The sequence below is a fragment of the Symphalangus syndactylus genome, chromosome 18, assembly GCF_028878055.3.
Source record: "Symphalangus syndactylus isolate Jambi chromosome 18, NHGRI_mSymSyn1-v2.1_pri, whole genome shotgun sequence".
Taxonomy (NCBI): Eukaryota; Metazoa; Chordata; class Mammalia; order Primates; family Hylobatidae; genus Symphalangus; species Symphalangus syndactylus.
Window position 1 is genome coordinate 12,573,406 of NC_072440.2, and position 493,243 is coordinate 13,066,648.

Here is a 493,243-nt window from a genome sequence, read left to right on the forward strand (position 1 = left end):
TGTAGTCTTCACTGTCTGAGCTTATTTGTAGCCATCCTTCTTGGCAAGGCTTTCCAGTTATTTGAGAGGACTTGGGTGTTATCATCTAAGTCATTTCCCTTTTAGGGAGCACCCCAACCCCAGTAACACTGTGGTTCTTGCAGACTTATAGAGGTACCAGCTTGATGGTCTTGGAGAAGACACAGGAGAATTCTCTGGATTACCAGGCAGAGACTCTTGTTCTCTTCCCTTACTTTCTCCGAAAAACACAGAGTCTCTGTCTCGATTCTGAGCCACCTAAAGCCCTTGGGCCCTGAATAACCAACACTGCCACAGGGAGCCCTCATTTCAGGGCAAGCCCAGAAATGCCATCCAAGAGTCAAGTCCTAGAACTGGGGACTCAAAGAGCTCACTTGATGCTTTAACTCCCTGTGGCAGTGTTGGTACCTAAAGCCAGCAAGTCTCAGAGGCTCATCAAGTCCCTTGATAGAGTACCTGGGTATCACTGCTGATTATTCAGGGCCCAAGGGCTCTTCAGTTAGCAGGTGATGAATGCTGACAGGACTGGGTCCTTGCCTTCAAGGCAGTGGATTCCCTTCTGGTCTAGGGTGTCTGATTTTTGGCCTTACGAAGGTGTTTTTCTGTGTGGGTAGTTGTTAACTTGGCATCCTTGTGTGAGGGGACGATTGATTGGTGGAGATTTCTATTCTGCCACCTTGCTCTGCCTCTCCTGCTTATGTCGGATTTTGGCCATTCTGTATGTAGTGGTATTTCATTGTTGAGCACATTTTGCAATATGCTAAGCATATTTTTGTGTGCTTGTTTGCTATCTGGGTATCTTCTTGGGTGAGGTGTCCAGATCTTTTGCCCATTTTAAAGTTGGGCTGTTTGCTTTTTATTGTTGAGTTCTTTTTAAATTTTAGAGAGCAGTTCTTTATCAGATATGTCTTTTGCAATTATTTTCTCCCACTCTATGGCTTGATTTTGGTTCTCTTGATGCTTATAATATTTAAAATATCTTCAGCATCTGCAGTTTCACCTCCCTTCATTATTACAGTTGGATTTTAATCCTTGGGAGTTTATCTATTTGTCATTCAACAAACATTATTCAGCTCCTACTATAGACAGGTCCTGTTTCTGAATGCTGGAGATACACCAACTGCAGAACAGGCAAAGATGCTTACTCTCAAGCCTCCATTATCAGCCTTGTCTAAAAGTAAACTTTTGTTTTTTTTCAGTCAATTCCATTATTTGTGTTTTCTACTCCAATAACTTTTGTTTCTATATTTATTATTTTGATTGTCTTTTTAAACCTTTTTCTCATTGGTCCATCATTTTCTGCAGATGAGTTATAATTTCCCATTATACTTGTGGATAGGTCAGTATTTCCTCATCATTGTATCCATTTTTGCCTTGTTTATGCTGAGGTGAGGTTATGTTGTTATATCTATGCAGGTCCATGACTGAGTGAAGCGCTTTTGGTCGTATGAAACACCCTCTTTGTCCTTGTTAAAGCTTTTCAAGTGTGATTTGGGGGAATACAGATATTCCAACCACATTTGGGGAGGTGGGTAGTGTTTCCCCCATATTTTTTCCATCCTTCCATTTCAAACAACATTTTTAGTCTTGGCGTATCTCTCATCAGTAGTATGTTGTTGGCTTTTATGGAGTTTTTAAAAGTATAATGTAGCTCCTTTTGAATAGGTGAGTGTAAATTATCTATCATGATCATATCTGAACTTGCTTGGGCCCTGGTAATTAATACTTCGTATTTACCATACTTTTTCTTTGCTTTTTTTCCTACCTCTTTTCTTGCCTTCTCAACTTTGTTCCTGCTTTTTCTTTTTCCCCTCTCCTGGAAGTTACACATTCAATTTCCAACATTATCTTTAAATTTCTAAATAATTTCTCCAACTTGTACTTTCTAAGACATTCCAAAGAAAACCAGATGAGCAGACCTGCAGCCACTGTTGCAAGCCACTCTGGGGTGGGGAGGGCTGCAGTGATTTTGCTGACTCCTGTATTCGGCAATAATGACTGAAGAATCCCACTACTAAAAATATATTATGGAAAAAGTACCCACAAATATAGACATTTATTACAGCACCATTTGCTAGAGGAAAAAAATAGCAGCAACTTGACGTATAATAAAGGAATAAATTATGTTAATCCATGCAACTGCATATTATGCAGTCATTAAAATCACATTTTTGAAGAATTGTAATGATATGAGAAAATGCTTATGATCATAGCATCACACGAAATCCCACATCAGTCTCTTTCTGTCTCTTTTGGTTGCAGCAGGAAGGAAACAGATGCTCCACCACAATGCGAGTTTTGAGGGAGCCCAGGTATGCAGCTCTGTGCGCAGCAGGGAAGGACCATTACCCAGAGACGCAGACACACCCATGAGGAGGGCTAGGACAGACCACACCCAGTGTGGGGGAGGATGCAGAGAAACGAGAACCATCGACCTGCCAGTGGACATGTAAGCTGGAAAAGGTGCTTTGTAAAATCGTTTATCATGATCTATTAGACGGAAGGATGCATGCCCTATGGCTCTGCAATTCCACTTCTAGGGGAAAGAAAACCACAGAACAGGGGGCACGTGTCCACCGAGAGGCACGCAGATATTCAGAGGGGCATTGTTTATAATGGCCCCAAACTGGACAGGATCCAAATGTCCAGCAGGGGTAGAAGGGACAAATCGCAATCTATCCATGTCATGGAAAACCTTACAGCAATGGAAAAGAAGAAACCACACTTAATACCACACAGATATTCCCACAAACAGAAAGTTGAAGCCAGGCGTAGTGGCTCACGCCTGTAATCCCAGCACTTTGGGAGGCCGAGGCAGGCAGATCACGAGGTCAGGAGATCGAGACCATCCTAGCTAACATGGTGAAACCCCGTCCCTACTAAAAATACTAAAAAATTAGCCAGGTGTGGTGGCAGCCACCTGTAGTCCCAGCTACTCGGGAGGCTGAAGCAGGAGAATGGTGTGAACCTGGGAGGCGGAGCTTGCCGTGAGCTCAGATTGCACCACTGCACTCCAGCCTGGGCGACAGAGCGAGACTCCATCTCAAAAACAAAACAAAACAAAACAAAAAAACAGAAAGTTGAGCAAGAAGAGTTGTTCCCAAGAGTATATATTGTATAATTCCATTCATATAATAAAAGTGTACAAATAAGCAGAACTAAAGGATGGTTTGGAAGTCAGCGGTGTGCCATGCTTGGGAGGAGGGAGCACGCAGGGAGATGCAGTGTGGGCCGTGTTCTATTTCTCGACCAGGGTTGTGGTTACACGGTGTTTGAGACCATTCTCACGCTGCTGATAAGGACATACCTGAGACTGGGTAATTTATAAAGAAGAGAGGTTTAATCGACTCACAGTTCCACGTGGCTGGGGAGGCCTTACCATCATGGCAGAAGGCAAGGAGGCACAACGTCATGTCTTACATGGATGGCGGCACGAGAGAATGAGGGCCAAGCGAAAGGGGCTTCCCCTTACAAAACCATCCTATCTCGTGAGACTGATTCGCTACCATGAGAACAGTGTGGGGGAAACCGTCGCCACGATTCAATTATCTCCCACCAGGTCCCTTCCACAATACATGGAAATTACAAGAGTTACAGTTCAAGATGAGAACTGGGTGGGGACACATCCAAACCATATCACATGGGGTGTCTGCTTTGTGATGATTCTCCGAGAGCTAGGTTTGTGTTGTGTCTGCCACTTCACAGCTTAAATGTAAAAACAGCAACAACGAAAAATCACTGTAAAATATTCAGAAAAAAATACAGACTAAAAGAGAGAGGGTATTTGTTTTGTATTGCTGCATAACAGATGATCACAGACACAGCTCAAGGTCACGCTTGGTGGAGGCAAGTGGCTGGTGACTGATTTTCATTTCTGTAACTATCGGTGATGTGAACTTCTCATCGGTCACTTGCACCACTTTTGTGAAGTGCCCATTTTCTGTGCTGTGCCCATTTTTATCGATTTCCAGGAACTCCATGTGCGAGGAATCTGAATCTGCATTGCCTAGATGAACCAGTGTGTCGTTCACACTCGTCTTTGGTGATGAAGGTTGGGTCTTAGTCGTCCCTGCCATTTGCTTTGGTGGCGCATACTACGGATATATATCGTTAGTCTTTTCCTATCTTGTTTTTGCCACTGGCATCATGGTAAGAAAGCCTTTTACCATTCCCAATGACAAAAATAGCCACGTATTTTTGAGTAGTTGGGGATAATTTTTATATTTACATCCACTTATCTGGAAGTTGAATATAATTTTTTTTCCTAAAAGAATAATCAGGCAGGGTGCGATGGCTCACACCTATAATCCCAGCACTTTGGGAGGCCGAGGTGGGTAGATCACTTGAGGTCAGGAGTTCGAGACCAGCCTGGCCAACATGGTGAAACCCCTTCTCTACTAAAAATACTAAAAAACTTAGCTGGGTGTCATAGCGGGCACCTGTAATCCCAGCTGCTCGGGAGGCTGAGGTATTAGAATCACTTGAACCCAGGAGGCAGAGGTTGCAGTGAGCTGAGATCACACCACTGCACTCCAGCCTGGGCTACAGAGCAAGACCCTATCTCAAGAAATAAAAAAATAATAAAAAAAAAAATAACCAGCCTCATCTTGTCAACAAAATGGACTCCGGCTGGGTCGCTCACACAGGACCAGGTAAGTGGCCGTGTGCGCTCCTGGGTGGGGGCCATCCTGGGCTGGGGACCCTCCGTGCCGAGGAGCTGCAGGGCGGGTGTGGAAAGGCCTCACAGCTGAGCGGGGCCCACCCCAAGCAGCCCGCAATCCCGCAGAGCAAAGTGCAGCGCTGGAGGGAAGCCAAGGGGCTGGGGCTGAGAGAGGAGAGGAACGGTGGTGTGGGCAGGGGCCGGGGAGGCCCCAGGGAGGTCCACACCCCGAGGGGTCTGAGTCTCTGGCAAACTCCCCAGGACCGCGGCCAAGAGCAGACCACTGGGCCACAGGACCGATGAGGAGCCTCCAGCTCTGGGGGACAGCACGGAGGCTGGTGTGCTGCAGCTTCTGACGGCGCCTGTCATTCTGCAGCCTGTCCACATGTCCTCAGTGGAGTGGCTCTGCTCAAACACAGACGGGATCCCTCCCATTTCCATCCATCAGTGACAGCACACAGAAGTGTCCCAACTACTAGTTCTTCCAAAAGCACAAACCACAGAGACTCTCCAACTCCTACCCCCCAGGACCCCAGTGCTCCCGAGCACATCTGACCTTGCCAAGGGCACAGTAGGCCGAGCCTCTTCCCGGGACCGGGCAGCATGAAGTGCACGGGACAGCAGCCACCATAGGTCAGGGACTGATCTCAGGGCCCCTGGGCTCGGGCCACCCGCAGGGGCAGAGTGTGCACAGGCTGTGAAGACCTCAAGTTGGGCCCAAGGAGCCAACTGCTGAGCTGCAAACTCCGGAGGAACCGTGAAGGCGAATGGCAGTTGCTGGGCTGTGACCTGGAGTCAGGAGCTGAACACCTGGTGGCTGCTGGCGACAGCCAGTCTCCGTCCTGCAGCCCACGGCCCTGCAGACCACAGCCAGGCATCAGTGAGGTCAGCCCACGTACCGGGCCACCGGGCCCAGGAAGGCAGCCCTGCCTGGCTCAGCCCTGCACTGGGTCGCTGCAGAGAGAGGTGAAGGGGCTACTCCCACTTTGTGGAGCCACCAGCCCACCCGTAGGGACAGGAGCACACCCCACAGCCGGTCAGTAGAGCAGCATAAGGCAGTGGAAAGCCAAGTGCTTCCAAGGGAGGGTCCCGAGGGTGGGGCACCCAGGGGGCTGTGGGGTACCTGAGGGTGGGGCATCCAGGGGGCTGTGGGGTACCTGAGGGTGGGGCAGCCAGGGGGCTGTGGGGTACCTGAAGGTAGGGCACCCAGGGGGCTGTGGGGTACCTGAGGGTGGGGCACCCAGGGGGGTGTGGGGTACCTGAAGGTGGGGCACCCAGACAGGGTTACTCAGAGGGGTGTAGCGCACCTGGAAAACTGCCCTGAGAAACTGAGGCCCTTTGAAGGGCCTTGTTTCAGTAACACAGGGCAAGGAGGGTGTTTCAGTGTGTGGGTGGGGGTGAGGCAAGTGTATCCCAGGAGAGGCGGGGGTGGACCCCTGGTGCCTACCCTGGAACAGCCCTTTTCACAGCAGGTGCTTGGCAGATGTGGCCCAAGGGGAGGCCCCTTGTTCAGGAGCCTGGCAGGGGCCAGCCTGGACCCCACACTCCCACGTTCCAGCCAGTGCAGAGCCGGGCTTCGGGGGTCAGACTGGTTTCCGAGTCTTGCCCCGCCCGGGCAAGTGGCATCCCTGCACCACCTGCGCAGCTGCAGCCCCATCTCCCTGAGAGGTCCCGCGGGTGGCAGCGAGACCACGGGTGCTGCTGTGCCTATGCTGGTGCGCTGCAATGGCCCTGAGCTCAGACTCTGGGCAGGGCTGGGCCAGGGTGCCCCTGTCCTTGATGGGCAAGTCCTCGAATCACAGGCTGAGGCCGCAGCTTTGTCACTGATCTTTATTCCATGTTTTTAGCACATCGCATCCAGACAGCACACCCCAAACATTCCAGATAGATCTGCTCAGACTCAAGGCCCGCGGCCAACACCCCTCACGTTCAGTCTTGGCGTTTACATATATGAGGAAATGCACACAGGGCTGAACTCCGTGGAGCTTCCTGCTTAAAACATAAACCACCTCAAGAAGCAGGTCAGTTGCGTCCGCAACCTTCTGGCCACACAGCATGATCTAAGCTAGAGAAGGGGATCCTCCCAGGGCTGATCTCGGCAAAGCCACATGGGGCTTCCTGCACACGGCCAAGGGGTGGCTCTTCTTGTGACGGAATCCCCTCCCCATCTAGAAAATGAGGCGGCAGGAGGAGGAGGCATGGCTGGTCTGAGGAACCCCTGACCCTGGGGTGGGTACAGGGAAGGCAGGGGTAAGGCGTGCCCGCATCTGATCTGAAGCAAGCCCATCCCTTTGCTGGTTTGGGAGCATCTGACCTTTGCACAGCATTTTGTGCTAATTTCCATGCTGTGTGTAATGACCCTGGATTTTTAAAACAGAAGCAGAAACACACACATCACTTATGTCTGTATGTCCCACAGTCTCCGGCAGTGTCCCAGGGCCTGGGAGAGGACACGGCTGCTCCTGAGGGACAGAGGAGAGTCTGAGAAGTCAGTCACCCGTGGGTCGCTGAGGACATGAGCCGGTCCTGGGCTCAGGGATCAGAGAGGCTGTGGCTGTGGCCCTACCGATATTCCAGTGGCCATGCGGCCTGTGACACACCGAGGGAATGGGGAGCTAGTCCCAAGGCCCCTGGAGCCACAGTCACAGCCCTAGCGGGTGCTGGGCAGGGGCCGGGTCTGGGCCCTTCCACACTTAGAGCCCCAAGGAACCAGTCCACAGTGGAACCAGTCCAGGGCAGAACCAGTATACAGCAGGAACTGGTCTACAGTGGGAACTGGTCTACAGCGGGAACCAGTCCACAGCAGAACCGGTCCACGGTGGGAACTGGTCCATGACGGAACCAGTCCATGACGGAACCAGTCACACCTCCCCCACACCGGGCAGATCTGGACAAGGACAGGAAGTCCCAGGGAGCCTCCAAAAGCTCATTCCGCTTCCGGGCTGCGGTGAGAAGAGCACTGTGGTTCAGGGCTTTGATGACAGGGCCGCGACCCCCTGCCCATCTGCCAGCCCAACGTGGCCCGACAGCCTGGGTGGGCCTCCAGGAGCTCTGAGGCCAGCACCTACCTGCATGGCGGGGCCACTTGGCCCTGGACCTCAGGGAGGTGGGGGGTTCTCTCTCGTAAGAGGGGTTCGAGGTGGAAAGTAAGGCGATGGCAAGGCCTCCCTCTGCTCCCAGCCTTTGGTCCCATGGCCTCCCAGGCACTCGGCAGGCTCACGGCTCGGACTCCAGCCTTCAGCTTCCCAGCCAGGTTTAAAGCAAGCAAGCAGGAAACCACACGGAGGGAAAGGGCCAGCAGCAGTGAAATACGGCTGCGAGGGGACCTCACGGCACAGAGACCCCGGGTCAGCGCAATGTCTCGGTCTAGATTTTGTCTACATTTTATTCTTTCACTCAACAGAATAGAAGTTTTGCATTTCAGAGTAGGTATGAGATGGCCACTACCTCGTTCCGGCCCTGGCACCCAGACGGCAGGACTCTCAAGAGGATCGGCCTCCTAGGCTGCCCCGGACTGGGGGTGGCAGGAGGCAGTCATTTGGCAAGGACACTGCAGGGAGAGGGAGAGGGGACCCCTGACCTGCCTCTGGCCACCGAAGCCGGAGCCCTCCCCTGGTTCTTTGGTATCTCAGAAAACAGAGGCTGTCCCTGTCTTTGTCAGCCCTAGACCAGGTCTGGGGCCCATCCTCGCCAGCTCCCCTGGAGGGTGGGGCCACCTCCCAAGGCCTTTTAGCAGCCCGGGACCAGCTCACAGGGGCCTACCACCGGCCGGGCAGCTGGGGCACACCACCCGGGACAGTGAGGCCAGCTGCGGGTGGGCCCAGGCTCATTTCTTGTAGTGATTAGGGGCATCAGCGAAGGCAAACTTGAGGCGGTAGGCTTCGGCCAGCAACAGGCTAATCTCCTCGTCATCCCAGTGGGCTGTGGGCAGGTTCTGGAGGAAGAGCAGCAGCTCCTGGGGAGAAAGAGACAAGCCCAGGTCAGAGGAGGTGACCCACAGTGGAGGGTGGGTGACCCAGGAAAACTCGCCCAGCCGGCAGCTGCTCCCTGCTCAGCCCCAACAGGGCCCCAAGCCTCACCCCACAGCCCCCACCCCATCCCAGCTGCCAGGCGGGAGGGCCACTGCACAGCTCCCACCCCATCCCAGCTGCCAGGCGGGAGGGCCACTGCACAGCTCCCACCCCATCCCAGCTGCCAGGCGGGAGGGCCACTGCACAGCTCCCACCCCATCCCAGCTGCCAGGCGGGAGGGCCGCTGCACAGCTCCCACCCCATCCCAGCTGCCAGGCGGGAGGGCCGCTGCACAGCTCCCACCCCATCCCAGCTGCCAGGCGGGAGGGCCACTGCACAGCTCCCACCCCATCCCAGCTGCCAGGCGGGAGGGCCGCTGCACAGCTCCCACCCCATCCCAGCTGCCAGGCGGGAGGGCCGCTGCACAGCTCCCACCCCATCCCAGCTGCCAGGGGGGAGGGCCGCTGCACAGCTCCCACCCCATCCCAGCTGCCAGGCGGGAGGGCCGCTGCACAGCTCCCACCCCATCCCAGCTGCCAGGGGGGAGGGCCACTGCACAGCTCCAAGTCTGGCATCTGAGATGTCATGGCAGGGGCCACCCAACGCTTCATTTAACGAAATCCCCTGCTCCTCAGGGGGAGACCCAGCTCTCGGGGCCCTGCTGCAGCTTTGCAGCCTCCGCCCAGGAGCTTCCCACTCCCTCAAAGCCTGTATCAGCCCAGGAAATACCGCAGCACCCCTGGAACTGCCACTAAGCACAGATTTCTGTGCATCAGGAGACCCCTCTGGGCACCAGCACCGTCAGCAGGTGAAGCCCACACATGTGGGGATCACAGAACGGAGCCGGCTCAGGCCCACCCCGGGAGCCCAGGAGCACAGCAAAGCGCCAGCTGGCCCCTCCTCCATGCCCGCCTCACACCAGTGGGCTGGGGTACGGGGCTCCACCAAACCCAGCTTCAGGTCCAGGTCCAACCTGGTGCCCTGGAACAATGCCTCCACCCTGAGGCCCAGCTTCCTCCTCTGCAAAATGGGGCCACCATGTATTTATTTATTGCTTTCTAATATGCTTATTTGCCTTAGACTGAGATTTAAAAATTAGTTCCAGTTAGAACCAAAGAAGGCCTTTCTGTGGAAGTGACATTTGATCAGACTCTTAAAATTCAGGTAGGAGTCTCATAGGTAGAGATAGGAGGTAAAAGGTTTTACATAAAGGTGAATGATATGCATATAAGTAGGAAAATAGGGAACTATAGGGAATAATAACAATTATAAGTCATTTAGTGTGGGTAAAGTCATCTTGCATGTGTATGTTTAAAATCTCGCCTCCTGTACAAATCTCGCCTCCTGTACCCTTCATTCTCCCATTCTACTTCCCAGTCACAGCATTTATTGCATTGAATTCACAGAGTACAAATTTTTATTTACTGTGGTAAATTACTGTCAGGGCTGCTGGACAGACTGGGAAAACACACATATGGCCAGCAGGACAGCCAGCACTGGGTGGGCACACAGTGGGCTCACTGGGCATGCTGCGTGGACACACCAGGCGGGCACACTGGCCTCACTGGCCTCACTGGCACTCTGGGTGAGCACACTGGCTCACTGGGACTGTTGGGTAGGCACACTGGGCTCACCGGGCACACTGGGCAGGTGCACTGGGCTCACTGGGAGTGCTGGGCAGGCTCCCCTGGCCTGCAGCTGGGCCATGTCTCAGACGGGCTATGGGGGCACTGAGTCCCACCCCCAAACGACACATGGGGGACTGTCTCCAGAGCTCATGGTCTGGAAGCCGGGATGTGGACACTGAGGAGATGGAGACTGACCTACGTCCACTGAGGCCATGATGGGAAAGGAAAAGCACAGGCCCTTGGGGGACCCCCCACAACCATCGCCTGACAGCCCCGCCCTCCCACATGACCACGCCCACATCCACAGCTGCTGGCGGCCCACCAAGGACAGGGCAGGTCTCCGGGGACCCCAACACACAGGGGGCTTGGCAGAAGTAGGGATCAGAGAGGGCTGAGGGGCCAGGACAGCCTCCTGCGGTGGGGGTTCTCAGAAGAGAAACGGGACCATCAGGTCAGGGCCAGCCCAAGCCCAGGCTCTGACATGAAGCTGGGCAGACTCCCTGAGGGAGGGGTCTACACTGCTCGGATGGCCCTGCGGGCTCTGGTCCTCAAGAATTTGCCCCCAGGGGGCCACCTGCAGGCTCCCCGGCTTCTCCTACCTCCCACCCCAAACAGAAGCGGGATCCAGGAAGTCAGGAAGGCGGCTGAGGAGCCCTGAGGGTGCTGGAACTGCCCTTCCCCACTCCTAGCAGATGACAAGGGACAGGGAGGGCCACAGGCTCAGGATGCCCATGTCGCCTGCCTCGAGAAAACACAGCCCAGCAAGACTGGCATGGAGGGGAATGGGGGGTAGCTGGGCTCTGCAGTTCACATCCTGTCTCCCTGTCCAGGTGGTCTTGGGCAGTGGGCCTGGCTCTCCAAGCCACACTCTCCTTCATCTGGAGATAAGGATGGCAAGCTCTCTGCACGGGCACAGCCAGGATGAGCTGAGCTGTGCAGGCACAGAGCCTGCACAGATGACCCGGGCTCACATCCTGGCTGTGCAGGAGGCTGCGGTCTGCGCGTTGCCCCACCCTCACTGAGGCAGGCCCCCGGCCATCCTGGAGCTGTGCTCTCCATTCCCGAATCAGGAAGATTACACACCAGGACTGTCGTCTCTCCATTCCCATATCAAGAGGGTTACACACCAGGACCGTCCTCTCTCTGGTCCTGCATCAGGAGGGTTACACACCAGGACTGTCCTCTCTCTGGTCCTGCATCAGGAGGGTTACACACCAGGACTGTCCTCTCTCTGGTCCTGCATCAGGAGGGTTACACACCAGGACTGTCCTCTCTCTGGTCCTGCATCAGGAGGGTTACACACCAGGACTGTCCTCTCTCTGGTCCTGCATCAGGAGGGTTACACACCAGGCTGTCCTCTCTCTGGTCCTGCATCAGGAGGGTTACACACCAGGCTGTCTTCTCTCTGGTCCTGCATCAGGAGGGTTACACACCAGGACTGTCCTCTCTCTGGTCCTGCATCAGGAGGGTTACACACCAGGCTGTCCTCTCTCTGGTCCTGCATCAGGAGGGTTACACACCAGGACTGTCCTCTCTCCGGTCCTGCATCAGGAAGGTTACACACCAGGACTGTCCTCTCTCCGGTCCTGCATCAGGAGGGTTACACACCAGGACCGTCCTCTCTCTGGTCCTGCATCAGGAGGGTTACACACCAGGCTGTCCTCTCTCTGGTCCTGCATCAGGAGGGTTACACACCAGGACTGTCCTCTCTCTGGTCCTGCATCAGGAGGGTTACACACCAGGCTGTCTTCTCTCTGGTCCTGCATCAGGAAGGTTACACACCAGGACTGTCCTCTCTCTGGTCCTGCATCAGGAGGGTTACACACCAGGCTGTCCTCTCTCTGGTCCTGCATCAGGAAGGTTACACACCAGGACTGTCCTCTCTCTGGTCCTGCATCAGGAGGGTTACACACCAGGCTGTCCTCTCTCTGGTCCTGCATCAGGAGGGTTACACACCAGGACTGTCCTCTCTCTGGTCCTGCATCAGGAAGGTTACACACCAGGCTGTCCTCTCTCTGGTCCTGCATCAGGAGGGTTACACACCAGGACTGTCCTCTCTCTGGTCCTGCATCAGGAAGGTTACACACCAGGCTGTCCTCTCTCTGGTCCTGCATCAGGAGGGTTACACACCAGGCTGTCCTCTCTCTGGTCCTGCATCAGGAGGGTTACACACCAGGCTGTCTTCTCTCTGGTCCTGCATCAGGAAGGTTACACACCAGGACTGTCCTCTCTCTGGTCCTGCATCAGGAAGGTTACACACCAGGCTGTCCTCTCTCTGGTCCTGCATCAGGAGGGTTACACACCAGGCTGTCCTCTCTCTGGTCCTGCATCAGGAAGGTTACACACCAGGACTGTCCTCTCTCTGGTCCTGCATCAGGAGGGTTACACACCAGGACTGTCCTCTCTCTGGTCCTGCATCAGGAGGGTTACACACCAGGCTGTCCTCTCTCTGGTCCTGCATCAGGAGGGTTACACACCAGGCTGTCCTCTCTCTGGTCCTGCATCAGGAGGGTTACACACCAGGCTGTCCTCTCTCTGGTCCTGCATCAGGAAGGTTACACACCAGGCTGTCCTCTCTCCGGTCCTGCATCAGGAAGGTTACACACCAGGCTGTCCTCTCTCTGGTCCTGCATCAGGAAGGTTACGCACCAGGACTGTCCTCTCTCTGGTCCTGCATCAGGAGGGTTACACACCAGGACTGTCCTCTCTCTGGTCCTGCATCAGGAAGGTTACACACCAGGCTGTCCTCTCTCTGGTCCTGCATCAGGAGGGTTACACACCAGGACTGTCCTCTCTCTGGTCCTGCATCAGGAAGGTTACACACCAGGCTGTCCTCTCTCTGGTCCTGCATCAGGAGGGTTACACACCAGGCTGTCCTCTCTCTGGTCCTGCATCAGGAGGGTTACACACCAGGCTGTCTTCTCTCTGGTCCTGCATCAGGAAGGTTACACACCAGGACTGTCCTCTCTCTGGTCCTGCATCAGGAAGGTTACACACCAGGCTGTCCTCTCTCTGGTCCTGCATCAGGAGGGTTACACACCAGGCTGTCCTCTCTCCGGTCCTGCATCAGGAAGGTTACACACCAGGCTGTCCTCTCTCTGGTCCTGCATCAGGAGGGTTACACACCAGGCTGTCTTCTCTCCGGTCCTGCATCAGGAAGGTTACACACCAGGACTGTCCTCTCTCTGGTCCTGCATCAGGAGGGTTACACACCAGGCTGTCCTCTCTCTGGTCCTGCATCAGGAGGGTTACACACCAGGACTGTCCTCTCTCTGGTCCTGCATCAGGAAGGTTACACACCAGAACTGTCCTCTCTCTGGTCCTGCATCAGGAGGGTTACACACCAGGACTGTCCTCTCTCCGGTCCTGCATCAGGAGGGTTACACACCAGGCTGTCTTCTCTCCGGTCCTGCATCAGGAGGGTTACACACCAGGACTGTCCTCTCTCTGGTCCTGCATCAGGAGGGTTACACACCAGGACTGTCCTCTCTCTGGTCCTGCATCAGGAGGGTTACACACCAGGCTGTCTTCTCTCTGGTCCTGCATCAGGAAGGTTACACACCAGGACTGTCCTCTCTCTGGTCCTGCATCAGGAGGGTTACACACCAGGCTGTCCTCTCTCTGGTCCTGCATCAGGAAGGTTACACACCAGGACTGTCCTCTCTCTGGTCCTGCATCAGGAGGGTTACACACCAGGCTGTCCTCTCTCTGGTCCTGCATCAGGAGGGTTACACACCAGGACTGTCCTCTCTCTGGTCCTGCATCAGGAAGGTTACACACCAGGCTGTCCTCTCTCTGGTCCTGCATCAGGAGGGTTACACACCAGGACTGTCCTCTCTCTGGTCCTGCATCAGGAAGGTTACACACCAGGCTGTCCTCTCTCTGGTCCTGCATCAGGAGGGTTACACACCAGGCTGTCCTCTCTCTGGTCCTGCATCAGGAGGGTTACACACCAGGCTGTCTTCTCTCTGGTCCTGCATCAGGAAGGTTACACACCAGGACTGTCCTCTCTCTGGTCCTGCATCAGGAAGGTTACACACCAGGCTGTCCTCTCTCTGGTCCTGCATCAGGAGGGTTACACACCAGGCTGTCCTCTCTCTGGTCCTGCATCAGGAAGGTTACACACCAGGACTGTCCTCTCTCTGGTCCTGCATCAGGAGGGTTACACACCAGGACTGTCCTCTCTCTGGTCCTGCATCAGGAGGGTTACACACCAGGCTGTCCTCTCTCTGGTCCTGCATCAGGAGGGTTACACACCAGGACTGTCTTCTCTCTGGTCCTGCATCAGGAAGGTTACACACCAGGACTGTCCTCTCTCTGGTCCTGCATCAGGAGGGTTACACGCCAGGACTGTCCTCTCTCTGGTCCTGCATCAGGAGGGTTACACACCAGGCTGTCCTCTCTCTGGTCCTGCATCAGGAGGGTTACACACCAGGCTGTCCTCTCTCTGGTCCTGCATCAGGAAGGTTACACACCAGGCTGTCCTCTCTCCGGTCCTGCATCAGGAAGGTTACACACCAGGCTGTCCTCTCTCCGGTCCTGCATCAGGAAGGTTACACACCAGGACTGTCCTCTCTCCGGTCCTGCATCAGGAAGGTTACACACCAGGCTGTCCTCTCTCTGGTCCTGCATCAGGAGGGTTACACACCAGGCTGTCTTCTCTCCGGTCCTGCATCAGGAAGGTTACACACCAGGACTGTCCTCTCTCTGGTCCTGCATCAGGAGGGTTACACACCAGGCTGTCCTCTCTCTGGTCCTGCATCAGGAGGGTTACACACCAGGACTGTCCTCTCTCTGGTCCTGCATCAGGAAGGTTACACACCAGAACTGTCCTCTCTCTGGTCCTGCATCAGGAGGGTTACACACCAGGACTGTCCTCTCTCCGGTCCTGCATCAGGAGGGTTACACACCAGGCTGTCTTCTCTCCGGTCCTGCATCAGGAGGGTTACACACCAGGACTGTCCTCTCTCTGGTCCTGCATCAGGAGGGTTACACACCAGGACTGTCTTCTCTCTGGTCCTGCATCAGGAGGGTTACACACCAGGACTGTCCTCTCTCTGGTCCTGCATCAGGAGGGTTACACACCAGGACCGTCTTCCAATTGCTATTTCGCAGGTGCTGGGCTTCCACCCCCACTTCCTCAATTCCATTTCCTTTCGCATTTTGGATACTTTCAGTGGGCCTTTAAATTGAATTCAGGGAGCAAATTTCACTGGCTAAAAGTCCCTGGGGACATATCAACATCAATCTGCTGTCTTTCACCATTAGATGCAACTTACACGGATGCCAATCCAATTCTGAGCAGGTCATAAATAAATACCTTTGGTTTTATTTTTAATCCACTTCGCTTCATATTATCATGACCTCGCTCCTTGCAAGGTGAGAAGCAGCATCCTCCCATTACGGTAACTCACTGACTCTACTGCACACTCAATTTCAGAATCTAATTTAGTCCCCCAGGTTCACTGGATGGAGGGAGAATAGAAATGCCCAGTTCTTTGCAGCCTGCAATGCTAAAGAAGGAAAAATCTATCTGGGTGACCTTTACGGGAGGTGAAGAAACACAGCCAAACACGTCCTTAAATACAGATTTCTTTTTTAAAAAGGCTTGTCTTATTTATGCACTAGGCCTGTCTGGGAAACACGGCACATTTATTAGCGAAGAGCTGTTCTGCATCACCCACACCAGGCAGGCGGAGGGGCCACCACAGGCGAAGCCATCCCTCGGTCACATTCAGGGACACGGCTCTCCCAGCAATGACGGTGCTGCCTGTCCAGGACGGCAGGTGGAGAGAGGCCTGCCCAGGGCCCAGCCCAGAAAACCATAGACGGCACTTGCATTTTTATTCTTAACTTTTCCATAAACAATGGCCACACCTGTGGATCTAAAAGTTGAAGGAAGGCTCTGCTCATGACACTGATGCCGTAGAAGTCAAGGTCGCGTCAGGTCTCTGCAATCCATCCCTCCCCCGGTCCCTGGGGCATCACCATCTCAACAAAGCCACAGCCAGAGGGCAGCGTGGAGTGCACCCCACCTTTCTCCATCGGCCTGTGTGCCGAGAATCCTTCCAGTGGACACCGAATGTCTGCAAGGACCCTTTGTAAAGGCTGTGGGGTCTGTGGTCAGTGAGGGATCAAAAGCAACACAATCAGACTCTTGCTGCTTGGCCTGGAGGCTGACGGTTCTCAGGCCTGACCACACATCCATCGGCACCCAAGGAGCTCGAAAAAATGCCCCATTGTCCTGGCCCCAGCCCAAGCAACCGACCTGGGACCTGGGAGTGGGGCCTGGGGAGAGGGATGTGTTGGTCCTCAGGATGGTGGGCGACCTGGGTGTGCCCTGGACACTCTCGGACACATCATGAGAGTGGAGAGAGTTGCTCCCGCTTTCCACCAGGTGGCCCCTGTTGAAGTTGAGGGCCGGCAGGGGGTGGGGGGCCCTACCCACACCACCCAGGCAGAAGTGGAGCCCTGACTTACACACCACCATGCAGGCAAAGGCATCTCTCTAAAACCTCAGTGAGTGGGACACAGGGTGGAGGTGGGAAGCCAAGCTGGGATGTTTCCAACAGTTCCCCCCATGGACCACACAGCAGTGGACCACACTTAGAAGCCGCCATGCCGCTCACTCCTGCCCCGGGCGGGTTCCAACAGGCGAGGCTCCCGATGCCGAAGACCAGGTGAGGCTCCCAATGCTGAGGCTCCCGATGCCGAAGACCAGGTGAGGCTCCCGATGTTGAAGATCAGGTGAGGGTCCCGACGCTGAAGAGCAGATATCGCCATGGCTTTGGCTACTTCTTACCAAAAGGGTTTTATTTTTCCTGAGTCAAACGAATCCTAGTGCCATCTGTGGAGGACACTGACCTCCCCTGCGTGCCAGGCCTTCCCAGGAAGGGTGAGACGGTGACAAGCCCATGTCCTAGGGCCCCAGGCTCCAGAACAGTGGGTAGGTGGGTGGATGACTGCAGACCTTGGGTTCCCTCGAGACCCTGAGCTCTGCATGGCTGGCCCAGGGCTGAGGCTCACGTGAGAATGGGCAGCAGTGAGGGAAGCAAGATCACTGGATTAGATGCGCGAGTGCTGGGCCTGAGCCTGCCCCCAACGCTGCCTGACCCCACGAGCACTGCAGATGTGTCCCTCCTGTTCTCCCCAGCATCTCCACCACTACATCAACAGGTCTGTGTGTCCCTATATCCCCAAAACTGAGCCCACAGCACTTTGCTGGGCAGTGAACATTGCAGAGTCCAGCGAAGCAATTAAAAGCACATTTGAACATGCCCCACGGCCACGTTCAAATCCCAGCCCTGCATTTATTAGCTACACAACCCTTGGCAAGTCTCATAACCCTCCGTGCCTCAGTTTCCTCACCTGTAAAATGGGATAATAATAGTGATAGCAACAGGAGACAGACAAGTTCCTAGACAGACAGGGACAGGTCCCCAGTGAAACCTGACCTTCAAGCCAAGGACAATTTCAGAGCCTGAACACCAAACTGCCAGTTCTGGATAGAGTCCCCAACCGGAATGAGAACTTCCATCCCCGTCTTACCCACTCTCTTTCAATTGGTTCCTTCTGAAGGATGCCCTTTATCCAATCGAACAATGCTTTTTCCAAGCCCACCCATGGACCAATCAGCATGCACTCCCCCATTCAAAGCCCATAAAAACCCTGGACTTACCCTCACAGATGGCTACCCTGCTTTCAGGTCTCTTCTTGCAGCTGAGAGCTTTCTTTCTGTTCCTCAGTAAAATTCTACTCTGCCTTACTCTCTGGTGTCCACGTACCTTATTCCTCTTGGCTGTGGGACAACAACCCAGAACTTGCCAAACTGCGAGAGCAAAAGAGCTGTAATGCTTGCTGAGCTCTGGGCAGCAGGAGTAAAAGAGCTGTAACCCTCCTTCCCACTTGCCGAGCTATGGGAGCGAAGAAGCTGCTGGGTGCCACTCCTTCCCACTTGCTGAACCGCTGGAGTGAAAAAGCCAGAACAATAATAACTCCCTTATTGGGTTGTTGAATGTGTGCAAAGTGCCTTTGGCAATGCTTGAATGGCTGGCTACACCTTCCACAACGGGGCTTCCAGTGCCCACAATGAGTCAGGCACATGAAGGTTCCCCGCTGTGCACATGCGTGGGTGCTACCTTTCTGTGTATATATGCAAATTCAAGGACATGCATTTGCATGAAGAACTCCAAAAGGACCATCAGCCAAAGACGAACGTGGTCATCATTGGGAGAAAATGTGATGATTTATTTTTTACTTATCCATAAATTCTAATCTTTTCAAAATAAACATGCATTAGCTGTATACTAAAAATAATTTTTTAAAATAAAAGAAGTGTAGGGTCTGCTCTGAGATCATGCTGGATCCTCCTTGTCTGGTTGTGTAGCTGCCAGGACAGTGCCCCGCCTGGTGCTGGAGCTCCGCTTACAGGGGTAGGGAGAAGGCCAGGTGCCGTGAGGCATCCCCACACTGCAGCCAGAGCACCTGAAGCACCAGCTCCCACCTGTACCCCGGCCCCTCTCCTCCAGCAAATGGGCCTGAGGTCCAGGCCCTTCGTGCCAGACCTTCTCACAGGCACTGCAGGTGTTCATTGGGTGACCACATGCTCAGGGCTGCCCCACGCCGGGCACCACTCCAGGCACTGAGGACACTCAGCCCACAGCCCTGCAGGGCGTACATGTATGAGTGTGTGTGCCGGCAGGTCAGGCAACAGACGGAGAAATAAACAAGGGACAGTGTCCAGCACTACACAGAGAAGCCTAATGGAACCATGGGACGCAGGCTACCGCAGACATCACCTTCAAGGGCCATAAGTGGTGCGTCTGAAACAGGGCGGGTCTGTGCAGAACGCACTCCAGACTTTGAATATTTATTAAGAACAAAAGAATGTAAACTATTTCTTTTATAATTTTTATATTGATTCTAGGTTCAAATGATAGTATTTTGTATGTGCTGGTTAAATATTTTATTAAAATTAATGACACCTGCCTCTTTCTTTGTTTTTACGTTTCTATGTGGCTGGTGACATATTCCTTCTGGACAGCACTGTTCTGGGTATAAATCCTGCCTCCCTCCTCTGCCTGCTCCAGGCCAGGGTCTGCTGGCAGCACTGACCAGTGCTTCCCTCCCCTGGACCCTCTGTGCACACTGAAGGTACTGGAAGGCTCCCCCAGGCAGCAGGAAGGGCTGCGTGTGCAGTGGCAAGATTCATCAACACCTGCTCCCAGGCACAGCAGAGAGCACACAGAGGTCTGCTTAAAAGCTATTCAAGTCAGAAGTTTACAAATTGCCAACATGCAAAGATGAATAAATTAATCACGATGGGGCTAAAAGGCCCATTTGCCTACTCTTGTTATTTTCTTCCCCTAACCGAGAAAGATGAAATAGGACTCACCACGGTGGCACGCGAGGCGGGGAGCAGGGTTAATTGGTTTAATTTGCTTTTCCACAGCCTCCTGACACTCCGCGTGTGCAGCCGGGTGAGAAACCCTAACCACAGCAGGTGCTGAGGAGCGCCCGGCCATCTGCAGCAGGGAGGCCCTGGTGCCACCTGGGGAGACCACTGAGGACCCCCGGGGTCTGGGGGGCAGGGCAGCAGCACGACGTTTCTCAGCAGGCAGGCCCTCAGGCATTTCTCCCGACCCCTCTGTCTTTTAGGTGAGGAAACTGAGGAGCGGACAGGCTGGACAACTTGTCCCAGGAGGCATGCAGCAAGCCCGGCACCCCTGTGGCACCCACACTGCAGTCCCATTCCCCATACCACTGTCGGGGGCAGCGGGGCGGGCGAGATGCCTGCTCTAGAACCCAGCAGGCTAGAGCCGGCTCTCCACACACTGTCCCTGGAGGACGAGTCGCTGGTCTATGAGATGGTGACGGCGATGCCCCAGGCTAGAGGGGCAGCAATACCCGTGCTGGTGCAGAGAGCTCCAGAAACTCACCCTGTTGTTTCGTGCCCATCGTGACCACTGCCCTCTATCTGCAGGAGTTGCAGGCACCTCCTGGGAGGTGACAGAGGAGTCCCTCGCAGGTGCCATGAGGCCTGAAGGGGTCCGCGCGTCCCCCGGAGCGGGACGGGCAAACACGAGTCACTCCCCTACCCCTGCCACATCCTCCTCACCACAGGGCCCTGGCAATCACGAGTCCTGGCAATCACGAGCCCTGGCAATCACAGGGGACGACAGCCACACTTGACAGAGCATGAGGAGGCCAGGAGGGCTGAGGCCAGAACACGAACAGAGGCCCTGCCGCGCCTGGACTCCGCCCCCTGCCCTGCGGAGAGGCTGGAGTGAGCACTGGATGGGCCCCTCTCGGTCTCACTGGCCCCTCACTGTCACTCCGACTCCCGAACTGACAACCGTCTCCATGGACCACGCATTACAGAGGTCAAGGGTCGCTGTTCCCACCCGAACCCCCGGGCCTTTCCGCAGACAGTGGAGCATTTGGATTCCTCCTGCGCAGGGGCTGCAGGGTTTGAATCCATATTCAACGTGAGGTATCTGCTCCCGTGAAGTACATGTGTAGATGAAGGAACGGGACCAGCTGAGACGAAATCATGGCGAAAAGGTCCGCTGCCGTCAGCGCTGCCAGCCGAGGGACCCCAGTGAACTTCAGGCTGCAGGAGACCCGCAGATCGTGCCTGGCCCACTTCAAGTTCCTGAATGAGGCCATTTCCTTCCTCCCGTGTCTCCATTTGGGCTGCAAAATTCCTGACTCAACACTGACACTCAGCCTTAGGAAACAGGCCCAGGAACCCTCTGTGGCCGAGAGACCGCCAGTCTCCTCAGCAAGGGCAGCGGAGACCCAGCACCCGACACACAGGCCACGCCAAGGCACAGGCCGTCCCATGACCCAGGCACGCTGGGACCCTCGCTGAAAAACCTCCCTAGGAGGAGCTCAACGTGACACTCCCCAGGTCCTGCCTGTCCTTCACACTCAAGTGACGAGGGGCTGCCCTGGACATGCATAAGTGACAAGCGCCTCCAAATCAGTTCCCTAACAAGAACCACTGAGAGTACACTTGGCTTGTCAAACAGGACTTCCAGCTGGTGAACGAGGCCACAGTGGCCCGTGTCTAAGGAGCTGGCAGAGTGTGTGGCTTTTCCTGTACAAATGAGAACGGCCTGTGGGGAGGGGCTCCTGCTCCAGTGCACACTCTCTGTGACACGCAGCTTCACGTGGCTGGGCCAGCTTTGCCTCACCCTTCGCGGAGCCCACAGAGGCCTCAGGTTCATTTGAAGCTGGCTCAGACCTCCGCACAGCAGCGTCAGAGACACAGGGCTCAGCTCTGTCACCTGGCGCAGTGATGGCTGCTTCGTACAAGGAAAAGCATGGGCCTCGGAGATGTTGCCACTGGAAAGAAGTAAGGCCATCTTCCCAAGGTGGTCATGGGCTGCTCACAGCCTAATGATGAACTTGGTGCTGATGTGTGCAGTTATCCTGGGACAGGCGACCCACTGGGCTCTTGCCGTCCTAGTGTTCATGAACCCTGCTCAGCGGTGCAAGTGTGTGCGTGAGGAGACAACCCCGTGGTGCAGGTGTTCGGACCAGGTGGCTTGAGATCCAGATGCCACGAGCCCCGGCTGCACACAGGCACTGGTAGCACTGGTAGCCCCGTGCTGTGCCCACCCCTCAGAGGCAGTGCCTGTCCCGGGCTCCTGCACAGAGGCCTGTGCTTTCCTTGCTCTCCCTCCACCACCCTTCCCTCCTACCCTCTGCCCTCTCCTGGCTGTTCACGCTCCCACAGCAACCATGGCTGTCCCTTTCCCATTGCGACCTCACCTGTCTGCCTTCTGTGTGACTCCAGGTCACCTTTCAAGACTCCTGGAGGACTGAATGGCACACACCGACCCTACCACCTTTAGATGCACCTGTGCTCCAGGAGGCCCTGCCTGTCTCGACGCTGCAACCAGAGACCTTTGGTTTCGGCCTCCTAAGAATGGCGTTTAAAGGTTCGGAGACTATCGTGAGCAGGAATTATGGGGAGAGGGCAAGCAAGACAAACGGGGTCCCCAGAGAGGATGAGAATGAGTGCAGGCATGGGGAGGGGACCCATGGCCTCTGCCCTGGATGCCAGAGAAAGAGGGGCTGTTTGCTCAGGGTGGGCCTCCCAAGCCTCCAATGGCCATGGTCCTCCTGTCCCTCTGTCACTCTGGGTGGGGCAGCCGGGGGCCCGGGGTGAGGAGGGGCGCTTGTTGGAAAAGGAACCATAGGGGAGGTGAACCTGCCCACCTTGGTCACTGGTACGCCTGCCTGGTCAGTGCCCACCTGGCCCAGGCCCAGCTCCGCCTGCGCCGTCTCCTTTGCTCTCCAGGGCCAAAGGGTATTTCTAGGGAGCAGGGTTCCCGCCTGAGGTGGGGTTCACAGGCTGGGTGTGGGCATGGTGTGGTCTGTAATTCTGAAACTTTCAGACACATGGTGTGTGCTTTCAATCCTGCTCAAGGGGAGGGCCTACATATCAAGACCACGAGGAAGTCCCTGCACCAGGTCCACTGTCCCACTCCCCCGACTCTCCCTGCACCGGGTCTGCAGTCCCACTCCTCCGACTCTGCCTGGAGGACAATCTTGAGGCCTGGGGGAAGATGAATGTAGAAAGGTGCTCATCTGTGCACTGTTGTTCACAGCCACAGGAAGAAAGAAAACCTCGAAGCTGCCGAGGCCAATGGCTACATGCCCCTGGGCTATGCAGAAGGCTTAGTCAAGGGTGCCGGACAAGTGAGAGTCGTCTCTCCCCTCACACCACATGCCATGGCAACTCCACGGGGGCCTCAGTCAACGCCACGTGGACCTCAGATTGAACACACAAAGTGAAAACATGACAGCACCAGGTGAAACTGAGTCCTTCACCCCTCAGAGGCGGGAAAGCCTTGCGAACTATGACTCCCAGTCCGGGAAGAATACATGACCGGTAAGTTCAATACACAAAACCTTAAAAAACAAAAACAAAACAAAACAAAAACCTTTCGAACGAAAACTAATACACGGTATCTCTCATATATTTATATATATATAAAGGCAAAAGATAAATGAAAAAACAGAAGAAACACTTGTCATTTTTATCAGAAAGGAGGAAATGCTGGCATTAGTATGGAAAGAGCTCTTGAAAGAGACAAACAGATCAAAATCCTTAAAGGAACTGGCAAAATACAGGAACAGGAGAGGTGTCCAGAGCGAGGAGGCCCTGCGGTCCTTACACAATGCAAAGATGCTCAGCGATGCCATATGACAGGGCTTGCTGCTGCCCCAAAAAATGCAAGAGTGCCCGCAGCCCACTCTGGGGCTGGCTCAGTTATCCCCAGGGACATCTGGGGAACAGCTGAGGATGCTCGAAGGGCCCCTGGGTATTTGCGGACGCTAGAGAGCTCAAGCTCACACTGTCGGGTCCACAAGCCCACGGCACACACTTGTGCAGAAGGGCTTTCCCAGGAGCCGCCTGGCTGGTGCACGGGGTCCAGGCGCTGCCTCTGCCACTCATTTCCAGGTGTGCACCCAAGACGAGACACTCAGCCCCTTGCTCCAGGTCACTCACACAAACACAGCAAATGCTACCAGCTGTTAAAACTAGGTGGTTGTCCCTGAATGATGCTTTCTGCCCCTCTGTATTTTCAACTTTTCCACAGTAACAGGTGAGAGGGAAAAAAGGCCAACTCTGCTAGTGTGTTGAAGGCAATTTTTGTCTATCCGTGTAATGAGATGTTTATTTATTTAGCAGTTAAAAAATATGTGGTTGAAAAAAACATAACGATGCTGGCAACTCCTGTGAAGGTTACTGAGGAGCAGAGGCGGCAGCCAGGCGGGAAGCCCAGTGCCCCCTATACCAAGAGACGCAGCAGGGCGGGCAGGGGGTGGACTGCCCCCGACAGACGCATGGCAGCAGGAGCGGCAGGAGGTGGACCGACCCCCACAGGCGCACGGCAGCAGGAGGGACAGGAGGTGGACCGACCCCCACAGGCGCACGGCAGCAGGAGGGACAGGAGGTGGACCGACCCCTACAGGCGCACAACAGCAGGAGGGGCAGGAGGTGGACCGACCCCCACAGGTGCACGGCAGCAGGGCGGGTAGGAGGTGGACCGACCCCCACAGGCGCCAGCCTGGGAGGGAAACAGCTGTCCTCCAGTTCTCGTCTTTCAATTTCTGTTTTCCTTTTTTTTTTTTTTTTTTCACAAGGGCATGCATTAAAAACATGATTTCAATTTGTAAAAGACAATCCAGGCACCGTCTCCTTTTAGAGGTTTCTCCTGGCAGTGCTCCCTCCCCATCAGGGCCAGACACACCTCCATGGTCACCTAGTGTCTCCAGGGCCAGCTGGGAGGCAGGGCCTGACCAGCATGTGCTGTGGCGGGTGGGCTGCCCCGCTTCTTCCCAGCACCCTGGAAACCTCAGTTTCTCTAGAACTGAGAAAGGCCCAGGGAGCAGCCAAGGCCACCTGGTGTCCCTTCTAAACCACCGAAGGGTGTGAAGGCTGCCCAGGAGGATCCTGGGGCTTGCGGGGCCCCACAGCGCCTGCAGGTCCTGAAGAGGAGGGTAGTGGGGAGGAGGGCATGGGGTGCCAGGGACTGCCCCACCTGGGATTTCCTGCCTGTTTTTATTTTTTATTTTTATTTTTTATTTTTTTTTTGAGATGGAGTCTCGCTCTGTCGCCCAGACTGGAGTGCAGTGGCGCAATCTCGGCTCACTGCAAGCTCCGCCTCCCAGGTTCACGCCATTCTCCTGCCTCAGCCTCTCCGAGTAGCTGGGACTACAGGCGCCCGCCACCACGCCCGGCTAATTTTTTTGTATTTTTAGTAGAGATGGGGTTTCATCGTGGTCTCGATCTCCCGACCTCGTGATCCGCCCGCCTCGGCCTCCCGAAGTGCTGGGATTACAAGCGTGAGCCACCGCGCCCGGCCTCCTGCCTGTTTTTGATTTTCCCATGGGATACTCCTTCCCTTTGCCATCTCAGTCCCCGTGGCTTGGTCGTCTCAGGTGTCACTGAAGAATTAGTGAGAGAACAGGTCAAGGTGCAAATGATTCAAGGATTCAGATTTCAGACATTTAAAAATAGTGAGTCACAGCACGGCTCCAGTGAAGACCCCTGTCCTTTCATATTCAATCCAGCATGTGGTCTGGGGGGAGGTAGAGAGGACCGGGCTGGGGAGGCGCAGGCCTAGACCTCCCACTGCCCCAGGGCCCAGGTGTCCACATGGCCTGCAGGATGCCCTGGCCCTGTGCTTAGGGCTGCAGCTGCGTCAGCTCCCGGCGGCCCTGTGAAGACCTCCACCCGCTGACCAGGACCAGGACATTCCCTTCTCCCAGGCAGGTAGGATCGAGGCGCCACATGATTCCACGGGGACGGCAGGGCCTGGCCCCAGATCCCCAGTGAGCGGCAAGGGAGGGCCCCTCACACAGAACCCTAGAACCCTGCTGGGCACCCACCCTGTATCCTGACCATGTGCGCCAGCTCCACCTCACACTGGCTTCTCGGTCAGGCAGTGTCCATGTCCTGTCCACACCCGATTCCCAGCACTGAGCGTCTGCGAGGGAAGCACAACCCAGGCTGCGTGAAGGGGAAGGAGCGGTGGGGAAACTGAGTACGGGGTTGGGCGGCCCGGCCTCCCCTGCCCTTCCCCCACCCTCCCATGCCCTTCCCCTGCCCTCTTCCACCTCACGTGCTGTGTGCAAGCAAGTCCTGTGTGTGTGGTGTGTGACACATGTGTGTGTATATATGGTGTGCAGTGTGTAGTGGGGTGGGTGTGAGTCACCTGTATGGTTTGTATGTGTGCTGTGTAGTTTTGTGGTATGTATGTGACACGTGTATGTGGCATGTGTGTGTGGTGTGGAGGGTGTGTGTATGTATGGTGGGTGCACTATACGATGAGGATGTCGTGTCTGTATGTGATGTGTGGTGCGTGTGTGGGGGGTGTGTGCTGTGTGGTGTATGTGGTGCATGTGTGTGTGTAGTGTGTATACATGGTGAGTGTGTAGTGTTTGTGTAGTGTGCGTGTGTATATGTGGTGTGTGGTGCATGGGGTGTCTATGTGCATGTGTGTAGTGTGTGTGTAGCATGTGTATACATGGTGAGTGTGATGTGTGTACATAACTGTGCTGTGTGTGTATACATGGTGAGTGTGTGGTGAGTGTGGGGTGTGTGTGTAGTGTGTGTGTGTATACATGGCGTGTGGGGTGTGTGTGTGTAATGTGAGTATACATGGTGTGTGTGCTGTGTGTGTAAACATGGTGTGTATGTGGTGTGTGTGTGGTGTCTGTGTGTATACATGCTGTGTGTTTGTATGGTGTCTGCGTATACATGGTGAGAGTGTGGTGTGTGTGGTGTCTGTGTGTATACATGAGTGTGTGTGCTGTGTGTGAATACCTGGTGTGTGTGTGTACATGGTTGTGTGTATACATGTGTGTTGTGTGTGTATACATGGTGTGTAGTGTGTGTGGGGTGTGTAGTGTGTGTGTATACATGGTGTGTGTTGTCTGTGGGTATACATGGTGTGTTTTGTGTTTGGTGTCTGTGTGCATACATGGTGTGTGTGGTGTGTGTGTGTGTACACGGTGAGTGCGCGTGATGTGTATTTATGTGGTAACTGTGTGTGTGTGTGTGTGTGTGTGTGGTGTGTGGCCTGGGGAGGGGACCCGTGCCTGCCTTGCCTCCTTTCTGGATGCAGGTCCTGCCCTGGCTGGTGGCTGCGGGGCCCTGTGCAGGTGCCCCTGGCTGAGGCAGGAGGGTGACACTGATGGTGCTTTCTGGGATGTGAAGCTCCACACTGCCCTGTCCCTTCCATGGGACGGGCCACCTGGCCAAGGAAACCAGAGCTGTGTGGCGTGTCCTCTGCAGGGGGTCCCGAGCAGGAAGCAGCAGAGGCCCCATGCTGGGTCAGGCAGTTGGGCTCCCGGCCCTCCTCCCACACATAGGACTGGGAGGGCGGGCACGGCCTGCCCACGGGGCTGTGCAGAGGGTGGGCTGGGATCCATGTGTGAAGAACTTGTTGGGGCTGGGCAGCCCAGGGCTTGTTTTTCAGATTGTGGGGGCACCACTGACCCCTACCCAGGACTGCTGCCTCTCTCCGCCCTCACTGCCTCTCCTCTCCCCTTTCTTCCTTTTTAGTGTTCCTAAGAAGAAGGGCTCCACTCTCATCCAAGGCGAATGACAGTGCTGAAGAGCCTCCCTCTACAAACTCCTCTACCTGGGACTTTCTTAAGCACTTTGTTGTTGCAGCTCTCAATGTGCTGAAGTGTCTGGGTCATGTAGAGCTGATTCTGCTAAGCTTCTAGTATGTCAACTGCAGAAGCATGCAAACGCTGAGTGCTGGTCGAGGCCATACTGGACACCAGGTCAGGGAGGGGCTGGGTGCAGAACCCACACGAGCCAGAGCCTCAGCTTGACTCCTGGAGCTGCGGCATCCTGGGAAGGCCGTGGTGCTGGGTGAGACGAGCCCTCACAGATGCAGGGGTGGGGGTGCAGGGATGGCCAGAGGGGAAGCCCAGGCACACCTGCCGGCTGGAGGGTGACGGGCAGCGCAGGGAAGACCCAGTTAAGAGCCGCCGCGCCTATCCAGCCACCGAGCACCTGCCTGGAGTCCCCCAGTTACCCCTGCCTCACACCCAGCATGGCAGGGGTAACTGGCATCTCAGTAAAGAAAGAATGAGGGCTTGGAGGGTGTGTGACTTGTATAGATGCCCCCAACTCACAGCTGGGCCTCCAGACAGATCTCCACTGTCCTGGGCCACCATCTGGGCACCGGCCCTACCCAGCCCTTGGGAAGGGAAGGTGAGGCTGGGAGCTGAGCCACACCGCCTCACCAGCAGACTCGGAGCGAGAGTCAGCGAGCTGTGGAACCAGAACCAGAAAGGGCAACTGCACAGCTACGCAGAGCTCACGATGGCACGCTCTGAAGCAGGGAGCCGTGGGATACACACGTGTGGGAAGGGCCACCACAGCGCACCTGCTGTCCTGCGAGGACAGGCACAGAATGGGTAAGCAAGGTGGGAGAACCGCATCCCGGCCCGTGCAGCAGCAAGGACACCCACAGCAGACCCCAGCCACAGCTTCAGTTCATCTAGACGGACACGTGCACACACCACAAACACACAAGTTCCAAGCCGCCAAATAATCAGAGATAACGTGTGCGGTGTCAGAGTCTGCAGTCACGGACTTTAATCGCGAACACCAAAAAGAGACTGGGAAAGTGGCTGAGAGGCACAGGACAGCGCAGCTCTGTCCCATGGGGCTTCCACACGCCCGGAGTGGTTTCCCTCTCCAGGTGGGAGGAGCTGCGGACTTACAGCACGTGTGCCACGGTCACTCTGCATGCTGCTCTCCCAGATGCTGAAATAATTCCTACGTGAAAGGAGCCAACACAGGAGCACTGCGAGGAGACAAATCACCCCCACAGGAGGCGCCTCGCACCCCCAGATGGCCACTCTGCATCCTGCATTGCCTGCATGCAGGGGACACCCAGTGCCTGGCCACTGCCCCTCCACAGGACCCAGGTGCAACCCACACTGATGCACAAGCAGCCAGTGCCCTGGAAACCTCCAAGGTTCGCGGGACTTAAGACCATGGGGCTGTGGCCAGGACGACGGAAGGAGAGGGCAAATGGGTGCAGCATGCAGACCCTGCTGAGCATCTGGTGGTTGGCGCGGGCAGCAGTGGCTCCCGGCTAGCAGCTGAGGGGCCGGAGAAGGGGAGGGCTGCCGGATGGCCACGCAGGCAAGTGCACTTAAATGGATCCATCAGGTGACAGTGTGACCCAGCCCGGGGTGGGAGACTGTGCTGTGAGGGTAGAGAGGGACAACCCCAGGAGGGGACAGGAGGAAGGGTGCAGGGAGGGGAGTTCTGACAGCCTCAGGCCCACCCTCACCTCCCCAGCCTGCCCCAGGTCCCTCTTCTGGTCGCCTCTGTGAGGCTGCCCATCCTGGTGTTCATTCCGGCCAGCCTCAAGCTAGGCATGGATCTAAAAACTGTGAGGTGTCCTCCATGCCCACCACATCCGAGGGAGAAGACGGCCGCTCAAGAAGCCTAGTAACAGCTCAGGGTCAAGCAGCCGGCCCGTGGCAGAGCTGCCGCCTCCCCCATCAGCAGGGCTGCCCTCCAGAGCCACTGGACCTGACCACCATACAATCCTGTCTCTCGGAGAGGGTTACAGGGGCAGTCCCCACTCAATGTGTCCCTACTTGGCCCTGAAACTTAGAATGACATCTTCGTGTGGAAGCCAGGAGCCTGGACTGCTGTCAAACAGTCTAGGCTCTGACTGGTCCCAGCCCAGACACTACCTGTCACCTTTTGCAGAGCCTCTGAAACCGTGGGGTATGGGTTTTCTGTGGGCGGTCAACACTGACCAGCTTCTCCAAGGGATAAGAAGCCCTGCCTTTGGCCATCTGGGAGGACAGGAAACTCCATCTGGGGAGGGGGCTCGCCAGCAGGGGGAGGGGCTGAGTGGGGGACACCTGATGAACCCAGTGTCACACATAACACAACGCTGGGAGCACGCCACAGACGTAGAAGGGCCATAGAGGTCCTGGTAGGAAAATTGCCTATGAAAAGTTCATCCTTATTTACCTTATTTTTAACCTTTCTGTCACACTCAATGCCCTTTTAACTAGAAGATCAAAGAATACAGAATACCACCTGATACACAGAAGACAAGAAGGTAGCTCCACACAGAAAGGTCAGGCTGCGCCCGTCCGCACCACTGCCCCTGAGGGTGGGCACTCGGGTGGGGGTCTGCGCTGGCCCCAGCCCATCCTCTGTCTTGTGAGCACAGGAGCCTGCAGAAGAACGGCTGTGGTGCCCGGGAAGAGGGGCTTCCTCTGCTGACATGTGCAGGGTGCTGCGATGTCAAGTGTCACGCATCTTCGCCAGCCCTCATGCCTTTGAGTTGTGTCAGTGATGATGCCACCATTTGCCCAATGTGGTCACTGGTCCACAGTGGCCGGGCATCCCCAGGGCGGCTCCCACCTCCCTTCCTCTCTTCCCCTCACAGACCATCCTGGGAGCCCGGAGTGCAGGCTCTGACAGCTGATTTCTTTGACAATCCAGTTATTAGTTTGAAAATCTTGTCAAGTTCTGGACCAAACCAGAGCTAAAAATAGAAAGACAGTGACAGCCAGCCGGGACAGGGTGGCAGCTGCCAGAGCTGGCCAGCCTGCCGGGAGGACAGCCCTGGGAAGGTGACACCTCAATACATCCACCTTCCGAGGAGTCCCTCATGGCACAGGGATGTATACTGTCCTTGTAATTCATTTCATTTTTTGTTTTCCAAAAAAGGAATTCTAAAGAGAAAAGCACCTTTCAGTGCTGAAAACATGGGCTCGGCATGGAGCGTCCCCATCACGCTGCCCTTCCATTTCATCCCCAGGCACACGGCTGAGACTTCTGATCAACACACGGAGGACACTGCAAATCCTGGCACAGCCCTTCGTCTGTTTCAACCCGTGAAGACTTCCTGCCTTGTGGTGTTTGGGGCCAAGATGCTGTGGCCACATCATCCCTGGAGGCGCCACCCAAGAAATGCCCAGTGGGCAGTGGGGAAGGACGCCCACTTCTAGGGGAGGCACCCTCAGTCAGGTGCTTATCTACAAGGCAGCAGAGAGGTTCTTCCCACAGCGATCCCAAGTGAAAACGCCAGAGGACAAGGCCGGGTCTGCCAGGCTGCTTCTGCTCCTAAAGCAAAAATCACCAGGAGGGAGGCGCTGAGAGTGGGGAGGGGAAGAGCAGCCTCGCGGGCTGTGTTTCTGGCATCCCGGACCTTGGGCACGTGTCCCAGAGCAGCCGCCATCACTCTCGGCCTAACAGGGCTGCAGTCTGAACTCAGACAGCTCTGGACACACTGCCTGCTAAAGGCAACCGCTACTGGCTCCAGGGCAGGCTGACAGGACAGGCACCGCGAGGGTCCCCCAGCTTCCTGAGGGCTTCAGGGAGCCAGCCTGGCACCCAGTCGGGTTTGGGGCTGGGATGGACAGTGTCTGCACACTGCCAGGCCCATACTAGAGCCTGATGTTTAAGGAAGGGGTAAAACTGTGGTCAAAGAGTCATAATTTCACAGGTGGGGCGTTTCCAGGCCATGACAGTGTCCTGCGTGGACAAGTAAAGGCTGCAGTCAGAGATGAAGCCACGCCAAACGTCAGGACACAGAGCTCAGAGGGTGAGGCAGGTCACTCATGGCTCGGAATCACTCAGCGCGTGGCAGGGCCACACCAGGACACTAGGAACAGCTCTCGAAAGCGCAGAGTGTGAGGAGGTGGGCTGGAGGGGAGGGTGACGGGCACACAGGACCGCCCTGCTCCGGGGACATGTCTGTCTCTCAACAGGAGGGAGGAGAAGTCATGGCCTGGAGACAGTGCTGGAGGCCCAGGAGGCCCCGAGCTCCCCTGCTCCCGCCAGCCACGAGCCCTCTTCCTGGCCCTCCTCATCCACTCGCAGTCACAGCTACTCACATCTCCTCCTACTCTCTGCCCACCCTCCCATGCCCAAGAGTGACTTCTGCCGACCTTCAGACCCACAGGCCAGTCCAGTGTCCACGGATCTCCCACAGGCTCTGTCCGCTCCCCACCTCCACACGGGACTCATCGTCGCCCCTGTCAAGCCGCCCTTGCCCTTGTGGGTCTTACCCTGATCTCTGGCGACAGCGCTCAGCCAGTCACCCAATAAACAAATGCAGACATCGTCCCCAGTTTCTTTCTCCTTCTTCTCTGACCTTGCCCTGTGCCGTCCCCCAACCACTGCAATCTACCACACCCTGCGGGTTCTAGGCACACCTCCTAGGCATCCCGCAAACGCACCTGCTTCCTGGTTCACTCCTGGGTGGCATCTCTCATCTTTGCTTGCACGACAGCCACAGCTCCTCCCTTTTCCCTTGCCCATCCACCTGCATGGCCACCTCCTTACCTCTTTCCCCCTCAAACCCACCTCCCCCAGGCAGACTGGGCCCCCTTCTCTCACGCCTTTCTGCCTGCAGCCTCTCCTGGCCCCTAGGTCACCGCCCATGCTGTTTCCTCTGCCTGGAGCACCATGGCAGGGACTGCCAAGTACCACTCAACAGCCATTCAGCCACCCTCCCCGTCTTTAGGAACAGAACTTTAATTTTCTTCACAAAAGGAGGCACGAGCCTTGCTAAAATACTGCATTTCCCGGGCTCCCTTGAAGTCAGATATGGCCACATAACTCAGTTCATGCACATAAGGTGCATTTGGAAGTAGTGGGCGGAATTCAGGAGAAGCTTATAGAGGTAGCTGTCTTGGCAGGGAAAGGTGCCTTTTATCCTCCTGCTGCCAGGCTGGACTATGGATGCAATGGCTGGAGTTTCAGCAGCCATCTCAGGCCACAAGGTGCCTCTGAGAATGGAAGCCACAGAAAGCAGAGAAGAAAGACAGGAAACTGGGTTTCTGAAAGCACTGAGGCTGCTGTTCCAGCCTGGAACTGCCTGCCTCGGACCTCCTTTAATATCAGAATGAAATAGGCTGTGATTTTTTTTTCCTGTTCTTGTCCTATTCAGTCAATCCTCGTTCCAATTAGCCTGAGTGCTTTTCTCCCACAGCTAACGCTCTCAGGGGGTCTCCCTTCCAGCAAGCTTCCCGTCATCCACCCTGGCATCCTACGTCTCCCCCGAAGGGTCACAGACACTGCACCCCGTCCCTCCTCTGCTGTGTAGCAGCGGCCAATGCTTTCTCTCTCTCAGAGGCCCCATGCCCTGGCCTGTAAAATGGGAAAACGCCACCTTTCTCATCGCGAGAGTTAAATGACAAATATAAATGGGCCAAGCACATTCAGTAAATACTAGTTCCATCTCATAAGCAAGGACAGCCACTAAGAGTGGCCCTAAGTGTGGCTTCCCAAAGCCACAGAAGAAGCGACAGAGAGCGCAACTGTGACAGCCTCATCAGGACCAGCTACGTGGGGGGTCGTGGCTGGCCAGAAACTCTCTTGTGAATGTGCCTGTGGGCTGAGGGGTCATCATCCCATAGAAGAGGGGAGCAGATGAGATGCCATGACCGGCCACCGATGCCCGCCAGCCAGAAGCAGAGGAGGAACCCACCTTGGCCTGGGGACCCTGAGCTTGCGCTGATCTGGCATGGTGCCCCCAGGGGCCAGGGTGGGATCCCCATAGGAGGCTGCAGTGGTTTCTCACCCAGGGAAGAGGAATCTGCCGCGCTGACCCAGTCTGGATTTTGAACCCATTGTTTTGAACACATGACTGAGAGATAACCTTGTATTGGTCAACTCAACCTGAGGACAAAAAGGTCTGCTTCCCAACATTAGTAACAATTTATCTCAGAGTACTTAACCAGGAAGAAATAGGTCTTTGGAATAAAAAGACAACCGTGGAGCCCTAGGACCGGGTGCTAGTCAGATACACGCAGGAGAGTGGGTGAGGTCCAGGTGGGCAGACAGCCCAGAGGAACCCTCACACGGGCTGCCACCAGCAGAGTAAGGCCTGGACCACGGCCGAACATGCTCCTATGCACATGGCCCTCTGCGGTGGGCCCTCCTATCTTCAGAAGCTGAGACCCCAGAGGTGACATTGCTGGCCCCATCTGCTTGAAAAGTGCAGGTCACTAGGCTGCACTGCCACATCCACACCGCGAAGGGGTCCTCCCCCTCCCCTGGGTGATGCTGCTCTTTCCCAACAGGCTGGCATGGTGGCTTTATGCTCTCCGTTCCCCCAGGGGTCTTCCTCAACCCCAGGGCAGACGCAGGCCTTCTAGGAGAGTAAGGTCACCGGTGACCACACAGGTCTGAAAGACCTTCAGGGGAACTGACTCATGGAACCTCCCCGAGCCCCACAGGAAGAAGCCCTGGCTCAGCAGCCAGCACAGCCCAGTGCTCAGGACCCCCCGGGAGGCCCCCTGGAGAGGGGCCACAAGGGAGCCCAGGTACCAGAGCCTCTCCCAGCCACGGACCAAGCTTCCAAGGCTACCTTTAAACATGTGGCAATATTGACCTTCAACAAGTTGATTTCATAGATTCACTAGCAAAATGATCTTTTTCCTTGTAATATACATTGTGAAAATTATTCAGTTTCCCGAGTTGTTCAAGTCTGCGTTCTCACATTGATTTTTCTGCTGCCTGGGAGGGCAGGAGGGAGGCATGCAGTGGGGCTGCGATCTGGAAAGGTCAGTTCCGCTGAGTGCGCCGGGAAGCCGCTGGCCCGCCTCACCCGGGAAGGTGGAGAGTACACAGGTGGGCGCCGAGTGTCACACAGAACCCCACACCACGCAGCGTTTAAAACTGTGTTCAGATCAACAGCCTGGTGAGGCTCTGGGCCCGCACAGCCAGGCTCGCAGGAATCTGCACGAATCCAGCAGGTCTGGGTCCCTTTCCTTTAAGCGGAGCGGGTTGCTCCCCACGCTGCTCACAGGCTCCTCAGAGGCCGAGGGGCCACAGCGGATCCCACATCCTCTCTGAGACCCCACGGCCCCAGCATCACAGCAGGAAGAGCAAGGCTGTCAGTCATGCCAGGTGCCTGAGGCAGAAGCACAAGGCCTCTGTGCTGGCCACACAGCCACATGCACGCCATGTGAGGGCCACAGAGTTCCCACGGAAGGAAGAGAATGGCACCATCATTCAGCAGGGGGGTGGGGACGGAGGCTGGTCTCCAGCTATCCGGTCCCAAGGGAGGGTCACACGCATGGGAGCCCCGTGGGTGCAGGGGACGATGCTTGTGGAGCTGTGGCACATATGCTTGTGGCCCACAGGTGGGCAAGCCAACAAGCAGACAGCTCGGCGAGAAGGCCCAGGCACCCACGTGCAGAGGCGGCTTGGCAGAAGCACCGCGGCACAGGGACTCCGGTGCCACCCAGCAAGCCCGGCCACCCAGACCGCCTCAGGTGCACGGGCTCGAGAGCTGCTCTGGATGGAACTGGGACATCCCTGGAGCAGAGATGGGAGCACACAGGGTGAGTCCTGGGCCACGTGGTTACCGACTTTTGAGATGTCCAAAAGATGAACTCAGGGGGCCTCAGAGGCCAGCTCAAAGCTGCCTGGAGCCCTCGCCACCCCACTGTGAGTGCAGCCAGGAGGGCTGCCGACTCCCCAGTACCCTCCAAATCTGACTCATGGTTGGCAGTATTTGTTTCCTGCTTTGCCTGAATGGGCGTGGCGGTGCCCAGGACCGTGGCTGCCACTGATATCGGGGCGTTTACAGTGCACCAGTGACTGTGCCCCATGCCGCGTGGGGCCCTTCCTTACCCTTTCCTCATGGACTCTAACAGGCTTAGAGAAACGCAGTCCACCCATTTTATAGACAAGAACAGTGAGACCAGAGAGGCTAATCCCGGCCCGTGGCCCATCTGCTCCTGGTGCACAGGCCCAGCCCCGCTGCCCCTGAGGAGTCAGTACTGTGGGGTTTCTGCTACGGGAGAAGAGGCCCCTCCTCTCTGAAGGGTTCATCTGAGGCTGGGGAGGGGATTCATATCCCAGAGAGACCAGAGATGAGGGCTAGGCCAAAGGGCCCGAGGCATCCCATTAAGGTGGAGGTGACAATCACCCCGGTCCACAACGAGTAGGTCACATCATCAGGAAACCTTCCCAGGAGGTCATCACATCCTCCAAAGAACAAGCCTCTAAAAACCCGAGAGCCTCAGCCACCTCGGCCCCAATGCCAGCCCTTCTTCCAGAACCTTCCTCCCTGACTCACCGCTGCGGGTACCGCCTGCAGCCCTGCTGGCTCTGCCATCCTTCCAGCCTCTGTGAGCTCCTGGGGCAGGGCTGGTGGCCTTGGTTGTGTCCCTTCCCCACTAGTCCTCACAAAGCTGCCCACCTGGGCGGGGGTGCGGTCCCATCACAGCTCCGTCCCGCCCGCCTCCTCCAGCCTTCTCGGCAGCCAGCCTGGCCTGTGCCCGTGGGGGCAGCACGCTGTGTACACGGGAGAGCTTTTTCTTCGGAAGAACTAACAATGCAGCCAAGCGCAGGGATAAATACTGTGTGGCATTTTGCTAAACGTCTCATTAAGCTCCTATTTTTAGAAGGTTTTGAAAGCCATTTGAGGGAAATAAATGGAGGCCGTGCAGGATGCCACGGAGCAGATGCGAGCGCCCGTGATTCCTGCCGCCGCCAGGCCGTGAGCTCACCCCCACGGGCCAGCAGAGCCTGTCCCCCAACCACGACGTGTCATGGACACATCTGCGGTCCAGCCCTGCCTACAGCTCCTGAGGGGCCCCCAAGCCACGTGACCCCAGCCCCAGGCGACTGGACCAGCAACGGGCACCAATCACTCAGCAGCCAGTGACAAATGCCAGCTTCCTTCCTCCACTCCCGCACTTACTCTCTCCCTTATCTCTGCCTACTCGTCCACTCACCCCTACAACCTGCATGAAGGGCCACATGGGAAGCTGTAGCTAGGCGGGAGCACAGCCAGGAGGTGGCAAGGCTGGGTCAGGTACTGGGTCCCTGTAGCACAGGCAGGCACTGCAAGAGAGATCCCCAAATGAAGGACCCCAGGAGAGGAACCCAGGGGAGGGAGGGACCCCAGGAGAGGAACCCTGGGAGAGGAACCCTGGGACATGAACCCAGGGGAGAAGAACCCAGCAGAGAGGGGCCCCAGGAGAGGAATCCTGGGAGAAGGGCCCCAGGAGAGGAGCCCAAGAGAGAGGGGCCCCAGGAGAGGAGCCCAAGAGAGAGGGGCCCCAGGAAAGGAACCCAGGGGGAGGGACTCCAGCGAGGGGACTCTGTTCAGGCCCTCGAGACACACCCAACTCCAGGGTCTCAAGCGATTCTGAGTGGGCGTTTATTCTCTCAACCAAGATCACCAAACTCTCTCAGGCACATCCTCCTTTTTAGGGTTTCTATGTTTAAAATCCAACTGTTCTTTTCTCGTGCCATATGGTCTCTCTTCTCCGCCTCTGTTTGTTTTTTTAAATCTTTTGGGTTGTTCTGGAATTCCTCGTCCGGCGGCTGCAGAGGTCCCTGTGTTGGGAGGCGCCTCTCTCTGTGACAGGTTTTCACAGATGTTGTCACTATGGCAGGAGCACACCTGCCAGGGGCACTTTATCCGTGGGAATCCCACCTGCCCGATGGGGTGGTGGCCTCTCGGGGCTGTTTTTTTAAATTTATTTTGCCTCTGTTGAGATGCTTCATTTTTCATCAGTTCAGACCAGCTTTGTCTTGTGCTTTGACTCTGGTCTCCATCCCACCCTGAGGCACCTCTGGGATCAAGGGCCTGTGACAGTCTATTCCCTGGCACTGTCCTAGGAGGAAGAAGGAGCCTGGTGGGGAGCTTCCCCGGCCCTCCCAGGAGCAGCACAGCCTCACAGACTAGAGGGTCCCAGCTTTACACCAAGCCCTCAGTGGCCTCCACTTCCCATCCTTCCCCAGGCTGGGCCTCCGGTCTCTGCCCAGGACTGACACAGTCTAGCTCCCCGCTGGCTCTGAGTCCCATTCTCCCTTCTGGCCGCTGGGCACAGCTCCCCACTGACAGTGCAGCCAGGCCACCTGTGCTCACTGCAGGGCCCACTCCTGCTCTTAAGGACAGACCAGGAGCCCATCGGCGGGGCTCACTCCCAGCCCGGCCCTGTGTCACCACATCAAAACTGCCAGAAACAGCAAATTCTCTCTGTGTGGCCAACATGTGGATGGAAGAAGGCCAAATGCAGCCCGGATGGAAACAGCAGGGTGCACCTGCACCCCAAGGCCTCTCTGAGGGCACTGTGTGTGACCCCTGGGTCCTCACGATGTCCCGGGAGGTGGGTGCAGAACGTGTGTGTGTTGGAGGACCGCAGCCCCCCGGGGAACCCTCCGACAGACCACCACGTGCAGCAGGATCCACTCAAGACCAAGTCAGCAAAACAAACCCACCTGAGGCTTACACATCTATTATTAAAAGGTAACAGGAGCCACAGAAATGGTTTTTACAAGAACAAAACGCCTTTTACGGGGAGGAATATTTAATCTCTGGCATCGCCTGTGCTTGGCAACTGATTATAGCAAAAGCAGACCGACTCCGAGTTGGTTCAGTGTTGCTCCTTAGTCCTCTGCAGGTAGCGGAGCCCTCCCTGTCTCCTTGTCGGCCCCGTGACAGACAACGCCCGCTGCCTACCGAGGCCCGACCTGGCTGGAGCCGCCGCTCCTCCCTCACCCTTCTGGACTCAGGCGGGGCGGCTGGCTGCCTTCCTTCCCCGCAGCGGCCCTTCCCTCTCACCTGACGCTGTGTCTTCCCACTCTCCCCAACCCCGTCAGTGCAATCTCCATGTAACTGCCACTCTCACCGGCCAGCCGGTGGGCTGTGGTATTTTTCGAATGAACGGGTGAATTAATGAATGAATGTGTGTCATCCAAAAGGGTGGAGGCCTGTGGGTGGGCAGACAGCCCTCTCCTAGCCCCTTGAACTGTGTCAGAGCTGCCTCTGCAGCTAGACGACAGAGGAGGGAACAAGGTCTGCGGGAAGACCCCCCAGCCCTGGCGTCCCATCCTCCAGATGAGGAGACCTCCTGCGACCCGGCAGGCAAAGCCTTCCCACCACCCCATCAAGAAAGGGCCACCGAGTCACGGACCACGTATCAGGAAGAACCATCTCGCTACCCGTCCTGTAACACAGTCTAAATCAATTCCTGCAGCCCAGTCGGAAAGCTAATCCAATCTGATTATCTCTGGATGATTACAGAGCGGGCATCGGTGCCGGCTGCCTGGGGTGGAGATTAAGTTGTGCCATGGGCGGGGAGGACATTAGAGATAACAGTTGCCAATGCTCTCTTGGCCTGGCCCAAAGAAGCCACGGGCCTGGGCTTTCTTTCTTCAGGAATAAAGCTTACAGATTTTTTTCTAACGTCTCTTCTGCTGTCTCTTCATCAATTCTATCTAGCAACTGTAATCAAAGGCTTCAACCTGATGGCAGGACTCTAAGCTAGGGAGAGAGACAGTTCATCAACCCTTTTAACAATTCCACCCAAGGACTAGCGTGAACGGGTTTGGAGGTTATCAGACAAGCCAGCAGCACGAGAACTCGAGGAGCCCTGGGTGAAAGGGACGGCAGGGAACAGGCCAGCGATCCAGTGTGTCTCCGTGCCGCAGCCCCCTGGCCAACCCGTTTTAAGGGATAGCACGAACAGACCAGCAATCCAGTGCGTCCCCGCGCCGCAGCCCCCAGTCAACCCCTGCTTTAAGGGACAGCACAGAACGGGCCAGCAATCCAGTGCATCCCCAGGTCGCGGCCCCCTGGTCAACCCCTGCTTTAAGGGACAGCACAGAACAGGCCAGCAATCCAGTGCGTCCCCGCGCCACAGCCTCCTGGTCAACCCCTGCTTTAAGGGACAGCATGGGACAGGCCAGCAATCCAGTGCGTCCCCGCGCCGCGGCCTCCTGGTGAACCCCTACTTTTCGGATGATTTACTGTGTTGACTCTCAAACGGGCTGAGGCCGACCCAGGCTGTGTAGGCCCTGAAGGTTACACAATATGGGAACCTTCTTTTAGAAAGAAAAAGAACGTAAGACATGAGTTCAAAACTGGGATTGCAGGTAGGTGCTGACTTAGAAAAAAATCAGAACAAACTGAAATTTAAAAGCTGGCAAATACCATAAACATAAAAAACTCTAAAACAAGAACACCTCTCCTAATGAACTGCCTAGCATGCCTCCAGGATCGCCCTTTCTCTGCCTTTTGGCTGCATATTCTTTGATCACCTCTTCATATGACGATGCTTTTGTAATATCATGTCTTAAAGGCAATTCAATCTTTCACACTAGTGACCCTTAGTCAATGATTCTCAGTTGGGGCATTTCTGGTTGTCACCACACCTGTGATGACAGTCCTAAGAGGTCAAAGGTGCTGGTTAAGAAGGACTCTGGGCCGAGGACCTCTCCACTCAGGGTCCTCCTTCCACAGAGCAGTGGCCCTCTTGACTCCCTGCAACACCAGCCAGACGGGTCACTCCCTGAGAAAAGGGCCCTGGCAGTCACCCGGGCACGTGAAGGATGATGCCGAACCTCTCCACAGAAGAACCAGCACCTTCCCAATCCGCCTGGGCCACCCTTTGGCAGAAGACGCAGGCGGGGATCCGGGGCTAGGTCATCCACCTCCTGGCACCTCACCTGCCCCAGATGTAAACAGGTGTTAACAGCAGCCCTGTCCTTGCCAGGCTGCTGTGAGAATAAGGTGAGATGCACAGAAAAACGCTGAAGCCGGCACGTGGTACACACTTATTAATGTCTGCCGCCATAACCAAGGTAGTTCCGATTACAATCAACATCTACGTGGCTCTGGTCCAGCGGCACCAAACGGCTCAGCTGCCTCCAGAACCCAAGACCCAGGATCTCAGCCAGCAGGCACCTTCAAGGGTTGCACCCAGTCCCGCCAGTGCTGACTGGAGACAGTAACACGAACGCACCCCCAGGTGGTGGGCACTGACTCTGGAGAGTTCGTGAGTGTGCCCTGAGTGCATGCGCGTGTGTGCGTGTGTACTGTGCGCACGCCAGGCAGACAGGGGCACAGTAAGCGCAGGGGCCAAAGAGGGACGCTGGTGCAGTCACACAGATTGCCTTGCGTGGTGTCCCAAGGCCTCAGGGCCCCTCAAGGTGGGGCTGGTGGGTTCTGCAGTAGGGTAGAAGTGGTCTCACTTCTTCATCTTTATGCTGCAGCCTGTGCCAGAAAAGGGCCCTTTCCAAACACAAAGGACCTTTCGGGATGGACGCCGTCCTCTGGGAGAGAGGAGTTCTGGAAAGGGAAACGGGCAGCTGCGGCCACTGGAAACCCGCTGGTCCTCACAGGTCTTGGCAGCCCAAGTGCACGGCTCTGACAGCGATGAGAAGTGAGCACGTGGCTCAGGAGGGGTGTGTGTGGCAGGGGGTCCTTTCTCTAAAGAGACGGTGATGTTTTGGGCCACCCTTTCCCTGGTGTTTGGGAATGGTTTGCCTCCCACGTCTTCCGGTACAGGATCCCATGCCACCGTCCAGGGACATCAGGCCGAACCAGGGGTGCGGAGTGCTGGAGGAGGGGCCTTTGGACATCACCAACTAAATGCCTGATTCCGAGTGTGGCCAGGCACCACGGCCAGCCCAGCAGGACACAGGACACTGGAGGAGAAGGAGGCAGCGGGCCCGCCGTAAGTGCGCACTTCTCCATGTGTTTCTGGTGTTCCTGTCTCTGCAGGCGAAGTGGAGGGCTGCAGTCATCAACCTTCACCCCCGGGCCCAGCCCTCCTCACGGACCGCTGGCAACTCCAGGAACCAATGCTCAAACAGCTGCCTCTGACAGGACCTCGGAGCACCAACAGCTCAGCTGGGTGCACGCGATGTATGCAGAGCTACTAGGCACCATCAGAGAGCTTACGGTCAGCTGGGTGCACACGGTGCATGCGATGCATGCAGAGCTACTAGGCACCATCAGAGAGCTTACGGTCAGCTGGGTGCACACACTGCACGCAGGGCTGCTGGGTGCCCGTCAGAGAGCTCAGGGGACCCTGCAGGCGGGGCTGCCCACTGGAAAGAACTCTGCATTTCCCAGGACCCGGCTTCTGCTGTTCAGTCACAGGCTTTCTGCACGTGAGGCAGTGCCTAAGTATCAATCCAGGTGAAGCACCACTCCCCGGAAGGTGTAGGGCCACTGCACTGACGGTGATATTCTAAATGCACGCTTATTGCTGAAAGCGGTTCAAAACTCATTAGCTAGCCAGCACGGCAGGGCTTCTACTTCCTAATTCCAGTAAAATCCTGGCTGTAAATCCTCTGCTGTTAGGACACCTTTTCTTTGTTTTCAGGAATGTTAAAGGGTCACTGCCAAGTACTCAGGCCAGAGATTCACGGACTTACAGGCACAAAAGTTGCTGTCAGGTCTCCATCAATCTGTAGACCTCAGGGTCTGCTCCACTGAGGCTGGCTCAAACTCAGAAGGGCAGAGGTGGGGACAGGGGTGGCTCCAGGGTACCGATCCACTTGGATGGTTCCCCTTCTGGGAGAGAGAGGGGGGGAGCTTCCAGGAGAAAAGGTCCTTCTAAGGCCAAGGCTTACGTGGGGCACTCTCTTCCCAGCACCTTCCTCTGGGGAGTTGGGTGGTTCTTAATGTCTCCACCAGGCAGTCACCTTCAAGGCCTGTGCATGATTCCGGCAGGCCCTCATAGGGACTAGAGTCTGCCTTCCCTGAGGGCAAAGGCTTAGAACTCCACAGTGCTTGACTGAGAGCAACAGAGTATGTGTCCAAATAAATGCTGAATGGTGGGTGGGTGGGTGGATGGATGGATAGATGGATGGGTGGATGGATGGATGGATGGATGGATGGATGGATGGATGGGTAGGTGGATGGGAGGGTAGGTGGATGGGAGGGTAGGAGGATGGATGGATGAGTGGGTGGGTGGGTGGACAGATGGATGAATGGGGGTGGGTGTTATATATATGCGTGGATAAATGGATGGGGTGGGTGGGTGAGTGGATGGATACATGAATGGGGGATGGGTAGATGGATGGGGGTGGGTGGATAGATAGGTGGGTGAATAAACGGATGGATGGATGGATGGTGGGTGGGTGAATGGATGGATGTGCAGATGGATGGATGATGGATGCGTGGGTGGACGGACAGGTAGGTGAATGGGTACGTGGATAGATGGGTGGGTGAGTGGATGGATGGGTAGGTGGATGGATGGATAGTGGGTGAATGGATGGGTGGGTGGGTGGATGGATGGATGGGTAGGTGGGTGGGTAGGTGGATGGGTGAGTGAATGGATGGGTGGGTGGGTGGATGGAAGAATGGGTGGGTGGACGGATGGGTGTGTGGGTGGATGGATGGATAGTGGGCGAATGGATGGATAGTGGGTGAATGGATGGGTGGGTGGCGGGTGAATGGATGGATGGGTGGGTGGGTGAATGGATGGATGGGTGGGTGGGTGGGTGGATGGAAGAATGGGTGGGTGGATGGATGGGTGTGTGGGTGGATGGATGGATAGTGGGTGAATGGATGGCTGGGTGGGTGGATGGATGGATGGGTGGGTGTGTGGGTGGATGGATGGATGGGTGGGTGTGTGGGTGGATGGATGGATGGGTGGGTGTGTGGGTGGATGGATGGATGGGTGGGTGTGTGGGTGGATGGATGGATGGGTGGGTGTGTGGGTGGATGGATGGATGGGTGGGTGTGTGGGTGGATGGATGGGTGGGTGTGTGGGTGGATGGATGGATGGGTGGGTGTGTGGGTGGATGGATGGTGGGTGAATGGATGGGTGGCTGGGTGTGTGGCTGGGTGGATGGGAAAGTAAACAGCTTCTGGGGTAGGCTTGAAAGTAGGCTCTACAGGTCCCATCTTCCTACTGGGAACCTGGAGGGAGCTAGTCCTATGAGGAGCTGACCTTGGCAAAGAGCCTCAGGGGCCAGAGCTGTGGCAGATGCGGGAAGAATTCTCAGTGCCTACTAGTGGGCCCAGCACACAGGAGGCTGATGTTGCTTATGTCTGGTTACCATTGTTACTGATAAAATTGATCCATAAATATCCAAATACATTTCACGCCAGACAACCATTTGGTAGAACAGAAATTCCAACCACAACTCAGAATATTATCTAGCTAAGCTCTATTTTGGAACTAGTGGAATTTGATATTAAAAAACTGTAGTGTTTAAGATATTAGCCAAGTCATTTCCTTCTTTGTTCTCTCCCTCCTTCTCTCCTTCCCTTCTTCCTTCTTCCCACCTTTCTAGGAAAACACTACAAGCAACGTAGGAAAGAGCAGGTGTGTGGCACAAACAGGCGTGTGGCTCAGATCTCATTTCCTTACAGAATCATGGTGCCCTGCTTCAGACTGAGGCGGCTGGGAGGGCCTTCCGGAAGGCATGGAGGAAAGTCAGGATAGCGGACGAAGCTGGGAGCCCAGGCGTGGAGTCGGCTGCCCTGGGTTCCACTCACAGTGCCACATACCAGCTATGTGGCTCCAGGCAACTTCAGCTCTGATCTGGGGACAGCTGCCTTCTGTGGGAGGGCTGGTCCAAGGATTATAAACGTGCGTGTAAGGCGAAGGCAAAAAGCACAGTGGCAACTCTCAGGACTACCGATGGGAACCTGCCTGCTTCCGGGACTGGGGAGGAAGGACAGTGACCTGATCGAGGTTGCAGGCTAATATGGTTTGGCTGCGTCCCCACCCAAATCTCATCTTGAATTGTAGCTCCCACAATCCCCACATGTCACGGGAGGGGCCTGGTGGGAGGTCATTGTATCATGGAAGTGGGTTTTTCCCATGCTGTTCCCGTGATAGTGAATAAGTCTCATGAGATCTGATGGCTTTATAAAGGGCAGTTCCCCTGCACATGCTCGCTTGCCTGGCACCACGTAAGATGTGACTTTGCTCCTCCTTCGCCTTCCTCCATGATTGCGAGGCCTCCCCAGCCATGTGGAACTGTGGGTCCATTAAACCTCTTTTTCTTTATAAATTACCCAGTCTCGGGTATTTCTTTAAAGCAGTATGAAAATGGACTAACATACATGCTAACAAGCCAGCATGGTCCTAGAGTAAGGGCTCTGGAGTCTGTATGCCAGACCCCTCCAACTCCAGCACCTGCCCAAGGCTGTGTGCTGACAATTGTGGGAGGCAGGTTTTTTTGGGGTAGGGGGCAAGTTGCACTTTGTGATAAGCCGCCCCAGCATGGGGAATGCTCACAGGGCTGCAGAAGCCAGGGCAGCAACTGAGATCCAGGGACAGCCCCCAGGCCCAAGGCACCAGGGCCAGGCTTCCAGGGCCTGCAGAAGGAGAGAAGGCAGAGGCAGGCATCCCTTGCAGGCCCGGCTGGCTGCCAAGCAAGGCCAGCTTCCAGATAAACAAGACTTGTCTCCTGAAATGGGTGCCACACAGTAGCATTTTCTTTCTTTTTTTTTTTTTTTTTTTTTTTTTTGAGACGGACTCTTGCTCTGTCACCCAGGCTGGAGTGCAGTGGCACAATCTTAGCTCACTGCAAGCTCTGCCTCCCGGGTTCACGCCGTTCTCCTGCCTCAGCCTCCCCAGTAGCTGGGACTACAGGCGCCCACCACCGCACCCGGCTAATTTTTTGTATTTTTAGTAGAGACGGGGTTTCACTGTGGTCTCCATCTCCTGACCTCGTGATCCGCCCGCCTCGGCCTCCCAGAGTGCTGGGATTACAGGCGTGAGCCACCGCGCCCAGCCCACAGTAGCAGTTTCACAACCGATGAGATCTATCTTAAAATAAGCGGAGCAGCCTGGGCCACCGAGAAGAATAGACAGACTCAGCACGCGCACATTCAGAGCCTGAGCAATGCGATGTTTTCAATTGATTTCTAAATACGCACAGCTCAATGTTTGCTCAACGTTAGCTCTGTGGCTCCCAATGAGGAGAAATCACTTAAAAATTGCTGGGCTTCACTGTGGGTGTCACCAGTGCTCCTAGCTACACATCTCCAAAGTGAGAGGTGTCATCTGATAATGATTATAAAAAAATATGAATGAATCAGGGAGTGCAGACAAGACCACAACTTGACATTTCAGAGTGGGACCCTAATCAAGACTGACAGCGTAACAGGAGCATCACATGATATGGACTTTGCAACAGATCCACAGGCTGGTTCTCACGGACCGGCAGGAATTAAGTTTATTACAACGGGATGATCTAGAGACATAAGCACGGCGGTGATGCAGTGAGAGTGGGGCTTCTCCTGCTGCCACTCCTGAACTTGGGTATTAGCCAGCGCAGCTCAGCCCAGGCGCCTCCTCCTAAGTGGCTGGAAGCAGGTGGCTTGGAAGGTGAGTGTCCTAGACTCGCCTAGGAATGGTGGTCCCTTTCCTGTCCCAGCAGGCCACCCTCAAGCAGCCTCCCATGAGAACACAGGAGGGGGAGCCGACCCAAAGCCCCCTGGAAGTGCTGTGCTCAATGTACAGGAGGGAATGCAGGAGCTGGGTGGAGACCAGAACCCCTTTGAGACCGCCCCGACCAGCCCCTGACAATGCAGACCCCGGGCCTACCCAGCCGGGAGCCCTCCACGGCTCCTGTTTGGGTGAACACCTGTCTCAAGGTGCGCACCTGCTAAGGAGCCCTGGGAGGTGCGGCCACGTTAGCACCTGTGGCTCGTGCCAGTGGTGTCCTCTGAGGTACTTCCTCAGCAACTGGGCCCCAGACACACAATTCCATGGGGGTGACCGGAACCAAGGGCCTGCCTTTGGCGGCCTCAGTGTTCTGTGCCTGACTGGTCATTGCAGGAGCGGAACGGTGACTGAAGCACATAAACAAAGCAATAAAGCACATGATGTCACCCTCCTGCAAAGGCTCAGGGTGGGACTCAGAAGGGCTTTGGCCAAGTCAAAAGGCCTGAATCCAGGCTGGGCCCTCAGGGGAGATGGCTGCAGACCAAGAGCTGGCCTCCTGGTATTCTGGGTTTCGGCCAAATAACATGCTACAGCTGGAACGTTTGTGTTTGCCCCCAACCATCAGTTGAAATCCTCATGCCAAGGTGGTGGTATTAGGAAGCGGGGTCTTTGGGAAGTGATTGGCCGTGAGCGGGAGCCCTCAGGGAAGGGACTGGTTCCTCTACGAAGGAAACGCCGAGAGGCCCCTCCCTGTTCCACTGTGTGAGGACATGGCAGAGGGTGCTCTCTATGAACCAGGAGCAGGCCCTCACCAGATGCCGGGTCTGCCGGTGCCTTGATTATGGCCTCCCGGCCCCTAGATCTGAGAAATAAATGTCCTCTGCTTCTAAGCCTACCGTCTATGCTATTTTGTTATACCAGCCCGGAGAGACTAAGATCTTAGCTTGTCAACTGCGAATCACGCAGATTTGGCAAACATCCTAAGACCCACTGAGGGGGCTCTCCAAGGACGGCCTTTGCCAAAACCTGCCTCCTACAGCTCAGGGGAGGGAAGAGGCAAGGTTCCCTAGGGAGGGTGGCTGGGAAGCCAGGGACGCTTCACTTCTCCAGAAGGACGTACTGCTCGCCTCTCCCCAGCCTGCAGGTCATCACTGTCCACAGCCCTTCCTGTCCCCCAGAGGCCGAGAGCACCTTGGGGTGGGGTCTGTGCGTCCTACTGCTCACCCCTCCCCAGCCTGCAGGTCATCACTGTCCACTCTCCTCCCTGTCCCCCAGAAGCCAAGAGCTCCTTGGGGTGGGGTCTGTGCGTCCTTAGCTGGGGGCACAGAGCACACTGCAAAGAGGCTGGGACACAGATGCTGTCACTTTTATAAACAGTAGCTCTGGCCACTTCTTCCTCAACAAAGTGATGGGCTGTGAGACAGCTGTGAGGTGCCGCTACCTGGACGATCCCATGAGGACTGTGGCTCACAAGGCATCACCATGGGTGCCGGAGCCTCTGGACGCCAGGGGGACTAGGAATCCTATTAGGTGACAGTGGCACTGACGATGACACTCCACAGGGCACCTGTGTTTCCCCGGCATTTGCAACAACCCTGAGAGGGGGTGCCAGTAACATCACATAGACGGAGATGCTGAGCCCTGAAGAGGGAGGCGAAGGCAGGGCCAGCCCCTTTCAGAGATGTAAACTTCCTGTCTGAGACAGTTCCCTTCCCACTCCCCACTCCCCATCTCCACTCTCCACTCCCCACTGGCAGGGACCCCACACTCCTCACTCCAACCTCGTGGGAGGCCCATTTTCATGACGATTTTCCCACTTGCGCTCACCCTTCTTCCCCAGTGGTAAGCAGCCATGAAGATACCACCTGCTGCAGGGGCCAGGCTTGGGTGTGGCCCAGTGTGGCCGGTGAAGCTGGCTCGGCAGGCCTGCAGGGACAGTGATGGAGAGGCTGCTAGGGGCAGGGGCAGCTTCAGGGCGCCAAGGGGCACAGAATGTGGGGCTTTGGGCAGAGGCGTCCAGCACCCCTGAAGTCAGGGAGGCCTGGGAAAGCTGCCCCAAGGGAGAAGGAAAGCAGGGGTGCAGGGGGGTGCAGGGGGTCCTCAGCTCCTCGCTAAGGGGCAGTACATGTCCCCTCTTTGTGCAGTGAGGGGGCAGTGACGACAGGGCTGGGACGCCACCATGCTCCAGCATCCACTCTGACTGGACCCCACCACCCCCTCCAGCCTCGGTGAGAATCAGACACACTAAATCAGAGAAGAGCAAATATTTTTTCTTTGCATGAGGAATTAAAAGATCAATGCAACTTCTTCTGTGTGCTTATCTCAAAAAACAAACACCCCAAAGTTGAACTGAGAAATCCTATCATGTTTGCCCTGAAAATGCTCAAACTAATTAGGGTAACGAAATGAACACACCGTACAGATCCAGGGCTTCCTGGACTGGAAGTGGATCACGAGGCAACACGAAGACCTCCTCAAGCGCTTCCACCTTCTTCCATTTTATCTTATTTTACTTTCTTCTACGCCCACGTCGAGTGAAGACATAGCCAGGGCCCGGGGCCAGGTTTGCTCACACTCGCTACCTGCACAGCACGGGCTGGCGACACCCGCAGCCCTGGTCCAACTGGGAGGAGACCTGCCGTGAGATGGGACACTGGGACAGGTCTGGGGGCTCTGGAGAGGGGGCGAGTACACATCTGCCACCACCCCACCTATGCAACAGGGTGTAAGAGGGGTCCTGATGAGGCAGCTCCCGCTCTGAGGGCCGCAGGTGTCCTGGGGGCACAGGCAATGACGTCCACCGCCCTGCCCACCTCAGCAGTCCTGGTTCCATGAGGCATGCACAAGCTCAGGGTGGGTGGGTGCTGAAAGGCCACTCAGAATCCCTAGGGATAAGGGGGCTCAAGCCCAGGACCCCTGATCGCCTGGGCTCTTGGTGCCACATGGCCCAGGGCTGATTCCGAGGAACTGGGTCCACAGCCTCACCTCCTGGTCTCCCGCCCCCGGGTCCGGCCATCACTGAAACAAGCCTCCCCCAGGAAGGCTGGACACTGGGGCATTTCACACCCCACATTTACACTGCTATTTCACACGCAAACTGAGGACAACCAACCTTCTCCTCCCAACGTCCTACAGCTTTGGTCGAAGTGTGGAGCTGGGTGCCGTAGGAGAGACCACCCAGGTGGGTGGGAGCCAGCCCCAGGAGCTCAAGGTTGGGGGGAGACCGGCTGAATCCCGGGGCCAAAGCCAAGTAGCCAAGTCCACCAAAGGGGCTGTGGGGACCTGGGGCGGGGGCTGTGGGGACCTGGGGCGGGGGCCAGGACCCTCACTGCTCCTAGGAGGCTGAAGAGGGCAGGTGGGCAGACAGTGGGCAAGGACCCCCACCGCAGCTGGCACTGGGAGGCCTCAGGGGATGTGGTGGAGGGAGCCTGGGCCCTGGCCCCCGAGTATCCAAGGCCTTCCACACCACCGTGCCTCACTTCCCCTCTGTACGTGAGGTTCTGGGAACCTCAGCCACTCATTCCTTTCCTTTTCCACTGCCCTCTCCCTGGAATCTGCAAACTCCTACCCGAGCAACTAGCACTGCCTCCACAGCCGGTGTCCCTGACCCATCTACTCAGCCACAGTGACCTCACCACATGTGTCCAGGTGGTCCTGGCGCGTGGCGCGTGCTCAGTGAACAAGCGCTGGGCGAATGAACACAGCACTCTCCACACACGCCCTGCCTACAGCTTTTGGTCACTTCCCCTCGACTTTCATTCCTTCAACAAGTACTAATCTAGGCACCAGGATCTCTGGGCGATTTAGAACCCAAAGGATTGCACAATCACCTTCAACTCCTCCCACCATGACTACCAGCCCTGTGGAACCCAGCCTCGAGGCCCTTCATCCTTGCCTTGGGCCACGCCTCACTACCGCCATCAACCCGGGTCCTGGCTCTGGCACTTGTGCCCCCCGAGTGGAACTCTCTGCAGGACCCAAGGCGCCAAGTGTTGACCACCCCACTTCTCCCTGCACCCCGATTGCTGCCTTCTCACATGAACCCCAGGCCGTGCTTGTGCTTATTTTCTGGTTCACTCTTACTCCATCCTCCCTGCCAGGACCGCAGTGCCTGGGACCTCCATGCCCAGAGTGTCACCTGGTCCAGGACCTGTGCTCGATACATGGCTGCTAAATGGAGGAATCAGCAAAGAAGGAAATGGACCCACCGCAGACCCTCATCAAGGGGCCATAAGATGACGGGAAGCAGCGCCGAGCCCTGTGCCGGCCAGCCAGGGGGTTCTGGGAAGGCCAGCTGCCCACAGGTGGGCTCTGCACCACTCTTGTCAGGGAAGAGGCCCCATCCTGGTCATCCCTGAGGAAGACACTCGGCAGCAGAGCCACAGCCAGTGTCCCCTTCCCAGCTGGGGCCTGGGGTCTGAGTCTGGCCACAGGTGCAAGAGGGGTCCCGATGAGGCTGGCTGAGGCCTGAGGGCGTGGGTAAGTGGCCAGCCCTTCGGGCACGGAGATGGCAGACAAAGGCACAGCCTAGGCTGGAATCAGCCAAGGCTCCGGGAGAGCTGGGCAGGGAAACTCTGTACCAGCCTCCCCTGTGGTGCCACATGCCCTGCCAGGCAGAGGACCCTGGAGGCTGTCTCCCTGCTGAACCCCTCATCTCAATTTGGGGGTGCTCAGTTGTCACATCAGAAACCCAGGACGTGAGCAGAAAGGATGCCAGCCGCACAGCACAAGGAATTCTTTCTGCAAACAAAGTCCAGGGGTTTGGTAGTGAAGCCGGCTGACCCCAGGTTTGACAAGAGGACGCAGCCTCGTGGGCGGGGGTGGGGGAGGGTCCCACAGGACACTCCCAGGCTGCCGGTTGCTTTTTGATTCCTTTTACACCCAAGGTTTACATAAAAAGCTCAGGCACTCTCAGCCCTAGCTGCACACAAAAGTGACTCTGTCTCTCCAAGTTTTGCTGCCTGTAAACGCTGGCCGGTCCAGCCCTGAGTGAGGCCTGTCCTGGCCAGGAGCTGGCGAGGGGCGGTGGGCTACCAACCAGTGGTGCTCTAGCAGAACCCGCCTTCCTTCCGCCACGGCCCACCCTCAGGCCGGCGTCATTTGTTTCCACACTAGATTCTTTCGGGTGTCCTGAAAAGGCTGCAAAGTGGGAAACCGTGACAGCTGAGAGGGAGATGTTTTAATAAGACCCAGGATGTAATCACATTTCTTCAGGGACTGAGCGGAGGAACTTCTCCGAGTTTATATGCCTTTGATATCAACCACTAATGAGATAATAAGGGCTTTCCAATTAATGATTTGAATGGGGGTGTAATTTTTTTCTTTAATGGCAAGACTAATTCACAGGCAGAAACGGGCAAGGGGAGAGACGCCAGCAAAGTCCCCTGCCCTCTGCCCCACAGGCAGGCAGCTTTCTTATGAGGGAGGCATGGGCAGGGCACCTTCTGGAATAACTGAAGTGGACACAGGCGACCTGCTCCAGGCCCACGAGAAAGGGTATTAAGTCCTGAGGTTGAAGTGCCAACCCTCACCCAGTTGAGAGAATTTCTACTCTGGAAGGAAGGGAGACAGGGAGAGACAGACAGCCCACGGAGGGGCGTTTGGAGCTCGCAAGGATGCCCGGGGCCGTATCGATCGTGCTGCCAACCAGAAGCCGCTGCTGGATCAATGAAATATTGGCATGACGTATGGCAAAGCTGCCTCGCGCAGGCACGGGGCCACACCACAAGTGTCACTGCCGAAGCTCCATGGCCCTCCCGTTTCCTGACAGCCAGCAAGGGAGAGCTCCAGGCAAAGGTTCCAGGAGCCGCCGGTAAGTCCCAGCCAGAAGGGACCTGCCAAGTTCCCACAGGGGACAGACGACGGTCCTAAAAACCAATGTCGAAAAGCCACAGTCCCATCTTAAGCAGTATGTCAACTCCGCTACACAGCTGGAATCACCTGGAATTTCACAAAGGCATCGGGAGTGAAAATCAAAACCAGCACCCACAGGCGGCCGTTTCACGTGGGGCTGGCAAATCCTCGGAATCGGCCTCCCGCTCTGGTACTGGGGCTGCCTCCGCAGGGCTGGCTCACGTTCCTCTCAATCCTTGTCCCCAAGCATATTAAAATGCAGCCACACTCCACACTACGTCTGTTTTCCTTATAAAACATGGAAAGATCCGTATCGTTTTGCTTTGAAATCATTCAGCTGCAAGTAATTCATTTAACTTAAAGCTGGCTAAGGTTTCTAAAATGTCCCTGTGCACACTTGGGAACCGCTGAGAAGTAACAAATTCTAATCCACAATTTATGCTCAAATGTCACCAAGTTTATACGAATACAAAGTTGAACACTGAAGTGGAAAGGCTGTTACATTTTATAGGCATCACCTAAACATTTACCTACTTCAGTTTTTGGAGTCTATTTTTTTCCATATCTCAGTGAGCACGCTTGGCTCCCTGAGACCGTGGTGGCCGCCCTGTCGTGAGCTCACATCCAAGTGAGCCCTTTGGTGAGGCTGAAATCTCCAGATGAACTCCATGTCCACCCCAGGGAGTTCAAGGCCTTGGTTCGAACTGAAATCCAATGGCTCGGTTTGAGTTATGTTTAAAGGTGCCATTTAGATCACATGGCGTTTCCGCGGACACTCGGGAGTTTCCTGCATCCCCAGCAAACGACCCGCCTTCAAGCCAACGCGATGGGGGAGCAGGAACCTGCACCTCCCAACCTGCTGTACAAGGTGGGGCCATCACAGCCTCCTCCGGGACAAGGCACAGCAATCGTGGCAGACAATGACAGGCCGGGAGCCAGGACAGGACTCCCGACACGGCCAGGGAAGAGGAAGAAAGGCCACTCGCACTGGGGAGAAGCAGGACCCAGGTAAGGAGGCAGCTCACGTCCTGTGGGGTCGGAGGCACGAGTCAGTTTGGGTTGGCTGCAGGCCAGAGAGAGCAGGGCGGGGCGGTGCAGGGACTGAGGCTGGGCAGGTAAGCAGCCAGGTAGCAGGGGGCACGTGCCCATGGTCCCACAGCAGAGCTGGCTGCTGAAGGGCTACAGGCAGAGGCATGAAGGGATCAAGCGCACATTCTAGAAAGCTCTCTCTGGCTGCATTCTGGAAGGTGGATCGGAAGGAAGCAGGAGTAGGGGCAGGCAGAGCCAGCTCCTGTGACAGTCCCAGAAGAATGGGGTGGCACGGGGCCAGAAGAGGGCTCGGGAACACGGGGTGCAAGCGCCAGGCCTGGCAACCATGACTCGGGGGGAATCCAGGCAGACCCCATCTCTTCGGGCACCAAATGGGGGCTCCTAAAGCTGGGCTCCTAAAGGTGGGGTCCGGGCTCTGGCGACTCACAGCTTGTTTGATCACAGCTCTCAAGGATGTATGTGCAGAAACTGAGGGAGGCGCTAAGAAGCTGGCAGCACACTGCACCCCTGCCACGCCACCATTACCGTACTTGACCAAAGTTTATCAGTCTGAAATGAACTGGGAGAAAATCTAAACTGGCCTTCAGCACAGAGTTTGGGAGGTGCTGCCACGAACTCGAGTGGCACCACAGACGGGCTGGGCTAAGCCCCAAGTACAGCTGGGCTCGGACAGGGCGGGTGTCCCGGGACTGCACGCTCACTTCCGGCTCCCATGTGGGATCGCTCTAAAGGAGGCTGCAGACCCCAGGGGCCTCTGCGAGAGAGCCAGGGTCACTGTGCACTGATGGGCAGATGCTCCCTTCTGCTGAGAAGGGGTCTGTCACTGCAGAGTGAGGCAAGATGGCCAATGCCAGGCTCTGACCCCCACTGTCAGCAGGAATGGCCTTGACATGCCCCTGCTTCCCCAGGCGGCCAGGGTCTCATCCCACGGGCAGAGGCCGTCTACTTTCCTTGCTCCAGCAGCAGGGGTAGAAGCTGGCTTGTTGCCCCCACACGGAGTCACAGGTCACATGGAGTCCACAGGGGGCAGGGGGAACACTCCTGTGGCTAGAGCAGCTGCAGAGCTCATATTTCCTTCTGCTGCCCACAGAAGCGTCAGGTCAACCAGGTGGTGCAACGTTCACTACTGGCCGATTAACGAGCTTGGTTTCTGCAGCAGAGCAGGCAGGTTCACCATTTCTGCATTTCTGGAAAAACCTGGACTCCACTCAGCTGAGGACACTGCCCTCCAAGGATGCATGAGGCTGCAGCAAGGTCTTAACACATGGCACTTGCTGAGCACAGGGACAGTGACACAGTTTGAATGTCCGTGCCCTCTCAATCTCATGGTGGAATGTGACCCCTGGTGTTGGCAGTGGGGCCTGGTGGGAGGCGTCTGGGTCATGGAGGTGGTTCCCTCACGAATGGCTTGGTCCCTTCCCTGTGGTAGTGACTGAGCTCTTGCTCTCTTAGTTCAGGACAGAGCTGGTGGTGTGAAGAGCGTGGCACCCCTCCCCTCTTGCTCCCTCTCTCGCCATGTGACACGCCGGCTCCCCGTGCCTCTCACCACAAGGAAAAGCTTCCTGAAACCTCCCCAGAAGCTGAGCAGATGCTGCAGCCATGCTCGTACAGCCTGCTAAACCCTGAGCCAAATACACCTCTTTCCTTTATAAATTACCCAGGCCAGGGTGTTCCTTTATAGCAATGCAAAGATAAGGGGTCGGAAATAAGGGGCCATCCAGGACGCCCACTTTCTAGTAGGCACTCCGGAAACAAATATGGCAGGGAATTTAATTCCCAGGACATTTCTCAAGGAAAAATCTTAGAGATGAAAACCTTGAGTTTTGCAGACCGCAGGGTCCCATGGACTGCTCCAGCAAGATGAGGAAAAGACATGTCACCACCATACTCAGGGCAGAGGTGTTGGGGAAGGAATGAAAAGGTGCAAATACAGTCCTAGAGTCACATGGCAGCGAATCTCTCAGAAGCAACGCTGGACGCTGTAAGAGAGGAAAGCAAATTCCCCCAAAGCCTGCGAGGAAGTGGCTTCTACCTCCACCCTCCACCCTCCACCGTCCATCCAGAGGCCGGAAGGCAGCAGTATCCAGACATGCAGATCTCAAGGTAGGTCCCTGCCAGGCTCATTCACACAGAGAAGTGCTGAGGGGTGTGCTCTACCAGACAACGAAGAAAGTGAGGCGAACGTGGGTTTGGGAAGGGGGCTGGGCTTGGGGGGAGCCCAGCAGGAGGGGGTGTCCTCAGGAGGGGCCTAGAAGGGATGGGTCCCAGAGGACACGAGGTGTACAGCACCTGCTCTGCCCACTCTTCCAGACACGCCCGCTCCAGTGACCTGTCTGTGGGGGAGGGAGTGGGTGGTTCACAGATGCCTAAGGGAGGTGATTGGTGACACCAGGGAAAGCGACATGCTGTCCCAGAAAGGGATGACAGGCACAGTGCACGTGGTGACTCAGCAGCAGTGACGTGACACAGCCCCACCCAGGTGACAAGTCCAGGCACACTGCCCCGGGAGCCTCAGAAGGAAGGGCCGGGCACGAGGGCATTGCTGTGTGCTGGGACCACAGGGTAAGGAAGGCTAATTCTCAGCTTCCCTCTTTCGCTGTACAAATTCATTTCTAAAGCTCAGAAATTAAGAACAGCATTGAGAGAGACAGAGAGACAGAAAACAAAACAAAAAACAAAAAACAGCAGACACAGCAACCTGAAAGGCTGAGTGGCGCCTCTGACGGTGTGAGGAGGCTGGGATGGAGGGCTGCTCTTTTTTGGTCAAAGTCTCTCAAAATTTCCTCTGTCATATATAACACACGGCTTTGATGAAATAAAAATTTTGGTTTTTTAAAAAGGTGTAGGCTTGGGGCATGAATACTTGGGAACAGCCCCAGGCCTGCCCCTCTCATCTTTCAGTTCCAAACACCCTCTGCTGAGCCTTCCTCTAGGAATGTAAGGCGACGCCATGGACAGGAAATTGGCTAGATTTATACGCCATAACCCTCAGGATCCTAGGGTCACCATCCACTTCGTGAGTGCCACGAAACTCAAAAGTTAACTGTCTGTTTTTCTCTTTTTTTGAGACGGAGTCTCGCTCTGTCACCAGGCTGCAGTGCAGTGGCACAATCTCAGCTCACTGCAACCTCCGCCTCCCAGGTTCAAGTGATTCTCCTGCCTCAGCCTCCCAAGTAGCTGGGATTACAGGCACATGCCACCATGCCCAGCTAATTTTTGTATTTTTAGTAGAGACAGGGTTTCACCATGTTGGCCAGGATGGTCTCGATCTCTTGACCTTGTGATCCGCCCGCCTTGGCCTCCTAAAGTGCTGGGATTACAGGTGTGAGCCACCATGCCCGGGCCAACAGCCTCTTAACTTTTATTACTATGCACACTGAATCATTAATGGAACACGTGTTCCTAGGAGATCTGCTGAAGCTCATCAGTGACAGGACCTGGTAACTCCAGAAGGGCCAAGAGTCTTCACCAAGAGGTGACGGCACTCACCGTGATAAACTGCAAAAAACGAGAGGCCTACATATCCTGGTGAGCTGGCATCGTAGACATGCACCCGGCTACCCATGGTCAGCCAGGCCCACACGCACACACTGTAAATAAAGTAACGCTTCTCTTCACTCTGCTGATGGTCCTGTTTCTTTGCCTGCCTCACGCATATTGCCAAGTGTGACCTCATGAAGGGCCGGGGATTTTGATGGGACTCTGGGGCCCATCTGCCTCGGATGCAGTACAGAGCCAGTTACACCATCACCAGGTGCAAGCCGGGAGTCCACGTGACTGTCCGTGGCTTAGCCACGGTCATGGCCACTGGGGTCCAGCAGGGCCACCGGGCTTGGGCTCCAGCTGCTCTTTCCCCAGAGAAAGTGGCATCCATCACAGAGAGGGATGATTTAATAAACACATAGATATCTGTGAGCAGAGTCATGGGACAAAAATCGATTTTCTGCAGCCCTGTGCAGGACTCCATTTCTCTTCTTTGAAAGGCGTCTTCATAAGTTCTTAAAGGAAAAATGATCACAGCACACCTGGGATCAGCAAGATGCCCAGACCTCTGCCTGGAAGATGCCACTCAGGGGGCCTGCTGGGGGAACCGGAAGCCCGGGACATAACACAGAAGGACCAGCTCCTCCTCCCTCCCCTAGCCGCTCCTGATTCTCCACCATGGGGCTCCCTGCTGGAAATAGGTGAGGAGCTGGGGAAAATGTGGAACAGATGGGTGGGCGGAGGGGAGGATGGGTGGGGTGGAGGGAGGGATGAGTGAGGGGAGGGGGGATGGGTGTGGCAGAGGGGAGAATGGGTGAGGTGGAGGGAGGATGGGGGGGATGGGTGGGTGGAGGGGGGATGGGTGGGGTGGAGGGAAGGACGGGTGGGCTGGAGGGAGGATGGGGGGATGGGTGGGGTGGAGGGAAGGACGGGTGGGCTGGAGGGAGGATGCGGGGATGGGTGGGCGGAGGGGGGGATGGGTGGGTGGAGGGGGAATGGGCGAGGTGGAGGGAAGGACGGGTGGGGCAGAGGGGAGGATGAGTGGGTCGGAGAGGACCGAAACCCTCACCTCAGGGGGCTTCTCAAGGCTGGGCCAGGATGGCTCAGGGGAGAAGGTGAAGACCACTTGCCCTGAAAAGAACCAACATAAGGCACCTGCCACAAAAGCAGGCGCTAAGAGCACCACATCTGTGAGCCCTAGTGCGTGGACGCCCACTCCCTGTGGCCCCAGCTCCTCCTGCTACCCAGGAAAAGTGCTCAGCGCCTGCCACTCACATTCTCTCAGTGAAGAACAACGAGGTGGGTGTTCTTTCTCCACACAGGAAAGGGGCCGCCTTCCCCGACGGCAGTGGAAGAGCAAGCTGGCCGCAGGTGCAGGCAAGAGCCCCTCAAATGAAGACTCTCGCTGCAATAGTGAAAGCCCAGGAGGCCCACGTCAAAAGAAATCCAGGCTGGGCGCGGGGGTGGCTCACGCCTATAATCCCGGCACTTTGGGAAGCCGGGGTGGGTGGATCACCTGAAGTCAGGGGTTCGAGATCAGCCTGGCCATCTCTACTAAAAATACAAAAAAAAATCAGCTGGGCATGGTAGCACACACCAGTAATCCCAGCTACTCGTGGGGCTGAGGCAGGAGAATCGCTTGAACCTGGGAAGCAGAGGTTGCAATGAGCCAATATCGCATCACTGCACTTCAGCCTGGGTGACAGAGCGAGTGACTGTCTCAAAAAAAAAAAAAAAAAAAGAAAAAAAAGATAAAAGAAAAAAAAATCCAAGCCAATTCCACATGAGGCAAGGAGTAGTTTTCTTTATCACTAACCAAGAATTTTCCATTTGCAAAGAGAGAAAGGGTTTGTTTTCCAGGGATCAAAAAAGACCAGAATTAATTTTTCCCCTGCCTGGTTTCCTGAGACCCCAAGGGTGGGTGGGTGTGCACGCACACGTGTGTATGTGGATATTGTGTGCACCCATGCCTATGTGTGTGAAAAATCGGTAACTCTGAGCCTCTCCTCCGTCCATCATCTCACCTGACCCTCCAGCAGCCCTAGGAGTGCAGTGAGCCAGACGCCGCCATCTCCCCTTTCTGGACGAGAAGTTCAGAGATGTTCCAGAACTCCTCCCACTCACAGTCCCGCCCACCCTTCTGGGTCAGTGGAGGGATTTCCCTGGGTGCCCCCAGTAGAGGCAGGGCAAAAGGGCCACCCTGCCTTTGACATGGCTTCCTGGAACCACAGGGTCCCTGGGCTCCCCATCCCAGCAGGTGACCCCCTGCCAGTCCTTGAGGCCTCCAGCCTGCCGCTTCCTAATGCTCACTCCTGTTTCCAGAGAAGACAGTGCCGGGGTCACTCCCTCCGCCCTCACTGGAAGGCCTGAGCGCACTGGCAGTGCAGTGCTGGAGCTGCTAGCGTGAGAGGTGCTCGGTCAGCAGATGACATGTGGATGGGGAGAGCACGCTGCAGAGACAGGATCCTGTGGGCCCCTGCCAGGCCTACGTCCCGCTGGCCGCATGCTGGCCTCCACCCCGTTACAAGAGGGAAGCGTGGGGCGCCTCCAATGCTGTTTAGAGGACAGGGCCCAGGAACCACAGGGGAAGGGGATCATGGCATCCCTGTCCTCTGGTGGCCTGAAAAGGCTCCCTCTTTTTTAAAAAGCATCGTCACCCGGCCAGGCATAGTGGCTCATGCCTATAATCCCAGCACTTCCAGAGGCCGAGGCAGGCGGATCACCTGAGGTCAGGAGTTCAAGACCAGCCTGGCCAACACGGTGAAACCCCGTCTCTACTAAAAATTCAAAAATTAGTCAGGTGTGGTAGCATGTGCCTGTAATCCCAGCTACTCCGGAGGCTGAGGCAGGAGACTCACTTCAACCCGGGAAGCGGAGGCTGCAGTGAGCCAAGATCGTGCCACTGCACTCCAACCTGGCTGACAGAGTGAGACTCTGTCTCAAAAAAAAACAAAAAACAAAAAAACAAAACATCGTCACCTTCCTTTGTGTTCCCACGTGCTCTGAATGGGCACTGCCCTCTGGCAACTGACTATCTGGACACCAGGAGAGTCACCCGTACTCGACCATCCCGGGACACCCGACATCGGCTGCTCCAGAAGCCCCAGCTGGACTCAGGCTAGGGTTGGCCTACCGCATGCGGGTCCCCCTCCACAGCAGCCGGTAGGCGGCCCTCGGCAAGGGACATCAAAAAAGATGCTGGGAAGTTCTTGCAGAGTGGCCCAAATTTCTCTTGCCTTAGTTGAGCCACAGAAAGAAAGATCTCATTACTTGTTTTCAAGATCCCTGCAAGTTACCCCAGAGTCTCCCCCAACAATCCTGTTCCTTCATCTTAACTCACACTCTATCTTCCCAATCTTTCATCATTTCCTCCATGAAGAAAGCTATTAAACTCTACAGTCCAAACCCCACTTTACCCAGAAATGACTGGAACCTTCCAATTCTACTGCATTATCCTAACGAGAGGTATAATTTAATAGGGAGCTTTTTGAAGCATAAAAAGTTACCTGCTGGTGTCACTATATGAGGACTAGGAACAGAAGATGCTCTGGGTGTGTCGGGCCTTCCTGCTCCCCCAGGTCTCCAGGGCAGGCCTCTTAGCTGTGCAGGCTTCTGAGAAAGCCCCGCCCCGGGGAACAACAGAAAGTGTTCTGGAAGACACCGGGAATCCCGTGGGCTCTCCGGGGACAGTCGCCCTCCCTGAAGTGTGAGGAGGAACCCAGGGGGGTGCGTTTGGCCATGCTGGCGGCAGAACTTGCCGGAGCCTGGGGACTCGATGGGGCTATGTCGCCCCTTGCCTGGGTCTCTGGAGGGCCCTGCCCCATGGGCCTGGGGCAGGAGTGTGGTCACTGTGCTGGCCACACCTGGTCCCCGTGCTCACCCTCGGCATAAAGGCTGCCTCTCTGCCGCCCTCCTTAGGCCCCTGCCCCCTCCCTCCTTTACAAGGTTTGTCCCACCCACGCTCCCCACTCCCGCCTGGCCCAATCTCTGCAGGTGCCATCTTTGTCATCTGTCCCCTCCAGGCCTCTGCCCGCCTGTCCTCCCAATGGCCCTGCGGCACTGCTGCCTCAGTGTCCTCACACCAGCTGTGCTCAAACTGGCAGACCTCGGTGGAGCCCAAACTCATCGCCTGCTTCCCCCGCGGGCCCCTCACTGCTCCTGAAGACCCGCGGCTCCTCCAGGATAGAAGCCCCCCCGTCTGTCCTCCTCACCCTGCCGCCCACTCCCCAAGCCCTGCCTCTGGGACCAGCTTGCCTCCTCCATGCCCCTCGGTGCCACCTGTGGCTGAGAGGGCAGCACCCCATGCCCAGCTGATTTGCCAACTCCACACCAGGCATGTTTTAGCTCCGAAAATGACGTGCACAGAGGCACAGGCAGGTTCCTTCCCCATAGAGCTTCCACCTGCATGCCCATCCCAGGCCCAGCTCAAGAGGCAAGGTCCCAATGCCTCCCAGGACATGCGCCCCTAGGCTGGCTCGAGGGCCTAGCATGGCGGCCTGTCCTCCAGGCGGCTCCCAGCCTTGCTTTACTCAGGGGTTTGCTGTCCTCTTCCCCAGCTTTCCCACAAGGAAAGCTCTGCTCCTCCTCATAGCTGAGCCCAGATCCCAGCTCCCACGGTGCCCTTCCCTCTGAACCCTGCACATCACCACCCCATCCCCAACCTCCGTGCATTTACCCTGCGGTTCCTGCTAAAACACCAGGGCAGCGCCGCAGCAGCAGGGATTCAAATGCTCAGCTCAGGCATGCCCTCCCCCACTGACCCGAGAGTCCCCTTCTCTCTCCGCCGCTCCCACGCAAGGACCCCTCTTTGGGGAGGCCTCATCCGGCAGTGAGCGCACCCACCATGGACCTGCCACGTGCCCAGCCATTGTCAATGGTGTCCTCTTTCCACAGAGTTTCAAAGTGTTGCATCAGAACATGGGAGGCAGGGGTGTGGGCCCCCAAGAGCTTCTGTTCAAGAATAGTCCAAAGAGCTAATACCACATGGCCACACAAACCCCCACACAGCAACACAAACCTGATCTCACAGCACGCATGACCCTGAAAACCCCACACTTTCACACATGCAGCAACCCGCACACAAAGGCACAATTCACTTCAGAGATTACTTTTCAATTGACCCAATTTTGTCTTTAAAATGTCTTGAAACAATAGAGAGAGAGACAAGGATCTTTACTTTGGCATTTCATGACATTTGCTGCTTCCAGTGAACACAGGATGAAAGAGAAACCTGTATGAAGCCATTAGCCTGTTGAAGGCTACTCAGCATTGCAAGATCAGTCCCATTTGACAGAGACATGGCCCACTGCCACGGGCCACTCTGTGAGCCAATGGGCAGGTTAAGGCCTGACGGACTCATTAAGTGGGTCCTGGGTGTGAGTTCACCAGTGACTCAAGACAGCAATGGACTGGCCCAAAAGGATGCTGGAACTCCAAATGAAAGCATGCAGAAAAGCATGTCTGTCAGGACTGGGTGCACAAACTCATCCTGCCGGCCGGGAAACACTCCTTCCATTCCTACCACGCGCCAGATCCTGGGCTGGATGCAAAACCATGGCCCGAAACTCCCAGTAAGCACAACAAGGGGGCTTCACAGGTGAGGGGCCTCCAGCAGGAGTCTACGCCCTCCTGGAGAGAATGGAGGAAGCATCACCTGGGAAGCAGCTGGTGCTCTCTGTTTTCAGGCCAAAGGGAAGGGCTGGGTGGCCAGGAGTAAAGCAAAGCGATTCCACCCACCCGCCCCAAAGTCTTGGCAGACGGAACCTCATGGGAACACCCCTCAGCCTCCTGGAGGGGCTGAGACCTCATCGTCATTAATAATGTGGTTCTCTCAGGTAAGAAAAAACTAGAAATGATAAATCTCCATGTGCAAACCCCGTCTTCTCTCCACCTCCTTCCAGGTATAATTCTAAAGCTGCCATTGATCTTTAAACAACCTTTAATTACCCTGAGACCCCAAAGTCCAAATAGTCCAAGGCTCGAGCTAAGGAGTAGTTGCTTTGAGGCCTCCCATGAAGCAAATGAAAGGGACTCCAGGGGTCTGCAGCCAGAGAGGCTGGGCACACCCTGGCACCAGCTTCCGAGGCCAGGGGACGGGTGAGGAGGGAGGCCTCGCCGCTGCTTCCGCGCAGTGAAGCCCGTCTGTGCCTCTGCAGAGCACAGCGCTTTTGCTGCTGTTGTCTTTCCTACTTTGTAAATCACAGATGCCCAAAAGAACCTGTGATGTCTTTATTGCTTGTCTCCTTAGCAAAGATCCCTGAAGTCTGAGGCTAGTAGCATTTAGGGCGGCCTCCTAAGGGCAATGGGTGACTTCCAGATTCATCAGGTGGCCATACATGGGCTGACACCACCTCCAAGTAGGGGCTGGGCCCAGGGGACCAGGTGGCCAGCTCGGAGGGGCTCAAAGGTCACGGACTGGAATTTGGTCCACTGTGCACACAGATCCTCGCAGGTTACTCAGAAATGACCATATCCCCCACCCCCTCCTCTGTGATGGGGACACTGAGGACGCTGGAAAGAAGCCCAGGCCCATGAAGGAAACGCAGCCCTTATGCCATCTACGGGCAGGACAGGGCAGTTCGGGAAACCTCGTCATGGTGGCTCAGCCAAAGGGAATGCACAGCCAGCCTTGACGGCACTTTGTGCAGCCTAGGAGCTGGGGTGACCTGCAGAGTCCACCCACCTCTTTCTTCCCACAGCCCCTCTGACCCTCTCACACTCTCATCCCCAGCTCCTCGTCCCAGTGCCCCTCATGTGTTACCGGGGAAGCATCTGGTAACTAAGTCTCCACCAGATGAGCAGGGCACGCCTCTTGCCTCGAGGGCCATGGGCCTGTGTGCTCTGTGTTGAGTGATGTGTTTGCACATGTGCATGTCAGCGAGCTGAGGGGACATCTGAGGGATGGACACGGCAGGACACTTGAAGGCTGGATGCAGGGGGATACCTGAGGGGCAGGCACGGCAGGACACCCGAGTGGCAGGCGCAGTGGGACATCCTAGAAGAAGGGCACAGAGCCTAGAGCCCAGCATTCTGAGCTCCAGCTCTAAGCCATGAACCTCACAAAGCAGCCAAATCCCCAGAACCACCCTTAACTTGGGAATTAACTCTAGTGAAAAAACCATGTTTACACATATTGAAAAGAACATGCAAAACACACACACATACAAAAATTTCAAACAAGAAAATAAAATATCCATAACTCTACTGATGAAAACTAAGTCAGGCTAGCACCGTGGTGGTTTGCTTCTGTTCAGTCCTTCTGTGCACGCGCGTGATAGAAGCAAATCTGCGGGATCATTTTTATCTGTACTACATATGTCGATATGTATAATTTCAGGTCATGCTTTTCCTCCACATAGAAACGCACTGAAAACATTGTCTTGTTTCAGTAAATATTACTTGGAGATATAATTTTTGGTAGTTATGAAACATTATAACCAGCCACGTACCATAACTTAGGTAACTGTACCCTGAGAGCTGGATATGCAGGCTGCTGCCAATTTGTTTTTCCATAATTATAAACAAGGAGAATTACTGGATTGAGGAAAGGCTCTTGATATAAATTATTAATAGCTCTGCAGAAAGGCTCTGTATCACACCCCTCATCAGAATGAAAGAGCATGCCTGCTTTACGCCAACTTCATCCACTTCCAGGACGCCCCTCGCTAAAAGCGGTGCTTATTTGAGAGAGCATTTGCTTCCATTTTCGACTCTTTACTAATGATTGGAAGAAACACTTACATTTTCTGGATAGCTACATAAGTTCTCGTGTGGGTTTCTGACTGTTCCAATTGTCCTTATCCATTTTCTATGAGGACATTTTCTTTTTATTAGTTATTTGTGTGAGTTCTTTGCATATTAAGGATATAAGCTATGCTGTGAATGAAGAACTTTGTCAGCTGCCTTTGAATTTTGTTTATGATGCTTCTGGTATACGGATATTTACAACCTCTATGTTGTGCTTAAAATGTGCCACTCTAGAGTGAATTGGCATTTTCTTGGGCTAGGCACCTGGGGCTCTCTGGCCATATTAACTTGTTAGCATAGGGTTTTTCAGACATAAAAGTAAAGTAAATTCTAGACCTAAATGAGTGAGAGGGTGAGCTGGGGTCAGGAATTTTCAGAGGAGAATTGCTGTTATTCCTCTTCCCTTCAGAGCTATGCCTCAGGCAAGCATGAACCTACGAAGGCCATTTTGTCTGTCTGTCCTGGTTCACTTGCTTGGGTTCAGGGGTCCTCACGTAGGCAAAGGGTCTCTGACTCACATCCACCTGCTCCAGCCCCAGGCCTTCTCCCCTGCCCTCTGCCAGGCTGTTTACACTGGGACCTGGTCCCAGAGCAGGAAGCCGCAGACGCCTTCAGGGCAAACACTAGTTCTAGGGCTGGCTTACTCCTCTGAAGAGTCCATGAACTTAAAAAGCATTTTGTTAATATCCATGTTGTGTGTGCGTGTGCGTGTGAGTGTGTGCGTGCACACCGTATGGGGAGAGGACAAGGAGTCTTTGCTGAACATTTGATCACATCATGTCACAAAAACAGAAGAAATCGTCCTGATCTCAGTGGGGCTGTCTCTAGCATTTCCCTAGGTACTGTTGGTCGTTGATTTAAAATGTTCTTAGCATGTTAATAAAGTATTATTTTAGTTCTACTTAAGGGCAGAATTTTTTTTCTTTTCATTAAACTCAGGAAAAGCTACTGAATCTCTTAAGATATCATGTGATTGAGGGCCTCTGGTTTATTGATAGGGTATTTTTATTAACAGTGCAAGCCAGAGAGAGTTACAGGCGTGCTGGCCTGATCTCTGAGGCTAACTCTAGGCTGGCATCCAGGAGCATGGCTACGTTCCAGTGGTATTTTTTATGGGATATTTTTTATTTTATAATATTGATGAAGGCGGGCCTCATGAATGGGATGGGTGCCGTGAAGGAGGCCGATGGGAGCGACCAGCCCTCTTGCTCTCCTGCCTTCCACCACGTGAGGATGTAGTAACGAGGCGCCCTGGACAGAAACCAGAGACTGGCGCCTTGATCTTGAACTTCCAGTCTCCAGAACGGTGAGAAATACATTTCTATTGTTTATAAATTACCCGGTCTAGGCCGGGCACGATGGCTTATCCTGTAATCCCAGCATTTTGGGAGGCTGAGGCAGGCGGATTACGAGGTCAGGAGTTCGAGACCAGCCTGGCCAACATAGTGAAACCCTGTCTCTACTAAAAATACAAAAATCAGCCGGGCATGGTGGCGCACGCCTGTAGTCCCAGCTACTTGGGAGGCTGAGGCAGGAGAATCGCTTGAACCCAGGAGATGGAGGCTGCAGTGAGCCGAGATCGCCCCACTACACACCAGCCCAGGCGACAGTGTGAGACTTAGTCTCAAAAAAAAAAAAAAAAAAAATTGCCCAGTCTAAGGTAGTTTGTCATAACAGCAGGAATGGACTAAGACACTCCATATACGTGGAGAGAGAAACTGGCAGATGTGGGATCCTGCACAGAAGTCACTGATGATTCAGCTGAGACAGGGCGCTGGGAGCCATGTGTCTGGGTGGCCAGCTCTGTGAGACGGAGTGTCAAGCCTGCTGCTTCTCTCCAGCGGGACAGGTCACACAGCATAAGGTTTTTTGAAACTGTGAACAAATTTACTAGGGAGACATCTTCTGGCCTTAGAATCATATCTAAAACAAAGACTTCTGGCAATGTTTGGATTTACTCCCAAATTATAAGTCTATTCAAGTTTTATTTATTTTATTTTGAGATGGAATCTTGCTGCCGCCAGGCTGGACTGCAGTGGCGTGGTATCGGCTCACTGCAACCTCTGCCTCCCTGGTTCAAGTGATTCTCCTGCCTCAGCCTCCCGAGTAGCTGTGATTACAGACATGCGCCACCACACCTGGCTAATTTTTGTATTTTTAGTAGAGATGGGGTTTCACCACGTTGGCCAGGATGGTCTCGATCTCCTGACCTCGTGATCCACCCGCCTCGGCCTTCCAAAGTGCTGGGATTACAGGCATGAGCCTCCACAGCTGGCCAGGTTGGGCTTTTTTTAAAGCTTATCTTGAGGCAAGTTTAGCATTTTTAAAATGTGTGTGTGTGTGTGTGTGTGTGTAAATTCCTCTTTCCTAACACAGAGGAGGACTATGTTTTCAGCCATCTATCTGGGTCCTCCTTGCTGGAGGTCTGCCTATTTCACTAGCATTTCCAACTGCCCCTCTAAGATGTACTTAGGAATTCTACATAAAAACCCTGTCTTCTAATCTATTCATTTGCTTTTACTCATTCATTCTTTTATTATCTTTATCATAAGTTGTCTTTATTTTTCTATTTTTAACTTCTTGGTTAAAGGCTTAGTTTACTTGTTTTAATGTTTTTAAATAATAAAAGCATTGCATCTTTGAATCTGTTTGCAAGCCCAGCACTGGCACATTCCTTGTGCTTTTTGAACATCCTTCTGCAATTACAGGGTCATTTCCATCTTGACCCACATTATACTGAAGGGGGTTCTTTAACATACAAATGCTTGGTTTTTCATTTTAACTTTATTATGATCTAATTTTAAAGGATTATGCTCAGTGAACAAAGTTTATGTCATTGCTGTTTTTTTTTTATTTTGGAAATGTTTATGGCCTAGGTTGGGTGATTACTTTTTGTAAGTATTCCATAAATACTTAGAAAGAAGATGCATTCTTTGTTGGTACAAATTCCACCCAGAACTCCCAAACCACTTCTTTTTTATGCCATTCAGAATCACAATCCACCTTATTTTTTATTCTTTTTTATTTTTTTGAGACAGAGTCTCGCTCTGTCACCCTGGCTGGAGTGCAGTGGTGTCATCTCGGCTCACTACAACCTCCACATCCCAGGTTCAAGCAATTATCTTGCCTCAGCTTCCCCAACAGCTGGGATTATAGGCGCCCATCAGCATGGCCAGCTAATTTTTGTATGTTTGGTAGAGACAAGGTTTCATTCACTATGTTGGTCAGGCTGGTCTCGAACTCCTAACCTCAGGTGATCCACCCACCTCGGCCTCCCAAAGTGCTGGGATTAGAGGCGAGAGCCACCGTGCTCAGCCCCCACCTTATTTTTAATCCAACTAAATATGCTTAAACTTTCCTCCTATGGTTGCTTCATTGAATGTCTTTGTATGTTTTATACAGTTTTAAATTCAAGTTTAATACAAAGACAGGAAAGTGCACACATCACGGGCTCTAGAAGGCGGCTTCCGACGGAGCTGGCACTGGGCTCCTGCGCTCCCGGGAGCATCCTGCCTTCCTTGCTCCTGTGGCCGCTGCCAGACCCTTGCTGGGGGAATGCCACTGTGTGGGGTGACTCTCACTGCTCGATGCCACGGTGTGGGGTGACTCTCCCTGCTCGATGCCACGGTGTGGGGTGACTCTCCCTGCTCGATGCCACGGTGTGGGGTGACTCTCCCTGCTCGATGCCACGGTGTGGGGTGGCATTTATAGACCTCTCAGCTGCCGAGGCCCCCTCAGAGAAGGTTCCTGACTCCATGAAGGTGCCACACTCTGTTCACCATAAAATTAACTGCTTTTTCTACTTAGAAAAACAACTCTGCCAACTGCCGTCCCCGCTGTGTCTAAGCAGCTTGCTTCCTTTAAAATTAAAAACAACAACGGTCAACGGTCCCAGCTCCTGGCAGGTGGTGGAGTTTCCAACCTCACGAGGCATTCTCACTTCTGGTGGGCACTTCCTGGAAGCTGGCAGAGCACAATCGATCCCGCATGGGCAGCCCCCTCTCAGCCAAGCCCAGGGTGAGGGCAGTGGTGCTCCAAGGAGGGGAAGCTGGTGAGGATGGGCGCTGGCGGGGAGAGGGCGGCCTGCAGGGGGGTTAGCAGTTGGACCCCCAGTCCCCTGGGAAGCCAAACTGAGAGGTTTAGACTTGGGGGGTAAAATGGATAAATGAAGATTGTCCAGGATAGCTTATTTTCTAATTTTACAATGCTGTGCTTATTAATCAGGAAAAGATCCCAGCAATGCCGACATCAGGCACTTAAACTACACCCCCAGCCGGTCAGAACAGGCACAGGACATGGCTCAGTTCTGGTTTAGGACTCGTGCCCCAGCAGTGAGGGCCACAGAAGGTTTCTGCGTTGGGTCACGACATGCTGGAGCCGGCCTTTCCAGTGCTTACCATGCCATGTGTGCCTGAGGAGGGTCTGCAGGCCCAATCAGCAGGGGCGGGTGGCAGGTTCCTAACGGAGGGGACAGCAGATCCCAAGGGAAAGCAGGGTCCCTGCTCGCCTCACCCATGCTGGGCCCCAGTGTCCTCTTACTGTAAAATGACCCACAGAGGGCAAGGACGGGGTAGAGGGTACCAAGCAGGCACCGGGGGGGACACACAACTTTCCACAGAAGGGTGCTCCTTTCACCCCCAAGACCCTATGAAAGTCTGGTGGGAAAGCGGCAGATGGGAGGCAGAGTCCCTGCTGTGAGCACCGAGACTCGAATCTCAGTGGCTGCGGAGGTGGGAGCAGGGCTCAGCAGAGAGGCCCCAATGGACATCAACATGTGCAGCGGGGGGGCATTGGGAAACGCCCAGGGCAGGGCTGTGGAGCCACATACATACAGCTTATGGATCAGCAATGCAGACGGCATGGGGCATGTGCCCGAGGGCAACCACCCTTCCTGAAGACCAGCAAGCTCTGGCAGGGGAGGTGGCAAATCCTCCAGAGAAGCACACACCTCCTGGGGCCCAGTGCTCCGGACAGGGCCAACGTTCACTCCAGAAGGTGCCACCATCCAGGGGCCAGGAGGCCCAGGGTGCAGCCCCAATCCCAGCTGCGCCCCTCCCCGCCCCACCTCATCCCACCCCGCCCCGCCCCACCACTCCCTGCTCCCCGAGCCCTGCCCAGTAGGCCCTGGAGGAGGCTCACAGATGGGAAGGAACCAAACCATGCCTGCATGAAGCTCAAAGGCCAAGGGGACCTAGGACACAGGCAGCGCCCTCACCTTCCCCATCTGCCCAAGTTTTGGGGAATGAAGGGGAAGCATGACCCATTGCCCTCTCCCTGGCCCCTGAAACTGCTTGGCTTTGTTGTTTAATACCAGGAAGGTCTCTGCCTTTCTTCTGGGAATAAGAAAAGGATTCTGTTCCTGTGGAAAAATGACTTAGAGCAACATATCATTTCCCAAGGGACAAATCACAAGGCTGCAACGAATGAGGGCTTTTCAAGCCGCTTCCCACCAATGTTCCGCTGTTGGAGACTCATGTTCTGGGCCCTAGTCGCTCAGGTGGCCTCCCATCGATGCAGAAGCGTCTTCCTAAAATGTCACAACTGCACATACACATTCCCCGTGCTCACCAGGACTCCCCAGGTTTGTAACTTCTGTTTCTCACCTCCTTTCCCATTGGGTTCAGTGCCCACAACACATTCTGGCACTCACAGCATTCTCTCCATCCAAACCCTATGGCATCAAAGAACCAACTTCCTCTTCCTCTAAAGGAAGAAAATCAATCTCATGGCTCCTCTGCCAGCGCCTCCTCCCGGTTCCCCACTCAAGCCACAGGGGCCCCACAGGCTCTCAGAGTCTGCACTCCACCACGCACCCTGCACCCCACACCCCACACCCTGGCGGTGTGGCTTTGCCTGACTCCTGTCCTCCCTTCATCTCAAGTTAAGTAGGCAGGGCTCAGAGAAGGCTGGCAAAACATTTTAATCAGCTTCCCACGCTGCACCCTCTAATGACAGCAGAGCAATGTCTCCAGCCCAACAGCAAACACAATGTATCTCTCACAGAAAAGCCCAATGAGCTGCAGCAGGGTGAGGAATGTGGGCACCTTGTCATTTGCATGTGTCAAGGCTGCCATCAATTCTGTTTCTTGGGCCAAGTCTGCCCCTGCCAGTGGCCCCTGGATGGGACCATCACATGACAGGGTGGTAGGAGGCCCACTGCCCACCCAACATCACCATCTCATGACCCACCTCCCCCAGACCCAGCTCAGGCACCCTGGCATCCGCAGCTGTCCCTATCTCCTGTCCTTCACCCTGAGGGGCTCATGGCCTGCTTCAGCCTCCAGGGCCAGAGTGACACTTCTGCATGTAATCACAACAGGAAGAAACCTCGCCCACAAGCTCCCACGGCCAGTGTGTGTCTGGTCTGCCTCGAGCCACCTTGTGGCACTGTCCCTATTTGGGAGCAGACAGAAGAAATGGAGGCGCCAATGGAGGCACAGCCTTTTGCTGAAGGTCAATCATCTCTTTACTGTTCTTTCTCCCCAACCAGAATGTGCGCAGGGTCCATCCTCGCATATGTGTGGCTCAGAGTCTGTCCAGAGTGGGGCCCAGGGCGATTGCTGGAGACGATGAGACATGGTCTGTTGTTAGCACAGGCCTGAGCACAGTGCCCTGCAGCTGCAGGCACACACGTCACCCCAAGGCCTCTCCCACCCCACCTCCCACCACCAGGCATGGCTGACCCAGGACGGCAGCAATGTCCACCCAGGGCCTCCAGGGAACAGAGCTCCCCAGCCAGTCAGTCACAGACACCACCGAGGCAGGAACACCAAGCTCCATGACCAGCCCAGTGACTGACTCTCGGCAGCCAGCCGCCTGCATCTGGAGAGCAAGTCCCCTGGGAGGCTCTCCGGAAGGCAGCATACAGAGACCAACCACTCTGGCCACCGTTCTACCAGGAGTGGCCACTGTGCACCAGAGAGGCTGGGCCCTTCTCCCTACAGGTAAGCAGCCAAGCCAGTAGGTGGCCACTGCCTGCCCAGCCAGCACTGCTCTCTGCACAGATGGAGAGCCCACTGTGGAGGACAGCAGGAGGCTCGCCAGGAGACCGCAGTCTAGGCCCCATTCATTCCATCTTACTTGGTGACACAGCAAGTCATGGTCCCTCTTATTGCCTCCACATTCCCCTGTGCAAAGTGATGAGTGGGCCAGATGGGCCAGGAGGCCCCAGCCTCAGCAGCCTTGCATCGGGCGGGCGGGCGGGCCAGGTGTGCCCTACTCACTTACAGACCATGGCTGGGAGAGGCAAGGCAGGCGTGTGTCTGAGACTGAGATGCCAATCACTGCCTCAATGCTCCCCGCAGGGCACAACCGAGCCCCACACTGACAAAAAGGCAGGAGCTAAGTGAGCAGAAGGAGCGTCTTGTCCCATCCACCCACGAACACCCGCGCTGGGTTCCATCTGCTGGGCCAGGACCTGTTGGCAGCTCTTGGCCTCGGTACGGCCCTCACCTGTCTGGTCTCTCCTGGGGCCGAGATGAAGCAGGGCGGCAGGAGCTCCCTGGCTCCTCCCAAAGCCCTCGGAAGGAGCAGGGATGCCTGGAGCCTCTGACGAGCACAGAGCTGGGGAACAACAGGCTGCCAGCTGCACAGAGCACTGCCCTGGGGACTTAGGTCTGTCCCTTTATCTGAGAGACGAGGGCCTCGAGAAGGGAGAGTGGTGGAGCATGGCTGACCCCAACCGGCTGCTGCAGAGCCCGGTCTGGTCCCCACTGCTGGGGTCTTCCTTGCTGCACTCAGAGCCCTCTGCTGGGTGAACGCTGGGCAGAAGGACTTCCCAACCCGCACCCTGGGGAACAGTGGGTATCACCCCGTGAAGGGGCCAACAGTCCACAGTGTGCTTGGGACGCCTCACAGAGGAACATGTGGGGTGGGTCAGGGGCTGGACACGAGTCCACAGGGAGTCCCACAGGTCAAGCACGGAGCCCAGCAGGGCGTGCCTCTGATGTGTGGGCTGCCAGGAGGGCTCTCCCGCTAAGTCGCCAGGGGCTAGTGAGGTTAAACAGCGTGCCCCCAGTCACACAGCTCCCACTGGCCCGGCTGGAAGGCACCCCAGGCTGTGTGATTTCTTGCCCAGCCCTGTCCCTAAAGCATCACAGTCCAGGTGCTGTGAAGAGGGTTCCAGGGACCAGAGGTCACGTGCTGCACCCTGCAGGGGTCGTGCTGCTGAGGGGCACACTGGCCCAGGGAAGGTTCCACAGGGAGCTTGTCACACAGCCACATCTAATAACTCATAACATGGGCAGCGTTTCCACCGCTGTGACCACGTGACCACTGCCAGGCTCGTCTCCTCAGCTGGACAGGCTTTCAACCAGCAGGAGGTCAGCGGCAAAACGCAGGCAGCGCTTCTCAAAACTCTTCCACAAATAACCCTGTGAACTAAAATGTAATAAACCTCTCCCCTAGTAGAAAATCAAACTCGGGTTCTTTTGAAAAGGCATTTACTTACTTGAAAATCTTTTTCTTCTAGTATTTCCTTCCTCCATCTCACGAGAAAAGCAGCACACACGTACAAGTGGAAATGAGAAAAGCCCTCCGGTTCAGACTAAAAGAGAAGAAAATAACCAAGAGAGAAATTGTAACGCGTGACCCATTAACATCACTGCGAGGTTATCTGCGACAGTCAGGGTTTATCTAGTCAGGGTTCAGAGAAAATCAAAGCTTGTGTTGACGCACTTTTACTTAATGCCTTAATTTCAAAATTCTCATTTCATTAAAACAAACACCATTTTTCTCTTTAAGTTCCGGCAGCCTGATAAATAGCATATGAACAGTAGACCAAGCTTCAGGCAGCCTCAGAAGCGGTTGTTCATTCTCCTCTCTTGCACAGACAATAGCCAAAAAGGATAAGAGACAAATTCAACGTGTGCTGGTGCCATGCCAGGCACAGAGTCTACTTCTCACAACGGGCGCGTGAGGGAGGCCTCCTCCACTCCACAGACGAGGAAAGAAGGCTAAGCCCAGTCAAGCCGGAGATCAGGCACTGGGCCTGGGACCAAAACCCGGTCCGGGTCTCCCTGGGAAATGAACAGGGAAGTGATGCTGAGCGGAAGCCACAGACATGGAAGGACACGGCTCATGCCCCTCAAATCACCACCCATGTCTCTCCTCACTGTCATCAAACGAGCCTCCCCTGCTCCCCCTTCTTGAGATATCTACCCCTTACTCATCCTGGAAACCCAGGACCACTGTCAGCCCCCAGAGGCCCTCCCACACCGAGGCTCAGGGCTTGCACACCTTGGGGCTATGGTGTTAATTCAAGCATGCACGGCCAACTGCAAAGACTAAGGGTTCCCCCAACTCCAGTTCTTGGGGTGCTACCTTCACTGTTCTGCCTTGCCCGTGCAACACCTATAGGACTACTGTCAATGGTTTATTAAGTAAACAAATCAAATGCACAATGGTGATGTGCTATGGAGAAAACAAGGCAAAGACTGGGATGAGGAGCAGCAAGGGGGTTTGTGTGTGAAGAGGGGGATGCCACTTCGGTACAACGGTCAATCGCCTAAGGTGACAGATGAGCAAACACTCAAAGAGAGAAAAGGCATTTATTATTATTATTTTCTTTACTGAGACGGAATTTCACTCTGTCGCCCAGGCTGGAGGGTAGTAGTGTGATCTCGGCTCACTGCAACCTCCGCCTCCCAGGTTGAAGCAGTCTTCCTGTCTCAGCCTCCTGAGTAGCTGGGATTACAGGCGCACGCCACCACGCCAGACTAATTTTTGTGTTTTTAGTAGAGACGGGGTTTCACCATGTTGGCCAGGCTGGTCTCGAACTCCTGACCTCAGGTGATCCACTCGCCTCAGCCTCCCAAAGTGCTGGGATTACAGGTGTTAGTCACTGCGTCTGGCCAGAAAAGGTATTTAGACACATGGCAGAGAAACATTCCAGGTAAAAGCAACAGAAAACACACAGTCCCTGTGGTTAGAGGCTACCTGGCACATTCCAAAAGCAGCGAGGAGACCAGCACAGCTGCCACAGAGCGAGGCGAGCAGAGGCAGACGATGGCAGGAACACGTGGGGTACAGATCCTCGGGGCTCTGAGCAGGGAAAGATGCAGGCTTCAGAAGCATCCCTCCGACTGTCACTCCGAGAATGGATGGCACACGGCAGGGTGGGGAGAGGTGGAACCAGGAGAACCAGGAGGCAGGTTAGGGGACCATGGTCATCAGAAATTCAAGAGCGACTAGTGACTCAGGCCAAGAGGGAGCAGGGAAGCTTGTGGGAAGACAAATTCGAGATGTATTTTGAAGGTTGTGCAGAAAAAACACACCAACGCATATGAGAGATCTGGGGTAGGAGAGAAAGGAACCAAGGGCCACTCTGACACTTTGGGCCTCAACGACTGGAAGGGCGAAGTTGCCAGTTCCTAAGATGAGGAAAGGTTTGTGGAAAAGGAGACAGTGTTTTGGTGGGAAGGCCATGAGTTGTTCTTTGGAACTGCCAAGTTTAAGACACTTGGGGATCCTGGTGGAGATGTCAGGGAGGCACCTGGACACACAAGCCTGGAGAGTGGCTAGTGATTCGGGCCAGAAAGAAACACCAAGGACTGAACGACCCACAGGAATGACCAGCGAGCTGGGGCCAGACCACAGAACAGGAAGAGGGTGCATGTTCTAGAGTTCATGGATAGAGTGTCCTGCATACGTCCACTAAATAAAGTTCATCAACAGCGTTGTTCAAGTTTCCTATAAATCCTGACTGTTTTTTTTTTTTTTTTTTTTTTGAGACGGAGTCTTGCTCTGTCGCCCAGGCTGGAGTGCAGTGGCGCAATCTCGGCTCACTGCAAGCTCCGCCTCCCGGGTTCACGCCATTCTCCTGCCTCAGCCTCCTGAGTAGCTGGGACTACAGGCGCCCGCCACCATGCCCGGCTAATTTTTTGTATTTTTTAGTAGAGACGGGGTTTCACCGTGGTCTTGATCTCCTGACCTCGTGATTCGCCCGCCTCAGCCTCCCAAAGTGCTGGGATTACAAGCGTGAGCCACCGCGCCCAGCCAATCCTGACTGGTTTTTTTCGTCTGCTTATAATCTATCAATAACTAACAGGTATGCTTCAAAACTCCCATTATGAGAGTGAGTTTATGTCTTTCTCCTTATGGTTCTGCCAATCTTTCTTTTCTGCGTTTGCAAGCTATGTTATCAGGAGCATACAAAATCAAAATTGTTTTCTCTTCCTGGTGTACTGAACAGTATAAATACTTATGACCTCTAACCTCACGCAGGGCTTTTGCTCTGAAGTCTCTAGTCGGGAGGAAGGAGTCTAATATGACTACAACTACCTATTAGTTTTTGTCTGGTAATGTATTTTAAACAGCTCTCCTGAGGTATAACTCTCATACAATAAACTTTACATATTTCAGGCTGGGTGCAGTGGCTCACGCCTGTAATCCCAGCACTTTGGGAGGCCAAGGCGGGCAGATTACAAGGTCAGGAGATCAAGACCATCCTGGCTAACATGGTGAAACCCTATCTCTACTAAAAATATCAAAAAAAAATTAGCTGGGCATGGTGGCGGGTGCCTGTAGTCCCAGCTACTCAGGAGGCTGAGAGAGGAGAATGGCATGAACCTGGGAGGCAGAGCCTGCAGTGAGCCGAGATCGAGCCACTGCACTCCAGCTTGGGTGACAGAGCGAGACTCTGTCTCAAAAAACAAAACAAAAAACCTTTACATATTTCAAGTTTATAATTTGTTAAGTTTTGATATACGCATACAGCTGGGAAAACACCATCACAACCGAGGTAGTGGACATATCTCTGGCTCCAAAGGTTTCTTTGTGCCCATTTGTAAATCCTCCCTTCGAGCCCTCCCAGTCCCAGACAATCACTGACTTGTGTCACTACACATTAGCTTACATTTCCATTATTTTCAAATAAAGGGAATCATATAATACACATTTGGTTTTGGTCTGGCTTTTCCACGTAGGGTGATTACCTTAGATTCATCCATGACATTGCACGGACTAATAGATCATTTCTATACATGCTGAGCAGCACCCACTGCATGGATATACCACAGTTTGTTTATCCATTCATCTGTTGATGGATTGAATTGTTTCTCGTTTGGGGCTACTATGCAGAGAGATGCCATGAACATTTGTGTACTCATCTTTGAATGGACATAGGCCTTCATTTTGCTTGGATAAATACTCAGGAATAGAACAGCTGGATCATATGGTAGGAGTATGTTTACCTTTTGAAAAAACTGCCACTAGTTTTGATATAAACCTTTTATCAAATACATGCTTTGCAAATGTTTTCTCCCCATGCCTTCTCTTTTCATCCTCTTAACAGTGACTTTTGAAGATCGTGGGTTTTAAATTTTGGTGAGGGTCAACCTAGTACTTTGTTCTTTTACAGATCATGCTGTTGGTGTCTTATCTAAAAAATCATTGCCTAACTCATGGGCATAAAGGTTTTCTTCTAGAAGGTTTATAAAGTTTTACTTTAGATCTATAATCCATTTTGAGTTAATTTTTGTATATGGTAAAAAGCATGGAAATTCATTTGTATGCACATGGCTATCCAATTGTTTCAGCAATTTGTTGAAAGACTAAACTTTAGCTAGTGCTAGTCCTCACTTCTGTCTTCTTCTTTTTCAAGGCTGTTTTGGCTATTCCAAATCTTCTGCATTTCTGTGTAAGTTTTAGAACCTGTTTTGTCAATTTTTACAGAAAAGCTTGCTGGGATTTCTGACTCATGACCATAGTATAGCTCTTAATCAGTCTTCTGACTCATGACCATGATATAGCTCTTCGTTTAATCAGATCTTCTTCCTCTTCACCAGTGTTTTACGGTTTTCTCACTACAGCTCTATTATATCTGTTTTTAGATTTTCCCTAACAAGTTCATATTTTTGATGATATTGAAAATAGGGTCCTGAAAATCTCAATCTCTGTTTTTGGTAGTTTTTGGGTTCCCCTCTATTCTTTGCTTCCTTATATTTCTCTTATAACTAGCACAGCACTGGGTTTTTTAACTCCAGCCATGCTTTCTAACCAAAGAGCTTGGTCCCTGCTGGCTGTGACTCCTGATACATTCAGGTTAATTCACATGCTCTCATTTAGAAGTTTCCAACTGTTCTACTTTTTCTAGCATTTGTCTTTCTGGCCTACATGTGGACTAATCTACTTCCCTCTACATTCTAATGCCCTAACCCCAATGAATCTGGAAGTTACTGAATTGTTTCTATTATTTTAACAGGCCCTCTACAAATTTTAACATGTATATTTAACTTAATGACCTAAAATGAATTGTTATCTTTATCTTCCTCCCAAACAATACAAAAAATTAAGAATATTTTAATTCTAGTCATACCAGCACCACACACTGACCTAATCTTCCCTAGCTATGTACTCATGTTTTCCAGAATTTCAGTTCTATTGTGACTTTTGTTTTTTATTTTGTTGTGTTTTTTGAGATGGAGTCTCACTCTGTCACCAGACTAGAGTGCAGTGGCATGATCTCGGCTCAATAAAACCTCCTCCCGGGTTGTAGATGCAAAGTTTCAACATGTTGGCCAGGATGGTCTCGATCTCTTAACCCTGTGATCCACCCACCTCAGCCTCCCAAAGTTATAAATGGAGATCTTCTTCTTGTTCTCTCATATATGTTTGTTTAGAGTTATTCATGACTTTACCCTTTTTTTTCCTCATTATTTCTTCTTGCACCTAGACCTTTCTTTGGAAATTATTATCCTTCTTTAAATTCAACCTTTAGAAGCTCCTTTAATGAGAGGGTTTTAGGGTCTTTTGGTTGTAAACCCTTTCAGAGTTCATTTGTCTAAAAATGTCTTTATTCTCATTCTTGAAAGATAGTTTGCTGGATATATCATTCTAAGTTGGTTATTATTTTAAAAGATGATACTGTATCATCTTCTAGCCTCCACTATTGAATACTATCAATCTACTACTTGTCATTCCTTCATAAGCAATCTAACTTTTCTCTCTGGCTGCTTGTGAATACTTTCTTTGTCTTGGATGTTTTGCAGTTTCCTTGTGATATTTATTCCGCTAGAGATACTGGTCTTTCTGAACCTGGAGAATAAGTAGTTTTCATCAATTTTGGAAATGGTCATCCATTATCTCCTATCAAACATCCATTTGTACCCATTCACTTTATTTTCTCAGAACTGTGATCAGATAGAGTTGGGGTCTTTTCATTCTATCCTCCATTTCCTTTAGCCTCTCTTTTTAAATCTTCTATCTCTTTGTCTTTCTGGGAGAAGTACTCTCCTCAAATCTCTCTTCTAGTTCATTAATAATCTCTTCAACTGTGTCACAATTTGTTTCACTTATCTATTACGTTGGGGGGTGGGGGCAGTGGGAAACCTACATTTGCTTCTCCAGAGCCTAAGGGCCTTGTTATCCCAGACTACATTAAACCAAATTTTTAGCTTGCAATTTTTTTTAGGTCAAATAAGTAACGTGAACTGGGGCTCCCAATCCATGTGAATGTAGGACTATAGCTGGAAATTCTGAAGAAGGGGAGGGTTCTTTCTTTTTCCTTTAACCCGGCCAAGGCTAAGAAAGACAAACACAAACACCTGTTCAGTCTCTGAACAAAACAGTCCCCAGGTATTGACTCCTGCCAGTGGCTCATTAAAATCAACTGGCAGATACCCCTGGGTAAAGACCAGCTTTGATGCTGCTCCCCTATCTCTCTAGACTTGTATTTTCTTGAGATTTCTGGTCTCTGATAGTCTCACCTTTGTGGTTATGTTTTGTAAAAACACACCAGCATTATTTGGTGTATTCACACCAAAAACAGGAGGGTCTTTTGGACACCACATCCACCACACCACTGGAAAGGGGAGGCTCTGCCCTATTATTTTTTTTTAAATCCACTCATTTCAAGAATCTTAAATATATTACTACTGTGGCTTTGTAGCATAGGTTTGATGAGCTAGTTTTTTCATGATATTATTGACGAAGAGTCAAACTCTGTAAAATATTTAAAGAGATTTATTCTGAGCCAAATATGAGTGACCATGGCCGATGATACAACCCTCAGGAGGTCCTGAGAGCGTGTGCCCAAGGGGTCAGGGAGCAGCTTGATTTTATACATTTTAGGGAGTCATGAGACATCCATCAAATACGTTTAAGAAATACACTGGTTTGGTCCAGAAAGGCGGGACAACCGAAAGGCGGCAGCGGCAGCGGTCAGGGGGTTGTTCCCAGGCAATAGGTAAATTTATACATGTTCTAGTTGACAACTGGTTGAGTTTGTCTAAAGATCTGGGATAACAGAAAGGAAATGTCCAGGTTAAGATAAAAGACTGTGGAGACAAGGTTCTTTTGAAGTCTTATAGTGGCCGCTCTTAGAGACAATAGAGAGAAATGTTTCCTATTCAATCTTTTTTTTTTTTTTTTTTTTTTTGAGACAGAGTCTTTCTCTGTCACCCAGGCTGGAGTGCAATGGTGTGATCTCAGCTCACTGCAACCTCCGCCTCCTGGGTTCAAGCGATTCTCCTGCCTCAGCCTCTGGGGTAGCTGGGATTACAGGCGTGTGCCATCATGCCCAGCTAATTTTTGTATTTTCAGTAGAGATGGGGTTTCGCCACGTTGGTCAGGCTGGTCTCGAACTCCTGACCTCAGGTGATCCGCTTGCCTTGCCCTCCCAAAGTGCTGCGATTACAGGAGTGGGCCACCACGCCTGGCCATCTACTGAATCTTTAAAAGGTGCTGGACTCTTAATCTCTTTAGGATTGGGAGGGCCTGGAAGAAAAAAATCTAGCTATGTTAATAGAGATTCTTTTTTGTTTTTGAGACAGAGTCTCACTCTGTCGCCCAGGCTGGAGTGCAGTGGTGTGATCTCGGCTCACTGCAACCTCCCTGCCTCCTGGGTTCAAGCGATTCTCCTGCCTCCGCCTCCCAAGTAGCTGGGACTATAGGCGCACACCACCACACCTGGCTAATTTTTTATATTTTTAGCAGAGACGGGGTTTCACCATATCGGCCAGGCTGGTCTCAAACTCCTGACCTCATGATCTGCTTGCCTCTGCCTCCCAAAGTGCTGAGATTACAGGCGTGAGCCACCGTGCTTGGCCAAGATTCTTTACAGGCACAAACTTTCCCCCACAAAGGACCGCTTTGCCATTTCAAAATCTGGCAAAGCAACATGTTTTGGGGTAAAATTTAGACTTTCTTCTTTGTCATATAATGCTGTGCCGGAGTCAGGCTGGAAAGTCAGTCATGATATATATAGAGTTAATTAAAACCCATCTGATGAGAATTTGTGTATGGTTTGTAGGGCCTGACTCTCCAGACCCCTTAGATAGGAATTTGGGCAAGATAAAAAAAATCAGAGCTTAGTCCTCAATATCCATTACAATATATACAGCCATTAAAATCTTACATGTTTGTGTTGGAATTAAAATTGACCAAATATTTAAACTGAGTTTAAATGCCACTGCGACCCCTATATCCCATTCTCTGGGCACGTCAGCCCTCTTTGCACTGTAACTAGGATGCCCTTTCTAATTCAGCGGGCTCCTATCATGTCACCATTTTATTTTTAAATACCTATTGCCTGCAGGATGAAGTAGAAATGAGCCAGAGCAGACCGGACATCCGGTCCCTGCCCACCCTGCACCTGGTATTCCAACCCTCTGCAGCCTTGGCTCCCTTATGCTGTCTGCTGCCCCACGAGGGAATGCCCCTGGTTTGTTCCCCTAGATAAACCCATTCATTCTTCAGGATCTTCCCCCTTTCTCCCAGGCAGTGGGCTGTCTCCACCCCTTCTTCCCAGGAGCCCTGGCCATGTCTCCGTAGCACGTGCCACACTGTCACGGTCCAGTGTGTCCCATGTGTCAGCTTTCCCTCTGTGACCCCTTCTTCATTCTAATCCCAGCGCCAAGCCTAAGAGCAGGAATGGAAACTGAATGAAATTACACACACCCCCCCAAATCCACCACCTTGGGTTACTAGGAGCCTGGGGAAAGGGACAGGCTGGATGCATGGAAGCTAGGCACTGAGAATGCACCTAGAGCAATGTACCTCTTTCTGGGTTGAGGGTGAGGGTTGGGGGGGTGGGGAGGGGGGAAGAAATGTGTGTCTTTCCTTTTAAATACCTTAGGTGACCTGAACAAACAAAAACCTTCAGGTCTGTAAGGCCCTGAGGGAACCAGCCCTGAGGAGCACATGATTGGTAACTAGCATTGCAAATACTGAGAAGGAAAGGTCTGCAGGAGTACTCGGGGAAGTTCCAGAATGATGGGTTCTCCAAGGAATCCTGTTTACACTCTGAATTTGCTTAACAGCCTTTTATTTAACCAGGGAGTGCAAAGGTCAGCCTCCAGCCAGCCCTCCTACCCAATCCTACTCGGAAATAGTAGGGCTGGACTGTAAATTCGGCTGCTCACAAGATGTCTCCAACCAGGGAGTGGAACTTAGGAGAGGCTACACTTTCATGGAAACACAGCACTGGGGGAAAACAGAGCTTTACGGCATCACTTAAGTGGATTATTTGTCTTGGATGACTTGGTAAATTACATTAAAACAGTATTTTAATAAATAAAAAATTCATATCATCTATGGAAAATGGGCTTCTTCTTTAATGAAGCATAATCCAGACAATAAATATCACCCAGCACTCAGTGGGTAAACAGGGAGGTGTGAGCAGTGGCCACAGGCCAGCCCTGGGCACCTGGCCTTGGCCTGAGCCCACTCAGGACCAGGGGCTCCAACCCCTTCAGTGAGAGGCACACGCCTGGGGTGGGTCAAGCAGGAGAAGGCTGTGACTTGGAGAAGCCCCCGGGGCTGTGGGATGAGCACTGGCCGACTCACAGGGAGGTGCATAGTACAAGGCCACTTCTGGCATCCCCCACCCTCCATGCCACCAGGCCTGTCCTGCAAATCAAGATCTCCCCATTCTCCCAGGCTCCGGGCTAGTTTGGGGAGGTAAAGGAAGGAGCCAGAGACTGAGAAAGGATCCTCAGTGATGAACCTTCAGCAGCTACTCAGGACTGTTCTGTAGCAAAGGCAAGTGGGGGTTGGGGGACGGAAATGGTTTCCTCCCTCTACCCTGAAACAAAGGTCTTGAGCTGGTCACCTGCAAAACCGTAAGCTCTCCCTTCTTCTCCCAGCAGAAAGCCAAAAAGACTAGATGAGGAAATACCATCATTTGTGTGGAATATTCTGGATTGGGGGTGGAGTGCTCAGCTACCCTGCCACCAGCAGATTAGCAGGTAAATTCTGGACGTCACTGGAGCAAGGACAGCAGTCTGCCATGTGCAATGTGCAATGGGTACAATGTAGCGGGCGGATCCTAACAGTCAGAAGCTCCCCGTCTCCCATCAAGGAAGATGAAGCACCCAGTTCCCCTTAGGGCATTTGAGGCCCCATCCACCTAACTCGGTGCCCCCACTCTGTCCCGTGACCCCTTCACATTGGCCTCCAGTGCTGGGCCTGTTCCTGCTGGCGCCGGTCTGTTACAGCCCTAGCACTTGAGAAAAACCCCAACACACAATCAAACCCTGGAACCCACTGACTTTGGAAACCAAGCATGTCCTGTCTGAGGACCAAGGACGCTGGGGAAACTGCTCCTTTCCTCCTGGGGCCTTGGCCGCCTCTCCCCACAGGCATGGCTGAGGCAGCTGGGCACTGCATTGGGAAACTCCCACAGGTCTCGGACCCAGCCAAGGTCTGGAGAGACGGAGAAGATGGAAGGACATCCCTAGCCCGACCAGGGCAGTAACAGACTCTAGAGGCCGGCCCAGCATCCAGCAGTCCTGGTGAAACAATGCCCCAAGCCTGTCCCTGCTTCTTCTCTGTGGTTGGGGGTAGGGGGCACTTCCAGTCTTCCTCACACTGCCAGTCTGCAGAGAAAACACTCAGGTGTCATTTAACGAGCGAGTCGGGAATATTTCAGGATTCTGACAAATGACGAATATGGTTTTGATTAATACAACAAAAGAACACTTTGGCAATTTTTATTTCAGATCATTTCAATATTCTCTTCTCTTAATCACTAATGAAGGAAACAGTAGCTTTGATTGACGACTCGACAATAAGTCTGCCAGGGCCACAGTGAAGCACAATGCCCAAGGGCTCCCAGGAGTGCCATGCAAATCGGGCAGTTTTCACATTTTGCAATGGAAGAGAAATATGGTTCTTTTAAGCAGATCCTGGCAAGCTCACAGACTGTCTTACAGAAGCCCAAAGCTCATTTAGCCGAGGCTCTAACTGCCTAACCAGAGACCAAGTGATCCCTCTGAGGCGCGCTGTTGGTAAATAGGACTCTGCCTTGAAGACGGCAGCCTACTGCGGGAAGGGAGGAGGGTCCACCTCACCCCTTGTATGAGTCCGTTTTCACGTGGCTGATAAAGACATACCTGAGACTGGGCAATTTATAAAAGAAAGAGGTTTAATTGGATTTACAGTTCCACATGGCTGGGGAGCCCTTACAATCATGGCGGAAGGCAAAGAGGCGCAAGTCACGTCTTACGTGGATGGTGGCAGGCCAAAAAAGGAGAGAGCGTGTGCAGGGAAACGTCTCTTTTTAAAACCATCAGATCTCATGAGACTTACTCACCATCATGAGAACAGCATGGTAAACACCTGCCCCCATGGTTCTATTATCTCCCACCAGGTCCCTGCCACAACACGTGGGAGTTCGAGATGAGATCTGGGTGGGGACAAAGCCAAACCATATCACCCCTGTTCCCCAAGGCCTCACCCCTGCACCCCAGGACTTCATCCCTGCTCTCCAGGCCTCACCCCTGCACCCCACAGTCTTACTCCTGTGCTCTGAGGCTTACCCCTATTCTCCAGGCTTACCCCTGTGCCCAAAGGCCTCACTCCTGTTCCACAGGCCTCACCCCTGCACTCCACGGCCTCACTCCTGTGCCCTGGGGCCTCATCCTTGCACTCCACAGCCTCATTCCTGTGCCCTGACGCCTCACCCCTGCGTAGCACTGTGTGAAGTACTAAGAACAAGCCAGGACCGGACTGCAGCTGCAGGGATGGGCCAGGCAGGGGCCCTGGAAGCCACCCAGCTGGGTTTCAGCCCCCTAGAGTTTTCATTGCGAACACTGCCTTTGACCTGCAATCTTGGCTCTGTCTGTCAGCATCTACCCACTCTCAGGCGTGCAGCCCAGTCCACACAGCCCCAGGCCACCCCACCTCATTTCTCTGGTGCTCGAGGCCCTCACTCTTTGGGGCCCGTGTCAAACACCAGGGCTGGAAGGGCTCTGAAGGTCAGCACGTTGCACCTCTCTCTATAGATGAGAAAACAGTGGAGAGCTGGAGTGGCTGTGTGAGGTGCCCCGGAGGGTGGTGTAGAGCACAGAACGGGCCATGTGAGACCTGGCAGAGCCACCCTGATGTCTTCTAACTTTAGAAAACAGGGATGAGGCCGGGTGCGGGAGCTCACGCCTGTAATCCCAGCACTTTGGGAGGCCGAGGCGGGCGGCCCACCTGAGGTCAGGAGTTCAAGACCAGCCTGGCCAACATAGAGAAACCCCATCTCTACTAAAAATACAAAATTAGCTGGGTGTGGTGGCACATGCCTGTAGCCCCAGCTACTTGGGAGGCTGAGGCAGGAGAATCGCTTGAACCCAGAGGCACAGGCTGCAGTGAGCTGAGATGGCGCCATTGCACTCCAGCCTGGGAAACAAGAGCAAAACTCCATCTCAAAAAAAAAAAAAAGAAAAGAAAAAACAAAGAAAGCAGGGACAAGGCTTCTCACTGTCTTTGCCTCTGCTCATGCCTTCCAGTAGGCCAAACCATTCTTGACTGCCCCTAAATCCAACTCTCCCTGGCTCCTCCACCCCCAGCCTCTCATGCCTTCCTGAAAACCCTCCAAACTCCCTCCCAGGCTTCTTATCTGGTAATGAGAACAGACAGCGCCTCGGCCAGGCCCTCCCTCTGTGTATGGCTTTTCCTCCCAGCTGCCGTCTAAGGCTCTGAAGAGCAGGGTCTGCACTTGCACACAGTGACACCCAGGACAGCACAGACTAAGCGCTCAGGACTCCTGGCTTTCCGAGGGTGGAACTTTCACCTCTGAACAGCCTTGGCATTGGGATCCCTGTGTCAGGGTCTGAGTAAAGAGGGGTTTTCCTTGGAGCAGCCCCACTGGCTAGGATGGGAAACTCATCTTCAGGAGTCCCTGCAGTCAGGGTTTGGGGCTACTGTGTGCAAGCTCGCTACGTCAAGGGCAGCACCTGACTGCCCCCCTACGCCTGCAGGCTCTCCAGAGACCCTGGCTCCTGTCCTCACAGGAGGTCCCAGTTGGAGCTCAGAGCACGGCTGTTTGCCAGACACACTGTGTGAATAACGGATGCATGACTCCCTGGGGTCCCCATCTCAGCCCAACGAGGACAGGAGTCAGCAAAGGTAACAGGCAACAGGGAGGAACCTCCAGACCCCAAGCCACCCATGGTGCGAGTCATCTGACCTGTCCCCAGGGCAGCCTAATACATGGAGTCGGGGGAGATGCCTCACCTGGCCCTTCCTCAGGGCAGCCTGGTGCATTGGTGGGGAATGCCTCACCTGGCCCTTCCCCAGGGCAGCCTGGCACATCAGGTGGGGGATGCCTCACCTGGCCCTTCCTTGGTGGGGGAGCATGGTTTCTGCTGCACAGTGCACAGGGATGAGTGTCCAGTTCCTGCAGTGCGGCCCCACAGTGCACAGGCCACCGGGGGGGCGACAGCATCAGGGTGTCAGAACAGCCATACCATACGTGAGGTCAGGGCTGTTTCTGGACATGCCCCATGATGCCCCATCACCCCCGTGAAAAACAAGTTCATGAGAAGAATCTCCTCTCAAAATGCTCACCCTGGGGAAAGAACAGGGCTCTGGGGACAGGGGGTTCTAGAGGTCAAGGAGAAATACTCTTCTCAGAGCCAATACCATCTTTAAAAATAATACATCTCTCTAGTTAAGGGAAAGACATTTCACAGAAGAGCCCACATGCCTTGGAAATGACCATTAAAAAGTCCTGATCCTATTCCAATTGGATTAGACAGCTGAAATCTCCCAATCCTGATTTTTTCTTTTCTTTTTTTTTTTTTTTTTTTTAACTACCACCAGTAAATTGTATCTAATAAAGCAGCCAGCATGCCATGAGAGCTGCTCCAAAGGACAGCTGCACAGCAGGGGCCCCCACCACTCCCGGAGATAGCTAGTGCTCAGAGCCCCTCCTACTTCCAGGTACAAAGATGAAAGGGTATTCTGACCAGTCAAAGGCAAAGGCAGGTAGGCAACCTCTGGGCACGGGGAGCCCACCCCTGCAGAATTTTTGCTGAGTGAGAGGGATAGAAGAACTCAGGAATATATCATACAAATATATGCAAGACACTTTTGGAAAGGATGTAAAAGTTACCTGAAAAACATAAAAGAAAACCTAATGAAACAGAGAGATACACCAGGTTCATATACAAAAAGATTCAAAATGGAAAAGACGTCAATTATCTTCCTTTTAATTGATATGTTCAATGCATTTCTTTTCTTTTTCTTTTTTTTTTTTTTTTTGAGATGGAGTCGTGCTCTGTCGCCCAGGCTGGAGTGCAGTGGCACGATCTCAGCTCACTGCAAGCTCCACCTCCCGAGTTCAAGCAATTCTCTGCCTCAGCCTCCCAAGTAGCTGGAATTACAGGTGCCAAACACCACACCCGGCTAATTTTTGTATTTTTAGTAGAGAAGGGGTTTCACCATGTTGGCCAGGCTGGTCTTGATCTCCTGACCTCGTGATCCACCCGCCTTGGCCTCCCAAGTGCTGGGATTACAGGCGTGAGTCACTGTGCCCAGCTCAATTCAATGCCTTTCTAATAAAAACTCCCTATCGTCTATCCAGGATTTTTGTGGAATTAAAGCATATTCCAAAGTTGATATTGAAGAGCAAAGGACCAAAAATAGCATGACAACCCCAAAGACAAAATGACAAAAACGACAAGGTGAAGACTGTATCAGACAGCAAGACATTCTGTGGGACTAACGGAGGCCACGTGGCCTAGGCCCCAGACAGAAAGACCAGTGGAACAGAGGACACGGGGGCACGCCCATACTGATGTGGACACTCAATCATCCACGACAGGCACAGCAGCGCCGGCCAGAAGGCAAAGGATGGAACGTTCCATCAATGGTAGAGAAAACAAGTGGCTATCCACACGGAAGAATGAAACCGGACCCTGTTGCATACCACACACAAAAGCAAACCGAGGATGGGTGAGAAAGCACCTCCTAAAAACACCACCTCAGGGCACAAAGGATACATTTTATTAAATTTTTTATTTTTTTTTTTTGAGACAGTCTTGCTCTGTCACCCAGGCTGGAGTGCTATGGTGTGAAATCAGCTCACTGCAACCTCTGCCTCCCAGGTTCAAGCGATTCTCCTGCCTCAACCTCCCAAGTAGCTGGGATTACAGGTGGGCGCCACCACACCCGGCTAATTTTTGTATTTGCAGTAGAGATGGGGTTTTGCCACGTTGGCCAGGCTGGTCTCAAACTCCTGGCCTCAAGTGATCTGTCTCCCTCGGCCTCCCAAAGTGCTGGGATTACAGGCGTGAGCCACCATGCCTGGCCAACAAAGGATAAATTTTAATAACTGATGAAGTTGACTACCCCAAAATTTTAAACTTCTGTATGACAAAAAAACACTATAATTAAGATTTCTTAATCACAAACTGGAAAAAGATATTTGTAGTGCATATGTGACTGACAAAGGATTCGTATCCAGAATGTATTCTATTTAAAAATCCTCCAAAGAATCCACAAGAGAAAAAATCTGGGGCGTGAAGCGCAGTGGGTCAGGTGAGAGGCCAGTTCCTAGTTTCCAGATGGGCAAGAACTAAACAGATGAGGAATACAAAGTTTAGGCGAGAATATGGGTTAAAGGAAACCGCAGACTGCCGAGGAGAGGAAAGGAAGAGAAGAGGCTTCCACAGTACACGTGAAATGTGTTTCTAAACAAGAAATAGGCAACAGATCTGAAGCTTTTTAAAAATGAAACAAATCTTTTTGATTTGATAAAGCTGGGTAATAAGTTCAAAGGCATTCATTAGACTATTATCTACATGTTTCTGTATATTTAATATTTTTTATAATTAAAGAAAGCAAAAAGACCAAGGACTAATCTGAAGTCGTCTTTTCTAGTTACCAATAGACTCATCCACGTGGCAGCACCTCTCATCTATGTGACTCAGCCTCCAGCCCAGCCCTGGGAAAGGGTTCTGGTGCTGCCCCCTCTGCTGTCACTCAGACTCAACCCCCTCAGCATCCTCTCATTGGGAAAGGTACACAGGCCTGGGGCAGTTCCTGACAACCCTGTAACCTTCCTCTCAAGGGTCTCCCTGCAGGATTGTTCCCTTAAGAACTGCCATGAGTTTCCTCAGGGGCCAGGGCCCTGGTGTTTGAGGGAAGCTCAAAGGGATGGACAACAGGACAGAGCCGAGCTGCTCCTCTCCTTCAGTCCCCAGTTGGGAGACGGGGGAAAATCCTGGTGCCTCACCACATGAGTTCTCTTAACACTGCGCTCCACGTTCTGTGGCAGATTTAGTTTTGCTTATAAAATGACAAAATTAAAGTTCAAAATGACTAAGATTAACTAAATGCAATTACTTATATATGATATAAACTTTTTAAAACGTAGGAACTAAGGCAAAGAAACAATTTTCCTTCTATTTTTTATAATAGAAGGAAACTGTGATAAAAATATAATAGAAGGAAACTGTGAGAAACTGTGATAAAAGGAACAATATTTCACCTTTAATTGCATTGTTCGATTTTCCTTATAATTTTTGGCACGGAATAAAAACAAATGGCCTTCTGGCCTCAGGAGATTTCCCCGCATATGCGTATTTACATAGATGTGGTTTTGAGGCCATTCAAATGACAGAAACTGTTTCCCGTTCTTTGTTAAGACTCAAGTGCGCCAACTTCAGCTGCACAAGCAAAATCTTTGCTATGATTTCCTTTGAAATATTCATCACCAGACCACTGCGTTTCACAATTACCAGCCCATAATGCAGAGCACGGCCATTTTAAAAGTCACACCAACATCCCCAAGTTTAGGGCATAGGCTGTAGTAAGAGCTGTACATCACGTTTCATGGCACAGCCAAATCCTAAAGCCTAAATGAGCCTGTTGCTATCCAGCCAGCCTCAGTGACTCATCCATTAGCTCTATGCCACCCATGTTCTCTTTTGCCAGATACTTATCAGCATGTGTCTGTCCAGCTCTGAGAACATTCCAACTGGTTAAAGACAAAGGTTACAGCCAATCAAATCTAGCAAGTCACAGGACACGTTCTCCTCTCTACAGCCTCGGGGGCTGATCAGGGGAAGGGAATGATCTACAGGGTCTGCCCCTTGGTCCTGGGATTCTGGTCAAATGTATGAACACTCTCTAACTGAAATAAGCCTTTTAAAGCCATATAGTATAAGAGAAAGACATAAACTATACTGAACTTTTAAAATTCCTAATGCATATTTATTCTTTGGTTGACGTATCAGTCATGGTTCTCTAGAGAAACAGAACTGACAGGACGTATGTACATATACATGTATATAAATAGACAGGGGGCATTTATCTTAGGGACTTGGCTCATGCAATTGTAGAGGCTTGATGAGAACAAAATCTGGTGGGGTAGGTGGCAGGCTAGAGACTCAGGGAAGAGCTGCAGTTTAAGTCCACCCAAAGCAGGCAGAATTCCTTCTTGCTTGGGAGAGGCCAGTCTCTGTCTATTAAGGCCTTCAACGGATGGGATGAGACCCATGCACATTATGGAGGGTCACCCTTTGCTTTATGCAAAGTCCCCTGACTTAAATGTTATAGCCTTGAAATCCACCCAATAGTCCCACAGACTGTTTTTTTGACAAACTTAGAAACTGACCCTTCTGATCTTAAAGCTTAACACTTCACATTTGTTTTATCCGAGTTCCTTCCTCAGGAAAGGACTTGCAGGCTTCTCAAAAAGTATCAAAGGACTGAAACTCACCAGATCCGGACAATGAGATACCAGGCCTCTCAAAAGGTATCAAAGAACTGAAACTCACCAGCTCATAGCATCCAGACAGCTAGATGCCAAGCCCCTCATTCATCTTGACTGCTTCCTTACCCCTCCCTGTTTTCCCATACATCATTACTTTTCATCCCTGCTATGTTTTAGTCAGTCAGGGAGATGCATTTAAGACTGAGTTCCCACCTCCTGGGCTGCAGCACCCGATTAAAGCCTTCTTCCTTGGGAATAATTGTTGTCTTGGGGATTCGCTTTCTGTGCAGTGAGCAGCGGGACCCAGACTGAACCCCTGGTGTTTTGGTAACAACCTCAACCAAAAAAACACCTTCAGAGAGACATCTAGAATAATGTTTGACCAAATATCTGGCAATGGTAGTTCTGCCAAGTTGACATATAAATTAACCATTACAGTGATGACTGCATCTGTCATCAATGATGTGCTCAGTGATGACAGATCGCTTCCGTGTTCAAATTTGAAAGGCGTTTCCCAGGGCTGTGTTCCTAGGTCCTTTTATACACCAATTGACTGGTTTAAATATTCAATTTATTAATGAAAAATCAACATACACTGAGAAGCTGGGAACTCCTAGGGCTCACAGATGAGGAATGGCCTAGCCAGCCTTTCCGGTGGGCAGCTGAGAGTCGGGAGAGTGAACAAGGCAGCCCCCTCCCCCAACTTGCTCTCTCTCATCCTTTGCTGCTGCTGGCCCTGCAGGGAGGCAAGGATCCTTAAACCAGAAAAATGCACACCAGCAAAAACTAGCTAAGAATCAAACTCAAAAAAATGACCTTGATTTACATATTTTAGCAAGGGTCTGAAGAGAGATGCAAGGTCACCAGCAGGCGCTTACAGCAGACCACAGGAGACTCGGCGCAGGATCACAGGGCCCGCTGGCCGCCAAGACACATCAGGGAGGCGGCTCACTTCACAAGCTCCTGTCACAAGTACCGCACCGCCTGCAAACGCCTATCTCCTTTATGGATGAAATCAAAGACATCCTTTTAATGCTGCTCTGTCAAAACTTCATGAATTATACAAGCTCAAGTAGACTGTGGGGGCCAGAGCTGCCACTAAGTTGCAAGAAGGATTAACTTTCTGCTGCTAACCTCAGCCGCCCTCAATGCTCCTCCCATTTCCCAAATCTCAACATTCCATGTCTGATGACTCAGCATTTCTAGAAAATGCTGTGTCACCATGTGGTCTGTGAGCCCCATTCTAAAGGTGCTTTTGCTATCCTGTCCAAACTCATGAACTTCACTGTTTTCTTAATTTTTGTCAGGGACATTCTTGGCAAATTCAAAGGGAAGAGAACCACTGTGAGCCCTGATTATTTTTTCTTTGAAGCAAGAAATGACATCACACCAGTTAATACGTCAAGGCCTCAACTCTCTCTGTAGACTGAACTTAGCTAAAAGAGCATAGGGGTCAGAGAAGGAGTAAGTGTGGGGCAGCTCTCAGTGAGCGACCCACGTTCTGTCCCCAGCCCTGCAATGGACTTGGGAGTCCTGCCGGTGGGCATGTCCACAGGCTGAGGCTCACAGGCCTGCGTCAGCCACACAGACATACACACGGGCTCACTCCTGTGCACACGAGTGTGTGGCCTGCAGCCTGCTCCCAGGGCATGCATGCAAGGTGCCCGCCAAGCCCCTCCACTCCAGTTTCCACTCCTGGGCATCCTCGTCCACTCTCTCCTGGGACTCATTTCTGCTCTCCCAGCCTGGGAAGTGCCTTCTTCTGCCACCACCACCCCAAGGCCCCATCCCTTATGGTGAGTCCTGTCCCTCCTCACTGAGACACTCTGGGCTGCTGCAGGCTCCCTTCATACTGCTCTGTCCTGTGCTCTGGGGCTGTATTCCCCCTGCAATCTATCAGGACACCCACACACAGTGCATCCCTCTGGGTACTCACTTCCCCACAGGGACTCCCGAGGCCAGGATAAGGCGCCCTGCTCCGACATCCCTCCAGTGCATAGCTGAGACACAGGTACACAGCGTGCCCTCTTCTGTTCTTGTGGAAAGAGCAGGGGCACTGAACTCAGGCCTGGCCCACAACTCCCACCCCGTATGGTCCCTGTATGGTGCAGGGCAAACTGAAGTCCCTGCCTCAGCTTCCAACTGCTCATCTGTAAGACGGCAATCATGATGTCCAGTACGCGAGTACACACTTTCCAGTACAAATGATGGTAAGAATTAGAGATGACATTGAGTGCATATCACCATATCACAGAGCTCTGTACCCAAAACAGGTGGTTAAGAGAATGGTGAAGCCTACCGTGTGTTAATACCTGTCTCACTGTGAACACTAAACTGAAAATTCCTCAAAACAGACAGACAGCTTAGGTGCAAATGAAGCTCAGTTTCCTCAGCGGAAAAAGGAAGAGTCGAGCTGGATAAACTCTAAAGGTCTCAGGACCTCTGAGACCCAGACCTGTGGGGTCCTCAGTTCAAGAGCACTGCTTTGTGAAGGCTGAAGCAGCCTGCCAGGTGCACAGGACCTGAGAAGAAGCTCAGCGAGGCCACACTCCAAAAGACGACTTCTGGTGCCTGTCTCTATCAACACGCAGCCACCCCCTCCCCGCTACTGTCAACTGCAAACCACCCAGACCTGGAGTAGGCAAACGAAGGGGACGCTGAGGAAGCAGAGGCTGTGGCTACCGGGGCCCACCACCGGACACCCCCAGGAGAGCTTCTGCAGGCCTAGCATCCACCTGGAGAGGGGACACAGCTGCTCACTTTCTAAACAGGACAGTAAAGGGCACGCATGTTGCGTTTCTGACAGCACTGACTGGGATTTCCCGAAGTTACTCGGCCGCTGGAACACGGGGCAGAGCGGCAGTAGGGGACGAGCACATCCACCCTGGAGTGGCGTCCAGACAGAAACATCTACGCACCTCCAAGATGCCCCATCTGTCTGAGTGCTCCCTGGGCTGGGACTGGGTCTCCTGTGCCTATGTCCTTGTCATTCCTGCCCAGCTCAGCGTGTGCCAGGTGGGGAGATGAGCTGGCGGATGTCGGCCTTTCCTAGCATGAGAATGGGTGGCAAGACCCGGAATCTTCATCTTTCACAGGCTCCCAAGATGACTCCCAGGTGAGGTGGAGCTGCAGAACCACTTTGCTGGGGTATAAGCTTCTAGGGATGAGGACCCCCCCTCACCCCTCTGGGACCCCACAGACCTAGCACGGGACTGCTGCACACGGCGGGGCCTGGGGAAATGATACAGACATCCAGCGGGTGAGCGAATGCCACGCTGAAGTTCCGGACAGTTCACGTCCCCGGAGGCTTCACACTGGGCTGTTCTCACCTCTGCTTATCACTGATGACTGAGCATTTACAAGGACCTCCCACCACCAACACTGAGTGAACACTCCAACCTGTCCCCTTGTAAGTTAGGCTGTGAATAAGACTTGTGAATGAAAGCCTTATCGAACTGATCTGAACAAAAAGAATCCACATTCACCTAATAACCATTACCCAGGGAATTCTTAGATTTAACACAAAATGGAACAGTGAGAAGAATTTCTTAGGAGCTAAAACAAGGAAAATTATACAGGTTCTGCACAACAATAAGAAACAAGACAGGATCTTTAAAACAGTCAAACTGTCCCCTTGTCATCTCTAGCTTCCCACTCCGGTGACTAGAGTGACACCTCCCATCCTGCCGGCCTCACTCCTCCCACACCAGCTCACCCCGGCCAGGCTTTCTGCCTTTGTGTGCACATGTCTGTGTGCATGGACTGTGTGTATGTCTACGTGTGGTGTGACGTGTAAAACCATTTTCAAATACGACTTTTCAAGAATTCCCCAAAGTAAAAAGCATAGTAGAAAGACACCCCTGCATCCATCACTCAGGATCCACAATGATCAATATCTGGCCAATGCCATTTCATTTACTACCGACCCCCGCTCTGCCCGCATGCGGCTACGTTATTCTAAAGCAAATCCCACACATCACATTTCAACTGTAAACAGCTTCTCTCAGAGATAACAACTTAGACACATCATCACAAGCCTATTATTACATCAAAACAATTAACCATGATTCCTTAATGTGATCCTGCATGCCTCCCAATCATGTGTCTTTCTGCTGTCACTTTGTTCTCATCAGGCTCCAAATGACACATACACAATGCATCTGAGAGCCAACTCTCTTACTCATTTAAAATCTGCAATTCCCTCCTCTTTCTTGCTTCTCTGTCCTGCCTTTGTGGAAGCAATCTGGTCATGGCCATGTGGGATGTTTCACACTCTAGTTCTGGCTAGTTTATTCCCCTGCTGAGTTCCATCCGTTTCCCCCTTCCCTGGTACTCTCTGCAAGCGGGACTGTGGTCTAGAGGCTGGATCCAATGCAGATGGGATCTGTGTGTGTGCGAGAACGCTTCGCTGTTGGAACTGTGGCCTCCACATTTCACCACATCAGAAGGCGTGAAATGTCTGGGGTCTCCTTCCTGCTGATGCTGGGATTGATCGGCAGGTCCAGGTGTTACCGGGCAGAACCATCCATCACCAAGTCCCCTGCAAGCTCCCTCTCATGGTTCTGAATGCTACTGGTGAGCAATGGCTCGACTCATTTCATTAGGGTGACACTGCAATTCTTTCACTGCCTCTCCATTTACAGCCACAGTTCTTCCATAAGGAATAACTTGCCCTCAAAAAAAAAAAAAAAACATATTTGATTACCAAGAAAACAGAATACTTGCTTGACTCTTTCCTTTTACTTACCAGTTGGTGCCCTAGCAACCTTCACGGGTGAACCAGTAAGGGCTTTACTTAGAAGTTATTATGAATTCATAGACTTTAACACTCTTGGTATGTTCTAATAAACTGCCATCATAATTCTTTCTGATGCTTCATTTTCCTATTTTTGGCTACAGGAGGTCCCTTTAAATTGGGCTCTTGGCATGACCCCAAGAGTCTATGAGAAGTTCCTTGCTTTCTGTACGACGAGATGTTCCAGATTCATCTTAAACATTTCCTGGCATCAAACACTCCTCTAAGGAGCCTTGGTTTCTTCTCATGGGAAGCGGCTTAAGCACTCCTCAGGGCGCTCATTTCCACTGGGTTGATAACTGGGTCCAATAATTTTCAGTGGTCAGAGCCAGGAGATAAGAGGTTATTTTTTCAAAGGGCAGAATCCATCAAAAGTTCATATTGAACTTTTTTATTTTTTTATTATTATTATTTTTTTATTTGAGACAAGAGTCTCGCTCTGTTGCCCAGGCTGGAGAGCAGTGGCGCAATCTTGGCTCACTGCAAGCTCCGCCTCCTGGGTTCAAGCCATTCTCCTGCCTCAGCCTCCCAAGTAGCTGGGACTACAGACGCCCGCCACCATGCCAGGCTAATTTTTTTGTATTTTTAGTGGAGACGGGGTTTCACCATGTTAGCCAGGATGGTCTCGATCTCCTGACCTCGTGATCCGCCCGCCTCAGCCTCCCAAAGTGCTGGGATTATAGACATGAGCCACCGCGCCCGGCTAATTTTGTATTTTTAGTAGAGATGGGGTTTCACCGTGTTAGCCAGGACGGTCTCGATCTTCTGACCTCGTGATCCGCCCGCCTCAGTCTCTTAAAGTGCTGGGATTACAGGCATGAGCCACCACACCTGGCTATATTGAATCTTAATTCATATTTAAGCTTATGGGTGTTTTACTTCTTTGATTTTATGCTTGATTCTCTTTTATGTTAGAATTTGTGGTTCCTCTAACATCATAATTACTTATCTGCTTTGTCTTAATAGATATATGTGCAAATATGTATTTCAGTAAGTAGGTATATAAGTCATAGTTTCGAACAGTACTAAAAATATTACCAACAATCTGAAGTTTGAAACTTTTGCAATTCTTTTTTGCTTAAGATATATCCTACCAGGGCTGTACATTCAAACTGCTTCAAAGTCTATTTGAAGTCATTTTTCTCGGTGTGATTAAAGTACCGACTTGATACATAGCTTAGGTTCTCTTTTCATTTGATTCTGTTCTTGCTTTTTAAGAATAGCTTTCTGATTTGGGTTTAGTTTGGCTTTATAATTATGCAAAGCAATACATGATTCAAAGTAAAAAACTATAAAACAAGGTACATTCAGAGAAGAGAAGTCAGGCTTCAGATCTGACCCTTTGTATCTCATCTTCCCCATATAGACTATAACCCTTTTTCACTGGTTTCTGGTTTATTCTTTCATTAATTTTGTTTGGTTTGTAATATAAGCAAATAGGAAAGTTTGTGTGCACGTGCACGCGCGCATGCGTGTATGCTCATACTCTGCCAACCAATCAACAGATAAGTGATGGGATATGACACACACGGTTCTGCACCTTGCACCTCCAGTAAACAGTGAGGCAACCGAGAATTCACTAGCTGCAGACAGAGCACCCACATTCTTTTCAGCCCCGTGCAGAACTCCAGTTGCGGGGTGGCAGGTGTAGAACAGCTCATTCAGCCAGTTCCACATTGATGGATATCTGTCTTTTGCTATTGCAAACAGTGCTACGATGAACAGGCCTGTGGATACGGCATTTTTTCTTTTCTCCAACTAATCTTCTGGATGGCTCCTGGGCCAACAGTTGTCCAAGCATATGCTACTTGCTAGAGTGTGTGAACCGCCCGTCTGTGCTCATTCTTGCTGGGTCCCTGCGTCTGCCCTGCTGTCGCACTGTGCTTCCCCTCCCGGCTGTCTGCCCTCCTTTCCTCTCACCGTACGAGGAAAGTCCCCGTAGGCTGACGGCTCTCCGCTGTTGGGCATTAGATAATATTACCTATGATAAAATACTATCGCGTATACACTGTTAGTATATAGGGGGAGAAGAACACTTCATTAAACTTTTGTCCTGAAATAATTGTAGCTTCATATGTAGTTGTAAGAAACAACACAAAGCAATGCCCTGGACTCTTTACCCAGATTAAGGCTACAGTTTGTTTTTAATTTGTTTGTTTGTTTGTTTGAGATGGGGTTTCACTCTTGTCGCCCAGGCTGGAGTGCAATGGCGCGATCTCAGCTCACGGCAACCTCCGCCTCCCAGGTTCAAGCGATTGTCCTGCCTCAGCCTCCTGACTAGCTGGGATTACAGGCGCCCGCCACCACACTGGGCTAATTTCGTGTTTTTAGTAGAGACAGGGTTTCTCTCCAGGCTGATCTCAAACTCCCGACCTCAGATGATCCACCTGCCTTGGCCTCCCAAAGTGCTGGGATTACAGGCATGAGCCACCGCGCTCAGCCAGCCATGGCTACAGTTTTAATTTATGGTGGAAAATGGTAAACATGGGAGCCATAGCGCTCCCAGAAGAGCTTTGGGCTACAGTGCCCAGTGGACACATCCTGACACCACAGTCAACTGACATTTCACACATTCTACTAAATTCTTGATTCTAGTGGGCACTGGTATGCTTCAAATGCTTAATCTAAGCACATGGTTTTAACTTAACTGTTTACATCACAATTTAATCTGGTTTGCACTGCACATTCATCAGTGCACATGTACATGTGGGTGGACGGCAAGTGCATCTGTGTGCATGAATGCAGACGGCAGTGTGACTTCTTCTAAAAAGTCTAGCTATTCTCCCATCTCTGGATTCCCGGTGAACAAATATTAATTTGACCATAAAACTATATTATTTGAATCCTTGGCCCTTTTTTTTTCTATTTGATAACTCACACACTGATAAGAAAGAATTAAAGTTCTCTATTACAACTTTAATCTTTCTATCAGATTTTGGCTTTCTGTTTTCTTATCTTGACGACTTCTGACATATATATTTAATATTGTTTTACTACAATAAAATGGCTCTATGTAATTAACTTAATGCAATTTTCCTTAGTCATTTTTTAATCTGAATACTATCACTCCTATTTTGCCTGTAGCTCAAGTTTGATTGGAAGAGCTCTGCCCAGCATTTTACTTCTAATCCTTCCATGCCTAATAATAAATGCTAAGATGGAAAGTTCAAGCAAAAATTGGCAACTCTAACATTGCATGAATAAAACATTTATCTAATCCTATAGATAAAGGAATATTTTTGGTGCTCTATGTTACTTTCTGGAAAAAAAATCATGATCAACCAAAAACTGATATTTTTATAGTTTTAAATGGTTTAAATATTGAGTTAATATCAATTTATTTATATATTTATGAGACAGAGTCTTGCTCTATCACTCAGGCTGGAGTGCAGTGGCATGATCTCAGCTCACTGCAACCTCCGCCTCCTGGGTTCAAGCAATTCTCATGCCTCAGCCTCCGTGTTGCTGGAATTACAGGCACATGCCACCATACCCGGCTAATTTTGGTATTTTTAGTAGAGACGGAGTTTCATCATGTTGGCCAGGCTGGTCTCAAACTCCTGACCTTCAGGTGATCCACCTGCCTCAGCCTCCCAAAGTGCTGGGATTACAGGTGTGAACCACCATGACTGGCCTCAAAATATTTTTTTAATATGAAAGTAAAAGAATGCCAATAGTCCAAGAACCCTTAGAGTTACCATCCATTGTTTAAGGAGAAAATGAACCTCTGGATTGGTAACTTCCCGAAGCCAGCCATTTCCATGAGATTCTAATCCTTTCAGAAAAGGTAAACACTGTCCTTAATTGTGCATTGATCATTTCCTCACTTTTCCCTCTTTGTACCATAGTTGTTTTCTTCTGGTTTTGAATTTTAGATGAGGATAAGCATAAACTATGTATTCATCATGGACTTTTCATACATTCACATTACTTCGTGTAGCTGCAGACTATTATTAATTTTCATTTCCCCAACAATACTCCACAGTTTATCCATTCTATTGTTGAATACTTAGCTTCTGCTCCTTTCTTGCTATTAAAAATCAGGACTGCAGGAATCGCGGCACATTTTCAGGAGTCCCCCCAGAGCAGTGGCTCTCAACTGCTACGCGCTCCAGAACCACCTGAAGGGCTTGTTAATAAGCACAGCCTGCTGGGCCCCGCCTCCTGCATCTCTGACTCGGCAGATCATTCAGGAATGAGACTCATGAATCTGCATTTCTAACAGAAATGCAGCATCCTGTTGATGCACCTAGCAACATCCTGCTGATGCGGAAGCTGCTGGTCCAGTCATCACCCCTGGAGAATCAGTGCTCTCAAGCGGCACCTCGGAAAGAATTCTGCAATGATGGGAATGTCTACGTCTGTGCTGCCCAATACTGTAGCCGCCGGCCACAGATGGGTCTGCAGTACCTGAACTGTGACGAGTGTGACAGAGAAATGCCATGTTTCAATCTATTCACTTAAACAACTGCATGTGGCTAGTGACCACCATACTAGACAGTGCAGCTCTGACTGCATATGACCTAAGTGTGGAATATCTGGATCGTAAAGAATGCACCTCATCGGCTGGGCGCGGTGGCTCACGCTTGTAATCCCAGCACTTTGGGAGGCTGGGGCTGGCGGATCACGAGGTCAGGAGATCGAGACCACGGTGAAACCCTGTCTCTACTAAAAATACAAAAAAAAATTAGCCGGACGTGGTGGCGGGCGCCTGTAGTCCCAGCTACTTGGAGAGGCTGAGGCAGGAGAATGGCGTGAACCCGGGAGGCGGAGCTTGCAGTGAGCCCAGACTGCGCCACTGCACTCCAGCCTGGGTGACAGAGCGAGACTCCGTCTCAAAAAAAAAAAAAAAAAAAAAAAAAAAAGAATGCACCTCATCAACTCTCCCTGGTGAAGCCAAATTCCTTTTTGCAGTTGATTTTAACAGCGTACACTGGTAAATCCAAATACTATCACTCCTATTTTGCCTCTTACAAAATTTACAAAATTTTGTAAATTTTATTAACTTGAATCCTTTGCATTTCTGCATGCCTGGGGCTTCTGGCTGCGCTACACATTTGCTAGCATTTAGAGTTGTCAATCCTTTCGTTGTCAGCCATTCTGGTGGGCGTCCAGTAGTATCTCACTGTGGTTTTAATACACCCTTGATGAGTAATGTTGAGTACTTCTTCAAGTGTTTAAATGGCCATTTGAATATCTTCCCACCAGTGTGTGGGATGGTTCTTACTACCCTACCTCCGTAAGATGACAATTTTATCTTTCACCCTTAAGCAAAGGGTCTGCCAAAGCCTCACTCACAGATTCACAGAGCTCAGCACAAGGGTAAGGAACCTTCCCTGGGGCTGGGCAGGAGTTGCTCCCAACGCAGCCTCACTGAGGACCGCGCTCTGAGCTGACGGCTTTATTTAGAGGGTTCTCCCCTCGGCTTCACTACCTGGGGTGAACCATGACCATTTCCTCTTGTCCCAAGTACTTGAGATGGTCTCGCACACGGAAGCTCAGGTTAACCAGATTTGGAAAACAGGACGAGGATGCCACTTACTTTGGGTTCATGTTTTGACTCGTGTGTGTGTGTGTGTGTGTGTGTGTGTGTGTGTGTGTGTGTTTTCTAAGTATTTCTAGATTTCAACATTTTAAATGATTTTAATAGCTTTTTCTGATGTATAATTTAAAACACAGAGATCTAAGCAAACTATTTGCTGAGTTTTGCTAATTGAATATACCAGTGGAATCCACATCCCTATCAAGATATATAAATGTCCTTCTGCCAGCAATCCTGCACTGCCCAGGGCTAACCAGAGGAAACCACCATTTTGATTTCTATTACTATTGATTCGTTTTTGTCAGTTCTAGAACTTTGTGTAAGTGAAATCAGGCGGTATGTTCTCTCTTGCAGTTTTCTCTTTGCCGGTTAAAATGTTTCTGAGATTCATCCACATTGTCACTGAACAGCACTGCTTGGTATGAATTTGTTTATCCATTCCCTTGCTGACATATATTTGCATTGTTTCCAGGTTTTGGCTGGTATGAATAAAGCTACTATGAACATTCTGGTACAAGTACTTTTTTGTGGACATAAATGTTCAGTTCTCATGCACATACCTAGGAATGGAGTTTGTTTAGTTTTATAAGAAAGTGCCAGTTTTCCAAAGTGGTGGTACCACTTAACATTTCCATCAGCTGTGCCTGGGCCCTCTGGCTGAGCCACATACTTGCCAGCATTTAGTGATGTCGGTTCTTTTATTTTTAGCCATTATGGAGGGCGTGCAGTAGTACCTTGTTTGTGGTTTTAATTTGAATTTCCTTGATGACTAATAAGGTTGAGTACTTTTTCAAGTGTTTGTTGGCCATTAGAATATCTTCTGCTGTGCAGTGTCTATCTGAACCTTCTGTCCACTTTTAAATTGGGCTATTTGTAATGTTAAGCTATAGGAGTTTTTATATATCCTTGATATGGGTACTTTGTCAGATGCATGTATTACAAATACATCCTCCCTGTCTGTCCTTTGACTATTCAGATCTCTACTTGATTCCATTATTCTATTATCTATCCTTATGTCGATGCTACACTGGCCTGATAACTGCAGTTCTGTAGGAAGTCCTAAAATCAAGAAGTTCTCAAACTTAGTTGTTCTTTTAAAAAACTTTGTAAATTTTATTAACTCGAATCCTTTGCATTTCCACATAAATTTTAGAATAAATTAATTTGTGTCTATAATAAAGGTTAGTGGGAATCTGATTAGGATTTCACTGACTTTGAAAATCAATTTGGGGACATTCAATTTTTTTTTATTTTTCAGATGGAGCCTTGCTCTGTCGCCCAGGCTGGAGTGCAGTGGCGTGATCTTGGCTCGCTGCAACCTCCGCCTCCTGGGTTCAAGTGATTCTTCTGCCTCAGCCTCCCAAGTAGCTGGGACTACAGGCATGCGCCACCACGCCCAGCTAATTTTTGTATTTTTAGTAGAGACAGGGTTTCACCACCTTGGCCAGGCTGGTCTTGAACTCCTGACCTCAGGTGATCCACCCGCCTCGGCCTCCCAAAGTGCTGGGATTACAAGCATGAGTGACCGTGCCCAGCCAACAGTTAATATTTTAACAGTGTTAAGTCTTTGTACTCATAAAACATGGTACATCTCACCATATGTTTAGATCTTTTTCTATTTCTCTCAGCACTGTCTTGCAATTTTTAGTGTAAAGATCTTGAGTAGTTATATATATATGTATATATATACATATATATGTATATATAATCAGCCGCAATTTGCTGGAATTTGTTGAGACTTGCTATGGCCTTCCACATGCTCAATTTTTACAAATGCTTCATGTTATTCTCTGTTTTCAGGTGCAGACTTCTATATACAACCATTCAATTAAGCTTGTTTTTGTACTGTTGTAATCTTCTATGCCTTCTCACTTTTTGTTTGTTGGCTTATCAACTAATGAGAAAGGTAAGATAAAATCTACCACAATGATTACAGATTTGTCAATCTCTCCTTGTAATTCTGGCAACATTTACTTAATATACTGTAAGGCTAAGCTTCTTAGGTGCATATACGTTCAGAACTGCCATATATCCCTAGTGACTTATTTATTTTATCATCATGTAGAGATCTCCTAACACTAATACTTTTTGGCTTAAAATCAATTTTGTCTGATATCAGTGTAGCTACTGCAACTTTCTTTAGTCATGATTTTCCTATTGTATTTCTTTCCATTTATAAAATTCAAAACTTTCTGTGTCCATATATATATATGTGTGTGTGTGTGTCAATCATGAATACCACATAGTTGGATTTTAGTTTTCAAAAATCACTGTCTTTTAACTGGCAAATTTAGGCCATTTACATTTATTTAAATAACTATCTCAATATTTATTTAAAATATCTTATTCATGATTTTTACTTTTACTGCTTTTTAAAAATATTTCTTCTCCTTTTATGCTTTCTATTGTATTGATCAAGGTTTTCTTCCTCTCTCTTTTTCCCTCTACTAATTTAGAAGTTGTATATTCTATTTCTACTCATTTAGTGGTCACCCTTTAACACTGAGAGATGGGATTTTGCTATATGCCCAGGACGGTCTTGAACTCCTGGCCTCAAGAGATCCTACCACTTCAGCCTCCCGAGTTGCTGGGATTACAGGCATGGGCCCCCTCACCTGGCTGAAAGTCTGTTTTTGATGCTCTATCAGCATCTCTGGGAGTTCTGAGGATCATGTGATATATGATTTTGAAAGCTCAGCACCCTACAAAGCCTCCCCCAACACACACAAGAAGCAAAGCAGGGATCTATGTCCCCACAAACTCCTGGTTTAGTACTTTGGTTCTCGATTTCTTTTTTTTGAGACGGAATCTCGCTCTGCCGCCCAGGCTGGACTGCAGTGGTGTGATCTCGGCTCACTGCAAGTCCCGCCTCTCTGGTTCATGCCATTCTCCTGCCTCAGCCTCCAGAGCAGCTGGGACTACAGGCGCCTGCTACCATGCCTGGCTAATTTTTTGTATTTTTAGTAGAGACAGGGTTTCACTGTGTTAGCCAGGATGGTCTCAATGTCCTGACCTCATGATCCGCCCGCCTTGGCCTCCCAAAGTGGTGGGATTACAGGCCTGAGCCACCGCACCCGACCCTTTGGTTCTCTGTTACACCCCTCTGTTCAATCTGATTAACCCAGGAGGTCTGGGCCTAACCCAGAGTAGACGCTCACAAGAACACTGATGAATGAGGCTGGATGAAAAGGACCCTCACAGCCAGGCTGCGGTATGCAGACTTGATCTGATGGCCAATGGAGGCGCCAGTGAAGAGGACTGGGCAGGAAGGCGGTAGGACGGGTCTCAAGATGACATGGAGCTTCTGTCCCTCACAGAACCGACAGAACAGAATTCAGACAGCGCCACTTCCAGGTCCCCGAGGGGCTGGCTATCAAAAAGCACTCCAAAAGATCTCACATGAAAATGTACAAAGAAGGGATATTAGATTGTATGCATCTATTTTTCTAAACCTGCACAAAGAAGTACATTATTCACTTCAGGGGATGTAGCTGAGGATCAATGAGAGACGCCTTTCCTAACTAAGCCTATTTCTCTCTAGAGAAAAGGTTCTGAAGTTGCCTGGGAAGGGTTAAGACTCAGAATTAACAAAGTGCCTGCTTCCAGCACCTCCTGAGTTGTCATGGTGACATTTCCAAGTGGAAATCATTGATACCAAGCAGTCCTTTCCCCTTAATAGATGTGTTGACACACATTAGGGAAAACAAGGGAGTCTGCAGAGGCCAATGCGGGCGATCTCGGCTGGCAGCTCCATCGGTTTCCATTTAAGCCATAACCTGGCTTGGATTCCTAGCCTGGGAGGCGCTCTGGACTAGGACACGCATCGTCCACATCATTGCTTCATTGCCTTGGAGTAAAGACAAGAGTCAGGATGTTAAGTCTGAATTATATGCTTTGTGCAGTGTTTTGTTTTGTTTCTGAGACCGGGTCTTGCTGTCACCCAGGCTAGAGTACAGTGGCACGATCATAGCTCACTGCAGCCTCAGCCTCCGGGGCCCGACTGATCCTCCCACTTCAGCCTCCCAAGTAGCTGAGACCAGAGGTGTATGCCACCACACTCAGCTAATTTTTGTAGACAGATCAGGTCTTGCTATGTTGCCCAGGCCGGCCTCAAACTCCTAGACTCAAGTGATCTGCCCTCCTCGACCTTCCAAAGTGCTGAGATTACAGGTGTGTGCTACTGTGCCCAGCCTGAATCGGTCTTTTAATACTATCTTTTCAAAAAGCTCCCATGCGGCGGTGTCTTCAAGGCCTACTAAGGAATAAAGGGCTGTTTGCCCAGGTATTAACTACATGCAGACTTCTGTAGAAAATGAGTGTCTGGTGTGATTTTTAAATCTGTTTTCCTCCCTGCTGTCTGCCCTAGGGTCTGGTTGTCAGGCCTTGTTTCTGCTACCATCACTGTCGGAGTGGGGAAGTCCTAGACCCAGCAATCAGAGCCCTTGTGGTTTTATGTGTTTTTTTTAATTTTTATTTCTAATGATTATGGGTACACACAATCATTGTAAATATTTATGAAGTTTCATGGTTTTTCCCTGCAGCCTTAGCACGCTGGCAGAGCTCTGTGGAAGGCACCCTGAAGAGGCATCCACACGGGGCCTTCTGATACCAATTGTGGGGTTCAGTCTCCCTCCGCAGTGTTCCAAACAGGGAAGGCTGCTCACCCAATTCTAGAAAGGCACAGTGTTACTATGTTAATAAAACTGCCGCGGCACAAAACAGATTCTGTGCTTCAATATCTGGAATAAAAATAGTTGCTTTCTACAGCCTGGAACAACATTATGTGGATATGGTTTCCACAAAGTACACGATCTCCTCTTTCCTCGTGAGTTTTCTTGGTCACATCTATTTCTTCACCAAGTCTGTACTTCTGCTTCAACAGTTAGAAGAGTCTTTCAGTATCATTTTTCCTGGAATAATTTCTTATCCATCATTTTTATGGCAGTATTAAATTTTAAGAGGGAATTGAGAGGGATAGAAAATCTATTGCATATTCCAGCCCCAAAAGAAAGCCTTTAATAAATTTAGAACTTTTCAGTTTTACATTCAAATCTGACTCCAGAACCAAAAACCTGCCCAGAGCCATCCATCCTTCATATAGGAGTGTGGGGCCAGTCACCTACCCTTGTCTGCAGCTGGGCAAGAGGCTCCATGTGGGCCCTCCCAGCAGACAGGCAGGGCAGGTCTGATGAACCAGACCATGACATGTATGGCCAAGAGGCACAGCCTCGATGGCCAGAGGGCAGGTTCTGTCTCCACCCACACACAGGCCTGGCAGGTATTCACAAGTGTGCCCAATAGGACACCAAGTAAATCGGATCGGGGTGCCATGTGCTCACCACATACCTATCCAGCTCTTATGAGGCTGCCAGCGTGCTAGGCTCCCCGTACAGGGTGTGGGATGTAGAGCCAGGTCAGGCACCGCCCTGGGTGTCTGCAACAGTGGCCCTGGGAAATGGCAGGGGTGTGGCCAAGTGCACAAGGCACGGAGAGACAGGAGCCCCTGCATCTGAAACATACCAGGCAAGCTCTCAGGGGAAGGCCACTCCACGGATGGGACTGGGAACTCCACTTCTGCCGAATGCAGGCCCAGGCACTGCACTGCTGCAAAGCCAAGGAGGCTGCGACCAGAAGCACGACAGGCACATTGTAAGAATCACACAATTGCTTGGTGCTGGAGAGATGGTGAATGAGGCAGAGTGGCCCCAAAGGAGAAGCTGTGGCCTGGACGAGTGGGGACTGAGCTTCAGTCCCAATTCTGCCACCCGCCAGCTGGGCAGCTCCACATCCTCCAATGGCCTGCACCCCAAAAGGGCACCCTCTCCAGGCTCTGCCCCACTCCTCTTTTTCCTCCTAATTCCCAAAGAAGCCCAGCAGTGTCCTGGCCATGCCTCTGCCTCGGGGGCCTCACCTTTCTGAGCACACTCGGAGGGTTGCTAGAGAAAACCACATCTGAGTATTCATGACAAACGAAACCACCTTAGAAACGTGAAGTTTTCTATAATAATGCTCGTAAAGACCAAGGGAACACAGGCCTGCTTCCAGCATTAAGCCACGTGTGTTATCTGCAATATAAAAAGGCAGCGGGTCTCAGGAGAGGCCATGGCTGAGCCCAGCCAAACACACCACATGTTTTGTCATCACAACCCAGGGTGACGCACAATCAGAAACTGTCTCTCCACTCCAAGAATAACAAGATTGATGTCTGCATCATATTGACTCTCAGGACTCAGAAATTCAAATGAGGAAATAACTTTTATTTATTAGGACTGGCTCATTTCTTTTCCTCTTTCCCAGAACCGCAACAAACCACAGCCATAAAGCATTAGCAAGTGTTTCTGGATTGACAGATCAAACCAGAGGATGATTAATGGACAGAGTCTCGTTTAAAAGGAAAGAATGGAAGTGGCGGCGCTGGATCCTTTCCCGCCGGCCCTGAGTGAAGGGCTTCCCGTTTCAACTTTGATTGTAAAAGCAAAGAGCCTAAAAGCGGGAGCCCACCCCAGAGCGGGGCCGACTCGGGAAGACTGAAAGGGCTTGTGCTGCTGCAGAAGCTCAGTGGCTCAGGTGGCTGGGAGGGCAGAATGGGGAGAGAGGGGCCTGCACTTCCCCCAAAAAGCAACTGAGGACAGGCAGGGAGCAGCCGAGAGTCACTCCCGCTGGAAGGTCTGACTGCCCCAGGCAGGAAACCTCTTTTCCTTGGCCACAGCAGCACAGGCTGTAAGGTGGGTATCTGGCCATGCTCTGTGCAAGCTCCTGGGGGGCTTAAACGAGCTAACAGGTGCAGACTGTGGATGACAGTGATAGGCGCATGTGGGCTCTTAATACATGGAAATTACTGTGGTTTTATTTGTTCTCCAAAGGTATCGGAGGTTGGTTACTAAAATTACTTTTCAGTTGCCCATTAAAAAGAAATAAGCACAGGTATGGGGTAAAATATTTCCAGCTAGGCCTATCACTTTAAGTTCAATAATCTTATGAAATGTTTATACTCTTAGGTTCACAGAAATGGAATTATTGGGCCGTTTAAGTACATTCAAAATAACAGGGAAACAGAAACAACTTACACGAACAGCGCTGGAACCGTCAGGTCAGCTCCGCTCCAACCAAACAACAGGGAACAGCCTGGAACCGTCAGGTCAGCTCCGCTCCAACCAAACAACATGGAACAGCGTCCAACCAAACAATAGGGAACAGCGCTGGAACCGTCAGGTCAGCTCCGCTCCAACCAAACAACAGGGAACAGCCTGGAACCGTCAAGTCAGCTCCGCTCCAACCAAACAGGGAACAGCCTGGAACCATCAGGTCAGCTCCGCTCCAACCAAACAACAGGGAACAGCCTGGAACCGTCAGGTCAGCTCCGCTCCAACCAAACAACAGGGAACAGCCTGGAACCGTCAGGTCAGCTCCGCTCCAACCAAACAACATGGAACAGCGTCCAACCAAACAATAGGGAACAGCGCTGGAACCGTCAGGTCAGCTCCGCTCCAACCAAACAACAGGGAACAGCCTGGAACCGTCAAGTCAGCTCCGCTCCAACCAAGCAGGGAACAGCCTGGAACCGTCAGGTCAGCTCCGCTCCAACCAAACAACAGGGAACAGCCTGGAACCGTCAGGTCAGCTCCACTCCAACCAAACGGGACAGCCTGGAACCGTTAGGTCAGCTTTGCTCCAACCAAACAACATGGAACAGCGTCCAACCAAACAATAGGGAACAGCGCTGGAACCGTCAGGTCAGCTCCGCTCCAACCAAACAACAGGGAACAGCCTGGAACCGTCAGGTCAGCTCCGCTCCAACCAAACAACATGGAACAGCGTCCAACCAAACAACAGGGAACAGCCTGGAACCGTCAGGTCAGCTCTGCTCCATCCAAACAACAGGGTTTTTTGCTCCAACAAGGACAGGGAGGTGCAATTCAGACGCACCTGCGCCATGCCAAGACTCAACGTTCGTCCACCCTGACATGTGCAACACTGAGGCTGCGGCCAAGGCCTCACCGAGAGGACACGGCAGTGGAGGCACGTTCTGTTAAGATTCCGCCGCTCCCGAGAGCCACGGAGTCAGCACTCAGTCTGAATTCTGGGAGGGACAACGTTCCATCTGCACCACTCACACCAAAACGAAGTTGGGTTTTGAGGTTGTTTGGATCATGTTTGCAACAAAAATGTATGTGAACCTGCAGATTCTTTGCTGAAACTCTTTCAGTTTGGTCTATGTATGCCAGATCTCACTTGGAAATTTAGTCAAATGAATTCCTCTAAAAACTTGCTTTTGCAAACTTTTGTTGTATTATTAGATTTTGCAATAGAAGTTATTTTAACAATGTACAATATAATTAGCCACTTAATGTTATTAAGAAAATTTATGAGCCATTGTGGGTTGAAAAACAGCCCCAAATGATATTTATTAACTATCCAGGACTAAAAATAGGACCCTATTGCCTCAGTGAACCACATTTAAAAAAATGTAGAGTCACAAATAATATGTCTAATTATGTATTAAACTAATTCTCGCCTTCACCTTTTGAATTTCTAAATTCCTTACCTCATGTATCATTTTAATTATTTTTCCAGTTCATTCCCAGGGAAACTGGCTGATGGGGAATTAATTAATGGGTCCAATAAAGAGGCTGCCAGCATTGTTCTACCACACTCTGCACCCTGGCCTCATTTGCATGTCTCCTTTTATTCTAAACAATAGCACTGCTGAGATTTCGGCGTGAAATTGTTAGCTCATTTAAAAGGACACAATCATATCCATTTCCACAGATATTCATCAATTATCACATTTTACTGCAACATGAATCCATGAATAGAGCAACCACTAGAGTTTCTGGCCCCAGGGTTTTAGAGAAATTACAGGTATTTAAATATTATATGGCATATTCCACTTGATGAGATGATTTTGGATTATTTCAGGTCCACAGAAAGAACTTATATGAAAAGCAGGTGCTCTATGGTGCCACAAGGCGCAACATTACAGTCCCCACCAGAAGAGCTGCCGTCATCTTCTGACATCTCACAACCTGAGGGACTGACACACGGACTTCAGAGAAAGAAACATGACTTCCTTTGGTGACACCGGCTCTCCTGATGTCCTTTGGTAACACTGGCTCTCCTGATGGCTAGCAGTGTCAAGGACACCTACTTTCTACCCAATGATGCTGGCAGAGAGGGAGAGACAGCACTGGGGGCAACGGCTCCTCTCCCCCGACAGTGGTGCCGTGGAGGGGTGGCTACCCCAGTCAAGGGTCCGGCCAGAGTGGAGAGCCTGGCACCCACATGGGCACCCAGACTTTTGCCCACAAGGTCTCTGCTGCTGGTTTGCCAAAGAAGAAAACAAGCCAGGTGACTAGACACTGCCCGTGGCCAGACAGGGGAGCCCCTCTCCCCAACTCCCCCTGCCGAGCGCTTTCGCTGACTCTGGTCGAGGTATGTCTACTCCCTGACCCCTCTCAATGGAAGGCTCCTCCAGAGCAGGGGACGGTGCTCATTGGTCTGTTACGTCCAGCACGCAGCACTAGAACACATGGAGTCCAAATGTTCAAAGGCACTCAAAGCGTCGTACATGAACAGGTGGTCGACAGACAGACAAGTGTGTGTTCCAGAGGCCCCAGGCACCTGAAGAGGGCCGCTCAGCTGGGAAAGTGCTGAGCAAAGCACAGTTCTGTGAGTGCACGTAGGCACGCGCAAGTGTGTGCGCAAGTGTGTGCGTGTGTGCACACACACGCGTGGTCTTAATCTGTTTCAAGTTATTAAATACATGATGATGGTCCCTTCCTGAGGCTGTGGCATCCAGCCCCAGGCATCTCTGCCTGTTCTGATCCCTGACACCACCTCCCACCCTGATGAACCCCACACAACAAGACAGCCTGGAGCAGACACGCCCAGCCGCTCTGAGCGGCATCTTTCAACAGGACAGCCTGGGGCGGCCACGCCCAGCCGCTCTGAGTGGCATCTTTCAACAGGACAGCCTGGGGCGGCCACGCCCAGCCGCTCGGAGTACGGCATCTTTGGAGTCGGCGCCTCCTTTACTCACTGCGCACGGATCAGAAGGGAATTCTCTGTGGATGTACAAGGAGCATTCTTGCAAAGGGTGGAAGGCCCACCTCTGTCCTTTCATATGCTAATGCCCATCTCTTTGTGCGCCCTGGCTTTCCTCCTGAGCAGTTGCCCCTTCATTACCGGGATGAATAAAGGAGGCAGGATTTATTAAACTATAAACAATGCCTGAAAGAGCTTGTGCTAGAATTTACAATGGTTCTCTTCTGCCTCTAAAGGCCTGGAAGGAGAGACAGAGTGGTTAAAATGGGGGATTTTTTGAGACAGAATCTTACTCTGTTGCCCAGGCTGGAGTGCAGTGGCACCATCTCGGCTCACTGCAACCTCCGCCTCCTAGGTTCAAGTGATTCTCGTGCCTCAGCCTCCTGAGTAGCTGGGTTTACAGGCACGTGCCACCACACTCTGCTAATTTTTGTATTTTTAGTAGAGATAGGGTTTTACCATGTTGGCCAGGGTGGTCTCGAACTCTTGACCTCAAATGATCCGCCCGTCTCAGCCTCCCAAAGTGCTGGGATCACAGTCGTGAGCCACCGCGCCTGGCCAAAATGAGTTTTTTAAAAGGATTGGTATCGGGCAAACCAAGCCAGGTACAGGCAACAGAGTCTGCGGAGAGTCAAACCCTTGTAATAGGCACGCCTCATTCAAGACAGGATTTGCAATGACCTATCCAGACACCAGCGTTAGAGCTGCGTTAAAATACAGATGTGGAATGGGCCAAGGGAGGAGAGCAGAGATACAGGCATGCCAGGGGGTCAAGCACAGTTCATGGGGGACCTAGGGTTTCCTTGATGCCCAAGGCAGATGAGTTTCAAAGAGGCTGGCTGCCTGGGCAAGCGCTGCCTCCCGAGCTGCTGAGTGCCAAGGTACAGGGAACTGTGGGACAGAGTTGGCTAGCACTGTTACCGCTGTGCTTTGCCTTCCATGGGAATACCTTACAGTGGACACACGGCCAGGCTGTGCTTCCCAGCCTCCCTCTGTACACGCTTGGTCCCTCGCCAAGAGGAGCGTCTCTTCCGCAGGCCTGAGCCACGATATACTGTGCACGCTTGGGCGGCCAAAGCTTGGCCCTCCCTCCCTCCCGACCTCCCCTGACTCGAGCATCCCCTCATGTGCCCTCTAGTCCCGCACGTACGTCCCGGCACACGCCACCAGCATTCCAAGGAACTCCCCTCGTGGGTGCCACCCACTTCAGGATTCAGGCAGCACCACATCGTCCTGCATGAGCACCAGGTAGCTTTGCCATTGTTTGTGTGAATTTTAAGATGCGTTTCCTTTTCAACTAAACCAGCTTTTTTAGAAATGCCTGTGAGCTGTACCCATATGCCTTGGTTTATCTAGTCCCCAGCAGCTTAGTACCCAAAATGCTGTTGGCATGTTGCAATGCAAAGTGTTTTGATGACATCAATCACCTTCCCTAATGGTCCTCGATAAATGTGTTTCTTTCCACCAGTTTGTTTAATACAAGTCTTTCTCTATCTCCCATGACGCACAGGGCGGTGTGACTCAGAGGAGGGCTCTTTTCCTGGATCCACGTGTCCAGTTGTCTGCTGGGCATGGGTCCCAGTGTGCCCAAGGTCCACTCACTCAGCGTGTTCCCAGGGGGACACTGCATTTCTCCCAGCCCTCCTTCCTTCCCACCCCACGCACAGCTGGACACAGGGGGAACTGAGGAACTCAGAGCAGGATTCACGACGCGGCCAAGGAACCCGCATCTCCTCACCTAAGGACCTGAAGTCACTCACTTGAAACACAACACAACACAACACTAAAAACCAGCTGCTTCTAGACCTTAGAACTTTGCAGCTTCCTCAAATCAGATGGGAAAACCGAGGATGTGACCCCGCAGGTCTCCCCGCAATCCAATCCAGTCCCAAATGAGAGGCCTGCTAAGTCTTCGTGGAGACCCACAGCAAAAAAACAATGAAATATTTAATAATACTTGTTTCTTAACTCTCCCCCAAGGGCAGGCAGGGGAGGGGCAGGCAGCCAGGCCTGCCTCCAACAGAAGCAGGTCCAGGAGTGTCCAGCCACAGGGGAGGCTGGCAGGAGGGTCCTGAGCCTTGCCCCGTAGAGAAAGGCTACCACCTGCACAGAGCCCACCCGTGAGATTGCAACTCTCAGAACTTCGCTTTTCAGTAATGTTAGTGAGGAACCAAAAAGAACTAAAAAATAACCTTAATTTATAATTGAGATTCCTCTTGTTTTTTTCTTAAAAAAAAAAGCCTTAGGCCAGGTGCGGTGGCTTATGCTTGTCATCCCAGCACTTTGGCAGGCTGAGGCGGGCAGATCACGAGGTCAGGAGATTGAGACCATCCTGGCTAACACCGTGAAACCCCGTCTCTACGAAAAATACGAAAAAATTAGCCGGGCGTGGTGGCGCACACCTGTAATCCCAGCTACTTGGGAGGCTGAGGCAGGAGAATTGCTTGAACCCGGGAGGCAGAGGTTACAGTGGGCCGAGATGATGCCACTGCACTCCAGCCTGGGTGACAGAGTGAGACTTCATCTCAAAAAATAAATAAATAAAATAAATAATAAAACAATTCTTAAAAACCTTGACACATCCTTTAGAAAATGCCTCTTTGTAATGACAATGATTAAAGTGTACAGTCCATTTCTCAAAAGGACTGTCAACTACAGAGAGGAAACTAAAGACACTTGGAGAGTTAACATTTATTCTTCGTGAAATTTAATTAAAAGCAACACATTCCTGACACCATAATGGGCCGGCCATCCAGAGTACGACGGAAGACAGGAGGCGCTTGGAGGGACGACCTCAGCGTTATGAATACCTAGATGCCCCTAGGATTCCTTCTAAATCATCTGGTCCTGCGTTATGGTGACAGCGACAGTCACCACAGAGCCCTGCCAGGCCCTGAGGAGGACGAGGGGGCAGTGCTGAGCACGGCTAGGCAGGGCCAGGCCCAGCTTGGCCTTAAAGTCACGTTTAATGACAGTGCATTCGCAGCAGTAAGAAAAGGAATAATTTTTTTCTGAAAATGTACTACCATCTCTGTACTTAAAATAAAATGCCATCAGGTAAATGGATCAGACTGAACCATTTGATCCTCCCTGACATTAACCATACTGAGCTGAACAGCTCAATCTGCAGAGACGTACAACAGGGATTCTGGTTTTCTAATTCTGTGTTTGCTGGAGCATAAGTGGCCTCCCGCGGACAAACCTGCCCAGCTTAGAGCAGCATGACCGCCTGGCACCGCTGCCCGGGAACTGAGCAGCCGCACTGGCTTGTTCCACTGCTAAGCGGGAGAGGAGGACCAGCTCACCATAGAGAGAGCACAGGTGCCAGCAGCGGCTCCCCGGCAACAGCAACGCATCACCCTGCTCCACGAGGGCCTGTCCACGGCGAGTGGATCCGTGTCCCTCAAGCCCCAATCCTGGTGGTTCCTGTGAAAGTGACCTCACTGGAAAACAGGGCATCTGAAGATGTAGTTCAGAGGAGGTCACCCTGGAGTAGCGTGGGCCCCGATCCAATGATGGGTGTCCTCGCAGAAGAGGAAAACGTGGACATAGCCACACAATGGGAGAAGGCCACGTGGCGACAGAGGCAGAGACTGGAGTCAGGCTGCCGTGAGTCAGGAATGCCGAGGATGACTGGTAACACATGCGGGCGGGAAGGGGAAGCATGGGGCAGATTCTCCCTCGAAGCTTCCAGAGCGAACCAGCCCTGCCCATACCCCAATTCCAGAACTCTCAGGCCTGCAAGCCCTCAGCGTGTGGCACCTGGCAGCTCTAGGACACGGATACTCCATGCGAGTGACAGCCCAGTCCTGACGTTCTCCACCTCCTCAGGCGTGACTGGAGGGGCACCCAGGCTCACCCTCAACACAGTGCTCCCCAGATATTCCCAGACCCCCAGCAGGCACGAGGCTGGTGGTGCCCGGGCCTTGTACCACAGTGGCCAGGCTCAGTATGCCCTGGTGCACACCCCTGCCAGTCTTTCTGCAGGCTGTCCTCTCTATCACCCAGATGAGGCCTCACTTCCACCCACAGGGCACCAGGACAAGGCCGGGCCTAACTTCCATCTCCCCAGCTTTCCGCAAGCGTTTCACAGGCCGTGTGAGCCCACAGTGGGCAGACCTCTCAGATGCAGGAGGAGAGCTGTACACTGTGCAGATCGTGTGGTGTCCACGGAGGGAGCAGCTAAGCTTGCACTCCAGGATGCCAGGGGACAGGATGAGGACAAAGAACACTAGTTGGGGGTCCGCACTGGCCCTGTGACACCGACACTGCCATGAGCACTACTTTAGAGTAAGGAACCTGAGAATCGGAGAGAGAAACTCCACCCACCAAGACTGCAGACCTAGGGAGGCACAGGGGCCACAGGGTGCCCTCACCCGCACCACACGAGGGCTGAGCCCTGGGGTCCAGGGTGGGGACCCCACTGTACATGGTCAAAGAGACACCCCATGGCCTTCCTGCTAGCAAACGGGAGGCATCGGGAGCTGAGTCTAGGCCAGTGAAACTGCAAGCCGTCATCATTTCTGATACCACACTGCCTGTAACTAGTGCCTAACAGAATCGCATACTAAGGCTGTATAAAGTGGCCCGTGAAAGGCAAAGACAAGAAAGTTGAACAATTAGACCCTTCCAGCCACTGGAGTCACTCTCGGCCAAAGACAGAGCTGGCTGGAGGTCACGTGGCAGGATGGGGGTGGGGCCCTCCCTGGCTTTGCCCCCCACGTCTTCCCCCTGCCCCAGAAGAAACCCCGCTATCACAAAGTGGACCCCAGCTGAATGCTGAGAGGTCAGAATGGGGCTGATTAAACTGCATTTGCATATGTATTCCTGTTTTTCAATATTCAAGAACTAAAAACGTGTGAAACCCTTTTAATAACTTAGACTTAATTCACATTGAGCTATGCCTTTGTGTGAGGCCGCTTGCTTTGCTGGTGTGAGGGAGCAGATGGACGCCCTCTGGAGAGCCAGCTTCTGCCTACCGTGATATCCAATATCCCACACCCGATTCCAGCCCGTGGGGGGCTGGGGCTGAACTCTGACAGGCTGATCAGCTGCCAAGGCTTCCTGAAGTGGAAACTGGTTGAGACAGATCAGAGGCTTCTCAGCTTGGGACAGTGCAGGTTGTTTAACGTGACGAGGATGAGGACAAAATCCTGCTTATCTGGGGCCCCCCAGAGGCTGCTATGCCCAGAAAAGAGGGGGTGCTCAAATGGATCAGGACCCTGGACCTAATAGGATTGTATCTTAGAGCAAGTTCACAAATTGTCAGGAAGAAATTCAAGTTTGTTTCATCTCAACCTGATGATTTAACTGAAAAACCATTCTAAGAAAAAGCATTACTCTTATTATCTTGAATGCTCCCTTCAATGATATGAGGGTAAATTCACACACGCTCCCCTTGGGCCCACAGATAAGGGACCCCGGGACACCCTAATCTCAGATGCAAAGTCTGGAGTTGGGCAGCTCCTCTGCCACACACCTGCCACATCCCTGCACAGGGTGCCAGTGGCCAGAGCACTGGAAAGAAGCGTATGGCGCCTCCTCCTTCTGGGGTCAGAACAAAGCAGCTCACACAGCCCCCGGCCCCAGGTCAGGGGCCAGCTGTCACAGGCAGGTGCTCAGGGGAGGCTGCACAGAGCGCTGGCCTGCAAGGAGCCCCACTGTCAAAGAAGCACACAGGCTAAGCAGTCCCAAGGAACACTCGGTGTCACAGCCTCTGAGAAGAAACCTGCACTCGGTGCGCTTGGGTATTGCTGCAGAAGGAGAGAAGCATTGACTCCCAGAAACTCCATCTCCAGAAAGTTGAGGGGCCCAAAGGCTCCAGACGGGCTTCTGGCCACAGGAACGGGCATGGTCTGGCTCTGATCCCAGGCTTCAGGCCCTCAGGGCCTCCGAGTGCTGGCTTAGAGGTGGCAGAGAGGCGGCTCCATCTGTGGATCCAGCGGCGGAAGGATGAAAGTGCTTCCATGCAGACATTCAGCGTGTGAGTCGGGCTCCTTACCTCCACGACGGGACAAGAGGTACAAAGCGCCGATCATGCAGGCACAGCACCCTTCACTGCTGCCTGCCAGAAAACTGCCGGAAAGGAACCCGCATGTGACCACGCCATGCGAAAGGCGCCCTGGGTGTGGGCGTGAGTGCAGTCAGAGGGGAGGTCGCATACTCACTGAGTCCTACTATGTCAGGCCCCAAGGACACCCTCCCTGGTCTCAGAGCCGGTACGGATGGGGGTCAGGAGGTCGTTCCAACAGGAGGAACAGAAGATGACGCCAACAGGAGGAGAGGTGAAGAAGAGGGATGATCACAGAAGGCAGGAGCTGCCGGTGCCACGGCTTTGGAAACTCCTCTCCTCCCGCATGCTCAGCCAGAACGTTGCATCTGCTCCACCAGGAGGGGAGTCCACATACCCCGTGATTCGGGGTGGACCTTCATGGAAGTGGCCCAGCACAGTAGAAGTGATGCTATGTGACCTCCAAGGCTAGGCCATTAACAAGCCATGCACTTCCACCTTGTTCTCCTCAGATTCAGCCACCATGCTGTGAGGAAGCTCAAGCAGCCCATGGAGAGGCCCACATCGAGAGGAGTGGGGGCTTCCAGCCCCCAGCCCTGGCTGAGCTCTCTGCTGAGCCAGCACCAACTTGCAAGCCAGCTGAGTGAGCCATTTTCCAAACTGGGGGTTCTCCAGACCCCAGGAAGGCCACCCCATCCAGTCATCCCCACTGAACTCTGCACAAACTGCGTATCTGTGAGCCAAACCATTGTTATTTTAAGTCATTAAGTTTGTTTAATGCAGATGAACCCGCAGGCTGCCCAGGTTATCTATGAGTGGTGGGTGGTGGCAAAGAGCAGCTATTCCAAGCAGAGGAAGAAGACTGGCTCACAGGACCCCACTCCACAGCCCCCCAGGCCACCACGTGCAACGAGTTAGCTTGGTCCTGCATCTGGGAAAAAGCCTGAAGGTGAGAAGCAGCAGTGAGCGCAGGAACATGGAAACAGGGAGAAGGTGGCACTCTGATGACCCCAGAGGAAGGAGGCCATCTGAAGGCAGGCACGGTGGAGAAACAGGATGGGCAGTTCTGGGTGCAGGAGCAGCAGGACTTGGTGGAGGACGGGCAGAAGGAAGAGTCTAGGCCAAGGGCCTCATCCGTGGCTGAAGAATCGCTGGGGCTCAGGAGCCACGATGCTTGGATCCTGCCTCCAGAGTTCCCAATCTAATGGGACTGGTAGGCAAACCACCCCGGGTGGTTCGATGTGCAGCCAAGGCTGTGCATGACTGGTCTACTATGGGGGGGCCAGGGATAGTGGCTGTCACTAAGGGCCACCCAGCAGGAGGGGTCTGAGGGTAGGTGAAGAGGCTCCCTTAGGACTCGGGAGGTCTGTGCTGCCTGTGGGCCCCCAGGCTTCTCTCCTCACCCACTTCCCAAGGTCAACTAGAGACTTTCCTCATTTTCCTACTCTTTTCCACACGAAGCTGCACCTATGGCTGTGTTTTATGTCGTGAGAGCAATAGAAATCGCTATGGCACTTATGCTAGAGGAACCACCATGCACTGTATTTTGGAATAAAACAGAAAGGCACACGGACATTGGGTCAGGACAAAGGAAGCAATACCAAAGGCTTTGTCCAGACAGCCACGTGCTGCTTCCGACCTGACTGTAAAAGTCCTGCTGCAAAGTGCAGGGGAAGGTGGGACGGTGGCCTAAGGGACTACGGGGTGGGAAGCAAGAACTTCTGCTCCTGCGGATGGAGGAGCCTGGGACTGACTGGGAGGGGAACAGGGAGGGCACCCCAGCCAGGTGCCCAGTGCTCATTTGCGGCAGCCTCAACCCGACTGAGGAAGGGGCGATTCTGGCTGAGACCCACATACCGACTTCCTAAAATGACCAAACTTGACATCAAAACAGCCTCAGAATCCAACAACACTGCATTCAGCCTGACTCCCAGGCCTGAATGCCGCAGACCCGGGGCTAAGGCAGGGTCAGGCACCTGCCAGGTGGGCTGGCCTCACGGGTTCTCTCCTGAGTGGCTGGACCTAGGCAGCAAGGCAGGGAAAGGCAGAGTAGGAGGCGGCTGCTGGACCCCTCCCTGTGACTGCAGCCCGCCAGCACCTCCCATGTCGGACACCCCTGCATCTCCTCTGCTCCATGCCCCTTCCATTCTGCGTCTGTCCCTGCAGCTTCCCCGGGTAAAATGCCGTGATCCCACTCTGAAGACCACCACCCTAGGAAACCTGAGGTGGAGCGAGCTGTACCCACCCCAGATGCTGCTCAGACAGTTCCTGCTGGTCTGGTAAGAGGGTCCCCTGTCATAGGACTATGTTCTGGGACAGAAGGCCTGGGTCCTCTGAATCCCTGGGGTCGACATGAGTGCGGCCACATCTGTGTCCTTAAGACCCAGCCAGCTGCACGGCTCAGGCAGCAGTGAGAAGACCAACAAGGAGAGAGGATGGTGGCTGTGCACAGACGGAGTGGAGAGGGATCTGAGACAGAGATCTGAGGGAGGAGTTGGTGACGGATGGCACAGGGCACAGGACGAATGGCCGCTTCTCTCTGGCTTCTGCATCAGGAAGGGGGGTGGCCTCATCTGCTGGAAATGCGCAGGCTCATTCTGAAGGATATCGCTCAAGGCTCCACAGTGAAGTCAAATCAACCGTCAGCTCACAGGCAGCCCTGTGCCTTCAAAAGCAACTGAAACTCAAACATGGCTCTCAATCAGTAACAAGCACCCGGCTGAAGGAGACTCCTTTAAACAGCGAGCAGGGCTTCACATACAGGAGCCCCAAGGGCACCCAGGTCATACGGAGGAAGGCGAGCAGTCTACACCATGGCTGGGGAGCAGCAGTGTGGAGCGTTACCGAGCCTGGCCCACCACCCACACACGCTCTTCCTGAGAGATTTCTTTCGGGCCACCGTTACCTGACCCAGACTGCTCAAACAGACCCAAGACAATGGCAGTCGCTGATGTGTGCACGGGACACCTAACTCGAGCAAGTAATGACGCCTGATGACGGGAGCCCTATTCAGCCTAACAGTCTCAATGATGGGGAGTCCTGCTCCCTGGATGGCACCTTCCTTCCCATGGAGTCAAACGGCAAGGACCCTCAATGGCGTATCTCACTGACCCTCAGTGGCGTATCTCACTGACCCTCAATGGCATATCTCACTGCCCAGGAACTCAGACCCAATTATGGCTGAATGTGGGTGGGGTCACATCTATGCCCTACTCATCCCAGCTCCCAGGAGCAGACAGAGGCTTTTAAACGGCCTTTTCCCCCTGGCCCCAAATGGCCAGAACAGCTCTTCCCCAGCCTCCTAGGTGCGCCTGCCCATTCCCTCCCTCTCCATGCTGGCTCCTTTGCCTGGCTGCATCTCTCTGCCTCCCCACACCTACCTAGTGCTGAGATTTCCTAAGGGCAGGGGCTGCACCTCGCCCCTCCATGACCGCAGCTAATAGCACAGGGTCGGGCTCCAAGTTCTTGCCTTATAGATCTTTGCTGAATATCACAAATGTACATACCCCTAATCAAAATTCTCAATATGATTTCTGATTTGGGTGTGTATTAACACAGTAAACTACTGGGGCTAGTTTTCTTCCAGCCATCCACCCATCCATCCATCTCTCCCCCCGTCCAGCTGACCACTCCGGCATCAGTTTGCCAGAGATGCGCTGGTGCAATTAACCACCCACCCGCTCCAACCCCGAGCATCAGCTCAGGGCTTGGCAGCAAAACACTCACATGACTCCATCGTTCTCCTATATCTCACACAGGGATAAAGAGAATGGCAACAGAAGAGAAAGACTTGTGGGAGCAGTAGGGGCAGAGCCCCAAGCAGGGCACAACGGCCAGCTTGGCAGGTGTGGGCTCTGGGGCAGACCCCAACACCCCAGGAGGGAGCGAGTACCCATGTAGTGTCACAACCTGCTCCTGCCAGTGCCCTCGAGACCCCCTCACCTCCTCCACCTCGGAGGCGAGAAAGAGGTGGCTCAGAGGCCAGGTCCCCGCCCACAGCCACCCAGCTGCGCAGGGGTGGTCAGGACTCTGACCCGGGGCCATGCTGGACCTGGGCTGTGAGTCCCAGCCCGTGCTTTAAGGGTGAGAGTGCCAGATCTGCACCCACACCCCACGGTCTGTGCCCTACACACCACGACATTTCTGCTGTTTACAAGGTAACGATGGGAAGTAGGGAGACCTGAGGGAACTGGATGAGCCCCTCGCCCTTGCCCCACAACTTCTACGTGTACACAGTCATCAGCCCGACCTGCCCAGGAACAGCCCTCACTGGCCACCTCCCAGGCGCCCGCCACCGGCCCTGCTACTTGACTTCAATCAGCAGCAAAGCACCTTTCTTCTCTTAATGCATCAGCCAGGGGGAAATGAGTGCCCAGGATTCGATGGGCCTGAGAAGGAAGTGGAGCCACGCAGCCAGAATAGCAGCGAGCTGCCGCTGGGAAGGTTCTCGGCCACACCAGCAGACAGACACGGCAAGGCCGCAGGAAGGCAGCCCAAGCAGATGCTGGAGCATGCTCTGTGGGGAGTAAGTCATGCAGGCAGGACGCAGGGCAGAGTGGGAAGTGGGCCGGGAGCGGACACAGACGATGGGGAGGAGCGGCCAGGCGAAACCGGCACCCCTCAACTCGAGTGCTGCCACGAGGAAGAAGAAAATGAAGCCCAAGGATGGCTGCTCATCATCTCCACCAGCTCTTCCAACACGAGCAGCGGCAAGTCTACTCATTTCTAACTTGGCCAAGAGAGACTTCACGATCCGCCACGTGCTCTCACCGACATCTTGCTTTTTTCCTGAAATAGCATCCCTCTTCCGCTGCACTGTGGGTCCCTGCGCGTCCTTCCTCCTCTCCTAGCAGCCACGGGTGCTGGGGGCTCTAGAGTCAGGGATCCATGCCCAGAGCTCGGGCACTGGCTGCTACCCAGAGGTCTGAGCAGCACTGGCCATTGCTCAGGGAGGGAAATGCAGCTCTCACACCGACTCTGTCCCTTTGAAGCCGGATGACTGATGAGTCAGGGCCTCTCTCAGCCTGTTTCCTCTTCCGTACAACAGAGAAATGATAGCACCACAGTAACAGCTACACTTCTGGAGCATTCTCATGTCCTTGGTTCAACTCCATTTCTTACGATGGCTGGGGTTGAGGCTCACAGAACTTCCTCTTGCTCTTCCTGGAAGATTAAATGCGCTGGTACATGTCTGAGTCCACAAGGCAGCACGCAGGAATCCAAACCAGTGCCTGGAATGCAGAAGGGCTCAGCCAGCACCAGCGAATGTTATGCTGTCAGCTGATTCAGCAAAATTACTAATGATGTTTCTCAGCCAAAGATGAGCGCGACAATATGTCACAAGTTTACCTCAAACCAACCTCTCAATCTCCCGCTGTGCACAGAGGCCTCCCTCCTAGCTGGCATCTCTGAGGGCTTGCCCTTTCTGCTCTCCTGATCCTCACAGGCCTGGCAAACTGCTGCCCCAACTGGGAGAGAAGCGCCCTCCATCTCCTTCGAGGGTGCTGGGGAGCAGCACTCCTGAGGCTCTGAGTGCGCCTGACGAGGCGGCCCTGGGACAGGCCACCCTCCTTGCTGGTCCTGCAGGTAACTGTTCTCCACAGGAGGGGGTGCCCTACCAAGGGGGACTGGGACAGCAAAGCCCCCAGGCTCTGCTTCTCAGGAGAGGCCCTGGCGACCCCTCACCTTCTCCACTGCGGAGATGAGAAACAAAGACACGTCCACCCCACCTGCAGGCAGGCAAGGAAGAAAGCAGAACAGGAGGAGGCGGAAAGCGGCGGACGAGCCCCCAGTCCAGAGGGGACACGCAGGAAGCAGTGAGGCCCTGGGCTGTAGTGGGCACGATGCTTGGGGCAGCACTCACACACAGTGAAGGTGCCCAAGTCAAATGACAGAGACATGACAATGACCACACAGGCAAAGAAGAGGGAGGCCAGTGTGCAGGTGTGAGGAGGCCCGGCCAGCAGCCCAGCATGTCACAGCTGCGTGGCATCCAGGTTTAGACCAAGACCCCAAGACCATCAACGGGGGGATACCGGGTCCCACAGAGGGCCAGCCATGTGGCAGCGATGTGCCAACACAGACGGGCACCACCACATGGTGGGCTTGGTGTCACTGATTGGGGAGCAGTGGCCTGGAAGGACAGGAAGATGCCCAGGGGGTACTGTGGGAGGTCGTCCGCCTGCTGTCCTGGCTGCCCCAGCAGAGCCTGCACAGTGCTGTGTGTGGCCGACAGGAGTCCTGCTCAGGACAGGTAGAGCCTCCGGCTGCTGCCCCTCAGAGCAGGAGGGCTGTGATGTGGCTGCCGCAAGCACAGGGCCGTCCCCAGAGAAGCTTGGTGCAACACTGGCAGGCAATGGCCTGGGCACACCGTGCTGTGTGACCCCAAGCGAGTCCCCTCCCCATTGTGGGAGGGTCTCAGAGTCCTCGCTCTGCACACAATGCACCCCAGGGGGCGCATCCATCAGGCCATCTCCTTCTAAATGGATCAAGCCCATCTTTCTTCCCAGCCTCCCACCTCCTCACCTTGACGGTCCCTCCCAGGCATCCCCAGGCTCGCCTGCTGCGCCTGCCCCTCCCAGGGGGCCTCCCTGGCTGGTATCAGGGGCCACATAGGCCGCCCGGCCGACGGGCACCCTCATCAGGAGGGTGCTGGCCCGGCCTCTGGACTATGGAATGATTCAGTATTTCCTGATGGACTCAAGTATTGAAAATGAATGCAAATTGCTCTAAATACGTGTTCATAAAAACATCCCACTCTAACTCCAGAACTGGCTTCCCTGTGCTGTCTGCTGCTCTCCAAATGAACCCATGTTCAGAGTGACAGAGGACCTGCGGACACCCTGCTGGGGCAGGAGGCTCAGTGAGAGCCTGCCCTACCCTGCCTTACTGCCGAGGTGGAGGCATCCCGCCTGCTCTGTGCTTTCTGTCCACACTCACAGATTCCCCAGAGGCCGAGAAAGCAAACACTGTGAGATGTGCTAGTGACAATGCACTCTGCTTCTGTTCACCTCCACACAGCGACCTCCTTTCAGGGCAAGATTCTGGAACAGCAGGTGGCCAGGAGAGCACCGCTGAAACAAGCTTAATCCCCGAATACAAAGCAGAGAAGGAGTCTTCTCCACTCATGACAGAACACAGCGGGAGCAGAGGAGCGCGCGAGGAAGGAAAGGAGGAGGAAGAGGAGCTGGAGAGGAGCAGTCCTGGGGCTGTAGGGAGGTGCCAGCTGCCCCCACACCGGGCAAGCGGCCAGGGCTCACTACCCCAGGTTGGCCCACTGCTCCTGCCACAGAGGGTGTCCTCCAACAGAGCTCCACAGCCTGGCAGGGGCCCGGCCCCTTAAGGGGACCTGAAAAGCACGGCTGGCCCAGCCCTCCTCCAGGAGAATCACCAGGGCCTCCACCGGAAGGGCGTTTTGAGATCAAAGAATGTTCCAGCTCCCAGCTCCCTAAGCCACCCCTGCTGCACCCAGGGTCGGCATCAAAGCAAGTCCAGGAGGAGCCACAGCACGCGGCTAAAGACCATAATTCCGGAACTAGACTGTTCTTTAAGGTTGGAAAGACAGTATTTTCCAAATGTGTGCATTTCGGAGTATAAAAAAATCTTACAAATATTTAAAAATTAAATTGTAGTTAATTATCTATAACCAAGTACCTTCTCTGATAAATACAATTATAGGGAAATTTGCTCTAGTCTGGAAACTGGAGGGTTTATGTATTTAGAGACAACAAGACTACTGGAATGTTCTGCTAAAGCTGAGGTGGGAACTCCTCCCTGCTCCCACTCCCTCAGCTCCTTTGCTACAATCTACAGCCCTGAGGGAGGAGAGGTCCCTGCACTGACCCAGCCTCCCACATGACCTGCCAGCCCACAGGGCAGAACCCACAGAACCCCCCTGGGGAAGCCCCAGAGCCGCCGCCCCAGGCAGGGTCTCCTTAGCAAAGGGAGCGCTGCTATCCCCAGGCGGCTGCAAAGGTTCCCACAGCTGCCCCCTCCACCGCATTGGTGTGGCCGTCCTCCTCATCCAGAGACACTGTGGGCAGGAGCTGCCACCCAGGGTCAGAGTGGAACCCAGTCCACCTACCCACGGCACAGCAGACAGACCACAGGCTCCTCCCAGGCTGTCCTCACTACCCCCCACCTCCACCACTGCGCACTTTACCCCCATCCCACCCACCTCAAGGTTCTGCCCTCACGAGGCCCTTCCTGAGTTCCCCCACGGCCTGCAATCTGACTCCGGGCCCCACCCATCTCTGGCTGCTCTTAGTAGCTGTCTCCTGTGGCCACCCTGTACTTTGTGCAGAAGGGCCCTAGAGTCAGGGCCCAAGAAGCGCCTGGAGACGCCTCATGCGTGGTCCCAAGCAAATGCTGGCTGCAGTGAACACTCTGAACGGATGCTCTCAAGCTTAAAATGTCCCACCAAGACACCATGGATGAAGTAAAAGGTTACCTAAAAAACAGAGCACAGCCAGCTGCTAAAAACATGGGAAACTTTTGGAATTAAATAGCAGCCATGGAAATAAAAATAGAATCAGGGTGTTTCTGTCTACTGCTTAACCAGATGAGGAAGAACGAGGTTAATGAAAATGCCCAGTGATGGTGAGGGTAAAGAAATGCCCCCTCTCGGCCAGGTGCGGTGGCTCATGTCTGTAATCCCAGCACCCTCGGAGGCCGAGGCGGGCGGATCACTTGAGGTCAGGAGTTTGAGACCAGCCTGGCCAACATGGTGAAACCCCGTCTCTACTAAAAAATACAAAAATTAGCCGGGCATGGTGGCAGGTGCCTTAATCCTAGCTACTTGGGAGGCAGAGGCAGGAGAATCGTCTGAACCCGGGAGGCAGAGGTTGCAGTGAGCCGAGATCGAGCAATTGCACTCAAGCCTGGGGAACAAGGGCGAGACTTCTCTCAAAAAAAGAAATGCCCCCTCTCACAAAATTGCTGGCTGCAGAGCAAACCAACTCAGTGGGCCCCAGGGTCACTTGGCCGTGTGCACCAAGTTCCTCAAACACAGGGGGACCCATTCACCCTGCAGCCCCTCTCCTGAACACCTCTCTTATGGGACTATTTCTAAATACAGAAAAAGCTTTAAGCACAAATATATCATCTCTCAGTCATAAATACACTGAAAAATCACCCACCACATTTAAGTAGACTATAATCTATCTACAGGCCAGAATATTATGCAAACATTAGCTACAAAAACTCCAAACTAACACAGAAAGCGTTATGACCGGGCAGTGTGACAGAGGCAGAGAGAAATTTGTGTACTATTTGATTTGTGTTATGTTTTACAAAAAACCTTGTAGAAAAGGATGGAAAAGAGACACTAACACCTGCTCCACTGGGGGCCACTTATGTTGGGTTGGATGTATTCAAAGGAGAGGGTTTTCCTTCTTTAATCTCTGTAAAGTTTCGGCAATATACATGTACTCTCATGATGAAACTTTAAAAATTAACACTTTAGAAAACAGACAGTGAAGGAGGCCCGCTGAGAAGTGCATCGCACCTGCAGGTTTACTCAGAGCAGTGCCATCTGCGCAAGGTCCCGCTGCCCAGGGGACCTTGATGTGGACGTGAACGCAGCGCCCATGTCTGCTCTTCTTTCCCACACTTCTGCGTGCTCAACAATTAAGTACCAAGAGGTTCGCCCAGGAGCTGGGAGGTTAATATCGGAAAATGTCAATACTGGAACAGTGGCACAAAGCCGAAGGTTGGCCCAGGACACCGTCCGAATATCACACGCCTAGTCATGTAGGGCCTGGAAAGGAAGAGGACAACGTGTGCCCGGCAGAGCTGTGAGTGCCACACTGGGGACCCAGGTGGAGCGCCGGCCTCCTCTTCCCGGCCATTAATGAAAGGTCACAGAAAATTGGACTGGAAACCTGGAGAATACTCTCCATGCTGGGGACACACAGGGCCAAGCTCCTGAAAGCAATTCTTAGGTTAACGTTTCCTTTTTGGATTTCTTCCAGAACACATAAAAATGAAGGTCATTACCAGGCTACACCAGACCTTAAAAGAAGAACCTATAAATCCAGGGTGCATGCGGGCAGTCAGGTATGCCCTTGTGTGGGGGCTGCTATGTCCAAAGGGTCCCGTGCAGGGCCCCTCACCCCCACACTGCACCTGATTATGGCACGGCAGGTGCCCCACCTCCCCCCAGAGCTGGGCAACAGTAAGTCAGCCCGTCCCCGTCCCACCCTGCACAGGAACACAGCAAGCTCCGTTCACTAGGAGCAGCAATGCAGGGGACCGCAGAGGAAGGGAGAGAAGGACAGGAGCTGGCGGGAGAGGCCTGGCCTCAGGGAGCTGTAAGTGCTTCCCATGGCTCTGTCTGCCCCATGCTCCTCAGGCCCAGTGGCAGCCACTATGAACATGTGGAAGGCAAGGCTGCTGTGCCCTTCACCCTTTACTCCTTGTCCTCTGCCTGCCAAGGAGGCCTCTGTAACCAGGAACCCTGGCCAGAGACTCCTGAGCACCATCTCGGCAAGTGACGTAGGAACTGGATGTGCTGGGGCCTGACCACCCTGTCCTGGAAGGTGACACGTCCTCCAACTCCCGACCTCAGGCTGGATGCCACCCTTTCCCTACCTGACAGCAACCGTGGGTGACCCTGGGCTTGGACTGACCCAGTAAGTGCTAAGGGGGTGCTCTGAGGGGAGCCTTCCCGCACTGTGAAACCCTGAAACCACACCTCACAAACAAGACGGGTCCACATACACCTCTCAGCAGCAGGGCCCAGCCTGCGGCTCCTCTCTCAACTACACCCAGAGAGCTGAGTCCCAGGAACCGCAAATGCAGCAACAGCAGCGGAGCTGGGGCAGCCTGGGGCAGACTGGAAGGCACCTCGGCCTCCACTGGGACCCTATTCTGGCTTTTTTCTTGTTCCTTTCATTTAAAGAACACCAACTTGCAAAGAGGACACCCAGGCACATGGTCTGGGGAAAGACTGAGGGGCTGCCCTTAGCTTCCAGGCTGGGGTCAACTCTGCGCTTTGGAGAAGTCCCGTGGACAACTCCACAAAGAGATGGGAGCAGAGTCTGCAGCAGAAAACAGGGCACAGCTCAAGCAAAAGCAAGGAGTAGGGGCAGACGGCAGGAGCCTGGAGAACACACAGCCTCAAGGCCTCGCCAGGGCACCCGACAGGCTCTGAAAGACTCCAGCTCTGAATCCTGCACACAGGATGGGGCAAGCTTTTTCCACCATCAAAGATGAGGTCAACTGAGTGTTCATTCTCAAAGTCCCATCAAACTGCAGGCCTGACCTCTTGGTCACCATCACTGGTGGCTCCAACCTGCTGGTTTGCCCAGCAGCTGGGCCAACCTGGGGCAGTAGGCCCCAGCTGCTTGCCCGGGGTTGGGACAGCCGGTGCTTCCCGACAGCCCCAGGACTGAACCTCTCTGGGTCATCTCCTTCGCTGCCCGGCTCGGGGCTGTGTCCATCTATTCCCAACAACCAGCTGTGCTGAGGGTTTGTTGCCTTGAAGGCAAGAACTTCTTCTCTGTGCCCCTCTCCTTCAGCGCCCAGCACTCTGCCCTGTGCAGGTGATCTACTCAACTCTTTAGGACTATGATTTCAATCACAGGCCACAAAGATACAATTCAATAATTTTCTTAAAAATGTATGATTCGTTTTTAATATGCAGCCTTCATTAATAGGCTTTGTGTATTCCTTTCTTCCTAATCCTGTCAGAAATCTTCCCAGGCCATGCATTTCTAGCGAGAGGGTAGGGCTGGCCTTGGTATATCACAGAATTGCTCCATGCAGGCAGGGAAGGTCCCCGAGCCCTCCTCCGCCACACCCTCACACTAAGAACAAGCTAAGATCAGGAGAAACACAAATCCTCACAGCAAATTAAACCAAGCCCTCCTCTGGGGCTTCGTCCCACAAGAGGTCTAAAGCAGTTAGACAAGTTGCTTAAGGTCACACTGCAGATAAAATATTAATGAATATATCATCTCTAAGCTTAGCAAAAATGCCCCATAGAAAGTACACTCTTTGGGGCCTGGAGTGGGGCAGACCCGCCAGCCTTTCTTACACTCCTGGGGAACGAGCTCCCAGGCTGCCTGCACAGGCCCTGCACCCGGCATAGTGCTGTTCCCGCAGCCTTGGTCTGGGATCTGGAAGGATCCAGGGCTCTGGGATAGAGGGGCCCCTGGAAATGATGAACTCAGACATCAACGGCTCCCCGGCTCCTCTTCAGTTAAAACCTGGACAAGTGCGGGGAGGAGGCACTGGTTCAGGGGGTCCACGCGCCATCACAGCAGCAGCTCTGGCAGAAAGGTGTGTTTCGTGTTCAGCCCTATTCTTTCTACCCACAGATCCCAGTCCCACAAAGACCAAGTCCAATGCCCATGCCAGGGCCCAGCTCTCAAATGTGAGTGGCACTGTGTCCCTGGCTTCCCTCCCGCGGCCACACCTTCACAAGGCCAGGTGCGAGCAACCCTCCCCAGCTGGCCTCTACCACAGCCTCACTCAACGGGTGTCCCTGGGCGCTCCCCCAGCACAAATCCTGACCAGTCGCTAAGGGAAGTTCAGCGACTATGGGGCCCAAAGCATTCCTAGACTGCCAGGGACCCACAAGCCCATGGCTCTCCTCTAGGGAAGCAGCAGGACCTACAGATGCCCCCACGAGGGCAAAGCAGCACACCTCAGAGGGATGCCTGCACAGTGGGGTGCAGGGACCACTCCGCTACCGAGACGTGACCTGTCAGAAACAGTCCACCGTGCCACTCGGGGGCCCTCCCGGCATCCTGTAAGGTACTTGGACTTGGACACCTTCCTTGGGGGGCAAGGCCTTGTGTACCCACACACACAGACACCCACAGGTAGACCACACCTCACATCATCCAGAGGCCCAGGGAGCATCAACGAGTCCATATGACGGACCCTGGACCTGTCTCCCCATCACCAGGGCCCACGGCCGGGAACCTCCTTGGCTGGGGTCTTCTCACCTCCACCTCCACCCAGGGCCATAACCACTAAGACCTGCTGCTTTCTTCACTCGCCTCCGAAAATCAGATGCTGGGGGTGCTGTGGGGGTGCAGTGCCAGGTGTGGAGAGGACGTGGAGACAAGGCTGCAGCCACCAGAAGGAGCATGGACTCTGGGACCAAAACCAAGCCCCCACCAATCCGCAGAGCAGCGGCTTCCTGGGTGAACAGCAGTAACTGGTCCGCTCACAGGTTGCTGTGGTTGGAGATCACAGCAGGTCCCCCACAGGGTGGGCAGTTTCTTTTTTATTGACTGTTCTGGTTCAAGGCCTAGCACACAGTAGGACCTCAGTAAGGGACTGGTGAGCAAGAAATGAACACAATGGGAGAAAAGTCATCAAAACGCTAACCCGCTAACAACAGAGCCCATTTTGCTGCATGTTTGTACTATTAAAAAAGAACTCTTTAATCTCTCCTTAAGAAATGTCATCACCATTCAATTCAAACTCTGGAGCTGGCTAAGGACTCTTGTCTACTTTGGAGCAAGTACAAAGAAATTTATTCAGAGTGGTCACCCACTATCGATTACGACGGTGCCGCCTGCCACCTCTGCGTGACCGCTTCCGGGAGGGAGCTGGACGTCTGCAGAGTGAGGAGGCCCAGGTTGACTTCACAGAAAGAAGTCGCATTAATGGGACTTCCAAATCGTGGAGGAGCGCAGCCGTGACCGTGGCTCTGCATCACGCTTTCCCGCAGAGTCCGAGGGACCGTGGGCACAGAGCCGCATGTACAGCCGGGTGCCACGCAGCCACGGTTCACAATCCTCATCACGTAACTTTTCGGAAAGAACAAAGATCTCATCTATCATAAATGTACAAGTCAGAGCCCAAAACATTATACAAATCACTTTTCTTGCTCCAAGCACAGCTCTGCATTTTGTCCACAAAGAGAGGAGAGACCGTCCCATGTGAAGGGCCGTGGAGGCTGACAGGGGTCCCGAGTGCCCACCTGGAGAGTCATTCTTTCCTGGAGGCGCCCAGAACAGACCTCAGGGCCTTCACACGCCTGTCCAAAGGTGCTGGAGCACGCCGGGCCTGCGGCGGGAAGAAACCGTCTCCTGCAGAGCTCTTGAGCCCCAGTAAAAAGCAACGTGATTGATACATGAAGAAAAGCAAAGCTTAAAGTCGCTAAGGACTTTCCAGACATGTCTGTAAATACAGCTCTAAATCCCCAGGACACTGACTTCACTGCCACTCTGAAGGAATAGATACACCCCTCTTCCAGCTCCTCCCTGCAAAGCAGCAGCAGCAAGCCACGTCCTGCTGAATAGTCTCATTTCGAAATCCCTCCCCAGCTGACAGTGATCTATGCCTACTTCCTGTGGGCAGGCAGGCATGGAAAGCTTACTACTTCAAATCTTAATGGGCTCATGAGAAAGTACGATGTATGGAGACCAGCTTCTTCAGCTTCATTAGGTTAACCCGATCATCAGTTTCACTGCACCTGACCCACAGAATCTATGCTGTGGCACCTGGGACATTCAAGAGAGCCCCAAGGGCTGTCGCCTGGCACACGAGGCAGAGGACCCAGCAGGTGAGGTACTTGGAGCACGCTGTCCACCCTCACCCAGGCTTGGCAAGGGCAAGTGGAGACCCGAGGCAGCCTTTCAAAGGAGCTAGGACAGCAGGTCCAAAGGACTCCTGGGGAAACACAGGGCTGAGGACACCCAGATGGTGGAGGAAGTGAGTGGCCAGCCAGTAAATCGTTTACATCCAGCATAAATCCCTAGCAACAGGGGCCAGAGGGAGGCTCTCAGGATAGCACGGCACCAGACAGAGGCACAGAGCAGAAGGGTGCAGGGAAGGGCAGGGCCTGAGACAGACACAGCAATCGGCCCCCTACTCTGCCCTGATGGAATGTGGGTGGGCCGAGTGCCAGGCAGCACGGCCTCAGCGATGCCCTTCCACCCCAGTACCCAGCTGCCTGGCTGCTATGAGGACCGATGATAAAAGGTGGAGCCCTGCCCTGCTCAGACAGGCTCCTCCCCAGCACCTGCCCCAGATAAAATGCAACATCTGAGCAAGGCACACAGAGCCTCCCACATGGCCCCACCTGAGTCTGGCAGCCTCGGACCTGCCCTGGCATCCAAATACTCTAGCGCAGCCACACTCAACTGCACCTCACATAGAGCACACTGCGCCCCCCTGCCCTCAGAGCCTTGGAATGCTCTTCCTTGGTACAACCCACCTCTCACTCATTTCCTGGACACCTGCTCTGTGCCCTATGGAGGGACCCTCTTTGCACCCTTCCACCCTCCTTCTGTTCAATTGCAACTCAGCCCCCAGACCCTGCTCACATGTCTCCCCAGGAAGCCTCCTCCTCCCCTGGGAAGATGAACACACCTCATCTTCCCTATGTCCTCAGCACACCTGGGCACTTGTATCGCATTCTTGCTGACTGCTGGCGACCGGTTGGGCTGTGAAATTGCAGGTGGCAGTGGCAGCTGCCTTAGATAGGGCCCTCACTCGCTCAGTCCCCAGAACAGCTTTTCCTGACCACACTATGTCTCTCACCTGGAGCACTGCAGGTGTGCTGAGCCTCTCCAGCAAGCCCGGGGGCGGCCGCATCCTGGCCCCGACCTCGGGCCCGTCGCCACGGCCCGCGTGCTGCTCCCCACACCCTTCCCCTGCTCTGTCCTGGCCCAGGCACTCGAGGCCAGAATCCTCCTACTAGAACCTGTGGCCCCATCATGCAGCACAGATCTCAATTCAGGACCCCCTGCCATGGCCACCCTGCCTGGGGGCCAGCTCTCGTGGCCTCCCACCATGCGGCCTCATCACCTGAAAGGTGCCTGAGAGATGCTGCTGGTTTGCTGTCAGGATCCCTCTCTGGGAAAAGAGCCCTTGACAGCAGGCCCAGCTTTCCCGTTGCTGTGCCTGAGTGCCGAGAACAGGGCCCGACCTGGAGCAGGCACCGATAACTGCACGTGGGCTGAGTGATTCGGGGCCCAAGGTGCCCAGGATCAAGCTCTGTCCTGAGAGATATCAGGGACATCTGCAAAGTGCAGGCCCCACCTCCAGCGACCTTCTGACGCACCCTCCCCAGGGACGGCGAGGCTTGCACTGGCCCTGCTGAAGAAAATAAAATGAAGACATTTCACCTAAGATACTGAACAAGGATCAGGTGCCATGAGGATGCACCAGCGGCAGCAGAACAGGCTGCTTCTTGATCAAAGCTACCTCTAGGAGATGTGCCTCAAGGCCTGCAGGAGTCTGTGTGGCCCCTCTCAGCAGTGGACAGATGGGGGTCCCATCAGGCAGTTGGCATTCAACACGCTTGGAGGCTCTGGCCCTGACCTCTGCCCCATGCCTCTGGCTGGCACGACTGGTGTCCTGGAATGTGGGGCTGTATCTCAGAAGTGGCACTGCCAGACTGCCAGACCCACAGGGCACAGAAGGAACACAATCAGATAGCTCCTCCTGCATAGAAATCAGAAGGCTGCGACGCTGAGTCCCAATGTCCCCACATCATCTTCATTCTCATTCATTCATATTCTCTCTCTCCCTTCTCTCCTCTCTCCCTTCTCTCCTCTCTCTCTCTCTCTCTCCCTCCCTCTCGTACAGGCTGGCAAGGTACCAATTCCACAGACTGGGAGCCATGGCGCCCCCACTGCCACAGCGCACTGATGGGGGCTCTGGCCAGGACAGAGATGTGGACTAGCAGTGGCAGCCCTGGCTCCTGGCCTCTGCTCCAGCCATGCACAGTCTGGTAACCAAGAGACTGGAACCCCATTCACATGGTGCCTCAGCAGGGCCCTGGAGCCCAAAGTGCCTCATGGGGGGTAGAAATATAAGCCACTGTGACACAGTATGAAAGGGAAGGGGTCCTGGGCAAGGTGCTTATGCTCCTAGACTCCCAGTTCCACCTTCTATAAAAACTGGAGAACAATGACTGCCTGGCAATAAAGCCCAGAATGTGAACAGCACCACAGTGGACAAAACACCAGTGATAAGCGCTGTGGGGAGACAATCTTGCCTGATGCCTACTCTGTGCTTGGTGCAGGGCCAGGCACTTGCTATAGGTTAGGGCGGGCGAGGAAACCACGGCTCGCTGGTGCCTCGGTAGGCAAGTCTCACGGGGACATGGCCACGCCCACTGTCCACGTCTGTGGCTGCTTCTGTGCTACAACAGCAGAGAAGTTGTGAAAAAGTCCATATGGCCCGCAAGCCTGAAAATATTTACTATCTAGCCCTTTACAGAAAACGTCTGCCAATCCTCACTCGAAAAACCTTCCTCAGTCCTAGCAGCAGCCCCTCGAGGCGAGGACCGGGAACTCGGCTCCCCCAAGGATGCACAGGTAAGCAATGAACTAGGGCAGAAACGCCCTCCATCCAAGCCCAGGACGCCGCAGAGAACATGGACCCACCAGGGCTTCCGTGAAATACTCAAACTTTTTCCTTAAAGGTTGACCCACATCTGTTTGGTGACCAGTAGGCAATTCAGAGCCTCCATGTAGAAAAGTGTCCTGGCCGGCCGGGCGCGGTGGCTCATGCTTGTAATCCCAGCACTTTGGGAGGCCGAGGCAGGCGGATCACGAGGTCAGGAGATCCAGACCACGGTGAAACCTCGTCTCTACTAAAAATACAAAAAATGTCCCAGCTACTCGGAGAGGCTGAGGCAGGAGAATGGCGTGAACCCGGGAGGCGGAGCTTGCAGTGAGCCGAGATTGCGCCACAGCACTCCAGCCTGGGTGACAGAGCGAGACTCCGTCTCAAAAAAAAAAAAAAGTGTCCTGGCCACAGATTCTCACACTCCAGTCCCTCCACAGCACCTGCCCTTGGGCGTGAAGTGGGAGGACACGCCCTCAGCAGGAGTCCACCCTGAGTGTGGTGTGAAGCAGCTCTGACCCTCAGGAGAGGAGGCAAATGGTAGAGGAATGACCAGATCCGAATCCCAGGAAGACAAGCACCATCTTTCATCCCCTGCAATTTACAGCCAGCCCTGAGTGAGGAGCGCGGGCAGTGATGATTAAAGATACACTTTGGGATATGGGTGGTAGAAGTGCAACGATTAAAATTCAAGTGGCCTTTTGGATATCACTAGAAAGGAATTTAATAAATGCCTTAAGCCAAATGAAGTCATCTTGCAATACTCACCTGGCAAAAATAAATGTTTCCTTTTCTTAGAAAAAAAGCATCAAATCACTAGGGGATAGGAAATGTAAAGTGTGATGTTCGCCCGTTCACTAGGGAGTCCCCTCCCCACCTGCACAGGATGTGTGTGAGGAGCCATTCTAAAGCAGCGTAAGTAACTGTTTCAGGTGTACCCGCGGCCCTGAAGGCAGCCGAGGGTCTCCAACGAGAGGTGGCCTTCACCAAACTGGAAATGGAAACTCCCAGGCCCAGGAGGCTGGCTTCGCTGCTGCTCACTCACCGTACTCAGAGCCCTGAATGTTCCCCAAGAGGAAGAAGTCACTGGGATTTAGAGAAAAGAACCTGGCTTTGCATGTCCTGTCAGAACCTGTTGTTCTTTTTCATTCCACGGCCTACCCCAGCTGCTCTTCTGCTGCTGAGTCATGCCCCACACGGGGTAACCTCGCACAGGGCCCCCCATCAAGTCAGCCGCCGCCCTGCAACCTCACCTCCCCAGCAGCCTCACGCACCCAGGGATCGCCCACTGTGGGATCGCCCTCCCCAGGTTCCACCCACTCCCATCCGAGCTTCCCTCTCCCCATCAGAGCCACACTTCTCAGACTTACCCACGCCCTCTGACCTCACTTGCTCGACGACCCCCTCATCCTGGCTGAATTCACCCCCACGCACCTGCTCTCAGCCATCGATGACCACTGCTGACACAGGGGTTGGATCTGTGTCCCCACCAAATCTCATGTCGAATTGTAATCCCCAGTGTTGGAGGTGGTGATGAGATCAGGAGGTCAGACTCTCCTGAGTGGTTTACCACCACCCTTCTCCACGCCATTCTCATGCTAGTGAGTGAGCTCTCCTGAGATCAGGTTGTTTAAAAGTCTGGGCACCGACCAGGCGTGGTGGCTCACACCTGTAATCCCAGCACTTTGGGAGGCCGAGGCGGGTGGATCACAAGGTCAGGAGATCGAGACCATCCTGGCTAACACGGTGAAACCTCATCTCTACTAAAAATACAAAAAAATTAGCCGGGCGTGGTGGCAGGCGCCTGTAGTCCCAGCTACTCGGGAGGCTGAGGCAGGAGAATGGCGTGAACCCGGGAGGCAGAGCTTGCAGTGAGCCGAGATTGCACCACTGCACCCCAGCCTGGGTGGGTCCCAAAAAAAAAAAAAAAAAAAGTCTGTGGCACCTCTCCCACGCCTTGCTCCTGCTCCAGCCGTGGAAGACACGCCTGCTTCCTCTTCACCTTCTGCCATGATTGTAAGTTTCCTGAGGCCTCCTCAGAAGCCGAGCAGATGCCAGCACCATACCTCCTCTACAGCCTCTTTGGAACCATGTGCCAGTTAAACCTCTTTTCTTTACAAATGACCCAGCCCCAGGTATTTCTTTCTTTCTTTCTTTTTTTTTTTTTTTTTTTTTTTTTTGAGACGCACACATCCACGAGGGAGCACACGACCCTTGGGGGAGCCCATCTGGGCTATCTCTGCATCATTGGCTCCTCTTCCAAGCCTTTTGTCACCCTCATGACAATGCCCCTCATTCATTTTTATGTACTATCTAGTTCAGCGCCTGGGACAGTGTAGGTGCTTATAAACAACCTTTTATTGACACGTGTCCCAAGAGGATTTTAAGCTCCCTTGTAAGGGGTTAAAGAGTAACTAAAACCTGTAATGGCTCAGCTAATAAACACCCCAGTTTAGGGGAGAATAATCACCCGATTGCTTTCCTATGATTACTATGTATTTTCATTGCCAAAAGATGCAATACAATTTCATGGTTACTTGGCCCTGTAAAATAGAAATACCCCCGAATCTTAAGATATGAAGAGGTTTATAACCAGGGTACTGGCAGTTCAAGAATGAGTCCCTGGTACAAATGAGTCAATTCATGACAAAATTTAATTTCAAGAAAATTAACTCAATAAATATGCCACAATTGTGCTTAAAGTTTAGTACCTATTAGGAGTTTTAGGGAGGTGGTGCAGAACCATGGGCAAGCCGATCCATTTTCTGGCTCCTCAAAATGCGATTGACTTAACACCTAATTTATTTGTAATGGGGACAGTATCACAAGGAACTCTGTGTTTAATGAGGGAGGTCTGGGTCTCAGACAGCCTAACCAATCACAAAAATGGAGTGCATTCGCAATTTACAGGATATTAAGTTTTGTTTCCTGTCATATTACAGAGAGCCGATCAACAGCACTAGACTGACAGCTACTTTAACCAAACAGCCCAAGGTAAGGCTTTATGTCCCAGCAAATGCTGGTGGCCAGAAATTCTGTAGCTGCCAAACACTTTGAAGAGCAAAACCCAAGTCGCGGACACGAACAACAGTCTGCTGACTGGTGATAATTTCCGCAGTGAGATCATTAGACCAGACAAACGGCACAAAGGAAAAGCAAAGTCAGAATACAGGACTTCAGAGCCACGAAACACTCACACCCACCAAGGGGCACACTGACCAGCAACTGGTGTCAGGAACAATGCTTTGGGGCATCATTCTAGATGACTCACACGAAAACAGGCTCAGAATAAGAGACTGGAGAGCATGGAGGCCCAGCAGGCACCCTGTCCTGTGGGAAGAATGCATGCAGCCTGAGGCCCTATGGGGAGCAACTGGTCAGAAAGACCCCCAGGCCCTCCCTAGCTGCTCTGGGACGCCCAGCCTTCCCCACTTCCATGGGCAAGGCACCATTGTTGGGACCCAACGCAGTGCCTGGGACCTATGCGGCCTTAGAAAAAGCCTCCTGCCTAGAGCTCCCCTTTTCAGAAACACCCGTCCCCCAGCATCAGCCTCCAACGGCAGCTGCCCCCCTGCAAATCCCGAACACACAGCCCATGAAGGGCTGTGCTCGCTGTGGTAGAAAGCCTGGCTCTTGAGGTGTCGGGATGAAAACCAGCCATACGCTTCTTTCTTTAGCACTCTGTAGAGATTTGATTCCTAATCCCACATAATGGTGCCTGCTATTTGTAACTGATGATGAAAGGCTGGCGCATAAGCCCCCCTACAGCACCGCCTCCACTTCAGCAAACATCTCAAACAAAATGAAAAGGTGCTAGAATAAGTGATGGGACACTCAAGGGAACAGAGGTTGCGTGTTCCAGAAAACTCAACCTCCTGAAGAATTGAATTTCATCAGAATTGGTGAAGAGCAGAAAATTTCATACCACACTGAATCTGTGATTTTTAAAAAAATCTTTATTATACGTAACTCAAAATATAGACAAGGTGTGAGTCCCGAGCGTGAGTTTTTTGGCAGAAGTAGCTCAAACTCACAGCAGTCACCGGCATCCCTCGCATCCTCCTAGCACACTGCTCAGAATGTAACTTCCCAGCGAGCTCAAGGCTGCTGTCACCACGCAGGCAGAATGAAACGCAGCCACAAAGAGAACGGCCTGAAGTTCTTTTCCCTGTTTTACATCTCCTCAGATAAAAAGCATGCCAGTAGTCTACTCTTTTATTTTTATTTATTTATTTTTTGAGACGGAGTCTCACTCTGCCACCCAGGCTGGAGTGCAGTGGTGCAAGCTTGGGTCCCTGCACCCTCCGCCTCCCGGGTTCAAGCAATTCTCATGCCTCAGCCTCTGAGTAGCTAAGAATACAGGTGTGTGCCACCACACTTGGCTAATTTTTTGTGTTTTTAGTAGAGACAGGGTTTCGCCATGTTGCCCATGATTGGTCTCGAACTCCTGAGCTCAGGTGATCCACCCACCTCAGCCTCCCAAAGTGCTAGGGTTACAGGCGTGAGCCACTGCGCCCGGCCAGGAGTATACTTTTTAAAGACCGCATTTCAATGGAGAGAGTGCTCTGAAGGCAAAATCGAATGCAGCACACAGGCCCAGGGCACAAGGTGACAGCAAACGGCCCGGGCTCCTGGCACCCCCATGGCGGAGGGCGCAAAGGAGAGCTCACCTGGTAGGTGTCCCACAGGCGGATGGTGCAACGCAGGGGCACCTCCCTCATCAGCAGGTTGTTCATCCAGCGGAAGGCAAACTGCAGGTATCTCACTTCGTGTTGGTCCAGGTGCCGGTGCACTTGCTCTGCACAAAACAAACACAGGCCCCAAGGCTGTCAGGGGAGCCCTCTGGAGGCACTGGCAGCCAGGTCACTCGTGCCCCCACCCGCCTCAGAACCCCACTCCAACAGGGAATCCCAAGTAACAACCCCTAAGGAGCAAAGAACTGATTCTATTAACGAGAGACTACAGCTCTCCCTTCCTACAGGAAAGCGAAAGATGGTGGTGCTGCTGATGTGATGATTATAATCACGGCCACGTCTGGGCGCTTCACGCCCTAACACCTAGGAAGATGGGGGGCTTGAGTCGACACCCACACCGTGGGGCTCCACAGACAGGCGCTCTTTCCCCGCCCCACAGAAGCTCCACAGACCCACACTGGTGTCCCAGGAGGGGCTCAGAGAGAGGAGATGAGCTTGCCACCTCCTCAGGAGGGGCCCAATCTTGTCCAGGGAACGCTCCACCTATACCTGGACCCAACTGTTGAGTGGGCAAGTGGGACAGAAGGCCTGCAGGCCAGGTGGAGGACACCCCTCGATTCCAGGATGGGGACACCCCAAAGACAGCTGGGCCTCTGGAAAGAGCCAGGCTTTACCAAGCGTCACTCCCAGAAGCACACACTCACACCAGCCACATGCGCTCCCCTCTCATCAAGCTGTGGTGGGCAGCAGCTTTGCAGCCTCAGCTCCGACCCTGTGCTCCCTGCCTCACCCGCTGCTGAGTCCTGGCGGTGTCACTCCTGGAGGCAAAATCCCAGCGATCATGGTGCCTATGCTCCTCTTTCCAACATTCTGCCCATGAGGTCCTATGCTAAAGGGCCTAGAAGAATGGGTGGTTTTATAAAAACAAATAATCATTACTAATTATTGCCCAATTGAGCCGGATAGTGGATCCTTGGTTTTTAAAACGCGGGTGCACCTGAGGGCTGCTGAGAGCCTTCTTTCTGAAGCTCACTTCCTTACCCTGCTTCCAAGTTACACCTCCCTTCTCTCCACGCTTACCTAACCCTGGCTTGCCCTGAGAAGTGACTCTGAAACACTTCACAGGGATCTCCATTCCCTCAAAGAAAGTTCTAGAAATGGCAAATAAACAAATACCAGAGAAAAGCTAGTGTTCTGTTTACTGGTTTGTTTTACTTAAGTCCCTGGTAACTTGCAATATTTCAGCAACAAGCGAGAAGCAGGAGGAAGCGGAACAGGAGGGTCCATCCTGCAATGCCCTCCACCTGACGGACCAGGAGCTCTGCCAGGACATGCGAGTGCCGGCCTGGACTTCAGGGCCGCAGGACCGGGAGCTGCCCTCATCTAAGGACAGGGGCTGGCTTCCAAGCAGGCTCCACTAAGCTGGCCCTGGAAAAGCATGGGCAGCCCTGGTCCCATGATAGGACCCTGCTGTGGCGGGAGGTGGTCCCTTCATTGTCTCTGCCCTCACTGTCGCCCTCCTCCCCTAAACCACTGCTGTCCTCAGCTGACCAGAGCAAACATGCTGGGGCGGGGCTCCTGTAGGGCTGGGTGCGAGGGGACGCCTGCAGGATGAGGCCCTGGTTCACACTGTGGGGTAGATGCAGCAATACATGCTCCATTCCAACACGACAGTGAATAATTAATTGTGGAAACTGCAGAACTAGGGGGAGCAGAACAGCAACGGCTCCCCTCTGAGCCCCAGGGGCCAGCTTGGGAGGAAGTCACCAGGGAGGCTGGACGGCCTTGCCCACGACCCACAGGAATGCCCTCCAGGAGGCTGCCTGGACCCAGAGGCACCCACACACCCACCACCGTGCACTGCCTCTGCAGTAACAAACTTGAGCACCAAGGGCTCCAGGCCTGCAGAGAACAGGTACAAGCAGGCCAGGCAGGCCCCAGAGGCAGGTGGGGGTGGGGGTCCCTGGCAGCAGAGCAGCCTGCAGGGCGGCTCCTCCAGATGGCATCTGTTCACTTCAGATACTGAGTTGCTACAGCAGGGGGTTGGTCAGCTTTTTGCTTTATGAAGAGGTCTGACGCACACCACACACACGGCCACTGATGCCCACACTTCTTCATTAGCAAGCCCACCTGTCTCCCCTGCCCCCATGAGAGCTTCAGAGGTGGAACATTTGGGTGGATGAGTGGCTGGGAATGCTGGTGCCTCATGACTCAGCAAGCCTGATGCATCAGTGCCAGAGTCGGTTGCAAGCAAAGAGGGTCACAGGCGAGCAGCAAGGACAGTTTACTCTGAGCGACTGAAAATGTTATTTGTGTATTAAAACCAAAATCAATGCATAATATGCCATAAAGTCAATTATCGTCATGAGTTGTTAGGATAAAATTGCAATTTCAATGAAATTTCATCTTTGCACTGGGCCTGTTCGAACTCCATTGTCCAAAGTCCCCAGCACGTAGGCCAGGGATTGCCTCCCCTGCCTTGCAGCACTTCTGAAAGGTGTTGGCCTAGAAATGTTTGAGGAGCCAGGCCCAGAGACAGCCGGGGGACAGGGAACGCACGGGCCCGCTTGCGGAGCAAGGAGAGCCTGACGCCAGCGTGCAGTGGGCTTGGCAGTGACCTCAGGGATTCCCAAACGGGGCAGGACAACATCGTGTCTTCATCTTCCTCCCCCTCCTCTTCATCCTCATCACCACGGGAGCTGTTAAATACAGATTCTCATCTCGACTCTCTCAATCAGGCTCTTCCAGGTGGGATGTCAGAGACTCTCGAGAAGATGCTGACGTGCCAGTGACATCTCTGCACTGGGAACGCCTCAGAGGGCAGGTCACACAAGGACGAGGCACCACACAGGCTCACAGAGACAGGAAGGACAGGTCCCAGTGGCTCAAGCAGGACACCCGCTCCAGGAGCTCCACGCCGAGGGAGGGGAGGGCTGCAGTGCAGGTCCAGAGGCAGCGCCGGCGTGTTGTTCACTTAGCAGCTTCCTTCTAATCCACTGGCGCTTTATTAAAGACATTGATTTTTAAAATAAAACTAATTTCACTACCAAGAAATGGTTCCCACAGTCTCTTATAAGGGCAGCGTGGCAAGTGGAGAGAACAAAATGGTGCTGCCGGGGGGCCCCTGAGGCCGCAGCCCGCATAGAATTTAATCTCACGGCTGCTCATCCCTCGGGGGACAGACAGACCAAAGGGGGTGCCAGGAGGTGTCTCACAAATGGCCCACAGATGAGACTGGAGCCATTCTCCCCACAAATGGCCCACAGATGAAGAGACACTGGCCCCCAGAATGAAGTTAGAGTGCCTAAGAAAGGCACCAGACCCCCACTCCCTCCTCAGCCTTCACCGCTGCCCTCCCCTGCAATGCCATGCCTCCTGCGGTCGCACCAGGTGACCAACAACACCCACGCCACCACGCAGGCTTCCCCACGCCCCGGGCTCACCCTCACGGCAGCCTTCTACCAGGGCACCTGTCTTTGCCCAGTTCAAGGCTACCCAGACGTCAAAACTCCTAGATGCTTCCAGAAACACCCCACACTGTGAGCCTTCCCCTCTTCTTGGTTCTATACACACCTCTATGGAAGCATTTATCACGAAAGGGGCATAAGTTCTCAGGGCGCCTGCCCACCCTGGGGTGTGAGCTGGTCAGGTGTGGGTCCAGGTCTCTGTCGCCTGAGTTTCCCCGGCCCCCAGTACACACAACTGAGCATCCATGAGTGTCTGTCAGGTGACTGTGATGAACGAATGAGTACAGACAGCAAACAGGTAACTGGAAGACGGACACATTCCCAGCCTGGCCGTCCTCCTCCTCTACTTCTATTTCTCAACACAGCAATAGCGAGGAGTTTTCCAGCCACATCCTAGAACATGGCATTCTTTTCAAATAACTTACAGAATCATTTCGAACCTGAAGTTAATCTGCAGCTACAAAACTAAACTGAGAGAAGTTCTACGAAGCCCTGAGGGGGCTCCACCATCCAGGCCTGACCTCTGCCTGTGCCCCTTGGAGGACGAAGTCCACCCAAGCTGCTACCAGACTCTGCTGCCCCCAGCGCACTGACATGTGGAATTCAAGTCTGATAAACACTTAAAACCAGCTGTTTAGAAAATGACTCCAATTTACTCAACAAGCCTCTTTTGCACAGAAAAAAGAAGAATGAGCTTCCATGAAGGAGCAGTTGGCTACTTGGGGAAGAGCAGCCAGCACAACAGCGACAGCTCCGGAGGAAAATCACTGCCTGAAACAGAGTGCCTGAGGAAGGAGGGGCCACACAGGGAGGCCTGGGACGGCAGTGTGAAAGGAACGCTCCAGGGCAGGTGCCTGGCCTGACAGGTGGCACCTGGTTTCACTGGCCACTCCCAGCCCACAGCTCTGGGTGGACATCTGGGCTGCAGCAAGTGGGTGCCGCCTTGCACTGGCTGAATGAAGCTCTGCTGTGGAGATGAGCTGAAGTCAGCAGCCTGGGGCCTCCTGGGACACACAGCCACACTGCGCATCCCTGTCTGGCCACTGCTCTGAAGGTTCTCCAAATGCTGCCAGGGCAGGGCCCCAGTGTACCAAGGCAGCAGTGGGACAGTCACAGGCTAATCATCAGGACATGAGTGCTTCGCCCACATTTTACACAGGAGGCTTCAGGCGAGCTTTAGACAGGGCTACAGAGCCTGGGCGTTCTTCCCTTTGGGTGTGTGTTCGCAGCCACTCCCTCTCTCCTCTCGCTCCAGGCACGAATGCAGTGAGAACCAAGCCCAGTGTGTGATGAGGCCTCTCAACCAAGCACTCACAGGGCCAGGCCCTGGACCCACCTGGGGGACTCGGTGTGGGTGGGACTTGCCACAGGGTCTTATCCTCTGGACTGTGACTTCCTCGAGGGCAGGGACTTTGTCTGGAAACAGAGACCGGGACCAAGGCAGGCCATGGCCCACCACACGTGATGTGTGCGGGGCACACATTTGTTAACGGGGCAGCCTGGCGCCCAGGGCGGCCTCTGCCATGGATGCGGATGAGGTGACTGCTGGGGAAGGTGCGCACCGCAGACTCAAACGCAGAAGAGGAGCCGTGGCTCAACGGCTGGTCCGTGACCTGCCTAGAGCAGCAGCAGCCCACCTGTGCCGGGGCTCGGCATGTCCCCACCTGGCGAAACAGACAACTCTACCACGGGCCTGGGAGGCAGGTGACATCTTTCCAACACAAACTGGCAAGAAACAGACTTGAAAATGTAAACACATATTAAGATTTCTGGAACATCTGTCATTGTGGTAACTAAACAGAGTACAAATTAACCCTTCCTGCCCCACTTGCAGGGACTTAGGGGCGGAAAGCACAGAGGCCACCAAGCCCTCAGCCCCTCCCTGAGGGATGCTGACTTCAGGAAGAGGAGCCCGTTCCAGCCAGAGTGCAACGGCCAGCTGACCTGCACCCAACTCCCACTGCACAGCTCCTGAAGGGGGGCACACACCTCACACCCTGACCCTGGCCCCTCACCTGTGAGGTGAGGCAGGTGAGGGGACCTGTCCAAAGGTGCACGCAAGGAGGCAGGTGAGCCAAGATGGGCCTGAGGACTGGCCCCCCTCTGTCCCCTTGAAACGACCCCACACCACCAGAGCTGAGCATGGACCCACCCTTGCGTCTCTGGGCACCTGCGCCCTGGGCAGAGCCACCCACCCTCCTCAGGGCAAAGCCCAGTACATCTGCAAGAGCACTCGGTCACAAGGAACTAACCAGAAAACCGGACACAGTGTTAACCTCACAAGGACACAGGCAAGGCCGTTCCAGGGCAAGAGGCTCCTCATTCATTGGTTCCTTAAGGAAAGATTGACCAGGGGCCTCCACTTCCCAGGGTTGCCTCTGAAAGCAAAGCTACAGGGAAGACAAGGCCTGTTTCTGCCCGCCGGGGGCTCAGCAGCCTGTAGGAAACAGACATGGCAATCCAGCCTTCAGGCTCCAAGCTGTGCACTGCACCCGAATTACAAGCTCTCTGTGTCCTGAGTGCCTGGCTTTCTGCCTGACACAGGACCTTGAACTCCTGAAAGGAGCGAAAAGGCAAAACCCATGCCCACCCAGAGGTGATGGCAGGCACAGCACGAGACCACAGTGGCCACAGCAATGGACTCCATGGCGAGTGCTCCGCTGGGTCACCCAACACAGCCTGGCTAAGCCGGCTTGATTCTGGAGCCCATGGGACATCCATCCAGAAGGCACCGTGGAGTGTCCTTCTTCACACGGAAGTGGTCACTTAACACGATTCCGTGGCTTCTCTGGCAGCAGGCCATGAAGGGTGCGGGCGCAGCCAGCCAGGGCCTCACACCCCCGGACGTGCAACCCCAGTGGGAAAGCCTCCTCCCGTCTAGGCACGGTGAAGGATGGGCTGCTAAACTCCAGGCATTACTTCCAGTTTATACACATCAAAGCTGCAAATGTACATGCCGAAAGGATTCATTTTTCTTATTTTATAAGTAATTGCGAGCAGATGCTCTTTCACTGATAAAGGTAATTTGGTTGGCAATAATTCTGAATTTGAAATTTTCATTTCACTGGAAATAAGAGTATACATACAATGAATGAGCAGGCAGGTGTAATTATTGTCATATTTCAGGCTGAAAAGGTTTTTTCATAAAGCCCTTATGTGGCAGGGCAAGGCAGTGTTGTTGTAAAGTCACCAGGAAGAGATGTGTCACATTGGCAAGCTGGAGAAACAACCACAATATTTGTTGAACACTTTTCTCAGCACTTTAAACAGCAGATCCACAGACTGAAAATTCTGCTGAAACATCTTGTCTTCTTGATTAAAAATAAAAATAAATTATGCAAACACATTGTGTCCCAGGATTTATGCTAAAAAGGAAAAAACATGTATCCCATTGACTTGGCATAAAAAACATACTGTTTATGCAGGACCAGACACTACTCAGATTTATCGCCCGAAGAGCAGCATAACAGCTTACACTTAGACACCTGACAAAGAAAACCTTTCAACCCCCCGCACAAAGCCGAGAACAGACACAAATACATCACGCTTTGGCTGGGACAGCCATGAATAGGCTTTGATTCTGGGGGAAGATTTCAATTCTCCAATCAGTTAAAAAGATAAAAAAGAACAAAAGCAAGAGCCACTGACAGTGAGCAGGGCCCCTCCGAACCAAGAGGCCCCCCACTCTGAGCCCACCTCCTTTCTCATTTGCATGGGTTGGTTTATGTCGCTGACAGCTAGAAAAGCCAGGTCCCCAACAAGCAGGGTCCAGTCACGCTCACCAGCCAGAACACCAAGAGCCACTCACTGCTAAGGGTGGGCAGAAGGTGGGAAGGGTTGAGACCAAGGACGAGCAGCAGCCCCGGCCCAGGCCACTCTGGGGGAAGCAGTCTGGGGCTGACGGCTCAAGACAGAGCCCTGTGGCCGCTCACCAAGGCCTCCGATGGGACAGCGCGCCTGAGCTGGAAGGGAACAGGGGAGAGAGATGGGGCTCAAGGAAGAGCAGCAGAATCATGGACCCACAACGCCACTTTCCCGGCACGGGACACTCGCTGAGCAAATCCCTGCAGGCAAACAGGCAGGGCTCCCGCCATCCCCGCCCCAGAATGGCAGCCAGGAGCCTTGGCCAAAATCCAGGCTGCTAGCAGGTCTTCTCCTTCAGGCAGCAGCCGAGTCTGGGCTGGACACCAGAGAGCACATTAAGGCCTCCAGTTGTAGAGTCAGGTGAGCCTGGGTATAGGGAAGGGAGGGAAGAAGAGGGAGCTTTGGCACTGAGCTTCATCAGACGGCCCCGGTTCAGTCATCCGCCCTATGTAATGAACCACAATAGCAACCCCGGTCACCAGGCTCTGAGGGGCTTTCTTGTTGGCGAACACATGGCTATGGCAGGAGAGTTAGCGCCCTGGCCCCACTGGGAGGGGTATGGAAGCGCTGTGTCCCTGGGCCCCATGGGGAGGGGTATGGAGGCGCTGTGTCCCTGGGCCCCATGGGGAGGGGTATGGAGGCTCTGAATCCCCTGGCCCCATGGGGAGGGGTATGGAAGCGCTGTGTCCCCGGGCCCCATGGGGAGGGGTATGGAAGCGCTGCGTCCCCGGGCCCCATGAGGAGGGGTATGGAAGCGCTGTGTCCCCGGGCCCCATAGGGAGGGGTATGGAAGCGCTGTGTCCCCGGGCCCCATGGGGAGGGGTATGGAAGCTTTGCATCCCCGGGACTCTTGCAGATTTCGTCCCATGATTCTTCACATTTGGCTGGTCCCCCTAACCTGTACATAAAACTGGAATCATAATCACTGGCTTTCTTGAGTCCCATGAGCCATTCTAATGAAAAATCCAACCTGAGCAAGTCATGGACACCACTGAATTTACAGCCAGCTGGGCAGAGGTGCAGGTGGCCTGGGGACCACTGAGGTGCGGCTGGCGTCTGAAGTGAGGGTGCTCTTGTTAAGGACTGAGCCTTTAGCTCGTAGAGTCTGACACCAACTCTGAGACGTTAGCGTCAGGATCGTGCGGTGGTGTCCCACATTTGGGGACAAACAGAATGCTCCCACCACCACTAAATGGCCCTGAGGGCTGAGAGCCAACCAGACTGCAAGGCAGAGGCCAAACTGCAAACACATTCCCTCAAGATAACTTCTCCACCGTTCATTTAATGTCAAGGTCGTGCCACACAACTGCTGTCTTCTCACACGCTCAACACAAGGGTGGGGCTGAAGACAGGTCAGACCCAAGACACAGCTAAGTATGCACAGGCAGGCAAGACGGAAGACGTCACACCAGATTCATTCCTGGGCCGTGAGGACAGGGACCGAGGGACAGGAACGCGACCACTCACTCTCAGAATCTCAGCAAACATGAGCACAGAATGAAATAAAGCCTCCTGGCAGGTTGTAAAGAAATGGTGTTTATCTGACACCACAGAACGCAATCTTTTCATCTCTAGAGAGGTACTGAGGTCTATTTTTTTTTGACAGTAACATAATCTAAAATACAACTTCTAGAGCTACATGGAACTGAAGCAACAAGGTATTAAATCATTTTCACTTCACAGATGTGCTCGTGAGCTACTACTCAGCAAACCCCTCCAAAACAGGGTCGTTTTCATATGAGAAGGCAACAACAAATCTGATTTACTTCCTTTAAAAATGCAGATGACAGAGCCACTTCCCTGGGTGCCTGAAGCTCCAGGGGCCCAGACTGCGCTCCATGGCCAGGGAACCCGCAGTTCAAGGCTGCCCAGGGAAGAGAAGTGGGCTGGACAAGACAGGGAGAGTCCAGAAGGCAGGCCTGGCCCCAGGCTCGGTCGCAACCCGCACTTCTGGCAGCCTCGCCCAGTCTTTAGCTTGTCTTTTTATTATATTAATAGTATCATCTGAAGAACAGATTCTAATTTTGGTAAAGTCCAATTTATGTGTCCAAATTGTCTTTAATGTTTGAGGGTTTGGCCATTATTCCAAGAAATCTTGCTTGCCTAGCTTAGGGTCACACAAAGACGCTCTGTGTTTCCCTGCAGAAGTTTTATAACTTTAGGTTTCAAACATAGGTCTCTGAGTTAACTGCACTTAGAAGACTAGTCTCCCACCCAACCAGGCTAAGCCATGAGGATTCAAAGGCATAAGAATAAGACAGTGGACTTTGGGGACTCAGGGGAAAAGGGAAGGGGGTGAGGGATAAAAGACCACGAACTGGGTTCAGTATATACTGCTCGGGAGATGGGTACACCAAAATCTCACCAATCACCACTAAAGAACTTACTCATGTCACCAAATACCACCTGTTCCCCCAAAATCTATAGAAATAAAAAGTTAAAAAAACATAAATTTAAAAAACAAAACGAAACATAGGTCTCTGATTCATTTTGAGGTAACTTTTTAACATGGCACAAAATATGAATTCAAACTCCTTCCTCTGATGTGAATTTCCAATTGGAACTTCTTCATTTGCTCACATATATAACGATTATATGCATAACAAATATATGCTTTGCCACTGAATTTCTTTTGTACCTTTTCGGAAATAATTGCACATATGCACAGTTTCATTTCTCGGCACTCTCTTCTATTCCATTGATCTCTTTGTCTATCTCAATGGCAACAACCTGCTGTCTTGATTACTGAAGCTTTATAATTCTTGAAATCAGCTAATGTGAACAAAAAAAAAAAAAAAAGAAAAAAGTGAACAAAGTCTTTCAACTTTGTTCATCTTTTTCTGTGTTGTTTTAGCCATTCTAGGGAGTTTGTATTTCCATACGAATTTCAAAATCAGCTTGTCAATTTCTATAGAAGAGCATGGGGGATCTTGATTGCAATTGAGTAGAATGTATGATCACTTTGGTGAGAGGTGACATTTAATACTCTTGAGTCTTCTAATCTGTGAACATGATTAGGTCATCTTTAATTTCTCTCAGCATTGTTTTGTAGTTTTCAGTGTGCAGGCCTATTACATATTTTATCATAGTGTTTTTCCTAAACATTTCACATTTCTCACTCTTAATATACAAAAACAAAATTTATTTTTGTATGTAGATCTTGTATCCTGAACCCTTGCTAAACTCTTATTCTTTCTAGTAGCTTTTTTGTAAATGCCATCAGACTTTCAAAAAAGATGATCATGTTGTCTGCAAAAGCAGAGAGTTTTACTTCTTCCTTTTTGGTCTGGATGCCACTTACGTTTGTATGTATGTACGAATAAATGAATGTACGTTTTTGTCTTTCTGCCACCAGAATCTCCAGTATACATACCGGACAGAAGTGGAAAGAAGGAACACTGTTCCAGGTTTCTGATTTGGGGGGAAAGCTTTCCATTGACACCCTCCCTTTCCTATTATGTCAGCTATGGTTTAAACATCGAACATGCTGTTTATCCAGCTTCAAAAGTTCCTTTCTATTCTTGTTTACTGAGAGTTTTCACTGGGAGTGGATACTGGATTGTGTCAAATGCTTTTTCTGCATATATAGACGTGATTTTTATCAGTTTATTCTTCTTTTTAAATATGTTAATAATAATGAATTACATTCACTGAAAATCAACCTCACATTCTAGGATAAACCCTACATCATTGGGATGTGTATTGTTGGATTTGATTTACTAAAATCTGTTCAGGATCCTTACATTTATGTTCATGATGGATGCCCGTCTGCACTTCTCTACAACACTGTATGTTTCCCTCTAAGCACTGCCATCTTCTCACACACTCAGTACTATATGATTCCCTCTAAGCACGGCCTCTTCTCACACACTCAGTACTATATGATTCCCTCTAAGCACAGCCTCATCTCACACACTCAGTACTATATGATTCCCTCTAAGCATGGCCATCTTGCCACACACTCTATACTATATGCTTCCCTCTAAGCACAGCCTCTTCTCATGCTCAGTACTGTACGTTTCCCTCTAAGCACAGCCTCTTCTCACACACTCAGTACTATATGTTTCCCTGTAAATACAGCCTCTTCTCACACACTCAATACTATACGTTGCCCTCCTAAGTACTGCTTAGTGCTACAGGTTTCCCTCTAAGGAAAGTACTATACGTTTCTAAGTACTGCTCTTTTGCATCCCACAAACTTTGAAGTGTTGGATTTTATTGTCATTCACTTCAAAATACCTTCTCATTTCCCTTTTGTTCCTTCTATGATCCATGGGTTACTTAAAAGTGTGTTAATTCATTTAGAAATATTTGAGGATTTCCCAGGTATCTTGCTAATGATTGCTAATTTAATTCCATGGTGGTCAGAGAACACAAGAAATACTTCATATTTCTTGAATCCCTTAAGATTTATTGAAACTTTAATGCCCCAAAATATGGTCTATCTTGGTAAATGTTCAATGTGCAAAACTAAAAAGAATGTACGCTCTTGGAATTTTCCACAAAAATCAATTAAGTCAAGTTTGTTGACAGTGTTTTCAAGCTTCTTATATCCCGACTTTCTACTTGTTCTATCACTTACTGAAAAGAGGAGATCCTTCTGTGACTGTGTCGCTGTCCATTTCTTGTTGCATTTTTATCTGATTTTGCTGTATATTTTGATAGTCTTATTAGATGCATAAACACTTAAAATTATGTCCAATTGATTAACTAGCCCACTCTATCATATGAAATGATCCTCTCGATACTTGATAATATTCTCTATTCTGAAATCTTCTGTTTGCCATTAATACAGACATTACCGTTTTCTTTAGATTGGTGTTAGCATGAAATATCTTTTCCCACCATTTTACTTTTAAACTATTTGCGTCTTCATATTTGTGGGCTTTTTTCTTTTTTTTCTTTTGAGACACGGGACAGGGTGTTGCTCTTTCACCCAGGCTGCAGAGTGATCACGGCTCACTGCAGCCTTGACTCCCTGGGCCCGAGCAATCCTCCCACCTCAGCCTCCCGCGTGGCTAGGCCCACAGGCACACATCTGCCACTACACTATGCCCAGCTAATTTTTTTTAAGAGATGGGGTTTCGCTATGTTGCCCAGGCTGGTCCCAAACTCCCAGGCTCAAGTAATCCTCCTGTGTCAGTCTCCCAAAGTGCTGGGACTATGGGTTTGAGCTACCATGCCCTAAAGTATGGAAACGATATTCAGCTTAGTACCTGAAAGGAACCCCTGCAGAGCTTTGGTTCTCTCGGAGTTGCTTTCTCCTCTCCCACACCCTTCCTTGTGTGAAGGACACAGTTGGGTGTTGATTTTAATCCAATCTGACAAGATCTGCCTTTTAATTGAAGTGTCTAGATCATTTGCATTGAACACACCTACTGACATGGCTGAGTTAGAACCTGTCATACTACTATTAGTGTGGCCCAACTGTCCCATCTGTTCTTTGTTCCACTTTTCCTTCTTTTGGCCTTCTTTTATATTAATTGAGTATTTTATATGATCTACTTTGTCTCCTGTGTTAGCTTATTAGCCATAGCTCTGTCTGGTTATGTTAGTGGTGACTGTAAGGCTGATGGTCTGTGTCCTTGCCTTACCACAGTTTCCCTCCAGATACAGTTACCCGGCTTCCCAGGCAGCACGGCGTGAGGGCCTCACCACAATGTCCTTCCACCTCTCTCTGCCAGCGCCTGAGCTCCTGCCATCTTCACCACACTGTGGCGTGTGTTAGAAAACCCACGGGACACTGTTATTGTTTCTGCCTTAACCATCTGGTTGTTTCTGAAGATATTTCACTAACAAGAAAAAGCATTTCAATGCATTCCTAGAGTTGCCACTTTGGGCACTCCTCAATCTTTGTGCAGGCCCACAGGGTCATCTAGGACCATATTCCTTCCACCCGCAAGTTTACCTATTGCTTTTCATGCAGGTATCCCGGTCTCCTGGTGACGAATTCCTTTAGCTTTTATATGTCTGAAACAGCACGTATTTCACCTCCGTTTCTGAAAGATACTTTTGCTGGTTAACGGGTTTCTCTGGTTTGCTGTTTTTGAATAGTCCAAACAAGCTGCTCCCTTGTCTCCGGGCTTGATGCTTCCAATGAGACTGCTGTTGTCACGCTTACCTCTGTAATGCAGGGTGTCTCTTCTCCTCTGGACACTTCTGATGTTTTCTTTATATTAGTAGTTTTGGGCGATTGGATTATGAAGTGCCTTGGTCTGGTTTTCTTCATGTTTTCTGCTCGGTTGGCATTCATTCACATTCTCAATTCTACAGGTTTATAGCTTCCATACAATTTTTTTTTAACTGAGTATTATTTCTTCCAATATTTTTTCTGTTTCCTCCCTTTAGGGAACCACAGATTACACGTATATAAAGCTACTTAAATTGTCCCACAGTTCACTGACTCTGTTCATTTTTTTCTCTTTCATTTTGAATAGTTTCTGTTGCTGTGTTGGCAGGTTCATGAATCTTTTCTTGTACAAAGTCTAATCTGCTGATAATCCCACACAGTATGCTTTTCATTTAAGACACGGTACTTCCTCTCTGTAAGTTCAATGTGGATCATTTTTATATCTTCCATGTCTCTACTTCCATGTCTTTATCTATTTCTCCAGATTTTTAACATATGAAATACAGTTATAATACCTGCTTTAATGACTCTGCCTAACTAATGAGTCTAACATCTGTGCCATTTCTGGGTCAGCTCTGATTGACTTTTGTTCTCATTATCTGCAATCTTTTCCATTTCTGTGCATGCCTGACAATGCCTTTGAAAGCTAGATATTGTGACTTTTACCTTGTTGGGCACCTGGTATTTTTGTATTCCTATAAATATCTTTGAATTTTTGCTGGGATGCAATTAAGTCATTTGGGAACAGATTAATTGTGTGGGATCCTGTTTTTAAGCTTTGGGATCAGAGTAGTATTTAGTTTAGGTTTCTATACTACCACTACTGAGGGAAAACCCTTCTAGGTTCCCTACCTGATGCTGGGGACTTCTAAAGGCTTCCGTTCTGGCTTTGGAGAACAGACACCATTTCCACCCTGTAAGGGCTCCGAGGCTTGTTCGCTCTCATCATTTCAAGCGGTTCTTCCCCAACCTCACATCCGTGTATTGATCAGTATTCAGCTTAACGCCTGAAAGGAACCCATGCAGAACTTTGGTGTTTTTGTTGTGGTGGTTGTTGTGGTGGTTGTTGTTGTTGTTGTTGTTTTTGAGACGAAGCCTCGCTCTGTCGCCAGAACGTTGGTTCTCTCAGAGTCGCTTTCTCCTCTCCCAGCCTCAGCCCTAAGAACCCCAGATGCCGTGGCTTCCCCAGACTCCCTGCTCTGTCTAAACTCAGGGAGACCCGCAGGCACCTCCCCACACCATGCTCCAGAGACTCCCTCCAGGCAATGCGTTCAGGCAATCACGGAGCTCACCCTGTACTTTTCCTCCCTCCCAGGGATGGCCCGGCTGCCTTATGTCCCGTATCTTAAAAACCATTGTTTCACATATTTTTTTCCAGCTTTTGGTTGATTCAAGCAGCAGAGTGAGTTGGCTCCCTGAAGACATGAACTAGAGCACTGGGTGTACAGGCTGCCACCAAACCTGAAGGCGTCTTTGTTTGGAGATCATTAACATCAACGTTGACCGGAAACAGGAAAAATGTCCAACATTCGGTGCTCATTTCTCCAAGCAAGTTTAAATGTACTGTGGGGCTGTGATTTTTTATTAATCCTGATTGTATTCTTTTCTCTATTTGAGGGAAAATGCCCAGCTCGCAGAGGGGAAGGGGTGGGGGGACCCTTCTGAGACCCTCACTGTAAGCCACTCAGCCCTGTCTACACCTGCCACAACCAGCAGCACCTGCCAGCAGTGGGTGGGGTGGCAAGCGGGCGGCAGTTCCTGACCCAGGAATGTCAGAGCTGCAACGAAGTGAGAGGAGCAGGCCCTGAACCCCAGCACTGGAGCAGGAGGGAGACGGGGACTCTGTGGGATTATTTGTCCTTTGTTCATTTTATTAGTTTTCTGTTGCTCTGTAACCAATTACCACAAACTTAGCAGCTTAAAACAACATATATTTATGAGTCTGTATGGGTCACAGTCTCTATGGGCCCAGGAGGCAGGTGGGGTTCTGCTAGGTTCCCTGCTCAGGGCTCCAGGCAACAGGTGGGGTTCTGCAAGGTTCCCTGCTCAGAGCTCCAGGCACAGGTGAGATTCTGCTAGGTTCCCTGCTCAGGGCTCCAGGCCAGGTGGGGTTCTGCCAGGTTCCCTGCTCAGGGCTCCAGGCTACAGGTGGGGTTCTGCTAGGTTCCCTGCTCAGGGCTTCACAAAGTTGCCGTCAGGCCTGCCTCCTCATTGGGAGGCCTGACTGGGGAAGAACCTGTGTCCTGGTTCATTCAAGTTGCAGGCAGGATTCACTCCCTGGCAGCTACAGGACTGAGTGTCCCACTCAGGGCCAGCTATGGGCTGGAGGCTGCCTACAAGCCCCTGCCGTGGACTTCTCTGGCCAGCCCCTTACTTCAGAAGCAAAGGGAAATCTCTAGCTCCTGCTTGCTAAGGGGGAAACTTATATAATATAATTATGGGATTGACATCCTACGATCTCACATTCCATGGATTAGAATTAAGTTCAGACTGTATCTGAACTCCAGGAGACGGGATGACACCAAAGCAGGTGATGACCCATGGCAGTCACCTAGGGCCTGTCCACCACATTCATTCACTGCATTTGTTTTGGCAGAAGGAAAGCCACTGACCCCACTGCACTCCCCTTTGCAGCAAGGCAAGGAGGAAACGACTAAGGATTCCCTCAGACTCCAGCTTGGAAATCCAGGCATGGCAGAGAATCAGGAGAGGAACAAGAAAGCTCTCGTTGACAGTGCCATACCAACAGGTGGGACCCTTGTTTTAAATGGAGAAGGAAACAGAGAAATAAGAAATTCCCAGTGAAAACAGCACAAATTACTCAGATAAACAAGTCATCCCATCCACAGTAAGAAATCCCTGATGCGGCCCAAGGCTACAGCGAGGTTGAAGACGCAGAGCTTCCCCGGATAGAGCCCCTCCTCCCGACGCACCGTATAGCTGCGAATCCTGACACTGAGAGTCTGAGCTGTGACCCTGATCTCAGAGCCTCCCACCGCCGGCTGATGGTCAGCTGAGTGCCCCTTCCACTGGGCCCACTGGGTGGCCTGTAGGTTGTGTGAGGTGGGGGCAGCACATTAGTGGCCTTGGTGGTTTGCACAGCTGTTCCTCCCATGAGACTGCGAGCTCGTGACGACATGAAATCTTTCCATTCCTTTCCATCCCTAGGCCCAAAGAGCAAGACCCAGTAAAAGTTTTCCATGAATGGGTGGGTGGGTGGATGGATGGATGGATGGATGGATGGATGCATGGAGGCACTGATGGTTGAAACGTGGGTGGGGGGATGGATCAAGGCAGAGGGGAAGGATGGAGGGTTAAGGGAGAGGGGAGGATGGAGAGTTAAGGGAGAGGAGAGGATGGAGGGTTAAGGGAGAGGGGAGGATGGAGGGCTAAGGGAGAGGGGATGATGGAGGGTCAAGGGAGAGGGGAGGATGGAGAGCTAAGGGAGAGGGGATGATGGAGGGTTAAGGGAGAGGAGAGGATGGAGGGCTAAGGGAGAGGGGATGATGGAGGGTTAAGGGAGAGGGGACGATGGAGGGTTAAGGGAGAGGGGAGGATGGAGGGTTAAGGGAGAGGAGAGGATGGAGGGTTAAGGGAGAGGCGAAGGATGGAGGGTTAAAGGAGAGGGGAAGGACGGAGGGTTAAATGGGTCAGCCAGTGAGGGATGGATGGGCAGGATGGATCATCCTAGCATGCCTTCGGGGAAAAGCACTTTCCAAACCACGTCCTTCCCTGCACACCTCCCACTGCTCACACCACTGCCCACAACGTCTCTATCCCACATGCCCCATACCACTATCCCTGCCCACCCACAGCCCCCCACTGCTGATTCTGCTGCCCCCATCCTCCCTCCCTGCACAGCTGCACTGCTTCCTCTGCCCCCAAACACCTATACGAGACTCAGCACCAACGTCCCAACCTCTGCACAGCTTTCTCTGGACACCTCTTCAACTCAGTCCTTCACGCTCCCTGTCACAGAAACTACAGACAGTAACGGCTCCCGTCTTTCCTCCCAATCTGCCATCTCATCAGAGAAGAGTTCCCTAAGAAGGACCTTGTCTAGCTCATCACTGTCCACTCAAGTAACAGCACACAGTGGACATTTCACAGATGCTTGCTGAAGTGTGAGGGTATTCATGTCCTGATCCAGAAGCCACCAGGCTGGGAGGGAGTGGGAGACACGAGCAGGTGCTGGGACCACTGGACATTGGAGGGGTACTGCCCGTTCCACCCAGCACACTGGGAGGCCACTCGGAAAGTGAACAAACGCAGGCTCCGTGCTCCCTCCCTGCACTGGATGTGGGCGCCAGGCCAGCTGGCAGGCGCGGGAGTGAAGAGGGGCTATGGTTGGCCTTGCTCACTATCTCCTGCACCAGAGCCTCCAACGCTACAGGGGCTGGACGAGACTTGCTGAGTAACTGACTCCAAGGAGCACAGGGGCTGTCAGGACCCCACAGGGGGTGCTATGCTGACAGGAACATCTGGCAAAGACTGGAGGAGGATGAGGGGAAGGAAAGGAGAACTGCTTCTTAAGTATATGCCACATATTGAATTCCTCCAGATACATGTGAGTGACAGGCGAGGGCCCTGAGGATCCCGTGTTTCCACTCGTCCCGCCCAGGATCCCAGTCGCCTTCATTTTCAGCAGCCTGGGCTCCGCCCACCACCAGGACCCACTCCTCATGGTGATGACGACCCGTGAGCAGGAGACACGGTGGTGGGGGAGTGCTACCAAGCCGGTGTCCCGGCTCACGCATCTTTAGAGCCCAAGCCTGACGCCCTTAATGCCTCATGGTGCTCAGCGACGTGGCCCAAGTGGCCATTCACTAAACGGCCACCAACAGTGACTGACTCACATGAATGTGTGTTGTCAGCCCAAGCAGGGGAGAGTGGGACAGGCAGACGGACTGGTTCCAAGAGGCAGGTTAGTCGAGCCGAACAGCAGGCAAAGAAGAGGAGGCTTAAATTAAAAGCAGTCTAGCCAATGTCTGTCTCCACAGATTCCATTAAAATGGGGGCACTTGTACTCTTCATGCAGCGACTGATGTCATTGAAACAACAAATCAAGGACAAAAACTAGAAATGAGATGTGATGGGCTTGCATCTGCGCCCAGAACAGACCAACGGCACAGATCCACACGCATCCAGCAGAACACGCAGAAACTCCGCTGCAGACGAAACGCAGGGAAAACTCCGCTCCTCCACAGGCGCCCCTTCCATGGATAGGAAGAACAGAAATGCCAGCAGCCACGCTGATGCAGGGGAAGCAGGAGCGGCAAGAGTCAGGTCGCTCTGGGCCCCCGGCCCCCGGCCCCCACGCCTGGCATAGGCCTCAGTGCCCAGAACGAGGTGCCTGAGCAATCTCTGGGGCACCTGCCCACACCAGAGCTTCCTGGGAATGTGACTCCCCATTACAAACCACTTCTGCTCCACCTCCATATCCATAAGCAGCCCCACCGCTGCCGAGGTGTCCACAGGCAGCATGCAGGAATAGAACGTATTAAAGGGACATTTGCGGCTACCGAGAGAGCAGGACAAAGTGACCTGGGCACTGAGCTCCAAACCTTTCAAATAATAAATGGAAGGTGTTTAAAAATGAGATTCCTTTATCAAAGGATAAATTTCAAGGGAAGTTTTATTTATCACCATCACATTCAAAGAACTAAGAGGCCCCTTACCCCATTCTCACACAAATGAGTTCTTTTCACTTTTCTAGCACTGAAATGTAACCACAGATACCTGAAAAATTCTCACTTTTCATAACGCCTTAGACCGGGAGCAAATCACAGTTTACTCCGTTTTCTGATGGGTCACGCAAAGCCTGAGTGTCCCCACCTCACTCCCTCCCCACCTGGCATTCCCAGGGCACACAGGATCCGAGGGAGGGCAGAGTGCATGTGTGTCTCAGAAGCCACTGGGTGTGCCCAGAGCCCACCTCCTCACCAGCATTCTGCAGCCAACCCCATCATGGCACCTGCCCAGTGCCCAGCTCCAGGTTCCCCCAACATTCAGGGAGGGCAGCTCCCACATCCCCCAACCCCCCTCAGAGAAGAAGGTGACCCCTCACTCCCTGGTCATGTGTGGCCCTCCTGTCCTCTCCCATCTCCCTGCATGGACCGTCTCCTTGGCCATCCCATGCGCCTATGTGACTTTCATACAAAATGCAATTTTCCACTCTAGAGCAACTCTATTACTGTCTTCTTCCCATGGAAAAAATCCTTAAAAGGTCTCCCACACCAAGCTTGGGAAATATAGAGCATCAACACCATTAATGACAGTAAAGACTTGTAACTGGTAATAAAGTGAGAATCCCCAAGTCCCAATAAACAGGAGAAAAGCTTTTCCTCACGGCCAGAAAACCAACTAACAAATGGGGGAAAACTAGGGTTAGAAAAAGCCGCCATCCGCAACCATCTCAGGCCTGAGCGCGTCAGACAAAACCATCGGCGGACGCTGGGACAGGTGCGTCAAGCCTGAGAGCAGTGGGAGGCCTGCCAGGCCCCAGAGGGCAAGAACCTGGCCCAGGACTCTGAGGAGCACAACAGCCGCGCAGCAGCTCTGCAGGAGGCAGGGCGGCAGCCCCCTCCGCACGCCACCCAGGCAGGCAGAGACACAATGACATCCGCAGCAGCAGCTTCTGAAACGAATACGGCTGTGACTGGAAGCGCAGCAATGTGAGCTCAGCTCCACCTGAGAGGACGGCAGGGCAGACACAGGAAGGATTCGTGCAGCGGACAAAGGACAGGGGCTCGGTGGGCTCCTGGATCCTAAGTGGAAGAGCTTGGGGACGGCAGAGTTCTGGAACCTCCCACTGACACTATCGGGCAAAGAGCTCGGAGCCCTACAAGCACATACTGCCCTTCCCAGCCCAGCCCTCAGGATGAGCCAATGGACGGGCTCGTTCTCCAGGGACACCTGAGCAAGCTGACTGGGGCAAGGACTATATTCAAAACACTTAACAGTGAGTATCCTGAAGGCAGCTTCCCTGGGCCACATGAGAGTTCCTTGGGGGAGGGCCAGCCAGCCGTAGGTAGCCACTCATGTAGCGGGGAAGTGGGGGATGAAGACCAAGCACGTGCCCGCCAGGATGCTGGCAGCCACGGCAGGGTCTGGGTTACCCTGCCAGGCTGCCTGGCAGGTCACCAAGTGCGAAGGGGGCTTCCCTAAAGGCCCACCAAAGTTCCCAGGGCTGAAACAAAGGGGGTGCACTTGGGAGTTCAGGGCGCCAGTGCCCAGTGTAAAAGCTTCTACAATCTTAACAACCAGGCGCCCTGGCATGACTGGAGGGCTGAACTCACAGGAAGCATGCCGGGACAGAACCAGGGAAGTGCACGCTGGTGACTCTTCAGGAACCCCTACTTCCACCCTTAGTGGCTCTGGCATCCCAGGGGGGCATGTGGAGTGTGGAGAGCCAGTGGTCGCCAAGGAGGCCAGGCAGGGGGCTGCAGGGGCCTGAGTGGCAGATAAGCAGAGGCTGCATTCCCCAGGGATTAAAGAGGAAGAGACAGATGGACATGAGGAGAAGCCCAGGCTCCTCGGCTGGCCTGGCTCCAGGCTACACAGGGCAGTGTAAGGTCAAGACCCCGAAATGCTCCAGATGCCAGGCTGCTTCGAGGAGGGAAGCTCCCTTCTCCTCCTGGCTGAGACTACCACGGGGTGGCTGGTGGCCAGGGATGTTGGATCTCTCATCACTGCATGTCTGCCTCTTGGATGCTGGGCCCTGGCTTCCCGGCTGCTGCTGTCAGGGAGCAGCCCCGCATGGACACCGCACGGTAAAACGTGTTCAACCAGAACAATTATATGCGTGTGGTCACAAGACAAGAAACAATTCCTTCTGGAGCTCCCTGTGCTCACAGAGGTATGATGGGAGAACAGCTAGAGTAAGATCAAGTAGAAAATTACAGATTCCAGCTGAAGTGCATGTTTCCTCGAAATTAGAAGGGAGGCACCAAGTGTAAAAGGGGGTGGGCGTGGCCTCCTCACACCTCTATAATTCAGTCATTTAAACAGAGGGCTGAATGTATCATTGTTCCTGAAATGCTCTGCGCGTCCGAATGAAATAAAGCAAGCAGCCCTCCCCAGGCAGCTTAGGGAGAGGGACCCTCGGGAGTCTCACACTCCTCTAGGTGCCCCCAGGCACCTGCGCCAGGAACCGCATCCTGGCTCTCAAAATCACAAAGCCCACGGCTGACACAGGCCACCTTCAGCACCATGTCCAGTCACACACTATCACTTGCTGGGTGTGTGCGATGTGTGACTCCGACGGTGGCTCTGTGCCCCCAAAACACCCTGCTGCATCCAGTTTGTCCGACAGGTGGGGTATCAGGAACACCTGGGCCATGGACACGAGTTACAAGAGGTGAACCTATGGGTCCAAATTCTTTCTGCTCTGTGCAGGTGTGTGCACAGGTGCCAGGGAGGACAGTGCCAGTGAACATAAGCCCCTTGGGGCCCTCAGTCACCCAGGCAGCTCAGAAGGGAGAGGGAGGCTCTGTTTGTAGCTGGGCATGTCCCAAGGACATCAAGAAGCTCCCTAGCAGAATATGGCTGGGGGAGGCCCCCACGTGGCAACAGCCAGAGACTGGAGCAGTAGCCCCCACCACACCCACCCCACACACAGGCTGTGCTGGAGCCTGGCTGAGGGGCAGCAGGCAACAGGTCCAGAGAATACAGACCCAAGCTCCAATCCGGACTCCCAAGTTTCACCTGTGTGACTCAGACAAGAGTCCCCTCTCAGCCTCAGCATCCCTGTTGGTCAGGCGGACATACTGTTAGTTCTGACCTAACAAGCTGCCATGAGAAGTAAGTGAGGGGAAGGATGGGGCTGCTTGGTGGGGCACAGGGACAGTAGGCTTAACGAGCAGTGAGCGCTGAGCACTGGAGGGAGCTGCCCCCACCCCAGGGCCCTGACATGGCTGCGAGCGGGAGCCACCTCACTACAAAAGGGCACTCACAGCATGTCCAGCGGGGACTGATGGGGCCCTGGGTCTAGTCTGGGGCAGCGCAGACTGAGGCCTGGGGCTAAGGGAGTCATCAGAGGGCCCTGGGCACCTGTATTCATGTCTCCCCATCCCAGCACCTCACAAAAACCACAGAAGAGTCAACACTCAATGTACACAAGGAGGGGAGAAAGCCAGATGGGAGGACCTGGGAAGCAGATGGATGAGTGGTCCTCACAGGTGCCTGAGAAAGCAAAAGCCCGGGCCAGCACTGCAGAAAGCCAGGGGCAGCCCGGATGCACCTGATGAGCCCCCATCAGAGACTGGCAGCACTGTGCATCCCCAAAGAGGGGCATGGCGGGGACACAGGAGTATGGTCTGTAATCAGCAGCTAGACCCCACAGCCATCCCTGCACATCCCCACACGCCCCACTGCCTGGGTCCAGTGCCCACCCCCAGATCACCAGAGCTTCCGCTCGGCAGAGGGTCAAACCGAGGGTCTCTGGATGGGGAGATCCAGGCACAGCAGAGTGGGAGGACTGGCCGTGTGCAGCAACACGGACCTCTGACTGCAGAGGGAGGCCTAGGTGACTGTGGGTCTGAGAAGAGTGGGAATGTCCCTTACCCTGAAGGGTTGACCCAGAAGGAACTCACAGTCCAGGGTCTAGAGAGATGAGGGGGTAGAGAGTAGAGAAATGGGATGTGTCCTCCAATGCATGGGACCAATGCCTTTTGTTTCAGGACCAATGGCTTATGGTGTGGAAAGGAAAATGACCCCATCAAAATAAACTGTCCTCATCCCCAGCAAGCCCTGGCCCGGAAAGGCAATGCGTTTCCACCTGCAATGCGGCCTCCTAGCCTGATTTTAAGAGGGACACTCATTCCTTACAACGAAGAAGAGGAAAGACACAGTCTCTCTAGCAGCTTGTAACCATGATCGGCAACGACTTTGGGAATCACTTGGAAACCAGTTTGATGGCCTACATTCGAAACCACGACAGCTCTTTCTTGCTAAGGTCAAGGAGAATCGCTTTATTTGTATGTCTCTACTTACAATTCAATTAACTAGTCTCAGTTTAGCAATAAACCCCAAACATCAATCTCGGTGTGGAGAGTCACAAAGACATCATCATAAGGAGAAAAGTGGCTGATCATGAGCCAGGGAGGCCTCACGTGTTTGCATTTCATTATACACAGGATGGTCATCACCACTTCCCAGTGGTAAACACACTCCACATTTGAGCAGCTAAACAGAAAAATGCTAACCACAATTTTGCTGTTCCCACTCCCAGCAGAGTCTCGCTCTGTCACCCAGTCTGGAGTGCAGTGGCGCGATCTCGGCTCACTGCAAGCTCCGCCTCCCGGGTTCACACCATTCTCCTACCTCAGCCTCTCCAAGTAGCTGGGACTACAGGCGCCCGCCACCACGCCTGGCTAATTTTTTTGTATTTTTAGTAGAGACGGGGTTTCACTGTGGTCTCCATCTCCTGACCTCATGATCCACCCGCCTCAGCCTCCCAAAGTGCTGGGATTACAAGCGTGAGCCACCGCACCCGGCCCTGAACAGCTAGTTTTTTATGATTCTGTGCTAAGTACAGGCCTGGAAGGATGAGCTCTCGGAACAACTGTTAATGTCCCGTCCTCTAATGTAGGGCAGAATGTCCTCCGCGGTCATGAGCCAACTACACATCAGCACGAGCTCTGAAAGAATAAGCTACTCCTTTTGTCCTGCAGGGGGCTGAAGTGTGGTCCTACCTGAAGGCCACAGTCCAAAAGTGGGATGAAAGCTGTCCCTCGGTTTTAAGAAAATGAATCTCTCTCTACTTGTTCAGGAGGAATCCCTTAAAATGAGCTGAAATTGGAAGGAATGCAGGAAGAGCCGGGGAGGCAGCAGGGCTTAGAAAGAAACAGAGAAACAGGTGAGGGCCATGGAGGACCCCAGTGCCAAGGCCATACCCCTCTTCCAAGGCACCACTCTGGGCACAGAGGCGTGATTCCGAGGGCCCAGGACGACAGTGAGGGGCCTGACAATAATCCCCTGGGGCCTGGGGACCTCAGGGAAAGCCTGGCAGGTTCAGGACGGGGACAGAGAACAACGCGCCAGTGCTGGGCTAGTCTGAGTTCTAATGGCTCAGGGCTGGGAGGGGTGGGGGATGTGAGCCCCAGGACCCTCTGACTCATGGAATCTTCCATTCAGGCTTTTGCCAGCTTTTCACAGCGGAACCAAACATTTCAAAGCACCCTGGCAGGCATCACCTCCTTTGACCATCTTAACAACTTTGGGGTGGTGGAAAATAAATGTGAAGACTGTCGCTCCAGATCAAGGCTCTTCCAAAGAGGAAACAGGGCCTCTCCTCCCAGCACGATGGTCGATTGCTGGGAGAGGCCAGTGAACCCGAGGGGCCCACAGGTGAATGTGCAGGGAAGGGTGCACAGAATCAGCTGAGGGCAGGGTGGGGACAAGGCCACCAAGGCGGAGCGGGGTGGGAGAGGATTTAGTTTGAGGCAATACAATTCTCAGATGTAAGCAAGGGAGTCAGCAAGCATCCTAGTCATTTATACTAGATACGTAACATTGTATTCTGTCACTTTTACAGGGGATGTAGCAGTAGCATAGGCTGCACTGGTAAAATTACAGGGCTTTTCTGCACAGGCAGATTTTCTATTCTATGAATTAAAGGGCAGTAGGATGAGGATTTGAGGTCCTCAGGGAAAACAAAAGCTATGGAGAAAACCATAAACATCTGGAGACGAAAGTAACACAGAGAAACTGCTTTAAATCCCCACTCCAAACGTCTTCTTTAAGCAGGGCAGCATCACCCATGAGCTATACTGAAGCAATGTGAAGCCACACAGGCCGCTGGAACCCTAATGAGCAGGCTGCTCCATTAAACACTTTATCCCTTAGTTTCCCAACATTTGCTGAGGCTGCTGTACAAACTGGGCATTGGTTACAGGGAACCTGGGGATGAAAATGTAGGCACATGCTCGAAGCCAAAAAAGAAGCAGTGACCACTCCTCATTTCAAAAGGGCACATTCGACCTTCTAATCTCTTCCCACTTCTCAGGGTCATGAGGCAGGCGGGGCACCATAAGGCACAAGATGCTGGTCAGGACTCCCAGGAGGAAGCGTGGGGAGTGGAGGTGGAGGGCCTGACCACAGGCACAGCTGCAGGCTGTGGCTCCCAAGGAAACCCTGGAGCAGAGACAGGCAAGCCCCCTGAGCCCATAGGACACCCCAAGCCTGCCCAAGTGGGTAGGGAGGAACTGGGAGGGCTCTCTCCTATACACCAACCCAGGATGGGCAGTGCTGGAAGCAACCTGGAGATCATCCAGCCTGCGGAGAAGCTGAGATCAGAGACGGGCAGGACTCTGAGCATGGGGATGGGGCCCATTTATGCACTTGATGGGGCTGTTATGAAAAGTCAGCACAATGATACAGATAAAGAGCTGAGAACAGTGCCCAGTACACTGCAGGCACTTAATCAATGCGAGCTGCTATTATTATCATCAATCCCAGCAGCAGCCCAAGGCCAGGGTCAGGGACCGAGGCTGGACTACAACCCAGGTGTATATTCCTCATATATTATTTTTGGGATTACATGAAACTTCTATTTCTTTGATTTTTTGTTGTTGTTCTATATAATGCATCCCTCTTCCCAAAAATGCAACAAAATATCCATTTAGAGTTTCAATGGAAAGCACGTTAAATCAGCTTGACTTAAGAAACTCAGGATGTCCATCCAACAAGAGAGCAAATTCCTGCCTGGGTCAGCCCGGAACCCAGGCTGCAGACAGGTTCACCAAAATGATTCCAACAGACAGTGATAAGCAGAGTCACCCGGGTCACAGAATAAACAGCCATGTTCAACTGTGAAGGCCTGCTAAGCAGAAGGCCCGTGGGGACCAGGACTCTGCCTGAACCAGGAGACCAGGAGCACAGGAATGCAGCCCTTGCCAGCACACACAGCGCGCCTGCCAGAAAGCCCACACACACCTTAGATCGCACATAACAGCAATTACGCATGTGCCTTGCCAATTGTCACGTCCTTACGTCTCAAATGAAATATCACTATCATTTCAAACGCTCAGATCTGCCCTTCTGGAGCCTAATGAGGACGAGAGCCGGGGGAAGGGAGCCATGCTGCCTGTTCCCCGGCCTGGCTGCACTGCTGATTTATCCTCTGCTTCTCAGCTGCTTACTTTGTAGGGGTAATAAAAATATTTCCACCTGGGTGGTAATAAAGCTGAATCTAGTTTCCTAGCTGTAACTGAATTCTATCTTAAAAGAATAAGTCAATTTTAACCTTACAAGGTAGTCAAGACAACTTTCAGAGAAATTTCATTAAAATCACATTTAACCTGAATTAAAAACACAGGAAAGGGAAAATGTTCAGGTACATAAAGCAGTTTCCCACACAGGTGGAACCATTCTCCAGTACCACATTTTGTTGGCATTTTCTTCCTTATACGTGAAAGTGTAAGATATGACTAATAACAATGGCCACTGTCACCTCGGTGCCCCTGACTCAGACTCAGCCAGTGTCTTCCACTCCAACCAACCTCCCTGGGGGCTGGAGAGAAGAGGCTGCCTCAGGAGCAGGCATGGACAGGGCCCTTGGCAGCTCAACAAGGTCCAACGTGGGAGAAGCAGAGCCCTTCAGACTAAACTTCCAACACTCAGCCCCACCATGGATCCGTCTGCTGCACAGTTTGTTGATGGTGATGATGGTGGTGGTGATGATGGTGATGGTGATGGTGGTGATGGTGATGGTGATGGTGATGGTGATAGTGATGATGATGGTGATGGTGATAGTGATGATGATGGTGATGGTGATAGTGATGATGATGGTGATGATGATAATGATGATGGTGATGATGGTAATGATAATGGTGATGAAATGATGATGGTGATGATGGTAATGATGATGGTGATGAAATGATGGTGATAGTGATGATGATGGTGATGACGGAAATGATGGTGATGGTGATGAAATGATGATGGTGATAGCGATGATGATGGTGATGATGGAAATGATGGTGATGAAATGATGATGGTGACAGTGATGATGATGGTGATGATGGTAATGATGATGGTGATGGTGATGATGATGGTGATGAATGATGATGGTGATGGTGATGAATGATGATGGTGATGGTGGTGATGATGGTGGTGATGACATAATGATGGTGATGATGGTGATGATGACATGATGGTGATGATGATGGTGTTTATGATGCTGGTGATGACAATCATGATGATGGTGATGATGATGCTGATGGTGATGATAATGACAATAATGGGTACTACCACTGCATGAGACTTAAGTGTGCCAGGCACTCCTGTAAGCACTTTACTCCCATGACCCGTCATGCATGGGGAAACAAGGGCTAGAGAGGGGACATTCCTCACAAAGCCAATCCTCCAGTATACAACACAGCCAGAAAGTCAACCCAAGTCTGCCAGCTTCCAAAGTCCAAGCTGTTACCCCACAGAGCTGAAAAGTAGATTAGAATAAGCCAGAAATGTTCAAGAATTATTCCTAATAAGTCCTTTCCTCCTCTAACCCACAAACTAGTCCCCAAACCTGAATCTCCCATTGTTGCTCCTGGCCTGGCATTTTCCCTGTCACTCAGCCACCAAAACGTAGGGAACTAATTTCCTTCTAACTTCCCGATGGGAGGTCAGCCTGTTCCTGAGGTTTCTACCAGTTTACAGGCACCAGCTTGTTTGCTCTACATGGAAGAAGGGACAGAAGGCTCTCTTGCCTCTCTCGACACCTGCACCCAGGCCTCACTCCAAGGGGCCAGCACTGGCCTCCCTGAGGTCATCAGGAAGCACCCTGGGCAGGGACAGGCTGCCTTCCAGATGCAGCCTTGCCCCATGCTGCAGCCCACCGTTGTCCTATCCTTCCTGCAGATGCGGACCAGGTCAGGGTTGGGATGCTCCGCACAGCAGGTGGGCAGATACACTGGACACAGAGGCTGCCTTACAAATCAGCCCCCACAAAGACTGGCCCTGAAATGTGGATCCAAGGGAGGTGTGAGAAGGCCCTGTGCTGGTTCAGGTCCCAGGCAGGGTCTCCAGGCCAACTCTATGAGGGAACTCTATACCTGGGGAGAGTTGGCAAGTGCCAGTTATCAAGGCCACGCCCACAGCTATCTGCATCTGCTCCCTCCAGGCTAGAAAATGAATGGAGAGGGCTGAGAAAAAGGCACCTGACCCCAAGATGCTCACATCCTCAACCCACAGCACACTGAGAGCTCCACAGAGAACAAACATTACAAACATTGGAAGGATCTCATTTCGTCAACAGCCATCTATCATGAACTAGCATTCTGGAGTAAGTCCTTAACGGCCATTTCAATGGACAAAATCCAAATTTGCTGGTGTTTTTTGGTGCCCTTGATTATAAAGCTTCAAAGACTCGATTTCAAAGAGTCTTTCGATTTCAAAGAGTCCCCTCTTCCTTCCCTCATGGCATTATTTTGATTTGGAAAATGTGAAATATTTGAAACTTGATTCTTCTGCTCCACCTGCCCAAGACATGAGTCATGCTTCCTGCTAATGGATGATAATGATGATCATTTCTTCCATGAACTGTATCTTGGTCTAAACCCCACACTTCCAAGCTGAATGTTAGTGTTTCCCCAAAATTCCTATGTTGAAGCCCTAACACACAGTGTGGCTGTATCTGGAGATGGGGCTTCTAAGGAAGTGATTAAGATTAAATGCGATTGTGAGGGTGGGACCCTGATCCCGCAGGATTAGTGTCCCTATAAGAGATGGCAGAGAGCTCCTGCTTGCTCTCTCTCTCCCATTGCCACCCCTCCCCACCACCGCCACCCCCACAGGCACCCACCCCGGAAGGGCTATATCTACATGTGAGCAAGAAGGCAGCCTTTTGCAACCCAACCCTAGGGCACAGCCCTCACCAGAAACCAAAGCAGGTAGAACCATCATCTTGGACTTGTGGCATCCAAAACCATGAGAAAGTAAACTGTGCTTTAAGCCACCAGCCTGTGGTATGTTATTATCGGTCCAAGCAGACACAAGCCATTTTATCTCTGGGGAAGGAAAGCCTTCCCAAGGGCTCCTCCGCCTCTCCCATGTGCTCTTACAATGCACCTTTAGCTCTGTGACACTTATCAGTCACTGTCGGAAGCAGCTGCCTTTTCATCTGTGCAGTCCCCAGGCCACCCTGCTGGAAACGCTCTGCAGAGGTGCAGGACACATGTTCTGTGCCTGCCCAGTGCCCTAGGCACAGCAAGCCAGCTGTGGCACACTACCAACCCAATTCAGAAGTACTCATGATGGCCCCAAACCAGGAGGAACATCACAGAAGAAAACTCTTCAGGGACCCAGGAGTGTTGGGACCCTGGGTCGAGGTCAATGTGACAGTGACATTTTTCTGGGATTCTGTAGCGCCTTTTTGTCTTTGGCCTGAAGAAGGGGCCGCCTGCAGACCCCTCCCAGCAGATGTACCGCACCGTCAAACACATGGCACAGAGTCCTTCTTGGGCTGGCATCTGGCTGTTTCCTGCTTATGTGTTATTGTCCCCAGCTCCAAGCTCTCTGAAGCCCAAGGTCCTGTGTGACACTTGTTTCATGCTACTCACCCTTGGCTCAACCCAGCAATACTTCCTCCTACCTCTGAGCACCACCAAGAACTGGTGTGGTTGGGCACAAATGAAAAGCAGCCTGTCCAGGAAGGCGGCAGGAGGGCAAGAAAGGGTTTTAGACAAAGGAACCGTCAGGAACAAACGAAGTGCCAAGGCAGAGGCCTGAGAGTCTTGGCTGTGGTGTCACATGGCCTAGGGTTGGAGAAACAGGAGCAGAGGGTCTGGGGTGCAACCACCACTAGAGCAGGGGGAGAAGGAACTAGAGAGGAAGAAAACGTAAAGCCGATTAAGGAGCTGAAAGGCAGAAGTCAGATGCTCCTACAAGGTCAGATCAACGGGGCCGCCATCCTGGGTGGCCGCCATCAGGCCTGGGTGGCCTGAGACGGCCACAGAAGATGTGCTGTGGACGCAGGCTCACAGCCTAAGGTCTCACCACCCGGGGTCACCGCCAAGATCCAGCCAACTACAGGGCGGTCCACCTCCACCCGATTGTGAATACATTCACCAGAGGAGTCAAGAAGTCCTAAGCCAGGCTTTCAGAGAAGAAGAAGAAGGCAGAAATGGGCCACAAATTGACCAAAACTAACGAAGGGCAGCTTCACTTCAAAGCAGTCACTGGGTGAGCAGCCTTACCGCGATGCCTGCACTGTGAAAAGTCAGATGAGAAAAGTTTATTTATAGCTCAGTCGAAGTCCTTGGCCACCAACAAGAATCTCTCCTGGAGGAGACATGGTGGCCCTCCTCTGACACATCAAGCAATGGAAACGTGTGACCAGCATCAACACATTCCCCAGGAACACGGAAACATAAATGGCCTCAAACGCAGTGACCATGCCAATGAGATAAACCATATCTAAAGTGGGTGTGTCTAAATATGTGTGTGTGTGTAAAGCCATGTGTATAAGGGTGTGTGTGTGCATGTATAGGCATGTGTGTATATGGGACTGTGCGTAGGTGTGTGTGTATAGGCATGTGTAGGGGTGTGTATATATAAGGGTGTGTGTATGTGCATATGGGTATGTGTCTGTGTATAGATGTGTGTAGGGGGTGTGTGTGTATATGGGGGTGTCTGTATAGGCATCTGTGTGTAGCTGTGCATGTGTATGGGGGGTGTGTATATAAGGGTGTGTGTGTGTGTGTATATTGGACATGTGTGTAGGTGTGTGTATACGGGAGTGTATATGTATATGAGGGTGTGTGTATTTAGGCGTGTAGGTGTATGTGTGTAGGTGTGTATGCGTATGTGTATACGGGTGTGTGTGTGTACAGGCATGTTTGTAGGGGGTGTGTGAGTATACAGAGGTGTGTGTGTGTAGGTTCACATGTATGTGTATACACATGTGTGTAGGAGGGTATGTGTGAATATGGGAGGATGTGTATTACAGGCATGCATGTAGGTATGTCTAGGTGTGTGTAGGCATGCGTGTGTATATGGTGGGTGTATAGGCGGGTGTGTGTTATAGGGGTATGTGTATATATGTGTACTGGCGTGTGCATAGGGGTATGTGTGTACAGGCTGGTGTGGAGGTGTGTGTATATATGAGGGGTGTGTGTGTATAGGCATGTGTGTAGGGGGTATCTGTATACAGGAGTGAGTGTATATGTATATAAGCATGTGTGTAGGGGGTATGTGTATAGCAGTGCTTGTGTGTATAGCAGTGCTTGTGTGTATATATGAGGGGTGTGGATATATGGCAGGTGTGTATAGGCATATGTGTATATACAGGTATGTGTTTGTGTATAGACACGTGTGTAAGAGTGTGCGAATACAAGGGTATGTGTGTATACAAGCATGCATGTATGTGTATGTGGCAGGTGTGTGTACATGGTGGGTGTGTATAGGCGTGTGTATATGTATAGGGGTGTGTGTGTATAAAGGCATGTATGTGTCTGCATATATGACAGGTGTGTACAGATGTAAGTGTGTGTATATAGGGGTGTGTATGTAGACGTATGTTTATATGGCAGGTATGTATACATAGGGGTGTGTGTATATAGGCACTTGTACGGGTGTGTGTGTGTGTACAGGAGTGTGGGTGTATCTATACATGGCAGGTGTGTGTACAGACGTGTAGGAGTGTGTGTATATAGGCATCTGAGTGTGTATACAGAGGTGTGTATGTAGCTGTGTGTATGTGTATAGGGCAGGTGTGTGTATGCATGAGGGGTATGTATCTAGGCATGTGTGTAGGTGTGTGTGTATATAGGCATCTGAGTGTGTATATAGAGGTGTGTGTATGTGTATATGGCAGGTGTGTATGAGGGGTATGTGTGTAAATACGCACATGTGCAGGGGTGTGTGTATAGGAGCCTGTGTGTGTATATGGCAGGTGTGTGTATAGGCATATGTGAAGTAGTGTGTGTGTATAGGCATGTGTGCAGGGTGTGTATGTGTATATGGCAGGAGTGTGTATATAGGGGTGTGTGTAGGGCTGGGTGAGTATACAGGCATGTGTATACATATGAGGGTTGTGTGCAGGGGTTGTGTATATAGGAGTGTGTGTATATGTGTATGTGGCAGATCCGTGTATATAGGGGTGTGTGAGGGGTGTGTGTGTATATACGCATGTGTGTAGGTGTGTATGTATGAGGGTTGTGTGCAGGGGTGTGTGTGTATAGGAGTGTGTGTATATGGCAGATGCATGTATGCAGGTGTGTGTGTGAGGGGTGTGTGTGTATATAGGCATGTGTGTAGGTGTATATGTATGAGGGTTGTGTGCAGGGGTGTGTGTCTATAGGAGTGTGTGTATATGTGTATATGGCAGATGCGTGTATATAGGGGTGTGTGTATGTATGAGGAGTATGTATATAGGCATGTGTGCAGGGGTGTGTGTGTAGGAGTGTGTATGTGTATATGGCAGATATGTGTATAGGCATCTGTGAAGGGGTGTGTGTGTATATGAGGGTGTGTGTATACAGGCATGTGTGTAGGGTGTGTGTGTATACTTTAATTTCAAATGACACATTACATTTAATGCCACATTCTTGTCATCTGTAACCTCGGGGAGCAAAGGGTAACCTAGAGCTCAAGCCTGGGTCTGAATTCCACTTCACCCCACTCAGAAATCACCCCTGGAGGATTACCAGATAAATACAGAAGAATCGGTGAACTCTGAATTTCAGTGTGTGCCAAACACTGCTCAGGGCATACTTATATTAAAAAACTGTTCACTGTTTATATGAAACTGAAGTTTAACTAGACGTTCTCTATTTTTATTTGCTCAGTCTGGCGCCCCTAGCCCTTGGAGGTTCCATGGGGTTAGAAGGTAGAGAGATGCAGTTGTTCCCATTTTTTACTAAAGACAGGCGAAGGCACAGTTTGCAGGAGAAAACTCAGAAGGCACATGGCTGTGGTCCATCCTACACCCCCTAGGCGGCCCTGGCGACGGCTTTGATGCTGTTGCTGGGAAGGCCTCTGAGCCGCTGCTCCTTGCAAGCTAAGTTCAGATCAGCTTAGCCACGATCAGGTTTTTCCAGCAGTTCCTCCTGACCCATGAGGGCCTCCCAGCCTTACGTCCCCTGAGAACAACGTGAGGGTGGAGCCCACCAGAACCGGGGCCCCAGGGAACAGCTCTGCCCACTCCCCTCATCCAACGGTGCCCTGGCACCATCACTGTAGCACCAGAAACAATCCATGATTAGTGCCAGTGTCACCCCCAATGGGACAGTTCTCTGATCTGAAATGCAGTTGTTTATGATCTAATCTTAAATCTGAAAACATCAAGAATGGACATAATCAAATGGACACATCTGCTGAGGTTTCAAATATTCTTTTTAAATACTGAAAAAAGTTCTCCATGGTTTTTTTAAATCAAAAAATGGAGCAAATATCTCATTTATACAGACATCATCTATGTCACAAAAGATGCATGACACTGAGTACCAGGTGGGGCTGGCCCCAGAATTCAGACAGAGGGGCTCTGACTCCAGCCTTTGGAAAGGCTAGGGCTGAAAGCCCACTCCTCTGGCCATTCTCTCTTGGGGGCAATCACGGATCATGTGATTTCAGAGGTTAACATCAGACATAACAGATGCGACAGCAAAATGTACAGGGGACATCATTAGGATGCACTGCAAAAATGTGGAATTTCAAGTATGTGTAAGCGTTCTCGATGTAATACAGAGTGGAAATCTCATCGTGTGCTTTATACGTTGAAATTCTATCAGTTGGAGAATGTAAATTTATTATTACGGCAGTAAATTACTAAATAATTGGTGCGAACTGTTGATTTTATATACTAAATCCTTTGCTAAGTAGGGAACAGATTGACAATTAATAGAAATATTGAGGGCACATTAGCTAGATAATTTTAGAATGAACAGCGTATCCTCTTTGAGCCTACAAATGCTTATTACATTTTAAGCAACACAAGGCAGGATAATACAGATTAGGTGACATCCTAATTCTATTTTTTGTGGAGTTGCTGGACACATGCCCTATTCTAACATAAAACAAAATAAACTTTAAGACTTATATTTAATTTTTAGTTATTTAATTCCACTTAGCCATAAGCCTTGTTTCGAGAATTTTTCAGAAAAATTATTCTTCCTGAAGAAAAATGCCAAGCCCTTAAAATACTCCAAAAGATTATATAAAAGAATTAAATTTGGGGTAAAACTCCAGATTTCTACTCTTCTCTCTGAAGTCGCTTCTAGGCTGGTGCCTGTGGAGCTCGGCAGCACTAGCCACCAATTACTCACTTAGAATCATCCACAGGTTCTTGGAAGCTATGACCTGAAGCAAAACGACATATAATGAAACCAATTTTACCATAGGCTGATTGACAGAAACAAGAGGTAAGTTTCAATGGCATATTTCTGTTCACAAAAACATCACCCAACTTTTTTTTTTTTTTTTTTTTTGAGATAAGAGTTTCACTCCTGTTGCCCGGGCGGGAGTGCAACAGCGCGATCTTGGCTCACTGTAACCTCCGCCTCCCGGGTTCATGTATGTGGGTCATTTTATTTGAAAAAGGTGTTTGGAGTTATTAAAAAGAAAAAAAAATACAATTTCAGTTGTAACTTCCTCCAGACAAGATTTTGTTTTGCTCCTCACTAGCATTCTGGGGTACTCCAGTACAGAGTCATCATACCTGAGGTTCAAACAACCCTGATCCTCTCAGGTTGGAACCTAGATTTTATGAGGGTGTATCACTTCCACTTTGCCCTCACATGTCACTATTCTGTCTCACAAACTATATGGGCATTTCTCAGATCCCTATCCTGACTAAACGGGTTGGACGCAAGCACTACAAGAGGCGCCCAAACCACAACTAGCTTTGGGATGATGTTTCTTCTGCATCAGGAAACACACACCCAGAACACCGTTGGCTTTAAAGCTGGGCATACCTAGCCGGGTCCTAGCTTCACTCTGGCGCAGAAGTCCTTATTTTGTAGGTAGCAGTTCAATGCTTTTAAGACATTTATTTTTTTTTCCCTTTTTTCTTTTTGCTTTGTTGGCTTAATTTAAAAAAAACAAAAAAGTCTTATCCAATGGGAAATGTGGTTGAAATTATCTAGCCTGCCACGACTGAAAACGCACATTCCTCCTACTCTCACCTTTTTCTTTCACTCCAAATTCAGTGGCTCCAGTCACCCTCTCTGATTCTGTGGGAACTCATACAGTGTCTGTCCCGAAGGATACCGGGGGTTCCCAGGGAGTTCCCCATCCGCGGGCTTGCCTGGCGCTTTACTCCCAGCCCAGCCACCCAGCACACACCCTCGAAGGCTGCCGCCCATCCTCCTCTCCACGTGGCTTCCATTACAGACACAGCCCTCTCTCTTCATTCTCAGCACCTTCGTGTCTCCGTGGCAGACTTTTACTAAAGGCTTAGGGATGACAGAGAAGGGTCACACTACTACTAAAGATAGAAGAAACTACTCAGAAGTGCTTTTGAGAGATACTTTCACAACTCCTTACCACAAGAAAACAAGAGTGATGCGACCCCTCTTCCGATCTGCCCTCTCACCCCTCACCAGGCTCCCCTCCATCCCCAAGACCTCCCCCTCCTCCAGCTCTCTGCTCGCTCCTGATGAGCCCTTATCCTCGCGCCACCACTGCTGAAACTTCCGCTTGACTCTGCAGAGCAATTCAGCTCTGTTCTGAACTATTCCCATCTGGGCAATGTCCTCAAAACCTCTCCATTCTTAATCAACGAGTCCATGAAGATGTTTTCCTTCACCGAATTATCAAAATTTTCTGAAATAAATGCTGTCCTTCTCCTAAAATGCAGAAAAGAGGGAGAGGCTTGGTTTTTTGTTTATTTTTGAGACAGAGTCTCGCTCTGTCGCCCAGGCTGGAGCGCAGTGGCGCGATCTCGGCTCACTGCAAGCTCCGCCTCCCGGGTTCACGTCAGTCTCCTGACTCAGCCTCCCAAGTAGCTGGGACTCCAGGTGCCCGCCACCACGCCCGGCTAATTTTTTGTATTTTCAGTAGAGACGGGGTTTCACCATGTTAACCAGGATGGTCTCGATCTCCTGACCTCAAGATCTGCCCACCTCAGCCTCTCAAAGTCCTGGGATTACAGGTACAAACCACGTGCCCGGCCTGAGAAGCTTGTTTTTTTTTAACCAATTTTTTTCTTCCTAGAATATCCTCTGCCCTTAATACAATCTTTACAATCCCTGCAAAAGTTCCAACCCACAAATCCTTTCTCTAGGAGGCAAGTGACGCAACAGGTGAGGGGGAGCTTCACGAGGCCGAGGCCTGCAGATGCTTCTCCCAAGCTTGCTCAGGGATGATGGCTCCCACCGGTCCAAGAGCTCAAACGCCAGAAATTCTATTTACTGCTTTAGCAGCCTGGGTGTTCTTATTTCGAGGCCATGATAGAAATTCCTTAAGGTTTCATTAGAAGAACAGGAACAAGTTAGACAGTTTAGCCTCTTAACGGCAACACACATCTTTCTCTGTTTTGAAGCACTGATTCTTTAAACAAAGAACTGCCGTATGAAAATGGCCTACTCAGAGGCTGTGCTGAAAATAAAAATATGATTTACTAAAAAGTACAGATTTCACTGGGGTTCCTTTGGTTATTGCTGCTGTTCTCTTAAACAATCATCCATCAAATCCACAATGTGCTTCTTTCTAAGCCACAGCACCAGAGAAAATCAATTCAAGTATTTCCCAAACCGCAGCACTGGAACAAACGAGCACTAACCACAACTTTCTAACCTCCACGAAAACATGAAATATGCCTTCCAAGGGACACAAGCAGAAAAGGAGGAACCTGCTCAGAACGTGTAATTCACATCTACTGCAAATCGTATTTCAAAGAACTCAATGAGGCTGGGGAATGCTTGTGAAAGTGCTGGCAGGGAAAAGAATCCTGCCATACCCAAAGAAGACCTCATGGTGGAGCGTGCAATGAGCGCACATGAACGCACTGAGGGGGGCAAAAACAGTATTTTTAACAGATGATAAGTTGAAAAGCAGCTAAATGTAATACTGAAAGTGTTATCAGAAGAACTGCAGACAACTTCATAATATGGAAATTAGGTAATAACCATTAGACACAGAATTAAAAATCAGATTCAATCAAGGAACAAAATGGAGTTTGTAATTTGTAGGAGTCCATTTTAGATCACTCAGCAGTTTCCCAAACCGAGCGCCTTTCCCGTGAAGACTGCTGTTACGGCCTTCCGTGCTAAAGGCGCAGTGGGGGGAAAGGCACTGTGACCTGCAACGCTCAGCGGGCAGGACCCTGCAAGGCACGTGGCCAGGGCTAAGTTTCCAACAAAGTGCAATTTCTCTCCACGTTCTGTGAAGTAATTTGCCAAGCGCGCACGGGACTCTTTGTGAAAGAGCATGTCTCTTTTCCATACCTCATCACTGACCAGCTGGTATCACAAATACATGCCTAGTTCTGCTTGGCATCACTTGGTTAATGCTCTGTTCATTAATTTAACAAACTATCAGGCGAATATGCCTGGAACGGGCAAGCATTATCTCTCAACTTCCATTTAATTAAACTCTGCTATTGTAATATGACAGTCAGCACATCGCAGGGGGAATTATTTTAAAGATGAAGGCAAAAAGTATTTCAAAGCCCCCACTTAAACATGAAAGCATAATCTAAAATTGCCTGAGCACACACTATAATTTTTCTATAATATTAAAGATGTTATTTCCAGACTCAGTAATTAGTTAGATTCCATGGAGAAATTATTCTAGCATCCTTGACAGAAAAATGATGCACAGAGGCAGGGAATAGAGTACCGAAGGACCACCATAAACAACCACCCATCACCTAGATTACGACAATCACCAGGCTTAATAAGGAGTGAGTGCTCCATGCTTCGGGTGCACACTCACTACTCTCCTGCAAAGTGAATGTACTGAATTCTGATGATACCACCTTAATAAGAAGAAATAAGAGCAGCTCACGCACCAGCAGCTGTCTCAGAGGGATGCCCACGAGGGGTCCTGAGCAGGCCAGGATGCTACCGGCGGATGAGGACAGCACCCTGTCCCACCAAGGGCTGAGGGCGGCACCCTGTCCCACCGAGGGCTGAGGGCGGCACCCTGTCCCACCGAGGGCTGAGGGCGGCACCCTGTCCCACCGAGGGCTGAGGGCGGCACCCTGTCCCACCGAGGGCTGAGGGCTGCCTCCCCCCACCCACAGAGAGGGCTGCGCAGGAAGCTGGCTTACCATCAATCCGGCTCACGAGTTCTTCCAACATTTTCACTTTCATCTGAATCCCAGGTTGGGCAAAGGTGTAGTTGTCCTAAGGAAAAAATAATAATGGGAATCATATGCATATAAAATAAAACACACTTTCCAAAAGGGAAAAAGGCAGCTGGGATAAAGTGAACAGCTTTATAATAGGATGAATTCACAAACAGAGATTTTATCTTGAGAAACAAGTAAGTGGATGCACCCTGCACAGCGCAGCCCCTTTTCAGCACCACTGAGTGCTATTCTGAGAAGGGAAAGGCCAGTATTTCCTGATGTCAGGTGATGAGCACGCGCATCTCAGGGAACACTGAATGGTACATTTCTATTTGTAAATGTAAGACACTTACATCTAAATTGAAAAACAGGCATCCACGTGCATAGCTCATTGACCAGAACTGTCTGCGGGAACTGACCACCTCGCTGGCCACCTGGACCCTGAGCACTCAGCCCTGCCGGGAGCCAATGGCAAAGGTGCCCAGTGCTGACAGCACTATCATCGTGGCCACAATCCAAATGCTAATGACACAGTCACTGCATGGGTGAAAACAGTGGACATGTGACTTTACTCTCAGAGCTATAGTTGGGTGAACTCAGGTGAAGTTCAGACACTAACATAGGAAGGTCTGCATAGCATCAAAGGGAAGGAGGCCTGGGCAGTTTCAAGTCAAACAGCCCAGGAATGGGGCCCCAGCTCTAGGACTCAGGAGCTGTGTGACCTTGGCAAGTAACATAACCTCCCTGGGCTTCCATTTCATTACCAATAACATGAGAGTAATAATACTGCTTTCTAGGACTGTCTGAGGTCTCAAGGAAACAAGCAAGTGGAATGTGGAAGAGATTTCAAGACACAACAGGTACCGGGGCAGTGACAGGTCTATTACTCCTGCTCTCACCACCTAGGAGAGCATACACGACACTGGGGGGCGCTGCCAGACAAGACTGGTCACACTGCCTCATCCCACAGCAGGAACACGAAGAGGCAGCTCCCATCAACAAGAGAAGGGCATTCCCTATGGAGGCTGCCCTTTGGGCCTCAGCCGGTGCTTGGGGACATTTTCAGAAGGAGGGTTTCAACCAGACTCATGGTTAACAGACTTAATCTGTACCCAACAGCAGTGAATGTGAAAGGCAGAATAATAACCAGCCTCAAAGATGCCCAGGTTCCAATCCCTGTAACCTGTGGATGTGTGGCCTTACACGGCAAGGGGAACCAGGGTTGCAGGTGGAACTAAGGTTGCTAATCCATGAACCTGTGGAGAAAGAATCGGAAGGCAGCAAAACAACAGGTGCTGTGCCTGTGGCTCCTGTGGGTTCCGGCCTAGGCTTCAAACACTTTAGTGAGCACACAGGGCCTCTGGCCCGGCCAGCACTGGGAGATGACTGCCTATGGCAGCTCTGCCCTCAGGGAGTGACACTGGGGATGGCCCCATGAGCCTCAGCTAGGGGAAGCCAGGCAGGCCACTAGCCTCAGTAAGGGCACAGGTAATGCAGTCTTGGTCCAAACAGGAGGTGCTGGGCACAGGCAACTGCAGCTCACCAGGCGGGCTCAGGCCACCAGGCAGGTGCTGGCTTGCAGCAGGCAGCGTCAGGGCAGCCTTTCCGACAGTGGGGGATGATCTGCTGCCAGTGCGCCGGAGGGGGCAGGGGTCTGCAGGCACCACTTGGCAGGAGGGAGGTGCTGGCTTTGCACGGCAGGGGGGCAGGTCTACACGGGCAGCTGTCCACGTGGCACCCGGCATTCAGAGCCCAGGAGGGAAGTCGAAAGACTGATCTGGACTTGATACTGATACTCCTTTTCCATAGGCTCAGGACTGGAAAACGGTTCGAGCACAGAATTAAGGGTGAGAAGTAAACCAGAGAGTGGTGTGGCAGCCTCCAGTACAGAGAGGTTCCTGGAGGTGGTCAACCAGGCAGGCCTCCCTGTGCTGTGAGGGGACGCGGCCACAGAGTTCACAGAATCCGCAGGTGGAGGAAGGGTGACAGGGCACACAGCAAGGGTGTCAGCCCTCGGGAGGCCCCAGTGATGTGGAAACAGCACTCACAGAACCCCCAGCTCCACAACCCAGGAGGGGAACCCAGGTAAGACAAACGTGGAGCTGAGCGACTGCCTTCAGCCAGCAGCATTCCCAAGTCTGGAAAGTCAAATGTGAACACACGCAGCCAGCACTCTCTACATTTCTCTCTCACACAGACACACACACACAAAGCATGCACACACACGCAGAGCACGCACGACATCTCCTAACAAGAGCAGGCACGGCAGCCGCTGTGGCACAGAACATAAAAAGTGCCTACAAGGCACTGAGGATTTTTCTTTCCCTAGAAATGGAAAATGAGCCGAGTCAGACCTGCCGGCTTGCTGAGGGATTTCTCCCAGGTGGATTTCAAGTGACAGGCTCTGGATTCCAAACTGTCATATCTCTGAGGGCAGAACCGCAAAAACTCCGTTTGCCACCTTCACTTACGATGACGCCAAGGCCCTCCGGTGACCTTGGGTAGCAGGAGGGATGGGCTCCGGGGAGAGGATCTCTGGAGTGACTGTTCCAGGGCCTGGGGATGATCTGTTTCCTAGACGTTGTGGGCCAATTCAGGGATAAGCCTGGAGGCCTCCTGAATTTGGCTGTCCAAAATACGGCGTTTAATGGGCAGGACTTTTAGGCCCCGAAGGAGCTGCGATGGTGTCAGAGAGACCCAGGCACCTGTCCGGCTGAGATGGAGCCGCAGCAACAGTTAAGGACAAATTGTGAGCTTTCATATATTTGAAATTTAACAGGAGTAAGAAATTTTGGCTCCAGACTTGAATTCCTTTGACTGTCATCATCTTTGGACCTGAACTTGCAATGGTTAGCCTTTAAGACTTAATTTCTCCCCAGAGATTGGATAACAGAAGCAAACTGATGTTAAAATTTAGGGCATACTGTGTGTTGCAAGTTTACGTCATGTCATTTAACCTCGTAGAAGAATTCTGATGAGCCCGGTTGAACAACATAGCTGCACAGAATTAAAGGTGAGAAGTAAACCAGACAGTGGTGTGGCAGCCTTCAGTACACAGAGGTCCTAAGATTATTTAATTAATGTCCTATTCAGACAAACTCCAGAGCCATGGGGAGCACATTCTAACCACCCCATTGGTCTGTCCTGAGGTCCCTGCGATCTCTTCCACTCCAAGAGAGGCCACGCCCCTGGCTGTCCAGGGCCCTGATGGTTATGTGAATAACACACAGACCTGGAGTCAGCTTCCACGCGGAGGGAGCGCAGCCGCTGCCTCTCCTGGACTTGCTCTAGCCGCAGAAATGCTCACCCCATGGAGGCTAAAACAGGGAGAGGCGAAGGTGGGTTCAGCCCCTTGCACTTCTCAGAGGCTCCACAGCAGGTGGGCAGGGCCCGGCCTGCAACACTGGCTCTGATGGGGTGGGTGAGCCTGATGGGTCCTGGGATCAGTCAGCCATTCAGTGGCTCTCCCACTAAGACAGGATTTCAGGCTCTCATTTAGCAGAAATAAAAGTTATTCTTTGGCCTCCATCTGCCAGTTTTATTTCCCAACTTGTTCAAAACCCAGGTAGGGAAAACGGGTTCTCAAAAATCCAAACAATTAAAAAAAAGAATGACACCTGCCAGCCAATAATGAAAAGGTCTGCATTTTGAAACAGAAAATGTTTGCATTTTGAAAGACCTGCAAAGACTGACAGCTATGGCCTTGGCATTCTGGCTTCAGGCTAGGGGCGGAGAAGGCCAGCCTTCAGAAGGCTGTAGCAGGGATGCCTGGCCCCACCTCCGGAGGGCGAGGCGCCAAGGCTAAGGCACTCCTGGCTCGGGAGGTGACCCCAGGCTGCAGAAGGCCCCGCTCTGGGACCAGGAAGCCTTCGAGGGCACTCTAAGGAGGCAGACACCGTGGCCAAGGAATCCAGAGCCAGGCAGCTGAGGAAAGGAGTGAGAAAAGAATGCCCCATGGCCCTCAGAGCAGCCTGTCCCGGGGAGGCACTGACCGCCCAGGCCCTCCCAGCTGCCCACAGGCTCCACCAAGGCCCCTGGGTAGATCACAGGCTCTGTCTGCTTAAGGCCCGGAAACCTGATTTGCCCTCGGGATACCCCAGCCCAGCGCCCCGCCCCCCACACCTGGCACCCGGATCACCTGTGCTGGTGAACATGCACCTGGGCGGCAAAACAGGAACTAAGCAAGAATACTCTACACTTACAAAAATGTCATTAGTAATAATATTAACATTATTCCCTTCATAAAAAGTAAATATGCATATCCTTTCCAATTGAGATCTGGTATCTTTTAAAAAGGATATAATTTACAAAACATACGCGTCAGAGGGAAGACAGGCAGGGCTGAAGACAATGACCTTTTGTGAAATGTTTCACAGAAGGTAAAGTCTGTGAACATAAATTTTTTAAAATACACTCAGCTTGCCTTACACCTGCTGCCATTACAACACCACACTCCTCCCCAATAACAAATAACACTTTCTGCACTTTTTGGAAGAACAGTAGAATAAAATTTTCTTAGGGAGCATTTTAGAGAAGAGTTGAAATATAAATTGCTATCAGCTCAGCTGGAAGTACCCAGAGTCAAACCTGCCAGCTCACGGAGAAGTTAGGCTCCCTCCTGCCTCTCTGACAAAGTGCTCTTCCACCAGGACCAAGGATCCACCCTCCCCCACAAAGTCCAGCCTCTTCTTTCCAGGCTAATTTCACTGTAACATAGTGTCTTCCCCACGCTGAAACCAAATGTGCCTTCCACACCCAGGCCTTGACCTGCCTCTGAAACACCTCAGGAAGTCTTTTCTGCAAGCAATGGCCTGAGAGACTTCCATTTCCTTCAACTCTTAAAAGACTCCCTTCCACGTCCTCTCGGGGGACCCCTGGCCACCAGCCCTGAACACAGAAGCTGGGCTCTGACCATGCAAGGACAGAGCTAGGAAGCCTCCTGTCACAGCTGTACTCCACTGTCAGCCATTAATACACTGAAGACATTAATGCATCAGTCCAGCGGAAGGCAGAACCACATCAGATACTAGTTCTTTCATCTGTTCAACTCTGAAAGCCTCCTACGTGCCAGAAAATCAAGTCCCGAGTATCGATGTGCGCGAAGGAGTCAGACACGCAGGCCTGGGAATGCTATCCCCAGAGAGTTCTGCTTGCAAGGCCGGTCCCCGGCTGGTGCCTAGAATGTGGGTTTCGGGAGAGTTCCCATGATTCCCTGACTGATCTGGATGACTCGGTGGGCCTACACTGTGCAGGGTGGTTCACCCTGGGCACCTGCTCTCCTCCTGGGAGGCTGCATTTGGGCACGTGCCCAGCAGAGAGTGTCCGCATGCCCAGTCCCCAGTAACATTCTCGGTACTGAGTCTCTAATGTGCTTCCCCAGTAGGCAACGTTTCAGATGGGTCGTCCCAGCCCCGCACTGGAGGGATCCAGCGTGTCCTGTGTGACTCCGCCAGGAGGGGGCTTGGAAGCTCATACCGCTTCCTCTGGACTTTACCCCTTGATGGAGTCTCCTCTGCATCCTCGCACTGTGAGGAATCACAGCCACGAGTGTGGCTCTGTGGGGTGGTCTTGGGATCCCCTGACACAGACGGGGGGAAAGTGGACAGGCAGACAGGGCCCTTCTGTTCACAGGGATGACAGTCTGGCAGCTGAGCCAATGTTCACCACACGCCAGGCAGGTGCACATTTACTGCTAACGAGGACCTGGGTGGCCACACCATCACAGCACAGAACCAGGGCTGGTCCTGGAAGACCACTTGGAGGGTGTGAGGTCTCAACAGAGATGAGAGAAAGGGTTCAGGCACCAGGCAGCAGAGCCCCAGCGGCCCGAGGGAGCATGTCACATCCCAGAAATGAAATGGAGGCCAGGGCAGCTGGAGGGCAGCGAGGAAGCTGTGGCTGAGGCAGGAGGAGACCGTTCCAAGGCAGGAAGGCCATGTCGGAGTCAGCGGTGAGACCCAGGCAATGCTCTCAAATACAGGTAATGAAATGCAAACAGAGGCCACTGCAGGTAAGAGATTTGCATCACGGAAAGATGATGTAGAAACAATGGAATGAGCCAAAAGAGGATGGAGGGGTATCATTCATGAGGCAACTGCTGTAATCCAGGCAAAGTGACCACATGCACTTCCCACGGAAGACAAAGTCAACCCGTAGCTGTCCACACTGCCTTCTGCTGAGCTGACTGGTCGGCTCATGCACCTGAACGTAGGACTTGCCATTTATTCCTATTAGCTCATTCATCTGATTGGTTCCCGGCTGGCACTGCAGGCAGCTGAACCCGTTCTGAATCTTGATTGTGCCATCTATCACATTCGCTGTCCCTCCCAGCTGAGAGGCACTGGTTAAACGGATCCCCTTGATGTCTTCACTACAGTCTCTGCCAAGAGGAGGGAAGGGCAGGGCCAAGGATGGGGATCTGCAGCCAGAACGCTCTCAGAAAGTGCCCTCAGGGCAGAAAGGTGTCAAATTCTATGCAGCCTTGTTTAACCAACCCCCTGCTTTCCCACCTGCCAGGTTCATTTCTCTGATCTTCTGTGTTCCCATCTGTGAAATGGAGAGAGGAAGGTCTCCATCACAAGGGCACAGGGGTTATTGAGTTACTGTGTCTAAAAGAACCTAAGACAACATCCATACAAAATGTAAACCCAACCTCCCCGCAATTCTGCGCCTTCCATGATGTGTCAGCCATCAAACAGTGGTTTAAGGCTGAAGGCTCCCAAACCAGCCAGGCCAGAGGAACCAGTGCCTCCATAAACTGCTGGAAACGTGGCTGTCACTTGTCTTCAGACACGGGCCAACCAGCAGAGTAAAGCGGCACACCAGCAGGAGAAGGCCATCCATGGTCACTTCCAGATGCACACTGCGAGGGGCAGAGCCGCCACAAACGCCGGCGCGGGAGGGAGACAGCCAGTAAGCCAACGGGAAGAGAAGCAACGGCAGCAGGAGCGGTGGGTTGAACAGGCTCCAACTGCAGGATTTCAACTAAGTCACATCCTGGCAAAGGTGGAACTATGGAGACAGTAAAAAGCCCAGGGGTTGGGAGGAAGGGGATGAACAGGCAGGGCACGAGGGTGTTCAGGGCAGGGGATGACACTGTGCGACACTTTCTTGGTGGACTCGTGTCACTGCACACCTTTCAAAACCCACAGAACCTACAACACAAAAAGCCTACAACTGGTGTAAACTGTGGACTTTAGTTGACAATAATGTATTGATACTGGCTCCTCAATTGTAACACATATGCCACACTAAAGTCAGTGACGTGAGATGCTAATCACAGGGAGGCTGGGGCTGAAGGAGGACGCTGAGGACTGCATGGGGCCTCTCTAACCTCCTGCTCAATTTTTCTGTAAAGCTAAAACTGCTCTAAAAAAAACAAACTCCATTAATTTAAAAAAATAATCAATTCATCCAAAGAAGGTAGGGAAAAAAGAACAAATAAGAAAAGATGAAACAAATAGAAAGTAAATAGGAAAATGGCAACCTAAACCCCAACCGTATAAATAATTAGGTTGGACAGATTAGATGAATATATATATGGTCTAAACATACACTATAAAGTTAAGAAAGCAAACTGCAAGAATAAACTATAAGAGTACATTTTAAATAAAACATACATTTTGTGGCCGGGCACGGTGGCATACATCTGTAATCCCAGCACTTTGGGAGGCCAATGTGGGCAGATCGCTTGAACCCAGGAGGTCAAGACCAGCCTGGAAAACATGGCAAAACCCCATCTCTACCCAAAAATATAAAAATTGTCCAGGTGTGGTGGCAAGCACCTATAGTTCCAGCTACTCAGGTGACTGCGGTGGGAGAATCACTTAAGCTTGGGAGACAGAGGTTGCAGTGAGCTGAGATCGCACCACTGCACTCCAGCCCGGGCAACAGAGTGAGGCCCTGTCAAAAAATAAAAAACAAAATATATAATATATATTTATATATATTATACATTTATATATATTATATATATTTTTGTGTATATTTTGTGTATATATATATTTGTGTATATTTTGTGTATATTTATATTATATAATATATACTATATAAATATATAATATAATATATAAATATATAATATATAATAAATATATAATATATAATATAATATATAAATATATAATATATAATAAATATATAATATATAAATACATATAAATATATAATATATAAATACATATAAGTATATAATATATAAATATATAATATATATTATATATAACATATATAATATATATTATATAATATATATAATATATACAAATATATATATATTTTGTGTGTGTGTCACATTTTGGCAATTCTCTTTAATATTTCAAACTTTTTCATTACATCTTTTATGGGGATCTGTGACGAGTGATCTTTGATGTTACGATCATAATTGTTTTGGGGCGCCACGTAAGACAGCAAACTTAATCAATGTTTTGTGTGTGTTCCAACTGACCCGCTGACCAGCAGTTCCCCATCTCTCTCCCTCTCCTCAGGCCTTCTTATTTTCTGAGACACAACAATATTGATATTAGGCCAAGTAAAAACCCTACAATGGGTTAAGTAAAGTGTTCAATTAAAGAAAGAGTTGCACATTCTCTCACTTTAAATCAAAAGCCAGAAAGATTACACTTGGTGAGGAAGGCAAGCAAAAAGCTGAGACAAGCCAAAAGTAGGCCTTTTTTTTTGTTGTTGCCAAACAGCCAGGTTGTGAATGCAAAGGAAAAGTTCTTGAGGGAAATTGAAAGTGCTACTCCAGTGAACACACAATGTTAAGAAGGCAAAACAGGCTTCTTGCTGATGTGGACAAAGTTTCAGCGGTCTGGATGGAAGATCGAAACAGCTACACATTCTCCTAAGCCAAAGCCTAATCCAGAGCAAGACCCTAACTCTCTTTAATTCTATGAAGGCTGAGAGAAGTGAGGAAGTTACAGAAGAAAGGGTGGAAGCTAGCAGAGGTCAGTTCATTAGGTTTAAGGAAAGAAGCCATCTCCATAGCATAAAAGTGCAAGGTGAGGCAGCAAGTGCTGATGGAGAAGCTGTAGCAAGTTTTCCAGAAGATCTAGCCAAGATCATTGATGAAGGTGGCTACTCTAAACAATAGATTTTCCATGTAGATGAAACAGCCTTCTACTGGAAGAAGACACCATCTACGACTTTCATGGCTAGAGAGGAGGAGTCGATGCCTCACTTCAAAGCTTCGAAGGACCAGCTGACTCTCTTGTTAGGGGCTAAAGCAGCTGGTGACTTTAAGTTAAAGCCAAGGCTCATTTACCATTCTGAAAATCCTAGGACCCTTAAGAAGCATGCTCAGTACTCTGCCTGTGCTCTATAAATGGAACAACAAAACCTGGACGACAGCACATTTGTTGACAGTAGGGTTTACCAAGTATTTTAAGCCCACTGTTGAGACATACTGCTCAGAAAGAAAGATTTTGTTCAAAATATTCCTGCTCATGGACAATGCACCTGGTCCCCCAAGAGCTCTGATGGAGACGTGCAGGAAGATGAAAGTTGTGTTCATGCCTGCTGATGCCATATTGGTTCTGCAGACCATGGATCAAGGAGTAATTTCAACTTTCAACTCATTATTTGAGAAATATACTTGATAAGGCTACAGCTGCCATAGAAGTGATTCCGCCAATGAACTGGGCAAAGCCCAGTGAAAACCTTGTGGAAAGGACCTGCTTTTCTAGATGCTATTACGAACATTTGTGATTCATGGGAAGAGGTCAAAATATCAACATTAACCGGAAGTTAGAAGTTGATTCTAACATTCGTGAATGACTTTGAGGGGTTCAATACTTCAGTGGAGGAAGTAACTACAGATATGGTGGAAATAGAGAACAGAATTAGAAACAGTCTGAAAATGTGCTTGAATTACTGCAATCTCACAGCAAAATTTGAATGGATGAGAAGGTGCTTCTTACAAATGAGGAAAAAAAGTGGTTTCTTTTTTTTTTTTTTTTTTTTTCTTTTCCCAGAATGATTGGACTCCAAGAAAGTGGTTTCTTGAGACGGAAGCTATTCCTGATGAAGATGCTGTGAACATTGTTGAAATGACAACAAAGGATTCAGAACACTCCATAAGCCTAGTTGATAAAGCAGTGGCAGGGCTTGAGAGAACTGACAGGGGTTTTGAAAGAAGTCCTACTGTGGATAAAATGCCATCAAGTAGCTCTGCAAGCTACACAGAACTCTTTCAGGAAAAGAACGCTGCACTGACACGGCAAACTTCAGATTACTGTCTTAATGAATTGTCACAGCCACCCCAACTTCGGCAACCACCACCCTGATCAGTCTGCAGCTGTCAAGACGAGACAAGACCCTCCACTGGGAAAACGATTACAACTTGCTGAAGGCTCAGATGATCATTCGCATTTTTTAGCAATAAAGTAGTTTTGAATCCAGGTATGTACACTTTTTAGACGCAATGCTATTGTACGTTAATAAATTAAAGTATAATATAACTTTTATATGCATTGAGAAAGCAAAAAACTTGTGTGGCTAGTTTTATTATGATAGTTGCTTTATTGTGGTGGTTTGGAATTAAACATGCAATATCTCCAAGGTATACCTATAAAAACCATTTGTCTTACAAAGAAAGAAGAGTCTCTTTATTTGCTGATGACATCATTGTGTACAGAAAATCCTAAGGCATCTACTAACAAGCTCCTAGCAATAATAAGTGACTCTGGCAAGATTACTAGATACAAGTAGGGTATTTTCCAAAAGTGGCCACATTCTCTCCTGTCCCACATGCTCTTTCAGGAGGTGACCATGCCACTCCGGCATCGAGAGATGGAGACTAATTTCTCCCTCTTTGAATTAGAATAGGCTCGTGACTGCTTCCACCAAAAGTGTACAGGGGGCATGACTTCTGAGTGCAGTGTGTGACTTCTGAGGCTCAGTCATGAAAAATGCAGCTTCCACCTTGTTTGCGGACAGAGTCTCACTGGGAGCCTTGAACCATCCAGAGAGGTCTGACTATCCCAAGGCCACCATGCCACGAGCACAATCAGCGTGTGGAGAGGCCAGGAGTGGGCGATCCAACCCAAAGTCCTACTCTTAGAGTCACATAGGCCCAGGGCGCCAGGCTCTTAAATGAACGGGAGTCTAGATGCTTCCAGCCCCCACCCGAGATTCCAGACATCGTGGCGCACAAATCAGCCATCCACGCCATGCCCTGACAGAGATCCTGACCCACAGAACCCGAGAGCACAAAGGCATGGCTGCCTCCAGTCAGCGGGTTTGGGAGTCATTTGTTATGCAGCAGCCCCTGGAAAACTGTCCGTTTGCAAAAATCAACTGTATTTGTATATACCCCTAGTATATCAATCCAAAATTGATTTACTACAAATCAATAGTAAAAAATACCAACAAAGCTATACCATTTGAAGTAACATCAGAAAAAAACAAAATATTCAGAAATAAATTTAACAAAGTATGAGCAAAACCCTCCACCAAAAACTGCAAAATGTTTGTGAGGATAAATTAAATAATATCTAAATAAATTAAGAAATACACTATGCTCATGGGTAAGAAGACTCAATATTTGCTAATATTGTCAATATGAGGGAAACTGACATACAATTCCACATATTCTCATTCAAAATCTCAATAGGCTTTTTTTTGTAGGAAATGGCAAATAACAAACTTTATATAAAAATGCAAAGGACCAAAAATACTTAAAATAATTTTTTAAAAGAACAAAGAGGACTGGCCTTACCCAACACCATGAAAATCTGCAGTAATGAAGACAGTGTGAACTGGATTAAGATCCATTCGTACGTCAATGGGACAAAACAGTGTGTCCTGAAACAGACACACACCTATACAATCATCTAATTTTCAGCAAAAGTGAAATAGGACAAAACTGTTTTCAACAAATGGCATTGTGTTCACCAGGATATCTGTAGAGGAAAAAATGAAGCCTGACATCTTCCTTACACCATATACAGAAATTAAGTCAAGCTAGGTTATAGACCTAAAACTAAAAACTAAAATTATCAGTCATAACATGGGTATATGTTGGCATTGTGGAGGTAGGCGGGACACAGAAAACTATTACCACAAAAGAAAAAAATGATAAATTAGATTTTATCAAAGTTGAAACTGTTGACTCATAGAAGACATTGTTAATGAAATGAAGTGACAAGCCACAGGAGCAAACATTCTCAAAATATCTATCTTGACAAAGGATTCCTATCAGAATCAGAATAAATGAAGACCCTGTGGGGAATGCAGTGTTGGAGAAATCTCATTCTGACGTGGAACAGCCAGAAATTAACAGGCATCTAGAAGAAGATGTGCACATGAATGTTCACAGAAATGTTATTCACAACAGCCCAAGACCAGAAACAGCCTCGGCTGCCACCAACAGGAGGATGGATAAACTGTGATAGATTAACACGGTGGAGTATTACTTAGTAATTAAAAGGAATCAACTATTCATTCAGGCAACCACATGGATTCTTATGGTTTTCAAAGCTATTGTAAATTGAATTTTTTAATTTTCATTTTTAAATTGCTTGCTGCTCAATGATTCATTCTTAATGAACCTTCTGTCACAGCCCAGTAACTACCACATTCTTATCTGTGTAATAAACCTTTCTAAAATCTTGGCAGGAGTCCTCGATTTTGTTGACTGGGGCTCTGAAATCATGTATCTAAGATTCTTCCCTACAGGGGCACATTTGAGCTGGCATCTGGGGCAGGTGTGGATTTGACACATCTAAACGGACTCGGCACTCCATGCATTCATTCTCCCACCCCAGGCCTCCACCAAGCTCGCCACTGCCCCATCCAGGTGAAGACTCTGCTTCTTGACGTATAAAACAAGTGCCAAATTAGAGCTCAGTTGGAGTGCACTTTCTCTCTGCCACCTTCCTGGGCATCAGACCAGTCCTTCCTTTGTTATTCTCTTTCAGATAACGACATCCCCGGGGCTTAGTCCATTCTAAGTTCCAGCTGCCTGAGCTCATGGCGGAGGCTCCTGAGCCGCCCTCAACTGCCTTCGGCCGGCCCCCTCTGGGAGCAAGCACTGTAAGAAGCCGCATGTCTCCCCAGCTTAGTGTGCAGGACAGGGCTTCCCCCAACTACCCTGTCACCTCCCTGGTGTTAACATCAATGGTCAACTCACACCAGCCCCACCTGAAGGGCAACACTTGCTCACAGGCAGAGTCCACTCCACCCCGAGTCATGGGCCTGGCCGTTTCCTGACCTTTCTCTAAATGAGTCATGACACCACTGCGTTTCTGGCCTTTTCTCTGACAAGTTCCGAGATAATTTAATCAATTTCCCCAATATTCCTATTACCTCCATGCCACCAACCAGTTCTTTGAATTCAATAATTCTTCCCCAAGGAAAGGAAATGTAAATGACTAATTATAAAAGGCAATGGTTCTTCTCTACTCAAAGAAACTGTCCTGTTAAGTCGTGAATCTAAGAGTAATAGTATGACTTCAGGGTAGGCAAATATGGAAGCTGTAATTCAAGAAGTAATAGCGAACCGACAACCTTGGCACGAGTGCTGTTAGTGAAATGAAAAGACTGGCAAAAGTGCAAGACTAATCCCCTAAAAGCCTGAGAGGGCCTCATCCAGCCTGGAACTTCTTTTTTTTTTTTTTGAGATGGAGTCTGGTTCTGTCGCCCCAGCTGGAGGGCAGTGGCTCGATCTCGGCTCACTGCAACCTCTGTCTCCCAGGTTCAAGCAATTCTCCTGCCTCAGCCTCCTGAGTAGATGGGATTACAGGCACGCACCACCATGCCCGGCTAATTTTTGTATTTTTAATAGAGACAGGGTTTTACTATGTTGGCCAGGCTGGTCTCGAACTCCTGACCTCAAGTGATCCATCCACCTCGGCCTCCCAAAGTGCTGGGATTACAGGCATGAGCCACCGTGCCCAGCCCAGCCTGGAACTTCTCACTGGATACCAAGTTTAAACCCCCAGGGAGAGGGAGGGGCTGAATGGCATTACATTCTACTGCCCAGAAAGCACACACTCAAAGCCAGTTATCTTCAGGCCCCGATGCCAACATGCTGTGTTAAAGCAATCCTTTTTTTTTTTTTTTTGAGACGGAGTCCCGCTCTGTCACCCAGGCTGGAGTGCAGTGGCGCAGTCTCGGCTCAGTGCAAGCTCCGCCTCCCAGGTTCACGCCATTCTCCTGCCTCAGCCTCTCCGAGCAGCTGGGACTACAGGCGCCCGCCACCACGCCCGGCTAATTTTTTTTGTATTTTTAGTAGAGACGGGGTTTCACCGTGGTCTCGATCTCCTGACCTCGTGATCCGCCCGCATCGGCCTCCCAAAGTGCTGGGATTACAAGCGTGAGCCACCGCGCCCAGCCAAAGCAATCCTTCTTAAAGAAGTGTTCCCTCAGCTGGAATCGGCCCAGGTGTGTTTCTGTGATCTACACTAAAAATCATCCCCAAAACATAGCTACTAATACCAAATAGCATTAAAAGGACACATCCATGAAACCATTGAAAGAAACAGCCCACCAAATTTTTTTTTTTTTTAAACTAAGTATCTGGCTGGAACCTTCATAGTGTACTTGGTTTAAAAAAAAAAAAAACCTGGTCTTCTCATTCTGGCACCAGCTACTCTTCCAGCTGGTTGGGGGAGCCACAAAGGACCCTCCCTCCAACCTCACATCCCAGGTTACTCCAGAAAGCCAGAACCCCGGAAACCCACACACAGTGAACCTGTGCAACCCACCCAACTCACATCACCCAGAGAACAAGACACGCACAGAGTGAAACTCAGGCAAATGGGCAGAAAGCCCAATCAGGAAACAAAGTGAAAAATAAAGACAAGAAAGAAATTATTTCTCCAAATTAAACTTACCTGAATTTTTTAAAGTACTTACAATCAAAGCTACCACACAACTCAGGAAGAAAACACAGAAATTCTGTCCTCAACATTGAGGATTAGTCCCCATGAGGCTTAAATGGGAGGCTCAAGGTCATCACTCCCAAACTTAGTGGTGTCTCGCCTTGAGAGCAACCCACCCCTGCCCTACCTCACAGCCATTTGCCCACAAGCCAGCCTGGGCACCCTCCTGCACTGTGGAAACCTCTGACCAGATGGTCTGCCGTGCCAGATCCAAGACACCCATTGCACCACGAAATACAGGACTTGTCTCACAACCTCATTCACTCTCAAGATGAAACCATCCAACTAGAGTCACTAACAGGGTCACGCAGGTGGAAAATGCTGAGCCCAGACCCGATGACTACAGGTGCAGCATTCCTACATGCTTCTTACCGCGGTGCCACGAAGGTTCTTCCCAGGCGGAGCTGTCCACGCAGCGGCATCTCCCAGTGACGGCAACCACCGAAAAGCATCCCAGACATTTCTAAGCAGCCCTAATGAGCCGGGAGGGCACCCCACCGCTGCCACCGCTCCACACCGGGCACTTGCTCCACATGGCCAACAAGGTCTACAGCTGCCCTCGGTGCTCTTGCACCTGCCCGACAATGCCTGTCCCGCCACCACCTAGTTTAGGCTCCTGACTCCCCTCCTTCATCCAAATACAGCCCACATCCCTCCACAAGCTTAGACATCCCTCATGGCAGTGCCAATGACCTCGATTCATTGTTCACACAACCGGCAGGCCGGCAGTGGCTTTCCAGGCATTACTTGCTGGACAGACCATCTCCTCTAAGACCAGCACATCTGGAAATGTAGCTGCTCTGCCTTTTCCCCCAACACCAAATGCCCCTGACTAAAAAGACTGTCTCTTGGCCGGGCATGGTGGCTCACACCTGTAATCCCAGCACTTTGGGAGGCCGAGGTAGGTGGATCACGAGGTCAAGAGATCAACACCATCCTGGCCAACATGGTGAAACCCCGTCTCTACTAAAAATATAAAAATTAGCCAGGTGTGGTGGCAGGCGCCTGTAGTCCCAGCTACTTGGGAAGCTGAGGCAGGAGAATTGCTTGAACCCGGGAGGCAGAGGTTGCACTGTGCTAAGATCATGCCACTGCACTCCAGCCTGGTGACAGAGTAAGACTCCATCTCAAAAAAAAAAAAAAAAGACTGTGTCTTAAACACCTAGCAGGAAGGGCATCAATCCACCAGAGATGAGTGATCAGGCTTTCCAGAGCTGTCAAACATCAACCCAGCTTCCCAGCCTCAAGCTCCAGCCCACACTCCTACTCCCTAAGCACTCTGAGTGATCCCACACCACGGAGTCCTAGCTTAGTCTAGAATGCTCTTCTCAATCTGCTAATCTCCCACCCAGACCTCGGTCTACCTGGCTCCCTGGTAACTGCTGGTATTGCCATTCTTATAGATCTTCTGTGCACACTGGAAAAGAATGAATATTCTCTGTGTGCTGGATATGGGGGTCTAAATATGTCCATTTGCCCAAACTGTGCAGTAGACGTCCTCCCAGATCTTCCAAATTCTTGTCTGCTCGATCTACTGTATTAGTCCGTTTTCATACTGCTATGAAGAACTGCCCGAGATGGGGCAACTCATAAAGAAAAGAGGTTTAATGGACTCACAGTTCAGCATGGCTGGGGAGGCCTCAGGAAACTCAGAATCATGGCGGAAGACAAAGAGGAAGAATCACCTTCTTTACAGGGCAGCAGCAAGGAGAAGTACTGAGCAAAGTGGGGGAAGAGCCCCTTATAAAACAGTCAGATTTCATGAGAACTCACTCACTCACTATCAGGAGAACAGCGTGGGGGAGACTGCCCCATGATCCAATCAGCTCCACCTGGTCCCTCCTTTGACACGTGGGGGATAATGGGGATTACAATTCAAGGTGAGATTTGGGTGGGGACACAAAGCCTAACCATATCACCTACTAATCACTGAGAGGCAGGAAAGCTGGTACTGGACTGTGTAGGTCTAAATCCCAATGCTGCAACTAACTAGCCACAAAATTGGAAGTGCCTTATGGTTGTTGTGAGGGAAAATGAACTAATATTACAACGAAGCACTCAGGACAGTGTCTGGCATTGACAACCACCACCCCTCTCCCATCATACTTATGTACATGTGCAGAAATACAGGGTCAAGGTCATGCACTCAAGATTAACTCTTCCCTGGTAAATGTATCCACTGGCAGTGATACTCTTTGTCTCTAGGAATGCTTTCTGCCTTAAAAATCTATCTCATTTAATAGCTCCATGGCTATTACACAGTTACATATGGGTTACAGAGCTACATAACTATTACTTTGGTTAATATTCTTCTGTTGCATTTCCTTTCTACCTGTCTCCTTGTGGTTTAGGTGTCTTGTAAGTAGCATATAGCTGGATTCTGTTTTTAAATCTAATCTGATTGGACAGCTATTTTTCTTCTGAACATCAGACACATTATTCTACTTTTTTTCTGGCCTTTCTTTTTTCCTATCAGACTTTCTCTTCTTCTTATTCAGTGGCTTCAGTCTCATGTCTCTATAGGTAATTAGTTTCAACTCATCTTTCCGGAGATTTATTAGATATTAGTAACAACATCTCATCAATGCTGGAAAATTCCCAGCCATAGCTTTACAAATATTGGATTTCCTCCAGTACATTTTCTCTTTCTAGTTCTATTTTTTAAATTCTATCTTTCATGTCTTAATCTGTTGTATTTTCAGTATCTATCTGTGTTGCCCAGTCGGTAATTTTCTCAGCACTACATTCAATGATAACTAACTCTCTCTTCTGTCTAATGAGTTTTAAATTTTAGTGACTCTAATTTTGATTGCTAGAAGTTCTGTTTGGTTCCATTTAAAATCTGTGATTTCTAGCTGGGCACAGTGGCTCACACCCGGGTAATCCCAGCACTTTGGGAGGCCAAGGCAAGGGGATCACAAGGTCAAGAGATTGAGACCAGCCTGGCCAACATGGTGAAACCCCGTCTCTACTAAAAATACAAAAATTAGCTGGGCGTGGTGGTGCGCGCCTGTAGTCCTAGCCACTCGGGAGGCTGAGACAGGAGAATCACTTGAACCCGGGAGGTGGAGGTTGCAGTGAGCCAATATCACACCACTGTACTCCAACCTGAGCAACAGAGCGAGACTCCATCTCAAATAAATAAATAAATAAATAAATAAATAAATAAATATAAATAAATCTGTGAGTTCTTTCTTCAGAGTCTTTATTTTAAACTGTTTCGTTCTCCTTAATATTTTAAAGTTACACATTGTCTGGTTCCTTTCAAATTGCTGTTCTAGTTGTCTCAGGTCCCTGCCTACAAATCCTCCTAAAGAGAGTAATAGCTAACATTTATTCCCGGCGCACTCCTTCTCTGCTTGGTTTGTACTTTGCTGTGAGGTCATCTGCAGATGCCTCTTCCCATGGGAACGCCACAGGCCTGTGGCAGGAGATCATCCCTCCTGGGGAGAAGTTCTCAGAGGGTAGCCAGCCAACTCCTGGGGGTCCCTAGACCTTTCAAGGGGTCTGTTACATTGAAACTGCTGTCATAGTAACATGAAGGCATGATTCACCTTCCTCACGGTGCTGACATTTGTGCTGGCAGTACACAGGCAGTCGTGGGTAAAATTGCGGGCATGCTGGCAGCAGGCAGGGCAGTGCCCTCACCACACTAAACCGTCACTGTGTTCCCAATACCACATGCTCACAGTGTGAAAACAAAAGGCTGTTTCACTTAAGGATGCCCTGGATACGGCAGGAAAGGTCACTCATCTTACTATTAATACTGTGTTCAGGCTCAGCCCTAAAGAACAGGTGGGAAGAACATGGAAAGCCTGAGGGGCAAATCCAGAAACAGAAGCTGCGTCAAGGAGAGCACTTGGTGTGCTGGCTTCAGTCGTGAGCTGAACTCAACACTTTCTTCAAGAAACATCATGTTTACATGAAAGAAGGACTAGCAGACAAATCAGTTATTCAAACGTGGGTCTCTGGAAGATATTTTCTCAAAAATGAAAGAAGTTGGCCTGTCACTTCAAAAGAAACGAGGAACTGTGTTTGTTGCCAATGATAATATCTGCGCTTTTAAATTAAAAATCTGAATTTTGGAAGACTTTTATCTGCCACCCTGGGCCTGACAGCTGCTTCTTATGAGACGGTGGTAATACTAACAAATTTGATCATACGATGAAATGTGTCAACATTTAAAAGATGTACACACCTCAGTCAGCCAGTATTTTCCAAATCGCCAATGAATGATGTTACAGAGCCAATATATGGGTAAAAGATCCCATCAAAGTGCAAGAGAGAACATCAACTTTAATGTAACTGAGTGTAAAACATTCACTGATGACGTTTCAGATTTCATATCACAACTAACCTTTAAGAAACTACCATTTGTTGAGTAATAGTATAGTATTAATGAAAAAAGAATCCGAAATTACCTGAAAAGGCTATTAAAACACTTCCTGGCCGGGCGCAGTGGCTCATACCTGTAATCCCAGCACTTTGGGAGGCTGAGGCGGGCAGATCACTTAAGGTCAGGAGTTTGAGACCAGCCTGGCCAACACGGTGAAACCCTGTCTCTACCAAAAATACAAAAATTACCCAGGCATGGTGGCGTGTGCCTGTAATTCCAGCTACTCAGGAGGCTGAGGCGGAGAATCGCTTGAACCTGGGAGGCACAGGTTGCAGTGAGCTGAGATCGCACCACTGCCCTCCAGCCTGGAGGAGACTTCATCTCCAAAAAACAAACAAACAAACAAAAAACACACTTCCTTTTCCAACTATGTATCTATGTAATGCTGGATTTTCTTCACATTCTTCAGCTAAAACGAAAAATACCACAATAAATTGAATGTAGAAGTAGATATGAGAATTCTTCTTCTATTAAGTTAGACATTAAGGAGATTTACAAAAATGTAAAACAATGCCTTTCTTCTCACTAAACATTTTTGTTTCGAAAAATAGTAACCTATCATAAAAATGTTACTTATAATAATATGTAATGGGGTTTTCATTGTTGCTTTTAAATAAATTACTAAATATTTTTAATTTTCTCTATTTGAATTTCCAACATGGCAGTTATCAAGAGAATTAACCCACACAAACAAAAGCTCTTCGAGCTCTTCAATGACGTTTGGAGTGCAGAGTCCCAAGGCACACAGGCCTGGGCATGTCAACGGCAGAGCCGGTGTCTGTGCTCTGGGCAGCACCTGATCTCCCTGCACAGGACTGGCTTCTGTGATCACACCTCGCCAGGGCAGGAAAGCCTGCACTCCTAGCCATGAGCTGGTCTGACAATTCCCTTCAATTCACTAGTGTCAGCCAGTGGAGTCAGCGCTGTTCACTCCTGGAGGACCTCTCTTTGCTGTTAAGGAGTCCCACAATGCGTGTTAAACAATCTTTGTTGGATCTGTGTCCCCACCCAAATCTCACGTTGAACTGTAATCCCCTGTGCTGGAGGCGCGGCCTGGCTGGAGGTGACCGGATCCTGGGGGCAGTTTCTAATGGGTTAGCACCATCCCTGCTAGCGCTGCCTCGCTGCCTCATGAGATCTGGTTGTTTAAAAGTGTGTGGCACCTCCCCCAACCCCTCCCTCCAGCTCCAGCCCTGTAAGACGCATCGGCTTCCCCTTCACTTTCTGCCATGATTGAAAGTTTCCTGAAGCCTCCTCAGCTATGATTCCTGTACAGCTTGTGGAACTGTGAGCCAATTAAACCTCTTTCTCTATAAATTACCCAGTCTCAGGTACTTCTTTAAGCAGTGCGAGAACAGACCAATCACCTAACGTTTCCAGGGATTTGTCGGGAGAAGAGTGGTTTGTTCTTTTTCCTAGTTTGCCGTCTTACTGGAGGCTAAGAGCCTCCTCTCCCAGCATTCTGTCCTCGCCTCCGTCAGCTGTCCACTCCCCCTGCTCCACCCCACCAGGCTCTGAGCTTCTTGGGGACAGAGGGGTGATGCTGACTCACCCCAAAGTCTTCTGCCTCTCTGAGCACCTGTAGAGAGAGGGCAGGTGCTTCACACATCCTGGCCAAAACGACAAAGTTAATTAATTACTGAAAACAAGTAGAATATGGAATCTCAAATTGAGGCTCCAAGGTGAGCCAAAAACATAGTTATGACCATCCAGGACATCCAAAGGTAAAAAAAATAGACAGATGTGGTGTCTGCCCTCTACAACTTGCCCTGCAAATGGAACTCACTTCTGTCTATTTCAGCTAGGAAAGGTCATAGGGCAGCCAACGTGGGTTTTAATACAAGCCATGTCACCTGCGCAGTGGGCTTCATCTCTCTTAGTCTCAGCCTTGTGTGCTGGGTGTAACTGAGCTCCAACCTGTCCTGGGAGTGCCCACACCAAGAAGCACACTCACAGTGGAGACAATGTTAGTTCCTCACATTCATTCCCATGGTGACTGCCTACCAATCACAGAAACTGTGGGGCTAAGAGGCCCTTTAAGATCCTCTTCCTGGTGAGGAAGAGCCCCTGGCACATGGTTCTGGTTCAGCGGCTCCACGAAAGCCTCTGCAGCAATGGCGTGGACGGCTTCCACAGAGCCGATGAATAAACACGCCCTTGAAAGAACACTGGGAGCAAGTGGTGGAGGCCAGGCTGAGAGCTTGCACTTCAGAAAACCAAGAGAGAGCTTCCCCAAGGGTTTCAATCAGGGCGATGATGTGATGAAAAGGGTGCTTAAGGAAGATGGCTCTAGCAGTTCCAAAAGAATGAAATGGAGATAGTAAGACCAAGAGTAGGGAAAGGAGCTAAGAGGCAGAAGCGGCCAGGTCCTCCGGGAGCTGACACGCTGGTCTGCGTGTTGCCTTGGTTTTAAGTGAGTACATAGCCTCATACTTCTCTGAACTTAAAACAGCGGCAGTGCTTGTAAACACTGAACAGTCCCTGGAGGAGCTCTGCTTGGACGGCCTTATCTACAGGAATCACAGCTGAGCTGCCAAGTCCCCTGGATGGTGGGAACTGACATCCCTCAACTCTTGCTCCTGGGAGGATCACGTGGAATCCATCGTGGCACGTGAGAGAAAGATAAACGGCTGCCACGGGACGGTGAAGTGCTATAAACACACGCGCCAGGAAAGCATGATCCCTTACACTCATCGGCCCTGCCAATAAACCATTTCATCAGGCTACAAATCTCAGGTGAAAAATGAAAAGCCAGCATCGATTTCATTGTACAGCAGATTTTATTTACAAATAGAGGCCAGATAATCTTGTATTTAAATGGCACAAGTCCCATCACTCACCATCAGAGAAGCGACGTTTGAAATTTATAAAGTTTTACATTATGATTCAATCCTTTTTCTAAGGGGGCAAAAAGTCGAAAGGTCTAGCAGAAAGAATAAAATGCATGAAAATATCAGTAAAGGAGGGGAAATGATAAATTGGTGCTTGGGCCAAAATATATCTCTAGTGGGCACATTTTTCTTTACAAGGAACAAAGTTAAGTCACGAGGAGTCTGGACCAGCCAATAGATAGGAGGTTTCCATTCTCCAATCGCACAACAGGCTTCTACTTTCTCTTTTTTCATTCCTACATTATGAAAAGTAACGGCAAAAACCACACGTCTTTCCTCAACAGAACCTTTTAGCTAATATATTCAAATTAAACTTGGAGTCTAAACCTTAGACCACAGGCTATAAAAGCCATATTCTGACGATTTCGAATCAAGCAGATGAGCTGAGACCTCTTCACTTAGTGGTATCAGGAACAACCTTTACTGCAATGGCTCAGGAAAAGCCAAGCCCTGCTAGGCAATGCAGATGACAAGTGACAACCCTGTCTCTGTGTCTCTCAGATGAGGGCCCCGCTTTGAGCTAGGATAACAGGGATGCTGGCAGAACATGCAGACCCTCCCGGGAGGCCACAGCTCTCAACAGGGAGCCGTATACACGAGAACATCCATGATGGCCTTGGCGTTTGGTCCCTCAGAGAACGATTATCGCCCCAAACCGTGCTCTGGGCTTTGACCCTCCTCTATCTGACAAGTCCTGCTTTGTCAGCAAAATTCACTGTCCCCTGAAATCTACTTCTTCCCACCTTTGGGTCCCCTCATGCCGTACTTATCCGTCTACCCTCCACCCCCAGTGAGCTTCCGGAGCAGGCCTCACCCTTACTCGCCACTATTCCCGGGTGTGGAGCACAGCACCTCACAGGAAGCAAGTGTCTAGAAAGGATGTGCCGGCCTCAAATAAACTAAGACACCCACACCCACTCCAGGGCCCGTCCATCCCCCTTAGCCGTTCCTCTGTAGTATCAGCTGGCTCCAGTCCTCATTCCTGACTCAGCTACCAACAAGGCCCTTCCCAGGTACTGTGTGGGATTCTGCACCTACACCATTCCATAGGATTGGCCCTGTCACTGGGAGACCTGTGGCTTTTCTACAGAAATCTCAGCCACTAACCCTAGCTGACGCAGAGACCCGCAGGGTCCCCACGGTGGTGCAGGGGACTCCCACTAGCTCGTGTTGCTCCCTGGGAGCAGGCACAGCTGCAGCGCCCCACACACCTGGAGCCCTGGCCACCAATACTGCAGGCGAGGGCTCACAGCCTGGTGTCAGAGACCAGGAGCTGCGGCCCCCAATCTGAGGCCCTTTAAGGAGGATCCCTCTTAGCACAGCTAGCCACACACACGTAGCTACCGTAAGCCTGTGCCCTATTCCGTGGTGGTGGCTACAGTCTGCAGGCAGCAGGGGATCAGACTCTGCACCTCGCCTTCCCGCTGGGCCCTCAGTAGGACACATGACCGTGCCCAGAACGAGGGGCACATACACTGTGTCTCACACTTCATCAACCTGGAGGGGTCTGTGCTATTCCAGATGTAGAAAAGTGAGGCTTCAGGAGGGACTGCACGGCCACACTGAGACTCAGGAGCAGCCTACGGCCTCAGGCTCTCTTCACCGCAGGGGCTGTGGGTGTGGGCTGTGTCCCCGTGGGTGTGGGCGCTCACCTGAATGCCATCCAGCAGCTTGCTCATGCACCAGTAGGTGTCGGCTTCGATGTTGCGCAGCACCTCTGCGGGCACGCCGGAGACGTCCACCGTGTCCACCTCCTCTGCCTCTGGGCGGCGCCGAGCATGCAAAAGACAAGGAGACTTAGCCACACGGGACCTCAACCCACGAGGAGGCCCACGGAGGAAGAGAGCTGAGCCCGCATCCAGCTCCCTCCACCCACTCTCATCAGTCTAGCTAAATGACTCATGCAGCCTTCCACCTCATCACTTAATGCTTCTCAATCTTAACACCTAATTAGTTGCAGATAATTAATATTCTGAATCCTCTCCAATTAATTAACATAATTAATACATTATAAATTATTGCTTCTCAGGCATTTCACATTCTAATAAGAGAGAAAATAGAATATATTACTTAATCCTAACAGATCTGAAAGTTTTTTCATAAGATTTTGAAAACTGTGCTTCTGATATATTTACATATTCATTTGGCAATAATTCCTCTAAAAACCTCTTTCCAAAGTTAGAGTTTCCAAAACTACACTGGGTAAATACTTCCATGCTATGATCAAAAACCGCAGAAAGCCATAACACAGATGTGCTTCAAAGACAGAATAGACAATGGCGCTCTAAATAATTTCCATCTTAAAGTATAAAAAACCTAATGAGAAAACACAATCTAAAAGTTTTTAAAATGCAAAACAGATGCCTAATTGAAATGGCTTATCAGATATTTGAACAAACTAATTTTAGATCCTTACAAAACTGCTGTCATCCAGCAAAATACTCATAAATGTTTTAAAAATTATCTTCCCTATTTTTAATTTTTTTTTACTTTAGTTTTATTTGCATGGCATCTTCGCAAGGAAAATGTTCTTTAAGAAAAGAAACATTTCAACCCAGAATATATTTAGAAAGGTTGAAGCAGATAAACACCACAATCATGATACGGATGATGATGCCGCTGGTGTTGACCGGGCTCTGCTGATGCACCAGGCCCTCTCCTGTGCACTGTGAATGTGTGTGCTCATTTCAGCTGTCACCACTCTGCTGTCACCACCCTTGAGCCCCTGACAACAGTGGGGTAAACAGGGGCAGGGCCGTGGCTATGCCGAGCAGCCTGGTACACGTGGGGAGGGGGGTGCCAGATGCAGCCCTACCTACTGGTCCCAGAACCCAGGTCCCTAAGTGCTCCCCGAGGACCCAGAGGCCCACCTCACATTCGCGTTGTGCCCAGTCCTATCCCATCGCGCTTCTTCCCCAGTTGCAGCCCTGCACAATTTCTAACTCACACTGAAGTGTGTGACTGGAAGAGACTAGGTGACACGCCACCTCCCACGGTTCTTGGTTCACCCCAGAACCAGCAGGATAAAAGGGGAAGAGCGTCTCCGTGTCTGACCCTCCAGCAGGAGTGAGCAGCTGGGCGCTCGAGGGCCTGGATAGGGAGGTGACAGCCCTGAACACATCCAACATGGCGGGGCCTGCGGGAACGCAGGAGGGTGGGCAGATTCCAGCCAGTTCGCACATCACTCCTCTCTCTGGGGTGCTGGGGGTGGATCCTCAGTCACTCCATGGATATTGCTTTGATTTGGTTCTGGGTTTTGTAAACAGAGAGATAATTCATCCTCCATAAAATCACTCTTTAGCGTGTGCGACGGAGTGGTCTTGAGTAGGGTCACAAGCGTCACCATTAGTTCCAGAGCCTTTCCATCACCACGGAAAGAAACCCTGGACCCCTCAGCAGCCGCTCCCCACTCCCCACCCCACGCCTGGCAACCACGAACCTGCCTCTGTCTCTATGGAGTTGCCTATTCTGGACATTGCACACTGCTGGAATCCGGCTCTGCAGCCCTCTGTGACTGGCTCCTCAGTGAGCACAATGTTCTCCAGAGTCATCCATGCGGCAGCCCGTGTCAATGCCTCACTCCTCTTCACAACTGAGCCGCACCCCTACGGCCAGGCCACGCTGCGTCTCTGCATGCCTCGGCTGGTAGGCCCTGGGCTGTCTCCACCAAGGGGTAATGTGGACACAGACAGCCAGTCCCGTGGGTGGGATCTGTCCCTATACGCCAGGCACCAGGCACAGACATGAGTGAGAGACTTGACGCCCTCAAGATGCTCATGAATTAAAGGGGAAAACAAGTGACTTTAAAGATTGAAAACATGAATGTGAGGTGTCGGAGTCACCCAGTGGCATGGAGAAATGGATGGGTTCCTCCTGGGACCCAGGCTTGTGAAGGACACCATTGTCCACAGCATACTGGGTGCAACCAGGCCCTCACTCTCTTGGCCTGTGTTTTCACCCTAGAAGGCAGGTCCCAGTTCCCCGTTCCTCGAATGCGGGGCTAGGATGACAAGTGCTGCTGGCTGGCCATGGCTCTGTCCCGACTCTCCTCCCAGCCAGATGCGTCCATGACACTGGCACTCTCCTGGTGGCTCTGTCCACTCACCGGCTCCCTGCAGGACTGCAGGCTCCCCGCAGGGCTGCAGGCTCCCCCTCCAGCAAGTGGCAAGGTGTCTGGCCTCAAAACTCTGCTGGCACAGGAGCCCAGGTTGACCTGAGCACACCCTCTGATGAAGCCCCCACAGGGACTCCCAGGGAAACGCCCTGTCTCCCAGTTTCCCACGGCAGCCCAAGGTGGGAGGTGTTATTTCTGCCGGTTCACAGATGCAGAAACTAAGCCTCCACACGCTGATCAGTGTGCTTTGTGAGGCAATGGTGGGAGTGAGCAGGACAGGCCTGCCTGGACTCCAGGTCCAGCCCCCTCGTAACGCCTTTCCTACTGGAAGGACCGGCAGCAAAAGCCAAGCACGTAGACAGGAGGGTAAGCGGCCTCCCCCGGGCACTACTTCCTCCCTGGGAAAATAGTTTGGGCAGAATCAACTCAACGTTCTGCTGGCCTAGAGTGGGTCTGATTTTATTTCCTCTTCTCAGGGAACTGAATCAGCAGCAATCATCAGCGGGCTTCCTCTGAGAAGTTTCCCATCGACGTATCCTCTTTCAAGGGCCTTCCAAGCATGGACACATTTCCTCAGAGATAATAAGAGTAAACAGGGAACTAAGGCCTCCCCAGACCTTGACAGCCTCTCCTTGAGTGCACAGATGCAGCTGGGCCGTGGCAGCTCTGACTCGCAGAGCCAGGCGCTGCATGAGCCAGGCAGAAGCCTCGCTCTCTTGGTCTGTTTAGCTGGCTTGTTATTTTATCCGAGGAAATGTCAGTGGCCTATTCTAGGTGTCATTTCTCACAATGGGCCATTTGTTACTCTTCAAGGTAATGAAGTAATGGCATTTAACTCAGCCCCCGCGGTGATTTGTCTTCTAAATGCCAGGAGAATTGGAATCACCCTTATTGTTAGAATGAGATAAATAACCCCCGCCAGAGAAAGCATCCCCCACTTTGGCAAAGGCACACAGAGTGACACAGGGCACTCTGGACTCCAGGCTGTGACAGCAGGGTCAGAGCCAGGACAAGCTGCAGAAAATACCCACGGGCTGGTGTGTCTGGCCCCTGGGGAGATAGCCTGGTAAGGTCCAAGAGCACCCAGAGGAGCCCTGTCCCTGGGTGTATGGCCCAGACAGAACTGCAGGCAAGATCAGCAGGTTTTCCCTGGCTTCCATCTGTTAGATGCTGATCTACAAAACCACCTGCCCCAAGGACCAGACAGAGTCCACTGTGGGGTGAGAATGGTCTCTGAATCAAGACTCTGAGATGGCAACACCCGTGACAGATTTTAACCCAAGACCTTCCCACTCAACGGTACACACTGTCCGCCAGGCATGCTGCCATCCATGAGGCAAGGAGGGAGAACGAGAAGGGAGCAAGCTGGAACGAGGCACGACCTGGGAAGCCTCATGGCTGGGGCCTGCATTGACCAGCATTGGGATGCTCACAGCCGGGCAAGCCACAACAAGGAGGATGGATTTATCTCCCAAAACATGTGTCACTCCATAGGACAGCAGAGATGACAGCACTGACACCAGAAAGAAAGATTTTTCAGGTAAGATCACAAATGAGAAAGGAAAACACAGACATGGTCATTCCAAGCAATCCCAGGGTTCAAAGGAAGAAACACGATTCAAAGGAAAAAATGATCAATACACAGGTGAAAGCAGAGGAGGGAAGCAGAACCAGATGCCAATCAATGGAGGGCGGGGCCTAATGAAATGGCAGCCATGGCTGTGGCCCTGGGGGTGGGGGTCAGGCAGGGGGCGGCTCTCAGGCCCCGGGTCCTTGGGAGATCTGGGCTTAGAGATTTCTTCCTGAGCCATGAAGATGCCCAAGCTGCCTCAAGGCAGCTGGATTCCAGGAGATGGTAATTCACAGGCACCCCTGGGCTGTGGGGAGGGCAAGGGGAGATGCGTACAACCTCAGCTTCCTCCCAGCCAGGAAGGACCGTGACAGCCTGGGAGCCATGACAGAGATGGGCCACTGTGGGGACTTTCTAAGGTGACATTTTTGCAAACACATAATTAAAAATAATGAAATTTAAACCAGCATGTTTCCATCTGAAATACGATTCTTTTACTTTTCTCATTTAATTATAAACATTAACACCAGCATGTATAACAGTATTCTGGAACTGGCCCTTTCTTCCCCTACATCAGTCACCACACCTCCCTACAAGGGGCAGCCCCGTCCCCTATACCCTGGGGACACCAAGTTGAAAAAAGTATGAGTCCTGACCCCAAAGAGCCTGCCAGGTGGCGGGGTGGCAAGTGCACAGGCTAACCCCAAGGAGAACCTGGAGGAGGCAGAAGAGGCTCCCACAGCCCGGGGCAGAAGATCAGCAGGCCCAAGTGGACCACAACAAAATGTGAAGTCATGGGACATAAAAACAGATACTGAATTCAAAACCATCTCGCTTGCCCTCTTAGACCGTAGAAAGGCTTTGGGGGATGATTTAACTAACCTTCTTTGAAAATGCTGCCCTGCTATAGTATTAAGGAAAAAAACCAATTTGTAAAATAAGCCCATTTTTATCAACAGCTCCATTTACATGGAAAAGTCTAGCACTGCATCTACATAAAACTACACAGAGGAGCATCATCCAGGGATGCACACACAGGAGTGTCTGAACACTCCTGCAAGGTGAGAGGAGTGGGGCGGGAAATTCGCACTATTTTCTGCAGAAGGGCAGAGAGTAAAAGGGAATGTCAATTTCCACAATGAGCAGTTATTTCTGCAAAAGAAAAAAACAATGTTTAGGCCACGTAGAACAGTTTAAATAAGACCTGTATTTTCCTCAGATAAATATCCCTAGAACAGAAGATCCCACGGGTGATGGTACTGCCCTTGTGAATGTTTTAAGAAACTTTCAGGGCATTTGGGGGTCAGAATGATTAGGGTGAGAGGTGCTGCTGGCATTCAGTGGGCAGGGCCAGTGTTACAAGGTGGGGATAGCACTGCACAGTCACCACGTCCAGCCTGAGACTCCACCAGTCCACGTGGATGGAGAGATGGACAAGTGGACAGATGGATGGGTAGGTGGGTGGATGAATGGTGGGTAGGTATACGAAGCTAAGTTTTTGAAATGGAGGATATTTAGCTGGGTCAGGAGAAAACCACATGGAGATATAATTGCCACTCTGCAATATGCGAAAAGCTGTTTTAGGGAAACAGCAGAAATTCTTGGCCCCTCTTTCCACATCCAGAAAACAAAAAGGGTCAGAAGATTAAAGAAACAGGGGGATGGATGGGCTAAAAATCCAGATGGTCCTGGTGATGAAGGCTGCCCACCCAGGACCGCCGGCCACACAGTGAGGATGCCTGCACACCCAGGACCACCAGCCACGCAGTGAGGACGCCTGCACACCAACTGACAAGGTACTTGTGTGTTTCCACAGCAGGCCTTTCTGTGTGGGAGCCCACATGTCCACACATGATCCCACTCAATCCAAAAGCCCCCAGCGGGGTCCATGCCACGCCGCGCAGGTAAGGAGGTTGCAGGTAACATGCCCAGGTCCTGCGCTAGGAAGTGGCAGAGCCTGGCCATGAACCAGGGCTCTGCCTGATTAGTCTACATGCTTCTCATCGGGTTCACAGCAGGACCCCGCACAGCATGGAGGCCTCTGACTCAGTAAGGAGCGTCCATGCCGGAGCCTCCCTTGTGCAGCTCCAACTCCAGGCAGGTCTAACTCCAGAAATACAACAACTCTGCAGCCACGCCACGCAGTGCGTGGGTGCCTCTCCTGTCATTCAGCAAGAGCCTGTCGCCACAATGCACCCAAGCTCTGGGTCTCCCGAAGGGCTCATTTCCCTCACGGCCCCCACCCCACCTCTGTGAGATGACGGCAGCCTCTGGAACTGGAGTAGAGGACTGGAATCATAGCTTGTAATTACCAGGGGGTGCACTGGAATCGTAGCTTGTAATTACCAGGGGGTGCACTGGAATCGTAGCTTGTAATTACCAGGGGGTTCTCGAAAACAAAAATGCTTGACGCGGGTTATCTCTCATATTAAACCACATGGAAGAGCTTGGTACTGGGGAAAGGGGAAAGTCCATCCAATGTAAACAGCTCCTTTCATTTCAAAGGATTCCAGGACGCTGGTGGCAAGGTATGGAGAGCAGTCACCTACAGTACAAACGCCGTGGGGAAGAGCCAGCCCCCACGGGGAGTGCCGAGGAGGGAGCTATTGTCGTCACCACTACATTCATCACCTGCACTGCACAAACCCTGCAATATGCCTCTTCACTTAATTAGGAGCTTAACTGGTAATCAAAAGTGTTCTGTTTTATAAGCAAGATGGAATTGCTCTATGGATCTAATCTTTTGCATTTCCCAACATGGGAGTTTTAAATTGGAAACTCCGGTACTTTGGTGAGAGAGATTTGAACACTTCGTTACGTAGATTTGGGTTCCAGGATGGAGAAAAAAGTCCTGTCTTGGTGAGAGTGGCATCACAACTCAAGACTATAAATTCGCCAAACTCTTTGGTTCAGCAAAAACAACTAACGTTTAATTCTAATATAGATAATGTTCAACTCAGTCAAGGTTACACAGACTGAACCACAGTCACAGTTCCCGACTCTGCTCCACGGCTGTAAGCTTGGGCCGTCCGCCTGCAGCCCACAAACGCGGGCATACGGTGGGAGGGCGAGACGTTGGCAGACAATTATCACAGGACAAGGACAACGCCCTCAGCATGGCTAGGCAAGGTGGCAGCATCAGGCCAGCTCCAGCGATCAACTGCCGGCCCCAAGAGTGATCCCAAATGATGAGAACCAACATACTCTTCTCAGCAACAACACGGCTGTTTCCCATCCCACCAACCGCAAGGAGAACCGCAGTCAGGGGTCTCCAACCTCAAAACCCAAAGCAGGAGGCCTCGGGGCCTGGGAACAGGGCAGTGCCTGTGTAGCAGCTGGTCTACTTTTTGTATAAAGAACTTGGTACCAAATCCCACGTGGAAAAAGTCTGCAGACAACACTTGGGAAAATATCAACTGTGGGATAGATAGTGCGGTAAAAAGTGGAAGAAACCTTCTGTATCTTTTACCGACCTCGTTTTGACGAGATCACTTTTGCAAAAAGCAAAAATTCCAATCTCACAGCATTCTTGCGGTTTGACTGGATCTTTAATGTTTCAATAACGCTGTGAGTAGGAGTTTTGGTTCATAGAAAAGCTGTTTGTTGAAACAGTGATTTCTTCTATTAACAAATATCAAACACTTCTATGTGTGAGAAACTGTGGGACGGGGAGAAAAGCGGAGAAGAAACAAAGAACGTGTTAGTGCCTGGAAGAGAGGCCGTGCCCATGCGCTCCTCTGACTCACCGACCCGTGCGCTCTCCCGATGCTTTCCACCGTCTATTACAGAGAGACGCAGCTCACACAACCGTGCTGTGTGAGCTGGAACCTGCCAGGTGGAGAATGAATAGGGTGACGGGGCAGAAGGCACAGAGCCCGACCGGGCTGGAAAGCATGAGCACAGAGCCACTGGCATTCCAACCAAGCCTGGAGGGCGGCAGGATCGGACAGAGCGCAGGTGATGGGAAGGCAGGCAGAGAGTTCACAGACGGAAGGAGGAGGAAGAGCTTGTGGGGAGCTGATGCGGAGGCCCCGGAGACTTCCCTGTAGAGGGACGGGAAGCGCTAGAAGACAGCTGTTTGTTAGAGTGATGCCCTCGGCACATGGCCCCAGGAGAGTACCGTGGCTGCGGGAGGTGTGAGGAGCCAGCCTGCCACACGTGGGCAGGTGTCAGGGACGGACGTGATGCAGCCAGTGCTGTGGAAACGAGGTGGGCACAGGCGGGTGGAGGTGCTGCCACCTGGGGCCTGCTGGCCCAGCACTGCTGAGGCAGACGAGGAAGATGTGGGCCCACCACAGCTGCCCCTCCAGGTAGCAAACACACTGCCGGAGAACCAACGACTGCACCATCACAAAACCCCACACTGGGCCACCGGCCATGGGGACGGGATGAGGCAGACGGCGTGCCTGCTGCCGAGATGTTACCCCTGCTCAGGGCTCTGCCTGTGTGTATTAGTTACTAAATAAATTCAGTAAGATTCACCAAGCTCACCAATAAAGCTGGCCAAGATTCCCCCACTGATACAAGTAACAAGAAACAGACCCTCTGAAGCACAAGGACCACTCAGAACAGTTCTCCATTTGCTGCTCCAGAGATGATGAATGCATTCTGCAAAACAATCTGACAAAGCACGTCAAAGGCTTTAAAATCCACAGAGCTCTGCTGAGCCCAGACAGTGCACCCGGCACCGAGATGGGGGCCGTCGGAATCCAGGAGAAAAACAGTCCCGGGCCCTGCACGTCCATGGCTCAGGGTCTGGCAGGGGAGTCGGCAAAAAGCCATGGCCCCACAACAAATGAGAATGGACGGGGCACCCTGCCGCCACAGGTCAGATGGCAAAATGGCACGCTGGTGTGGAGAAGGTGCCCTTACACTTTACTGTTAATAACACAACGAAAAAACAAGAAATACACCCACTGAAAAACACTATGCAGGTTCCTCTGCTGTTCAGATGAGGCAGCTAGCATCCAAAAGTGCTAACTGGAAGAGCTTGCTGCTCTAACTGACAATCCAGCATACACTGACCGCTCCAGCAACGTGACTTTGGTTGGAGCCACTTAAGCCCAAGTCCCTTTCCTCATCAATCCTTGGTCTTCGATAAATCACTCCGATGCTCAGCCCCAAAGTTCTGCTCCTGTGTGGGTGCTGCTTACATCCCAGCTGGGAACCCCGCCACTCAGAGCAAGAACGGGCGTGCAGCTCGCCAGTGCCCAGCGTGGCTGTGGCCCCTGTCGCAATTCTAACGAGCCTGCGTGAAAGGCTGGCTGTGGTCACTCACCAGGCATGGCCTTGCCAGGAATCGGGTTGGCAACTCGACCCCTCAGCCCTCAGTGCCCCTGCTGGCCCATCCATCCGGAATCGATACATTTCAAAACACTCCTCCCTCTCTGTTATATCCAGAAAATGGACCATAAAAATCAGGTAAAAAACTGCTTACATTGTTAACTATCCAAACTGGATGGATATAATCACAGAAGGATATGAGGCTCCTGTATCAAAACCAAAATTGGACAGATCGTCCATGTATTATAGCACAAAGCCAAGGCAAACTAAGACTGCTTGCTTTCAGGATGTTTTTCAGTATACTTCTGTCTGAAAAAATTTAATCAATTGTATGGCTCTTCAATTTCTCAACAAAAAGAAACATGATCCACTGAAAAAAACGTATGGGCCTCCCTTTAACAAAGAGGGCCCTTCCCTTCCAGCTTCTCAGGCCATCCTGGCTGGCAGAGGCCACAGGCTCTGCAGGTCATCTGTAGGTGGGGAGTGCCAGAGGGGCCTCCACATGCCCAGAAGGTACTCAAAAGGCATGACTGCAGAACAGCCCCACAAATAAACTTCTTCCTAAGTGACAGATACCGATATCATTTGCAAACAGTCCTGCTTATTCTCCATGCCTACCCTAAAGAGGCTTCACACAAAGAATGTGTTTCGGATGGCCCGGCCTTCCTACACAGAGCAGCATGAAACCAAGGCTCCAACCAAGTGCACAGCCAATTATTGTGCACCTGCCTGAAAATCAAACAGACGCCGCCTGCAGCCAAGGAGGGGCAGGAGCCTGGCCCTCACACTAACAGGCAGCTGCATTGCCCGCACTCAAGTCCTGGTGCTCTGTTATCACAAGTGAACATCTCAGCACCCCACGGAAATGTGCATCGCTCCTGCTGGACCCAAGATCAGAGCACACAGAAGGAGCAGTGGCCAGCCAGCTCCTGAGAGCCTTCAGATAACAGGTGTCCCTGTGGGCCCGTGCCCTGCTCCTGCGCCTGCCTCCCCACTGCTGAGGCAAAGGCTGGAAAAGCTGGCGCACGGCAACGGCCTCACCGTGTCCTCCCCAACACGCAGCCTGGAGGCCGGGAGGGGAGGTGCACGGCCCCAGAATGCAGAAGGGCCTGCTCAACCCAAAGGCCCCATGCCCTGCCCAGAGTGCACCTGGGCCCGGAGAAGGATCCGACCTTATGCCTGCAAATTGCCCTGTGCACCCTTGATTCAAGGATGAAAAGAAAGGAAGATACGAGCCTTCTCAGGCTTCCCAAATGGCCTGTCTCTTGGGTTTTATACTTGCCAAGGTTTCTTCTCTCCTGAACAGTATGTGTAGCTCTCACTGGGAGCTGGGGAAGGCACAGGAACAAGGGCCTGCTCCATTCAGAGCCAAAACACTTGGCCGGGAAAAAGCAGAACACCACACAATCGCGGAGGCCTGAGAGCTCCCTGAAGGCTCCCTGGGCCTTCCCAGCTTTGGGCACTGCGGGATCCAGGGCAGGCATTGTGATGAGCACTGCATGACCCAGGCAGGGTCTATAGGGCATGTTCAAGACACCATGGGGTAAGGTGATCGGGCACTGATTTTTTTTTTTTTTTTTTTTTTTTGAGACGGAGTCTCGCTCTGTCGCCCAAGCTGTAGTGCAGTGGTGCTCCGTCTTGGCTCACCGCAAGCTCTACCTCCCGAGTTCATGCCATTCTCCTGCCTCAGCCTCCCGAGTAGCTGGGACTACAGGCGCCCCCACCACCACGACCAGCTAATTTTTTTTTTTTTTTTGTATTTTTAGTAGAGACGGGGTTTCACCGTGTTAGCCAGGATGGTCTTGATCTCCTGACCTCGTGATCCACCCACCTCGGCCTCCCAAAGTGCTGGGATTACAGGCGTGAGCCACTGCACCTGGCCCAGGCACTGATTTTTTTAAAGTCATCATCACAAAAAAACTTTTAGGAACTCACAATACTAAATGAAGAGGAAAATTAGCCACAGATACATTATGTAAAACACAGCCAGGATATCTGTTAGTATAATTTTATCCCAATTTGTTTCTGCATAGGTTTTGCTCAGCTGTTACATGACTACAGTAGCATTTTTGCCCTGTAGAATCTGACGTTTGTAACAGGGATCTCCCATTTTATAACATGCTCTTTGAAGCCATCGCCTCAGGATGCTGCATAATCATCTAAAGAACTGCAACCTCCTGGTCTACACAGCCGCATCCCTACTTTGGGATGCTGGCATCATTTCAAACATCTTACTGTTACAAAGAACGCTCCAGTAAGCCTCTTTTCTCTATAAGGTATGTGATCCACAGAGAGAGATTTCCTTAAGATAAACATCTCAAGTGAAATTGGCAGGTGAAAGAGTAGAACATTTTATTGAGAGATATTGGTAAAATATTTGAAAGACATGTTGGAAGTTTATTCTACAGCCAGCAGGGCCTGAGATCATCCACCTCACCGATCCGTTATCAGCACCATGACCTTCCTTTCAGCTCTGCTCACTGGGAAGGTAAAAACATCTCATTATAGTGAGATCTAATTCACATTCTTTATTGTCTGGTAAAGTTTAGCTGTTTTCCACACATTTGTCACTGTTCCTTAAATCCATCTTTGATTCATGTGATTCTCAGCTAAAGTCAGGCAGAGCAAGAGGGGTGGTGAAGTGGCGAGTACCGATCCTGGGCAGAAGCCAGCTGTCCTCGGCTGGGATCCTAGAGACACTTGCATCTCCCCCCAGACAGCACATTCCCCCAGGGTCAGAGGGCCGGACACAGTCAGCCCTGCTGACTTGCAAGAGGCCTGTGAAGTGTACGTTCAACCACCTGCCACTGACGAAATCTGCAGGAATCTGCAGTGACTTCTTGAAAACATGCAGGAAATCAAACAATCCAACTCACACAATCTGGATAAATCTGTCAGAATACACACTCAGACACACTCACACTCAGACACACTCAATACTCTCTGCTAGCAAATTCCCCAGGGCTCTCACATGCCTCTCTGACGCTGGTGACGCCATCAATTGTGCCGCACTCACACCACTGACGAGTCCCTCTGTGCTGCTCTCGGCGTCTCTCTCAAACCCTGACAGAGTCATCCGTGCCCCCGTCCTGGAGTGAGGAAAACGGCTACCAAATGGAAAGTCTGGGTTCAAATCCTGGTCTCTATCAAACAAATTACCTGAAGAAATGACTTCAAGCTTCTTTTTTGCCATTTTCACATGGGAATTACAAAATGCAAAACCAGGGCTGCAAGCACGAAATGTTGCAAGACATACAGAAATCTGGAAACTTCACTAAAACCACACGACCATTTGCTGAAGTTTCTGTATTTATTTCATGTGCATACAAGCTCTAAGGATGGTCTCAGAAATGTCTGGAGTCGCTTGAAAAGCTAAACGTAACGTGAATACAAAATTACACGGAAACGCACTATGAGCTAAGGTGCTGGTGTCTTTGAGCTGGCTGTGGTGGAACTTAGGTGTGAATCTACAGCAATTATTCGGACTGAATCTGAGGACAAATATATAAGGAAGGTGGATGATTCTTGACATCATTTGCCATATTTTCCAAAGTTCTTGACTGATTTTTTACAAAACAAGATTGTCTTAATATTATGGTACAATGAATATCTCTGTTTACTCAAAAGCAGTCTAGAAATTAGAGTTCAATATGAAAGCTGCCTAGGATAAAAAGTAAATTATCATTGACTAACACTAATTACCAAGAAAATGAAGAGTTTCAGCCTCAAAATGAGGCTTCAAAGATCTGTGTTTGTATTTTCCACGAAGGAGTCCTGGGCATGGGTTTTTTTTTTTCTTGTCTCTGAGAAGATGTGTCCTCTTCGCTATGGACTGGGTATCTTTTTTTTGAGACGGAGTCTCGCTCTGTCTCCCAGGCTGGAGTGCAGTGGTGCGGTCTCGGCTCACTGGCTCACAGCAAGCTCCGCCTCCTGGGTTCACGCCACTCTCCTGCCTCAGCCTCCCGAGTAGCTGGGACTACAGGCGCCTGCCACCACGCCCGGCTAATTTTTTGTATTTTTTAGTCAAGACAGGATTTCACCGTGTTAGCCAGGATGGTCTCGATCTCCTGACCTCGTGATCCACCCACCTTGACCTCCAAAAATGCTGGGCTTACAGGCGTGAGCCACCACGCCTGGCCTGGACTGGGTATCTTTTGTCCTCAGCTATGCCTGTGTGGTAGTGGCAGAGCAGACTGCCTGGATGGGGACACTGCCAAAGAGCCAAAAGACGCCAAGAGGCCGGGCGTGGTGCCTCACACCTGTACTCCCAGCACTTTGGAGGGCTGAGGCCAGCGGATCTTTTGAGGTCAGGAGTTCAAGACCAGCCTGGCCAACATGGCAAACACCTGTCTCTAATAAAAACACAAAAATTAGCTGGGCGTGGTGGCGGGCGCCTGTAATCCCAGCTACCTGGGAGGCTGACACAGAAGAATTGCTTGAACCCAGGAGTCGGAGGTTGCAATGAGCCCAGATCGTGCCACTGCAGTCCAGCCTGAGCAACAGAGCAAAAACTCCCATCTCAAAAAAAAAAAAAAAAAAAAAAAAAAAAAAAAAAAAAAGATGGGTCCAACACTGTACCTCCTACATAATGTCTGATACGGCACTATACAACAGGCCAGTACCAAAGACCGTGAGAAATACACTAATAACAAGATTCCTGTTGGAGGCAGGTAAAAAGCACTTGGTTAAATTGGAGGTAACAGAAGAGACTCAGGCCCTTTTGTCTGCTCCACCACTAGCGGTCAGTCCCACTGTGTGATTCCCCTGCTAACTAACGAGATGTTAGTCTTTGACACCATCCTCTACTACAAGGAACCAGGGCTCTTAGCTGATACGGGTTTGGGCCAGAAGAATTCAAAAGGAGCCTGTGGACAAAACTAAAGGAGGCTTTCAGAGGCGTCTGAAGGCAGTGCTAAAAAGGCTAAGTAAAACCAGTCAGTTCCGAGGGCCAAGAAGCCAAGTAAATGTCAAAAAAGCAAATGCCGATGGCAGGTCATTAGAAAACGTGGAGTCTGGAAAAGCCAAGTTCAGGCTGACAATAAGCCACAGGAAAACCTCCCGAGAGGAGTGAACTGATGGGTGCCAGGCTGCCCAGAAAGCCAGGAGGCGCGGCTGGGATTGGCCGGCTCTGACCAAGCAGAATCAGAGTGAATCAGAGGTCCATGGCGATCCCGGGCACCAGAACCGAGCCAAAGGACAGGGGAGGGGACAGAGAGGCCACCGGCACAAGGGACCAGGAAATGGGCCTTTCCTTCCTGGGGTCTGTCTGTCTCCAGTGTGGCAGCAGGGAGACAGCCTGCCTCCTTGCAGGCCTCTCAAACCCGGGACCACAAAAGTCACAGCACAGAGGCAGAGGGCCAAGGCTCATGGGGAGGCGGCAATGCTGCCTGCTGTGGCAGCCACACCCACACCCTCTGTCCTGACACCACCTGCACCTGGCCCCACCAACCAAGCTGCAGGTCAGCGTCAGGACCCACTGTTCACAACACTGCATGTCTAGCTCCATGGCTGGGTCCAGGCAAGACCCAAAGTGTGCGTGTCCCTCTCTTGTGCCACCCTCACACCAGCCCCATACCACAGACTCCTCACAAACTCATCATCCATCACTCACGTAGTTTAGGGGTTGCCTTGGTTTTCGTTTTTTGTTGGGTAGAACGGAAAACACAGGGCAAGATCCTAAAGCCCCACAGTTCCTCATCCAGGAATGCGAAAACCAACAAGAAACGCTCTGCCTGGCCGAGCTGTCAGGAGAGATGGCCGGAAGCACATTCTCATAATTGAAGCCACCTCAGTGAGCCACAGCCAATGCCTGTTTCATTTTATACTGAATTAGAAGGAGAGCGTCCCGCTTCACAGGCAGCGGGAAGAATGAGCATGGTGTGTTGCATCGTGAAAACATCTTGTGTCTCTATGCATTTCAGGAAGGTACTCAGACAATGAGAAGGCCGCAGCTCTGTTTCAGGAACCGCAGGCCTAGGCAGAGGCAGGAGACCATTCAAAGTAAACAGAGTGACTCTCCTTTCTAGAAAGAAATGCTAATTCCCTCCAATCCAGTAAGTCTACAGGTAAGGCAAAGGTCGAACAGCAACTTTTCAAAAGAAGCAAAGCCTGCTGTCTCCTTTGGAACACAGAAAACTGTTCCAGCAGCTGGGGGAAAAGTTCCGACGCTAGGCACAGGGCTAGAGACGCCCTGCTACAAAACTCTTATGCATGAAGAGCTAATCCTTGTGCAAGGTAGACACGGAGGCTGGCTGAGTGAAGATGGGCTGGAGGATTAACTCTGCATCACACGTTGAACAGGTGGAACTGGCCAGGACTCCCAGCTCTCCAACGGTGAGACAGACGCCCAGGTGGACAAGGTAGCGGCCTCTCCACATGCATATGCCGAGCCCCCCGCCCCATCCCAATGTAAGGAATGATGGTTGAGCAGCCACAGTGCAGAGAGGAGGCAGGCTGCCCTGGGACCACAGCCACAGGGAGACGTGAAGGTGCTGGGGGTCACAAGGTTTGCACAGCCACTCAGAACAGACAGCCAGCTTGTACCTCTGGCCCCAAAGGGAACCAAATAGAGGACTGAATGGACCTGATCAATAAAGCTCCCTGGTTCTACAAAACTCCCAGGAGGTCACAACCACCAGAGCAGGGTGCCATGTAGAAATATAAAAGAAACGGTCAATTCTTGGGCCAAGCCCTCAGGGGTAACTGCTCCTCCATCTGCAGAGACTCCATCCAGGCAGCACCCTCCTCCAGGAGCCCCCAGGCCTGCCCATCACTCCCCCAACCCCCGACAAATGCAGGAGATGCAGGGTGCTCTGTGGGGGTTCTGCCACCACCAGTTCAGGGGGCTATCCTATGCCTCCTGTCTCTGATGCCCCAGCTCCAGTCCATCCTCCATTATCTGCAAATAGATCTGTCCACCATTGTTAGAAACATGTTCCATGCTCACTGTTTGATGTCCGTCCCTCCCCTTGAGGAGGCAAACTGGGTGCTGGGTGGCTGCAAGAGGTGTGATCCGATTCCTCACATAAGCAGCCCAGGCACAGCCTCACCTCTCGCCTGCCCAGGATGGTGTGTCTCCGGCGCTGGAAGGCCCCACTCAGCTCAGCTGGCCCGTGCTGTCCTCATTCTGGGATCCCGAGCCAGTTCCAACCCATCTGCTGATTGGCAGTCAAGGCACTTGATACGGTTTGGTTCTGTGCCCCCACCCAAGTCTCATCTCAAATTGTAATCCCCACATGTTAAGGGAGGGAGGTGATTGAATCGGGGGCGGGGGGGGGGGGCCGGCGGCAGTGGGGGGGGGGGAGCAGTTTCCCCCATGCTGTTGTTGTGACAGTGAGTTCTCACGAGATGTGCTGATCTTATAAGCACCCGACATTTCCCCTGCTGGCACTCACTCTCTCCTGCTGCCTTGTGAAGAAGATGCCTGCTTTCCCTTCGCCTTCCACCATGATTGTAAGTTTCCTGAGGCCTCCCAGCATGCTTCCTGTTAAGCCTGCAGAACTGTGAGTCAATTAAACCTCTTTCCTTTATAATGACCTAGTCTCAGGTAGTATTCTTTACAGAGTGTGAGAACAGACTAATACAGCACTACTCCAACCTCCCTCTGCAGACCTTTATTTTATTTCCAAACAGCTGTCTGCCCAGGTGAAGAGGGGCGCTTTCATGGGGTCCCTTGGCCCATCACACTTGGTGCCTGCAACGGGCACATCAGCTGGCTGGAAGGTGGCGACCGCGTCCCTCCCTAACAGAAAGGTCTCGAGGCTCCCCACTGTCTTCAGAGCAATGCCTCCACATGCGAGCCTTCAGGGACCTGCCATGGCCTCTGCCCAGTGCTGCCCGGGCTGGCTGCACCCCAGCCTTTCCCTGGGTTCCTTGTTTCTTATCTGCCCAACTCCCACACACCCTTCTGGAACTTAGTTCAGGCTGGATCTGGCCCCAGCCTAACCAGCAACACAAAAAACATGTAAATCCCTGAAAGCCGGTGTTCAACAGTCCGTGTTGGTTTAGAATCTAAGCCTCCATCTGAAAGAGAGAGGAAATGCCTCACCTAAAGCCCCTAGCATCTCCTCACTCACACCCCTCGGCCGTCTCACAGTGGCCTGTGTGCACCACCACTGCCACGCTGAGGGGAACGCGCCCCACAGACGGCGGACCACAGGCCCACAGGCTTCTGCACACACTACACAAGACGCACTCAACTTTCGAGCTTGGCAGAGCACTACGCATCCCAGCACAACGCCTTCAACTCAGAGCTGACCAAGCTGACCCCCGAAGACGAAGCAGCCTCTGTCTGCTTCTTCTAAGTCTCTCTATACAGACAAAGAAGGAAACTTCCCAATTATGCTTTACTACATGATACTTGTAAGTAACTTGGAGAATACAGAAAAGCTTAAAAAATAAAATTAATCATCTATTAGTGGAGACAGGGTTTCACCGTGTTAAGCCAGGATGGTCTCAATCTCCTGACCTCGTGATCCACCCACCTCAGCTTCCCAAAGAGCTGGGATTACAGGCGTGAGCCACCACGCCTGGCCCTGCATCTCCTCTTCTTATTAGGACATCAGTTCCATGGGGTTAGGGCACTCCCTAATGGCCTCACTTTACCGTTATTACCTCTTTAAAGACCCTATCTCCAAACATCTTCTGTGGTATTAGGGGTTAGGACTTCAACAGATGAATTCTGGGGAAGTAATTCGGCCCCCTAACATTCACACACACATACACACACACACATTTTCAATAAACCAGAATTGAGACTAAATATGAAGTTTTATGTCCTATTGTTTTTATTTATACCCTGATCATTTTCACATACTGAAAAGGGTTTTTATGAACTCATGTTTAGGGAGACACAGAAATCAATGTACCCAATGGCTTTAACCTTCCTCTATCGATGGGCATCTGGGCTGGTTCAAGCCTCAACTCATGCAAACATTTGCCTCCACAGTGAGCCCCACGCTCAAGCTTCACACACACCACCTTCTATGTCCTTGGGACAGGGAGGCACCGGGCTGTTCAGTGGCCACCAAACTGCTTTCCAGAATGGTTGTTTCACAGCAAAAGACTGGAAGAGTGTCAACTTCACCTCACCGGAAAAGCACTCAGTATTATCTTTTTTAATTTGTGATGATTTGATAGACAAAAATAGAACTGCATTATTGGTTCAATTTGCATTTTCATTACCTGTGAAGTTAGACGGTTTTTTCAGTTTATTAGTCATCTGTGTTTCCTACTTTGTAACATGTCTGCTTATTTCTAAAAGAAAGAATTTTAATTTATTCATCTTCCCAAACATAAGAAATGGCTCATAAAGACAAATACTACCACACACACACACACACACACACACACACAAAAACATGTGTCAAGGTGAGTAGCATAGGTTGTTTTCAAAATGCGAATACGGCCTCTGCTGATACATACGCCTAAGAAGCTGCCAATCACAGCAAATCCTTCCAGTGTGAAGCTGCCTTTTTACATAAACATGAAAGACTGCTAAAATTCTGAAACTATTCAGGGTGACTGGAAAATAATTTTTGTTTGGCCTTTCTTATTCATCATTAGCATACTGTTAATCAAATATATCAATATGTAGTAATTAACCCTGCTTTGGGTAAATCAAAATTAACAAACCACTTCAATAATAAATCAAACAAACATAATTGGTATTTTAATTTTCAATTTTTTATAAGTAACATACCATGTAACACTAGGCTGAACATTACATTACCACCACATAATGACCCCATAGCATAGCAACGGCCTGTCCTTAACACTGTTACTAGACTCATGAAATATGCTTCTAGAATGAGAAAAAACAGCTGTCAAGAGCCGCGTCTTATTATTCAACTATTAAACTTCCTTAATCATCAATCAGTTTAATTGCTCCTGACATGGGTTATAAATAACATTTTGTGGTTCAATAAAATACCACAAGGATAACCCCTTCGCTTCCTAAGCTGATCAGAAATTCCTCCTTGAAATATTCCAGTACAATCCATTTATCCTTTGCTGGGATTCAATTATTTCCACTTCACTTGCATGTAACATTTTGAAGCATTTTGCTAATTTGGGCTAAAAAAAATGTTAAGAAATCACTGTATTAAATTGCACAGTATCATTTTCAATTAGATCTCTAATGGGTAGATGACCCATTTCACTCCGGCCCAAATGAATCAGCTGAACACACGCTGGTACTCAGCCACGTCTGGTGGTTGTTTTGTCCCATCCTCCACTTCACTGAGCTCAGCGTCCTCAGCTCCTGCTCTCCACCCAGAGCACGGAGCCACAGACACAGTGACATCATGACGGCTGTGCTTTGGAAAGATGAGCCCAGGAGAGGGGGCCAATCAGAGGGGTTGAAAGGTGAGGCAAGATGCTCCAGTGTGTGCCATGCCCACAACTCTCAGCCTTGAACAAGGAAATCAATGTATCTGACCTGCACAAAATCCAATTCATTCATTCAACAGATAGGAATGAGCACACCCCAACCAAGAAAAACTTCCCAGCGTTGACTGCAGCACTCACATACATGCATCACGTTTCTTAATCCTGATCTAAAGCGAACAGTAGCTCTCACCTATTTAAGAGGTAAAAACACAACTGAGCAAGGCAAAGGACATGTTCAAAGTCACACAGCCTGCAAGAAGCAGAGCGGGACTGGAGCTGAGACCTGTCTGACTCTAGCACCTATGGACTTTCTATTGTGGTAACAGCATTTTAACTACACTAGTATGACCCTGACCTGATCCTAGACCTTCTGAAGAGGATGAATTCAATAAAGTGGTTAAGATGCAGATTGTCTCTGGCATCAGACCATCACAGCTCTGCTACCTCCTAGTTAAGTGGCCTTCAACAAATCAGTTAACCTGATCAACTCTCAGCTTCCTTACCTATAAACTGAAAAATACCACCTCCCTCCCTCCCTCCCTCCCTCCCTCCCTCTTAAGGGTGTTGGGAGAATCACACACATGCACAGCTAAGCTGAACAAAGCACCTGACAGAGGTAAATACTCAGTCAATGTTAATATTAGAGCTGGCTAACTTTGACAGAATTCTACCAAATCCTAAGCCATGGACCAAAGATAATAATGACAGCAGACTTCCAATCCGAAATTATGCAGGACAAAAAGACAATAGAATGACAGTGTTAAAGGACTGGGAATAAAACTGGTAACCCAGGATTCTGTACCCAGTAAAAATATGTTTCAAAAACAAAGTGAAATATTTTTCACACAAACTAAAGCTATACTACTAAAAGTGTTAAAGTTCTTCAGGCAGAAGAAATCATGTGTAAGGCCAAGCAGACACAGACCTACACAAATAAATGAAAAAACAGGAAATTATAAAAATGAAGATGAATATGAAGGGCGTTTTTTTAATAATTTCTTTAAAAGATAATTGACAGGGAACATACCGGGCATACAGATCTTGGCTTTAATACAACCCTCCAATAAAAGGAAGGAGGACTCCTTGGAGAAATGGCCACACACACACACACAGATGAGAGTGCGTCATGGGACCCAGGGGCCAACAGAAAGAGCTCCCAACGGCAAAGCTGAAACAATCTGAGCAATAAAACATATAATGTAATATTGACTACAACTCGAAATATGAAGCATTTTAAAATTCATATTGATATAAATAATTGGATAAATTAACAAATGTGGAAAACAGAAAATTCTCTCATGCAAAAAAATTCCAAATAATTTCTGAACATGCTCTCCCCCCACAGAAGTGAAGTATGACCCCCACCCCTTCAGTGTGGGCTGCACACAGTGACTTCCTTCCAGAGAGTGCAGTATGGGAAGCAAGGAAAAAAGAGTGACTTTACAGTGAAGACACCTGGCAAACACTTCACCAGGCGGTCAAGGTCACAGACCTCGGCTGCTAAGACAAAGATGACACCACCCTCGGATCAGACCTGGTGAAAGGCCATCCAAGCAATGTGGCAAGAGGATGGGCAGAGGCAGGAGACAACGGGGTGGTCCTGACGCGGAGGACAGGAGAGGGTGGCCAGGAACAGAGTCAGATCTGGTACCGACAATGTTGAGGGGTTCAGAGAGAGAATCCAGGGGCCCTCAGGTTTCAGCAGACTGGGCAGATGTACTGACCAAAGAACACCGCCAAGGCAGCAGGTGTGGGAGAGCACGCTGCCTCTGCCTCCAGCAGGTGTGGGAGAGCAGGCTGCCTCTGCCTCCAGCAGGTGTGGGAGAGCAGGCTGCCTCTGCCTCCAGCACTGGACTCTGTGGTACTAGCATCTTCAAGGAGCTGGCAAGGAGACAGGTGGATTCAAGGGAGTGGAGCTCAGGACACAGATCTGGGCTAGAAAGCTGACACTTCAGAGCACTACATCTTAACCTTGCAGGCCAACACCCACGCACAAAACTGATAAAAACGATGCTTCTTTTATCCAGAAAAACGTACAGAGATATAACATTTGGCATAATGTCAGGAGGCTCCTAAACCTGCTAAAAGCCACTTGTGGGCTTTTAAGTATACAGTGTAATGAAGACACTAGCATGCAAGAGTGGAGAACGCAGGATGAAAGGGGAGAGGGTCAAGAAGAAAGCTCAAGAGAACCAACGGCCCAGGCAGAGGAGGACAAGCGGCACGCACAGGAGCCGAAAATGTGGTGAGGAGGGACAGGGTCCACAGGAATGCCAAGGCCAGGAAGTCTTGCTGTCCCGGAGCCTGGGAGGAAAACGCTTTCAAAGATGTGGATGTGCTGTGAGGGATATGATGGCTGCAAAGTGTCAACCAAACACAGGGCAGGCCAGTCACTTCCGACCTCAGTAAGAACTTGCTTGCCGAGGGCGCCTGGCCACAATCTGTCCCCCTGTGGACATCCACGTGCCCTGTGCTGTGGGGCTCAGCAGGATACATCTTATTTACAAAACTCGTAACAAACAGCCTGCTCTGTGACTTCTGCTCTTAATGTGATAACTGGTCCAACTCCAATAAGCTAAATGGGATTTCCTGCAAGATGAAAGGAGACCAGGTACACCTGCTTCCTCGTCTCCCCTCATGCAGAGCCTCTGGTGTCATCACCTGAACGTGCTCAGGGATGAAAGCATCAGGACACCTTAAAGAAAGACATTTCCTATAAAACAAAGCTCCGCATTTGAGCCTTCTGCTTCCAGCAGCACAAATTCCACTGGTTATAAATCAGGTTTATGAATTTTGCATGGATCTGAAAGAAAAAAACCCATCAGTCATCACTGAGACGCTCGTCCACTTTACACCTCGCTGTTACTGGACAGGTGACACAAGGTGCTCAGCTCTGATGACGCATCATCACCAAGTCAAGCTCCGAGGGCTCCAAGATGGCGCCGGCTGCAATGACAGCCCCCTAACTGGCGTGAAATACAGCCATGTCCGTGCAGACATTCCATCACTCTCTTAGTACAACTGGCCCAACTGTACATTTTCAGGACTCACTGCCCCGGGCAATCCTGCATGCTCTTGATTATTCTTTGAAAATGTATAATACATGAATTGCGAAACTGATTGTGAAGGCCCAAAATTAGACACTGCTGCCCGGCCTCAGAAAATGCTATCATTTTAGAACGTTCTTCTAAAGTGGTTTGTGTTTTATTGGCAAACCAGTATATTATTATTGTAATAATAATGATTTAAATATAAATACCATTAGAGCTACAATAATAATACACATGTACTTTGTGATTTTACTTCAAAGGCTTCCCAGCACTACACATATACTCAATCATTAACCTCCCAGAGAGAAGAAAAGCTGCAAGGATTGTCTCCATTTTGCAGATGGAGAGTCTACGGCAAAGAAGCAAAGGGTGGGTAGGCCCAATGCCACGTACAGGGACAGCTGAAAGCTCTGGAAGTGCTGGGCTGTTTCTGCTCATAAACATGCGCGTATGCATACACACTTCTACGGATGGATGCAGACTCACACACGTATCTCAGCACAAACACATATCCCGAACACTTAGAAGGAATGTGAGAGAGAGATTATTTATAAGGAACTTCTCTAGAGAAAAGGAACAGAATTAAAACTACACTGGTAAACTGGAGAAAAATAACACAGAAGTGCAGAGGTGTGGGGTGTGTTTGGTTCTGCATTGTCCCCGGCTCTCCATGCACACATCCATCCCGGAGACACAAGGGTCCGTAAAAGGCGCTCTCTCTACCTCTTCAGAGTCTCCTCCACACTCACCCGTCATTCGCGCACATCTACCATGAATAACCCAATCTAGGAAAGCTACCACCACCATCCTCCTGTTGTTCCTTGCAAATTCCTGATGAGACGTCGCCATGTCCACACTGGAAAGGAAGAACAGGAAGCTCCGAGATGACAGCTGGCTCTGACCTCAGAAAGGAAAGTAGGAGCCAGTGGGCCCTAAAGCCTCCCATCTAGCCATCCTAAAGGACAGTCCAGCATTTCACAGCGGACACAAGGACCTCAAAACGGGGGCAGAAATCAATGACTGCCTGGTAGGACAACATAAAGACCCGTGAGGTTTTGACTAAGAGTGTGAATGATTAGGTTGTCCAACAGGCCACACAAACAGCACCCATCCAAGACTAAGCTCCTGCCATCCTTCCAAACCCGGAACCTCTCCCACCAACCACTCAGGAATGGCAACTCTACCCTCCCTGCCAGTGAGGCACAAACCTTGGAGCCATCTTCAACTACCCTCTCACTCGTTCCTCTGATTCATGAGCAAACCCTTTCATCAGCTCAACTTTCAAACCAGAGTCAAATCCAGTCACTAATTATCACCCTCTTGCTCCAAGCCACCGCCATTCACCCCCACCTGGATGAGCACAATGATCTAACTGGTCTCCCGGAGTCCACCCAGCTTTTCCCTACAACCTAGTCTCAGTACGTTCCCAAGGCGACCCTTTTCAAAAAAGGCCATGTTAACCTACGTTAACCAATGTCCCTCCACTGGCCTCCAGGCCCCATGGGGGTCATTGCTGCTCAGACGACACCGAGCACAGCCCTCCCCTGCTCAGCCTGCTCCGGCCCCAGGAGCCTCAGCTCAGGCCTCAGGGCCCCCTGGAAGTCTCCGCACTCACTCGCCTGCCCTTGCGCATGGCGCTCACCACTCCCGTCACTGCTGACCCACTCAGTGAGGCCTTGCTGGGCCAGCATTAAAGACTGCAACACTTTCTTTTCCTTTCTCAGTTCTTTCTTCTTAGTGCTTCTTAGTGCTTGCCAATATCCAACTTACTATTTTCTCTCTCCCCACCAAAAGAATAAAAGTTCCTTGAGTACAGAGATATGTGTTCGGTAGATGGATGAAATGATATAAATTTGCTAACAACAGATCCATTCAGACGCTTCCATGTGAAGCCTCCATTTGCTCTATCACCAAACGAGTAAGAATAACTCCCAGACATACCCCCGATCTACGTGGGAACATTTAAAGCAGGCCATGCCCTCCTCAAGGCCCCACACAAACATTGTGGCAGGAGGCAGGACTGGAGGAGAGCATCAGAGCAGAGATGGGGGACGGGGTCAGGCTCAGCTCCATCACAGATGGGGCCCTCAGAAAACCAACTTCTTTCTCTGGCATGGGTTTCCCTGAGAATGGGGAGGATGACTCAGATGATCCCGAGGTTCCCTCTGGCACTCACAGCCTCTGACTCCCTGAACCACACGAGTGTGACCGGCTGTTGTCATGCTCAGGGTGGTTCCAGGTATTCGGGTGGACCTTGGTGTTGCATCTTCTTTGAGGGTCAGGTGTGAAGACAGGACTCAAAAACGGAAGAGAAGCAAAATGAGGCACAATCAGTCTCTCGAACAAAGACTCTTTTAGGAGCCCAAATTTGTGCTCCCTCATTGGGTCAGACTGTCATTTCTTCCCAACATCAGATGAAATGAGTGACCCTCACTCAGAAGTGGCGCTCCGCTCCTGCTTCCCACAGGGCTTCTGCTCCTCAGCGAAAGGCAGACAGAGCTCCCGTGCCTGGAGGCAGGCTGACCTGCCTGTGGGGCTCTCACCCCCGGCACACAGTGTTCAGTCTGCATAAGGTAAATGTGTGTGACGGGCCTTTAGGGTGATTTTCTGATTTTCTGACTTCGGTAGCATGTTTCTGTTTGGCCGTGCTTGCAAGATGAAATTGATTCTGTGGAGAAAGGCACGGTCTTTACCTGTCTCACGGGGCCTCTTAACAATAGGAGCAGGTTCCGTTTCAGCAACTATCATTTCTTTCTTCTTGAGAAATTGCAGCTTCTGCCTCACGGGGACAAAGACCAAAGAGAGGAGACAGCTTCTGTGCTGCATCAAAGATTTCCCAAACCAAGCTGAGCACAAACCATCGCCACAGAACACATGGAGACCAACTCCAGAGACTCAAAGGGTTATCGACCAATACACACCGGGAGTGAGAAACCCACCGTGGGGGGATGAGCAAAGCTCATGACTGCAACCAAGGCTTTGGGTGGAGGAGACTCTACCCCCACGGGCACGCAGCATGTGGGAAGATCTCAAAGGGCATTACCAAGAATGTAGGCTCTTGCCTACAAAGGCATGACCATGTATAAAAATGACTCCTAAATGGTGAGCAGTCAAGAGTTGGTGGCAAACTCTAATACTGTTTCTTTCACAAAGTCTTGCTCTGGCGTAGAACAAAAGGGAAAAAGGTCTGGATGCCATCTTACTTGTCAATTTAAGAGTGAAAATGAAAATGAAAATCTTTCCTGCTTAAGGGGCTTTGATTTCTTGTTTTCTCTCTTTCACCTAAAATGTTTTATTTGAAGATATGCAGGTTTGTTTTTATTTGCTTTGTTTTGCAAATCTCTCTTGTTCGCCTCTAATACCCCAGCCCTCCGTCCTTGCCGCCCTCCAAAGGCATGTTTCCTAGACAACCCAACGTAGCTCGGAGCACCTCATTTATGCAAGTGTACAAAGAGCGTCCTTCTCTCACTCACAGCTGGCATTAAAAGGCGAGTTTATCAGGTGAGAGCAGGATTCTAAAAGCCCTGGCAATTTTTCTGAATCTCTCTTGATGAGAAAGAGCTAAACAAACAGGTCCCCAAAGTTAGCAACAGAATGGAAAGGTGGCCACAGAATCCCCAGGAAGAACAGGCAGACTACTGACAAGGCTGATATGGAGGGCCAGGCAGTCCTCATGATATCTCTGGCCAGGTTCCTTGGGCAGGCATCTCTGTCCACCTCCCACTCCTGGCAACAGAGTGAGGGGGGAGGAGGGAGGGAGAAAGGGAGGAAGGCAGGAGGGAGAGATCACACTTGCAAGGGCCAGAGTGAATGTATGAAGAAAACTAGGACGTGCAACACAGACAAACCTAACACAGACAAGCGTGAGCAGCAGCCCATGGCTTCCACGAGGCCTTGAAATAGCACAACGAAGATGGTGGTGGCCTGGAGGGGGCAGCTATAGACCTGTCTCTGTCCCACCAGCAGGTTCAGCAGGTTCTAGGCCCTTATTGCCCCACCTGTAAGATGACGGTGGAGGACTGAAGGGTCTCAAACGTCCAACCGTCCACCTTTAATGCGCAGGGATAAGTCACTGAGCCCCATGTGGCCTGGGCCTTTTTAACTAAGAACAATGGCTGTACTCGGATGACCCTGACTTCAACCACCCTTAGCCATTCGACTTCACACATCTGGGTCCAGACAGAGCGACTGAGAAGAACCCAAGAACCGTGTCCAAAGAACAAAACCCACAGAAAGTGGGTGATTTAGGGTCCATCAGCTGATACAGCAAACATTTTCCCCATTCAAACTGGGGACCTATTAGCATTTCTTTATGCTGATTCACATCACTCTTCAGAGAAGCAGCACACAGCTCTATTACCTCATCCACATAACAGGGTGTGACCTGGGGAGGCTGGGCCTGGCAGTCTCTAAAGACCCCTTGGCCTCAAATTCTATGATGAAGACTTGCTCCTCCTGGAGAAGGCCACGGCTCCATATTCAGGCCACTGAAAATTATACAACTGGACTGTACTACAGACACCCCAGAAACAAGGAGCAGCTGAAGTCTCTCCCTAAAACCTACTGCAGACACAATATGCCAACATAAAAGTAGGAGGAGGTGTTATGAGGTTGCAAAGGAACCTCTAGAGATTTGCTCAGAATGCACTTCCTAATGCAGGCAAGCACGCTGCTCTGAATACCAACCTAGAGGAAGGGGCCCCAGGCTCGTTCCAGGGAGCACAGACTTGCTGAGACAGCAGCTGAGGATGCTGTGACTAAATGAATGAAACAGACTCACCTCAAAATGAAAACTGCCTGGGAAACTCAGTCATCAACAGAAGCCCATGTGCCTACACAGCCGTGGGACTCACGCAAGCACCGTCCCAGAGGCCCTCCTTGTGCACCTACTCAGTGCTTCTGTGGATGAGGCAGTGAGGCAGCCACCTGTGCCCTTGGATCTTACAGCTGTATCTACTCTCCATCTGGCTGGCCGGCCTCAGGCTTCTATTTGCTTCTGAGCCCAGTGCCACCCTTTAGACAAGAAGAAGGGTCACTGAGGCTCACCAGCCTCCTGAAGGAACAAGGGGGAGCAGGGGGCACCAAGGCCTCCGCTCGTCAGGAGCACCTTTCTCCTGCAACCTCTTACGGCCTGGTGGGAGAAGCCTCTGTGTGTTCTGGCCAGCTCTCTTCCACACAGCATCCTCTGTGCAGCCAAGGATGGGAACACGGTTCAGTTCAGCCACACAGGCCCAAGCGGGTACTGTCACACCGGCTGGACGAGGCCAGCAGCTCCTACAGTGCACAAGCTTATGCTGGCCTGTCTGGAAGAGAAAACGAACCTACGTGGAGGAAGCTGGTAGCAACAACACTCCATTCCCTCCCTTTGGAAAGCTGTGTACACACACCTTTAAGGGAGAACGATAAGAGCCAATACCGTGAAGAATCACAAGGCTCCTAAAACCTCTTCTTCCAACCAGAGTGAGAATTACACAGAATGTCACTGTTGCTTCAGCCACTGATAAAAATCATTCTGAAGTACTTGGGGTCCCAGTTCCGCAGTATTGAGTAGAAAAGTAAGTTCTAAAGAAAAGAGTACAAAATACTAGTCAGCAGGATGAAGCTCACTGCAATTTGCTTTGAGCTGTGGGCCATGGATGAGTTATTTCCTTCTTTGTGCCTCGACCTGCCTCTACTGAAGGATCATAACGCCAAACCCAAGGAAGGCACGAGGCAGGTAATATTCCAATAGCAAAGTGTGTGCCCTGACAGAGGGTAACCAGGGGGAACCCTGCTCCTGTACAGGCCCACAGAGGAAAGGGCAGAAGGACTCGGAGGCTGGGAGACAAATGCAGACCCCAGGACACAGCCTTAACCCCCTGGGGCTTCTGATGTCAGCTGGTTGGTCACACCTTTCCCCATAACGAGAAATGGCCATCAGCACAGCTGCAGCCTGGGTTAGGATCCTGGCTCAGACCCTCAGTAGCTCTGAGACCTTGATCAAGTTATTCAATCTCTTGTAAAACAGGGGTGATAACAACATCATCTTCATGATTTAGTAGGACATAACAACAACGAAAGTTCTTTAAAAGCTTTGGAAATAATGTGCTAAATAAATGTCAGCTGCCGCCTCCACTACAACCATCAAACAGGCCTTGTAATTTTCATCACCTGTTTCTACAGCCCCCAGCAATAAGTGCTGAATGAATGAGTGAAAGAATACAATAAATTGCCGTGTATCCCTCCTGAAATTTAAACTGCCTAAGAGCAAAGATCATGGCACACAATCTGGCATTTCAAAAACCCACCAGTAGTTTTACAAAAGTTTGTGGTATTGAACTGAAAATCCAAGGAGACCAGAAGATGAGGATTCCATTTTGACTTTTAAGAACTAAGGTCATGACCAAACTACAGATTTGGAAGTGGATCAGTTGCTAAATGCGTGAAGTTGCAAAGTTTGAAGTGCTTGCCCCTTATTTCCAGATTTTCCTTTAATCTCTCAGGCACAGATGACAGAAATTGAGATAATCTACACATACTTAACTATCTTAAAAGAAAAATCATCTACATGTTCAACTTTCAGCTTTTGTGAATTAAAAAATAAATCAAATTTTCACTCTCATATTTAAGGATTCTTTTTTCCTCTAACCAACAAAAAAGGCAAAAGAGTAATAACGAAAAAATAAAAGTATCCTCATTGTACAAAATGTGAGACCAATTCCATTCAAGTTATAATAGATCAAAGAGCATGGAATGAAAAGTTTTATTTTTTAAAAAATGGAGTACAGGCTGGGTGCGGTGGCTCACACCTGTAACCCCAGCACTTTGGGAGGCCGAGGTGGGCCGATCACGAGGTCATGGGATCGAGACCATCCTGGCTAACACGGTGAAACCCTGTCTCTACTAAAAATACAAAAAAATTAGCTGGGCATGGTGGCGGGCGCCTGTAGTCCCAGCTACTTGGGAGGCTGAGGCAGGAGAATGGCGTGAACCCGGGAGGCAGAGATTGCAGTGAGCTGAGATTGCACCACTGCACTGCAGCCTGGGAGACAAAGCGAGACTCCATCTCAAAAAAAAAAAAAAAAAAAAAAGGAATGCGTAGAATTTAATGCAAGTAAAATAAATTTAAAGTTTAAAAATTTTTAAGTGAATCCAATCAGTATCAAATGTAATTGCCAATGAAGAAAAAAACAAAACAAAAATAAGCACATTAGTAATCATCCAGGAAATACAAAAACACAACAAGCTACCACTTTATACCCAGTAGGATGGCTAAAATAAAAACACAAAAAATAGTAAGTGCTGACAGGGATGTGGAGAAACAGAACCCTCATCCTTTGCTGATGGGATGGTAAATGGAGCAGGCACTTTGGAAAACAGTCTGGCAGTTCTTCAAAGGTAAAATGTAAAATTCCCATATGAACCAGCAATCCCACTCCTAGGTATATCTCAAGAGAAATAAAATCATGCCCACATAAAAACTATACTAAATGCTTACAGCAGCACTGTTCATAATAGCCAGAAGTGCAAACAACCCAAATGTCCATCCATTGATGAATGTCCCTCCATTGATGAATGGATAAACAAGACGTGCTCTATATGGAATATTATTCAGCCATCAAAAGGACCAGAGTACTGACACGTGCTACAATGCCAGCAAACCTCAAAAACATGATGGTCAATGAAAGAAGCCAATCAAAAAAGGCCACACACCGTAGGATGCTGTGAACATACAACATGAAATGTGAGAAAGGGCAAATCTATGCAGACGAAAAGCAGATCAGCGGTCACCAGGGGCTGAGGAAAGGAGGTTGTGTGGCTGCTGAAGGGGCCAGGGTTTCATCCTGAGATAAATGTCTTGGAATAAGAGTGTCGCAATTGTTGCACAATTCTGTGAAGACACTAAAACCACTGAATTATATGCATTAAATGGGAGACAGACAGATGGGCCAGACAGAATACACAGGTAGGAGATAGGAGGAGTTTATTCCCCTTTCCAAGCACAGTCCCAGCTGCTCCAGTCCTGGCGGACCAGCAGCCCATGCCACTACTCTGTGTTTACGGCCTTCAAGGTTGAACGTTTAAAGCCTCAGCTAAAACACAATTTCTTTCTCTGCCTTGGGTTTTAAATTCTGTTCTTACAAAAGTAGAGATATTGCAAAGGCCTATCATATGCGGAATAAATACAAGGCTGCTTTCTGCCCCCAGCTAGGACAGCTGGGCAGCCTCCAGTCCAACTCCACCACCTCCTGGCTTCTGAGTGGGAGAGGAGGCTCATTAATTACACCGAGATGGATGCTGTGGGGAGGCTGGGAGGAGAGCACAAGCCAAAAGTGAGGCGGGCAGCTCCCTTCGGAGGACATTTCTCTCTTCATAATTACATTAATTGCAATTAGCTCTCTCCTCTTTCATAATTCTTTTGCACTGACACCTGCGGAAGTCCTCTGGCTCCTGTTCAACGCCATTTTCCTGCTGCCACGGGTCCTCCAGCTCATTTCCCATTTGGTCCCAGAAGCACAAAGCTGCTCCACTCTGCCGTCCTGGGTGATGCACCTCCGTGTGCAAGCATGATCTGCTTTCACCAACCGGCCCACACCTCATCTTCATACTGAAATTAATTTCTCTCCTAGTCAGCCCTGAAATAAAGTTACTAATGACAGACAGATACTTCATCTTTTCCTCCTAATTCATTCACCCTTAAGGAAAAGTTTCATAAGTAATTAAATTGATTTTTCCTTTCTATTTGGGACACAGGTCTATTTAGAACAGGAAAGTAATAGAAAGCCTGATTTCTCAGCAAAGATCCCTCGGGGAGGCCTGGCGATGTGACTGCTACAGCAAGAGGCACTTCCTGAAGCGGGCTTGGAGGGGCCTCCGTGGACTGGTGGCCGAGCGCACATCAGCCCTCTTCCTAATTGACATGTGCTGTATAAATTACACTCAGAAGGGATTCACAGGCACTTTCTGGATCCGAAAAGCTCTTTAATATTAATGCGGTTTGAATCCTTCTTGAATACTATACAATTCTTATTACTGAAGTAAAAACTTAAGACGTGTGACGTTAGCGGCATAGCTAAGCAGCTGAAACGGTGTGATCAGAGTAGCCGTGTCTAATTACCCACGAAAGTCACTGAAACTTCCCCAAAGAAACCAACAGTAGTGGTGAAGCTTGGGGCCTTGTGAAGTCATTAAGATAGCTTTATAAAGCTAAGCTTTTCACCCAAATACAGAACAGGATTTTTTCCTATTTACTGCTCAGAATGAAAAAGCACCTCAATACAAAGTTAAAACAAAAAAACCAAAGCTGGCTCCATCATTGATACCTAATATGAACCACATGCCGGGCAGCCTGCCTAGTCCTGTAAGACTGTGGGACTGTGTGTATATATATGTATCTGGTGCCCCCAGCCCCCGTGCTATTCAAGGGTGGACTGTGTATTTATATATGTATGCTAGTGCCTCAGCCCCCGTGCCGTTCAAGGGTGGACTGTGTGTGTGTGTGTGTGTGTGTGTGTGTGTGTATATATATATATATATATATATATGTATGCTAGTGCCCCAGCCCCCATGCTGTTCAAGGGTGGACTGTGTATATATATATATATATATATATATGCTAGTGCCCCAGCTCCATGCTGTTCAAGGGTGGACTGTATACATATATATATATATATATGCTAGTGCCCCAGCCTCCATGCCGTTCAAGGGCGGACTGTGTATATATATATATATATGCATGCTAGTGTCCCAGCTCCCATGCTGTTCAAGGGTGGACTGTGTGTATATATATACTCATGCACGTTGTTATATTGTGCTTTGCTGTATTGTGCTTCACAGATCCTGCATTTTTTACAAACTGAAGGTCTGTAGTGACCCTCCATCGAACAAGTCCATCAGTGCCATTTTCCCAACAGCATGTACATGCTTTGTGTTTTTGTGTCAGCATTTTTTAGCAAGGAAGCATTTTAAATTATGGTATGTATGCTGCTTTTTGAAACATATATTGCACACTTAATAGATGACAGTATAGTACAAAGCATAACTTTTATATGGACTGAGAAACCAAAAAATTCGTGTGACTTTCTCACAGTACTCCCTTTCTTGCAGTTGTCTGGAACCAAATCTGCAATATTTCCAAAGTATGCCTGTATAGTGGATCTAAAATGGGCAATATCCCTTGAATGCAAATGACTGCTCATCAACTGTCATGACTGAGCCTGGGTCACATCTGTAAGCAGTGATGCCAGCTTTCCAATTCCTCTCTCATAGGTCCCCCTCTTGTCACTGCTTTGGGTTCTTCTTGCACTGATCTTGTTGAAATGCAACTGTGATTCTAAATGTCAAATGCATCTCTAATCGGTTTTAGCTCCTCATTACTACCAGTCCTTTCTCCCATATTTTCATTGGCAAAACATAGTCTCTTTGATAATTTTGATGGCTTACAATTTTGTCGAAGACAGTCATATTCTATGCTCCAAAACGGGAGAGGATTTTCCTTTTTAGATTTATGAACATCAATTACAATGACCAAGCCAATGGGTATTTTCATTTCTGCCTCTATTTCCTTCCAATTATCTCTTGATTGCTTTTAGCAATTATCCATTTACTAAGTGTACCAAGTTTGGTCCATAAACATCTTAAAAGATGAAAGAATATTGTCACTTATCTGTTTAACAAAAGGGGATGGTCCACATTCTTGTCATAAAATATCATGTGATAAAGCCCATCCTGCTGAATGACTAATTGGATGAGAAACCATATTCCCTTCATATCGTTAGAATACTATTCACTCGTTGATGCTTGATTTTAAGGAAATTCATCTAAGCTATCTTCCACTGAAGGCGCACAGTCTGCGAATTCGCTGATATGATCAACTTCACCAACATCACTAGCATCTAGAGAGCTGCTCTCAATCTGTCTGCATTCATCTTCTGATTCATTTAATAATGGTGAAATGTCTTCCTCTGCCAATTTTCCTCTCATTGCCATTACAAGTAAAAAATAAAAAATTCTAAATTCTCTGTGTTTAATGAAAGCTAAAAGAAAAGCAGACTTCAAAAATGGTGTCTCCAGATTGTTTTCACACCTTTTTGAAAGATAATGCAATCATATGGGTAACATAGTAAGAAAATTCAAGTATCACATAAAAGATGTGGTTTATTCCACTATCACATGATTCTTGATGCCATCTCTTATTCTCCCATTCTATTATTTTAGTCTATTTCTACCATAGTTAGAAATAACTGGCCGGCTGTGGTGGCTCATGCCTGTAATCCCAGCACTTTGGGAGGCTGAGGCAGGCGGATCACCTGAGGTCAGGAGTTCGAGACCAGCCTGGCCAACATGGTGAAACCCCATCTCTACTAAAAATACAAAAATTAGCCAGGCATGGTGGCAGGTGCCTGTAATCCCAGCTACCCTGCAGGCTGAGGCAGGAGAATTGCTTGAACCTGGGAGGCAGAGGATGCAGTAAGCCGAGATTGTGCCACTGCCCTCCAGCCTGGGCAACAGAGCAAGACTCCACCTCAAAAAAAAAAAAAAAAAAAAAAGAGAAATAACTGATGAATAATGATAAAATAATATCTAGAAAGAGAAAACAGCAAAATGTTTCCAGATATAGATAAAAAAATACCATTAAGATGTGATCATGCAGCCATGAGTGCTTAACAGGGACACATTCTGAGAAATGTATCACTAGTCTATTTCATCATTAACGTCACAGAGTGCACTTACTACACACAAACCTAGAACGAAGCCTACTGCAGACCTAGGCTATATGGTATAGCCTGTCGCTCCTGGGCCACAAACCTGTGCAGCATGTTAGCGTAGTGAATACTGCGGGCAAATGAACACAAAGGTCAGTTTTTGTGTATCTAAACATATCTAAACACAGAAAAGGTACACTACAAATAAAGTAGTGAAGACAAAAAACTGTACGCCTGTATAAGGCATTTACCACGAGTGGAGCCTGCAGGACTGGAAGTTGCTCTGGGTGAGTCAGTGAGTGCTGAGTGGCTACGAGGCCTGGGACATTACAGTGCATAGCTGGAGACTTCACAAGCACCGTACGCTTAGGCCACACATTTATTATTATTAATTTCCTTCGTCAATAATAAATGAACTTTAGTTAATGTACCTTTTTTACTTTATTAACTTTTTAACTTTTTAACTTGACTTTTTTATAATAATACTTAGCTTAAAACTCAGATACATTGCATAGCTGTACCAAAATTATTTTTTCTTTATTTTCTTATTCGATAAGCTTTTTTCTGTCTTTAAATTTTTTTTTTTACTTTTTCCAATTTTTTTGTTAAACGCTAAGATACAAACACACACATTAGCCTAGGCCTACACAGGGTCAGGATCGTTAGTATCACATTAATTCCACCTCCACACCATGTCCACTGGAAGGTCTTCAGGGACAATAGCACACAGGGAGCTATCATCTCCTCTGATAACTACGCCTTCTTATGGATACCTCCTGAAAGACCAGCCTGAGGCTGTTTTACAGTTAACTTTTTTTTTTAATAAGTAGAAGTATTACGTTCTAAAATAACGATTATAGTATACTAAGCACTTAAACCAGTAACACGGTCATTTACTAACATGATCAAGTATTATCAACTGCATTCCTTACAGACCGGCAGTGCAGTAGGTTTGTTGACACCAGCATCACCACAAACACGTGGGTAATGCATGGTGCTAAGACATCATGATGGCCATGATGTCACCAGGCGAGAGGAATTTTCCAGCTCGCACACACTTCTGTGGTATATGCCATCCAGTGTGGACAAAAACGTCATTATGTGGCGCAGAACTGTATATCCTGGATTCCCCACAGATGCAGTGGGTCCATGTGGTAACTGCAGGCTAGAATGCATTTTCTTCTATTTTTCAAAAATAAGATTTTCTCCTTGTTCTTTGAAGAATAGGATAAAAACCATGAAGTGTCAATCCTTATAAAATAGTTTGAAATGTTCAAACATCCTAAAATGGACACGAGATTATGCCTTTCTTCAAAACGAAAGCAAAGCACAGAGCACACCTGTGCCAGAATACAAACCCCCGCGGCCCTCCGCAGGAGACCACAGAAGAACCCTGTCACTGCCCCCCACGAAAAAGCCAAGCATGATGACTGTCAACTGAAAATAAGAACCTCAAGAACAGCTGGACACTCAGAGATTTTGAAACAATTTTCAGTCCCCAAGACTAGTCTCATTTGTTTATTTTTTGAGTTTGCTTTTTGGTGAGCAGTTTTGCTTTTACTTTGAGTTAAAAACTTTAAAACTTCTGCAGACTAGGTCAGTGTGGCTTATGAAGAGCAGGGTAAATACTGCTCCTTGCCAGCCTGGTAAATACTCAAGAATAACTTTCTGCTCTACTGGGCTGTGTGTCCTCGCAGAGTGAGGCTCCCGTTCACACCTGATTCTTTTGTTCAGGGCTCCATTGCAGAGCCTGAGCAGTTAACTGACAGCCCTTGTCCAGAATCCGACAGAAAGATCCATAATTACCATGAGTCCATCTCACGCTCCGCTTGTCAGGCTGTCCGCCAAGATTGTTTGGTAACGGAGGTCATCAAAGGAGGATGAGAATGCCAGCCCTGGCCCCAGGCCCCAGCGGGTACAGTTCATTAAAGAGATGTGCTATGTACTGTTTTGGGTGCTGCCTGTATATTCTGAGTTGCTTCTGGAGGAATCCTGAAAGCTCCCCAGCAGGGAGGCTGTGCAGGGAGTCAGGAGGAGGGCATGGAGAACCACGAGGAGCCTGGCCCGAGGGGGAGGGCATGCAGAACCGCGAGGAGCCTGGCCCCAAGAGGACCCACCACGCTGAGGCTCCCAGGCCTCACCCAATCACAGTGCAAAGGCAACAAGTCCCTACAGCCATCACAGGTGAGGGGACAACTCAAGGAAAGAACCACAGGTGTCAAGGTGACCAGCACATGCCCGGCACCCTCTGGCACCTAATAAATGGCAGCTATATGCATGATGAATTCTCCACTAAGGTAGAAAAGTGCTGAGGATGAGGCACTCAGAGCCTGGCATTAACTCAAAAGCTGATGACAGAATAATCCAATGCTGACAGTGATCAAGTGACAGAAAACAGCTGCATAAGCACAGCGCTTCAGAGTTCAGAGGAGGGGCCTAGGAGACAGTGCAACAGCAAAGGCCACAGAGACACGGGTTCAGAGTTCAGAAAAGGGGCCTAGGAGACAGCACAACAGCAAAGGCCACAGAGACACGGGTTCAGAGGAGGGGCCCAGGAGACAGCATGACAGCAAAGGCCACAGAGACACGGGCATCTTTGAGGAAGAGACTGGGATAGAAGGACAGGGAGGACGTCTAACTGGTTCCAGCCCACAGACGGCCCATAGCACAGCAGCAGAGCCTCCTGGGGAAGTGACCGCTCAAGACTCCTAGACTCGGAAAGGAGCGGGGCGAGATGGAATCACAGGGAGAAATGTCACCCAAACTTCGAGCTTTGAATCCATTTAATGACTGGTCATTTTCCAAGAACTTTCTGAAGCTTCGTGGTTTCTATCTGTATTTTCAAACTGCCCATACAGCCCTTGTGACAGGGGCTGCGGGGGAGTGCGAATGCATCTAAATTCACTGTGCAAACTCAGTAACCCAGAGGCAACTTCAAGATTATAATTTTTTTGACTCACTTTTTAACAAGTATCCCCATTTTCTCTCATGTATCCAGGATATCACCTAGAGTCCTGAATGTTCAACCCAAGTTTCTAATTTGCTGAAATACAGGGGCTTCATCCCAGCCCTCTGAATATGAGCTACGGGAGAGAAGGTGCTAACGTTGGACTCTACTCTGCGTGGCTGACATCAGAGGTAATATTACTTGTACCTTCTTAAGGCCACTTTCAAAACTGACTGATGCCTTCGCTGCTGGGCAGGTCACATCAGTGACCAGCTGTGCCTGACACACAGATGACTCGCCCTGAAAACCTTCATGATCAGACACTCAGAGGAAGCCCAGCACACCCAGGCCACTACTGAACAGAAAAACAAGTTAAGTGAAACCACCAAACCTCTAACCATGATATCAAACAGCTTTCTGAAGGGGACTCACCTCCCCTCCCCACCCTCTCCCTTCACCAGGCATGCTGGCCTTGTGAAAACGCTGTGGACACCACAGGGTGACGGCCAGCGAGCCCAGGGAGGGCCCCTGGACAGGCGAACAGTGAGCAGCCCAAATTTTACACGAGCTGCTTCCTCTCCAACAGCGTAACAACAACACCCGAGGCAACGCTAAGAGGGGGCGGCACGTGTTGCCCTTCACTGAACCAGAGAGGACACAGACTTAGAGCAGACCCTTTCTGGAAATGGGTGATGTGTCCCCGGGCTAGAGCATGGACACGCCTCGCCCTCAGGACTCCATCACTACTGCCAAGGGACTGCAATGGCAGAGTCCTTGCCCTCTTATGAAGTGAGTCCTAAAAAGGAAGAGTCTTCCCCAAGAGTAGGGTAGACGATGTGGGGGATGCTGAGATTCCTGCTCTCTCTGGCAAGTGAAAGGAGCCGCAATTTGCTGACAGCCAACTGCACACTGGAGTCTTTAATTTTCCTAACAACCTTCCAAGATACTCACTCCTCCCACTGGCCCCAGTTTATGGCACTGAGAAAGGGTGAGTGCCCAGCGTACCACACAGCCCAGAACACCAAGGCTGAGAATCTAACTGAGGTTTCCAGGACTCTGAAGCCCAGTGCCTTCTGCTACCCGCTTGAGCGTCTCCACTTTTGATAAACACATAACTCTCATGTCCTTTTTCCCTGTTACTTAAAATTGCAAGGTAAAGTAGATTCCTTAGTTATCTGCAAAGAGAAAATTTAATTTTGATCATGAAAACTACATATCTTTACTTGGATCATGAGAAATAAAAAGTCTGAAAACTCACCCATTCACTGGGTCAAAAAGCCTTGCCTTTGCCATTTTGTTTTTCCTTTTGAGAAGATAAAGATGGCAAGAAAAGCAAATAGAAAAAAGAAGATATAAAAAGGCACATATCAAGTATAAACTCCCACGCACCGCAAAGTGGGAGTCCAGCTTTATCAAGTGTGAAAAGGCTAAACACGGGAGACCACTTGGCCACACAGCCTCAACTCAGCCTGGCTCATCCCTACACCCCTGTCCCCACCTCTGCTTCCTCTCACACTAAAGCTGTGCTTCCCAAGACCAGAACCAAGCCATGTGTGGCTACTTAATTTGAAATAAATGAAAATGAAACAGAACTGAACCTTCAGTGGTGCTGGTCACATTTCCCGTGCTCAGGGGCCACGTGGCTGCAGTCAACACCCGCCCCGGGCAGTGCAGGGAGAGAACACACGCATCTGAGTGCAGAGGCTGCCGGCCAGCGCCACCCTGGCATGAGGGGTGTGCCTCCCCCTGCAAAACCCCTCCAGTGGTCTCTCCCTGTCTCTGTCCTCAGAATTAAATAGCATCCCTGCGTGGAAGTGGCCAGAGTGGGCAGAGACTCAGGAGAGGAAGAAGAGCTTCCTCTCGCCCCCTCAGAGACTGCCTCATTTCCCTCCCACTGGGTTGGCCAAGAGAAAGCCCTGTCCAAGAGCAGAACTTTCACACACCTCCATTCGTCTCCATGGCTTCGAGTAATTCCAAGCCATGCTGAAAATCCTGGACCTGGAGAAACCTCTCCTTCTACTGAGGATGGAAGACACTGCTTACCTAATGGGAAGGCCCACCTGAGGCCCAGGAACTGCACCTCACCTTGACTGTCCTCTGCCCTCTGCTCAGAGCACACGCTGTGGTTGTGATCATGATTAACTTTTGTTTATTTGGAGAAAGTGGTCCTGAGAAGAATGCCACCTGCTAGAACTGCTGATGGATCCTAACAGCTCAAAGACAGGAATGGAAGGCAGATGGGTGCTAGGCAGAAAATGTAAAATTTCTGGAGGGAGGAAATTCAGGTAGCAGAAGACAATGGCAGCCAGCAAACTACCTGCTCCCAGCATTTCCTCCCAAATGATGCCAAAAAGCAAGGAGGAGGCCGGGCGCAGTGGCTCACGCCTGTCATCCCAGCACTTTGGGAGGCCAAGGTGGGCAGATCACAAGGTCAGGAGTTCAAGACCAGCCTGACCAACATGTGAAACCTCATCTCTACTAAAAATACAGAAATTAGCCAGGCGTGGAGGCGGGTGCCTATAATCCCGGCTACTCAAGAGGCTGAGGCAGGAGAATTGCTTGAACCCGGGAGGTGGAGGTTGCAGTGAGCCAAGACCACACCACTTCACTTCAGCCTGGGCAACAGATGAGATTCAAAAAAAAAAAAAAAAAAAGAAGAAAGCAAGAAGGACAACGCACACTGCATAAAACCCTATCCTCAGAGAGAATGCCACATTGCCAGTGAGAAAGAATCATCTCCACGGTGATCCCCCCTTGCCACCCACCCAAGGCTCCATGATAGGTGGAAAACCATGGGGAGGAGAAGAGAAGGGGAGGGGCCGTGGGAAATGAAGTAAACTTTCTACTTCCTTTTATGAGGCAAGCATAACATTTATTCCTAAACCTGAGGAAAATGGTACTCCACCAAAAAACCCTATGCACACTCGTGGATACAAATGCAAAAGCTGGAGGACAAATATTGCAAACATATGACCAAGAAAAAATCAACACCACATCTGAATTCTCAACAGGTCTTTCTCTGGCCTTTACTCTTTGAGGTGACAAGCTGGTGGAGAAAGCATTAGTTCTGGGGCCAGGAGAGCTGCCACGCCACGGCCTTGACAGGCAACCTTGGGGGATCACAACAGTAACCTACGGTGGTGTCGCCAGAGGGCATTTAAGAATTACAGGTGATAATGTAATTAACTGCTTAACACAGTGTCTGACACGATGAACCCGTTACTAGTCACCGTCATCTTCACTGACAAAGAGTCTTGCTCTGACTAGCACGAGACTTACACTTTCTATAAACGCACAAATGGTGGCATGCATGAGCCAGGAAAGAAACCGGGTAACATCAGAATAAAGCATTCCTCGACAATGAATCAATTTGTAAGCAGAGATTTGTTTTTCCCAGGTTGTGACACTGAATTGGAAATACAAAGAAAACAACAGATCACAGAATATACCATAAGGATCTCATAACTAAATGCCATTAAGCTTTTAAAGTCCATTAACATTTCTAGGAACAAAATAAAAATTATGCATAACATGCAACAGCAGCCAGGAATGGAGAAAACTACACGAAAAATGAAGCTCCGTCAGATCAGTCTTGACCATGCTCCTCTGTATGGCTTTAAGGAGATTAAGAATCAGACCCAGGAAAGAGAGTCCATGAAATTTCTGAAACTTTAAGCGAAGTGTAGGGCCAGGCATCTGTCTGGGGAGAAGAGGATCCACAGTCTTCAGGACATTCCCAAAGGTGCCGCCTCCAAACCACAAGAACTCCTAACACAAAGCAGGCACCCTCTGCTGGCTGTAGTCAACTAGGGTGAATTTAGTCTTAAGAGTTTTCAAAGGTGCTGGTTTGAATTACTCAAGTTCCTGGATATTAAATTATGAGGCATTTATATTAGGAGGGCTAAAAGTGGGAGGATACCTCTTATGTATTTGTTGGTTTATTTCCTCTTAGAGCCAGAACCACTTCAAAAATGACTGCAATTTTAAAACTGGAAATGAAGAGAAACTCATTTTTTAAAAAAGAAAATGAATTGGGAAAAACATGAAACTACATTTGAGTGGAATAGAAATAGAACTTGTTCTCTGAGGGAAAAGGTCCAAATTAACAACGATAAAAATCCCAAAATCTCAGCCTTGAGGACCAGATTCAAATGAATAAGAACTCTGGCTATGTATCATTAAGAAAACCCAGATACTGGAGAAAGGAATCCTTTGATTTAACTATCAGCTGCAAGCATAAAACCCACATGACCAAGTAATTCCATGGCGGGCTCTGAGACAGCGACTTCTAAAGCTGCCTGCAGTCCAGAGGTAGAACAGGAGGGACTACAACTCTAGAACTGAAATGGTGGGGCCTTACAAGCCACTTAACCTCTCTATATCCCTTCTTCTAAACTAAGAGCAGTAGTATCTACCTTACAAGGTTGCTGTGAGAATTAGGGAGATATATGGTAAATTTAGCTTAGGTGAATTCATATAAGGTAGAAAGGCAGGCAGGAGGGAGAATCCCTTATCTATCCCCATAATCTCACATCATTTAAACTAGATACTGGCTTTGGCTCCAAATAAATGGAAGCCAGGATTTAAAATCAAGGAAAGGCTGGGCGCGGTGGCTCGTGCCTGTAATACCAGCACTTTGGGTGGATCACGAGGTCAGGAGATTGAGACCATCCTGGCTAACATGGTGAAACCCCGTCTCTACTAAAAATACAAAAAAAAAAAAAAATTAGCCAGGCGCGGTGGCAGGTGCCTGTAGTCCCAGCTACTCGGGAGGCTGAGGCAGGAGAATGGCATGAACCTGGGGGAAACGGAGCTTGCAGTGAGCCAAGATCGCACCATTGCACTCCAGCCTGGGCAACAGAGCAAGACTCCATCTAAATAAGTAAATAAAGAAATGCAAGGAAAAACAAACAGGTTAATTCTTGGATGTTGAGTATCAGAGTCCCCAAGTCCCACTGACTTCAGGGACTATGAGGGTAATTTTGACTCCCCACAATTTCACTTTAAAACCTAACCCAACCTATCCACCACCATCTGCATATAACACTTGGCCTGGAGTGAAAACTCAGTAGATGTCAGATACTGTAATACAATATACAAAATGCTTCACCAAAACCAGTGTGTTGGTGACACAGGAGCGGACTGCAGGCCAGCGTGGTCTGATGGGGGAGACAGTGAGAAGGAGCCAAGGAACCAAGCGAACAGAAAGCAAGGTCCCAAAGACAGGCTCAAGGCCAAAGAAAGGGCTGACTTTCTGCTTGGGGAGCTTATGATGATACACAGGGTCCACGTCATTGTTTACAAGGAATGCTAACATCATCCTCTGCATAAAGTACATCCGGGACTTGCCAGATACTGACTCAGGCACTGCGTTTCCATAACATGGCCCAAACTGAGCCCTCTACTGCTGCCTCCCAAAGGGGTCCACACACACAGGGGCTGAGGAACAGAGTTCTATGTAGAAAGTTCCCAGCACACCAGGTCCAGGGGACCGTTGGGCACATGCTTGCTTCTCCCACACTCTAAGCACGAGGCCTGCAGTACCCGGGTTCCAACCCAATTGTTCAATTGTTGTTTTACCACAAACGTGTATGCATGCACATACGTGCGCACGCACACACACACACACACACACACACACACAGAGACACACACCCTTGTCTTTGCTGACTTTCTAATCAGGCCAGTTGAATAAGGTACCTTTAGGTTGAAAACTCACATACCAGTACTGGAGAGTGTAATAATTGCTCCTGGCTCTTCAATTCACTGAGTCACTTAGCATCTTTGAGCTCGTGCCCATGTGGAAGCAGCCTTGCATGTGAATACTAAAGCATCTATCCATGAATGAAGTACATCTGTAAGCACAGAGACACAGATGTTTGTCCTGTCAAGCCAATCAAAGACCTATTAATAATTAAGGTAAAGAAAATACCAAAGACAGAGTAAGATGGCACTCTCTCACATGGTGGTGAGAATATATGTGTTCATTTCTTTCTGGAAAACAACCTAGCAAATGTTATCCAGACCTAAAAACGCTCACAGCCACTGATTCAGTAACACCTCTTCTAAGAATGCATCGCAAGACTAATGCAAAACACCATCAAGGATTTGTTTACGGAGCCACCACATGCATTATCAACAGTGAAAAAGCAGAAACTACACAATGTTTGTCGATAGAAACTGCCGATTATATCTCCTTACAACAGGATAATGAGCTTCCACTTTCTTTTTTAACCTGTTTAACTGAGATATAATTCACATGCCACATAATTAAATTATTTAAAGTGTTTTTTCATATATCCACTAAGTTGGGTAACCACCACTACAATCTAATTTTACAACATTTTGCCTCCCCCCAGAAGAAACTCTGTACCCATTAACAGTCAATCCCCCGGCCCCCACATTCTACTTTCTCCACATCCTTGCCAACATTTGTAACTGTTAATTTGTTATTGTTCATCTTTTTGATAGTAGCCATCCTTGTGGGTGTGAAGTGGTATCACACTGTGGCTTCTGATTTGTATTCCCTAATGATTAATGATGTTGGCCATCTTTTCTTATATTTATTGCTCATTTGTATATTTTCTCTGGAGAAATATCTATTTGAACACTTTGCCCATTTTAAAATTAGGTTTGTCTTAATACTGAGTTGTACGAGTTCTTTGTATATACCAGATATGAGTCTCTTTTCAGATATATGATTTGCAAACATCTTCTCCCATTCTGCGGAATGTTTTTTCATGTTCTTGAGAGTATTATTTATAACACAAAAGTTTTCATTTTGATGAAATCCCGTGTATCTATCCTTTGTCCCTTTTGGTGTCATATCTCAGAAACCATGGCCTAACCCAAGGTCACGAAGATTTCCTCATGTTTTAAGAGTCTTATGATTTCAGCTCTTACATTTAGGTCATGATTCACTTTATCTTTTGTGTGTACGGAGAGGCAGGAGTGGAACTTCATCTTTTTGCATTTCAATATCTAATAACCGTCCCACGACTACTGGTTGGAAAACACAAATTTCCTCACTGAATACTCTTGGCATTTTTGTCAGAATTCAATTGATCATAAATATGAAGGTTTATCTTTGGCCTCTCAATTCTATTCCACTGATCTACATGTCTATCCACATGGCAGCATCATAGTCTTGATTAATGTAGCTTTGTAATAAATTCTGATACCAGAATGTGTGAGTCCTAATCTTTGCTTTTCTTTTTCAAGACTGTTATGGCTATTCTGGGTTCTTTTAATTCCCAAATGAATTTTAAGATAAGCTCGACAATTTCTGCTAAGAAGCCATTTAGGCTTTTCATAGGGACTGCACTGAATCTTTACATCAATTTGAGGAAGAATGCCACCTTAACAATATTAAGGTTTCCAATCCATAAACATGGGATGCCTTTCCATTTATTTAGATCCTCTTTAATTTATTTCAACAATATTTTGTAGTTTTCAGAGTGCGAATCTTGCACTTCTTTTGCTAAATTTATGTCTAAATATCTTACTCTTTCTGATGTAAGTGGATTTTCCTAGTTCCATTTTTAAATATTTCATTGCAAGTGCATAAAAATGTAACTGATTTTTTATCTTGATCTTGCATCCTACAAACCCGAATTGGTTTATAAGCTTTCGTCGTTTTCTAGTGGATTCCTTGGGGATTTTCTACGTACAAGATCCTGTCATCTACAAATAGAGGTAGTTTTATTTTTTTCCATTCTGGATGACTTTTGTTTCATTTTTGGGCTTAACTGCCTTAGCTAGAACCAATACTAAAATGGAAGTGGAGAAAGTAGACATCCATATCTTACTCCTGATCTTAGGGGAAAAACTTTGTCTTTTAAACTAAGCATGATATTAGTCACAGAATTTTCATGGAAGCCTTTATTAGAGAGGAAGTTCTCTTCTATTCCTAGTTTGTTGAATGTTTTTCTCATAAAAGGGTGTTGGATTTTGTCAAATGCTTTCTCCATATCAACTGAGATGGTCATGCAGTTTTTGCCCTTTAGTCTGTTAATACAGAGTGTATTACACGGACTGATTTTCAAATGTTGAACTATCCCAGCATTCCTGAAATAAATTCCACTTGTAATAATGCCTAATCCTTTCAATACGTTGCTAGATTCAGTTTGTCAGGACTTTGCTGAGGATTTTTAAGTCCATTGTGATAAGGAATATTGCTCTATAACTTTCTTTCCTTGTTATGTCTTCATCTCACTTTGGTCTCAGAGTAATACCGGCCTCACAGAATGAGGTGAAAAGTGTTCCCTCCTCTTCTATTTTTTGAAAGAGTCTATGAAGAAATAGTGTTAATTCTTCGTTAAACCTTTGATAAAATTCACAAGCGAAGTCATCTAGTCCTACGATTTTCTTTGTGGGGATTTTTGAAATTATTATTTCAATAATCAATACTCAATAACAAGTTAACATTCTTTAAATTATTGATGAAAATTAGTTCATTATTAATTTTAAATTGTTAATAATTAATTCAGTCTCAAAGAGAGACTTATTTTATGGAAATGGCTCACACAATGGTTGGGATTGGCAAGTCTGAAATCTGTAGGGTAAGCTAGCAGGCTGGGAACTCGGTCAGGATTTCCCATGATGCAGTCTTAAGAAGAATTCCTACTTCTTCAAGAAACTTCAGTCTTCGAGCACATGGCCTTCAACTGATTAGATCAGGAGGCCCACCTACATTGTGGAGGGTAACCTGCTTTACTCAAAGTCCACCAATTTAAATGTTAATCACATCTAAAATACATCTACACTGCAGCTACAAATAGACCAGTGTTGGACCAAACAACAGGGCACCACAGCCCAGCCAAGTTGGCACAAAATTAACCATCATAGTCAATTTTGGCAATTTGTGTGTTTCTAGGAGTTTCTCTGTTTCATATACACTACCTAGTTTGTAGAGTTTTTCATAGTATTACTTTAATGCTGTGTATTTCTAAAATTTCTCATGAATTTAGTAACTTGAGTTTTCTCTCTCTCTCTGGTCAGTCTAGCTACAAATCTGTTTCACTTATTTCTGTTCTAGTCTTCATTATTTTCTCCCTTGTTTGTTTTGGCTTTATTTTACCCTTCTTTTTCTAAGTTTCTGAAAGTGAATGATTTGAGGTCTTTTTTAATATAGTCCGTTACAACTGTAAATTTCTCTTGGATCACTGCTTTAACTACATCCTGTAAGTGCTGATATATTGTGTTTTCATTTTCTTCATCTCACAGCAATTTCTAATTTCCCTTATGATTTCTTCTTTGACCCACTGGTTATTTAGGGCGTGTTCTAAAATGTCTACATATTTGTCGTTTTCTTTAAATTTCCTTCTGTTACTGGCTTCTAACTTAATGCCATTGTGGTCAAAGAATACGCTTTGTATAAACTCCATCTTCTCAAAAGTATTATGGCTTGTTTTATGGCCTAGCATATGGTCTATTCTAGAGAATGCTCCACAAGCACTTGAGAGGAACATGTATCCTGCTGCTGTTGGGTGCAGTGTTCTGTGGATATCTACTAGATCTAGTTGGTTTTCTGTGTTGTTTATTCTTCTAGTTTCTTGCTGATTTGTCTCATTTTTCTAGCCATTATTGAAAGTAATATGTTGCTACTTATAAAAAACGTATTTTTTTAAAATGTTGAATGACACTGGAAAATGGTTAGATACTAAGCAAAAAGCAATACTGAAATATGCATGCATAATATAATAGCTACTATGGAAAAGAATCTACAGAGTAAAAGGCCAGAAAAAAATTACCCAAACGTTCAAGTGACAGCTTCTGGGATGGCAAAGCCATACGGTTATTCAACTTTCCAATCTTTTAAACAGTAAGTCCATTACCCTAATTATTTCCAAAATGTTTTTAACTAGAAAAAATGAATATATATGAGTCGTGGGCAATGCAAAGATGTGGCACCTGCACAGTCAGTTCAGGGGCTGCAAAGCCAGCAACCTCCACTTTGCTATTCCACCCACGAGCAACCCCAGGGAGCTCTCGGCTTGTCTCACGTGGGTCTGGAACTGCCACAGAAAATGTGCTATGCTCAGATGCTTTGGTTTTTACCTTTCAATGTTTCTGAGATTAACTGTGAAGCACAAAAGCACCTAAGCTACGAGGAACATTCAAGGAAGTCAGGCAAAGGATGTATTTGGCAGTAGCCTTGGTTTAGACAACACAAAAACAAGGTAGAGTGAAGTGAAATTTAAATGCAAACAATAGAAAGCTAAAACAAATCATTCTAAAGCTACAACTTATCAATGAGAAACTAGCACCAGCTCTTCTTTCCCTCACTGTCACTCAAAGCTCTATTAATATTCTGATAATGGAAATAGGCAAAAGAATGACTGTGCTGCTAAAATCCAGTGTGAGCATGTTCTCTGCGTTAGTCCTCTCGTGTGTCCCACCGGCTGTGGGGATTTTACCTGCCATTCTGACAGCACACTAATCACAACTCTAGCAGTCCTCCAGCTCCAGGAGCCATATGCTAGAATGTCCTCTCTGGGTAACTACATGTTTAAGAGCAATCCATACTTTCAGAATCTAACTTACAAACAGGAATATAATTTTTTTTTTTTTTTTTTTTTTGAGATGGAGTTTCGCTCTTGTTGCTCAGACTGGATGGAGTGCAATGGCGCAATCTTGGCTCACTGCAACCTCTGCCTCCTGGGTTCAAGCAATTCTCCTGCCTCAGCCTCCCAAGTAGCTGGGATTACAGGCATGCACCACCAGGCCCAGCTAATGCTTGTACTTTTAGTAGAGACGGGGTTTCACCATGTTGGTCGGCTTGGTCTCAAACTCCTGACCTCACGTAATCCGCCCACCTCAGCCTCCCAAAGTGCTGGGATTATAGGCGTGAGCCCCCCGTGCCCAGCAAAATAAATATTCTTAATGTTCTTAAGTAAATGCACTGTTTATTCTAATCCCATTCACATTTGCTTTCAAGAGTAATTTAAGAGAAAATGACATAGAAAATCAAGTCAATTCGATATTAAACATACTGATGTTGAGAATCCATCGTAAAACACTCTTCACCTTCCAAAATGTGGTCCTATTGCTCCCCTGCAGCACAACCAACATCCAGTCACTCCGAGTTATCCGTCCAAAGTACTCAGTCAGGATATCCAGTCACTCCGAGCTATCAGTCCAAAGGACTCACTCAGTCAAGACATCGTCACTCCAAGCTATCAGTCCAAAGGACTCAGTCAGGACATCCAGTCACTCCAAGTTATCAGTCCAAAGGACTCAGTCAAGACATACAGTCACTCCGAGCTATCAGTCCAAAGGACTCAGTCAGGACATCTAGTCACTCCGAGCTATCAGTCCAAAGGACTCAGTCAAGACATCATCACTCCGAGTTATCAGTCCAAAGGACTCAGTCAAGACATCATCACTCCGAGTTATCAGTCCAAAGGACTCAGTCAGGACATCTAGTCACTCCGAGTTATTAGTCCAAAGGACTCAGTCAGGACATCTAGTCACTCCGAGTTATTAGTCCAAAGTACTCAGTCAGGACATCCAGTCACTCCGAGTTATTAGTCCAAAGGACTCACTCAGTCAAGACATCGTCACTCCGAGTTATCAGTCCAAAGGACTCAGTCAAGACATCCAGTCACTCCGAGTTATCAGTCCAAAGGACTCAGTCAGGACATCCAGTCACTCCGAGTTATTAGTCCAAAGGACTCAGTCAAGACATCCAGTCACTCCGAGTTATCAGTCCAAACGACTCACTCAGTCAAGACATCGTCACTCCGAGCTATCAGTCCAAAGGACTCAGTCAAGACATCGTCACTCTGAGTTATCAGTCCAAAGGACTCAGTCAAGACATCATCACTCCAAGTTATCAGTCCAAAGGACTCAGTCAAGACATCATCACTCCGAGTTATCAGTCCAAAGGACTCAGTCAAGACATCCAGTCACTCCGAGTTATCAGTCCAAAGGATTCACTCAGTCAAGACATCGTCACTCCGAGCTATCAGTCCAAAGGACTCACTCAGTCAAGACATCATCACTCCGAGTTATCAGTCCAAAGGACTCAGTCAAGACATCCAGTCACTCCGAGTTATTAACCCAAAGGACTCAGTCAAGACATCCAGTCACTCCGAGTCATCAGTCCAAAGGACTCACTCAGTCAAGACATCGTCACTCCGAGTTATCAGTCCAAAGGACTCAGTCAAGACTGTTTCTACATTTAAATAGCACGGAGGCATCAAAGATGGGGAGGGGGGCAAATACTTCTTTGTTTCTTGCTCTGCTAAAAATGTTTAAGCTAAAATACAATTTTCTGCTTAAACCGTGGAATTCAAGATGATGGAATAATGCTCCTTAATTCAAAATCAAGTTTAACATACTTAAAAGTAATATGACAGTCGCTGTTTGAGAAGTACAGGCTTTACTTAAAAATTACACCATGCCTAAAGGAAAGAAAAACTAAAAAAAAAAAAATTCACCAACACTGGATGGTTTCAGAAATTATGCTACATGATCTCAATAGAATATTATGAACAGAAGGTAGAAATGATTTTTATAAAGATTTCTTAATACAAGGAAAAGCCTATATTATAAGGTTAAATGGGAAAAAAACAGGAAACAAAATGTTACAGATAATATGCACTTGACTATGTAAATACAATGCATAGAAAAAAACACTTAGAGGAAATACAGAAAACAGCTGCTTATGCACAGTGGTACGGCGGCTGCCTCATGGCCACACACAGGACAGTCACCCCTGAGTGAGCACTGAGCGGGCAAGTGCCCCGCACCCTGGCGCAAAGGACGGGCTGGAACCACAGCTCAGGCTCCAGGCTGGATGAGTCCTCCTTCCTCCCAGCCCAGACCTAGACAGTGGGACCCTACCAGCCTAGAGAAGAGACCCAGGATAGCTTCGAGGCCCAGCCCTGGGCGGGGCAAGAGATAGGGAAGGGCCCAGACTCACACTGCTTGCCACACAGAGGTGATACCGTGGTGCCACCCCCAAGGAACTGAAGCAGAGCGCAGGACTCTCCTCATGCAGATAGCCACTGGTCTCTTGGGAGCAGAGAAAGTAGGGAGACCCTTCTCCAGCCCCGCTCCCCGCAGTGTGGCTGTGTGGGGAGAAAGGATCTTAATCAAAGGGGAGGCTGCACAGTGAGGAGACAGGCTTCAATAAGGCTTCTTAACAGTGGGATGGCCAAGTATTTTAACTGCTTCCTTCGTAACTTATCTATATTTTCCAGTTATCTCTATACTGTTTCTAAAGCCATGTTTTTACATTACTCTGTAACACTGAAGGAACATACTTCAAAATAGTAAGAGCCAATTATGACAAACCCACAATCAACAGCACACTGAATGGGCAAAAGCTGGAAGCACTCCCCTTGAAAACCAGAACAAGACAAGGATGCCCACTCTCAAAACTCCTATTCAACAGAGTATTGGAAGTCCTCGCCAAAGCAATCAGGCAACAGAAAGAAATAAAAGGCATTCAATAGGAAGAGACGAAATCAAATTGTTTGCAGTCAATATGATTCTATACCTAGAAAACCCCATAGTCTCTGCCCAAAAGCTCCTAGATCTGATAGCTTCAGTAAAATTTTAGAATACAAAAATCAATGTACAAAAAGCAGTAGCATTTCTGTACACCAACAATGTCCAAGCTGAGAGCCAAATCAAGAATGCAATCCCATTTACAACAGCCACAAAAAGAATAAAATACCTAGAAATACAGCTAACTAGGTAACATATAAGATCTCTACAACGAGAATTACAAAACACTGCTCAAAAAAATCAGAGATGAATATACAAATGGAAAACCATTCTATGCTCATGGATAAGAAGAATCATTATTGTTAAAATGGCCACACTGCCCAAAGCAATTTACAAACTCAGTGCTATTCCTATTAAACTACCAATAAATGACATTTTTTGCAGAATTAGGAAAAAAAACTATTTTAAAATTCACAAGGAATCAAAAAAGAACCTGAATAGCCAAAGCAATCCAAAGCAAAAAGAACAAAGCTGGAGGCATTACAATATTCACACTTGTGAATATACTTGTGAGTATACTTGAAACTATACTTCGGGGCTACTTTAACAAAAACAGCATGGCACTGGTAACATGGCACAGTAACAAAAACAGACACATAGACCAATGGAACAGAAGAGAGAGCCCAGAAATAAAGCCACACATTTACAGCCATCTGATCTTTGACAAAGTCAACAAAAACAAGCAATGGAGAAAGGACTCCCTATTCAATAAATGATGCTGGGATAACTGGTTAGCCATACACAGAAGATTGAAACTAGACCCTTTTGTTATACCAAAATCAACTCAAGATAGATTAAAGACTTAAATGTAAAACCTAAAACTGTAAACATCCTGGAAGATAACGTAAGGAAATACCACTCCAGACACAGACCCTGGCAAAGATTTCATGACCAAGATGCCAAAAGCAATTGCAACAAAAACAAAAATTAACAAATGGGACTTAATTACACTAAAGAGCTTCTGCACAGCAAAGGAAACTATCAACAGAGTAAATATACAACCTACAGGAGAAAATATTTGCAAACCATATTTGCATACCATCACACACCAGTCAGAAAGACTATTACTAAAAAGTCAAAAAAAAAACAGATGCTATGAAGTACGTGATGCTAGTGAGAATGTAAATAGTTCAGCCACTATGGAAAGCAGTTCAGCAATTTCTCTAATAACTTAAAACAGAACTAGTGTTCAACCCAGCAATGCCACTATTGGGTATACACCCAAAGGAATATCAATCATCCTACCATAAAGACACACACGTGTATGTTCATCACAGCACTATTTACAATAGCAAAAAATATGGAAACAACCTAAATGTCCGTCAGTGGTGGACTGGATAAAGAAAATGTGGTGCATATACACCATGGAATACTATTCAGCTATAAAAAAAGAACAAGATCACATCCTTTGTGGCAACGTGGGTGGAGATGGAGACCATTATCCTAAAAGAACCAATGCAGGCACAGAAAACCAAATACTGCACGTTCTCATTTATAAGTGGGAGCTAAATACTGAGTACACATGGACCCAAAGAAGCAAACAATAGACACCAGGGCCTGCCTGAGGGTGGCGAGCGGGAGGAGGGTGAGAATCGAGAAACTACCTCTCGGGTACTACACTTATTACCTGGGTAACTAAATAATCTGTACACCAAACCCCTGTGACTCACAATTTACCTATATAAAAAACCTGTACATGTACCCTTGAACCTAAAATAAAAGTTAAAAAATAATAATAATAACATAGTGGCCGGGCACAGTGGCTCATGCCTGTAATCCCAGCACTTTGGGAGGCCCAGGTGGGTGGATCACTTGAGGTCAGGAGTTCGAGACCAGCCTGGCCAACATGGTAAAACCCCGTCTCTACTAAAAATACAAAAATTAACCGGGCATGGTGGCACACACCTGTAATCCCAGCTACTCAGGAGGCTAAGACAGGAGAATCGCTTGAACCCAGGAGGCAGAGGTTGCAGGGAGCCGATATCGCACGACTGCACTCCATCCTGGGCAACACGGTGAGACTCCATCTCAAAAAAATAAATGAATAAATAACATAATGTTAACTTCAAAAAATAAATAAAAATTACATATTGTTTCAATGTTTAAACAAATATTAATAAAGTGCTCTATAAACACAAAAACTTTCTGTAGGGATCCAATTCAACAGAGTTTCTCCAATCCACGAAGCTTCTCTGTGCAAAGCATGACACATGCATGCAACACAGTCCCCAGATTCGAGGAGCAGCGAATCTACCTGGGAGAGGTACAACAGGAAAAAAGAAAACAGAGCACACATCAGGAATGAAACAGAATCACAGCCTCCATGAGTTTTAGAGAATATATGGAAATTTTACCTTTCCATATATCCGTTCTAAAAAGTTAAGGTGTAATTGTCACAGGACATGACTAAATGATTATTAGAATGGGAGAATACCCAGCTTTGAGCTAGGCACAGTGGCTCGTGCCTGTAATCCCAGCACTTTGAGAGGCCAAGGAAGAAGAATTCCTTGAGTCCAGGAGTTTGAGACCAGCCAGGGCAATATAGCAAGACCCTGCCTCTACAAAAAATAAAAAATTAGTCAGGCATGGTGGTGCATGCCTGTAGTCCCAGCTACTTGGGAGGCTGAGGTAGGAGCATCACTTAAGCCTGGGAGGTTGCAGCTGTCACGAACCACGATAACGCCAGTGCACTTAGCCTGGGCAATAGAGCAACACTCTGTCTCTCTCCTTCATTCATACATACATACATACATACATACGTACAAACACACACACACATACCTGATACTCAGCTTTAAGCCTAGAAGAAAACATCAGCGTATGCATCCATTTTAAGGGGGCTAAACAGTTGCCATAAAGGTTCCCTCTTACGACAGGGAATTTGGCACTGGGCACGAAGGCTGTCAACACTGCAGGTGTGCTGGGCTATGGGGAAAACAGCAGCACCGGGGAATTTATTTGTCTTTACAAATGATTTCTACAGTCAACATCCCTTCTTATCTGAGTTTTTATCACAGTTTGAGAGTAAGAGGCAGAACTCAATCTCTTTAAATTAATATAAGATTCAGTAAAGTCTACAAAAAAAAAAAAAAAGCGTGAAAGATAATGACAAGTGTTGACCAGGATGTGGACACTCCTGCAGGAAGAGGAAACATACGCTCCTCCCACAATGCTGTGGGCAGGGAAAATGGTGGCACCACGTGGGAAAGCAGTCTGGCAGGTCCTCAAAAGGTTAAACAGAGTTACCATGTGACCCAGTAATTCTCCCAGTTATATACCAACAGAAATGGAAACACATATCTACATGAAGACTTGTACATGAATACTCATAGCAACGTTATTCCTTAGTCAAAATATTAGTCAAAAATGGAAACAATATTAGTCGAAAAATGAAAACAATCCAAATGTTCACCAACGGATAAGTGGAGAAACACAACGTGCTGCGTCCATACCCAAGGACGTTACCTGGCTACGGAATGAAGGAAGTACTGATTCACGCTGCGTGGATGAACCTTGAAAGCATGATGCCGAGTGGAAGAAGCCAGACACAAAGGGCCATGCACCGTGTAATTCCACTCACGTGAAATGTCCAGAAGAAGCAAATCCACAGACACAGAAAGCAGATGAGAGGCTGCCTGGGGCTAGTGGACAAGAGAAGAGGGAAGGATGGGGAGTGACTGCCAATGGGTATAGGATTTCTTTTGGGGATGATGAAAATATTCTAAAAACAAATGTGCTGATGGTTACACTACTCTAAATATTCTAAAAATCTTTCAACTTTACACTCTAAGTGGGTAAAAGTTATGGTTTCTACACTGAATCTCAATAAAGCTGTTTTTAAGCAGCAGCAGTAAGTGCAGCTGCATGGAGGTTGGGAGTGGGTGGGGGACAGAAGGAAGGAGAATGGTGACTGCTGGAGTCAGATGACGGGCATGCAGGTTCTTCGGACAATTTTGTTGACTTTGTATTTGAAACTTTCCATCATAAAAAATTATTTAAAATAAAGCTGCAAGAGGCTGTGGTCCACTGACTGCAATCTTCCCCCAGCACAGAAACACTCAGGCCCCCATTTCTGAGGGAGGGCAGGGAGCTGATGTGACAGTTTGCTTGCCACTATTCTTCAGCCTGTTTTTGGCAGGTCACTAGCAAGATCCCCACTATCAAATGCTTTGACCAATTTTCAGTCTCCATCCCTGTGAGCTCTGCTGACCACTCCCTCCTTCCTGAAGTTGTCCCCTCCCTTGATTTCTGATACCTCAGGCCTGGCCTTTGTCCTGCCTCTGAAATCACTTCTTCTCCATTTCCTTACCACACCGCCATAGCTCTCCCTGGGGCACACACTGGTCTGGCAGCCTGCATGCACACACACACCCTCTTCCTTGCCTCCTGTCTCCACCCACATCTTCTCCAGGCCCTGTGACTGGTGGGTGGCAAGGGTGTGGCCGATGGAGGACGTCGCCGTGTGGGTTCCAGGAAAGCTTCCGAAAACATATGGGCTCAGCTGACGCGTGCTTTGGCCTCGGCCCTGCGCCCTGCACCATCTCCCTCTCTCCAAACCTAGGACAGGGACCCAGCAGAGGAAAGCCACAGGCAGCAACAAGGAAAGTGACAGTACGATGATCACAAGAGCGACATATACTGGACACTTCCTCGTTCCAGATCTGGTTCTAAGCTGTTTTTGCCTCACTCAGTCTTCACACCAACCAAGAGACTGGTGCCATGACGATCGCCATTTCGCGTCCACTGCAGAGATCACTGAGGCCCCAAGGCCGTCTGCAGCTCTTCAGGGGCAGTGCCAAGATCTGGACCCCAGCGGTCAGGCCCCAGAGCTGCAGTGCATCCTTCACAGATCCCAAAGGCTGCCCTCAGGAGCAGGAGCCACCTGGACTTTCAACGCCCAGACTCCTGCATGGGAGAGCACCATAAATCTCCCTGTGGGACAGCCCCATTGCCAGCTCCTCGAGTCACAGACAGTCACACCTCAGAGACCCCTGACACATCAGAGAGCCGCTGGATCCTGTGACCTGCTGCACTCCACTCTCCCCAGACACACACATCCACAGCCACAACTGTCAGCAGCCATTTCCAGGCCGACAATTTCCAGACTAACCTCCACTGCAGATCTCCTGCCAAGGCCCGGATCCCAACAGACTCTTCTACTTGATCACTGCCGACAGAGCACGCTCAGCACATCCTAAATCAGAACCCCATCCCACCTCCTCAACCCGCTCTTTCTACTCCACGTCTGATCCTGGTAAACGGCATCACGCCCCTCACAGGGCCAGGAATCTAGGAGGTCACTGGATTTTTCCTTCTCATTCACGCTCCCCTCCGCTCACACCAAGCTACCTTGGTGCCCTCACAGCAGCCTATTTGACATCCAGGACCAGGCCCTCCTCTCGGGCCCAGTCCTCCCTCAGCAAGTCTCCTGCCTCCGCCGGCCTCTGGTCTGGGCCCGCTCCTGTGCCCCTCAGTGTCTCTACACCAGGTGTCGCTCCTCTGCTGTTATAAACTCTAAGATGCTCTGGACCCTATGTTATTCTCATCCTAGACCTACCTTCTTCCGTGGCCTGAACTAAGTCCAAAGTAGCATGTGCCTTGCTGTTTCCTCTCAATTCCAAAAGATTAGACTGAAAAGTATGTCTTCTGCCTGTTCCTGAGTGTCGTCTCTAATGGGTGTGCTAACTGGAGTCTCCTCCACACTCTGCCCGCCACGTGGGTCAAGGACACAATCTGCAAGAACAAGCACCCACGCTCGGCTCTGATCTGGAATGGGCACATTCAAGCTTTAGCAAATTTATCCCTATGTGCTTCTAGTTTCTTCCCCACTCCCTAAGGCTTCAACCTCTGAAATTTATGAGCTGCGAAACCTTCCTGGCATACAGAACTTCTCCGTGTTCGATCTCCCCCTCACATTATACCCTCTCGCTTCATTTTCACTTGTAGAGTTTTCTCCCCAAGCTTTGGTGATGTCGAACTGGCTGTATTTACTGGACTTCACTGTCTTCACATGCTTTGCACACGGCTGCCCCTGCCTCTGAGGTCACCAAAGATCGCTTGACCTCTTTCTCCAATGACAGGCACCTCCAGGGCCTGAGCGAGACTGGTGGGTGCCACTCAAACAGAGGTTAGTTACAGATTTGTTTCCCATTTGCTTGGAGAGGCTGAGGCTAGCACTAGTGAGGAGGGTGCAAGTGGGTTTGTGTCTCTGTATGGTTATGTGTGTGTGTCCGCATGCATGTGCCTGCACACCTGTGTGCACAGCATGTGTGTGTGTGCAAGTGCGTGCGCTAAACATGCATTTACAGACTCTGCATCCACCAACAGCAGGACCAAACTGCCCTTCCCAAATAGTGGCGAGCTCCACGAGAAGACCTGGGATGCATACCATGTGTTCCTGACTCAGGCCGGCAGTGTCCTGGCACCCACAGAGACCCATCGAACCCTGACCCCCCTCTGAGCACACCTCCACACAGCTTGAGCATGGCTCCCCCAATACAAACTGCTTCTCTGACTCTGACGTCCTGGCCAGCCTCCCGCTGAAGACGAACATTCTCCTCTGCGCTGGGAAGCAGTTCACCTAATCGACTGGTCTGCCTTCAGACCAGGTCCTGTGTGTCAACCTCAACCAGGGCAGCTCTCACTAGTTGCTTAAGCAATGAGGCAACCTCCTATGAAATCATAACTGGAAACAAAGTGTCAGAGGGGTTGCAACACAATTCACTACATGCGTATGTCCTCACCCTCAGGGGCTAATCTGTCCTCGGGTAAAGCTCATCTCTCCAGATTACAGCAAGGATGGGAATCTGAAGCCCACCACATCCTTCTTTCCAAGTCAAAGAAGGTAACACTGAGAGGGCTCTGAGTGCCAGCATGTGCAGAGTCAGAACCTCCCACTGACAGCCAGAACGAGGAGCCACTCCCGGAGAGCTGCTCCCACTCAGGACCAATGCCATGCTCCAGGATTCCCACCTCCCGTGGAACCAGTGGGAGCATGTGGCAGGCCAGGAGCCGTGGATCTTTAAAGGCTCTGGACACATGGTGAACACACATCCCCAGAAAGAGCCCAGCTCCCACTCAGGCATCACAGATCTGTCTGCTGTTGCCTGAAAGCCCCTGGAGAAATCCTACACCCCGGGGATTTCTTAAACCTTCAATTAACTGGGATGCTATCCTGTACTTCAAAGAAAGAGGAATATCCAAGTAACAACACAAGCTCATCCCCAGAACCAGGCCAGCTGCAGCCCTCAGGAGGTAGCCACGCCCAGGCCAGTGCTACAGGCAGCTGCACCAAAGGTGTATGAGCGGTCACATGATAACCTGAACGCTGAGGCCCAAGGACTGGCAGGTGCTCAGGTGTCGAAACCACAGAATCCCATTAGCAGGCTCTATTCTCTGAAGGAACAGTGAATCTTGAAGATCTTCACTAAGCAGAGCATCTGAGGTTTACCAGCTTGAAGACCCAGCAAACTGAGAGTTCAGCAAACCAGAACAGCCTCTCTGGAGGGCACCCGTGCCCTCTGCCGGTGCTGGAGCCTGCGGGTCCCTGGTCTATGAGCTTCCCCAGAAACCCTCCAATCTCATCCACGCAGCTGCCAGAATGAATGTTCAAAGACAAGAACCTGAGCACAGTGGCTGGGGGTTTCGCACGCCCCTGGGACTAGACCCCAAGATTCTCCTTCTCAGCACCGCAGCCCAAGCCGCCCTGCCCTTCCTCCCAATGCCACTACTTGTCACTGCACCTTGGATTCCAGGCCAGCCCTCCTGCTGCTCTCTCTGAATGCCCGGCCTCAACCTAGCTCCTCCTCATCCCGTGAGACATGGCTAAAACGTCACCTCACCCTGGAGGCCTCTCCTGACCCCTATAAGGGGACAGGTCCTTACAGCAGCCCAGGCTTCCTCTTGATAATGTGAATGTTAATTACTTTAATTAAGACTTTAAATTACTCATCTAAAATCTGTCTTCCGTGCTACAACCACAAACTCCAAGAGGGCAGGGATCAGGCTTTCCTTGTTCTCCTGCCCCGCTCCCACAGCACAGGGCCAGGAAATGCTGTGTCAACACGGGCTGCATTGAACTGAAGTCACCTCCCCACCCCAGCACTCTGCATCCATAAAGGGCTGCATGAATGCCTAAACTTCAGCCCCATAAGGAAGCTGGATAGCACACTACACAAGTTCAATGCTTCTTTACAACATAATGAAAGACAGACTTGGACTATACTAACGAACATTCCCCAAACCTAGGAAGCTAGATCTAAAAAGGACTACAAATGCAATAATCACATGTGAAATCTGGGACCAAACTTCTTTTTTTTTTTTTTTTTTTTTGAGACGGAGTCTCATTCTGTCACCCAGGCTGGAGTGCAGTGGCGCGATCTTGGCTCACTGCAACCTCCGCCTCCCAGTCTCAAGCGATTCTCCTGCCTCAGCCTCCCGAGTAGCTGGAACTACAGGTGCATGCCACCACGCCCAGCTAATTTTTTGTATTTTTAGTAGAGACAGGGTTTCACCATGTTAGACAGGATGGTCTCAAACTCCTGACCTCGTGATTCATCTGCATCAACCTCCTTAAGGGCTCGGATTACAGGCATGAGCCACAGCGCCCAGCCGAAACATTTTTGTATGTCCACTTAACAGTTGACCGACAGAAATAAATGGTATGTTTTACACAGATGTTCGAAAGTGACACCGTATACCCAATGTGTAGTCGTGTTCTGATATGTGCATACGTGTGTGCATGTGCCTGCGTGTGTGACACGGATGCAGGAAGGATGGGGATGCAGGAAGGCAAGAAGAGTGTCTCTGAGCTCATCTGAAGACACCACTTATAGGACACAAATTCCATTTTCTCTAGGCTTTCTTTCTTCTGGACAATTAACATCGTGGTCATGCCCCTTCGTCCTGTCTTGCAGATAATCAGGCAAATGCATTAAGAATCGCTTAGTCTTACAACAGAAGTTAGTGGTAAAGTAGTTAAAACAAACTTATTTACCACATTAATTAAATGGTCTATTTAACATGGAATATCAATTCTCTAATCACATCTCAGTTGAACTTCTCCTTTCAATTAACAACTCTGAAGTCTACTGACAGAGGTCCTACTGTTCCAGGATCATTAAGAGCATTTTCATTATCTGTCAAATGAGGGGTAAGAGGCAGAAAAGCAAGCACCATCAGGAGCGGCCTCTCCTCTACTTAAGAGATGATTAGGGAGTGAGCCGCAGCAGCACTCATTAGTTGCTTAGCAATGAGACAACCTCCTATGAAATCATAAATGGAAACAAAGTGTCAGAGGGGTTGCAATACACTACGTGACATGTCCTCATCCTCCGAGGATAATCGGTCCTCGGGTAAAGCTCATCTCTCCAGATTACAGCAAGGATGGGAATCTGAAGCCGACCAGAACCTGGAAAGGCTAAAAACACCAGGTAATAAAAACAGGCGAGCACCAGGTCCAGAAGCCTTGCAGGAAGACAAAACCGGGTTTAAATTAAAACGCTGCGACTAAACAGTAAAGTCCCCTCTTTCCTATTTATTTTTCATTCATAGATGCATTAAAAAGCAGATCCTCACTTTTATTGTCAGAGGTTTTAACTTAAAACATATTCAAAACAGATTAAGTTATATTACAGTTGATTGTGATAAAGGAAAAATATGCAGTACTTAAAGAGAAACAGCAAAAAAAAAATAGCCCAACCTAAACCGCTGCTGTAATTAATACTCTCATAGAACCAAATGTTACTAGTATAGCAAAAGTAGAAAAGTGATGAAATGCCACAGAAACGCAATTAAAGAAGATTTGATTTTCAGCTTGTAAGCAAAATATGTGAGTGATACTCTATCACCTTAACCTTATCCATTTAAATTCAAACCACTGACTGGGCGTGGTGGTTCACTTCTATAATCCCAGCACTTTGGGAGGCCAAGGCGGGCAGATCACGAGGTCAGGAGTTCAAGACCACCCTGGCCAACGTGGTGAAACCCCGTGTCTACTAAAAATACAAAAATTAGCCAGGCGTGGTGGTGCATGCCTGTAGTCCCAGGTACTCAGGAGGCTGAGGCAGAAGAATCACTTGAACCCGGGAGGCAGAGGTTGCAGTTAGCCGATATCACACCACTATACTCCACCCTGGGCGACAGAGCAAGACTCCATCTCAAAATAAAGATAGATAAACAGATAAGACAGACAGACAGATTGATTGATTGACTGAACCATTAAAGCCAGTACTGTGATGGCCTTTAGAATAAACTACACTCCCCAGATATATTATCTATCTTCAAATATTGTTAAAAAGAAGATATTAATCATTATAACTGCAACTTAATGTCTTCAGTAGTTGAGCATGTGGATTAAAGACATTTTGGAAAGCTGTTGTTGATGAGAAAACTGTTATTCTCTAATATTACCTATTATTAATAACATTAAACTTAGTAGCAATTTTCAATAGTTATAAATATGCATAGTAACACACAGCAAGTCCACTAAAGTTCACGTTTAACGTTTGTGAGAAATCTTACCTAAGTATTCACAAATGAAGACCACAAAGAAAGGAGTGACAAGATCATTTATCCCCTGAACGTATCCACTGGCTGGGTGGCGGATCGCCCATATGAACAAGATCCTTTCAAAAATCTGAAAGAAAACGGAACAGGTGGTAAAGCAAAAAATAAACATGGCAGAAACTTTAAAATGAAAGCATTCTATTACTTAAATTGTATATTGTATTTTTTCATTGTTCCTAATATTAAGATACAAATATAAACAAATATCAATTGCTTTTTTTTTTTTTTTGAGACAGGGTCTTACTCTGTCGCCCAGGCTGTAGTGCAGTGGTGTCACCTCAGCTCACTGCAGCCACTGCCTTCCAGGTTCAAGCAATCCTCCCACCTCAGCCTTCCAAGTAGCTGGGACTACAGGCACGCGCTACCATGCCTGGCTAATTTTTGTATTTTTTGGTATACACAGGGTTTCACCACGTTGGCCAGGCTGCTTGTGAACTCCTGACCTCAAGTGATCCACCCGCCTCAGCCTCCAAAGTGCTGGGATTACGGGCATGAGCCACCACGCACGGCCCTTACGATAACTGAAACTTGATTTAAAAAGAAAATTAACTATTTATTGTCTCACAAGCAATGTGCAGCATTTCACCAGCCCGTGGCTCAGTCCGTCCCTGAGCTGGCTCTCACAGCAGAAGCTCTCTGCTCCTCCACACCCCGCGGGCCACCGTGCAGCAGCATCTGGCCTATCAGTGGAGACTTCCTCAGGGAGGGAGGCATGGATGAGTGAGCAGGCGAGCAGATGAGTGGATGGACAGGTGGGTGGATGGATGCTCTAAATTTCCCTCATAGAGTAAACAGATTTCTTTAAACCTTTGAAAAGTTATCACCATTCAACAAGACAAACTTAAACATCTTCCATCACTTACAAAATCTTAGCAGGCATTCAGGTACCCAGGCCAGGCATGCAGGAGTCATCCCGGCATCCTCCCTTCCAATACTCTCAATATATTCAGTTGGTCCCTCTCTCCCCCATCTCTTACTCCCACCCACTCGCTCCCATCTTCACTCATAAGGAGGGTTTTATTACACCAAGGTGCAACACAATCCTATCACCCACACCATACACGTGCACGTGTGCACACCTGGCTGAAGACCTCTGCATGCTCCTCACCTCCCACGGACACAGCCCCCACCACCACCAGCACAGGCCCAGTGCAGTACCCCCGGCCCCTCAGTCTGGTCCCTGCCCCAGGGTCTCCCCAGCCAGCACCCACATTGTGGCTGCACTGAGCTACAGCATTCTTCCCCAACTGAGCCTGCCAGCAATCAGTCCATACTCCTACCGCTGCCTGGAAAGCCTGCCACGCCCGCACCCTGAGTCTCGATCCCCTGGCTTTCAGGATTCACCTCAAGCACCACTCCCTCCGTGGAGACTCTGCTGCTGCCTGTTCCCTCCCCACTCTATTTCTGGAAGAGCCAACCACTCCCTACTTTGTGGCCCTCTAGTTCCCACTCCTCTCCACTGGGTCACTGGCTGAGGGCTCCAGCCTGACCTTCGGGCTGCCTGCCAGCTAAGGCCAGGTCCAACTGCTCTGTCCAGGCCCGTCCATACAAACAAGGCGCAGGAGGTAGCCTTCAGGAACACACGCTCCGTCAGATGGATGAATTACATCACTTCCATACAAACTCAGCCCCACAGAGCTAACTACACCCGCACCCTGGGGAGTCAATCCCTTCCTACACTGCCTACAATCCTAAATCTTACTGGGCTTGGTAGGCTCCATCCCCAAAATCACCATCAACCCGGGATCTACAAAGGAGGGACCTGGGGCCAACAGGTGAAGTCCCTCAACCCAAGGAGCCTATCTAAAGTGGCAAGAGCAGCCCCAAAGTCCAGGCCCCGCCCTATCCCCACGCTAGCATGCAGTGCACACAGCTGTTCAGATGAGTAACAGAGCCACCACCTAACACAGCAGGCACCTGAGAGACGCCAGTGGAATGAAGAATACATTCGCACATATCTATTCATACACGCTTTTCATTTTCAGTCGACAGCTTTCTAGAGAGAACTGAATATTTAACATCAAAGACCAAACCCACTCAACAACACAGTGCCATTTAAGAATTTCTCATGTACCAAAGCTTAGCAAATGATGTGAATGCTATTTAACTGAGCTGCAAGTAGTGGCCAGAGGAGCCGTGTGGGGCCAGAGGAAGATGAAGAAGCAGGGCAGCAACCCTTCAGCCAACAGTGCTGCACCGCGAGTCACCAACGCAGCCCCAGCCCTGCCAAGCCCCTGGGGCATGAAGGAAGCCCAGGGGACAGCGTGTGACTAGAAGACAGGCAGGCTGGGTCCCTGAAGGCAGGCACGGGGCACGGGTCCAGCTCAACAGCCCTTAGGTCCACTCACCAGCAAGCCTCTGAGGGGCCTCTGAGCCCCCAAAAGGGTCAGACACAGGGGGCAGAGGGGACAGGGGCCACACGAGAACAGGAGCAGCAGCAATAGAAGGAAAAAGGAATGACACAGAGGCGGTGACTCCACGGAAGCTGACCACACAGAGTTACGAAGAAATGGGGAAACTGCCCAGCACCTTCTAACCAAGAAGGCCCAGGGTGCCTGAGGCCACTGACATCCCTCCACGTGTGTCCAGAGGACCGCAGCAGCCAGCAGCCACCGGACCCAGCTCTGTCGCCACATGGCGTCCTCTACAGCCCAGGGAACAGGCAGTGCAGCACCCCAGGAGCATGCGCCCTGGACACAGGGAGTCAAGGCAGGTGCCGCCCAGAGCAGGGGGCAGTCGCACTGCAGGGCTGGGTGTGGGTGAGTGTGTGTGTGTGTGTGTGTGTGTGTGTGTGTGTGTGTGTATAGGAAGAATTTAGGCAGTGGAGCACCCCCACCATTTAACAAGGCCCCTCACTTTCAGAGGGCTTGTTTCACACATGCACGCACGCGCACACATAAACACACACTCTCTCAAGGCTGTATCTACTCATAAGCATGAACGCAGTACTTTCCTCAGCAGCCTAAGTGCTGGATAAAACCAATTTGGCCAATAGGACATACCCAACTTCACCCAGGGAGGATGCCGAGGGGAGCCCAAGTCCTCTCGGCACAACAAGCTCCCGGGCTCTGCAGAACATGAAACAGGCTGCTGCAAGGGGAAAGATCTGAGCGGGCCAGAGCCCCTGACTCAGTTCCACAGCAGAAGCCCCCATGAAGCCGCATCTCTGAGCTGTACCTGAGACAGACTGAGTTCTGCCTGACCACAGCCTCGGGAGACACATGGGATGCACTATGCACTACGGGGCAAATCAGTAGCACCACACAGTCACGGCGGGAGGTGGCTAAGCCTTCGGTTAGCAAACAAACAGTGCTGAAGCACCTGCCCTTTCACAGGCAACCCAAAGACCCAGCAATTACCTTCTTCCCCTCATTCAAGTCAGGACAGAGGGCCTCTGCCCACCCAGACTCCGGGACGCTCCGCACCAGCCTGGGTAGTAAAACAGCACGCTTGTATTACTTTGAGGAAAAACGGAGAATTCCCATTTCTTATTGCATGAAGAAAGCTATCAGTCAGTCCAAATTCTTCAGATTTAACTCGGCTTGATGTCTGCTGTCATCCAACTAACATGTAAATAAAGGACAGCCAGCTCGAGCACTGAACAAAAATGACCTTTAACGTGGCAAGCAGTCTGAAACAGTGAAAAGCGGGTGTCCCGTGGAGGCGTGTGACACTGCACACAAAGCCTGGCTCTGCCACTAAAGGCACACGCTTTTAGGCCACTGCTCCTGAGGCCCACCCCTTAGAGAATCCCAGGGAGACCTGCGGACCCCACATGCCATCACCACTACAGCAAACCCCAGATGGGTGCGGCATCCAACCCCTTCCCCCGACTCCACTGCCACAAGCCTGACCACCATCACCTTGTGCCTGGTCTGCAGTGACAGTCTCCCGGCTGGTCTTCCTGCTAACACCCCCACGCTCCACATCCCACTGAGCAGCAGAGGTTGCTGCTAAAAATGTCAGGTCACACCATCCAACCCTCATGGCTTCCCAAGACCCTGACAAGACAATGCACTCCTGAGCATGGCTTCAGGTGTGTGCCTGGCCGCTCCCTGCTCTTGGGCCTCCTCGCCAGCAATGGGTGCTCTCTCACCAGGCCCAGCCACTCTGCGGCTTCTCAGGGCCTTTGCACTGCTGCTCTTTCCACCTGGAATCCCCGTCTCCCAAACTTCCCACGGCTCCCACGGTGTTCCACCCAAGTCTTAGTTCACATGCATCTCCTCAGAGACAAGCTCCTCTGCCACCTCCCTACCCAAAGCAGCAGCTCCTCCACCGCGCTGCCCCAGTTCTGGCCTGTGGCTATCGCCCAGTTCAAGGTGGGTCCGTGGGAAGGGTTTCCTCCACCCACTTTACAGCAGCGCCCTCAGTCCTACATGGCCGGCACAGAGGAGGACCGGGAAGCTCTTTGCGGCTGAATGGAGGCGCGGATGGTGGAGTGAGGATGGTGCAGCTGCTCCCTGGTGCCCTGCATGTGAACCCTCCTCTTCCTCCCTTCTCCAGGTTTTGTGCCATTGGCAGGGCCTGGGCTCATTCTGGCGGTCTGTGTGGACAGATAATGAATGCCATGGGTGCCTGTCTGGTTTTGTGATCAGCCTCTCCCATCTGCTTCCTCTACCAGGCAATGCTGCAGCCTGGCACTTCAAACGTCAACCAGTCAGGACCTCAGGGCCCCCACCTGTCTGAGTGGAAAAATGCACAGAGAGGAAGGGGCAGAAGTAACTCCGCTGAAAGGGACAGGGAAGATAGAAGCACTTGGTGGAGACTGCAGAGAGGTGACGGGAAGAGAGGGTGGTGAAAGCTGAGGAGGGAGGAGGAGAGGAGCCTTCTATGCAGAGAAAAGAGCATGTGTGCAGACACAGAGACGAACACACGCACACACACACAAAGAAGAGCACACACGGAGAAGAGCACACACACGTGGAAAAGAGCACATGCACACAGAAGAGTACACACACACAAAGCGTGCGGAGAAAAGCCCATGTACACAGAGAAGAGTGTAAGTGCACCAATCTACACACACACAGAAAAGCTCATGTGCACACATGAAAAGCTCATGCATAGAGGAGAGCACACGTGCACACATGAAAGGCGCATGCACACATATACACACGCAGGAAAGAGGCACACACAGAGGCACAAGTGCACATACACAAAACACACACATGCACCTAGAGCGTACACACATACACACACACACACACACAGCTCAGGGTCTATCTGGGACACACACATAGCCATGGGCCAGTAAAACAGCTCAGGGTCTATCTGGGACACACACACAGCCACGTGCCAGTGAAACAGCTCAGGGTCTATCTGGGAAGTACATGTGGCTGAGAAACGGAGCAAGCAGCCTTTCCTTAGTGACTTGCTCGTAGGCGGAGAGCTGTTTCTTTTCTCCCTGAAAAGCCTTCCTATTTCCAAGCTTTCCTATTCAAAGGATCTGGGATGGAGAGGCCCTGCCAGATGAAGCGCACGGTGCGTGCTCCTGCATCTGCCATCAGCGCAGAGTCTCTGCTACTAAGAGGAGGCCTGAGCGTCTTTCCTGCTCAGGGATGTGCTGCCTGCAAGCTGTGTTCAGGCCCACCATCCGCACTGTACACAGTGGCGCCCAGGCGGCTCACCTATCCTAAATGCACGCCAGCCTCGCCAATTAAATCACTGCCACAAACCGCGCAGAGCTGTGCAGCCCCTCCCCAACATTTATTCTGGGCAGGCACTCCTTGCTCTCCATGTAATTATGGATCTAAACTCACCTTCTGGCTGCTTATCTCCCTCCAACGATAGCTATTAATTTAGAAAGTAAGAAAATATATATGATTTACATTTTTTTGGGTAGCAGCAGAGAAGAAAACGTAAATAACTTGCTTGAATTTCCTGCAGCTGCCCTTTCTCCCATCACTGCTGTGCTGAGGGCAAACCAAGAACCAAGATGGCTCCATCCTTGACGAAGCCAAACGCAGGTCGCAGGTCCCAGGCGCCCCGTACATGGCTGAGAGGCTAATGTGAGCCCCACCTGCCTGCAGTTGGCCCTAGCTCAACTCATCCCAGCTGCAGGACTTCCCACCACCCACCAGGAAATTGCAAAAGGGGCAGCCATCCCACCAACGCGGCAGACAGAAACCCATGTCTCAAAATGCTACCGCAGATCAGCCTTGTCTAGATTCTGAGGAGGAATATCCCCACCACCTACAATAATGGAAACAACGTTCCATAAACAAGAGAATGTCTGGGACACTGGAAGGTCATGACCCCAGAAGGATGGAGAAGGACCACTGATTCCTGCCTGCCCACAGGTTGAGGAACAGCCTGCGGGAAACCAGCAAGGCAGGGGGAAGCTTGGCCCCTAGGTTCAGGACATCCCTGGCCATGTCCCAGAGGCTCCCTTGGCCCCAACTTCTGGGACCGCTGGCCCTCGAGTGTCCGCCTTGAGAGACCCACTCAGCTCAGTCCCCAGAGGCCCTGCCTGTCCCCCATCCACCAACCGACTACAGGCTCCTCTTCCGGGGCCCACTCCGTGCCCTCCTTCCCGGGGCCAGCTGCAGGGCTGGAAGCTAAGGATGCTGGCCCAGGGGACGGCTACTCAGGACACCCTGCACGGACCCAGATCAATATGCTGCTTTACCAACTTGCTAACGAAAGGCTCTGAGCAGAGGCGACAGTCACAGACCCGGAGCTCCTCTTCATGCTGGCAAGCTGTGAAGCCAACTCACAGGATGACTGTCTCCATTGGAAAAGAGAGAGGCCTCCTCCAGGCCCGGGCTTCCCTTTCCTTGTGGCTGCTGTTGTTTTCACTGACTCATTCCTTTTTATCTTTTTGTCTTAAATCACTTCGTATGAGTTATGCTGGTGTTTTGAAATGGCAAAAACTAGTTCTAATCCCAAAGTAATTTAGTATCATTTTAAAAACTCCTTCCCAAATCACCTGATTTGTACTGCAGTGCCTAAGAGTCCCCACTGTCCCCCTCTGAAAGCCACAGAGGCTTTAAAACATTTTCTCGGCCGGGCGCGGTGGCTCACACCTGTAATCCCAGCACTTTGGGAGGCCGAGGCAGGTGGATCACGAGGTCAGGAGATCGAGACCATCCCGGCTAACACGGTGAAACGCTGTCTCTGCTAAAAATACAAAAAATTAGCCGGGCATGGTGGCGGGCGCCTGTAGTCCTAGCTACACAGCAGGCTGAGGCAGAAGAATGGCACGAACCCAGGAGATGGAACTGGCAGTGAGCCAAGATTGCGCCACCGCACTCCAGCCTGGGTGACAGACCAAGACTCTGTCTCCCAAAAAGAAAAAAAAAAAAAAATTCTCGGTCTAGTGCAGTGGCTCACGCCTGTAATCCCAGCACTTTGGGAGGCTGAGGCAGGCCGATCACCTGAGGTCAGGAGTTCAAGACCAGCCTGACCAACATGGAGAAACCCTGTCTCTACTAAAAATACAAAATTAGCCAGGCGTGGTGGTGCATGCTTGTAATCCCAGCTACTCGGGAGCCTGAGGCAGGAGAATGGCTTGAACCCAGGAGGCAGAGGTTGCTGTGAACTGAGATCACGCCACTCCACTCCAGCCCGAGCAACAAGAGCGAAACTCTGTCTCAAAAAAACAAAATTTTTTTTCTCATCCTGGTCATCAGCAGGCAAGCCAGGAAAGCGCTCGCGACTGAGAGCACACACGGATGGTATCGCCGAGAGTTACCCTGAAATTATCTTGCCGCATGATTTTCACCACAATGAGCTCACCACATAGCAGACATCACTGAAAGCCTGTTGTAAGAAAAAGAGGTTCCACCCCCAACACCAAGGGACACATGCTGTGGGACTTTGAAGCCCTGCATCAAATAATCGTACCTTTTTTTTTTTTTTTTCCCCAAAAAACTGCATTGAGCCAGTTCTAAGCTTTTGCTCTTAGACTGGTAGATAGACAGATGGATAGATGGATAGATAGATTAGATAGATAGATGATAGATAGATAGATACATAGATAGATAGATAGATAGATAGATAGATAGATAGATAGATAGATAGATTAGATAGATAAATTAGATAGATTGATTTTATTTAGATATGTACATATGTATACACACACATATATACATACATATATATGACAGATTTCATATTTTTCCAAATAAGCATTTTCAAAGTCTACAGGGTGACACTTAAAGGGGTCTGGGTAAAAATTAAGCATGCCACCTCCTTTGAAGGTGCGCCCATGGGCAGCGGGGCCATCGGCAGCAGCCCAGCAGGCTCTGAGCAACTGATGCTTTTCCCGGTTTGCTGGGAGTTCCTACCATCCCTCAATCCCAACCACTACCCAGTGCCTCCACTGCTGCCTTAGACAGTCTCAGCCAGAAAAGAAGTCAGGTAAGAAGCTCTTCAAGGAGACTCCTTTCCCACAACCCCGTCCACTGCGCCTGTCTCACAGCAGCGGCCCAGCCGAGAGGAAATACGCTCCTGTGTGCTGCTTCTTACCCTGCTGGGGCAGGCACGGGGAAGACCTGGCTGCTGCAGAACATCGAGGGGGCCTCTCAGACTCCCCATGCCCCTGACAGGGCCTGATTCCTCGCAACTCCCTCAGGACCTTGCTGGCCCCTCTAGACTCACGCTCAGAGCAGCGACCCGAGGCGAGAGCTAGGGTGGAAGTCCACTGAAGCGAAACAGGAAGAGCCGGCAGGTCCCCAAATTCAAGCGGCAAAAGCCAGAGGTACTAAGCCAAGAATCTCAGAGAAGAGGCCTAGCCAGCCGGAGCAGCCATCAGGGCGGGGAGGGCACACAGGCTGGCTCGATGTCCACAGCTTCCCCGAGTACAGACGCCCCTGCAGGCTGAACTTCGCTCTGCTACCATCCTGTGGGTTCTTGAAGAGGAGCCCCTTCGCCTGCAGCCTGGGATGGCTGTGCCGCTGCACTTCACCTAGACCCTCGGCCCTCAGCCCTCGGTCCCGGGTGCCCACCAGGCTGAGGTCTGTGACCCCCTGCAGGGCGTGAGGCTGGGTTGCGGAGTCCCCTGAGGACAGAGATCCACAGAGACTCCAGGTGCACCAGGGAGAGATCCATGGCCCAACCGGGCCAGGAAATAGAAGAAATCACAGAGCAGGGAAGTGAGGCTGCCCCAGCAACTCGGCATGACCCTCCAGACTGGAGTATCCCATACGCTGCCCCTCCTCGGGCTGTCTTCTCCAATTCTTTCAGCCACCCTGAAATGCAGTCGGCAGGATACAAACTGTGTTTTCATTGACAACTGTATATGATCTCTCTGGGTTTCACGCACATCTGTCTTCATCCCTCACTTCAACTGTGTGCTGCTGAGGACAGAGACATCTGAGTCTTCGTGTCCCCACGTGCCCACCAGGTGTCTGTCTGCTGGTGTTCTTCGGGAATCACAACCATTACAACTTTGTGTGTCAAAAATCCAGGTGTGTAACTTGCAGTTATCGCAGGTAAGGTGAACACAATGTGCCCACGTGAACGGGACTCTGAGTGGAAGCGAAGAGTCAGCTCAGTGGAAGGGCTGGTTTAGCGGACACAGTGGGGCTCTGTCCCAGGACAGCAACTCGCATTCCAATAAGTGAGCTGTCGCTTAAGTGGTGGTATTATCTAGCAAAGGGCAATAAAGGAAGGACACTCTAAGGATGTGGCTGTGTTTAAGGACAACACAGAATAATCTGAAATGGTTCAAACAAGAAGTACTCACTGGATATCATTAGCTACTAAAGTTCTCGTAACATTCTTGATGTTCACGTCTTTGTCAGAGAGTGGGAATTCATTAAAAGTAGTACAAACTTTAAACTCTTCCCAAAGTATCTTTTCTGCAAATCAGTTAATACTCAACAATAAAAAGAATGGCTGCTACTACTGGTTACCACCAGGGCTGAAGAAATTTAAAAACCAGAGGCATTCCCAGCTTGCTTGCCCAACCTTCAGAAATCTGAACGCCAGAACATACATGCTAATTCAGAAGGAAAAGGTTCTCCCTAAAAGCCTCAACAGCACTCTCCCACAGAAGGCTCCCAGGAGGGGCTTGAGGTCCCCTACTAAGGAGCTCGGTCTTCACCGTGTCCACCTAACAAACATCCTACATGCCTCCAAGGCAGGACCGGAACACCAGCAGTTCGGCGCACATGAGGGAGCTGAGAGATTCTGCATAACTAAAAAGGAACTATATTGAAATTCAAAATGTTGCTGTACTCATGTTTACTTATAAACAATCTGATTTGAGAAATTTTAAAATATCATAATTCTACTATATGCATCAGCAATGTGACATCACAGTATATAAAGCGCCATGGAGATAATTTCTGGGAGAGGAGCAAAATAGAGAATTCTACTGAGAAGATCTGTGAGATGTGCAGCCCTCAAAATCCAAAAGCATCGTAGCCTCAGAAAGAAGAAATTATTTACAACTCAAGTTTCTGCAATATGATTCAAGGAACATTCCCCGCTATGAATTACAACACTTGATGAATGAGACCAAAATCAAACTGTAGAAATCTAGAACATGGGTTAAAAAGCAACCACATATCACCTAAAATCCACACTGAGTACACCAAAACTACTGACTGTATGTTTACAACCTAATCAATGGGTTGCAATGTAAATCAATGCGACGAGCAGTAATGCCACATTTGGTGTGTGAATCACTCAACATTCGCCTCATTCAAATACATTAATTTACAGCCCATGTTTTGTGCCCCCATCAGGTGTCTTGACAGGTTAGCAAAACACAGGTTTCATTATGTCCAAAGAACTAAGAACTGAAAATAAACAATACTTTCACACCAAGCATCACAGGGTCACTATTACCGGAGAAAACAATGCAGCTGAGAGGACTCCACATCAGAGTGTAACTGAAGAATCAGTACAATGGTCAGAAAGCACTTTCCAAATTAAAGAGAAACCTGGCTTCCATGTCTGGCAGCGTGGCACATCACATGTCAGCAAACTTAATCCTGCAGTGTGGCCTGGCACGTTAGATGCCAACAAACTTTTGAAATGCACTTTTAAAAATCCATCATGACCAATCTGGATTTATTTCAGGAATATACAGTTGGCTCAATACTAGAAAATCTAATAAAATTCACTATGTTAACAGATCAAAGAAGCAAAAACATATCTCAGATGGGAGGAAAAAGGATTTGATAAACCTCCACAACTATTTATGATTTTAAAACTAAGAGCAAGGCACCTTCCTTAACATAGTAAAGATTAAAATCACAAGTCAATGGTACAATGTTAAAAGACTTCCCTTTAAAATCAGCAGTGAGACCAGGATGTTTGCTTTCCCCACTAAGATTAGTACATGAAGGTTTAGAGAAAATTTATTTTGTAATGGGCAAAAATTAGAAAGAACTCCGGTGTCCGTCAACGGGTGCACAGACAGACACACTGTGGTGTGGCCATGCGGGAATACTACTCTGCAGAAAAAGGCAATGAACTACGGACACTTGCGACAGCAGGCACAAACCTCAAGACCACCATGCTAAGTAAAAGAAGACACAAACTAAAGTCTACAGTTTGTATGATTCCATTTATATGAAATTCTACAAAAGGGCAGAACTCTAGAGACTGAAAGAAGATCAGCGGTTGTCAAGCGCAAGGGTGGGGAGAGGAGACTGATGCAAAGGGACATGGGGAACCTCGCAGAGTGACGGAAATGTTATGTATCACATATTAGGGGGCTGGTACACACCTATAAACACAGCTGTCAAGCCGGGCGCGGTTACTCACGCCTGTAATCCCAGCACTTTGGGAGGCCGAGGCAGGTGGATCTCGAGGTGAGGAGTTCAAGACCAGCCTAACCAACATGGTGAAACCCCGTCTCTATTAAAAATACAAAAATTAGCTGGACATGGTGGCGGGCGCCTGTAATCCCAGCTACTCGGGAGGCTGAGGCAAGAGAATCGCTTGAACCCAGGAGGTGGAGGTTGCAGTGAGCAGAGATCGCACCACTGCACTCCAGCAACCTGGGCAACAGAGCGAGGCTCCATCTCAAAAAAAAAAAAAAAAAAAAAAAAACCCACAGCTGTCAAAACATCCAACTATAAACCTAAAATAGGTGAATTTTATTAGACCTCGATAAAGCTGACCAGAGGGAGAGAAAGAGAAAGGGAAGGAGAAAAGGAGGAAGAGAAGGAAAGTAGAAACTGATCACAGTGGACCCGGCCATCACCTGTGGAATGGATAAGCGAACGTTCTGATAGATGCAGGGGGTTGGAGGGATGTTTACGGCAGAAATCCTTCTTCCTATTAGAAGCCCAAACTTCAGGGGAGCACATAACTAAAAAAATCAAAGTTATATTTTCCCTGATCCATACAGCTAAGTATACAACCATGTCACTTCGGATCACAGGCTAATTTACAGCCACTAGGAAACAAGCAGAAGTGCTATGAGCAGCTGCTGGGACACAACTTTAAAGTGGGGGTATGGCCTTCTCTAACCATGTCTAATTATCCCTGCTAGTGGAATGCAAATGTGATAGAGTGCTAGGCCAGCCACCTTGGACCATAAGGTCAAAGCCAAGCATACAGAGGAACAAACAATTTGCTGACAATGACCTTGTACTGGAAACAGTAATCGGCTTCTGTCCTGTGAAGGCACCATTATTACGGATTTGCCATCACTTGCAGATGTATTCAAATCTAACCTCTACACCTCTACAATGCCAGAAACCATAACTCAATTTTTTCTACTGGCCAACACAAGACAAACTTTTTTTTTTTTAATTGAGACAAAGTATTGCTCCGTCAGCCAGGCTGGAGTGCAGGGGCACCACCTCGGCTCACTGCAGCCTCCACCTCCTGGGTTCAAGCAATTCTCCTGCCTCAGCCTCCCAAGTAGCTGGGACTACAGGTACGCCCCACCACATCTGGCTAATTTTTGAATTTTTCATAGAGACGAGGTTTCACCATGTTGGCCAGGCTGGTCTTGAACTCCTGACCTCAGCTGATCTGCTTGCCTTGGCCTCCCAAAGTGCTGGGATTACAGGTGTGAGCCACCACGCCCGGCCAAGACAAACATTTCAATACTTTCCTAAAGCCCCTTGCTCATCATTCAGTTTCCCCACACACACGAGGCTGTGCTCAGGTTACCCACTCTTCACACTCTGCCAGCCTGCAGGAGCCTGGCTCTCCCAGAAGCTCGTTTACCCTCCAAGTTGATCCACTCTGCCAAGCCTTGCTGAACTGGGACCTGGAGAGGATCAGCACCCCCAGGGGGAGCACATGGGACCTCAGCAAGACCCACTGCAGAGGGAGTGAAAGGAAACTGAACCTTGAAATCCCAAACTCACTGAGCCAAAGGGAAAAGTCAAGCTGGGACCCGGGCCACGCAAACCTTTTGATTCCAAAATAAGATGGCTACACGATGAAGCTACATGCCTCCCCCATATTTTGCCCACGAGGAAACTCCTAGTGAGCTGCAAGATCTTTTAAGGTGTTTCTGTAAAAATTTCACCATGGCAGTGTAAATGGATAACTTATGTTCACAAGTGCACCCCAGCCCACCAGACACGAATGCATATCTGATTGTTCCCTGCCCCACTGTGTCTAGGTTATCTTATGTAACATGCAGACTCCCTGCATTTTTCCCTCTGCTCCATTTGTCTATGTCGTTTTAGGTTAAAAAAAAAATGCAGATTCACTGAGCCAGACAAAGGCATGAATGTTTTTCTCTATCTCCCTCTATATGAAAATTGTGCACTTCTCAATATCCGGCCCTGTCCCCTTTAAACTTGGAGCCCTGAAAATCATCTTAGGAGGAAGACATAGCCCTGTCTCCCAGGCGTGCGTCCTTAACTTCGGCAAATAAACCTCCTAAAAATGACTGAGCGTTGTGTCATCATTTTTCTCAATTGACAGGGGAGGCTTTCCAAACCAAAAGCTCAAGGCCCACGAGGGTCAGAGACAAGAGAACCAATTGCCAACTGCTACCACTAGCAGTGACTCAGGGTCCACACTCTGAGACCAAGGGGCCTGAGAGGTCAGCTGTACAAAGAATGCAGCAAGTGGTAGGGAAAAAATAAATAAGAATAAACCAAAGGTCCTGTGGCAGGCTCTATTTCCCATTTTTAAAATTGTTAAGTAAAAAGGAGGTTATAATAAATTATCTCATTTTCTAGGTATGATAAGCACAACTACTAAAAAGGACAATCAAAGAGAAATGTCTCAAAATGACTACCTCTGTTGGATACTAATTTTCTCTTTTTGTATTCTACAATCTGTAAGTACTTTTGCTTCAAAAATCTTGAGGTTTTTTAACAGATTTACTGCACAGACAAGAAATGTCAAAGTTTAAAAGTGCCTTTACTGAAGCAATCAACATGCAAAACAAAATATCTCAAACAATAAAAAAATTCAGCTTTAAAGAGATAACATTTACTGTAACAAGAAAAAAATGTGATAACTAAGAATAAATCTAATAAAACATGTGAGGCAGGAGAATAGGGTCTGAAGGCAGGTAACCTAAGGCCAATTCACACTAGCTGCCTAGAACTAAATAAAAAAAAAAAAAAAACTTTCCATGCCCAGGTAACAAAAGGACCAGAGGCTACTCCCTTCACAATCCACCCCTTTTCTGCATGGCAGATGAAAAACTGAAAGTACCTCTGATTGGTCCCCTCCAGCAACCTAGCAGCCTGGTCCCAGGCCAAGTCTTCATCTCCATAGGAATATAATTTTGTGACTTCAGCCTCTGATTGGTCACTTTCTGAAACCAATAGACGTTTGCATAGCGTGCTTCACTTCAGCCTCTCATTGGTCGCTCTCTGCAACCAATCAGACAGATTGCAGGCCACTACTTCATTTACATAGGGTGTACACCAAGTAACCAATGGGAAACCTCTAGAGGGTATTTAAACCCCAGAAAATCCAGTTACCAGGCCCTTGAGCTGCTTGCTCAGGTCCACTCCCGACCTGTGGAGTGTGCTTTCATTTTCAATAAATCTCTGCTTTTGTTGCTTCATTCTTTCCTTGCTTTGTTTGTGCATTTTGTCCAATTCTTTGTTCAAAGCACCAAGAACCTGGACACCCTCCACCAGTAACACATGTACAAAACACTTCATGGGGAAAAGTCAAAACCTTCACTGAAAAGCATTAAAAATGACTTTTAAAAGAGGAACTAGCATGTTCACAAAAATGAATATTTAATTTCATAAAGCTATCCATTCTCCTACACTGAAAATTGTCTTTTCTGACCCCTAACTTTCCATGGAATAGAAAGAGTCCATGCAATTCCAGTCATAAACCAAACAGACCCAAAAAACAAAAAAACAAGTGAAAGACCTTGGCAAACTGACTCTGAGACATATGTGGAAGAGCAAGGGGTGGGACTGGCCAGTCCACGGTGAAGAGGAAACCAGTGAGCGGTGTGCGCCCCCACCAGGTAGGAGGACGTCATGAAGCTAAATTACTTGCAGGGTGCGATATGAAGGGAAGACTACATAAATACTGGGACAACAAAACAACACAACACAACACAGATCTATATGAATGTGGCAGTGACGGAGAACAGGAGTGACATCACAAATATGGGAGACGAGCTGGACCCAAAAACAGTATGGGGCCTGCCACTGTCCCAGGAGGAAATTAAACAGATTCCTATCTCCCATCACACATGGCCATCAACTGCAGATGAACTGAACACGGAGGCATGAAAAACAAAACTTTTGGATGAAAATCTGGGCGAACACCTTCATGTGCAGAAAAAAGTTCTTTAGATAACATGCATCAGTGTTCACCATAAAAGACTGTTAAGTTCAATCACACTAGAGCTAACAACTTCTGATCATCAAGATCCACCAAGAAAAAAGGAAGAGAAAAGCTGCAGAGGGCAGATCTTTGCAACATACAAACTGACAAAGAATCAGAATTCTTACCATGTAAAGATCAACAACTAATAAAGGAGTGAATCAACAAACCAAAAGAAAAATGGGCAAAAGGCAGGAACATTTTGCAGAGGGGGGAAGACAGAAGACATCCCTAAACGTACGAAGAGATGCTTAACTCTGTAAGTAACCAGAGAAACGAATGTGAGGACTGCGATAGGAATATCCACCAGAGCAACAACAAGAAGTCCCACAGCATGAAGAACCGGCAAGGATGTGCGGCACACAGAGGGAACACTCACAAGCTGCAGAGGACAGTTTCATTGGTAGTGGCCGTCTGGGAAGTGTGTGGACATTATCTTGAAGGTACAACAGGCACATACCATACCCAATGATGCAATAACTGTACTCCTTTGTAAACACCTTAGAAAAATCTTGCCTGTGGACACCTGAATAAATGTACGTGAAGGCTCCAGATAACACCCTTCCTAATAGCAAAACATCAGAAAAAACCCAAATGTCCAACAGGAAGAAGACGAAGCAGAGTGAGGAATATTTAAATAACAAACTATTATATAACTAGATACAAAGATTAGCTGAATCTTAGAAAACAATGAGAGAGGCCAGGCGCCATGGCTTACACCTGTAATCCCAGCATTTTGGGAGGCCAAGGCGGGCAGATCACTTGAGGTCAGGAGTTCGAGACCAGCCTGGCCAACAAGGCAAATCCCCATCTCTACAGAAAATACAAAAATTAGCCAGGCGTGATGGTGGGTGCCTGTAATCCCAGCCCAGGAAGGCTGAGGCAAAAGAATCACCTGAACCCAGGAGGCAGAGGTGGCAGTGAGCCGAGATTATACCACTGTACTCCAGCCTAGGTGACAGAGCAAGACTCTTGTCTCTAAATAAATAAAGGAAAAAAAACAAGAGGCAGAGACCAGACTACACAAAGAGTGATGCAGCTCCAAAAGACCCAAATTAAATGAATACATTGTGCTCCTACTGTCCCATGAACGAAAGTCACAAAGAATCTTAAACATAAAAGGCAAGAAAGCGTCATCCAGGAAGGGGGTTGCAGGGGGGTGGGGGATACACAAGCGGCCTCGGTGCTCTGGGTCAGGCCTGAGGTCACAGCCATGTTTGTAGCTGGGCAGCACTGGGGGGTTCTGGTTCCTCAGTCAGGTGGTGGATCATGAGTGCATACATCCACACATATGTATTACATACATTCTTCACTGTGTGTCAATATTATACGGTAAAAATATTTAAAGAACAAATAAGAGTCCTGTCAGCAACTGCGTCCACAAGTGCCAGATGCACCGGCAGCTCACCACAGCAGCCTTGTTTCTGAGTGAAGCACCTCCAGCTGCGCCCACTGTCTGGTTAGCACAGCGGGCATCAGCCACTCCCAACGAGGGGAACTCCCCACGGCAAGAGCTTCTTACCTCGGTCACCTTGGGCTGCAGGATCAGCGCTTCAGGGTTCATGCGAGGGATGTCTATGTGGATCTGCAGAAGCAGGAGAAACGGACATTTATGTTACGTCATAACAAACGTCATGACAAGTGATACGATTCAAACAGCAACACTGAGGGAAGTCCTTCCCCGGCCTCTATCCTGCTCTCTCCTTGAGGATTCTCATTCTCCATGTTCTCCCCTGAAGGAGGCATCCAAAGCCTGTTCTCTCTGAACAGCTGGCCCAGTCCTAGGTGACAGGCTTGCTCGACACTGTCCCTATCCAGCAGCCGTTGCTGCATGATTAGGAACAGAGCAGGCCTCAGCTGCTTAGTAACATCAGCCATAGCAATTAGTAAACATCGATTCTCAGCCTCTGACACAGACAGCAATTCAAGTACATCAACAGTTTACGAGTTTTCAGCTGTGACAGCTTCTTCTTGGACAGAGGCCACATTTTTCTCCACTTTATGAAGTCTTGCAGCAATCTAGAACATTTTTCAAAGCAAGCCTTTGAAAGCCTCTGTTAGTGTCAGCTGGTTCCTGCTTGGCCACCATCTGACATGAGAGTCATAATAAAGTCCCCAGCACTGCAGAGGAGGACACTTGTGGGTTCAAGAAGCAACCAAACAAGAGTGTTGTGGGCTTGGGCTGGCATCACAGGGGCTGGCATCACAGGGGACGGCATCACAGGCGGGCTCCCGGCATCCCACGTGAACATCTCACACCAGCCCACGCTCCCGTTTATCGAGGACAATGGCACCAATGGACTGAGGGAAGACAGGCACATTTTAATGCCAAAGGAGATGTTGCAATTGCATTTCATTTCACCCCATCCTTGCACATCTCCACAGAGGACTCTAACACCCAGGAGGCTGGGACACCATCATTCTGCCACTTATCACACTGTGGCCAGGCCTCAGTTTCCTTGTCTACAAAATGCCTGCTCCAAGTATCTCAAAAGGTTACTGGTGAACATCAAGTAAGACTGTGAGTCAACAGCCAAATGGAATAAGATGGGATGCACACACATCTGTGATGCGTGCCAAAGGAGGCCTGCCAGCAACAGTGCTGCCGAGGAGGAGGAGGAAGGGGTGGAGGGGCAGGAGGAGGACGATGAGGAAGAGGAGGAGGCAGAAACAGCACTACTCTATCCAGACAGGCAGGGCCAAAGGACTGCAGTCAGCCGCATGCAGGAGCCCAGGTGCCAGCAGGGACAAGGGCCCAGGTCTCTTGACAGGGTGTCCTGGAGGCCTGCCTGCTCTCCCATACAGTTACACTCGTGTGGACACACATCTGTCCCCAGCATGAGCAGCGTAAGCTCCTACAGGGCACAAACCAGGTCCGAGCCACCTCTGCATGACCAGGGCCAGCACAGCCCCCTTACACAGAAGCTCCTGTCACACATTTATTAAGCAGACGAGGCAGCACCCACCAGACCCGGCCCCTGCCATGATCCCCATTGTCAGGAGATGCTCCAGTGTTAGAGAGGCGGTCCTCCACAAGGCTGGGCAGGTGGGGCTCTGTGCACCCCTCCTTCCATCCCACCTGCCTCTCATCATACACAGAACTGGGCAAGTCAGAAAAAGGCCACGAGAGAGCTGACTGAGGAAGGAAAAGACAGACCAGATGAACGTTTAACTCTGACTCCTTGTGGCTTTGACATAACATCTTCAGCAGAAGAGTGAGCACATAAAAATCAAATGAAGACAGGATGGAAAGCAAGTGGGAAACCTGCCGAGGCCACCCCGCTCCTGCTGCCTCCACCACTGTGCAGGGGTGGCACTGCCCACTGCGGGTCAGACGGCCGGTCGGGCTCAGTCCACAGGTCAAACACCCAAACGGATGTAAAGGAGAAACCAGGGTCTCCAAACCCCCATCAGGCCCAGCTCTGCCTGAAACGGCGATGGCGAGAACGCAGAAGGTGCAGTTCCAAGAGGCCTCAAAGCATCAGGCAGACAGGAAAAACTACCACGTTGCCGCACGCGTGTCTCATCTATATTAATGTAGAAATAGTCTGGGAATTCACAATAATCTGGAATCTTTTTATTACCTATCACATAACTAAATAAAGATGTATGCAACCTGTTCGTAATTAACTTTCTCTTCAAACACTCCTAACAGAATTCCACTTGGTAAAACTCGCAGATAGATGCTAGTGTCATCCTTTGGAAATCTTTTCTGAAATTAAAATGCATCAAAAACGGGTTCAAAACAATGCCAAATTTATCAATTTCCTAAAAGCAGTGGAGTGGCAAAAGAGGCCAGGTAAGCTAATATTTCCTTAAGCAAATCCAAAGTAATCTGTGTATCAAATCAATTTCCCAGAGTAAGTGGGTGGCGGTCCAGTGCAGCCCGGTGCGGTCCAGGGGCCCTGGTGCCAGACAGAAGGCAACACGGGCCGGGGCAGCTCCAGCCTGGAAGGAAATGGAGGTGGCTGCTTTGCCCCAGCCTCACTCCTAAACAAGTCACCTTTCCTCCTGCAGCCCTGTGTCCCATCTGTCTTGGAAGACGCTGTCCAGGAAGACATTTCACTTAAAGAATCTTTGTTATGTAACAGAGGTAAGCCGTATATTTGGACTTTTTTTTTTTTTTTTTTTACAGATAAAACCAACTAACAAAGAGATGTGGCTATCCCACGTCTGAGAGAGAAAATGTGGCAAAGCTCCTTCACCTAGAAGCAGGGTTTGCAGAGGGAAACATGCCTGCCGTGCCTCAGGAAACCCAGAGGCTGGTTTCAGATAGCTAAGACAATAACACCAATTAAGAACTACCATTTTGATCTTTCACATATTACAAAGACAGTGAGAATTATAAAGTCCTCAAAGAGCTATTCTAACAGCAAATTCTGGATGTACTGTGAATCATAAATCAATTTGAAGTATTTTCCCATTATGCACATCACCTGTCAACTATTTAAGAAACCATAATTAGACACACTTTATATTAAACTAAATCGCAAAATGGTAACTTGGCTGCACCTTCTGCTATGATCTGAAGTGTGTCCCCTGCAAAACCAAACTGATGAACACTCCTTTCCTGGGTCGGTATCACATCCCTAACTGGACCGAAGAGCCCAGTGCCAGTGAGCCCCATGCAACCTCTCCGTCCTGATGCCATCAACTAAGTGCTTGGGCCTGGGCCTTTAGGAATGGCCTTTTATTACCAGACAGCAGCTCACTGTGATACAAACTCCCACCATCACCCCAAGGCCGGTCTCAGGAATCCAAGGCATTTATTTTGTAACCTCAATTTAAAATATTCTTTTTACTTTTGTAGAGGGAACTGAAGACAAGCAAGATAGTACTAGCAGAGGAAATTTGCCATTATTTGTTTTAAAATTTATTAGAAAATAAAAATCTGTGAGCTACTCAGGGACCTGCACCTTTAACTCTGACCAACTCCACATGGTTTTGATAAAACATTTCCTCCTATAAATCACACCAAAGCAAAGTACATCAGGCGACATACGAAAAAGGGAAAGGATTCCCACCTGCCTGTACGTGTCCTGGTGAACTTCGTCGTTCCTAGAATCGTAATAGTGCTCAATAAATGCAAAATATTCCTTTTGTTTTCTCTGGAGAGTGGCTGGTCTCCGGTCTACATTGGCAGGAAGGTAACCCTGGGTGAGAAATAAACAAAAAATATATATGGTTATAGCTAATTCATGGAGTCCCTGTTAGAAGTGTGAAATAAAAAGACTTGCATCCTACCTAAGCTTGGCATTCTGAAATCTGACACAGAGAAGAGCACAAAGTGTGGGGAAAAAAGAAACACACACAAAGAAGGTCAGCCAGCTGAACACAACGCAAGCACCGCTCCCGACAGCACTCAGGAAGGGGCCCGGGCTTGCGTCCGCAGCCTCCCGGTGCAGGCCCTCCCCATTCACCCAGACAAGAGTCCCACAGGCTCTGCAGCAGGTGGACCCAAGGCTCTTCTACAGCAGGGCTGCGAGATGAAACAAGTGCTTCTCTAGAGGCCTCATACACCAGAAAGGATTCCAAAGTCTGAACTGTCTTCTAACAGCAACCACACACACACACACACACACACACACACACATCACACACACGTATACATGCATGCGTATATACACATACGTGCGTATGTACTCTCACTTATGCAAATGTGCTATCTTCAAAGACTTATGGGCCTGTGGCAGCTGCAGTCTCAGTACACAAAGGGGACTTGAAGTCCGAAAGGGCCAGGCAGCACAGGGAGGTCACGAAGAGCCTGATTCCTGGGCCAGACTGCCTGGGATTTCATAGTTTCTGTTGCCTTGTTTCTACTTTTCAACTTGACGTTATTGACAATATATAGTTGTCCCTAAGTATCTATGGGGGATACCAAAATTCTTAGCTACTCAAGACCCTTATAGAAAATGCCATAGTATTTGCATGTAACTTATGCACATCTGCTTGAATACTTTAAATAATCTCTAAACGACTTTTGACACCTGAAACAAGGTAAATGCTATGTAAGTGTTATACTGTGTTGTTTTTTATTTATACTATCTTTTGTTGCATTGTTACATTTATTTTATTTTATTTTATTTATTTATTTATTTTTTTTTTTTTTTTTTTCTGAGACGGAGTCTCACTCTGTCACCCAGGCTGGAGTGCAGTGGCATGATCTCGGCTCACTGCAAACTCTGCCTCCCGGGTTCAAGTGATTTTCCTGCCTCAGCCTCCCGAGTGGCTGGGATTACAGGCACCCGCCACCACGCCCAGCTAAATTTTGTATTTTTAGTAGGGGTTTCACCATGTTGGCCAGGATGGTCTCGATCTCTTGACCTCGTGATCCACCCGCCTCAGCCTCCCAAAGTGCTGGGATTACAGGCGTGAGCCACCGCGCCAGCCTTTTTTTCCCAAATATTTTCGATGCACAGTTGGTTGAATCTGCAGATGCAAAACCCCCAGATATAAATGGCCAATTCTAATTTATAAAATAAGATGCACCCATTTCAAGCAATCAGTTTGGTGGCCTCTGACAAGGGCATCCAGCTATGTAACTCCTGCTCCAAGGAAGATATAGACACACTTCCATCCCCCCGTCCCCGTATACTTCCCAGTACCCTCTGCAGTCCATCCCAGCCCTGGCTGGGGAGGCGCTCACCTCCTCACTGTGCATGGCTGAGGCTGCCCTAGTACTCCCCAGAAATGGAGTCACTCAGGACCTACACTTCGTGCGAGCTTTTCCTTCACTCAGCAGCACAGCACCTTCTGAGACAGATCCCAGTTACGTGAATCAGCTGTGACTGCCTTTTTCTAGCTGCGTCCGTTGAACAGATCCACCAGTTTGTTAAAGATTCGCCTGTCAATGAGCGTTTCGGTTGTTTCCGGTTTGGGGTTTGTTATATTCCTGCACAGGATTTTCGTGGGTATACGCTTTGGGTTTTCATGGTTAAATAACTAGGAGTCGAGTTACTGGGCCATAACATTGGGATATGCTTAGTTTTCTAAGAAACTGTCAGCTCTTTTTCCATAGAAATTACTCCACTTTACATTCCAACAAGCAATGTATGAGAATTCCAGATACTACATAGCCTTTCCAACACTTAGTACTGTGAATCTAACTATCAGCCATGCTGTTGGGTGTGGTTTTAATTTCGTTTCCATAATGATTAGTGATACCGAACATCTCTTCATGGGGCCATCGCATCTCTTCTTTGGTGAAGTATCTGTTCAAATCTTTGGCCCAGCTTTTACTCAGGCTGTGTGTCATCTTATTACTGAGTTTGATGAGCTCTGTACACACTCTGGATACAAATCTCTTTTTCCTTTGTATTTACTGTCATTCCTCTCCCCAGTCTATGGCTTGCTTTTATGTCTCAAACAGATAAGGTCTTAAAGTTTCATGAAGTCCAGTTGATAGTTTTTCTTTTATAATTAGTGTTCCTGTATCTTCTATAAAAATGATTTTCGGACAGACGCAATAGCTCACACCTCTAATCCCAACACTTCGGGAGGCCGAGGCAGGCGGATCACGACATCAGGAGTTCGAGACCAGCCTGGGCAACATGGTGAAACCCCGTCTCTACTAAAAATATAAAAATTAGCCAGACGTGGTGGCACATGCCTGTAATCCCAACTACTCAGGAGGCTGAGGCAGGAGAGTCACTTGAACCCGGGAAGGGGAAGCTGCAGTGAGCCGAGATCATGCCACTGCACTCCAGCCTGGGAAACAGAGCAACTCTGTCTCAAAAAAAAAAAAAAGAAAAGGCTTTTTTCCTTGTTTTTTTCCTAGCAGTCTTCCTGCTGTGCCTGGCCACATCTTTCTCATCCCTCAAGTGTCTCCAGTGGTCACTTCTCCCATGAGGTCTGACTGGGCTCCTGGTCAGTAGTCACTTCTCCCACGAGGTGAGGCTGGTCACCTGGCGCTCCGGCAGCATCTAGCAGGAAGTTCACTCAGGACCAGGCCCTCATGGTACCAACCAGATGGCGGGCACACAAGCTTTCACTGGGTGAATCACATCTGAACGAGTGACTGAATGAACAAATACACCCTGGATGGCACTTTTAGCCTTTGAAGGTGTTTCCACATCTATAGTAGATATCACTATGTTAGCCACCAAACATCTACTCATCCTTGCTGGAACAGAGCCCTGAAGCTGCTCTGGAAGCCAGGTCACCCTCTGCCCTACCCTTGTGGTCCGGAGGGGAAGCCTCTTCCTTCAGGACAGGTCTTAACTGGGCTAAGCTACACGGCTAAGCCATCTTCCAGCCACCATGACTGACAATTTGGGGATGGAAAGGTGGCCCAATGCGGGAATAGAAGCCAAGCCAGGGCTCTTCTTGGCTGCTGCTGTGAATGAAAGTGAATGTGCACAGTGTGGAGTTGCGGCGGCCACCCTCTCATGGGAGGGGAGAATCACAAGCTGCAGGTCCACCGAGAAAAGCTGACCTGAAGGAGAGCAGGTCTCAGAGAGCCGCCAGGCCTCGAGCATGAAGCCAGACTCCAGCCCCATCTTCACAGCTGTGTGAGCACCGGCATTCCTTCCACCCTCCTTAAGCTTCCACTGGCATCTACTCTATATTATTAATTACGCTCAGGCACACTCGTGTTAACACATTAGGATCACACCACTGAAACTTCTTTTTCATAAACGCTTATTGAAGTATAGCATACTTATATTAAGGTGTACCCCAAAATCGTGTGAGAATTATCACAAACTGAACACATCTGTCAATACCACCCAGGTAAAAAGCCAGACCATCACCGTCTTAGCAGGCCTCTCCGTCACCACCCCTTACCTCCTCCCCTCCTAAGTGGCATTTTTTCTGTCTGGCTGCTTTCATTCAGTGTTACACTTGAAAATTAATTCATGTTATAACGCGTAACAGTAGTTCCTTCCTCCACTGTCACATAACACTGCCGTGTATGAAATCCATCCTGTTAACAAACATTTGTGCTGTTTCCAGTTTTTGCTTTAAAGATTCTTGAAGCTCCCTTTTACAGTACATGAGATGCACTTCTGCTAAGCGTATACCTGGGAGTGGGCCTGCTAGGTCTGCATACCTCTGAAAGACTTTGCTGAAGAATTTTTTTATTTTATTTATTTATTTTTTTTTTTTGAGACGGAATTTCGCTCTTGTTGCCCCGGCTGGAGTGCAATGCCACGATCTCGGCTCACTGCAACCTCCACCTCCCGGGTTCAAGCGACTCTCCTGCCTCAGCCTCCTGCGCAGCTGGGATTATAGGCGTCCGCCACCACGCCCAGTTAATTTTTTGTATTTTTTTTTAGTAGAGACAGGGTTTCACCATGTTGGCAAGGCTGGTCTCGAACTCCAGACCTCAGGTGATCCACCAGCCTCGGCCTCCCAACGTGCTGGGATTACAGGCATGAGCCACCATGCCCAGCCAAGAATTTTCAAAGTGATTCTATTCCCATCAGAAGTGTATGCAAATTCCCAATGCTCTACATCCTTGCCAACACTTGATACTGTGGAACCTTTTCACATTAGCCATTCTGATGGCTTTGCAGTGGTATCTATTAAGCTACGTTTTGTTTTCATCTGAATTTCCCAGGAGACAAAGCGATGCCATTGCATGTCTGCATCTGTGAAGTGTGAGTACAGATGTTTGAGTCCCTTCCCATGAGGCCATCTGCCTCCTCCTTTCTGATTCACAGGCGTTCATATCCAGATAGTCCACACGAGAGCCCTGCTGTAAACAGCCTCCTTCTGTGACTTGCCTTTTCACCCTATTAATGACGTCTTTGATGAAGAGAAGTTCCTCACTTTAATGTAGCCCAGTTTATGATGGGTCCTTTCCCTTTAAAATCACGGCCATACTCCCACTGCCGTTAAGTCCTCTTCTACAACAGGAATCAGCAAACTACGGCCCACCACCTATTTGCGTAAATAAAATTTTGCTGGACACGGCACAGCCCATCTATTTATGTACTGTATGTGGCTGCTTTTGCCCTATCGCAGCACAGTGGAGTGGCTACAAGAGACCGCACGGCCCACAGGCTCCAATATTTACTATCTAGGCCTTTACAGAAGACATTTGCCAACCGTGTTCTAAAACATCCATTCTGAAGGCGACACTGGCTTCCATCATACGCATTTCTATGTCACCTTTCCCCAATTTGTGAGTATTTTGATGATTTCTAATTGTCCATTATTCTAAAACACACATCAGCTAACAATGTCAATTACTTCCTGAAGTAAACTTCCTACAGTGAACGTTTAGCTCAAAGGAATACGGGATACCTTCAAGGTTCATGATGCGTGATTTCCAAGTAGCCCTGGCAGAAAGGGCATCGGGTCACAATAGCCTGGTTACACGCGTGTCAAACACATCCCCAACCCAATGGGAGGAGGTGACCCAGGGGAGAACACGCTCTCCAGAAAACAATCGCTCGGTGAATTACGGTATTCTGGAGAGGGACACAGAACAGTCTAGCTGCCAAGATGCACTAGAGAGGGACACTCAGAGTCCTCGTGATGGAGGAAAGATGTGGCCATTATTCCCACCTGGCCTCTATTTTCCCATAAAATGAGGAAATAGTAGTATTCCAAAGAGCGTATTGATTCGCATAATTCTAACAGTGACTGGCTGGGCGCAGCGGCTCATACCTGTAATCCCAGCACTTTGGGAGGCAGAGGCGGGCAGATCACGAGGTCAGGAGATCGAGACCATCCTGGCTAACACGGTGAAAATACTAAAAATACAAAAAATTAGCTGGGGGTGGTGGCGGGCGCCTGTAGTCCCAGCTACTCGGGAAGCTGAGGCAGGAGAATGGCGTGAACCCAGGAGGCGGAGCGTGCAGTGAGCCAAGATCGCACCACTGCACTCCAGCCTGGGCGACAGAGTGAGACTCGGCCTCAAAAAAAAATAAAAATTCTAACAGTGACAAAAAGAATAACCAGCCCCGAGTGTGCATAGAAGTGCCAGGCATGGTTCTGCGGTGCCTTCTGGGTGGTTATTTAATGACCCACACACCTGAGCATCTCCAGAATCAGGCCTCTCTCACTGGGACATGCTGGTGGATTGCCAGATGCAGAGCTCCTTCTGTTGGGTCCCCAGCCCTGCCCCCAGCGATGGGAAGGCATAAGATTACAAGGGGGGGCGGCGACGGCCAGACCTGAGTGAAACAAGCTTCTACTTCAAGTTCAAGCCAACTTCACAGATAACCCTCTCAGAGCCACAGGCTTCATCCAGACCCGTCTTCACCTTATTGTTATTTCAAGCCTGTCCGTCTCTTGGCAATAACAATTACATAAGATTACTTCTTTTTCTTTGCCCCCAAATTGCCATACCCGTCGGTGAATTAAGGAAGGGCTGAGTCCTCACCAGGCTTCGTGCTTCACAGTGCTGCTTTAATCCCACTAATCACTGAAGGCCGTCACTGTCCCTATCTGCAGACGAGGAGACAGGCTCAGGAAACGTGGTTAACATGCCCAGAGTCGCACGGACACGAAGGCAAACTCGAGCCAAGCCCCAGCTCCTGACCTGAGGAGAGCCATGTAATCCCAAGTCACCGAAGACCTGGGGACAAATCTGCACGCTGAGAGCCACCCACAGATACACACAACAACAACATTCATTCACCCAGCCTCAGCCACTCTCCCACCTGCTGCTCAGCCCTGGATATAGAGATGCTGAAGACTGGCCAGGCTCACAGGGGACTGTCCATCAGTGGGTGGACACAGACCCCACGGTCCTTTCTCCACACTCTGGCCATAGAGAGTCTGTGAAAATCACATCATTTTAATACCACCACCCCGAAAAACTTTCCAGTTGCTTCTAATCACGCCCAGCATAAAAGCCCAGGCCCTGCCTAGGCTGACGGCTCCTGCGGGCCTGGCCCTTCCTGCCTCTCTGACCAAGAGGCTGAGACTCGTCACTCACCATGGCCCCTCCCACTTTTACTTCGCTGCTTAAATGTTCCTTAAATGCCACACCTCTCCTGCCTCAGTGCCTCTCCCTGACCTTACTGTTCCTCTGCTAGGACCCATTTCATCTAGATCAGGGGTCAGCGAACTGACCATCAACCAATCCTGCCCACCCGTTTTTGTAAATAAAGTGTTACGGGAACACAACTACGTGCTTTCCTTTATACAGATTCCTTGTGGCTGCTCTGGGCCACAATGGCAGAGATGAGCTGCAACAGACCACAGGGGCCACCAAGCCCAGGGTGTTGACTGGCTGCCCTTTCGAGGACAGCCGCTGTCTGCTGCTCTCAGTCTGTGCAAGGCCAGCAGCCACCTTTCCACAAGAGCACCCTCTCTCGGTCTCCACCTCCCCAGCTGTGGGAGGAGCCCACGGCACTGCTTCCTGTTACTTACTGTTCTCCCTCTTCATCACCTGTGTCTGGTGGGCACTACTCCCCGATGGGAAACACAGTGAGGGAACGGGTAAGCCCTCCCCAAAGAATGAACCAGACAGGAATGCACCCCCAGGCGCCTGCACATCTGCCTCACTTGCTCCTCTAAGTCCTGGCTCAGTCGCCTCCTCAGTGTGGCCCTCCCTGACCGCTACCCACCTACTTCAACAGCCCCTTCCCCGCCTCAGCCCTCACCATCCCACCAAGCTGATCCCAGGCCTTTCCCTACAGCACTCCTCACCTTCCACAGCACATCAAATCTACTTCTCGGTGTACTGTTTGTCTTCTCCCACCAAAATGTGAGGTCCACGAGGGCGGAATGTTCGTCCAAGGGCTTGGAACGCTGTTTGCCCCACAACGGACCCTCAGTCCTTCCTCGCTGAGTGCAAGAGTGATCACGACGTGCAGTGATCCCGTCAGACCCAAAAGTGGCCACAGCCCTGAGACTCAGGGAGAAAGACGCGTGCGCTCACTTGGGACAAGTAAGAACAAGCATACGCTTCCGGGTTTGGTTTTGACAGTGGAGAAGACAGAGATGGAGAGAAAGAGACAGAGCACGGAAGACACAGGGAAATGTGTGCGGGCTGGCCGGGAGCGAGGTCAGAAACAGAGCCTGGCCAATGATGGGTGTGAAGCTGCGTGCAGCAGCCAGGAGAGAAAGCCTGTGTGCCAGTGAAGGGGCCCGGCCTTCAACACAGGGCAGCGTGGGCCACCCGGGGTGATCAGCTAGGCCGTGGTGTAGGCAGCCTGACATCAACTGCATTCAGTGGCAACAAAAAATCCATAGTGAACTTGCAAGAGGGCTCTCAGAAACACTTCCCACTCCCTAAAATGTAAACTTAACTTGAAACACAAATTCTAAAAGGCAAGTACGTCATCATCGGAACGCAGGCAATAAAAACCCTACCCGTGCTCCTGACACTCCCATCCCTAAAGGAAAACACACATATGCAAGTTGAGGCCTTTCAATAATTAAGCAAGACTAGAAATTATGCAAATGAAATACATTCAAGTATGCAATGAATTTTAAATGACAGAACTACAGAAAACTTAATTGCTGTATTAGCATGCTATAAAAACACTAATCATAAACGTAAAACAATGCATGCATATACTTATATCTAAATTGTCCTGGTGACACAAAAATCAAATTGTTCCCTCCCATTGTGTTCATATGCAAACCTACCTCAATACACTGCAGAAAGAAAAGATAATACTGGAGTTTCACTCATCGTTTTTAACCATTAGACTCACTAATGCAAATGTTCAATGTTTAATTAGTTTTTGTGCCATGTTTCTGAAATACTTATTTTAAAAAGAGCCAGAAATAGGATTCTGTATAGCAGTAATTTTTAAAAAGTTACTACCCTGCTTGCATAAAATGTAAACATTAAGTAGTATTACTAGTGGCTTCATGGTATGTTCTAGACTAGATGTTAGTTTTTCATAAATGACAAGTCATGTTTCTTGTCCTTCTTCAGGGAAGTGGCACTGCCCACTCATCAATTAAAAATGAGGCTACTAGAATCATGTTAATGACAAATCATAAACACAATGAAAAAGGATCATTAGTTTGCCAGACCCTGAAACAGGTTCCCATCCAAGCACAGCTTTCGTTATCTGCCTTTCTAAGCTGGACAAATGATAAATTCTCAACTCTGGGCGTAACTGTGAACCTGTGGATCCTGGAAGGACTCATGGACTGGGACAAATCCCTCCCATCTTGCCCTACTCACCCGAGCCCTCCCAGATGACACGCTCATGGCTCTCAGCGAATCTTACTCAGCCTCTCTCCTCCAACGCGGGCCCTCCAACACCCCAGGCCAGCTCTCCTGCCCAGGTACCTCAGCCCAGGTGTGTGCTGCCTGCAGTGGCGGGCATAGCGCATGACTTTCAATGACCTGCTTCCCAGGTGGCTCATGTATGCCCCACCCTGCCCCACTGGAGCCTGAGTGTCCTAGAGCAGCCGTCTCCAGCCCTGGGCACACGTGAGAACCCCCAAGAACCGAGGTGACGGTATTTCCTGAGCTCCCCAGGTGATACTAACGTGTGACCAGAATGGAAATCCACAGGTGAAGAGGGCAGGCCTGAACCTCCCACACCTTCGCCTCCCATCCCCCGCCTAGCCGCAGCATAGGCACTCTGTGGGCTGCATGGTTCACAGCATGCTGGAGTCAGTCAGCACCCTGACGCCTGAGTCCACCCTAGAGATTCCAATTTGCTTCATGGGCCCGGACACAAAGATCGGGAAAAGCTCCCAGAAGAGTTGAATGGGAAGCCAGGTTTAAACCTTGGGATTCAGGGAATGATAAAGAGGCATCCTTGATTGGGGAGACCCCTTCCCTGCTGAGTTCCCAGTCCTCACCATTGTTCCCAGAGGTTCTTATAACCCCAGCACCTGCAGAGGGCCTGGCTGAGGGCAGATGTGTGAGCAGCACGTGCTGACTCAGGGATGGGTGACTGGCACCGTGCACTGTGCTCCCCAGATCTCTCCTCTTACAGAAGGCCCAGAGCCATGGTGCAGCATGACTGCCTGGGGAGCTGGATGGCATCAGTGCTCACCAACACAGGGCGCGGAGCGTGGCAAATGCACAGTGAGCACTTGTTCCCAGAAAAAGAACCAACGTTCCTTGCTCCCTACTCTAGCTGCCAGGGTCCTCGTACCCCAACCCCTGTAGCCTTTGGCCCCTCAACTCCCTTCCCTGTCCCTTCCCAGTTTTTCCTGTCCCAGCTCTAGTCCCCTCCCCCAAGAGCCTGCCGGAAGCAGCCTCCCCTTACAACCAGCACTGCTCCTACGAGCCAGACACTGGGCAATAACAGCCTGGTCCCTGAGTTGCCTGCCCACATGCCTGTCCACAAGAATCTCTGAATGCATGGTCTGACGCAGGGCAAGCACTCAGTAAGGGACAGACACAGGGCAGCAGCGCACTGGACAGACACAGGGCAGCAGTGCACTGGGAGCACAGGAATAAGATCCTGAGAGAATGGGCTCCGTCTCCATGTAGCCTAGGTCTGTCAGGGTTGGAGGGGGCAAGACAAAAAGGCAGGCCTTCTACTCTCTGTTCTGCAGGCCCCAGGGGGAAAACTTGGTCTTCTTCCCTGCCTGCTATTTCCCAGCACCCGACACAGTGCCTAAAACACAAAGTGCTCAATAAATGCCAATGGATGAATGAATGAATGGATGAATGAATGAACTAACCAACGGCTCTTTCGAGGCTTTACTCTTCCAGAAACACAGGCTCTCCACTCCCAGTTTCATCCTTCAGAATGAAACCCAAGCAATGGGGTGGGTAGGGAGGGCAGTAGGGCGGCTGTCACCTGGCCTCCTCTTGGGCCCCTCTACCCCAGCCTGTGTTCCTGCTTGTCCCACCCCTACTGCGTGCCCCAGCTCTCATGGCCTCCCTACTTCCCACTAGCAGAGAGAACACTAACAACCCTTTTGAGATGCCACATAAGATGCCACCTTCCCCAAGAGGCCTTACTTGGCATCCTCATGAACCCTTTCTTAGCACCCCACATTTGCAATGACAAGCTTTGCTCCTTGACCTAACGTTTATTTTCTACTCATCTGTCAATCTAAGCTCTGAGAGGGCCAAGAACCACCACGTTCATCCCTATCCCTTGTGACTGCAAGTCTCCACACCCTCCTCTCCTTCCCCACCTGCCGCGGCCTTGCGCATCCCAGGTGTGAAGTCCCCTCTTAGCAGAAGCTGACCCTCAGCACTAAACTGCCCCCACGCTGTGGTACTCCTCCACCCCCTGGTTCATACTTGTGTCCTGTCCATCCTACAGTATGCAGTCCGGCCTCCACCACCACTGTCCCACCACAGGTCTGCAGCACCTGACCTCCTCCCAATGGCAGGCTAGTGTCTAATTCATCTCCATCTCCCAAGCAAAGGCCCCTGCAAGCAATGATGGTTAAAGGACTACACGTGTCTGTCCTTTCATAAGTCAATGCTCTGAGAATGCTCAGGCTTTCTCTTGTGAAAGGAAAATACTTGGGCCCCCAAGATCACTATAAAAAACTCAAGCTAGAAACTGCTTAGCGCAAACCTGCCTCCCATTCTATTCAAAGTCACTCCTCTGCTCACTGAGACAGATGCACACCTGATCTGCCTCCTTTGGAAAGGCTAATCAGAAACTCAAAAGAATATAACCATTCATGTATCACCTATCTGTGACCTGGAAGCTCCCTCGCCACTTCTGACATGTACTGATGGATGTCTCGTGTCTCCCTAAGTGTATGAAACCAAGTTGTGCCCTGACCACCTTGGGCACATGTCGTCAGGATCTCCTAAGGCTGCGTCGCCAGTGCGCCCTCAACCTTGGCAAAATAAACTTTCTAAATCAACTGAGACCATCTCAGATCTCCTGGGTTCACACTCTCACTTGCCTCGCCAGGATTCCTGGCTCAGACTCCACCTACACCCACCTACCCTCCTGTCCACAACCAGCAGAGTGGGGCTGTCTGTCACCTCCCCTTCTACTCCTCTGTCCACTGAAACCAGAGTGTCCATTTCCACATCAACCCCTGTGCTACACACATTAGCGAAGTGGAACCACAACCCACAGAGGCTGAGAATTAGAGGAGAATGAACGGTATAAAATAACTCACGTGAGACTTTCCTCCTAGACACGGCACATCCTTAATAAAGAGAAAACTGCAATTCGGTGTTTTCATCAAAACTTCCTACAAACCAACCTGAGAAGTCTGCAACCTATCTTAGGGGACATTTAGAAAACTGGATATAAACTGGAAAACTAGGTTAAAATAAAAAAGCACAAAACAAAAACATAAGCAAAGGCAGCAAGTCTAATTTTAATTGCAAGAGAATATTTAATCAATAAATATTCGCTGTTCAGAGCTGCATCTGCATTTAGGATTACGAGGTACTAAGCTGCAAATTTATTAAGACTCATTAGACAGAAAGTCTTTTAAATACTAAAAGTCAGACCCAATTTAGAGTAAACACTTAGAGCTCCCTACTGACTTAGCTCCAAAAATAATGAAAAAGGAAAAGAGAAGCAAACTGTCTATAAACAATTCTGAAATGGTGGGCAGGGCCAAACTCACTTCCAATGGTAAGCCTGAGCTAAGTGTACAAGGGCATGCTGATGGTCACCACCGCCTACCCCAACCTTTCCCCAAGGACTTCCAGACCGGCAGCTCAGCGCCAGAGCTGAGGCAGCCAGAACTCCGCACTCCACCACAGAAACACAAACCACTTCTCTTGTCCATTTTTTTTCTTTTCCTAACAACACTAATACTTACAAAAAAAGAAAGAAAAAAAAAAAAAACTTGGTCAAACATATGTCCTTGTTTTCAGCATATTTGAAACAAATTTAAAACATATTTCCCTGTTTCAACTCCTCGGAGTTGAAACAACCATCTATGCTGAAACCTTTCTATATCACAGGCTGGAACATAGAAAGATTTTCTAATAAAATCTGAGGAAAAAATACAGTTGTCATAATTATTACCTATCCTTGTTTTCCGCCAGTCCTGTCAAACCAAGCTTAAAATTAAGCAAAGAATGGAAAATGTCAGCTTAGCCACAGCAAAGACCTTTATCACTGCAACAAAGCCAGGGCAAACCCATGGGCTGTGGCTGTCAGGCCCTACTCAGGCCAGATGCCCGCAGTCCCTGTGCACAGGAAGGAGGCGCTGATGGGCGGTGTGGTGGGACTTACTGAGAGGAGCTTCCACGTCATTGGACGCACTGGCTTAGGGATTCCGGACCAGCTCAACTTCCGTAATTCCTCTGTTGATGAAAAAAGAGACAAGGAAAAACAAGATTTGCAAAAGGTTAGCAAACCTCCCTAGTGCTTTAACACATTCCACCTGTTTTATTAGGAGGCAAGGAGCCCCATAAGCAAATTAAACTAAATGACCAACATTTCAGATACGATTGATTTCAATATCTGAGACAAGGTAAGTGACCATTCTATTCAAACCAAGCTACAGGTTTACATACAGAATCCAAGAGTACATGTTTGCAAAAGGCATCCCCAGTATCCCTGGAGCTACCCTGGAACACGTGAGGCCCCGTGACCCCTTCCTCCTTCAACCAGGGAAGTCCAGAGTACACTGGCCTCCTTCCCTCCCACCTCCTTCTCCCCCTCCCTCCCACCTCCTTCTCCCCCTCCCTCCCACCTCCTTCTCCCCCTCCCTCCCACCTCCTTCTCCCCCTCCCTCCCACCTCCTTCTCTCCCCCCTCCCACCTCCTTCTCTCCCCCCTCCCACCTCCTTCTCTCCCCCCTCCCACCTCCTTCTCTCCCCCTGCTCCCACCTCCTTCTCTCTCCCCCTCCCACCTCCTTCTCTCCCCCTACCTCCTTCTCTCCCCCTACCTCCTTCTCTCTCCCCCTCCCACCTCCTTCTCTCTCCCCCTCCCACCTCCTTCTCTCTCCCCCTCCCACCTCCTTCTCTCTCCCCCTCCCACCTCCTTCTCTCTCCCCCTCCCACCTCCTTCTCTCCCCCTCCCACCTCCTTCTCTCCCCCTCCCACCTCCTTCTCTCCCCCTCCCACCTTCTTCTCTCTCCCCCTCCCACCTCCTTCTCTCTCCCCCTCCCACCTCCTTCTCTCTCCCCCTCCCACCTCCTTCTCTCTCTTCCTTCCCCCTACTCTCTCCTGAAGGCTTTTTCCCCAATCTGATCATGTTAATTGGTTTTCCTTTCTTTCCTCCATCTCAACTTTCCATATGCTATTTAAGCATACATATATGATGTGGTTTTTCTCGCTACTGGTTTTGAAAGAAATTGTCTCATGGAGATAAGCTTGTCTTTATACACCATTAATTAAAGATGTGGCCATATTCTACACAGACAACAAAGTCTTCAAGGTAGTCTAATACAAGTCAATGAGGCTTTATAAATACCTACAAGTAGAGAAAAATCACGAGCGGTGACGGGCTGGCCAGAGGCAGAGGGGTCCTGGAGCAAGGTCCAGCACCTCCAAGGGCAGGCAAGGACAAGCGTTGGGGCAGAGGGGTAAGGATGTGGGCCCTGCATTCCATCGACCTTCCGAGTCTCCTTGAGTGTCCCATTCCCGTGCCCCAAATGGCAAGAGAATCCATTTCAATGTCTAGGTATAGCAACACTTGCCCAGTCCCACGGAAACTCAAGTAATTATTTCTTTAAGTTGGGAATCTACCATTAGGTTGTTTTCCTGACAGCTTGGAGCTAACGATTAATAACAGGAATAAAAGAAATGATTAAAGAGAAGACTTTGCTAATATAATCAACAAAATACAAAGTCCTGACATCTAATCTTTTTCCAATTACTGAAGTCTAAGTAAAATAAGTACAGAATAATTGGGCGATAGTCGCGGCAATAACTTGCATTTTGCAGCAATCTCAGAAAATATCAAATCTTCCCCAGTACCCTAAGGATATTATGAAAAGCAGGAGCCTCATATCCGAACAATGTAATGTTCACCAACCATGTTCCCCGTGTCTCTCCCTCAGCATAACTCTGGTTTTCTGATTATGGTTTATGAGAAAAAGCTGAGAGGAAACTCATTTGTTAATGTTCTCTGAACCTCTCTCGTCACTGGAAGAAATTCACAAAAATTCAAAAATCTTGAATATATATAATGAGACAAGGCTCAAACTCTGCTCAAGCTTTGGTGTTAAAAGAGAGCTTTCATACATATTATCTTATTTGATCCTCAAAACAAGCTTGTGTTACTTAGTGCTGTGATCACTATTGTATACAAAAGAAATAGCCTCAGAGAGGTTAAGTGACTTGACCAAGGTCACACAGGAACTAAGCAACCTTCAATACCAGGGTCTTTCCACTACGTCCCTTCCATTCTTAAAAAGACTTTTGTAGCACAGACAAATCTCACTTCTGAATACAGACAAAAAGAGCCAAAATAAAATCTTAGTAGATCAAAGCACAGCAGCAGGATATTCAAAGAATAATACAGGTAAAGAATGAAGGAGGGACGGTTCAACGTCGGGAAATCTTGTAGCTTTACCAACATGCTGAATGGGGTTGACAGGGAAGCCACGTGAACATCCTCATAGGTGTTTGGTACATCTTTCTAGCAGAATCCCAGCTGTGCAAAGTAACCACACTTCCCTGCAGCAGCCCTGGGGGTGGGGAGTCAGCCCAAAGGACGCTGAACCCACAGGTGGGCCTGGTTGGAGACCCGCAGAGCTAGGCCACACCTCACCAATGGCTGAGTCAGCAATGGGCCTAGGCGCCTACTTAAGCCACTGAGCACAGACAGCTGAGGGCTTCTGAGAACACTCCACCCGGCTCTTGGGAAGTTCCTGGAGGCAACCCACTCCTCTTTCCTTGAAAGCTACCAGGGTCAGAACTGTTGCAACCATCTGCACCCAACCAGCCTGAGGAACGACGCCAACAGAGAGAGAGGCAGAACCGAGAGAATGGCAGGAAACAGAGTTCTGAGATAGGCAAGATGGTCAAATACAGGAACATTCAAAAATGTTCTCCGTAACAGAACGATTTATATTATTTTGGGTATATACCCAGTAATGAGATTGCTAGGTCTTTGTATGCGCATGTGTCTATGTAATAGAATACACTGTTGCCATAGAAAAGAATGTCTGTCTTTTTGTGCGCATATGAAGTAAGTTTATCTAAATTATGAATTGAAAAGGGAACAATCTGTAGATACCATGATTATTTATGTAGGCACATACGAGAATCTGAAAGCACAGGTAGAATCTGGGGAGGGGTTCCCAGGATGGAGTCAAGGATGGTAGAAGACTTACTTTCCACTGTACGCCCTACGGTGTTTCCACAAAACTACAAAGTTTCTGTGACATCGCCACTTTAATCTCCGATTTGTCAAATTCCATGCAGCTCTCAGGGCCCATCGCAAGACCTGCCACATCTAAGATGCCTTCCTGACAACTACAGTCCTCACTCACTTATCTCTTCTGTGAGCGCCAATGACAGGGGGTGTCATGAGCACCAGCCTTGTCTCCTAGAAGTAATGTATGTGCTCCTGAAGGTCAGACTCCACCACTCCGCTTTTTGTCTGTCTCCAGTTAAGTGCTGGACAGAATGCTCCATCCTTTCCTTCTCCCCTTTAGAGATCTGTTTGTTTGTTGGGGGGTGTGATATTTTGAAATCAAAGTATAATTTACATATAATAAGCATATTGCTAGGCCAGACGCAGTGGCTCACACCGGTAATCCCAGCACTTTGGGAGGCCAAGGAGGGTAGATCACTAAGGTCAGGAGCTCAAGACTAGCCTGGCCAACATGGTGAAACCCCATCTCTACTAAAAATACAAAAATTAACCAAGCATCATGGCTGGCGCCTGCAGTCCCAGCTACTGGGGAGGCTAAGACAGGAGAATCATTTGAACCTGGGAGGCGGAGGTTGCAGTGAGCCGAGATCACGCCACACTGCACTGCAGTCTGGGTGAGAGTGAGACTCTGTCTCAAAAAAAAGAAAAAAAAAAAGTATTGCTGCCCTCAGACAAGACATAGAACATGTCTATTGCCCTTTTCTAGTCGTTCTTGGCCCCCACTCCAAGTTAACTGCCTTCTGATATCTATCACCACAGACGGGATTTGCCTGTTCTTGCAATTCATATAAACAGTACAGACAGTATATATCCTTTGTGTCCTATTTCTTTTGCTCAGAATGTGTTTGTAAGAGTCACACATGTTGCCAGTACCAGTAGTTCATTCTTTACAAGCAGTAGAAGTATTCTAAGAATATACCACAACTTGTTTACACATTCACCCATTCTTAGACTTCTGTGTTAGTTGCTGATTTTTACCTTGAATAGGCTGCGATGAACACGCCTGTGGATGTACATTTTGTGGGTGTAGGTCTCCATTTCTCCTAGGCAGGTATGAAGGAGTGGGAACTGCTGGGTCATAGGGCAGATGTACATCTCCCTTTATTTAAAAACTGCCTTTTTGCAATCTATGCACCTGACAAAGGTCTGACATCCAGCATCTATAAGCAAATTAAATTTACAAGAAAAAAACAACCCCATTAAAAAGGGGGCAAAGGACATGAACACTTTTTAAAAGGCCAGGCGCAGTGGCTCACGCCTGTAATCCCAGCACTTTGGGAGGCTGAGGCGGGCAGATCATTTGAGGTGAGGAATTCGAGACCAGCCTGGGCAACATGGTGAAATCCCGTCTCTACTAAAAATAGAAAAATTAGCCAGGCGTGGTGGCACACACCTGTAATCTCAGCTACTTGGGAGGCTAAGGCAGGAGAATCACTTGAACCCAAGAGGTGGAGGTCGCAGTGAGCCAAGATTGCACCACTGCACTCCAGCCTGGGTGCAGAGTAAGACTCTGTCTCAAAAAAAAAAAAAAAAAAAGACATACCTGTAGCCAAACAAACATATGAAAAAAAGCTCAACATCTCTGATCATTAGAGAAATGCAAATCAAAACCACAATCGGATACCATCTCATATCAGTCAGAATCATGATTATTAATGGTGGTGAGGTTATGGAGAAAAAGGAACACCTTTACACTGTTGATGGGACTGTAAATTAGATCAAACATCATGGAAGACAGTGTAGCAATTCCTCAAAGACCTAGAGACAGAAATACCATTTGACCCAGCAATCTCATTACTGAGTATATACCCAAAATAATATAAATCGTTCTATTACAAAGACACATGTGCATCTATGTTCATTGCAGCACTATTCACTATAGCAAAGACATGGAATCAACCTAAATGCCCATCAATGAGAGACTCCATAAAGAAAATGTGATACATATACACCATGGAATACTATGCAGCCATAAAAAGAAATAAGATTGGCCAGGCACGGTGGCTCACGCCTGTAATCTCACCACTTTGGGAGGCCAAGGCGGGCCGATCACGAGGTCAGGAGATCGAGACCAACCTGGCTAACATGGTGAAACCCCATCTCTACTAAAAATACAAAAAAAAAAAAAAAAAAAATCAGTTGCGCATGGTGGTGGGCACCTGTAATCCCAGCTACTCAGGAGGCTGAGGCGGGTGAATGGTGTGAACCCGGGAGGTGGAGCTTGTAGTGAGCTGAGATCGCGCCACTGCACCACTCCAGCCTGGGTGACAGAGCGAGACTCTGTCTCAAAAAAAAAAAAAAAAAAAAAAAGGAACAAGATTATGTCCTTTGCAGAGACATGGATGGAGCTGGAGGTCATTATCCTTACCAAATTAACGCAGGAACAGAAAACCAAATACCACATGTTGTGAGGCCTACTGGAGGGCAGAGGATGGGAGGAGGGAGAGTATCAGGAAAAGTAACTAATGGGTCCTGGGCCTAATACCTGGGTGATTAAAGAATCTGTACCACAAACCCCCATGACACATTTTACCTATGTAACAAACCTGCACATCCTGCACATGTATCCCTGAACTTAAAAATAAATAAGTAAATTAATTAATTAAAATAAATCTGCCATGAGGTTCTTTAAAGTGATTGCACCATTTTACACTTCCCACCAGCAACGTATGAACATCTGAATTGTTCCACGTCTGGCCAAAATTTAGCATTGTCAGTCTTTTCATTTTAGCCATTCTAGTAAGTGTTAAATGGCATCTGATTGTGATTTCACATAGCAATTTTATGATGATTAATGATGTTGACCACTGAAGAGATTTTCATGTGTTTACTGGCTATCTCTATACTTTTTGTGAGGTGTATGTTGAAATCCTTTACCCATATTTTATTGGGTCGTTCAAAATTTTATTATTGATCCATGAGTCTGTTTCTAATTACTAATTTTTCTTCTGATTATGGGTCATATTTTTCTGTTCCATTGCATACCAGTTACTTTTTTTGAATACCAGATATCCCAAGTATCAATTTATTGCCACTGTGATACTGGAACCGGATCTTGTAAAAACTTCTCCTTTGTCAGCTGGCGTGATCTCATCCTATTCAATAGAGAGGGCTGGAGGGACACGAATGGTGTCTTCCAGCTTCATATGGCTCATTCGCCAGGTTGCTGCAGGTGCCGTCTCTCCAACACTCGATTCCCACCGCTCTTGGGATTATTCAGCTCACTGCTTTCTGGTGACTTTCCCCAGCTCATAGAATCCCACCCTACTCCTGAGCAGATCAATACTCAGCCAAGGACTTGATGGGACTTTGCAGACATCTAGGGTTCTCTCCCTATATAATTCCCTCCTCTCCAACACTCTGCTCCATATATGATTCTGTTTTGGCCTCCTCAAAACTCTTTCCTAATTCCTACACTCAGCAAAGCTGCCTGTTTCATTAGGGTTCCCCCACTTATGCTTCTGCTTGGCAACTGCATTCAATTGCAAATTGAGTCCTTATAAAGTTCACCTTACTTACCTCCTATCTCACAGGGTCACAGCCCTGCACTGCCTGTTGTCCAATATCTGAAAACAGTTGTTTCACATATCTGGCCCAGTTTTCTAGCTGTTGATAACAGGAGAGCAATTCCTTTGGTAGTTACTCCTTCGTAGGTTAAGGCAAAAGTCAATTTGCTAATATATTTTTAAAGAATTTTTTGTCTCTATTCATCATAAATATTGGTCTCAGGTTCCCTTTTCTTATAATGTCTTTGTAAGATTTTGGTATCAGGATTATGTTACCTTAAAAAAATGAGCAGTGTTTACTCCTCCTCTCTTTTCTGAAAGCGTTCCTGGAAGATTGCTATTATTTCTTCTTTAAATGTTTGATAGACTTTAAATGTTTGATACAGTTCACCAGCAAAGCCATCTGGTCCTGATGTTTTCCTTGCATGAAGGCTCTTGTATAACAAATTTAATTTTTTTAATCAATATAAGGACATTAAAGGTCTCCGTTTCTTCTTGCATTAGTTCAAGTTGTGTCTTTCTAGAAATATCTCCATTTCATGAATTTATTGGCATAAAATTGTAAATAACATTCCCTTATTATCTTTTTAATGTCTGTAGGATCTGTAGTGATGTCCCCTCTTTCATTTCTGATATTGGTAACTTGTTTTTTCTCTTTTTTTCTGTTCGTTAGTCTAACTAGAGGTTTTTCAAGGATCTCTTCAAAAAAACTTTATATTTTAGTGATTCTTTTCTTGTTTACCCATTTTTCAGTTTATTGATTTTTCACCCTTAAATTGTTTCTCTTCTTTTACTCGGTTTTTGTTCTTCTTCTAGTTTCTTAAAATGAGAGCTTTCAATATTGATTCGAAACCTTTATTCTTTTCTAATATAGGCATTTAAAAGTATAAATTTTCCTCCAGGCACTGTTTTAGCTGCATCACACAAATTTTGACACGTGTTGTCATTATCATTCAGTTCAAAATTTCCTTGTGATTTATTTGATCCACAGGTTGTTTAGAAGTATGCAGGTAAATTTCCAAATATCTGAGGATTTTCTGTGTATCTTGTTGTCATGGATTTTTAATTTAAAGCATTTGGTCAGATGAATTTGGTGGTATTTCAACCCTTTGATGTTTACTATAACTTTTTGGGGCCAGCAGACAGTCTACTTGGTGAATGTGCCATATGTCCTTGAAAAGGATGTGCATTATCAGTTAGTAGATGCGGTATTTTATAAATTAATTAGATCCCACTGGTTGATAATGTTATTCTAATCTTCCATACTTTTACTAACATTTTAATTTACCTGTTGTATTAATTACTCACGGAGGGCTGTTAAATTTTCTGCCTAGGATTGTAAACTTGTTTATTTCTCTCTTTATTGCTGTCAATGTTTGCTTCATGCATTGTAAAGCTGGTACATACACATTTAGGACTCATCTCTCTACTTAATGAATTGATCCTTTCATCATCATGAAACATCCCTCTTTGTCTCTAATACAACTCTTTGTCTTGAGGTCTACTTTTCCTGATGTAATTATAAGCAAATTAGTTTTCTTGTGATTAGAGCTTGCATGACATATATTTTTCTACCCTTTTATTTCAACTGCCTGTCTTTATATTTAAAACGTGTATGTCTGGCTTTTGTTATGGTTTGAATGTTTTTGTCCCCTCCAAAAATTCATGTATTGGAAAGTTAATCCCCGGTGCAACAGTGTTGGGAGGTGGCCTTGTGGGAAGGTTTTTAGGTCATGAATAATCCACCCTCATGACTGGATTAAGGTCATTATAAAAGGGCTCCCAAAAGTAGATTTGCCCTCTTCTGCTCTTCTGTCATGTGAGCACACAGATTTTGTCCCGTTTTGCCCTTTGCCTTCGACCATGTGACGACACAGCAAGCAAGCCTTCACCAGATGCTGGCGCCTTGATGTGAGACCTCCCAGCCTCCAAAACTGGGAGAGACGGAATTTTTGTTGCTTACAGATTATCCACTCTGTGGTATTCTGTTAGAGCAACATGAAACAGACTAAGACAGCTTTCCTTTCAGCTTTCTGTCTATATTTTCAAACAGTCAGGCAGTAAAATCATAAGTGCTCTAAGAGAGAAAACTAAAATGTAAGAAAAACTTACATAAGTAGAAAATGAGTGAGATTAAGTGAATGAGAAATAAATAACATTTCTTCTACAACAGTGGATTTCCTTTCTGAAAACTGAAACTTTGGAATATTTTCAGGAAAACACCATCAAAATCACAATTTCATGCTCATCTGCACTGTGAAAGCTGTACTTCTCAATAGGAAATTACCAAGCACTAACTCTAAAGAGAGCAGAGAGAGAGCAGAGGGTAGAGGGTAGAGGAACAAACACTGGTTGTGGGTTCAGTGCACCTGGGTTCAAGGACCAGCTTGGCTAATGACTATCTGGAGGCTCTCCCTCTTCAGTTTCCTCCCCTGAAACACAGGACAAATAAAAATACCTGCCTTGCTTAAGTCACATAATTTTTACAAAGAACAAAGAGATAATACACGGGGAAACATTTGTGAACTGTGACATAATATACAAATGCAAGAGCACGCTTCTGTTATGCTGACAGATGCAGTTATTCAGCACACTCTGTGAACCCAAACCATAAAGCAACTGGGACTCATTCATTCTAATTGGATGTAAAATATCACATTTGAGACTGAACCAGAAATCTGTCACAAAATGGTGTATGCAAAGAACTCCTAATTATAAGCACCTTTTTTTCTGAAAAGCCAAGAATAACAGAAAAGTCAACCCAACATTTAAGCGTCTTTTTTTCTTAAGATTCATTTCTTATTAACTGCCTTTAATTATGATTTTTAAAACCTTTTGTAATAATAAAATCTGGAAGCAACACTGAACAATAGTAAGAAATGCATGTGCACTGCAATCACTTAGGCTTACATGTGGTTCTAGGCTAAACGCTGAGTGTCACCAGCATAAAGAGGTTCTACAAAAATACGCCTATGTCCTGTTCCTAAAGCCACACGCAGGGGAGCATCACAGATCAACTCCATGTGGCCGGCACTTGCTGAGCATGCCCCCCTGTGTAAGCTGCCTCTGGCCAAAGCCACTGAGACGCTCCCCAGGCCGAGTCCACCCACACATTAATCCATCCCATTGGCGGGTGCCAATCAACACTCACCAGGGACCAGGCCCAGAACTAGCCTCCAAGGGAGTGATTAAACCCAGTTCCTTCCCTCAAGGGGCTCACTGTCAAATAGCAAGAAGAAATCTATCCAGTGAAATCACTGTTCACCAGGACTATGCGAGAAAGGAATGCAAGGTACAGTGAGTCACCAGAGGAGGGGTGGTCTCTTCTCTGAAGAAGGGGACATCACGAAAGATTCTCCGTGAGCTGCTGCTGGAGAGCCATCTTGAAGCTAAGCAAAGCACAGATTTATCTCTACTCCCCCCTACCTCTCACCAACAGGGCAGTAAAGGAATAATGTCATAAACAAGGACAAGGGTGTAAAGGAGGCAGACAACAAATGTCAGCAGAAATCTGAAAGATGGACAGCAGACACAGCAGTGGGAGGCAGCGCAGCAGTGCGGATAACAGCCTGACAAGGGGACGCCAACACGGAGCGGCCAACTGAGGGCAAAGAACCCCCAGAAAGGGCTGTGTTGGAGCAGAACACAGGGGCACCCCCACCTACTCCTACCCACACAGTGAGCTCCCCCACCTCAGCCCGCAAATGAACAACTCTAGGACAAAACAAGTTATACGTGACAGGTACTCAGTCATGACCCAGAGTTAGAGTTACAACATCACAAACAATGAATCCCAATGTCACCAAAAATTAAACTGAGATGATGGGGAAGGAGAAGCGGAAGAAGCACGGTAAGAGAGTTAAACCCCCTGCTTCACAGTAGAAAGTTAATAAATACGGCTAAACTGTAAAAATCTGTAAAATTAGCATAGTATTTAGAAATATCAAGACAAGTACCAGCAACAACAGCCAGGAGGTACAATGACAGCCTCACCTCAGAGACAGAAGGCAGGGATGAGGAAGGGTGGGGACGGAGGACTACTCTTTCCAGTACAAATCTTATACTGCCAGTTGAGTCTCCCTTACCCAAAAAGCTTGGGATCCCAAATGTTCGAATTCTGGGTTTTTTTCCAGATTTTGGAATATTTGCATATATATGATGAGATATCTTGGGGATGAGACCTAAATCTAAACATAAAATTCATTTATGGTTCATATATACCTTACACATATAGCCTCAAGGTGATTTCATACCTTTTTAAAATAATTTTGCCCGTGAAACAAAATGCATGTATACTGAACCACCCAAAAGCCAAGGTGTCACTATCTCAGCCACTCGTGAGGACAATCTGTGGTTGTCTGGCATCATCATTATTCCTGACTCTACATGCTACCAATAAGCAATCATTTTCTTACACCTATTCCCACATACATACTTAACAGTAAAAAAAATATGACCTACCATTAATACAGTGAAAAAACTGCGTTCAGAGTAGCTAAGCGGCACGGCAGCCTCCCCAGAACACCCACATCCGCTGCAAAGCAATGGCAGCAACAAACAATGGCAGCTTCCAGTCTCCATCTACAGTGCTGGGTTTCCACTGAAAGGTTCCTGGACACTGTGGGTTTTTTGCTTTTTGGTTTTTGTTTTCTCAGTGAGAAGAAACATCAGAAGCAGTTGAGGGGCCGGGAAGTGGGTGCTCTAGGGATGAGAAGGCATTCTGCCGGGTGGCTTTTTTAAATGTTTCCTCTGGAGTCATCTGCTTATTAGCAACGGTTTTTGTCTTTTAAGTGTCTCTTTGATTTTGTAAATTGACGTGATTTCTTGCTCTGCTGTGAACGCATGCTGCCTTAGTCCTTCAGTAAGCCTGTCGCACATTTTTGCCATGTCATCTATAGGTGCTTTTTCTACAGTGTTAACGTCATCATCTTCATCATCACTATCATCACAGTTACCTTGACTCAAAACCATTTTGGCTATTTCAATATCTGCTGATGGTTAACGACTGGTACCTCATTTATTGATGTTGAGGGCTTCTTTGATATCCACTTCTCCCAGCTTTCTGATGGACCTTGAAGGTATATTTTTTACATACGTAAGGAGGTCAGACATCATTTTTGTCTCATTTGACATGCAAAGTCACCACTTGGTTCATCATCATCACTAAACATAGAGTCACAGCCCAGAGGTTGTGCCAGGCATGCACAGCTGTTTGTTTTGTCACTGTGTTCCAAGCGCTGGCAGCAGCATATACAGCATCCTTCATGCTAAACATCTTTTGACAACCTTCCAAACCCACGCCGCCTCTGTTCACTGGCACTAACATGCTGCCCAAGAAAGTGTTTTGATATCTATTCTTCATTGATCTACAAATACTTGGTCACATAGCTGAATTAATAAAGTCATATCTGGGGGGAAATGCATGGCATAAACATTATTATTGTTGAGAATTTCAGCTGGAGAATAAGCAGAACAGCTGTCATGAAATGACAAATCCTGCAGTCATCATCCAGTCCAGCCTCCCTGCAATGAACACAAGCCACAGATACAAAACGTTTGTGAAGGGAATCAGAAAAGATATCCTTGGTGATCCATGCCTTTCTGTTAGCATAATAAAGGACTGGTAAGAAATCCACTCCTTGAAAACAGCAAGGATACAAGCTTTTGCGGATCACGGCAAGTTTACGCTTCCGCATGCCTGCTGCATTAGCACATCCCAGCACAGCGATTCTGTCCTAGGATTCTGAATTCTTGAAGGGCTGTCTCATCAGCTGTCGTCAGTGTCTTGGGCAAGAACACCAAAACAATGATGGTTCATCAGCACTATAGACTTGTTCTGGCATCAGCTTCTCATTAGAGATGATCTTGGCAAACTAAGGAATTTCTCCATCGCTTCATGATCAGCACAAACCTTTAAAAATGTAATGCCTTATCTATTCTTAAATTTCTGCAACCAGCCTGTTGAAGAGTCACAGTTCTTTTTAACTTTTAGTTCATGGAGAGACAGCTTTGCTTGCTGCTTGACAGGTGTATCATTAAGTGGATGTGTTCAGTGTGATGCTGATGGATTCACTCTCTCAATACCCAATCAAGATCTTCATTTGTGGGGTCGGGAGCAGTGGCTCACACCTGTAATCCCAGCACTTTGGGAGGCTGAGGTGGGCCGACCACTTGAGGTCAGGAGTTCGAGACCAGCCTGACCCAACATGGTGAAACTCCATCTCTACTAAAATACAAAAATTAGCCGAGCGTGGTGGCACGCGCCTGTAGTCTCAGCTACTTGGGAGGCTGAAGCCGGAGAATCATTTGAACCCAGGAGGAGGAGGTTGCAGTGAGCCAAGATTACACCACGACACTCCAGCCTGCGTGACAGAGTGAGACTTCGTCTCAAAAAAATAGATAAAATAAAATAAAAATTTTTAAAAGATCTTTATTTTTTGGCTTTATGCACTGGTTTTTAATTTTTCATTAACTTCTATTCATCAATTTCAGCACAGAACTTCAATGGTTTCTCCTTCTGTTTCTTCAGGTCCCATATGGTGGTCATTCCAACACCACACCCTTCTGTAAGATGTTTCACTTACACCACAGTCCAGTTTCTCCAACAGCCTGACTTTTCTGTGCTACAGATAAATATAAATGCTCCTTGTTCTTATCATTGTTACTCACAGGGGTATCTACAGGTCTTTTTTGGCGTTTTCAATAGTATCTTTACGCCCCAGAACAAAGAGTAAGCAAAAAGCCACAGTGAGTAATGCACACAGGCCTCCCCCATGGGGGGCATCAGGGGGGAACGGCCCTTGGTGCGTCCAACGCACATGTGTGGTCTTATTACCCTCTGTGGACATGCCTGTGCAGGGCAATCTGGATGTGCGCAGACAAGGCAAATCACAGCTGAAGGGGCTGGAAGGGTCTCATTTCCCTTGGGGATACTGATAAACTGTGTGCACCTACGAGTTCACATGTGATTTCACATAAGATCAGGTGTAGAATTTTCTATCTGTGGTGTCAAATCAGTGCTCAAAAAGTTTCAGACTTTGGAGCATTTCAGATTTTAGATTTTTGGATTATGGATGCTCAACCTACGCTACTCCATTTTTAAAACCAGGGACATAGATGACTTTGTAAAATAAATATCTGACCTAAAACTAACCAAGTAAGGTATATGTCAAGGACACTGCAGCTAGAGAGGAAGCAGCACAAACAGAAGCACAGAGTGTGAAACAATAAAACATCTGCCCGTCACTGCAAGAGCTTAGCATGTTGCACCCATCCAGAGGGTGGAGATGGGGGGCACGGGCGGTGCCTGCAAGAGATAAGACTGGAGAGGAAGGCAGGGCCTGGATCCTGCAGAGAGGCTGGAACAGGTGCCAACCACCTGGATTTATACGCACAGGTGCTGAGGCGCCAATGGGGGTTGGGAGATGGATGTTAGGCAAAGATTTCAGAGGTATGACCTGGTGTGGGTTCGGTGAGAACACCGCCAGTATTTGGACAGATGCCACAGGTCTTGCTGGCTGACTTGGGAGGTGAAAGTCAAGCACAGTGATGGGAGATCCATAGCAACCAGAAACGGCAGAGCCCAAATGGGAGCCAGCAAACCCCTAGGCCTGAGTTTCTCACTCACTCACTCGGTCGGTCACGCTACTGCACCCAACACGCAGGATGAACTCGGTATGGGCCGGGCACTGTCCTGCAACAGAGGTGGGAATCAATCCAGCCAGGAGCTGCCCACAGTACTCCCTCGGGAACACCACTGGCACTCCATAAGGTCCCCAAAATAGTGCAGGTACACCTAGAAACAGACTACACCCCCATCACCCTCAGGCTTTCAAAATGGAATAATTAACTTTCTGAAAAAGGCTGTGTTTCTTCTCAGGTGAAAATAGGGGGCAAGAGAAAACCACCAATCCAAAAGATGATTTTTTATCATTTATCTACTGAATTGTGTGCTCCTCACCAATCTGTTTGTGTGGAAGGCTGAATGTCAGAGGGGAAAGTACAGGAGGACTGAGAAATACGTCTGTTCTTTTCCTCTCCAGCCTTTGGCAGATTTCAACAAGGTTTCATTTCCACAGAGAGAGCTAGGAGGGACACTGGTTTTCCCTGATCATGTGATAGAGTTAAATGAGCCTTTTGGAAGGTGTTCTCTCTGCAAGACCCTGGAGCCCAAACCGCAGCAAGGGATGGTGGCTGCTCTGTCTCTGCTTCCACTGCAGGACCATTAGAGAGCCACGGATACCTGGCAGCTTTTCTCGAGTTATGGGAGCCCAGGCTTCATGACCCTTAATTGCTATCATTAACATAACAGAGTTTTTCAAAATAACTTCTCTAGCTTTAACTTCTTTATTTGAAAGTTGGGGTGTGTGTGTGTGTAATTTCAGGCAGCTTCTGGTTACAATTAGGAAGGAATATGCACATGGAGGCATCAGGAATGTCGGGAAAGGTGTTGGACAAACGCTCCACTAGGCAATGTGCTGTGCTGAACCCCACGGAGGCAAACAGCTACCTGAGTGAATAAACACAAGGAGGGGGCCCAGGGACAAGTCGAGAGGCCTCTGTACAATGCTAGATGCTGAGCTAGAGAAGGCCTTGCAGAGGAGGCTCTATGTCCCCGGAAATAAGAGATGTCCATGAGGCCGGCAGACAGGAGAATGGAGGGAGGCATTCTTCACGGAGGGGGAGCGTCTGAGAAAGCTATGCAGGCCAGAAGCAGGTGCAGCCCGGGCTGGGGGAAGGGGGCATTTTAAGGGAAAAGCCAAGAGAGACGTGGGGGCTGAATGAGGCTCCTGAATGACAGAAATGCTTTTGTTTTGTGTAAAATCATATCGCATGACCCCTTTGGTTTCCAATACACTTTTAAAACCCCATTATGGGGCTCTAATTAAATCCTAATTGGGACAGGCACAATGACCAACAAAGTGCATCAAATGACAAGGTTAAATACTAGAGGTGACTAGTTGCTGAGATACCAAATAGACCAACTTATCCTGACCAGTCAGAACCCAGCCAGCCTGAAAGACACGGGATCAGAGAGAGCAGGGCTCTGAGCTCACTGCTCTGGTGGCTTCTGTCCCTTGGTCAGTTGGGAATTAGTATGCACCACCTATGTCACCAATCCAGTGCTTGATCGGAAGAGACACTCCGAATCTACTACTGGCATGCCAGTATGTCTCCTGCCCCTCCCCCTTTCCTCCAAGGCAAGCCCTGCTCATCCTCGGAACATCATCTCCTCCATGAAGCCTCCAGCTCCTCCTCTCAGTATCTTGGAGAGTGACCACCTGAAGAGCCACCTCCTGGCTGCTTGTCATGGGTGCCCATCAGACTCAAGGCCCTGGGAGGACAGGGCGCATGTTGCGCTCACTCCATAAACCTGGTGTGAGCACCTAACCCATGACCAGTGCGACCACAGAAAGAGAAGTGAGAGTTGCTCCTCTCGCCCAGGAGGGCAGCTCCTGCTGGGGCAGCCATGCCACGCTTACCCTGCACAGACTATGGCAACTGCAGTGGTAGAAACCTGGGCAAGATGCTTTGGAAGCCCACGGACCAGAGACACTACCTACAGGCAGGATTTCTAAAACAGAAATTTTAACTTAGAAATTTCTAAAACCAGGTCCACGGTGCCTCTTCAAGAGACTGTCCCCTTTCCTCCCATGCTCCCCAGCCCTGCACCCCAGAATCAGAGGTCCCCTCCATTCCAAAAAGCCCCAGCATCCGGCCTCTCAGCTGCACCTCCCAGGGTGGGGCCTCTGCCCTGCCACAGCCTCCTCTCTGCTTCTCTATGGCCACAGTCAGGCAATCCACCACCCTTCTGGGCTGCGGCCTTGGATGGGAAACCCCCTACACCCACCTCCGCAGACCCTCAGCTTGCAGCTCTCCTACCCTGTCTCCAAACAGCCAATTCCCGCAGCCACGCTCTCGCTGGCTGGCTCCTGGAGCTGAACAGCGCTGAGTGGAAGCAAGTGCTTCACTGGGAGAATGGCCTCGGGAGCCATTTTCAACCAAGGTCGCAGGCTCTGGACAAGCCACAGAGTGCATACATGCCCCGAGAACAGAAGTAAGAGAGGGCTGAGGAAGGCTCATGGCAAGAGAAAATCTCCAAATCTCATCCCACTCCCAGTTGCACCACCAGCACCTCCATCTGCAACCATTCAAGCCTCTGCTGCCCACAGCCTCCCTGGGCCTCTGTCAACTTCATATACCCGAGATTTACAGAGGAGCCGCTTCGTGAGGGCCAGGCACCCAGGGGGTGCTAAGAGCGAGAAGACCTCATGGAGCTGGGGAACCAAAGTTGACATTCACTGAGCACCTACTGTGCACCAGGTTCCATACTGCGTTCCACCCAATCTTCACACTCACTCGTTAATACCTGAATGTCATCACTGAGGCTCAGGGGAGCTCAGTCACTTGCCTGAAGCCACAAGGCCAGGGAGGCCACACAGAGGCCCCACTACGCTGTTCTGATACCACATGCCCAGTCTCTCCTGGAAGCACAGGAAGGGAGAAACAGGGCCAGGGACTGTGCTCTGTGCCTTCTACCGACATGTTCTCATGAGATCCTTAGGACAAGGTGAAAAGTCAGAGTCAAACTGGGTCAACACCGACCACAGCCAGAGAGAAGCTGAACCGGCTGAGGAAGCCCACCTCCTGCTCCACTGTCAGCCACGGCCAAGACGACTGCTCAGAGCCTCAGCGCGGCCGGGATACACAATTGTAATGTTTGCCCATGGGTTCTGAGCGGGGGAGGCGTGAGGTGAGGGCAACAGCCGCCCTCCTCCCTCTCCTGGGAGGTGCGCAGTTCTGGCCAGCAGAACATGGGCATCGCTGGCCCAGGTGGCCGCCCCAGTGAGAGACAGAAGCTGAGGATGCAATGTCCTCAGAGACAAATTCAAGAACCACAAGAGAAGCCAGGCCATCCACTCCCACAATCCTGCAAGTTCTGAATAAAGGGGAGGGCCCCTGGGGTCTCCAGCCACCTGGGCTGCTTACAGAGGACAGAAACCTGCAAGCCACTGGTAAAACACACAGAGAGGCCACCTGGGCTAGACGCTGGCCACACTGTTAGATTTTGAAAACCTGAAAAGATAAATGTTTTAAAATGAATGAAAAATTAAAACAGAGACACATTTTATTCTACAAACTGTTCTACAATTAACTGTTAAGTCATTTTATGTGAGATAAAACACAATTCTAAAAATTAAGTTTATAATCCCAGCACTTTGGAAGGCCGAGGCACGGTGGATCGCTTGAGCCCAGGAGTTTGAGACCAACCTGGGCAAGAGGGCAAAACTCCATCTCTACAAAAAATGAAAAAATTAACCAGGCATAGTGGTGCACACATAGTCCCAGCTACTCGGGAGGCTGAGATAGGAGAATGGCTTGAACCTGGGAGGCAGACAGTGAGCCAAGACTGACCGGGGCAACAGAGCTGGACCCTGCCTTAAAAGAAAACATTAATTTATTATCTGTTTTCAAATAAAAACCAAAAGAGCTTCTCAGAATGAGCAGAGCCTCCCCCAAAGGAAGTGGAAGCTGATGTGCACCTTCTCCCTCTGTCCCACACCCTGTAACCCCCACTCACCACCACAGGAAACACTCGTGTAATTTACATTCGAGCCCGAGAGGGCCTGTCCTGCTCACTGCTCCAGGAGACCCACCTGGAAGCAGGACCCTCCCTCAGTGGTCCCAGAGCCAGTCTCCAGGACGCCTGTCACCAGAAGATGCTGGCTGCGCCAGAGCCAGGAAGGGGCACAGCACTGCACAGACCTCTATCGAAAAGGATTCTGGTCCCAGGAAGGGGCACAGCGCTGCACAGACCGCTACCGAAAAGGATTCTGTTCCCAGGAGGGGGCACAGCACTGCGCAGACCTCTATCGCAAAGGATTCTGGTCCCAGGAAGCGGCACAGCACTGCACAGACTTCTATCGAAAACGATTCAGGTCTGCGCATGGGCATGTGGGACTTTTTTTTCTCATCATTTGTTTTTGTTTTGTTTGAATTTGCTAGTTTTAACACTCATGTGCAACACACATAGAATTCTTTTATTTTTAGTAATTTACCACAGTGAAGGCACCCAATTCACAGCAGGAAAAACAAATCCTATTAGGAAAACAACTCCTCTACCCTACTCGGCGGTGGGTGTCCTCCTTCTCCTTAGCCCTTCCATCTGGAATGGTTGAGGCCACCTCTTCCAAGAAGCGCTTGAAGCACACCCGCCAGCGCCAGCGTATCACTCAGCGCTCCCCCTCGGTCCACCTGCTCTTCTGCAGGAGAGATGTTTCCTCCCACAATCAGTGGGGAAGCATCGGGAATGCCTGCAGGCGCCTCTGCGGGAACACGGATGGCATACGTTCCCGCGACTACTTCATCATAAACATGAAACGTAGCTCTGAGGCCCAGCTTGGTCATCCCTGAGATACACATGGATCAGAGCTGGGGGAAGGGGTGTTTGCCACAAGAAACAAAGCCTGCCGGCCCAGGGCGGTTTGCCTGCTGTCGGCTGCCTCCAGCCTGGTCCTCACAGCAGCCAACCAAAAAAAAAAAAAAAAAAAAAAAAGACAGTACTGAGTGTCAAGAGTCTTGGATATCAATAACAAAAAGATGAGTAACCCAATTAAAAATGGGCAAAGGATGTGAACAGGCATTTCTTCAAAGAAGATATACAGACAGCCAATAAGCATGGGAAATGATTCTCGAACTTCAGAGCCATCCAGGAGCTCAAAACCACAGTGAGATATCCCTTCACATGAAACAACGTTTAAATGTGGGATCACAGGAGGATGGCGACAATGTTTAAATGTGGGAAGACCAGAGCCCTCATGCATTGCTGGTGGGAAGGTAAAATGCTGTGGCAGCCGCAGGAAAGTCTGGCAGCTCCTCGCAATGCTCAACATGGAGTTACCTACCACGTGAGCCAGCAGCGCCACTCCTCGGTATATCCCCGAGAGAAAGGAAAACACGACTGCAAAAACGTGTGCATGAATGTCCATAGCAGCCGTCTGCATAACTGTCAAAAAGTGGAAACACCCCATATGTCCATTCACTAAGAGTGGATGAATAAAACGCAGCACATCCATTCAATGGAATCTTACTTGGCCAAAAAAGAATGAAGCAGGCGTGCTCCAACCCGGATGAGCCTTGACAGCACCATGCAAGGGAACGGGTGCCAGTTTCAAAGGCCACAGATTGTGTGATTCCATTTATATGAATCCACAGAGACAGAAAGCAGATTCCTGGTTGCCTGGGGCAGGGGGAAGGATTAGGGGAGTGGGGAACGACTACTAATGGGTACAGGATTTCCTTGTGAGGTGATGAAATTGTTCTGAAATTGACTGTGATGACAGTCACGCAACTCTGCAAACACATTAAAAACCACTGAATTGTACACTTTAAATGGTGAACTGTATGGTATGTGAATTACATCTCAGTAAAGATGTCTAAAAAAAGTCTAGAATAAGGATGTTTTAAAGACATTTATAACCCCAACTACCTTCTCAGAAAGGCAGCTCTCAGAAACAGAGGCCCTTTGCTGCAGGACTATAGCAATGATGGGCTTTGATAGGCAGCTTTTGGGTCAGGGCTGAGGAGGGCTGACCAGCCCCACCCAGGGGCAGCAGAGATTTAAGTCTGGACAGTGCTTCTTGGATGGCAAGATAGCAGCAGAGCAAAGAGAGCTCTCCCAGGGACCTGTTACGCTAACAGAAATCCACACAAAGGACTGATGTAAGGGGCTGTCTTGTTCTGTTTTTTGTTTCTAACTGTGAGGGCTTGAGGTTGGCTGGGGCAAACCAAACCTGCTTCGGAAGACACTGTGACCCAATGATGCCCACAGCACCCCTTCCACGGGGGCACCCCACACATGGGAGACACAGACATTCCAGGGAACACTCCAGCCTTCATCAAGCAAGAAATAGGGCTGGAGGCAATTCTACGACTAGACCTCATGGGGAGAGATGCCTCTAGCTCGCATCCCAACCTCATTTAAAATACTTGCACCCTCTGAGCCAGTAATTTCATTTCCGGGAATCTGTCCCAAGGAAATTATCCAAAATGCAAACAAATATTTATGTCATCACGGCATTATTTATACATCAAAAAAAAAGATCTAAATGTCTAATAATACGGAAGTGATTAAATTAGAGCTATATCCATTTGTTGCTGACAGGAAATCAAGAAACAGACCCAAAATGTTTAAGGAAAAACTTTGGCCTTTCAAAGTCTACAGCAAGGAAAGGCAAACTGCAACTAATCTGCACGTCCGGTACCAGCCCCCACCCCCACTCTTGAAAGAGAGCCCTAATCATTTGTTAGTCACTTCACAAGGTCTAATTACACTGTTTTTTCCTTCAATATCATTGATCCCGCAGCCAATGTTGCATGGCATTTAATTAAAGGAAAGGCTACTGCTATTTCATGTTAAAAATCTAAATCCTTTCAAACAAATTAGAAGCTTGAAGTTCACATTTTTACTTTCCAGTTGGACTCACTCAGACTCTTATCATTTCAGCATTAAAACATATACAGCAGGACTCAGCTCAAACCCCTTCTGAGGTTAGCAGCCTTTGCTGGTAATAGTACCTGGCAGCAGGTTACTCCATTTCTTAACAGGCAGAGTCAATAACAAGATTGGCTTCAGCAAGTATAATCGTTCTGATGCTACAATATGTAAATATTAATGGGGCAGCCATGCAGAGGCTCTTAAGACAGCTTTTCACCACATCCACGCTTTGGGTAGGGCCCTGGCATCACAAGACCTCTCTGGCACGTGCTGTACCCCAGGCTCATCATTCCCACACCTGTCACCCTGTAGAAGCCCCCGGAACAAACTTCAGGGAACATGCAGAGGAGAGGGGCAGCCTCTCAGCACTGCTGAGGGACTCCCTCTATCGACTTTCCTTCTGTGGCTCCGGAGGCCAGCAAGCACACGCCTAGATGTCACATGTGACTGAGAAATCCACCAGACAGGAAGCTGGATACACAGAAAGGCTAGACAGAGTCTTGTCCATGATAAGCTCAATTAATTTAGGTAAGTATGCAATGCAATTACGAAGGCAAAGCAACATAATCCCACAGTCCCCTGCATATAATTTCAAATAAAACGCACAGAAGCACAGAAGAAAGGCTCAGTTGGCAACGAAAGACCTCAGGACAGTCAAGAACTAACCATCAACCCCCCCAGCTGGCTCACAACCCACACGGCATGGTCAGGCTTGCTTTATCCTGCGGGAGCCTGGATCTGGTGCCCCAGGGCGCTTCTGTCTAGAACCCCATTAATCCTGGATTTCTACCCAGCAGCTCACTGCTACTCCGTGAAAGGGATGGCATGGATCCCACCTTGACTCCCAGGCTGCACAAGGTCACTTCTACCCCACAGTGGCACGATCATTCCCTTCCTGCATTCATGCCAGCAAGAGCTGTACCTGTTTCCAGGCCCCTCTGAACCCCAACCACAAGCTCGTGGTCTGTACCTCCCACATCCCCATGCTCCTAACTCTTGGTGGTATCATTGCACAGAAGAGGTGCTGAGGAAGGTTTGTTAAACAGAACACAAAAAGTAACAATACAAAACCCTCCACCTGTCTAGTGAGATGGGCAAGAAAGAAGGGCTCTGGGTAAGCTAGATTTCAGTGGATTGCCATTCACACACTCTGTATTACGTATAGGTAAGGGGACCATATGGTGTGTCGTCCAAAGCAGACACCTTGGGCACAAGTAATAATTATCCCAGGACAGCAGGGATAAACCAGCACTTCCCAGCAACCTCAGCCTCTGATCAACCTGTGTCCAAGGCTCTGTCATAGGTGCTTTGGGTAGCACAGGTGGAGGAGGCTTCCTGGTAGCACTGGGCCCATAGAAAATGGGTGGAAAGACATAGTCCAGGTAAAGAAAAATATTAATGACTGTTACTTATTATTAACTATTATAAGGGCTACTACCTTGCCATCTATTGTGTCATTGGAGTATTCTATGTTTCATCATATATTTTAATAGTTACTGTTCACAAGTATTAGGCAGAGATTAATAATGAGCAGGGGGATCAGCAGGTTCCCATGTCTGGATGTAACAGAGGATGAACACGTAATTAGGAGTCCGATTAAGAAGGGCCTTAAATATCAGGAGTGTGATCTTTGTCCCGCAAGCAACGGGGAGCTGTTAAAGCAGAGGTGAAAGCCACGTTTCAATGTGATTCACCTCCTGCTAGGACGTGGAATGCATCACAGGGGAAGAGAGAAGCAAGGAGACTTGCTGGGAAGCTACTTCAATGCCTGGGCAGAGATCATAAAGGTCTGATCTAGGGCAGACCCATCAAAGGCAGAAAGGAAAGGCTGAAGGAATTAGTGCGAGAACATCTGGAAAGAACAAGAACAGGTGGGGGTGGGCTTCAGCAATAACTAGATATGGAGACAAAGAGAGGCCAAAATGACAATGACCAAACATTACCCTGGGTAGGAGAGATTGGTGCCATCTATGATGTAAACAGGAAGTGGAGAGGGTGGCTTGTTCAGTGGAGGAGGGGCAGGGAACGGGAAGGAGGGACGGAAGGGATGCCGACGCTATGGAGCAGTGTCTGTGCCGTGCACTGGTTTCCACGTGACAATCTGTCATCCTGGAGAGCAGTTCCCATCCCCGTTTTACAAATGAGGAAAGGAAACTCGGGGGCCTGACTCTCAACCAAGTCCATGATCTTCCTATCACACTGGACACGCTTCTGACAGGGCAAGTCCCAAGACAGTGCAGTAGGTGCCTCCGGAAGACACGGACACTGGGCAATGAGGCTCAGAGGTGCGGAAACGCAGGCGGAGTCCCAACCAAGGAAGAGCGTGTTTAAAACAAGAAGTCCAGAAACGCACACGGGTGTGAAGGAGAAAGAGTCCTCTCACAGAGGACACTCGGAGACAGTGGGGGAAATCGGGACAAAATGTCACAGAACACTGGGAAAAAACTTTTCACCAAGTGTCCATTGGTGCAAAATGCCTCTGAGGTCATGCAGCATGGCTGAGAAAGTGATCCCTGAGGCAGAAGAGAGACTCACGTGCTTTCCGGAACTGCCTGCGCCCAGCTCTGTGCCCATCACTCCGCCCAGCCACGCGCTCACTGCTGAGTCTCCAGGGCCCAGGGGACGAGGCCCTGCCTCGAGTGAGTGCTCAGTAAGTATCTGTTGAACAGTGAACCTCTTCGGGCTCCCCTTCTTCATCTATAAAACTGAATTAATTAATTTCTCAGTTCCTGTTCCGCTCTCAAGTACAGCGAGGCAAATGTGGTGTCTCTGGTGACCAGTTTCAGCACAGTAAGTAAAAACCAGATTTTAAGGGAAACAGCACTTTAAGAACACTTCCGTATCTCACGCCATCCCTCACGGCAGCTGACGTGAAGCCCTCACTCCCTCACGCTGATCCTCTGTTGGAGGCTGGAGGAAGCCCCCGAAAGAGTCAAGGCCAGCCACGTGGGCACAGAGCCAGGCGTGGGGCCCACCCTCACATAAAGGACATTTTTTCAAACGTTCAAGATTTCCCGCACCCATCGTTCCACGGTACGGTTGAGTAGCATATCCTGAAGGAGGCGGCTTCATGCCTCGCGTCTGCTTTCAACATTCCCAAGGTTCTGCTCAGATCCTCAGATCCTAGAGGTGCCTCTGTCACCCTTGCCCCACCACAGCAGGTGAGAAATGTGACCAGGCTGGGGTGCTGATGGAGCAAGAAAGGATGGACGAGGGGAGGCAGAGTCGAGGATGAAGGCAGAGAGGGGCAAATGCTTTGGAAACACACACAGATGCTCAGCAAAGGCCCCGTCATCCTCTCAGGCCTCCATCTTTCCATAGACAACTGCCTGCTGAGCTCCTGGTCTTAAAAGGCCTCCAAAGTGTGCCCACAGCAGGAAGGGCTGCAAAGGAATCGCACTCCCAACAGGAGCAGCATTGGAGGAGCATTATGAAAAATGCTGCTATGAACATTCATGTACAAGTCTGTATGTGGACATGTGTTTTCATTTCTCTTGGGAATATACACATCTAGGAGTCCAGCTGCTGGGTCACATGGCAGCTCTTCACATGGCAGCTCTATGTTTAACTGTTTGAGGAACCTTCAGGCTCTTTTCCACACCAGCTGCATCACTGTACGTTCTCACCAGCAGTGTATAAGGGTTCTGATTTCTCCACACCCTTGCAAACATTTGTTAATGCCTGTCTTTTTTTTCTTTTTGGTCTTTTTTATTATAATCATCCTAGTGGGTACAACTGGAACATTTTTGGAATGGGATAATAGTTATTTCCCAAAATTATGGATCTAGTTTTAAACCTTCCCAAAAGAGTTCTGTATACCACATTTGCATGTGTGAATTTCTAATGCACACATGCGCACATGCACACACACAGCCACCATGCTGGCATCAGGTGCATGACAATGCCAGGGGATGAGACATTTCACAGGGTACCTCAAAGGCACCCACAACCCCACGGCACACAGCAGCCTGTCTCCTGAGAGACAGGGCAGACAAGAGGCCCTCCTGCATGCCCCTCAGCACTCATCTCCATCTCTGCTGACCTGTAAGCTCCAGGAACATGTGGCCCCTGCCTGCATCCACCATGCACTCCAGGACACAGCAGGCATGCAGTCGAGCTGCTGCACGGATGCACACCCAGGAAAGAAGGGCTGTGTCTCCACAAATGCAGCAGCTGTTCCAGGGGCAGCTAACTTCCTCCAAATGTTCCCCAGATAGCAACCATAACTAAACTATCATCACCAGCTGTCATTTACCCAAGTTCATCTAAACCAACCTGGCTAAATACATAACTAACAAGAACTTAAGTGAAGACAAAGAAGGCATGTTCGGCAATCCACCAGCCACACATCATAGAAAGAGCAATCATAGCTGAATGAGAGAAACCACGGTACCAGGCGACAGTCACGGAGCACAGCAGAGCTGACGCTTATATCCGGCACCTCATTTTGTCGTTGCAACTTTTATAGCTGAAGACTCCCCAAAAGCTGCACAACCAATCCAAGATCACTCCATCAGAGAAAAGCAGAGACAACAAATGAACCGGGTTGTGTGACCCACATTTCCAGGTGTCCCTCTGCCTGCTGCCCACTGCCCAGCCTCTCCCAACAATCCTTGCAGGCTGGGATGAGAGTAAAAGGACAGATGAATCTGAGTCACCTGTCCAGCCCAGGACAGGTGACTTGACTTAGCTGTTCTCTCATAAAGATGACAGAGACTGTGTCTTAGTCAACAGCAGGTTCAGTGAGGACCACAGTGTGTGGAAGTTGTCCTGGGAGGTAATGGGATCTGAGGCCTTCACTAGTCAGTTCTAGAATTTCGCAGAGAAACACTGAGAGACAAAAAGGTGTCCAGGAGGAAGGCAGTTTGCAGAGGGCCTTGAGGGCAGGCTAGGGCTGCCTGAGCGATGGCAGGTCACCCACAGAGCAACCTGCTATCTGGAGACCCACGTGGACGGAGACATCCACTCAAGCAGCCAGGGCCAGGCCAACGGGGACAACCTGCAGGCAGACAGCATCGCCACAGAAGAAAGAATTGTCCAGCATCGGAATGATAATGGCCACAACCACGCCCTCTGCCTAAAGCGTCACATAAATTGTGAGATAGCCCCTCCTGACAGATGGGGTTAAGTACTGTAACTAGCTACTAAGTGGTGAATCCAGGATCTGAGGGTGATCTGTGAACCGTGTATCACAGAAATGGCTCAGAGACTGGGGACAGGGAGGGGAGGGTGCACTGGTTAAGGGTCCCCACAAGGTCCCTACCAGCAATGAAATGTCACAGGAGTTTAAAAAAAAAAAAAAAAAACCGCATGGTGAAGCAGTGAGGTGCTATTACGGTGGGCTGAAGCACACTCAGAAAGAAACACCAAAGGAAAAATACAAATTGCTCGGCCCTGCAACCCAAAGTGTACGTGAGACTACTTAGAGCAACGTGTCATAATGCACTCGAAACTGTGACAATATTTATGACTATTTGCAACAGAAATAGTATGCAATAAAAAAGTAATATACAGTAACAGCATAAACATCATCATACAGACTCAGCAATGCCAACCAAAAGCCCTTGTTACCAAGAAAAAGGAGACAGTATTTGTACCAGAGAGAGCCTACCTGGATTTCTGTCTAAGGCACTGACAGAGGGGCTGCAAACGGTTGGTCGACCCCGTTGCGCCAGGTCTCTCCCTGGGCTTAGAGAACCATACAGGCTGCTCTGAAATCAGAGCCTCGATGAGGCATCACTTAACCTTCATATACAACCTGCTTTAAAAACTCACTGCAGTTAGTCATAGACCAGTTCATGAGCCCAGAATCACCTCTAGCTGGCTCTCCACTAACTGCCTTCCAACAGCAAGCACCCCCCTTCCCTGTTCTCTCGGGTCCCTGACAGAAAGCTTCTAGCATGAGATTCATGCCTGTAAGGGTGGAGGGCGACCTGAGTTCCACTAGAATACTTCCGGGGCTCTTCTGACACCCCTTCCATGATACCATTTTTTTGGAGGGAGTAGGGAAAGTTACAGGCAGACGTGTATAAAAATTACAGGCTTTAAAGCCGCTCTCAATGAGCAAAAAATTCCTATCACAAAGCCATCGTCCAACTAACTTAGATCACTCTCCCAAGTATTTAATAGTTTCCCAACCCCTCCCTTCTAAGACAGGAATGTCACCCAGAAAGAACATCTACTGCTCAAGAAGTGTTTGCAGTCTTCCCTCCAGGTGTTTACTGTGTAAAGCACGCACACACACATGCACACACACATGCGTGCACACACACACACACACACACACACACACCCCACTAGGGTACTTTGACTATTTCTCTAGGTGCCATCAGAACTGGCCCTCTACATGTTTTTAGATGTTTTACATAAAAGTGTCCATTTACAATGGAAACTTTTCCATTTCAAAGCCCATCTTCCCTCCCTGGAATGAGTGGGGCACTCCTCTCCAAACACAGAGGACCAACAAGCCTGGGCGCCTCTACTACAGGGATGTTTTGTACATAAAGCCCTTTGTAAGAAACGACTCGAAAGTCCCAACCTGAGAAAAACACAGACCTCAGACATCAGCAGCAGACCTGGCAGGCATGACTTAGACCAACAGGAAAACCCAACACACCCCACATTTTCCTACAGACACGTCCACACGGTGGGGCAGGAGGAGCATGTGAAGAGAAGGGATAGACGAAAGGCAGAGAAGCAGCAGAATGCCTAACAACGATCATTCTCAAGGTGCAGAAAATGTTCTTGACAAACAGAAGTGAGGAAAATGACAGATAACATAAACCAGGCCAACCTTCATGCCTTAGGACCTACTGGGTACGTCTATGGCAGATACTGGTAGATACGTAAACCAGCACTGGCTAGGTGACTTCTGCTCCTCCGAAAAGATGTATTCTGGTCTTTACAACTCTCCAGGACACCTGAGGCCAGGCCTCCTGCCTTCCAGGTCTCCCATGGTGGCAATCTCTTCTACACCACTTCTCCTATGTGGGAATCTAAATGTCAAACTAATGGCACAAAACATACCAAATGCCTCCAGGTTAGGCCCACCTGGGGTCTCCAAAAATGAGGGAGGTCACTGCAGAATTGGTTTTCCACACTGCAAAGTCCTCGGCCCAGTCCCAATTGACCAAAGATCATTAGCTGCACAGCCAATAAGGAAGGCTGATGGCCTCCAAGGCCCAGCCTTGGACTGCTGAACCCCACGTGAGATTCCACAGAGGGGGACACCCGCCTAAAGGGTCTCTCGACGGCACCGGCACCGGGTTCTGAAAACAGCAGGAGTTGTTTTGTTTTTTTGTGGAATGCATACTGACGTACAGAAAGGGGAAATGACAGGATGTCTGGGGTTTGCTTTGAAATACTCCAGCAAAGGAGAAGGAAAAGAAAAAGAAAAGAAAGGGACAGATGAGAGGCTGGTGGCATATCTTGACACCCGCCGAATCCGGGTGAAGATGAGAGGATGGTGGCGTATCTTGATACCCGCCAAATCCGGCTGATAGGTGTGTTGCTTCACTGCACTGTTCTCTCGACCTTTGTGCATGTTTGAAATTTTTTATAACACACTTTTTTTTTTTAAGCGTGAGAGACGGTAAAGGTGGCCCAGGCCTGATGACAATGATTGATGATATTCCCGTTTGGGAAAACTCTCCATTTCCCGAGGAGCAGAGCCTTTCCCCCTTCTGGACAATAAGTCACCCCTCCTCCCACACTTAGGCACCCCACAGCCCACAGTGAACTGTCTCCTCTGACCTCAACACTGCTTGCAGGGTAGCTCTTCAAAGATGGAAAGCGCAGGTGAGTAAGCGATGTCACCACACCCACCGACAAACATACATACAAATAGAGCAGTGCTGCTAGCAACAAATCCAGCTCACGAAATGGTTCTCATTGAAAGATCACAACAGCTATTGCCTGTTTGCCTCATTATTTAAAACCATATCATGGTATATGTGTGCTGTTGAGATAGATGAGTAACAGGAGAGGGGAGAAAAAGCACTCCGCACATCGCTGCCTTCCAGATGCATTGTGGCAAACTCCATGGTTTCTGCCTGGCAACAATACTAATGGCAAGATACCCATTTCTTGTCCCAGACAGATGGATGTCTAAAAAGCATCTCATCTTTTAAACACAGAATTTTTTTACTCCTAAGCCAACACCCCAGCCCTCCCACAGAGCCCTGGCTGTTGCCAGCTTCCCGGCTGCTCCTGCGGGCCGACTGCAGCCAGGTGCGTCATCCTCTTGGAGTCGGCTTGCCGCGGTTCCTTCCCGAGGGCTGGCGATCCAACGCAAAGCAGGAACGACAGACTCTGAAGTCCCCAGCTTGCAACTAGTACATGATCATCATTCTATCACTTTCAAATAAAAGGGCCTAATATTTTCAGCATAATGATTTTAAGGAGCTCAACAATTTCTTTGCATGCATTATTCATTTTGTGACACAACACTGTTATTTCACTGAGATTACTGTAAATCGCTACATGAAGAGCTGGCTTGCATGAACAATTAAATGATAGATATGATAAACTAGATTTATAAGCTTTATGTTCCCATAACATAAATTCCTTGAATGATTTAACGCAGCAGAGCTAGAAAATTCTTTCCAGACACCAGGTTCGTGGATCTCCAGCTCCCCCATCAGCATTTAACGAAAACTTACCTCAAAACTGAAAGGAAAAATATTTAATAAAAGGCTTAATATTCCTACGGTAACCACAGCAACTTGTTTCAAAAATGAATAATAGCTCTGTTAGGTGCTTCATTAAAAATTTTCCAACCAAATACTGCCCTTAATCTTCTCAATGGAACAAAAGACTTATTCAGGATCCATGTAGAAGACTGAAAATAACGTCAGATACAGCCTTGTGCCCAAGCACAGGCGTCCTTACGTCTCAAGCACAGAGAAAGATGGAATCTAATCAGCTAAGAGGAGAGAAAGTTGGGTATTTATCCTAAAACAATTAACAATCTCAATATCCCACCGTTACGTTCTTTCCTCCAATGATCAACAAAGACATTCCTCGTCTCACCACAATGGCCTTCTCCTGACACAGGCAACCGCCTGCAGATGATGCAGGAATCAAAGACTACAGTCACTGGACACCAGGGTGTGACCAAGAAACATCAGGGCCCGCTGGACTCCAGGCACAGACAGGACTCCCTTCTCCAGAGAATTCCAGAGTTGGAGAAGTCCAAGAAACCAAATGTGACTATGGCACAGGACTTCTGAGACCACCCAGGCAATACTTGCTGGGATGGAGGAGGGCGCGGCATCTCCAACCCAACAATCTCCTACCACTCTCCACTCAAGAGCCCAATAGGACCCCTGGGCCTGGGACGACTCTGCTCAGACGTCCAGGCCAACCTCACTGTGCTCAGACCATCAACTGCTATGATGCCTGCAAGTGAGCAGGAGGGCTTCGTTACAACTGGGTAAGGTGACTGCTCCAGACCCCACAGGGGACCCAGATGGAAGCATCCAGCACAGCCCAACCCTTCCCAGGAATCACTCGGCCCCACCTCTGCCTGTTTCACTCTGGCTGTGCTGTGCTCCTCTACCCACCCATAAGCTCTCCCCATCGTCATACCCAGTCTCCTGCAAACTCACTCCTGTGCCACCACCATGTCAAGCCGACGACTCAACCACACAGACATTTGTCACACACTGAGTCGCTAGCTTTATGCTGGTGGCTACACTGCCTGGCACAGAGGAGGTGCTTAATGAATGCCCACAGGGGGTACAATCAGAGGGAGACAGGGCTGCCCAGATGCTTTATAACTAAATGCAACTAAGCTTATAAACTTCTCCAAAGAGGAGAGTAAGAAGAGAAGGAAGCAGCATGCAGGTGAATAGTTCACAGTCTGCACGGCAGTTAACGGTGTACTCAATGACTGCTGGACATGGGCACCGTGGCATGGCGAGACCACAGAAGGGGATGCTTCTCAATGAGACTTCTACTTGGAATGCTTAGAACGGCTTGATAAGAATGTGCTTGGACCAGAGTGCCCACGCCCAGCATCTAGCATGCCTTACCCACATGTTTACACCCAAAGGAAGGCTGGCTGGCCAGTCCAGCCCAAGCTTGTACTCTTTTGCAAATGACAGCCAAGAAGACAGAGACCGTGTGACCATCAAGACCAAACAACCCCACAAACATCTATCTGCCTTGAGATGTCCTGACCCCATCCCAAATGCTTTCTGCCCCAGCACAGCCAACGGCATCTGCCAGCGTGATGACTGGAAGGCAGCTATCCTTCCCGAAGGCATCTGCCCCCGTGATGACTGGAAGGCAGCTGTCCTTCCCGATGATGTGAGAACACAGGGTGCTACTGGGTGCTACTCCCCAGGCTGTGTTTACGCTCACAGGTGAATCCGCTGTGAATGAGATACAGTTTATTTTCATTAACAGAAAAGCTTGGCCTCCTTCACCCCAGGGAACTAGGATATCATACATCTCAGTTTACCCAGTTCACCGCTCACCTGCCCCTCTTAAACTGTTAAGAGTGCCCTGTTTACCCCCAAAACAGATGATACACAATATGCCTCTCTACTGAAAAACCCCAGAAGTCTACAGACATCAACTACAGAATGAGTGATACCCACCCCCAGCCCCAACTTACTGGATGGGTGTAAAGGCTTCACCCAAAATGTACTGGGGGCCACACTGTGTGTTCTTTTGGGCCCAGATAACAAAGGGGGCATGCTGAGGTGGCTTAATAACAGTGAATGATTCATATTTGGGAGAGCTTCAGAATAAAGCCAAGAGTCTCAATCCCCTGGCATCCCAGGAGGAAGAGCTGCTGCAGCACCGGCCAGGCGGCCACTGTACACCCATGGCTGTTTTATCTCTGCAGGGGAGTTATTATTATTATAAAAATCAACAACAACAACAACAGCTGACTTGACTGAGCGCTGCTCTGTGCAGGTGGTGGTTTGTATTAGTGTATTAGTACACTGAATGCTCACAACAACAGAAGCAAGTGATTTCCACTTGACAGATGAGGACCCTGAGCTGCGCGAGGAGCAGAACTGGCTCAGTGCCTCCCCCTGAACCACCACACTACAGTGGGTCATTTCACAAATGATGCCCTGAAATCTGGCCACCCAACTGAACGCAGGGAACTAAATCCATTTCCCACCAACTGCCTCAGGTACGCACAGTGTGCGCGAGGCACTGCAGACACTCAGAGACAGCCAAGTCCCTGGGGACCCCAGGATACCGGCCCTGCCATTCTGCCCTCCTTCCATCTCCTCATGAACATGGGCCGCAGCACTCCTTCAGCTCCCTTCTCATCGACATCACCCAGACACTGCTCCACTCAACTGTGATGTTGTCAAGGCGTGCCCTGGGCACGCAACAGCAGCTCTGGAACATCCCTACCTGCCGAGGCGCCAAAGCCCTCCCTCCCCAACTCATCTCCCAAAGCTGCCCGCTAGATGTGGCTATACAGTCTGTGCACTGCCAAAGGGCCCTGGAGAACGTTCTGCAGTAAGGCTGATGTTCTATAGTTTGATCGGAGATGGCGCTGCACAGGTCACGCATTTGTTAAAACTCAAGCCACTGATTTTTGTGCTGCAGGTTTGTACATTTCATGGTGTAAATATTACCTCCACGAAAACCCTAAATCTAGTTAATGACATGCCCACTCAAGTGTTTATGGGGGGAACTGATGTCTACAACTTACTTTGAAATGCATCCAAAAAAAAAAGAGATGGATTGATGGATGGAGAGAGAGAGACAGAAAGAGAGATGGAGGCAGACCTAACATACTCTAAATGGTGGCTTCAATGGATGGCCATGACAAGTCTTTCAGCTTTTCTCCATGTTTGAAAAGTTTCGAATAAAATGTCAAAAATAAATTCCAAGTCTTAGATCCCATAGAGACCCAAACCCATGACTGCTCAGCCTATATGGCTTTTGGCCGAATGATATCCCACATCTTAGTTGTCCCTATCATTCAAATGATCCGAAAGAAAGCAGCTTGTTATTTCAGCTCTGGGTTCTTCATGCCTTTACCAAAGAATGCAAAATTGATGGTGCCTGTTTTAAATTAAGGAAAAGTTTTTAAGTTGCAGCAAAAATACCTATACCTGTAACTTACAAACCCATCTATCCTTGTTTCATGTTGGATGGGCCAAATAATAATACAGAATGTTATTATTAGGGATACCAGGGATATCTGGATGCAATTTTTTTCCAGCTTAACAGATGTAACCAAAAAGTAAAAATGGTATGCATATAAGATGTTCAACATGGGATTCAGATTTACGTATACATTATGAGATTACTACCAAAATCAAGCTAATTATATCCTTCACCTCACATGTTATAGTTACCTTGTATGTGTGTGGTAAGAACACTTAAAACCTACTTTCTTAACAAATTCCAAGTATACCATACAGTACTGTTAACTACAGTCTTCACGCTGTACATGAGATCCCTGGAACTGATTCATCGTATAAACGCAAGTTTATACTCTTTGGCTCACATCTCCCCACTTTGCAGCCCTCCAGTTCCTGACAACCACCATTCTACTCTCTACTTCCAGGAGTGCAATTTTTTTGGATTCCACATATAAGGAAGATGATGAATATCTTCTGGGTCTGGCTAATTCCATGTAGGATAATGTCACCCAGGCTCATCCATGTTGCTGTAAATGACAGGGTTACCTTCTTTTTTAAGGGTGAATAATATCACTGTCTCACTCCATTAGTACTGTTAAAACAAAATACCTGAGATTGGATAATTTATAAAGAACAGAAAATTTTTTCTCACGATTCTGGAGGCTGAAAGTCTAAGATCAAGGTGCTGGCAGGTTAGGTGTCTGACAACGGCCCTCTTGCTGTGTCCTCACATGGCGGAAGGGCCAAAAGGGACAGATGTCATGTCCTCACATGGCCAAATAGCAGAAGAGAGTGAACCCACTTCCTCAGGCCTCTAAGGGCCCTAACCTCATCCATGAGGGCTCCACCTTCACGAATCAATCACCGCCTATAGGCCCCACCTTTGAATACTATCACATTGGTGATTACATTTCAACACATCAATTCTGGGGATCATTAAGGCCATGGCAATCCCATTTTCTCTCTCTCTCTCTCTCTCTCACACACACACACACCCATTTTCATTACTCATTCATTCACTGGTGAATACTTGAGTTGCTTCCGTGTCTTGGCTATTGAGAATAATGCTGCAATGAACACGAGGGTACAAATATCCTCTGCGAGGCACTGACTTCATTTCCTTTGGATATATACCCAGAAGTGGGATTGCTGGATCATCTGACAGTTCTATGTTAAATTTTTTGAGGAATCTCCATACCGTTTTCCATAAAGGCTATATCAATTTACATTCCCACCAACAGTGTAAAAAGGTTCACCTTTCTACACATTCTCACGAATGCTTGTTATCATTTGTCTTCTTTTTTTTTTTTTTTTTTTTGGAGACAGGGTCTCGCTCTGCCACCCAGGCTGGAGTACAGTGGTGCAATCTCGGCTCACTGCAACCTCTGCCTTCCGGGTTAAAGCGATTCTCCTGCCTCAGCCTCCCGAGTAGCTGGGACTACATGCACACACTACCATGCCCAGCTAATTTTTGTATTTTTAGTAGAGACGGGGTTTCACTATGTTGGCCAGGCTGGTCTCAAACTTCTGACCTCGTGATCTGCCTGCCTCAGCCTCCCAAAGTGCTGGGATTACAGGCGTGAGCCACCACCCAGCCTCATTTGTCTTTTTGGTAAGAGCCATACTAGCAGGTGTGAAATGGTAACTCGTTGCGATTTTTATTTGCATTTCTCTGATTAGTGATGTTGAGCACCTTTTCATATACCTATTGATAATTTGTATGTCTTCTTTTGAGAAATGTCTATTCAGGTCCTTTGCCCACTTTTTCATCAGGTTATTTAGTTTGTTTGGTTTTCATTTTTGCTGTTGAGTTGTTTGAGCTCTTTATATATTTCAGACATTTACCCCATATCAGATGTATAGTTTGCAAATATTTTCTTATAATCCATAGGTTGTCTCTTCACTCTGATGATTATTTCCTTTGCTGTGCAGAAACTTTTTAATGTGATGCAATCCCATTTGTCTATTTTTGCTTATGTTTTATGCTTTTGGTGTCATATCCAAAAAGGCACTGCGCAGAACAATGTCAAGAAGCTTTTTCCCTATGTTTTCTTCTAGTAGTTTTACAGTTTCAATTCTTACCTTTAAGTATTTAATCCATTTTAAGTTGATTTTTGTACATGCCATGAGTTAAGGGTCAAATTTCATTCTCATGCATGTGAATATCTACTTTTCCCAACGAACTTATTGAAAAGACTGTCCTTTTCCCTATTGTGCGTTCTTGGCACCTTTGTCAAAGATGAGTTGACCACAGATGCATGGATTTATTTCTGAGCTCTCTACTCTACATTCCATTGGTCTATATGTCAGTTTTTATGCCAATATCATACTGTCTTGATAATCTAGTTTTGTAACATATTTTGAAATCAGTAAGTGGGGTGCCTCCAGCTTCATTCTTCTTGCTCAAGACTACTTTGGCTATTTGGGATATTTTGTGGGTCCATATGAATTTTAGGATTATTTTTCTTCTTTCTGCAAAACATGTCATTGGAATTTTGATAGAGATTGCCCTATGTGTAGATCACTTTACATAGTGTGGACATTTTAGCAATATTAATTTTTTCCATTCATACACATGGGATATCTTTCCATTTATTTGTGTCTTCTTTATTTCCTTTTATCAACTGTTAAAGTATTCAGTGTAAGAATCCTTCAACCTCCAGGTTGCAGTGAGCCGAGATCACACAACTGCACACTCCAGCTTGGGTGACAGAGCAAGACTCCATCTCAAAAAAAAAAAAAAAAAGAAAAAAGAAGAAGAATCCTTCACCTCCTTGGTTACATTCACACCAAAGTATCAAAGTATTTCATTCTTTTTGACTCTATTGTAAATGGGGCTTTCTTAAATTTCTTGGAGAGTTGTTGTTAGTGTATAGAAACACAACTTTGTATGTTGTATGATCTTTTTTTTTTTTTTATTATACTTTAGGTTTTAGGGTACATGTGCACAATGTGCAGGTTTGTTACATATGTATCCATGTGCCATGTTGATTTCCTGCACCCATTAACTCGTCATTTAGCATTAGGTATATCTCCTAATGCTGTCCCTCCCCCCTCCCCCCTCCCCCCACCCCACAACAGTCCCCGGAATGTGATGTTCCCCTTCCTGTGTCCATGAGTTCTCATTGTTCAATTCCCACCTATGAGTGAGAACATGCGGTGTTTGGTTTTTTGTCCTTGCGATAGTTTACTGAGAATGATGTTTTCCAGTTTCATCCATGTCCCTACAAAGGACACGAACTCATCATTTTTTATGGCTGCATAGTATTCCATGGTGTATATGTGCCACATTTTCTTAATCCAGTCTATCGTTGTTGGACATTTGGGTTGCTTCCAACTCTTTGCTATTGTGAATAGTGCCGCAATAAACATACGTGTGCATGTGTCTTTATAGCAGCATGATTTATAGACCTTTGGGTACATACCCAGTAATGGGATGGCTGGGTCAAATGGTATTTCTAGTTCTAGATCCCTGAGGAATCGCCACACTGACTTCCACAATGGTTGAACTAGTTTACAGTCCCAGCAACAGTGTAAAAGTGTTCCTATTTCTCCACATCCTCTCTAGCACCTGTTGTTTCCTGCTTTTTTAATGATGGCCATTCTAACTGGTGTGAGATGGTATCTCACTGTGGTTTTGATTTGCATTTCTCTGATGGCCAGTGATGATGAGCATTTTTTCATGTGTTTTCTGGCTGCATAAATGTCTTCTTTTGAGAAGTGTCTGTTCATGTCCTTTGCCCACTTGTTGATGGGGTTGTTTGTTTTTTTCTTGTAAATTTGTTTGAGTTCATTGTAGATTCTGAATATTAGCCCTTTGTCAGATGAGTAGGTTGCAAAAATTTTCTCCCATTCTGTAGGTTGCCTGTTCACTCTGATGGTAGTTTCTTTTGCTGTGCAGAAGCTCTTTAGTTTAATTAGATCCCATTCATCAATTTTGGCTTTTGTTGCCATTGCTTTTGGTGTTTTAGACATGAAGTCCTTGCCCATGCCTATGGCCTGAATGGTATTGCCTAGGTTTTCTTGTAGGATTTTAATGGTTTTAGGTCTAACATTTAAGTCTTTAATCCATCTTGAATTAATTTTTGTATAAGGTGTAAGGAAGGGATCCAGTTTCAGCTTTCTACATACATATGGCTAGCCAGTTTTCCCAGCACCATTTATTAAATAGGGAATCCTTTCCCCATTTCTTGTTTTTGTCAGGTTTGTCAAAGATCAGATAGTTGTAGATATGCGGCATCATTTCTGAGGGCTCTGTTCTGTTCCACTGATCTATAAGGAAAAAAAAAATCTCTGTTGTGGTACCAGTACCATGCTGTTTTGGTTACTGTAGCCTTGTAGTATAGTTTGAAGTCAGGTAGCGTGATGCCTCCAGCTTTGTTCTTTTGGCTTAGGATTGACTTGGCGATGCAGGCTCTTTTTTGGTTCCATATGAACTTTAAAGTAGTTTTTTCCAATTCTGTGAAGAAAGTCATTGGTAGCTTGATGGGGATGGCATTGAATCTATAAATTACTTTGGGCAGTATGGCCATTTTCACGATATTGATTCTTCCAACCCATGAGCATGGAATGTTCTTCCATTTGTTTGTATCCTCTTTTATTTCATTGAGCAGTGGTTTGTAGTTCTCCTTGAAGAGGTCCTTCACATCCCTTGTAAGTTGGATTCCCAGGTATTTTATTCTCTTTGAAGCAATTGTGAATGGGAGTTCACTCATGATTTGGCTCTCTGTTTGTCTGTGATTGGTGTACAAGAATGCTTGTGATTTTTGTACATTGATTTTGTATCCTGAGACTTTGCTGAAGTTGCTAATCAGCTTAAGGAGATTTTGGGCTGAGACAATGGGATTTTCTAGATATACAATCATGTCATCTGCAAACAGGGACAGTTTGACTTCCTCTTTTCCTAATTGAATACCCTTTATTTCCTTCTCCTGCCTGATTGCTCTGGCCAGAACTTCCAGCACTATGTTGAATAGGAGCGGTGAGAGAGGGCATCCCTGTCTTGTGCCAGTTTTCAGAGGGAATGCTTCCAGTTTTTGCCCATTCAGTATGATATTGGCTGTGGGTTTGTCATATACAGCTCTTATTATTTTGAGATACATCCCATCAATACCTAATTTATGGAGAGTTTTTAGCATGAAGGGTTGTTGAATTTTGTCAAAGGCCTTTTCTGCATCTATTGAGATAATCATGTGGTCTTTGTCTTTGGTTCTGTTTATATGCTGGATTACATTTATTGATTTGCGTATGTTGAACGATCTTTGTATGTTGATTTTTGTATCCTGCCACTACACTGAATTTGTATATTAGTTCTAACAGTTTTTTTGGTGGAGTCCTTAGGGTTATCTACGTATAAGATCATGCAAACTGCACACAATTTTATTTTTCCTTTTTGATTTGAATGCCTTTTATTTCTTTTTACTGCCTAATTGCTCTGGCTGGGAAGGCATCCCTGTCCTCTTCCTGATCTTAGAGGAAAGGCATTTGTAAGATCTTAAGCTATGGGATTGTCATATATGGCCTTTTTATGTTGATGTACATTCCTTCTATATCTGATTTACTGAAAGTTTTATCAAGATGTTGAATTTTGTCAAATGATTTTTCTCCATCTATTGAGATAATATAATTTTTCTCCTTCATTCTATTAATGTGATACATATTTATTGACTTGCATGTGTAGAACCATCCTTGCATCCCAGCGATAAATCCCAATTAATCAGTGTCCGATCCTTTTAGTGTGCTGTTGAATTCAGTTTGCTAGTATTTTGATGAGAGCTTTTGCATCTATGTTCATCAGGAATACTGGCCTGTAATTTTCTTTTCTTGTAATGTCCTTGTCTGGCTTTTAAATCAGGGTATAATACATCCTCATAATACAGCTGGGAAGTGTTCCCTCCACTTCAATTTTTGGAAAGACTTTGAGAGGAACTGGCATTCATTCTTCTTTAAGTATTTGGTAGAATTCACCAGTGAAGCCATCTGGTCCTGAGCTTTTCCTCGTTGGGATGTATCCGATTACTGATTCAATCTCCTTTTCATTATCAGTTTGTTCAAATTTTCTATTTCTTCATAATTCACTTTTGGTACACTATATGTTTCTAGGAATTTATCAGTATTTCCTCATGTATGATTTCATTTGAGTCTTCTTTTTTCTTAGTCTAGCTAAAGGTTTGTCAATTTTATCTCCTTAAAAAACCAACTCTTAGGTTCTTTTTAATCTCGTCTGTTGTTTTTCTACTCTCTATTTCATTTACTTGTTCTAATATTTACTGTTTTCTGTCTCCTGCTAACTTTGAACTTAGTTTGTTCTTCTTTTTCTAGTTCCTTCCAGTGTAGACATTGGGCTGTTTATTTGCAATTTTTAATTTTTTTTTTTTTTTTTTTTTGAGATGGAGTCTCACTCTATCTCCCAGGCTGGAATGCAGTGGCGCGATCTTGGCTCACTGCAACCTCCGCCTCCCAGGTTCAAGCAATTCTCTGCCTCAGCCTCCCGAGTAGGTGGGATTACAGGCACCCAACACCACACACCCGGCTAATTTTTGTATTTTTAATAAAGATGGGGTTTCACTATCTTGGCCAGGCTGGTCTTGAACTCCTGACCTTGTGATCCACTGCCTCGACCTCCCAAAGTGCTGGGATTACAGGCGTGAGCCACTGAGCCCTGCCTGCAATCTTTTTTCTTAACAAGGCACTTATCACTATAAACTTTCCTCTTAAAACTACTTTTGCTGTATCTGAGAAGTGTTGGTATGCTGTATTTCCATTTTCACTTGCCTCAAGATTTCTTTTTATTTCCCTTTAATTTCTTCTTTGACCCACTGGTAGTTTAGGAGTGTCTTGTTCACATATTTGTGAACTTTCTTCCTTTTATTTCTAGTATCACACCATTGTGTGATATCAAGTATTAAAGATTCTTGATATTATTTCAATCCTCTTAAATTTGTTAAGACTTGTTTTGTGGTCCAATAAATGATCTAATCTGGAGAATGCTCCTTATGACTTGAGAAGAATGTGCATTCTACTGCTGTTGGATGGAATCTATATATCTTGTTAGGTCCATTTGGTCCATATTGTTATTCAAGTCTGCTGTTTCCTTACTGATTTTCTGTCCGGATGATCGATCCATTTTTGAAAGTGCAGTACTGAAATCCCTTATTATTACTGTATTGCTATTTTTTCCTTAAATTCTGTTAATATATGCTTTATATACTGAGGTTCTCCAATGTTGGATACACATATATTCACAATTGTTATATCCTCTTGATGAACTGACCCCTTCCTCATTATACAATGGCCTTCTCTCTTGTGATACTTTTTTTGTTTCTTGAGACAGGGTCTTGCTGTGTCCCACAGGGTGGAACTCAGGGGTGTGATCATAGTTCACATTAACATCGAACATGCACCTAGGACTACAGGCACATGCCACCATGCCCGGCTAATTTTTTTTTTTTTTTTTTTTTTTTTTTTTTTTTTTTTTTTTTTAGGAGACAAGATCGCCCTATGTTGCCCAGGCTGGTCTCAAACTCCTAGCCTCAAGCAATCCTCCCACCTCAGCCTCCCAAAGCACTGGAATTATAGGCATGAGCCACTGCACCCAACCTCTTGTGACAGTTTTTAACTTAATGTCTATTTTGCCTGATATAAAGATAGTCACCCCTGCTCTCTTTTGTTATGATTTATGTGGGATATCTTTTTCTATCCCTTGACTTTCAGCCTATGTGTCACTAAAACTAAAGTGAGTCACTTATAGGCAGTATATTGTTGGATCTTGTTTTTTTAATCTATTCGGTCAGTCTTTGTCTTCTGATTGGATAATTTAATCCATTTACACTTAAAGTAATTACTGATTGGTAAGGACTTAACTATGGCCAGGTTGTTAATTGTTTTGCAACTGTTTTATAGCTCTTTTATTTCTTTCCTCCTCTCTTGCCATCTTCTGTTGTGATTTTTTTTTTTTTTTTGTAATAGCATGCTTTGATTCTTTTCTCTTTATATTTTCCATATCGACTATATGTTTTTTCTTCATGGTTACCATGAGGTTTAGAATAGTGTTACAAAATGCATAGTGCTAGCAATCTATTTTAGGCTGATAACAACATCAATCACACACAAAACTTTACACTTTTAGTTCTCTCTCTTACAAAGACACACACACACACACATTTTGCTATTGATACCATAATTAATTTACATCTTTGTATATCCATCAAGAAAATGTTGTAGCTATAGTTATTTTAATATTTTTGGTGTTTAACTTTTATACTAGAGTTAACTGTGATTTACACACCATCATTACAACATTAAAGTATTCTGGATTTGACTACATACTTACTTTTGCCAGTGAGTATTATACTTTCATAGATTTTCATGTTACTAATTAACATCCTTTCATTTCAAATTTAACTCCCTTTCATAGTTCTTTTAAAGCAGGTCTAGTGGTAATGAATCTCCACCACTTTCATCTGGGAAAGTCTTGCCCTTATTAGGACAGCTTTGCTGGGTATTGTATTCTTAGTCGGCAGGTTTTTTTTTTTTTCCTTGCATTACTTTGAATATATCATCCCATTCACTCGTGACATACAAAGTTTATGTTGAGAAATCCATTGATAGTCTTAGGACATTCTCTTGTATATGACAAGTTGCTTTTCTGTTGCTGCTTTCCAAATTCTGTTTGTCTTTGACTTTTGACAGTTTAATTATATTGTTTCAGTATAGACTTTTTCACATTCAATCTATTTGGGGTCCTATGGGCTTCTTGAGTCTGGCTATTTCTCTCCCCAGATTTAAGACATTTTTTGTTCTTATTTCTTTAAAGAAGCTTTCTGCCTCTTTCTCTCTTTTCTCCCTCTGAAATTCACATTATGCGTATACGGCTTTGCTTAATGTTGTTCCATAAATCCTACAGGCTTTCTTCCCTCTTTCTCATGCTTTTTTATTTTCTAATTGGGTAATCTCAAATGACCTGTCTTTGTTGAGCCTATTGATTCTTCGGCTTGTTAGAGTCTGCTGTTAAAGCTCTCAACTGCATTTCATAGTTCAGTCTTTGTATTCTTCAGCTCCAGAATTTGTTTGGTTCTTTTTTATGATTTCTTTGTTGAACTTCCCATTTTTGTTCATATATTATTTACCTGATTTTGTTGAGTTGTTTGTTTTCTCAATTGTCTTAAGTTCTTGTCAGGAAATTTGTAGATCTCCATCTGTTTGGGATCAGTTACTAAAAAGTTATAATGTTCTTTTCGTCAGGTCATGTTTCCCTGACTTTTCATGTTAAGTCTTGCATTGCTGTCTTTGCATTTGAAGTAACAGTCACTTTCCCCAGTCTTTACTGACTGGCTTCAGAAGAGAAAGATCTTCCAATCAGCCTGACTAGGAATTCTGGGAGCCTCTCAGACCTTTCCTATTGATGCACCCACTCCACTCCTATTGTTCCCTATTTGGGGGTAAGCCTTAGGATTCTATACCTTATCTCAATCCCACAAAGCCAGGCCAAGTGTCACGAAGCTTCCATTTATTTTTCCTTAGGGCAGTGCTCAGAAGTGTTGAAGGTTAAGTTCTTTCTCCCAATAAAGGAAAGTCAAGCCAGCTGTCTGTGTCTGCTTGTATACAATCTGCAGAGGCTCACATGCTGTCTACAGGGGTGCAGTTGTGCCAGCTGCCAAGGAAGGGAGGCATACAGAATGCTGGAGGCATATGTGGGCTACGTGGGGATGTCTGCAGGAAATAGATCCTATGAAATTTGTGGACTAGCCTCTTAGTGAAGTCTACAAGGCAGTTGGTAGAAACTGTAGCCCTTTGCTGAGTTCCATGCCCTGACTGCTGACAGTCCCGGCCCCTTTTCCCTGCTCTTAGTTGCTCCCAAACTATTCAGTCATGCTGATCCACTCAGTGTTCTGAAAGGGATGAGAAAGGAGTGGGCCTCTTGGACAGCATCCCACATGGCTGGGGTCACTGGGTGTTCACTATGCTCTCACCTTCCCTTTGAGAGAAATCAAGAACCAAGGGAGTTGGCACTGAGTTATGCTGCCTTGGGAAAGGGGTGTTATGGATAAGTGAAACTCTTCTTCTTACCCTCTTCAATGTGTCTATTCTTGAGTGTTTTTCTCCAACAAGACTGCTAAGACGTCTGCACTTGTACTCTTGTGCTCCACAGAGGTACTCTCACCTGTGGGCATTTGTCAAAATCAGTATTACTGCTGGGGGGATGAGGGCTGAAAACTCCTATTTCACCATCCCTCTGACATCCTTTGCCACAGTGTGCTTTTTTATTCTGGTATTTCCTTATACCCTTGAGTCTCTTCCCTATTTTATTCAACCCAGCAGTCTGTATTCATTCCTCTTAATCAGGATTTGAGCTTTGCACCTGCTCCTTTTGGCTGGGGTTGAGCCTACTTCAGAGGCTAGGGATATAGAGGGTCCAGATAAAATTTAAATAAGAAAATGCTATGAATAAAAATGTTGAGAAGAATATGAATTCTAGAAAAAAAAAAAAAAGAAAATGGAAAGAAAAGAATTTCAAAATGTTAAGGCATCTGGCAGAGAGACCAAATGGGAACAAAAACCCAATTCCTCTCTCCTGACAAGTCCTTGCACCCTGGCCTATGGTGGCTTCAACCCACAAAAACGCCCTTGTTTATTAGCACTCAGGTATCAGTAGGCTGACCTGCAGCTGCAATTTTACCCAAAGACAAGGCTCCAGAGAAACTAGACCTTTCACTGCTCTGGAACCACCTTCACAACTTTACCCCATTGCTTCTTCTGGAATATTATCCCATCTCTCTGTTTATTCAAGACCAAGCTCCTCTGCTCGGTTGTCACCTTCTCCTTTAAAAATGTTCCTGATCGCTCCAGCCAGATGTGTCCCTCCCTCCTTTGAACATTCATCCTTTCTCAGTTGCTGGTTTCAGTCCCATCACCCCCACAAGTCATGAAGACCTTGAGGACGGGGACAGTAGCACAAAGCCCTTCAGGCAGGGCAGCTTGAGCCCAGTGGAAGAATGTGCCGTGGGACTCAGGAGAAGCCACTGTGCATGCAATGCAAGGAGCCGGCCATCCACGCTGGTGTCTAACTGCCGATCTTGAAAGGCCCTCAAGTGGTGACAGGTAGCTTGGCAGTTACCATGAGCTGGTCTCATTGAGCATCCCCCACCTACAATTCAAGTAGGTTTATAATAGAGCCGGAGCTATGACCTTCAGCCCAAACAACTTAAGCTTCCTATAAGTATGGTCCAATAAGTTAAAAGTCACATTAGTGCATTGACACACAGCAAACAAAGATTCTAAACACTGCCTAGTCATCACATATATAAAATTAAGACTTAGATAGAAAGAGATTAACTCATATGTATCTTCCCACTAACCTGAAAGTTTCAAATCACAGCTTTAATTGAGGCTGGGCCTCCTACTCAGGAGAGATCTAACGTTCCCTCTTCCTGGAGCTGCCCAGGCGGACAGGGCCTCAGAACGCATACATGCTTTGTGCTCTCCAGGCTTCTGTTGACACTCATATTCAGTCTCCAAGAGGAATCCCCACGCAGCTTAGCTGAGGATGGACACCATCCGCCTTTCCCTGTCCCTGTTCTATCCCTTACTCCTCACATTCCACGGAGCCAAGTGGAAGCCGGGTGACAGAAAGCGCATTCCAGTGCCTGCTGGCCAAAGTGACCAGTGAGAATGTCGCTGGCCAATGACTTTAGTGGCTTGTTAGGACCAGATATCCAAAAATCAGCCAAATAATTACCATTTATTTCCACAGAATAAGAATAAATTTTAAGTATTTTTATTAAAATATTTTATGTGGACAACATATTTTATTTATTTTTCTTTTTTGAGACAGAGTTTCGCTCTTGTTGCCCACGCTGGAGTGCAGTGGCGCGATCTCGGCTCACTGCAACCTCCGCCTTTCTGTTTCAAGCGATTCTACTGCCTCAGCCTCCTGAGTAGCTGGGATTACAGGTGCCCGCGACCACACCTGGCTTTTTGTATTTTTAGTAGAGACAGGGTTTCACCATGTTGGCCAGGCTTGTTTCGAACTCCTGACCTCATGATCCACGCACCTCAGCCTCTCAAAGTGCTGGGATTACAGGCGTGAGCCACTGCGCCCGGCCTCAGCCAACATATTTTAAAAGAAAACGTACACTTTTCCATAAATCATAACTTTCTGGGACACAATTAAGAAGGGCATAACAAGATTCCTAAAGAGAGACAACATGACTTCCCCATACACAGGCCCACGGCTCCCGCTCTGGATCTGCCCCATGGCCACCTGGTCTCCAGTTTGGCCCTTTCCTGCCATGATGCATGGACTGTCTCTCAGATACAAGGGCAAAATCAGGCCAGACACCCTGCCCAAACCCAGCCTCTTGCTGGGCCTCCACCATTTTCCAGGACATGAAGCCGAGAAGTTGACTCAAAAAAGAAAGGAATAAGAGAAATACCGACTTGCCTCCCTAAAATCCTGCACTTGCAACTGATGGCTTTTATCCCACTTGGAAAGATACAATAATAATGAGGGGGGGAAAGGACCTTCCAACATCGGTAACACCAAACAGCAATTCACTGGAATCAGCTAATTTTCACATTTGAAACATTCCAACATCGTATCCTGTCCTTCACTTTCCTGACTTTGCCACGATGGTCTACCGCTCCTTCTCTTTCAAACGGATTGCCAAACAGCATTTTATTGGGGATTTCCTCTAAAAGGCAATTGGAGGTTCCTGCAACATTTTATAGGTGCATTGTTTCCATTTATTTTAATTTTATTTATAGCCTTCTGCCAAAGCCCGCTGGGCACAGGCAGCTATAAATCAAAGATCACAAACACAGTGCTGCTTTGTTCCTCTGTTGATGTTCACGTTATCAGGGGATTGTTTGGTAAGCTCTAATATGAATACTAATTACTTTTTCAATCAGACCATGGGTGTGAACTCACTTGAAAAACTGCATAAAACAAAATTTCATTATATACGAGATATGATCTCGAACCAAGGGACACCAGGAGTGGTCCTACTTGAGAAGGAACACACGTGCTGGAGAAAGCCACGTGCTTGTGCTCTGAGTCCGGGAGTGACTGCAGGTTCAGTCTCATCTGCTGGATGACCTTGGAGCAGGTATCTTGACCTCTGCGGGCCTCGGTTCCCACAACCGTTAAACCAAACAGTGGTAAAGAGAATCTACTCTGGAGAGTTGCTGGAAATCCAACGGGAGACGCTACAGAGACTCCTGCAACAATGTCAGACACGCAGGGGGTCCTCCACGTCAGTGTCCTCCCTCCCATGGAAACGTCAGGGGTGGGCTCTGTCCATGCTCTCTGCTCCTCCCTGACACGAGCCCACTGGGTTATTTTGTCCACCAACACCTCCATTCTCATGGTGCCAGGACCCCGTGGCCAACATCAAATGCCTTGGGCCTGCCCAATCTGCTCCTCCTCTCGTGTCCTCTTAGATGAGGTCACTGCCATCTACCGTGACTCCAATGCCCAGCATGACTCACTGCAACCCTGAGGCTCCCTCACGCCACCAGTCACTAGATTCTCTGACTCCACCTTCCTCTGAGATACCCCTTAAAGCTTTTCCTTCTTCACCATCCCCACTCCGACAGCTTGACCCTCTGCCCAGAGCCCGCTCGGCACAGGCAGTTATAAATGTATTTCCCACCTACACTGACCCTGAATCTATCTGCACTTTTCCAGGCGACTTGCACCAGAATGAACTTTCTAAAAATTATAAATAGGATCACATTACTTCCCAGATTCATATCCTTCAAATGCTCTGAGTAGCAGCCTGTATCACTGTTCTTGAAGATTCACTTCCCTGTAAAAGGATTATACATTCCTGCCCAATGATGTTGGGCTTGGCCTTGTGCCATCAGCTGGCCAACGGAAAGTGATGTGACATACACTGTCCTGGCAAAGCTCGAAGAGGCACTGGGACCTTCCACCAGCCCCTTGCTTCTGCTCTCTGCCATGGGAGCAGTCCCAGACAGACTGCACTTTCCAACTAGGGCTGGAATGAGGACACACACAGAGCTGCCCACAGCTTGCAGCCTACATGCAACATGACGCCCTGTGATTTCTAGCCCTGGGAGATCTGAGGGCTGCTGGAAACGCTGCAATGACTGCTCTGTCATTTATTGAGAACAGGGCCCTACCCTCCAGGGGCTCGAAGGGTGATGGGAAGTAGTGTGAGTGGAGAGAAGTCACATACGATAAGCAGTCACTCAGGCCTGGCAACCACAAGCCTTCAGAAAGCAGACCATCCACCATGCCGGCCTGCCTCCAGTCACTCGCCTCAGCGTCCCCGTGCATTCCCACCTTGGGTGCGGCTCGCCTGATGCCCACAATACCTATGCCCAGCTCCACACCCTTCCAGCCCTGCTGCACCATCAGCAACTGGGAAATGTCTCCACTTCAGATCCTTTCCTCACCCAGGGCTCTGCACTCACAGCACCAGGCAGAGACATTCTGTCTCTCACAGAGCGCAGCGCCTTGGGAACAGAGCCAGTCTCATTTCCCTGTGTACCCCTGCTCCTTTCATGGTGCCTAGTACTGAGCTGGCACTGAATCTGGTGTCTTGGGATTTTTTTCTTTACAACCTCCATTGTTTAGAAATATCGACACACACAGTTCCTACAAAATCATTTCACACGGCACTGAACTCCAAAGCTCTGGCCCCCAAACAGGAAAAGAGCCAATTGTGGAAACAAAGGCTAGAGATAACCTCAGAAATCCATGGAGGCAACTAAGAGCCAGAAGACCTTTTGGAGGCACAGAAAGGCCACTGGCCCCATCGAGATGAATAATAGCTGCATTATCATTCCCTACCTTGGGCAAACAGGCCATTGTAAATGCTTATTTTATGACTCAGTCTTTCATAAATTATGCAGTAAGATTCTCTTAACTTGGCTTTTCTCTGGCCTTCCAGATGCAGTATTAATTTGGCAGCAATGTTAAGTAGATGTATTCTCTCCGTGCTAGTAAGTCAGTTAGAAGAGTTCTGTCTCTAATCAGCAGCAAAAGCAGAGGTGACTTCAGGAGTAACAGGGAGCACAGGAAGAGAGAAGCAACAACAGGACCATCCCTCACAAACCCCCACTCACCAGGCCATGAAGGGGGTGAGTTCCACAACATACATTTTCAAGACATCCCAAACATTACCTGATTTCACCAGGTACCTACTTATTATGTGCGCTGAACCACAGAACCTGAAGATGAATAAGATGCACCCCTACCCTGAGGGCTCACAGCCCAGACCACAAGTAACTATGAAACAATGCATTTGATTACTGCACAATTAATTTTGTGAGGATGGAGGGAAGAGTCAAAGAAAAAAGAGCCACAAAGAGGAGGTGCTATTTGATCCGACATTTGGAGAACGCACAGAAGCAAAGCAGGGAAACTCCCGCCCCTGACCACCAGCAGAAATGTGGAGGGGGTCGGGGACACATCTGGGCTCTCACCCCAGACCTGTGACATTGGAGAGTGTGTGACCTTGAGGACTTTGTTTACTGTATCAGTGCCTCTAGCTCATCTGAAACAGACAATATAGAACCTGCCACATAGGTCATTTCAAGTATGAAATAAGACCCACGAGGTACTAAGAACAGCACCAGGCACAAAGGAAATGAGCGCTCGACATGAGGGCGTGTATCTGTGTGTGCACATGTGCACAGCTCACCTGAAGGGCAGAGATGAGCCCATGTGGCTAGAGTGACAGTGGGTGACAGAGAACAGTCCTAACAGAGGCAGGAGGGTGGGAGAAGGCCTAAGGGGGAGGCGGTGAGAGGTGTGGCCTCCTGTCCCAGGCTGAGGAGTCTGGACTCTGAGCTCCATGGAGGCGGCTAACCAAGGATCTGAAAGCAGAAGCTCAGGTAAGTGGACTGGCCTCTAACAAGGCTGCCTGTGGGAGACAGGCAGGAAGAGGTAAGCCAGACGCCCTTGGGCCAGACGGGAGACTCCCAAAGTGGCCCAGGCCAGAGACAGGGAGAGTGTGAACTCCAGGAGAGGCTGCAGGAGTGGGCAGAGAAGAGACAAACGTCTCACAGTGACCCAGGTAGTTCTTCAGGCCCAGGTAGTTGTTAGAACCAGAATGTGACCAACTAAGAGGACAAGAGGCTGCTTCAAAGGCTTCTTGCCTCTTCAATCTTTAATTCCTTTGTCTTTCTTCCTGCAGAATTACAAGGCCTCCATTTTTTAACTTTTTCACACTTATGTATATTTATTAATCCGTGGGCAAGAAATCACGCTGAGCAAATGGATCCCACCTCCATCCATTCTCTCAACTATAAAAGAAAAATCTCGCTGGAGTCCTGATGCTGCACCAGAACCTCTGCTGTGTTGGAGGGCACAGGAGCAGGGGGCGGCCCCTGGCCTCAAGATGCTTCTAATCTTAGTCAATGGCACACGGAAGCCCCTGGGGCACTAAAGTCCTGGGAATCATCTGCAGTGACACCTTGTCGGGCCATTACACTGAGCGACGCACTGGCCTAACAACATTTGAGGTTGTTTTAGGGTGGGGAGCACAAAGGGGAGCACTCATGCCATACATCCACACAAAGAGCTGCAGAGCAGCCTTAACGCTGCTCATGTGGTTGAGGCAGACAGTCCCTGAGGATAAGACAAGCACCACCAGATGAAGTCTTCACTGCCCCCCCAGTAGAAAGTGACCCATCATCCATCATCCTGGGACCCCAGTACACTCCACCCAGGCACTCTCAGAGAAGAGAGGAGTCACAGGTCACCCTTCAGAAGCCCACCTAAGGCTGGGACCTCACTCACACCACCAGGCTGCACAAGCTGACCAAGCCCACACGCGTCCTCAAGTGGAAATGACAGCAGCTCTCTCTGGGCAGGCCGATCACCTAGGCTGATCAGATGTTCTGCTGGCGGCCAGGACTCGTTTTGATACAAGAAGACTATGACTTATAAAATACCATTTGGTACATGCATGTTCAAAAGGTAAGTCTGTGAGAAAGGAAAGCAGATTCCAAAGGGGCTCTGGGTGGCTGAAATGCCTTAGGGATAGGCAATGTGGGTGAGGTGGTCACATTTTAGAAACACAAGCTGCACCGATGGTGAAAAAGCCAACGTCATTAAGAGAACACCGAACACAGTTTTCTCCCGAGGTGATGCATTCGCTGCATGGGAGCTCAGGAACACCGACTCGGCCTGCATGACTTGCCCCACATTAGGTCACAACACCACTGCATGGCGACGGTGGGCAGAGCACTCTCAAAGGTAAGTTAGAAGCCTGACCTGAACGAAGGGGGAGCGGGCCATGGGACCCAGGAGCCCCCACTCACCTGAGGACACAGATTATAACCAAAGAGTGCTGAGAAATCGTGGCACTTATAAATAGGTCGTGAAGAACATTTTAACATAATTTGCTTTCCAGGCACAGAGAACCCTGTCAATCAACTCTACAACACGATAGAGGAAAGAGTCTCTGTTGATGGCTTCCTGGCAAAGGAAGAAAAACAGATTTTACAGTGAGCTAATCTGTCTTTCAAAAAAAAAAAAAAAAAAAAAAGGAAGCTAAAACCAGATTTACGTTTTCATGTATTCATTCAACAGCTATCTGAGTGCTGACTGCAAGCCAGGAACCGTCCTGCACAGCATCCACGAGTTTCACTCTGGATGGGGCAAGCGTCTGCCCAGGTTCAAATCCTGACTCTGCCACGTGGGTGCTATGGGATTGTCCCGTCACCCCTCTGAAACTCATTTCCTCATCTCTAAAATGGGTACAACACTTCACTTTGTAGGACCATAGCACTCAAGCCAGGCAAGCTCCGGGACAGTCTCCGGGACCTCGCTTCCACCCAGCCTGGCCCTGCTGAGCCTCACAGGAGCCCTGGGTGCCCAAGCTCCACCTGCATCCCATCCACCTTCCAGGACACCAGGACACGAAAAGCCCTCTCCCAAACACACTAGGACAAGACAAAACCATCAGAGAAAAATCCGCTCAGGAAACTGACAGCAGAAACACAGATGGCCCATAAGATGTGAAAAAAGAAAACTTGATCAAGTCTTAAAAATAGGCATATCTTTGGAAACAATAATTTTACATCGAGTAATTATCCCAAGAAAATAACCAGAGATGAGAGCTAAGATGTGAGTACTAAGATATCTGAGGCAGCGTCTAATGGGAAAAACTTGGAGGAAACAAATGGAGAACGGGGGCGGCCAGGGAAGCGTGGTCTAGCCAAACAATGGAACCCCACATTGGTACCAAATGTCGGCTTGCAGAAGAACATCCAGTCACACAAAGGGCCACAGTTTAGCTTTTAGTTAAAAGAAGACCACCAGCCAGGCGCGGTGGCTCACGCCTATAATCCCAGCACTTTGGGAGGCCGAGGGGGGCGGATCACGAGGTCAGATCGAGACCATCATGGCTAAGACGGTGAAACCCCGTCTCTACTAAAAATACAAAAAATTAGCCAGGCATGGTGGCGGGCGCCTGTAGTCCCAGCTACTCGGGAGGCTGAGGCAGGAGAATGGCGTGAACCCGGGAGATGGAGCTTGCAGTAAGCCAAGGTGGCGCCACTGCACTCCAGCCTGGGCGACAGAGCGAGACTCCGTCTCAAAAAAAAAGAAGACCACCACAGTGTCTCATCGCCCAGGTGAACTTCTGTTTGAAAAACGTTTTTTCATATTACATATGCAATATGTGAGGGCAATTTTTATTTAAAACAATTCACTGTAGGCTGGGTGTGGTGGTTCATACCTGTAATCCCAGCACTTTGGGGAGGCCAAAGAGGGTGGCTCACTTAAGGCCAGGAACTCGAGACCAGCCTGGCCAACATGGCAAAACCCTGTCTCTACTAAAAAGACAAAAATTAGCCAAGCATGGTGGTGTATGCTTGTAATCCCAGCTACTTGGGAGGCTGAGGCACAAGAATCCCTTGAACCCGGGAGGCAGTGTTTGCAGTGAGCTGAGATCGTGCCACTGCACTCCAGCCCGGGTGATAAGAGTGAGATGCTGTATCAAAAGAATAAAAACAATTCACTGTAATCTTTTTTGGCAAGTGGGTATTATATAATTCATATGAAGGGAGAGAACAAAGTTCTCTGCATCTCCTGGTAAAGGGAGAGGGGCAGATTCCAAAGGCAGAGCCATTGCGGGTCCCCTGTGCTGGTGAGGGGAGCTGGGCCCCTGCAGAGAAGAAACACAGCACAGGCATGGGCATGGCGGGGTTCAGACCCCCAGGAAGAAAAAGGTACCTGTAAGAAATTCCTGGTGGCCAAAGGAATTTCTTTGGGGGGAACATGGATGTTTAGTCATCGATTTTAAGTTATTACATAACTATTACATTATCCCTGAGACTCCAAAACTCCACTGACGCCTGCTGCACACACAGATGCCTTGAGTTAAGGGAAAACACAGGAATTCTTTGCAGAATTAAAAATGTATTGACCCAAGCAGATCAGCACATGAAAAAGAATGCTGGGCAGGCCAGGTCTCGATGCAACTCCAGCGTCCACACCCCATGTCCCCAACCTGGCATCTGCCTTGGCTACAGATCACGAAAGACACGCCTGTGTCCAGCTGCCCACTTGATACCCTGACTTAGATGTCCCAGGGCACCTCAGGCTTTACATGTCCCAAGCCAAATTCCGTCTCTTTTCTCCCCAAATCTGTTCCTCTCCAAGTTGCCTCATCCTTGACAGCCACTCCTGATGGCCCTCCTTCCCTCATCCTTCACACCCAGTCCCTCAACAAGCCTCCTCCCCAGAGCTTTAAAATACACCCCCTCAAACCCCAGACTTCTCATCACCTCCTCCACCTCCACCCACTCCAGCCACCACCCTCCTAAATGGTCTTCCTACCTCCATAGAAAAGCCAGAGGGATCTTTTTGAAAGCCTAAGTCGAATCATGCCAGCCCCTGCTCAAACCTTCCGCTGGCTTTCCACCACAACTAGCATGGAACGTGACCTCCTTCCACGGCCCTCAGTGGCCTGGAGGGTGCAGCTCTGATTCCCCTCCCTCCTCGCTCGCCTCCAAGCTCCACCCTCACTTCACTGCAGCCACAGTGGCCTTCTTGGAGAAGAACCACATGTACACTAAGCTCATCCCCACACACCCCTCCTTAGAGGGTTATGTGCCCCCAAATCATGAGGTGGCTATCTCCTCTCATCCTTTGGATCTGCACTTCACTGTCACCCCATCAGAATGACCATCCAAATCACCTTCATAAGCAGCCCCTTCTTCACCCCTGCACCGCCCAACACAGGAGCCTCGAGCCATGGAAGTTACAGGACACCCGCAAAGTGGTCCAGCTGAGAGGCGCTCTAAGTAGGAAACATACTCTAGGCTTAGTACAGAAAAGTGAGTGTAAGTTATCTCATTGACAGTTTTTATATGGATTATATACTGAATTTATAATGTGTTATGGTGATATAGTTTATATATTATATTAATAAAATGTATTACTAAAACTCATCTCACCTGTTGCTTGCTACTTCCTTACCATGGCTACAGGAATACTTTAAATCACACCCGGGCTGGCATTGTTGCCCTGGGTGGTGCTGCCCCAGACCATGATCCTGCATCATCTGAATCACAGCTCCACTGTCCATCCCACTTGTGTGCGGATGGGGTCAGGTGTGCGTGTGCAGGACCTGTTGGTCCTGGTCACGGCCGCACTCCCGGCTCCTGTGACAGCACGTGGCACGCAGCAGGCTCTTAGACGTGTAGGCTGATTAAATTACATCAAGAGTTCCGGAGAAGGCAGAGCAGACCCAGCAGTGACCATGAGAAGAAAACTCAATAGCATCACTAACATTTATTAAGTACTGCCCACATGCCAGGCACTATTCTAAGAGCCTGCCTTCCATGAATTCACTGAATCCTCCCCGTAAGCGGTGAGGCGGGATTCAAGCCACACTACAGTCTGCATCCTGCCCAGCATGGACAACAGCACAAACACCATGCGGGCACCTGCCACACAGCTTCCCACACCCCAAGAACTCACCCAGGGCCCTGGGCCTCCCTGAATGGGCCTGCCCTTCCCAGGGGACCTCAAATGGCAGGTAAGGTACAATAGTATCAACCACACGAAGAACAGAAACTAAATGGAGCTGGTGATGCACACGTGGTGATTTCTTTGCAGCAGTTTTCTGTATTTTCCAAATTTTTCTATAATAAACGTGCATTATGTATATAAGCCTAAAGTTTTCTATATCACACCTTTGAATAAATCAGATTGGTAAGGCTGTGGGTCACCACGAATCACCACAGGTTGGCGTTGCCCTGGCTTTTGGATTCTTCAGAGACACTGTCAAGGACCCTCAACCTTATACCTCATCCGGCCTCCTACATGTGTATTTCTTCAAAGAAGACAGTAAGATGCTTTGGATTTGAAATTGCAGTCATTCCCAGAAGCCTGATGCAGCTGGATACTTGTGGTTCCTGACAGCAGAGGTTACCTGTGTTGGTCTGAATGGTCCCAGCACTGACTCTCTTGCTGTCCTTTACCCTAGGATAGTGGTTTTCAACCCAGGAATGATGGGGTCCCTGGCTTGGGGAGCTCCCCAGGAGACAGGCAATTCTCGCATATACTGGAGCTCACCTAGATCTTGGCCCAGGGTCCCCATTCAAGCAAAAGTAGGGCCCCTTCATTTAGTGACCTCAGCCCCCACCAACTCTTAGCCCAGACAAGTGGGTTCTCCCCCAGCAAAACACACCGTCTCCACCAAGGGACAAAGTGCTTCATTAAACGGGTCCTGCTCCCCATGCCACCCAACTGGGTGGACCCTCCAACAGGAGTTATCAGATACCCTATACAGGAGCGATCCTGCATCAGGTTGGTGCACCTAAGCGTCAGAGGTCCCAGAAGCAGCAGCAGGCACCCATCTTTGCTGCTCTCCAGCCTCCCTGAGTGACATCTCTAGGCAGGGGAGTGAATCAGTTGAATAGGGCCGGAAGTGAACCCCCAGCAAACTGCAGCAGCCCTACAGAACAGGGACCTGATTACTGCAAGAAAAACAAACAGGCAGAAGGTGACAACAACATCAACAACAACAAAAAGTCTCCCACAAAAACCCCATCTAAGGGTCAGCAGCCTCAAAGACCGAAACTAGACAAACTCACAAAGATGAGAAAGAATCAACGAAAAAAATGCTGAAAACCCGAAAGGTCAGAGTGCCTCATCTCCTCCAAATGATCACAACGTCTCTCCATCAAGGGCACAGAACTGGACAGAGGATCAGATGGACAAATTGACAGGAGTAGGCTTCAGAAGATGGGTAATAAAAAACTACACTGAGCTAAAGGAGCATGTTCTAACCCAATGCAAAGAAGCTAAGAACCTTGATAAAAGGTGAGAGGAATTGCTAACTAGAATAACAAGTTTAGGGAGGAACATAAATGACCTGATGGAGCTGAAAACCACAGCATGAGATCTTCGTGAAGCAAACACAAGTATCAACAGCTGAATCGACCAAGCAGAAGAAAGAATATCAGAGTTTGAAGACCACCTTACTGAAATAAGGTATGCAGACAAGAACAGAGAAAAAAGAATGAAAAGGAATGAACAAAGCCTCCAAGAAATATGGGACTTCATAAAATGACCGAACCTACGATTGACTGGAGTACCAGACGGAGATGGGGAGAATGGAAACAAGTTGGAAATCTCACTTCAGGATATTTATCCAGGAGAACTTCCCCAACCTAGCAAGATGGGCCAACGTGCAAATTTCGGAAATACGGAGAACACCATTAAGATACTCCACAAGAAGATCAACCGCAAGACACATAATCATCAGATTCTCCAAGGTCGAAATGAAGGAAAAACTGTTAAGAACAGCCAGAGAGAAAGGCCAGGTCACCTACAAAGGGAAGCCCATCAGACTAACAGCATGAACTCTATAAGCTAGAAGAGAAAGAATCAATATTCAACATTCTTAAAGAATTTTCAACCCAAAATTTCATATCCAGCCAAACTAAGCTTCATAAGCAAAGGAGAAATAAAATCCTTTCCACACAAGCAAATGCTGAGGGATTTCATTACCACCAGATAAACTGCAGAGCTCTGCCCTGCAAGAGCTACCAAAAGCAGCACTAATATGGAAAGGAAAAACCAGTACCAGCCCCTGCAAAAAAACACCAAAATATACACTATGAAGAAACTGCATCAACTGGTGTGCAAAATAACCAGATAGCATCATGATAGGATCAAATTCACACATAACAATACTAACTTTATATGTAAATGGGTTAAATGCCCCCAATTAAAAGACACAGACTGGTAAATTGGATAAGGAGTAAAGGCCCATCAGTGTGCTGTATTCAACAGACCCATCTTACACACAAAGACACACACAGACTCAAAATAAAGGGATGCAGGAAAATATACCAAGCAGATGGAAAGCAAAAAAAAAAAAAAAAAAGCAGGGGTTACAATCCTCATCTCTGATAAAACAGACTTTAAACCAACAAAGATCAAAAAAGACAAAGAAGGGCATTATGTAATGGTAAAGGGAACAATTCAACAAGAAGAGTTAACTATTCTGAATATAAAAGCACCCAATACAGGAGCACCAAGATTTATAAAGCAAGTTCCTAGAGACCTATAAAGAGACTTAGACTCCTACACAATAACAGTGGGAGACTTTAACACCCCTACTATCAGTATGAGATCAACAAGACAGAAAATTAACAAGGACATTCACGACTTGAACTCAGCTCTGGACCAAGTGGACCTCGTAGATGTCTACGGAACTCTCAACTCCAAATCAACAGAATATATATTATTCTCAGTGCCACATGGCACTTATTCTAAAATCGACCACATAATTGGAAGTAAAATACTCCTCAGCAAATGCAAAAGAACTGAAATCATAGCAGTCTCTCAGACCACAGTGCAATCAAATTAGAATTCAGGATTAAGAAACTCACTCAAAATCACATAATTTCATGGAAATTGAATAACTTGCTCTTGAATGACTCCTGGGTAAATAATGAAATTAAGGCAGAAATCAAAAAGTTCTTTGAAACCAGTGAGAACAAAGAGACAATGTACCAGCATCTCTGGGACACAACTAAAGCAGTGTTAGGAGAGAAATTTATAGCACTAAATGCCCACATTAGAAAGCTAGAAAGATCTCAAATCGACACCCTAACATCACAATTAAAAGAGCTAGAAGAGGCAAGAGCGAACTAATCCAAAAGCTAGCAGAAGACAAGAAATAACTAAGATCAGAGAAGAATTGAAGGAGACTGAGACACAAAAAACCCTCCAAAAAATCAACAAATCCAGGAGCTGGGTTTTTGAAAAAATTAACTAAATAGACAGCTAGCCAGACTAATAAAGAAAAAGGGAGAGAAGAATCAAAGAGACACGATAAAAAATGATAAAGGAGATACCACTGACCCCAGAGAAATACAAACTACCATCAGAGAATACTATAAACACCTCTATGCAAATAAACCAGAAAATCCAGATGAAATGGATAAATTCCTAGATGCATACACCCTAACTACTAGACTAAACCAGGAAGAAGCTGAATCCCTAAATAGACCAATAACAAGCTCTGAAATTGAGGCAGTAATTAATAGCCTACCAACCAATAAAAGCCCAGGACCAGACAAATTCACAGTTGAATTCTACCAGAAATACAAAGAGGAGCTGGTACCATTCCTTCTGAAACTATTCCAAACAATTGAAAAGGAGGGACTCCTCCCTAACTCATTTTATGAAACCAGCATCATCCTGATACCAAAACGGGGAAAAGACACAACAAAAAAAGAAAACTTCAGGCCAATATCCCTGAGGAACATCAACGCGAAAATCCTCAATAAAATACTGGCGAACCAAATCCAGCAGCACATCAAAAAGCTTATCCACTTGCCGGGCGCGGTGGCTCACGCTTGTAATCCCAGCACTTTGGGAGGCTGAGGCGGGCGGATCACGAGGTCAGGAGATCGAGACCACAGTGAAACCCCGTCTCTACTAAAAATACAAAAAATTAGCCGGGCGCGGTGGCGGGCGCCTGTAGTCCCAGCTACTCGGAGAGGCTGAGGCAGGAGAATGGCATGAACCCGGGAGGCGGAGCTTGCAGTGAGCCGAGATTGCGCCACTGCACTCTAGCCTGGGCGACAGAGCGAGACTCCATCTCAAAAAAAAAAAAAAAAAAAAAAAAAAAGCTTATCCACCATGATCAAGTAGGCTTCATCCCTGGGATTCAAGGCTGGTTCAACATATGCAAATCAATAAACGTAATCCATCACATAAACAGAACCAATGGCAAAAAAACATGATTATCTCAACAGATACAGAAAAGGCCTTTGATAAAATTCAACATCACATCCCTTCATGTTAAAAACTCTCAGTAAACTAGGTATTGATGGAACATATCTCAAAATAATAAGAGCTATTTATGATGAACCCACAGCCAATATCATATTGAATGGGCAAAAGCTGGAAGCATTCCCTCTGAAAACTGGTACAAGACAAGGATGCCCTCTCTCACCACTCCTGTTCAACACAGTACTGGAAGTTCTGGCCAGGGCAATCACGTAAGAGAAAGAAATAAAGGGTATTCAAATAGGAAGAGAGGAGTCAAGCTGTCTCTGTTTGCAGATGACATGATTTTATATTTAGAAGACCCCATCAGCTCAGCCCAAAAACTTCTGGAACCGATAAGCAACTTCAGCAAAGTCTCAGGATACAAAATCAATGTGCAAAAATCACAAGTATTCCTTTACACCAACAATAGGCAAGCAGAGAATCAAATCATGAATGAACTCACATTCACAATTCCTACAAAGAGAATAAAATACCAAGGAATACAGCTAACACGGGATGTGAAAGACCTCTTCAAGGAGAACTACAAACCACTGCTCAAGGAAATAAGAGAACATAAACAAATGGAAAAACATTCCATCCTCATGGATAGGAAGAATCAACATCGTAAAAATGGCCATACTGCCCAAAGTAATTTACAGATTCAATGCTATTCCCATCAAACTACCATTGATACTCTTCGCAGAATTAGAAAAAACTATTTGAAATTTCATATGGAATCAAAGAAGACCCCGTATGGCCAAGACAATCCTAGCAAAAAGAACAAAGCTGGAAGCATCGTGCTACCTGACTACAAGGCTACAGTAACCAAAACAGCATGGTACTGGTACCAAAACAGACATATAGACCAACGGAGCAGAACAGAGACCTCAGAAATAACACCACGTATTTACAACCATCTGATCTTCAACAAACCTGACAAAAACAAGCAATAGGGAAAGGATCTCCTCTTCAGTAAATGGTGCTGGGAAAACTGGCTACCCATATGCACAAAACTACAACCGGACCCCTTCCTTATACCTTAAACAAAAATTAACTCAAGATGGATTAAAGACTTACATGTAAAACCTAAAAACATAAAAACCCTAGAAGAAAACCTAGGCAATACCATTTAGGACATAGGCATGGGCAAAGACTTCATGATAAAAACACCAAAAGCAATTGCAACATAAGCCAAAATTGACAAATCAGATCTAATTAAACTAAAGAGCTTCTGCAGAGCAAAAGAAACTATCATCAAAATGAACAGGCAACTTATAGAATGGGAGAAAATTTTTGCAATCTATCCATCTGACAAAGGTCTAATATCCAGAATCTACAAGGAACTTAAATTTACAAGTAAAAAACAACCCCATCAAAAAGTGGGAGAAGGATATCAACAGATACTTCTCGAAAGGAGACATTTATGCGGCCAACAAACATTAAAAAAAGCTCAACATCATGATCATCAGATAAATGCAAATCAAAACCACGAGATACCATCTCACGCCAGCCAGAATAGTGATTATTAAAAAGTCAGGAAACAACAGATGCTGGCGAGGCTACGGAGAAAAGGGAACACTTTTACACTGCTGGTGGGAATGTAAATTAGTTCAACCATTGTGGAAGACAGTATGGCGATTTTCCAAGGATCTAGAACCAGAAATACTGTCAGACCCAGCAATCCCATTACTGGGTATATACCCAAAGGAATATAAATCATTCTACTATGAAGACACATGCACACACGTATGTTTACTGCAACACTATTTACAATAGCAAAGACATGGAACCAACCCAAATGCCCATCAATGATAGACTAGATAAAGAAAATGTGCTGCATATACACCATGGAATACTATGAAGCCATAAAAAGGAATGAGATAATGTCCTTTGCAGGGACATGGATGAAGCTGGAAGCCATCATCCTCAGCAAACCAACACAGGAACAGAAACCAAACATAGCATGTTCTCACTCATAGGTGGGAGTTGAACAATGAGAACACATGGACACAGAGAGCGGAACAACACACACCAGTGCCTGTTGGTGGGCGGGTGAGGGGAGGGAACTTAGAGGACAGGTCGATAGGTAACAGGTCAACAGGTGCAGCAAACCACCATGGCACACGTAACCTATGTAACAAACCTGCACATTCTGCACCTGTATCTCAGGTTTTATTTTAGAAGGAATAAAGAGAAAAAAAAAAAAAGGACAACCTAGTATCTTCATATACTTACAGCAATGTGAATAGGGAATTGGACTCATCCAATACAGCCCCACTTATTACAGCCAATGGGTAGAGGTTACAGAGAAAGCTATTCCAGTACAACCAAAAGGAAAAAAAATGTTTAAGCCACTGTCTTGAGATATGATTGACTTACAAAAAGATGTGCCTACTTAAATGTATACAACTTGATGAGTTTAGAAAGAATTTTCTAAGCTGTGCGATACAAGATGTTCTTGTTACTGGAAGTCTTTATTGTTCGAACATCAGCATTTTGCCTATGTGAAAAGGACATTGAGAGAATTCAGATGTTAAGATCTGATGATTAGGGAATCAGAGGGAATGACCCTTTGAATGAGGTTCAATTGAGGGAATGACCCCGTGAATAAGGTTTTCAGTTTTCACAAGCTCTACTAGCTTCTTGTAGACCACCACGACCGTGAAATGTTAAAGTGGTCCATGAATAAGCAGCTCTGTAGACAAATGTTAGGAAATGTGGCCTATCTTATTTTGGTCATGGGGATTGATAATATGCATAAGCATCAAAAGGCTTGGAAAAGCCCAAAAAAGAAAAAAAAAGAATCATGACTCATCCTGTCATCTACCATGTGGCTAACTTCCCTGTACTGTTCCCCACCTCACTCCACTGCCTAAAGCAAGGAGCCTCACACACAACGTGCCCCAATAAAATCTACTGTTGTTGAGATGGTACTATTCTCGGGTTGACTTCTGATGGGACTGATTCTCCTTCAAGTCCTCCACAGGATTTACCTAATCTTACTGGAAAGAATAACTTCATTCAGTGCTTACAGAAAGGCAGTAAATTTCTTGAAAAGGACAGTTTTTGGCTGAGATAAGGGAAAGAGTAAACACAGCTCCAGGCAGAGCCTACTCTTCAGTTTACCAAATCATTACCAAGCATGGCCCCAAGCCAGGCCCGGCACCAAGCCCAATCCCTCCCCTGAGATACCCTCCAAACCAAAGTGTGGGGGAACGAGGCGCAGGGCCCACAGACAGCTTCCAGTGGGGAGGCTCAGGGACAGCACTGCAGGCAGAGGAGGAGCTGCCGCCATCAGACAGCAGGCAGGCGGCCGCAGCAGGAGGCCCATGGCAGGCTCCCAGGACGCTGGCAGCAGCCAGAGGGCCAGAGGCTTCTGAACCTATCCCAAGGATGTGGGCGTGATTGTTAAAGAACTGTAGGCAGGGAAATGACACCACCTACAGGATAAAATCCAATCTGCTTCTCGTTCCCCAGAGCCCTCCCCTAGGCTGCAGTGGGACCTACCTGCCCAGGGCGCGCACAGGCACACCCCACGGGCTCCAGCCCATTATCTCCACTCACCCCCGACCCACCAGCAGGCCTCCCCTCCACGCAGGCCCTCTGCCTCCATTTTCCATCCTTCCACCAGCCAAACAAGCCTCATCCACGGAGGTCCAGGCACCCATCCCCTTCCTTCACCTTGCCATAAAGCTGGAATTTTCCTGCTTTGCCCGGTCTCTCAACATGGATGAGCTGCTACAGGGCAGGGAGCACCACTCACAAATACATCTTTGTATCGTCAGTGCCCAGCACCAGGCAGATGCTTAAGAAACGTTTTCTGAGTAAATGAGTGAACAAATCAATGAGCAAATGACTGAATTCATGAGTGAGCAAACAAGTGAATAAATTAGAAAGAGAAATGGCCACAGTCTTGTTAGAGCTGCCCACCGACCTCTGAAGAATCTAGAAAGTCTGAAGCAGAAAAACCGCAGCAAATCAAACACAGGGGAAGTAGGATTGCGTGCTCTCAGCAAGACAGCATCCAAAGGTCCAAATAAATGACTCTGTGCCCAGGGGCACTTCAATCCAAAAACACTGATACAGAGGAAACGGAAGGGCAAAGAGTAATCAAGTCAACAGCGGCTATCAAACTGCATGGGGCCAGCAGGGAACCGCAGGGGCAAGCAAGACAACACGAGTGAACAACCAACTGCCGCGCAGCTCCATTTAACACCAAGTCCTCACCTCAGGGCTCACGCCACGGAAATACACAAGGAAGTGTTCAAGACAGGGGTGTGTCTCACAGGTTAGTAATTACAATAAGTAAAAAACAACATCAAAAACAAAACTTGAAACAACTTAAACACCCAAATAATAAAATGTCTTCAGAAATGTTTCACCTACAAGCAAACGGAAGAAATGAATGTATTTTGATGAATATTATAAAGCCATTAACAATCATGTTTTCAAAGAAAGTGAGTGTCATGAGAAAAGACATTATTTAAAATAAGTAAAAACAGGCCGGGCATGGTGGCTCACACCTGTAATCCCACCACTTGGGAGGGCGAGTTGGGTGGATCACCTGAGGTCAGGGGTTCGAGACCAGCATGACCAACATGGTGAAACCCCGTCTCTACTAAAAATACAAAAAAAAAAAAAAAAAAATAGCCAGTGTGGTGGCAGCTGCCTGTAATCCCAGCTATTCGGGAGCTGACGCAGGAGGATTGCTTGAATCTGGGAGGTGGAGGTTGCAGTGAGCCAGGATCTTATCATTGCACTCCAGCCTGGGCAACAGAGCGAGACTCCATCTCGAAAAAAAATTAAAAATAAAATAAATATAAACACATATATAATTAGATACACTGCTTAATCTCAAGTCTACGTGAAAAGGAAAACACACACACACAGCCCTCCCTAAAAGACAAAGAAGATGAGCTTTTTTAACGTCCTGGGGAATCCAGGGTGGCCGTTTACATGGGTTTTTATCTTTCTTCCTGAGACTGGTCTTGGCAGGTTGCACAGCAGGCAGGAGAGCCTGTGCCCAGTGGACTCAGACATTCCTAAGTTTGAGCCCTGGCTGTGCGATGTCTAAATCTTGGAAAGTCGGGCATGTTTCTTAACCCCTTCAAGCCTCAGTTTCCTCATCTGTCAAATAGGAATAAAAATAGCGTCCACTTCACAGGACTACCATGAAAAATGATCAAGAAATTGCACATCAAGGACTCCAAACCCCACACCTGGAACACAGCATTAGATTCTATTATTTTTCTTATTATTACTCTCAGTAGTTGCTAAATTTCAAACACTGATCATCTGTAATTTTAAATAATATTTAAGAATAGCAAAGATGAACATAAGTAAATATTCTATAAGAAGGTAAGGCTGGTGCTCCTGCCACGCCAGCCTGTGGGTGAAGACGCCGGGCGTGCACTGACTATGCAAGGGCTGCAGAAAGGCAGAAACCAGCAAGGGCTTTCTGGTCGCCACCAAGGCTCCTGGAAGGAGCACCAGGGCTCAGCCTCCTATGTCCGACATAGAAATTCAGATGTCCAAACCATGCCACCTTCCCAAATACTGTCTGCATTTTTAGATCTGATTTCTTGTCTGTCAGGTGCCCCTGCCTTCGTGGAACACCCTGCCCCAGTCCTAAGCTGAGGAGGTGGCTCAGCCTCTGGTGCCCAGCAGAGACAGGACAACTTCTCTGCAGCTATTCTGGCCCCTGAAGGCCCACCTGCTCCCACCCCCTGCCAAATCCCCAGCAGAATTCATTACTTGTTCATCTGTGTTTCCACGGAACTTCTGACATATGCTTAAGGGCCCTAACCCTCCCTGGCTCTACCGTCACTATCTGCGACAGATCTCTTTCTCCAACGGAGCGGAAGCCTTTGGGTCCCCTGTGCCTCGCCTAGGAGCTCACTACATATTGTAATTGAATGAAATAATCAGAAATAATTTTCACTATTATTAAAGCATTCTTCTTCTACCCCGGGAAAATGGAAAAGCCAATAAAAAGTTAAAGTAAAAATAAGATTTCTCCCTCTCCAGAGAAGTCACCCATACTGACCAAAGCAAATTTAAAATCTCACTGAAAATAACGGTAAATTAAATGCTGCATACTAAGGATCAAAAAATGACTTTGCTAAATAGATCTTATTCTTTAATATTTGGCTTAGGTAATAGGGACAGAATTTCCAAGCACAGAAGCCCCAAGCCTAGAAAAGTTTTAATGACTTCTGATGGAACGGGCACACACAAGGAAATCTGTGTCTTACGAATTCAGTATACACTTTATTGAGGAAATAACCATGAATAAATGGAAGAAAAGAGTGTACTTTAGTCAAGTATTTAATGGTCTGATCTAGAAGGTCATTAAAGTAAAGGAAGAAGCAAATGAAATGCAGTGGCCTGCATACAGAAAGGCCTGTGGAGCCGCCTGGGAGACAAAGAGCGGACCAAGGGGCAGCGGCGGCCGCATAAATCACCTCGCGGACAGCCCCAGACATGACAGACTCTATCAATAACGGGAAAGAGACCACACACACCGCAAAGATCAACTGCAGCATGGGAAGAGTCAAAAGAAGCGTCAACTGGCTTGAAAGAACCAAAGCAAAAAAGATAAATGCTAACATTAAGTCAAAACAAGCAAATTTAAGCTCACGCGGCTTAGGGACCATTTTCTTGTCAACTGAATAGCAGTCCTTAAATTTGACAAGTATGATAATACAACAAGGATCAGTAAAGTCATCCCAAAGTTTGAGTTACCTGGCTGCATCTTTAACTAAAATCCATTTTCGTTAAAACACAGTGAGCCTTCTGCCAATTCCTCAATCAACTTCATGGAAAACCCATTTCAAAACCCCCATCAAGCTAAACCAAAGCCACACACAGCCAGCAGAAAAGCAGCAGTCCCCACAGGGGTGGGCAGTATCCCCACAGGGGTGGGAAGAGTGGCTGACGAGGCTGTGAGGCCAGGTAGACCACAGTGTGACCAACCCGTGGGAGCCCCAGAGCCTGCACACTTCAAATGCCAGCCTCACATCTGGGCCACTGCGATCCCCATGATTCATGGGTGCTCCGTGTCTCCTCAGCACCACAAGCCTGCCCAAACAGCCTCATTATCCTTGTGCCTGCTATGCCCACAGGGTGTGCAGAGAAGCCAGCGCTGGTGCCAGGGAATGAGCAGGCAGGAGGAGGCAGTGGCAGGGGAGCAGAAGCTGCCACCAGACCCAGAAACGGCATGAGGGAGTTCCAAACAGCCAAAGCTCAGAGCACAGCTAATTCACCTGCTGCTGAATTTCAAAGTGTCACCCCTACGTCACTTCCAGCCCTACAGGAGAATAATCACAAAGCACCAGAAGCCCGATTAACCTCCCCAAAGCACAGCTCTGATCATTCCACTCCCTGCCCAAAACCTTCCAGGACTCCTAACTACACACAGAACAAAGACTTCCAGACCTTGGCAACCACCTGGACCAATTCCTTGATTTTACCGATGGGGAAACTGAGGCTACGGCGGGATTAAGTGGCTGGAGGGTCTGAGGGTGGCAGAGGCAGGATCTGAGCCCGGGATCTCAGTACCTCCTCTCCGTCTCCAGTGGCTTTCTCACGGCACCACAGCCGCCTCAAATCGAATGCCTTCGCCTGGCGGGCCAGACCCTCCAAGAACCGACCCCAGCTGCAGTTTTGGCTTTTCCTACCATTGCCTTCTTCTGAAACTATCAGTCCTGCAGGGCAACAGACTGGATGCTGGCTCTCTCTGACACACCTGGCCTCGAGTGCCGGCTCCACTAGCTGGGTGACCCTGAGCCAGGCACTGCACACAATGCGCTCAGCACACAGCTCGATACACCGCTGGGACTGTTGCTGCTGCTGCCGCCCTCGCCACTCAGACTCCACTCTGCCTCCTCTGCTCAACTCTCTGCTTAAGTGAGTCCCTCCCTGGGAGAGGCCTGCCCAATCTCCCACTATGGAAACGACACCCGTGAGACAAGATGCACCCACAAATGCCAGCCCTCAGATGCCAGCCCTCAGATGCCAGCCCTCAGATGCCAGCCCTCAGATGCCAGCCCTCAGAAGCCAGCCCTCAGATGCCAGCCCTCAGATGCCAGCCCTCAGAAGCCAGCCCTCAGATGCCAGCCCTCAGATGCCAGCCCTCAGATGCCAGCCCTCAGAAGCCACACAACTCAAGTGCACATCACGGTCCAGCACAGGGCGTGGCATGGCAGGCACCTACTCATGTCTGATGGATGAATGAAGAGGGGAACCTTGCTTTCTTGTCACCTATGTCTCTCTCTGGTTCCACCCCACCCCAGAATCTGTCCCTGACAGCTCCTTACCACTCCATGCAATGGGTCTTCCTGACCAGGCCACGGACAGGCACCAAAGCCTGTCCACGTGGCCCAGTCACCATCCAGTGCCTGCATCTGGCCAAAACAAGCTCATCAAATATCCGATGCCCACTGTCCCCTGCCCACAGGAACCTGAGGCCAGTCTGCTGCCCTGCACCCAGGGTACTTGGTAATTAGCCTGTCCTGGATGACAGCCACACGATGGACTCTGACACACAGCCTGGCGTATGCCAGCCATGCTCCCCAAAGTAAGCCCAGCCTCTTTAATCATCCTGCATGTAAGGGTACAGACTCTCAGCAGCCCAGCTGCCCCCACAGTACTCACAGGAGGACAAAAGGATGGATTTGATGTCTCCTATCTTCCAGGAGGTATCGGAGTTCCTTAACGGAAGAGTGTATCACCACAGGGCGTCTAGAAGGGTCGAAAGCAGAGCTACCTCTTCATTTGATTCTAAGAATAAAAACTTGCCAATTATGTAATTATTGTTTTAAAAAAAACTCCTCCCAAAGCTTAAATATCTGCCTATTCTTTTGCATGAGGAATACCTGAGGCGGGGGTTGTGCAGCAGTGTGAATGTACCAAAAGCCGCTGAACTGTTCACCACAAAACAGTTTATTGTCTGTTATCTGAACTGCACCTCAAGTTTTTAAAACAGAATTTTTACTTAAAAATTTGATGATTTTATGCCATTTTGACCCTCATAATAAAATATGATTATACCTATATACTAAATCTCACCTGTTCTCATGTTCTCCATATATATATATATATATATATATATATATATTTTTTTTTTTTTTGAGTGAGAAAAGGGGCACATAACACTAATATGTTTTCGTTTGTATTTTTAAAAGAATGGGGTGGAGTGAGAAATATATTAACACACATCTATATAAATCTACTCGAATATGTGTGGAACACTTCTGAAAGGAGACAGAAATAGAAGGGTTGGGAGCGAAGGAGATTTATTTGTCAGGCTGCAAGCCCTGACAAATGTTTTAACTTTGTATAATGTAGCTTTTCCAATTAGAAACACTGGTAAATAGAGTAGAAATCAATGTTACCAGTTCCTAAACTGCAAGTGGTGAGCCCTGGAGCATTCCTCCCTCCTCCAGAACACCCAGGAACATCACTTCTGTACGCGTGAGCTGATGTGACACATTTTGAATACTCTCGAACAAGTCTACATTTTGATCAAGCATATAAATGAAATTTTGACTTAGATATGCAATTTTAATAAGAATTTTAAGTAAAGATCATTTTCAAAACATTATACAGCCATTAAAAATGATGGTTATGAAGATTATAGCAGCATGGGAGAGGCTGATGACGTAATATTAACTTGAATAAAAGGACAACAAATGCCATCTATATAGCTTCATGGCCTCAATGGAAAACCTGGGTGGGGAGGACACACAGGAAAACCAACGATAAGGACACAGCAGCCGGGCAGGGCTCCCTGCTAACCACTCCGCAGATGGCCTCATCACACCTCCCAAACACTATGGAGGCCTCTGACATTACCTCATTCTACAGATGAAGACACTGCCCAGGTCACTGTGTTAGCAAATGTCGAAGCCCAGACAGGACCTGAAATGCGCCACCTGTTTCCCACACTGCCCTGACCCCCGAGATGCTAAGGGTCAGGGTGGCAGGGGATGTGGTTATTCTTACTTCTAGAACCTAAAACAAATCCATGGGTTTATCTTGGGTTAAAAGATGAGTTGAAAAAGATATGCTAACTATTCGAGACTGAACTGTATCCTCAAATTCATACGTTGAAGGCCTCTCCCAGAGAGTGACCGTGTCTAGAGACAGGGCCTATAAGGAGGTAACTGAAGTTAAATTAAGTCACGAGGGTGGGGCCCTGAGCCACAGGATAAGCGTCCTTATGGGGAGAGACCCAGAGAGCTCCTGTGCACACTCGCTCTCCACCTCCTTCTCTCTCTCTGGATCTCTCTCCCCACACATGCACAGAAGAAACGCCATGTGACAACTCAGCAAAAATGTGGCATCTGCAAGCCAGGAGGAGAGCCCTTCTGGGAAACTGGATCAGCCAGCACCCCGGTTCTGGACTTCCAGCCTCTGGAACTGGGAGAAATCAATGTCTACCGCATAAACCACCCAGTCTGTGGTATTTTCTTATGGCAGCCCAGGCAAATTAATACACTAACCTATTCTTTAGATTCTCTTATCCTAAGATAATCTGCATTAGGATTTTAAGCAAACTTGAACTTCTTCTCTTTAGGACCAATTTGAACATAGTCTGGGATTTCAAGAGAAAGCCTCCAATAGTTTATATGAATACCTCAAAAGCTGGCTAAGGCCAGGCATGGTGGCTCACGCCTGTAATCCCAGCACTTTGGGAGGCCAAGGCAGGCGGATCACAAAGTCAGGAGATTGAGACCATCCTGGCTAACACGGTGAAACCTACTAACAATACAAAAAATTAGCCGGGCATGGTGGTGCACACCTGTAGTCCCAGCTACTCGGGAGGCTGAGGCAGGAGAATGGCGTGAACCCAGGAGGTGGAGCTTGCAGTGAGCCGAGATCGCACCACTGCACTCCAGCCTGGGCGACAGCGAGACTCTGTCTCAAAAAAAATAAAACAAAAAAACAAAAAAATGCTGGCTAAACACCAAAGTCAAAGCCTTACCTCACAACATTTCACCACACACAATAACATCAGGATAAAGGTGATATCCTTCACCTCTCTATGCAAAACCAAAGATTTGCTTTATTCTTGGCAACTGATTTAAGGTGTAACTTCCTGTATTGTATCCAGTTGTAATGGCGACTGGATTATTTTCTTATTTTTCACCTCCTGTCCCTACTGCATTTTTTTTTTTTTTTTTTTTTGAGACAGAGTCTCACTCTGTCTCCCAGGCTGGAGTGCAATGGCACAATCTCGGCTCACTGCAACCTCTGCCTCCCGGGTTCAAGCAATTCTCCTGCCTCAGCTTCCTAAGTAGCTGGGATTACAGACGTGTGCTACCACATCTGGCTAATATTTGTATTTTTAGTAAAGACGGGGTATCGCCATGTTGGCCAGGCTGATCTCGAACTCCGGACCTCAGGCGATCCACCCGCCTTGGCCTCCCAAAGTGCTGGGATTATAGACGTGAGCCACTGCGCCCGGCCCCTTACTGCGTTTCTGTTTGTTAGAAATTTCTTCCCATTTTCTTATTTTAATCATCTATGATTTAATCCTGTATCAAGTTTCTTTTTTACTTTTTTTCCTTTTTCTTTTAGAAACAGGGTGTTGCTCGGTCACCCAGGCTGGAGTGCAGTGGCATGATCATAGCTCACCGTAGCCTCTAACTCCTGGGCTCCAGCAATCCTCCCACCTAGGCCTCCCAACTGCTGGGATTACAAGTATGAGCTACTTCACCCAGCCCTGTATAAAATTTCCAAAACCGAACTCTTCATGTCCTATTAAAGTAAGCAAAGCAGTGTGTAATGCAAAGAAGCCTGGATTAAATCAAGTGATTGTTGCTACTGGTTGGCATCTGACCTTAGGTCCTCCTCCATTTCCAAGCCTCAGTTTCTTCATCTGCAAAATGGGAATCACAGGAATCCTGCCGCCCTACTCATCATATGGAGTGAATGCCAGACAAATGAGCTAGCCTGTGGGGAGGGCTGGAAAAACACTGGTCACTGCCGCTGCAGAGGTGCAGTGCCAAGTAGTGCCAGAGTGTCATCAAGCAAATGGCTTTGTCACACAGACGCATGCGTGTGTGTCTTCCTTCTAACATCAAACCCACTGTGCCTCCCAAACAGCTCCAACCAAATCAGCATTGGGGCCTCAGAGCAGACAGGACAGAAGTCCTCAGCACGGGCTGACAGGGTCCACAACACCGACAAGCAGGAGAGTTGGTATCACCATCATTCCCACCACCATGATCAGTTACCATTGCCATCACCACTATCATCACCACCATCATCACCATCACCCCCACAATCACCATCACAATCAGTACTAATCCCTGAAGCCCTGAACTCTAAAGAAGGAGAACAATCCTGCTGCTGTTGATCCCCCATCGTTCCACGCTGGTGGTGAATTCTAATTGCTCACCACTGTCTTCCAACTTTCCTTCTTAAAGAAATCCTCTTCCCTGTAACTTCGCCTGTAAAGTGTCTACAGGATGCACCTGTAGAATCTGCGGTTGAGCAGGAAGAATCTGCGGTCACAGAACCTGCCAATCCTCTTATAAAATATACCATAATACTAGAGCATCCAGGCCATGCCTAGGGAGGAGCAAAGCCCTATTGGCTCTGCACACACTTGCTCGGCCAGCCCTGTGAAGAGGTTGAGCTTCCCCTCCTCATATCACCAAACCCAATTCCATAATTGTATCTACTCGGGTCTGACTGGCCAAACATCAGCACCATTCTACCCACTCCAGACCTGGGTGGGACCCACCAGCCAGACACTCACCTCTGCCTCCTCAGGCTCCCATCACTCTGTCTTCAGGCTTGGGTGACAACTCACCATCATACCCACAGCCCCCAGAAAGTCAAAGATACATTATCACATTTTTCTAAGTTAACACATTTTATATCCTTTTTTAGCTTGATGTTTTTTTTCAGCTCAGTCTTACATGTCAGTTCTAATGGTCTGTGGTTGCACATTTTTTTAAATAATAGACTCCAAGGAATTTAAACCATCTTAAAACAAAAACATTATTTTCTTGGCAGCTTTCAGTACTACGCACTCGAGTAATGGGATAGTTTGTGGCCCTTTGAGTCTCAGCTCCATTTCCAGACAAAAAAATACAATAAATCAGAACAGAAGAGGGTTCATTCTAAATGCCATGTCTCTGACTATGAGAATTCAAAGTTCACTTACTGAGTCCCTCTACACCCAGCACTCTGTGGACAGTTCAATGCAATCAAACATCTGAGTCTCTACTACATTTTCCACACAGCGCTCAGCACTGAGCCATGGGGTAAATGCAGTAAGAGGGACGGAGGCCGGGAGCGGTGGCTCACGCCTGTAATCCCAGCACTTTGGGAGGCCGAAGTGGGTGGATCATGAAGTCAGGAGTTCGAGACCAGCCTGACCAACATGGTGAAACCCCGTCTCTACTAAAAATACAAAACTTAGCCGGGTGTGGTGGCGGGTGCCTGTAATCCCAGCTACTCAGGAGGCTGAGCCAGGAGAATCACTTGAACCTGGGAGGCGGAGGCTGCAGTGGGCCGAGATCAAGCCACTGCACTCCAGCCTAGGCAACAGAGCAAGACTCCATCTCAAAATAAAAAAAAAAAAAAAAAAAAAAAAAGAAGAAGAAGAAAAGGACAGAAAGACATTAAGGAACCAGAAATCTGGGCGGGGGACGGGTGGTGACAGACACACACATCAATCTCTGTGAATGGCAAACACAGTTGGCTGCCTAACCAATATCCAACCTGTCCCACCTCTCTGTTTCCAGAATCCCAGTTTGAAAGTGCTCATGTCCAGCCCACAGGAGACACATCCTTGGCAGCTCCCCCTACCACCAGGAGTGGCCATGTGGCCTGGCTCTGAAGGAAGCCCTACTCTCCCAGTAAGAAGACGCCTGCCTTGGTGACTGCTCCTTCCATCACCCCATGATGGTGACAGCCCCTTTAGAGCTGTGAGGAAGAGGCCAAGTGACTTGGAGCTTAGATCCTGAGGACATCACTGAGCCAGTGAACCAGTGCCAACAGCTACCTGCCTCCAGGCATCTTGCTGAGAAACCTAACTTTTGAATTTGTTCAAAAGTCCTTGCGTCTGCTTTTCTGTTACCTACAGCAAAAACACATCTTCACGGAAAGCCCCGGATACAAGGCACCCTGTGTCAACTGGAAAACTAGCGATGCCCCACTCACCACTCAAGAACACGGGGTAAGAGAGAAGGAGACTGACCGCCGGTGGCTCAATTAACTCTGCCAGCATTTCCTGAGAATGTGCCATGCATGTGCCAGTCACTGGAACAGGAGGATGAGTGACTCCAGCCACGGCCCAAGAGAGGATCACAGTCTAATGGGCAGATGGACACAAACTCATACTCTCTTAGAGGAAACCATAATAGGAGCTAAGTTACAAGTAGAAAATGTTGTACAGGGCGAGGAGCAATGAGTCCCTGGGGATCCTGCCGTACTCGCCCTACCTTCCTTCTCCTATCCCTCACATAGAGAAAACACCACAGCTGCACAATTGTTCAAGTCGGTATCCAATATCTTCATCTACAAAAGAAATTATAAGAAAAAAAGACAAACATGCAACAGATAAGTTTTTAAGGCAGCTCCTTTAAAACCATACCAAAGACTTACAAACTCTCTGTTAGCATTTCCTTCTAATATTACAGACTAAAAATCACCATTCAACAGAAATAAATCACCTGAAGGAACAGTGAAGGGTTTCCTATTAAACCGAAGACTTACGCTACCATGGATAGTAAATGAAATTCCTAATTTTTACCAAATCATATCTAATTTGGTTATTTTAAGCCGAGTGATACCACATGTAGTTCAAATACCACATCGAGCAGGGAAAACGTCACCCAGAAAAAAGGATGCCAGCAACGCCATGAAAGGGAGCAGCCAGCGTGTTCATCTGAGGCTCTCGCACGCCCTGCCTGAAGCCCAGACCATTCTGCAGACAAAACAGCCGCCGAGGGCCATTTCTGCCAGTGAGCTCTGAAGGACTGGTAAGAACCGATTAAGAGGGAATAAATTAGAGGGAAAAAGAAAGCACAACTCTAGTTAATAACGCATGTGGAAACAGCGGCAATTTTGGTTTGTTGGTTTTATTATCTTTTCCATTTCCCTAACTCTCAATAACATTTCCGCTAATGATGATCACAGAAACCCTTTAGTGACAAAACCAGCAGAGAAAAGAAATAGGCACAGCTCCTGTCCTAAGTGGGAACACACGGGCAAAAAGGCGCCAAGGCCGGGGGCAAGATTTGAGGGAAGGCAGAGTAACGGTGATGTGGAGGAAGCCACGGGGGGGAAACACAAACCCAGAGCCACACAGCCGGGAAAGCCCGTCCTTGGCTCAAGGAGGTACCATCGCATTGTTGCTGAGCTGCCATTGGATGGTAGTGTCAGTTACTCACCTAATAAATTTATCTAAGAAACAAGGTAAAACCAGAGACAGAGGACCATGCACGCCCCAAAGGAAGGCGAGAAAAGTCTAGCTGAACAGTCGGTGAACCATCAAATGACAAGTACCTACTATGTGACACTCACTGCAGAGGACTTGAGGACAGAGCAGGGCCAGCAAGGATCTGGGTGTGGCTAAGCCACTGATGCACAGAAGGGCTGTGCGAGCGGGAGTTTGTTCCCTCCGCCCCGGGCCTCTGCATCCGGCAGTTCTAGGTGGCCAGGGGGCTGCCTTCCTTGACAAAGCCCTTCCCTGATGAGACGCCAGGGCAAGGCCGAGTTAGCCTGAGCTTTCCTCTTCGTCCCTCACGTTATTCTCTTCTGAGGCTGTGCTTGCCTTTCAGTAAGCACGGTGAACACACACAGGCATGCGCAAGTGTCAGCACCCCCCCACCCCACCCATAAGGCCAACGTGCCCAGCTGTGGTAATGAAGCATAGGCTGCAAAGACAGCCACTAGAGGGTGACGCTGAACGCTGATGGCCGGGTCGCAAGAACCAAGTGCCCTCCCGGCTTCAGCTCCTGGGTGCCTGGCCCCAGCTCCCACAGCAGAACCTAGGATTTCCAACAAGGCCCACAGGAGAGAAAACCGCCGCCCTTCCTCAGGCCTCCAACAGCACCGAGAATGCCCACTGTCTACACTCACCAGAAATGTGTGACCTGGAGGCTGGGAGCCCAGCCCGGGGTGACCCCGGTTCCCAGCCGGCTCTGCCCTCACTGTGGGGCTGGAGGGCAGCCGCCTGCTTAACCTTGTCTCAAGCTCCACAGCTGTAAACCAGCGATAAGGCCAGCAATCTGGGGCACGCAGGAAGGGGATGGGGGCGCAGAGGGGGGTCTTTTGGTGACTGTTAACATTGTCTCTACGGCACAGTGCCCAGCACACAGTAAAGGCCCCCAGTGGCTGTAACTACGTGAGCATTTAAATACACTGCTTTCCCTGGCTCTCTGTTTCATGAGTTCGTGATTTTGTCTCCCCAGTGAAATGCCATCTCTGGAGTGTGTTCTGATTTCTGTGTCTATCGGCTGTTCCCCGTCCCTGCAGACCTCAGGCTCTAAGCTATGGGGGTCCTGGCTCTTGCCTTCTCACCAGTCTACCCAGCTCCAGATCCCATCAGCCCCCGACTCACACAGCCCACCCCACCCACACCCCCAGCCCACGGCCTCCACTCTTGCCCCCTTGTCTCCCACCCTACTCTGACCCTCCCCCAGCCCCTCCCAAGAGCTGCCCAAGGACTCCACCTAGTCCATGTCTACTGGCAACACCCTGCTCAGAAGCAGTCATCGGCTCTTCCTTCCACAGAATAGCAACCGCTTTCTGATGCTCTGCATTGCGCTTTACTCCCCAGGTTCAGAACCTCCCAGAGGCTTCATGCTGTGCTCGAAGTAAAAGCAGAGCTCCTTCTCCAGGACTTCTCAGCCCTGGGGACCCGGTCCCTGCCTGCCTTGCAGGCCTCTCCCCACACCCCACTCAGCCACCAGGTCACAGCTTCAGCAACCCCTCAAGCACATGAAGCTCTATTGCCCGCAGGATCTTTGCACCTCTGGGCCTGTCCCTAGAATGCTCATGCCCCCTCTTCAAATGCCTGCCTCCGTGCAGATCTCGTCCCAGAAACAGCCAACTGCAGAGCAGCTCCAGCCTCTACCCTCCACATGCCTTGACTCTCCCTACATGCTTCCTGCCTTCTGATGGTTGCGGGGGTACTGAGCGAGCTCCCTCTGTCTCCTCACACGAGAATGTCAGCTCCTTGAGGGCAGGGTCCTTGCAAGACTGGCTGCCGATTTCTCCCCAGTGCCCACAACCACAGCAGGTGCCCAACAGAGCCTGAATGAGTGAGTGACTTTACATAAATTCCCGCAGACCTTCACAAGGACCCTGCAGGGCAGGTCTCATGCTCCCTCTACAGCTGACGAGACAGGGAGGTTGAGCCACTTCATGAGTAGGGACACGGCCAGCCATCACACTGAGGGCCTACTCCAAGGCTGCACCTGCTTCCTCCTGTCACCAAGGGCCCAGGCCCTTTCAGGGCTGCCCTGGAGGTGCGGACACCAAGGGGGCATCTACTCGTATTATTGCTGCCAAGGTGTACGGCTCCAAACTTCTGTTCATGCCCTCCCAACCCCCAAAACACCCTCTCCTGCTGACCTCCATCTATCAGCACGCTCTCATAAAGCCTAGACTGGATGCTTACCCCTCAGGGGAAGTGGAACATGGCCGTGGCCTGGCCCCACTCCTTGACGGAAGGGTCGTCGTGCCTTCTGTCCTACCGTTCGAAAGCCTTGAGGGCCAGAGCTGAGCTCCACACACAGTTCGCACTCTGAGGCCCCACTGCCATGAGGCAGGCCCTAGACGGTCCTCAGGAAACTACATGTTCTACATGTTACCAAATCGCACTGCCATTCACCAGACACATGTGACCAACTTGAGTGTCATTTTCCAGGGCTTCAAAGCAGGCAGTCTTTGTGTGAGTAAAAATATTGAGCCAATGCTAAGAGTAAAATGAGCTGTTAAGTTCTATTTGCTACTTTCATCCCCAGGCTCGTAACAGAGCGTAAGCTAAACAAAGAAAAACAGCACTCCGCTGGACAGATGCTATTCAGCGGGTAGACTCATTTCTGTGGCACTTCTCACATCGGCGATTTGCTTCTCCAACATTGGCAAATATTTGCCACTTAACGTCTTTCATGTAATGTGAAGACAGTACATTCCACTGTCTTCCAAAGCTATCTTAACTGCCTTATAAAAACAGGCAATTTACTGGCGATGTTTTCTCTTGCTACCAAATACAAATGCAGTCATCGTTTAACTTTGAAAGCTCTGCATTTAGCCTTTTGGTTTTAGATTTGATATTTACATAGAATTATAAAGAAAGGGAAAACCCACAGTCCCCTCAACCTAACAAAATAACTTGATTTTTACATGCTAAAATCCAGCCCTACATACTCCCATCTTCCTACAAGTCTTGAAAGCTTTACTTTTAAGAATGATTTTAATTTCCAAAAGTTGCTTCAATTACAAAGTCCTCCAGAATGTTCCAGGTGGGTACTCAGAGCCTGACCCAGCACAGGGTTCCCATCCGGCAGATCTTGCTTTTACCAGCTGTCTCTCCTCCACCTGCCTATTGCTGGAAACCGCAGGACACAACCAGGAAAACATCTGTAAGTCCTTGACTCGTCAATGACCACTAAGCGACCATATACGTCAATAGCACAAAAATCAAGTGAGAAGACAAAAAGTCCAGTTCAAATGAACATAACAACAACCATAAAAATAACTAACATTTTTGAGTGTTTAGTACATGCCAGGCACTCTCTTAAGCATGTCATGCGTCCTATCTCATTTAAACTGCAAACTGAGCACTGCTTTCATCATGCCCATCACGCAACAAGAAGTCTGACAGCAGGATCATCACCAAGCTGGCTCAAGGTCACGCGGCAAGTAACCAGTGGCGCCAGCTCTCCACACAGGCAGCCCGGCTCCAGGACCCACTCTCCCAGGTCCAACGTGGTTCTGCATCTCCACAGCACCCTGGAGGCACGAGAGCCAGCAGAGAAGGGGCACTGGCATGCTAGAAGAGGCAGTGGCCAAGATGGGTACATCAACTACAAGACTAGACTCCTGTTAAGCACGGTCTACCTGTATCTCCTGTCTTGGTGGGTGACACTTCCACCTACCCGGTGCTCTAGCCGAAATCACAGAGCCATCCCCCACACTGCCTTCTCGCCTCACCCATGGCTAGGGATGCTCTGTGTCGCCATCACAGAAGGAGGTTCAGGCGCCTGAAGAAACGTTCTCGAGTTGTTTGTAATAATAGCAAGTGAGGAATAACCTGTCTGCCCATCCGCAGGGGCTGGTGCAGTCAAGTGGGGGGACATCCAGAGGATGGCATGTTACAGGGCACTCTAAAGACTAAGGCGGTTCTCCATGTACATCATGGGAAAATGTATCATTCCTTTAAAAAGTGAGGTGCACAACTGCCTTGCCGAGCAAGGGGAGAAAGAAATACACCGTAGAAATGCACAGACCCCAGAGCATCTCTCTACAGAGCACTTCATCACCAAAGGAAAAAGGGGAGCTCTTCAGTGGAAAGAGCTGGCAGATGCCACCTCAACCAAGTGATCGGAGTCCACATCATCAATGCGAGGACCCACCAGCACCACGTGCCCCCACTGTGATGACCAAGAAGAACACAAATCCCTTCAGTGATGTTCCTGCCAAAAATTATCAATCAGAATCTCATCGTGGGCAAACATCAGACAAGCACAAACCAAGGGACATCCCACAAAATCACTGGCCTGTGCTCTGCTAAAGTGTCAAGATCGAAATGCAGAGACTGGCAAAGCTGCTGCTCCAGGTTAGTGGAGAAGACAGAGGCATGACACCCAAATGGAACGCCTGCTCCCCACTGGAGTCTAGACTAAGAAAAAAGAGGGAAAGGACATTACTGGGACAACTGGCAGAATGTGACTATGGACTGTGGATTAAAATAATAAAAGTGTTAAAATAGTACTGTGTCAACGTTAAATTTCCTGATTGTGACACCTGTGCTGTGATGCTATTGAGGGAATGTCTTTGTGCTTAGGAAATATGCAGCGAAGGTTTTAGAGGTAAAGGGATGTATCTCCAACTGACTCTCAAATGGTTCAGGAAAAATGTGTGTGTATATATATGTGTGTATATATATATGTATGTATACACATACACACAAAAACAGGCACACACATGCAGAATGGTAATGGGCAAATGTAAATAATTGGTGATTCTGGGTACAGAGCATATGGGAGTTCTTGGCACTATTCTTGCCAACTGTTCTGCAAGTTTGAATTGCATCAACATGAAACGATTAAACCAACACATGCATGGGCCATCACTGGAAGGAGACACCTGGAGCTGTGGAATGGAACGGAAGGTGGAGGCTGGGACAGGCCTCATTTTCATGTACACCCTGCTGTGCTGTGTCATGTTATAACACATGCAAGTGTTGCCGTTTCAAAAAAACAAACATAAGGAAGAAACAAACACCCACTTTGAGAACTCTACTCAGAGCTGTGTCCTTCTAGCCAGGAGACCTTCCAAGAGCCCTCCCCAGCCTTGGGAACACAGCTTCAGCCATGCCCTTTGAACCGCTGCTTCTGCCCAGAAACCCTCTCCCTGCCCTGGGCCTGAGCGTGAAGGCCCGGCTGCTGCAAGCTCCTCTACGGCCCCTGCATGGCTCCTGCGTGGTTCCAGGCGGCCCATCCGCGTGCACCACTCGCCACCTCCTGGCCAAGCCAGGCGTTGCACCTCCAGCTCTCAGAGTGCCACAGTGACACCAGCCATAACTGTCTGATACAGGTTTGTGCCCCCAGTGAAGCAATCCCATGACCAAGGCCACATTCCGGTCCTCCCAAGAACCCCAGCGTCTAGCAAACACCTAGCCAGAGTGGCACTCCACAAAGATGAGATATGGAAAGGAAGGACGTGGATTCAGCAGGAATTCCACCGGAGGAACTCAAAGCAAGTGCATTCCACAGAGCCTGGCCATGGCAGTCCACATGGGCACCGCGTGTGCCTGGAAGCAACTCGCAGAGGAAGAGTCAGGCTGGTGACTGTGCTGCGCCCTGCGGGCCTGCCCCTCTGCCCCAGCCTCACCCCTGCTCCCTTGCGGGGCTCACAGCCTGTCACCCTCCGATGACTGCCAGCCCCATGGCAGGAAAGTACAAAACCAGCAGATTGAGTTGATGGTCACCAGCGCTGTGCCCCCATGAGCCACTGTCTTCAGAATACTGTCAAGAACAAGGATGTCCACCTGGCCAGCCTCGAAGGGCTCACCAAGGGCAGCAATAATAAAGAGTGCAAATGGGATGACAAGAAAACAGAATGGGCCAGGCGTGGTGGCTCACGCCTATAAGCCCAGTGCTTTGTGAGGCTGAAGCAGGAGGATCTCTTAAGCCTAGGAGTTCAAGACCAGCCTGGGCAACATGGGGAGACCCGTATCTGTAGAAAAAATTGTTTAAAAAATTTGCTGAGCTTGGTGGCACAATCCTGTAGTCCCACATACTCAGGAGGCTGAGGCAGGAGGATTGCTTAAGCCCAGGAATTCCAGGTTGCAGTGAGCTATGATCGCACCACTGCACTCCAGCCGGGTGACAGAGTAAGACCTTGTCTCAAATTTTAAAAAAAGAAAACAAAAAGGAACGCAAAATACATTTTCAAATTGCATGGGAAAAGCATTAACAAAACATGTCTAAAGCACAAATTGCTACTACCTTAGTGACTTACTGACTTGAAAATATTACATGAAAACATCACCTTCCTCCAAGGCAAATTACACACGGACGCGTGTGCATTACATAAGCATGCACAGAATCCTTTAAAATGTGATCTATTTCAGAAACAGCAAGAAATGTCTGTGTGTGTCCTCCAGAGGGCAGGGTGCTTACCAAGGTCTGTGTTGGGGCCGGCAAGCAGCTGCTTGAACTTGTCGAGCCGGGAGGCCTCTCTTTCGCTCAATGCTGAGCTGCTGAGGGTGCTGGGGTCGGATGTGCCACCCAGCGTGACGGTGGCCGAGTGTGGGAGAGACTGGGACCTCTGTAGAGGGGCGGCATCGCTGGCACTTTCTGCAGGGGTGAGAGAACGGGGGTGAGGGTGAGGGCGCTCCTCCCGACCGCATGTTCCTCCTTGCTGTGCCACTGTCCCTTTGTGAATGCTGTTGGGTCACAACGGTCCCTTCTTCCCATCACTGAGCGGTGGGGACCTCGGTTTCTTGAGCAATAACATGGAAATGACACCTTTGAAATTCACTCGCCTCTGGCAGAGTATTATTCATCAACGAAATGGACCACCTCACATAAAAGCAACACAATGACAGCCAGAAAACTCCAGGGCCCCTCGGGCTGTGTGGAGGTCAGCCTCCCACCAGTGCCTGGGGTGGAAGATCAGGGCCTGCCCAGGTGACATGAACCAGAGGGTCTGCGCAGGACGGTGCTCTCAGGTCAGCCAGGCCTGAGTGTGGAGGGCAAGCCCGTGAGTTACTGTGAGGGAAAGGAGAAAGCCTGCAGAGGCGCTGAGGACGGGAGGCAACGGTGGGGACACAGCAGGAACCAGGGTGCTGCGAGGGCACTCACCTGCCGTCTCAAGAGCATGCCCAACCCCGCCACCTGCCTGGCCCTCCTGGGTCTCACCAGTGCCCTGGGAGGAAGGTCCCGCAGGGACCCTCATCCCAAGGAAACAAAGGAAGCCAGACAGGTGAGAGATGGCACCTTCCCAGATCCCACCACAGGCAGTGACCGCGGTGGCACTGGAGTACAAGCTGCCCGCCCTCCCTCCCACTCTTTGCTGCTGCCCACCAAGGCCCCACTGAACCCCAAGATGGACAGGCCCACGGGGACTCAAGCAGGTGGTGAGACAGCACGTTCCACCCAGCAACCCGGGACCGGGTCAGCCCAAGGGAAGACCCTAAGGCCCTCAGATCACTCATCACGGCCATCCGAGACCAACAAGCAAGAGGCTGGGAAAGGCTCCAAACTCCTGGGTCTAAATCCTGTCTAGCTATCTCATTTTTCAAAAACTGAAAATGAGAGTGAAAAATAAACTCCAGGACGGGCTGACACCCACTCCAGCGGCCGCTGGAACAAGGAGGCAGGAGCCGCGCTCCCGCGCACCCTCCTTCCCACAGAGCGCCCCCATTTCCTTCATAACCTGGGAGTGGGGGAAAATAATTCACACAGAAACCCTCAGGCTATCCAGGAGCCAGGCAACCTATGGCCTCTGGGCAGAATGTGGCCCAGTTAAATTTCCAGAAAAGTCTGCTAAAGTGGAGGCATAGACTTCAGAGTACCGCCCTGTCTCCTCCTCCCATCCCCGCTGCCCACTCTCCCTGACTCCCCCCAACCCCAGGGAGGATCTCCTCCCACCAGCCTCAGCGCCCTTGCTGTGATTCCTATTTTGTAGCAGCTGCACACCAAGCAGTGGGCTGGGGCTCCAGCCCGGGGCGTCTGGCTCGAGTTTCCGCTGCGGCCTTACTGCAGAGAGGGCTGAGAATCAGCACCTGGGCAGAGGGGAGGACCGTGGGTGACAGTGCCCCCCTCCCTCCTTCAGAGGCTCCTGCTTCAGCAGCACTTACAGTTCCTCAGAGTCAACATTCAGCAGGAAGAGCAGCTGTGCACGGAGTTCCAGAATTAAAGGTGCTCAGCTGGACTTCCCTGCGATCTTTAGAAATGACTGATGTGGCCTCATCAGGACACATAAGGGGCCACTCACTCCTGAGCAAGGCCCATAAGTTCATGTCCTAGTGTTGCTGCAAAGTTTAATGAGTTTAGTGTCATAGGTACTTGATACTGTACCTGCCACACAGTAAATGATCAATATATGGTATCATTGTCATTATACTGAAGTGCTCAAAAAAAGCTTGCCCAGAAAGCAAACACAGGAAAGGTGGCCAACTCCAAGGCAGGCAGGTGGGAACACAAGGCAACGAGGTCATGGGCCCCCTTCTCCCAGCGCAAGCTGCCTGGAGTATCCTTTGCTTGGCTCTTCCAGGATGAGGCCATCCCAGGGTGACATCCCAGGGTGACATCTCACAGCTCCCCAACCCCAGCTGGTCACAGCCCGAGCCTGCCTCTTGTCAGATCCCCCAGCCACACACCATGTGGTCCTGCGGTCCTGGCCACTCTCAGCCTGACAGTGTCCTGCATCTTGGGGGCAGGGGGCGGGGTGCTGAGAGGCTCACAGAGCTTCAATGTCAGCACCACCCATGAGCAGATGAAGCCAAGGATCCTGGCAACTCTGACTCTGCCCCAGGCTGAAGGGCGCTGCCCAGGACTACGCCTGCAGGAGGCGGTCAGTGCATGCTTCAGTCAATCACCAGGTTTCCAAGCCTCCCGCAAAGGCCATCACCAGATCTCCACTTACAAGTTCAAAGACTTTAAAATTTATTAGACTCCAAAAAGAAAACTGATCAAATGAAATCACGCACAGCATTCTCAACTAATGAGAGCTGTAACATTTTAGAAGTTAACCAATTCCTAGAAAGTGGTTTTAAAAACTAGACTGAGGTATGAAACCTAGTTCTGCAGGGTAACCTCAGGCCACCCTAACAATCTCCATCTTCTCAACTGGAAATGTGGGGAGAGCACCCTAGCCCCCAGAAGACCTTGGAGGGAGGTACCTATGAGGGCCTGTGGCCGCCCCAGCTGGCCTTCGCCCCTGCCCCTCACCCCCTGCCTCCCAACAGCACCGCTGATGCGAAGACACCCTGACCTCCCCATTTCAAATGACACCTGCTCCCCACTGCTCTCACGGCCACAGCGTTCCCACCCCATTCTCTGCCTCTCTTGACCGTGGCACTTGCTGCCTCCCAGCACGCTCTGTGCCCTTGCTGGCTGTGGGCAGTGCTGCATCTGTCCCTCTCACCAGAATGGACTTTCCACAGGGCACAGATGTACCTCAGTCTGTCCAGTGGGGTATCCTAAGCTCTGAAAACAGAGCCCGTGGCCCACGGTGGGTTCATCACATGACCATGCAGCTTTTCCATCACAGACGTGATGGCCTGCAACACACAAAGAGCGGCAGACACAGATAACAGCCTCAAGAACAGCTGCTGCACACCAGTGCCATGCACATGGCACCAGACACAACCCCACCCAAGGGGGTCAGAATGCGACCCAAAAGTCAGACTCCCAGCCCCTACAGACCTGAGCCCACGTGTATGCACCCCTGGCAGGAATCCTGTAAGCTGCCTAGAGGGCCAGCCCCTAAACATGCAGGGGCCTGACCCCTCGACTGGCAATGTCACTCATGGAACCATCGCAAGCTGGTGGAATTAGGAGGGAGACAGTGTCCCCAGGCGCTTGCTCCCCTGTGGCCCTCTCACGGCCAGCCCACAACAGCCTGGTGCCTCCACTCTACTCGGAGGAGAGACGCACTTAGCTAGGACAGAAGCCTCCACTCCACTCAGAGTGCTGACAGAAGAAAGCACTTGACAGCCCGAGGAAAGAGCGCAGCCCACTCCCCTATCCTTGGAAGAGACCCATAAGGGCTCTCGTGGGCCAGGGGGCCTGCTGCAAATGAGGATGGGAACCCACTGATTCTCCCACAGTGAGAGTGCTCTGGCCGCTTTCTTAGCTTGGCCAGAAACCCAGACCATCTCTTCCGTCCTCCCATCATACCTGCAGGACAGGACGTGTGGCTCTCACTGACAGACTTCACCAGCCGGAGGTCGCCGCTGGGGGGTGAGGGCGGCTCTGCCTCGGGCCTGGGCTTCTGCTGAAGCCCTGGCTCCTCCTGCAGCGTGGGCCGCCCCTGCCGCTGGCTGTGGTTGCGCAGCACACGGTTGGCCGTTTCCATGACCACCTCGGAGTTCAGGCTCTCCGCTGCCATGGCCAGGAGCTCGTCATCGTCCTCCCCAGCGTCCCAGGCATCGCTGGTATTGCTCTCAAACTCCTGGAAGGTGCTGACCCTCTTGGCCTTCACTGGTGTGGTCGGCATCTTGGCCGTGGACTTGAGCAAACTGCAATGCAAAAGCAGTCTTTACTCGTACATGCTCGAAGGCTTCACCCAAAACCAGCCAGGAAAGAATTCCCAGGTGAAAAGACAGGCATAGAAGTGCTCAGCTTCCATTTAGCAATAGTGAGTGAAAAAGCAGACACAATTCACAGAGAAAGAAGAGCAGGCGAAGCCCATGAGGACTCAGTGGCAGGAGGGGGAGGGGCTCCAGGAAGGCCACCTGGGAGGAGGTGCAGGGCCACGTGGTGATACCCAGCAGGACCACCCCAGCTCACTCTGGCCAGTGCCTGGGGCACCTTCCCCAAATCCCAGTAAGGCTCCTTTTTCCCCAGCAGTGAGCGGTGTGGGTCAGGCGCACCTGTGCAGGGTGCAGGCCTGTGGTATATGGATTTGAAGACATGATCATTCAAACAAGATTCCCCCAAAATATGACAACACACAACATCGGCCCCACCTCATGTGAGAAACTTGTCAGACAAGTGCAGTCCTGCAGGGTCACAACAGCCCAGCACAAGCCCCACACTCTGTGCTCCCGCCTGCTGTGGAGGGGCCAGGACAGGCCAGGGCCGGGCTCCAGCAGCTGGAGAATGCGGGAAGGAGGAGGGGAAAGGACAAGCCAGCATGGATGGCCTGCAGCCAGGCTGTCCATGGCTAAAGGATGCCAGCTCCTGACTCTCCCCAGGGCTCCCCCACCTCCCCACATCAGGCTGTGGCTCCCACATCCACTGTCTTCACCAAGATGCGCAGCACGGGGTGCACAGTGTCTCACACAAAGCGACTGCGTGATCAGTGTGGCTGAATGAGAAACCAGTCTCCTCCCTCAGGAATGCCTGGGAGCAGGAGGGAAGCAGGAAGACCAGGGTTGCCACAGCCCTCCCATATCAGAGCCAAGACGCCAAGTGAGGTTGGAACGTCACTTACGTGCCATGTAACAGTGGATCAAAGGGGGGGTGCTGGGCGCCATACACGTGCTGGATGCTGATGGAAAAGAAAAGGAAAACCAGTGAGCCTCTCTCCTGCCTTCCCAAGAGCCCACCACCAGCTCGGCCGAAAGGTGGGCTCCCAGGAACCCACAGGACTGAAGGAAGCAGCTCCTCATCGGCTGTCGCAGGCCCCCCCTGCAGCCACCCGGGGTCCTGAGGGCCCAGTTCAGAAGGGATGAGTGGCACCATACAAGCCCACACCCCACACCCCACACAAGCAGGGCATTCAGCCCGTCCCTGAGAATGGGCCTCAGCCTGACAAGCACCACCACAGACCCTTGGGCATCCAAACGGTGATGAGGGTGTCTGGGTGTGCAATGAAGGGACTGCGGCCTCTGCCCACAGACTAAAAACTTGAAGAAACGCCCATCTGGGAATTCTCACCTGCCATCATTTTGTCTGAAATTGAATGCAGAATTGCAAAAGATAAATATAATTTTTTAAAAGATTTAACGGGCTTGGCACGGTGGCTCACGCCTGTAATCCCAGCACTCTGGGAGGCCGGGGCGGGTGGATCACCTGAGGTCAGGAGTTGGAGACCAGCCTGGCAAACATGGTGAAACCCCGTCTCTACTAAAAATACAAAAATTAGCTGGGCATGGTGGTACATGCCTGTAATCCTAGCTACTGGGGAAGCTGAGGCAGGAGAATGGCTTGAACCCAGGAGGCGGAGGTTGCAATGAGCCGAGATCATGTCACTGCACTTCAGCCTGGGTGACAGAGCAAGACTCCGTCTCAAAAAGAAAAAGACTTAACAGTTTTGTTATAAAAGTCTTATATTCATCAGAGCAAATTTGGAAAACCGATGGAAATGAAATACCCCACGTGGCAGACACTGTTGGTTGACTGATCAACCTCTACCCAGAAGCCTTTGCTGCCTTGGCTGACTACAGCCATGGCTGGCCCTGTGACACACATTTATTTCTCACAGCCAGCAAGAAACAAATGGGGGTTTTTAATTTTCTAAAAAAAAAAAAAAAAAAAAAAAACAGGCTTAGCTAGCACCCCTTTGGCCCCTAGCTTCTCTCCCTTTTTTTCCACCTGGAACACAGAGGTGAGGCCTGGGACTTCAGCCATTGTGCGTGAGTGAAGATGCCACCACGAAGGGCAGCAGGACAGACAGGCAGGAAAGAGCATGGGGCTGTGATGGCTTTGAGCTGCTGCCCAACCCTGCGCTGCTCACCACAGACTACCAGACACAGGAAATAAACGAATCTCTGTTTGTTGAAGGCAATACTGGCAATGTTGGGAGGCCGAGGTGGGCGGATCGCTTGAGCTCAGGAGTTTAGGACCAGCCTGGGCAACATGCCGAAACCGTGTCTGTACAAAAAATACAAAAAAAATTGGCTGGGCGTGGTGACATAAGCCTGTGGTCCCAGCTACTTGGGAGGCTGAGGTTGCAGTGAGCCAAGATTGCACCACTGAACTCCAACCTGGGTTACAGAGTGAGACCCTGTCTCAAAAAAATAATATAAGTGATTCCAAAAAAATGGTCGGATGATCGCTTGAGCCTGGGAGGTGGAGGTTGCAATGAGCCAAGAATGCACCACTGCACTCCAATCTGGGTTACAGAGTGAGACCCTGTCTCTAAAAAATAAAATAAAATAGTGATTACAAAAAAGTAATAAAGATATTTGGAGACAAATATTTGCACACAACTATGATAACCTCTTGGGGATAAACTCCTAGAAATGGAAAGCCTGGGACATAAAGCACACATTAAAAAGGCCACTGGTCCACACTGCTGAAGAGCTGTGGTTCATATCCCACCAGCAGTGTCAACACCACACACCACTGCTCATTCAACAGGAGAACAGTGGTCTCCATGTCGGCTATGTGCCTTTTCATTCATGAGTGAGATAAAACATTTTTTTTTATTTTGTTCATTGGTACCTCTTCTTTTTGTAAATTGTCTGCTCATACCCTTTGTCCATTTTCTAATGAGGTGCTCACCACTTTCTCACTGCTTTGTAAAAAAAAAAAAAAAACCTTGTAAACAGAAGATTCCTTCTCAGTCATTTTGGTGGTGTGGTCAGCAGAATAACGGCCCCCACCCAAGACGTCCACATCCTAATGCCCAGAACCTGCGACTACGTCACCTTACATGGCAAAGGGGACTTTGCAGATGCGATTAAGAATATGAACCTTGAGGTGGGAGACCATCCTTGGCAATCCTGGTGGGCACGATCTAATCATGAGTACTCAAAAGCAGAGACCCTTCCTGGCTGTGGTCAGAGGCAGAAGAGACCACGAAAGGTCACACAAATGCAACATGGCTGACTCTGCACAAGGAGAAACGGGGCCGTATGCCAAGGAACGTGGACGGCTTCCTGGAGCTGGAGAGAGCAGGGAAAACGCTCTCCCCTGGAGCTTCCAGAAGGAACCAGTCCCACCAACACCTTGGTGTTAGCCCAGTGAGACCTACGTCAGACTTGCAAACTCTAGAACTCCAAGATACCACGTTGTTGTCGGCCAGTAAGTTTGTGATGATTTGTTAGCGTAGTCACAGAAACAGAATGGCGGTGGCCAATCTGTTTGCCTTGGTCTGGGAGGCTGAGCCACTCGTGTGTCCTTTCCTCGTGATTCTGCTTTGGGGACGCACTTGGAAAGGCCTACCCCTTCTGAGAGTGCACAAACATTCCACTGTGTGCTAGTTTCATCCTTCTAGAGGGCTCGTTCCTACCCTTACGTTTTCAATCCACCTAGAATTTATATTATTTTGCTATATAGTGTTTAGTAGGAAACTTTAAAAAAAAATAAAGAAGAGTTCAAACGTCATTTGTTCAGTAATCTCTCCTTTCACCCACTGCTTTGAGAACATCATCTTTAACATTAAAATATTACATTGGGTCAGTTTTCAGTTTCCCACTCAGTTTCTATTCGGTATCCCATTCCTATGCCTGCAGCACAATATATTAATTATACCAAATGTTTACTTTTATATTCTAAGATTTTTCAGCAAAACTTGACAAACATTTTTTCGATACTGACTCTCGGACAGGGCACTGGGGAGGGAAAGACAAGCACAACACGTCCAAACTATTCCGGCCCTTACAGTTTACTTACAAAAGCAAAACTTCGACTGGCATTTTGAATGTTCTATGATAATTCCTACAAGAGCATGCCACAGGAGCATAGAAACCCAGTCTTATTGGGAGGCCGAGGCAGGCGGATCACGAGGTCAGGAGATCGAGACCATCCTGGCTAACACAGTGAAACCCCGTCTCTATGAAAAATACAAAAAATTAGCCGGGCGTGGTGGCACGTGCCTGTAATCTCAGCTACTTGGGAAGCTGAGGCAGGAGAATGGCGTGAACCCAGGAGGCAGAGCTTGCAGTGAGCCAAGATCATGCCACTGCACTCCAGCCTGGGCGACAGCGAGACTCTGTCTCGAAAGAAAGAAAGAAAGAAAAGAAAGAGAGAAAGAGAGAAAGGAAGGAAAGGAAGGAAAGGAAGGAAAGGAAGGAAAGGAAGGAAGGAAGGAAGGAAGGAAGGAAGGAAGGAAGGAAGGAAGGAAAGAAAGAAGAAAAGAAAAGAAAAGAAAAGAGAAAAGAAAAGAGAAAAGAAAGAAAGGAAGATTCCTTAAGAAAAAAAAATCACACTTAGAACTAGGAAAAGTGAGACTGGCAGAAGGTTGAGACAAACAAAACAGCATGCACCTGATCGGAAGCCCAGGAGCAGTGGAATCGGTGGGACATCAAAGTGGCAGCCAGGGGCCTGTCATCACAGTGAGCAGAAACATGAGCCCACATCCGGCCTTCCTTCAAAGGCCCAGGAGCCCAGTCCCATCCCTCACTCCACAGAGGAAGATGGGAAACCCAGAGAAGAGAAAGGAATTCAAAAGAGTTTTGCCCCTTGAAGGGTTTGTTACGACTTCTCCTTCCCAAAAAAAAGCCAGTAAGGAGAAACATATGATTTCAGAAGAAAATTCTAAAGTCAGCATCCAAATGAAAACATCACATTTACTTCTGCATACATCAGAGTGAGTTTCAGTTTCAAACTGAAGACGACCTGAAAGCAAAGCGCTGATCCCTCCTCTCAACCAGGAAGGACCTACGTGGCAGGCACTGTCCTGGGTGCTGAGGACACAGATGCCCTGTGGCATGAACCACAGGCGGGTCCCCGTGGGGCTGGGGCTGGATACTTTTACCAAAGGAATGAAACACACAGAAAAGTGAAGGAACAGCCCTGTGAGCACCACGCCGCGTGCCACTGCTCAGCTCCAACCCCTCTCAGCAGCCTCCGGATTCGCTCAACATGCCGTTTCTTTTCTACTATCAATACTGCAAGCAATAAAACATAGAGAATAATAGTAGTAGCTAACAGAGATGAGCATTATTCTAAACTCTTAATGTGTTAACTCCTTTAATCTTTGCAACCCAATAAGGCAGATATCATTACTCTTCCCATTCTAAAGGTGGAAAAACCGAGGGACAGAAAGCTTAAGAAAGTAGCCTGCCTGGGTGGGCATGGTGGCTCACGCCTGTAATCTCAGAACTTTGGGAGGCTAAGGTGGGCGGATCATGAGGTCCGGAGATCAAGACCATCCTGGCTAACACAGTGAAACCCCGTCTCTACTAAAAATACAAAAAAGCCGGTCGTGGTGGCGGACGCCTATAGTCCCAGCTACTCAGGAGGCTGAGGCAGGAGAATGGTGTAAATCCGGGAGGCAGAGCTTGCAGTGAGCCGAGATCACGCCCCTGCACTCCAACCTGGGCGACAGAGCGAGACGCCGTCCCCTCCCCCCAAAAAAAGTCTCCCCCCCCCAAAAAAAAAAAAAGAAAAAAAGAAAGTAGCCTGCCCAAGGTCACCCACCCCTGGTAGGCTGCAAAGCCAGCTTAGTGACATATAGAACATAAGGAATAACCACACAGACACCACCCAGAGATTCACTTCCACCAAATTCCAACATTTTGTCATATAATAGCGTTGAAACCCTCCCCGTTCTGGTTCTCTACCTGCCTCCTCTGAGGTAGCTACCAACCTGTATTTGACATTTTCCATTTCCATATGAGAGTTTATACTATTATGGAAGAGACATGGATCTCTAGGCAACATACAGTATTATTCTGCACATTTGCAAAGTTTACATTGTTATCATTTCATACATATGTATCTTTTTTTTTTTTTTTTTTGAGACGGAGTCTCGCTCTGTCGCCCAGGCTGGAGTGCAGTGGCGCGATCTCGGCTCACTGCAAGCTCCGCCTCCCAGGTTCCCGCCATTCTCCCGCCTCAGCCTCTCCAAGTAGCTGGGACTACAGGCGCCCGCCACCACGCCTGGCTAATTTTTTTGTACTTTTAGTAGAGACGGGGTTTCACCATGGTCTCGATCTCCTGACCTCGTGATCCGCCCGCCTCGGCCTCCCAAAGTGCTGGGATTACAAGTGTGAGCCACCGTGCCCGGCTCATATGTATCTTCTTGCAACTAGACGTTCCCTCAAGATTGTTCTTTATGTATCAATGTTAATGCATGCAGCTCCAGTTTTGTTCTGTGGGGTTTCACTGTATGAAAGCCAGTACTTTAGCAGTAAACCAACTTTTCAAAAGAAATGTTATATGGAAATGCCAAACAGGTAAAGGCAGAGCTATTCTGGTGAAGGGGAGACGCAGGAGCCCCCACATGCACTGGCCGGGCCACTCGACAGAAACAGAGGAGACGGAGACGCAGGAGCCGCCACATGCACTGGCCTGACCACTCGACAGAAAGAGAGGAGAGGCAACTCCCAGAACCACAGCAGGACTCCAGGGAGACACAGAAACCTGCTGGTCTGGTTATTTCCTTAAATATAAGGAAAATGAACAAACCCAAGAGATGGTTCTCTGAGTAGATGAATAAAACTGACAAACCTTTAGCTAGACTGACTAAAAGAAAAAAGAGAAGACTTAAATTACTAAAGTCAGAAATGATGGAAAAGACATTATTGTCAACCTTACAGAAATAAAAAGAATTATGAGAATATTATGAACTGTGCACCAACGAATAAGATTAATTAGATATAATGCACAAATTCCCAGAAACATACACACAACTGAAACTTACTCAAGGAGCAGGAGGAAATATGACTAGATACATAACATGGAAAGAGGCTAAATTAGAGGCCGGGCACACTGGCTCACGCTTGTAATCACGGCACTTTGGGAAGCCAAGGTGGGAGGATCGCTTGAACCCCAGGAGTTCAAGACCAGCCTGGCCAACAAAGCAAGACTTCGTCTACTAAAAACCAAAAAACTAGTGGGCATGGTGGCACACACCTGTAGTCCCAGCTACTCAGAAGGCTGACATGGGAAGATCACTTGAGCCCAGGAATTCGAGGTTACAGTGACCTATGACAGCACTATTGTGCTCCAGTGTAGGCAACAGAGCAAGACCCTGTCTCAAAAAAATAAAAAATAAAAATAAAGAGACTAAATTAGTAATCAAAACACTACGCACAAAGAAAAGTCCAAGCCCAGAGGGATTCACTGGTAAATTTTACCAAACAGGTAAAGAAGAATTAATACCAATTCTTCATAAATCCTTCCAAAACCTAGAAAAGGAGGTAATATTTCCCAACTCATTCTATGAGGCAAGTACTACCCTGATACCAAAATCAAGCAAAGACATCACAAAGAAAGAAAACTTCAAACCAATATCTCTTATGAATATACACATAAAAACCCAAAATACTAGCAAACCAAATCCAACAACACAGAAAAAGGGATTACGTATCATAATCAAGTGGAATTTATCCAAGAAATGCAAGGTTGGTTTAATAACCAAAAATCAATTAGTACAATACACTATATTAATAGCATAAAGAACAAAAACCACATGATCATCTAAATAGATGCAGAAAAAGCATATGATAAAATTCAATACTCCTTCATTATAAAAATTATCAACAAACTAGGAATCAAAGGTAATCTTCATCCTGATAAAGGATATCTACAAAAAACTCATAGTTAACATCATACTTAATGGTGAAAGGCTGAATATTTTGCCCCTACGCTCAGGAAAAAGACAAGGATGGGAGGTGGCTCATGCCTGTAATCCAGCACTTTGGGAGGCCAAGGTGGGGAGGATCACTTGAGCCCAGGAGTTAAAGACCAGTCTGGGCAACAAAGTGAGACCTCGATCTCTACAAAAAATCAAAAAATTAACCAGGCATGATGATGCATGTCTATGGTCCCAGCTACATGGAAGGCTGAAACAGGAGAACCACTTGAGCCCAGGAGGTTGAGATCAAGGCTTCAGCGAGCCATGTTGGCAAAACTGCACTCTCTAGCCTGGGCAACAGAGCAGGACCTTGTCTCAAAACAAAACAAAAGTACTGATACAAGCTACAACACGGATCAATCTTGAAAATATTATGCTCAGTGAAAGAAGATAATTACCAATGAAATGGGCATTATTCCATTTATATGAAATCCCTAGAACAGACCATTCTATATACAGAAAACGTAGATTAGTGGTTACTTGGGGACTAGAACAGGGAGGAAGGCAGGGGTGACAGTTAAAGGACACACGAAGTTTTCTAGAGGCAATAAACATGCTCTAAAACTGATTGTGGTGATAGTTACACAACTCTTTGAAGACACTAAAAAAACCACTGCATTATATACTTTAAATGGGTGAAGGCTATTGTGGGTGAATTGTGTTGTATCTGTATCTCAAGGAAGATATTATAATGTTTTAAAGTCAATACAACTTTTACCTGACCCTCTTGGGTTCCCACTCTTGGAACCCAGCTACCCATTCTCTGAAGACGCCAAAATTAGCCACAAGGATCTCCTATATGTACACATTACAACCCACAGCACTAGGTGAAGGCCCAGCGGACAGCCTGCATCACCGCTAGACAAGTCAGTGAATCAGCCTTCTTATAATTTCAGCCCCAGCCTTCGAGTCTTCCTAGTGAGGCCCCAGACATCATGGAGAAGAGACAAGATATCCCACTGTGCCCTATGTGAATTTCTGACCCACAAAACCGATGAGCAGAATCAAATGCTTGCTCTATGCCAGGGGGTGGGAAAAAGATACAGCCTGCTTAGATCAACCCCAATCCATCTGTCATGTCCTTTTCCTGAAACGTCTTGGATGTCTCTCTGACATTGGTAGAAAGCTTTCAGGTTTAAGAATCAAAGGCCCAGGTTCAAGGCCCAGCTCCAACACTTACTAGCTGGTAAAGTTTTAACCAAGTAAGTACTCTGAGTTTTCATTTTCTCATCCTGGAAATGGGAATAAGAATATGTATGAAATGAGATAATCGTATATCACAGCAATCTGAATACTGGGACATGACCTACGAATAGCATTTATCAATATGATCAATCTCTCTTTATACGAACGTTTACATTCTTCCTATCATTTCCCAATGTATCTCTATTGCTCAAAACCAGCATGCTTCTTGGCCTACTGGCCACTATTTGCATGTCCTTTTTTAAACAAGTCTCTGCCACGTTATCACAGGCCACAGGTTTTTCCTCCCGGGACAGCCGGAAATTCATAGATTCTTCATAGGCAAACCATTTGTGTTTACTAAGCAAAAAACGTTCCAACAAAGTTCAAATGAGACTAAAGGAACCCCATTTTATCTTATCAAAATTGCGCTTTTGATTTTGCATAACTAAAAAGAAAAGCAGACTTCAACTAAAGATATTTTAAAGGAATATGTGGCAACATACCCACCTACCTCATTTCAGATAATGAAATCTGTCTTTAAAAAAGTATATTAACTGGCCAGGTATGGTGGCTCACATCTGTAATCCCAGAACTTGGGAGGCTGAGGCAGGAGGATCACTTGAGACCAGGAGTTCAAGACTAGCCTGGGCAACATAGGGAGACCCCATCTCTACCAAAAAAATAACTTAGCCGGGCACAGTGGCATATACCTGGAGCCCCTGCCACTCACAAGGCTAAAGTAGATGGATCACATGAGCCCAGGAGTTTGAGGTTGCAGTGGGCTGTGATCACACCACTGCACTCCAGCCTGAGCAACAAAGCAAGACTTTGCATCCAAAAAAAGAAAAGGATATTAGTCAATAAACTTTTTAATGAATTATACTTCTTTGAAACACTGCAGTAATCTACTGTTTTAAAGAGAACCCTAGTGATTCCTTATGAAAAGCAGATGCATATGACATAATTCCACTTTTTTTTTTTTTGAGACGGAGTCTCGCTCTGTCGCCCAGGCTGGAGTGCAGTGGCACGATCTCAGCTCACTGCAAGCTCCGCCTCCCGGGTTCACGCCATTCTCCTGCCTTAGCCTCCCGAGTAGCTGGGACTACAGGCGCCCGCCACCACGCCAGGCTAGTTTTTTGTATTTTTTGTAGAGACGGGGTTTCACCGTGGTCTCGATCTCCTGACCTCATGATCCGCCCACCTCAGCCTCCCAAAGTGCTGGGATTACAGGCGTGAGCCACCACACCCGGCCTAATTCCACTTTTTGACAGACAACCTAGAAAACCCTTGCACAAGCACCACGAGACCATGGAGGGAGCATGGGTGAATCCTGACAACATGAAGCTGAGAGAAGCCAGATGCAAAAGGCCGCACACTGTATGATTCCACTGACATGCAACATCCAGAACAGGCAAATCCCTGGAGCCAGATAGTAGCCCCATGGTTGCCAAGGGTGGGGAGGAGAGAATGGGAAGTGAATGCTAACAGGTACAGCGTTGCTCTCTGTGGTGATGAAATTTTTCTAAAACCAACTGTAGTAATGACTGCATAACTGTGAATATACTAAAAACACCAAGCACTTTAAATGGGCGAATGGTGTGGTATGTAAGTGGTATCTCTATAAAGATTGAAGGGAGGACAGGAAGGGCCCCCTCCCTGACCCCACTGTGTCCCAGGAAGGCCGGTACGTCATGGAAGGGAAGGCTCGAGATGGCTGACCAGCCTCATTCATTCAACCTTTAAATAAGTCCAAGTCCGGCCAGGCACGGTGGCTCAGGCCTGTAATCCCAGCACTTTGGGAGGCCAAGGTGGGCAGATCACGAGGTCAAGAGATCGAGACCATCCTGGTCAACATGGTGAAACCTCATCTCTACTAAAACTACAAAAATTAGCTGGGTGTGATGGCACACGCCTGTAGTCCCAGCTACCCAGGAGGCTGCGGCAGGAGAATCACTTGAACTCAGGAGGCGGAGGTTGCAGTGAGCTGAGATCGCGCCACTGCACTCCAGCCTGGGCAACAGAGTGACACCCTGTCTAAAAAAAAAAAAAAAAAAAATCGGGAGGGCACCTCCAGGGAGAAGGGGAGAGGGGTCACAGCATGAGAACAGGCTGGAGACACTGGTCAGTTGTGGGGGTCAGGGCAGTGGGAAATGCCCAAGAGAAAGAGAATGGGTCCCTGAAATCAACACCAACTCTTCAGGACTGTGCCCAGAGCTGTCTTTACAACATGACTCAGAAAATTTAAATAAACAATAAACAAAACACTAGAATCCAATACTTGCTGCGAATCTACTCGTGGATAGCCAAGGCCTCCAACTTGGTCCTTGCTTGACGGCAGCGTGAAACACAGACGTCTTCAGCTTCTACTGACTACACTGCGTTATGTTTCTCCATTCAAGTCACTCAACAAACACTGACTGGGCACCTGCTCCACACCAGGCCCGGGCTGGTCCTGGAAAGCTGACAGTGAACAAGCGAGAGTCCCTGTCCTCGGGCCGCCTCAGCGAAGGCAGCTAATCCATGAGGATACAGGTGACTCTGAAGCAGGAAGAGACAAGTCAGAGTCAAGAGGGACAGAACGACTCGGGCCAACGCTGCGAGGCCACTGGGTTTTGACAGGAAGCAGCTCTCCCCGGCAGATCCTGCAGAAGGTTTTTCTGGTTTGAATTTGAAGCCTCTACACCAAGGTGCTCTTTTCAAACAAACCTGATGGTGTATCAGAATGGCTTCTTTTTTTTTTTTTAAATTGAAGGTTAAACAGCAGTGGGTGAAAATAGCAGTGAGGGAAACAGGGAAGAGTGAAAGAAAATAAAAGTATGGAAAAGCAATAAACCCAGCTGTAATGTTCTCAAGATCATAAAAGAAACGAAACATTTACGATTAAATGCTACTCTGTATTTCACATATATGAAGTAAACAGGCAAGTCATCTAGTCCAATTCATTTCATGGCTAATCAACCTCTCTTCTCCAAGCACAGTCATTACTCAGTGCCACCTTAGGGTTCAATAGCAGCTTTCTGAAATACATACTCAAATTGGCAACTGAATTTACCACTCAGCTCATTCTAACACATGGTGATACTCCCCAGATTTATAAAATATATTCAGAAGTAAATTTTCCAAGGAAATTAACTCTAGGAGCTTTGGAGGAAAATGTACGAAAAACCATTATGGCAACAGTAAACAATTCCACCATCCCCTCCGTCCACAGCACAATTTGAAACTCGTGCCCACCCCGAGGGTCAACGGCAGAAAGACGTGGTGCCTGAGACCCAAACCAGAGGGTCTCCGAGGGCTGTCCCACCCCGACACCCACACCACTCTGACTGGCAGCAACACATACGCTGTCCTGCAAGGTTCCCAGCTATGTGGTGCCGCTTCTGGGCCACAAACTCCCTGCTACAGGGACTGAGTTTTGTCTCTCGTCACACTCCTCACAGCCCTCGGAGCACTGAGAACCCAGCAGGAGCTGAGGCAATCACTGGGTCAAATGGACATCTCTGGAAGTAGGTCTTGGAAACAGCATTTTTACAACGATTTTTTTCCCTCACGTAACAAAAGCAATGTGTGTTTATTATAGAAAACAGAAAATATGAAGGAAATGGAAGTATTCTGAAATTGTCCTGGCTGGGCGCTGTGGCTCACGCCTGTAATCCCAGCACTTTGGGAGGCCGAGGCGGGCAGATCACCTGAGGTCAGAAGTTCAAGACCAGCCTGGCCACCATGGTGAAACCCCGTCTCTACTAAAAATACAAAAATTAGCCAGGCGTGGTGGTGGGCACCTTTAAAAAAAAAAAAAAAAGAAAGAAAGAAAGAAAGAAATTGTCCAACACAGAGAAGTAAAGTCACGCACCACATAACGACATTTTAATCAACAACAGACCACATATGGGACCATGGTCCTGTAAGACTATAATGCAGCTGAAAAATTCCTGTCACCTAGTGATGTCACAGCCAAAGTTACATCATAGCACAAAGCATACTCCTGTGTTTGCGGTGATGCTGATGTAAGCAAATCTACTGCACTGCCAGTCCTATAACAGTACAGCACATACATTATGTACTGTATGTAATACTTGATCATAATGAACAACTATGCTACTGCTTTATGTATGTATTCATTGTACTAATTGTATTATACTTTTTTTTTGAGACAGAGTTTCGCTCTTGTCATTCAGGCTGGAGTGCAATGGTACGATCTCGACTCATTGCAGCCTCTGCCTCCAGGGTACAAGCGATTCTCCTGCCTCAGACTCCTGAGTATCTGGGATTACAGGTGCCCACCACCACGCCTGGCTAATTTTTGTATTTTTAGTAGAGACAGGGTTTCACCATGTTGGCCAGGCTGGTCTCGAACTCCTGACCTCAGGTGATCTACCCGCCTCGGCCTCCCAAAGTGCTGGGATTACAGGCATGAGCCACTGTGCCTGGCCTATTGTACTATATTTTTTATCATTATTTTAGAGTATGCTCCTTTTACTTACTTAAAAAATAAAATAAAAGCTGTAAAACAGCCTCAGGCAAGTCCCTAGTCCTTCAGGAGGCATTCCAGAAGAAGGCGATGTTATCATGGAAGATGACGGCTCCACGCATGTTGTCGCCTCTGAAGACCTTCCACTGGGACAAGACGTGGAGGTGGAAGCCAGTGGCACCGACGGTCCTGACCCTGTGTCAGCCTAGGCTAATGTGTATGTCTGTGTCTTAGTTATTAACAAAAAGCTGAAAAAGTAAAAAATAAAACAATTTAAAAAGAGAAAAAAGCTTACCGAGTCAGGATACAAAGAAAAATATTTTGGTACAGCTGTACAACGTATTTGTGTTCTAAGCTATGTCTTAATAGAAAGGAGTCAAAAGTTTTTTTAAAATCAAAACGTTTATGAAGTTTAAAAGTCACAGCAAGCTAAGGTTAATTTACTACTGAAGAAGGTGTTTTTATGAATCTAGTATAGACTAAATGTAGAGTGCTAATGACGTCTACACAATGCACAGTGATGACCCAGACCTTCCCATTCACTCACCCTTCATTCACTGACCCACCAAGAGTACCACCCAGTCCCGCGAGCGCCAATCGCACCAGCTGCCCTACACGAGTATGCCATTTTATCTTTTATTCTGTATTTGTACTATACCTGCTCCATATTTAGAGATGTTTAGATACAAAAATACTAACCATTGTGTGACAACTGCCTGCAGTACTCAGAACAGTACCACGCTGTACAGACGCGTAGCCTCGGAGCAACAGACGGTGCCATATAACCTAGGTGTGCAGCAGGCGACACTGCACTAACCCTACCTGGGTTTGTATAAATGTGCTCTGTGATGTTCACACAGGGACAAAATCACCTAAGGACGCATGTCTCAGAAGGTGTCCCCGTCGCTAAGTGATGCATGACTTTCAGGGCGGCTCCGCCATCTGGCAGCCAGCCATCACGGAGGCCCATTTCCCCTCTTTCCTTCTTGCTGCTTCTCACTCAATCCTGGCCCTGCCCAGCTTCCCCTCAGGACTCATCACACTGAGCTCTTTCTTCTTGCTCCCTCCTCTGCCTCCTGCCAGCCTCTCTGCACGTCCCAGACTCTTCTGTGTGTTCCCAACTCTGCTCCCCAGAGCCGAGTCCTCAGTCCTCCTTTCTTCTCTTATGAAAAATCATGCTCTCCTGACTTCCTCCACCCGAGTAAACGGTTCTCAAACACGTGCCTCCAAGCAGATCCACTGCCAACTCTCAGCCATGAAACCACCACCTCACGTCAGCGGGTCCCCCAAAAAAATCAGCTGTCCCCACCGGCCACTCCTCACACCCACTCTTCAGTCCCCACCCTTGGACAACATCACCCTCTACCAGTCACACAAAAATAGACAACGTGCTCGTCCCTGCCTCGTACCTCTCCCTGGAGCCCTCTTCTCCTGGCGGCCCCTGGCTCTCACTGGCCCATGTCCTGGCATCAAAAACCCTCTGTTCCCACTAACTTAAATCAGGGCTCCATTTTCTCTCATTCTGACCATGTATCTCCTGTGACCACCTCCAGAACTGCAACCCACCAACATGAGGGTCAGCCTCGTCTCCTCCCTGAAGCACACCACCCACCCAAGTTCCACATCCTCTAGGTTACCTCGGAAACCTCCCACACATCTCTCTTCTCCTGTCCATCAGCCCTGGCCTTGACCCATCCCCTGCTCCTGAGAAGAACACGACAGCTGCACCGGCTGCCCCAGGGTTTGGCCTCAGCTCTGTGGTCCTGTGCCCATCAAAGGATGGGTCACTCCCCAGCTGAACATCCTTCAAGGTCTTCCTACAGGCCTTGGGGAAGAACTCATATGCCTTCAGGTCCCATGAGGCCTCTGCACTGCCCTCCTGCCCCTCCCAGCCTTGAGAAAGAACTTGGACGCTTTCAGGTCCCATGAGGCCTGTGCAGTGTCCTCCTGCCCCTCTCGGCTCACACACCCAAAGTGTGGCACAGGGTCCGTTTTGAATACCTACTGAACTAACTGAATTGCAAGCACTTCCTGACAGTCCCCTTCTTCTCTCTCTCCTCCCCATAGCCATGGTTCTCACCCGACATCCTGGCTGGCCTCGTCCTACCCATGCAATCTCACGCCAGTTCCTTGACCTGAGCCTCTGTCTCTGGCACATAGCAAGAGGTCAATACGCAGTAGCAGGAGGTCTGATCAGGTCACCCCTGCTCAGAAACCTTCCCTACTCCAAACACAAAACAGCCTCAAGCCAAAACTCCTGCAGCCACCATCCTGAACACCGACCCTCACCTACCATCCCCCCACACAGCCGCAGCTGTACCCACTCCTTCCATCCATACCATCCCCCCACACAGCCAGAGCTGTGCCCACTCCTTCCATCCATACCATCCCCCCACACAGCCAGAGCTGTGCCCACTCCTTCCATCCATACCATCCCCCCACACAGCCAGAGCTGTACCCACTCCTTCCATCCATACCATCCCACCACACAGCCGCAGCTGTACCCACTCCTTCCATCCATACCATCCCCCCACACAGCCAGAGCTGTGCCCACTCCTTCCATCCATACCATCCCACCACACAGCCAGAGCTGTGCCCACTCCTTCCATCCATACCATCCCACCACACAGCCAGAGCTGTACCCACTCCTTCCATCCATACCATCCCACCACACAGCCAGAGCTGTACCCACTCCTTCCATCCATACCATCCCACCACACAGCCAGAGCTGTGCCCACTCCTTCCATCCATACCATCCCACCACACAGCCAGAGCTGTACCCACTCCTTCCATCCATACCATCCCACCACACAGCCAGAGCTGTGCCCACTCCTTCCATCCATACCATCCCACCACACAGCCAGAGCTGTGCCCACTCCTTCCATCCATACCATCCCACCACACAGCCAGAGCTGTACCCACTCCTTCCATCCATACCATCCCACCACACAGCCAGAGCTGTACCCACTCCTTCCATCCATACCATCCCACCACACAGCCGCAGCTGTACCCACTCCTTCCATCCATACCATCCCCCCACACAGCCAGAGCTGTGCCCACTCCTTCCATCCATACCATCCCACCACACAGCCAGAGCTGTGCCCACTCCTTCCATCCATACCATCCCCCCACACAGCCGCAGCTGTACCCACTCCTTCCATCCATACCATCCCACCACACAGCCAGAGCTGTGCCCACTCCTTCCAGCACACCATCCCACCACACAGCCAGAGCTGTGCCCACTCCTTCCATCCATACCATCCCACCACACAGCCAGAGCTGTGCCCACTCCTTCCAGCACACCATCCCCCCCACACAGCCGCAGCTGTACCCACTCCTTCCATCCATACCATCCCACCACACAGCCGCAGCTGTACCCACTCTTTCCATCCATACCATCCCACCACACAGCCAGAGCTGTACCCACTCCTTCCATCCATACCATCCCACCACACAGCCGCAGCTGTACCCACTCCTTCCATCCATACCATCCCACCACACAGCCGCAGCTGTACCCACTCTTTCCATCCATACCATCCCACCACACAGCCGCAGCTGTGCCCACTCCTTCCATCCATACCATCCCACCACACAGCCGCAGCTGTACCCACTCCTTCCATCCATACCATCCCACCACACAGCCGCAGCTGTACCCACTCCTTCCATCCATACCATCCCACCACACAGCCGCAGCTGTACCCACTCCTTCCATCCATACCATCCCACCACACAGCCGCAGCTGTACCCACTCCTTCCATCCATACCATCCCACCACACAGCCGCAGCTGTACCCACTCCTTCCATCCATACCATCCCACCACACAGCCAGAGCTGTGCCCACTCCTTCCAGCACACCATCCCCCCCACACAGCTGCAGCTGTACCCACTCCTTCCATCCATACCATCCCACCACACAGCCAGAGCTGTGCCCACTCCTTCCATCCATACCATCCCACCACACAGCCGCAGCTGTACCCACTCCTTCCATCCATACCAGCCCACCACACAGCCGCAGCTGTACCCACTCTTTCCATCGATACCATCCCACCACACAGCCGCAGCTGTGCCCACTCCTTCCATCCATACCATCCCACCACACAGCCAGAGCTGTACCCACTCCTTCCATCCATACCATCCCACCACACAGCCGCAGCTGTACCCACTCTTTCCATCCATACCATCCCACCACACAGCCGCAGCTGTACCCACTCCTTCCAGCACACCATCCCCCCCACACAGCTGCAGCTGTGCCCACTCCTTCCACGCACACCTCTGTTCTCAGGTGACCAGCAACTCACCAGGCTCCCAAACACACCCTGTACTCCTCCTCACCCGGGCTGTGTTCAAGCCACCCTGTGTCAAGAAGGCCTTGTCCCAGCCCCTGACTACAGAACACACCCCACACCCCAGGTAACCTTCAAAGTCCACTTTAATGTCGTCTCATGTCCTCAGTGAAAACTCCCCTTTCCTTGCCCATGCTGCCACAGGCCTTCCTGCCCCTCCATGGCCCACTTGGCACCAGCATCCTTGCAGCAGAAGCTCCTGGCTGGTCTGTCCCCCTCAGCAAACGGAAGTCCCTCAGTAGCAGGAGTAACACCGGGCTCACCTTTGCACACACTCCAGGGCCTCGTGTGCAAACAGAGTGCATCCCATAACTGCTTGTTACATTGAATTCTCTTCCTCACTATGCAAATATTTGAATGATTGAGCATTTAAAGGCACACCATATCTTTGAAGGAATTAAGTTCCAAGAATACAGCACGTTCTCTCACAACAAAACCTAGCTAGGTAACACCCTCTTAAAAGCTACTGAGCTGCTGTTAAGGTGGCCTTTTCTATCAGCTATTTAAAAGCATGACGGCTTAGGCAGGCACATTTGGCTGATGCACAAGCTGTTACGGTGGCTCTAGTGACTGGTTTTGGAACACAAAACTAACTCAATACAGAGATTAATTCTAAGAGAAAACAAAATGCGGCCCACAGCCAACAACCCTCTACCAGCCCTTCCAGGAGGCAGCTGTGGCCATGCAGGAATCACCTACTGCACCATCAATAAACCTGAGAACTTGGCAGTGGCCAGACCCAGTCTCAAAACAGAAGAGGTGGCACTCTGTGCTCTTCCTCCACCCCGAGAAAGCAACTCCCAAGGCCCCAGACGTGAGCAGGAAAATACTGTCATAAATTCTATAAAACTGTGATTGTCTCTGAACCCTTCTTCCTCCCAGATCCCTTCTGAATTCGGAAAGAAGCAAGGCCAGATCTCCCCTTGACTCCCGACCCCAACAGCATAATGTAGGGAGTCCCAGCCAACTCGCTGGTCTCCCCGCCACAAACACATTCACGTGAAAACAAGGGCAGCGGGTGCACCAAGCCCTCGCGGAGGAGCTGCCACCCCTAAGAGAGCCACAGTGACACCAAGGGACTCACCCCCTTTCCAAGACCAGGTCTTTCATTTTGAGTATCCCCAGACTTTTTGTTCCCCCTTTCTGAGATGTTTCCTCTTTTCTGGTGATAAACATGGAAATTCCACCCCGAGCGCTGTGGGTCATGAAGGGGCGCGTAGGCCCTGCGAGTCCAGTTGCTTAGAATACCTGTGGGTTTCCTCATTGAGCAGGAAGTAGAGGCTGAGAACGTCTGTGTTGTTACTGATGGCAGCCCCCCGGAGCAGGGCCAGGCATTGCTGGGTGCCCTCTCCACCCTGAGTCTGCCTTCCCTGTACGGCCTGCAGTGGGGAAGGTGGGCCTCTGCTCAAGGCCCCGAGCTCCTAGGGGAATGGGTTCACCCTCAGGCCCATCCAAGGCAGAGCCCTTTCCGGCTTCAGGGCCCGTGGTGTTTCTGGGCCCCCGGTGTTTCTGGGCCCCCGACTGCATCAGCTCTGTTCCCACGGGTCCCTCCTGGGTGTTCTTGCTCATGCTTGGGTTCATTGGAGCACTGCCTCGCCCTCCGCCACCCTCTTCCTTCTCATGTGCGCTGTGTGCACCGGAGCCCGGCCGATGCCGATAGAATTTTTAAGTGTGCCATGCAGCTCTCTCCACCTGGGCCTCGTACTCCTTGCCGTGCTGGTTTGAAATGGGCCTTCTTTTATTAAACATTTTTACTAAACTAAAAAAAAAAAAATAGGCTTCCTGGCTCCAAGGCTTTCAGCTAGATGAGGCAAGTGGTGTTGATTGCAGTCGTCTGGATGAGCTCCTGATCCTTGGCTGAAAGCCATCAGTGGTTCGGGGTGTGTGGAGAGACAGGGCACTGGATGGGCCTGAGGGTGAACCCATTCCCCTAGGAGCTCGGGGCCTTGAGCAGAGGCCCACCTTCCCCACTGCAGGCCGTACAGGGAAGGCAGACTCAGGGTGGAGAGGGCACCCAGCAATGCCTGGCCCTGCTCCGGGGGGCTGCCATCAGTAACAACACAGACGTTCTCAGCCTCTACTTCCTACTCCATGAGGAAACCCACAGGTATTCTAAGCAACTGGACTCGCAGGGCCTACGCGCCCCTTCATGACCCACAGCGCTCGGGGTGGAATTTCCATGTTTATCACCAGAAAAGAGGAAACATTTCAGAAAGGGGGAACAAAAAGTCTGGGGATACTCAAAATGAAAGTTCCCCACAGCACGGGGCCCAGAAATGGGAAGAGCCCAGGCAGCCCTGTTCCCTCTGGGCCTCCTGATACCTCTGCCTCTTGTCTGCAAAGAGAACACTGGGGGGACCTAGGAGAAGCTGCTCACCTCACTCCAGAAGAATCCCCGGCAGTCTGCCGAGCACAGGAAGCGTGGTTTTCCCTAAGCCTGGAGGAGCCAGGCCTCAGGCTGAGCTCAGCTGGGCTCCAAGGGCAGGCAGGCCCAGCAGGCAGCACCCTGAGTTCAAACAGGAGGATGGGTGTAGGGGCGGTGAGAACACTTCCACCCAAGCCAGCCCACAGAAGGATCGATACCTGGTGAGTGAGTCAGCTTTCTCTGTAATAATTTCAGCACCTGTTAAGTCCCCTAGGGAATGGAGGAGCTAAGGATGAGGCTGTGATGGGTAAGGGCACAGACTTCTCAGGTTCAAACCCCAGCTCTGCCACTTATGAGCTGTGTGGCTTTGAGCACGTAACTCAGCTTCTGAGTTTCATTTGTAAAATAGGGACCACATGGTACCACCCCCAGCTGCTATGAGGACTACACGGGTGGTTGCATGTAAAGTGCCTAGCCCGCCGGGCGCGGTGGCTCAGGCCTGTAATCCCAGCACTTTGGGAGGCCAAGGTGGGCGGATCACCTGAGGTCAGGAGTTCGGGACCAGCCTGGCCAACAGGGTGAAACCCCATCTCTACTAAAACACACACAAAAAAATTAGCTGGGTGTGGCAGCATGAGCCTGTAGCCCCAGTTACTGGGGAGGCTGAGGCAGGAGAACTGCTTGAACCTGAGAGGCAGAGGTTACAGTGACCTGAGATGGCACCATTGTATTCCAGCCTGGGTAACAGAGCAAGACTCCATCTCCAAAAAAAAAAGTGCCTAGCCCAAGGGAAGCACTCCACAAACAATCCCTAGCGTGAGGTGTGACGCCAAGGCCCCAGCTACCTCAGTTCTGAGCGCTGCAGGGAACACCTGCTCACAGACACGCTCCCCGACTCCTCAGGAAAAAGAACCACGCAGGTGGGTCATCTTGCGCTCCCAGGGCCAAGCATGGTGACATTCCCCACCCTGTGGCAGGACACCGGCTCCTGTTCCTGGGCTCCCCACTGCACCTAGAAGCACTGCACGATGCAGATCTCCACGGCCTGTGTTCAGGGGGTGAAGGGCTGAGCTGAGGAGGGGTAAAGAAGCTGAGCCTGTCAGAGAACGAAAGGAGGGACAGGTGTCACTCTCGGGCCACAGAGCCAGGACAGCCCCCTGCACGTGAGCACTGCCCTTGTCCTAGCCACAGGCAGGCTGTGCTAGACTGTGGCCGTTCAGGGAAAGAAAAACAGAGATGACTTCTTTTCAACGCAAATGCCCATCGATCAACAAGTGGATAAAGAAAGTGTGGTGTGGCCAGACGCAGTGGCTCATGCCTGCAATCCCAGCACTTTGGGAGGCCAAGGCAGGAGGATCACAAGGTCAGGAGATGGAGACCATCCTGGCCAACATGCTAAAAATACAAAAATTAGCTGGGCATGGTGGTGGGCCCCTGTAATCCCAGCTACTCAGGATGCTGAGGCAGGAGAATCGCTTGAACCCGGGAGACAGAGGTTGCAGTGAGCCGAAATCATACCACTGCACTCCAGGCTGGTGACAGAGCGAGACTCCACTCAAAAAAGAAAAAAAAAAAAAGTGTGGTGCATGTGTGTTTGTGTACATATGTATATGTGTATATATATTTATGTATTTTATATATATATATATATATATATGAAGGAATACTACTCAGCCATAAAAAGGAATGAATTATTGGCATTCGCAGAGACCTAGATGAGATTGGAGACAACAATTCTGAGTAAAGTAACTCAGGAATGGAAAACCAAACAGCATCTGTTCTCACTCATAAGTGGGGGCTAATGGCTAGGCACGGTGGCTCACGCCTGTAATCTCAGCACTCTGGGAGGCCAAGGCGGGTGGATCACTTGAGGTCAGGAGTTCAAGACCAGCCTGGCCAACATGGTGAAACCCCATCTCTACTAAAAATACAAAAATTAGGCAGGCATGGTGGCACGTGCCTGTAATCCCAGCCACTCGGGAGGCTGAGGCAGGAGAATCGCCTGAATCCAGGAGGCAAAGGTTGCAATGAGCTGAGATCGTGCCACTCCACTCCAGCATGGGCAACAGAGAGAGACTCCATCTCAAAAAAAAAAAAAAAAAAATAGTAAGTGGGACCTAAGCCATGAGGACGCAAAGTCATAAGAATGACACAATGGACTTCAGGGACTCAGGGGAAAAGGACGGGAAGTGGGTGAGGGATAAAAGACTGGGTTCAGTGTATACTGCTCGGGTGCACCCAAATCTCACAAATCACCACTAAAGAACTTACTCATGTAACCAAACACCACCTGTTCCCCAGTAATCTATGGAAATAAAAAATTAAAAAGAAAAAACAAAAACAGACAAGTGGTCTCCGAAGACTTGTCCTCAATTCCACGAGGAATCCCATGGTTCCTCAAAAATACTTGGAGGCGATGGGGTACTCCCTCCTGCTCTCGTTACTTAAGAAACAAATAAATAATCCAAAATTGTCAGGGATTAATCATTTTTGTCTTCATTTAAAATTAACCCAGAGTCCAGATTTACTCTATCAGACAAATATGTAAGATTAAGGAAATATGATTCACATTCAATTTATTTTTCAAAGTGTTTCTGGACAAAGTAAGACATTTAATAACATGGAAAGTAACCGCTGAAAGGAACAAGAAAAGGAACTGCACCTACAGCAAAATCTCACCCACCAGCGTTTCCGCGGCCCCCGTCACAGGAAGGTCATGTCCACTCACTAACAAGAAGAGAAACCCAGCCGGCAGGGAACACACCATCACTGCCGGACCAAGACTCCCGGGCTTCCCTCTGCATGGGAAACAGGACTGAGAGTTCTTACCCAATAAACAATCTCTTCAAAACACAAGCAAAAGGCAATACAGATTTATAAAAAACACCAGAAAGCAAGGCGGCCAGAGGCAGCAGCCAACATTCTGAGGAAAGAGGCAGGGCCCTATTTGGTTCCTAGGCCTGAGCAGGACATAGGACACGAGAAGAACCCTCCGAGCTGACTTCAGTCCCCTGGGTTTAAACACACTTTGTGGAGGTTACCCAGTGACTCCCCCGCAAGGCCGCTGACCAAGGCACTCCTGCCCACATCCTGCCCACATCCAAGAGCAGGACTCTGCTGAGGGAGGTGCTGGGCCACCGGCCATTCCCTGTCAGACATCCCTCGGCACAGTCCCCCACTCTTCACGGCTGCTGTAACAAATTACCACAACTTAAAACATGCATTCATTATCTCGAAGTTCTGAAGGTCAGAAACCCGGCATGGGTCTCATCACACTGAAGTCCAGGCGTCAGCCAGCTGTGCCCCTTCCGGGAGGCTCGAGGGGAGAACTCCTTTCCTGCTCACTCCAGTTGTCGGCAGAATTCCGCTCCTGGCGGATGCAGGAGCAAGGCCTTGCTCTCCTGTTAGCCATCCGCAGAAGGCCTTTCCCAGCTTCTAGAAGCCGCGCCACATTCCTGGTGACTGCCTCCTCCATCTGCAAAGCCAGCCGCTGTAGGTGGAATCCATCCCACGCCGTGTCTCTGACCACGTCCAAAAGCTCATGAGGTTACACTGGGACCACCGGGTAACAGGACAATTCCCCCATTTCAGGTCAGCTGATTAGCAACCTTAATTCCCCTCTGCCATGTAACAGAACACATTCACAGGGGTCAGGGATGAGGATGAGGATGAGGATACCTTTAGGGGACCAATATTCTGCCCACCACACTCCCATCCCCTCAGGCCAGCACCCCGGAGATCACCTGGACCCGCCCATCAGTGAATCCTGAGTGCGCCATGTGCACCCTGAACCTGCCCACTCCTCTCCAACCCCACAGCATCTGGCCTCGGCCTCCTCAGAAGCCCACCAGTTTCCTCTCTCACCCTCTCTTCAAGGATGACGAACAGTGTCACAGTATCACACCCCTCCCTGTTTAAAACCCTCCAACACTCTCTCATGGCTCTTAGGACCACAGCTCAGATCTTCACCATGGCCTTGGAAGCAGCTCTGGTGCCTGCTCACCACCCTCCATGCCCCTCCTCCCCAGTCAAGCGCTCCCTGCAGGAGGGGGGCTCCGATACACCCTCCCCTGACCTTGGCAGCCAGATCGGTTCCTGCTGTACAGCCAGGTCTCGGAGGAAGCGGGACCTGTGTCAGGAGGACATGACCATTCCACCCAGTGAGGGCCTTGCTACTCTGCCAGCGTCCCGGGACTGCCACCTGCCCAGCACTGCAGTCTGTGCGCATGTGTTCACGGGGCAGGCATCCAGCCGCGAAGGGCCACATGGCTTGCTCAGCACTCACCACAGCACCTGGCACAGGAGAGGAGCTCGTAAACGTTTTCCAAATGAATTCATTATCCCCAACAGTGCCTCTCTTTCGGCTGAGGACGGACTGTGGCCTATTCAGCTGACCGTCTAGAAGCTCACAGACATCTCGTGGCTCTGGCAGTGTAAGCTGAAGGCTGTCAGAGCCACAACACTAAGAACCCTCTTCTGCTCCAGCTTTATCCCAGCACTCACATCCTTGCCATGCTCAATTTGGGCCTTTCTTGCCACCATAACACTTTCTTTTTTTTTTTTTTTTTTTGAGACAGAGTCTCGCCCTGTTGCCCAGGCTAGAGTGCAGTGACAGGATCTCAGCTCACTGCAACCTCTGCCTCCCGGGTTCAAATGATTCTCCTGCTTCAGCCTCCTGAGTAGCTGGGATTATAGGTGCCCGCCACAATGTCCAGCTATTTTTTGTATTTTTAGTAGAGACGGGGTTTCACCATGTTGGTCAGGCTGGTCTCAAACTGCTGACCTCAGGTGATCCACCTGCCTCAGCCCCCCAAAGTGCTGAGATGACAGGCATGAGCCAGAGTGCCCAGCCACCACCCTGCCACTTTCAAATGTCATACTCCACATACCCCAGCTGCCTGCATACCCTCCATCAGCAGACCACACCCTGCCAGGCGGAGCTGAGCTAAAATAGCAAACATCAGACCCACACTGAAAGACTGCCTGTGTTCTCAAGCCCAGTGTGCTGTGATTTTGTCTTGGCATTTAAAGTGAAGTGTGGCAAGAATTCCAACTGCAACTGCGGAAAGCAACAGCCCTTCGGGAGCCAAGAAGAGTCAGCGGCCCAGGAAAGAACCAGCCCAGCCAGTCAGAGACTGAACCTTCAGATTCTATTTTTTTTTTTTTTTTTTTTGAGACAGAGTCTTGCTCTGTTGCCCAGGCTGCGGTGTGGTGGTGCGATCTTGGCTCGCTGCAACCTCTGCCTCCTGTGTTCAAGCGATTCTCCTGCCTCAGCTTCCCAAATAGCTATGATTACATTAGGTTTAATGGGGTATCTTTGGCTGCTGTACTGAAGACAGATTGGAGGCGTTGGGAGTCGGGGCAAGGGCAGAAAGCAGGGAGACCAAGAGGCCAGGGTGCTGCAACATCCAGTGGTCACTGGTGGTGGCGGCTTGCACCTGTGTGGAAGCTGTGGTGGTGGCAAGAAACGGTAGGTGACAAGAATCCGAAGGTTTCACCTCACCTGGCTAATTTTTGTATTTTTGGTAGAGACGGGGTTTCACCATGTTGGCCAGGCTGGTCTCAAACTCCTGACCTCAAGTGATCCACCCACCTCGGCCTCCCAAAGTGCTGGGATTACAGGCGTGAGCCACCGTGCCCGGCCAAACCTTCGGATTCTTGTCACCTACCGTTTCTTGCCACCACCACAGCTTCCACACAGGTGCAAGCCGCCACCACCAGTGACCACTGGATGCTGCAGCACCCTGGCCTCTTGGTCTCCCTGCTTCTGCCCTTGCCCCGACTCCCAACGCCTCCAATCTGTCTTCAGTACAGCAGCCAAAGATACCCCATTAAACCTAATGCAGACCATGCCACTCCTCTGCTCAAAGCCCTCCAAAGGTGCCCCATTCAGCCAGCATCAAAGAACAGTCCACGTCTTCACTGTGGTCATGAGGCCCTACCCCACCACCCTTCATGACGCCCCCAACGACTCTCCCCTTCTCTTGGCCAGACCCACACTGGCCCCAGCTCCTCTTCTCAAGCACGCCAGCATCGCTCATGGGGTCCTCTGCACCTGCTCACCCCTCTGCTCTTCCCCAGCCTCCTGGTTGGCCTGTTCCCTCACCTCATGCAAATCTTTCCTCAAATGTCACCTCAGCGAAGGGCTCCTTCTCACCACCACACCTGCCACTAAGCCACCTAGTCCTCCTTCCCAGCATTGTTTTGATAGCAGCTGTCACCTTCCAACACTTAACTCCATTTAACTGAGCTATGTTATTTATACCCGGCTCTCCCACTGCACTGTAAGCTGGGAGAGCAGAGATCTGGGTCTATTTTGTTCACTAATATTATCTCCAGCACCTGGGGGCTGTTCCTAACACATACTATGGGTTGAATACATATTTGCTGGATCAGCAAATCATCAAATTCTCAAAACTGGTCCAAGAAGCCCATCCTTTTCTCCTCAAAGAGAATTGTGCTAAGCCAAAGATATCTCCCCATTTGCCATAGCTACTTAAATCAAATTCAGATACAGACACTGATGGCCCCAGAGGTAACTTGGTGAAGACCACTACTGGAAAAAGAAAGTTAAAATCTGGACCACCAACTCCTCGTCAGAGGTCTATCTGCCACACCACACAACCTGGCTCCTCCAGAAACAAAGTTTCTAGGAAAGTGTCAGCCAAATATGCAACCTAAGGACGAGGGTGTGCTAAACCGAGGGTCTACCAGCAAGACCACCTCTCCTGCAGTTTATAACCCTGGCCAAACCACTCACTCTCCAGGCTAATCGAGGAGATAGTTCGGAATAAACACCACGTATCGGTACTGACAATGCAAGAATGAGAAAGACACATTTCCTAAACCTGTGGATCTCACTAGTGAAAGCAAGCACATACCAGGGAGAACAGGAAGCCAGAGGCACCAACAACACTGAGTTTGATGCAAAAAAGGGGGACTTTAGTTCAGGCTGCATAAAAACAGGAGGTGTGGGCCGGGCGCGGTGGCTCATGCCTGGAATCCCAGCACCTTGGGAGGCCGAGGCGGGCGGATCACAAGGTCAGGAGATCAAGACCACCCTGGCTAACACAGTGAAACCCCGAAGAATGCAAAAAATTAGCCAGGCGTGGTGGCGGGCGCCTGTAGTCCCAGCTACTTGGGAGGCTAAGGCAGGAGAATGACATGAACCCAGGAGGCGGAGCTTGCAGTGAGCCGAGATGGCGCCCCTGCACTCCAGCCTGGGCAACAGAGTGAGACTCCGTCTCAATAAAAAAAAAAAAAAAAAAAAAAAAAATATATATATATATATATATATATATATATATATATATATAAATTAGCTGGGCGTGGTGGCGAGTGCCTATAATCCCAGCTACTCAGGAGGCTGAGGCAGGAGAACTGCTTGAACTGGGATCCAGGAGGTGGAGGTAGCAGTGAGCTGAGATCGTGCCACTGCACTCCAGCCTGGACTACAGAGCGAGACTCTTGTCTCAGAAAAAAAAAAAAAAAAAAAAAAAAGAGGAAAACAAGGCTGGGCATGGGGGCTCACACCTGTAATCCCAGCACTTTGGGAGGCTGAGGTGGATGGATCACCTGAGGTCAGGAGTTCGAGACTAGCCTGGCCGACATGGTGAAACCCCGTCTCTACTAAAAATACAAAAAAACAGCCAGGCGTGGTGGTGGGCGCCTGTAATCCCAGCTACTTGGGAGGCTGAGGCAGGAGAATCACTTGAACCTAGGAGGCAGAGGTTGCAGGGAGGCAGAGGTTGCAGTGAGCCGAGATCGCCACCACTGCACTCCAGCCTGGGCAACAGAGTGAGATTCCATCTCAAAAAAAAAAAAAAAAAGAAAGAAAACAATCATGGGAAACAATTGAAAGCTGCCAAAGCCACAGGAACCTTGCTAGGATCTCCACTAGCACTGTGCTTGCACAGGTGTGGACTAAATAAATATGCAGCTAGTGACCAATCACCACTACTGATAGGAAAACGGGCATCCCTCTGTGACTCCTCCTTCAGGGAAGAGTTCCAGCCTGCCACCTGAAAGAGCAGCACTGCCAGAGGCTTGAGCCACAAGACGGATGGGAGACACAGAGGCTTCACAGGCCTTCCTGGTGCACCCAACCTCTCCTCCTTCTTCTGCCCTCTTCAGTGACAGCCTCGAACTCTCCAAGACTCCAGCTTCACAAAGGTAACACAGAAGCTGCTCTCAAAAGTGCCTACGACACAGAACAGAATCAAAGTCAGAGGAAAAGGAAAGCTGGTCTTTGGTATTTCAGGTTCACACAGAAGAAAGCTGGAGACTGTATTAGTCTCCTGTGGCTGCCATAACAAATTACCACCAACTGAATGGCTTAAAACAACAGACACTTATTCTCTCTCAGTTTTAAACGCCAAAAGCCCAAAATCAAGTGGTCATCTGCAGGGCCATGCTCTCTGTCAAGTCTCTAGGTGAGCATCCTTCCTTGCCTCTTCTAGCTTCTGGTGGCTGCCAGCAACCCCTGGCTTTCCTTTGCTTGTAAATGTACTATTCCCATCTCTGTTTCTGTCTCCACTGGGCCATTTCGCTGTGTGTGTCTCTCTGTATTCAAATTTCCCTCTTCTTATAAAAATACTAGTTGTCGAACTAAGGCCCACCCTCATCCAGTATGACCTCATTTTACCTTACTTGTGCAAAAACCCTATTTCCAAATGTCACATCCATGGGTTCCAGATGGACATAAATTCAACTCAGTATAAGGACAAATTACCAAGAGCCACAGCCTTCAATCCAAAGGTTGAGTCACTGCTGTAACTCCACACAGCAGCTCTGTTATTCTTACATCTAAGTTGATTAAGAATTAGAGTTTAGACTGATGAGGAACCAAAACCTTAAGACCTAAAACTAACACATAAAAGTTACACTGTCAAGTGGCTCCTCTTCCCTGGACTCTATGTTCTATAGCATTTGTTCCTGTCGCTACCAGGACCTCCTATCCACCACCATTCCAGAATCTTCACTCATCTTGGACACTGACACTGGTTTTGTTGAAAGCTCTTACTGTTCTCGAATCAAGCACAGTCCTGTGGACTCAAATAGGGTCTCCGGCCACTTTTGATGACTCCCTTCATTCTCAAAGTCACTGTCTGAGCTGTCAGTAACTCACTCTGCTAACCCCCAGATCACTCTTAAAAGTAAACTTTCTTTTTTTTTTTTTTTTTTTTTTGAGACAGAGTTTCGCTCTTGTTGCCCAGGATGGAGTGCAATGGAACGATCTCGGCTCACTGCAACCTCCACCTCCCAGGTTCAAGTGATTCTCCTGCCTCAGCCTCCTGAGTAGCCAGGATTACAGGCATGTGCCACCATGCCCAGCTAATTTTGTATTTTTAGTAGAGACTAGGTTTCTCCATGTTGGTCAGGCTGGTCTCAAACTCCTGACCTCAGGTGATCTGTTCACCTCGACCTCCCAAAGTGCTGGGATCACAGGCGTGAGCCGCCACACCCGGCCAAAAGTAAACTTTTCTAACTGGATGCAGTAAATTCCAAAGTTTATCATTCAAACACTCAAACAATAATATTTATTATGAGACAGGTGTACAAACCATTTTACTGTGTTTATGAATGATTCTACTCAGACTTATTTTCATAACACAATTCATAATTTTCAGTATTCCAGACTTCAACTTTGGAACAGAACTATGTTGTGAAATCTTGACGTTTGCTTATCTCTGATCTGTTTTCACCAGTGGCTGATTTTATCCTAGGTACCCTCCACGTAATGTCTCACTCCCTAGGGCCCTGGCAGAGCTCAGCGCCACAGCAATCAGACAAGGACTCTGGAGCTCTGGAGCTGTAATGGCATCTAGGGTGTACCCAGGTCATTCCAGGCGCAAAAAAAAAAAAAAAAAAAAAAAAAAAAAACTTCCTGCTAACACAATATAGGAGCTGGTTTTGAGACCAGCAAGCAGAAACATGGGAACTCACAGGGAAACTCTAATCCTCTTCCACGCTCAAGGCAAGAGCAGCAGCCCACAAGAGAACAGATGCAAATCAAGTGGGTCAAAAACACCACACCCCCTGCAGAAACTGATCTGCCCAGCAGACGGGGCCTCAGCCCGGCCAGCTTCCGGACTCCACCAAACTTCACGGCATGACCCGAATCAGTTCCTTCCAGCCTCTCCAGGGAGCCCAGGAGTTTCTCGGAAAGAAGTCTGCCAGTGTCAGGGAAAACGCCAATAGCTCCTCCTCGTCCTTGTAAGCCTCGATCCTGCGTGCAGCCACTGTCACCCCCAGAACCCACGCTCCGACCTCCGAGTCCCCCAACGCCCGTCACACCATCCAGCAGTCTCCTCAGAGTCCATGTTGCCCTCTCCAGACCCCCGACTCCCCCCGCAGCCCAGGAGGCCAACGCGGCCACCTGACCTCTGACCCCTGACCCCGACCTGGCCCTCTCCGGCACACCCACCTGCCCGGGAGCTTGCTGTTGCTGCGCTTCCAGAATTGCTTCCTGGCCCCGTCGCTGGCCATGGCCCCTCCTCATCCCTCAGACCCGCGGCCCAGACACCCCAAGTGCAGCCGGCCCTCCCCCAGCGGCCCTTTCCTGTGAGCCGGGTGGCCCCTCACTGGTCCCGGGACTCCAGAGCGTAGAGCCGAGAAGCAATTCCGCCTCCTTCCGGAAGTTGTGCCTACGCGCGCCCGGAAGTCCCGCCTAAGTCCCAGGTGGCGAGTGACGCAGCATTCCGAGCGCCCGGCGTTATTAAAGGGCGACGCCGCACAACGCACGTCACACGCATCGCGGAGGGAGCAGAGGGTTTCCGAGTTTGTTTCAGTCCGTCGCTCCTGGCTCGCGCGACGTAACAGCGGCGCTCTCCTGCCGGCAACGGACTCCCAGGAGCCGCCCGACTCTCGAGCTCCTCATTTCCAAAGCTGAACTGGGCCCATGTCTGATTCCGGTTTCTCTTGATCGCGTTTCGGAGCCGGCCGAGAACAGAGGGAAGCCAGACACACCATACCCGGCCCGACAGTGGCAGGGCGGCTGCGGGTGCTGGTCAAGCTGGGTCACCCGGCACTGAGTGAGGATCAGCAAATACTCAGTGGACGAAATATTTGCAGTGCAGTGAAGAGAGGGGCATAACCGCGGAGCGTATTCGAAGAGATGAGAGTGGGGATTAGGCCAGGCTTGAAGGGAAGAATGGTTTGAGCACCGAGGACAAGAATTAATTCCCCAGGCCTGGGTTCCAGCCTTGTGCGGCTATCACGTGCTTGAAACCTGGCTAGTCCGGAGTGAGATGCGCTTTACGTGTAAAATACAGGATTCCAAAGACGTCGTATAAAATAATTTGTATATTGTTTGCATGTTAGGTAACATTTTTAATGTATTGGATTAAATAAAATGAATTAAAATTATTTTTACATTGCTTCTTACTCTTTTTAAAATTATTTTTACCTTTTTCTTTTTTTCCGGGGGGGGCTGGGGTTGGGTGTCTTGCTATGTTGCCCAAGCTAGTCTCGAACTTCTGCCGTCTAGTGATCCTCCTGCCTCACCCTCCCCAGTAGTTGGAACTGCAGGTGCACACGTTATGACTAGATCTTTTTACTTGTGTGTGTGTGTGTGTGCAGAAAATCACTAAAAAAACCGTGTCTGGTTTGCATTACATTTCCGTGCGTCTTAGACCAAAGATTGAAGGCTCAGGGACTTGTCATTTCAGACTGGAGCTTTAGTGTATTTGGAGCTCCTGCCAGTTCTCTTTTAAAACAAAAATTTGATAAGACATATTTTCTGGTTAAGAATTTCCCTGGAGGCTGAGGCAAGAGAATAGCGTGAACCCGGGAGGCAGAGCTTGCAGTGAGCCGAGATCGTGCCACTGCACTCCAGCTTGGGCGACAGAGCGAAACTCCGTCTCAAAAATAATAACAATTTCCCATGCCTCTTCATTTACCGGTAAGTAACATTGACTTAGTACTTACTATGTGTAAGGCATCCTACTCTCCTAGAATCCTCTCCTAGTAGAGCTCAGAAGGCCCCAGGGGTGTCTCCTCCTGACAGAGCCCTGACAGCCTCAGACAATGAGGTCCCCTACAGACAACATTGAGGACCATGGCGGTTCTTTCCAGCTCAGTCTGGCTTATTGCAAGAACCAGTGAGCAAGGTGACAGCAGGATAAACCTGATGGAAGGGGAAAGGAAGGAAAAACTGAAACAATTGACAGAGGAAAAACTGGCAGCACTTAGTGACTGGTTACACCTTAGATCCGGGTGCTTTTTATAGCTTACAGTATACTTTGCTACCTACTGTTTTCAGGCGAAGGAGTGAGGCTGAGATTGACTTGAAGGCTTCAAAACCAGCTAAGGAAAGGATTACTAGGATCACAACAGAAACGTGAAGATGGAAAAAGAGTCTGAGTAGAAGGCCAGTTTTGAAAGCCAAAGTAATACAGATGTTGGAGTCTAGATATGGGACCTAGGAATTGGGACAGATCCTCAAATCCCAAAGGTAATGAGTGGAACATTTTTTATTCATTTTTGCAACAAGTATTGAGCAGCAATGCAAATTAAAACTAAGGATGTACCATGTTACACTTAACAGATTGGCAAAAACGTAAAAATCTGTCTTTACCAAACTTAATAAGGATGTGGATTTGTGAGCAGGGCAGAACTTTCTTGCACTGCCAGTAGGAGTGTACATTCATTCACTGACTTTGGATGGCCACTTGGCAATTTCTAGCAAAGATACTCTATAACTTAGCAATTCCACTCTTGGTATGTGCTCTAGAGTACCTTGCCTATGCGTGCAAAAACAAGAATGTTCAGTGCAACGTTGCTTCTAGTGGTAGTTGGGGTCTGGGGGAGAAGCAACCAAAATGCCATCTATGGCAGAATCAATAATTTACACAGTTATGCAGTAGAATACCATAAGTTAGTAAAAATGAATGCATTAGTTACATACATCAACATAAATGAATTTTACAAACTGTGGGGTTGTTTTTGAAATGGGGCTTACTATGTTGCCCAGGCTGGGCACAAAATCCTGGGCTCAAGTGATCCACCTCAGCCTCCGGAGTAGCTGAGTACAGATGCGAGCACTACTGCACCTGACTCCACAGTGTTGAATGAGAAAAAGCTGAATATGAATTCACATGATAGGATACCATTTAGTACTATTTTCTTTTAAAGGATGAGAACGCAACCAGGCATGGTCGTTCATGCCTGTAATCACAGCGCTTTAGGAGGCTGAGGCAGGAGGATCCCTTGAGCCCAGGAGTTTGAGGCTGCAGCAAGCTATGATCATGTCACTGCACTCCAGCCTTGGCAACAGTGCCAAACCCTATCTCAAAAAAAAAAAAAAAAAAAAAAAAAAAAAAAAAAAAACAATGGTAAAAGATAAATTCAGGAGGGTGGTTGCCTATAGGTATGGGTGGGGACTGTGAACAGGAAGGAATTCATAGGGGATCAATTGTGCTATTATGCTTTGTTTCTTAAGGCAGATGGTCTGTATTCAGGTGTTGTTATGTTCTTTATGAGTTTTTACATGTATAAAATGTTTCATGATACATTAAAATATAATTATTGAGTTTGAACTGTGCTATGCACTGAGCTACATTGAACTGTTGTGGGGAAAGGCAGACAAAAGTGCAGCAGGCCAGGCACAGTGGCTCACACCTATAATCCCAGTACTTTGGGAGGCTGAGGTGAGAGGATCACTTCAGACCAGGAGATCAACAGTAGCCTGGGCAACGTAGGGAGACCCCATCTCTACAAAACTTTTTTTTTTTTTTTAATTAGCCAGTCATGGTGGTAAACACTCTTAGTCCTAGCTACTTAGGAGACTGAGGCAGGAGGATCCCTTGAGCCCAGAAGTTCAAGGCAGCAGTGAGCTAGGATCACACAACTGCACTCCAGCCTAGACAACAGAGTGAGACCCTGCCTCAAAAAAAAAAAAAAAAAAAAATTGCAATAGTATTTCAGGATGGCCGGATTTGCAATGCCAGTTGGGTTCCTCGGGAAGTGTTTTCTACCTTCTCTGCTTTCAGATGGCCTGCTCCGGGCTTAGAATATCTCTCACAGGACCTTACTGAGTGAGCTGCCACACTCCCACATGGTGGGTTCTGCCTGCTAAGGTTCCTGGCACTGTACTGTCCATACGCACCGAGCCTGTGCCCCAAAGTAAAAAGCTGACTGTTCTATCTGTATTGGTTTCCTAAGGCTGCTGTTGGCGAAATGCTGCAGACTTAGTGGCTGAAAACAATACACATTTACTGTCCTACAATCCTGGAGGTCAGAAGTCCAAAGTCTTAGCGCTTCACTGCGCTGAAGTCAAAGTGTCAGCAAGGCTGCCCCCTGCTGGAGGTTCTAGGGGAGAGTCAGTTTCTTACCTTTTTCAGCTTCTAGAGGCCACTTACATTCCTTGGCCTACACTCTTTCCTCTGTCTGGAAAGCAGATGACTCTAATCTCTACTGCCATCATCACATCATCTTCTCTCCTTCCGATTCCTCCTGGATCCCTCTGACCTCGCATCAGGCCCACTGGATAATCCAGTCCAGGCTGATGTCCCCATCACCCGGCCCTTAGCTCAATCACACCTGCAAACTCCCTTTGGCCATTTAAGGTAACATTTGCAGGTCCCAGGATTAAGACCTGGTATATCTTCAAGGGTTCATTATTCAGCCTACCACAATAATTGATGGCATATAGCAAAGGTCCCCAGTTTCGCACTGCGAGAGGCAGGCATCGTCTTCACTGCCCTCTTCCCCAACTCCTTTCAGCCATTTTGATATTACAGGGACTAGCAACATGCCATTTCCTGACACTAAGTCAGGATGAGTTAGGGTGCTGTTGGTTGCAAGAATGACAAAGTTCAGCTCAAATTAGCTTATACTACAAAGGGAATTAGTTGGTTAATGAAAAAGCCCAGAAGTAGCTCAGAGTTTGGAGAAGGGCTGATACAGCAGCTCAACAATGACCCAAGGGGCCTGTCTCCTTCTGTCAGTCTCTTAAGTCTTTGCCAAGGACAACTTCCCCTTGAGGTCACAGGATGCCTCTGTTGGGCCCCTGGGATCATGTGCTTACCTCTAGTTAGGATGCTAGAGAGCGGAAATACTGTGAACTAGTATCAGTCCCTGGGAAGGGAGCACTATACATTGCTTACCAATTCCAGGAGAGCACACTTAAACACCTCACCAATTTCTGCTCAGTTTCCTAAGACTGCCAGGAGGCTTTACACAAACCCAGCAGCCAGAGTTCTGCAAGGGTTCTTGACTCTGGCAGGGGCTCAAAGCTGACCTAGCTGCTGCAGCAGTCATACCTCCACCCTCTGCATTCTTTTTTTTTTTTTTTTTTTTTTTTTTTTTGAGACAGAGTCTCACTCTGTCACCCAGGGTGGAGTGCAGTGGCGCAATCTTGGCTCACTGCAAGCTCCACCTCCCGGGTTCATGCCATTCTCCTACCTCGGCCTCCCGAGTAGCTGGGACTACAGGCGCCCACCACCACGCCCGGCTAATTTTTTGTATTTTTAGTAGAGACGGGTTTTCACCATGTTAGCCAGGATGGTCTTGATCTCCTGACCTCATGATCCACCCGCCTCAGCCTCCCAAAGTGCCGGGATTACAGGCATGAGCCACCGCACCTGGCCTACCCTCTGCATTCTTAATGTCTAGTCTGGTAAAACAGAACACCTGCACAACACGTCAGACAAAGCAACTTTATTATTCACAGAGAGGCCTCAAACATCAACCCAAGCCTAGGATCCATGGCAAGCCAGTCCACCAGCAATCAGGAAAGCTACCCACTGGAGTGTTGTCTGCAGATGCCCCCACTTCACACCACAGCTGAAGGGCTTGAAAAGCACACTCTCCTCTGGGTTCTCTACCCCAAATGCAACTGGGTCCACTGGGCTACAGCATTGCAGGACATCCTGATCTAGGGGAGATGAGCACAAAGCCTGAGCTGTTCAGGACAGTTCCACCTTATCTCAGGATGTTGCATCCTCTGTATATTCTGCCCAAAAATTGTAAGCAAGAGGGGGAAGAGCTGGGTCACAAAGCCTGAGCTGTTTGGGACAGTTCCACCTTATCTCAGGATGTTGCCTCCTCTGTATATTCTGCCCAAAAATTGTAAGCAAGAGGGGGAAGAGCTGGGTCATCCAGTGTCACTTGGGGACCTGTCACCTGGCAGATGCTCCCTTGTAGCTGGCAGTGAGAGTCAATCCTCCCAAATTTTGTGGCTGCTGCCCAACAAGGGAGGGTTAGAATCCCAATATCCAGGAACAATCCCAATATCCACTACAACACCAAAGGCCATGTTGAGAGAAACTGGTGGATTTGACAACTTAAAATGTTTACTTGTTTGTTGAAAAAATTTTTTTAATTGGACAAAATATACGTGCTATGTCTGACAAAGGATTAATATATGAGACTCTTACAAATAAGGAAGTAAAAAACCACAATAGGAAATGAGTATGATTGTTTAAACCAAGTATATATTTTTCAAGCTTATTTTAAACTATATATTTAAATAAATCAAAGAATATATTTTCAAAAGAAATACAGGTCTCTAGCTCCTGCTCTCAACATGTGTCATGCCTGTTCCCGCTTCACCTTCCACCATGAGTAAAAGCTCCCTGAGGCCTCACCAGAAACCTAGCAGAGACCAACACTACACTTCCTGTACATCCTGCACAACCATGAGCCAACTCAACCCCTTTTCTTTATAAATTACCCATCCTCAGGTATTCCTTTATAAACACCGCAAAAATAGCCTAACACAGAAAACTGGTACCAAGAAGCAGGGCATTGCTGTAAAGACACGTTAAGAGTAATGACCTAGGGTAACTGGCAGAAGAAATTTCTAAATAGCAAAGCATTCAAGAGGTGGCCTGCCTGCTTGTCACAGCCAATGATCACATATTGGAGCAAAGGAAAGTTGGAGCTCATATTTAAAAGGGAAGCAGAGCATGAAAGTTTGGAAAATTTGCAGCCTGGCCATGTGGCAGGGAAAGAATCCAACCAGGCTGGGGAGCAACCATTAGCTAGAGAGATTAGCATGACTGAAAGGGAGCCAAGTGCTAATATCCAAGACAATGGAACAAAGGCCTCAAAGGCATTTGGGAGATCTTGGAGACAGCCCCTCCCATGACAGGCCCAGAGGCCTAGGAGGAAAGAATGGTTTCAGGGGCCAGGCCCAGGACACTCCTCAGCCTATGGACACTGCTCCCCACATACCAGCTGCTCCAGCTCCGGCTGTAGCTCAAAGGCCCCAGGTACAGCTTGGGCCACCACTCTGGAGGATACAAGCCATAAGCCTTGGTGGCTTCCACGTGGTGTTAAACCTGTGGGCACACAGAATGCAAGAATAAAGGTGGCAGCTTCCACCTAGATTTCAGAGGATGTATGAGAAAGCCTGAGTGCCCAGGCAGAAGCCTGCTGCAGGGGCAGAGCCCCCACAGAGAACCTCCACCGGGGCAGAGCCCCCACAGAGAACCTCCACCAGGGGCAGAGCCCCCACAGAGAACCTACACCGGGGCAGAGCCCCCACAGAGAACCTACACCGGGGCAGAGCCCCCACAGAGAACTTACACCAGGGGCAGAGCCCCCACAGAGAACCTCTACCGGGGCAGAGCCCCCACAGAGAACCTCCACCAGGGGCAGAGCCCCCACAGAGAACCTCTACCAGGGCAGTATGGAGAGGAAATGTGGGGTTGGAGGCCCACACAGAGTTCACACTAGTGAACTCCACTGCCTAGTGGAGCTGTGGGAAGGGGACTGCATCCTCCAGACTCGAGAATGGTAGCGCCACCAGCAGATGCACCTACACCTGGAGAAGCTGCCGGCACTCCACCCCAACCCACAGAGCAGCCATAGGAGCAGGACTTCCCAAGGCCTTGGGACGCCACCCCTTGCACCAGGATCCAGGATGTGGAGTCAAGGATTATGTTGGAGCTTTAAGATTTTTTATTTTATTTATTTATTTTTTTTTTTTTGAGACAGAGTCTTATTCTGTCACCCAGGCTGGAGTGCAGTGGCATGATCTCAGCTCACTGCAACCTCTGCCTCTCAGGTTCAAGTGATTCTCCTGCCTCAGCCTTCCAAGTAGCTGGGATTACAGGCACACGCCACCACACCCGGCCAGCATTGGGATTACAGGCATGAGCCACCCAAATGCTTTCTTAGATGAAAAAAAAAATTAAAAAGACACCCCCACCCCCCAAAAATTGATCAATTATTTTCACATCCAGGAAAAACGACAAATGCAAATCCAAATGCTTTGAAGAATAAGACTGATTTTCGGAGGCTTTCATGGTAGACAGAGGAGGGCCATTATGCCACGGCTCATGCAAACAAGCCTCCTAAATGCACCCTTGAGAGGCATGGCGCCCTTCACAGCCACCCTCAGCCCCTTCCGTCGCCTTCGATCCTCTGCCATGCTCCTGCAGACCTCCTGCCCAGACCTCACCTGCAGGCCTCTCAGTCCCTTTCCCGTGTGCATCTGCAACCCTCTCCACCTCTCAAGCTCAGCAAATTCCAGCATCCTCAGCATCCTCCTCATCCCCCTCACCAGATGCCCAGTGGTGGGGAGGTAGGGGGTGGCAGTGGGGGCAGGGGGTGGCAGTGGGGGTGGGGAGGGGATGGTGCACACAGTGGGTAACATGATTTGTATTTTAAAGATGAGAAAGTAGGTGCTTCAAGAGGCAAAGTCCCCCAGCTAGAGTGAAGGGAACAGGGTTTGGAGTCCAGCTGCTGACCCCACAGCCCACTCACTGTCCAGTTCACCTTGCAGGGCCCTGGCCACAGTCCTACTGCTAATCGGAAACACAACCAGCTGTGGCATTTCCTCCCATGGTCCTTTGCAGCACGTGGGTCCCCACCCCCACCCTTAGCAAGCGTGCAGGAGCCACAGTCGGCCGTGACTCATGGCCAGTCCAACCCAAAGTGACTCAGGCAGGATAGAGAGAGGACAGCAGATGTCAAAGGGAGCCCAGACTGACCGTCTGCAAGCTGCATCCTGGTCTCATGTCTCCTGTGTCTGATTACACTGTGCTGTAAACATGGCCAGCCCCCATTTTCCCACCTGTAAAATGGAGATGAGGACACCTGCCCTGTGTGTTTCCCAGAGTCATGATGGGAATCCCCTGAACTAATGGACTGGAAGGCAGTTTGGAAACCAAAATCTCTGAGCAAATATGACAGAATGCAGAGTAGGGAGTGAGTCTGTAAGTGACGTGAAGCCTGGCATGGAGTGGCAACTGGAAAGCCCTATGGCCCCATGGTGCTGTGTCATCCCTGGACTTCCCGCAGCTGCTAGAGTGAAGGAAGGAGCTGGTCTGTCACTTAACACCAGCAGAGAAAGTGGCCCAGAGAGCAGGCATCTCCCAGGTATCTGACTGGGCCTGTCATGCTAGGAACTGGGGACACAGACCTGGGAACTCTGTGCCCTTATGACATCACAGCCTGGGGGCCAGGATGAAAAGTGTGGTGGGGCCACCAGCCTGAATGGTACTTTTGGGTGGACATAGACCCAGAAGTGCATGGCGTGGGGAGGCTGGCACTAAAGGGCCTGCCCGTGTGGCATCTCAGGCATGGACACCCTGAGGGTGAGGGGAGAAGGCAGACAAGGTGCTGGCGCCACACTTGTGCTGGGATTGTGCACAGTTTGGCATCCTGGTTCCAAGCTGAGCCACCTGCAGTTGCAGAAGGCCACTTTGGTGGGGAGGGGATGCTCCTGGGTTCTGGTGGCATGGCCTGCCTGGCACAGTGTGGCACTGGTTGGAAAGAAAGACCGGGGGGGTGGTCTTTTATTTTGAGACACTGCAAACACCTCTTTTCTCTGGGCCTCAGTTTCCCCAATCCTAAGAGCCTGCGGGTCAGGCCAAGTGGTAAGGTGGATGAACCCCTGACTTTGGAACCAGACAGACATGGATTTCAATCCTGCTGTGCAAATCTGGGCAGCCTTCTCAGCTGAGCCTGTTTCCTCACCTGCTGGCAGAGGGCTCAATGCAATCGGGCATGAACCTGGGCACATGACAGAATCCAGGCAGGGCTAATTGCTGTTTATAGTACTGACGCTTAGCGATCCAAACAAAAATAAAATTCAGGAATCTGGCCCTGTAGGGTCTGTACTGGCCACTCGGCATCATCCTCCCGCTTCCTCACCACCTTCGGATGACACTGGTTCTTCCAAAGGAGGGATGGTGGCTGCCCACCCAGGTCTCCTGGGGACACTGCAAGGGGTGGGGGGAAGTGCCATTCTGGAGGAGTTAAGCTCGCTGGCAATGGATCCAAAGGCAGCCGCTCCCCCCTACTCCCCTACCCAAGGGACCAAGCCACAGCTGGCATGAAGTGATGCCCTATGGCACCTTCCAAGGAACTCCTGCCACATCTCCATCCCCTCTGTCACTGTGGAGAAGGACCCATCCTCACTGAAGCAGAGGCTCCCAGGGGCGTGGGGCAGGACTTGCGGGAAGCAAGAGCGGGGCCTGGGGATGGGGGTCGGGGAGGCATGGGACCCAGCGTTGGGCCCAGGGGTGCTAGGGGCCTGAGGGGCAGGGGCCAGGGCTAGAGGGGTGAGGGGCTGTGCTAAGCCAGGGAGCCCTCAAGGGCCACACGTTGGTGTGGTAACACCTGTGTGTATCTGCTGGAGCAGGCTGAGTCCTCTGGTTACCCTGGCTTCCCACACCCCTCTTCCTTCACACATTTTGACCCCTGGGCAGCGTCTCCACTTGGGAAGGCCCAAAGCCCAAACTTAAAGTGTTCCTGGTGCCTGACCCCAAATCTCTTGTTTTAGGATTGGGGAAACTGAGGTCCCGAGAAGCAAGGCATTTGTGGTGTTTTGCAGGGGGAGATCCCCTGGTCTCTCCTCTTTCCATCCAGTGCCACACTGTGCCAAGCAGGCTGTGCCAGCAGAACCCAGGAGCATTCCCTCCCCATCAGAGTGGCCCTCTACAACTGCAGGGGGCTCAGCTTGGAACCAGGACCTCCCATGTCTCCTGGTGGGGAAGGTGAGAGCAGCCTTCCCGAGGGAAAAACGCCTGGCCCTAGCCCATGTGGACCTCCAGGACACCGGGACCTTCCCACGGGAGGGGCAGTGCTGTGCAGGCCACCCGCCCTTGCCACAGCAGTCACGACCATCTCTAGATGGCACAGAGAAGCAAAGGCTGCAGCCACCTGCAGTCTTTCACCAAGAATAAGCTGTGGCCAGAACTAATGGACACATAGGCTGTTTGGAATGGTGCCTGGTTAATAAGAACGCATCCATGTTTGACATGAGATGCCTGCACAGTGTTCTGGGAGGCCCAGGGGAGCCCAGCCTCAGCTGCCGGCAAAGAAATCGCCCAGATCCTTGATCACCACATCCCTGTTGGTGCCCTTAGCAAAGGGCAGCCGTGGAACCCAAGACCAGACACCTCCCCACTGTGAGTGTCAAGCAACGTGTGGAGGGTGTTGGTCAGCGGAGGACAAAGCCCAGGCCAACTGAGACAGGCAAGAGAGGGGGTCTCCAGCAGGGGGACCATCATCCAGGCACCCTCCCAGCTGCCAGGGCCGGGTCCTCACACCGCCTGCCACGCCTGCTCTGCTCTGTCCTTGGCTCTGTGAGTCCCTGCAGCAGGCTGTGTCCCAAACCAGCACCTCTCCCTCATCCCCATCACTCTGGCTATGGGAACTTCCAGTAGGTCATAGCCCCCCGCCTTCCCGACCGAGCTTCCCCGGATCCTCACTTGATCGTTGATGACATACTTGACAGTGCACTGGATGTGACCTGAGGGAAGTGGGGAGATAGAGCCCCAGGGCCTGGAACCCTCTTGATCCTTCCTGGGCCTTCGCCCAGCTCTGTTGCCAGAAGGCAGAGTCAAGCCTGCGGACTGCAATGGCCTGCAAAGGGTCAGGCCCTCACTGTGGCAGGGGTCATTACAAAGGAGGAGGCTTTGCCCCCAGATGGGCCACGTTGTTTAGAAATGTTGATGGCAATTCTAGGAAAAGCAGCTCCACTTAGGAGGGCCCAAGGCTCTCGTGTATACTGTTCCCAGTGCACAACGTGATTTGGTAGGGCGTGGGAGGAAGGGAGCAGGGAAAGTGGCCTGGGTAAGTCCCAGCCCCTCTCTGGGTCTCACCTTCCCCCTATGTCAGACGGAGATAACTGCCACTGTCCTGCCCCTCTCCCAGGATTCTTCTAAAGATCAAGGGAGAAGGGAGGGAGCCCGAGGAGGAGAGGGAGGAGGAAGAAGAGCTGGAGAAGGAGGGAGGAGGAAGGAGGAAGCAGGGGAGAGGGAGGCTGAATGGGAGCTGATGACCTTTTGGTTTAAGCCTCAGCAGAGCAGCTGAACCCTGAAAGAGGACTCATGGCTCTTAGCCCAGGATTCACTCCCAGAGCTGTCAGAGCTGGGCTGCACCCACAGGTCCTAGCAGGGGCAGCTATCAGGCACCAGGCCAAGGCCAGGGGTGCGTGGCAGACTGGGCACCTGTTGGGGCCTGGTGGAGTGCGTGCCACGCCCTCCCCGCCCTGCCCCATTTCCTCGTTTCCTCGTTCACTCCTGTCAGCCACTGACCCCAGACACTGTTCCACGGCTGCTGGCCTCGGCCATGCCTGGAGTCGGACCTGCCAGGCATCCTGCCCATGGCACAGCGGGGCTGTTAGAGCCAAGAGAGGGGGCCCTGGTCCCCTGCTGGCCTCTCCCCATGGCCCTCCCCAGTGATTGCTGCCCAGCACCCCCCATCATAAAACGCTCTGCTCAAGAGCCGTCAGCGGCTGCCTGTGTCTGTGGGAAACAGCGGACTCCTCGCTCTGGGACCCAAGGCCTCTCCAGGTTGGGGGCTCCTCTTTTGCCACGGCCCAGTACTCTGTCCCTCAACACACTCCAGCATGCCTGTTGCTGGCGCCCTCTGCCTGGGAGCCGTCCCTCACCCTGCACCCTCACTCACTGAAATCACTGCATGCTTTGAGGCCGGGCAAACACCTGACCCCACCCCCGGCTCCAGACTTCCAGCCCCCAGCTTCCAGGGCTTGCTCCCTCCCGTGGGCCCCTCCCTGAGTATAAACTGACATTGTCTTTGGGGAACTTGGCCTTTCCTTCCACTCCCATGGGGAGCTCCTACAGGGCAGAATCACGACCCACACGGGCTCCAGTGGGCACAGACAATGGGCTGGGGAGTGCTAGCAGCCGAAGGATTCGGGGACGTGTTAAGGGACTAGGCGTTGTTTCTCCCATGCAGGAAGATGCCTGAAGCCCCCTTTCCTCATACCATCCACCCACAGCAGGAGTGCCAGCCTCCTGATGCCCTGCCCCCATGACCCTAGCCCCATACCATGCTGGATGCCACTGGACGTCTGGGAAAGCCCCTGATGCACATCCTGAGAGGCAGTTTCCCCAGAGCTGCCCCACGCCTCCTCTCCCTTCATCCCCTGCAAGGCAGTTTCCCCAGAGCTGCCCCAGGCCTCCTCTCCCTTCATCCCCTGCAAGGCAGTTTCCCCAGAGCTGCCCCACGCCTCCTCTCCCTTCATCCCCTGCAAGGCAGTTTCCCCAGAGCTGCCCCACGCCTCCTCTCCCTTCATCTCCGGGGCACCCCTCTGAGTCACAAGCATCACATCACCCACTGGAAATCTGGAAATGCCACATGCAGCCAAAGAGCTGGCCAAAGGTCAGGTGGCCCCAATTCCATGTGACCCGGACACATCCCAGCCCCCTTCTGAGCGTCATCTTCCCATCTGTAGGATGAGGTAATCAGCACTGTCCTGCATGCCTAGGAGGGTTCTTCTAAAGATCAGATGAGACAATACATGGGAAAGTGCTATAGGGAGATGCAGGTATCCCACGAATGTCTGGGATCGGTACTGAATGGGTGAGAAGGCTGCGGGACTCCATGCACAGCTCTGTGAACTTCTCTGAGACCAGCCTGCAAGACCTGTTGGGTGAGACCTCCAGCACAGAGGTCCTCCGTGAAGGCTTGAGGAATGTTTTCACAACCCCTAAGCCTCATTCCACTTTTCTACCGCAACGCACAACACAAAATGTTTCCTTCGGGTGACATCCTGCCGCTTGCCCTGCAGAATTCCTGCCCTGGCTGTCAGCCGCCAGCCAGCCCTGATTCAGAGACTGTTTACCCGCGAGTGGATGGCGGCGGCCTGGCCAAGGAGCATCTCGTGAACATCTTCCTGTGGATCTGAGTTAACACCGTGACTCGCAGACAGCCCACTTCAGGCTGTTCTTCACTGGAAGACGAAGAAGATTAAAGCATGGAATTTTTTTTCCTTCATGGGACAAAGCAAGCTCTGTGTACCTCAAAACTTGGTCCTTCCTACATGTTGCTCCCAGGGAAGTCACAAAATGTACAGAGAAAGCAGCAGCTAGTCGGCTGTGTCTGTGGGAAACGGCAGACTCAGAATGTGCCCACGGAGCCTTGGAGTATCAGAGCAGGTGGGCACCTTAGATTCCTGCCTCCAATACTCCCATTTTGTGGGTGGGCAAACTGAGGCCTAGAAACTAGCAATATATTTAAGACAGAGCTAGACTCAGCCCTAGCTCCCCTGCCAATGCTGTTTCTGTCACCCCTCCACTCTTGACGGTAAGCAGCCCCCGGTGGGGAGGAAGGAGAGAGGACAGAGGAGATGCTGGGGCGAGAGAGCAGCCACCTTGGGGAGGGAAGGGGGTGAAGGCACAAGTGAAGCAGTGGCTTCTGGGAGGCTCTCCTCTCAGCCCTGGTTCTTGGGAGGCTGTTGCAGGAGCTACAGGGGCAGGTTAGAGGGGCAGTCCCGAGAAAGGCCACCCCACTTCCTACCCCCTAAGCAGTCACCGGTGGCGAAGCCGAGCTGCTTGGGCCCTGACCGCTGAGACCCAGGCTTCCCTTTGAATGTGGGAGGGGGTTTGGGTGGGGAAGCACGTTCTAGGTCCCATCATCACCAGGACAGACACTGAGAGACACCTGGCTTCCTACAACCCCCATGTCTGCTTTCAGGGCAAGTGGGGGCAGCAAGGGGATGGGAATGGCACAAGCTCCCTGGTTGGCCAGTGAAGCAGCCTGACCACAGAGGTCCCTCAGCTCCCTGCCAGGGTTCTCTCCTGGCACCAGGTGCCCACCTATACAAGAGGCCAGAGTTCAAGTGGACAGAGGCAGACACCGGATCTCAGCAGCAGCAACGTCATACTGGCTCTGTGCTAGGCTCCATCCGGGCATCTATCCCTCAGCTGTCCTCTGGGGGCCATGGCCAGTGAGCAGGTGACCACCCAGGGCCAGGTGCAGAGTGATTCAGGGCCTGGGCCCCTGACCCTGGGTGGGACAGAGCAAGGCAGGTCCCTCCTGTATCTCACTGTGTGTCAAAAGGACCACCTGCATCCAGATCCCCTGAGGAGGGTGTGAAAAGTGCGGATTCTCACCCCACCTTGCCTCAAACCCAATGAATCAGCATCTCTGAGGGTCTGTGCCTCCCGGCCCCAAATGCTCTCACCCTTGACCAGTGGACAAGCAAGAAACAAAACTGGGTGCGTCCCCAAGGGAGGGGGCATCCTCCCAACCCCTCCTGTCTGTGGAAGAAGACTGCACGTGGAATTTTCCGTATCCCACAAACACCCCTCTGCGGAGAGGCTGGGGCAGACCCACACGCCCTTGACTCCTGAGCAGCTGCTGATTGGCACTGCTGTTCCATTTCTGCTCCGGGTCTAAATGAGGTCACCTCCCAGCACCACCTGAGATGAGCCCAGCAAGGGGAGCTCAGGGCCCGGGGTGCAGCTGGCCTAGCCCATCCCTGGGGACGGCTGTACAACCTGGAATCGGGACAACTTGAGCCATCCACCTCCTAAAAGTGAAAAGTTTCCCGGGACATGGGACTTGAAGCGCTAAACTAGGAAAGTCCAGCAAACCAGGGGGATTTGGTCAACAGAGGACAGCCCAGGGATGTCTGGGTGTGTCTCCACCTGTGGGGAGTGCATGATGGTCACAGGAGCCCACTTCCTAGAGCCCCAAAACTCAGTCAGACCCAGCAGCTTTGTCCTGCCAGGATGGGAAGGAAGCGTACAGCACAGGGGCTGCAGAGTTCAGCAGGGATCCCCTTTGCCGCTTAGCATCAGCAAGGCTCTGAGCGGGGAGTGCAGCCCTCCAAGTGCCTCTGGCTGCTGCCTGGGGACAGAAGTCCCTCCGGAGGTAGCCCCTGAGGCTTTCTCCCCCACCTTGGTCTCTTGATCGCTGTGCACAGACCAGCCTCAGAGAAACATGATCACAGCCGCCACCGAGTGAGCACCAACAGTACCCCAGACGCGGGGCTCAACAGTCTGCCAGGGCTGCTCGCTCTGATTTTATGAACTAACATTTAATGAGCCCTTATTATGCCAAGCGCTTTGCATTTACGATACTATTAAACCCTCGTAACATCCCATGAGGTTGGTTTTAGTATCTGCACTTACAGAGGAAGAAACCAAAGCATAGAGAAATCGAGTGATTTCTGGAAGGTGGAGGTTCTCATGTGGGATTTGGCAATGTCCGGGGGACACTTTGGGTTGTTTGGCCTTTGGTGAAGGCCAGAGATGCTGCTGCACATCCTGCAGTGCAGGGGATGGTACCTGCCACCAAGAGTCATGCAGCTCCAAATGTCCACAGTGCCGTCCTAGGAAACCCTGGCCCAAGATCTCACCGCCCTTCCTCGCAGAGTCTGGACTTGAATCTTGAGCCCTCAGCCATTCTGCTCTGTGATCATTATCCTCGTTTCACGTGTGAGAGAAAACTGAGGCTCTGACAGGCGGGGTGAAGGCTCCCAGCGAGTGCAGGTGGAGCTGGGGCTCCACACGACCATCCTCCCTCTCTCCGCCTTCCCTGGGGTGCTATGAGCCTGCTTTCCTCCTGCCTCTCTGGCGGGGCCATCTCAGTTTCTTTCCTTCACGGGCTCCACTTGAAGCTGTTTTGTTTCTGCTCAGGGTCTAAATGAGGTCACCTGTTCGCTGCCCTGCCTTTGAGTGTTGGTGGATGACCAGATTACTAATCCCACAGCAGGGCTACTCCAGCAAGTGAACGGAAGCACCAGCAACAATGAAGATAGCACAGTAGGCAGATACTAGGATTGTCCCTGATAATCAAGGACATGGGGCTCCCTGGTCCTGGTCCCCTCCCCTCCTTGCTTCAAGCAGATCCACTCCCATCTATTCACCAAGGAATGACCTCCAGACTCCAACACAAAACCCCACAGGCACCGTGGGATGCTCCTTGCTCATGTTCCCACCCGAATGACAGGCACCCATCACCCCACATCCTGTCAATCACTGCATCCCATCGTTTCTGCTTTGTGACAACCTTGATCCGAATCCATCTGTTTCCATCCCTGCTGTCATGGCCCATCTTGGATACCCTAATCTCCTGTGTGGGCAGTCACCCTAGAAATTAATCTTTTATTTTGGTAAAGTACACATAACATAAAATCTACCATTTTCACCATTTTTTTATTTTATTTTATTTTATTTTGAGACGGAGTCTTGCTCTGACACCCAGGCTGGAGTGCAGTGGTGCGATTTTGGCTCACTGCAACCTCCGCCTACTGAGTTCAAGCAATTCTCCTGCTTCAGCTTCCTGAGTAGCTGGAATTATAGGCGCCCACTACCACACCTGGCTAATTTTTGTATTTTTAGTAGAGACGGGGTTTCACTATGTTGGCCAGGCTGGTCTCGAACTCCTGACCTCAGGTGTACATATATAAGAATATATGTGGCCGGGCGCAGTGGCTCACGGCTGTAATCCCAGCACTTTGGGAAGACAAGGCAGGTGGATCATGAGGTCAGGAGATCGAGACCATCCTGGCTAATACAGTGAAACCCCGTCTCTACTAAAAATACAAAAAAAAAACTAGCCAGGCGTGGTGGCGGGCGCCTGTAGTCCCAGCTACTCAGAAGGCTGAGGCAGGAGAATGGCGTGAACCCGGGAGGTGAACCCGGGAGGTGAACCTTGCAGTGAGCCGAGATCGCATCACTGCACTCCAGCCTGGGCGACAGAGCAAGACTCCCTCTAAAATAAATAAATAAATAAATATATGTACAACATGGATGAACTGTAAAAACATCCACAGAGATAGAAGGTAGGTTAATGGCCACGGCAGGTGGAAGGGAGGTGTGGAGAGTGAGGGCTAGTGGGTATAGGGTTTCTTTATGGGTAATGGAAATGTTCTAAAATCAATTTTAGTGATGGTTGTATTACTTTGTAAATATACTCATCAGCAGTGACCTGTACATTTTAAATGAGTGAATCGTATGTGGATTATATTTATTTACTTATTTTTATTTTATTTATTTATTTATTTATTTTTTGAGACGCAATCTCGCTCTGTCGCCCAGGCTGGAGAGCAATGGCGCAATCTCGGCTCACTGCAACCTCCGCCTCCCGGGTTCAAGCAGTTCTCATGCCTCAGCCTCCCAAGTAGCTGGGATTACAGGCACGGGCTACCACTCCCAGCTAATTTTTATATTTTTAGTAGAGACAGGGTTTTGCTATGTTGGCCAGGCTGGTCTTGAACTCTTGACCTCAAGTGATCCTCCTGCCTTGACCTGCCAAAGTGCTGGGATTACAAGCGTGCGCCACTGCACCCGGCCATATTTCAATGAAGCTGTTATTAACAGAACAAAACCTGGAGGACAGGCCTTGGATATGTGGCCTGGCCTGGCCACCACTGGTCAGTGACTTTCTCTGGCCCTGTTACCTTGGTCCCTCCCTTCACCAGACTCTCCCTTGCTTTACCACTGACTTGGGGCCGTGGATCCCATGTGGTGACTGCCTACTCCTGCATCCTGGGTGAGCACAGCACTCTGGACTTTGAGCCTTGGGCCTCTGTGCGCTAAGGTGTGGTTCCTGGCCTCTGCCCTGGCTGTGCTGGGATCCCAATGCATCTGCCAAGCCCTCCCATACACGGTTGCATTCGTGTCCATTCCTTTATGGTTTTGTGTCTTTGCTGTCCGGGGCCTGTGAATATACACAATGCTGTTATGTATTCATCAATCTGTATGACGATATATCTATCATTACCTTTAAAAAAATTTTTTGGCCGGGCACAGTGGTGCATGCCTGTAATCCCAGCGCTTTGGGACGCTGAGGCAGGCGGATCACCTGAGGTCAGGAGTTCGGAACTAGCCTGGCCAACATGGCAAAACCCTATCTCTACTAAAAATACAAAAAATTAGCTGGGTGTAGTGGTGGGTGCCTGTAATCCCAGCTACTCGGGAGGCTGACACAGGAGAATCATTTGAGCCCAGGAGGCAGAGGTTGCAGTGAGCCGAGATTGCGCCACTGCACTCTAGCCTGGGCGACAGAGCAAGACTTTGTCTCAAAAAATAAATAAAAATTTTTTTGTTTATGGACATGCTCATGACACAGCCTCAGAAGGTCCTGACAGCATATGACATATGCCCCATTATTGCCTTTCTTTTTTTTTTTTTTTTGGAGATGGAGTTTTGCTCTTGTCGCCCAGGCTGGAGTGCAATGGCCCAATCTCGGCTCACTGCAACTTCTGTCTCCTGGGTTCAAGCGAGGCTCCTGCCTCAGCTTCCCGAGTAGCTGGGATTACAGGCACCCACCACCATGCCCAGCTAATTTTTTGTATTTTTAGTAGAGACGGGGTTTCACCATGTTGGTCAGGCTGGTCTTGAACTCTTGACCTCAGTGATCCACCTGCCTCAGCCTCCCAAAGTGCTGGGATTATAGGCATGAGCCGCCACCACACCCTGCTAATTTTTTTGTACTTTTAGTAGAAAAAACCTTTTGTACTTTTAGGTTTCACCATGTTGGCCAGGCTGGTTTTGAACCCCTGACCTCAGGTGATCTGCCCGCCTAGGCCTAGTAAAGTGCTGAGATTACAGGCATGAGCCACCACGCCAGGCCATCATACCCACTATACCCACTCTTTTTTTTTTTTTTTTTTGAGACGGAGTCTCACTCTGTCTCCCAGGCTGGAGTGCAGTGGCACCATCTTGGCTCACTGTAAGCTCCGCCTCCTGGGTTCACGCCATTCTCCTGCCTCAGCCTCCCGAGTAGCTGGGACTACAGGCGCCCACCGCCACACCTGGCTAATTTTTTGTATTTTTAGTAGAGACGGGTTTCACCATGTTAGCCAGGATGGTCTCGATCTCCTGACCTCATGATCTGCCTGCCTCAGCCTCCCAAAGTGCTCGGATTACAGGTGTGAGCCACCGCGCCCAGACCATACCCTCTCTTTAAGCTGGAGTCAGCACCCTCTGCACATGCCTCCAGGTGGTGTTATTTTCAATTTCATGGGTTTGTTGGAGCAGGTTTTCTTCTTTTACTCTCAGTGCACCACGCTCCAAATGTGGCCCCATCCCTCATCCTCTTGTCCCCAGACCTGCCTGCCTCCAGTCCCTGGCTAGGGGGAGTCACTGGTGCCTCCACCTCCCACTCGCTGGCTGAATCAGATCACCTGTCTCCTGGGCATCTTGCTATTTTCTCACTATTTTTTATAGGCCTCAAATATAAAAAGGCAAACAAGACACACCCAGCAAGCTATCTAGCCTGGCCTTATCAGTCTCGAAATCACAGTTTATGGCACTCCTGAGTGCTCACAGCCTAGGCTCCAGGTCCTGTCTCCCCAGTGATCTCACTCCACCCGACCAGGGTGTGCAAAAGCCACTCAGCTGGACCCCGTGCGGGGTCACAGATGTCACCAGGATGGGGGCCTCTTGGGGTAACTCTTCCCCCAAACTCCCAAGGCTGGACATTGCTATGCCTCCAGTACCTGGAATGAGTCAAGGCCGCATTGCATCAGTGAGAAATGGACACCTTATTGAAGACACCAGAAGAGGCAGGTGCACACCCTCCCCTGGGTGCTGGTAAGCTGGCTTGCTCTCAGGGCATTTTCGGTTTGGAGTGGAAACCCTGAACATGGCCAACAGGGTGCAAGGCAGTGAAGAGGGCGGGCTTCAGAGTCTGGCAGTCCTGGGTTCATTCCCAGTTCTGCCCCTGGTCCGCTGAATGACCCTGGCCTGCTCCTCTAGCCTCTCTGGGACTCAGTTTTCTTATCTGTAGTAGGGTAGTATCACCTTGAGGGTGAAATGTGCTAATGCTAAGCAGAGTGACAGACATCCTGTTGGTGCCCAACAGAGGCAGGTCACCCGGGCGGGAACCTGCAGGGTTTAGGCCAAAACCAAGCCCAGCCTTTGGAGGCCTCCCCCCGGGTGTGATGTCCCCCCGGCCCTCCAGGGGTGTGAACGGTCCTGATCCCTGGCTGCCTTTGGAACTACCCCAGGCTAGCCTCACCTCCCTAGCCTTTTAGCTTGGTTCCACTGCCCCCTGAGGGCCATCCTCCACTTCAGCCCAGGCTCTAAGTCTGTCTTCCCTAGATGGGCAGGTTGAGGATGGGCAGGGCAGCATTGTCTTCCTGTAAGAGAAGCTGAGGCAGGACACTCCTGCACGTCCTGGAGGGTGGAACAGACTGGCCTGCCCCAGTGCCCAGGGAGCAGTGCCCGCTGAGGCTGAAGCCTGGAGCTTGTGTCATCCACGGTTCCCACATTTCAGACTCTCCCATGGCAGGGAGACCCCAAAGCCTGGGACAGGGGAGCCTGGAGCGCCCCCGCAACCCATCTAATTACCTTTCTATACAACCGGAGCAGGCCAGGTTACTTTTGTGGGTCTTAGTTTTCACGTCTGTGAAAAGGGGTAAATAATACCCATTTCCAGGGGCTACTGTGTGGATTACGTGGCGACCGTAGGGATGTGTGTTTTGTAGCGATCAGCTTTTACTCTCCAAATATCTGGGCCGCTTGGGGCCAAGACATTTCTTCCAGACCCTTGAGGAGAAGCCTTGGATTCTCCTTTGTAAGGCAGTCAGCCTTGAAGAGGAGCGTGGGAGGCTTCTCCATGAGGGTGGAGGGCTGAGGGTGGACGGCAGAGGATGGCATTCCTGGCAGCCCATGTCCAGCTGGTGCCAGGATCCTCCCACCCCAACCCAGCATCCTAGTTTCTGATGTCAGATGGTGGTGCTGACTTCACAAGACAGGGAGTCTCGGGAGATAAGCTGGAAGGACTGGCACAGCAAACAAGGCCAGGGGCCCAGGAAGAGAAGGGAAGAATAGATCAGAGGCCATGGAGGGGACCATGCTAGACGGGACTGCTGGTGCCAGGCTCCTGCTGGTGGCCAGGGCTCCGTGGACAGGAAGGGCCAGGGCCCGTGGTATGGATGACCCAGTGGGTGGGACACTCATGGGTATGGGGTTGGACCAGCTTAGACAGAACCTCAGGAGCCAGGTGGCCCGTGAGTGGGACAACCTGGCCGCCCAGGGGAATGGGTGCTGGCCACCGCTGGGCAGGATGTCTGGCTTAGCAGGCCCCAGGGCCATCAGGCCACCAGGCAGCAGCCCAAGCCTGCAGACTGGACACAAGACGGAGTCAGGTGGCAGGTCAGGGCCTGACTAATTAGGACCAGAACTCCAGGCTGCTGGGGTTGAGCCCATCCTCTCTGGCCTACCTGGCAGCTCAGGGCCCTGTGCAGAGCTGAAACCAGCCATGTACACAGCAGGGTAGCAACAGGTTGGGGCATCAATTGTTCTGAAGTGCCACAAGGAGAAGTGAGGCCCTGTGGCAGCCGGGGGTGGAAGTGCCATGCAGTGAGCTTCCAGGGGACTCTGTGGCATGAAGAAACAAGATGTGGGTTGAAGGAGAACGTGAGTGGGGGGCCTCCCAGGCAGACGTGTGGGAAGGGCATTTTGGGCAGGGCCTAAGGTGGGAAAGGTGTGCCTGCCAGGGAAGAGGTGAGTGAGGTACCGGGAGGTCCTCAGGCAGCCAGGGCTGCCCTCGTCTACATTTTCAAAGCTCCTGTGGCCTTCGCAGCCAGCTCCTGAAGGGCCCCCTGGGTCTGACACACAGCAGGGACCTGAGGGCTGCTCTGGGGTGGAGCTGCTCTTTCCTCCCATCCCTCCAGTGCTGTGCCCAGAGTCATGGCCCTGGCCCCACACAGGGCCTGACCCCCACCCAACCCCTCTCCCATGCAACTCAACTGCAGGACATGCATCTTCTGGAAACCTGGGCTTCGTGACATCACCCTTTCTCCCTGAGCATGAGCATGGGGCCCTGCAGTGGCCAGGCCCCTCCCCAGCCCATCCTAGGACTACAGGTCCCCTGGGTCTGCTCAGGCTGCCATAACAAAATATCACGAACTGGGTGGCTTCAACAACAGCAATCTGTCATCTCCCATTAACAGTCCACAGAAGCTGGAAGTCTGAGGTCAAGGTCCAAGCCCACAGGGTTGGCCTCCTGGAGGTCAGTCTCTCTTGTTGCCCCTTCCCATGGCCACCCCTGTGTACACACGCCTCGGGGGTCTGTGTGTGTCCACATTTCCTCTTCTGTTTTTTTGAGACGGAGTTTCGCTCTCGTCACCCAGGCTGGAGTGCAATGGCGCAATCTCAGCTCACCGCAACCTCCACCTCCTGGGTTCAAGCAATTCTCCTGCCTCAGCTTCTGGAGTAGCTGGGATTCAGGAGCGCACCACCACACCCAGCTAATTTTTGTATTTTTAGTAGAGACAGGGTTTCACCATGTTGACCAGGATGGTCTCCAATGCCTGACTTCAGGTGATCCACCCGCTTCAGCCTCCCAAAGTGCTGGGATTACAGGTGTGAGCCACAGAGCCCGGTCATCATTTCCTCCTCTTGTAAGGACGCGTTGGATGAGGCCCCCCTAACAGCCTTATTGCATCTCCTGTGTGTTTTGTAACTGATGTTGCTGTCTCCCCCAGTGGAGCTCCATTGGGGCCTAAGCAGTTCTGAGTCCTCTCTGGGCCCCCCACTCTGGCTGCAGGATTTTAAGCCGAGGCGTGCAGCCAGAGGACAGCAACGTGAATATGCCAGGAGGGGCAGGGGGAGCCTGAGCACAGGGATGCCCAGGGAAGAGGTCCCCAGCAGGGACGCTGGTGCTCCCGGGCCCCTGCCCATGCCACCCTTACCTGCCAACCCTCTTCGCAGGCAGCAGCACCCTCCTGCCACTGGCACGAGCTTTCCTTTCCAAGTAAGTTTCAGATCCACATTTCCCAGGCCTCGGAGCGGCAGCTGTGGGAGGGAGGAGGCCGGGCAGGCCTTGCTGCTGCACACCCCACTGTGTGCCACGATCAGGTACTGCCTGCTAGGACTCTGACTGGGCCCACGGTGGCTGCAGGACTGTCCTGGGGCCTTCACTGCATGGCCTGAACAGGGGCTGGGCTCCCAGGGAGGAATGAGTCATGGCTGGTTCCCACCCCTATAGACAGTCACAAGGAGCTGGCGGAGTAAGACCCGTACATGCGGCCACCTGGTGCCAGGCACAGCAGCAAGGCCACGTGGACGTGGCCCACCCTACCTCTGTCTGCAGCAGCAGGGCTGGGCAGGGGAGCCGAGGGGAGGGGCAGGCCTCAGACCTCAGTGTCACAGCCAGACAGTGTCAGTGTGAGCCTAGGCTCTGCCACACTGGAGCCCTGTGCTCTTGGGCAAGTGACTTAACCTCTGTGAGCACAGTCTTCACTGATAAATCAGGGAGGGATGTGCTCTCTGAGCCAGGTTGTGGCTGCTTCCTATGGGGCTGTGTTAGGCACTGCGGGCACAGAGACTGGAGCTTGCATGAAGGGGCAGGCCGTGCTCTGAAGGCAGGGCTGGAGTCCCTGCAGGCTGGTGATTCCTTCAGCTGGGGGGTCAGGGAGGCCTTCCTTGGGAGGCGGTGAATTGAGGCCACGGGGGCCATGTTTCTCCAAGTCTGGGTCCCAGGCTCCTGTTCCTAGGGCCAGCTCCTGGGCGGGTGCTCAGCTGTCTGCTCTGTGGCTTCAGGCCCCAGAGCAGTTCAAAGGGCCAGCGCCCCCGCCCCCTAAAAAGACCTCGGCCTCCTGAAAGCCTTACCTGCCTGCTGGGATCCAGCTGCAGGCCCCCTTCCAGGCCGACAGGAGGCCAGGATCGAAGAGGGCACCCGCCGCCCAAGGTCACGCCGCCCGTGGCGCCCCCATCCAGGCCCGCCCCCGGCCCGCGCCCGATCGCCAGGACTGCATTTCCGCGCCGCCCGGACCCCGCCTGAACCGAGGCCCGCGCGGAAGGCGCCACTGAGTCCCGGCCGGCCGCGGGAGCGCCAGATTCAGCACCCGGCACCCGCCGGAGAGTAGAGGAGAGAAAGGCAGCCGCCTCCCGGCCCCAGCGCCCTGGCCGCGGCTAGCCCCATCCCGGCCCCCTCCTCTGCCCTCTTCTCCCCTTCTCGGGTCCCCCCCGCCTCTCCCCGGCTCCCAGCCCCTCCTCTACCCACCCCTCCTCCTCGCCCCCGCCCCGCCCGGCCCCTCCGCGGTCCCCGCCGCCCGCGTACGGGGTGACGCAGCGCCGCCTCCCGCAGCCCGCCGCCTGCCGCCCGGGCCACTGCAGGGGCCGCTAACGGTCCGGCGCCCCTCGGCGTCCGCGCGCCCCCAACCTGGCGGACGAGCCCGCCGGCGGAGATGGGGGCGACGGGGGCGGCGGAGCCGCTGAACTCCGTGCTGTGGGTGAAGCAGCAACGCTGCGCGGTGAGCCTGGAGCCCGCGCGGGCTCTGCTGCGCTGGTGGCGGAGCCCAGGGCCCGGAGCCTGCGCCCCCGGCGCGGGTGAGTGTCGCCGCCGCCCGGGTACGGCCGGACCTGGCCAGGGAGCGGGGGCGGCGTGGGGGACCCGGCTGGGGGGACCGGGTGCAGGGAGCGAGCGGCCGTGGTAAGGCCGGGGGCCCTGGGAGCGCAGGCGCCAGGGAGGGGTCTGGGCAGGCGGGAGGGAGGCCGGGGCCAGGGGCCGGGCTGGGCGCCGCCGTCTGCTCCGGGAACCGGAGGACAAAGCGCCGCGCAGTGGAGGGGAGGCCGGCGCCCCATCCCCGCGGGGAGGTGGGACCCGGGGCGCGGGCGCGGGGTCGTGGCCCCCGATACGGTCTGTCCGCAGGGCACCTCTGGACAAGACAGACTGTCCACATGGATCCTGAGGGGGGTGCCAGGCGCTCCCCACCCCGTGCATTGCAGTTTAATCCAAGAACAGATGCTTTTCTTTAGCAAGGATCCGAAACCTGAGAGGCGCCCTTGCAGGGTGAGGACTTCCTGTTAAGAAGTTAAAGAAGGGGCCCCTGACCTTCTGTGGGGTGTGCTCCCTGCTCGGGATGGGGGAATTGGTTTCGGTGCCACGGATTGGCCACTTTCCCCGCAGAGGCCCTCCGGATGAGGAGAAGAGTGACTTTGGTAAACATGGAGGACGCACAGCCCACCCTGGAGGGCCGCGGTGCCGCGGCGGGACGGCCTCCTCAAGGCTCTAGGGCAGAGCTGTCTGGTGGCAGAGGGGTTGGCAGAGGCTTATAAAGAGGTGCCCTTCCACACTCCGGGGCAGCGGGAGGATTGCAGCAGCTCAGGTCTGGACAGTGAGAAGGGGAGGTGTTGGCGGCACGGGAGACCCAGGCTGGGTGGTGGCGATGTGTTCCATTTCATTCATGCACTCTTTGGCAAGTTTTTATTGTGTGCCTGCTGGGGAGGGGGGCCAGCATGTGTGACACAGTCGCTGCTGCAGCAGAGCTTTTTCCCTTAGAGGGAGAGACAGGGCACACAGAGACCGAGGGCTCTGCATTCCGGGGACAGATCCATCCAGGCAGGAAAAGCCGGGAGTATAAGGCCCTGAGACCAGCAGGAGGCCAGTGTGGCAGGAGTGAAGGGAGATGGGGGAGGGAGAGTGGGGCCCAGGTCTCCTGCAGCCTTACAGGCTGAGATGGGGACCTGCTTTTCACAGTGAGTGGAGTGGGAGCCCCTGGAGGGCCTTATCCAACTTAGCATTTTCCAGGGATCTTGTGGCCTCTGCGTGGAGGACCCAGAGGAGGGATGGGTGCTGCGATGCGGAGGCTTTGGCCCTGTCCAGATGGGAGATGGAGGTGGGCAGGGTTGGATGTGGAGGGACTGAGTACGGGAAGGAGGTCTGTTGGAGCTGCTGTTTACTAGAAGAGAGAGCCCTACAGGAGGACAGAGGGTTTGTTTTTGTTTTATGTTTTCTATTTTTTTGAGTCGGAGTGTTGCTCTGTTGCCCAGGCTGGAGCTCAATGCCATGATGTTGGCTCACTGCACCTCCTCCTCCTGGGTTCAAGCAATTCTCCCCACCTCAGCCTCGGAGTAGCTGGGATTACAGGTGTGCACCACCACGCCCGGCTAATTTTTGTATTTTTAGTAGAGACGGGGTTTCACCATGTTGGCCAGGCTGGTCTTGAACTCCTGACCTCAGGTGATCCGCCCACCTCGGCCTCTCAAAGTGCTGGGATTACAGGTATGAGCCACTGCGCCCAGGCTTTTTTCTTTTTAATTATTGGGGTGGGTGTGGCAGAGGCCAGGATTCATGGTGGATGTGCGGAGCTGGAATGACATCTTTAGACCCTGTGGGCAGATTGGGGTGGGTGTGGAGGAGGCCAGGATTCCCTGGTGGATGTGCAGAGCTGGGATGACACCTTTAGACCCTGTGGGCAGTCAAGGTCAGGAGTTCTTCTGGGTGCTTTCTGGTGCTGAACTGTGAGGATCTGTGGGTTGGGTGCTGGTGGGGACAGAGTTGAATGTTAGGTAGGGCCAAGGTCGAGGGGTGGTCTCAGACCCATGACCAACACTTGGTTTCCAGCCCTGGGGTCACCTATCTGTGGCTGGGCATCTGAGACTTGACTTTCCTAAGGTATTTCTCATGTCCCCTTTGGGAGAAATGTCACACCTCAAATATCACCCACCAGGGCCCACACACAAGGAGAACAGATGCCTGGCCTGGGCCTGAAGGGTTTGTACTTTGTTGTAAATCCCTAGGCTTCAGGAAGATGACTGCCTCTCCCAAGCACTTCCTAAGTGCGGGCCACTAGGCTTCAAACCGGATGGGTTCCTGAGGGGCAGCTGCTCCCGTCCTAGGGCTGCAGGGGCCGATCTGCAGGGACTGGAAGTGACTGGCCCAATTAGCTGCTGTGCTTGTAGCCACTGGGCTGTAAGGCCTCCCTCGGGCTCCAGCAGCCACGGAGACGCCAGACCCCACCTTACAGGGCATCTGTGTGGGAGGTCAGTCATCACTGCTTTCTGCCTTGGCGTCCCCAGCCAGCTCCCATTATGGTCTCTGGTCCCCTGGGTCAGGGCTTGGTGTGGTGTGGCGTCTGCTTTTGTCCAGCCTGCCGGGGTTTGCCTCTCGGCATGCTTATTGCTTCACCCTTGCTAAGCCAAGGTGCTTTTGTGCAGGTTCATCCTGAGCTGCCTGACCGGCCTGCCGGGAGCTTGTTCCCTCTTGGAGAGGGAGGGCCCTGGTTTGTGGGGCCATGGATGGTGGGGCCCTGGCTGGTGGCCCTGGCTGGTGGGCTTCCTCCAGGAAGCAGCCTGCCCTCTCCACCCAGGAGTGCTCTCCCACGCAATGGGAAAACATCAACAAGCTGGGAGACGCTAAGTTGTGAATGAGTTCAGAAATACAGCCACACTGTCTCTAGTTTTTTTCTCATAACTTTACAGTCTCCAAAAGGAATCAGGCCCAGGTTCGATTCTTCTGTGCTTGAGGTCAGTAGGGCCATAGTAGGGCAGAAGAATGTGAACCAGCTCACAGGACATTTAATTTGGTCAGCAAGGTGGCATTGCCCAGCCCTCCCCACTCCCCCAGGTGTATCTGGGCACACTGGGATTAATTAGGTTGAGGAATGATGACAGGTGGAGAATTGTGCAAAAACTGGCCCTAGAAGGACCTGTGAGATGAGGCAGGAGCAGCCCTGGAGCTCCAGGTGACCGATGGGCTAAAGCCAAAGCCAAGGCCACTGTGTGTGCCCTGCTGGGGTGGCCGCTTAGTTATTCTGACTGCTTTGTTTTCTCCGTAGCATCACCCCATTTCAGATGTGGACAGTAGGAGTGGGAATTGACTGGGCCCAGAGGCAGTGATGTGCAGAGGGAGCTGGCATTGAACCCAGGCACGTGCAGTTTCCTCAGTGGGTCATCATGCTGGGACAGTGACTGGCTGTACAAGAGCAAAGACAAGGACTAGCAATTCTGATCGCTGCAGCTTCCTGGGCCTGGGTGAGGTCTGCACCTGGGGAAGCCGCGACAGCAAGTGCCCTGGGCCGCCAGCCTGGTGGGAAGTAGGGCAGGACGAAAACAGGAACTCGAAGTGGGTCATGCTCGTTGAACTGGAAACACTGCGTCGATATCTGGGTTATTTCCCCTGACTGTCGCAAAACACACGTAGATAAACCCTGCATTTATTCCTTTACAGTTGGGAATGGGAAGAGTGTGTGTGTGTGTGTGTGTGTGTTGAGGGGTGAGGGGGCTACTGCCCAGGCTCTACCTTGGTGGGAGGATTCTCCCCTTCCTTCCCCCAACCCTACTTGGGATGTCCCAGGCTGGTGGTGAACTCATTGGGCAGGTCAGTGCTGTATTTATAAAGCGTGTCCTCAGCACACCCTGCAAAGTGCCTGGCAAAACATAGGCATGCCACAGATACTTAAAAAAAAAGTTTTTCCTGCTTACAAAAGTAAGTCATGTTGATTTAGTAATATCTAGAAAACACAGAAAAGCATACACAAAAAGTCACTCTTCGACTTAGACGTGATTAATAGTTGGTATTTGTGTATGTGTAAATATGCATGAAAGAAAAGCTGAGAAAATATACTGCAGAGTGTTTTCCACGCTGCTAATTCCCCTCCTAAAACATGATTTTTAAAAATCGACTCTATTAAGGTCTAATTTGCATGCAATAAAACTCAGACATTTTAAGGCACATAGTTGGTTAAATTTTGATAATTGTGTGCACCTGTGTAAACATCACCCAGATAGCAGCAGTCCAGAACCTTCTCCTGGGCCCTGGGCTGTTTTCGCACCAGGGTCTGGCGCGATGCTAATAGAGTTTCATGTAAATGGAATCATGCCATGTGCACTTCTTTGTGCCCGGCTGCTCTATCTCACTTTGTTTTTTTTAAGATTCATCATGTCAGCGATTCCTTCTTTCTGGTTACTAAGTCATATTGCATTGTGTGGGTGCACTAGTGTATCCGTTCACCTGCTGATGGGCTTCTGGACAGTTTCCGATCCATTCACCTTGATTATGTGGATAAAGACACCCTGATCCTTTAGGGGCTATGCTTTCGCTCCTCTTGGGTGCATATTTAAGAGTAGAAAGCTGAATTATAGGAAAATGTATATATATACACATATATATATACACATATACATATATATACACACATATATACATATACACATATATATATTTGAGTATATATAACATATTTTATTATATTTTAGGAGCCTTCCTCTGTTTCCCAGGCTGGAGTGAAGTGGTGAGATCTTGGCTCACTGCAACCTCCACCTCCCGGGTTCAAGTGATTCTCCTGCCTTAGCCTCCTGAGTAGCTGGGATTACGGGCACCTGCCACCAGCTAATTTTTGTATGTTTAATAGAGACAGGGTTTCACCATGTTGGCCAGGCTAGTCTCGAACTCCTGACCTCAGATGATCCATCTGCCTCGGCCTCCCAAAGTGCTGGGATTACAGGCATTGGCCACCACACCTGGCTGTAAATTCTTACAAGAAAATAGAGGACAGTTTATAATATTGGAATGGGAAAAGGCTCTCCTAACCGAGATGGAATCCAGAAAGAATAAAGAAAAAGCTAGATTATTTGACTAAATAATTTTAAAATTTCTTTTGTAAGATACCATAAATAAAAAAAAATTATGAGGGCCAGGCGCGGTGGCTCACACCTGTAATCCCAGCACTTTGGAAGGCCGAGGCGGGTGGATCACTTGATGTCAGGAGTTCGTGACCAGCCTGCCCAACATGGTGAAACCCTGTCTCTACTAAAAATACAAAAATTAGCCAGGCACGTTGGCGTGCGCCTATAATCCCAGCCACTCAGGAGGCTGAGGCACGAGAATCTCTTCAATCTGGGAGGCGGAGGTTGCAGTGAGCTGAGATTGCACCACTGCACTCCAGCCTGGGCAACACAGCGAGACTTCATCTCAAATAATAATAATACTAAAAAAAAAAATAAAAAAATAATGGGGTGATATTTGTAACAAATAGGATAGAGAAAGGGTTAATTTTTTTTTTTTTTTTTTTTTTTTTTTTTTTTTTTTGAGACAGAGTCTCACTCTGTCACCCAGGCTGGAGTGCAGTGACGCGATCTCGACCCACTGCAAGCTCCACCTCCTGGGTTCACACCATTCACCTGCCTCAGCCTCCCGAGTAGCTGGGACTACAGGCACCCGCCACCACGCCCGGCTAATTTTTTGTATTTTTAGTAGAGACAGGGTTTCACTGTGTTAGCCAGGATGGTCTCAATCTCCTGACCTCGTGATCCTCCCTCCTTGGCCGCCTAAAGTGCTGGGATTACAGGCGTGAACCACTGCGCCTGACCAGGTTAACATTTTGTAAACATTTTAAACTTACATAAAAATTGATAGGAAAAAGGCAGACAATCCATTAGACAAATGGCAATGGGTATAAGTAGGCGATTCACGGAAGAAAACATTCGGAAGTGGATGCTGAGCGTCTGAGTAGATACTGACCCAAGGCAATGATGAGATGCTGCTGTCACCCAGCAATGGATGGGGAAGGGCGAAAAGCACAGGTCTGTGCTGGGGAAGTTTCAGGACGCTTCTGGGCTGGCAGACCCGGTGGATGGGAGTGGGAACTGCTAGGCTGTTTTTGGAAAGTAATCTGGCAGTGTTTTCAAACTGTTAAAAAAAAAAAAAAGTTATATCCTTTGACCCAGCAATTCCATTTTTGATTATCTATCCCAGAGAAATTAAACCACCAGTATTTAAGAAACTTTCATACTCGAGAAGATACACTTTCTGTGTGTTTAAGAAACCCCTAATGTGTTTTACTTCCCGTTCCCCCACCCAATTTATTTTTCTTCTCTAACAGTCTAGATTTTTGCATAGCAGCGTTTTCTATGAGAAATGCAGCTGAGTCCTGCCTGTTGAGGGTTATTTCAGGAACCTGTAGCTGGTCCAGGATGCATCTCAACTTAACGGCTTCAGCGATCAGCCCAGCCTGGACTTCTGGGCATGAGTTCTCCTCTGTCCTGGAGACAGCCAGCCTGTCACCCGCACACAAGCTCCAGCTACTAGGCCTCTCTCCTAGGCCAGTGGCCCACCCTCACTGCCTGCTGGGTTCTCGATTCTTCGGCTGTCCCGGATCCCACACCTCTGCTGGGTTCTCGATTCGGCTGTATCGGATCCCACACCTCTTCTCTCCTTTCTTGCTGATCTTGGTCCCCTTTTTGCCACAGACTGGGTCAGATGACTTCTGCCTCCAGCTGGCCCCGGTCTTCCCCTCCCGACCCCTCCTGCTGCCTGTTGAATTTCTTTAGGGAGCACCCCTGTGGCTGAACCCTGGATGATGGGGATTGGAAGTTTGGAGAGCACCCTGAGGGTCACTAATCCCCTCTCCAATGCCATTGGCCCGTCCTGACAGCCGGCCTGTGTGCCACATTGATGTTTAGACACCCTGCCCTGCTAGAAAGTTCTTCCAGGCACTGCTCGCCCATGCGTGCCTGTGGCCTGGCTTGCATTCCTGACCTCTCCCCCCTCCCCCCCGCCACCCCCGATCTGGCCCTGCCCCCGCCTGCTCCCGGGGCACACGTGCTCACCAGCCCAGCCCAGCCGAGCTGTCATGATCTCCCATGTGCCCTGTGCCTCCCCAGGTGCCCTCTGCCCTCCCTGCCCAACATGTTTTCCTCCATCCTCAGCCTCACCAAGGCCCAGCCCTCCTTCCCAGACTCACCTAGCACTGGTCGTTTTGCAATATGTTCCAAGACTGGGCAGCGTTTACACCTTCTGTTTAGCTGGTTTCGCTGGCACTGCTCCAGCAGGGAAGGGAGCTGGTACTGCCAGGTGGGGATGGAAGCCCAGGTTCCCCTCAGCCTTGCTGGCAGCGGAGTCAGGGGCTGCTTGGTATTGCCGGGTGGGTGGGGGGTACAGCTCCCGCCAGGCCTCCGCTAAGGCCACCTTGGCGGGGGGTGGAGGTGCTTCCTTGCCGCTCCCCACATGCCCTCCCCTAACAGCATGTGGATGGAGTGTGGGCACCTTGCAGCTCAGTGGCAGCGAAAGCCCTGACTCCCTGCCAGGCCTCCTGTTACTCCACTCCAGCAAGGAGGAAGGGGCACCTCACCAGTGCAGGGTGGGGGCCCGGGCTGGACTGCCCCTTTGTCTCCACCGATGCCTGGTGGGCATGAGGCTTTTTACCAGCTGGCGCTGATGGGGGTTCCAGCTTCCTGCGTGGCCTCCCCTGTACGGCCCTGGCAGAGGTTGTGGGGTGCCTGCTCACAACCTCTCAAGGGTGGAAGTCTAAGCTGCTAGTTGGCCATGTGGGCTTGGTTGGAGGGCTGGGCCCGTTTTTTTCTGGGGTAGGTTGTTACTGTCTCAAAGTTTTCTGTCTTGCAAGGCTGTCCCTTCCCTGGCTAGACTGAGTTGGTTTTCACTGGGGCTCTGTGTTTGTACCTGTTGGCATTTCCAGGTTTCAGGCTGCTCCAGTTCCAAATCCAAGATAGACGAGGCAAAGGAAACCCCCGGGGGGCCGCCGTGTGTCTTTCTCAGATCCTAGGCCCTGAACAGCTGCCTTTTCTCCGCCCGTCAGTCTTCTTATGTTTGTTTCATGTGCGATGTCCAGGGCTTCACTTAATAGGAGGAGTAGGAAAAGCACAGCTAATCCATCCTCCCAGAAGCGGAAGGTTCTTGTGCATTAAAACAATTTCTTTCTCTCTGCTCTTTAGAATAGATTATTTCTGCTGACCTATTTTCGACTTCACTATTCCTCTATCCGATTCATTCTGCTACTAAGCCTATTTGGTGATTTTTAAATTTCAGATACTGTACTTTCCAGTTTTAAAATTTTCCTTTTGGTTCCAGTAGTTTCCATTTCTTTCCTGAAAACTTTTTTTTTTTTTTTTTTTAAGATAGAGTCTCACTCTGTTACCCAGACTGGAGTGCAATGGCGTGATCTCGACTCACTGCAACCTCTGCCTCCTGGGTTTAAGCAGTTCTCGTGCCTCATCCTCCTGAGTAGCTGGGATTACAGGTGCCCGCCACCACGCCTGGCTAATTTTTTTTTTATTTATTATTTTTAGTAGAGACAGGGGTTTGCCATGTTACCCAGGCTAGTCTTGAACTCCTGAGCTCAGGCGATCTGCTTGCCTCAGCCTCCCAAAGTGCTAGGATTACAGGCATGAGCCACCACTCCCAGCCTCTTTCCTGAAAACTTTAAGGATGTTCAACTGTGTCTCAGTGAGCATGGTTATAACAGCTGCTTTGCTTTTTGTTTGTTTGTTTGTTTGTTTGTTTAGAGACGGAGTCTCACTCTGTCACCCAGGCTGGAGTGCAGTGGTGCGATCTTGGCTCACTGCAAGCTCCGCCTCCCGGGTTCACGCCATTCTCCTGCCTCAGCCTCCTGAGTAGCTGAGACTACAGGCGCTCGCTACCGTGCCTGGCTAATTTTTTGTATTTTTAGTAGGGACAGGGTTTCACTGTGTTAGCCAGGATGGTCTCGATCTCCTGCCCTCGTGATCCACCTGCCTCGGCCTCCCAAAGTGCTGGGATTACAGGCATGAGCCACCGCGCCTGGCCAAAGACTACTTTGAGGTCTTTGTCTGATAACATCAACATCTGGGTCATCTCAGGTTTGACGTCTTTTGATTACTCCCTCGAGAACGTTAACATTTCCTGGTTCTTGGTGTGCTGATTTATTGTGGGTTGTTTCCTGGATATTTGGAACATGATTTTGTAAGGCCAAGTCCTGTTAATGTTTTTTGGAGGCTGGTGTTGTGCATGCCTGTAGTCCCAGCTACTCAGGAGGCTGGGGCCGGAGGAGCATTTGACGCCAGGAATTCGAGGTTACGGTGTTCCATGATTGTACCACTGTACTCCATCCTGAGTGACAGAGCAAGACCCTGTCTCTTAAAAAAAATTAATAAAAAATAAAGTCATTTGGACAATTTTTCTATTTAATTAAATTAATTTATTTATTTACAGTCTCACTGTTTCCCAGGCTGGAGTGCAGTGGCTCAGTTTTGGCTCACTGCAGCCTCTTGAGCACAAGCCGTCCTCCTACCTCAGCCTCTCAAGTAGCTGGAACTACAGGCATGTACCATCATTCTGTCTAATTTTTAAAATTTATTTTGTAGAGACAGGGCCTCACTGTGTTGTCCAGGTTGGTCTCAATCTTCTGGCCTCAAGCAGTCCTTCTGCTTCAGCCTCCCAAAGTGCTGGAATTACAGGCATGAGACACCAGACCCAGCCAATTTTTCTTTTTCAAAAGCAGGTGCTCAGCCTGGCTGGGTACAGATGGCAGGTCTGTCTCACGTGGCGAGGGAGGTGGGCCCTGGCTGTCCGGCCTCCGAGGCCCTGGCTGCCCTGTTTTGGTCCCTCAGGAGTGAGGCTGGACTCATCTGGTCATTCTCAGAGCCAAGTATTCCTGCTCCAGCCCCCTCTGCTCTAAGCGTCCCTCTGCCCTCAGCACACCCTGGCTTCTCTGGGACGGGGGCCTGCACCCACCCTGCTGCCCCATAGCTCAGACGTCCCCGAGGCCAGAGCTGGAGATAAACCCGGCTCCCAGCTGCTGACTCTGCACCCCGGCCTCTCCAGCCAGCGGGCCTGCCGCTGTGGATCTCTAGTGTCCCCGGTTCATTGCCTGTTTCTTCTATCTTGTCCTGAGCTATCAGTCATAGCGGGTGGGAGAGACAGGTGGTCGGGCTTGGTTCATTCTGGCCAGAACTAGATGTCTGAATGCTGCTTTCCATTTAGGCCAGTGTGTGCTGTGCCCTGCAGTGCTGTGGGCTTCACACCCAATGGGATCCTCACAGCCCTCTGAGACGCCCCTTGTTATCTTCTCGGAGGTGGAGATGTGGGACTTAGAGCTCAGCTCACAGGTGGGGGAGTGGGGACTCAGAGCGAGGCTGCTCCAGAATCTGGGGTGAGCTCCCTCCTCAAAGGCAGGGACTCTGGGATTTGTTTAAGTAGCCCCCGTGCCCTTTCATAGCAGGGTTCACGGGGGGAAGAGCAGGGTTCGTGGAGCAAAATCTGTCCAGTTCCCATGACAAAGTTCCCTGAGGCACCGTGTGGTCCCTGGAGCCCTCAGACACCCCGTCTCGTCTCTAGGACGGGAGGCTGACACAGGTTTCCCGCAGCCTGACAGCATGGAGTGGGGACAGCGGGTGTTCTGTGTTGAGATGCCAGCTGGTATGGACTTCAGTTCTGCGGGTGTCGTCTAAGCAGGTCTAGGATTAGCCTGATTCATTTCCTGAACCCACACACAGGGGCTGCGCAGGTGTGCAATTCCACCCTGCCCTCCAGAACCTCCTGGTGTAACAGGAAAAGCACAGTCCTGTGTGTTGGCTGCCACGTGGGCTGTGTAGGTGACATGCCCGTCCACATGCCACAGCCCTGTTTCCTCAGAGGAATGATTTGGCATCCTCAGGTCCAGGCCTCCTGTGCATGCTAAGGGAGCATCCATGCTAAGGAGCTGCGGGGATGGCAGGGCCGGGGGGGTGGCAGGGCCGGGGAGGGTGGCAGGGCCGGGGAAGGTGGCAGGGCCGGGGGGGTGTTGGGGCATGTGCAGGATGTTCAGAAGCCCTTGGACCTTGGGTGGTCACCGGGTGGTCCTGTGGGGTGCTGACCAGGCCCCTGCCTGAGAGTGGGGCACACGGACCACAGCACCCTCAGGCTGGTATCGGGACGTTAGGACGAGGAAGGATTTCTGGGGTGGGTTCCACAGGGAATGGACACTGTTTACTTGAGATGTGTCCCTAGAACTAAGAAGACTGGGCACAGTGGCTCACGCCTGTAATCCCAACACTTTGGGAGGCTGAGCGGTTGCACCGCTTGAGCCCAGGAGTTAGAGAGACCAACCAGGTATCTGAGGGCAACACAGAGAGACCCCATCTCTCAAAAAAAAAAAAAAAAATTAGCTGGGCATGGTGGCACACACCTGTGGTCCCAACTACTTGGGAAGCTGAGGTGGGAGGATTGCATGAGCCTAGGAGGTCAGGGCTGCAGTGAGCTGAGATTGCACCCCTGTACCCCAGCCTGGGTGACACAGCGAGACCTGTCTCAAAAAAAAGAAGAAGAAGAGACATTGGTGGCTACTAATGGTGTGCTGACAAGGGTCAAAGGTCACATTTTATGGCATGAAATAGCAGTAAGTTATAATTGGCAGGTACCTTATTCCAGCATCTTGAACTTTGGGGTCTTGCTATGAGATTTTCTTCATCATCCGTGCTGTCAGAAAAACCACGGCTCAGCCTCACTGGCTTGCAGAGCAGAGGTCTTTGGGCTGAATTTGGCCACAGATTTTTTTCTTTGTTTGATTTGCATGGTGAGTTTTTCTTTTCCTTTTAAAATTGTAACTAATGTGTTTTACAATCAGAAGGTTTCCTATAAAAATCCAAACTTGGGCGCATCCCTGTATGACAGCAGAAGCTGCAGCAGAGACAAGGGCTGGGGACACAGACGTGCAATCGTGTCTGGATAAGTCACAGCTCAGGGCTGACCTGTGGGCATCACGTGGGTTCTGGCTTCCCCCACCTTCCGTCTGTATATCACACCCATCAAGGGCTGTGTCAGGGTGGACGTGGTGGGCAGGGAGGGGAAGGGGACAGTTTGACCACTCTCTGAGTTTCCTGCATGTGGGATTTCTGGACTCTCCCTGGCAGTGGTGGGCAGAGCTGGTTTTTGGTCTTCCTTGGCATAGGCAAGCACTGACCTTTAATTTTTAATGAAGATCAGATGTTCACACAGCTCATGTTTATTGAGCGGTGGGTTGCCAGGGAAATGCGTCTGCATTGCATGTAATTGCAGGGGGAATCAGGACTCCCAGCCACTCGGATCTCTTGGGTGTTCTTCCTCTGGGGTGACCCTTACTGCTCGGACTCTAAGCGGGCCGGGCATGTGGAGGTCAGTGTGGCCCGTGCCACTTCTGGGCCTCAGCATCCCCTGCAGTGTGTGTGGGTGTGATCCAGACTTCCACACTGTACTCCAGTGGGCGCAGTGGGCAGCGGCCTGCTCTCTCACCCCATTCCCTCTGCCGGTTCTCACATGGCAGCTTGCATTAGGGAGCGTCCCAGGGACAGCTGTGCTCTTGGCTGTGAACTTGCTTTTGTTCTCGTTGCATATCCCCAAGAGGCGAAAGACATCTGGGGCCTCCTGACAGCTGCGTGAGGTCTGGAGCGGCGTGTTCCGCCACCTAGACACTGCCCTGCTGTGAGCGTACTCACACACGTGCACCCATGTCACTGGCACTAAGTGCTCCTTTGACACACGGGAAACCCGTGGGCCCTGCTGCTGGATGGGAGGCCACTGCGCGTGGCTCAGTTTAATCCAGGAACTTCTAGTGTCAAAGCTGATTGACAGCAGGCACTGTTTTCATCTGTGAGTCGCAAGCATGAAATATATTTGATTTTAGTAGATCACAACAAGCACTAAAAAACACAGAGAACAGAATGGAAAAAGAAGCAGCTGGAAGTCAGCGTGCTCTCAGCTGCCCCTAGCAGGCATTACCCAGACTGTGGCAAATGCTGCAGTGGTCTGCAGAGAGGGAGCCAGCAAACACGTGAGCCGCACGAGAACCAGGAGGCCAGCCTCACTCGCTGACATGGCATTTGATTTTTCTGGAATGTGATGGCCATTTGATCATTACCTTTATTGGAGAGCCCACTGCATGTCCATGTGAGTCACTGTGGTGTCTCACGGGCAGCAGAATTTATCTCTGTCAGCAAAAGAATATGAAAGCGCCCCAAATTCCCACCTTCTGCCCTTTGCAAGATGTTCCCACAGCATCTGTCCACCCGGGTCAGGTGTGTTTTCTCCCGTGGATGCTGTGGCATGTCCACACACCACGTGCTGTGCGGGGATGCTGCTTGGAGCCGGCAAGTTGAGACTCACCCTCAGAGGGCAGTTCCTTCTGCTTCTAGAGGACCGGCCGCATTCTTCTGTGTGCCAGCCCTCGGTGGCCCCACTGCCGTCCACATGACCTGCCCTCAGATGAGCAGGCGCCAGCTCTCCAACCGGTGGACGCTGGCAAGCGTTTCCTGAGCCCCCGCAGGGAGCTGCTCTCCGTTTGCTCAGATTCTTGGCCCGGTTCTTTGTCTCCCAATTAGAAATGAGAGTTTCAAAGACTAGGGCGTAATGCCCGTGACACGCCGAGGTGAGGAGAGCGGGAGAAGGGGTGAGTGCTGCTAGGCTGGAGGCGTCTCACTGTGGTGTCCTCTCACTGTGGAGTCCTCAGCTTAACACGGACAATGGCCTGAAGGAGGCAGAGCCCCTGTCTCGAGCCCAGCCTTTTTTTTTTTTTTTTTGAGACATAGTCTTTCTCTCTGTCGCCCAGGCTGGAGTGCAGTGGTGCAATCTCAGCTCACTGCAAGCCCCGCCTCCCTGGTTCACACCATTCTCCTGCCTCAGCCTCCTGAGTAGCTGGGACTACAGGTGCCCACCACCACACCCAGCTAATTTTTTGTATATTTTTAGTAGAGACAGGGTTTCACCGTGTTAGCCAGGATGGTTCGATCTCCTGACCTCGTGATCCACCCAACTTAGCCTCCCTGAGTGCGGGGATTACAGGTGTGAGCCACCCCGCCCTGCTAAGCCCAGACTTTTTGACAAGAAAGGAAGCCATCATTTATCGGACATTTTTGTGCTTGAAACTTTTTCACCCTTTATCTTATTCCAGTTTCTGAATTCCCTATGGGGTTCATCGTTCCACTCCCTTTACAGCCATGCTGCAGGCTTAGTGGCTTACCCACAGTAAGACTGCAGCCAGAAGTAGGCCAAAGCCACGCCGAGTCCAGCCACTCATCGCCACCTGGGGAATGTGTTCCCACCATGGCTGCACCACTCCAGGTCTCCTGAGTCAGCAAGGAAGCCCTTGTCCTGAGCTGCACCCAGTGCAAGTTGACCCCCAAACAATGTGGGGGTCAGCACCCCAGCGCCATGCACTTGGAAAACTTTTGACTCCCCCAGCACTTAACTAACAGGCTACTGCTGACTGGACGCCTTGCGATAATGTAAATAGCCGATGAACACATATTTCCTATGTGGCCTGAATTATATGCTGTATTATTACAATAAAGTAAGCTAGAGAAAAGAAAATGTGGTTAAGAAAACCATAAGGAAGAGAAAATGTGTTTGCTATCCGGTAAGTGGAAGTGGATCATTACAAAGGTCTCCATCCTCGTGGTCTTCAGGTTGAGTGGGCTGAGGAGGCAGAGGAGAGGAGGGATGGGTCGTGCTGTCTTAGGGGTGGTGGAGGCGGATAAGACGGAGGAGGTGGAAGGGGAGGTAAGAGAAGCAGATGAGCTCAGTGCCACTTTTATTGAAAAATCCGGCCGGGCACGGTGGCTCATGCCTGTAATCCCAGCACTGTGGGAGGCCGAGGCGGGCGGATCACCTGAGGTCAGGAGTTAGAGACCATCCTGGCCAACATGGTGAAACCCCGTCTCTACTAAAAATACAAAAATTAGCTGCACGTGGTGGCAGGAGCCTATAATCCCAGCTACTTAGGAGGCTGAGTCAGGAGAATCACTTGAACGTGGGAAGTGGAGGTTGCAGTGAGCCGAGATCATACCACACCTGGGTGATAAGAGCAAGACTCCGTCTCAAAAAAAAAAAAGAAGAGGAAGAAGAAAACTCCCCACATCAGTGGACCCTCGAAGGTTAAGCCCATGTTGTTCAGAGGTCAGCTATATTCTTATTCTTATTTTTTTTTTGTTTTGTTTTCCTGAGACTGAGTCTCACTTTGTTGCCCAGGCTGGAGTGCACTGGTGTGATCTCGGTTCACTGCAACCTCCGCCTCCTGGGTTCAAGCAACTCTCATGCCTCAGCCTCCCGAGTAGCTGGGATTACAGGCACACACCACCACACCTGGCTAACTTTTGTATTTTTAGTAGAGACAGGGTTTCACCATGTTGGCCAGGCTGGTCTCGAACTCCTGACCTCAAGTGATCCGCCTGCCTCAGCCTCCCAAAGTGCTGGGATTACAGGCATGAGCCACTGTGTCCACCCTGTGTTCTTATTCTTGACGTTCCTCAATAAGGCTGTGCAGACAAGATTGAATTTTATTCCTCTATTTTTTCTGTCCCTTTTTAGAAACAATAATTACATTTATTAATCTGTGTGTAAGAGGAACATGTGTGTAAACTAATGTTCCCTGCTGGCGTCTTTGTCTTTTTCTCTCGCCAGAGGAGCAGGTACACCTTGCTGCAGGTCCAGTGTGGCAGAAGGTGCCTAGATTCACCCCAGGGCGTCCTTGGTCCTGTTCAGTCTCTTGCCCTGTCCCAAACACTTGTAGCTATTCAGAGTCATACCCAAGTGGGATCCTCGTCCCTCCACCCAGAGTGGCCACCCTCTCGCAGCCGCTTGCCCTTTCCCTCCCAGCGGCCTCTGCCTCTCCCCGGCTCCTGCCCCTACGTCACCTTCCTCCACCCACGGGGAATCCTCTGAACCCTGACCCTGACAGTGAGGCTGTCCCCGCCACCTCCCTGCCCCAGCACCTGTGTTGCTCCTTCCGGCAGGATACAGCAACGAGACCACCTGGCCTTGTGCTGGCACCCCTGGCATGGCATGGCCTACAGCCTGGCTAACATGGCAAAACCCTGTCTCTACTAAAAATACAAAAATTAGCTGGACCTGGTGGTGGGGACCTGTAATCTTAGCTACTTGGGAGGCTGAGGAGGGAGAATCGCTTGAACCGGGAGGTGGAGGTTGCAGTGAGCCGAGATTGAGCCGTTGTACTCCAGCCTAGGCAACAAGAGCAAAACTCCATCTCAAAAAAGAAATGACGAGACTCCATCTCATCAGCATGGCGAGTCCCTTCCTGGGCTCTTGGGGTCTGTGGGACTGAATGTGCAAGGCTGAAAGTTAGTAACCTGTAGACTCAGGTGACTGTCCTGGAGTCATTCGTAACTTACTGTGCTGTCTGTCGTGCAGTTTCCTAAACCAGTCGATCAGATGTTGGGGAACTGACCTGACCGCTGACTCTCGGACCGTGGCTTGTTCTCACTGCCTGTCGCCACTTCTCATCAGACAGCCATGGTTGTGGTTGTCTGCAGGCACTAGGAGGTCCCGAAGCCTGCGCTCAGTGGTCTAGGAAGATCGCGGTGTGCATTGTCACATCCATAGGTGGTGGATTCCTGACTCACTGTCTATGTCATTGAACCCTGCCCCGAGCCTGGCCTGTGCTGGGTCCCGGAGCTGCAGAGGCCTGGCATTAACTCTGTCTCGTAGGACGAGGATGCCATGGCGTCAGGTGCACTCACAGGGTTTGAGTGCCATGGTCACTTCCTTGCAGGACCCAGAGGGCAAGGCCAGCACCTCAAGAAATAGGGGATGGTTAAGGAGGCAAGCCGTGCCAGATGAGAAGAGCCGCGTCTGAAGGCTGGTGGCCTCCACGTACCAACAGGGAAGTTGGTCCACGTGCAGGTGTCTGGGATGCCCTGAGATCCCGCGTGGCTGTCCTGTGTGGACACCGACTGGCAGAGCGGAGAGGGGTCTGGAGCATCAGGGTTCAGGTTTCTAAGGCAGGGGAAAAATAAGAAGTGGGTAGAAATTGCATTCCAGAGTCACAGCCTGAAGGGCAAGATAGGAAGCCAGGGCCTGGTGTGGTGGCTCACGCCTGTAATCCCAGCACTTTGGGAGGCTGAGGTGGGCGGATCATCTGAGGTCAGGAGTTCCAGACCAGCCTGGCTAATATGGCGAAACCCCATCTCTACTAAAAATACAAAAATTAGCTGGGCGTGGTGGTGGGCACCTGTAATCTCAACTACTTGGGAGGCTGAGGAGGGAGAATCACTTGAACTGGGAGGTGGAGGTTGCGGTGAGCCGAGACTGAGCCATTGCCCTCCAGCCTGGGCAGCAGGAGCAAAACTCCATCTCAAAAAAAAAAAAAAAAAAGATGGGAGGCCCAGGTGTGGCACACCAGAGGGTGGGGACCCTGAGAGTCACTCTGGACCCCACATCCTATACCCAGGAGCAGGATGCACACAGACACCTCCGCCCTCTAGCCAGACTTCGTCCTCTGTAACCTCCTCCCCAGCAAGTCTGCTCCCCTGGGGCTGGCGTCACTTCAGAGGGAATCAGGAGGCCCCACTACTGGCCTTTCAAGGGTTTCTACAGTGGTCAAAGGCCCAGTTCAGACACTACCCTCCCAGGTTCCTAGAACTTGATTTCCATGGGCAACAACTTTAAAAATGATGCAAAATTACTACATATGTTATAGCAATTTTTTTTGCATTTAGCTACGGCAAAAATACAGTATTTCAGTTATATTGCAGCTTTTATAGCCAACCTAGGAAGCTAACCACAAATTACAACGTTCTTCTGTGTAAGAATATATCATACATGCCTGACAGTAATTCCAGAATAAGCTTTTGGAAGCCAGCTTGCTCAAACCTGGCTTTGCTGTCTTCAATCCCATGCTCTCCTGGGCAAGTTCTTTCAGGCCTTGGACTTCAGTTACCCGTCACTTCCCACGGCTCTGCTCCCAGCCCAGAACTTTCTTTGATGTGCAGGCCTGTAATTACACCTGCCCACCAGATGAACACGCCCCAGGTGGCTCGGGTGGAACCAGTCCTTCCTGGTTCCCAGGGTGGAGCATGGCCCGTGCTGTCATCCCCTGGGTCCCTGGAAGTCTCCCGTCTCTCCTCCCCCGGCACTCCAGTCGCGCCACACTTGGACTCTGCCTCACTTGCAAGCTCCGTGGTTCCAGCGCGAGACCCCGTCTCCAAAAAATATATTGGAGACGGGGTCTCGCGCTGTCGCCCGGGCTGGAGTGCAGTGTCACCATCATAGCTCGCTGCAACTCCTGAGCTCAAGCGATCCTCCCTCCTCAGCTTCCCAAAGTGCCGGGATTACCGGTGCACACCACCACACCCAGCCTGAATTTCTAATGAGAATATTAAAGCAGAATATTCTCAGCTTCTTGGAGTTGGACTGATTTTACCTGTGTGGATTCTGACGAATTCTTTGACAGAAGGACGTGGTGTTTTTACAGATGCCTGCACTGTGCCTGTATCTGAGATCATCGCTGTTGAGGAAACAGACGTTCACGGGAAACATCACAGCAGTGGAAAATGGCAGAAAATGGAAAAGCCTTACGCTTTTACAGGTGATAAACCTAAATGTCTTCTCCCACAATCTTCATTAATTCTATGTAGATGACACGAGAGGGAACTTTTCTGTTACTTGTTGAACAAGCTCAATGCATTGGTTTATCTTTGTGAAATCTTCCTATTTTTCCCCCAAATGCTACCTTTAGTTAATGTTTTAGTTAATGGTCATTTTTTCCCTTATTTTTATGTATTTATTTTTTTTGAGACGGAGTTTCGCTCTTGTTGCCCAAGCTGAAGTGCAGTGGCGCAGTCTTGGCTCAGTGCAACCTCTGCTTCCCGGGTTCAAGCGATTCTCCTGCCTCAGCCTCCTGAGTAGCTGGGATTATAGGCGCCTGCCACCATACCCAGCTAATTTTTTGTATTTTAAATAAAGACGGGGTTTCACCATGTTGGCCAGGCTGGTCTCAAACTCCTGACCTCAGGTGATCTGCCCACCTCAGCCTCCCAAAGTGCTGGATTGCAGGCGTGAGTCATCACACCCAGCCCTTTTCCCTTACGTGACTTAAAAGATTTGAAAGATAGCATGTTTTTTTCTAATATACCTTGAAAATTACTAACTAGTTAGAAGGGAGGAGAACCCCTGGGAAATTTTGGTTAGGAACCTATAGTTAGCTGCATTTGGTGCATATTCACTTGAGGTTTTGTCAGTGATGCTGCAAACTTTGCACTAATGAGCGTGCTTGCTTCTGTGCAGTTCACTGTGTAAAGAGAGCACGACGGCACCGCTGGAAGTGGGCGCAGGTGACTTTCTGGTGCCCAGAGGAGCAGCTGTGTCACTTGTGGCTGCAGACCCTGCGGGAGATGCTGGAGAAGCTGAGTACGTGTGTGTCTGGACTGAGAGACAGGATGGCCGTGGTGGCATGCGCATGCCTGATTGGGTGATCTTCCTGACCTGTCTCCCCCTTTCATGCAGCTGGCCATACCCCAGGTGGACATGATGAGTCAGGCTGACTTAATTTCTCATTAGCAGACCAGCCCAGTGAATGCAAAGGGCATGGGCTCCACAGCCTGGACCCTGGCATGGAGTCCAGCCCCCTGCTCACCAGCCAGGAGGCCTAGGGGCAGGTCACTTACCCTTCTGAGCCTCAATTTCTCTTTCTGGAAGTGGGGATGGTAATAGCCTTTACATTCGAGGTGAATGTGAGAATTAAACTGGGCACGTGGAGGAACACATATCTGTCTGGGATGCGTCCATGTCTTTTTTTTTTTCTTTTCTTTTCTTTTTCGAGATGGAGTCTTGCTCTGTTGCTCAGGCTAGAGTTCAGTGGCGCGATCTCAGCTCACACCAATCTCCACCTCCTGCGTTCAAGTGATTCTTCTGCCTCAGCCTCCCGAGTAGCTGGGACTACAGGCATGCGCCACCACGCCTGGCTAATTTTTGTATTTTTAGTAGAGATGGGGTTTCACCAAGTTGGCCGGGCTGGTCTCAGACTCCTGACCTCGGGTGATCTGCCCACCTTGGCCTCCCGGAGTGCTGGGATTGCAGGCATGAGCCACCACGCCCAGCCAGGAATGTGTCTACATCTGAAATGTAGTAGGAGCCTGGAGCCTGGTGTGTTAGTTATTGCATGCTGAGTAACAAGACTTTGTCACCCTTAAAAAGTGGTAGGATGGATAGAGACATATCTGTACACCAACTTTCTGTCCGTCCTGCTTTCTCCTTCCCTTTCCTCCCATCAAACCTGTTTTCATGAGACTGGGTGATTGGATTCTAGACCTGATCCTATAGGTGCAGACTCCAAGAGAAAGTCCTCTGAACCCTGCCCACTGGAGAATGTGGGTTCATTTTCATCTTTATAATTGTGCATTTGATATAGTCTACTTGTATCTAAAAATTGTATGTGATTCTATTGTTTCGGCCACTCTACAATTTTAACTTCTAACCCTGTTACCTTTTTTAGTGGGTTTTTTTCTTTGTTTTGTTTTTGTTTTTTGAGACGGTCTCACTCCGTCATCCAGGCTGGAGTGCAGTGGTGCAATCTCGGCTCACTGCAAACTCCTCCTGGGTTCAAGCGATTCTCCTGCCTCAGCCTCCTAAGTAGCTGAGATTATAGGCACCCACTACCGCACCTGGCTAATTTTTGTATTTGTTGTAGAGACAGAGTTTCACCGTGTTGGCCAGACTGGTCTCGAACTCCTGACCTCAGGTGATCCGCCTACCTTGGCCTCCCAAAGTGCTGGGATTACAGGCTGTTTTAGTGTTTGATTGTCATATCGCAGACACAAAAGACCTCATTCTGAGTGTGCACTGGGTGAATTTTCACTCCGAGCACACTTGTGTAACCAGCACCCAGATAAAGGAGCAGAATATTGCCAGCCCCAGGGTCCCCCACCGTGACCCTGTGGTCATGACTCCCCAAAGGGGAACCACTGCCTCGACTTCTAAACAACTAGGTTCACTGTTGTACTTAATAGAAATCAGATCATACGGTATGAACCCTTTTGTGCCTGGCTCTTGGCTCAACATGACACTTATGAAGTTTTCCACCGTGGTGGCGAGTGTTAGTAGTTTTGCATAAATTTTCCACGCTGTCCCACGGGGCTGCCGTTTGTTCATTCTCTAGGCCGTATGATATTCCGTGATGTGAATGTTACGGCCATTTATTTACCCATGGTACAGTGGCTGGTCATTTGGACAGCTTCCTGATGTGGGCTGTCATAAACAGTAGCATTGGGAACATTCTAGAGCATGTCTTTTGCACCCGTCTGCATTTCTCCTGGGTGCATACCTGGGAATGGAGTTGCTGGGTTGTAGGTGTTTGTTGCATGTGTTGACTTCAGAAGACGCTGCCAGCCTGCATTCCACCCTCAGGGTGCGGGAGTTCTGGTTGCCCCACATCTTAGCCACACCTTCACGTCTTAGCCGTGGTGGTAAGTGTTAATAGTCTTGCATTGTGGTTGTAGTTTGCACTCCCTAATGGTTAATGAGGCTGAGAAACACATTCATATGTTCATGGGCCATTCGGATATCCCCTTTTGTGAGGTTCTGTTCAAGTCTTTTGTCCATTTTTCTGTTTGGTTGTTATCTTTTTCTTTCTTTTTTTTTTTTTTTTTTTTGAGACAGACTCTTGCTCTGTTGCCCAGGCTGGAGGGCAGTTGCGCAATCCTGGCTCACTGCAATCTCTGCCTCCTGGGTTCAAGCAATCCTCAGCCTCCTGAGTAGCTGGGACTACAGGCGTGCGCCACCATGCCTGGCTAGTTTTTTTGTATTTTTTAGTAGAGATGGGGTTTTGCCATATTGGCCAGGCTGGTCTTGAACTCCTGGCCTCAAGTGATCTACCTGCCTCGGCCTCCCAAAGTGCTGGGATTACAAGCGTGAGCCACCGCGCCCGGCCAATGTAGTACTCTTTATGTATCACTGGATTTGACTTACCGATACTGTGTTTAGGATTTTTGCACGTAGGTTCAGGGGAGGGATGTCTGAATGTGAGCCCCTTTCTGATAACATCCTTGTCTGGTTTTGTTCCCAAGGTCACAGTGGTGTGTCATACAAAGAGTTCATACATGTTTGTTTTTTTCTGTTCTCTGGAAGAGTTCCTGTAATCTTGAGGCTATTGTTTCCTTAAATGTTTGGAAGAATTCAGTTGTGAAACCATCTGGGCTTGGAGTTTTCTTTGTGAGAAGTTTTCATTAATAGCTTTGCTGTCTTTATTAGCTGTCAGGCTATTCAGATTTTCTATTTCTTCTGGTATCTCTGACAAATTTTGCTTTTTGAGAAGTTTAACCATTTCATCCAAATTCGTGAGTTTATTGGCATGAACTTATTAGTAAATTCTTTCATTTTCTTTGTAATATTGGTAGAATCTGGAGTGATGTCTCACTCTGTAGCCCAGGCTGGAGTGCAGTGACATGACCATAGCTCACTGCAGCCTCGACCTCCCAGGCTCAAGTGATTCTCTCACCTCAGCCTCCAGAGTCGCTGGGACTACAAGGGCACACCACCACACCCAGCTAATTTATTTGTTTGTTTGTTTGTTTGTTGATATGGAGTCTTACTCTGTCACCCAGGCTGGAGTGCAATGGCGTGATCTTGGCACACTGCAACCTCCACTTCCTGGGTTCAAGTGATTCTCCTGCCTCCGCCTCCTGAGCAGCTGGGATTACAGGTGCTGGCCACCATTCCCAGCTAATTTTTGTATTGTTAGTAGAGACAGGGTTTCACCACGTTGCCCAGGCTGGTTTCGAACACCTGACCTCAAGTGATCTGCCCACCTCAGCCTCCCAAAGTGCTGGGATTAACAGGCGTGAGCCACTGAGCCTGGCTTGAATTTTTTTATTGTTTGTCGAGACAGAGTCTCACTATATTGCCCTGGCTGCTCTTGAACTCCTATGCTCATATGATCCTCCTGCCTTGGCCTCTCCAAGTGTTGGGATTACAGGTGTCAGCCACTATGCCTGGCCAAAATCCTAAGTTTCAATCAATGACTTCTGAAACACACCTACCTTTGTAACTCAAACCCATCAAGGCTTCTGTCACCCCAGAAGTTTTCACATGATGTTTCCCAGTCAGATAGGGAACCCCCAGGCTGGTGTTGTCTTGTAGTTGTAGTTGTCTTGTAGTTGTAGTTGTGGTTGTTTTGCCTGCTTTCGAACTTCACATGCGTGGGATTGTGTGACGTGTGCTCCTGCGTGGAAGGCTTCAGTCTCTCTGCGTACCGTTTTCACATTGATTCACGTTGGTCCCGCCCCGGTAGTTTGCTTATTTCATGACTGAAGGATGCTCTGTTGACGTGTGGACTGCGTCTCAATCTCTTCTTCAGGTGATGGGTGTTTAGGCTGTTCCCACTGCTTGGCTGTTGTGAAGAATGCTGTGATGAACATTTGTGTCTGGGTTTTTTTTTTTTTTTTTTTTTTTTTTTTTTTTTTTTTTTGAGACGAAGTCTCGCTCTGTTGCGCAGGCTGGAGTGTAGTGGCGCAATCTTGGCTCACTGCCAGCTCCGCCTCCCGGGTTCATGCCATTCTCCTGCCTCAGCCTCCTGAGTAGCTGGGACTACAGGTGCCCGTCACCACGCCCAGCTAATGTTTTTGTATTTTTTTTAGTAGAGACGGGATTTCACCATGTTAGCCAGGATGGTCCCGATCTCCTGACCTCATGATCCGCCCACCTCGGCCTCCCAAAGTGCTGGGATTACAGATGTGAGCCACGGCGCCTGGCCCTGTGTCTGGGTTTTTGTATGGACTTAGGTTTTCAGTTTTCTTGGGCAGATACTGTCTTCTTACTTTTATTGATTTGTTCTTTTAAGTAGCAGAGTTACATGAACCCACCAAAACAGAAATGTGGAAGTTGTTATAAGAAAATGGGGGTGACTCTGGCTAACACGGTGAAACCCCATCTCTACTAAAAATACAAAATATTAGCCGGGCGTGGTGGTGGGTGCCTGTAGTCCCAGCTACTTGGGAGGCTGGGGCAGGAGGATGTCGTGAACCCAGGAGGCGGAGCTTGCAGTGAGCCGAGATCGCGCCACTTCAGTCCGGCTTGGGTGAAGAGCAAGACTCCGTCTCAAAAAAAAAAGAAAAGAAAAGAAAATGGGGGTGACTGAGGAAACCCAGGCATGGGAGTTTGGCAGAGCCCCTGGAGAGATGGAAATGAGATCACTGGCTTCTGTCTTTCCATCTCTGCGAGCATCTCCCCGTGTGGCTTCTTCTTTCCATGCCCGCTGGTCCACTTCTCCTAAGACTGTTCCCTACGTCTGCTTCCTTCTTCCTGCTGTCTGCACACTCGCCCCCTTCACCTGCAGAAGAACGAGGCTGCTGCCCCCAGCATGTGCACCCGACAGCACCCTTCAGAGCACAGAAAGCCCTTCTCAGTCGGAATTCTGAGTTCGTGGGACTTTCACTATGTCCAACATGCGTGTATAGCCTTTGCCCAGTTGGACAACCTGTTGATTTTCTCTTTTCATAGATCAGGAAGCTCTTTGTCATTGTTCTTTAAGATTTAAAAATACTTTCCATCAGATAATACTGAGCAGAATTCTAAAACCCTCATGGTTTGATTTTGTCCAGTAACAGAGCTTTTCATTTTGATTTTGTTATTTTCATTGTTATTTACGTGTTGTTGTCTTGCAGCGTCCAGACCAAAGCATTTACTGGTATTTATCAACCCCTTTGGAGGAAAAGGACAAGGCAAGCGGATATATGAAAGAAAAGTGGCACCACTGTTCACCTTAGCCTCCATCACCACTGATATTATCGGTAAGGTACAAATTCTGTTAACTATGTAGAAGTAAAGTTTGAAAATGATTCAAGCATAGTCACTAGAGAAGTTTCTGCTTTTTCTAGACGGTGTCTCACTCTGTTGCCCAGGCTGGAGTGCAGTGGTGCAATCGTGGCTCACTGTAACCTCAGCCTCCTTGGCTCAGATGATCCTCCTGCCTCAGCTTCCCAAGTAGCTGGCACCACACCATGCACCACCATGCCTGGCTAATTTTTGTATTTTTTGTACAGACGGGGTTTCACCATATTGCTCAGGCTGGTTTCGAACCCCTGGGCTTAAGCAGTCTTACCCACCTCAGCCTCCCAAAGTGCTGGGATTATAGGCATGAGCCACTGTGCCCGGCGTAAGATTTTTATCCTGTAAGATTATTTTAAACAAAACAGAACTTTTTTTTACATACCAGAATGGGAAGAATACAAAATAAATAACTTAATATTTTCCAGCCAAGTCTCAGCATAGAAAGCAATCAAGAAAAACACTAGGAAGATAAAAGGGCAACGATTCTGTACAGAAAATTCTCAAAAGAGGAGACACAAAGGATTAATAAGCCTTAGAAATAATCTCGCATCACAAACTGGGGCCTGTTGTGGGGTGGGGGGACTTTCAATAGAAGTTTACATCAGGTATAGAGACTGCACTCACATCTTCTTACTACACTTTGGTATAGTGTACAATTTTGGAAGTAACTTGTATAATAAGGAAAAATTATAGAACAGATGTAATCTCTTTCAAAGAAATTATTATTTGCTGGTTAGGCCGGGCGCGGTGGCCCACGCCTGTAATCCCAGCACTTTGGGATTACAGGATCAGGAGGTCAGGAGATCGAGACCATCCTGGCTAACACAGTGAAACTCTGTCTCTACTAAAAATACAAAAAATTAGCCGGGTGAGGTGGTGGGCGCCTGTAGTCCCAGCTACTTGGGAGGCTGAGGCAGGAGAACGGCATGAACCCCGGGGGGCGGAGCCTGCAGTGAGCCGAGATCGCGCCACTGCACTCCAGCCTGGGCGACAGCGAGACTCTGTCTCAAAAAAAAAAAAAAAAAGAAATTATTATTTGCCGGCAATTAAATGCCAGGAACGCTGCATGTCATCGCGCAGACTGTGGCCCGAGAGAGGTTCACGTTCACGTTCCCTGAGGTCAGCTTGATCCCGTCCCATAAGAGCGATGTAGAATTGAAGAAGGAATTTTATCTAGGAAATCCGCCTGAAGGTGTTACAGGAACTCATTTTAAAAGAATGGATGATTTGCCTTTTACATGAGGACCCACAGATGTGAATATAAACTGTGTGATGTAATTTTTCCCCACAGTTACTGAACATGCTAATCAGGCCAAGGAGACTCTGTATGAGATTAACATAGACAAATACGACGGGTGAGTAAGCCATCTGTCATCGCCATCAAGCCCATTGTTAATGAAAAAGTTCTACCCACCTCTCTTAGTTTTGAGAGCTCCCTTTCCTAAATCCGCCCCCCGCCTCCACCCACGACCAATTGTAAAAGTAAACATGCTTCTTACAGGAAGGCAAGAAAGAAAAGGCGGAAAAGTGCAGAGCCACACGCTCCTCTCTGGCTGGGCTGGGCGAGAATGGTTGTTCGCTGGTTCTGTTTCCTTTCGGTCTTTCAGAAGACGTGCTTATGAGGCGCTGTATAGACAGAGAAGCAGATCAACCAAGCACATTATCAAGAAACTTTAGATGCTGTCGTTTTTATAGTTTGGGATTCTTCTTTTCCCCAAAATTCCCAGAGATTTCCCAGAAGTACTATTTTTAATGCCCATATCATGGTCCATTATGCGGGCATGCCATATTTATTTAGCCTCTCACTTGTAGATGTTCAGGCTCTTTCCAGTTTTTGCTCTTAGAATAGGATAGCATTGTTGTACATAAATCTCTCTGCATACATCTACATTTTTTAAGGTAAATTCCTAGAAATGAAATTAGTCATAGGAGATTAACATTTTAAAATCTCTGCCGTGTACAGTCATATTGCTTTCGAAAGAGATTCTGTTAACTTACATTCTTTTTTTTTTTTCTTTTTTGAGGCGGAGTTTCACTCTTGTTGCCCAGGCTGGAGTGCAATGGCATGACCTCGGCTCACTGCAGCTTCCGCCTCCCAAGTTCAAATGATTCTCCTGCCTCAACCTCCCGAGTAGCTGTGATTATAGGCGTCCGCCACCACGCCCAGCTAATTTTTGTGTTTTTAGTAGAGACAGGATTTCGCCATGTTGGCCAGGCTGGTCTCAAACTCCTGACCTCAGGTGATCCACGTGACCCGCCTCAGCCTCCCAAAGTGCTGGGATTACAGGCGTGAGCCACCGTGCCTGGCCAGTTTACATTCTTTCTTATAGTATATTTATTTACTGTCTTGGTCAAAATGTTTGCTATTATCAGTATAAAATTTCTCTGCTAATTTGACATGTGAAAGTCTCTAATGTTTTAAGAAATATGTTTATTGGCTAGCTGGCTTCTTGGAATTGATTTTTATGTCTTTGGCCCATTTTCTTTTGTTGGCCATAATTTCAGTCATTTGTTCTTTTATCCAACAAATAATAGGCAATTCATGTTTATATTCATATTTTTGCAAACATTTTTGCTAGTTTTGAAATTGTCTTTTAATTTTGCTTATGGCATTAATTCTTCCCAGTAGAAGTTTTCAAATTCATGTACTCAAGTCTGTCCAGCTCTTTCTATGCTGTTCTTTATGCTTAAAATTTCATTCTTCGTCTTGAGTTTAGCTATTCCCTTGTAGTTAATTGCCTTGTAATTGGTTGGCTTTTTGTTTTCTTCTCTCTGTTCCATCTGGAATCTGTGAGCAATGTGTTATAAATTGCAGCGAATATTTATTGAAATCATTATTCATTCCACAAACATTATTGAGTGTCCACCAGGTCCCAGCACTCTGCTGGTGCTAAGGTTAGAAAGGGAAATAAAAGGAGCCCATGCCCCCAGGTGCTGACAGGGAGACCCCTTTGCTCCCCTCCTAATGCGGGAGTGTTCTGTTCATGGGCTCCAGGAAGCAGGCGGCTCCTTCACGCACGTCTCCCCAACTCCACCCGACAGCAGCTCCTGCACGCACCTCCCCCCACCCACTCCACCCAACAGCAGCTCTTCCATGTACTTCTCCCCACCCACTCCACCCGACGGCAGCTCCTGCACACACATCTCCCCAACTCCACCCGACGGCAGCTCCTGCACGCACATTTCCCCAACTCCACCCGACGGCAGCTCCTGCACGCACGTCTCCCCAACTCCACCCGACGGCAGCTCCTGCACGCACGTCTCCCCAACTCCATCCGACGGCAGCTCTTCCATGTACTTCTCCCCACCAACTCCACCCGAGAGCAGCTTGGCAGGAAGACAGTCATCTTCACTTTTCAGCAGAGATGGGGCTGGTACCTTATTGCACCCACCCTAGCCAAGGGATCAGCCTCACCTCCTGAGGGCACGCCTTCTCCCCAAACCCAGGGACGTGCCCTGCAGGAGGCTGGGAGGCCTGGCCAGTGAGGGCTGCTCTTCCTGCGGCTGAGCTGTCTGTCTGAGTGATCTGTCTGTCTGACGCACAGGTGCTACACTGCACATTCAAGGATGCCTTGTCCTCGAAACCACAGCCCCGCTGGGAAGGCAGACCCGGCGCAAGGTGTAGGCTATGGGGAAGGGCAAAGAGCCTTCCCACGGGAACCGGGCCCGAAGCAGGTGGCCTGCGTGGTGGGTGGTGGGCAGAGACCCCAGCCCTGGAGACTGGCCGCGCCTGCACAGCCAGACCCACTGGGGAATGGGGAGGCACCTTGATGCTGTCATGCTTGAGGGAGGCCCCTCAGGCTGCACCCCCTAGTCGACTCAAACTGCTCCTCTACAGGCGGACCTTCCACCTGCAACCCTTTCTTCCCGGGTGATGAGAGCTCTTGGGCTGCCGTAGGTTATGGAGATGTCCAGGAAACCTGAGCCCTGTCCTCTGCCTTCCCTCTGGGCTGCAGTGACATGTCTGTCTCCATGCCTGCACCTCTCATTCTGCCGCCTCAGTGTTGGTTCCCTGTGGGTCATCCCCGGCATAGGACAGCACACCCTGAAACCAACCCGTCCTTTCTCCCTTCAGCCACTGTCCCCTTTCTCCATCTCCTCTCCTTAGATTGTCTCATGACCCATTTTGTCCAGCATTTATTCCGTCCCCTCTGCTCTCGCCTTGGGTCTTCAAGACCACCCACACGGCTGGTGATTTGCTGCCTGAGCTAGAGTCGTGCTCTCGGCTGAGATTTCTGACGGGACAGAGCAAGCCTGCACAGCCAGCTCAGCAAAGGAGAAACGTCCCCGCGCAGATTGCTGTGCCTCTCCCGCGGTGCGGGTCACCTGGAGTGCACCCTCTCTGCTCCCACAAATGCAGCAGCACAGGTCTACTGTTCCCGCCCTGCAAACTTGAGTCCTGAGACCCAGAGTGTAGTGTTTTTGATGGGGTACAGGCATGCAGGCATTCTCTGCCTAGCAACCCAAATTCCAGACTCACAGAAGGAAAGCCGGTATTTGCCATAAATCTCATTATTTGTGCACATGGTCTAGGCCAACCGGCACAGAGGCACGACCTTATCACTTAGGGACATTTCAGGACCCACACTTACAGGTGCCTGCCAAGGGCCAGGTGCGCAGGCTGCCCCTCCCGAAGCTGGAAGCCTCAGGCCTGCTGCACTTAGAGGGCCGCACCTGCAGGGGCCCTGACCAGCTGTGTTCCTCCCGCAGCATCGTCTGTGTTGGCGGAGACGGCATGTTCAGCGAGGTGCTGCACGGTCTGATTGGGAGGACGCAGAGGAGCGCCGGGGTCGACCAGAACCACCCCCGGGCCGTGCTGGTCCCCAGCAGCCTCCGGATCGGAATCATTCCTGCGGGTACGGAGCCGGCCTGGCATTCTCTATGCTCTTCGTCCCCGTCCTTTGGAATTGTTCTGCACAAGCAGCCACCTTAGACACTTAATGACCCAATTATACTCAGTTTAGTTCATACAGATTTCCTAACATTAGGGCCACTCTTGAGGGGATATCATTGAGAGTATGACCCCAATGAAATAGACGCTCATGGAAAGGAAAGTTGCCCGACTACCCCAAAGGCTGCTTCACACAAGGCAGGAGAACCCCGCCGCCGGGGGTGCAGTCCTGGAGTGGGGAACCCCCGGTGCCTGGGAGCAGGTGGGTAGGTTGGCAGGGGGTGCGTTCTGGAAGAAGTGGCTTCTGGACCTGAAGGAACTGGGAGTTAGGGGTGGGTGTGGGCAGAAGGAGTCGGGCTGGGGAGTTGGGAGGAGACTGAGTGGGGAACGGGGGGGCGGAACCAAGGGCAGGACCTGGCTGAGCCTGGGAGCAGCTGGGCTGTGTCCTGAAGTGCTGGTTTGGCTTGGTCCATTCAACATCCTTCTAGGAAGCACCTTGTTCTTTGAAAAATCACAGTGTTAAGCTAAGCCAAGGTGAGGGCCTGAGCGTGGTGTGTTGCAGGCTTTGTGAATGACCTGGCAGGGGACGAGGTGCCTCTGTCCTCTCCGGCCCTGTGTCTGGCCCTGAGGGTTGCGGCACAGTGCACACTTTCACTCTCATCACAGCTCTGGGACGTGAGCACTGCAGTCATCCCCATTTTATGGATGAAGACAGAAGGCACTGGGGTGAGGTCACAGGTCACCGGATGGGAGCGAGAGTTGCAGGCTTAGAGCCCACTTTGCTGCAAAGCAAGGGAAAGGCCAGCCCTCACGAGGGACAGGCCCTGAGCCACCTTCTCTGTGGGTGCTGCTCTCAACTCTAACCTGCCTCCGACAGGTGACATTGTGGGCCAGTGTTTACTTGAAGGAGTCATCCTTTAAACTTAAACCATTACTCCTTCTTAATTACAGAGCTTGTGAATAATGGTGTGAGGCAAAGTGTTCCCCATGGATGGTGACACTGCAGGTGTTTTCAGTATCAAGACTCATTTTTAGGGGGATTTGTGTTAGCATAATATCTCGTGAATTACTAATAATCGTTAGCAACAAGTTGACCATGGTCATGGTTTTAAGTATATAGGAAAGGATGATCGTCTGGTTACGATCCCTTCCCTTTGGCATTTAGGGAAGGCGTGATGCAGTTATTTATAGAGAGGAACTTTTCATAATATCGCCTGATGAGTTTTGGAAGAATGTCGCTCACCTGAGAAGAGTCCTGTCTGATGAGAACAGCCCTGCTCCTGGCTGGGAGACACTAAGGGGAGAAATGGTTCATTAGAAATAGCTCCATAGAGAAAAAGCTCTCAGCGCCCCTTCCAATAACAAGTCTCTCGGTTAAACCAAAGCACTGTGGAAACATCCCTCTGGGTCTCGGGGGAGCCTCTGCTGGATTTCGTCACGTGCTTCTCAGGCCTCCTGTGTGCTGCCGACCTCTCGGTTCCTGCCAGGCAGTTAGGAGTGGGGAGAGCGGAAGAGCCGGCCGGGAGCGGACAGCTCGGGAGGGCCCCTGGGCTTTGGCTGATGTCTGTCTTCCCTGCAGGCAGGGAGCTTGGCTTTCACTCGTGTGTCCTCAGTGGGGCACCCAGCCCTGGCACCCAAAGGCCCTCTTAGATATCTGTTGAATGAGCACAACTGTGCACGACCGAGCTCTATGTTCACGCGCACTCAGCACACTCACACGCTCCAGGCTCCCAGCCCCAGAAGGTGCAGAGATCACGGCTTGTCTTTTTGTTTGAGACTGGGTCTCACTCTGTCACCTAGTTTGGAGTGCAGTGGCATGATCGTGGCTCACTGCAGCCTAGACTGCCCCAGGCTCAAGTGATCCTCTTGCCTCAGCCTCCCAAGTAGCGGGGACCACAGGCCTGCACCACCACACGCGGCTAATTTTTGTAGAGATGGAGTTTCACCACGTTGCCCAGGCTGGTCTCAAACTCCTGGACTCAAGTGATCCACCAGCCTCTGCCTCCCAAAGTGCTGGGATTACAGGCGTGCACCACCATACCTGGCCGGTCACCTACCACTTGTCTTGCTGGCTGGCACTGGTTCAAGAGGCGTTCCAGTTCTTTGGGTTGGTTGGTTGGTTGGTTTGAATCAGAGTCTCATTCTGTCATCCAGGCTGGAGCGCAGTGGTGCGATCTCGGCTCACTGCAACCTCTGCCTCCTGGGCTTAAGCGATTCTCCTGCCTCAGCCTCCTGAGCAGCTGAGACTACAGGTGTGTACCACCATGCCTGGCTAATTTTGTATTTTTAGTAGAGACAGGGTTTTGCTATGTTGGCCAGGGTGATCTCAAACTCCTGACCTCAAGTGATCTGCCTGCCTTGGCCTCCCAAGATGCTGGGATTACAGGCATGAGCCACTGCACCCAGCCCGTTCCGATTCTTTGAATGACCCAGACAACCAAAGTTGGTGGCCTTGCACTGTGTCTCCCTAAGGCCACAAGTGCCTGAGATCAAGGCTCCATCTCCTGCCGTCTTCACCCCAGGCCCCTCTCTCCCATCCTTCTTTCCGTACTCTCTCTGCATCTTCCACACTCATGAAGGACCCTGGCCCCTGCGCACGTGTGGTTCTCAGAGGCTCCAGATCATATTTCCTTGTGGACATCCCTTGATGTGGAGTCTCTGGGCCCACTTAATTCTCCCATAAAGGCCACCCACGGGCTGGGAGGGGGAGTTTCCCCGAGCCTGGCGCAGCCTGGAGGTTTGTCTGCGGTTTAACTTTTATCCCATCTGATAGACTGAGTATGCTACCTTATTCACTATCTTTATTTACTCTCTTTATTTGTATTTCTTTCATTATGCATGAGGCCACACTGCTTTTCACAGGTCCTCTTGCTGTTTGCATTGTGTGCTTTTGTAAACTTCCTTTCCCTGCTTAGTCCATGTTCTCATGGGGAAGCAAGAGGGCATTGTCACTTTTTTGTTTTTTGTTTTTTGTTTTTTTTTTGAGATGGAGTCTTGCTCTGTCACCCAGGCTGGAGTGCAGTGGCATGATCTCAGCTCACTGCAACCTCCGCCTCCCGGGTTCAAGCAATTCTCCTGCCTCAGCCTCCCCAGTAGCTGGGATTACAGGTGCCCGCCACCGTGCCAGGCTAATATTTGTATTTTTAGTAGAGACAGGGTTTCACCATGTTGGCCAGGCTGGTCTTGAACTCCTGACCTCGTGATCCACCCACCTCAGCTTCCCAAAGTGCTGGGATTACAGGCGTGAGCCACCATGCCCGGCCTGTCACTTTCTAATTGACCATAACATTGTTTATATGTTATTTGCCCTTCATTGGTTTTTGTGTCTTACAACTCTTTTCCAAATTAGGTTTTGGTCTTTTAACTTTGTATGTGGTGTGTTCTGGATTCCGTGAATTCTGTTTTTCTGCATTCTCATCTATGCTGTATGGTTCTTACCTTGCTTGCAAGAAACCTGTCTTTTGTCACCATGTGCCAGTGGCAGCGCTAAGTCCTAAAACTTTCAGCTCTTAAAATCCACAACGACCTCAGGAGCTGAGATCTGCGGCTCAGGAGTGCTCCTGGGGATGCAGGCTGCAGTTCACCATGGTCAGGGTGGAGGTACCACTGTGTGCCCTGCCCCGTGGTCAGGGTGGGGGTACCGCTGTGTGCCCTGCCCTCCTCTAGGCCTTGGCTATGGCTTCTGCCCCAGGAGAGGACCGCAGGCACCCCACCAAATGTGGGCATAAAAGCCTTTCCCAGGCTGGGTGCACATTGTAGCAAATGCCACTAGGGGGAGGGTTTGGGGAGAGGGTCTCTTTGTGGCCCCTTTCCATGGGTGTCCAAGAGGCCTTTCTGAGAGGTGACAGGTGAGGGGCCTAGGCCGGGAGTCAGCTGGTGTAGAGGGCAGCAAGTGGGAGGAGCTGGGGGTGTTCGGGACAAGGAAGCCATTGTGGCTGGGGGTGGGGGTGGGGGTGGAGGAGCAGGGCAGGGCCCGAGGGAGATGCCGAGTTCCACTCTGCCACGCAGCAGGAGGTCTTGGAGGTGGTGGTTCGACAGGGGGTGACGTCTGACTCTGCTCCGATATGGCTCTCTGCGTTTTGTCCTAAGAGCACCTGGGTCCCGGTGAGAACGCTGGTGGCTTGGACGGTAGGGGGCGCTGCATGGGGTCTGAGACTCCGGGGTGTAGCTGGTGGGGGGCTGTGTGGAGTCTCTGCTCCGCAGCATCGCCTTGAGTGGAGGAGTAAGGGTGAGGGAGGCACCCAAGGGGGGCCCTGTAACGGTCGCCATGGCAACCTGGGGACCAGCCTAGGGGCACAAGAGTTGTGAGTGAGACCTGACAGCCACAGAACCTGTGGGAGGCTGCCTGGATGCGCACAGCCGGTGGTGGCAGCAGGTACCTGAACTCACTCATGCTCCAGGGTTCCAGCCACTAGAAGGTGCAGAGGTCACTGCTTGTCTTGCTGGCTGGGGGCAGGAGGGGCAGGTGGGGGTTGGGGTCCTGGGATCTAGAGGGTGTTGAGCTGCCTCCTGTGGATGGCTGCCTCCGGGACAGATGTCACTGGAGCATCTGAAGGGCATGGCTCCGGCTGCTTTGAGACCTGATCTAGCAGGTTTTACCTTCCAAGTCTGTTCCACATACGTATTAATATAGATGCATTAGCAAATCGATAGGAAGAAGAGATCGTCATTCATTCGGTCCTTCATCAGGTGTGAGCCTGTAACTGCATCTGCTGCTTGCAACTTCAGCCAGCATTGCCTGCTAATGACTTAGGCACAGAGAGGCTCAAGGAGATGATGCGTGTGTGCTGGGAGCAACCTCCCTGGAGCCCGGTCCTTCTCGCGTGAACGGGAGCATGTGGTCGGTCGTTACTTGGGTGGCGGCAGTGCTGGCCGGGTGGATGAGGAACTCCCGTATTCAGTTGTGCGGGGAATGTTGAGAGCCAGCACAGCTACTCCCACAGGCATGGGTGGTCATTGTGGATGCAAATCATTCTTTTGAGCTTGGTCCTCAGAGGGAAGGCCATGCGATCAGCCGGGGCAGCTGCAGCTTCCCTTTCATCTGAGCCAGTGAAGTGCAAGATAAAAAGATGCGTAAGCCGCAGCCGGCCCCATTCACGGGGAACATCGGGCTGAAGCAGGGACCTGAGCTGCCTGTCCTGGCTGTCCTGGTATTAAGATCTCAGTTAATGGCTGTGTGTGACCTTCGCCGCATCCAGCCGCTTCAAAAGTTTACGAGGGCCAGGTGTGGTGGCTCACGTCTAATCCCAGCACTTTGGGAGGCCAAGGCGGGCGGATCACAAGGTCAAGAGTTCGAGACCAGCCTGGCCATCATGGTGAAACCCCGTCTCTACTAAGAATACAAAAGTTAGCCGGGGCGTAGTGGCACGTGCCTGTAATCTCAGCTCCTCGGGAGGCTGAGGCAGGAGAATTGCTTGAACCTGGGAGACAGAGGTTGCAGTGAGCCAAGATCACGCCACTGCACTCCAGCCTGGGCGACAGAGCAAGACTCCGCCTCAGAAAAAAAAAAAAAATTAGTTATGCCTATAATCTTAAATGCTCACTTATATATACATATTTTTTTTTTACTTTTTGGCTCTTTTTTTTTTTTTTTTTGAGATGAAGTCTCACTCTGTCGCCCAGGCTGGATAGTGGCGCAATCTCGACTCACTGCAGCCTTCGCCTCCTGGGATCAAGCGATTCTCCTGCTTCAGCCTTCTGAGGAGCTGGTATTACAGGTGCATGCCAGCACACCTGGCTAATTTTTATATTTTTAGTAGAGTCGGCGTTTCACCATGTTGGCCACGCTGGTCTCGAACTCCTGACCTCAAGTCATCCGCCCACCTCGACCTCTCAGAGTGCTGGGATTACAGGCGTGAGCCACCGCCCGGCCCAATCTCGATATTCTTGAGAAATCAACGCTAGTATTTTCCATATTCATTTTGTAGGTAAATTCTATTTATTCCTTAGTGTTGACTCTAGGGCCATGGAAGGAAAGGAATGAGGTACCACTCAGTGAATTGGGAGGCGATTACAATTCAGTCATTCTGATGATATTCAGGGCCTTCTTTTCCCCTTTACAGGGTCAACGGACTGCGTGTGTTACTCCACCGTGGGCGCCAGCGACGCAGAAACCTCGGCGCTGCACATCGTTGTCGGTGAGCCCCTCCTCTGTCCGTGTGCACGGTGGCAGCCAGGCCTCCTGCGCCCCAGGCCTGTCCCATTCTGGTCCCTGTTGGCATGTTCCAGCTGCTGCCGTCCTGTCCTGGAACATGGGTCACGCTGTGTCCCCTGCTCTGCTAACTGCGCTGTGATCCCACTCAGCACACAACCCCGAGGCCGTGTTATCAGGACGGCCTCCCTGGGGGCACGCCCGGTGTGGGCCGAGTTCTTTCCCACAGAATCCACCGCATGTGCGATGCTGTACTCAGCTCACCTGACTCTTGCTCAGTTCCTCCTCCACAGGCTGCTGCCCCGAGGCTCGGAAGCCACCCGCGTCCCCGCCATAGTGCCTGTGGCAGTGGGTGCAGGCAGCTGTGCCTGGGCTGCCAGCTGTGGAACGCGTGCCTTTGTGAGGCCTCGAGGCTTCCGTCCAGGACGCAGAGCCCCGGTGAGGAAGAGCAGAAGGGGCTGCCCATGGCACTCAGCACGGTGGGCTCTGGCAGGACAGATCTTTTGTGCCTTCGCCTGTTCCTCATCCCAGTAGACAGGGTTACCGTGCCTCACCTGAAGTCACAGACATTGTATATTTTAAAATAGCCGCTTAGGATTTTTTTTTTTTTTTTTTTTTTTTGAGACGGAGTTTCCCAGTTGTGGCCCAGGCTGGAGTGTAGTGGTGCTATCTTGGCTCACCACAACTTCCACCTCCCAGGTTCAAGCGATTCTCCTGCGTCAGCCTCTCGAGTAGCTGGGATTACAGGCTCGCACCACCACGTCCAGTTCGTATTGTACTTTTAGTAGGGATGGGGTTTCACCATATTGGTCAGGCTGGTTTCGAACTCCTGACCTCAGGTGATCCACCCGCCTCGGCCTTCCAAAGTGTTGGGATTACAGGCGTGAGCCACAGCACCCGGTCAGGATATTTTTTTCTTTGAGACAGGGTCCCACTCTGTCACCCAGGCTGGAGTGCAGTGGCATGATCTTGACTCACTGCAGCCTCGACCTCTAGAACTCAAGTGATCCTCCCACCTCAGTCTTCTTAGTAGCTGGGATTACAGAAGTGCACCACTACCCCTGGCTAATTTTTGTGTTTTTTGTGGAGACAGGTTCTGCCTGTGTCTCAAACTCCTGGGCTCAAGTGATCCTCTCACCTTGCCCCCCCAAAGTGCTGGGATTATAGGCGTGAGCCACTGTGCCCGGCCTACTTCTGATTTTGCATTTTATTTTATTCTATTTTACTTTATTTTATTTTGAGACAGAGTTTCGCTCTTGTTGCCCAGGCTAAAGTACCGTGGTGTGATCTCAGCTTACTGCAACCTCCGCCTCCTGGGTTCAAGCGATTCTCCTGACTCAGCCTTCCAAGTAGCTGGGATTACAGGCACCTGCCACCACGCCCAGCTCATTTTGTATTTTTAGTAGAGACCGGGTTTCACCATGTTGGCCAGGCTGGTCTCGAACTCCTGACCTCAGGTGATCCACCCACCTCAGCCTCCCAAAGTGCTGGGATTACAGGCGCGAGCCACCGCACCTGGCCTATTTTATTTTTTTGAAACAGAATCTCACTCTGTGGCCCAGGCTGGAGTACGGTGGTGTGATCTCGGCTCACTGCAACCTCCGCCTCCCGGGTTCAAGAAATTCTCCTGCCTCAGCCTCGCCACTAGCTGGGATTTCAGGCACACGCCACCATGCCTGGCTAATTTTTGTATGTTTAGTAGAGACAAGATCTCACCATTTTGGCCAGCCTGGTCTCAAACTCCTGACCTCAGGTGGTCTGCCCGCCTTGGCCTCCCCAGGTGCTGGGATTACAGGTGTGAACCACTGCACTCGGCTTGATTTTGTATTTTAAAATGCCATGTACTTTTTCTTCATTCTCAAACCACCATCCTTTCAGTTAAAGACATTTCACGAGCCTTATGGATGCGCTCTTGTTCAGTCCCCACAGGATAGCTCCCCAAGCCTGTTTTAGAAATTTGAGTGAAGTTCCGTCATTTGAATAAAAAATACGGCATCCAACACCCCAAGAGAGAGAATCCTTGCATTGAATGCGTTCTGTTTGTTTCACACTTTTTAAAAGTAACTCCCACGTTTGCAAAGTGCTATTGAAGGGGATGGAGTGGATGGGGCGGGGCCGGAGGGGGGCTGTCTTCCCTCACGGCCATTCTCTCCCGCAGGGGACTCGCTGGCCATGGATGTGTCCTCGGTCCACCACAACAGCACACTCCTCCGCTACTCCGTGTCCCTGCTGGGCTACGGCTTCTACGGGGACATCATCAAGGAAAGTGAGAAGAAACGGTGGTTGGGTCTTGCCAGATACGACTTTTCAGGTAACTGAAATGCAGACTCGCTCCCCACTGGTCGTGCCCCAACTGCCTTCACAGATGTCACCTGACTGAATCCACTGAGCACCGTCAGAGGTGGGCCTCCACCTGCTCACAGACGGGAAGCTAAGGGCCTCATGAAATGTGCCGTGGCCAGAACGTGGCAGGGTCTGGACTGGAACCTGGATTGCTCTAAACCAGATCCTGCCCCCTGGACCCAAGCGTAAGCCACAGAGTAGACACCATGACGGACGCAGTTCACTCCAGAACCCCAGGTGCTGGAACGCCGAGACGCCAGGCCACCAGCCTCTCACATCTGGTAGGCAGGTGACAGAGGCCACCCCAAACAGTTCAAGTGGAAGTATTAATTGGGAAAAAAAATAGTTTTTTAAATATATTTAAAAAAAATTTTTTGAGACACAGTCTCCCTCTGTCACTCAGGCTGGAGTGCAGTGGCACGATCACAGTTCACTGCAGCCTTGACCTCCCGGGCTCAAGTGATTCTCCCACCTCAGCCTCCTGAGTAGCTGGGACTACAGACACATGCCACCATGAGCAGCTAATTTTTTCTTTTTTTTTTTTTGTAGAGAAAGGGTTTTGCCCTGTTGCCCAGGCTGGTCTCAAACTCTGAGCTCAAGCAATCTGCCCACCTCGGCCTCCCAAAGTGCTGGGATTACAACTGTGAGCAACCACGCCTGGCCTGTAAAACAATAGTTTTATAATCACTCTGAACTTATTAGTCAAAGTGGCAAGAACTTTGTGCAGAAATTCAGCCTGGGATATCTGTGTGGAAGCTCATCCGTAACTTCAGGCACAAGTATCCTTTACTTCATTCAACAAGGTTGCGTGGTTTTGTTGGGGTTACACCGTAGCTAGCCATACAAGTGAGATACACTCAGCACGTATTTGTTGAGCCCCTGCTCTATGCCGGGCCTGGTTTTTGAGGCAGGGACGTGTCCATGAACAAAACAGGCAAGATCCTGCCTTCCCGCGGCTCGGCCGCAGTGGGCACAGAGGAGGAGTGTGGGCGAATGCCACGCCGCACTCCCCAAAGCCCAAAAGCTTTCATTCTCCACATGAAAGAAAGAGCGCCTGCTCTTCTCACCCCAGCAGGTGCTCCTGCCCCACTTCATCACGGAGAAAACAGGCACAAAGAGGTTGCCCGCACCCTACCTCACTCTTCCTTGAGCCCAGTGGTCCTCAGACTGTGGTGGGCACCAGCATCCTCTAGGGGGCTTGGTAGAACCCAGGCTGCGGGGACCCCCCAGAGCATCCAACACGGCAGGTCTGGGTGGACCTTGGAACATGCAGGTCCTCCAGGCTCCCAGGGCTGCTGCTGGGGCCTCGGGCCTGGCGGCGGTGACCTGTTACCCGACCACAGAGCTTAGAATGAACCAGAAATGAAGGCTGGTTCCAGCTCAGACACAAGAGTTGCAGTCTGCACACATCAGGCAGTGGGTGCGATGTCACTAGCTTTTAAATGCTGGAAAAGGAGAACTTTACATAGAATTGGCCAGGGGCAGTGGCTCACGCCTGTAATCCCAGCACTTTGGGAGGTCGAGGCAGGTGGATCACCTGAGGTCAGGAGTTCAAGACCAGCCTGGCCAACAAGGTGAAACCCTGTCTCTACTAAAAATACAAAATAAGCCAAGCATGGTGGCGCATGCCTCTAGTCCCAGCTCCTCAGGGGGCTGAGGCAGGAGAATTGCTTGAACCCGGGAGGCAGAGGCTGCAGTGAGCCGAGATCGTGCCACTGCACTTCAGCCTGGGCGACAGAGTGAGACTCTGTCTCAAAAAAACAGAAAAGTAGAATTTCAGCCTGGGCGACACAGGGAGACCCCATCTCCACAGAAATTAAAAACAAAATTAGCCAGATACCCCTGTTACTCGGGATGCTGAGGCAGGGGGAGCCCTTGAGCACAGAAGGTAGAGGCTGCAGTGAGCAGAGTTCGGGCCACTGCACTGCAGCTGGGGCGACAGAGCCAGACCCCGTCTCAAAAAAAAGAAAAGAAAGAAAGTAGAAAACATGCAGACCATGAGGTGTGCCATTCTCGCTGCCTGGTCAACTTTCCCGCCTCTACAGTTCGCTTTCAGATAAATCTGTATCAAATCGAGTAATTCCTGATACTAAAGTCTTAACCCTCATGAGAGAAAGAAAGAGTGATTTGGCAAACTTTACGAAGCTTAAAAAGATTTAATGAAATTAAAAACTAGCGTGGCTTGAAAATTAAAACCTAAGAAATGGCAAAGTTAGGTATTTATCTAAGGCTTATTAAGAAAGGGAATACCGAGAAAATTAGAGAAGCCGCGAGAATTTTAGGAAGCAGTTTGGGTTGTGCCATTCGCCCGACTGCCCTTTGTTGAGCCCAGTGTGGCTCTGCCTAGCAAGGCCCCTGGGACGCCCCCTCCCTGTCCCTGCCTGCTGGGGTGGGGTGGTGGGCAGCCCCCGGCAGACCTGGCCCTCCCCTGGCCCTCAGCCCATCGCGACAGGCAGTGGCTGCAGCTCTGTCCCTCCCACCAGGATGAGCGCCCCGAGGCAGGAGACGCCTTCCGGGTCTCTGGATCCCCTCCTGGCCACAGGGCCTGAGATGCTCTCAGGAAAGTGGTTTGGGTTCTGTGGCTGTGAGGCAGAAAGCTTCCGGTTGTTCTGGAGCGGCACAGAGGGCAGGGAAGGAGAATGAGCGTGAGGAAATGACACACTGTTTAGACGCATGGAGTTTTAGGTGCCGGTAGGACACCTGGGGGCCCATCTAGGGGCAGACAGAAACCGGGACATCAGAGGTTGGTGAGGCGCCACCCTGGAGGCTGCATCTGGGTGATGAGGCAGCTGCCCCTCAGTCCCCTGCACTTGAGTGAGGAGCCAGCTTGGAAGGTTGCTGACCAGTGGGTGGTCCTCCTCCTAGGGCTGTGGACACGACATCCTCGTGGGACCCCCATGGGAGGAGCAGGGAGAGGCCAGAGCCACCATGCAGGAAGGCGGAGCTGCAGCCACCTGGAAAGGCCCGCCCACTGAGTGCATTCCAGGCGCCTGGCCCATGCCAGGTGCAAGACCCACAGACAGGGCTGTCCTGGGGACAGTCGGGAGCTGAGTTTCAGGCACACAGATGTCCTGGGAGCCAGACTGCTCTTGCCAGCAACTTCTCCCACCCCAGGCGGTGCACACTTGTCTGCGGGCTTGCTATCTGCGGACGAGGATGTGTGGGGAGGATGGAGGCCTCTGTGTGTCGGGGGTAAGGTTGGGGGTAGGCTCCCTGCAGGCCGTCACTGCCACACCAGATGTCATGCAGGGCAGCACCAGCCCCAGCATCAGACACGGAGGAGTGATGTCATCCTGAGACTCACAGGACATGGCCTGGCTCCTGGTGTGGCCCACGGCACCCTGGGGCCCCCCTCCTGCCTCCTGCCCAGTCCCTGCTGTCCTGCTGGGTGGTGTTTCCCAGACAGCCCCAGGTGCCAGGCTGCAGGCAGCCCCATGGATGGCACATGTTTGCCTGAAGGGCGGCCCCAGACTTTGGGTGGCAGCAGCCCTGGCCTCTGTCCTGAGCTGTTCAGGACGTCACAGGGGCTGTGGCTGACCCCAGTGGGGGCCAAGCCCTGGGGCAGGTGGGGGCATCACTGACCCTCATGAAGGGGTGGAGGGGATGACCCTGAGCCACTGAAGCCCACAGGCCACGTCGAGGCTACGAGGGGTGGCTGATGGCAAAGGCCCCACTTTGCCAGCGTCGAGAGCGGCCAGAGCCCTGGCTGTCCCAGCATCACTGGGTGTCAGAAGGCGCCAGCACTATGACTAAAAGTGCTGTTGTCCTGAGGGAGGGCAGAGACCCTGCCACTGCCTTTGATGGTGGCATCGCCTGAAGCAGGCCCGGCCTCTCCCTCCCGCAGATGGTTTAAGCAGATGCGCTCTCAGTGACGTTTCTGAAGCTGCCCAGCACAGCATCCTAACCAAGCAATGACCCTTGTGGATGTTTTTTCCTCACTGCACTCTGTTCCCAGGTTTAAAGACCTTTCTCTCCCACCACTGCTATGAAGGGACAGTGTCTTTCCTCCCTGCACAACACACGGTGGGATCTCCAAGGGATAGGAAGCCCTGCCGGGCAGGGTAAGTGCATTGCTTTGTGTGTTTCTCTTGCAAATGACGGGAAATAAAGCAGGACGGTTAGGAAGGTGAATGCAGAAGTATTTTCCAAATGTGGTGGAAGGTGCTGGATGTAGCGTGCCCAGACACACGATGCCGATGATGCCCACGGTGGCCTAGGCGTGCATGGGGCTTGCTGTCCCCATCTCTGTCCCCATGGCCTGCGTGGGCAGCCGCTCCTGTGCCAATGAGCCAGATGAGGACTCTGGGGGAGGGTTCCACACCCACTGTTAGAGTGAGGGCTGAGCACAGGGTCTGTCCCTGCCGGGGTTCCCTTTACCCCCTGCGGGGGCCTGATGGAGGAGATATGCAGGCAAGAAGGGATGGTAGACACCTTATCGGTGACTGTGCGTGTGCAGGGCACTGGTGGCAGGACCGTTGGTACAGCTGGCTGGAGTGTGCGCTCTCAGCAGCGACCCTCCTGTCCACACCCCTGGCTGAGACTCTCACCCATGTTAGCCCCATGCTCCAAGGCAGGAGCCCACTCTAAAGTTAGCAGAGCCCGGGCCAGGCACACCTTCAACCCCACAGGAAGCCAGGGACCCTCAGCAAGAAGGCTCGGGCTGGCAACAAGAGCTGGTGCCAGGGGTTGGGGGGCAGAGCCAGGGCAGCTGCCCAGGGAGAGGGGATGCAAAGGGAAAGAGGCGCCCCACCAGGGAGGGGAGGCTGAGTGGAGTCAACACAGCTGGAAACACTGTTGACTCCCTTTACATTTGGTGCCCCAGTGTGGCCACTGCAGGCTCTGCAATGGTGGCTACGCGAATGAACAAGCAGGGACTCCTTTCACCTGGTGTATCCCCGCCCCACCCCCGCACAGTGTATTCAGTAATATCCGACCAGTGTACATAGAACCTTAAATAAATCTAAACGTAGTTGTCCCAGGCCGCATGACCTCCCTAGTGACCGTGGAGGGCGCCTGAATGGTCATCCTGTCTCTGCTCTGCCTGGGGCTGAGGACACGGGGCTGTGGGGACAGCTGCACCTTCGTGAAGAACACTCACGGCCTTTCAAGTCGTGCAGACTTCAGAACCTCCTTCGAGCTCCTTTCCTTTTTTAAGTGAAGAATTTGAGACCATAAAATCAGAATATTCAGAGGCAGATGCTGTTTGCGTCAGTGCATTAAAGAACTCGGCTGCTGATGAGCAATTTCCACCAGTGCAAACAGTGTCCTGTAAATCCAGCAGCCCCCAAGATCAGAAAGATGTGCTAGACGAATGACTAAGTTCTAAGCTGATGGTTCTGAGTTATTTGCTTGTTATTGACTGTAACAGATAAGCCCTGTATGATTTGTTATCTGAAAGTAAATGAGTCCTCACCCCGGGAGTCCGCTGGGGGAACCAGTGCCTGGGTCACTTCTCCCAGCCAGGCTATGTTAGCTGCAGGGCCAGGCAGAAGCCGTCTCCAGGTGGCACCTCAGCATCCTCATGCTGTGCTTCTCCTCATGTCCAAACCTTTTAGAGAAGGACATGCTGAATGTGTCATTTTAAAAGTAGGTCTCATTCTGAAACCTCTAATTAATATGCCAAAAAATATTTTGTTAAGCCTTTGAAATGGAACTTTTTCGTATGTGAAAAGAATGTAAATACATCTATATGTGCCAAGCATACGCACTGCACCTGCAGCTCCATATTTAAAAGGTGATGATATTCTTGTCTTTCAGATGCTTTGTTTGCAGGCAAAGCAGGCAGCAGCTGGAGGAGGAGCAGAAGAAAGCGCTGTATGGTTTGGAAACTGCGGGTAATTCCTAAGACACAGGCTCGGTGTTGTGACTGTGTGTGCTGGGGTGTTGGTTTCTGTCCTCTCTCAGGGCACTGCCTCTCCGCCCTGCCCACCTTTGCTTTTCCTTTTTCCTGTCTGCCACCAGGCATCCACTTCTCCTCAGCCCCACGCAGTATCAGGTCACTGTTACTTGCCGTGTACGGCTGTGTGGAGCAGCAGGTTTTGTGAAAGGCCCCGTTGCCCTTTCTGAAACGCTGTTGTGGTGCTGAGTCTGGACTCCTGTCCCATGTGCTCTAGAATGTGGGGGCAGCAGACGTCCCATTGAGGGCTCGCTGGTGACCACCTCAGGCCCTGGCAACCACACAGTCTCTGTCCAGCAGAGGCAGCCTAGACAGTGTACGGTGAGTGGGTGTGGCCATCTGCCGATGAAACTTTATTTATGGACACTGAATTTAAGTTTCATAGAATTTCCACATGTCACAAAATATTATTCTTTTGATTTTTTTCTCTTTCTCTTTTTTCTTTTGGATGGAGTTTCACTCTTGTCGCCCAGGCTAGAGTGCAGGGGCACAATATCAGCTCACTGCAACCTCCGCCTCCCGAGTTCAAGCAATTCTCCTGCCTCAGCCTCCCTAGTAGCTGGGACTACAGGTGTGCACCACCACGCCCGGCTAATCTTTGTATTTTTAGTAAAGATGGGGTTTCACCGTGTTAGCCAGGCTGGTCTCAAACTCCTGACCTCAGGTGATCTGACTGCCTCAGCCTCCTAAAGTGCTGGGACCACAGGTGTGAGCCACCATGCCCAGTCAATAATATTTATTTATTTATTGGGACAGAGTCTTGTTCCATCACCCAGGCTGGATTGCAGTGGCGTGATCTTGGCTCACTGCAACCTCCACCTTCTGGGTTCAAGCAATTCTCCTTCCTTAGCCTCCTGAGTAGCTGGGATTACAGGTGCCTGCCACCATACCTGCCTAATTTTTTTTTTTTTTTTAAGACAGAGTTTTACTCTTGTTGCCCAGTCTGGAGTGCAATGGCGCAATCTCAGCTCACTGCAACCTCTGCCTTCCAGGTTCAAGCAGTTCTCCTGCCTCAGCTTCACGAATAGCTGGGATTACGGGCATGCGCCGCCACGCCTGGCTAATTTTTGTATTTTTAGTAGAGATAGGTTTTCACCATGTTGGCCAGGTTGGTCTTGAACTCCTGACCTCAGGTGCTCTGCCCGCCTCGGTCTCCCAAAGTGCTGGGATTACAGGCGTGAGCCACCGCGCCAGACCTTTTTCAAGGATTTAAAAACGTGAAAAGCATTCTTAGCTCTCAGGCCACACACAGATGGGCAGCGGGCCGGATTTGACACACAGCCATGGTTTGCTGACCCTTGTTCTAAATTGTCCAAAAGTTACCAAGTGAGGAGAGGGACAACAGTCCTGCCTTCCGGGAGGTGATCCTTTGGGTACCACTTCCTGCGGGGAGCGGACGGTTCCTTGGTGGATGTTTTTGGTGTTGAGCTGACGAGTCGGTTGCATGAAGTGTCTGCTAAATGCATGAGCAAGTGAGAGCCCGGATGGCCTCCCACCATCCCGGTGCAGGGCGCTGCCCGGCGCCATTGCAACTGTGACATCTCCGTGGTTCTTTCTGCTTCAGAGGACGTGGAGGAGTGGCAAGTCGTCTGTGGGAAGTTTCTGGCCATCAATGCCACAAACATGTCCTGTGCTTGTCGCCGGAGCCCCAGGGGCCTCTCCCCGGCTGCCCACTTGGGAGATGGGTCTTCTGACCTCATCCTCATCCGGAAATGCTCCAGGTTCAATTTTCTGAGGTTTCTCATCAGGCACACCAACCAGCAGGACCAGGTAAGTGGGGTGCTTTTGCATGGAACCTCCACTGGCGAGTAATTTATGTTCCAGCAGTCCCTGGTTTATGTGTTGTAGGAATTCATTATTTAATTCAAGGGAAGGAAGGGCAAATTTTTTTTTTTAATTTCACAAACTTTAAACTCCTGGTTACAGCTACTCCTTGTAAAATTTCATTTAAAAAGATAAATTTTTGAGGCCAGGTGTGGTGGCTCATGCCTGTAATCCCAGCACTTTGGGAGGCTGAGGCAGGCAGATCACCTGAGGTCAGGAGTTCAAGACCAGCCTGGGCAACATGGTGAAACCTCATCTCTACTAAAAATACAAAAATGAGCCAGGTGTGGTGGCGCACGCCTGTAATCCCAGCTACTCGGGAGGCTGAAGCATGAGAATCGCTTGAACCCAGGAGGTGGAGGCTACAGTGAGCTGAGATCACACCACTGCACTCCAGCCTGGGCGACAGAGTGAGACTCCATCTCAAATATATATATGTGTGTGTGTGTGTGTATATGTGTATATGTGTGTGTGTATGTATGTATATGTGTGTATATATGTATATATGTGTATATGTGTATATATACATATATGTGTATATACACACACATATATATACATACATGTACACACACATATATTTGAGCACAGAAACTAAGAGGTATGAATCTTCATAATGCAACTTCTTAACTGTTGTTTCTCTTCCTATTTAAAAACAGAACAGAGTGATACAGTAAAGATGGAAGTGGCCCCTGCAGGCCACTTAAAATACTCTTTAGGGTCCAGAAATGGGTTCTGTTCGGGCCCTTCTCCCACATCCTTCTGTGGCCCACACAGAGGAAGACCGGAGTCCAGTCATGTTGGGAGAAGTGCAACTTTTGGTCACAGTCTCCAAATTTAGTCACATTTCTTTTTTTACTTAAGTTCTATTTAAGATCTAGTCTAATGCTATTTTTATGTGGCTTTTTAAGTAGTGCTCGTTAAAAAGAGAATACAAAATTCTACAAATCACTGATAATTATCTATCAGAATTCTGTAAAAAGCGTTCGTCATTGTAGATAAGCTGTGGTTTCTAAAAGCATTAGAAGTCATTTTGACAAGTGCCGCGGAAGGTGGGTGCCGGGGAGGGTGGGCGCCGGGGAAGGTGGGCGCCGGGGAAGGTGGGTGCCAGGTTTCCCTTCATCTCTGAGCTGTCAGTTCAGCTGGAAAGGGAACTCCAGGGGCCTGCACAAGCAGTTGCATCCTCCGAGAAGGGCCGTGTGTGCACCAAGGCCTGAGAGAACTCGCTGTTGGTCTGGGGTGTTCTGCTGCCCTACCCGGATGACGATGTTTAGAGCTGAATGGTCCCTCTCACTGTTTCTTGGTAGTTTGACTTCACTTTTGTTGAAGTTTATCGCGTCAAGAAATTCCAGTTTACGTCGAAGCACATGGAGGACGAGGACAGTGACCTCAAGGATTCGGGGAAGAAGCGCTTTGGGCACATCTGCAGCAGCCACCCCTCCTGCTGCTGCACCGTCTCCAACAGCTCCTGGAACTGCGACGGGGAGGTCCTGCACAGCCCCGCCATCGAGGTCAGGTGCGTGCAGGGGTCCTCCAGCCACCAGCGCCAGCCCCTCGAGCCCTGAGGTGTCTGTCACAAGCTGCCCCACCCAGGGTGGGGGGTTCCCTGGGGCTTTATAAACACAAAACGTAGGAATGTTTTATAAATGCACTTTTCTCTCCCTATGTCAAATATCGAATGAGATGCCGTTCCCCACATTCTGGAAAGAGTGCCGAGTCCTCAGCATTTTGTTTTGCAGATAATTTTGATGGGTGTTTGAAGCTCTTCCATTTCATTCTTTTCCTCTTCCACACCCTGTGCTCCAGGCTGACATTGGGCTCTTTGCCCTGGCACTCTCTCTCTTCTCCTAAATAATTCAAAAGGTGGGAAGCCGAGGCGGGCAGATCACTTGAGATCAGGAGTTCAAGACCAGCCTGGCCAACATGGTGAAACCCCGTCTCTACTAAAAACACACAAAAAATTAGCCGGGTGTGGTGGTGCATGCCTGTAATCTCAGCTACTCGGGAGGCTGAGGCAGGAGAATCGCTTGAACCCAGGAGGCAGAAGTTGCAGTGAGCCAAGACCGTGCCACTGCACTCCAACCTTGGTGACAGAGCAAGACTCCGTCTCAAAAAAATTTCAAAAGGCAAACAAAGGAAACCGCCTTTACGGGCAGTCCTTTGTCCACTGAATCCACCAGGGAACCATTGGCCTCAAGGGCCACAGTCAATCACCAAGTGCAGGTGCTCCGTGCGGGGAGGGGCAGGAGGCAGCAGGGCTGGGAAGGGCACCCCGAGGATGGGAAGGCGGGGAGGAGCCCAGAGGGACGCCCCGTGCTGGAGGCCACGCAGCCTAGGAGACCCAGGGAGGCAGGTGTGGCCAGACACGGATGTTCGGTCTCCCTGGGGCAGAACTCACGCCCCTCCTCTGGCTGGCTGGGCGGAGGGTGGGAAGTGGTGTCCCCCCACACCCACTGGGGCCCATTGTATTTGGAAATCTGTAATGTATCACATAACCAGATGGAATTTGTGTGCAGAGAAAATTGTTTCTCCATGGAAAGACACAGTAACAAGCAAGTTGATTTTTTCAAAAGGCCATTGAATTAGGTGTGGGCGTGCAAATTACATGAGACTGGGGAACTGGAAAGCTCTAGGCGGATTCTGAACTCTTGGCAGATGTTGGTAAGAGCCCCGTCTACTTCAAGGAAGCCCAGCTTGACACTCGTTAAGAGTGTGGCTGGCGTGAGAGCGATGGCAGGCTGGTCAGCAGGGCCATGCCTGTCTGCAAGGAAAGCTGGGTGTCAGATGGCACTTGGGTACTTTAAAGTCACAGCATGTAAGAGGATGCACGCATCTCTGTGGACAGCTCCCCACTTTCAGTGACTCCTCAGCCAGCCAGCTGCGGCTCTAAGAAAGCTTCTCCCATTCGAGTCCGAACAAGCCTAAGGGAGAAGGAGGTCTCTGCCCCTCCCCAGGCCCAGGGCCGCACGCCCCCTTTCTTTCTGTCGGGGGTGATGGCAAGAGGCCGTCGGAAGCTCCCAGGAACACCCGCCACCCCAGGCAGCCGTGCACAGGGACTTTCCTCTGTCAACTCATTTTACAAGTTTGGGAAGTGGGATTATTTTTAATATTGGTGTATGTATTTATTAAAGAAATAGAATAATTTGAAAATTAGGACAGGCATTCTTGAAATACGTCCTGTCTGTCTTGATAAATATGGCTATGCCTTGAGCAGCACACCACTTTTAAAAATATAATTTGTGTGTGTGTGAGCTCAGCTCCATGGAAACAGCCTGTCACTTATTTATTTATATTTTCTTATTTTTTGAGACAGAGTTTTGCTCTTGTTGCCCAGGCTAGAGTGCAATGGCGAGGTCTCGGCTCACTGCAACCTCTGCCTCCCAGGTTCAAGCAATTCTCCTGCCTCAGCCTCCCAAGTAGCAGGCGCCCGCCACCACACCTGGCTAATTTTTATATTTTTAGTAGAGATGGGGTTTCACCATGTTGGCCAGGCTGGTCTCAAACTCCTGACCTCAGGTGATCCGCCCGCCTGGGCCTCCCAAAGTGCTGGGATTACAGGTGTGAGTCACTGTGCCCTGCCCCAGCCTGTCACTTAATGAAGGGGTTTAGGTTACTGAAATACGTCTGAGGAGGCTGTGATATCATTAATAAATGAAATAAACAGAGCTGTCCTGTGTGGGAAGATGGCACTCACCCAGGGACTCACTGTGGCCACTGAGCCCCTGGGCAGGGGACCTCCAGGGACCCCCAACTTGCTCCTCAAGCCCGAAGCCTCTTGCTGGCGCCACCTGTCTTTCTCATCTGAGCATTCCTCACACATCTCTTACACACATGGAGTCGCCCCGCACAGACTCCTCGCAGGCCCTGCGTGCTCAGTACTGCTGAGAAAATGGGGGAGGGTGGAGTGGGCACACACTGGAGCGGGCGCTTTGCTTTCCATGGGGGTGCTGGAGTCCGAGTCAGGTCTACTGATGCCCAGATTTCCCACCTGGCCATTGGCAACCCCTTTACAAACTCGGCATCCTGGGAGTCTAAGTGAATTGTTCCACGCCCCGGACCCGTCATTGCGGGCTGGACTCCTACAGCCCACGGTGACGTCTGACCGTTCCATGGGGGGTGGACCCCCACTGCAGCCCTTGTCCAGGAGCGGGGCTCAGGGCCAGCTTTGAGTGAGGGACATGTCGAGTTTACTGCAGCCCCTGTCCAGGAGTGGGGCTCAGGCCAGCTTTGAGTGAGGGACATGTCGAGTTTACTGCAGCCCCTGTCCAGGAGTGGGGCTCAGGCCAGCTTTGAGTGAGGGACATGTCGAGTTTACTGCAGCCCCTGTCCAGGAGTGGGGCTCAGGCCAGCTTTGAGTGAGGGACATGTGGGGTTTACACGTGGCCGCTTGTCTCTGCAGAGTCCACTGCCAGCTGGTTCGACTCTTTGCACGAGGAATTGAAGAGAATCCGAAGCCAGACTCACACAGCTGAGAAGCCGGCGTCCTGCTCTCGAACTGGGAAAGTGTGAAAACTATTTAAGATAATTATTACAGACCAATTATGTTGATATATACATTGAAATGTAGAAATTTATTTTTGATAGTTAAATCTTGATTTTAGAAGAAAACCCTTTTGTCAACAAGGTTGCAGCCCACGCCGCTTACTCTCAGCGGATGCAGCTGCTCACTTGGGGGCACTGGCCTCTTAGGTTTTAACAATGTCAACAGTGTAGTTTAGAAAATGGCCCGTTAGTGGCTCTATTGCAATAATGTTAGGGACATTATATGATTTCCACGCAGGTCACACCATCTGGGCCTGAGGTAGCAGTGGGTCACTTTGATCCACTTTGCAGGACTTATTCTGTAATGGTTTGTGGCCAAGTTTTGGGAAGTGGTTGATTCTCTTTGCCTTCATTTCACCTTCCTCTTCGTTTACGGTTAGGACATCGCTGCTTGATCCTTACAGTACTGTGCAACTGCAATGCAACATGGCCCTGCTTCAGGTGATCCGCGGGAGGGGCCTCCACGCCAGCACGGGAAGGCTGCTGGGGCCTCCACACCTGCCTCATCACGGCGGCGTGGCTAAGACAATCCGGCTGGGAGCATGACCTTGGCGTCTGTTCTGGGAGCACAGATGATAAGCTCTGGAAGCTGGCAGTGTGGAAAGCACTGGCAAGTTTATTACTGTTAAAATGTCAAATACCAACGCTTTATATCGACACGAAGCGCTTAACACAGCTGGGCTTGGGGGGCAGTCAGGAGGAAGCTGGCCATCCGTGGAGGAGGGGCCGTTCCTGCACTCCGGCAGGATTCCTCTGATGCAGGCCCTGAAGTCTGTACACGTGGTCCAGATTTGTCCTTGTCTTTTCTTCACACTGAGTTCTCTATATTTATTGAACATCTTGTCCTTTTAAGCCAGAATAGTGTAAACTGCATCTCGGATGTCTGTCTTTTGTCTCGAAGCCACGATGGATCACTGGCTTCCTCTGAAGCGCGAGGGCTCCGGCGACCAGAGGATTCTTCCCGGAAGGCATTCCTGCCCCGCTCCCCGGGGCACCCCTCAATTGTGTACTACGTCCTTGTTTAGTGTGTATCCATGCCTATGTAGATGATATCTGTAACTTAGTTTTGTTTGAGATGTGAGAATATGCAGCTGAAACTTTGATCTGTGAGAGTGGGCCGTGGCCGTTTGCAGCACGCTGTGGACACCGTTCCTCGTGCTGCCGGGTGGGTTTTGCAGAGGCTTCCTTAGTGATTGCACATTTAACTGGCAGCATCCATTTTCAGAATGTCCCGGCATTCATTTGTATTTTGAAGCATACAGGAAACTTCTCATTTCCTCATTTAGCCCCACCCAGGTCAGGTGAAAGGGCAGCTTTAATGGTGGTTTTTAAGGACCACATTATCAGAGAGCACTGTGCAAGCTGAATGGTTCAATAATGAATGGCTGAATGAAAGTTCTGGGTGTAAAGAGTAAATATGCCCTGGCTCTTTCTACCAATGTTTGCTCCTGGTTGGAAAGAAACCAAAGATTTAAGATGGGCTGCTCTTCCAGACTGGCCGTGCCTGCCTGTGCCCAACAGCCTGTGCAGCCGGCAGTGTGCCTGGTGTCACGCCAGGAGGCTGTGGCTGCTGTGGGCCCTCTGGAACTGTGCTCCTCACAAATTTCCCCCAAAAGGTTCTTCTAAGCCTTTATCGTCCCTGGTAAATGTTTCCCGGCGGGGCGCGGTGGCTCACGCCTGTAATCCCAGCACTTTGGGAGGCCGAGGCGGGTGGATCACCTGAGGTCAGGAGTTTGAAACCAGCCTGCCCAACATGGTGAAACCTCGTCTCTACTAAAAATACGAAACTTAGCCGGGCTTGTTGGCGCATGCCTGTAATCCCGGCTACTAGGGACGCTGAGGCAGGAGAATCGCTTGAACCCAGGAGGTGGAGGTTGCGGTGAGCCAAGATTGCGCCACTGCACTCCAGCCTGGGCAACAGAGGGAGACTCCGTTCCCTCCCCGCCTCCACACACAAAAAAAACAGTTTCCCATACACTGGCCTGCTCCAAAACCCACTAACTATTTTAGCAAAACAGTCCAGGCCAAAGAGGAAGCATTTTACGTTCAATAAGAAACCCAGCCATTCCACATGGCTGGTTCCTGAGTGGCTTTGGTGATACTCGCCAGCCAGCTGCTGACATTCAGAATCTCAGACCTCGGGACTGCTGTTTCGGTACCGTGTGTCTGACACCCGCCAGGAGCCCTTTGCTATCTGCACGCAGGATGGGGGTGACTGCCCAGACATTCCCGCTTGATAGGGGCAGCCTTTCAGATGCAGCAGACATACAACACCTGTACTTTGGAGTTTTAAGGAAAAAAAAATCAGAAGTGCTGGTTAGATAGTGAAAACTTAGGATAACTTAGAAAGGTTAGTTTTAGCTTCCTTTGTGGCTCCCTGGTGCAAAACAATTAGCAGTTATGCAATGGACCTGATTCTAGTTTATTCTAATTAAGAAGTGAGGCCGGGCGGAGCCTGCCTCTGATGGCGGGGCTTGACTTTGTTCCTGAATACAATCTTGAGTAACTGGGAAAGTCTGAGTGAAAGGATGGCCTCATTCTCTTTCTAATCTTGCTGGTTTCAAGATTAGAAAATGGCATTATTTGATCTGAAATGTTTGAGAAGTCACAAATAAAGTTACTTGGGCAGACTTGGCTTGCTTTCTTTCCTTTACACATACCTGTTATTTTCAAAGCAGAATATTTTTCATGAAAACACACACAATTTAAAGAACAAGAATAAAATGAACCACCTACGCCAGGAAATTGAACGCCGCCCCAAAGCCTTCTGTGCCCTGCTCTGGAGTCCCCCTGCTCCCCCTCGGAGGGCGCTACCGTTTCACGCTAAGCGCATCCCTTCATGCCTCTGTCCATGGCTGTATCTGCAACAGCAAGTTTAGTTTTGCACGTTTTGCGCTTTATCCAAAGGAAACGTGTTGTTTTCTGTAACTTGCTTCTTTCACTCCACGTTTATTTTTGTTTATTTATTTATTTTGAGACGGAGTCTCGCTCTGTCACCCAGGCTGGAGTGCAGTGGCGCGATCTTGGCTCACCGCAAGCTCCGCCTTCCGGGTTCACGCCATTCTCCTGCCTCAGCCTCCCGAGTAGCTGGGACTACAGGTGCCTGCCACCACGCCGGCTAATTTTTTGTATATTTAATAGAGACGGGGTTTCACCGTGTTAGCCAGGATGGTCTCGATCTCCTGACCTCGTGATCCACCCACCTCGGCCCCCCAAAGTGCTGGGATTACAGGCGTGAGCCACCGCGCCCGGCCCACTCCATGTTTGAGGGCATTTGCATTGTGAAACTGACTTTTCCGGTCCATGAACGTGACATTATTTCCACTTATAGATCTTCATTCATGTCTTTCAATTATTTTATAATTTTTCCATGGAAGTCTTTAAATTCTTAGATTTATTCCTAAAACTTGATTTTTGTTTGTCTTTGTGAACAAGGTCTTGTTCAGCTGCTCAGGCTGGAGTACAGTGGCATGACCACAGCTCACTGTAACTTCAGTCTCTCAGACTGAAGCGATCCCACCTCAACCTCCTGAGTAGCTGGGACCACAGGCGTGCAACACCATGCCTGGCTATTTTTAAAAAGTTTTTTGTAGAGACGGGGTCTCACTCTGTTGCCCAGGCTGGTCTCGGAACTCCTGGGCTCAAGCAATCCTCCTGCCTCAGCCTTCCAAACTGCTGGGGTTACAGGAGTAAGCTACTGTGCCCAGCCAAAATTTCATATTTTGAGGCTTTTCTTTTTTTCATTAATGTTTTGTAGAGATAGGGTCTCACCATGTTGCCCAGCCTGGTCTCAAACTTCTGGCCACAAGTGATCCTCCCATCTTGGCCTCCCAAAGCGCTGGGATTACAGGCGTGAGCCACCATACCTGGCCTTTGAGGCTATCTTAAAATTTGTTTTGTTTTGCATAGAAATGCAATTTTTTATTTGTTTTGAGATGGAGTCTCGCCCTGTTGCCCAGGCTGGAGTGCAATGGTGTGATCTCGGCTCACTGCAACCTCCGCCTCCGGGGTTCAAGCGATTCTCCTGCCTCAGCCTCCCACGTAGCTGGCATTATAGGCGTGTGCCACCACGCCCAGCTAGTTTTTTGTATCTTTAGTAGAGATGGGGTTTCCCCATGTTGTCCAGGCTGGTCTCCAACTCCTGGCCTCGTGATCTGCCCGCCACAATTTTTTTATGTGTTGGGTTATATCCAGAAACCTTGCCTCCCGTCAACTTAAAGTGACATCAGAGAGCTCTCCTAAGAAAGTTTATTCGGGAACAGCAAGGGGATTGCAGTCAGGATATGCGTGCTACGCCGGTAGGCATTTTGGGGGGTGTTTGCGATAAAGGCGACACTTTAAAAGGCAAAGAAGTCCACGTAAGCTGCTCTAGAAAGAAGTTCACAGGTCACAGCAGCTCCTGGCAGGAGGCAGTACTGTTCACCGCGGGAGTGGCCGTCACTGGGCAGGCGCCCTCGTTGCAGTCCTGAGGGTTCTGGAGCGAGTTCTGCTACAGGCAGGCCCGCGAGAGCTTCTTCACGGCCTCCCCTGACTCATTTTGTACCAGCAGCTTCCACACTCCTATTATGATAATTTACCGGTGAATTTCGGGGTTTTCTGTCATCATATCATTTACAAATAGTAACAGCTGAATGTCTTTTTTACAATCGTGCATGGTCCAGCTATTTCCCCTAGCTTGTGATGCCAGCTGTGACATCTGGTACAGAGTTGAGCAGAGATGATGGCAGGGGCCTGGACCAGCTCCTGTCTGAGGGATTGGGTCAGCTGCCCATCACTGCCTCTTGGCTCTGGCCCCACCCCAGCTGCCCCTCTGTGATCCCAGGTGTCTCCCCTTCCATCTGACGTGGACCCGAGGGCCCCTGGAGGTGGGCAGAGCTGGGCTTCCTGGTTCCAGGGGTTTTGAGGGCGGATTTCTGATTTCAGCGGTGCTGGGTGGCTGCACAGCCCTCTCCCTGGGCGGCTTTCCCAGCTCACACCCACACAGGACGGGGTCTTGGGGTCCTTCCTTGGCTGTGCCCTTAGTCCATGGCTGCTGTAGTCTCTGGCCAACCCTGTCCTCCAACCGCTGCTGGAGTTCATAAGCCCATAGAATACTGCCTCCTGGAGTTCTGCAGGGCGAGCAGAATGGACCACAACCCTGGGTTCCCAGCGTCGCTCACTTTGGTCCACGTGAGGCCCTCTCTGATTTATTTACTCATTCATCTGTTACATTCATCCACTAAATATTTAAAAACACATAGCAAGTACCTATGAAGAGAACCCCTGGTTCAAGAATAAAATCACTAACAATTTCATTCCCCTCTGGACTCTCCCTGATGCACCCCCACCCTGGGTGACCCCTCTTCTGATTTGCAGCCAGAGTGCCAGCTTCGCTGGAAGCTCTGCAGCGCCCCGTCACCCCCAGAATAAAAGTCCTAAAGGGCACCAGGCCTGCCCCACAGATTTGTGACCTTTCCTTTGCTGCACAGCCCCTCTGGTAGCCAGGTACAGCCGAGAGATGCCGCTGAGTAATGGAAAATGCATGCATTAAAACATGTAGGATTGCCAAGGAAACCAGCTATACTGAAATAGTTATCACAACCACCTGTAAATGGTGATAGAGGCATATGTAGGCACCTTTATTGACACTAAATGATGAAATATACGCACAACACGCAAGTTGTCGGTTTAGGCATAGAGCCTGTGGGCCGAGGGTGGGTGGTCTCCCACAGGTTGGCCTTTTTGAGCACTCAGAAGCCCCTGGGAGGCCCCTCCACCTCCTCCATGGCCCAGCTCCAGTGACACCTGCCACAGGCCCGCACTGCCCCCTGTCTGTGTGGAGGGGTCAGTGTGGGCTGCCAACGGGTTAGGTAGGTCTGGGCCTTGTTCCCAGTTATGAGCAAGCCGGGGGAGGACCTGTGCAGAGAACAGAGGGGTGGGTGGAAGGGGTCGGTGGGTACCACAGCATGGATGTGTTCCTGGGAAGGATGTGAGGGTGTGTTTGGCAGGTTCCTAGCCCATCACTGCTGTATCCCAGCACCAAGGACAGGGCCTGCTATGCTTGGCCGGCTGGGTGGGTGGGTAAATGGGTGGATGGATGGGTGGGTAGGTGGATGGATAGGTGGGTGGGTGGGTGGGTGGATGGATGGATGGATGGATGGATGAATAGTGGGTGGGTGGATGGATGGATGGATGATGGATGGATGGATGGGTGGGTAGGTGAATGGATAGGTGGGTGGGTGGGTGGGTGGATGGATGGATGGATAGATGGATGGATGATGGATGGATGGATGGGTGGGTAAGTGAATGGATAGGTGGGTGGGTGGGTGGGTGGGTGGATGGATGGATGGATGGGTGGATGAAT

The 493,243-nt window shown here is 50.0% G+C and overlaps 2 protein-coding genes, 2 long non-coding RNA genes and 1 pseudogene across 26 annotated transcripts; 2 read left to right on the forward strand and 3 right to left on the reverse strand.

Annotated features, from left to right (window-relative positions):
• Positions 1 to 8,037: 8,037 nt before the first annotated feature.
• TBC1D22A (TBC1 domain family member 22A) lies at positions 8,038 to 411,706 on the reverse strand. 16 transcript variants are annotated; one of them, XM_055252831.2, is made up of 14 exons: positions 411,446 to 411,663; positions 385,848 to 385,962; positions 381,618 to 381,674; positions 380,360 to 380,700; positions 376,634 to 376,810; positions 296,253 to 296,323; positions 283,221 to 283,349; positions 279,719 to 279,781; positions 262,417 to 262,531; positions 200,993 to 201,102; positions 177,148 to 177,223; positions 138,453 to 138,580; positions 72,595 to 72,690; positions 8,038 to 8,633 (listed from the first exon to the last, which is right to left on the reverse strand). In XM_055252831.2, the coding sequence occupies exons 4-14, from the start codon at positions 380,676 to 380,678 to the stop codon at positions 8,505 to 8,507; spliced, it is 1,413 nt and encodes a 470-aa protein (XP_055108806.1). In that variant the 5' UTR covers positions 380,679 to 380,700; positions 381,618 to 381,674; positions 385,848 to 385,962; positions 411,446 to 411,663; the 3' UTR covers positions 8,038 to 8,504. The 16 variants fall into 16 exon arrangements, with proteins under 16 accessions (XP_055108806.1, XP_063478586.1, XP_055108794.1 ...); XM_063622516.1 differs by lacking the exon at positions 411,446 to 411,663 and adding an exon at positions 410,965 to 411,174; XM_055252819.2 differs by lacking the exon at positions 385,848 to 385,962 and having other exon boundaries at positions 411,446 to 411,706.
• Positions 403,579 to 405,312, reverse strand: LOC134733439 (uncharacterized). The gene is made up of 2 exons (XR_010116884.1): positions 405,095 to 405,312; positions 403,579 to 404,639 (listed from the first exon to the last, which is right to left on the reverse strand). It is a non-coding gene; the product is annotated as an uncharacterized lncRNA (long non-coding RNA).
• Positions 411,707 to 436,228: 24,522 nt separating the features above from the next.
• CERK (ceramide kinase) lies at positions 436,229 to 489,530 on the forward strand. Of its 8 annotated transcripts, XR_010116886.1 has the most exons (15): positions 436,249 to 436,538; positions 454,904 to 455,017; positions 455,716 to 455,838; positions 461,088 to 461,213; positions 462,545 to 462,608; positions 465,964 to 466,109; positions 472,207 to 472,281; positions 474,454 to 474,606; positions 478,594 to 478,699; positions 480,396 to 480,472; positions 482,099 to 482,304; positions 483,666 to 483,874; positions 486,758 to 486,861; positions 487,281 to 487,514; positions 487,758 to 489,530. XR_010116886.1 is itself a non-coding variant. In XM_063622553.1 (14 exons), the coding sequence occupies exons 1-13, from the start codon at positions 436,376 to 436,378 to the stop codon at positions 486,828 to 486,830; spliced, it is 1,614 nt and encodes a 537-aa protein (XP_063478623.1). In that variant the 5' UTR covers positions 436,241 to 436,375; the 3' UTR covers positions 486,831 to 486,861; positions 487,281 to 489,530. The 8 variants fall into 8 exon arrangements, 5 of the variants coding, with proteins under 5 accessions (XP_055108792.2, XP_063478623.1, XP_063478622.1 ...); XR_010116887.1 differs by having other exon boundaries at positions 436,241 to 436,517; positions 486,758 to 487,514; XM_063622553.1 differs by having other exon boundaries at positions 436,241 to 436,517; positions 487,281 to 489,530.
• On the reverse strand, positions 472,060 to 472,675 carry LOC129467908 (uncharacterized). Its single transcript, XR_008652509.2, has 2 exons — positions 472,560 to 472,675; positions 472,060 to 472,388 (listed from the first exon to the last, which is right to left on the reverse strand). It is a non-coding gene; the product is annotated as an uncharacterized lncRNA (long non-coding RNA).
• Positions 487,320 to 489,530, forward strand: LOC129467907 (uncharacterized; annotated as a pseudogene).
• Positions 489,531 to 493,243: the final 3,713 nt, after the last annotated feature.

What these genes read in the sequence shown, in the direction of transcription:
- CERK (XM_063622552.1), top strand. Translation starts at nt 436,376, where the DNA reads ATGGGGGCGACGGGGGCGGCGGAGCCGCTGAACTCCGTGCTGTGGGTG. An exon ending in AACATAGACAAATACGACGG is followed by an intron (nt 462,609 to 465,963) that starts GTGAGTAAGCCA and finishes TTCCTCCCGCAG; the next exon opens with CATCGTCTGTGTTGGCGGAG. An exon ending in GTATGGTTTGGAAACTGCGG is followed by an intron (nt 480,473 to 482,098) that starts GTAATTCCTAAG and finishes TTTCTGCTTCAG; the next exon opens with AGGACGTGGAGGAGTGGCAA.
- TBC1D22A (XM_063622510.1), bottom strand. Translation starts at nt 399,860, where the DNA reads ATGACCCACAGCGCTCGGGGTGGAATTTCCATGTTTATCACCAGAAAA. An exon ending in GCCTGTGGGACACCTACCAG is followed by an intron (nt 72,691 to 138,452) that starts GTGAGCTCTCCT and finishes CTTCTCTTTTAG; the next exon opens with TCTGAACCGGAGGGCTTTTC. An exon ending in TAGAAGAAAAAGATTTTCAA is followed by an intron (nt 8,634 to 72,594) that starts GTAAGTAAATGC and finishes CTTTCTCCCCAG; the next exon opens with GAGCTGCTGCTCTTCCTCCA.